Source organism: Macaca nemestrina, chromosome 2 (genome assembly GCF_043159975.1).
Source record: "Macaca nemestrina isolate mMacNem1 chromosome 2, mMacNem.hap1, whole genome shotgun sequence".
Lineage (NCBI taxonomy): Eukaryota > Metazoa > Chordata > Mammalia > Primates > Cercopithecidae > Macaca > Macaca nemestrina.
This window is the reverse complement of record NC_092126.1, coordinates 260,663-724,425: the sequence shown is the minus strand read 5'-3', so window position 1 is coordinate 724,425 and position 463,763 is coordinate 260,663. Positions and strand designations below refer to the sequence as shown.

The following is a 463,763-nucleotide window of genomic DNA, read 5'->3' as shown; positions in this document are numbered from 1 at the left end:
TAGAGAGGGTTCTTTTTGGATAGATCAATTTGGAACTAGCTTCTTTTTTTAAAAAAATGATACTTCAATCAACAGCATTTACTACAAGAATTGTGGACTATGTTGGACCATTAATAGGGATTTAAAGGTTTACTTAGAACTTGTAGACTTCTGATATCTTTTATTTCCCTTCTCACTACAGTTTTATTTTATTTTATTTTTTGAGATGGAGTTTCGCTCTTGTTGCCCAGGTTGGAGTGCAATGGTGCGATCTCAGCTCACCCCAACCTCCGTCTCCTGGGTTCAAGCGATTCTCCTGCCTCAGCCTCCCGAGTGGCTGGGACTACAGGTGCCCACCACCACGACCTGTTAATTTTGCATTTTTAGTAGAGATGGGGTTTCTCCATGTTGGCCAGGCTGGTCTCAAACTCCTGACTTCAGGTGATCCGCCTGCCTGGGCCAAAGTGCTGGGATTACAGGCGGGAGCCACCGCACCCGGCCTACAGCTTATTTTCTACCTATGTTTAATAGGAAGCTTGATAACACAAGCAAATGTGATGCCATTCTGGGACTGAAATGTCTTCTTCTGAGTGTATTCAGATGAGGTGTACCAGTGTTTAAAGATTAGTTGGAAACTATTCTCGTGTGCATGTGTAATTTCTACTTACTCCATTTCCTTTTAATGAGAAAAGAATCATGTCTGAATTTTCCTGTATAAAGTTTTTGTTTTTGTTTTTGTTTTTTTTGTTTGTTTGTTTTTCTGTCGCCCAGGCTGGAGTGCAGTGGCTGGATCTCAGCTCACTGCAAGCTCCGCCTCCCGGGTTTGCGCCATTCTCCTGCCTCAGCCTCCCGAGTAGCTGGGACTACAGGCGCCCGCCACCTTGCCCGGCTATTTTTTTGTATTTTTTAGTAGAGACGGGGTTTCACTGTGTTAGCCAGGATGGTCTCGATCTCCTGACCTCGTGATCTGCCCATCTCGGCCTCCCAAAGTGCTGGGATTACAGGCTTGAGCCACCGAGCCCGGCCTAAAGTTTTAAAAAGTCAATTATTAGGACTTCTTTTTAAAGGAGTAAGCAATGGAAGGATCAAACATTTATTAAATATATTCAGCAAATATATAAATGTATTCAGCAAGGAAGAGAATGGGATTTACCTCAATCCTATTCATACTGCTTTGAGTTTATAAAAGTGGAGTTTTTTTATTTTTTGAGATGGAATCTTACTGTCACCCAGGCTGCAGTGCAGTGGCACGATCTCGGCTCACTGCAACTTCTGCCTCCCAGGATCCTCCCCGGGTTCAAGCGATTCTTGTCCCTCAGCCTCCTGAGTAGGTGGGATTACAAGCTTGAGCCATCACGCCCAACTAATTTTTGTTTTTAGTAGAAATGAGGTTTCACCATGTTGGCCAGGCTGGTCTCCTACCCTCAGGAGATCTGCCCACTTCAGCCTCCCAAAGTGCTGGGATTACAGGTGTGAGCCACTGTGCCTGCCCTAAAAGTGGAGTCTTTTTTTTTTTTTGGAGACAGTCTTCCTGTGTTGCCCAGGCTGGGGTGCAGTAGTGATCCTTGGCTCACTGCAGCCTCTGCCACCTGGGTTCAAGCGATTCTCCTGTCTCAGCCACCCAAGTAGCTGGGATTAGAGGCACGTGCCACCACGCCCAGCTAATTTTTGTATTTTTAGTAGAGACGAGGTTTCACCATGTTGGCCAGACTGGTCTCAAACGCCTGACCTCAGGTGATCCGCCCGCCTCTGACTCCCAAACTGCTGGGATTACAGGCACGAGCCACGGAGCCCGGCCTAGAAGTGGGGTCTTAGAAGGAGTGGCCGTGATAAATTTCTAGTGAGTAGAAGAGGGAAGGGAGGACATAACCTTTGCATGGTATAGTGTAGCGCAGAGCTGGAAAGATGAAGATTTTAGTGAAACTTTTTGAATGAGTTAACTTTCAGTCTGTAAAATAAACAGGAAGAAGCTGGGAAGTACACTGTATCAATTGCTTATACTGAATAACCTGCGCTGCCTGTTTTTTCAGCTTCTGCTCCCAGACCACAGACCAGTGATGGAAGAAGTTACAGATCCCTATAAACCACTTTGCTCCTGGCCTTTGTGCCACTATCTTTCATCATTTCTTTTATTCATCAGTAGACTCTTTGGTGAACTCCCCACAAAGACTCCATTTCCATTTCCGGTATCTCTTTCTCATAAGACGCTGTCACCTACTTTGTGGAGATGATGGAGGGAGTAGGGTAAGAATTCCCTCATAGTCTACCCTTACTTGGCAGCTGAAGCCTCAAATCCTTAGAAGTTGCAAAGTTAACTGCTCCTCTATCTTGCCTCCCATCCTTCCTTTACCTAGAACTTGTTCTCATATAATAGTATATATAACATCTTCAGTTTCCCCCGTATGCGCAGGTGTTTCTTTTGGCTTTTAAATATCTACATTTCTTTTTTCTTTTTCTTCTTTGAGACAGAGTCTTGCTGTGTTGCCCAGGCTGGAGTGCAGTGGTGTGATCTCGGCTCACTGCAGCCTCCGCCTCCCGGGTTCAAGCACTTGTGCCTCAGCCTCCCAAGTAACTGGGGTTACAGGTGCCCGCCACCATGTCCAGCTAACTTTTATATTTTTAATAAAGACAGGAATCTACTGATTTAGGAACCCTGTTTTCCTTAAAAATTGTAATTTTTTTTTTCCAAGATGGAGTTTCCCTCTTGTTGCCCGGCTGAGTGCAATGGCACAATCTCGCCTCACCACAACCTCTGCCTCCTGGGTTCAAGTAATTCTCCTGCCTCAGCCTCACGAGTAGCTGGGACTACAGGCGCCCGCCACCACAACTGGCTAATTTTGTATTTTTAGTAGAGAGGGGGTTTCTCCATGTTGGTCAGGCTGGTCTCGAACTCCCAACCTCAGGTGATCCATCTACCTCGGCCTCCCAAAGTACTAGGATTACAGGTGTGAGCCACCACACCTGACCCAAAAATTGTAATTCTTTTTTCTTTCCTCACAACCTCTCCTGTGTGTGTACGTAATCTAGTTTCTACTGCTTTCCACTCATTTTAACTATTTTTTAAAATTATTTTTCATTTTTAGAGATGGGATGTCATTCTCTCCTAGGCTAGAATGCAGGGACACAATTATAACTTGCTGCAGCCTCAACTCCTGGCCTCAAGCAAACCTGCCTCACCGTCCCAAGTAGCTGGGACTACAGTCAGGCACCACCACGCCCAGCTAATTTTAAAAAATGTTAGAGACCGGGGGTGGGAGGTGGGGTGCCCTCACTGTGTTGCTCAGGCCTCTTGAACTCCTGGCCTCAAGCAATCCTCCCACCTTAGCCTCCCAAGTAGCTGGGATTACAGGCACAAGCAAGGGTTGACTAATTTTTTAACTCCTAAAAATATACTCAGTCCTAGGATAGCATAGAGTTTACTATATTAAGGACCTTAAAATCTTGTTGAATATTCAAACATTAATCTATAAGCTTGGTCAGTTCAGGGCTAGCATAGTATGTTGCTATTACAATGGATGTGTTCATACATGTAGATAGGAGGAATGAGGCCTGTTACAGAGAACCTGATAGAATTTAGTGTAGATGTAGAAGGTGATAAGCAATCGGATGACAATAGTGCATTTGAAAAGGTACATCTGGCAACTAATTCTACAGCATTGTAGCATTAGTATGGAATATATGAATAGACAAATTAGTCATTGTAGTTGAAATCTCCCTAAAAACATAAATTAAAAACTGCCCTTAAATAGCTTAATATCTTTCGAATAATAATTTTAGGAAGCCCAGGATAACAAAAACCTATATATGCATCGGATAAATGTTATTTGCTGGGGATGACAAATACGTCACCCACCATTGTGACCCATGCTCATAACATATTATGTATCATGGAACTTGTTGCTGAAGTAACTAGAATGTGTTGAGAGTTTATAGAACAGCTCTCTGGGCAGCTCTTTTAACTAATCAACTTTGGCACTGGGATTAAACATTTTTATACCTTCTAGCATTTAGCAATTCATGCCAATTGAGGTGTCATTGAAGAGTTGGGGCTTGAATGAGAGGATCTCTCATCCTTATTTTTCTTTTGCTCTCTGACCCGAACTTTCTGATCTGTGGTCTTTATATCCTCCACATGTTACCACTATAAGTCGTATCTGGATGCGTTCATGCTGATCCATCTTCCAGTCTCACCTTCCAGTTGGTCCTACTTCATAATCCTTCAGGTTTAATTCAAAACCTAATTTATCCATGATACAGTTTTCTCATCACTCTTAGCCCCATCACTCTTAGCCCTTTTTTGGGCTCATTCTCTAATTGGCCTGTCTGGGTTCCATAATTAGATTGCAATCCTCCAGGAAAAGGATTGTATCTGACAGCCTCTTCTATTTCCATAGTAAATACTAGCTGATTGACTGTTGGTAAAGTTTACGTCATACAGCAGAAATGGCTTCTTCAGTAAAACAGACTGAAGAATGTGCTAGAGACTGGTTGCAATACAAGTGAGGTCTAATTGGTTTTAAATGAAGCATTTTCCATTCTTTCATTACTTGAGTGGTTTCAATTTGGAGTATCTTCGGTTCTACCTTTAATTCCCACATTTAGATTATGGTCAGATCATTTTCTGTTCCTCAGTTTTGGCTCCAGACCAATATTTTAGATTTTAATACTATTCTAATCTTGCTTTATCCAACAACAATAAAATCTTGCCAAAAGGACAAGTACTATTGAAGATGTTTCTTGTATTTTCATTAAGAAGAGCTATTTTATAAAAGGGATGGATGATATATAGTATTTATATAACGTTTTTAATGAGAATTTTGAGCCCAATTAGCACATGTTTGTTTTCTCTCCAGCAACCATAGTTAAGTCCATCAAATCTCGACTTAGATCATCTGGTAATACAATGAAGTTGGGAAACGGTTTAGGTCGTATCTCAGAGGGTCCTCTCCTCTCACCATCCAAGTTTCTGCAGCAACAGTGTTAAGAAAGGATCCTGGCCGGGCGCGGTGGCTCACGCCTGTAATCCCAGCACTTTGGGAGGCAGAGGCGAGCGGATCACGAGGTCAGAAGATCGAGACCAGCCTGGCCAACATGATGAAACCCCCGTCTCTATTAAAAATTCAAAAACTAGCCGGGCGCGGTGGCGGGCGCCTGTAGTCCCAGCTACTCGGGAGGCTGAGGCAGGGGAATCGCTTGAACCCGGGGAGCGGAGCTTGCAGTGAGCTGAGATCCGGCCACTGCACTCCAGCCTGGGCGACAGAACGAGACTCCGTCTCAAAAAAAGAAAAAGCTTAATTTAATGCTTAGCCTAATCCTCCACTACTGAGGGAGCACGGCGGAGAAGTTTTGATGCGGAGCGTTGTCTGGAAGATGTTTTTGTAGCGGCATTTTAGAAATGCCCCTGGCAGGGTAGAGTAGGGGCTGCTCCGGATTTGTGAGTCCGTTTTAATTCCCCTTGAAAAGCTCGCCATGTGGGCGGGGGCGAGGCCCGGCTGCGCCGGGGGGCACCGCGGTGCTGCCCGTCACGGGAACCGGCGGGGTCCGGGAGCCCCTTTCTCCGCCCACCCAGCGGTCCGGCCGCGCATGCGCCGAGCTGAGGGCCCAGTGTTGTCGGCTGGGAAATGGCGGCCGCGGGCTTGGTCGCGGTGGCCGCGGCGGCCGAGTACTCTGGCACCGTAGCGTCGGGAGGCAACCTCCCCGGTGTTCACTGCGGCCCAAGCTCCGGGGCAGGCCCCGGTTCTGGCCCGGGCTCGTGGAGCCGCTCTCTCGATCGAGCCCTGGAGGAGGCGGCGGTCACCGGGGTGCTGAGCCTGAGCGGCCGGAAACTGAGGGAGTTTCCCCGGGGAGCGGCCAACCACGACCTGACGGACACCACCCGGGCGGGTGAGCGGGGCGGGGGCGCCTCTGCCCGCGGGAGACCGGGCGCCGGGAGCCGCCCCGGCCGGGGAGGCGGGTGCGGGGAGTTACGGGAGCTCGTCCTGTAGGCGCCGGGTCCGGACCCGGGTAACGGGGAGAAGCCGACGGCCCAGCCCTGCGGGCCTGCGCCAGCCCCGAGCCTGGGGAGAGGCGGCGGGCGGCGGCATCTCGGGGAAGGGCGCCGGAGTGATTGATGGATGGTTTCTTAGTCTTTCTGAGGAAACTCAACTTCTGCAGCGGCGGAGGGTGGACGCGTGCCCCGCCCCGGTTCCTGCAGGCCCTTTCGGATTCGGGGCGCCGGATGGAGCTGCTCAGAGATCCGAGCAGCAGGGCTGCCTCCGGGCGGGCTGCGTTGTCCGGGGAGGGTCGGTCTCAGCCCTGGCGGTTTTCCGAAAGAAGTGTTGGGGGTGTGTGTTTAAAGTGAACCCGAAAGAAGTGTTGGGTGTGTGTGTTTGAACCCGAAAGAAGTGTTGCGGGGTGTGTGTGTTTGAACCCGAAATAAGTTTTGGGGTGTGTGTGTGTTTGAACCCGAAATAAGTTTTGGGGTGTGTGTGTGTTTGAACCCGAAATAAGTTTTGGGGTGTGTGTGTGTTTGAACTCGAAAGAAGTGTTGCGGGGTGTGTGTGTTTGAACCCGAAATAAGTTTTGGGGGGCGTGTGTGTGTGAACCCGAAAGAAGTGTTGCGGGGGTGTGTTTAAAGTGAACCCGAAAGAAGTGTTGGGGTGTGTGTGTGTTTGAACTCGAAAGAAGTGTTGCGGGGGGTGTGTGTTTGAACCCGAAATAAGTTTTGGGGGGCGTGTGTGTGTGAACCCGAAAGAAGTGTTGCGGGGTGTGTGTGTTTGAACCCGAAATAAGTTTTGGGGGGCGTGTGTGTGTGAACCCGAAAGAAGTGTTGCGGGGGTGTGTTTAAAGTGAACCCGAACGCTGGAACTTTTCTTCGCCTTCATCTAGTTGACTTACAAAATAAATATACTTGTAAAAATAGCCAGAACCCACCTTCCGACTCCCTTGAGTTTCCTCTCCCACTCCTCATGTCCTCCAAAATAAAAGTTGAAGAAAGCTCCTTAGAAAAGAGAGTCTAACATATCTATGCTTGCTATTCCTTTTTAAAGCATTACTTCGTGTTATGTATGTTTTCGAAAACAGGAAAGAGGATAAGAAAGTAGGTATTATTGGCTTTCTTAGTTGTAGGGAACAGTGTCTGGTGCCTGAGTTGTTGTTCATCATGTTTGCAGTGAGGGTCATCACTGCTCACCGCAGCCTCCACCTCAGCCTCCCGAGTAGCTGGGACTACAGGCACGCGCCACCACGCCCAGCTAATTTTGTGTGTGTGTGTGTATGTATGTGTATGTGTATATATATATGTGTATATATATATGTGTATATATATATGTGTGTGTGTGTGTGTGTGTTTTGAGACGGTATCTTGCTCTTGTGGCCCAGGCTGGAGTGGAATGACACAATCTCGGCTCATTGCAACCTCTGCCTCCCGGGCTCAGGTGATCCTCCCACCTCAGCTCCCCGAGTAGCTGGGACTACAGGCGCCCGCCACCATACCCGGCTAATTTTCGGATTTTTAGTAGAGACGGGATTTCACCATGTTGGCCACGCTGGTCTCGAACTCCTGACCTCAGGTGATTTCGCCTGCCTCGGCCTCCCAAAGTGTGGGATTACAGGCGTGAGCTACCGCGTCCAGTCAATTTTTTTTTTTTTTTTTGTAGAGATGGGGATTCGCTGTGTTGCCCAGGCTGGTCTCCAACTCCTGGGCTCAAGCTATCCTCTGGCCTCAACCTCACAAAAGGCTGGGATTACAGGCGTGAGCCACTGTGGCTGGCAGTACTTGGTGTCTTATTTTATTTTAAAATCTTAGATTGAGCACGTTTTCTATGCTTTGCAGCCGTTAAAAGTTGATAAGTATTACATATGATTCACTCATTTTGGAAAAATAAACAAAACTGTTAAACTAAATCAAGAAGCTGTTTTTTCCAAAGAAACTTTTGCTATAGTTTAAAATAGAAGAAATTAAATGCCTGCTTATTTAATCTCTTTTTGGAAACAGTTGAACTGAATATTTTTTAGTGAATTACATTAAAGTTTCTTGCTAAGGTAAATATGAGCAGCCACTTGCCTTTTGTGTGTGTTCTGGTAGACAGCATCTAAAATTATCGTTCATACCCCAGATTTCCTGCTTCTGTTTAGGAGATGGCTATATGGTATAGTGATTTCATATTGGTGTGAGTCATTTCAGTGTTACTACATCAAGCCTGAAGCTAAAGAACAAGTTGATTACAGGAGTCTATCTAGCTCATTATCTCACCTGCTTTTCAGTAGTTCTAGGAGCAACGTGTTGAGTCCTTAAGAAGTATTTTATTGACTAAGAAAATCCAAGTGCATTTATGGAGAATAATAAGTAATACCAAAGAGGTTTTTCCTTACTGTGCCCTGAGTTTTTAAGTATGGCGTTGCCCACACTTTAATAGTTTTCTATAGAAACCACATTTTTTAGTTGACTTTTTATCTGGTCAAAAAGTGCAAAAAAGAAGAAGATTACAAGGCATTTTATAACCTATTGGACTAGATTCATTTCTAACATGTAGTAATCGCTTATGAAATATAAAAAATATTTGGCAGACCTTAGTCATTACCCAGTCTCTGAATTGTTTTAAACATAATGCTGATGACGTCATTTATTGGGTATTCACTATTTGTGATTCATTGTGTTAGATATTTTGAAATATATTGCCTTGTTAAAGGCACACAACAATTTGTGGATTAAATATTATCCCCACTTTACATGTGAGGGATCACCTAGAGAAAGTCATATGGCTATTACCACTACACGGTATCAGTGGTAGAATTTTGGCCCAGGTTATAGCTATTACCACTGCACGGTATCAGTGGTAGAATTTTGGCCCAGGTTGTAGCTATTATCACTCTACGGTATCAGTGGTAGAATTTTGACCCAGGTTATAGCTATTATCACTCTATAGTATCAGTGGCAGAATTTTGGCCCAGGTTGTAGCTGTTATCACTCTACGGTATCAGTGGTAGAATTTTGGCCCAGGTTGTAGCTGTTATCACTCTACGGTATCATTGGTAGAATTTTGGCCCGGATTATAGCTATTATCACTATATAGTATCAGTGGCAGAATTTTGGCCCAGGTTCGTCTAACTCTGTTCTTTCCACTGTACCGTGCAGCCTCTTCATGTAGAAATAGGTATTGCTGTTCCTGTTTTTACAGATGGTGGAAACCAGCATTTAGAGATATTCAACACTTTGCTCAAAGATCTGTGGCTAAAGGACAGAGAAGAGGGTATTAGCCATGATTTTACTCTAGTTTGAGGTGACTCCAAAAGCCATAGTCTGTTTTTATGGCAGGTACTTTGATTAATTTGGGACCAACTTATGGTAGTTATTAGGTAGCTTAGACCTTATAGAAAATTTAAAGCCAAGTAAAATTAGTTGAATGCTAATATATAAAAGTTGCCTCACATACTGTTCCCTCATAATGTATAGCGGGTACATGGTAGAGCTGTTGTCCTTCGAATTCATATCCTAGGGAACAGCATATATTACCCATATTTATAATTAGACATGATTTTGAATTTATTGGGAACGTTTTCTTGAGACTTTCTGTACTGTTTATTTTAAAAGGTTAATCTGGCCGGGCCTGGCTCTCGCCTATAATCCCAGCACTTTGGGAGGCCAAGGCGGGCGGATCACCTGAGATCGGAAGTTCCAGACCAGTCTGGCCAACATGGTGAAACCCGGTCTCTACTAAAAATACAAAAATTAGCCAGGTATGATGGCGGGTGCTTGTAATCCCAGCTGTGTGAGAGGCACAAGACTCACTTGAACGCAGGAGGCGGAGGTTGCAGTGAGCTGCGATTGTGCCACTGCGCTCCAGCCTGGGCGACAGAGTAAGTGCTATCTCAAAAAAAAAAAAGAAAAATGAAAAAGGTTAATCTTTTGGAAAAGGGGAATATTTATTTGGGAATGGGTGACTTGATACAGTGGACAAGAAATCACAGAAGACTTCTTGAAGCAGAAAGGATATAGCTTGGATTTGGGCAAGCAGAAACAAGAAGGAAAGCCATTGTAGGCAGTGGTGGACAGCGTGCAAAAAATGTCAGAGGATAAGGGACATCAGTTAATTTTGCCAGGCCATCATTCAATCCCTTCTGGTAACAGGACTCCCATTTTCCCAGGGAACCACCCTCTCAGTTAAGTGAACGCCACCCTGACATACGGTATGCCAGTGACTCAGGCCCAGCTCATGGTCAGTCAGTCTGCAGTCCATTGCTCTGGCCGTAGTGATTGTTCAGAGGTGGGCACATTTTGCAATGAGCACAGATAAGTAACTGAATTTTTTGTTGAACTGTTGAGAAAGAGGCATGCTTTGAGTCCTGGGGTTGCTGAGAGAATAGGATGTGAGCCTGGAAGTTACCAATAAGTGGAAAGCAGAGCCAAAAGATGGAGACAGTGAGACCAAGTTCTGATGGCAGTGTTTGTACCTTTGGGTTAGCCGCCATGCTTAAAGTCAGTGCTATCTCTGTACTTTCAGATTATGTGAGCTAGTAAATTCTCCTTTCTGCTTAAGGTGAGTAAAAAAAATTTTGTTTTTGAGATGGAGTCTTGCTCTGTCGCCCAGGCTGGAGTGCAGTGGCGTGATCTCGGCTCACTGCAAATTCTGCCTCCCAGGTTCAAGCAATTCTCTTGCCTCAGCCTCCTGAGTAGCTGGGATTACAGGCACCCGCCACCACGCCTGGCTAATTTTTATATATATAGTAGAGACAGGGTTTCACCATATTGGCCAGGCTGGTCTCGATCTCCTGACCCTGTGATCCGCCCGCCTCGGCCTCCCAAAGTGCTGGGATTATAGACGTGAGCCACCGCACCCGGCCAGAATTTTTTGATGATAAAAAGGTCCTGACTAATACAGTGAAACCGCTCATCATGATACTGTGATGAGACCAATTTGGTCAAAATAAATTACTGGATTAGCGAATATAAGAGCTGCCTTTCACATATGAGGAAGCTAGATAGCCGATAGGTTTAGAGACAGGTCAGCATTCATTCAACAGACATTTCTTGACTAAAGGATTTTGGCAGTTATCAGTGTACAAAGAGGACCAAGACATCCCCTGCCCTGAAAGCACTCAAGAAATCTAATGGGGAGACAGACAGGTGGAAGGATTGTTTGAATTATATAATAGCTAAACTTTTATGTTTTATGCTGGGTAATGTAGAGGAAACAAACATGAGGCCTTATGAATATTTTTAAATCTAGTAATCTGGTTGGGTAGCTGCATAGTAGAAAGCTGTGAGGGTACGAAATCCTGGTACACTGAGATTATACTGGTAAATGAAAATGTACAAATGCTGACTGAATTTATTTAAGAAATAAAGGACAGAAGGAGTCCAAGATAACTTTAAACTGTAAGACTAGAAAGATAGTAATGCTATTGCTTATAATAGTAGCTGACATTTATTGAGGTCTTAACATATTCCAGGTATTGTGCTAAGCTCTGTGTGTGTGTGTATATATATATATTATATATAAAACATGAACAAAAACAACCATAGTGAGTTTTTGACCCCATTTTACATGTGAGAAAATTGAGGGTCAGGAGATTAATTTGATCAAGGTCTTACAGCTAATAAGTGACAGAACTAGGATTCAATTTCTGATGCATTTGACCCTAAAACTTGTGTTATTGATCAATAATTATACTGACAAGTTAGGTTCCTATAATTTCTTTGGTTTGCCCAATATCTTTGAAGGCTTGGTACCACAGCTAGTGAATCATGTGGGACAAATAGAAACTAGAGTTTTAGAATGTAGAGTGAGACTTTGGGAGGTTGAGGTGGGTGGATCACGAGGTCAGGAGTTCAAGACCAGCCTGGCCAACATAGTGAGACCCTGTCTCTACTAAAAATACAAAAAATTAGCTGGGCATGGTGGCACATGCCTGTAATCCCAGCACTTTGGGAGGCCGAGGTGGGATCACCCAAGGTCTGGAGCTCAAAACCAGCCTGGCTAACATGGTGAAACCCCTTCTCTACTAAAAATACAAAAAATTAGCCGGGTGTGGTGGTGCACACCTGTAATCCCAGCTACTTGGGAGGCTGAGGCAGGAGAATTGCTTGAACCCTGGAGGCAGAGGTTGCGGTGAGCCAAGATCACACCATTGCACTCCAGCCTGGGCAACAAGAGCAAAACTCCGTCTCAAAAAAAAAAAAAAAAAAAAAAATGTAGAGTGAGGTTAAGACTGTGGAATAAATTCAAGAGAGTCATAGTGAGAGTTTATAAGATTCTTGGAGGAAGGACGTAGAGTATGGAAAAGGTAGGCACTGCCAACTCAGGGAGATACCAGCATTTTAAAAGGCGGAAAGAGGAGTCAGTCTGGGAAAAAACAAAAACAGAAAAAAGATTCAGTAACTAGGCCTGTACTAGAATTCACAGAATCCTAAAACTAGGCCAGGTGCAGTGGCTCACACCTGTAATCCCAGCACTTTGGGAGGCCGAGGCAGGTGGATCACCTGAGGTCAGGGGTTCGAGACCAGTCTGCCCAACACGGTGAAACTCCGTCTCTACTAAAAATACAAAGATTAGCTGGTTGCCGTTGGCGGGCGCCTATAATCCTAGCTACTCAGCAGACAGGCAGGGGAATTGCTTGCGCCGGGGAGGCGGAGGTTGCAGTGAGCCGAGATGGTGCCTCTGCACTCCAGCCTGGGCAACAGAGCTAGACTCAAAAAGGAAGGAAGGAAAAGAAAAATCCTAAAACCAGAAGGAACCATAGTGACCTTCTGAGTTATTTCACAAATGAGAAGCAATCTGAAGCTGGGTGCAGTGGCTCACGCCTGTAATCCTAGCACTTTAACACTTTGGAAGGCTGAAGCAGGTGGATCGCTCGAGCCCAGGGGTTGGAGATCAGCCTAGGCAACGTTGCAAACCTCATCTCTTAAAAAAAATACGAAAATTAGTTTTGGTGGAATGCACCTGTAGTCGCAGCTACCTGGGAAGCTGAGGTGGGAGACTGAGTCTGCAGTGAGTGGAGATGGCGCCACTGCTCTCCAGTGTGGGCAACAGAGTGAGACTCTGTCTCAAAAAATAAATAAATAAAAATAAGAGAGAAGCAATCTCAGATTAAATGATATTCTTAAGGTTATATAGTGAGGTGATACTGTTTTACAGAAGGCAAATAAGAGTCATAGCTGAAGCTAGAAGAAAACTTGAATGAAATACAGAAAACAAGAAACCAAAGACTCAACATTGCGGTAAAGCCTGCAGGTGAGAGCAGGATGCTGTGGGGAGGTGGACTAAGGTTCCACACACAAAAAGGAAACAAATTGACATGTAGCAGGTGAACCAAAGTAATGCAGTGTTATTGGAGCTATGAGAAAATTTTCAAGAAATTAATACTTTCTAGGTAAGAAGGATGAGGACTGCTAAAATGCCATTTAATTTTCCAAGGCGGCAGTCCGTAACTCACAAAATTATGGTTTCATTAGTCTTGGAAATACGGACTAGAGTACCAGGTCTTAATTTGAGATTGTGTTTTTTCTTGGATCGTTGTTTATGTCTATTTTGTAACAATCGCAGTATATGCACTATGAATTTTTCTAGAACTGTGCTGTCTAGTATGGTAACAACTAGCCGTAAGTGGTTATTAAAATAGAAATGTAAAACTCGATTCTTCATTTGCAGTAGCCACATTTTGAGTGCTCACTAGCCACATATGTCATTTTGGACAGTACCTTGGACCCACCTCCTGTCTGTCATGTTGGACAGCACAGATATTAGAACTTTCTCATCACTGCTGGAAGTTATGTTGGATAGTATGTTAGACTCCCCTGGGATTGTTTTTAAAAGGGAAGGGGAGGTAGTAGGATGGTTTCTTTAGGGGAGGCAAGAAGATGAACCATAGATGACCATCAGACCAGTGTTGAGAGTAGGGGAGTGGCAGCAGTGTTGGGGCCAAGGATTTCCCAGGTTCCAGTTCCTTTTACAGTGGCTGTATTTGGGAGCTGGATGGTTAACGTTACTTCATATTATAACATCAAGTATGACTTTAAGTGGTATGGTTATATACATGTTTCTCATTCTTTGCAGTTCATTTGTGAAATATCCCAGTTGTGCTTGGGAAAAATGTATGGTCAATGTGGTAATTCACACAAAGGAATATTATTTTGAATTCCTGAAGCAGCCGGCAATATCAAATGAGGTGCGACTAATTTTAGAATCAAACTAGTCCTAAAAATTTAAAGCATTTCCCTATTCACTTTTAACTTTCTTCTTTGCTTTTCACAATTTCTAAATTTTTGTTTGAAGGAAGTCTTAAACCTTGGATTTTAACTTACTTCTTATTTAAAGACTGGATAATAGATTTTCCCATTAAAAACAGGTTTTTGACTAGGTGCGGTGGCTCATGCCTGTAATCCCAGCAATTTGTGAGGTCGAGGTGGGTGGATCACCTGAAGTCAGGAGTTTGAGACCACCCTGTCCAACATGGCGAAACCCCATCTCTACTAAAAATACAAAAATTAGCCAGCTGTGGTGACGCGTGCCTGTAATCCCAGCCTCAGCTACTCGGGAGGCTGAGGCAGAATTGCTTAACCCGGGAGGCAGAGGTTGCAGTGAGCTGAGATCGCATTACCGCACTCCAGCCTGGGTGACAGAGTAAGACTCCGTTAAAACAAACAAACAAAAAGAACAAACAGGCTGGGTGCAGTGGCTCACGCCTGTGATCCCAGCACTTTGGGAGGCCGAAGCGGGTGGATCCTGAGATCAGGAGTTCAAGACGAGCCTGGCCATGATGGTGAAACCCGTTTCTACTAAAACTACCAAAAAAAAAAAAAAAAAAAATTAGCCAGGTGTGCTGGCAGGTGTTTGTAAACTCACCTACTCAGGAGGCTGAGGCAGGAGAATCGCTTGAACCCTGGTGGTGGAGGTTGCAGTGAGCTGAGATCATGCTGATCACCCCACTATACTCCGCTCCAGCCTGGGCGACAGAGTGAGACTCTGTCTCAAAAAAACAAAAAACAAAAAAACCCCACAGTTTTAAAAAATGATTTTCATATCATACAGAGTGGGAAGGTCAGCCACAGTCTTCTTAAGATTTCCAATAAATGCAACAGATTATATCCAGAATATTCATAGAATTTCTACAAACAGGAAAAAGACAACCCAGTAGAAAACCGAGAAAACACTTGAACTGGTACTTTACTAAAGAGGAATTCCACATGGCCAATAAATATTAGAAAAGGTGCTCAACCTCATCAGTAATCAAGAGAATAGAAAATGAAACCACAGTGGGTACTATAAAAGTTGATGGTTCCAAGTACTGGAAAGAACGAGGAGCAGTGGAGACTCACACGATGCTGTGGGAGCTTGTGGGAGTGTGAACTGGTGCCTCAACTTTGAAAATGCTTAGGAACGATCCAGGAAGGTTTAACATACATGTAATACATATAAATACATATATTTATACATATTCTGTGACCCAGAAATTCCACTCTGAGATATATCCCTCAGAGAAAGTTGTGTGTATGTATACCAGGATATATGGCATGTATAAGACTGTCCATAGCATTATTCGTATTTGACAAAATAGAAACAACTTAAGTGATGATCACCAGTAGAATGGATAAATCAATTGTGTGGCAGTGAATGAGCTGGCCGGGTGTGGTGGCTCACGCCTGTAATCCCAGCACTTTGGGAGGCTGAGGCGGGTGGATCACAAGGTCAGGAGTTCGAGACCAGCCTGACCAACACGGTGAAACCCCATCTCTACTAAAAATACAAAAGGTTATCCGGGCGTGGTGGCGGACGCCTGTAATTTTAGCTACTCAGGAGGCTGAGGCAGGAGAATCGCTTGAACCTGGAGGCGGAGGTTGCAATGAGCTGAGATCACACCACAGCACTCCAGCCTGGGTGACAGAGTGAGACTCCATCTCAAAAAAAAAAAAAAAAAAAAAAAGACAAGAAAATGAATGAGCTATAACTATATGCAATTGCAGGAATGAACCTTAGAAACATAATGTCGAGAAAGTGAAGTGTGAAGCATAATATATATAGTACAAATATATTTAGTAAAGTTCAAAAACAAAAATGTAAGTGCTAAAAGTACAAAGAAAAGGAAATAATTACCATAAAAATCAGGACGATGGTTCCCTCTAGGGGAGGAGCATAAGGCTGTGATTAGGAAAGGGGGCTTTGTTGGGAGTCAGGGATGTATTTCTGAAGTATTGGAAATACTCTGTTTCATGACCTTGGTGGTGATTATATGGTTGTTCATGTTTTACTTTTTAAAAATTGAATTGTACGTTTATGATTTATTCACTTTTCATTTATGTTCTACTTTTGTTGAGGCTAACTTCCTCATTGTTAACTCATGTATTTCTCATGGCCATCTCTTTTTAAATTCTCTTCCTCTCTCTACCGTCCTCCCCCTCAGTTAGGCACTTACTGTTTCCCTAATACCCTGTGCACATTTTTCTATTGTCACAGTACACAATATCATCTTTTCTTCTAGATTGGCAGCTTCTTGGAGGAGGTATGTTAGTTTTCTGTTGCTAAGTAGCAAATTATTACAAATTTAACAGCTTAAAACACCACCCATTTATTATAGTTCCATAGGTTAGGAGTCTGGACTCAAGGTTCCGCAAGACTGAAACTAATGTGTTGGCAGGCTGGGCTCTTACCTGGAGGCTTTGGGGAACAGTTTGCTTCCAAGCTCATTCAAGTTTTGGCAGAATTCAGTCTTTGTGGTTATAAAACTGAGGTTCTCATTTCCTTTCTGGTTGTCAGCCTCAGGCCACTCTCAGGTCCTGGAGGCCACCTGCATTCTTTCAACATGGCCCTGTCTATCCTCAAGCCAGCATTGGTGTGTCATCAACACTTCTCGTGCTTCCAATTTCTCAGACCTCTGCTGCTGCTATCCACAGCATTCATGTGATGAGACTGGGTTTACCAAGATTGTGCCTCTTAATTCTAAAGTCAACTGATTAGTAAACGTCATGACATCTGCAAAATCCCCTCTTCCACATAAGGAAGATAGTCGGGGTATGAGATCCTGTATTCACAGTTCCAGGGATTAGAGTGGTGTCTTCGTCCATTTTTTGCTGCTATTACAGCATACCACAGACTGAGTAGTTTATAATGAGTAGAAATTTGTTGGCTCACAATTTTGGAGGTTGGAAAGATCAAGATCTAGGTGCTGCCATCTAGTGAGGGCCTTCTTGCTGTGTTACATTTTGTTGAAGATTTTTGCATCTGTGTTCATCAGTGATAGTGGCTTTTGTAATTTTATTTTTTGGATCTGGCTTTGGTATCAGGGTAATGCTGGCCTCGTAAACTGAGTTTGGAAGTATTCCTTTCTTTTCAGTTTTTTTAAAGAGTTTGAGAAGCATTGTTACTAGTTCTTCATTTGTTTGGCAGAATTCAGCAGTGAAACCATGGTTTTTCTTTGGTGAGAGACTATTACTATTTCAGTCCTTACTCATTAATCCGTTCAGATTTTGTTTCTTCATGATTCAATCTTGGCAGGTTCTATGTTCCTAGGAATTTATGCGTTTCTTCTGAGTTATCCAGTTTGTTGGTGTTTAACTTTTGAGTGTTTGTTGAATGAATGGATGCGTGAATGAGAAGGCGAAAAGAAGGATTGAGAGCCTCTTCACTTTCATAGCTTTGGAAATAGTGACACCTGACTGCACTATAAAGTAACTGGTTTCAGTGGGGACCCTGGAGGTTTCAATGATACGTAGAATTCAATCAGAACATTCTCAAGGATAATACTAGTGGGTATGGTTCTCTTTGGCGTGAAAAAGTCAAGCATTCAGAACTTTTTAAATTGGTATCATAGAGGATAAGAGAAATGATGTTACATGTGCTAAGAGTTTGTCTCTCAAAATAAATGTCAATTTCTAGGTATTTGGAAACTTTCACAATAGATTCATTGATTATAATAAAAGGAATAAAAATGTTAAACCTTATATGGAGTGAAGGAGGCTTTCTGTTTATCCCGTGTTTTCCACTTTGGTAGTTACATAAGTCTCACTTGTGTAAGGAAAATCTTAGTCAGATAATGTGGTTATGCTTCTTTTAGCCTAGAAAATTTGTGGCTTCTGGCCATCCATTATCAAGTGACAAGCTGCAGCATATTGCTTCTCAGGCTTTGGTGTTGTGCATAAAGTCACCTGGGGCACTTTTTAAAAAAAATACTTGTCCCTGGATCTGATTCCTAGAGAGATTGAGATCTGGGGTGGAGTTCATTAAACTACATTTTTAACAAGCATCCTGACGGTACTAGGTGCAGGTAGTTAAGAACCACTTGAAAAATACTTCCTTAGAGTTTGCTACTTTAAGCCAGGTGTGGTGATTTGTGCCTGTAATCCCAGCTACTTGGGAGGCTGAGGCATGAGAATCACTTGAACCTGGGAGGTGGAGGTTGCAGTGAGCTGAGATTGCACCACTGCACTCAAGCCTGGGCCACAGAGTGAGACTGTTTTTTGTTTTTTGTTTTAAAAAAAAAAAAGAAATAGAATTTGCTCCTTTACTGTAAAAGTTATTTTGGAGGGTAGTAGTTTTTCACATCCGGTTCTATGGCATGCCATATGGGTTCGCGGGCCCTTGTGAGAAATGCAGAATTACAGGCCTCATCTCAGAATAAGAATCTGCATTTGCATTTCAGTTTAAGAAGCACTGCTCTAACGTTAACCAGGTAACTCTTTTTCCGAAGGGTCTCAGTAAGTAAATAATTGGCCTTAGTTAATTTAACCCCATATGATATGGGGCGACCAAATTGAATACTTTCAACATCAGTCTATTAAAAAATGAAAAGGGGACGGGCATGGTGGCTCATGCCTATAATCCCAGCACTTTGGGAGGCTGAGGCAGGCGGATCACTTGAAGTCAGGAGTTCAAGACCAGCCAGCCTGACCAACATGGTGAAACCCCATCTCTACCAAAAAATACAAAAATTTGCCAGGAGTGGTGGCATGCACCTCTAAGTTAGTTCTAGCTACTAGGGAGGCTGAGGTGGGAGAATTGCTCGAACCGCAGAGGTGGAGGTTGCAGTGAGCCAAGATTGTGCCACTGCACTGGGCGACACAGTGAGACCCTGTATCAAAAGAAAAAAAAAACTCACACATTTTGGGGTGGCAATAAGCAAAGAAGAAAGTTACGACACCAGTTGCCTTGTTCCTAGAATATGATGCGCTGGACATACCATGGATATGTACATGGGTAGAGTTTGATGTTAGCAAGCCCTTTTAGACTGGCCTTGCCTCAGCTGCACCCCTCCTTAAGTTATACTGGAAAATAAAAAAGCCTTCATATGTCCTCCTAATAGGTGTGGTAAGGATCCAGAGTGCAGAAATCCCATTGTGTATCCAGAGCTCAATTATCTTGTCCTCACTCCTATCCTGAGGACTGGGGCTTTCTATCTAAAATTATTATACCAGAAACAGGGCTCTATTTCTCACTGGTGTATTTGTTTCTAGTACCTACTTTTAAAAGACTATTACTTGTTCAGTTGCTTATCTTGCTTGTGAAGACAATGTTTAGTAACACGAGGAACTACAAACATTCTTGTGGTCAAATCAACAGTGACCATCATAGGTTTGTTAATTTTGCTGTTTTATCATAATACTTGTAGTTAGTAAACACTTCCTTATTTTCTTTTTTTTTTTTTTTTTTTTGAGACGGAGTCTCGCTCTGACGCCCAGGCCAGGGTGCAGTGGCCGGATCTCGGCTCACTGCAAGCTCTGCCTCCCAGGTTTACGCCATTCTCCTGCCTCACCCTCCCAAGTAGCTGGGACTACAGGCGCCCGCCACCTCGCCCAGCTAGTTTTTTTGTATTTTTTAGTAGAGACAGGGTTTCACCGTGTTAGCCAGGATGGTCTCGATCTGTTGACCTCGTGATCCACCCGTCTCGGCCTCCCAAAGTGCTGGGATTACAGGCTTGAGCCACCACGCCCGGCCAACACTTCCTTATTTTCTAACATAAGAATGACAAATAGAACTTAAAGGCATTTCCAATAGAATCTATCTGTGCCTTGATTATCCACTCCTTTTTTTATTTTATTTTTTATTTTTTTTTGAGACAGAGTCTCACTTTGTTGCCCAGGCTAGAGTGTAGTGGTATGATCATGGCTCACTGCAACCTCCACCTCCTGGGTTCAAGCGATTCTCCTGCCTCAGCCTCCCGAGTAGCTGGGACTTCAGGTGTGCGCCACCACTCCCAGCTAATTTTATTTATTTATTTATTTGTTTTGAGATGGAGTCTTGCCCTGTCGCCCGGGCTGGAGTGCAATGGCATGATCTTGGCTCACTGCAACCTCCGCTTCCCGGGTTCAAATTATTCTCCTGCCTCAGCCTCCCAAGTAACTGGGATTATAGGCGTCTCTGACCATGCCCAGCTAGTTTTTGTATTTTCAGTAGAGACGGGGTTTCACCATGTTGGCCAGGCTGATCTCGAACTCCTGACCTAGCGATCCACCCACCTTGGCCTCCCAAAGTTCTGGGATTACAGGCGTGAGCCACCGTGCCCGGCCTCCACTCCTTTTTTCACACAAGAAGGGGATTTTTTCATAATACATATTGATTTTTTCATAGTACCCTTCATATTACCTTTTCTTTTTAGGATCTTTATGAATCTGAGAGATTCAGAATGTTGACAACTGACTGTACCTGCTGCATTCCATACTCGCATATCATTGCTTAAACCATGTGTGGCAAAACTTCTTTCCTATTCCAATGTTGATTACTACTGATAACCTGGAAATTATATTCCAAAAACAAAAAGATTTTCTAGGTTCATCTTGTTTTCCCCTCTCCTAACAAAGCAGTTATCCTTAAGGAGCCTTGGTTCATTTTAGTGAGCAATAGGATCCAGGACTACAGCCTGTCTCCTGGAGCTCATTGTCTAACATTTCACATGGCAACTGATACCAGACAAGATAACAATAAAGACAGTTTAGCTTATTTCATTTGAAGGAACAGGAGCCTTTCAAAATCATGAATGTGGTCAATTTTAACCCTTATTTTACCATGTTCTTTTTTTACCCTAATATAGAAGCTTTTCGATGGATACTCATTTATGATCCGTGTTACCAACTTTTCCCATTTTCATTCCCAGCATAGTCACATTTTATGGGCTGTGTTAGTATATATTATACCAAAGCCTATTTTGAATTAAAATACCATCAAAAGTTTTAGAAATATCAACATTTAAATGTCACCTTGTGATTGCTCATTTTTAATAAATCTCCTTTTTGTGATGCCGCTGGGCCCATATATTTGAAAGCTCCTAAATTTTACTTACCTGGGTTTACTCAGTATGGTCAGTCTGATTTCCTGTCCCCATTCAGCAGATAATTCAAGGCCAGTTTCATCAAGGATTTATTTTCTTTCTTTAAACAAAGGATTACTTATGAAATATATGCATGATGACTTTCTAGCATAAACCCGAGTTACTTAAATTAACATACTAGGTCATGTAACAGCCATTACTTAATTTCAAGGTAAAATAATTTTATTATTTAGAATACACGGTACTTAATTATTTCACAAAACCTGTGCTTCTGTGAGCAGCGGTGGTCTTTGCGGAATGCAGTCGATGTCTTGCGTCTTACATTGTGCTGCCCTGTCCAAAAGGCAGTTCTTTTCGTTTCCAGAGGTCTTGGTATGACAGGTAACTTTCCACTTTGCTTAACTTGTTATTTTACTAGAGTATGTATCAAAGGTTTGAATTAATTTTATTCTCACATTTTTCTGGAGGAAGAAACCTTCCTGCAACACACAACTATATCACGGTTGCAGCTTCTTCGTAATATTGTGTTCGAGTTTCTTAGCACATTTTCCAGATGTGGGTGAACACAGACACACACAGAGATCGTTACAAACCCAATCATTTAGTTTCTCTCAGGAGGAAGCAAACAACTATTGCTCTTAGTTGTACATATTCCAGTCATTTTCTTGGACTAGAAATCTTGACCTGTTCTGCCAGTATACAATTCTCTTGGGCACACAGTAGCTGCCACAGAGCACTGTTCTGAAAGTGTGGTTCCTAGGCCAGCAGCAGCAGCAGCACCTAGGAAATTGTTAGAGGTTTACATTATTGGATGTTACCTCAGACATGTGGTATCAGAAATTCCAGGGTAGGGCTGAGCAGTCTGTTTTAACAAGCCCTCCAGGTCAGTCTGATGCCTGCTGAAGCTGGATAACCACTGCTGTGGAATGTAGAAAATTTCATGGTAATTGTATAATTTATTCATAAAAAATTCCCAACAAATTTAGTATAGTAATTACTTTTGACAGTTCACAGAGAAATTTATCTAAATTTTAGACTTCCAATTTTGGAGGACTAGCATTTTTAAATTTTCTTCATGGTTATAGCTTTCCATCTGGAAGTCCTAGTGCATTGCTTTTTGCTACATGGAAACTGTGACGTTTGGTTACATCATTCCCCCCAACCCATATTGTTTTGTTAAAAACCTGAAAAGCTTCCTGTTACTTTTTTGGAGTCATTTTGGGGTCGGGGAGGGATAAAGCACTGACCATAATATGAAACATTTTATTAAAAGCTTTATTGCCGGACACGGCGGCTCATGCCTGGAATCCCAGCACTTCGGGAGGCCGAGGCAGGTGGATCACGAGGTCAGGAGTTCGAAACCAGCCTGGCCAACATGGCGAAACCCCATCTCTACTAAAAATACAAAAATTAGCTGGACATGGTGGCGGGCGCCTGTAGTCCCAGCTACTCAGGAGGCTGAGGCGGGAGAATGGCGTGAACCTGGGAGGCAGAAGTTGCAGGGAGCTGAGATCACGCCACTGCACTCCAGCCTGGGTGACGGAGCGAGACTCTGTCTCAAAAACAAAAAAAATGTATTAAATACTTTAAAAAAATTATAATGACCTCCCTACTGCTACCTCTACCCCTAGGAGAATAAAAGAATAAAAATTCCAGGAGATATTGAAAGGTGGTAGGGCAGGGATCCTGCGTAAGACTCAGAAAATAGCCCCCATTTCTTCCCATTGTAATTTTTTTTTTTTTTTTTTTTTTTTTTTGAGATGGGGTCTTGCTCTGTCACTCAGGCTGGAGTGCAGTGGTGCGATCTCAGCTCATTGTGATCTCCACCTCCTGGGTTGAAGCGATTCTCCTGCCTCAGTCTCCCGAGTAGCTGGGACTACAGACGCCGCCACCATGCCCGGCTAATTTTTGTATTAGTAGAGACGGGGTTTCACCGTGCTGGCCAGGCTGGTCTCGGACTCCTGACCTCATGATCTGCCCGCATCGGCCTCCGAAAGTGCTGGAGGATTACAGGCGTAAGCCCCCGTGCCCAGCCCCCATTATAATTTTTTTTAACTTTTCTCTCTTAAGATCTGAAGAAAAATGCAGTGCAATGGCATGGCGGAGTGCAAGCATACCATAGTTAACTAACCTATAATCTCTATGCATCTTAAAGGTGATATTAAGTAAGAATCTCTGTGTCTGAAGAGGTAGTTTAATGATGGTATCTAATATTTGCACTAAATGATACCTCTTTCAAAATCCCTCATTTTTACTGGGATAATGCAGCTGCCTGTTAGTCACTTACCTGTTTTTCAGCATTTTAAAATAATTTATAGTATAGTGCTTTGTACAGAAGACCTAGGATACTTATGCATGGACTTTGAATTCAGAGAAATCTAGGTTTGTGTGTCAATTCAGTCTCTTACTAGCTTTGTGTGACTCATAGGAAAGTTTTCTAACCTTCGTAAATGGCGGTTTCCTCATCTGTGCAATGTCTATCTCATAAGGAGGTTATGTAGATTAAATGAGATTATAGCCATATGGAGCAATACAGGTTCCAGTGCATATATGTGCTTAGCAAATGTTAGTTTTTAAAAAATTTTCACCTTTCTTTTCCTTCCTCTGCTTGCTTCAGTGCTGTATTTTTTTAGTTAGTAAAAATATATTCTCTGCCTGTGTTTCAGTCACTGTTCTAGGCATGGATATAGCTTTTGAATTATGCTCTTTGAATGTTAAATAAACCAAGTCCAGTTTGTTATAACATGTTTTTAGGCCAGGCATGGTGGCTCACACCTGTAATTCCAGCACTTTGGGAGGCCAAGGTGGGAGGATTGCTTGAAGCCAGGAGTTTGAACCACTCTGGGCAACATAGTGAGACACTGGTTTCTACAAAAAGTAAACAAAATTAGCTGGGCATGGTGGCATGCATCTGTAGTCCCAGCTACTTGGGAAGATGAGGCGGGAGGATGGCTTGAGCCCAGGAGTTTGAGCCTGCAGTCAGCTATGATTGCATCACCGTATTCCACCCTGGTGACAGAGTGAGAGCTTCTTTCTGATAACAGTGCGGTGGGGAGGGTGGAGAGGAAGTAATATTTAAAAAAAATTAAAGCTTTTAGTTTTGTTATTCTTACTTTACATTTCATTATGATGTTGTAAAATATATATAACAGGATTAAATTGCTGTATTGTAACTGCCATGATCCTAAACCGACATCTTCCTTCTGATATGAATAGTGAAGATAGTTGACTGGTTACTACTAGTAGTTAATATCATGTTTTCCTGGAGTTTTTTGCTGAAGTCATTTTTTGTAATGTATCATTTAGTTCCCTCCTGAATTGTACTTGAAGGATTTTGTTTTACCTTGAAATTTTTGGTTATCATTTTAAAGGTTTTCTTTTAAAATTTCTAGAGAAAGTCTTTATTTTAGTGATCTTTAGATTTTTTAAAATTTGAAGTGAGAAGTTACCAAGTAATTTTGTTTGGCAGCCAAGTTTTCATTGTAATAATACCTCATAAAACACCTTTTCAAAGAAAAGCTTTCATTTGTTTTTGTTATACAATTTTTACATTTCACAATTAAGTGACATTGACCTTGTCCCAGTCCAACATATGTCACCAATTAAGCAAGACTAGAACCCAGGTTTATAGACTACAAGGATAGTTCTCTTACCTAATTAAATCTGAGTTTGATTTCATTTTATATTTCTCTGGTTAAATTTCCTTATAAGTTTTCTCATAGCTGAGCTTTGGAAATATGTACCAAAATTTAATCAGCCTACATACATTTTTCAGCATCCCACTCTCCTAGGATATGTGGAAAACGTAACTGGAGAAGAAAGCCTTCTTTTTTTTGAGACAGAGTTGCACTCTTGTTGCCCAGGCTGGAGTGCAATGGTGCTATCTCTGCTCACCTCAACCTCCGCCTCCCGAGTTCAAGTGATTCTCCTGCCTCAGCCTCTCGAGTAGCTGCGATTATAGGCATGCACCACCATGCCCTGCTAATTTTGGATTTTTAGTAGAGCCGGGATTTCACCATGTTGGTTAGGCTGGTCTCGAGCTCCCAACCTCAGTGATCCACCTGCCTTGGCCTCCCAAAGTGCTGGGATTACAGGTGTAAGCCACTGTGCCTGGCCAAGAAAGCCATTTTTTCGAGTCATTTAGAATATGTGATTGCTTTTCCTGAGGATCAAATGGATGCAAACTGATAAAACATGATATGTGGACTGTCCTTTAACTTTTCCAGTAAGACACTATTTTCTTAAGGGTCTTACCTCTGTTATATTTTTGAAGGAGAAGAATATGCAACAGAAAAATCAAGGAGGCTTTTTCTTCAGAGGGCTGGGACTAAAACTGGGTCTGGAATTGGGTATAGGCTTGCTGAAGATGGGGACATGTCTCCAAATTGAAAACCTAATGACAACTGGCATACAGAATGGCAAGATCTCCAGGCATCTCTCTACTTGGCTGATATACTCCTCTGGTTATTGGAGTTTTTGTCTTTGGAGAAAATCTAGGGGAAAAGAGAAAAAATTTTAAGGTATCGATACTTACGGAACCCAAATGAAACAGCCAGGTCCCTACATTGTACCTTACAGGGAAGTGTAGACACAGAGCTTCCAACCAGAATTTCAATGTTACTTTTTTTTTTTTTTTTTGGTTTTTGAGACGGAGTTTCGTTCTTGTTGCCCAGGCTGGAGCGTAGTGGTGGGATCTTGGCTCACCGCAATGTCTGCCTCCCGTGTTCAAGCGACTCTCCTGCCTCAGACTCCCAAGTAGCTGGGATTACAGGCATGTGCCACCATGCCTGGCTAATTTTGTATTTTTTTAGTAGAGACAGGGTTTCTCCATATTGATCAGGCTGGTCTCGAACTCCCGACCTCAGGTGCCGCCCGCCTCAGCCTCCCAAAGTGCTGGGATTATAGATGTGAGTCACTGCACCTGGCCTATGTTTTTAAATATGAAAAGAAAACTAAACACTACTAGCTATTTGAAGAACATTTCTCTGTCTTTTTTTAATTTTAGTAGAGACAGGGGTTCTTACTCTGTTGCTCAGGCTGGTCTCAAACTCCTGAGCTCAAATGATCCTCTCAGCTCGGCCTCCCAAAGTGCTAGGATTACAGGCGTGAGTGCCTGGTCTTGAAGAACATTTCTGACATCAAACACAGAGAAGAACGTAACAAAAGGAACCCAGAGAAAACAGACAGTGCTGACAAAAGGAAAACTTCCAAAAATCTGGAATCAATATCCTAAAAGGCAGAAAGGAAGTACTGCCAACATGAAATATAGTAAGGGTGTCTAAGAAAAGGGCATAGGAATGCCAGACACAGCCTGACCTCACGTGAGGTCAGGAGTTTGAGACCAGCCTGGTTAACACGGTGAAACCCTGTCTCTACTAAAAATACAAAATTAGTCTGGTGTAGTATAGAGGCTGAAACAGGAGAATCGCTTGAACCTGGGAAGTGGAGGTTGCAGTGAGCCAAGGTCAAGCCATTGCACTCCAGCCTGAGCAACAAGAGCAAAACTCCATCTCAAAAAAAAAATAAATAAAAAATAAAAGGCACAGGAATTCAGAGAATAAGACAGAGCTCTTGGAAATGGAAAGCGCCATATCTATCAGAAATAAAGAAAATTCAGCACAAGTGTTCAGAAATAAAGTTGAGGAAATCTCCCAGAAAGCAGGAAAAAGGAAACAGAAAAATATATCAGTCTAGGAGGTTCGACATCTATTAGGTTCCAGATTGAGAAAACAGAATACAAAGAAGGGGGAGGAAATAATTCGTTTAGTTTTTCTTTTTCTTTTTTTTCTTTTTTATTTTTTTGGAGACAGAGTCTTGCTCTGTCACCCAGGCTGGAGTGCTGTGGCGTGATCTTGGCTCACTGCAACTTCCGCCTCCCGGGTTCAAGCTATTCTCCTGCCTCAGCCTCCCAAGTAGCTGGAACCACAGGTGCCCGCCGCCCACGCCCAGCTAATTTTTTGTATTTTAGTAGAGATGGGGTTTCACCGTGTGAACTGAGCTCAGGCAATCCGCCCGCCTCGGCCTCCCAAAATGCTAGGCTTACAGGCGTGAGCCACGGCGCCCGGCCTTGTTTCAGTTTTTTAAAACTGAGGAACACAAGACTCTAGGTGGAAAGGCGTGTTCTGCATGATGAAAAGAAAAAAGAAAAAAGGTCTACTCTAGGGCACGTTGTACAAGTTCAGAACACCGATGTCACAGCCGCGTGCTGACAAGCCTGCCGTGGAGTTAGTGACGCCGTGAGCCATGGATCAGGAAACCGTGTGCCTGCTGTCCTGGAGTCACTGCCCTGCAGAGTGCCAGCTGGCCTGCAGACAGGTGGCGTGGCTCTCCCTCAGCCCAGGCATATGGAGGGCAGCAAGCCTATTTCAGGGGCACAACCACTACATTTTGGATGGGCCTTTGTGATACATATGGGAGGCACCTTGCAGATGAAATCGACTCATTTGCATCTTTGAGTTGTACATCTTTTGTGGCTTGTTTGTGACTTGTGTATCTTTTGCACTACTCATTGTATTTTTTGGTAGAGACGGAGTTTTACCATATTGGCCAGGTTGGTCTTGAACTCCTGACCTCAGGTGATCCGCCCGCCTCGGCCTCCCAAAATGCTGGGATTACAGGTGTGAGCCACTGCACCCGACCCCCGAGACCCCATTTTTACAAAAGATTTGAAAGAAAAATTAGCCCGGCATGGTTCCACATTCCTGTGGTCCCAGCTACTTAGGAGGCTCAGGTCAGAGAATCACTTGAGCCCAGGAGTTCCAGATTTCAGTGAGCTGTGATTGCACCACTGCACTCTAGCTTGGGCGACAGGGCGGGACCCTGTGTCAAAAACAAAACAAAAAACAAAAAAAACCCCACACACAAAAGAGTTAAAAGTGATTGCTTTAGGAGCAGGTATTGGGAGTTAACGAGGAATTAGACCTCTCCTGTTTGGGTGCTAATTTTTACTTTCAGCCTATGTCCTACTTGAAGTGAGTTTCTCGTAGATAACATAGAGTTGCATCTTTTTTTTTTTTTCTTTTCTTTTTTTTTTTTTTTTTGAGACAGAGTCTGGCTCTGTGGCCCAGTTTGGAGTGCAGTGGCGTGATCTCAGCTCACTGCAAGCTCCGCCTCCCGGGTTCACGCCATTCTCCTGCCTCAGCCTCCCGAGCAGCTGGGATTACAGGTGCCCGCCACTGCGCCCGGCTAATTTTTTGTATTTTTAGTAGAGACGGGGTTTCACCGTGTTAGCCAAGATGGTCTCGATCTCCTGACCTCGTGATCCTCCCGCCTCGGCCTCCCAAAGTGCTGGGATTACAGGCGTGAGCCACCGCGCCTGGCTGCATCATGTTTTTAAATCCACTTTGCTAATCTCTCTGCATTTTGGTCATTTGCTCTTTTAGATAATTTATATTTCGTATCATTATTGATATGTTAGGGCCTAAGTCTGCCGTTTTGTTTGTTGTTTCCCTTGTTTTCCTTTCTGTGTTCTTTTTCTTGCCTTCCCGTGGATTTCTGGAACGTTTTTTAGAATTCCATTTTTGTTTCTCTGTAGTGTTTTTGAGCGTATCTCTTTGTGTAGCTCTCTTAGTTGTTGCCCTAGCTATTGCATGAGAGATGTCTAACTTGTCAGTCTATTGGTATCGTTATTTTATGAGTTTGAGTGAAGTATAGAAACCTTACTCCCTTCACGTCCCTTGACCTTCCCTGTTGTTGTCTTAAATATTTTCTCTATAAATATTTAAATATTAGAATCACATAAAATAATCTTATAATTTTTGCTTCCAGTATAATTTGGAAAACTCAAGAGAAGGAAAGTCTTTTATATTTACCCATATTTTTGCTTAGTGTTATGTACTGAATTTCATCCCTTACCCACAAATTCATACATTGAGGTCCTAAGTCTCAGTACCTGCGACGGTGTTTGGAGAGAGTACTTTTAACGAGGTAATTAAATCAAGATGGCATCATTTAGTTGGAAGTGATGTCCCCATAAGAGGAGATTAGGACAAAGACTGACAGAGAGGAAAGATGATGTGAAGACTCAGAAGACAGCACCTGCAAGCCAGTGAGAGACCTGAGAAGTCAACCCTGCTCACACCTTCATCTCAGACTTCTAACCTCCAGAATTGTGAGAAAATACATTTGTACTGTTTCAGCTGCCCACTGTGTGGTATTTGCAGCTCTAGCAAACTAATACGCTGTGTCCTTTCTTGCTGTTCTAAGATTCGTTTCTTTCACCACTTCCTATTTAGAGAACTTCCATGACTCACTCTTTTAGATTACATCTGCTGCTACAGACTCTTAGTTTTCATTCATCTGAGAATGTGTTGATCTCCTCTTGATTCCTGAAGGACATTTTGCTGGATATATATACAATTCTGGGTGAACAGTCTTTTCTTTTAGTGTTTGAAAGATGTTGGGCCAGGCATAGTGTAATTGCAACACTTTGGGAGGCTGAGATGAGCAGATCACTTGAGCCCAGGAGTTCAAGACCAGCCTAGGCAATATGGCAAAACCCCATCTCTACAAAAAATTAGCTGGGCACGGCGGCACATGCCTGTAGTCTCAGCTACCTGGAAGGCTGAGGTGGGAGGATCACCTGAGCCCAGGAGATCAGAGCAGCAGTGAGCCATGATCGTGCCATTGTACTCCAATCTGGGTGACAGAGTGAGACTGTCTCAAAAAAAAAGGATGATATTGGCCGGGCATGGTGGCTCACGCCTGTAATCCCAGCACTTTGGGAGGCCGAGGCGGGCGGATCACAAGGTCAGGAGATCGAGACCACGGTGAAACCCCGTCTCTACTAAAAAATACAAAAAATTAGCCGGGCACGGTGGCGGGCGCCTGTAGTCCCAGCTACTCAGGAGGCTGAGGCAGGAGAATGGCGTGAACCCAGGAGGCGGAGCTTGCAGTGAGCCGAGATCGCGCCACTGCACTCCAGCCTTGGCGACAGAGCGAGACTCCGTCTCAAAAAACAAAACAAAACAAAACAAAACAAAAAAAAAGGATGATATTGTGCCACTTCTTTCTGGCTTCCATGGTTTCTGATATGAAATCTACTATCATTTCAATTGTTTCTCTCTTACAGCTTTCAAGATTTTTTTTTTCTTGGCCGGGCACGGTGGCTCATGCCTGTTATCCCAGCACTTTGGGAGGCTAAGGCAGGAGGATCACTTGAGGCCAGGAGTTCAGGACCAGCCTGGACAACATAGTGAGACCTCTTCTCTACAAAAAATACAAAAATTAGCCAGGAGTGGTGGCGTGTGCCTGTAGTCCCAGCTACTCAGGAGGCTGAGGTGGGAGGATCTCTCGAGCCCGAGAGGTAGAGGTTGCAGTGAGCTGTGATGGTGCCACTGCACTCCAGCTGGGGTAACAGAGGTAGACCCTGTCTGGGAAAAAAAAAAAAATTTTTTTTCTCTGTCTTCAGTTTTCAGAAGTTTGACTAGAATGTGTCTTGTGGATGTCTTTGGGTTTATCCTCTTTGGGGTTTGCTTAGCTTCTTGAATCTATAGGTTCATGACTCTTGCCAGACTTGGGAAGCTGTGTCTTCAGCTCACTTTTCAGCCCTGAGAAACGCTGAAGTGTTCGCGCTGACCTCCTGCTCTTTTTCCAGGATTCTGATGACATGAGTGTTAGATTGTTGTTGCAGTCCCATAGTCCTTGCTCTGTTCAGGTTTTTTTTTTTTTTTTTTCCAGTCTGTTTTCTCTCTGTTGTTGAGGCTGGATAATTTCTGTTCGGCCTTGCGGCTCCCGGATTCCTTCCTCTCTGCCCTCCACTCTGCTGTGGAGCCATCCATTGAGCTTTTTCTGTCTGTTTCCCCTTCATATCTTCTTTCTTGAGACCTTCTGTTTTTTTGTTGTTGTTGAGGCTTTCTGGTTTTCATTTATTACGAGAGTTTGTAATTGCTCTCTGAAGCATTCTTAGGATGGTCTAGCATCTCTGTCATCTTAGTGTTGGCATTTATTGTTTTTTATTCAGTTTGAGATCTTCCTGGTGCTTAGTATTATAAATGTTTTCAGTTGTGCATTTTGGGGATTATAAGAGTCATTACAGTCTGGCAAGGATGGAAATTTAGGCTCCCCACGTAACCTTTGAGTAGGGGTGAGGCTTCTCAAAGGTTGCATGGGAAGCCTGTTTTTTTCCAGTTTTTTCTGACATATTTGGGTGGAATAGAGTAGTTATTATCTAAAAGTTTTCTGTCTTGCTAAGCTACCCTTTCCTGGTGCTTTATTATTATTTTGTTATTTTTATTTTTTGAGATGGAGTTTCACAGGTTGGAGTTCAGCAGCATGATCTCGGCTCACTGCAACCTCCGCCTCCTGGATTCAAGGGATTCTCCTACCTCAGCCTCCTGAGGAGCTGAGATTATAGGTGGCCACCACCATGCCCAGCTAATTTTTGTATTTATTTTAGAAACGGGGCTTTCACCATGTTGGCCAGGCTGGTCTCCAACTCCTGACCTCAGGTGATTCACCAGCCTCTGCCTCTCAAAATGCTGGGATTACAGGCATGAACTACCATGCCTGGCTATTTTATTTTTAAACTTGGAGAGGTCAACTCCAAGTCTGGGATACATGTGGCAAAAAGAAAACCCAGGGAATTCATTGCTGTTGTTCCTTGAGTCCTGAGGTCCCTAGCCATCTTCTCTCAACCTTTTATCTGTTTTATTTATATTACCTAGGGTTTTTAGTTATAAATTAAAATTTTACATAATTTTAGAGATTTTAAAGGTACATGTCACTAACAAGAGGCAGATTACATTTCTTTTCTACTTTGAGTATACACATTCAATTTTTTAAATTATTGTGGTAAAATATACAGAAAAAATAGGAAAAGTCACTAATTGGCATTTAAAGTTACTATTTTGATAAAATGAAAGTTAACGGTTTTTAAAAGTAAACTAAAGTCAGGTAAAAAGAAATAAGACTTTTGAATGAAAAGCATTAGAAAAACTATGTTTTGTGATCTCCCTGGGTTACATAATTAGTATTAATAGTTAAAATGATTTTTATTGCATTATCTCAATAAAATTTTCATGGGAGTGGTAAGGTGGTTGAAAACGAAAAGGAAATACCTAAGCAGAGAGTGTTTTTTAAATGTGACAAATGTGAGTAGAAAGTCTGAAGAGTGTGACACACTCTGGTGACTCGTCGCAGGGTCTTCAGTTACTGGGCTGCTGCTTGTGTTCTTCAGTCTGTGGGACGCACCACGGGCAGTGTCACTGGGATTTGTTAAATAGCTATCAAGTCGTATTTTAAATTATTACTTTTATATAAATCTTTAGGAACTTGACTTTTTGAAAATTACTTTTTAGTTTATTTCATATTGATTGTGTTATTGTAGAAATTTTCGTAGTTTGCATTTACCATTTCTGTATATGTTAAAGGATATTATTCCTATACTATTCTTTACAATTTTACCTTGCTCAGTGTTGAAAATCTCTTATGCAGATTATTTGTCATCATCTCTGGCCATTTTCACATTCATAGTAGTGTCTGTTCTCACAGAAAATGATTGTCCTGTACATGTGGGTTTTGCGTAATGGGCTCATAGTAGTGTCTGTTCTCATAGAAAATGAGCGTACTGTATATGTGGGTTTTGCATAATGGGCTGATTGGGTAAAGATGACGTCACTTTGTGGGATTGCCTGAAGGAGTTACTAGAAGAACATAAGACTTTTGACTGCTAGCATTTCTTAATAAATGCCATACTGTTGAAAACATTAATTTGTGTTTGGACTGAAGTGAACTGTGGTTTTCCTGGCTTAGTTACTGAGATTTAAAGAAATAAGTCCTAATGTCATAATTACATAGCCAAATAGAATGAAATATTAAGCATTTTTCTCCCTGGCAGAGAGAAATGGGGTTAAGAAGGAAAGAAGTTACTAACTGCCAGTCTCCGTTACACAGTTGTGAGACTAATTTTTGAGATTTGAAGTTCAGGAATACTTTGGAATTTTGTTTCTGTAATTTCTGTATTCTTCATTTTATTGCTGAGACATAAGATATGGTTATTAGAAAAATCCATAATTTTAGAGATTTTTAAGGTACATGTCACTAAGAAGAGGCAGATTACATTTGTTTTCTACTTTGAATACTACATATTTGATTTTTTAAATTGTGGTAAAATATGCCATTTTACCCATTTTTAAGCATCTGTTCAGTGGTATTAAGAGCCTTCATACTGTTGTGCGGCTATCACCAACTAAATCCACTTCTAGAACTTTTTTCATTATCCCAGACTGCAACTCTGTATGCATTAAACACTCACTCTTCATTACTTCCTGGTAATCATTCTGCTTTATGTCTTTATGAATTGGGCTGTTCTAGGGACTTCATATAAATGGAATCATATTTGTCCTTTGATGTCTGGCATATTTCACTTACCATAATGTTTGCAAACTTCATGTTGTAGCATGTCAAAGAATTTTATTCCTTTTTGAATGCAGAATAATATTCCATTGTGTGAGTATAACACATTTATGGAAATATCTGTTCACCCCTTGGTAGACATTTGTTTTGTTTCCACCTTTTGACAGTTGTGAATAATGCTGATGTAAATATCGGCCTACAAATATCTGTTCAAGTCCCTGCTTTCAGTTCTTTTTCTTTTCTTTTTTTTTTTTTTTTTGAGGTAGAGTCTTGCTCTGTCGCCCAGTCGCCCAAGCTGGAGTGTAGGTGCCATCTCGGCTCACTGCAACCAAGCTGGATCATATGGTAGCTCTGTTTTTAGTTTTCTGAGAAGCCTTCAAACAGACTCCTGGGTTCAAGTGATTCTCCTGTCTCAGACTCCCAAGTAGCTGAGATTACAGGCACATGGCCACCATGCCTGGCTAATTTTTGTGTCTTTTGTGGAGACAGGGTTTTGCCATGTTGGCCAGGCTAGTCTCACACTCCTGACCTCAAGTGATCCACACACCTCGGCCTGTCAAAGTGCTGGGATTACAGGCGCAAGCCACCGCACCCAACCAGTTCTTTTCATTATATACCCAGAAGTAGAATTGTTGGATTATATGGATCATAAATATAATTCTATGTTTAATTTTTTGAGGAACTGCCATATTCTTTTCCACAGTGGCTGTACCATTTTACTTTCCAGCTAGCAAAGCACAAAGGTTCTGATTTCTCCACATTCTTACCAACACCTGTTGTTTTTTTCGTTTTTTAATAATAGTTGTCTGAATGGGTATGAAGTGGTATCTTACTGTAGTTCTTAAAATTTCTGTGAGTGCATCATGGCTGCATATATTTATGGGGTCTGTGAGATACTCTGATAGAGCCATACAATGTGGAATAGTCACATCAGGGTAAACGGGGTATCCATCACCCCAAGCACTGATGTCTGTGAGATACTCTGATAGAACCATACAATGTGGAATAATCACATCAGGGTAAACGGGGTATTCATCACCCCAAGCATTGATGTCTGTGAGATACTCTGATAGAGCCGTACAATGTGGAATAATCACATCAGGGTAAACGGGGTATCCATCACCCCAAGCATTGATGCTGTGTTACACTCCAATCATACTCTTTGAGTTATTTCAAAATGTACAATAAATGATCATTGACTGTAGTCATTCCCGACAGTGACTTTATGATTTTAAAAAAAGAGAAAACGTGGTAAGCAAATGAATCTCACAGTAATTAATTAAATCAGAGTGGGTATCGATAGAGAGATGGTTTGTCATATTCCTTTGTCCTCTGCATTTTCTGAAAGTTTGTAGCTGATCCAGATGCTTAATCAGACTCAGGTTCTGTTCCTTTGGCAAGACCACAGGTAATGTTCTGTTCTTCTAATGGGAGGCGTATAATTTCTTTCTTTTTTTTTTTTTTCTTTTTTGAGATAGAAGCTCGCTCTGTTGCCCAGGCTGGAGTGTGGTGGCTCTATCTCTGCTCACTGCAACCTCTGCCTCCCAGGTTCAAGTGATTCTCCTGCCTCAGCTTCCCAAGTAGCTGGGATTACAGGTGTGTGCCACCATGCCCAGCTAATTTTTGTGTTTTTAGTAGAGATGGGGTTTCACCATGTTGGGCAGGCTGGTCTCAAATTCCTGACCTCAAGTAATCCACCTGCCTTGGCCTCCCAAAGTGCTGGGATTCCAGGCATGAGCCACTGCACCTGGCCTGAGGCATGTAATTTCTGATTGTCTTTTGTAAAGATAACAGCCGTTGATGTTTAATTCTAGATCCATTAATTCATAGGGGTTTCACAATTGTGATATTCTATCATTCTTTTTTATTCATAGCTAGAATACTTTTATAGTGAGATGCTCCCATTCATCTATTGTTTACTCAATGATACCTTTATATAGGGAAGGCAGGATAAATGTTTGATTTTTTTTTCTGTTAATTTCCTCAAATGTTTGATTTTTCCTTCAGTTGTATTAGTTTGTTTTCATGCTGCTGATAAAGACATACCTGAAACTGGGAACAAAAGGAGGTTTAATTGGACTTACAATTCCACATGGCTGGGAGGCCTCAGAATCATGGCGGGAGGTGAAAGGTACTTACTTACACGGCAGTGGCAAGAGAAAATGAGGAGGGAGCAAAAGTGGAAATCCCTGATAAACCCATAAGATCTCGTGAGACTTACTCACTATCATGAGAATAACACGGGAGAAACCGACCTCCATGATTCAGTTACCGCTCCACTAGTCCCTCCCACTGCATGTGCGAATTCTGGGGAATACAATTCAAGTGGAGACTTGGATGGGGACACAGCCAAATCATATCACCAGTTTACAAGATACTGTATTAGTTCTCTGTCATCTTTTTCAGGTGTGTGTCATAAACTCATGTAGTTCAATATATGTGATGAATTTCAGTCTATTGCAGTCATCTTTGTCAAAGCTCAGATTGCTTCATCTTTGGCCGTTGGGAGCAAAGATGCTTCCTGAGTCCTTTTGACCTGACCTTGATCATCTTTGGTAAATAAAGGGACAGTATTTTTTGTTTTGCTTTTCAAAAACCTCAGCATATTTTCTGTGCCTTTTGGAAGGTGGATTTTAGAGATCTATTTGTTTTAGGATATTTGGAACTGATTGATACGATCTTTGATATAATTTGTAAGCAGATATATGCCTTAGAGGTTGTGTTACTTTTAAAGAATAATAGTTTCATTTTTTAGTTTATGTGGAAAATCAAAACATTTCAATAAAATAAGTTCCAAGGACTGATTTTAAACCTAATTTAATTTTTCTTTTAGACCTGTCACGAAATCGCCTTTCAGAAATTCCTATAGAAGCATGTCACTTTGTTTCTCTGGAAAATCTCAACTTGTACCAAAATTGTATTCGGTATATTCCAGAGGCAATTTTAAACCTACAAGCTCTAACGTTTTTAAATATTAGGTAAGATGTTGTTTTCTATTTTAAATTTTTGGTTTTATGTGGTCTTTTCAATTTTCCCCTCTCTTTCCCTAAAATATTTACCTCTATATATGCTATCTCTTCGTGTCAGCAGTTTCTATATGTACTCTTGGATATATTAACAGTATTTCCATGTCCCTCCAGTTTCTCGGTTTGTCTTTGGCTTTGCAGTACAGATGCTCCCTGACTTACAGTGGGGTTACATCGCAGTAAACCCGTCTAAGTTGAAAATGCATTTCCCACATAATCCATCAAACGTTATAGCCTAGCCTAGCCTACTTTAAATGTACTCAAAACACTTACAGTAGGCTACAGTTGGGCAAAATCATCTAACACGAGGCCTATTTTATAATAAAGTATTGAATAGCTCATACAATTTACTAGATAGTGTAATAAAGTATGGTTTCTACTGAATGTATTGCTTTCCCACCATCATGAAGCCGAAAAATTGTAAGTCAGCTGTTGTTAGTTGGGAATGCCTGTAATTAACAAACCTTACTAGCCATTTGCCAAATGAGCTTGCTTGTAGCAGTCTTGTAGCAGTGCTTCTCCAATTACATTTTCTAATTAGCTTCATTAAATAAGAATAATAGATCTGAAATTACTTTGTTTCTTGTGACCATGTATTTTTGCATGTTAAGTTCTGAATGTATGAATGCATTTATTAAACTAGTCTACTCCACTTTCACATCTTAAAATGACTCTTTTGTTGTTTTATTTGACAACAAATATTTGCAAATGTTCATTGAAGATAATGTGCAAATGTGGAAAAATATAAAGGAAATTCATCAAAATGTATTTGAATTTTATAAGTGATCTTTTCTTTCTGTTTTTCCAGGTTTTTTTTTTTTTTTTTTTTTTGAGACAGAGTCTCGCTCTGTCGTCCAGGCTGGAGTGCAGTGGCTGGATCTCAGCTCACTGCAAGCTCCGCCTCCCGGGTTCACGCCATGCTCCTGCCTCAGCCTCCTGAGTAGCTGGAACTACAGGCGCCCGCCACCTCGCCCAGCTAGTTTTTTGTATTTTTTAGTAGAGACGGGGTTTCACCGTGTTAGCCAGGATGGTCTCGATCTCCTGACCTCGTGATCCACCTGTCTCGGCCTCCCGAGGTGCTGGGATTACAGGTTTGAGCCACCGTGCCCGGCCTTTCCAGGTTTTTAGTCAAATTTTTAAATGAGTTTTCCCCTTATGAAACATTATTTAAAACTATTTTTGTATGTAATTATTGTACAGTTTATATACTGTTGAAAATACATTTTCCTCTGGGATCTTTAGTTTCTTCCAGTTTTTTACCATGATAAAAATAATATTAGCAGAGAATTTTGTATGTAAATGTTTACTTTTCTCTTTCCATAAGATAGATGTCTGGGAGTGGAATTGTTACTGGATTAAAAAGTGTTAAAGGCTTGGCCGGGCGTGGTGGCTCAAGTCTGTAATCCCAGCACTTTGGGAGGCCGAGACGGGCGGATCACGAGGTCAGGAGATCGAGACCATCCTGGTGAAACATGGTGAAACCCCGTCTCTACTAAAAAATACAAAAAAAAAAAAAAAAAACCAGCCGGGTGTGGTGGCGGGCGCCTATAGTCTCAGCTACTTGGGAGGCTGAGGCAGGAGAGTGGCGTAAACCCGGGAGGCGGAGCTTGCAGTGAGCTGAGATCCAGCCACTGCACTCCAGCCTGGGTGACAGAGCGAGACTCCGTCTCAAAAAAAAAAAAAAAAAAAAGGTGTTAAAGGCTTATGATCTCAGTAAAAGATCTTACAAATGGGGAGGCAATTGGTCCTAAGGAATGAGGTTGAATTTACATACGTAAAAATCTACTTTATTTTAATCTTGATAGATGTGGGGGATTTTTGGATTTTTGTTTTTTCTTTTTGTTTTGAGACAGGGATTTGCTCTTGTTGCCCAGGCTGGAGTGCAGTGGTGCGATCTTGGCTCACCACAATCTCCATCTCCCGGGTTCAAGCCATTCTCCTGCCTCAGCCTCCTGAGTAGCTGGGATTACAGGTGCCCGCCACCACACCCGGCTAATTTTGTATTTTTAGTAGAGATAGGGTTTCACCATGTTGGCCAGGCTGGTCTCAAACTCCCAACCTCAGGTGATCCACCTGCCTTGGCCTCCCAAAGTGCTGGGATTATAGACGTGAGCCCCCACGCCCGGCTAATTTTGTATTTTTAGTAGAGACAGCATTTTGCCATGTTGGCCAGGCTGGTCTCGAACTCCCGACCTCAGGTGATCCACCTGCCTTGGCTTCCCAAAGTGTTGGGATTACAGGCGTGAGCCACTGCGCCCGGCCGATAGATGTGTTTTATTATTGTACTTTTAGTTCTGGTTTGCATGTTTTTGTATAAATAAAAATTCTTTACCTGTAACTTGGTATGATCTATGAAATCACAACTTACTGCCATATTTTCACCATTTATGTGCATTTGATTATAATATTGTAATGATGAGGGAAACAGATTACAAGTTTTATTTAGAAGTCTTCTTCAGGCTGGGCGGTGGCTCATGCCTGTAATCCCAGCACTTTGGGAGGCCAAGACGGGTGGATCATGAGGTCAGGAGATCGAGACCGTCCTGACTAACACGGTGAAACCCCGTCTCTAGTAAAAATACAAAAAAAGTTAGCCGGGCGAGGTGGCGGCGCCTATAGTCCCAGCTACTCGGGAGGCTGAGGCAGGAGAATGGCGGGAACCCGGGAGGCGGAGGTTGCAGTGAGCCAAGATCGCGCCACTGCACTCCAGCCTGGGTGACAGAGCGAGACTCTGTCTCAAAAAAAAAAAAAAAAAAAAAAAAAAGAAAGAAATCTTCAGAAGGAAGGAGGATGGTATTATCCACCTTTTAAAAAATATGTTCCTGCATAAATTTTACTGTAATAAAACAGTACTATGTTTATGTTTATGTAGTACTTCATTGTTCACCAAGGAGTTTTCTTGTGCAGGAGCCCTGTAAGATAGGTGGGGAGATACGAAGATCTTCAGTTTACAGATGAGAAATCTCTGTGAGATGCAGATTAAGTTCAACACTGTGCCTGTAACCATAAAGCGACCACCAGTAAAACGAAGGCTAGAACTCCAGTTCCCTGTTTGTTTCTTGCAGGACTCATATTTGTTATTTTACTGAGTATAGAGTGAGAAAGAGGGGAAATTTTTCTTCAGTGGTGGACTCTGATTCTTCTTTCTGCTTATCCATTTAGTCGGAACCAACTGTCAACATTGCCGGTACACTTGTGTAATTTGCCGTTGAAAGTCTTAATTGCTAGTAATAATAAATTGGTGTCACTTCCAGAAGAAATTGGACACCTCAGACATTTGATGGAACTTGTAAGTTAATATTTTTGATTGTCCAGCGTGTGTGTGTGTGTGTGTGTGTGTGTGTGTGTGTGCATGTGTGTATGAAACCTTGGAGAGAGAGATGTCTACAAAGTCGTACCATAGTCTCTTATATGGCCAAGATTTATTATTGAGATACGTTTTTGACTTATTTTCCAGTGTTGGTAATGAGTCATGTACTGAATTCTCAGTACTCAAGTGGTTGGCACACAGAACTAAGAACTGAAAGTACAAGCCTAATCAGCCCACACAGATGGGAAAAAGGCATTAGAATTATGTTCTAACCAATATTAGATGATTTCTGTGTCATTAAATTTTTGAGATATGTTAATATAATTGAATTTTTCAAAATAAATGTATTTGTATCATCAATATTCTGATTTTTTATTAGCTCCTATAGGGGAATGGCACTACAAAGGTTAGGTTTATTTTTTGCCTTACATTATATCTTTAGAACTTATCTCCCACTTTATAAACTAAAATATACTTCATTGCTATGTGTTTTTGTTTTGTTTTTTTGGAGACGGAGTCTCACTCTGTGGCCCAGGCTGGAGTGCAGTGGCGCAATCTTGGCTCATTGGGATCTTGGCTCCGCCTCCTGGGTTCAAGGGATTCTCCTGCCTCAGCCTCCCGAGTAGCTGGGACTAGAGGCGCCCGCCACCACCCCTGGCTAATTTTTTGTGTTTTTAGTAGAGACAGGGTTTCACCGTGGTAGCCAGGATGGTCTCAATCTCCTGACCTTGTGATCCGCCCGCCTCGGCCTCCCAAAGTGCTGGGATTACAGGCGTGAGCCACCATGCCCGGCCCTATTGCCGTGTATTTTCTAAGACACTTAATTGAACTCCTTCACCTAATCACTTCTTGAGTATTTACCTTCTGAGCATGGGAATAACAATTTTCTCATTTAATCACCATGATAATGAATTGATTACTAAAATTATTTTCATTTTATAACTGAGGAAGCTAGCACTCAAAATTGGTTAAATAATTTGCCTAAGGTTATATAACAGAAGTAGTATTTGAAACCAGACTACCTTAAGTCGTTCTGAAGTGGTCAAATACAATTACATCCATTAGGATTAGGGGTATGTTTTCATGTAGGTTTATTAACAAAGATGGAAGATGGTTATCATAAATTAATACATATGTAATATAGGTGAATCACTTTTTTCAGTTAGATTGTGAATATAAGAGGTTACTTGTGAAAATCCACAAATATATTAAAACTAGAGTCTACATTCTAGACCACTATTTTTGGAGCCATTTAGACCTAGGACATAAAGATCAGAATGTATGTTTATCAGCATCTCTTCAGAACTTGGGTTAAAAACATGAACTAGAAGTAAACTATACTCTAATTCAAATTCTTATTTTCAAATCATTTAAACATTTTGTTTCTACTTATTCAGTCCTAAATACTTAAAAGATAGAGATGTGTTACAGAAGCTTTTAGTTTTCTACAAAAGAGGTTAATTGATATCCTCAGTCATATAAGGAACTTGTGGCAGAATAAGAATTAGTGTCCTGGCCGGGCGCAGTGGCTCACGCGTGTAATCTTAGCACTTTGGGAGGCCGAGGCAGGCAAATCACCTGAGGTCAGGAGTTCAAGACCAGCCTGGTCAACATGGTGAAACCCCATCTATACTAAAAATACAAAAATTAGCCAGGCATGGTGGCACCTGTTATCCCAGCAACTTGGGAGGCTGAGGCAGGAGAATCGCTTGAACCCGGGAGGCAGAGTTGCAGTGAGCTGAGATCACACCACTGTACTCCAGCCTGGGTGACAGAGTGAGACTCCGTCTCAAAAAAAAGAAAAAATTCATGAATGAGTGTCCCTAAAGCTCTCCATTCCCATCTGATGGTCTTTCAGCAACATCCTTGTTGGCTCACTATTTTTTTCCTCTTCAGTAAGTGAAAGCAAACTGCTGTTTTCTACATACATATTTTCTGAGAGATTATATATTGCTGTTACCTTTTGGCTCAATCTCAATTTTTGTATCACTTCAACTTTTTTTTTTTTCTAGCTAGGATTTGAACCTATATCCTTTCAACTTCTTTTAGAACCCTTTTAATGCCTAGAGCATTGGACTAAGAAGTCTAGCTTCTGGCCAGGCACAGTGGCTCTTGCCTGTAATCATAGCACTTTGGGAGGCCAAGGCACGTGGATCACCTGACGTCAGGAGTTTCAGACCAGCCTGGTCAACATGGTGAAACCCCATCTCTACTAAAATTTTAAAAATTAGCCGGGCATGGTGGTGGGTGCCTGTTATCCCAGCTACTTGGGAGGCTGAGGCAGGAGAGTTGCTGGAACCCAAGAGGCAGAGCTTGCAGTGAGCCGAGATCAAGCCACTGCACCTCCAGCCTGGGTGGCAGAGCGAGACTCCATCTCAAAAAAAAAAAAAAGTCTAGCTTCTGATTCTACTTCAATTATTAATTGGTAGGAAAAGTAAAACTAGTCTTTTCTCTAAGCATATTTTAAGAATATTAAAAACGTTTGAAGCTCATTGAAAAATTTAGCAAGTGGTCTTTTTTTATTCTTCTTTCTTTTTTAAAAAAAGAAAATAGAGATGAGTCCTTACCATGTTGCCCAGGCTGGTCTGAAACTCCTGGGCTCGTGCGATCCACCCGCCTCAGCTTCCCAAGGTGCTGGGAGTAGGCGTGGGCACCACACTCGGCAGCAGGCGGCCTTTTCTGAATAGTAAATGTGTGATTTCTTTCAGTCGTATTGGCACAGTTTTAAGTGTTAATGTGGCAGCTTCCCTCTGTTCACATAACGATGTGTTTGCAAATTACCTTGGCTAACCTCAGATTTACGGTATTCTGAATTTATTAATCTTGGAGCCTGTAGGTAGTCACTTGTCAGAACTGTTGAATTAAGCTATTAAGATACCAGAAGGTCTCCCAAACATACCTAATTTTGTAGACAGTTTAAAGCAGACAAGTTGTAATGTTAGGACAATCTTTATTTTGTATCTTTTCAAAATAGGATGTGAGCTGCAATGAAATTCAAACTATACCTTCCCAAATTGGTAACCTGGAGGCCTTGAGAGACCTTAATGTAAGAAGAAATCACCTAGTACATTTGCCTGAAGGTAAGAAACTATGAAATGATTATTATTATTATTTTAAGCTCTCTCAGACTAATCAAGACAAAAATGTATAAGGGTTATATCCAGGCTGGGCGCTGTGACTCATGCCTGTAATCTCAACACTTTCAGAGGCAGAGGAGGGAAGATTGCTTGAACCCAGGAATTCCAGACCAGCCTGGGCAACACAGAGAGTCTGTCTCTACAAAAAATTAACAAATTAGCCCCATGGGCTGGCATACTCTTGTAGTCCCAGCTACTCAGGAAGCTGAGGTGGGAGGAGTCCCTGAGCCCAGGAGGCCAAGGCTGCGGTGAGCTATGGTGGCGTCACTGCTCTCTAGCCTGAGCACCAGAAAGAGACCCTGTTTAAAAAAAGGGGAGAGAGAGAGTATATGTGTGTGTGTGTGTGTGTGTGTGTGTGAGAGACAGTGTGTTACCTCCAGTGTTTGAAATCTAATGGTTTATTTAATAGTGTTATCTGTTCCACTGTGGATTTTAAAAGCCTCTTCAATGAAAAGGTTTGATAACTCTTGACCTTAGATTTTATTTTTAGATATTGTCAACCAATGTAATCAATAACTCAGGGTAGGGTCACTGGAAATTTCAGTAAGCATGACTGTTTGGGGGAGATGTAACATGTTTGGATAAGGAGATAGTATGTAGTATAATGAAAAACATTCCCGCAGTTAGCACTCACTTAAAAATGGACTCTGACCTGAACTGAACTTGACCCGTCCCTGGAGATGTTCACACAGAGGCTGATGAACCGTGTAGAGGTGATGTGTAGAGTGAATGGTAAATGGGGTGAGAGACTGCCCTGAGAGGCAGGTTGTCTTACCTAGGCTGACTACAAGCCATGTCATTCAAATACATGTTTGAATGATAAAAATGATTAAACATAAGTCTAATTTATCAGTCTTTCACAAATTAATAAACACAATGCTAGAAAGGAAGATGAAAATGAGAGCTGTTATTTTATGAGATCCAGAATATATATTTCTTCTACATGTTTCTGCTCATCACCCAGCAGTAGGAGTCATCAGCTCATCGCAAGTCTTGTCTCTGCTGTGCTCTCGTTTACTTTCCCCTGCACTGTTCTCTAGATTAATTTGAATCGTATACAGAAATTTATTGTAAAATACCAATGAGTCTTCTCAAGGTGTTTTCATGACAGTGATTTTCTAGGTTCTTTGACAAAATATGACTACAGTGTACAATTAATATTTTGTTTGTTTTGAGACAGGGTCTCACTCCCAGTACCCAGGCTAGAGTGCAGTAGCATGAACGTGGCCCGTGCAGCCTCGACTTCCCAGGTTTAGGCGATCGCCTCACCTCAGCCTCCCAGGTCGCTTAGGCTGCGGGCACTCGCCACCATGCCCAGCTAATGTTTGTATTTTTAGCAGTGACGGGTTTTGCCATTGTGCCCGGGCTGGTCTCAAACTCCTGGGGTCAGGAGATCCACTTGCCTCAGTCTCTCAGAGTGCTGGGATTACAGGTGTGAGCCACTGCGCCTGGCCACAATACATGTTGAATTAACTAATGATGTTTTCACTTTCCCTGTAGAATTCAAATATTTATACCAATTTGATCCAGCATAATATTTAGTTCTAAAGTACTAGTGGAGCTTTGACATTTTGGATTCCAAGTAAATGTGTAAGAACGTGACCTTTTCAGTCACTTTTATATACTTTACTGCAACCAAAATCTCGCATGTCTTTCATCTCACTTGGCTTGTCCAGGAACCTTCCCACCTTTTATCCTCAGGGCCTTATTTTCTCCTGGGTCTGTTTGCTACCAACTCAGGAATGTAAATGAAGGTTAGCAAAACCAAAATCATGACCTCTAGGACCTTATAACCCCAAATTTCTCTCTAGGGTTACCTCTGTACTCAGGACTCACCTATTATGATTGGTCTTCAAATACTTACTCCTATAATAATATTTATTTAGTGTGAAATCAATTAATGAAAATATTGGGGTTTCAATCAAAATGAAAATTGAGAATTTCAGATGACAATGGAAGCTTAATAGTTTTATCAGCTAATTTATTTCTGTATCTTATTTTGATTGTAGACTGCTGACAAAATGGTTTATCACACAAATAATTTCAATTTTTTTAACAGTTTATTTTATAATCTCAGCACATATAGTTGAACTGAGTTGGCAGGTGAAGCTTTATTCCAACAGCTACATTCATTCGTGTGGAAGTTTAATTTCTAACATTGCAATTTGGTAGATATCATTTATCTTTTGTTATGTTGCCATTTTGATTTAAAGTTAATTTTAACTTTTACCAAATAATACATTACATCATTCAAAAAATATTTAAGAATATTGAGTCTTTTTTTTTTTTTTTTTTGAGACAGAGTCTCACTTTGTCACCTAGGCTGGAGTGCAGTGGCACCATCTTGGCTCACTGCAACTTCTGCCTCCCGGGTTCAAGTGATTCTCCTGCCTCAGCCTCCGGAGTAGCTGGGATTACAGGCACATGCCACCACGCCCAGCTAACTTTTGTATTTTTAATAGAGACAGGGTTTCGCCATGTTGCCCAGGATAGTCTTGATCTCCTGACCTCATGATCCGCGTGCCTCCGCCTCCCAAAGTGCTGGGATTACAGGCGTGAGCCACCGCCTGTAATCTTAAATAGTATCGTTCCCCTGCCTCAAACTTCCCAGCACACCAATTTCAATGTCCAAAAGTACGTATCTTCATTAAACTCCTTTGACTCTTTTTTTTTTTTTTTTTTTTTTTGAGATAGGGTCTCACTCTGTTGCCCAGGCTGGAGTGCATGGCGTGATCGTAGCTCACTGTAGCCTTGAACTCCCTGGGCTGAAGCCATCCTCCCATCTGAGCCTTCCAAGTAGCTGGGACCGCAGACATGTGCCATCACACCCAGAAATTTTTGTATTGTTTTGTAGAGACAAGGGTCTCACCATGTTGCCCTGGCTGGTCTCCTGGGCTCAAGCAGTCCTCCTACCTCAGCCTCCCAAAGTGCTGATTACAGGCATGAGCCACAGTGTCCAGACTGCTGACATATTTCTAATTGATACATTTTTATAGCTATTGCTGGTTTGGGCAACTTTGACACTTATGTCAGCTTCCTATTGTGATAGATGAGGATTTAGTTTACTTACACTATCACATACTGTGCCTTTACTGCCTTCCTCCCATCTTCCCAGTGTAGTTTTAGCACAACTTTTGATTAAATGTTATTCAGTGTTCACATTACTATAATTATGTAAACATTGTTCCCTGCCAATTCAAGTGATGTACTCTGATTTTATTTCTTTTCTTGTACATGTTTTTTTTTTTAGAGGTAATAGTTTCTTATCTTTTTATATGCTTATTTTTGTGTGTGTGTATTGCTAATTCCGCCCTCTTTTTCCAACAGTCTTCCTTGTCAAACCAGTGAGATTCTCTATCCCTTTTTTCCGTGCACTTCTGCCTCACTGAGCCCTTTTTTCCTCTTCTGATATGGACTGGCTGTTCTCTAGTATTGCTGCCCAGCTTTTTTTTCTTTTCTTTGAGACGGAGTCTCGCTCTGTCACCCAGGCTGGAGTGCAGTGACACGATCTCGGCTCACTGTAACTTCTGCCTCCCAGGTTCAAGCGACTCTCTGCCTTAGCCTCCCGAGTAGCTGGGATTACAGGTGCCCGCCACCACTCCTGGCTAACTTTTGTATTTTTAGTGGAGACAGGGTTTCAGCATCTTGGCCAGGCTAGTCTTGAACTCCTGACCTTGTGATTCACTCGCCTCGGCCTCCCAAAGTGCTGGGATTACAGGCGTGAGCCACTGTGCCCGGCCTGCTGCCCAGCTTGCTTTCTTCTGTGTTAAATACTCTGATTCCTAGACTGGATCGTCCTCAGTTTACTCCCTGTTTTGCTGGAGGACATCTCCTAGTAGTTTCCCAAGAACATGTCATAGGAGAACATATTTTTGAGACTTCACTTGAAAAGAAATGTCTATTCTATGTCCCCCCTTGATTAATAATTGCTATAAATCTAGGTTGAAAACTTTTCTTTCAAGACTTTTAAGTCTTTTTTCACTCTCCGCTTTCAGTGTTTAAAATTAATGGTTGAAAATCTGATGCCATTCATTCTTAATCCCAGTCCTCTGTGACCAGCTTTCGCTCTCGGGAAGATTTCACGATGGTCCGTGTGTATCTGCTGCTCTGGAGTCGTATGTGAATGTGCCGTAGTATGAGCTGTTTTAATTCAATGTGCTGGATGCTCGGTGGGTCCCTTTCCAAACCAGAGATCCATATCTTCCATTGTGGGAAATTGTTTTACATCTTTTTTTTTTTTTTTTGATAACTTTCTTTATTCTGGTTTCTCTGTCCCCTTTTCGAATTATTTTGAATTGGATGTTATTAGACCTCTTTGTTGATCCTCTTTGATGATTTTTCTTATCTTTTTTATTATTCATTTCTTTGTCATTTTGTGTTATCTTATGGTAAAATAGTTCCAACCATCATGAATTTTTAATTGCTACCATTATATTTTTTCATTTCTACAAACTCATTATTCTGTGATTTTTAAAAAACATTCTTTTTATGTTTCAGTGATTAAGGACCTTCTCTTTCTGAAACTAAAGATAGTTTAGCTTTTCAAAATTTTCTTCTGCTTTCTATAAAATACCTGTTTCTTCTGAGTTCCTTTTTTTGGTTAGTTGGTTGGTTTTGATGTTGGAGATGTCTAAATGTCTGTGGATCATATACTATCTTTATATAGCTGAATAGAAGTTCTGAGTATACTGGGCAGAAATTGTATAATGGTCATTAAGCAGCAAGCTGTGCATTTTATTAGATGAAATTCCGTATCATTATATAAAAGCCTTATATATGGGACTGTGAGGTTTACCAGAGAAAGAAGCTCCATTTCTTCTATGTTATTGTGTATATTCTTAACTGTGGCCATTCCTGGGGATGAAGTAGGATAGGGTGGGGTGGGAAGGTGCTGAGGTCTTAATGTTAAGTGCGTAGACTTTGACTTAACTCCTCCATTTTCAGCTGGCAACTCCTCCTGACTTTCCATTGTGCCTGGGATCCCTGAGTTCAGAGCATTTTTGGTTCAATTGCACTGGAAAAGAACTTGCTGACTGCTGGGAACATTGGAGAAGGATAGTGCCCCAGCTGCGTTAGTGGGGGCTGTGGACCCAGGCATTTAACTGTTCTTTAATAGAGTGTTATCTAATCCTTTTGTTATCCTCACCTTCTTGTGGTATCAGGGCCTCCAGCTTCTGAGACTTTCTGTAGTTCTGAGCGGGTCAAAGCTGCTTGCTTTTTATTAGTCATCCTATCTATAGGCAACTAGATCTCATTTTTACCACTTGTCACATTTTTACCACTTTGCTACCAGTTAATCACTAAAAGAGAATGGGAGTAAGTATCTGTGTTAAAATCACATTTAACTAGAAGCTTTTGTAAAAATTCTTTAGTTGTAAAACATCATTAATTGTTCATTTCCATTTTACCTTCATGCAGAGCTGGCAGAGTTGCCTTTGATACGGTTAGACTTCTCATGCAATAAAATTACCACAATCCCTGTTTGTTATCGGAACCTCAGGCACCTACAGATGATCACCCTAGATAACAATCCACTACAGTCACCTCCTGCACAGGTAAACCATAGTGGAAGCGTCAGGTAAACCATAGTGGAAGCATCAGGTAAACCATAGTGGAAGCGTCAGGTAAACCATAGAGGAAGCGTCAGGTAAACCATAGTGGAAGCGTCAGGTAAACCATAGAGGAAATGTCAGGTAAACCATAGTGGAAGCGTCAGGTAAACCATAGAGGAAGCGTCAGGTAGACCATAGTGGAAGCATGGTATGGACTTTTTTTTGGACAAAGGATGAAATTTAAAATTTTCTGTACATTTATCATTCTGTTAGAAAATAATTTCTTTTAAAATAAATTCACATGCATATGTATTTTTGAGAAGCCTTGAATTAATGGATTGGAAGATAATGTTTCCAGAAGTGTTTTTCCTTTCTCTAAATTGGTATTTGTTTTTAAATTGAAGAATTCTTCCCTACATTTTTTTCTAATAAAATTTTAATTTCTTAATATTTTTCTTGTAAAATTTGAGTGTAGACACCATAAATGCTAGAGACAGGCCAGGCGTGGTGGCTCACGCGTGTAATCCCAGCACTTTGGGAGGCCGAGGCGGGTGGATCACAAGATCAGGAGATCGAGATCATCCTGGCCAACATGGTGAAACTCCGTTTCTACTAAAAATACAAAAATTAGCTGGGTGTGGTGGTGGGCGCCTGTGGTCCCAGCTACTCAGGAGGCTGAGGCAGGAGAGTCGCTTGAACCCAGGAAGCGGAGGCTGCAGTGAGCCGAGATTGTACTACTGCACTCCAGACTGGGCGACAGGGCGAGACAAATAAAAATACTCAGCTTTCAGAGCTAAAAACTTATCAGTACATTTCTTTTTCTGATCGTTGTTATTACAACCTTCCTAATTCTAAAAGTCACAAATACCTAGTTTAGACATTTTAGTCGTTTATCAGTGACTGAAATGAAGCTATACAGTAATAATTATAAGGTAGCTTTACATGTAGATGCTGGACATCCTATAACCTATAAATGTTTGCCAACTCATTATTTTCTCTTAGCTCTTTTTTTTTTTTATTGAGACAGAGTCTTGCTGTCGCCCAGGCTGGAGTGCAGTGGCACGATCTCGGCTCACTGGGATCTCCACCTCCCGGGTTTATGCCATTCTCCTGCCTCAGCCTCCCAAGTAGCTGGGACTACAGGCGCCCGCCACCACGCCCGGCTAATTTTTTGTGTATTTTAGTAGAGACGGAGTTTCACTGTGTTTGCCAGGATGGTCTCCATCTCCTGACCTCGTGATCCTCCCATCTCGGCCTCCCAAAGTGCTGGGATTACAGGCGTGAACCACCACGCCCAAGCCCCTTAGCTCTTTTTAACTCTGCAATTTATTGACGATTTTGTACAAGCATATGCTTCTGTCTCTTTTTTTTTTTTTTTTTTTTTTGAGATGAAGTTTCGCTCTTGTCGCCCAGGCTGGAGTGCAATGGCGTGATCTCGGCTCACTGCAGCCTCCACCTCCTGGGTTCTAGTGATTCTCCTGCTTCAGCCTCCCGAGTATCTGGGATTACAGTCCCCCGCCACCACACCTAGCTAATTTTTTGTATTTTTAGTAGAGACGGGGTTTCACCATGTTGATCAGGCTTGTTTGAACTCCTGACCTCGGGTGATCCACCCGCCTCAGCCTCCCAAAGTGCTAGGATTACAGGCGTGAGCCACTGCGCCTGGCCACATGTGCTACTCTTTATGGCAACTATAAAACTTTATGAGTAAACTTCCTAACAATAGAAGGGTCTTATAAGCCTCAGGACTTTGTGTTTTGACTTCTGGAACAAGTAGCAACAGAAATACATGTAACAGAAATATATGTAATATTTCATGATGTCCTGCTCTTCTTTCTCAAAGCAAAATCAAAAACATAATTGTATGTGATTGTTGGATTCCTAAAAGTAAAAGTTGCTTCACGTAATCTAGTGGGGAGAAATGCTTTAAATCTCTGACTATGCAAACTAATCAGTGTGATAAGTTTACTTGGTATTTGAACAGTATAATCAAAAATTATTTATTTTATATGTTACTGAAATTTATTAGTGACTAGAAAATGAAAACTTATATTTACCAGTTAAACACCTAAAATAACACTTAACCAAATAATATAATTTGTTATAAGAATATTCGTTTTTTAATATTACTGTATGTACTTGATAGAAATGCCTCCTGTTCCCAATGGACGTTAATGCCTCCTGTTCCCAATGTACGTTACATAAAATGTTGATATGATAAAAAGGAGCATACTTCAGATGAGTAATAATTTGTCTACATTTATGTTACTTTATTTAGATATGTATAAAAGGCAAAGTCCACATATTTAAATACCTGAACATACAAGCTTGTAAGATTGCTCCAGATCTGCCAGATTATGATAGGAGACCATTGGGTTTTGGCTCCTGGTAAGTATATTCTGTACCTTTGCCTATCATATTTTTTGCACAGGGAATCAAATAAAATGGATACTTTAATTTGCCTGAATGTTTGACTAAAGGGAAATAACCTGTTTTAACACTGTTATCCTCAGAATGCTTGTATTGTAGTGTTGATTACTTACATCTGGCAAAGTCTAGTTCTAAGGGTTTCTCAACCTTGGGACTATTGACATTTTATATCAGATAATTCTTTGTTGTGATGGGCTGTCATGTACATTGTAAGACATTTAGCAGCGTCCTTGGCATCTACCCATCAGATGCCAGTAGTACCCTCCCAAGGTGACAAACAAAAATGTCTCCAAATGTCACCTTGAGGCTTCCAGTTGAAAACTACTGGTCTGAGTGACTTGAACACTAACTTTAGCTCTGCTGCTGAAATAACTAGCTGAAGGCAAGTCATTCATACTTTTTGGGTTTCATTTTTCCTACAAGGAGGGAAGAGTTGGATTTGTTGACCATTAACATCACTTCAGTATCTTTTAAGTCTATGAGTCCCTCAGCTACATAATATATGACTTATAAGTCTGAGTCCCTCAGCTACATAACATGACTTATAAGTCTGAGTCCCTCAGCTACATAACATGACTTATAAGTCTGAGTCCCTCAGCTACATAATATATGACTTACAAGTCTGAGTCCCTCAGCTACATAACATGACTTATAAGTCTGAGTCCCTCAGCTACATAACGTGACTTATAAGTCTTTGAGTCCCTCAGCTACATAACATGACTTATAAGTCTGAGTCCCTCAGCTACATAACATGACTTATAAGTCTGAGTCCCTCAGCTACATAACATGACTTATAAGGTCATCTGCTTGGCAGTCCCAACCGTATGGAACAATCTCTTCTGTTTGTAACAAGGTCTTACTGTGTTGCCCAGCCTGGTCTCTCAAACTCCTGAGCTCAAGCATTCCTCCCACCTCAGCCTCCTGAGTATAGAGCAGTCTTAAGTAGCAAGAATTAAATTCTTGGGCCTTTAAACAAGCAGGATAGATGTTTCAGTGAAAGTGAAATAATGTTTATGGACTTTACTCCAAAGAGAACCCCTCAGGCCTTCTCTTGGAACCTCTCAAATTTTGCTTAAAAGCACAGTCCCAGTAAACTCGCCTCATTGGGTGAACAAGAATTGCAGAGGTGTGATTGTTTTGAAGCTAGATAATAATGAGTACATGAGGTCTCATACTATTCTGTTTGCTTTGTTTCTATTTGGAATTTTTCATATTAAAAAATTAAAAGAAAGCCCATTTAGTTCTAATAGTTAAGTGACTGCATGTTTTTTTGGAAAACTGATCTGTTTAATTTCAAATGTTAATTGTTAAAATAACAAACTTTGCAGTAACAAAGTCTCTTTTTGGCAGCCATGAAGAACTGTACTCAAGTCGCCCGTATGGAGCCCTTGATTCAGGCTTCAATAGCGTGGACAGTGGTGATAAGAGATGGTCAGGGAATGAAGTAAGTGTTTTTTATAATCTGTGTGTTATAACACCTGATTAAGAGAAAATAAAATGATGAAAATGAAAAGTGCCTTAACCGGATTCAATTTCTCACTACATAAAATACAGAAAAGTCAAGGTGGGGGTAAGATTCCCACATTCTACAGTTGGAACTGGTGTTGTGCTTCCTTACCGGCTTTCCATCACGCGGATTTCCACCTGTCTGTTTCCTCATTGTCTCGTGGAAGTAGTTTCATATCATAGAAAGGCAAACAGGAGCTGAGCCAGTGGAAATTGAAGCCTAAAATGTGAAGGGTGGGGTGTTCTTGAGCAGAGGCGAGAGACGGTGAGAGAACAAGTGGGACTTCAGGCCGATGGGTAGAGATGAGGACCTTAGTGAAGAGTATTCATGTGCTCAGGAACAACCTCCTAGCTAATTCTGTCGTTTTCCTGGTTTTTAAATTATTTGTATTATGTTTTCTGCTCTTAAAAATTAGTGTGTCCACAGAGAAGGTCTACAGAAGAAAAAAAGTAAAAAAATAAAAATTACTAATGTGAATATTTTAGCGATGCATTAAGTTATTAAATAAACTTTTGTTAGCAAGATTGATAACCTATTTATAACATTGTTTTATGGTGAATCAAAAGCAAATTAATTTTAGACCACATCCCATTTGTAATTTGGAATTGTGTTTGTATGTCTTGGTGGGTGGGTTCATAAATGTGGCTGTATCGATACAGATATATACGTAGATATTTTAAATCTATATGTATAGATTTGTGGAGTCATGAATCTTTTTTTTTTTGAGACGGAGTCTCGCTCTTTCACCCAGGCTGGAGTGCAGTGGCACGCCCATGGCTCAAGCAGTCCCCCCACATAAACCTCCTGAGTAGCTGGGACTACAGGCTTATGCCACCACGCCCGGCTAATTAATTTTTTTTAAATTTAGAGACGGGGTCTCCCTGTATTGCCCAGGCTAGTCTCAAACTCCTGGGCTTATCGTTCCCACCTTGGTCTCCCAAAGTGTTGGGATTATAGGCATCAGCCACCACTCCAGGCCAGGTTTTTATCTTTTTGAGATAGGATCTCGCTTTGTTCGCACAGGCTGGAGTGCGGTGGTGGAATCCTATCTCATTGCAGCCTTGAAGTCCTGGGCTGAAGCAATGCTCTCGTCTCAACACCCAAGTATTAGGATTAGAGGCATGCGTGAGCACACCCAGCTGATTTACTCCTGGCCTCGAGTGATCCCCTGGTTCGGTCTCCCAAAGTACATGTATTACAGGCGTGAGCCGCCAGGCTGGAAGATGATTGTTCACGTTTCTGCTTCTTTTTTAAGCCTACAGATGAATTTTCCGATCTGCCTCTTCGAGTAGCAGAGATGACTAAAGAACAAAGACTACGAAGGGAAAGCCAGTACCAAGAGAATCGCGGCAGTTTAGTGGTAACAAATGGTGGAGGTAAACGTAATTCCAGTGACATCGAAAGTGTTTGCAGTCATTTAACTTTTTAAAGTTGTCTTTTTCACACCCACTGCTTTTGTTTGTGTACCTATAGCTTCTTCACTCTTCTTTTAAATACTTCTTTTCATATATGATTGAAAAATGCTATTTTCCATTGGGATGAAACTATGATTTCTGGTTTCAGTCAGAGTTAAAATATAGTATTTCTCCCTTGTTTTTATTTTGGGAGGAAACTTTATTAGAGACAGTACACCTGGAGTAGATCTTCATTAATCTGGATTTAACCATGACCTTTTGAAGTACCATTCTCCCTTTTTAAGATTCTTGCTGTGGTCATTATTTGATCTCTTTTAGGAATTTAGTGCATTTTTTTTTTTTAGCGTTTACCCTTTCTTCACTTGGAATTGTCAGATGCTCTTCAAGGGCGTCTGAATCGCAGTTTTCCTTATTCTGACATTAAAAAATTTGTAGTTCATTAGCAAGTAGCACTCTACTTGCTTATACTTTCTGAAGCAGACTCTTGATTTTCGCATTCCATTCTGTATTGCTTGAATTGGTTTGAATTTAATGTTTAATGTTTAACTTCATATTTAAATTTTGAGGGCCAGTTATAAGGGAAAATGACTTTGATTTTTCCAGAAACCTATTACTTATCTGAGAAGAGCTTTCATTTCTGCGTGATGATTTCAATTAAATGGTTTGCTGTCTTTTTCCTCACCATCTTATGTTCTTTCCTCCTGTCGTTACCATTTTTCATTTACATTTCAGTAGTCTTCAGTGTTTCTCTCGTATGAGGTATCTTTCTCCATCAGTTTATTTAAGACTTAAAATAATGTTGAGATCTGTGCCGGTATGGTAGCCACTAGCCACATGTGGTAATTATTGAGTATTTGAAGTGTGTTTTTTAAGGCTGGGCGTGTTGGCTCACGTAATCCCAGCACTTTGGGAGGCTGAGGCAGGTGGATCACTTGAGGTCAGGAGTTTGAGACTAGCCTTGCCAACATGGTGAAACCTCATCTCTACTAAAAATCCAAAAAAAAAAAAAAAATTAGCAGAGCATAGTGGCACATGCCTGTAATCCCAGCAACTGGGGAGGCTGAGGCAGGAGAATCAGTTGAACTCAGGAGGCAGACGTTGTAGTGAGCCAAGATCGCGCCACTGCACTCCATCCTGGGCAACAGAATGAGACTGTGTCTCATAAAAGGAAATAAAAAAGAAAGATGGTTTTTCCAAATTGATACGTATTGTAAGTTTAAAACACACATCAGATTTTGAAGACTTCATTTGAAAAAAAGCATATAAAGTAGTAATATTTTGCATTGATTATATGTTGAAGTGATATTTAGACATATTGGACAATGTAAAATATATTAAAATTAATGCTGCCTCTTTTACTTTAAAAAATATGACTACTAGAAAATTTCAAATGACGTATGTGGTTCACCTTTATGGCTTGTGTTATTTTTCTCTTTGGCCACACTTGTCTAGATTGTATGAAGAAGTAAAGTTGCTTTCTTCAGAAATGGTCTTAATATAAACATGTATTTAGTCAGACAAGTGTTAGCACATTAAAAAAAATGCATTTATTTACTTGGTTTCTAATGTGGATGTAAACTTGTAACCTTTTCATCTTTTTTAGCTATTAATAAAACTCTAATAACTCATAATTCATTTTATATTAATTGCATTCACAGAATTATTTATAAATGAGTCAGAAGACTAGTTTGAGAAAGAGGCTTCTCCAGGTTCACTGCTCCAGCAACTGCGATTTTTAGGCAGCCTATAGAACGTCATAAAGTAACAGGTTGTGGTTTAATGCGTCTCTGGAGAAACTGTCTTAGTAGCAAGTTTTTTTTTCTAGTGTGCCATTTTAAGTAGTTGTTTCATTACTTTTAAACTTAAAAATAATGGGGGATTCCCAAACTTAATAGATGAATGATGTGGCTAAAAATAATTTATATACTTCTCCTCACCCTAAAGCATTTTGAGAGGAAAAAATTTGTCAAATGAATCCCTTCCCATCCAAAAACTATTATAAAATATCTACATTGCTGACCTCTAGCAGATAGTTTTCCAAATAGGACAATCTTTGTTCTGATCTTTTTTGTTTCTGTTTAATTGACAACAATTACTGGAAGGGAGATAGTAGTCAGAAACTCTTTTCTTTCTCAAGTCTAGTTTACTCCTACCTTTTCCCTTTTTTGTGTGTGGCCTTTTACTTTCTTTTGAGTTGACTATGTTCAGTTTTCCACCTGCTATCTCCTCCAGAGATAATAAGCCCCAGACCTAAAACACGAAGATGTGCCTTTCAGTCTTTAAAAACTGTTCTTGCTCTTTGTCTCACAAACTCAAACTACTGTGTTTAAAACAGTAAGGAGCTGTCCAAAGAAAAATGTTAAAGGTCTCTATTTCAATAATTATCAATTACTATGTTCTTTAGTGAACTAGGACTAAGGTTTTCTGGAGCCTATTTTTTTTTTTGTTTGTTTTTGTTTTTGTTTTTGTTTTTGTTTTTTTGAGACGGAGTCTCGCTCTGTGGCCAGGCTGGAGTGCAGTGGCGCGATCTCAGCTCACTGCAAGCTCCGCCTCCCGGGTTCACGCGATTCTCCTGCCTCAGCCTCCTGAGTAGCTGGGACTACAGGCGCCCGCCACCACGCCCGGCTAATTTTTTGTATTTTTTAATAGAGACGGGGTTTCACCGTGGTCTCGATCTCCTGACCTTGTGATCCGCCCGCCTCGGCCTCCCAAAGTGCTGGGATTACAGGCGTGAGCCACCGCGCCCGGCTATTTTTGTGAGTGACCATGAACTAAATAATAAACACTCAGGTGCCAGCCTCGGTGGCCGACGCCTGTAATCCCAGCACTTTGGGAGGCCAGAGTGGGCGGATTGCTTGAGCACAGGAGTTTGAGACCAATGTGGCCAACATGGTGAAACCTCATCTCTACTAAAAATAGAAAAAGTAGCTGGGCGTGGTGGTGCACACCTGTAATCCCAGCTACTTGGGAGGCTGAGGCAGGAGAATCGCTTGAACGTGAGAAGCAGAGGTTGCAGTGAGCCAAGATTGCACTACTGCACTGCAGCCTGGGTGGCAGAGTGAGACCCTGTCTCAAAAAAAAGAAAAACAAAACAAAATAAAATATAAGTAAAATTTATTTACTTTTTTTTTATTTTTGAGACGGAGTCTTGCTCTGTTGCCCAAGCTAGAGTGCAGTGGCATGGTCTCGGCTCACTATAACCTCCGTCTCCCAGGTTCAAGCAATTCTCCTGTCTCAGCCTCCCGAGTAGCTGGGACTACAGGCCTGCACCACTAAGCTCGGCTAATTTTTGTATTTTTAGTAGAGATGGGGTTTCACCATATTGGTCAGGCTGGCCTCGTACTCCTGACCTCAGGTGATCCACCCGCCTCCACCTCCCAAAGTGCTGAGATTACAGGCGTGAGCCACCAACCTTGGACATAAAATGGGTAAAAAAAAGATTTACGTCATTTAAAGTTTTTATCATCCCTCCCACTTTCAAAATAGAAAATCTTGGGGAAAAGGAAATAAGTAAATGTCTTTTATTGGCCGTCTAATTCGAATGTTTTTTTCTGGTGTGTGTGTGCATGTGTGGGTGTGTGTGTGGTGTATACAGTGGAACATGATCTGGATCAGATTGACTTCATAGACAGCTGTGCCGCAGAGGAAGAAGAGGCCGAGGTGAGACAGCCCAAGGGACCGGACTCAGACAGCCTGAGTTCACAGTTCATGGCGTATATTGAACAACGGCGAACGTCTCATGAGGTAGTACCTAGATTGAAGCCTAAATATGTTGCTGTCCCTTCGTGAAAATAATTCATGATAGTGTAAAGTTTTGTTGTATCAGTGATTTGTTGACTTAAGCCTAATTGTTTTCATTATGTTCACTTCTAATTTCAGTACCGAATTGTTGAGATGTATTCAGAAACATCAGACAGTAGTCTCAAGTAGGCTTTAGGTTTATTTTTCAAACAAGAAGACAGATTTCAGAATTTTGCAGAAGGAAAAAGAGAAGTCTAGGTACTGTTAAGGCCTTCGAAGAAAGTACAAAGAAAAATACGGTGATGCTTTTCATTGTTGTTTTTATTGCTTTTATATTGTTACTAACTGATAAATCATAGTTTGGTCAGTAGTTAATTAACAGTTAAACCAAAAAGTTGACTTTTGTGGCAACATGCAGACTTAACCATAGCATTTTTATAATATGCTGAATTATATTGGAGCTTTTGTGCTAAGTCACACAGAACATAAATTGTTTGCTATTAAAATTCTTGGGTATCTCTTAAGTGGAACATTGAATTGCCTTAGAAAACAAATGTGCATTCAGCCCACTGCAGAATCTCCGCCAGCTCCCCAAGGGTCTCAGAATAGCGTTCTTCAGTCTGTCTTGTCAGCATAATAAAATGCTTCGCTTTAGTGGATGCGATGTTGATGTCTGGAGTTGGTTTCAGGCTCTGAGCAGTGATTATTTGAGAAACAGTTGGGTCCTTTCTAGAGAATGATGTATTAGCCTTTTAGAAATAGAGAATAATCTCTTTGGTCTGAGACAGCTAAAAGGAAAAAAAAAAAAAGAAATAGAGAATAATCATTTCAAGTGGGACATGTTGTAGAGTGGTATTATCATTCTTTATTTAATGAGACAGAGTCTCACTGTGTCACCCAGGCTGGTGTGCAGTGGTGTGATCTCGGCTCACTGCAGCCTCTGCCACCCCGGTTCAAGTGATTCTCCCACCCCAGCCTCCTGAGTAGCTGGGATTACAGGCATGCGCCACCACGCCCGGCTAATTTTTGTATTTTTAGTAGAAATGGGGTTTCTCCATGTTGGCCGAGCTGGTCTTAAACTCTTGACCTCATGTGATCTGCCTGCCTCAGCCTCCCAAAGTGCTGGGATTATAGGTGTGAGCCACTGTGCCCAGCCAATATTATCATTCTTTTTTTTAAAAAAGGGGCTTTGGTTTTTCCTGTCTGAACACTTTTGAACACAGTGTGTTTTGTTGGTAAAGAGACACTCTTGTATTTAAAGTTGGATAAAATTATGTAAGTCAAAGTCTTACAGCCCAGAGATAGCAGTGTACCAGATGACTGGTGAAACTACTTGTTCAGGCTGCTAGAGCAAGGGACACCTAACTGTTTTGCAATAAAATTAAAATGAACAATGACACATTATAATCCTTAAAGGAATTCATTTCCTTTTCTCCTGGTCTTTCTCTTTGATCATGTTATGCTTAATTAGGCTGTATAAATGGAGTATCTTTACTAAAAGTAAAAATGCCTATTATACTACTATGAAAAATAATAGTATCATTTCTTTAATTCATTATATTGTTTGTTTTGTAATAATAGTTTTTAAATTCTGGCTGCCTATTACATATGGTAGTCTTTACGACTTCTGTGTCATAAAGCTTTCGTAAAATTTAGCGTCTGTGAAAATATGATGAGGCAGCATTATTTTAGATGGTTTCACAACCAGGGAAGAAATATCTTTTTGTTTTCCTGAACACTTATCTAAAAATGGATTGTTAAAAACTAATCTATGTGAGATTTTAAACACTCTACTATTATTTAATTTTATTATAATACTTGTCACATACATAGACCATTCCTATCTGAACATGGTATGATTTTTTTTTTAATTAAATGACACATTCATTTCGTCATGAAAATTTCATGTACGTCTTAGAATAATTTTAGATAATTGCAGTATCATAAAACTAGGATGGGGCTGGACATGGTGGCTCACACCTGTAATCCCAGCACTGTGGGAGGCCGAGGCGGGTGGATCACTTGAGGTCAGGAGTTTTAGACCAGATTGGCCAATGTGATGAAACCCTGTCTCTACTAAAAAAATAAAAATAAAAAGTAAAATAAAACTTAGCTAGGAGTCATGCCGGGCGCCTGTAATCCCAGCTACTCTGGAGGCTGAGGCACGAGAGTCGCTTGAACCTGGGCGGCGGATGTTGCAGTGAGCCGAGACTGTGCCTCTGCACTCCAGCCTGGTGACAGAGCGAGATTCCGTCTCAAAAAACAACCAACCAAACGAAAAAACTAGGATGGTAAGTCACTGATACAACATCCTAGGAGAGATTTTTGTTTCTTTGTTAAAAGGGTATAGCTTGGCCTGGTGGCTCATTCCTGTAATCTCAGCCACTCGGGAGGCTGAAGTAGGAGGACTGCTTGAGCCCAGGTGTTTGAGACCAGCCTGAGCAACATGGCGACTCTGTCTCTAACTAAATAAACAAAAATTGTAAAATGGTGTATTCACTAAAATTAGAACAATTATTTTTGCATCAGAGTTGCAGAATTGTAGTTTATTATTGGGATCTCATGTCCAGACTTTAAGACAGTCAGTTGTTAGCCCTTTGGAGTAACTCACCAAAAGTTTCTAGTGACATGTGATGTACCTATTTCTTGGAGGTAGATGGTAAGTAGTTTCATGTTTGATTTGTAGATATGCTTTTTGGAAAAGTTGTTTTCTTATTTTTCCCTTGATGAATAACTATTTTGATGATTATTTTTGGTTGAAACAAGATTGTATTGCTTCTGTAGATTTTCCTTTGATAACCTTTAATCCTCTACCTTTGATTTATAGTTTTATTTTTCTGTGTGTGGTCTGTATTTTAAACCAGTTTAATTTTCCTCAGTAATACTTTTTGAAAATGACCTTTTACTCTTTAGTTCATAAATAAGTAAAATTGCCAGTAATATTTTTCTTTTAAATACAGTATTTTACCATAAATAGAAATTACTTTTTGTTTTATCTTGATAGTCACCAACACACCCAAGACTATTTGTATGAGTGTGATAAGAGACAATTTGTGGTGATGGATCAATAAAGAAATGTAATCTGCCCAGTGAACTCACTATTTCCAGAAATATTCAAGAGAAACTGAGCAAATGTCAGGGTAGGGTAGGTGGGAATTTCTGTCCTCAATGGAAGTCTGTACTAGTGGCCTCTTCAGTTCCTTTCCAATTCTCACATCTTATTATTCAGTAAATATTACTGTGCTCGGTCACTGTAATGTATATAATACAGTGAGAAGGAAATCTACTTTCTTATAAAATAAATGTGAATTGTGAACATTTTTGTTTATTAAAGCAGCAGTATAGCATATGATGCTTTTACACTTAAAGTTTACATTTGAAGAGTCTATTAAAATATTTTTTAATGTAATATACAAATTGACAAATTGGATGTGAACTGTATAATCACAGTGTTATGGATTAATATATTAAATTTATTTATTTCTATCCTTTGGCCTAGGGTTCACCAGTAAAGCCAGTAGCCATTAGGGAGTTTCAAAAAACAGAAGATATGAGAAGATATTTACATCAAAACAGGTTTGAAAAACCAATTCTACTTAATTTATTTCTGTCTTAACTCAATGATGAGAGCATAAAATAATTTTGGATTTATGCAGATCTGTGTATAATAAAGATGTTTAGATGGCATGTATTTAGAACTGAATGACAGTATGCTTTTCGTACTCATGCCATAGAAAAAGTGAAAATTGATTTGATTCTAAATTGACACTATCTAAATCACCTACACAGTTAATTCATCTGAAGATACTTGATAGCAATGAGACTTTGTGGTGATGCTATGTGGATTCATGCATAAAAAGGGCTAAAAGAACTTCAGGACTGGGCATGGTGGCTAACACTTGTAATCCCAGCACTTTTGGGAGGCCAGGGCGGGAGGCTTGCTTGAGCCCAGGAGTTGGAGACCAGTCTGAGCATCATTCTACCCTCTACAAAAAGTAAAAAACAGCCTGGCATGGTGGGGCACACGTGTGGTCCCAGCAACTCAAGAGGCTGAGGTGGGAGGATCACTTGAACTGGGAGGTTGAGGCTGCAGTGAACCCAGTTTGTGTCATTGCACTCCCACCTGGGCAACAGAGTGAGACCCTGTCTTAAAAACACACACACACACACAAAAATACAAAAAACAAAAACAAAAAACGAGTTTTGAGAGTCCTAATTTTTTTTTTTTTTTTTTTGAGACGGAGCCTCACTCTGTCCAGCCCAGGCTGGAGTGCAGTGGCCGGATCTCAGCTCACTGCAAGCTCCGCCTCCCGGCTTTACGCCATTCTCCTGCCTCAGCCTCCCGAGTAGCTGGGACTACAGGCACCCGCCACCTCGCCCGGCTAGTTTTTTGTATTTTTTAGTAGAGACGGGGTTTCACCGTGTTAGCCAGGATGGTCTCGATCTCCTGACCTTGTGATCCGCCCGTCTCGGCCTCCCAAAGTGCTGGGATTACAGGCTTGAGCCACCGTGCCCGGCGAGCCCTAATTTTTTTTAACTTACATTTTTGACTGGATAACAGAGAGATAGGCAGAGACAGTGATATGTATCGCCAGTCCTGTCTCCATGCGATCTTTCCACTGTACTTGGTGCCTCTCAGAATATTTTGAAAATTAGGCCTGGCACGGTGGCTCATACCTGTACTGCCAGCACTTTGGGAGGCCAAGGCGGGCGGATCACTTGAGGTTAGGAGATCGAGACCAGCCTGGCCAACATGGTAAAACCCCGTCTCTACTAAAAATACAAAAATTAGCTGAGTGTGGTGGGACACACCTGTAATTCCAGCTACTTGGGAGGGTGAGGCAGGAAAATCACTTGAACCCAGGAGGCGGAGGTTGTAGTGAGCTGAGATTGCGCCACTGCACTCCAGCGTGGGTGACAGAGTGAGACTCCATCTCAGAAAAAACAAAAAAAAAAAGAATATTTTGAAAATTAGCTTGATCATTTAGAGCACTGCTTCTCATTCTTGAATTCCAGAATGTTTCTTGCCATGAAGTATTTCGCAGTAGTTGGAAATTTCATCCTTTAGTTCTTTGCCTTCTGGTTTTATGAAGTCTTGATATGCCTATTCTTAAGTGATAGTAAATTTACGTAGTTCTTATACTTGACAGGGTATTAAAGTTAACTTGGGGGACTGAGATATAGATGGAATAAATATGTAGGGAGAAAAAAGACATAACTTTGCCATTTATACTCTTACCACTTAACTAATGGAGATTTAATTAAATTTTATATGCTTCGAAATGTATTTCAGAATGTCTTTTCAGTTGCCATGTGCCCTTTTATTGAAAGTATAGTCTTGAGATTCCAGTTTTATGCAGGAGTTTCCAGTTACATTCCCTGCCCTGAGTGGGCCTGCGTTTTTTATCTCGTGTGTCTCACGTCCTGCATCTATCATAGCTCGAGAGCTCCAGGATTTAGTAGAAACCCTCACAGTAAAAGCTAGCTTTTTCACTCAGTTACCTTATGTGTTAGTTTTCTGTTGCTTGTGTTATAAAGTTCTAGCAGTTTAGAACAACACCCCTTTATTATATTAATACCCTTCTGGAGGATAGAGCCTGGGCAGGCCCCCCTGGTTCTCTACTTAGAAGCCAAAGTCAGGGTATTAGCTGACCTGGATTCTCATGTGGAGACTGTGGAAGACAGTTCATTTTCACACTCCTACATGTTGGCAGAGTTCAGTTTGATGCAGTTACCGGTCCCCGTGACTGAGGTCCCCATTATTTTCCTGGTTGCCAGTGGGTGGTGTTTAGAGTCCACCCACATTCCTTCTTCATGGCCCCCTCTGTCTTTAAACCAGGAATGATGGGTCAAATCCTCCTTATATTTGGCATCTTTCTCACTTCCCTTTCTGCCACATCTCCCAAAGTCTTTTGCTTTTAAGGGCTCGTGGTTATATTAGGTCAACCTGGATAATCTCCCCGTTTTAAGGCCACCTGATTAGTAACCTTAATTTCATCTGCAAAGCCTTTTAAAAATGTAATACAACAATATTCACTAGAGTAAGGCCAGGGACGGAGATCATGGAAGACGAAAGTCTGCCTACCACATCTTAGTCCAGAGTTCCTGTTTTTACTTCTTTTTGAAAGTCTGTGGATTCTTTATTTTCATGGCACCTTAGCAATACATTTTAAAAGCTTGTTTTATTTTATTCAGCATTTTGGTTATTTCCATTGGAAGAATCATTCAGGACGTTTAGTCTGCCGCACGCAGTGCTGGAAACTAAAGCTGGGATTACATTTTTTGTTTTGTTTTGTTTCGTGGCAGGGTCTCTCTCTGTGGCCTAGGCTGGAGTGCAGTGTTGTGATCATGGTCACTGCAGCCTCTACCTCCCAGGCTCAAGCAATCCTCCCACCTCAGCCTCTGGAGTAGCTGCAACTTCAGGCGTGTGCTATATACTCAGCAAATTGTTTGTTATTTTTAGTAGAGACAGAAATCTCACTAAGTTGCCCAGGCTGGTCTCAGACTCCCGGACTGAAGTACTAACTCTCCTGCTTTGGCCTCCCAAAATGCTGGGATTACAGGTGTGAGCCACTGCGCCCAGCCATGATTACTGTTTAACTGGGGGTTCCAGAATACTAGACCTTAGCACAGTCCTTGGATAAGAACTCCATACTTGATCCTAGTAACCAGTTAGGCTCTAAGATCAATATATACTTCATGTTTTTAATTAGCAGGTATTTGTGAAATATCTACTATGTGCCAAGTTCTTTTCCAGATGTAGCTGTGAACTTAGTCAAAATTCCTGCCGTCTTGGAGCTACCATTCAAGTGGAATGTTGAATCAGAACCTAAAAAGACAAAATCACCTCTCCGTGACTGATAGCTCTCAGGCGAGCAAGGCTTGTCTTTAATCTGAATAACATGTTATCAAAAAGAATCTGCCTCAGTGGTCTGTCAGTTACAGCAGCTCAAAAACACTGAGTGAGCATGAGGAATCCTCTGCTAGTGAGCCGAAAAGGAAAGCTTGCTTGCCCCTTTTTTTCTCCCATTCTCTTCCCCTACCCTCATCCACCACACACATTTCTTCCCACCTACCACTCCCCTATCCCCTACCCACATAGAGTCTACCCTACTGGGAGATAATAAACATATGAAGATGTAATACATAAAAAGTGTGAATGTTTTATAGTATTTGCCAAGATGGATTATGTAAATTTGAAATTGAAACTAGCAAAAATTACGTTTTAAAAAAATTGTTAAAATAATTTTTTATGGGCTGGGTTCAGTGGCTCACGTCTGTCATCCCAGCACTTTGGGAGTCCAAGGCCAGCAGATCACCTGAGGTCAGGAGTTCCAGACCAGCCTGGCCAACATGGTGAAACCCCATCTCTACTAAAAATACAAAAATTAGCCGGGTGTGGTAGCTTGCACCTGTAGTCCTAGCTACTCGGGAGGCTGAGGCAGGAGAATTGCTTGAACCCTGGAGGTGGAGGTTGCAGTGAGCCAAGATTGTACCACTGCACTCCAGCTTGGGTGACAGCAAGACTCTGTCTTAAAAAAAAAAAAAAAATACGAGTCCTACTTATAATTTGAATAGCATTTTAGTTCAGGAGACATGATCATATCAGACTAGGTTCTGTAAAGTGTGTTATAACTTCTATAAGAAGCAATATAGAATTAACATTTAGATAAAACCTGAAAGTTTTTTTGTTTCATGTTATATAGACAAAGCCAGAAAAGCTACTCACATTAATTATGTGATTTTGTAAATAAAGAAAAACAGAGAAGGCAGTTTAGAGTCTGCCTTATAGTGGCTGGGCGCGGTGGCTCACGCCTGTAATCCCAGCACTTTGGGAGACCAAGGCAGGTGGATCACCTGAGGTCAGGAGTTCCAGACCAGCCTGGCCAACATGGTGAAACCCCATCTCTACTAAAAATACAAAAAATTGGCCGGTGTGGTGGCAGGTGCCTGTAGTCCCAGCTACTTGGGAGGCTGAGGCAGGAGAATTGCTTGAATCCGGGAGGTGGAGGTTGCAGTGAGCCCAGATTGTGCCCCTGCACTCCAGCCTGGAAAACAGAGCGAGACTCCATCTCAAAAGAAGAAAAAAAAAAAGTCTGCCTGAAGAGAGAAAAGTCTGGTTTACTTAGCTCAAGTAAGTTCAAGATTTAGAGGAGATACATGTGTGTTATCTGCATTTTGTTTTTTATGTCTCAATATTCCACACTTTTTTGGGGGAGGGTGCTTCTGTCATTCATTCAAGCAATATTTCTTCAGCACTATAATGGTTTTGCCTCTGTTCCAAATCCCTGATATTTTAGAGTTACTTTTTAGTGGATGTAGACAAATATGTGTAACAAGTATATTTCAGGTACTGCTCGGTGCTATGAAGAAAAACAAAGCAGGATGAAAGAGATGGTAGGGTGAGGGAAGAGTGAAAGTAATGTTAGATGCAGTGATAATATTTCAGTAGAAACCTGAAAAAGAGCAAATGTTATGGCGGTCTAGGGGTGAAACATTCTAGGTAGAGGTTCTGAGGTAGGAACATGCTTTTGGTGTATTCAAGAAACACCCAGGAGCCTGAGTAAGGCAGGACACATCTGGGGTGTGAGGTGAGAGTTCCGCTGTGGTTAAGTTCTATTTCAGGTACATGCAAGACATCCGAGTGGAATTATCAAGTAAGCAGTTAGATTTATGAGTTTGGAGTAAGGTGGCAAGAATTAGGGCTTGAACAACCAGAAAAACAAACTGAGCAGGGGTGGTCATGGGGATAGGAGAAAGAGGGTGGTGTCCCAGAGGCTAAATGAAACCAGTGCTGCTGTTTTTGCTTTTTCAAGACACGGTCTGTGTCACCCAGGCTGGAGTGCGGTGGTGTCATCATAGCTCAAGCAGCCTTGACCTCCTGGACTCAAGAGATCCTCCCGCCTTGGCCTCCCAAAATGCTGGGATTAAAAGCATGAGCCACTGTGCCTGGCCTTGAAAACAGTGTTTGAAGAAGTATAGAGAGGAATGAACAACATCACTTACTGCTGATAGGTTTTTTTTCCAGGCGGAGACTTGCTCTGTCGCCAGGCTGGAGTGCAATGGCGCAATCTTGACTCACTGCAACCTCCGCCTCCCGGGTTCAAGCCTTTCCCCTGCATCAGCCTTCTGAGTAGCTGGGACTACAGGTGCACGCCACCACACCTGGCCAATTTTTTGTATTTTTTTAGTAGAGTTGGGGTTTCACCATGTTAGCCAGGATGGTCTCGATCTCCTGACCTCATGATCCACGCGTCTCAGCCTCCCAAAGTGCTGGGATTACAGGCGTGAGCCGCTGCGCCCCGCCCTGCTGATAGGTTTAATAAGAGGAGGACTAAGAAACAACTATTAGATTTGGGGTTGTCAAGATCACTGACAAACCTGTGAGGGGAAAGAAAGAACAGTTTTAGTGAAATTGTAAGGACAGGATGCGGATTGGATTGGGTACAAAATACAATAATGAGATAAAGTGGAAACAGTGGGTTTGACTGGATTTTTAAAGAAGCATTGTAAAAAGAGGGTAAATGAATATATGTACCTGTAATCCCAGCACTTTGGGAGGCCGAGGTGGGTGGTCTGCTTGAGCCCAGGAGTTCGAGACCAGCCTGGGCAACATGACGAAACCCCATCTCTACCAAAAATATACAAAAGTTAGCTGGGCCTGGTGGTGCACACCTGTAGCTCCAGCTTCTCAGGAAGCTTAACTCTGGGAGGTGGAGGCCTCAGCGAGCCGAGATCGCAGCACTGCATTCCAGCCTGGACAACAGAGTGAGATGAGACCCTGTCTCAAAAAAAAAAAAAGAAAAGAAAAGAAAAAAAGAAACATATGTAAAAAGAGGATATGTATTAAAAGATTGAAAAGCAGCTGGGCACGGTGGCTCACGCCTGGAATCCCAGCACTTTGGGAGGCTGAGGCGAGCGGATCACCTGAGGTCAGCCGTTCAATGACGGCATTTCATTAAATTTGGCCTCGCCAACATGGTGAAACACCGTCTCTACTAAAAATACAAAAATTAGCCGGGTGTGCTGGCACATGTTTGTAATCCTAGCTACTCAGGAGGCTGAGGCGGAAGAATCGCTTGAACCTGGGAGGCGGAGGTTGTGGTAAGCTGAGACCGGGCCACTGCACTCCAGCTTGGGCGACAGGACAAGACTCTGTCTCAAAACAAAACAAAACAAAGATTGATAAGCATTGTTAAAGTATGGTGTTCAGGTTAGGGCACATAAACAGACTTGAGACGGTTTATTTGGTCCTTTCTGTGTTTTGGTTCAGTTCATCTACAGATGGCCAGTAAAAGCTATGGGAAATTTTAACAGTGAAATTAGCAATCCAGGGAGAAAGTTGCAGTTAATTCCTGTTACTCTAAATGTGTAATCAGGGCGGGCTGCGGTGGCCCACACCTGTAATCCCAGCACTCTGGGAGGCCCAAGTGGGTGGATCACTTGAAAACTCAGGAATTTGAGGGCACCATAGCAAAGCCCCGTCTCCACAGAAACTACAGAAATAAGCCTGGGTTGGTTGACACACACCTGTAGGCCAGCTACTGGAAAGGCTGAGGCGAGATTATCACTTGAGGCCAGGAGGTCGAATCTGCAGTGAGCCATGATCATGCCATTGCACTCCAGCTTGGGCAACAGAGTGAGACCCTGTCTCAAAAAAAGAAAAAAAAAAAAAAAGGCTGGCTGCAGTGGCTCACACACCTGTAATCCAAGTACTTTAGGAGGCTGAGATGGGAGGATGGCTTGAGGGGCAGGAGTTTGAGACCAGTCTGGGCAACATACTAAGACCGGCATTGCTACAAAAAAAATTTTTTTAAAAATAGCTGAGCGTGATGGCTTGAGCCCAGGAGGTCAAGACTGCAGTGAGCAATGATGGCAGGATTTTGTTTTTGTTCCCCTAATGGCACACTGATTTCAGTGCCTTTAGATCAGCCTGATAGGCTCATCGTCATCATAGTTTCAGAGGCCAGGTCCTAAATGTCAGACAGTCACTACTTTTGCCAGTTTTAGTTTCAGACACAAAGATGAGTTACAGAGACTTGAACAATGAAATCTGTTTCAGGAAAAGGATAAATAGTAAACAACAAGAATTAACACTGATAACAGTGAGGAAGTCGTCCTTTTTTGTTGTTTTTTTAAGCATTAAAAAAGGGTTTCGTATTTTTCTTAAAAATAAAACAATTTTTATTTTTGTGTTCAAATTACTTCATCGATTGAAAATAAGAGCAGGTGTGCTTTATAAATACAGTTACCAGGTTCTGTAGTATTCTAGATTTCTGTTGATAAAATGGCTGTGTGTGTGAAAGGATCTCAGTTTACATGTATCTTGTTTTAATCACGGTGGTAACGAAGATAATAGTTATTCATGTTATAAAGAAATGATACTGTTTGAAAAGTGATCTCAGTTAACTATTGTTATTGGCCGACATAGTGATACCACATGAAACGTGAGTTGGAGGTGGCAGATTTTCCTCTGGTTTCACTTAATGACTTGGGCGTAGGTTTACAAAATGCAGCTACTCCTTCAATGCTGACTAGGCGGTTTGCTGCTGATTAATAGAAAGCTACATTTACAATAAAAATTTCATTTGTTTTTTATACATCTGTTTGTCTTTTTATTGAAGAGTTTTTTTCTGTTTTCTTTTTTGGATCAGGGTTCCAGTTGAGCCATCTTCTCTCTTGTCACTATCAGCAAGTCACAATCAGGTAATTTTTAGTAGTTATGTTTAGTAGTATTTAGTTTTGCTTTTTAAACTAAGATGATTATTTTTTTCTTTTATAATACTTAAATTGCCATTAATTGCCAGATATATTTAAGCATTACCAGCTGTCTCAGTTAATATAACATATGTACGTGATACTTGCTAACAGTGTTTTTGGACACTAGATAGAAAATCTTTACCTTCGTGATAGCTTTATAGTATTAGGTTGGTACAAAAGTAATTGCAGTTTCTCCCATCACTTTCAATGGCAGAAACCACAATTACTTTTGTACCAACCTAATGTATATAAGAACGATGCAAAGATGGGAAAAGACTGGCAATAAACACATGTAAAGAAATGCTAGGTGAATTCAAAGCAAAAGTTGCATGGGTCAACAGTAGTTCCCTGAATTGATAGGGAATATTGGTAAAGTGATCCTTGTTTTTACTTTGATATGCACAATAACGCTTTGGGTCCAGCTGTCACATACAGACCTGGAACTTCATCGGAGAAGGGAGCAGTTAGTAGAGCGCACTCGGAGAGAGGCTCAGCTCGCTGCCCTGCAGTATGAAGAGGAGAAAATAAGGACCAAGCAGATCCAGAGAGATGCTGTTCTGGACTTTGTCAAAGTGAGTCCTTTGAATGACACTGTTCAAGCTGCTGAGAGGTGAAGTGCTTATTTGTTTGGCCAAGCCTGTTGGTTTTTATTGTCAATTAAAATGTCAACCATTTTTCTCTCTATAAGGAATCTTGACTAAATAGAGTGTCTCTTTTACTTGTGTCTATCTGCATAAGGATGATGGAAGTGATTATCTTATTAACAGTAATCTCTTCCTCTTATTTAGCAGTCCATCATTGGACATGTCACTTTACTATCCAGCAGCCATTTCCTCAATTTCTGGTGTCATAGTAAAGATCAGTCACATGAAACTGATAGTGCTTTAGTAAATAATGAGTTAAGGCCCTCCAAATGTGAACTGTTACTCAGACCTCTCTCCAGCTTCCTTGCTTTAGTAAATAACAAAAGTTTGCTAGCCTCACAGGCTTTATCCTTTGCAGGAACTTTGATTTGTTCCTTTCTGTTCTCCACACACATTCAGTTAACAACCCTGTTAATATTTCTTAATATTTTGCAGCCTCTATAGTAGCGCCTGAAACAATGACATTTTATTTTACCTGTATTACTTACCTTTTTGTTCTGAAATCATTTTTTTCTTCATAATTAAATAATTGTTTGTAATTTTGTTTACTTAATATCTGTCTATCATTTATCTGTAAACTCCATGAAGATAAGAACCATGTCTGTTTTACTTACTACTGTATCCCTAGACCTTAGCAGGTTTTAGCTCATAGTAATCGTCAATAAATATTTGTTGAATGATTAAATGAATTATTCTTGTCCTCTAAAGACTTTCCTGTATTTCATACTTTAGAGACCATCTTCTTTAAGTACCATGCATATGTCTGTTTTACCTGATAAATTATTTTTTTCTGAATGTATCAGACCCTTGGTGATGATGTTTAACTCTTTCTTACCTGATTCCTCTTCATCCAACAAGTTCCCTTGTCTATTATTTTCTATCAAGATGTAGGCAAATCTGGCGGGGTATGGTGGCTCATGCCTGTAGTCCCAGCACTTGGGAGACCAAAGTGGGCTGATCACCTGAGGTCAGGAGTTTGAGACCAGCCTGGCCAACATGGCAAAGTCCTGTCTCAAGTGAAATAAAAAAGTTTAGCTGGGCGTGGTGGTGCATGCCTGTAATCCCAGCTAACCAGGAGGCCGAAGTGGGAGAATTGTCTGAGCCCAGGAGGTGGAGGTTGCAGTGAGCTGAGCTGAGATCACCACCACTGCACTCTATCCAGCCTGGTCGGCAGAGTGAGACTCCATCTCAAAAAAAAAAAAAAAAAAAAAAATGTAGGTAAATCTTTTGACCAATAGCAAAAATACTAAAATTAATATTCCTGCAACCAGAAGTTCACAAAGGTACCTCTCTTAATCCCTCCCTCAGAACCTTCCGTCTGCCCTGAGATGTTTCTTTTCGTGCCTTTTCACCCCTCGTAAGAACATTAATGTGCTGATGGCCATGTTCTCCTGGCCTCCTTTATCTCTGTCATTGTCTTTTTGTGCAAGTCATCTAATACCCACATACTGTTTCTCCTAATTTGTCCAACCATTTCTCTTTCCCTTAAATCCCTGCCTGATTTGTTACTACATAAAAATTTTTTATATAGTTCTTTTGAAACTAATGAAAATACTTCATTGGTTTATTCTTCTTAGGTCATTTGGAGGTGTTCAGGTTTCATAGATGAGGAAGCTGCAGGTGTAGGAAAATTAAGCAATGTAGTCATTTATAGTAAATTCCTTTTCATAATCAGGAGGCAAACCTAGACTCCTGAAAGCCTAACTTTGTTCGTCCATTCGACTTGAAAGACCTTTATGGAATGCTGGTTGTACAAGGAATATAAAGATGCATAAAATACAAGCCCTGCCCACCAGGCACAGCTTAGACCTTATCACAGAAAAAAACAGAAAATAAGACAGCTTGTAATAAAAGTGCTTGTTTTATATTCAAGACAATAGAAGACTTAGAGAACAAGTATCATCAGAATTGACCTCAAAAAGAAATGATACGGGACCCTGAAGAATGAGTATGTAGGATATAGCCAGGAAGAATAGACTGGATGATGGTGTAAAGGGGGGTTCGATCTAGGCTGAGGAAATCTAAACAGGATGGGAACTAGGAATGACCTTGTATGATTTGTAGGTTTAAAATAATGGTACTTGCAGGAAATACCAGCTGGCCTAGAGAGTTGGTATTGAAGACTTACGGGAAAAACGAATTATTGAGATGATGATAATACTTAAAACTTATTGAGTGCTTATTATGTACCAGGCACTATTTTAAGTACATTATATATATTTACTCATTTAATTCTCCAGCAATCTCTTTAGGTACCATTTTTTTCTTTTTATGAACAAGCTCAGAGAGAATAGCAGTTTACTAAGATTAAATACTCAGTAAGTGGCAGGATTAAAATCCTATTATTAGAACAAGGCAGGTTGGCTCCAAAGCCTGTTTTGTGAGCACAGTCCATGCCGCCTCTCGGTAATAATGGTTAACACTGAATCCTAAATGCTGTTCTATGTGCTTTGCATAAATTAACTCATTCAGTTTGCCTTCTACAGAAGTCACACAGCTAGTAAGAGATAGTCAACTTGTAGAGAGTCTTGATTAAATGTCAGATTAGTGCTGGATCTTGATGTGTTAAGTAAAAGAGAATGCTGAGTTTCAAAGCAGGAAAAAGACGAGAGAGACTTCTGAAGAACGCATGTACTCGTGTTAGAATCGGTTAGGAAGAAAGAGACTAGAAAGAGGAAACTAAAGAAGAGAGAAACTGCAGTAGTTAGACTAGGGTGTGAAATAAGGCATAAAAACCAGATGGCTTCTGAGGGTACTAAGGGTCGGCAGTATTGCACAGAGACAAGAGCCTAAATTCAGAAATTTCTGAATTTGAGTCCAGCTTTGCCACTTGCTGTGTGCTTGACTTTTAGAAAGTTGCTGAGCCATTTTATGCCTTTAGCTTCCTCCTGTGTGTGATATTTAACTCTGAAATATTAACTATTTCAGAATTATTATGGATATACTTAATGCTTAATACTAGTATGGTAGATGCTATATCCCCTATTACTATCATAAAGTGGATTTGCTGAATTCCCTGTAAGAGAGATGATGAATAAATCGCTGAAGAGGGTGAAAGAAAAGAAGCTCCCAAGGCAAGGTTTGGAGGCTAAAAGAATGGTTTCAAATGAGGGGCTCGCATTGTGGAAAGAGCGCAGGCTCTGCCGTTGGAAGACAGGCGCAAACCTCAGTTGTGCTACTTACGAACTTGGAGACCTTGCACGTGCCACATAGCCTCTCCTCGATTTTCTCATCTCTAACTGAATATGATGATGATATTTTATCTCACACAGTAGAAGAATCACTGAAATACTGTGTACACAGTGACGTGGTAGAGTACATTGTAAAGCAGGGACCACAGCAATGCTATCATGTTATTATTAGATGATTAGATATCACACATTGGAGAAAATAGCCAGTTAGTATGGGACATTGTGAGTTTGTTTTTGAATATGTCAGATATGAGTTGGAGTGGGGTTTCCAAGTAGAGAGTTTCCACAGGCAGTTGAAAACACAAACCTGAGATTTGCTTCTAGCTAAAGTTATTACCATTCAAGTGATACTGAAGCCATTAGAGAGGGAGAATAAGTTCACTGAGGGAAGGTCAGTATTCTGATTGTAAACGTGTTTCTGTAGGTATATGTATAGTTTTTAAAATTTCTAACTAAACATGTTCTAACTAGTAAATCTAGAAAAATGCTATATACAAGAGGTAGAAAAATTAATGTGAGTGATTATTTTAGTAAATGTAATTTTTTATTTTCCGTGTTCCAGACTCTAACCAGCTTCCTTTTTTGGGGGGTTTTGGGGTTATATAGCAAAAAGCATCACAAAGTCCACAAAAACAGCAACCCCTCCTAGATGGTGAGGTAAGTTGAAGTAATCACCTTTTCTTTGAAATTGATTATTTTTGCAATGCAAATGAAATGTTTACATGTAATTATCATCTTTTCAGTGCTTTTTGAATATTGCCACTTTTCTTTTTCCCCCTCACAAAATTCTGCTTATGAGGGAGATGATACAAGCCAAGGAGTTTATTAGAATCTATGGATCAAGGCTTTTTTCAGCTATACACATCCATCTAGAGATTATATTTCCCTCCCTGACCCCCACCAGAGGCACCATCCCCCTCCTCCATTTCTGAAGCGTGGTGTGTAGAGTCCTAGGAGCTTTACCTGGTGCAGGTAAATGGAGCGGCTACTGAACAAAAAAACTCTTACATAGTATTTCAGATTCAGTGTTATCAGTGATAACGCTTATTTCATAGTATCAAATAGTACATTTTTGTTACAGATTAACAGAAAATAAATCACTTAACCTTTGAAAAATCTACACACCTATTTTGATCTGTTAAAATGAAGCTTTTACTAAATGTTTTTATTGTAGTTGGCTTTCTCATTAACCATTTTCCCTTTAAAAGCCTTCCAGTTTTTTCTTTCTTTTTTTTTTTGTTCCTTTCTTTTTCTTTTTTTTGAGACGGAGTCTCACGCTGTCACCCAGGCTGGAGTGCAGTGGCGCGATACTGGCTCACTGCAACTTCCACCTCCCGGGTTCAAGTGATTCTCTTGCCTCAGCCTCTGAGTAGCTGAGATTACAGGCGCCCACCACCATGCCCGGCTAATTTTTGTATTTTCAGTAGAGACAGGGTTTCACCATGTTGGTCAGGCTGGTCTCGAACTCCTGACCTTGTGATCCTCCCGCCTTGGCCTCCCAAAGTGCTGGAATTTCAGGCGTGAGCCACTGCGCCTGACCCAGTTTTTTCAATTTATGATCATTACCTCCTTGAAAAATGCATAAAAGCGTTGTTTCATGTGAATTTTGACTTTGCTTTTCATAAAATAAGTTATTTGAAAACCTAACACCTGGGGCTTTACAAGTAGCAATTTTCTGTGTTTTTAAAGCACAAGAGTTTCTGGTAAGGGAAAGTGTATTGTTTGAAATGCGTTCAGTTGTCCATGATAAAGGTTTTTTAAAGCACAAGTGTTTCTGGTAAGGGAAAGTGTATTGTTTGAAATGTTTTCAGTTGTCCATTATAGAGGTTTTTTAAAAATTTTATCATAGAACTACTACTAGTTTTTTTTGTGTTAGAACATTATATATTTGTATAATACCTGAAAGATTGACTCCAGCCTGGTCACTTGTGTTTTCTTCACCTGGTAGTAATTCTAACACATTTTTGACAACCAAAGTTTGATAAATTTAATATATGTTTTCTTTTTTACCCAATATTTCCTTCTTGATGATTGTTTTCAAGTAATTCATTCTCAAGAAAACTAAAGCTCCACAGGAAAAGAACATAAACAGTTCTAAAAATTGTAATCGTACTTTTCATTTTGCTTGAGAAAGAAAATGAAGAGATACTTAGACTAGAAATTATGACCCCTGGGCTACTCGTCTGTCACTGGCTCACTAAATGACTGCAGGTTCTTTATGTTATTGTTACGTCTCTCTCCAGCTTTCTGCTCCCTCCTTGCTTTGGAAGGTTTTAGGCAGTAAGATCCAATTTGAAGTTGTTTAAACTCTGGGAGAATATCAGTACTCAGAACCAGCTTACTGACTATTATAATGCGTGAATTCCAGATGATTGTGAATGTGGTCCTCTATGTCAACATCTTCAAAAGTATGTCTTAATATGTCTCTTTCCTTGTGTGTGTATTTGTGAAATACGTCACACGTGTGCGTAGTTTGTTTTTGACATTGCTTCATTTTTCTCACCTCTCCAGTGCCCCTTCCCATCCAGAAGGTCTCAGCACACTGATGATAGTGCCTTGTTAGTGGTAAGAGTTTCGCACAAAATGGAGTTTTACGTTTCTGTGTTTAGAGATTAAAGGATAGCTCTTGTACTTTTTATTCAGAAACTATATCTAAATACCATAAAACATGATGAGCATCATTACTAAATGCTTTATAAAGAACTAAACCATTTTCCCACATGACTATTTGTGACTGACCCAGTGTTTCAAAGTCAGAGTCCTGCGGCTCATGTCTTTGTCAGGGCCACCAAGAGTCAAACATTTGCATTGAGAACCATATTGGCTTTGTGTGTGTGCTGGGGACAGAGGCATAACATAATATTCATGTTTTAAATGTGTCTAATTCCAGGAGCACTTACTTTATTCATCATTAATTTGGCGCATGGGTCACCTGTATGTTAAGGTGGCCCATGACACTGATTGCACAACTGTGTATTTGACATCCTATTTTATTATGTATTTTCAGCTACAGAAAATCCTTCACTTTGGTTTTAAATACTTACATCTCAAGATTATTCCTTCATGTTCATTTTTTAAACTTAAGGAAACAACTACTGATCATGTTTAACACTGGTTTACTTTTATTGCCTGTTTCATCAGCTGAAAATGAGTATAAGATGGAAAGTTTATTTAAAGCCTTACTTTTATTAGCCTTGCGAGAGAATTCTAACCGTTTATAGAATTTCTTTCCCCATCATGTTTTATGTTATTTTTTTCATAGTAGTGCGGTTCAGAAGTCTCGTATCTACAGCAGTTCTGTCTCGTGCTAGTAACTACTACTGCATGAGCTGCATGCTTCAGCGTGACATTCCTGTGACACAAACTTCCATGGTCTGTTCACACTTCTGTGTATTCTGCAATCTTCCTTTCCTTTGAGATGGATAAAACACCTTTTAACTGGGCAGTCTTATAGGTGAATACAATCATCAGACTCTAGAGTTTTAGTGTAAGTGAATTGGCCTAAGAAGCAAATAACAAGTTAAAAATTAGACAAATATTGAGAGCCTCCGATGATCCAAACACTTACCAAAATTATCTCGTTTGTTCCTCACAGCAACCTTAAGAGTGAAAGTTAAATTTAGCACGTTTTTACAGATGATTTCTGAGGCCCAGAATGTGGCTTGTCCAAGGTCGCATAGATAGTAAGTGCAAGGCTGGGAATCCACATCTGTCTGACTTATCGGAGGACCTGCATTCAACACCGGGCTGTAGCTGGAAACCGTTTAGGAAACTGAAGGGTTAATAACACATGTAATAAGTAGTATAAGTCTGAGTGCCAAGACTCTTTTGTCAAGGAAATAGTGGAATTTAGAAAAACAACAACAGCAAAATCCCCTTAGTGTGTAACTTGAAATTCCCTTCAGCCATTTGTCAAAACACATTCCCTTATGTTTTAGCTACCAGTATTCATATCTGATCCTCTAAATTAGATGGCCTTTAAAAGCAAGGAATTTCTTCTAAGTATGATGACCTTTAAAAGCACATCTCACATTTCTTTGTATGCCAAATAATGTCCAACCAACACTGTGCAAAAAGAGTCATATTTTAAATAAAACCTCATCTTATCAAAACTATGCTTCAGAAGGCTTCCTATTGCTTCGAGTGGAGTCTAAATGTGGCCTCAAAGCTCCTTCGTGCTCTGTCTACTGCCTCCATCTCCAGTCTCCTCTCTGGGCTCTTGCTATACCAGCATTTTTCCAACTCTTCAAATATCATAAGCCCTTTCCCATCTCAGACCTTTGCAAATGCTGTTTCTTTTACATAGAATGCCTTTTCCTCCCTGCATATACCCCTTGATTAATTCCTGTTCATCTCTCAGGTATTTGTTGGAGTGTCCCATCTTTAACATGGCTTTTCTGCAGCTCACTGCCCTTACGTCAGCCCACAGCTGGACAGTTAAATAAACTGACAGGAGCTCTAGTACATTTGATGAAAAGGAGGCCCAGGAAGTATACTTGGTGTGTTACTGTTGTCACAGCAGTTTTTTTTAAATCATGGTGCTTTTATTTGGGTGTTTATTATTTTTTATTTTTATTTTATTTTTAATTTAATTTTACTTTTTAAAAAATTTTTATTTATTTATTTAATTATTTTGTGACAGAGTCTCCCTCTGTTGCCCAGGCTGGAGTGCAGTGGCATGAACATGGTTCCTTGAAGCATCAGCCTCCTGAGTAGCTGGGACTACAGGTGCTCGTGCCACACGTGGCTAATTTTTAAATTTTTTGTAGAGTCAGGGTCTCACTGTGTTGCTCAGGCTGGTCTCTAACTCCAGGGCTCAAGCAATCCTCCTGCCCCAGCCTCCCAAAGTGCTGAGATTACAGGCATGAGCCACTGTGCCCAGCTTGTTTATTCTTTTATTATCTCTTTTCTTTTGGACTACTGGACTACAAGCTTCATGAGCACAAGGATATTTTATTTTGTCTTAATATACTTAATTTACTCCATCCCTACCACCGTTCCTGGGATATATTAGGTGGTCAGTAAATATTTCCTGAATGAACACATAAATTCTGTGTATCTACTGGTTATTATATTGTTTCATGATGAAAAGGTCTGATGAATGATATCCTAAGGTAAATGCTGAATTTGATCTAAAGACCTTGAAACATAGGATTTGAAATAAAGATTTATAACAGCTAATATCAGTTACGCTGACATTCTCTTCGGGCTACCCCTCAAGCTCATGTTGCTTTCGTCTGTATCAGGTCTCATGAGGCTCATTTTACCTCTTCTTCATCCACTCCTAGTTTTCCTTTTCATATTTGACATTGACAGTCGTTCCAGTACCTCTGATTAAAAAGTAGGCCCAGGCAATCTAAACCCCAGAAGCATACACAGTGTGTTACCATTGTCACAGTTGTGTTCTGTGGTATATTTTTATCTTCACTATTTGCTGCCTTAAGATAGATTTTGTGATACATGTAATACATTGTGTGTTAACATGCTTCTTTTGTCAAATAAAAATATGTTAATTCTCATTAAAAATACAGTCGTATTTATTTTATTGACCATATACATACCTTTTCCTAAACACCCATTTGTTTTCTTGTTCATTTATCTCATGGTTTAGAAATTTGTTGTCCTAGTTTAAATTTTTAAAAATTACTTATAAAGACTTCACTATTTTTAAGCTCTTGGCATTTTGTTGTTTTAATAGGTAAAACCTTACCCAGTGCCCTTTGTGACAGTGTTGTCTTCTCTGATTTCCACTCTCCGTGTGGCAAAGGAGAAAAATTGTCATGTTTTGAGCATCTCTTACCTATAATCAAAATTCTATATAATAAATACTTTAAAATTTTTTCTTTTTAATTGACAATAATTATATATATGCAATCTAACTATATCTCCAGTATGTCTAACCAGCTGTATGTTGGTTGGTGAAAGATAAAGGATTCGAAGAAAAAGGAAATTCCACCTTCCTCTCTTACAGTCAGTGGGAGTTTCACAGAGGCAGAGATGAAATGCTGGTTCCTCCTTCAGGTTGATGCAGAATCCTCACATCCTCATTATATCTAATTTGGATTAATGTTGAAAAAATATTGTTTTTATTCATACCAGTTCTGCTTGGTTAAAATCCCCCATCATAGGAACAGGACTCATTTGTTTCAAGGCTACTATGCTAAAATTGTTGATGTCCTGTTTTATTTCTGCATAAAATCATTTTTAATAAATCATACCTCCCATTTCTTGATTAGTGTGGCATGAGGTACTGAGACTATCCTGAATTACACAAGTGGAAAAACTGTGTTGATGGGTTTTTGTCCCCCAAGTGTTCTCTTTCTGGCCTGTCAATAGCTTAGTAAACCATTGGAAAGACTGTCCGTGACCTTTCCTTTTCTCATTTCACTGGTCAGATCTGCCTGCCTGACAGTTGCTAATATCAGTGCTGCCTTCTGTTTCTTCTCTTTCTCATTTGAAATGCAGTCGCTGTCAGGTCTGAATCAAGTGGGTTGTGCTGCTCCCCTGCCTCATTCTTCTGCCTTCACACCTCTTAAGGTATCTCTTGTTATTGTAATTCACCAGGAAGTTTGGGGAGGGGGTACATATAAGGCCTTGAAGTTTTCAGTGAATTGATCTAACAATCTGAAATATAGGATCATATAAATATACCTGTTTATGAAACTGTTTGAGTTTAACGTTGATTTCCCTTGAAATTGTTTGAAAGTTTTACGATGCTAGAGACAGTCACAGAGCTCATATTAATTCTTTGTATTCAGATTCTGTTTGATGTGTCATTCTGATTTTTTTATCAAAGGTTTTTTTGTCTTGAGTTATTATTTCACTTTGGTTAGCATATAATATAATATCGAATTAACTCTGTCGTCTAATGTGCATGCAAAATAATGTGAGTCCAAAAACACTATCACCACCAAAACCCCTACCATAGGGTTAACCAATTATGGCCCCTAGGCCACTTGTTTTTTTAAATAAAGCTTTATTTTTATATAACCAATCCCTTGTGTTTATGCATTGCCTATGGCTGCTTGCATAGTAAACAGCTGAGGTGGAATAATTGTGACCAAGATCATGTACCTGCAAGCCTAAAATATGTAGAGTCCGGCCCTATAAGAAAAAAATCGCAACCCCCTGCTTTTTTCAACAATAATGTCGTAAGAGATGATACATTCCACCTTCTGGAAAAATTTAAACTCTAAAAATTGAAACCTGTAGTATTTTGTATTTTGAAGGCCTCTAAGGAATCTAAATAATTCCTTATTTGTTGTCACTGGATATGTACAAAATGATGAACAGTTCTCACTGTCAAGAAGTCCTTTGTCTAACTTACAACTGTCCTGCTATGGTTTATACTTGGTTTCTTTTCAGAGTGGAGATTTTCTAGTTATTTAGCATTTTTTAGTGTAAGAATCCTTTTTTTTTTTTTTTTTACACAAAATACAAATTTTTTAATGTAAGAATTTGAAAACAATTACGATGCCATCCTTAGCTTCTTCCTCAATAAACTCAGATCCTTTTACATGCCTTTCCCAGCCTGTTAATCTTTAATGAATTTTCACAAGTTCTCTGCCCTCCATTCTGGCTTCATGGTCCACGACTAGAAATACATCCCTCATTAGAGCTTGCTCATTTAGGGCGATTTTTAAATTTTTGATCTTCATTTTGCCCAGTATCCACTGTAATTCTCAAATGTTTTAATTATACCTCTTTTATGTGTTGAGACAGGGTCTTGCTGTGTCTCCCAGGCTGGATCCTCCCACCCTAGCCTCCTGAGTAGCTGGGAATACAGATGTGCACCACCATGCCGGGCTAATTTTTTAAGTTTTTGTAGAGACAGGGTCTCACGGTATTGCCCAAGCTGGCCTCAAACTCCTGGGCTGAAGAGATCATCCTGCCTCAGCCTCCCAAAGTACTAGGTGTCAGCCACTGCGCCCAACCGCCTTCAGCTTCTCAGTGTCACTTACTTTCCTCATGTTGTATTCTTTATTTTTTCCTGAAAATTTAACTTTGGTGTTTGAATATTTTTACTTGTCTAATGTACCAGAATACTTCCAAATTGTTGCATTGAGCCAGGCACACTGGCTCACACCTGTGATCCCAGAGTTGGGAGCCTGAGGAGGGGGGGACTACAGTTGAGGCCAGGAATTCAAGGCTGCAGTAGCTGCGATCACACCGCTGCACCCCAGCCTGGGACAGTGCAAGACTGTGTCTCTAAAAACATTAAAACCGAATTCTTGTATCATGCCCTTTTTCTTTTTTTTAGTTTTTAATTTTTGTGGGTACATAGCAAGTATGTATATGGGGTTCATGAGGTATTTTGATATAGGTATACAATGCGTAATAATTACATCAGGTGAACGGGCTGTCCATCACCTCAAGCATTTATCCTTTGTGTTACAAACAATCCAATTATACTCCTTTAGTTATTTTTAAATGTACAATTAAATTATTGACTATGATGACCATTTTGTACTATCAAATGCTGGATCTTATTCTTTTTATTTTTTTTGGACCCATTAACTATCCCCATTTCCTCCTGCCACCCTCCCGCTACCTTCCCAGCCTCTGGGAACCCTCAGTTTAGTCTGCATCGTGTTTTTTTAAATGCTGACCCCAACTTTTTTTTTTTTTTTTGAGACGGAGTTTTGCTCTTGTTGCCCTGGTCAGAGTGCAATGGCACGATCTCGGCTCACTACAACCTCTGCCTCCTGGGTTAAAGCGATTGTCCTGCCTCGACCTCCCGAGTAGCTGGGATTATAGGCGCCCGCCACCAAGCCCGGCTAATAACCTCAACTTTATAACAACTGTAAATCTAAGAAACCTTCTCTGGTTATTATTGAACATACGCTACATACCTGGATGCCTCCTGAAAATCTTTATAATTCTCTTCCATATTAATCCTTTGCTAGCCGTTCTGAACTGGGACCCTTATTGGAACAACATAGAAAATTGTTTCAGAAGCTTTTTTTCAAAATTATCTCAAGGAAGGTACATAACTAGCACCATTCTAGTTGTATGGGAGAGAAGGGAACTTGTACGCCGTGAATGCCTTCAGGCATTGTGGCTTATTCAGAGTCATAACTGAGAATTGTTTTGACTGTTCCAAAAGCCGTGTGATCCAGACAGACCACATTGTCTTGTTCTACGGTGACTGTAATGTGAGATTAAATAGAAAACTTTATTAGACTTTAGATAAGTCTTTTTTCTATCAGACCTGCTGTATTGTCAAATGATTATTTTAAAAGATTTATTTATTTTTTAGTTTCTGTATTACTTTCACAGCGGTTATACATTATACTTATGAATTTATTTCTTTTATTGCTTAGCCAGGCGTAAAAGTTGAGTTTGTATCAGTTTCTGGGGTTTTCTTTCCGTTGCCTAAATTCTCTAGTGAGAGATTATTTCTTAACCTTTTTTTGCTCTCCAGTTTTCTAGGAGTTCCCAAATGTAGTTAATAGCCTCACAGTGATTTATGCTAATTATTTTGGTATCCTAGAATGCAAGTCACTTAGATTTACAGCTTTAATAAAAATACATTTCAGAAACCATTTTTACAGGTCTCCTCTATTCTGGCTTTGTTTTCATCATATCCAGTTGTGTATTATTTGTTGCTGTTTTTTTTTTTCCTTTGAGATGGAGTCTTGCTCTGTCACTCAGGCTGGAGTGCAGTGGTGAGATCTCGGCTCACTGCAACCTCCGCCTCCCAGTTTCACGTGATTCTCTCACCTCAGCCTCCCGGGTAGCTGGGATTACAGGCACATGCCACCACGCCTGGCTTATTTTTGTATTTTTAGTAGAGATGGGGTTTTACCATGTTGGCCAGGCTGGTTTCAAACTCCTGACTGCAGGCAATCCACCCACCTCTGCCTCCCAAAGTGCTGGCATTACAGGTGTGAGTCACTACACCTGGCCTGTTGCTGTTTCAAACCAAAGGGAGAGAACGTTTACCGCCCTTCAGTGTTGTTCGTTGTTTGTTTCAGCTCTTCTTTCTCATCTAATAAAGTCGCCTATTAACTTTCTCCTTTTACTCCTTAATACGTTTAAATTTCCAGTCTGTGTCCTATAAATAAATGTTTAAGTTTTTGAAAATATTTTTTCCTCCATGTCTAGAATAATCTCTACCTTGAATGTTTCTCTTTTTGTGTTATTGGTCCTTGAACATGTCTTTGTTTAACCAACTTTCTACTTGTTCACAGCCCTTGAAAATAAACATAGTCTTTTACTTCCTTATAAAGATATCTGGCTTTTGCCTCATTTACCTGTTCATTCCTTTTATCAGTTTCTGTTACTCTTGTTTGAATTAAATTTCTTATTTAAATTTCCATTTTTTCTCAACACCTAGAACTTAGTTTACTTGCATCTATAAACCCGATGAACGTGTCTTTTTCACTTAAGATGTGAACACACTGCCTTACTCACGAGCGCAGCTCACCCGGAACTTAGTTTACTGGCATCTATAACCCTGACAAACATGGCTTTTTCACCTAAGATGTGAGCGCTCTGCCTTACGAGCGCAGCTCACCCGGAACTTAGTTTACTGGCATCTGTAACCCTGGCAGACATGGCTTTTTCACCTAAGATGTGAGCGCTCTGCCTTACGAGCGCAGCTCACCCGGAACTTAATTTACTGGCATCTGTAACCCTGACAGACATGGCTTTTTCACCTAAGATGTGAGCGCTCTGCCTTACGAGCACAGCTCACAGTTTAAATCTTAGTTCTCAACCTGTGATATCAAAGTAAGGAATTGTTACCAGAAAATTGTCTCCAGGTGAGTCTTAAGAATTTTCTCAATAGATGGTCTTGGTTTATTTATTTATTTATTTTTAGCAGTTAAAATTATTTGTCGTCATTAATGTATCTGACCCAACTCTAAGTAGCGATGTAAGAGTTCTGAAAATATTGAAGCCAATGGTGGGGAAAGCATGGGAGCAGATGTGTATGTTTGTGTTAGTTTTAGGGTCATTATGTCCAGAAATGTGCCTTAGTTGCATCATAAAGTTATAATATATTTAGATTATATTTCAAGGCAATTAGATATCAAGGCCTAGAAAACTGTTAATGTTATTCTAGCTTTTTATTTGTTTGTTTGTTTATTTTGAGACAGAGTTTTGCTCTGTCGCCCAGGCTGGAATGCACCATCTCGGCTCACTGCAACCTCCACCTCCGTGTTCAAGTGATTCTCTTCCCAAGTAGCTGGGACTACAGGTGCCCGCCACCATGCCTAGCTAATTTTTTTATTTTTAGTAGAGACGGGGTTTCACCATGTTGGCCAGAACGGTCTTGATCTCTTGACCACGTGATCTGCCCACCTCAGCTCCCAAAATATTGGGATTATATGCGTGACCCATCGCGCCCTCTGGCTTTTCTTAATTGTACTCCCCTGCCAAGTCTTCAACATCTTTAACCCGGTCAACCAACATTTCTTTGTAAATTAGCTTAACTACATTTCCCTTTCTTTAGGTAAGCTTTGTAACTGTTTAGCTAGTTCTTCCTTCTTTTTACAGTTCTTTTGGTCAATGAATTGAAAATGTCTTGGACTCAAATACTAGTGTAGAAAATATATCTATCATCTCTTAAACATCTTCTTTCCTAACTGAAATTAGGGAACTGTATTACTTTTTGAAAATATTAAATTTTATTCTCCAGAGAAAAAAGTACTTTAGAAACTATTATGGAGAAATACTATTAGAAAATAAAATGTTGCTTTTTCTTTCTCATATATTTCCCAGTAACATTTTCTGTCTTAGGATGATCATTTTTCATAGTCTTAGGAAGAGCTTGTTAAATAATGGACTGTCTTTATATAAACACGACTAGGCCGGGCATGGTGGCTTATGCCTATAATCCCAGCACTTTGGGAGGTCGAGGCAGGTGGATCACCTGAGATCAGGAGTTTGAGACCAGCCTGATCAACATGGAGAAACCCTGTCTCTACTAAAATTACAAAATTAGCTGGGCGTGGGGCACATGCCTGTAATCCCAGCTACTTGGGAGGCTGAGGCAGGAGAATCACTTGAACCTGGGAGGTGGAGGTTGTGGTGAGCCGAGATTGTTCCATCGCACTCTAGCCTGGGCAGTGAGAGTGAAACTCCATCTCAAAAAAAAAAAAAAAACAGCCGGGCGTGGTGGCTCATGCCTGTAAGCCCAGCATTTTGGGAGGCTGAGGCAGGTGAATCACCTGAGGTCGGGAGTTCTAGAACAGCCTGACTAACATGGAAAAACCCCATCTGTACTAAAAATACAAAAAAATTAGCCAGGCGTGGTGGTGCACGCCTGTGATCCCAGCTACTTGGGAGGCTGAGGCAGGAGAATCACTTGAACCCGAGAGGCAGAGGTTGCGGTTTGCCAAGATTGTGCCGCCTGCACTCCAGCCTGGGCGATAAGAGCAAAACTCCGTCTCAAAATAAAATAAAATAAAATCTTGCTTTTAAAAATACAGAATTAATTCATTTCACCAAATCCTCATTTCTTTTTCTTCTTCTTCTTTTTTTTTTTTTCTTTTTTTTAAAGAGGGGGTCAGGCTAGGCACGGTAGCTCGTGCCTATAATCCAGCACTTTGGGAGGCTGAGGCAGGTTCATCACTTGAGCTCAGGAGAGTGAGACTAACCTGGCTAACATGGCAAGAGCCTGTCTCGACAAAAAATACAAAACTGGGCATGGTGATATACTCCTGACTACTTGGGAGGCTGAGGTAGAAGGATCACCTGAGCCTAGGAGATCATGCCATTGCACTCTAGCCTGGGTGACAAGAGTGAGACCCTGTCTCAAAAAGAGAGAGAAAGAGAGTGAGTCTCCCTCTGTCACCCAGGCTGGAGTGCAGTGGCGCAGTCATAGCTCACTGCAGCCTTTAATTGCTGGGCTCAAATAATCCTCCCACCTCAGCCTCTACAGGAACACACCACCAGGTCTGACTCATTTTTTAAATGTTTTGTAGAGACAGGGTCTCGCTATGTTGCCTCGGCTGGTCTCCTGCTCTCAAGTAATCCTCCCACCTCAGCCTCCAAAAGTACTGGGATTACAGGCACGAGCCACCATACCTGGCCCAAATTCTCATCTCTAGACTTAATCGTGAAGGAGAGTTACCTGTTTTTTGTCTTTTATAATTTCAAAATTACCATAAAAGTAGAAAGTATTTCTTCTTGAGTAACAATTATTGATATATGTCTGTTTCTCCACAGAGTGATGACAGACCTAATACTCTATTAAGTTCACCTACAACAGAAACAGGTAATAGACACAAAGGTGCACTTTACCACATCAAGATTATAATTCTTCATTCTTTTTATTTAAAAAATAATAATAAATAGAGACAAGGCCTTTCTATGTTGACCAGGGTGATCTCAAGCTCCTGGGCTCAAGGTGATCCTCCTGCCTTGTCCTCCCAAAGTGCTGGGATTACAGATGTCAGCCACAGCACCCTGCCAAGATTATAATTTTTTACCAAGATTTTCCTAAATTACTTGTTAGAGAGCTGCGACTGAGATAGAAATCAGATACAGAATTGGAAACCACTGGGGTTTTTTTCCCCCCATTTTTAAATTAAATTGGTTGTTCAGCTCGTCAGCCATTTGATATGAGTAAGTGAACAACAGCTAGCAGGGCCATAGGTCTGCAGGAGACTGTTCAGTACGTTAGCATTCATTCTCTCTGTATTGATACACCAAAAATAACATGACAGTGTAAAATACATAAAAGCAGGCCTCCTGCTTTCATGATTACTTTTCTGTACCAGACTTTTCATTATTAAATAGGATTATTTTATATCTTTGCCATGTTTAATTTTATTTTTTACTTGCTACTTTTGTAACTTGTATGTCTGCTATTATATTTTCTTTTCATCTCCTTTAATCTCATTTTACTTTTCATGCTGATTTAGTTCATCATTCCTCTGCATATGCTTTTCCTGCTGCTATCCAGAGAAATCAGCCTCAGCGCCCTGAAAGCTTCCTTTTCCGAGCAGGTGGCAGGGCAGAAGCCAACAAAGGTAGGTGGTAGTGATTTTAAAAGCCAGGGGCGAGGGGAGGTTTGCACAATGACGCTAGCTGTTAAATGGATGCTTTTAAACTTCTACACCAAACTCTCAGCTTGGCAAAAGCATGTGTCTGTGATCTCACTGATATTAAAGCAGGAAAATCTTACCTGAATTTGTTTGGATTAGAAAGTTTCTTAGTAACACCTAAAAGCAGGTTATAGAGTGTTTGAACAAATAAAATGCTGTTTCAAGGCTTTAGAGAATGTTCTTTGTCTTGGTAATGAACTCATTCACATTTTTCTATTGATAAAAGCTGTTTTCTTAAAACAATTTTTTAAAAATCTACTTAAAATCTCATGTTCTTTTAGTTAATAATGACAGATTTCTCCCTGGTCCCAAAGAAGTTACCTGGGAGTGGAAACAAACATTTTAAGTCAAAAATAACGACTTTTGTCATGGTGGTGTGTGCCTGTGGTCCCAGCTACCTGGGGGGCTGGCGGGGAGGATTGCTTGAGTCCAGCAGTTCAAGGTTACAGTGAGTTATAATTAAAAGCACCACTGTTCTCCAGCTTGACCAACAGAGCAAGACTGTGTCTCTTAAAAAACAAAACAAAACAAAAATAAAGTCAGGCGTGGTGGCTCACGCCTGTAATCCCAGCGCTTTGGGAGGCCGAGGAAGGCAGATCACTTGAGTCAGGAGGCCAACATGGCAAAACCCTGTCTCTACTAAAAATACAAAAATTGGCTGGGCACGCTGGCTCACACCTGTAATCCCAGCGCTTTGGGAGGCCAAGGCGGGCAGATCACATCAGTCAGTTCATGACCAGCCTGGCCAGCATGGTGAAACCCCATCTCTACTGAAAAGATACAAAAATTAGCTGGGCGTGGCAGCAGGCGCCTGTAATTCCAGCTACTCAGGAGGCTGAGGCAGGAGAATCTCTTGAACCTGGGAGCCAGAAGTTGCAGTGGGCCAAGATGGCGCCACTATACTCCCGTCTGGGGGACAGAGTTAAGACCATGTCTCAAAAAAACTGGCCAGGCATGGTGGCAGGCGCCTGTAATCCCAGCTACTTGGGAGGCTGAGGCAGAGAGTCCCTTGAACCCAGGAGGTGGAGGTTGTAGTGAGCTGAGATTGCGCCACTGCACTCCAGCCTGAATGACAGTGTGAAACTTATGTCTCAACAAAAATTTAAAAATAGGCGAGGCGTGGCGGCACATGCGTGTAATCCTGGCACTTTGGGAGGTCGAGGTAGGTGGGATCACTTGAGCTCAGGAGTTCGAGACCAGCCTGTGCAACATGGCAAAACCTGTCTCTTAAAAAAAAAAACAAAAAATTGGCTGGGTGCAGTGGCTCATGCCCGTAATCCCAGCACTTTGGGAGGCCAAGGCGGGTGGATCACGAGGTCAGGAGATCGAGACCATCCTGGCTAACACGGTGAAACCCCGTCTCCACTAAAAATACAAAAAAAATTAGCCGGGCGTGGTGTTGGGCGCCTGGCAGGAGAATGGCATGAAGCTGGGAGGCGGAGCTTGCAGTGAGCCGAGATTGCACAACTGCACTCCAGCGTGGGCAACAGAGTGTGACTCCATCTCAAAAAAAAATATATATATACATATTAGGCATGGTGGTGCAGACCTGTAGTCACAGCTACTTGGGGGACTGAGGCGGGAGGAAGGATTGAGCCCAGGAGGTTGAGGCCTGAAGTGAGTCAAGATTGCGCGACTGCACTCCGGCTTAGGTGACAAAGTAAAACCCTGTCTCAAAAAAACCAGAAAAACACAACTTACCTTTAATGTTACCAACAGATGCATTCGCAGTAAGATTTAAAAGTCAAACTACAGATGCACTGCTGGTAAGAGTGTAAGAAAGCATGGAAGACTGTTAACAGTCAGCCTCGTACCCTTGGATGCTGTATTTATGGATTCGACCAGTCATGGACAGAAGAGTTCAGAAACAAGACAACAATAATAAACAATGCCACAATAAAGAAATAATACAAATTTTGAAATATAGTAACAGTTTGGCATTTACATTATATGAAGTAAGTAATATAGAGATGAGTTAAAGTGTAGTGTAAAGGAGGATATGCATAGTTTGTATGCAAACAATACTACATTTTCTATGAGTGACTTGAGGATTCACCAAGTTTGTTGTGAGAGTGAGGGGCAGTTTCTGGAACCAGTTTCCCCTGGATACTGAGGGATGACTGTGTATCCTATGACCAGCAGTTTTACTTTTGAGAAATATGTACACACGTGTGCCAAAAACGTACAAAAATATTCATAGTAGCATTATTCATAAGAGCCGGAAACTGAATGTCCATCAATAGAATGGATAAGTGAATTGTCGTATATTTGTACAACGGAATACCATGTAAGCAATGAAAATGAACAAATTCCTGTATACAGCAACATGGATAAATCTCACAAACATACCATTGTTCAAAGGAAGCCAGAAACAAAAGAACACATACAATACAGCATAATTTATACAAAGTTCAAAAATGAACCAAACCAGTCAGTGTGTTAGAAGTCAGGATGCGGTTTTGAGCACTTTGGGTGCTTGTGGGCAAGGAGCACGGAAGGGGACCCTGGGATTGGTAAGACTGCATTTATAAACCTGATTGTGTTCACTTGGTGAGGAGAATTTATTGAGCACTGTGCTTACGATTTGTTTATTTTTCTGTATGTGTATTAATTTTCAATAAAAACATTTTTAAGTGGCTGTAATCAAACACAAGTAGTTGAGTCAACTGGGTAACGAACATTATGTAGTTTTCTATACTATTCTCTGTTGTGTATATTTGAAAATCTCCATAGTAAAAGCCCTTTTGAAAAGTCAATCCGGAAAGTAGGAAGCAATATAGTGTGCTTGCAGGAAAACTGTGATGAGGCAGATCTGAATGTTTTCCTAGCACTGCCAGTTGCCTTTCTGTCTTACATATTAATATTTTTATAGGTCATGCTTCACCCCTTCCTCCATCTGCTGCACCTACCACTGATTCTGCAGATTCCATAACAAGACAGAATTCAAGACAGAGAGAAGAAGAGCTGGAATTAATAGATCAGCTGCGTAAAGTATATACATTGCCTTTGATTTATACTTTTTCAGTGTTACTGCTATAGACCATAATCCTGTAATCAGGTCTTGATTTGACACATCATTTTTATTTATTTATTTTTTTAGACGGAGTCTCGCTCTGTCACCCAGGCTGGAGTTCAGTGGCGCGATCCTGGGTCACTGCAGCCTGCGCTTCCTGGGTTCCAGCAGTTCTTCTTCCTCAGCCTCCTGAGTAGCTGGAATTATAGGTGCCCATCACTGCACCCAGCTAATTTTTGTATTTTTAGTAGAGAAGGAGTTTCACCATGTTGGCCAGGCTGGTCTTGAACTCCTGACCTCAGGTGATCCACTGACCTTCACCTCCCAAAGTGCTGGGATTCCAGGCATGAGCTTCCGTGCCCGGCTGTAATTTTTAATGGAATCAACAGGTGCCATTGTGTGCCATGTTTTGTGATGAATGTAAAACACTTTACTATTAAGGAAATTCTTTTCAGCGATTTACTTAAAAAATGAGATGGCTTATTCTATAAAGCTCAGTTCCTAGCTCTACTCATTTAAAGTTTTTCCTTTTTTTTCTACTTCATGTTATAAAGAAATATCGTCAGATTAATAATTTATATGTGTGTGCACACATATATAAATACCACACTTACACCTATAGTGAGTGATTGGCTCTTGACTTTATTTTGGAATTGAAGGAGAATCTAGTTTTTTTTTTTAAATCAGAAAGTTGTAAATGAATTTTTGTTGTACTTTGTACCACTATGGCCTGGCTGCCATTCATATATATTAGATCTCCTTAAGTTAGACTTAGGATAGAGGGATGAAATGGATATTGTGGTACTTATTTCCTTTTTATCTTGATTTCTAATTAGATTTCATTGTAACTCCCTTATGTATATGCCAATCATTCTTCAGTTAATGTATTACGTGGTTTTTGTTCTTTCAGCATATTGAGTACCGGTTGAAAGTGGCTCTGCCTTGTGATCTTGGAGCAGCTCTAACTGATGGTGTTGTTCTTTGCCATTTGGCTAATCATGTGCGACCTCGATCTGTCCCAAGCATTCACGTTCCCTCACCAGCTGTAGTAAGTTGATAATGCTAAAAAGCCTTGGCTATTCATCAGATCATTTGTTAAGCACAGTGGACAGACATTTCTTAAGCACTGTGCTAGATATTAAGGATACAGATACAAAGAGTCCAGTCTCTACCTTCCTGGTCTCCCTTCTACTGGAGAAGAAACAGACATGTATGCAGTGTGATAAATGTTCTAAGAAAGGCGTGTACAATGTGTGTTATAGGGATACAAAAACGGGCCACTTAACCCGCCTGGAGAGTTCAGGGGAGCCTTCCCAGAATGGGCAAAATTTGAACTAATTCTTGAAGTTTAAGAAGGAATTTTCCAGCAGTACAGAGAGGGAAGGAGGCCTCCTGGGCATAGGATTTCTAGATTCAGAAGCTAAGGAAAGTTATGGCTTACTTAAGGAATTGGTAAATTGTTCAGAATGGATCATGCACAGGGTTGTAGATAAAAATGGGAAGGGGTAAGGCTAGAGAGGTAAGCTGGGACTGTGGTACAAAGGTCTTATGAAGCATGTCAAGAAAGTTTACCCTAGTACAGACAATGAGGAAACACTGAATTAAAGAGGGAATACCATGATTATAATTGCAGTTTAGAATGATGAATCTAGGCTGGGCGCGGTGGCTCATGCTTATAATCTTAGCACTTTGGGAGGCCGAGGCAGACGGATTGCTTGAGCCCAGGAGTTTGAGACCAGCCAGGACAATATGGCAAAACCCGTCTCTATCAAAAATACAAAAATTATCTGGGCATGGTGGCACGTGCCTATAGTCCCAGCTACTCAGGAGGCTGATGTGGGAGGATCACTTGAGCCTGGGAGTTCGAGGCTGCAGTGAGCAGTGATTGTGCCAGTGCACTCCAGCCTGGGTGAGAGAGCAAGACCCTGTCTCAAAGAAAAAAAAAAAAGAATTCCGTGCTAAATGAGAAATGGATAAATTAAAGGTGGTACACTAGAAAGATGCCCAAGCCAGGCTCAGTGGCTCGTGCCTGTAGTCCCAGCTACTTGGGAGTCTGAGGCCTGAGGATCCTATGAGCCCAGGAGTTTGAGACTAGCTTGGGTGCTATAGCAAGATCTTGTTTCTTAAAAGAAAAAGGAAAAGAGGCTGGGTGCAGTGGCTCACGCCTGTAATCCCAGCATTTTGGGAGCCCGAGGCTGGTGGATCACCTGAGGTTAGGGGTTCGAGACCAGCCTGCCAACATGGTGAAACCCTATCTCTACTAAAAATACAAAATTAGCCAGGAGTGGTTCACACATCTGTAATCGCAGCTACTCGGGAGGCTGAGGCAGGAGAATCACTTGAACCTGGGAGGCGGAGGCTGCAGTGAGCTAGCACGCCACTGCACTATACTCCAGCCTGGGCAAGACAGAGCGAGACTCCGTCTCAAGAAAAAAGAAAAGAAAGATGCCCAATTAAAAGGCTGTTGTATTAGTCCAGGCCAGGAGGATAACAAGCCTGGATTAATAGGGCAGTGAAAGGGAAGATGGTTCAGAGGTAAAATTGCCATGATCTGTGACCAACCTCAGGTGGAAGGTGAGGGAGAAAACGTATTCGAGATAACTGGCAGGTTCTCTGCACTGCTGGTCAGGTCTGGACATCAGTATCAGATGGCAGTCCACAAAAGAACAGGCTTTGGGTTGACAGCTCTCCTCTGTTTTCCTCACGTTTTTATCATGAGAAAGTTTCAACCTTCAGAAAAGTGGAAGGAATCATACAACGAACACCGTTAAAGTCTACACCTAGCTCTGACATTGCTTGCATTTTGCCATACTTGCTTTATGTGTCTGTATCTGTATGTGTATTTTAACTACACCATCCAAAACTTGCAGATGTCATATACTCTTCCCCCAATGTGTTTTAGGGACCTGTCCTAGGCCCCCTTGCTTTTACCCTAGCCTATAGCCAATGACTGACAAGCATGGGGCTGAGCCCTCCTACCTCAAGGAGGGCGTGTCATGTGGTTCACACTTGTGAGCTCCCTGTGGGATCAAGCTGAAGCTGAGAAGGAGACAGGCAGGAGGATCACCTGTGGCCAGGAGTTTAAGACCAGCCTGGGCAATACAGTGACCCTGTCTCTACAAAAAAACTTAAAAAAATTAGGTGTGCACCTACTACTCAGGAGGCTGTGGCAGGAGGATCCCTTGGGCCCAGGAGTTTGAGGTTGCAGTGAGCCACGATCATGCCACTGCAGAACAACCTGGGCAACAGAGCGAGACCCTGACCCTAAAAAAGAAAGAAAGGGCCGGGTGCAGTGGCTCACACTTGTAATCCCAGCACTTTGGGAGGCCAAGGTGGGCGGATCACAAGGTCAAGAGATTGAGACCATCCTGGCCAACATAGTGAAACTGCATCTCTACTAAAAATACAAAAATTAGCTGTGTGTGGTGGTGCACACCTGTAGTCCCAGCTACTTGGGAGGCTGAAGCAGGAGAATCACTTGAGTCCAAGAGGTGGAGCTTCTAGTGAGCCAAGATCGCGCCACTGCACTCCAGCCTGGGTGACAGAGCAAGACTCTGTCTCAAAAAAAAAAAAAAAAAGAAAGAAAGAAAAAGACTGAAAGGAAATGAATCAAGTGTTGTAGTTATATTTACATGATGAACTATGGGTAATTAATTTTTTTGGCTGTTCCTCCAAGTTTTCTTTAGTGCAGGGGTCCCCAACCCCTGGGCCACAAATGGGTACCAGTCTGTGGCCTGTTAGGAACTGGGCCGCACAGCAGGAGGTGAGCAGTGGGCCAGTGAGCAAAGCTTCATCTGTATTTACAGCCTCTCCCCATTACTCACATCACCGCCTGGGCTCTGCCTCCCGTCAGATCAGCAGCAGTGTTAGATTCTCGGAGCATGAAGGCTGGTGTGAACTGTGCATGCGAGGAAGGGATCTAGGTCACGTGCCCCTTATGAGAATCTAATCCCCGATGATCTGTCACTGTCTCCTGTCACCCCCAGATGGGCCTATGTAGTTACAGGTGAACAACCCAGGGCTCCCACTGACTACATTATGGTAGATTTCAGTATGTATGATTATTTCATTATATATTGTAATGTAACAATAGAAATAAAATACACAACGAATGTAATGTGCTTGAATCATCCTGAAACCATCCCCCAACTCCATCCCTGTCCATGGAAAAATCATCTTCCATGAAACCAGTCCCTGGTGCCAAAAAGGTTGAGGACTGCTGCTTTAGTGTTACATTGTTTTAAAATGGAAAAAAAAATTTTTTTTATTCTTTCAAAGTTTTTCTATTTAGTACTTGCCTTACAAAATCAAAGCCAATTTCTAAAGTGTGAGGTGACAAGCTACTGCCCACAAGCCAGCACTTATTGTTGTAAATAAAGTTTCATTGGAACCCAGCCACACTTTCTTGTTTGCATATTGTCTATAGTTGCTTTCAAGCTCCTAGCAGAATTGAGTGGTTGCAACAGTTCTCTCTTTTTTTTTTTTTTTTTTTTTTTTTTTTTTGAGACGGAGTTTCCCTCTTGTTGCCCAGGCTGGAGTGCAGTGGCGCGATCTCGGCTCACCACAACCTCTGCCTCCCGGGTTCCCGGGTTCAAGCAATTCTTGTGCCTCAGCCTCCCGAGTAGCTGGGATTACACGTGCCCACCTCTACACCCAGCTAATTTTTGTATTATTGGTAGAGACGGGGTCTCTCCATGATCGTCAGACTGGTCTCAAACTCCCAACCTCAGGTGATCCGCCCGCCTTGGCCTCCCAAAGTACTGGGATTACAGGCCTGAGCCACTGCATCCGGCGTTGCAACAGTTCTTGTGGCCTTCAAAACTAACGTTTATTATCTGATCCTTTAAAGAAAAGTTTGCCGACCCCCTAGTCTACAGCACTGAGAGTTACGAAGCGATTGCCAAGGGTATTTTTAAAGTTAGCAAATATTTTTTATGTTGCTAGCAGGCTGGGCCTGTAGCTCATGCCTCTGATCCTAGCACTTTGGGAGGCTGAGGCAGGCAGATTGCTTGAACTCAGAAATTCAAGACCAGCCTGGGCAATGTGGTGAAACCCTGTCTGTACAGAAATTACCCAGGTATGACGGCTTGCAGCTACAGCCAGCTACTTGGGAGGCTAAGGTGGGAGGATCACCTGAGCCCGAGAGGTCAAGGACACAGTGAGCCAAGCTTGCGCCACTGCACTCCAGACTGGGTGACAGAGTGAGACCCTGTCCCAAAAACAAAACTTCTCTAGTAACACATTTTCTTTTCCTCATTTCAGCCTAAATTAACAATGGCGAAATGCAGGCGAAATGTGGAGAATTTCCTAGAAGCTTGCAGAAAAATTGGTGTACCTCAGGTAATAAATTTATCATTTTTTATGTTGCCTAAATAGACTTGGTTGTGCTAAAATTTTAGAAATGCAAATCTTTAAAATCTTACAGGACTAGCTCTGAGCTAAGTCGATCCTAATTAACATGACTTTGGGTTACAAGAGTCAGTATACTTTTGAACAGTTTTCCTTAATTATTTCCAAGGACCACACAAAGAAATTATAAATGTATAAATTGAAATAATTATAAGTAATTTAGAGTAATTATTTTCCTAAACTTTCCCACTTGCTATTTGACAACTACATCCTTCAAAAAGTCAGTCTATCCCAGATGGAGAGTGCTGCAGCTGGCCTCGGTGTTCTGACCTTTGCTTTGATACTTTTTAAAATGTTTTAGACTCCAGAAATGTTGAAAAGACAGCCTAGCGTTCCTTTGTATACTTCACTTATTTCTTCTAATGTTAACTAACACCTGATATACAACCTTAGGACAGTGGTTCAGATTAAGTAACGCGAGAACAGCACGACTAACTGAATGACAGGAGCACGATTAACTGAATGACGGGAGCACGACTAACTGAATGACAGGAGCACAACTAACTGAATGACGGGAGCACGACTAACTGAATGACGGGAGCACGACTAACTGAATGACGGGAGCACGACTAACTGAATGACGGGAGCACGACTAACTGAATGACGGGCTTCACTCGGATCCATCGGCTCTTCCATGAAGCTCGTTCTTTGGAGCCTGGCTTGCAACAAACAGGCTGTCTCTGAGCTGTTGTCCTGCTGTGAGGATTAGTTGCCTCCAGCTCAGTTATAACTTTATTGCCCTTTAATATTACCGATAGTTAAATTTATTTATAGATGTGATTAAGGGAAGTAAACTTGATATACTCTTAATCAATAACCCCTTTAAAAAGCAATTATAGTAAACCAACGAAGCATTATACTACTAAGGAATATTACATGGTATAAAGACAAATTTAAAGAAATAAACAACTTGGTGCCGTGCGATACTTTTTCATTAACCACGACCATTACAAGTCTTGTTAACATTTTGTCTATAGCATGAAGGAGGAAAACATGACTCTTTTCTATCACCTTCTAATTAGGTCTCAGTAACTCAGGGGTGGCCCCGGGGCTCAGCAGCAGCTCCACCATTTCTCTCAGAGTTTAGATCCTGTTCCTGTCGCTTTCATGACAGTGATTCTCTTTACGCATTTCACCACACCTCTTTCTAACTAACCAGGAGTTAGAAAGGCCTCAGCGTCACTTGTCCAAAGAGTGACCTTCTCTTTCAGCTCTTTCACGTGTTACAAGGTGAAAGAGCGAGCGCCCAGCTCCACAGAGCATCTGCATCAGCCAGCAGGATTCCCAGGGTGGTTTTTCTCTTATGAAGGTAGATCATCATTCTACTATTTATTTTTTACTTTTTTCTTTTGCTGTTTTTTCTTTTTAAAAACTGAATTGTAAAAGAATGGAAATTTACATAAAGTGGTAGTTAGCAAAGACCTTTTTGATTCCTATGGACAAATTCAAAGCAAAATTTTCATGTTTATGTTATGTTGTTTGATAAAGGCTCCTCTTTTAGAACAAACCTTTTTAAATATTTTGAGAGCACTGAATACGGCTTCTGAAGAAACAACATACGTTCTTTTAAACAAGTTTGTTCTAATACTGCACATTAGCCTCCAGTTCTTCCCTTCTGCTTCCTGAAGAGGTTCCTGCTACACAAACATCTAGTGTCTGCTCTAGTTCCCTGCCAGAGTCTTTAAACAAAGAGAGTATGGCATGGGTTGGTGCAGAATGGGAACTGCGAAATTGATAGGAGAGTGCTGAATATGGCCCCGCTCAGACAAGTCATGTTGACCCAACCAATGTCAAAACCTGTTAAAAGTACTGTTTACCAGCGATTACAGTCATTGTACCTGTCCACTGGTATGCCGTGGGTGACCATGTTTATTATGGGCCAGCTTGCCCCTGTTCCTACCAGAGCTGTGCTGTTGGAAGGCAAGTACAGAGAAAAAAATAATACAGTTTTAAAAGACTGAGTCTTTTTCCAGAGTGGTTAGACTGAGGTTTTGAGGCATCCTCCCTCCCTCTCCCTCCACAAAGAGGAAGTGGACATTCCTCATAGGCTGCCCCTTCCTTCTCCCCTTCCGCCTTCCGCCCTCCACCCAGGTCCCCACCACAACCACGGCCAGTTTTAGACGGGTTCCTAGTATGCTGCTACTGCTGCTGAAAAATTAATCATTTGTCTAGAACAAAGTGAAAGAAAATGAATAAACGCACAAACTCATAGGTTCGAGCTCGCCTTCTCAGGTCCCACTGCCAAAGGAAGAGAAGAAACTTCTATCTTCCCTTCTTCCTTTTCCTCCTGTGCTTCTGGTCATTCTGGCCTTTACTTAAACATCCCCATTTTGCTCTGTGTGACTTGAAAATTGGGAAGGTAATAACGATCACTTTTGAAAATGTAAAACAGAAAACAGTATTATAAGTATTTTGTCAGATTCTATACCCAGATGAGATATATAAAGACAAATAATTTCCTTTCTCTGTATAACTTTTAAAGTGTTATACAAGTTAAAGTATGAATGAAATACTAAAGGACAAGGCAATTATTAAAAACCTCTGATGACATTGGGCATATGGGTATTTGCTTTATTTTTATGCTTTTATTAAATATGCTACATTCAAAAAAACCATAATGGGTGATTAAAAACATATCTGAGTCCAGTATCTGTTGTCCCAGAGTTGTTATGTTATGTGTTAAAGGATGTCTCCCTGTTGTCAAGTCCACTGATGTTTGTATTTATTTAGTGAATTTTGCAATCTGTAAAATGGAGGGTTTGGATGATCTCTGAGGCCCTTACCAGCTCTCTGTTCATTTCGAACACATTCCTGAGCTGGACTTGGTTACAATAGACACCCCCTGATTTTTAGAGGAATGCCGAGTCATTGAATGCGTTTGGCTTCTAGGCAGTGAACTGCACCCAGATCATGAGGCTTTCCTCAGTCTTTGAACCTTTTTGATGTACCTGGCTTTCTCCGAAAGCGTCCCTCACCTCAGCCTCTGCAGTTTTTGTCCTTGCTTCTGACCTGCTTTTTTTTTAATAGAGGAGAATGAGTCAGGAGAGACGTTGCTTCACACACACCTCACTGCTCTCAGGCCTCACACGACCCTAAACCAACATCCACTTCTGTGTATTGTATTGGTGTTTTGTTTTTTGTTTTTTTGTTTTTTGTTTTTTTTTGATGGAGTCTCACTCTGTCACCCAGGCTGGAGTGCAGTGGTGCGATCTCAGCTCACTGCAAGCTCCGCCTCCCGGGTTCCCGCCATTCTCCTGCCTCAGCCTCCCGAGTAGCTGGGACTACAGGCGCCGCTACCACGCCCAGCTCACTTTCTGTATTTTTAGTAGAGACGAGGTTTCACCGTGTTAGCCAGGATGGTCTCGATCTCTTGACCTCGTAATCCGCCCACCTCAGCCTTCCAAAGTGCTGGGATTATAGGCGTGAGTCACCGCGCCCAGCCTGTGTATTGTATTCGTAATGTTCAGACTAGTCACCAACACGCAAATTTTATTCTGCTATTTAGTAGTAAGATCAAGCTCAGCATATAGAAGATTCTTTGTAGTTTGGGTTTTCAGCGTTTTATTTTTGTTCCTCAAGGTAAAAATGTTACAGGATGTGTATATGTGAATATGACTGAGATGATCATATTGAATTCTATACTCAGATCTGCATTTCTGATCCACTGACTTTGTTTTTCTGTTTTCCTTTCCTGCTTACACTTTGGACAGGACAATCTTTGTTCCCCTTCCGACATCCTTCAGCTAAACCTCAGCGTTAAAAGAACTGTTGAAACACTACTTTCTCTTGGGGCACACCCAGAAGAATCCAGTTTTGTCTGTCTCTCTATCCAGCTTCTGGGTTTTGTGGCATTTTACTGTACTGTCATGTTAACTCTCTGTATGCTTTATTACTGGCTCTTCCCCTCTAGCTGAAAGATTGCACTCCGGTGACTTTCCACCTCATTCCTGTGCTGAGTAAAGGAGGTTTGTTTGTCATTCAGAAGTATTTATATAAGTGCTTTTTCTCCCTGCTGGCCCTCAAAGAGCTCACCGGTAAAGGAGACAAATCCTTTCCTTACATTTGCAGATGTGCAGCCCGTCACTCCTACACAAAAAGTTCTTTATACATAAGCCACAAACCACACACCTTCACAATACCAAACAGAAAATATTGATTTCTTACATAGACATCACTTAGTACAAAATATTAATTTCTTTTATAGACAAAACTTAGCATGAAGTTCTCTGGTGTGAACTTGTCGCATTAGCAGACATTTTGCTGACAAAGAGTAAAAGACCAGCATCTTTTTCTCCTGGCCATCCGCCCATTCTCCTGGCCTGTGGCCTTGTTTCTCTTCCCATAAACGAATATTCTCCTGGCCTGTGGCCTTGTTTCTCTTCCCATAAACGAATATGACAGGTAGAGCTTTATTTCCAAGTCACACAGTACAACCCCCATCTGGCCATTTTTCCATGTCTCAGCACAAGTGTTGACATTGTGGAGTGACTGAGCCATTTCAGCAGCTGCTCATGAGGAAGATCATCGTGCCTTTTCTGGTTCTGGCAGGACCCGGTCACTTAGATTTCTGCTTTGAACTGTGTCCGGAAACCCTGAATCCCCCCTTGGTGGGTAGGCACAGGTCCGTCTAAGCATTTGCGGTCTGGACGTTTGGAAGGTATTGGCCGTCGTTTTAATAATTTTAGTTTGGTCAGAATGTTCAGTTTAAAGATCACGTGGATTTCCTAGACTGCTATTCTGAGCCCAATCCATACGTTGCACGTGGTGCACACGAGCAGATGGGCTGGAGCTGGCCTCTCAGGGTGGACACCCGGCCAGATTGACTGTGTTTGTTATGTGTAACAGACTCACTCCCAGCATTCTGTTTAAAATTGGAATTCATGTGATTTCTAACCTTCTTAATAGTGAAACTGTAGCAGGAGAAGTAGTAGGGCAGCAGTCCCTGTTCTGTACTCAAGGCAGTGAATACTGTCTGGTTCTTTCTGAATGCTTAGCGTTTAGCTGCTAGACATTAATGCTGGAAACTACTTTATAATTGTGGTTAGATTCTAATTTCATAAGTCGTGTTTCTGAATATTCAGGAAACTTCTGAACTGTGTTAACAAAATTGGGATAAAGAATGAACTCAAGTAGGCGGAGAGATTGTGAGGAGCACGACATGCAGTTGTAGAATTCAGCCTGAGAGGCTCATTGCTTTGGTTTTCTTCCATGTGAAATGGGACAGCTGTTTTCACAGGTGAAAAGACTGTTCACTGTTAATGCTCAAACACTGAACACTGTGATGATGAAAGCTTCAGTTTTCTGTGTTAGTAGGTGCCTTTCAGACTTTGGGGAGCTGGGTTGGTTTTATTTTTAAGGTGTCTCAGAGTTGGAACACCTGTTAAAAAACACACACAGGCTCTCATGGTTTAGGGGCTGTAATTGTACATTCTCTGGAGAACACACAGCACTCCCTCTAGCCCAGCTGGAAGGTAAGTGTGCTCTAGAAAGCATAGGCTCCGAGTGTCAACACCAGGCCACACAGGTCCTAGGGCGCTACTGAGAGGAAGAGATCAGGGAATCAGCCTTGGAGAAAGCATGTCTCTTCCAACAGCAAAACAAAACACTCGGCAGGTTCATTTTAAAAATAATTTATCTAGACGTGCAGTTGCACTCAGTATTTCTACAGAGTTGCTAGTTTTATTAGATCAAAAGATTACAGTTACCTCATTTTATCAAGATAAGTATTAAATAAAAAGTAAGCACAAGTACCAGTAACTGCCTCAAAAATAAATACTTGTTATATATTTTATTGTAACTGGTTTTGTAAAATTTCGTAGTAATGTCTCAATGAAAAGCAAAAAAAAAAAAAAAAAAAAAAAAAAAACTAGTCTTCTTTAACAAACATGTGTAATCTTTTTTTAGTGGAACCAGAATTCTATATTCTGTTCTTTGTAAGAGCAATCTCTTTTCTTTCTGAATATTTACTCTTAACAGAAAGCCAGTGATAAGTGCTGTTCTTAAGATTTGCCTTTTTCTCTCACAAGAAAGGATTAACCTAACAAATTAATGATGCGCACACACTCGATGTATTACTTAACTTCCTTAAGCAAACATTGTAAACACTTTATAGATGTTGGTAATCAACATATTCCTGCCTAAGCTTAGGTAGTAGTTCCCTGGAATAATTCAGGCTGTTAAATACCAGGATATTAAATACTTTACATTTTCAAATACTATTTCTTTTTAATTCTGTAATTCAGATTTTTAATTCAGACAGGCCCTTCCATGAATTATTCAAATTAGGGGGAAGTTTCTCAAACACATCTAAATCTCAAGAGCTCAGGATACACTGAGTTTCTTGCCCTGCCTGGCCTGGGAACCCTGGTTTTCATAGTCAGGATTATCATGCAGACAGTGTAGAACTCATGCAGGCTGAGTTATGTTTTCAAACTATCTTGCATTCCTGTGGTAGGGAACTTACAAAGTGCTTTCTGCTAAAGTGTAAATCTTTCAGTGTTGAGCCATCTGGTAGCGTGGAATTGTTTTTCTATTTTTCACATTTCCTATTTTATAGATCTGCACTGGCCTTTTATTCATCAGAGAATAAAGGATGTTGCTTTCACACTGCAGTACTGTTTTTCCTCTGCTGTATGTATAAATATACGCTACTTGTCAATTTCCCAATTTTGAAAATGATCTGTATGTACTTTTAGTTGTATTAATAAAGTGACAGTGAGCGTCAGTCACCATCTGTATCTCACTCAGATTTCCACTGAGGTCGGTGTCCCAGGTACTACATTTTCCTATCTTCATTGATTATTATGAAGGGGAGAAGTGCTTGCTTTTTCCTTTCAGTTCTGTGAAACTCATTGATTTTCTTTTTGTTTGTGTGTTGCGTTGTCCCATTTCAGGAGCAATTATGTTTGCCTCTCCACATTTTAGAAGAGAAAGGTTTGAGCCAGGTTGCAGTGACGGTCCAGGCTCTCCTGGAACTTGCCCCACCCAAGCAACAGCAGCACCAGTTATCTGCTGTTTAAGGATTCCCAAGACCTTGGGCCATTGGCCTGGCCAAAACAAGGAACAGGACAACGTGATTGCTGCTGCCAGCTGTCTGCTTAAACAAAGCTCTTATGTGTTCTCAGAAGGGACTGTTTCCATGATTCCTAACAGGAATATTTTGCATCATTTCTCCATTTTAGGGGAGGTTATATCCATTTCCATTGAATTTTTTTACAAAGACACCATTGGTTTTCCCAGATGAAACTTCTTTCGTTACTGAAAACCCGACACCTGACCTGGCTGTGTTTTCCTGGAGAGCAGGCTCATTTCACACACCAGAAAGCACATCTTCTGCGTTAGGCACAAGCATGCTGTGCCGTTGTTTTTACCTGCTCTCAAGACAGCTGGTCTGCTGGTTTCTAAACTTGGTTGTTCGTTAGAATCTCCTGGAGTGTTTGTTAAAATACAGATTCACATTCAGGAGGTCTGGGGTAAGGCCTAGGAATCTGCATTTTCAACAACCATTGCACATGTTTTTGTTTGAGAAGGAGTTCCGTTCGGTCACCAGGCTGGAGTGCAGTGGCGCGATCTCGGCTCACTGCAACCTCCGCCTCCCGGGCTCAAGCGATTCTCTTGCCTCAGCCTCCTGAGTAGCTGGGACAACAGGTGCCCACCACCACGCCCAGCTACTTTTTTGTATTTTTAGTAGAGATGGGGTTTTGCCATGCTGGCCAGACTGGTCTCAAACTCCTGACTGCAAGTGATCCACCCGCCTCGGCCTCCCAAAGTGCTGGGATTACAGGCGTGGCCACTGTACCTGCCCGAAACCACTGTTCAAAGCTAGATATTTGTATGTTTGGTGGGGGAGGGTAATGGCCCCACTGCATTTTTTCACCCACATTTAAAATGAAAAGCTGTATTATGAGGAGCTGGACTATTCTGTCAAAGACAAAACAAAAATAATATAGAAGGCCTAGATTTTGCATAGTCTTTTTTTTTTTAAGAGTTGGGGTCTCGCTGTGTTGCCCAGGCTGGTCTGAAACTCCTGGGCTCAAGTGATCCTCCTGCCTCGGCCTTCCAAAGTGCTGAGATTACTGGAGTGAGCCACTGGGCCTGGCCCAAATTTTGCATAGTAAAACAGTGAAACAGATACAGTTGTATTTAAGGTCAGTCTTCTAGGCCTCCCTTCAACTCCAGTCCATCATAGAAGATGGTTCTATGTCATCCTGTTATCTAGACATTAGAAACAAGCCCTGTAGACACAGGTTCCAAATCCTTAAGCTGATAGCACACTGCTGTGCATCGCCTGCTTTGGTCTCACTGAGCCTCCCTCCCCACCCTCCTCACCCTCCTCACCCTCCTCACGCTGCTCCGCGGACACCTGGGCCTGCAGACACATTGCAGTCACAGCACATACACTTCGAGCTTGGGAAAGCCTAGTTTCTTATATGTCTTTCAGGTAACTGCCAGTTTCTGTGGCTGAATTAAAGCACTTACGGCATCTTAAAAACAACTTCCTAGCTGTGTGTGGTGGCTCACGCCTGTAATCTCAGCACTTTGGGAGGCTGAAGTGGGCAGATCACCTGAAGTTGGGAGTTTGAGAACAGCCTGACCAACATGGAGAAACCTTGTCTCTACTAGAAATACAAAATTAGCCAGGTGTGGTGGCTCGTGCCTGTAATCCCAGCTACTCGGGAGGCTGAGGCAGGAGAATCACTTGAACCCAGGAGGCAGAGGTTGTAGTGAGCTGAGATCGTGCCATTGCACCCCAGCCTGGGCAACAAAAGCAAAACTCCGTCTCAAAAAAAAAAAAAAAAAAAAAAAACGCCCCATCTGGCTCCACCACTAGTGCCTTTATATACTCAATTATGGGTGTAGGAAAAGGGCCCAAGGGCTCTCAACACCACACAGGAGCTTTTCTTCCAGTTTCAGCTAGTTGGGTTTTCCTTCCCCTGCATTTTGAACCCCTCTTAGTTGTTGGTGATATATTCTGGTGTTCACTGCCTTTGTAAAACAAGTAAATAAAGTAAGTGGAAGATACTAGTTATGTATTTTGTTTCTGTAGTTGTTAACTGTTTTGGATTTTCTTTACCAATGCATCCATTTGGACATAATGTTATTCCTTTTTTTATCAGGTAAATGTAGCATCTAAAAGTAGCTTTGGATCAAATCATGTTGAGTACCTGGTCAAAGCAATGTTTTCTTCCTTGTTCTTGCAGAGAAACAGATTCATCAGAACATTACCACTTGACCAGGTTTAAAATTGTGTAATGGCCCGGGCGCGGTGGCTCACGCCTGTAATCCCAGCACTTTGGGAGGCCGAGGCAGGAGGATCACTTGAGCCCAGGAGTTTGAGAGCAGCCTGGGCAACATAGCAAGACCCTGTCCCCCAAAAATTGAAAAAAAAAGAAAGCCAGGCATGGTGACACATGCCTGTACTCCCAGCTACTCAGGAGGCTGAGGTGGGAGGATCACTTGAGCCTGGGAGGTCGAAGCTACAGTGAGTCATGGCTGCACCACTGCAGTCCAGCCTGGGCAACAGAGTGAGACCCCATCTCAAAATAAATTGTATAACTTACAACATCTAAGTCAATGCCCAATCTTATAGAATGAAAGTAAAATGTCTTTATGTAAGTGCTTAGAGACAGGCCTCATTATATTTACAGTTCCCAACAGACCCACTGACCCTTATATAACTTTAGAATTTAGCTGTGTGTATTTTTAAACTGTATTTGTCAGCATTAGGCCTCAGTATAGTCTCCAAATTATATGCCACCAGACATGGCACTCAGCACATGACAGGATGATTTTTAACATATGTAGGCCAGCCTGGCCAACATGGTGAAACCCCATCTCTACTAAAAATACAAAAATTAGCTGGGCGTGGTGGCAGACGCCTGTAATCCAGTGACTCAGGAGGCTGAGGCAGGAGAATCGCTTCAACCTGGAAGGCGAAGGTTGCAGTGAGCCGAGATCGCACCACTGCCCTCCAGCCTGGGTGACAGAGCGAGACTCCTGTCTCCAGAAAAAAAAAAAAAAAACCCACAAAATCAAAAACATACTATGCAAGGAATAATTCTAGAAGATGTTACATAATGAAATACTTGCCATGTTTGCAAGTAATTTTCCCATAGGAATAAATGGAAATTTCAGCTTATTTCAAATTTTGCACATATTATGAAACCTTATTAATGTATTTTTATCAAACTAAATGAGATTTGTATTTGAATTGTTAGTAAAAACTGGGTGCAGTTTTGGCTGATAATTGAAGGAAAAATATCAAATACATTGAATTTTTTTTTTTTCCAAATTTTTTCAGACCCTCTGCAGAGGTATGAAGGTATGAATTTCTTTTTGGTGTCAAGATGCAAAAACAAATCATGGTGCTTTTGTTGGGAGAATTTTGTATTCAGTATTTTGTAGGTACCTTTTTTAAAAAAATTGGAAAGCACAATTTGGTTTAACATTTAGCTTCGCTTGACTCCAGTGTAAGATGAAGATGACCTTGTAACGGCTCCCCTGACCTGAAGCAGAGCCCTTCCTATCACTGACACTGTTGGAGGCTGAGAGCCCCCCAGCAGAGCCCTTCCCGTCACTGACAGTGTCAGCAGCTGAGAGCCGCCCCAGCAGAGCCCTTCCCATCACTGACAGTGTCGGAGGGCTGAGAGCTGCCCCAGCAGAGCCCTTCCCATCACTGACGGTGTCAGTGGCTGAGAACTGCCCCAGCAGAGCCCTTCCCGTCACTGACAGTGTCAGCGGCTGAGAGCCCCCGCAGCAGAGCCCTTCCCATCACTGACGGTGTCAGTGGCTGAGAACCGCCCCAGCAGAGCCCTTCCCGTCACTGACAGTGTCAGCGGCTGAGAGCCGCCCCAGCAGAGCCCTTCCCATCACAGTGTCGGCAGCTCAGAGCCGCCCCAGCAGAGCCCTTCCCATCACGGACAGTGTCGGTGGCTGAGAGCCCCCCTGAGCAGAGCCCTTGCCACCTACAGAGATTTTCTGTCAGGAGTTTCCCACAATTTCAGACTGGTAATCTGTGTTTAGCACTCCAGTGTTCTCTTGTAAAAATAGCCAGGTCTGGAAACGACCCATGGGAAGAGGGGCCTTTGTATTCTGCTAGAACACAGAGCATAGTAGTAGATCACTTTCCTGAAGAGCTTTTTAAAATACAGCTAATCTAGGAGTTTGCAATTTTTCTTACTTTCTACAGCTCAGCAGTGACTAATGATGTGTGACTATGCTGACAAGTTTGATGAATTTGTAAAAACTAAGCACTTAAATGGTTGTAGAAATGAAAACATGGATATTCAGAAGCCTTTCTATATACACAGTGCAGTGAGATGGTTTACAGCAAATTCTGTTTTATTTCTGAAAATGTTGTAAACATGTAATTAGTGAAAGATTTTGTAAAACATTGTCCTATGTTTGTATGTCTGTAAATATATTGCATAAGTTCTAAGTATAAATATGTCAGTATCATGTATGTTATTTTAAATTGCCTGTATGCCACTTTATATGTTGACATTAAAATCAAAGCCAACACTTCAGTGGCATGTAATAAAAGCTGACTGGAGAGTGTTCATACCTGAGGTGTGATTCCCTTGGCAAAGGTGAATTAAGGAAAGGGCATCTCCTTTCCAGAAGGAGTGTTAGTGGAAACAGGGGGCTTCAGGACAGGCTTTTGAGATCAAGTTGATTTTCTTAAGGAAGTACAGATATCAAGACTGCTTTATTTGGAGTTAGGTAGATAGAAGGCTTAATTCATGAAATGTATGTGATACATTAGGACAACTTTTCTCTTGGAAACCTTTAGCATCACAAGGCATTGTTTTGACTCATCACGGCAAGCATGATCTGGTGGACTCATTTTTTTCTAGAAGAGGGAGAGTGACAGCTTTCCTATTTGCCAGGCACAGGTTAGGTATTTTCACACACCTTATTTCTTTTCATCTTAACACTCCATAAAGTGGGGACTGTTGAGTAAGCAAAGCAGGTATTGGCCCTAGTGTTTCACTTGTCAAAAATATATCCAAACCAGCCTTCCAGAGAACCTGTGTCCCATCTTTACAGTTTGTAAAGCTGTATATCCTAACATCCTATTTCTAGCTTGTATTTATAATTTGTATCCCTGTTTCCTAGAAAAGTTGCTGAAGCAGCTTATAACTGGTTATGCGTTCCATGCCATTTTCACCCCAATAAAAACACCAGAGTGACGATAAATCTAAAAGGCAGGCAGGAACCAACATTTATTAAAACTTTACTGTGTATATATTATGCTGGACAGCTAACATCATCATCTTGTAATTCCTACTGAATACTTTTGCTCATAAGAGTTTTTTTCACTACACATTGGGTAAAATCAGAATCAGACATTACAGGAATTACTGAAGTTTTCATGCATCACTGTAAGCCAATGAACTGCTTTGTTCACTGAGAAAAAGAAACAATGAATCTTCACAGGACTACCAGAAACTCTTCCCAGCAAGATGAGGAAGCCCTAAGTCAATGGTATAATCCTAAATCAGGGTTTGAAAACCCAGGTAACAGGCAGAGTGAAATTAACAGGCCAAGAGCAATTAACAGGCCCAATGAAATTATCAGGCCTAGTGAAATCAGGCAGAGTGAAATTAACAGGCCAAGAGCAATTAACAGGCCCAATGAAATTATCAGGCCTAGTGAAATCAGGCAGAGTGAAATTAACAGGCCAAGAGCAATTAACAGGCCCAATGAAATTATCAGACCTAGTGAAATCAGGCAGAGTGAAATTAACAGGCAGAGTGAAATCAGGCTTCCCTGGGAAAGTCTCAATAGGAAACAACCTGTAGATGAGTCATCTTTGATGGTACCAGGTGTTTCTTAACTCTCTCAAGTCCTTCCCACCTCCAGAATACCAGAGGAAAAGACAGAAGAGAACTTGGTCACTTCTTCTTGCCTCTCCTCTTATCCTTGCCTTTGCCTTTTCCTTTTGAATCCTTGCTATCAACTTTGTCTTTAGGCATCTTGAAACCACCAATTTCTCTCCGTATCATAGTGCCCCGCCACCAGGCCTGGAGCTGGAAGAGATAAAGGGAGTGAGTACAACGTATTGTGTGCCTGACAAGCTGCATTCTTTCCACATAAAGGGACTGTTGAATAAAGTAACTTCTGTCTGACAAACAGTCTCTCTCCAGGACATGGAAGTAGCCAGGGACGTAATCACTATAGCGATGCTCTCCTGTTGTCCAGGACCCGGAACTTAAGCTATGGACTCAAGAGTGAAGTTCTCAAGGAGTAAAAATCAAAGGAATCGGATTTGGCCTATTTTTTCTTCACCCTTAGAAATCTGACTTCCTTATACTGCTTTCCTTGAAGAAAGTCCAGGTTCCCCATACCTAACAGCTATTTGAACCAAAAAGAATGTTAGTTACCTGGGCCAAGGGCAAAAGCAAATGGCCAATAACGCACAGATAATGCCAGGTGCGGTGGCTCATGCCTGTAATCCCAGCACTTTAGGAGGCTGAGGTGGGCAGATCACTTTGAGCTCAAGGGTTCAAGACCAGCCTGGGCAACATGACAAGCCCCTATCTCTACAAAAATACAAAAAAGAAAAAAAAAATTAGCCAGGCCTGGCGGCTTGTGCCTATAGTCCCAGCTGTTTGGGAGGCTGAGGCGGGAGGATCTCTTGAGCCCGGGAAGCAGAGGTTGTAGTGAGCAGAGATTACACCACTGCACTCCAGCCTGAGTGACAAAGTGAGATCCTGTCTCAAAAGGAAAAAAAAAGCACAGATAAGTCTAGATGAGTCTTACAGGCTTGTGCATTTCATATCTTCAGTGATTGCTGAAAAGATCAATTGTCCTAGCACTTTTAAAAAAGATTCAGATAGCTTTCTTGAATATCTTAGTTTTTAAATAACAGTTGTTCTCAATACAGTCTCCACTGCTTTAAAGTCAGACTAAACCCTAAAGACTGGAAGCAAATCCACTAGTGAAAAGAAAGCAAACATGCTCCTCAGCTCATTCTTAACATGTCTGTTGTAAATTCAGGAATACTGACAACTTTTATGGGGAAACGCCATTGAAACTGGATTAATTCTTGCTATTTACACATCTGACTCCTTATGGAAAACTCAACTTTGGGTTTGGATACCTGTGCAGAATGTAAATATAAAACTTTTAGTTCACCCCTAATATACAACCCAAACTATGGTTTACCCACTAGGGTCTCAGCCTGCAGAGAGAAGGGCTGTCCTCCAGACAGTTTCCATCCAGCTGATGCTGCTTTCAGTTTTTGCTTACAAGTATTTCACGTGATCTGTGACCTGCCAGTTTCATCATCACTGATATACACAAGTTCATATAAAACTAAAATATCTCTTTTTTTCTAACTTGCTGCTTATCCTCCCCACCTAAGCAGCTTGTATCAGAACCCAGCAGATAGTCTGGGCTGATGGATAAGCAGGATTTTAAGAAGTAGGAGGATATTAAAAGGAATCATTCTGTCAAGAGCTGGTTTTGGTTAGACATAGTATTCTTATATTTCGTCTCTGGGCCTAGGTTTTGCTTCCACCGCTAACCACCTCTTTTTCTCCAGATGAAGAGCTGGGGGCACGTCCTTTTCTATGTTAACCGTCTCCCTGCACCATGGACTGTGTCAGCAAATTCTAGTAATAACAAAAGTCCATGCTTCTCAGATTTGCAGTTCCTTGGTATACTGAGATGCGTTTGATAACGAATGAGAAATTCTTTTGTGTTCCTCAGTGTTAGGCCAGCTATGGCGAGATACTGATTATGGTTCTTTACCTTTATGACGCTCTTTAATTCCAAGAGATCCTGTTCTATCTTATTCTTGCTCCTCTCCTTTTCTATACGATCTTCAATGATGACCTGTTCACACTCTCTTATCTGCAAAGATAGACATTCATCATTTATTACAGTACTCTCTTGACTAAGCTGTAGCCCAGCCAGCCCTGCACTTTTAATATAAAATTTCAAAATAAAACATGCTCCATCTAAAGATAAACCAAAGAAAAAAAGCAATAGATTCCTAGATTGTAAATACTCACATACTAACTTTATAATTGTTCCCAAAACTTTTTCAGTTTTAATAATTCAAATTTAAGTTCTGTCTTTCATAAAAAATGAAATACGAATTAATGTGTGATCAATGACCTCAATGTGGATTTTTTTTAAAACTTTGGGAGAGTGTAGATATACAGTAGCTGTCTTTTTTGTTTTAAGACAGAGTCTCACTCTGTCACCCAGGCTGGAGCGCAGTGACGCAATCTGGGCTCACTGCAACCTCCGCCTCCCGGTTCAAGTGATTCTCCTGCCTCAGCCTCGTGAGTAGCTGGAATTAGCCGCGTGCCACCATGCATGGCTAATTTTTGTATTTTTAGTAGAGGTGGGGTTTTGCCATGTTACCCAGGCTTGTCTCAAACTCCTGATCTCAAGTGATCTGCTTGCCTCGGCCTCCCAAAGTGCTGGGATTACAGGTGTGAACCACCATGCCCAGCAGTAGCTGACTTTTGAAAGAAATTTAGGAAGTTCTGCACTTATTCCATAATGAAACTATAATCACAAACTTGTTAGAAATCATCACTGACGGCCGGGCGCGGTGGCTCACGCCTGTAATCCCAGCACTTTGGAAGGCCGAGGCGGGCGGATCACAAGGTCAGGAGATCGAGACCATGGTGAAACCCCGTCTCTACTAAAAATAGAAAAAAAAAAAAAATTAGCCGGGCGCAGTGGTGGGCGCCTGTAGTCCCAGCTACTCGGGAGGCTGAGGCCGGAGAATGGCGTGAACCCGGGAGGCGGAGCTTGCAGTGAGCCGAGATTGCGCCACTGCACTCCAGCCTGGGCGACAGAGCGAGACTCCGTCTCAAAAAAAAAAAAAAAAAAGAAATCATCACTGACTGTCTCCAGAGGTCATAAAGTAAGAATAATCACAGTATCTGTCGCAAGGGGCTGTGCGGTTAGCACCTGGGACAGAGTATGCACTATGTGAGTGTTACAGCAGCATCTAAAAAGAATCCCCGTGGTTTATAAGCACACCTCTACTTTTGACTCAAAATAGCAATACCCAGCTACTGTAGCTCAGTTGCCACTTCCTCCTCAGTGAGCACCCTAATTCCTTCCTTACCGTCTTTGCCAGGTCTTGAAGGTGTGCTAAGTCACTGGCCTTTGTGGCTTTGAGAGCATTTAGTTCATTCTGTTTCATTTCTGTGTCCTTATCATATTTCTCCATCCAGAACTCTAGCCTCTCCTCAAGTTTCTATTTGGAAAGAACACGAAAACATGGCATTCAGCAGACACAAAACACTGTAGACTGTATGATTCCACTTACATAAGTTTCAAGAATAAGCAAAACTTTCCATAGTGAGAGAAGTCAGAATAGTAGTTACTTATCTGGGTGGAGAGTTGGATTTCTGATTGGGAATGGGGTGTGAGGGAGACTTTGGGATGCTGTAACTGTTCTCTCTATCTTTATCCGGGTGGTGGTTACATGAATGTGTATACATAAATGCTCATCAAACTATACACTAAGTACTTACATATTTTACTTGTAAGTCAATTTAAAAATAGAGGGCCAGGTGCGGTGGCTCACACCTGTAATCCCATCACTTTGGGAGGCTGAGGTGGGCGGATCACCTGAGGTCGGGAGTTCAAGACCAGTCTGACCAACATGGAGAAGCCCTGTCTCTACTAAAAACACAAAATTAGCCAGGCGTGGTGGCACATGCCTGTAATCCCAGCTATGTGGGAGGCTGAGGCAGGAGAATCACTTGAACCCAGGAGGCGGAGGTTGCAGTAATCCCAGATTGCGCCACTGCACTCCAGCCTGGGCAATGAGAGCGAAACTCCGTCTCAAAAAAAAAAAAAAAAAAAAATGGGGAGGAGGGTCATCTAGATGTCTGGATAAGGGAAGTTGCAGTGAAGAGGAAAGAAAAGGCATGTAGAAAAGTCTTAAGGATAAGGAATAGCATCAGATAGCTCTTTGATTGACAGCACTAAATCCTAGTCAGGAGGGATACAATGTCTTCAAAATTCTAAAAGATTGGGAGGCTGAGACGGGCGGATCATGAGGTCAGGAGATCGAGACCATCCTGGCTAAAACGGTGAAACCCCATCTCTACTTAAAAAAAAAAAAAAAAAAAAAATTCTAAAAGAAAATTAATGTAGGGCCTGGCGCGGTGCCTCACGCCTGTAATCCCAGCACTTTGGGAGGCTGAGGTGGGCGGATCACAGGGTCAGGAGATCGAGACCATCCTGGCTAACACGGTGAAACCCTGCCTCTACTAAAAATACAAGAAAAAAAAAAAAAGCCGGGCATGGTGGCGTGCGCCTGTAGTCCCAGCTACTCGGGATGCTGAGGCAGGAGAATCGCTTGAACCCGGGAGGCAGAGCTCGCAGTGAGCCGAGATTGCACCACAGCACTCCAGCCTGGGAGACAGAGCAAGACTCCGTCAAAAAAAAAAAAAAAAAAAAAAAGAAAGAAAAGAAAATGAATGTGAATCAAAGATTCTACACATAGCCAACCCAGCATTCAAATGTAAGGGAAAGAAAGACTATACTCAATCTTTCTGAGAGAGTTATTCAAGGATGTACTACTGTAGCAAAATAAAATGAAGGAGATATATTAAAAAATGATATATTAAGAAATGGAAGGGAACCAGTAAAACATGTATTTAAGCTATGTGATACTTTTTAATCATAAATCATAATTCAGAATTAAAATCCCAAAGTAGGCAGGATAGCACAGTTGAAAGAGCACAGCTGTGGCACTGAAAGAGTGTTTACTTAAATTCTCTGAGCCTCTAGTTCCCTCATATATAAAATACTATACCTGGCCAATAGTACAGTATTACAGTAATAGTACGAACCTCAGAGGGTTGTTGTGATGCTGAAATAAGATAATCCTTGTAAAGTACACCCACAATGCACATATATATATATATCTGCACATATATTATCACTTTACATATTTACATATAAAATGAATGATTTCAACATGGGATGAAGAGGGAGAGAAGAGGTAAGTGAAGTCTTTGCCTTAATAAAGGCAAAAGAATAACTCTAGACAGAGAAATTTTAAAAGTATAAAAATATATGTTAAAATTTTAAGAGTTGTGCTCACTTCAGTAACATATATACCAAAATTGGAACAACACAGAGATGATTAGCATGGCCCCTGCGCAGGAGTGACACATAAATTCGTGAAGCATTCCATATTTGTGTACTTGCTAGAAACAAAAAATTTAAAGGTTACCCCTAAAGAACAGAACTGTGTAACTTTCAGACTCCCGGACGATGCACCTCAAGAGTGAGACATGGACAGGTTCCTTAGGTGGCACGTGGCATAGAATGTTTTTAAAACATGGCTATAGTCAATCATTGTGATTACACTGAGTGGGGTGGCCTGTGCCTATAATCCCAGCGGTTTGGAAGGCAGAGGTGGGAGGACTGCTTGAGGCCAGGAGTTTGAGGCCCCCCTGAGCAACATAGTGAGACCCCATCTCTACAAAATGTTTTTTAAAAAGCCAGATGTGGTGGCTGCTGTGGTCCCAGCTACTCAGGGCCGAGGCAGGGTGATTACTTCAGCCCAGGATTTGAGGGTGCAGTGAGTATGATTACGCCACTGCACTCTAGCCTGGGCAATGGAATGAGACCCAGTCTCTTAAAAAAAAAATTCTGATTATGTTAGAGCAACATGTCAGTTTGATACTATCACATCTCTACGTCTTCTCTTTCTTACTCTTGTTAACACTTAAATAAAAAATAAATAAATAAAGAGGGAACAGGCTCCAGACAGGCAAAAAGGTCTGGCTACAAGGTAATAACATCATTTGGTATTTTTTGTAATTCTATTTGAGTTATTTTATTTATTTATTTACTTTGAGATAAGGTCTGGATCTGTCACCCAGGCTGGAGTACGATGGCACAATCTTAGTTCACTATAGCCTCCACCTCCAGGGCTCAAGTCATCCTCTCATCACAGCCTCCAGAGCTGCTGGGACTACAGGTGTGCAACCCCATGTCAGGCTACTTTTTTTTGTATCTTTTGGTAGTGATGGTCTCATTATGTTGCCCGGACTGATCTCAAACTCCCAAGCGATTAACCCACTTCAGCCTCCCAAATTGCTGGGATTACAGGGGTGAGGCACCATGCCCAGCCTATTTATACTGACTTATATTTATGGAAGGTGATACTGGTTTTTCCTTTTATAGTAATGATATAAAAATCTTACTTTTAAATGAATTGATTTATCTGTTTAAGTGAGTAATTAGGTAGAAAATATTGGCCAGGTGCTGTGGCTCACGCTCTAATCCCAGCCAGCACTTTGGGGGCCGAGCACATGGATTACTTGAGTCCGGGAATCTGAGATCAGCCTTGGCAACGTGGCAAAACCCCATCGCTACAAAAAATAGGAAAATTAGCCTGGCACAGTAGCATGCACGTGTAGTTCCAGCTACTTGGGAGGCTGAGGCAAGAGGATCACTTGAGCCCGGGATGCAGAGGTTGCAGTGAACCGAGATCACACCATTGCACTCCAGCCTGGGCGACAGAACAAGACCCTGTCTCAAAAAAAAAAGAGAGAGAGAGAGAAGATATTAATTACTGCCACTGGGATGCATTGTGGAAAAAAAAAAATGAAAAAGTAAAAAAAAATGGCTGGGCGCGGTGGCTCAACCTGTAATGCCAGCACTTTGGGAGGCCGAGGCGGGTGGATCACCTGAGGTTGGGAGTTTGACCCAGCCTGACCAACATGGAGAAACCCCGTCTCTACTAAAAATACAAAAAATTAGCCAGGCGTGGTGGTGCATGCCTGTAATCCCAGCTACTCGGGAGGCTGAGGCAGGAGAAATGCTTGAACCTGGGAGGCGGAGGTTGCAGTGAGCCAAGATCAGGCCATGGCACTTCAGCCTGGGCAACAAGAGCGAAACTCCATTTCAAAAAAAAAAAAAATAAATAAGTAACAGGTGGTATGCAGATATTACAAAACTATGAGAATGGCATGCAAATAACTAGAGTTTGGCAAAAAATTGAACAAGAAAAATTCTGTCAATCCAAGAAAAGAAGGAAACAAAATAAAGTAGAAAAATTAATTACAAACAAATCAAAAATCACAATAAAAGTAAGCTGGGGTAAATCCTTTTGTCTTAGTCCATTCCAGCTGCTGTAACAGAATGCCAGAGACTGGGCGGCTCATAAACAAATTGATTCGTCACAGTTCTGGAGGCTGGGAAGTCCAAAATGAAGGCACTAGCGAATCCCGTGCCTGCTTCCCAGACTGCATCTTTTTGCTGTGACTTCACTTGGCGGAATGGGCAAGGGATTTCTCTGGGGTCTCTTTCTAAGGGCACTAATCTTATTCATTAGAGTTTCACCCTGTATCACCTTGGGAATTTGGATTTCAACATATGGATTTGGGGGACATAAAAATTGAGCCCATTGTACTACCCTCGAAAAGAAAAACATTTTTCCCCTTAAAAAAAAATCCAGCTATGAACTACCTAGAGAACTACATGCCCCTGACATGGGGACTATTACAATTCAAGGTGAGATTTGGGTGGGGACACAGAACCAAACCGTATCAGATGGTTTTTTAATAAAGATCAATAAAATGGTCAAACCTTTAACAAATTTCAGTAAGAAAAAAGTAAAGAAGACACATCTTTTTAAAAAAATTAATGAAAAAGGTTTCATTACTACAGAAATAAAGGACTTTAAAATTGTAAAAAAAGAAAAAAAAACTATAGAGCATAGCTTTATGCTGATAAATTTGAAATCAGTGTTTAGATGAAATGGATTATTTTCTAGGAAAACATAAGTTACAAAAAAGACTCAAAAAGAGATAAAAGATCAATTTTTTTTTACAGTTGAATAGCTCCACTTAAATATAACCAGACAAAATTCTTTATGATTGAATTTTATCAAGCTTCAGGGACCAGATAATGTTTTCACTGAAGAAGGCATTAGCTAAAAAAATAAAATCATAATAATCTGGTTTGTTTTATTTGTATTTTTAGGTTTCAGAGCATAAAAAGATGGAAAGCTTCCAATTCATGCTGCCAAGCTAGCAGAACTCTGACAGCAATGCCACAAAGCAGCACCAAAAAATAAACCTATAGGTTAGTCTCACTTGTGGAATATATAAATACAAAGTGGAAGTCGAGGCTGGCTGTGGTGGCATGTGCCTATAATCCCAGCACATTATAGGTGGGAGGATTGCTTGAGCCCAGGAGTTCAAGACCAGCCTGGGCAACACAGTGAGCTCCCCTGTCTCAAAGAAAAATTTAAAAAATTTAAAAATCCATGGTGTTGATCTTATGTTTACCCAAGAATGCCACAAGACAACACAAAATAAGGGAGATAAGATATAAAAAGGAAAAAAAGAAAAATGAAAATTAATAAAAAGGAAGCAGAGGCAGTACAGAGCGAGATGGCCAAATAGAAGCCTCCACTGACAGTTACCCCTGCCACCCAGGAACGCTAGGTTTGACAACTATCTATACAAAAACGCACCTTCATAAGAACCAAAAATCAGGTAAGCAATCGCAGTACCTGGTTTAACTTCGTATTGCTGAAAAGGCACTGAAGAGGGCAGGAAAGATGGTTTTGAATTGCTGACGACACCCCTCCTCCATCCCCTGGCAGCAGCCACATGGCACAGGGTGGGAATCTGAGCAGCTGTGGGAGGGAGGGCATGGTGCCTGTGACTGTGCATTGAACCTGGTGCTGCCGTCACGGTGGAAAGCAAAACAGGGTTGAACTCGGGTGATGCCCACCCATGGAGGGAGCATTGAGACCATCCCCAGCCAGAGGAGAACCGCCCAGCCCAGGGGCGGGACCCGAGTCCCAGCAAGCCTCACCATCATGGCTACACTGCTCTGGGATCCTAAATATACTTGAAAAGGGGGTCTAGGCCATGAGGACTACAACCCTTAGGCAAGTCCTGGTCCTGGTGCCTGTGGCCTTGGGGGACTTGGGACCTAGTGAGACACAGCCGGGGTGGTTAAGGGAGTGCTTGTGTCACCCATCCCCCCACCTCAGGCAGTGCAGCTCGCCTCTAAAGAGACTTCCCCTTCTTCTGTTTGAGGAGAGGGAAGAGTACAGAGGACTTTGTCTTGCATCTTGGATACCAGCTCAGCCACAGGAGAATAGGGCAATGGGCAGAGTCATGAGGCCCCTACTCCAGGCCTAGCTCCTGGGTGGCATTTCTAGACACACCTTGGGCCAGAAGGGAACGCGCTGCCTTGTAGGGAGGACCCAGTCCTGGCAGGATTCATCATCTACTGACGAAAGAGCCCCTGGGCCCTGAATCACCAGCAGTGATTCGCAGGGGTACACCATGGGCCTTGGGCGAGACTCTGAGATGTGCTGGCTTCGAAGACATGGTAGTGGCTATGGTGAGAGACTCCTGCTTGAGAAAAGCAGAGGAAAAAGTAAAAGAGGACTCTGTCTTACACCTCAGGTGCCACCTCGACTACTGTAGGGTAGAGCACCAAGAGGCTCTTGGAGTCCCCAGTTCAGGCCTTGACGCTTATTTTTTTGAAATGGAGTCTCACTCTGTTACCCAGGTTGGAGTGCAGTGGCATGATCTTGGCTCACTGCAACCTCCACCTCTGGGGTTCAAGCGATTCTCCTGCCTCAGCCTCCAAGTAGCTGGCATTACAGGCACCTGCCACGATGCCTGGCTAATGTTTGTATTTTTAGTAGAGACAGGGTTTCACCATGTTAGCCAGGTTGGTCTCAAACTTGTGACCTCAGGTGATCCACCCCCCTCAGCCTCCCAAAGTGCTGGGATTATACCCCCGGCCCAAGGCTTCGACTCTTGGATGGTATTTCTGGTCCTGCTCTGGGCAAGAGAGTAGCCCACTCCCCTGAAGAGTAAGTCCCAGGCCTGGCAGCATTCACCACAAGCTGACTGAAGAGTCCTTGGGCCTTTAGGTGAACATCAGTAGTAGCCTGGCGGCACTCTCCATGGGCCTGTGGTAGTCATGGCCATGAGCAGAGGCTCCTCTGCATGTGGAAAGCAGATGGAAGAGTAGGAAGGACTTTGTCTTGTGGCTTGAAGGCCAGCTTAGCTGCAGGAGCTTAGAGCACAAGGTAGACTTCTAAGGTTTTTGACTCCAGCCCTTGGCTCCCAGACAGCATCTCTGGACCCGCCCAGAGCCTGGGGGGACTCGCCACTCTGAAGGGAAGGACACAAGCCTGGCTGACTTTGCCACCTGCTGATTGTAGAGTCCTAGGGCCTTGAGCAAACATAGGCGGTAGCCAGGTAGTGGTTACAGCAGGCCTTAGGTGCGACCAGGTGCTGTGCTGGCTTCAGGTCTGACCCAGCACAGTTGCAGTGGTGGTGGTCACCAGGGGGCTTGTGTCACCCCATTCTCAGCTCCAGGCAGCTCAGCAAAGAGAGAGATTCTGGGAGAAAGTAAGGAAAAAGAACAAGCGTCTCTCCCTGGCAATCCAGAAAATTCTTCTGGATCTTATCTAAGACCACCAAGGTGATACCTCTACAAGTCTGCATGAACCACAGAATTATGGGCTTGGAGTGTTCCCTAATGAGGTGCGGCTTAGATCACAACACTCAAGTCCCTTCATATACCTAGAAAGCCTTCACAAGGATGAGTACAAATAAACTCAGACTGCAAGGACTACAATAAATACGTAACTCTTCAATGCCCAAACACTGATGAACATCCAGAAGCATCAAGACCATCCAGGAAAACATGACCTCATCAAACAAATGAAATAAGGCACCAGGGACTAATCCTGGAGAAACAAAGATATGTGACATTTCAGACAGAGAATTCAAAATAGCCATTTTGAGGAAACTCAAAGAAAATCAAGATAACATGGAGAAAGAATTCAGAAATCTATCAGATAAATTTAACAGAGATTGAAATAATTAAAAAGAAGCAGAAATTCTTGAGTTGAAAAATGCAATTGACATACTTAAGAAGGCATCAGTCTTAAGAGCAGAAGTGATCAAGCAGAATAATTTGTGAGCTTGAAGATAGGCTATTTGAAAATACACAGGGAGGACAAAAGAAAAAATGATAAAAGAAATGGAAAGATATTCTATGTTAATGGATTGGAAGAATCAATATTGTTAAAATGTACATTACTACCCAAAGCAATCCACAGATTCAATGCACTCCTTATCAAAATACCAATGACATTCTCCACAGCAATAGAAAATCCTAAAATTGATATGGAACCACAAGAGACCCAGAATAGCCAAAACTATCCTGAGTAAAAATAAACTGGAAGAATCACATTACCTGATTTCAAATTATACTATAGAGCTATAGTAACCAAAACAGCATGGCACTGGAATAAAAATAGACACATAGACCAATGGAACAGAATAGAGAACCCGGAAGCAAATCAATAAATCTATAGTGAATTCACTTTTGACAAAGATACCAAGAACAAACACTGGGGAAAGGATAGTCCTTTCAATGAATGGTGCTGGGGAAACTGGATATCCATATGCAGAAGAATGAAACTAGACAGTTATCTCTCACCATTTACAAATATTAAATCAAAATTGATTAAAGATTTAAATTTAAGACCTCAAACTGGCCAGGCGCAGTGGCTCACGCCTGTAATCCCAGCACTTTGGGAAGCCGAGATAGGTGGATCACAAGGTCAGGAGATCGAGACCATCCTGGCTAACACAGTGAAACCCCATCTCTACTAAAAATACAAAAAATTAGCCGGGCGTGGTAGCGGGCGCCTGTAGTCCCAGCTACTCGGGAGGCTGAGGCAGGAGAATGGCGTGAACCCAGGAGGCGGAGCTTGCAGTGAGCTGAGATCGCGCCACTGCACTCCAGCCTGGCTGACAGAGCAAAGACTCCGTCTCAGGAAAAAAAAAAAAAAAAACCCTCAAACTATGAAACTACTAAAAGAAAACGCTGGGGAAACTCTTCAGGACATTGGACTGGGCGAAGATTTCTTGAGTAATACCCCACAAGCACAGGCAACCAAAGCAAAAATGAACAAATGGATCATATCAAGTTAAAAAGCTTCTGCACAGGCCAGGTGCAGTGGCTCATGCCTGTAATCCTAGCACTATGGGAAGCTGAGGCGGGTGGATCACTTGAGGCCAGGACTTCAAGGCCAGCCTGGCCAACATGGTGAAACTCCCACCTCTACTAAAAATACAAAAATTAGCTGGGCATGGCAGTGCACTCCTGTAGTCCCAGCTACTCGGGAGGCTGTGGCACGAGAATCGCTTGAACCCAGGAGGTGGAGGTTGCAGTCAGCCGAGATTTTGCCACTACACTCCAGCTTGGGCGACAGAGCAAGACTCTGTCAAAAAAAGAAAGAAAATAAAAAGCTTCTGCATAGCAAACAAGACAATCAACAAAGTGAAAAGACAACCCACAGAACTGGAGAAAATAATTGCAAACTACCTATATGACAAGGGTTTAATAAACAGAATATATAAGGAGCTCAAACAAGTCTATAGGAAAAAATCTAATAATGTGGAAAATGGGCCAAAAGGACCGAGTGGAATCACTCACACCTATAATCCCAGCACTTTGGGAGGCCTAGGCTAGAGGATGGATTGCTTGAGCTCAGGAGTTCAAGGCCAGCCTGGGCAACATAGTGAGACCTCATCCCTCTCTCTCTCTATATATATATATGTATTTTAAAAGGGCCAAAGATCGAAATAGATATTTCTCAAAAGAAGACATACAAACATCAAACAGACATAAAAAGGTGCTCAACATCACTAATCATCAGAGAAATGCAAATCAAAACTATGAGACATCATCTCACCCCAGTTAAAATGGCGTATATCTAAAAGACAGACAATAACAAATGCTGGGAAGGATGTGAGAAAAAGGAATCCTTGTACGGTGTGGGTTGGTGGAAATGTAAATTAGCACAACCACTATGGAGAACAGTTTGGAGGATCTTCAAAAAACTAAAAATAGAGCTACCATATGATCCAGCAATTCCACTGCGAGGTATATACCCAAAAGAAAGGAAATTAGATGTTGAAGAGATGTCTGCACTCCTATGTTTATTGCAGCACTGTTCACAATAGCCAAGGTTTAGAAGCAATGTAAGTGTCTACCAACAGATGAATGGATAAAGAAAAGGTGGAGTCAGGTGCGGTGGCTCACGCCTGTAATCCCAACACTTTGGGAGGCCAAGGCAGGTGGATCATTTGGGGTCAGAAGTTCGAGACCAGCCTGACCAACATGGAGAAACCCTGTCTCTACTAAAATACAAAAAGTAGCCAGGTGTAGTGGTGGGTGCCTGTAATCCCAGCTACTCAGGAGGCTGAGACAGGAGAATTGCTTGAACCCGGGAGGCAGAGGTTGCAGTGAGCCGAGATCGTGGACAACAGAACAAGGCTCCCTCTCAAAAAGGAATAAATAAATAAATAAATAACTTAAAAAGGTGGGACATATAAACAATGGCGTACTATTCAGCCCAGAACGAGATTGTGTCATTTGCAATAATATAGATGGAACTGAGGTCATTACATTAAGTGAAATAAGCCAGGCACGGAAAGACAAACTTCACATGTTCTTCTTTGTGAGAGCTAAAAATTAAAACAATTGAACTCATGGAGATCAAGAGTGGAAGGGTGGTTACCAGAGGCTGGGAAGGTAGTGGGGGATGGGGAGGACGTGGAGATGATTAATGTGTACAAAAAAGTAGAAAGAATGAATAAGACCCAGTATTTGGTAGCAAAACAGGGTGACCATAGTCAATACTTTAATTGTAAATTTAAAAAGAACCAAACGAGTATAATTAGATCATTTGTAACACAAAGGATAAAGACTGACGGTGATGGATACCCCATTTCCCCTGATGTGACTCCGACACATTGCACGCCTGCATCAAAGTACGTCATGCACTCCATAAGTGTATACACCTACTATGTACCCACAAAAATTAAAAATTAAAAAAAAAGTTTAAAATACAAAAAAAATTTTTAAGTCTATAAATCAGTTTTTTAGCAGTCTATTAAAGGAATAACAAGCCAGGCACGGTGGCTTACGCCTGTAATCCCAGCACTTTGGGACGCCAAGGCAGGTGGATCAGCCAAAGTCAGGAGTTCAAGACCAGCCTGGCCAACATGGAGAAAACCCTGTCTCCACTAAAAAAATACAAAATTACCCGGGCATGGTGGCGCATGCCTGTAATCCCAGCTACTCGGGAGGCTGAGGCAGGAGAATCGCTTGAACTCGGGAGGCAGAGGTTGCACCGAGCCGAGATTGCACCACTGCACTCCAGCCTGGGCGACGAGCAAAACTCCGTCTCAAGAAAAAAAAAAAAAAAAAAAGGAACAACACACTATGATCGGGTAAGATTTACACCAAGAATTTGAAGATGACCCAACATCAACAAATCTAGTAATGTATTTCACTTTATTAACATATTAAAGAAGAGAAAACAATATCATCTCAATGAAAAAAATCCATCTCAAAATCAAGTACTCATTTTGTTGAGAAAAACAAACTTTTAACAAGAAAAGATACTTCCTGAAGTTGATAAAGCTTGTCTGCCAGAAACCTACAGAGTAAACCTCACACTTGGTAATTTAAAGAAAAACTCATTTGTGCCAGTTACAATTTATTGCCTGTCAGCTCCAAATTCACCTTTCTTGGTGAAGGTGGATGCTTGCTAGGAACGTTTTTTCTTGCCAGCTAACAAAATGCTAAGCTGCGTCAATAGAGGGCGCTGGAGGCGCGACAGGAGGGCGCCGCCCCGTTTCCTGTCGCCAGCGGCATGTGCGGGGACACCCGGTGGCACTTGTCCACCCACACGTTGTACGGAGACCACGCAGGAGGATTCCTGCTGGCCAAACGCATTGTGACCTAGTGGGGTTTATCCCAGGAATTTAAGGATGACTCAAATCAGCAACTCTTAATGTATTCTACTCTATTAACATATTAAAGGAGAAAAAATATCTCAATGGACAAAAAAAGTTTTGTTCTTTTTTTTTCCCCCTAATTGAGTACGCATCCAGATTAGGAAACAAACAAACAAACAAACAGCAAGGTCCACAGTTTCCTGCTTGCCAGCCTTATCCTGCCAGCTAGCTGTGAGCCAGCTCTGGCCCAAGGCAACCCAGCAAACACCGCTGCCATCCAGTGGGCCATGGCCATACCCTCTCCAATGAGGCCTGAATCTTACCCTTGGGAAGGATCCTTCCCCCTCCTGCCCCCACCTTTCCAGTTTATTTCTTTTTTGGATATTGTCCTGGGCCAGCCTCCCTCCCTCCCTCCCTCCCTCCTTCCCTCCTTCCTTCCTTCCTTCCTTCCTTCCTTCCTTCCTTCCTTCCTTCCTTCCTTCCTTCCTTCCTTCCTTCCTTCCTTCCTTCCTTCCTTCCTTCCTTCCTTCCTTCCTCCCTCCCTCCCTCCCTCCCTCCCTCCCTCCCTCCCTCCCTCTTCTTCTTCTTCTTCTTTTTTTTTTTTTGGTAGAGATGAGGTCTCACTATATTTCCCAGATTGGTCTCCAACTCCTGGGTTCAAGCAATCCTCCCACCTTGGCCTCCCACAGTGCTGGGATTACAGGCATGAGCCACCATGCCTGGCCTTAGGATGTTCTTTAGAGTTCTCTTTTATCCCTCTGAGTAGCCAATCCCTTATGAATAGCTCGTGATTCTTTTTGTTGGATTTTATCTGTTAAATTATTGGTATGATTTCTGTCTCCTAAATGGATTACTAATGATAAAGAATTGGTATCAGAAATGGAGTTAAGCGCTCACCTTCTAGTTCACATATTTCTTACTTAGGTATCTAAAGTCCTTGCTAGTTCCTCTTCATCAGATACAATCAGCACAACATCATTAATGCAGTGAGCGACTATGACGTTTTGTGAAAAGTCCAGGGGGCGCTATCTCTGCAGACCAGATTATGGGAGAGAACAGTGCTGACAGCCCTGATGTGAGACTACGAAGGGGTACTGTTGGCCCTGCAGGTAAAAGCAGACTGCTTCTGGCGGTCTTTCAAATTGGTTTGAAGACAGAGCTTTGGTCAGATTAACGGCTGTATACCAAGACCCAGGGGCCATTGAAGACATGCTCCAAGGAAGATACTGCATTTAAAATAGTAGCTGCAACTGGAGTCACTATTTACAATAGTCCATAATAACTCTCCAAGATCCACACCTCCGTTCAGAGCCAAAGCTTCAGTCATCCCAGTGCACAGTCACTCTGTAAATTACACAGTTCTTCTGAGTAGGAGCTACAGGGAGACTTATGGTAGGTACTTGCAGCAGGGCTGCAGAGTTCATCCTTGGGGGGACATGCCCCCACACCTACACCGCAGTTCATAAAGGGGCTCTGGGGCTGTGAATTGACCCAGTCCTAGGAGCTAGGGGAGCGGCCGTAACTCTCTACTGTGGTGATTCAAATCAGGGTTCTGGCTATCAGACCTGGACTCTTTTTCTGTTATACTTTAGTAGGCAGCCCATCAATTTTGTTCCTAGAGATACCATGATTGATTAGCCATTGCCAAGAATCCCTATGGCCAAAGGCATTCTGATTACCGTTAGTCTCTACCGCCCTTTGTGGTAAATGTTCCCACCTTATCTTTGACAATTAAGTGCTCCCAGTTATCCTAAGGCACTTTGGGACCCCATCACCCCACTGATATCAGGAAGCTCGTCTCAGTGACAACATCCTTAGGGTCACACCTGCCTACACAGGAAAGCAAGCACAGAGCTTTTAGGGATGCAGATGCTCCCCTCACTATTCTGTTTCTCAATGTCTTAGTAAAGAAGTGTCTTCTGGGCCTTCTCATGGTTATGGATGGGTGTTTGGTGGTAGACGTGCAAGTCACACATGATAAATCCACTGTGACATTCCTGTCTCCCTACGTCTCTGGATTGTCTCCCCCAAATCATAGCAGGGAAGCTCTGGCATCTCCACCTCATCAAATGTAGGCAACTGTTGAATCACCTCTAGCTGCACAAGCTAACCCATGACATCTAGACTCTCAGGTAAGTGCGTCTGTATCAATGAATTAACCAAATGGAATGTTCTAGCCTACCCTGTTGGATCAAACACTCTTAGAATCAATTCAACATGTTTCCCAGGTTTCTTCCAATATTTATTAGCAAAATCTTACCATTCTTTTGGTGTGTAAGTGATTTCCTTTGGAGTGAGTTATCTGAGTTATATGTCCCCCTGTAACATGCTAAGATTTGACCTAGTTACAGATCCAGTGACAACAGGGGTGACTGTGCCGGGTCTGAGGAAAGCGCATCCCTTTCCAAGGCATCCTCCCAGATGAAGTTATCACAGGACTTTCAGGCAAAGGAAGTGTCCTGAGACCCAGGAGGGCAGAGTACTGCCACTGCCAAGGGAGCTTTGATCTGTCGGTTTCATCCGAATCCGAGCAGGTATTCCCATTCCAAGTTTCAGGGTCAGTTCTTTCCCTGTGAATGCTCTAACTTGCGTATCAGAAACTTGACTGTGACAAACTCACGTGTAATCCTGACTAAAACACCAGAACAATGGTGGTGTGTTAACAACTGACAATAGAGAAAGGGTGCCCCATTATCACTGCTACAGTTAACAAGTACACTGGCTTTCCAGCTATACAATAAGCCATGAAATGAAAATAGACATACAAATAATAAAAAGGAAAATACAGAATTGTTATTGTTTGCATGCAATAAGATTTTCCACCTAGGAAATCCAAATGAATCAACTGAAAAACCACTAGAGGGTCTAAGGACTCCACAGCAATACACAAAATAAATAGCCTTTCCAAATACCATCCACTTAGAGACAGAACCAAGAAGATTTCGTAATGTTGTCACAGCAAAACCTGAAACAACCTAAATGTACTGACAGAATGGTTCACTAAATTTCAGTGTATTCTGACTATGAGATATTATCTATCAGTTGTATTGCTACAGAAAACATTAAAAACAAAGTAAATGTAAAAAGGAAAAAACAGGCTCTGGAACACTATATATAGTATGATCCAATTTACGTAAAAAACAAACACTAGGCCGGGCGCGGTGTCTCACGCCTGTAATCCCAGCACTTTGGGAGGCTAAGGTGGGCAGATCACTTGAGGTCAGGAGTTCTAGACCAGCCTGGCCAACATGGTGAAACCAAAAATACAAAAATTAGCTGGGCGAGGTGGCTGGTGCCTATAATCCCAGCTACTCTGGAGGCTAAGGCAGGAGAATCACTTGAACCCAGGAGACGGAGGTTGCAGTGAGCCGAGATCGCACCACTGTACTCCAGCCTGGGCGACAGAGCGAGACTCCTCTTAAAAAACAAAACAAAACAGAAAACCACTGAAAATATGTACGTTTTGAGGTATAAGTGTATGAAAAGAAATACATGTGGAAGAAACTTCCCTTCAGAAAGGGGAGTAATTTAAGAGGGCTTTCACTTTCTTTACTTTATATATTTCTGTCTTACATTGTAGCTGGACATGGTGGTGCACAGCTGTAGTCCCAGCTACTCAGAAGACTGAGGTGGGAGGATCACTTGGGCCCAGGAGTTTGAGGCTGCAGTGAGCTATGATGGCACCACTGCACTGAAGGCTGGGAAACAGAGAGACCCTGCCCCTAAAAAATAAAAAATAAAAAAATACATACTTATGTATTGCTTGTGTTATTGGGCTGAAGATCTGAGAAACTCTGGCGTCATCCCTTCGTGATCCATTTATCCAACAACTCACTGATAAATATCCAATACCTGCCAGGTATCTCACACTTGAAACAGGTAACATGATACATAATTCTGAAACTGCAGGGCTACAGAACCCTAATTCTAATAGCCGACCAGATATTTTTTTCAGTAAAGACCTGCGAGATAGCATCTACAAATTCTCCTTAACCACACATTTGGAATCGTTGACTGAAAACTCATTAGCTTTTCCCAAAAGCAAGCTGTATTATAACTAAGCTGGAAAATTTTGTTTGTTCATCCAACAGGGATATTTTGAAAGACTCTAGCTGGGGCTGGGCGCGGTGGCTGGCGCGGTGGCTCACGCCTGTAATCCCAGCACTTTGGGAGGCTGAGGCAGGTGGATCACCTGAGGTCAGGAGTTCTAAACCAGCCTGGCCAACATGGTGAAACCCCATCTCTACTAAAAATACAAAAATTAGCCAGGCGTGGTGACAGGCACCTGTAGTCCCAGCTACTCGGGAGGCTGAGGCAGGAGAATCGCTTGAACCCAGGAGGCGGAGGTTGCAGTGAGCCGAGATCATGCCACTGCACTCCAGCCTGGATGGTAAAGCAAGACTGCATCTCAAAAAAACCCCCAAAAAATAAAGTAAAGAAAGACTCCAGCTACACTTAGACATACTTCTAACCTTAGATATATTATAGACCCAGCTTGGTTATTAGTATTGAAAATCCTTTTAAAACCACTTCTGTCATATATATTTCACATAAGAAGAAATAAATTGAGTAAACATGGAAAAATGTTATGTTCACTTCTATTAATAAGCAAAAAAAACCAAAAAACAAAAAAAACAAAACAACTCATTAAATTAGCAGACTTTGAAAAATATTTAAAATGGCTACTAATGTTGAAGAGACCTTGAAATGACTGCCTGCAACACTGCTAGTGGCAGCACAGGTTAGAGAGTCGGCAATGTTTATCAAAAGTCACAAAATACCAGTCTCTGAAATAATCATCTTATGATTGAGATTTACTTTCAGTAAATAGTTGCCATGAAGAAAAATAGTTCTTTGGGCTAAGCTTTAATAAGTGCATTATTTATAATAATAAAACTTTGGAAACAACCTAAATATTAAAAAAAAAATTTGTAACAAACTATGGCACAACCATTCAATGGAACATTAAAAAACGATTTTCAATTATTTTATAAAGAAACTGTAATAACATAAAAAATGAAAAGCAATGAGTCATTTTAAAAATCCTCACTCAACTGGGAATGTTATTTTTATAACGTAAAAAATTAGTAAATCTTTTTTTTTTTTTTTAGAGACAGAGTCTCGCTCTGTCGCCCAGGCGGGAGTGAGTGGTGTGATCTCGGCTCACTGCAAGCTCTGCCTCCCAGGTTCAAATGATTCTTCTGCCTCAGCCTCCCGAATAGCTGGGATTACAGGGCTGCATCACCACGCCCGGCTAATTTTTGTATTTTTAGTAGAGATGGGGTTTCATCATGTTGACCTGGCTGGTCTAGAACTCCTGACCTCAGGTGATCCGCCGGCCTCGGCCTCTCAAAGTGCTGAGATTACAGGCGTGAGCCACTGCACCTGGCCTTTATTTTTCTTTTTTATTTATTGGCCACTATACTAATGGGAAAACATTTTAATATAGTCATAATTAAAAATAATTAATTTTAAAATTATGTCTTTTTTTTTTGAGGTGGGGTCTTGCTCTGTTGCCCAGCTGGAGTACAGTGGCACAATCTCAGCTCACTGCAGCCTCTGCCTCCCAGGTTCAAGCAATTCTCCCACCTCAGCCTCCTGAGTAGCTGGGATTACAGGTGCACCACCACGCCTGGCTAATTGTTGTATTTTTAATAGAGAGGGGGTTTCACCATGTTGGCCAGGCTGGTCCCGAACTCCTGACCTCAGGTGATCCTCCCGCTTCAGACTCCCAAAGTGCTGGGATTACAGGCGTGAGCCACTGTGCCCGGCCCATAAATTTTTAAGTCATAATTTGACTTAATAAATTTTGTCATAAAGTAAGTCATAATTTAAAAATTATGAGTATACAGCAATATAGGAATCAAAAAATTTCTTATCTAAGCTCAATGATAAAAGCAGAAAACAAAATTTTACTTGTGCTCTCTCAGATTGTAACTATATAAGATATCTATTCAGATGCACAACCCTGAAATAACATGTGAGCTCAAGCTCATTAGGCTGAAAGAATGATGGCTGGTTTTTCTTCAAAATATTTTTTTTGTTTCCTTAGTATGAGCAGAGTACAAAAAGACTCAAAGCACAGAAAAGTTTTGGTGACCACCTGCTGCTGCTTTCTAAGGAACATTTCAATGTCCATATGAATCCGGGCCTCTTCTTCGGTTTTCATCCTGAGTTTCTGTAAGAACAATAATCAGACATCAGCACGTCTTCCCTGCGGGGCTGTGAATCAGAAGTTCTCAAGATTAGAGGAGCAGCTTGGTCGGCAGCTCAGGTTTCCTTTACCAGCTGGGATGCCGGGAATTCAGTTTCGTGCAATTCCTGTTCACAAACACCGCAGAGACACATGACGCGGCACTGTCTGGACTGTGTTAGTGTCCCTAACGAAAGGAGCGCAATCCCGTGAATTGAAAAGAGGTGCCCATTGAAGGAGAGAAACGGTGCGCCAAGGGCACAAGGCTGTGGGGCCTAAAAAAGGGAAATTCCAGAGTGCCAGGAAGACTGTCGTGGCCTTAAGCCACGTTAGTCTCAGAGCAAGGAGTCCTCCCACACACAAATTCCATGGTCTAAGGACGTTTGTTCCTTCTTCCGTCTTCCCATCTGCCTGCTGCTCTTTGCGTGTGTGTGTGTGTGTGTGTGTGTGTGTGTGTGTGTGTGTGAGAGAGAGAGAGAGAGAGAGAGAGAGAGAAGGGAGTCTCCCTATGTTGCCCAGGCTGGCTTCAAACTCAAGGATCCTCCTGCCTCCCTTCCAATTAGCTGGGACTAGTGCCTGGCTTTGTGTATGTGTGTGCAGTGTGTGTGTGTGTGTGTGTGTGTGTGTGTGTGTGCGCGCGCGCGCCATTTCGCATTCCCCTCAAAGAAGATCTACCACTTTCTTCCTCCTGATATTTTTCACCATGACTTCTCATCTCCATAAATTCAGGTTTGAATGAAGTTCACCTCTCAAGATGCTGTATTTCTTACTGGAGGAGTGAAAAGTACTGGTTAGATAAAACAAACAGCAGCAAAATCCTGCCATAACTAAGGATCTTGTTTTGCCCTCTCCCTATAATTAGAGAAATGGCGATTGGTTTGATAAAATAAGAAGAAGTGACCGAGGAGAGGAAGTACAGCCAATTTTCAAAGTCATTATGAGGCAGGAGAAGGAGGCTACAGCCCGTTGGAATCTCCGCTTGCGAACATGTGTATCCTCATTTAGGCTTTCATTTTCAACCTCAAGTGGAGGGGCTGTTGCCGAGAGAGATGGAGGGAAATCTTCATCTCCCTCCTTTGTTAGCTGAGACAGGATCAGGAGTGACAGCTCAAATGCCATCTCCTGGGTTCTTCACTAACGTCCCAGGGATTACCTCAATCTCTTCCAGCAAGACTTCCTCTGTTCTGTTACACTTTCTCTGGGTCTGGGCAATCTGCAGCTCAGTATTGGTTTTCATGTAGCGATTCTCCAAGTTGGATTTTGCTTTCATCTCTTGCAGTTGGTCCTTGAGGTTAGCAATATATTCATTCTGACTCTGCAATGGAAAGACCAGGTTTCTAAATTGAAAATACATTCTACCGCCATTCAGTTCAGCCAGTGGCTTAAGGTTCCCTTTTATAAGTGTAAATCAATAAGGAACGGGAACTAGTTTTCCGCTGTCACACAACGGGAAATTTAGCCAACAATCATGAAGAGAGGAAAGTGAGTAATACAGCAGTTCGAAGAATCAGGGCGAATCAGGGCGGAGATTAGTTCCCAGGCACATTACTGGTGTGTCCATATTTCCCACACAGATTTCTCATTTTGGTAGGAAGAACACTGGTCAAAATGATGAAAAGAACTGACTTCCCACCCAGGCCTCCAGCTGTGTGAACTTGGCCTAGTCAAATCTCCAACTTTTTTACTTTCTATAAAACACACACACACACACACACACACAACACCCACCCTGACTGAAGTATCTCAGAGATTATTAGGTTTCATTGAGAACACGTGTGAAAACGCTTTCTTTTTGCAGGTCACCAAGTGCTTGGCAATTGCGAGGACTCAATAGTCATTAAGAAAAATATTTATTCAGCACCAGGCACTGAGCTAGGCTCTAGGAAAATCATGGAGATCTAAACAGACATATTCCCTGCCCTCATAGAGCTTACAGTCTAATAGAAGAGAGGTGGTTAAAAAGAGACAAACACATGTGTAAACTTTCAAAAATTGTGCAAAATGATAGAAAAGGAAAGCTTGACAGTCTGTGGGAGGAAATAACAAGGGAGGAGTCCATTCGACTCTAGAAGGCCTGAGAGGGACTCTCTCGGGAAAGTGATGGTTCATTCGATGTACATTAGACTCTGGAAGGTCTGAGAGGGACTCTTGGGAAAGCGATAGTTCATTCGAGGTACATTAGACTCTGGAAGGCCTGAGAGGAACTCTCTCCAGAAAGTGATGGTTAATTCGAGGTACATTAGACTCTGGAAGGCCTGAGAGGAACTCTCTCCAGAAAGTGATGGTTCATTCGAGGTACATTAGACTCTGGAAGGTCTGAGAGGGACTCTCTCAAGGAAGCGATGGTTCATTCAATACCTGAAGGATACGTAAGCCCACCACATGAAAAACAGGCTTGGCCAGGCACCGGGACTCACGCCTGTAATCCCAGCACTTTGGGAGGCTGAGGCAGGGGCATCACCTTAGGTCAGTAGTTTGAGACCAGCTTGGCCAACATGGTGAAACCCCGTCTCTACTAAAAATACGAAAAATAGCTGGGCATGCTGGCGTGTGCCTGTAATCCCAGCTACGCGGGAGGCTGAGGCAGAAGAATCGCTTGAACCCGGGAGGTGGGGGTTGAAGTGAGCTGAGACCGCGCCACTGCACTCCAGCCTGGGTGACAGAATGAGACTCTGTCTCAAAAAAGAAAGAAAAGAAAAAGAAGAAGAAAAAAGGAAAAAAGAATAGAAAAATAGGGTTAAGGGAACTCTAAAAAAAAAAATAAGAAAAAGTATATGCCCAAATCCTGAAGCCATCAAGACCTGGATACATTCCAGGAATGGAAAGAAAACTCCGGAGGCTCTAGCCTAGTGAGGGTTGAGGGGACGACAGGATGAGGCTGGAGGTAGGTAAGGGCACCACACAGGACCTCGGAGGCCTGACTGAGAAATTCAGGTTTTATTCCAACTGTAGTGGGAATCCTTGGAAAGCTTTTAGTCAGGGAGGTAACATTTGTTTGAAAAGAACTGTTTGGAAGAATCATTGTGTGAGTGAGTCCACAGGGAGGCGCCCTGACAGCACAGCAAACAAGCACACAACCAGCAGCAAAAGTGCTTCAACCGAGGTCCGCCCTCCTCTAGACATCAACCGCCTTTCTTCTCTTTTTTTACTTTTTTTGAGACAGAGTCTTGCTCTGTTGCCCAGGCTGGAGTGCAGTGGTGTGATCTAGGCTCACTGCAACCTCCGCCTCCCGGATACAAGCGATTCTCTGCCTCAACCTTCTAAGTAGCTGGGATTACAGGCATGCGCCACCTCGCCCGGCTAATTTTGTATTTTTAGTAGAGATGGGGTTTCTCTACGTTGGTCAGGATGGTCTCGATCTCCTGACTTCAGGTGATCCACCTGCCTCGGCCTCCCAAAGTGCTTGGATTACAAACGTGAGCCACCGCGCCCGGCCTCCAACCGCCTTTCATCTTAACCATTAAGTAGGGTAGAATTAGTTCTTTTTTATTAACAATTTTTTTTTTTTTCAGAGACAGGATCTCCCTCTGTCACTCAGGCTGGAGTGTAGTGGCTTGATCACAACTCACTATAACCTCCACTTCCTGGGCTCGAGCGATCTTCCCGAGTAGCTAGTACTGCAGGCGCATGTCACTACGCCTGGCTAACTTTTTACTATTTCTAGAGATGGGGTCTCAGGGGGTCTCACTCTGTTGCGCAGGTTGGTCTCAAACTCTTGGCTTCAAGGGATCCTCCTGCCTTGGCTTCCTAAAGTGCTGGGATCACAGACATGAGCCACTGTGCCCGACTTTTTGTTGTTGTTGTTGTTGTTGTTTCTGAGACAGTCTTGTTCTGTCACTCAGGCTGAAGTGCAGTGGCATCATCATGGCTCACTGTAACTTTGACCTCCCAGGCTCAAGAAATCCTCCTGCCTCAGCCTACAGAGTAGTTGGGACTACAAGTGCATGACGTTACACTCAGCTTATTATTATTATTATTGTAGAAACAGAGTCTCACTATGTTGCCCAGGCTGGCCTTGAAACCCTGGGCTCAAAGGATCCTCCCACCTCAGCCTCCCAAAGTGCGAGGATTACAGGCAGGAGCCACTGCTGCACCCAGCCTCCTTTTTTTTTTCTTAAGGTAGGGTCTACTGTGTCCCCCAGGCTGTAATGCAGTGTCACCATCACAGCTCACTGTAGTCTTGAACTCCCAGACTCAAGCAATCCCCTCTTCAGCCTTCCAAGTACCTAGGGAATTAATTCTAAGTAACTATTCAAAGAAAAAACAAAGTGGTAATTGGACAAATCCTCTGTTAAGGAAAGCAAGCAGAGGCAGGGGTGTCCAACCTTTTGACTTCCCTGAGCCGCATTGGAAGAAGAATTGTGTTGGGCCACATACAAAACACACCAAAAATAGCTGATGAGCTGAAACAAAAAACAAACAAACCACACACACACACACACACACACACACACACACACAAATCTCTCATAATGTTTTAAGAAAGTTTACGAATTTGTATTGGGCCCCAGTCAAAGCCATCCTGGGCCGCGTGCGGCCTGCAGGCTGCAGGTTGGACAAGCTTGACTTAAAGTATCATTAGGCCCCAACCCGGTGGGGTGGCTCACGCCTATAGCTCCGGTGCTTTGGGAAACCAAGGCCGGAGGATCACTTGAACCCAGGAGTTCAAGACCAGCCTGGGTAACACAGCAAAAACTGTCTCTACAAAAAAATGAAAAAATTAGCTGGGCCTGGTGGCCCACGCCTGTGGTCCCAGCTCCTAGGGAGACTGCAGTGGTAGAATCCCTTGAGCCCGAGGCCGAGGCTGTAGTGAGCCACACTCATGCACTTTAGCCTGGGCAACAGAGCGAGGCCCTGTCTAAAAAAGGTCCCTAAGATGAATCAGAATGGAATTCTTCAAGTTATTTTGTCTACTAACTTTGTGATATAATTCTACAGAATCATTCTAATTGTATGACAGTTATTCCGACTAGATCAGAATCATTCCGAAGAGACTGAGCATCTCTGGCAGAGAATACGCTATAGGCCCTTTAAAAATATGTCTTAGTATTTCACATTGTCTTATAAGTTGTAGGATTGCAGGCAAATTACTGAACCTCACTAAGCCTATTTTCTCATCTGTAAAATTCTGCCCAGGCTGGAGTGCCTGGCACAACTTACATGCTCAATAAACGTTGATGAAATGAATTTTAAGAGATGTCTGCTTTTGGCTCACTGTTTTTCTTCCATTCTTTCTATATGCACTTCCCTTCTCCCCTGTCGTCCCCCATTTCTTTTTTGTTTTTTGAGATGGAGTCTCGCTGTGTCGCCCAGGCTGGAGTGCAGTGACGCGATCTTGGCTCACTGCAATCTCCGCCTCCCAGGTTCAAGGGACTCCCCTGCCTCAGCCTCCCACGTAGTTGGGATTACAGGCCTGCGCCACCACGCCTGGCTAATTTTTGTGTTTCTTTTTAGCAGAGACGGGGTTTCACCATGTTGGCCAGGCTGGTCTCCAACTTCTGACCTCAGGTGATTCGCCTGCCTCGGCCTCCCAAAGTGCTGGGATTCCAGGCGCGAGCCCCCGTGCCCGCCCATTTCTTCTCCTTCTTCCCCTTCCCTCCCTTCTATTTCCAAATTGTATGGCAGTCAGTGAATCTTTCTTTTTTTTTTCTGGAAACAGGGTCTCGCTCTGTTGCCCAGGCTGGAGTGCAATGGCGCAATCTCGGCTCACTGCAACCTCCGCCTCCCACCTCAGCCTCCCGACTAGCTGGGCCCACAGGCGCATGCACCACCAGACCCAGCTAATTTTTTCTATTTATGTTTTGGTAGAGATGAGGTTTTGCCATGTTGCCCAGGCTGGTCTCAAACTCCTGGCCTTAAACAATCCACCCGCCTCGGCCTCCCAGTGTGCTGGGATTACAGGCATGAGCCACTGTGTCCGGCCTAGGTTTGAATCTTTAGGAAGACTAGAGTTAAAGCGAAAATGTGATGGTTTTACTTCATCGACTGGAATCCTTTTACCTATATGATCCCTTAGATTTCCTTCAAGGTCCACCTTATATATCACTCAAGTAAATAAAACCTTTTGCAGAAAACCTCAGCCCACACTGATAACTGTAGTTTTGTTTCTCACAGAATCTAAATAGTGTAGACAGGTATTTATTGAATAGTGTCTGTACATACAAAAATATACTTTTGAAAACTCAAGAGCATGTTCTGGTAATTTTTCTTTCTCAGATTGAATATTAAGACTTCAGAGTAACAATATGAAGATAGAAATATAGAGTTAAAAGTCTTTAGCCTCTGCCCCTGGTAAACAGAAGGTACTGCATCATGTAAGTGTGGTTTTTTGTTTGTTTGTTTTTTAAGATGGAGTTTTGCTCTTGTCGTCCAGGCTGGAGTGCAATGGCACGATCTTGGCTCATTGCAACTTCAGCCTCCCAGGTTCAAGCGATTCTCCTGCCTCAGCCTCCTGAGTAGCTGGGATTACAGGCACCCGCCACCACGCTGGGCTAATCTTGTATTTTTAGTAGAGACAAGGTTTCTCCGTGTTGGTCAGGCTGGTCTCGAACTCCCGACCTCAGGTGATCCACCTGCCTCGGCCTTCCAAAGTGCTGGGATTATAGACGTGAGCCATGGCGCCCGGCCATTGTAAGTGTTTATAAGGACATACAACATTGGCTGTGCCAAGCCAAAGGCATCTGGTTTTAACGCCGTTGCCATGGGCCTCTGAGTACTCTGAGTTCCTTCCTGGATTGGTATTTTGCACAAACATTTTTATGGCCCTCCAGGTGACAGTGCGGAAACACAGAGGAAGATATAAAATCCTGACAGGCTATGATGGTAAAATCACGATTGCGGCACACTAACAAGCGAGCAGAAGTGCTGTTCCATTTCCCCTTCTCCCCAGTGTGCGAGAAGAGCCAGCCTAGACGCAGTGGGATACAGGCTCCTTTTCAGATTTTCACTAAGAAAAGATTTGCCTTCACTACAACCTTGAATCCTAGTTGTCCATGGTGTCTGGAACCTTCCTCATGGTCAGATCCATGGACGGATGCATCCGTTTTGGGTTTTCACGGCAGACCAAACTTTACTTCCAAATCCCAAAACTGCCTTCAGATCTGGACCTCTGGACTTGCTATTTGAATTCAGAGAAGCATGATTTACTAATGAGAAGAGGCAGGCTACCAGCTCGAGTTACAAGGCTCTGAGGGCCGCCATAATAACGTGAGCCAAGGGCTTTTAATGGCAGCGTCTGCTTTCATGACTGTACACAAAGTACAGAACGGAGTACTGGCTCCTGGCAGTTTGGAAGCTACTGTCTGGGAAGTTGGCACTTTCTCAGACCTCAGGTTGCCACTCTGGTTGGACAGCAAAAGGAAAATGGGGATGTTGTCTATTAAAGAGACCAAAGCCACAGGAAAAAAATAGTTCTCTATTAAATTAACATTATGACCAGGCACGGTGGCTCACGCCTGGAATCCCAGCACTTTGGGAGGCTGAGGCGGGTGGATCACTTGAGGTCAGGAGATTGAGACCAGCCTGGCTAACATGGTGAAACCCCGTCTCTACTAAAAAAAAAAATACAAAAATTATCCAGGTGTGGTGGCGTGCACCTGTAATCCCAGCTGCTTGGGAGGGTGAGGTAGGAGAATCACTTGAACCTGGGAAGCAGATGTTGCAGTGAGCCGAGATCGCGCCACTGCACTCCAGCCTGGGGGACAGAGTGAGACCACATCTCAAAAACATAAAACAAAATAACATTTCTATTTGTCTGTCTATGACTTAGAATACTGGCTGATACTATACGAGCCCATAGACTCAGAATAAATTCTGAGCTCCAATAATCCTAGTTACTTGGGAAGCTGAGGTAGGAGGACTGCTTGAGGCCAGGAGTTCAAGACCAGCCTGGGCAGCAAAGAGAGACCCCCATCTCAATTTAAAAAAAGAAAAAAAAGCCAGGTGTGGAGGATCACACCTGTAATCCCAGCAGTTTCAGAGACTGAGGCAAGTGGATCACCTGAGGTCAGGAGTTTGAGACCAGCCTGGGCAACATGGCAAAACCCCTTCTTTACTAAAAACACAGACATTAGCTGGGCCTGGTGGTGTGTGTTTTACTATTATTTTTGTTGCTGCTGTTAGATTCAATGCTAGGTATTGATAGTTTTAATGCTATTATAATAATATATATAAATTTTCAATTTTCTATTCTAAGTCTGTTGCTGATATATAAAAGATAGATTTTTATATACGAATCTTGGTTCCTTTTTTTCCCAGTAGTTTCATGAAAATGCTGATCCATTGATATCTTGCTTTGGATATTGATGTTCAGAAGTCTGAAACTTTATTTCCTTTGCGACTCTTTCTTTCTGCCAAGTATCTAAGGCAATTAATCCTACACATCTAAGCTACCACCAACCCTTTCATATACAGAAACCTGCCATTACTGTTGGCATCGTTTTCTGACCCACGGGTCCCTAATGTGCATATGCTTCCTATCTTCTTGTTTTCCAACCTTGACCTGATGACCGGTTTTCAGTAGCTCTAGGGATTTAACTTGATTTCCTCTTGGTAGCTCTTTTTTGTTCCAAGGCTTGCCTTGGATCTTCCAGTCTTGGTTTCTTTCTTTTCTTGTTTTTTAAGACCCACTATGAAGCAGAATCTTGGTTTCTTAACCTATTCTTTTGCTGATGATCCCAATATCTGAGTGATATTCCGCTTTGGTTTTACTTTGGCTGAGAATACAATTCAGGAGGTAAGTCTCAGGAGCAAGGGCTGAAAATTCTACCATCAACAGGTGTGGTCCTCATGGCAGGACGGGAGTTAACTGGCAAAGTGCTAAATCTGAGGTTTCTTCTGACATTGTTTTGGAGGGCTTAAAAGGAGACTAACGTAAATATCTTCTGGCCGGGTGTGATGGCTCACGCCTGTAATCCTAGCACTTTGGGAGGCCAAGGCGGGTGGATCACCTGAGGTCAGAAGTTCGAGACCAGCCCGGCCAATATGTGAAACCCCATCTCTACTAAAAACACATAAATTAACCAGGCATGGTGGCTCACACCTGTAATCCCAGCTATTTGGGAGGCTGAAGCAGCAGAATCACTTGAACTTGAGAGGCAGAGGTTGCAATGAGCCGAGATCGAGCTGCTGCACTCCAGCCTGGGCGACAGAGCCAGACTCCGTCTCAAAAATAAAAATAAATAAATAAATAGATATCTTCTATTTTAAAACATACGTAAAAGATGTTTATCTACTATAAGATAATCTCAAAAGATTCATGACTTTTAAAATAGAAGATATTTATATTAGTCTTTTTAAATTATGAGAGTTTTTCAGGGAAAAGAGCTAGGAAACCTCTGAAAAAGTCTATTCGTTACAGAGAAAACTTAAACGCAAACTAGTTTTCCATGCAGCTTCTCAGAGAAGAAAAGTGGTTTTCAAAAAATATAAGCTACACGCAGAGGGTTAATAGGGATAATGACATCAAGACCTAGAGCTACCTAAGGTGCTTTGTAATTGGCAAATACAAAATAAGAGAAGGTGTTATGCAATTTGCTTGGAAGACTTAAAGATAATATCTTCAAAGAAAGTCTAATGACTTTGTTTTTGAGATGGTCTCACTCTGTCGCCCAGGCTACAGTGCAGTGGGGAGACTGCAGCCTCGACCTCTTAGGCTCATGCAGTCCTCCCACCTTAGCCTGCGAAGCAGTTAGGACTACAGATGTGTACTACCACATCCAGATAATTTTTTTACTTTTCCGGTTATTTTTATAATTTATTTATTTATAGAGACGGAGTCTTGCTATGTTGCCCAAGCTGGTCTCACACTCCAGGCCTCAAGTGATCCTTCCACCTCCTAGTGACCTCTTAAAAACAATTATTCCACATATACGTACAATATTCTCAGGCCGGTGCAGTGGTTCACACCTATCATCCTAGCGCTATGGCAGTGGGCCAAGGTGGACAGATCACTTGAGCTCAGGAATTCAAGATCAGCCTGGACAACGTAGTGGAACCCTGTCTCCACCGAAAATTTAAGAAACTATCTGGGTGTGATGGCGGGTGCCTGTAGTCCCAGCTACCTGGGGGCTGAGGCAGAAGAATCATTTGAGCCTGGGGGGTGGAGGTTGCAGTGAGCTGAGATCACTCCACTGCACTCCAGCCTAGGTGACAAAGTAACACCGTGTCTCAAAAACAAAACAAAACAAAAATCAGTAAAAATAAAATAAAATAAAAATATTCTCTCAGCTGGGCATGGCAGCTCATGCCTGTAATCCCAGTGCTTTGAGAGGCCAAGGAGGGAGAAACACCTGAGGCCCGGAGACGGAGACCAGCCTGGGCAACAAAGCAAGACCCCACCTCCGCCCACCTCTACAAACAATGAAACCGCAGCCTGGTGTGGTGGAGTGCCCTGCAGTCCCAGCTACTCGGGAGACTGAGGTGCGAGAATCGCTTGAGCCCAGGATTGCAATGAGCTATAATTGTGCCATTGCACTCCAGCCTGAGTGACGGCGTGAGATCCTGTGTCTAAAATAAATACGTAGGCTGGCTATGGTGGCTCATGCCTGTCATCTCAACAGTTTGGGAGGCTGATGTGGGCAGATCACCTGAGGTCAGGAGTTTGAGACCAGCCTGGATGGCGAAACCCTGTCTCTACCAAAAATATTTTAAAAATTAGGTGGGCACAGTGGTGCACGCCTGTAGTCCCAGCTCCTCGGGAGGCTGGGGTGGGAGAATTGTTTAAACCCAGGAGGCAGAGGTTGCAGTGAGCCGAGATCGCGCCACCGCACTCCAGTCTGGGTGATGGAGTGGACAGGGTGAGACTCCATCTCCATCAAAAAATAAAAATAAAAATAAAAAATATAAATAAAATAGTTTTCCAACATCTATGTAGGGAATAATGAAAATTCCCTTCTGTGAAGCATAAACTTCTCCAAACAGCTAGTCAATGAAAAGCTGATAACAGGCCATCCTCTGTAACCTTCTTTTTTCTTTTTCTTTTTTTCTTTTTTTTTTTTTTGAGATGGAGTCTCACACTGTCACCCAGGCTGGAGTGCAGTGGCGCGATCTCAGCTCACTGCAACCTTAGCCTCCCGGGTTCAAGCAACTTTCCTGCCTCAGCCTTCTGAGTAGCTGGGACTATAGGCACCCGCCACCACACCCAGCTAATTTTTGTATTTTTAGTGGAGACGGGGTTTCACCATGTTGGCCAGGATGGTCTCCATCTCTTGACTTCGTGATCCACCTGTCTTGGCTTCCCAAAGTGCTGGGATTACAGGCGTGAGCCACCGTGCCGGGCCATCCTCTGTAACTTTCTAAACTGCTCATAGAAAAGTTATCAGTCATCCTAATATGACTTGTTTCTAACTGCTTAGGTTATAGCCCCAACTTTGTTTTGCAAGTCCATTCCTTAAAACTCGGGATGCATTTTCTTATAAAAGTAAACTAGATATGAGGTTAGGTCCTAATGACCACAAAAGCTCGCAAATCCACTTTATCCTCAAAATACAATATAAATAACATGATAAAGCCCAACCACCACGTATAAGAAGGTTCATAACGTGCTTAATGTCTTCTTCAGGAACGTACTTTTCCATCTGGGATGCGAGAATACAAGAGACCGTCTGAGGCGAGGCCCCCTGTGGGGGAGTGTGGGGGTGTTTGTGGGGTGGGATACGAGGATGAGAACTAAGAGCTCCAGGGGGATGGGGTCTCCTAGGGCTCTATACTCCAGACACACCTGTACAACCCAGGCCAGCTCTCTAGTTGCTCTCTTTATATTTTCTGTTTTTTTTTTTTTTTTTTTTTCTGAGACGGAATCTTGTTCTGTTGCCCAGGCTGGAGTGCAGTGGCGCAATCTCGGCTCACTGAAACCTCCAGGGTTCAAGTGATTCTCCTGCCTCAGCTTCCCAAGTAGCTGGGATTACAGGTGCGTGCCACCACACCCGGCTAATTTTTGTATTTTTAGTAGAGATGGAGTTTCACCATGTTGGCCAGGCTGGTCTCAAACTCCTGACCTCAGGAGATCCACCCGCCTCAGCCTCCTAAAGTGCTGGGACTACAGGCGTGAGCCACCGCGCCCGGCTATATTTTCAATAGTAAAGGAACACCAGAAGAAACAACGATCTTTTATGCGTAACTCTTCTCTGCTTAAGATGGCTTCCATATATTGAATAGCTGTGTTAGCTCAGTTACTTGTGGTGTTAAGCAGGTAATTCTTACCTGGACTTCAAATTGCCATTCTTTTTTGACATTAATTAGCTGTTTTTGAAGTGATATTATCTGTTTTCTTCCTTTTTCCTCCCTAGAAGATATAAGAATGATTTGTGTTTAGAGCAGTGCCTCTCAAACCTTAGCGTGCACAAGGATCACCTGCACGTAAGAAAACCGAATTCCTCGACTGCACCCCCAGAGACTCTGACTCAGCAAGTCTGGGAGGGGCCCTGAAACATGCATCTCTATCGAGTTCCCAAGGGATGCCAATGGTGCTGGTCCACCTCACACATGTTCAGTAACACGTTTTAAAAGACAGATTTGTTTTAATAGATTGGAGGAAGATTTTCTGGCTTATCAGTGTTGAATCTAAAATAGTTGCTGCTGAGAAAAAGTGAAGAAGAGAAAGACAGCAAGAGGAGAAAGAAGAATCCTTTCTACTTTGGACACTTTAATTACACACTCTTGCCCTCACAACAGCCCGATTCCTATTTTACCGACGAGAAAACGCGGTGTGGACAGCTAAGGAAAGCTGATGTGCTGGATGTGAGAATGTGCCTCACCGATCTCCACCTACAGGGGGCGTAAATCAGCAAGGGTCCCGGCTTCCAGGCTCTGACACCTTCTGTGTGTGCCGAGGCCACACTGCCCACAGACTGCTCCCATCCCATTATTAAGTGTGGCAGGAATCGCAGGGGACGGGCCTTTCCTGGGGAGCCAGGGCATCTCTGATGGTTGACTTTGGCTCAAGGACTCCTGATGACCTTACCAAACACAGCCGTGTCTTCTAGCCTCTCCTTCACTGGGGGTCGGCCTTGCACTGGTTCTGAGGGTTCCCTCCCCATTTTCTCTCACGCAGATCTTTCCCCTGATAAAATCTTTGCGTGAATAATTCCATCTTGGCAACCATTTCTCAGAAGACCTGGACTAACACGCTTGCCATGGTCACACAAACAGTAAATGGCAGAAAGGGGATCAAACTCAGGACTGTCTGACATCAGAGCCTCTGAACTTAGCTACTTTATTTGACTGTTTCTCAATCTGTTCTGAGAAACAGCCTTCTGCTTCTCTCCAGCAATCCCATCATTTAGGTTTAAAACAAACAAAAAATAGCAAAACAATACCAAAATAAACAAAACAAAACAACAAAAAAGACTTCTCACTAAACTGCAGCTAGGTAAAGATTTTTACTCAAGAATTTTTATTTTTTGTATTTATTTTTCTTTTTTTGAGACAGAGTCTCACTCCGTTCTCCAGGCTGGAGTGCAGAGGCACGATCTCGACTCACTGCAACCCCTGCCTCCTGGGTTTAAACAATTCTCCTGCCTCGGCCTCCCAAGTACCTGGGATTACAGGCGCCACCACACTGGCTAATTTTTGTATTTTTATTAGAGATGGAGTTTTTGCCACGTTGGCCAGGCTGGTCTCGAATTCCTAACGTCAGGTGATCCACCTGCCTTGGCCTTCCAAAGTGCTGGTATTACAGGCGTGAGTCACTGAGCCCAGACAGGAATTTTTAAAAGCACAGAGTTAACTAGAATCTTGAGATTGTCATTGCCAAAACAAACTATAGATTTTGTACTTCCCACTCGTAGATCACAAAAAATAGATAAGAAAGCTGCAGAATGAATACTTTCCCTCTACTATTAATTCAGTATCCCAAGGACAGGTTTATTGGAACAAACAAATATGGTTTACATGAGATTATAAAAGTACCCATTTTTACACATATACACCATGGAATACTAGGCAGCCATAGAAAAGGATGAGTTCATGTCCTCTGCAGGGACATGGATGAAGCTGGAAACCATCATTCTGAGAAACTATTGCAAGGACAGAAAACCAAACACCGCCATGATCTCACTCATAGGTGGGTATTGAACAATGAGAACACTTGGACACAGGGCAGGGAACATCACACACCAGGGCCTGTCGAGGGTTAGGGGGCTGGGGGAGGGATAGCATTAGGAGAAATACCTAATGTAGATGACGAGTTGATGGGGCAGCAAACCAACAAGGCACAGGTATACCTATGGATCAAACCTGCACGTTGTGCACATGTGCCCTAGAACTTAAGGTATTAAAAAAAAAAAAAATGCCCATTTTAGAAAATCTGGAAAATGCAAAGAAAGTATAAAGAGAAATAAAAATCACCCATACTCCCACTATCTGGAGTTAACTATCATTGAAATTTTACTATATTTCCTTCCAGTCAATACACGCTATAAGTTTTCTCTTACAAAACTAAGTTATATTATGGGTATAATTTTCACCCTAACTTCACTTGACATAACTATGTGCTCTTTCTCGTTTTATTTAGCAGGTGAACACACGCATTTATTTCTGTTCCCTCTTTTTTTTTTTTGAGGCAGAGTCTTGTTCTGTCGCCCAGCCTAGAGTGCAGTGGCGTGACCTCAGCTCACTGCAACCTCCACCTCGAGGGTTCAAGCAATTCTCCTGCCTCAGCTTCCTGAGTAGCTGGGACTACAGGTGCGCACCACCATGCCTGGCTAATTTTTGTATTATAGTAGAAGTGGGGTGTCACCATGTTGGCCAGGCTGGTCTCAAACTCCTGACCTCAAGTGATCCGCCCACCTCGGCTTCCCAAAGTGCTGGGATTACAGGTGTAAGCCACCATACCCAGCCCTCCGTTCCCTCCTGAAACAATACTAAAATAACAGGCAAGAAATAATAAAAGATGTAAACCTGTAAAGACAAACAGATTGGGAGAAGAAACGATGCAGCTGACAGACATCAGCAAAATTAAAGAAGATATAGGCCGGGTGCGGTGGCTCAAGCCTGTAATCCCAGCACTTTGGGAGGCTGAGGTGGGCGGATCATGACGTCAGAAGATCGAGAACATCCTGGCTAACCCGGTGAAACCCCATCTCTACTAAAAAAATACAAAAAACTAGCTGGGCGAGGTGGTGGCGCCTGTAGTTCCGGCTATTCGGGAGGCTGAGGCAGGAGAATGGCGTGAACCCGGGAGACGGAGCTTGCAGTGAACTGAGATGGCGCCACTGCACTCCAGCCTGGGCGACAGAGCGAGACTCCGTCTCAAAAAAAAAAAAAAAAAAAAAAAAAAAAAAAAATGAAAGAAGATATAAAGCAGATGAGAGAAAAATGAGATCTAAATGTGTACAGAATGAGAAACCAAGAAGAAGAAAATGGGATAAAGCTACAGGCACCCAGAAAAGCTCAGCACATGAAGCCACCACACATCTTCAAAGGCTCAACCGTGCCACAGGGTGAAATACAGGGGGAGTGAGTGAAAGTCTGGCAAAGGAGCAGGATGACCTGATTCCCTTCCCCAGGCCTGTGGCCAGGCAGCTGCCTTTCCTTCTCTCGGGAGATCACGGGTGTTTGGTCAGTTTTGGTTTCCTGGAATGGTTGAACCGAGGATTTGGACTTGGAGACAGACACCAGACACAGCTGGAGGTGGAGATGAAGGGCCATGCTAAAAACAGGAGGACCGAAAAACATTCTGCTCACTGGACAGTGAGTTTCCCCAGCCTTTCCCTGTCCAGCTCTCAACACACGGGTAGTGAGAGAGTAACCATTACTTCTTCACTGCCCCTCACCCCTCCCAGCAAAGACTGGACCTCCCAAAGTGCTGGGATTACAGGCATATGGTGCCCGAGGGATAAGATGGGCTTTTCTTTTCTGCCCAGCCTTGCTACAGTGCAGCGCTGTTCACATGCGCAAAGCACAGCATCCATCAGCTTCTTTGCACTTTACTCTTAAATACAAATGGACGGCCAAAGATGACCCAACACAATTCCCCTAACATTAAAAGCAGAGACTAGAGCCAGGTGCGGTGGCTCACACCTATAAGCCCAACACTTTGGGAGGCCAAGGTGGAAGGATCACTTAAGGCCAGGAGTTGGAGACTAGCGTGGGCAACATAGTGAGACTTCGTCTCTTAAAAAAAAAAAAAAATTAGCTGGGCATAGTGGCAAATGTCTTCCAGCTAGTCAGGAGGCTGAGGCAGAAGGATAACTTGAGCTCAGGAGTTTGAGGCTGCAGTGGGCTATGATTGTGCCACCGCACTCCAGCCTGGGTGACAGAGTAACATTTTCCTCTAAAAAATTTAGATGTAAATTAAAAAACAAAACAAAACAAAAAAACAGAAGGCTGGGTGTGGTGGCTCATGCCTGTAATCTCAGCACTTTGGGAGGCTGAGGTGGGCACCATACGCCTGTAATCCCAGCACTCTGGGAGGCCAAGGCGGGCACCATACGCCTGTAATCCCAGCACTCTGGGAGGCCAAGGCGGGCACCATACGCCTGTAATCCCAGCACTCTGGGAGGCCAAGGCGGGCACTATATGCCTGTAATCCCAGCACTTTGGGAGGCTGAGGTGGGCACCATACGCCTGTAATCCCAGCACTCTGGGAGGCCGAGGCGGGCGCCATACGCCTATAATCCCAGCACTCTGGGAGGCCAAGGCAGGCACCATACGCCTGTAATCCCAGCACTCTGGGAGGCCGAGGTGGGCGCCATACGCCTATAATCCCAGCACTCTGGGAGGCCAAGGCAGGCACCATACGCCTGTAATCCCAGCACTCTGGGAGGCCGAGGTGGGCGCCATACGCCTATAATCCCAGCACTCTGGGAGGCCAAGGCAGGCACCATACGCCTATAATCCCAGCACTCTGGGAGGCCAAGGCAGGTGCCATACGCCTGCAATCCCAGCACTTTGGGAGGCCGAGGTGGGCACCATACACCTGTAATCCCAGCACTTTGGGAGGCCGAGGCAGGCGCCATACACCCGTAATCCCAGCACTTTGGGAGGCCGAGGCAGGCGCATGCACTCTAGCATGGGCAACAAGAGTGAAACTCTGTCTCAAAAACAAAACAACAAAACAAAACAGAACTAAAACAAATGGGAGAAAAAGTAACTCAGAGAGAAGAAAGACAATACAAGAAACAGAAGACAATTTAAAACAAAGACAGACAACTATAATTAATGTTCTTAGAACTATATGAGAAGGCTGGGCATGGTGGCTTACACCTGTAATCCCAGCACTTTGGGAGGCCAAGACAGGCAGATCACTTGAGCTCAGGAGTTCGAGACCAGCCTGGGCAACCTGGCAAAACCCCATCTCTACAAAACAATAGAAAAAATTAGCTGGTCATGCCTGCGTCCCCAGCGACTTGAGGGGCTGAGGCAGGAGGACTGCTTGAGCCCAGGAAGTCGAGGCTGCCGTGAGCCAAGATCATGCCACTGCACTCCAGCCTGAGTGACAAAAAAGGATACCATAAAAAATGAAAAACTCAGGGAAGAGCTCTTAGAAATCAATGTTAGCATAACATTTTGAAAAATTAAACACAAGAGTTGGAAGATAAGGCCAGTTGTGGTTGGGGTTACAGGCATGATCCCAGAACTTTGGGAGGCCGAGGTGGGTGGATTGTTTGAGCCCACGGTTTTGAGATCAGCCTGGTTAACACGGTGAGACTCTGACTTTACAAAAATAAAACAATTAGCCAGGCATGGTGGCACACACCCGTGGTCCCGGTTACTCGGGAGGCTACTCACTTGGGCCTGGGACCCAGGCTGAGGCTACAGTGAGCTGTGATCGCGCCACTGCACTTCGGCCTGGGAGGCAGAGCAAGACCCAGTCTCAGAAAAAAAAGAAAAAGAGGCCGGGCGCGGTGGCTCAAGCCCGTAATCCCAGCACTTTGGGAGGCCGAGATAGGCAGATCACGAGGTCAGGAGATCGAGACCATCCTGGCTAACACGGTAAAACCCCGTCTCTATTAAAAAATACGGCCGGGCGCGGTGGCTCAAGCCTGTAATCCCAGCACTTTGGGAGGCCGAGACGGGTGGATCACGAGGTCAGGAGATCGAGACCATCCTGGCTAACACGGTGAAACCCCGTCTCTACTAAAAAATACAAAAAACTAGCCGGGCGAGATGGCGGGCGCCTGTGGTCCCAACTACTCGGGAGGCTGAGGCAGGAGAATGGCGCAAACCCGGGAGGCGGAGCTTGCAGTGAGCTGAGATCCGGCCACTGCACTCCAGCCTGGGCGGCAGAGCGAGACTCTGTCTCAAAAAAAAAATAAAGAGAAAAAAGAAAAAGAGCCCGTAATCCCAGCACTTTGGGAGGCCAAGGTGGGTGGATCATGTATGTGGTCAAGAGATTGAGACCATCCTGGCCAACATAGTGAAACACTGTCTCTACCAAAAATACAAAAATTAGCCAGGCACAGTGATGGGTGCCTATCATCCCAGCTACTAGGGAGGCTGAGGCAGGAGAATCACTTGAACCTGGGAGGCGGAGGTTGCAGTGAGCCAAGATTGTGCCACTGCACTCCAGCCTGGTGACAGAGAGACTCTGTCTCAAAAACAAAAAGAGTTGGAAGACAAAGTTAAGGAAATCTCTCTAAGAATGGAATAAAAACAATGCAGATGGTAAATAAGCAAAAAAGGACAAGAAAAATTCAGGATCAATCATTACAGGATTGACATCCAAAGAAAGTTCCAGGCCGGGTGCAGTGGCTCACGCCTGTAATTCTAGCACTTTGGGAGGCCGAGGTGGGTGGATCACTTGCAGTCAGGAGTTCGAGACCAGCCTGGCCAACATGGTGAAACCCTATCTCTACTAAAAATACAAAATTAGCTGGGCATGGTGGCGCAGACCTGTAATCCCAGCTACTTGGGAGGCTGAGGCAGGAGGATCGCTTGAACCTGGGAAACAGGTTGCAGTGAACTGAGACCGTGCCACTGTACTGCAACCTGGGCGACAGAGTAAGACTCCGTCTCAAAAAAACAAAACAAACCAAAAAAAAAAAAAAAAAAAAAAGCAGTTCTAGAAAGAATTCATAAGTTGAAACGTTCTGGAAAAGAAAAACTGTCCTTGGCATTCATTTGTTATTGTTCAGTGATTTTCAATGAATTAAAATTTTTTTTTTTTTTTTAAACTGGAGTCTCGCTCTGTCACCCAGGCTGGAGTGCAATGGTGCGATCTCGCCTCACTGCAAGCTCCACCTCCTGGGTTCACGCCATTCTCCTGCCTCAGCCTCCTGAGTAACTGGAACTACAGGCGTCTGCCACCATGCCCAGCTAATTTTTTGTATTTTTAGTAGAAACGGGGTTTCACCATGTTGGCCAGGATGGTCTCGATCTCCTGACCTCGTGATCCGCCCGCCTCAGCCTCCCAAAGTGCTGGGATTACAGGTGTGAGCCACCGCGCCCAGCCGAATTCAATATTAAGAAAGATTACTAGAAAAGGAAGAATTGTCTTGACATATTGTAAACACAGATAACGAAGGCCTAGAAATCTGACTTACTGTCCCAGCAGAACTAGGAAGAAAACCCAAATTCTGACTTCTAGTAATCTTCCCTGGAAAGTACATGGCTGGTTTGCTTTAACATTCAAGGATTTCCAGTAAGAGTGTTTCAGCACTTTAAAATACAGCAAAGCAAGTAAACCTAACATTACTCTGACCTGGCAATGACGTCATAGAAATGCATTTTGTTTTCCCTCTCTTTGCTCAAAGCTTGCAGGAGACTGTTGTAAGTACCCGAGTCTTGCAACTCCTCAATGGTATCTGCAATCACATCGCTGAAAAACTGCCTGTAAGAAGAAACAGACCAACAAAAAAATGAGTTAATCAGTTATGTTTTCGGCCTGGCGCGGTGGCTCACGCCTGTAATCCCAGCACTTTGGGAAGCTGAGGCAGGCAGATCACGAGGTCAGGAGATCAAGACCATCCTGGTCAACATGGTAAAACCCCGTCTCTACTAAAAATACAAAAAGATTAGCCGGGCGTGGTGGCACGCATCTGTAATCCCAGCTACTCAGGAGGCTGAGGCAGGAGAATCACTGGAACCTGGGAGTTAGAGGTTGCAGTGAGCCAAGATCACCACTGCACTCCAGCCTGGCAACAGAGCGAGACTCCATCTCAATAAATTAATAAATAAATCATATTTTCAGGCCAGGTGCAGTGGCATGCGCCCTAATTCCAGCTACTTGGGAGGCTGAGGTGGAAGAATTGCTTGAGCCCAGGAGTTTGAGATCAGCTGGGACTACATAGCAAGACCTGGTCTCAAAATATATATACATATTATATTTATATATATGTATTGACATACATATAAAAAATATGCATTTTCCTACATTCACAAAGGGCTACAGAAGTCACACAAGTTAAGACCCAGGCCAGGTGCGGTGGCTCACGCCTGTAATCCCAGCACTTCAGGAGGCTGAGGTGGGTGGATCACCTGAGGTCAGGCGTTCGAGACCAGCCTGGCCAACATGGTGAAATCCCTTCTCTACTAAAAATACAAAAATTAGCCAGGTGTGGTGGTGGGCACCTGTAATCCCAGCTACTTGAGAGGCTGAGGCAGGAGAATCACTTGAATGCAGGAGGCAGAGGTTATAGTGAGCTGAGATCACGCCACTGCACTCCAGCCTGGGTGACAGAGCCAGACTCTGTCTCAAAAAAAAAGAAAAAATGCAAAAGTTTGATTAGGTTTTTAAAAAAAATTTGTTTTAATGATTTAACTTTTTCAAAATTATGAAATATTTCAAAAATTTAGAAAGTATAATGAATAAAATAATGAATATTTATGTATGTAACACCAAATTTAAATATTTTACCATGGTAGAGACTTGGGTTTTTTTAAAGGTTACGTATGTCAGATATATCTGAAGTCTCTAGTCCCAGTCTCCTCAATCTTCCCCAAAGATAAACACTCTTCTGAATTTGGTGATTATTATTCTCTGGCATGTTGTGATACTTTTATTATGTGTTTGTGTGTTTTATTTAAGTAATACATGTAGTTTTACATGTTTTTATTTTTATTTTTATTTTTTTTGAGATGGAGACTCGCTCTGTTACCCACGCTGGAGTGCCGTGGCTCTATCTCGGCTCACTGCAACCTCTGCCTCCTGGGTTCAATGACTCTCCCGCCTTAGCCTCCTGAGTAGCTGGGATTACAAGTGTGGGCTACGTCACTCGGCTAAAAAAAAAAAAGTTTTCTTTAATTTCTAGTTTGCTAAGAGGTTTTTGGTATTGGTTTTTAAATGATGAATACATGCTGAATTTTGCCAAATGTCTTTTCTGCATCTATTGATCTTTCTTTTTATTTATTTTTTTACATTTTCTGATGCTAAACTATTTTTGCATTCCTGGGATAATTCCAATTTCATTATGATGTTCCTTCTGGGTCTTTCTTTCTTTTTTTTTTGAGATGGAGTCTCGCTCTGTCGCCCAGGCTGGAGTACAGTGGCGCGATCTCAGCTCACCGCAACCTCCACCTCCCAGGTTCACACCATTCTCCTGCCTTAGCCTCCCGAGTAGCTGGGACTACAGGCACGTGCCACCACGCACGGCTAATTTTTGTATTTTTATTAGAGACAGGGTTTCACCATGTTGGACAGGCTGGTCTGAAACTCCAGACCTCAAGTGATCTGCCCACCTCAGCCTCCCAAAGTGCTAAGATTACAGGCGTTAGCCATCACACCCAGCCAAATGTTCACATTTTCGAGATGAGTAAACCAGGTTCAGGAAAGTTAAGTGACTTGCCCGTGGTCACATAACTAGTTTGAGAAAGAGCTGGCAATATATAATCCAGGTTTCCTAACGCCTAGTCGCTGTTCTTCATGATACTCTCCTAAGTGGAGCGTTAAAAAAACTGCTGTTTAGGCCGGGCACGAGGGCTCACACCTGTAATTCCAGCACTTTGAGGGGCCGAGGCAGGAGGATCACTTGAGTCCAGGAGTTCAAGACCAGTCTGGGCAACATCGTGAGACCCCCCCGCCCATCTCACAAAAATTAAAAAAGAAAAAAAAAAAAAAAAAGGCTGGTCATGGTGGCACGTGCCTATAGTTCCTGCTACTCAGGAGGCTGAGGTAGGAGGGTGGTTCGAGGCTGCAGTGAGTCACGTTTGTGCCACTGCACTCCTGCCTGGGTGACAGAGTGAGACCCTGTCTCAAAATAATGATAATAATAATAAAATAAAAATTTAAAACTGCTCTTCAATGATTTGACATAGTTGGCAATAATTATAGTTACTATTTTCCTTAACAAAGAACTCAAGGGAGAAGGAGAGAGAGAATAGCCAGTTTCAGCTGGCATGGTAAGGAAGTCCCCTCTGCTTTAATCTTTCCAAGAAAACTAATTTTGTGGCCGGGCGCAGTGGCTCACGCTTGTGATCCCAGCACTTTGGGAGACTGAGGCGGGCGGATCACCTGAGGTCGGGAGTTGGAGACCAGCCTGGCCAACATGGTGAAACCCCGTCTCTACTAAAAATACAAAATTAGCTGGGCCTGGTGGACGTGCCTGTAATCCCACCTACTTGGGAGGCTGAGGCAGGAGAATCACTTGGATCCAGGAGGCGGAGGTTGTAGTGAGCTGGGATCGTGCCACTGCACTCCAGTCTGGGCAACAGAATGAGACTGTCTCCAAAAAAAAAGAAAAGTAACTTTGTGGTTATTTTAAATTGTTAATTAATTAATTAGAGACAGGGTCTCACCCTGTCACTCAGGCTGGAATGCAGTGGCATGATCATAACTCACTGTAACTTCTACCTCCCGGGCTTGAGTGGTCCTCCCCCGCCTCAGCCTCCTGAGTAGCTAAGACTAAAGCACGCCACCGTGCCCAGCTAATTTTTTTCATTTCTGTGGAGATGAGGTATCGCTATGTTGCCCAGACTGGTCTTGAACTCCTAGCTTCAAGCGCTCCTCCCACTTCAGCCTCGCAAAGTGCTGGGATCACAGGTGTGAGCCACCACCTGCAGCCAGGAAAGTAACTTCGACAAGACCATTCACGTTATGTTCTCTGTTTCTGCTTTCTTCAGCCCTTTTCTGCCTGTAAAGCCAACCTCCTCTGCCCAGGTCATCAGAACAGTACTTCTACTTCATAGAATGAGGTGTTGCCTGATTTAGAATTGCGAATAAAAGCCAATCAAGATATTTAGATTTGTTGCAATTTTGTCTTTTGACAGTAGTATGTTACGATAAAGTAATTATTAATTCAATGCAATAAGACAATAATACATAAAGATGAGTAGAGCAAGGAAAGCATACACAAACTTCCTACAAATTCCCATTTTAAATTCATAAAGTGTTGTAGTTTTTTTGTTGTTGTTGTTTTGCTTTTTCAGTTTTTTTTTTTTTGAGATGGGGCCTCACTGTCACCCCTGCTGGAGTGCAGTGGCACAATCACGGCTCACTGCAGCCTCAATTTCCCAGGCTCGTGTGATCCTCCCACCTCAGCCTCCAGAGTAGCTGGGACCACAGGTGCGCACCACCACGCCCAGCTAATTTTTTTGATTTTTAGTAGAGATGAGATTTCATATGTTACCCAGGCTGGTTTCAAACTCCTGGGATCACGCAATTCTCCTGTAGTGGGACGAGCCACAGACAAAACTCCTCAGGCACCGGATTAAAGAAGGAAGAGGTTTTTTATTCGGCTGGGAGCATCAGCAGACTCGTGTCTTAAGAGATGAGCTCCTCGAAAAAGAAATTCTTGGCCTTTTTAAAGACTTACAACTTTAAGGGGTCCACATGAAAGGGTCGTGATAAATCGAGCAAAAGTGGGAAACATGACTGGGGGCTACATGCATCAGCTAACAGAACAGAAAGTTTTACAATGCTGTTTTCATACAGTGTCTGGAATTTACAGACAACACAAGTAGTTTAGGTCAGGGGTTGATGTTATTATTATTACTTTTTTAAACTCCAAGTTCGGGTGGTGGTGCCAAGGTTGTCTGGCTTTTTATCTTACTTTTGTTTCTTTCTAGCTTTTTGCTTTTTCTCTCCTCCTGTCTCGTGAACTAGGCACGGTGGGGGGAGGAGGGCAGCAGGAGTAGTAGTGGTCTCCTTCCTTACTCCCACCTTGGCCTCCCAATGTTAGGATCACAGGCCTGAGCCGCCACGCCTGGCCTGTTGTAGTTTTTATGTCTTTGATATTTTGATTTCCACTTTGATTCTGGATAACTGGTGGAGATGTACATTTTGTGAGTATACCCTGGGTTTCATATGGAATATAAATCTAAAACTAATCCCCTACAAATAATTGCGACTGGTATTTTGGGTTTTTCAGGAAAAGATATGAGCCACACACTGAGAATGAAAAGGACATGAACCGGGCAATTTATAAGCAGGATGCCTTTCTGTCTGATGCAGATCTGGGCCAGATTGACTTTAGAGAGATCTTACCCTTGGTTAGGGTCTAATACCGAGGTCAGCAAACTTTTTCTGTAAAGGGACAAATAGTAAACATCTGGCTTTGCAGGGCATAAGTTCTCTTTGGCAATGACTCAGCTCTGCACTGTAGCATGAAAGCAGTCACAGACAACGTATAAACAAATGGGCAATGCCATATTCCAGTAAAACTTTTCAAAAACAGACTTCAGACTGGATACAGCTAGTGGCCCTGGGTAATTGCAGTAAACTCTCATTTACCAAAAGTTCTCAACATAATGTTACACCCTCTTAACAGGCTTCTTTGTCACTGAGGCAGCAAACGATAAAAAATTATGAGACAATGGGAATTTAGACTGCCTTTAAGAAACCTCAGGATTAAAACACAGTTTGGAATTTGGCTATATAGAATAATAAGAAATAGCTATTAATGGATAAAGCATCACATAAATAATAAAGATAAATAATAATAAATAATAAATAAATAATAAAGTAGCTATTAATGGATAAAGCATCACAATAGCTACCAATTTGTGCCAGGCACTAGGCTAAAGCCTTATTTCTAACCCTTACACTAATGTTGCAAGGTTGCTATCATTGTCACTTTTTTTTTTCGAGACGGAGTCTTGCTCTGTTGCCCTGGCTGGAGTGCAGTGGTGCCATCTCGGCTCACTGTAATCTCCGCCTCCCAGGTTCAAGCACTTCTCCTACCTCAGCCTCCTGAGTAGCTGGGATTACAGGCATGCACCACCACATCTGGTTAATTTTTGTATTTTTAGTAGAGACTGGGTTTCACCTTGTTGGCCAGGTTGGTCTTGAACTCCTGACCTCGTGATCTGCCCACCTCGGCCTCCCAAAGTGCTAGGATTACAGGTGTGAGCCCTGGCGCCTGGCCCATTCTCTGCATTTTTTAGTAATTGAAAACAGCCAGCGCGCCTGTCGTCCCAGCCCTGTGAGAGGATCACTGGAAGCCAGACGCTTGAGGGCGGCATGCTGTATGATATCTCTGTCAGTAGCCACTGGCTTCCAGCCTGGGCTACAGAGTGACCTCGTCTCTAAAAAATAAACCGTCTGCAGGTATACGTCTGAAGGAAAAAAAAAAAAGAAAAAGATTTTAAAAATAAATAAAATAAAAATTGGAAACAAAGACAAACGGCCGGGCACAGTGTCTCACGCCTGTAATCCCAGCACTTTGGGAGGCAGAGGCAGGTGGATCACCTGAGGTCAGGAGTTCAAGAGTAGCCTGGGTAACATGGTGAAACCTGGGGTTTTGCTAAATAATACAAAAATTAGCCGGGCGTGGTGGCATGCACCTGTAATCCCAGCTCTTCAGGAGGCTGAGGCAGGAGAATTGCTTGAACCCGGGAGGTGGAGGCTGCACTGAGCCGAGATCACACCACTGCACTCCAGCTGGGCGACAAGAGCGAAACTCCGTCTCAAAAAAAAAAAAAAAAAAAAGAAACAAAAAAGAAAAGACTTAATAACTTATGCAATATCATATAGCCGCCTTGCTTTCTATTCATATCACCCTGCCTCTAGGCAGTCTTGAGCTAATTTTATTCTCAGCAGTCATTTTGCATACACAGTAATGACTAACCCATAGAAGAGAGCAGTCAGCCACCCGGGCACCCATTCTCTCATCTATGTATAAATACGTAAGTCCACTGCCAAATGTCTTCCCTCCTTACCTATCAATCTGAATTTTCTTCAGTGTCTCCGTAGTCATGATGGTCTGCCTTGCAGGTTTTTTGAAGAGAAGATCCTGAGTCTTGCAAAACTCCACAGCGAACTGGCCTCCTTGTCTGATTTCTGGCAAGCTGGGTCTTTCCTTGGTTATTAACGGACTGGGTGTTTTTGTAACTGTTGAAGCCACTGGAAGTTTGTCTAGATTCTTTCCTTCTAGATTCATTTCTCTGCTTTTCTTTTAAAACAATAAACAGTATTAGAAATAATTTTGTTAAAGAGACAACCACAAGAAAGAGGCCTTTGTCTACATTTTTCAATGTTATCGTCTCTGACTTCTACCCTATCCTCCAAGAAAATGTGCCCCTTTCTTCAGCCACACCAAACCATGCCCTGCTGCTAACTTCACACAACATTCCCCCTCTCTGTCATTCCCCAACTTACCACCTGCTACACTCTGCTCAAAAGTAAAGTTCTTTGTGAAATATCTCTGTTAGCAGGCATTTCTCATATTGTAATTTTTTATAAAGTATCTCCATCAGGTCGTGGTTTCTAGGAGGGAGGGGACAGTGTCTTAGCGATCTTGGTTCCCCTTCAAAAAAACTTTTTTTGAAGACTAGTCTCAAGTTATTTTTGGAACAAGATTGGATATTCAATAAATGTGGCCATCTTTACAGTCCCATTGCTTAGAACAATGACTAGCATATCGCAGAGACGCAAATGCTCATTGAACATATGAACATGAAAAATAAATTAAAAAAGGAGAATCACACTAAAAGCAGAGGTTGATAGTACATTTAGTGGCATGGTGTAGATTTTGAGGATCGTGGAGGGAAAAGCCAAAATCATTTCTTTTTCAGACCCAAACTTGAATATTAAGGGACCACAGGAACAGCATATGCCTTTCAGTTGATGATGCCCGTGTAAATTAAACTGTGGCTAAACGCTTGAGCCACTGAGAGGCCACACAATGCAGTGACTACACATGTGGATTCTGAAACCGTGTTTGAGTCCAGCTCCATCTCTCAACTGTATTGACCTTGGGCAACTATTTAACATCTCTGTGTCCCCATTTCCCGCTGGTAAAATAAACGGTTATTATTTTAGATTCTGTCTAAGGCAATAAGGGGAAAATGTAAGGTCTAGGAGGCCCCACTGTCTTTTTTCTTTTTTCTTTTGGGACGGAGTCTCGCTGTCGCCCAGGCTGGAGCGCAGTGGCACGATCTCGTCTCACTGTGACCTCTGGGATGTCCCATTTTCTGAGTTCCCTAACCACTATTCCTCTACCTTTATACTTGGACATCTGGAAAAGGACGCAAATGTGTCACATGGCCTGACTTACCTATTACTAGAAAAAAATGTGAATTTTTAGAATAAAATTAAAGAAATGAGCTAAGTGTTCTAGTTGACTCACTAAAAAAAATTTTTTTTTGAGATGGAGTCTCACTCTGTTGCTCAGGCTGGATTACAGTGGCACAATCTCCACTCACTGTAACCTCTGCCTCCCGGGTTCAAGCAATTCTCCTGCCTCAGCCTCCTGAGTAGCTGGGATTACAGGCGAGCACCATCATGCACAGCTAATTTTTTTGTATTTTTAGTAGAGACGGGGTTTTGCCATTTTGGCCAGGCTGGTCTCAAACTCCTGACCTCAGGTGATCCACCTGCCTCGGCCTCCCAAAGCGCTGAGATTACAGGCGTGAGCCACCATGCCTGGCCTCTAAAAATTTATATATATATAATTTATATATTTTATATTGCACACACTAAGTACAAGACAGGGTTTTTTACTGTAAAGAAAAAGAGAAGAAAAACAGTATTCCCTGCAAGAAAGTTCTTTCCAAACTTTGGTCAAATCACTCTCATTTATGGTAGAACCAGGTAATTAATATATGTTTCATCCTTTCATTTCATAATTCTAATACAGGAAAATGTACCTGGAGATGGCCTTAGCTGTAAAAACGGCTTTAAGAGAGGGATAATGCTAACCTTTCCTTTCAAGGTTGTTAAGAGGCTAAAGGATGTCAAGCCTTTGGGAAAGAAAACATCTATATACATACTAACATTTAAAAATATATAGCCTAGGCCCTACGGGGCAGCAGCATCCTCAAATGCATGAGTCAGAACAACTATAGTACCATGAAATAAAAACCAAAAAATATTTTAAGAGATTCACAATTTTTAAAAGATATGAAACTAACATATTGAGAAATGGGCTTTTAAATTGCTATTAATCAACATGATTATGGTAAAGTTACCATAATTATACATACTAAATATTACTATTTACACTACAGCAAAATCCCAAGGGGGGTTTCTGTTGAGTCAGAAAATTCTGTGGGTAAAAGGTCACTATAATAAACCAGAAAAAAGCAGTGCAAAAGTTTCATTCTTTTATTTACTGGAGAAGTGACTGCTGCTGAATACTGTCGATTAATTCAGCGTTTTCATTCTTGAGATTCCATGATGGCAAGTTAGGCTGACAGCAGGTAGCATTGAAAAGACTTCATTTGTTAACTGAATGTCTTCCCATTTGTTTGTCCTTCCTTCCTTCCTTCCTTCCTTCCTTCCTTCCTTCCTTCCTTCCTTCCTTCCTTCCTTCCTTCCTTCCTTCCCTTTCTCCCTCCCTCCTTCCTTCCCTTCCTCCCTCCTTCCTTCCTTCCGATCCCTTCTCCTTCCTTACATACCCTTTTCTCTCCTTCCTTCCTTCCTTCCTTCCTTCCTTCCTTCCTTCCTTCCTTCCTTCCCTTTCTCCCTCCCTCCTTCCTTCCCTTCCTCCCTCCTTCCTTCCTTCCGATCCCTTCTCCTTCCTTACATACCCTTTACTCTCCTTCCTTCCTTCCTTCCTTCCTTCCCTCCTTCCTTCCTTCTTTCTCTTTCAACAAGGTCTCACTCTGTCACCCAGGTTGGCATGCAGTGATATGACCTTGGCTTACTGCAGCCTCAGTCTCATGGGCTCCAATGACCGTCCCATATCAGCCTCCTGAGTAGCTGGGAATACAGGTGTAGCCACCATGCCTGGCTAATTTTTGTATTTTCTTGGTAGAGATGGGGTCTTCTCTGCTGCCCAGACTGGTCTCAAACTCCTGGCCTCAAGCATTTCTCCCACCTTGGCCTCCCAAAGCACCCATTTTATTTTTGATTCTTGTTGAAGGAGATAATAAATAGGAAGAACACACCAGTCTCTTGTGTTCTATTTGTTAGCCATCTTAAATTGTTAAGATTAGACTCTTATTTTAAATGCAATGGAAGATTTTGTTCTTAGATTCTTATCTGTTTGGCCTTCATAAGTTAACAAGGAAGTTAACTTACATTATACAATTCCTGTGATACTTGTATTATTTTAAAACTACCCCAAAACTCATAGAAGGCTGGCACTACAAGGGATCTATGGGTTATTTAGGTAAAACTCCATTACAACTTACAAATGAGAAAACTTAGACCAAAAAAGTGAAGTGACTGCTAACAGCACAAAACTATATCCCAGACGCCTCCTGACTCCAAAGCCGTTGCTCTATAAAATCTTATCTAAACTTTTTTTTTTTTTTTTTTTTTTTTTTTTTTGAGACGGAGTCTCGCTCTGTCGCCCAGGCTGGAGTGCAGTGGCCAGATCTCAGCTCACTGCAAGCTCCGCCTCCCGGGTTCACGCCATTCTCCTGCCTCAGCCTCCCGAGTAGCTGGGACCACAGGCGCCGCCACCTCGCCCGGCTAATTTTTTGTGTTTTTAGTAGAGACGGGGTTTCGCCGTGTTAGCCAGGATGGTCTCGATCTCCTGACCTTGTGATCCGCCCGTCTCGGCCTCCCAAAGTGCTGGGATTACAGGCTTGAGCCACCGCGCCCGGCCAAAATCTTATCTAAACTTTTAAAACTTTAATGAAAGCTTTAAGAACCCAGACTGTATGTGTAACAATAATAATTTTAAAAATTTGAAATTTTAATGGAAAAGTAAAGGGAAATGTAATTTTCTTCTCTCGATAAATATAGACTTCTTTACTGTTAGACATGAAAATCAAAAACAAAACAAAACAAAACAAAAAAAAAAGAAAAGCATTTTACCCTCTCATTTATGTAGCAATTTTCATTGGTCATAGAATCAGACATAAGAATATCTTCTGGGCCGGGCGCGGTGGCTCACGCCTGTAATCTCAGCACTTTGGGAGGCCGAGGCGGGCAGATCACTTGAGGTTGGGAGTTCAAGACCAGCCTGACTAACATGGAGAAACCCCATCTCTACTAAAAATACAAAATTAGTTGGGTGTGGTGGTGCAGGCCTGTAATCCCAGCTACTCGGGAGGCTGAGGCAGGAGAATCGCTTGAACCCAGGAGGCGGAGGTTGCCGTGAGCCCAGACACTCCAGCCTGGGCAAGAAGAGCGAAACTCCGTCTCAAAAAAATAAAAATAAAAAAAATAAAAAAAAAGAGTATCTTCTGCACAAGTTATATAATGCTATTATGTAAAACTTGATAAATATGTATTTCTATTTATAAATTGTTTCCATTTTATACCTACAACCTAAGTTATTGAAATGTACAAGAGCTAAACATGTATAAAGACTTTGCTCACTACTAAATTAATTTTCTAATAACTCAGTGCTGCTTCACAGAGCAGTCCAAAACACGATTGAAAATGTAAGGGCTTGGCTAACCAGGTGAAACCCCGTCTCTGCTAAAAATACAAAACACTAGCCGGGCGCGGTGGCGGCGCCTGTGGTCCCAGCACTTTGGGAGGCCGAGACGGGCGGATCACGAGGTCAGGAGATCGAGACCATCCTGGCCAACACGGCGAAACCCCGTCTCTACTAAAAAATACAAAAAACTAGCCGGGCGAGGTGGCGGGCGCCTGTAGTCCCAGCTCCTCGGGAGGCTGAGGCAGGAGAACGGCGGGAACCCGGGAGGCGGAGCTTGCAGTGAGCCCAGATTGCGCCACTGCCTCCAGCCTGGGCGACAGAGCGAGACTCCGTCTCAAAAAAAAAAAAAAAAAAAAAAGAAAATGTAACGGCTGACACAGTAATGCGGCTGGATATTCAGGAAGGCAAGTTACAACGTATTCACCAACGACAAGTCATTTTAGATTAAAGCGAAGTGAAGACCGGAGCTGAGCTTCCTCCCCCTAGTGTTCAGTTAGGGTTCAGCAGCTGAGAAACACAAGCTGCGCGGACGGCTTAGTCATTCCCTCTCTCCGGTATTGTACTTATACTGATTTCTCTACAGGCCTTTTCGGATAATGCCAATATAGTGGAAAAGGATATTCTGTCCGGTAATGTACCTTCAGTTATGACCATTTCACTCCATCAATTGAGAGTACATATCTCAGATAGTTAGTGTAGCCCTTTATCTGAAATAAAGGTGCTATTTCCCAAGTGGTATTTAATGGCACCAGCCTGGACAACACAGTGAGATCCCATCTCTACAGAACTTTTATAAAAAATTAGCCAGGTGTGGTAGTGCAGACCTGTAGTCCCAGCTACCCAGGAGACTGAGGTGGGAGGATCACTTGAGCCTGGGAGGTAAAGGTCGCAGTCAGCCGTGACAGCACCCCTACACTCCAGGCTAGGCCACAGAGCGAGACCCTGTCAGAAAAAAAAAAAAAAAAAAAAAAAGAAGAAGGAAAGAGAGAGAGAAAGATAAATCAATACATTTAATGAGATAGGTACTATAAATGAGGGAGAAATAAAAAATAAAGCAAAAGTAACTCATAGTCTCATCGTGAGCGGGTAAATACCATGCAGACGCTCTGTCTTCCTTCGTACTGAATGGGCATGATGTAGTTTAGAATAGAGAGCTGGTCTGTGGTGTCCTCCAGAACTGCCGAGATCCTCAGCACATCTGGAAGCGAGAGTGGCTCTCGGGTTTCTAGGATTTCTGGGATGGTTTCTACGTCTGTTTCTTTAGGTAGTCCGTCTTCTTCTACGGTACTAGGTGGTTTGCCTGTCACTGACACTGTCATCTCAGAATGCCAAACTTTTGGAGGAAGGTTTGAGTCTTCCAGGCTGTCTCTAAGGAAAGAATAAAGAAAAAATAAGTCAGCGACCAATATTTAAACATTACTTTAACTCAAAAGTACAGGAAGCAATGTGCTGGGCTCCTGTGATATTCTTGTTGTCATATAATATAACCTAGATTAAAAAAAAAAAAAGTAGGAGTTTGAGTGTGATTCTGCTAAATATCTTTCATTTTGACCAACCAAAGGCAAACAACTTACTTTTTTTTTTTTTCCTTTTTTTGAGACGGAGTTTCGCTCTTGTTGCCCAGGCTGGAGTGCAATGGCGTGATCTCAGCTCACCGCAACCTCTGCCTCCCAGGTTCAAGCGATTCTCCTGCCTCAGCCTCCTGAGTAGCTGGGACTACAGGCACCCGCCACCACACCCGGCTAACTGTGTTTTTAGTAGAGATGGGCTTTCTCCATGTTGGTCAGGTTGGTCTTGAACTCCCAACCTCAGGTGATCCACCCAGCTCAGCCTCCCAAAGTGCTGGGATTACAGGTGTGAGCCACCACACCTGACCTACTGTTTAATATAGCTATGTAGCTCATGCAATTTGGCTATGCTGATCAATTTGAATTTGAGCCAAAATTAACTTTTTTTTCTAGGAGTATCTTTAGATGCTAACCAAAAGTGTCTCCTGATGAGTGAAAAACAGAATGTGGTATCCAGCCTCCAAGGTGGCCCAAATGATTCTCACTTTCTAGTATTAATGCTTCTGTGTAGTCTACGCCACACTGAGTAGGACCAGCCTATGTAACCGGAAGGTTATTGTGGCAATGATGGAGTGGGACTTCCACGGCTAAGTGATAAAAGACATTGCAGCTTCTGCCTTCCTCTCTGAAATCTCTCAGTGTGAGGGATGACAGCTGCTTCAGCATGAGGACATTTCAGCAGCACTGTGGACACACCCATGAGGGAAAGGAGCAAAGGCCTCTTGCCGGCAGCCTGCACCAACTTGCCAGCTCTGTCAATGAACCACCTTGGCAGTGGATACTCCAGCCCCCATCAGGTCTTCAGATCATTGCCATCATTGCCACCCGTGGCCAACTTCAAGTGCAGGAGAGACCCCAAGCCAGCACCATCCAGCTAACCTGCTCCTAACCTTGGGACCTGCAGAAACTGTGGGAAAGAATAAATGTTTGTATTTTAAGTCACTAAGTTCTGGGGTGATCTGTCACACAGCAGTAGATAAGGTATACACAGACCTTTCACAGAAGGCATAATTTAAATACATGTATACAAAAAACATAGGAATTGTAAACATACTCTTCCATTCTCCCGTAGTTCCGTTACCCTCCGTGGAATATTTATAATCTCACAGAAGTGCGGCTACCTAAAATGGGAAGGAAACACTGAGATTAGTTTATGCAAGTCTTCAATGATGTTTCAGTTATTTCGATATCATTTTATTCAGAGAAAATTAAATGATTACGGGAGCTGTGACTGTCACCTCTTTGTGCAGAGTGGAGCAGTCTCAGAGGCGAAAGAAGCATCGACATCACGGACCGCAGGTCTATGAAGCAGTTGACCGAATTCTTACTGCTCTACCAAACTCAAGACACACGCACTCTGTGGGCCTCTTCTTAAGGTAAATTAATGTTCAACCTGGTTTTAGAGTGTTCCATGGTATCACAATTTTAATTGGTAATCTCTATATACTTGATTTTTTCTATCATTCTAATTACTCTAACATTTAATTAGATCACTCAATCCATCTTATCCGCCAGATAACGGAATTTGCTCCACGTGTGCTTAGAGGAATAATTGAGATGACATTTAGAAAAACTGTATTAATTGGGGCCGGGTGCGGTGGCTCACGCCTGGAATCCCAGCACTTTGGGAGGCCGAGGCGGGCGGATCACAAGGTCAGGAGATAGAGACCATCCTGGCCAACATGGTGAAACCCCGTCTCTACTAAAAAATGCAAAAAATTAGCCAGGCGTGGTGGCGGGCGCCTGTAGTCCCAGCTACTCGGGAGGCTGAAGCAGGAGAATGGCGTGAACCCGGGAGGTGGAGCCTGCAGTGAGCCGAGATTGCGCCACTGCACTCCAGCCTGGGGGACGGAGCGAGACTCCATCTCAAAAAAAAAAAAAAAAAGGAAGAAAGAAAAACTATATTAATCCTGGAAATCGGAATCAGTTTGACACGGCTGTCAAGATGCTACCCCTCCAGAGTGCACCAGAATCCTTTCTGCTTAAATGAGCTTTGCAGTGAGAACACCTGTGGAGAATTTTGTGTTGTGCTGAATGGACAGTGAGTGTGAGTTTCCAATGTAAATTCGTCCACAATAAAGTAACTCTGAGAGAGGTGGTGCAAATATGACTCTTGCAACAAAAATCTGATATGCAAAAATTCAAACATATAAAACAGAATCTTCCTATAAATTTGAAAAAATACTTCAAACTAGCCAGATTTCCTGATGCAGGGGCAGTTTTAGGAGGAAGCAGCATTGTATTAAGCAGAATATCTTTCTTTTTTTTTAAGATGGAGTTTTGCTCTTCTTGCCTAGGCTAGAGTGCAATGGCGTGATCTCGGCTCACTGCAACCTCTGTCACCCGGGTTCAAGTGATTTTCCTGCCTCAGCCTCCTGTGGTGTAGCTGGGATTACAGGCACGTGCCATCACGCCCGGCTAATTTTGTATTTTTAGTATAGACGGGGGTTTCTCCCATGTTGGTCAGTCTGGTCTTGAACTTCTGACCTCAGGTGATCCACCCGCCTCGGCCTCCTAAAGTGCTGGGATTACAGGCGTGAGCCACTGCACCTGTCAATATTTTTCTTTTGATGATGTTGATTCTTTGTTTTCCACTTTCTTAGGCTTGGGGCATAACAGGTAACTGTGCTTCCCAAGGGTAAGACAGGGCTGTGCTTGTGCAGATTCCAGCGCCTTCCTGCCGTTCTGGCTTCTCATTCCTCATGCGAGAACCCAGTACTCATTCCTGCCACCTTCTTCATCTGGATATCAGCATCCTCCTAATCCAAACCATTACCAAGGCCTGTGGATTCTGCCTTCTTTTTTTCTTTTTTGAGACGGAGTCTCACTTTGTCCCCCAGGCTAGAGTGCAGTGGCGCCATCTTGGCTCACTGCAGCCTCTGCCTCTGGATTCAAGCGATTCTCCTGCCTCAGCCTCCTGAGTAGCTGGGATTACAGGCACCTGCCACCACACCTAGCTCATTTTTGTATTTTTATTAGAGACGGGGTTTCACCATGTTGGCCAGGCTGGTCTGGAACTCATGACCTCAGGTGATCCACCCACCTCGGCCTCCCAAAGTGTTGGGATTACAGGTGTGAGCCAAGGCGCCCAGGCGGATTTTACCTTCTATTTTTGTATCTCCCAAGTTGGACCTAGTTGTTGCTGTGTTTGTTTGTTTGATTTTTTCCTTGTTTTCTTTTTTTGCTTGAACTACTCCAACAAGCACTAAATTGGAAGTGATCTTTTAATTTAAATTTTTTTTTCTTTCTGATATACTGACAGAAGGTTCAGGAAGTGATATTTGAAAATGGAAAATCTGACCATGTCCCTCCCTAGAACCCTTCAATGGTTTCCCATTGCCTTAGGACAAAGAACAAAATTCTTGACTTGGTCCACAAGGTCTGTATGGTCTGGGCCCTCTGTTCCTCTCTAGACCCAACTACGATTGCCCTTTCCTTGCTCTCTGGGCTCCAGCCACAAGGGGCTTCTTTCAGTTCTCCTATGGACTCATGCTCCCTTGCAACTCAGGGTCTTTGCACCTGCTATTCCTTCCAGTAGAACCACTCTTCCCTCACCTCTTCACCTTGTAAAGTCCCACTGACCCATCACCAGCTTAAGACAGTGTCATTTTTCTAGGTGAAATCCCTAACATTTTCTGTGCTCTGGGAGACGGACTCATATGGAGTATGTCCATGGGAGATTCCAGAAAGAGATTCAGTGTAGGGAAATGAAATCAGGCATTTATTCTCCCTGCTCCTTCTCTGCCAGAATATCACTGGTTGGTTCTGTTCCTCTATCAAAGGTCATGGCTCCTGTCAGGCAAAATTCTCTCCAAACGTCTCTCTCTGGTCTTAGGTAACTATTTCTTTCCTAGATCCCAGGAGACTCCAACATCCCTTGTAGTTTCACTCCTGCTTTACCTTTTTTTTTTTTTTTTTTTGAGACAGTCTCACTCTGTCACCCAGGCTGGAGTGCAGTGGTGTGATCTCAGCTCACTGAAACCTCCACCTCCTGGGTTCAAGTGATTCTTGTACCTCAGCCTCCCAAGTAGCTGATTACAGGCACACACCACCATGCCTGGCTGATCTTTGTATTTTTAGTAGAGACAGGGTTTCACTATGTTAGCCAGGCTAGTCTCAAACTCCTGACCTTAAATGATCCACCCACCTCGGCCTCCTAAAGTGCTGGGATTACAGGCGTGAGCCACTGCGCCCGGCCCATACTTTGTTTTAAAAAGTATTCTGATCATGCTTTACTAATGGGTCATCACCTGCAGTTTGAAAAATGCCTTAAATGACCCTCGTCCAAGTGATCCTTTCCCTGACTCGTCAGGCCAGATCAGGCTTCTGGGCATTCATGCCACTATTTTCCCGCAGAGCTCGGTTCACAGTTGGTTATGTTTATGTCAGTTTCCCCACTAGACAACTGCTCCACGAAAGCAGCAACATGACAACGATGCTCACAGCTATATCAGGCGCTAAGTCTCAGTGCTCAGTAAGTGTTTGTGGAATGAATAATACATGAGCAAACGAATGAAACTCACACTTCATGTGTTACTCCTCCCAGGAGGACTTACATATAGAACTTTAACAAATTAATATCTAATGGTGAAATTTCTAGCACATTTCTTCCTGGGACAGAGAACACTGAGTAGGGTAGTAGGCTACAAGGTACAAGTTCCATTCGGATGTATTTAAGAGAGGATCTGATTTTAAAAGTGACTTATTTACATCTATTTCATACAACTTTGGAGTCATCCTTTACTCCTCTCTCTCATTCCTCATCCACCAGCAAATCCTGCCAGAATTTAAATATATTCAGAATTCCAGTACTCATCACCTCTGTTTACACAGCATCACCTCTCATCATATCACTACAGGAACCTATAATTATCTTCCTGCTGGTGACTTCGCCTCCCTTCAGTCTCAACACAGCGACTTTGTCAATAAGGAAGTCAGATAGAGTCACCCTTCTGTTCAGAACCCTTAAATACTTCCTATCTCAAAGACGGGGAAGCCTCTCTTACATACTTCCCATCTCAAAAGGGGGAAAGCCTCTTTTACAGTGGCCTCTCTGCTTAATTTTCTCCACAGAAATTATCATCTTCTAACGCGTCATCTATTTTACTTGCTCACGGTCTTGCTCCCCTTCGTAGGATGTAAGCTCCACGAGGGCAGAGATTTGTTTGTCTACTGCTGTGTCATCCGACACAAACCTTGGTACAGGGTAGCCATTCATTAAACTATTTGTTAAATAAATGAATGAATCCATAGGGTAACCCAAATAAATATGCAATAATTCGGAAATGTGAATCTCTGGCGTCCATTAATCCACCTCTACAAGTATCTACGGAGGACCTATTAGACACGGACACGGGGCAGCTAAACGAGTTCTCCTAAAAGGGCGATAAAGCCTCCTGCAGGCAGTCCCTCTCATACCTCGGATCCAAAAAGAAGAATGGAGGTAAGAACTTAAGTCATTTCATTCTTTTTTTTTTTTTTTTCTTTTGTAGAGATGGGGGAAGGTGGTCTCACTATATTGCCCAGGCTGGTCTCGAACTCCTAGCCTCAAGCGATCCTCCCGCCTCGGTTTCCCAAAGAACTGGGTTTACAGGCGTGAGCCACCGTGCCCAGTCTCGTTTCTTGAAAGAGATAGATAAGTAGAGGGCAGAAAAAAAGCATAGAAAAATAAAAAAGAGAAGGAAGAGGTCCTGCTGCCTTCGTGCTCCCGGCCTTTCTCTTTCATGCTAGGTTAGGATCCCAGAATCCTAACCTAGAATTTCCGTTCTGTCTATTGCTTGTGGATCGAGGGATATGCACCCGCCTGTTGGCAAATCAATCTTACAATCATTCTTCAGGCAGTGGGAACGTCCTCCACTCACGGTGCGCCTTTCCATCAACAGCGTCCGGTGACGCAGGAAGTAAACTAAGCTGTTTCTATGGCAACGCATAGCTTTGGCGGATTTAGCTGGCTACCATTTTGCCTTCCCCTGTTCCCAAGTAATACATTTTGCAGCATACCAAGATGAAAAGACTTAGGAAAATAATTGTAAGAGTGCTCTTGAACGTGGCTTATTTCAGTGCGAGGGCGATTTCCGAGGATTGCTTTTCTGGCGTTTGGAGAAGATGCCTAAATTGAGGGCGGGGTCGAGAGATGTTTAATCCCACAAGGCCACGCGGCGGGGCCTCGTCTTTCTCTTCCCGCCATCTTGGCTCCTGTGGAGGTGAGTGAAGCGTCTGCCGCTGAAATTTGGGGGCAAATAACTGGAGTAGGTTTGTTCCTATACCGCGGCGAGTCGCCGGTGTGTATCGGAGTCTCCGCCAGCCATTGATTTCTATGGGTTTCAAGAAGAGGGAGAGCAGGATGGAGCAGATGTTGGGCCGATGGTGCTTGGTCCCCTGACGCCCGGAGAACGGCTGCCCGGGTTATCCGAGTTAAATTCCTGGGCCTGAGCGGAGTGAAATGATGATTTTGTTCGTCTGCAGTTGTCCATGAGGCAGTGCTTCCTTTCGGCCAGGGTTTTTCCGTTTCCTCCCCGTCCAAACCTCCCTTTGCTTGTCTGACCAGTCTCTTCCCTCAGCTTTCCTCCGAGACCCAGCCGATGCGTAAGTCTTAGGTGTGAGCCTCTGATGAAGTCTTCATTTCTTTTCCTGAGTGTTGCCTCCTGACAATGGCATGCATTTTTCAGGCTTTTCTGAGAGTCATTTTTGTGGCTCATGTCCCTTAGTTTTGTCTTCATTCTGAAGTTTGCTTAGATACCAGCTGTTCTCTGAGGTTTGAATGTTTCGCCGGAGCCTGCGTTTCATGTGGATGATGTTCTGGCATAATTGTCCCCTTACTCCTACGAGAAACTCCGATCCAAAAGGAATTTGCCTTCGGGGCTTAAACGAGAGGGGACGAGGTGAGAAACTTGCGTGGCTTGGTTTCAAACGGAATCTTTTTGTTTGTTTTAAGGCCTGCTGGGAACGGGACTTCTAAAAGGAACTATGTCTGGAAGGTACGCGTTTTAAATATGGTTGCTCTTTGTGTGTGTGTGTTAGACGTGAATGTTTAAATGCGAGCTTAAAATTGGCAAGAAAAAACTTAGATGTTTGCTCTGAGTAACTTTTGGGTGGGGGTTATTACAAGTCAAATTGGTTTTCTGAAGCTTATGTTTCATGTTGTGTATCTTTTGTGTCTTAGGCTGTGGTCCAAGGCCATTTTTGCCGGCTATAAGCGGGGTCTCCGGAACCAAAGGGAGCACACAGCTCTTCTTAAAATTGAAGGTGTTTATGCCCGAGATGAAACAGAATTCTATTTGGGCAAGAGATGCGCTTATGTATACAAAGCAAAGAAGTAAGTTTATGACACTGGTAGGTTTTGGGTTTTTATTTTGGGATCTGCCTCATTTTCTTTTTTATATAACGGAGTCTTGCTCTGTTGCCCAGGCTGGAGTGCAGTGACTTGGTCTCCCTCACCGAAACTTCCGCCTCCCGGGTTCAAGCGATTCTCCTGCCTCAGCCTCCTGAGTAGCTGGGATTACAGGCGCCGGCCACCACGCCCGGCTACTTTTTGTATTATTATTAGAGACAGTGTATTGCCATGTTGGCCAGGCTGGTCTCAAACTCCTGACTTCAGGTGATCACCCACCTCGGCCTCCCAAAGTGCTGAGATTACAGGCTTGAGCCACTGTGCCTGGCCTCATTATCCTATTGAGATAATAAAATATTTGGCTGAAGTACTTGGTATTGTTTTTTTTTTGTTTGTTTTTGTGACAAGAGTCTCGCTCTGTTGCCCAGGTTGGAGCTCAGTGGCGCGATCTCAGCTCACTGCATCCTCTGCCTCCTGGCTCAAGCGATTCTCCTGCCTCAGCCTCCTGGGTAGCTGGGCTTACAGGGGTGCACCACCATGCCCAGCTAATTTTTTGTATTTTTACTAGAGACTGGGTTTCCCCATGTTGGCCAGGCTGGATTGGTATTGCTATGGCTTCTATTTTGCGTCATTAAGGAACTTAATGGGGAGTCTTAGAAGGACGTTACTTCTGAGGGTGGTGTTGGATTTAGGTACCTTTTGCACTTGAAAACAATAAAGGAGCTAATTCCTTATATTGTGATCCTTTTAAGGCTTCTAATTTTTTTTCTCGGCTCCTTTTGCCAGAACTTAAGGATTTTTAGAACACTTGGCGCTTAATGCATTTTGTTAATGCCTTAAAAATACGTTTTTTTTTGTTTGTTTTGTTTTTTTGAGATGGAGTCTCGCTGTGTCACCCAGGTGCAGTGGCACGATATCAGCTTATCGGCTCACCACAACCTCCACCTCCCAGGTTCACGCGATTCTCCTGCCTCAGCCTCCCGAGTAGCTGGGATTACAGGCGCCTGCCACCACACCCGGCTAATTTTTGTATATTTAGTAGAAACAGGGTTTCACCATTTTGGCCAGACTGTTCTTGAACTCCTGACCTTGTGATCCAGCCACTTTGGCCTCCCAAAGTGCTGGGATTACAGGGGTGAGCCATCGTGACATTGCACTTTAGCCTGGACAACAAGAGTAAATCCTATTTTCTTCACCCACTCCAAGCCAATTAAAATCTCTGGGAAAGGGTTTTAATCATTGCCCCACCTTTTCTTCTACAGCCAAGAATAAATTTTAAGTCAGGTTCAGTGACTCACACCTGTAGTCCCAGCATTTGAGAGGCCCAGGTGGGAGGATTGCTTGATGCCAGTAGGTAGAGGCTGCAGTGAGCTATGATTCGGCCACTATACTGCAGCCTGGGTGACAAGACTACCCTGCGGTCTTTAAAGGAAAAATATATAAAGTCGCATCCTTTGTACATTGCTGGAACTCAGTGGTTTCTCTCATTCAGTAAAAGCCCGTCATTAAGGGCTCCATAATTCTCTTATCTCAGCAGGGATTAACCCCTTGGTGTCTTCAGTCTTTCCTCCGGTCAGAACACACCTTGCTTGGCCCCAGTGCCTGCGCTAGTCATCCCCTGATCACTTCCTGGCACTTCTCCCCCTCCTTTCCAGTCTTTGTTCCATTGTCACCTCAGTGAGACCTTCCTTGGCTATTTAAAATGGCAGGTAATTCCTCCTTTCTGTACACACAAACATCCTCACCCCTGTCCTTTTGCTGTTTTTTCAGTATTGCCTCTGTTATCATCTGACGTATGTATTTCCTTACACTTGGTTATCGGTTTTGAAAGGGATTTTTATTTTATAGCTGCTGTGTTTTACAGAAGGGCCTGGCATACAGTAGGTACTCGATAAGTATCTGTTGAATGAATGGTGTTCCAGGCATTTAAAGTTTCTCAGGTGATGAAGTGGGTAACCAGGGTTGAGCCACTCGTCTAGAGATCACCTTGAATTTGTATCCAACTATATTGGCCTGTATTCCTCTTCTTTCCCTTTTTAAAATCAGCAACACAGTGACTCCAGGCGGCAAACCAAATAAAACCAGAGTCATCTGGGGAAAGGTAACTCGGGCCCATGGAAACAGTGGCATGGTTCGTGCCAAATTCCGAAGCAATCTTCCTGCTAAGGCCATTGGACACAGAATCCGAGTGGTGAGTATGGTTTTTAGCAAAACGGACATCTGATGAATCAGACTGAGGTCAAGGTGTTGCACTTTGACTTCTGAGGACTTGTGTGATTGTGAAATTGACACCAGTAAATTATGCTGCAAAATTTGTGTATTGCAGAATGCTGGGGAGAAATAGTAATTGAAATAATAGGTGTTTGGTGTTTTGTTTTTTGTTGTTGTCACCCAGGCTGGGGTGCAGTGGCATAATCACAGCTCACTGCAGCCTCGACCTCCTGGGCTCAAGCAATCCTCCCACAGCCCCCCAAGTAGCTGGGACCATAGGCATGTGCCACCACACCCAGCTAATTTTTGGGGTTTTTGTTTTGTTCTGTTGTTTTTGAGACAAGGTCTCACTTTGTCACGCAGGTTGGAGTGCAGTGGCATGATCTCAGCTTGCTCCTGACCTTTGCCTCCAAAGTTCAAGTGATTCTCGTGCCTCAGCCTCCTGAGTAGCTGGAATTACAGGCGTATGCCACCATGCCCAGATAATTTTTGTATTTTTTGCAATGATAGGGTTTGTCCATGTTGCCCGGGCTGGTCTTGAACTCCTGAGCCCAAGAGATCTGCCCATCTTGGCCTCCCAGAGTGCTGGAATTACATGCTTGAGCCACCACAGCCAGCCTTGAATAAATAGTTTTCTGGTGAAGATATTTATTGGGCACTGAAGTAATTGCTAGAAAGCGACAATTCAGCAGTTACTCCTGGCATAATTGTTAGTATTTTGCCATTTCCATCACGTCAGTCTTGTTAGAACAGGTGTTAGTAGCTTTGTTGTGTACATGAAGAAAACAGACCCTCATGTTCCTAGGTCTCAGGTCTTTGGTGCCAGCCTTGGAGTTTAAATTTTTCTCAATTTTGTCTTGTAATTTTTCTCAAATAGTTCCTACTTTTTCTTCAGGGTCCATTTTGGAATGTAGACTGTATATTCTTGGGACCAATAATATATGCATACCATGTATTCTTGGGGCCAGGGGGTACTGTTGAACCCTGCTAAGTGGTTCATTGGGGTTTATCAACAGAGGAGGCTTTTCCTCTGTCTTTAGAAGAAGCAAAATTAAATGTATCTTCAGTACATGTTTTTCTTTTTTTTTTTTCTGAGACTGGGAGTCTCACTCTCGCCAGGCTGGAGTACAGTGGCAGGATCTTGCTTCACTGCAAGCTCCCAGGTTGAAGCGATTCTCCTGCCTCAGCCTCCCGACTAGCTGGGACTACAGGCACGCACCACCACGCCCAGCTAATTTTTGTATTTTTTAGTAGAGACAGGGTTTCACCATGCTGGCGAGGATGGTCTCGATCTCTTGACCTTGGGATCCGCCTGCCTGGGCCTCCCAGAGTGATGGGATTACAGGCTTGAGCAACAGCACCCAACAAGTACATGTTTTTTAAGAGTGCTGGTTCTTAAGGTATGTTCACATAGAGACTGAAGGCTATAAAAACTTTCCTTTCTACTAGAACATATAATTGGTTGCCTTTCAGAGATGTATCCATATTACGCTTCTTGATTTGTAGACTTATATGTAACATTGACCTAATGTTTTGTGTTCTTTTTTCTCCACAGATGCTGTACCCCTCAAGGATTTAAACTAACGAAAAATCAATAAATAAACGTGGATTTGTGCTCTTGTATTTTTGTTAAGTGGATTAAAGAACTTACTACCTTAAATTGATTTGCTACATGCTTAAAATGATGGAGGTTTCCCGGCATTTTTGGAGTACAAGGAGATCAGAGACGTGATGAAAATTACAGGGCGAGTTCAGAGATTTAGAAGGGAGTGGGTTTTAATTCGAGTATCTTTGACAGAGTCTTGCTCTGTTGCCCATGCTGGAGTGTAGCGGTGCTCACTGCAGCCTCACATTCAGAGGCTCAAGCAATCCTCCCTTGGCCTTTGAAGTAGCTGGGACCCCAGGTTCATGCCACCATGTCTGGCTCATTTTTAAATTTTTTGTAGAGGGGGGTCTGACTCTTGCCCATGCTGGCTTCAAACTCCTGGGCTCAAGGGGTCCTCCCTCCTTGGCTTCCTGAAGTGCTGGGATTAGAGGTGTGAGCCACCACACCCTGCCAAATGCTTTGTAATACTATGCATTTGTTCAGTACAGATTGGGAAACTTAAAATATGGAGATTATATTGATGGGCTTTGGCAGTTCATTTGGATAGACTGGGATGAGAAGCTCTTGGGAATTGTGACTAGACAGAGCATTCCAGTATATTAAAATAGAATTGAGCCATATTACTCCACTCATAAAAAGCAGTCCTATGGTAGGTATATGGAGGTTGGGAATAGTGCACGGAAAGGTGGCGGCTTTCTTTGGCTTCATGTTTTAATCTGGTATAGTGCAAGATTGCACTTTAAGGAAGTAAGCAGCTCTCCCAAATATTTTAGATTTCTTGGGAATATGCTAAAATAAAACAGCTAAGGCATCAGTTTTGCAGTATGGTTGTAGTTTTTTTTTTGTTTTTTTTTTGAGATCTTGTTTTGGTTGGGCTGGACTGCAGTGGCATGATTACAGCTTACTGCAACCTCCACCTCCTGGGCTCGGGCAAACCTGCTGCAGCCTCCTGAATAGCTGGGGCCACAGGCATGTGCATCCACACCCAGTTAACTTTAGTTATTTGTGGAGATGGGCCTCACTATGTTGCCCAGGTTGTAGATTTCTAATTGATGCAGTAACAGTCCTTCCCCCCCCCCCCCCCAACGAGGGTTATTGATGTCTAAAGCACAGGTAGTTTATTAACAGATCTTTAAATTGCACTGAAAATGTCAACAAGAAACTGGGAGTTTGCCCCCTAATCCCTTTTGCAGTTTTGAAACATGTATGGGTTCTCTTGTCTATGCCGCAAAATAATTAACATGCTGGAAATGTATTAGGGAAAGAGGGTGAAAGAAAGGACTGCGTGGGAAGAGCACATTGGCTGTTGTGTTATTTGGTCTTTCATCTGGAGGCAGGACTGAGAAGGAAAATGTAGTAAGGGAAAAGAGTAGGAATACTGTCCCAGCTTTTCCGCTTCCCCTTCCTCTAGTAACCATCCTGTTACAAATCTGCTAACCTACTAAGAGGGTAATGAGATACACTGACGCAAGAGAAAACAAGAAGTCCTCTCCCAGAGGTCCCTCTGTCACATCGGCAGTCGTAAGAAAGGTTCGGTCAGTCCAATGGTGGAACGTAGGCCAAAGTTGCCATTGTTGGAGTCCCATGTTTCATGGGCAGGGGCTTTTATTATTAATGCTCTGCCAGGCTCATTTATTAGGATTGTGGTTTTAAGGCAAACAAAGTGCATTGATGCTGTATTCACCAGAAGTAAGCCATACTTTTTCATGGTCAAAAGTTGGAAGTTGTATATTAGAATGCTGATGAAATTGAACTTGGGAATTACGCAGTCAGCGGGAGGAAGTGCTGATCTTGGACACCCACTCCAAAAGGCCAATATAAGCTAAAAGTACCTATTGTGTTCATTGTGCCAGTTAAATAGATGTGATCAGTACTCTTGGGATATTTAGGGATAGAGGCATGTGGGTATCCTGACATAACATAAAACTATAAAGTGTAGAAGAAATACGGAGGCATCTCAGAGGAAATGGCAGGAAGATTTCAGGAATACAAGTAGCTGACTGGAAAGTCCAGAAAACTCAGAAATGCCACATAAGACGTCTCTTGTACTGAGGATCTTAAGATTGTTCTTGTGTGTAGTAACAACGTCACTGAAGAACTTGATTCACAGGAAATTTTAAAATTTACTCATTTGAGACAGGGTTTCTGTTGCCCAGCCTGCAGTGGTATGATCATAGTTCACTGCACCCTTGAACTTCTGGGCTCAGGCAATCCTCTGCCCACAACCTCCAGAGAATCTGGGACTACATGTGCATGCCACCCACGTCCAGTTAATTAAATTTTTTTTCGGGGTCCCAGGCTGGTCTCTTAATTCCTGGCCTCAAGTGATCCCCCTGCCTTGTTCTCCTAAAGTACTGGGATTACAGGTGTGAGCCACCATGTCCAGCTCAGATTAACATTTTACATCCCAGTGGCAGCCCAGTATAAACAAGGGAAAATCAGGTGGGCTTTTCAGTCTCAAATGGCTAACATTCTAACATGTTTCTGGCTATGGGGGCTGGATGGGTAATGGTGCATTTGCAAAGCTGGGGAACCAGGGGATGGTTTTGTGGGAGGAGCAAAAGTTGAATTTGAGGAGGCGGTAAGATGTTAATCGACATATCCATGAAGACTGATGGGTATTTCAGGTCTGGTTTAGGCATATGGAGAAGTGAATGGTATTCTGAGTAGAATAGATGAAAGGAATGGAGGTGCTTACACAGTAAGTGGTAGGCATCTGAGCAAAGCGGGGAAAACAAAAGGTTGAGACTTTAGGGTAACTCGAGTAACTTATATGTGCAATGGCAAATGAGACTCGAGCAAATACATGCTCTTCCTTACCGAGATGATGCAGCATTTGTAAATAATAAATTAATAATTTTTTTCTGCTCCCATACCGAAATTAAGTCAAAAGTACTTAAGTCACCGTTGCCAAAGTCCCGTGGTTTACAGGAAAGGGCTTGCGTGGCTGGTATTTTGTTCACTATGCCATTGAAACAGCTTTGGCTCATGGCTGTAATCCCAAACACTTTGGGAGGCGGAGGCGGGCGGATCACCTGAGGTCATGAAGTTGAGACCAGCCTGGCCAACGTGGTGAAACTACGTCTCTACTAAAAACACAAAAAGTCGGGAGTGGTGGCGGGCGCCTGTAATCCCGGCTACTCGGGAGGCGGAGGCAGGAGAATCGCTTGAACCCGGGAAGCAGAGGTTGCAGTGAGCCGAGATTGCGCCACTGCACTCCAGCCTGGGCGACGAGTGAAAGTCAGTCTCAAAAATAAAAAACAAGAAACAGCCTTTCCTCAGCGTAACACTATTGTAACAGCCAGGAGCTTAGGATGACTGGTTCCACTCTTTATTCACAACAGCAGTTTAGTTGTGGTACTGTAATGGAAAGGGCACGTTTCCTAAGTTACAAATGTGGTTTGGAATCCCACCTTCCACTAGTTGTGGGATGATACACACATTATTTAGTGACTATTCACTTGTAAAATGGTAATACTTAAGACACCACCCCATCCTCATATCTGAGTCCGTAATCTCCACCCAGTCTGTAACTTGAAGTTTTCCTTCTTTCCTACCCCTTCATTTCCCAGTATAGTAGTTTACCTATTCAATTCCCGTTGCATGACTTCCAGCTCAGTGTCTGAGTTCGTAGTTTTACTTCTTAGTGTCATGAGCCACTGGAATTTGTCCCAATTTCCCATTTTGTGTAGTTCCTCACGGCTCCCAGGATCTCCCTTATCTCAGGTGCAGTGGCAATTCTTGGTTGGAAACTAAAAGATGGAGTTGAGTAAAATAGTAAAGTGTGTATCATTGATTTTTACAGGAAATGGCTTTAGTCAAGTAAAGCGCCTAAAGTTGGTGACTCAGGATAAGTAAAGGAAAGTATTCCACTCACCTTTTCCTACAGAGGACTACACTGAAAGATTTTGCAGAGGGTTGAATGTCCGTCTAAACACCTGGCACCTAGTAGGTGCATATCACTTTGGTAAATGAAAGAACTGGAAAACTGCCTCAGACACCCACACACGGCCAACGCCCGCGCGCCCGTCTTCCTCCCACAGCCCCACTCACGTGGGCCTCCAAACGGCATTTATTGGCCGGCTTCGCGCAACGAGACGCGATGGACGTGATCGCCGCCCTCATCTTCTGCCGCGAACTTCCAGCGGGTGACGCTGTCCAATCGGAAAGCACCTTTCCGCCGGCGGGGGCCTCCGTCTGCCCCGAGCGGCGAGGGGCGGGGCCGGCGCGGGCGCAGAGGCGTCACGCGCTCCATGGTAACGACGCTCGGCCCGAAGATGGCGGCCGAGTGGGGAGGAGGAGCGGGTTACTCAGGCTCAGGCCCGGGCCGGAGCCGGTGGCGCTGGAGCGGGTCTATGTGGGTCCGAAGCGTTTTACTCCTGTTGGGCGGGCTCCGGGCCAGCGCCACATCTACTCCCGTCTCCTTGGGCAGTTCCCCTCCCTGCCGGCACCACGTCCCCTCTGACACTGAGGTAGGGCGACAGGGGCGGGAGCGGGCCCTGTCAGGGTAAAGTCGTCCAGAAGGAGCAGGCGTAGGAGGTAGTGACTGGGAGAAGGTGTCCTGGATGAGAAAGCGAAATCGGGGCAGAGCCTGAACTCTTACAGGCCTGGGACCCGCTCTCAGCTCCCTACACCCTGCGAGTTGGCTGTTAGGCGCTCAGAACAGTATCACTTCTGTGCGGAGGGTTGTGCTTAGCAGTAGCCCTGGAGGAGTGCTTTTCAAACTTGAGCGTGCATCACAGTCACCCGACGCACACGGTCCAACACAGATTGCCGCCCCCAGTCCCCCACTTAGTGACTCAGTGGGTCTGGGATGAGTCCCCAGATTGACAGTTTACGTTCCCGGCTGGTTGGTGATGTATGCTTGTCCGGGGACCACTTTAGGAACCGCTGACCTGAAGTTTCGGGAAGATACTGAACGGAGAGCCAGACAGAGGCGTTGGGGGGATGTTGGGGGCTCACTGGAGACAAACTTCAGGTTTCTTTTCACGTTGTGTCGTCGCTCTGTTTGCTTTACCCGATTCCTCTGCTCTGGAAGTGCCTGCCGGCCTCCCGTCCCATTTTTCTCCCTGCTTAAATACTTTGTCTCATTTCAAGTTCCCCAACCTCAAGGCAGCCTGCCGAAACTCCCACAGCGGAATATTCTTTTCATTAAAAAGTACATCGTTATCTGTACTCCCTCCTAGCATTTAACCAAGTACTGCTATGTGGTAATGGCTTATTTTTTTTAGGCGCATCTTGCCTTTGCAGTTAAATTGTAAGGTTCCGTGGGATGAGGTTTGTGTTTCATACTTTGATTCCTTCACAGTATTTAGGTCAGAGGTGGGTCCACGATAATCCATATTCCTTGAGAAAAGGAGGGAGAGTACCTGGGGGCAGGGCTGCATGCTGATACACACACGTTCAGTTCAGTCCAGAAATCTAAAGACACTCATTTTTATGGTAATTTCCCAAAATGTTACATGCATACTCTTCATAACCAAGTGAGCCAAAATATTAACTTCGGAGTTTATAGCTTTTTTGCAGCTTTTATCATGACACTGCATTTTGGCTCAATTCTTTAAAAAAAGTTTCCCACAGAACCCTGCACTTCTCTCTTTTAATTTGGATTAAAATAAGAGAAAGAGTCCTGGTCCCTAATACGTTTCCCTGGTTCCTCATAGAGTATGTAAGTACCCTGTCGTCCTCACCATTCTCCTTGCTTTAACGTGGACACAAGAGTATAGGCAGGAACTACAGTGTTCACTGTGGTTATGCTAATGACTACACCTCTGTTCAATGCTTCTGGGAATTACAGTAACTTTTTTGTTTTTGGTGGTGTTGGAGAGCTCCAAAACAGTTTACGTTTTAACTTGTTCACAACTAAAACTTGGAAGTTTTGTTTTTACCTTTTATTATGCCGGTACAAACAACATCAGAATAATGTAATGAACCCCCATGGACCCATCACCTAGCTTTAACACCTAGCTTGAAGGTTCTGCCATTCTTGTTTCATATACTTTCAGCCATTCCCCAACCCCCTACTTGAGTTACTGTTCTTTTGAAAAGGTTTTTGGTAAAATTTACATATATTGAAATGCCTCAAATGTATCCGTGCACATTCACATAAAGCATACAACCCATCACAACGTAGAACATTCCCACATCTCCAGAACGTTCCCTCCTGTCCTGTGCCAGTCACCTGTCCACCTCAGGCAACTAGTTTTCTAATTTTTTTTTAAATACTAGATTAGTTTGGCCAATTCTAGAGCTTCGTGTATATGAATGGAATTATATGGTATGTACTCCTCTGTATTTGGCATTTGCTCAGCATTATGTCTGTGAGATTTGTGTTGTATGTGATAGTAATTTATTCCTTTGAATTGCTGAGTATTCCACTGAATACCTATATCACAATTTGTTTTTCCGTTATCTTGTGCAAAGATGGGTATTTTGGTTGCTTCCAGATTTTAGCTATTATAAATAAAGCTGCTGTCAATATTCTTGTACGTAATTTTTGTGGATATATGTTTTCATTGTTCTTGGATAAATACCTAGGGGTGAAATTACTGAGTGAAAGGGTAGGTGAATGTTTAGAAAAAATACTAACCCTTTCTCCAAAATACTGTACCATTTTACACCCCCATCAACAAAATATTAGTTATGGTTGCTGCATATCCTCACCAACAGATGTCCTTTCTAAGATATCTTTAAATACCCCAGGTCATAAAAATATTCTCATGTGTTCTAGAAGCCTTCACTTTTAGGATTATGATTCATCTCAAATTAATTTTTATATATGATGTGAGATAGGGGATCAAGATCCTTTTTTTTTTTTTTTTTTTTTGCCCCATATGGGTATTCAGTTGCCATATGTACCTCAGTACCCCATATGGGTATTCAGTTGCCATATGTACCTCAGTACCCCATATGGGTATTCAGTTGCCATATGTACCTCAGTAATAAATATTTAAATCAGACAGTATTGTAAGCCTTCCTGCTTTGTTCTTCCTTTTCAAAATGATTTTGACTATTTTAAGGCTTTTATATTTCCATATAAATTTATGTATTTATTAGCAGGGGGAGGCTCAAAGACAGATCAATATAAATTTTAGAGTCAGCTTCTCAGTTTCTTCAAAAAATCCTGATGGATTTATGATTCAGACTGCATTTACTCTATAGATCATTTGGAGATAATTGACATCGAACGGTATCAAGTCTTTCAATCCATGAACATAATATATGTTTCTCCATTTATTGAGGTGATACATGATTTCTCTCAGCAATGTATAGATCTTGCATTTTTTTCTTCCATTTTCTTTTCTCTTTTTTTGTTTTTGTTTTTGTTTTGAGACAGAGTCTTGCTCTGTCACTCAGGCTGGAGTGCAGTGGCAGAATCATAGTTCACAGCAGGCTTGAACTCCTGGGCTCAAATGATCCTTCTGCCTTAATCTCCCAAGTAGCTGGGACTACAGGTATGTGCCACCACACCTGGCTAATTTTTTATTTTTTGTAGAGACAGAGTGCAGGCAGGTCTCGAACTCCTGGCCTCAGGCGATCCTCCTGCCTGGACCTCCCAAAGTGCCAGGCTTACAGGCATGAGCCGCCGTGCCCAACCGGATCTTGCATGTTTTTTGTTAAATGTTTTCCTGAGTCTTTTATTTTTTGATGCCGTTGTTAGTGGAATTATGGTTAAAGTTTTCGAATTGTTTGCTGCTAGTATGTAAAAATACACTGCTAGTATGTAAAAATAATTTTTGTATATTAACTTTGTCTTCTGAGACTTAGCTAAACTTGTTTATTCTAGTAGGGTTTCCTCCCTTACAATTTTTTATGTTAGCAATGTATTAACTATAAATAGGAACAATTTTTGTTGTTGTAGTTTTGTATCATTTATGTATTTTTTCCCCCTTATTGCTCTGGTGAGGACATCCAGTTCCAGGCTGAGCAAAAGTGAGATAGCGTACCTCCTTGCTGTTTGTTCCTGATCTTAGGACCAGTCCTTGACCATTAAGTATAATGTTAACTTTACATTTTTTTATAGTCCCCTTTATCAGACTGAGAAAGCTCCCTTTGGTTTCTGGTTTCCTGAGGGTTTTTATCCTGAATGGGGACAAATTTTGTCACATGCTTTTTGTTTTTTTCTGGTAATTATTGAGATAATCATATAGCTTCTCCCTTTATGAACTGTTCTGTGGTAGATTACATTGCTTTTTCCAGTAGGAAATCAACATTGCAGTTTTGGGATAAACTTGGTCATGTTGGCTTTGGCAATTTTCTTTAATGTTTGTTTCTATTTCATTGTTTTCTGTTCTTTGTTATTTCCTCTTTCTACTTATTGTGGATTTAGTTTGCTCATATTATTAGGTGGAAACTTAGATCACTGTTTTTTAACCTTTTTTTCCTTCTAATGTCAACATTCAAAGATATAAATTTCTAAGTACAACTTTATCCGCTCTTCACAAATTTTGACACTTGGCATTTTAATTATCATTTAGGTTAAAATTTTTGGTTTTTTTGGTTTTTTGTTTTTTTTGAGACAAAGTCTTGCTCTGTTGCCCAGACTGGAGAACAGTGGTGCAATCTCAGCTCACTGCAACCTCCGCCTCCCGGGTTCAAGCGATTCTCCTGCCTCGGCCTCCCAAGTAGCTGGGATTACAGGCGCCTGCCACCACGCCTGGCTAATTTTTGTATTTTTAGTGGAGATGGGGTTTCACCATGTTGGCCAGGATAGTCTCGATCTCTTGACCTCATAATCCGCCTGCTTCAGCCTCCCAAAGGGATTACAGGCGTGAGCCACCACACCCGGCCTAAAAAAGTTTTTTAAGAGACAAGGTCTCGGTTGGGTGCAGTGGCTCATGCCTGTAATCCCAGCAGTTTGGGAGACCAAGGCAGGTGGATCACCTGAGGTCAGGAGTTTGAGACAAGCCTGGCCAACATGGCGAGACTTGTTTCTACTAAAAATACAAAAATTAGCCAGGCATGGTGGCGGGCACTTTTAATCCTAGCTACTCTGGAGACTGAGGCAGGAGAATTGCTTGAATTCAGGAGGTGGAGGTTGTAGTGAGCCAAAATTGTGCCACTGCACTCCAGCCTGGGCGACAAGAGTGAAACTCCATCTCAAAAAAAAAAAAAAGAGACAACGTGTCCCTCTGTCACCCAGGCTGGAGTGCAGTGATATGATCATAGCTCACTGCTACCTCGAACTCCTGTATTCAGACAGTCTCCCTGCCTCAACCTTATGAGTAGCTAGAACTTCAGGCACATGCCACCACACCTGGCTAATTTTTTATTTTTAGTTTTGTAGAGACAGAGTCTTGCTACGTTGCCCAGGTTGGTCTTGAACTCCCAGTTTGAAGCAATCCTCCTGCTTCAGTTTCCCAAAGTGTGGGGATTACAAGCGTGAGCCACTGCACCTGGCCGAGATTATTTTATTTATGGTTTAGAATATGATCTATCCTGTTTAATTTTTCACATGTACTTATAAAGAATATATATTCTATAGTTATTTTTATTTTATTTTATTGTTTTAGAGATGGGATCTCAGTATGTTGCCTGGGCTGGTCTCGAGCTCCTGGACTCAAGCAGTCCTCCTGCCTTGGCCTCCCAAAGTGCTGGGATTACAGACATGAGCCACTGTACCTGGCCTATTCTGTACTTACTGAATATAGGTTTCTATACATGTTAATAAATTGAGGTGATTGATACTTTAGATTTTCTCTATTAAAAATTACTGGCCAAGTACAGTCACTCATGCCTATAATTCCAGCACTTCTGGAGGCCAGGGTGGCAAATCACTTGAGCTCAGGAGTTCAAGACCAGCCTGGGCAACTTAGTGAAACCCTGTGTCTACAAAAAATACAGAAATTAGCTGGGTGTGGTGTTGTGCACCTGTAGTCCCACCTACTTGTGGGGGCTGAGGTGGGGGGATCACTTGAGCCCAGGAGGTGAAGGCTGCAGTGAGCCAGGTTTGTACCACTGTGCTCCAGCCTAATAATGACTATATTAATTCAAGAGAAAATAGGTGTATTTAGCTTGCTTGTGGTTCAAGCTTACATGTGTATCTTTTCATTTTCTTACATTTACCTGTGTGTATGCATGTGTGCTTGTGCATTTTAGGCATTACAATGTATATCTTTTGTTTATTGCATGTTTTTATTTTTGAGACAGAGTCTCTCTCCATCGCCCAGGCTAGAGTGCAGTGGCACAATCTCGGCTCACTGCAACCTCTGCCTTCTGGGTTTAAGGAATTCTCCTGCCTCAGCCTCCGGACTAGCTGGGATTACAGGCACCCGCCACCATGCCTGGCTAATTTTTGTATTTTTAGTAGAGACAGGTTTCGCCATATTGGCCAGGCTGGACTCAAACTCCTGACCTCAAGTGATCCACCCACCTCGGCCTCCCAAAGTGCTGGGAATACAGGTGTGAGCCACTACGCCCAGCCTATTACATCTTTAATGTTAATATTATCATACATGTCTGGGGCATGATGTTGAATAAGAGTGGGAAGAGTAGACATCCTTGTCTTGTTTCTGATCTTAGAGGGAAAACATTACCTTCCACTATTAAAAATATTAATTGTGGAGTTTTTGGGTAGGCATGCTTTATAAAATTAAGAAAATTCCCTTCTATACCTAGTTTGCTGAGAGTTTTTAAAAAAAATAATGGATGGATGTTGAATTTTGTTAACTATCTTTCCTGCACCAGTTGATACAATCATGTGGCTTTTCTTCTTTTCTCTGTTTATATTACGAGTTACATTGATTGATTTTTTTGAATGTCAAATCAGCCTTGCATTCTTGAGATGAACCTCACTTGGTGATGATTTATTACCCTTTTTATATTTTGCTGGGTTTGAATTGCTAATATTTTGTTGATGATTTTACATCTATATATTTTTATTTTTTTAGAGACAGGATGTTACTCTGTCATCCAGGCTGGAGTATAGTGGCACAATCATAGCTCACTATACAGTCTTAAATGACTTCGCTTAAGCAATCCTCCTGCCTCAGCCTCCCAGTTAGCTAGGATTACAGGTGAGAGCCACAACACCTGGTTCATTTATTTTTATGTTTAGTGGATATGGGGTCTTGCTGTGTTTCCCAGTCTGGTCTGGAACCACTGGGCTCAAGGAGTCTTCCTACCTTGGCCTCCCAAAGCTCTGGGATTGTAAGTGTGAGCCATTGCACATTTATATCTATATTAATAAGGGATATTGATCTGTAGTTTTTTTTAATTTTATTTTTTCTATTTTATATTTGTGTTTTTTACCAACTACTTGCAAGGATATTGGTCTATAGTTTTCTTTTCTTCTGTAATAATAACTTCAGGTTTATCAGGGGAATCCGCCCCCAATATTTCAACGTAGGTTCTTTCTGTTTTCCCTAAGTGTCAGCTGGCTGAGAAATAGAAAGAGTACAAAGAAAGGAATTTTACAGCTGGGCCTCTGGGGGTGACATCATATATTGGTAGGACTGTGATGCCCACCTGAGCCACAAAACCAGCAGGTTTTTATTAAGGACTTTAAAAGGGGAGGGGGTGTACGAACAGGGAGTAGGTCACAAAAATCACATGCTTCAAAGGGCAAAAAGGAGAACAAAGATCACATGCTTCTGAGGCCAGTAAAGATCACAAGGCAAAGGGCAAAGCAAAGATCACAAGGCAAGGGCAAAATTAGAATTACTGATGAGGGTCTGTGATCGGCTGTGCACGTATTGTCTTGATAAACATCTTAACAGAAAACAAGGTTCGAGAGCAGAGAACCAGTCTGACCTCAAATTCACCAGAGTGGGATTTTTTCCCCACCCTAATAATCCTGACCGTACTGCAGGAGACCAGGGCGTATTTCAGTCCTTATCTCAACCGCATAAGACAGACACTCCCAGAGCAGCTGTTTATAGACCTCCCCCCAGGAATGCATTCCTTTCCCAGAGTCTTAAATATTCCTTGCTAGGAAAATAATTCAGTGATATCTTCCCTACTTACACATGCATTTATAGGCTGTCTGCAAGAAGAAAAATATGACTGTATTCTGCCCGACCCTGCAGGCAGTCAGACCTTATGGTTGTCTTCCCTTGTTCCCTAAAACAGCTGTTATTCTGTTCTTTTTCAAGGTGCACTGATTTCATATTGTTCAAAAACACATGTTTTACAATCAATTTATACAGTTAGATACAATTATCACAGTGGTCCTGAGGTGACATATATCCTCAGCTTATGAAGATAACAGGATTAAGAGATTAAAGTAAGACAGGCATAAGAAGTTATAAGAGTAGGCTGGGGTGATGGCTCACGCCTGTAATCCTAGCAGTTTGGGAGGCTGAGGCGGGCAGATCACAAGGTCAGGAGACCAAAACCATCCTGGCTAACACGGTGAAACCCCGTCTCTACTAAAAATACAAAAAAAAAAAAAAAAAATAGCTGGGTGTGGTGGCGGGTGCCTATAGTCCCAGCTACTCGGGAGGCTGAGGCAGGAGAATGGTGTAAACCCAGGAGGTGGAGCTTGCAGTGAGCTGAGATCATGCCATTGCACTCTAACCTGTGCGACAGAGTGAGACTCCATCTCAGAAAAAAGAAATTATAAGAGTATTATTTGGGAACTGATAAATGTCCATGAAATTTTCATAATTTATGTTCAGAGATTGCAGTAAAGACAGGTGTAAGAAATTATAAAAGTATTAATTTTGGGAACTGGCATGTGTCCATATTAAAATGAAATACTCACAATTTATGTTCCTCTGCTATGGCTCCAGCTGGTGCCTCCATTTGGGGTCCCTGACTTCCCGCAACACAGGTTTGGTATCAGGATAATGCTGGTCTCATAGCATGACTTGGGACATGTCTCATTTTCTTCTATTTTCAGGAAGAGTTTCTGTAGAATCAATGTTGCTTCTTCCTTAACTGTTTAGTAGAATTCACTAATTAAGCCATCTCAGTCTGGAATTTTCTTTTTTGAAAGTCATAAACTATGAACTCATATACTTTGGTATTGGACTATTCAGGTTATTTATTTCTTCTTGACAGTGTTTTATTAAGTTATGTCTCTCAAAGAATTTCATTTTAAGTTGTCAAATTTATGGACATGAAGTTTTTCATAACATTCCTTTATGATCATCTCTAAATGGCTGGAAAGTCTGTAGTGATATCTTCTGTGTAGTTTCTGACATTGATAGTTTATATTCTCTCTGTCTTTTTTTTTTTTTTTTTTTTGGAGATAGGATCTCACTGTGTCGCCTAGGTTGAAGTGCAATGGCATGATCACTGCTCACTACAGCCTTGAACTCCTGAGATCAAGCAATCCTCTCATCTTAGCCTCCCAAAATACTGGGATTATAGGAATGAGCCACCATGCCAGCCTTAGTGCTTTCTTTGAGTTTAATTTTTTTTTCTTATTATCCTAAGGTGGAACCTTAGATCATGAATTTGAGATCTTTTTTCTAAAATAAACATTTAAAGCTATCAGTTTCCTCTAAATACATACTACTTTAGCTGTATCCCACAAATATTAACTTGTTGTAATTTTATTTTCATTTAGTCGTAACTATTTTCTAATTTCCCTTGTAATTTTCTCTCCCAACTAAGGGTTATTTAGAAGTTTGTTGTTTGATTTTTCAGAAATATTTGGGGATTTCCCAGATTTTGTTCTGAAATTGCGTTATAGTTGAATTTTGTTATTGATAGAGAACATCCTTTTTACCAGTTCTTTTACGTCTTAAAGTTTGTTTTATGGCCCAAAATATGATCTAACTAGGTGAATGTCCCACACGCACTTGAGCAGAATGTATAATACAAAATATTGAGTGTTTGCTCCAGTGATTACAATGTATGTAGTGTACTTATGATATCTACTTAGTCATGTTAAATATAGGAAACTTTCCATAGCATAATTTTATTCATTTTGCTGTTGTTGTAATATAATATTGTAAATATAATATATTAATATATTACTTCTTTATATATTATAAACCTCACAATTAGGCCAGCATGGTGGCTCATGCCTGTAATCCCAGTACTTTGGGAGGCTGAGGCTGGTGATCACCTGAGGTCAGGAATTCAAGAGCAGCCTGGCCAACATGGTGAAACCCTGTCTCTACTAAAATTACAAAAGTACAAAAATTAGCTGGGCATGGTAGCAGGTGCCTGTAATCCCAGCTACTCAGGAGGCTGAGGCAGGAGAATCGCTTGAACCTAGGAGGTGGAGGTTGCAGTGAGCCGAGATTGCGCCACTGCACTCCAGCCGGGATGACAGAGAGAGACTGTCTCAAAAAAAACCCAAAATAAATAAATTTAAAAAATAAAAAATAAACTTCACAATTAAAAATTTTACAATTTTTGCTTTAAATATTTATTTGTCTCCAAAGAAATTAAAAGAAGAAAAGAAGTGTGTATAATTGTATTGAGGGTTCCCAAGACCACTCCAGGTTTGGTGATTGCTAGGTGGCCTCACTAGACTCAGCTTGTAGTCATACTCACAACTGAGATTTATTACGCTGAAAGCATATAAAGTAAAATCAGCAAAGGGAAGAGGATCATGGGACAATGACTAGAGGAAATTAGGCAGAAACTTCCAAGAGTCCTCTCCTAGTAGACTCACTCAGGACCTGCTTAATTCCTTCAGCAGTGAGTTGTGACAGCGTGCACAAAGTGTGGTCTACCAGAGAAGATTACCTGATTCTTAGAGTTCAGGGTTTTTATTGGAGGCTGGTCATGTAGACAAAATTTCAGCCACTGAAATTTCAGACTCTAGAAGCAAGTAAATGTTCAGCATAAACCATATTGTTTCTGCAAATAGTTTAGACACAAAGAGCCATCCTTATAACCTAGTGAAGTTTTAGATCAGTGTAGGGAAGTGTTTACACTTCCAGATGCCAGCAAAAGGTCAACCTTGCAAGCAGGCATTCCTACAGAGAGCAATCTCTGACCTGCTATGTTGACTCTTCTGCACAATAGTCTTTTATATCTATTCACATATTTACCATTTCCAGTAGTTTTTATTCCTTCCTACAGAAGCAAGTTACCCTTTAGTGTTATTGCCATTCCCACGAAGAACTTCCTTTAACATTTCCTGTAGTGTAGGTCTGCTGGTGATGAATTTTCTCAGATTTATCTGAAATGTCTTTGTTTCCTCTTCATTTTTGAAGGGTAGTTTCATTGGATATAGACTTCTGTGTTGAATTTCTTTTTTTTAGCCCTTTACTGTTTATTTCATTGTCTTCTGTTCTTTATTGTTCTTGATAGAAAGTTGGTGCCATTCGTACTTCTCTTTCCTTCCTATATATAATGTTGTATTAATCTGTTTTCACACTGCTATAAAGATACTACCTGAGACTGGGTAGTTTATAAAGGAAAGAGGTTTACAATTCCACATGGGAGGCCTCAGGAAACTTACAATCATGGCGGAAGGTGAAGGAGAAGCAAGGACCTTCTTTACATGGTGGCAGGAGAGAGAAGTGCAAGCAGGGGAAATGCCAGAGGCTTATAAAACCATCAGATCTTGTGAGAACTCACTCACTATCGTGAGAACAGCATGGGAAACACCCCCAGGTTTACAATTCAAGATGAAATTTGGTTGGGGATGCAGAACCAAACCATATCAAATGTGTTGTTTTTCTCTCATGGCTTTCAATATTTTATCTTTATTTTTAGATGTCACAAGTTTGCCCATTATGCACCTGGGTGTTGTTTGTTTGTTTTGGGGGACAGAGTCTCACTCTGTTCCCCAGGCTGGAGTGCAGTGGCACGATCCTGGCTCACTAAAATGTCCGCCTTCTGGGTTCAAGTGATTCTCATGCCTCAGCTTCCCGAGTAGCTGGGATTACAGTCGTGAACCACTGTACCCAGCTTGTTTGTTTTTCATCCTGCTTGAGGTTTAGTGAACTTCTTGGATCTATAAGTTGATGTCTTTCACCAAATTTGAATTTTTTTAGCTGTTATTTTTTTCAAATATATACTCCATCTCCTAATTTCTCCTGTCCTTGTAGGACTCTAATGACATATCTGCTAGACTGCTTGGTATCCATTCTCTGAGGCTATGTTTTTTTTTTTTTGTTTGTTTGTTTTGTCTTTTTCATTTCTCTTCTTTGGATTGGATAATATCTCGATCTATCTTCAAGTTCACTGATGCTTCTGCCGTCTCCAATCTTCTTTTAATTCTTTCTAGTGAAAAAAATTTTTTTTTGAGACAAGAGTCTCGCTCTGTCGCTCAGCCTGTAGGGTGATGGTGTAGTCTTGGCTCACTACAACCTCCCTCTCCCGGGTTCAAGCAATTCTCATGCCTCAGCCTCCTGAGTGCTGGGATTGCAGGTGTGCACCACAATACTTGGCTAATTTTTGTATTTTTAGTAGGGACAGGGTCTCACCCTGTTGGGCAGGCTGGTCTGGAACTCCTGAACTCAAGTGAGCCACCCACCTTGGCCTCCCAAAGTGCTGGGATTACAGGCGTGAGCCACTATGCCTGGCCCCAATGAATTTTTCATTTTAGTTGTTATACTTTTAAGCTCTAGAATTTCCATTTGGCTCTTTTTTCTTTGGTTCTTTTCATAGTTTCTCTTCTGAGGTTCACTGTCTGCTTACTCATTATGTATATGTTTTCTTTGAAATTCCTGAACACATTTAAGCTGCATTAAAGTAATTGTTTAAATTCAGGTCATCTTAGGGTCTGTTTCTATTCCCTGCTTTTTCCCCCATTGTGGATCTCATTTTCATTTTGTTCTCATTGCTGCTGATTTTTTTATTAAATAATGGACACCATAGATAATACATTGTAAAGTCTCTGGATTCTGTTGTATTTCTCTGAAGATTTTTTTTTTTTTTTTTTTTTTGGTAGCTGGCGTTTAACTTAACTGTGTTCAAAATTCCAAAGTCTATCTCCTGTTGTTGGCAACATTTATTCTTTGCTAGGTTTTATCTCATACATATGTAATTTGATTGTCAGCCAGGGAATTTGGTGGTCAGTCAAATATTTGACTGGATTTCATATGCAGATTTTGGGGTACCTTCTGTGGCTTCTTCTCTTGCAAGATTTCATCTCTAACTTCTAATTTTCTGGTGATACAAGTTCTGAACATTTTGCTGTAGCTCCTCAAGCCAGTGAAGCTGTGACCTCCTGCCACTCCAGGAGGCACAGATTGGGTAGTGCTCTCAAACAAAAGTTAGACTTGCACATCTCAGAGATATAATTCCTGTATTCCAAGGGTAGATTCTTCCAGATTCTACCTGTCTTTCTCCCTCCCCCAAATACTGTCAGACAGTATATTTTGTCTGGACTTTGTAATGTGTTATCTGCAGGGAGGTTACTCATGCAATGGGTTCCTAAAATGTACCATATCCATTTGCTGTGCTCAGACATTTCTGATTTTTTTTTTTTTTTTTGAGACGGAGTCTTGCTCTGCCGCCCAGGCTGGAGTGCAATGGCGCGATCTCAGCTCACTGCAAGCTCCACCTCCCGGGTTCTAGCAATTCTCCTGCCTCAGCCTCCCAAGTAGCTGCAACTACAAGCACGCGTCACCACGCCTGGCTAATGTTTTTGTATTTTTAATAGAGACGGGGTTTCACCACGTTAGCCAGAATGGTCTTGATCTCTTGATCTTGTGATCTGCCTGCCTTGGACTCCCAAAGTCCCAAAGTGCTGGAATTATAGGCGTGAGCCACCGTACCCGGCCTCTGATGGTTTTTTAAGGGCCATAAAATAATCTGTTACCTGGAGACAGGTTGGAATAGAATGAGTAAAAGACTGGAGGTAGGGTGTCAGGCCATTGTAGCAGAGCAGGCAATAAGTATTGTGAAAATCTATGACTGTCACTATATTATGTTAATAGATCAAACATATAGTTGTTTTTTACAAAATATAAAATTTTATTTTCTTGTATAAATCTGCAGAAATAGTATAAAAATGAAAATGTGGTTGTCCACTGCTGGAATTATATGAATGAGATAGTATATAGCTTACTTTTAGTTAAGCTAACACAATTTTTTCTTTCGTACATCAAGAGTTTCATAAAGTGTTGATACTGCGGAGACCTTTCTTGTCTTCTTTTATTCATCCCTGAAAAAATCGTGTAAATGGTAAATGAGAACTGGAGAAAAAATTCAAAATGAAAAATTCTTTCATAAATAAATTTTTGTCCTCTTTTAAAGTAATTGAAGATACTTTTGGTCTCTTCCTGTCATTTTCTCGAGACTCAATTTGGCAAAGCTAGAATTTATATAAGAAACTACAAATAAGTGACAGAGAACTGTAAAAACTTTTTGGCAACTACTGTATCCATAATGATTTAGTCATGTGACTTGAATTTATGGTACTTACCTTCCAAATGGTAGTGCTTGTTTGGGAGATCTTTGAGGTTCAAGAATGCTGAAACGGTGGAATATGGGCCAGGGAACTTTTTCTCTGGGTGTTACACTTGAAATTTAGTTCATTAATTTTAAGTTTGGATCGCAATGGGTTAATCTCTATGTCTTAAAAAGTTTTCAAATCTGTTCCCTTTTTTCAGGTTATAAATAAAGTTCATCTTAAGGCAAATCATGTGGTCAAGAGAGATGTTGATGAGCATTTAAGAATCAAGACTGTTTATGATAAAAGTGTTGAAGAGTAAGTACACCATTTTATTGTCTTTTTCATTATTAATCTAAATGTTAAATGTATTTTCATCTGTTACCTGAAGTTTTAAAAATTCATAGATAAAACTTAAAAAGGACTAGTGTAGCTTCAGAATTAAGCTGAAAATGCATTTTAGTCTGAAAATATGAAAATATGGGATATGATTAAAGCCTATACATTATGAATAATTTTCTTTGACCATCTCCCTTTCCTGGTAAATCATGAATAATTTAAACAGAACAAATGTGGATCTACTTGGACGTGGACAGTAACAGACCTGGAAGGTACCCTTCAATAAGTACTAGTGTTACGGGAAAGAGGTCCGCTTCAGACTCCAGGAGAGGGTTCTCGGATCTCTCACAAGAAAGAATTAGAAGCAAATCCATACAGTAAAATGAAAGCAAGGTTATTAGAAAAGTAAAGTAATAAAAGAATGGCTACTCCATAGGCAGAGCAGCCCCAAGGCCTGCTGGTTGCCCATTTTTGTGGTTGTTTCTTGATTACATGTGCTACGCCTGTGAGAGGTAATTCTTATGTTTTTATGTCATTATTTTCAGGTTGCTCCCTGAGAAAAAAAATCTTGTAAAGGTATGTAATAAATACTCGTAACTTGAATTGGACACTTAAAATTTTATTGTATGCAAATTCTACTTCAGTAAAGAAAAATATATACGTGACTCTTGTGACTGAATAAAAGGTGTTGGTAGTGAAAGTGTTTATCATTTCACAAAAGGTGTCTTTGTGATGCACTCATGAAAACTTTGTTGGTATTTGGCATTAAATTAATCAGTCTCGTTTTTTTGCTTGCTTTCTCAAGTTTTTGGGGAGCAAATCATGCAGAGAATAGGGTGAAAAAGACAATTTTTGAAACACATTGAGAACACTGTTCTTTTGGTGGAAATGTTTATTTTCCTGAGAATTGATTGACTTGATAACCACATCAGATTTTTAACCGTATGGAGACACATACACCCACACACATACACACATGCACACAGGCACGCACGCACGCACGCACATGCACGCACGCACACGCACATGCATGCACACACACGCAAACATGCGTGCAGACACATGCACACACGCGCACACACACACAAACGTGCACACACACACGCACACACACGCACACACCCACGCATATACACGCACGCACACAGGCACACACACATGCACACACACAAAGCCAGCTCACCATGGGCCACAGAAATTGGTGAGTTTAATGAAAGGTAAGATTTTCTTTACATAAACTATCTTACTGTTGGAATCATCTAAGTCAGTCCATCATTCATAGTAATCTAGATTAATAGTTGAGATATATTGCAGTTTTGTTAAAGGTGTAGTATTGAAGGAAGTTAATATTTAATTAAAAATTAAAAACAGTTGAGATAAATGTTTTCTGGCTTTCTATTTAAGTGGGACTAGGGAAAGAAATTTCTGCCTGGTGCCGTTTTCCCAAGCTGAACTAGAAAACGGGGGAAATTCTTTTCCTCCTAGGCTTCCTCTCTTCCTACGCCTTACCATACAACCTTGACTAGTATCTGTATTCCAGAATTATAAGGCTTTTTTCATTAATATGCTGTATTTGCTTGTTTAAAATATAATTTATATCTTCCTTATAATTCTGTTTCTTTTTTTAACTTTTATTTAGAACAAGCTTTTCCCACAAGCTATTTCTTATTTAGAGAAGACTTTTCAGGTCCGTCGACCTGCGGGCACCATCTTACTTAGCAGGTATGCCACATTCAACACAGATGGTTTTCTTCAGCCATTTAGTACTCTGCCTCTCCCTATCTATGAATATGACAAGGTATGAAACTTATACCATAACTTTATTATGCTTGTTCTTAGAGACCAAACTGCAAGGTATTTAAAAAGAATTAAAAAAGTGCCTGCTGGATAATCATTCTTTCCCTGACCTTTCATTGTGAGATGGTCTACTGCATTTTTTCTGGGTGTAGTTGTCCTCTGTTCTCCAGATCACCTTTTCCCCTCGTTCATGTGTATACAGTGGTGGCTTTATGAAGTATTTGGGTGTTTAAAAACACAAATCGGCCGGGCCCGGTGGCTCAAGCCTGTAATCCCAGCACTTTGGGAGGCCGAGGCGGGCGGATCACAAGGTCAGGAGATCGAGACCACAGTGAAACCCCGTCTCTACTAAAAAAATACAAAAATTAGCCGGGCGTGGTGGCGAGCGCCTGTAGTCCCAGCTACTCGGGAGGCTGAGGCAGGAGAATGGCGTGAACCCGGGAGGCGGAGCTTGCAGTGAGCCGAGATCGCGCCACTGCCTCCAGCCTGGGGCACAGAGCAAGACTCCGTCTCAAAAAACAAAAAAAAAAAACAAAAAAAACCCCCACAAATCAAGAGGATTTCCTATAGAACCCGAATTCTTTCTTAACTACTTTCCTAACTAAAATAGTAACATTATTAATGAAGTAATATAGCAGCTACCAGTTGATTACCATGTTTTTAACTGCTATAAAATATTCTCTTTTTTGTATTTAAACTTTGATGTACAAATGAACTGAAGACAATGTGCAACAAACCAATACCTCCGGAAGGAAAATGACCCTCACAGGTACTGCACCGGGGAGTGTGCCGCGCACACGAAATGCGGCCCCGTTGTTGTTCCAGAGGAACATCTCCAGGTATTTCACCCTGCTCTTGGCAGTACTTTTACACTTGAGATTTTGAATTTGTGAGTGTCCCCAAATTTTTACAGATTCAAGTTCAAAGTCTAGTAGCTTCCTTGGTCTACAAAAAGTAATCACAGATGTGCTGATTTTATTCTTTCATTAGCTTTCAAGTGAGTTGAATGGTATTTTCTTTCTTCACTGCTCCCCAGAGACCTCCCTGCCCCATTTATCTTGGTCTGCTGAATCAGTTTAGCTTAGAACGTTGTCTTGTCTTCCAGAATATCTTTTAGCAAGGCATATACCTCAGTTTTTTAAAGGACAGTCTGACATCTCTTAAGATAAAAAATATGTATGCTTCAAGCCAACCTAGAAGTTTATTCCATAAAATACTAATGGCTATGTAATATATGTTTAAAGGTGTTCTTTGCAAAACTATAAATATGCCTATTTAGGGTATTAGTTTTGCCTATTAGGGTGTGGTATAACCATGTAGTGGAATACCTTGCAGTTGTTAAAAAGTGAAGGAGATCTCTATGTGCTGACTTGGAAAGATATTTAAGCTCTTACATGAAAAAAAAGGTTGCAAATCAGTATGCACAGTTAGTCCATTTTATTTGAAAGTATAGAAACACAGACAATAAAAAATTATCAAGCAATCTGGAAGTATACACATGTTAAATCTGGATACATATAAAAATGTTAATCGTTTCTTTAAGAGATTGTTGGGGAAAGTGTTTTTCTTTTGTAAGTTCTGGAGATTTTTGTGATGTTCTGATTTCTCATATTGAACATATATTACTTATATCAAAAAAAATAAAAAATTTAGGCTGGGCACAGTAACTTACACCTGTAGTCCTAGTACTTTGGGAGGCCGAGGCAGGCAGATTACTTCACTCCAGGAGTTTAAGACCAGCCTTGGCAACATGGTGAAACCCTGTCTCTACAAAAAATATAAAAAGTTAGCCAGGAGTGGTGGCGTGCACCTGTAGTCCCAGCTACTTGGGAGGCTGTGGTGGGAGGATTGCCTGAGCTGGGGATGTGGAGGTTGCAATGAGCTGTGATCTTCTCACTGTACTCCAACCTGGGTGACAGAGTGAGACCCTGTCTCAAAAATAAATAGATAAATAAGAATATCTCAGACTATGCCTAAGCTAAGCTATTGCTTAAAAAAAAAAACTAGAAGGTCGGGCACAACGGCTCCCACCTGTAATCCCAGCACTGAGGGGGCTGAGGCGGGCGGATCACCTGAGGTCAGGAGTTCGAGACCAGCCTGGCCAACATGGCGAAACCCTCTCTCTACTAAAAATACAAAAATTAGCCGGACATGGTGGCGGGTGCCTGTAAACCCAGTTCCTCAGGAGGCTGAGGCAGGAGAAGCTTGAACCCAGGAGGCAGAGGTTGCAGTGAGCCCAGGTCACACCACTGCACTCCAGCCTAGGCGACAGAGCAAGACTTCGACTCCGGCTCAAAACAAAACAAAACTAAAGTAAACTAAACAAATAAATAATAATACAGCAATATTGTCATTAACCATAGTCACTGTGCTTTACAATAGATCTCTTGAACTTATTCCTTCTAACTATAAACATGTATTCTTTGACCAGCATTTCCTTAGCTCCCACTCCCTAAAGTAATTGATTTTAAAAATCATAAATGCATGTGTTAGAGAAGGAAGAATAAACAATGTGTATTTTCTATTAAATGAAATGAGAATTTGTTTTTTTTCCTCTCTCTACAAGCATTGCTTACACCTTAAAATAATAATTTACTGATTTTTCTGTTTCTAATTTGGAGATTATGATTACTTGGGAATTTTGATAGAAGTAGCTTTCAAAAAAGTGACCATTACAGAGGCAAATAAGATTTGCTGGGCAGGGCGCCATGACTCATGCCTATAATCCCTTAATCCCTGCACTTTGGGAGGCCAAGATGGGAGGATTGCTTGAGGCCAGGAGTTCGAGACCAGCCTGGTCAATATAGTGAGACCCCGTCTGTATATATTTAAGAAATATTTTAGGCCGGACACGGTGGCTCACGCCTGTAATCTCAGCACTTTGGGAGGCTGAGACAGGCAGATCACAAGTTCAGGAGTTCGAGACCAGCCTGGCCAACATGGTGAAACCCTGTCTCTACTAAAAATATAAAAATTAGCTGGGCATGGTGGTGGGCGCCTGTAATCCCAGCTACTTGGGATGCTGAGGCAGGAGCTGAGCCGAGATCACGTCACTACACTCCAGCCTGAGTGACAGAGTGACTCTGCCTCAAAAAGAAAATGTTTTTAATAATAAAAGATTTGCTTGGAAGATTAGAAACAAGGGGAGATGACTCCTACCCTATATTATTTGAATTTTTAACAAGATGTGAATTACATTATAATAGGAAATATATTTCTATTAGATAAATTCTTTTTTACCATTTAGTTTAGAATTAATTATAGATTCAAAGAAAGTTGCAAAAAAAAAAAGTTTCTTTTAGGGAAATCCCTTCATCTAGTTTCAGAGTTTTAAAACCTTTTATATTTCTGTCTTTTCAGCATCCTGTTTGGTTGGCCTTCCTTTGTCAATACCAATTATTTAATTGAAGTTATAGGCTTATGATCATTTTATGTAAAGTGGACATTTCAGTAAAATAAATTCAGAATTAGAGCTAAGTATTGAGTGGACAGGGAGGTATGGATTTTGATAAAAGTTTAGGGATAATAAAGATTAAATTGTACTGTGTTTATAGTGTAGATTTTACTGTAAGATTAAATGCCACTACATCTAACTTTGTGTCTGTTCTGGCTTTCTGGTGTCCCCCGTGGGTGCAGCAATGCAGGGTCTACCGCGGTGGTAAGTGGCCTCACCGAGCAGTGGGTGTGCCAGACCAAGAAGGCATCTCAGACGCAGACTTTGTTCTTTACGTTGGTGCTCTGGCCACCGAGAGGTGCAGCCAAGAAAACATCATCTCTTATGCAGCCTACTGTCAGCAGGAAGCAGACACGGACAGGTGACTTTCCTCTGGGGCTGAGTTTCCAAGGTCGAATGTGGGAACTTTCAAAGCAAACTGGTTTTAGGAAGCAGACACGGACAGGTGACTTTCCTCTGGGGCTGAGTTTCCAAGGTCGAATGTGGGAACTTTCAAAGCAAACTGGTTTTAGGAAGCAGACACGGACAGGTGACTTTCCTCTGGGGCTGAGTTTCCAAGGTCGAATGTGGGAACTTTCAAAGCAAACTGGTTTTAGGAAGCAGACACGGACAGGTGACTTTCCTCTGGGGCTGAGTTTCCAAGGTCGAATATGGGAACTTTCAAAGCAAACTGGTTTTAGGAAGCAGACACGGACAGGTGACTTTCCTCTGGGGCTGAGTTTCCAAGATCGAATATGGGAACTTTCAAAGCAAACTGTTTTTAGGAAGCAGACACGGACAGGTGACTTTCCTCTGGGACTGAGTTTCCAAGGTCGAATGTGGGAACTTTCAAAGCAAACTGTTCTTAGTGTTAAGATTACAGGAATCTTGGATTTGCCAGATTGCCTCTGGTAGACAGGAATAGCATGCTGCCTGGATTTGGAGTGTGGTTAGGAGGCCGTGATCAGACTGTTATTAATGTGATAACCCAAGTTTTTAGTCAAAGTGAAAGAAAAGTGAAGCACTTCGTTTGACTTTTCTCCCTGCGGTTCCTCTTCCATTTTGAGCCTGTTGTTTTTGCCAAAATTCCAAAGAAAAAGTCTACTGTCAAGTGAGCCAAGTACGGTGGCTAACACCTGGAATCCCGGGTCTTTGGGAGGCTGAGGTGGGAGGATCACTTCAGCCCAGGAGTTTGAGACCAGCTTGGGCAGCATAGTGAGACCTCATCTTGACAAAAAATAAAATTGGCCAGGCATGGAGACACACACCTGTGGTCCCAGCTATCAGGAGACTGAGGTGGGAGGATTGCTTGAGCCTGAGAGGTTGAGGCTCAGTGAGCTGTGATCATGCCACTGCACTCCAGCCTGGGCAACAGAGCGAAACCTTGTCCCCCACAAAAAAGAAAAAACAAAATGGCTGGGCACAGTGGCTCACACCTGTAATCCCAGCTCTTTGCGAGGCTGAGGCGGGTGGATCACTTGAGCTCAGGAGTTTGAGACCAGTCTGGGCAACATGGAGAAACTCTGTCTCTACAAAACACACAAAAATTAGCCAGGCGTGGTGGCGTGCGCCTGTAGTCCCAGCTACTCAGGAGGCTGAGATGGGAGGATTGCGTAAGCCTGGGAGGCAGAGGCTGCAGAGAGCTGTGATTGTGCCACTGTACTCCAGCCTGGGCCACAGAGCCAGACCCTGTGTCCAAAAAACAATAATAATAATAATAATAATAATGATAATAATAATAATGGTAAGTCCACTGTCAAGAGAATTTTCTTTGCAGGTGACTACCACTCTAAGGAAACAATTTGAACTTTAATTTTAGGACCTATGTGCTAAAACTGTTAAGAAAGGTGTTAATAATGACTATTCATCTAATTGTCATATCATTTGTTATATGTAATTCACTTAGCTAAATATCGCTTAGAAATTCAGAGTTCTCTTTATTTACAAAAGATTTCAAAAACTTTCCCGTGAAGCAGCTCAGCTTTGAAATGAAAAGTTATATATGCAGAAGATTGCCTGTCACACACCAGACAAGTCAATTAAAGGCAGCAGGAATTGCCATATGTCTCAGAATAGGTTGTATGTAACATTCTCAAATCTAGGTGAGATTAGATTTGAGATTAGCTGACTTCAAAGGGAGTCAGCTAGTCTTTTTTTTTTTTTTTTTTTTTTTTTGTGACAGAGTCTTGCTCTGTCACCCAGGCTGGAGTGCAATGGCAGGATCTTGGCCCACTGCAACCTCTGCCTTCTGGGTTCAAGTGATTCTCCTGCCTCAGCTTCCCAAGTATTTAGGACTACAAGTGTGTGCCACTGCACCCAACTAATTTTTGTATTTTTAATAGAGACAGGGGTTTCACTAAGTTGGCCAGGCTGGTCTCGAACCCCTGACCTCAGGTGATCTGCCTGCCTCGGCCTCCCAGAGTGTTAGGATTACAGGTGTGAGCCACTGTGCCTGGCCTCAGCTCGTGTTTTGACTGATAGATGGATGTTTAACACCTCAGCAATGGTCCTTTGATACATATGAATTAGTTATACTAACTTCTCCTAGATTTGTTAGAAGAAAAAGCAGTATCTTCAGGTTTTTTTTTTTTTTTTTTTTTTTTTTTTTTGAGACAGTGTCTCGCTCTGTTGCCCAGGCTGGTGTGCAGTGGCGTAATCTCAGCTCACTGCAAGCTCTGCCTCCTGAGTTCAAGTGATTCTCCTGCCTCAGCCCCCTGAGTAGCTGAGGCTACAGGTGTGCGCCACCCGCCTGGCCAATTTTTGTATTTTTAGTAGAGACAAGGTTTTGCCATGTTGGTCAGGCTGGTCTTGAACTCCTGACCTCTGGTGATCCACCTGCCTTGGCCTCCCAAAGTGCTGGAATGACAGTCATGAGCCACTGCGCCTGGCCTTAAGTTCTTCTTTTTCAAGAAAGTGAAACCTTCCTTCACAATTGCTATATGGCATTAATTCATTTCGTGAATATTTGAGTGGCCAACAGACGAGGTAAACAAAATACAGATGTGTACCTGCCTCATGGAACTTACGGATTGCAGAGGGAGACAGGTATTAAATGTTCCTGCAAATAAATATGTGATTTCAAAGTACGATAAATACTTTGTAGAAAATAAATAGAGTGTTGTAACGTAGAGGAGAATAAAAGAGAAACACCTTGTGGATCTATTGAGCAAGGAAGACCGCTTTGAAAAAGTGAAACGTTAGCTGAACATTGATAGGCTGTTGCCAAATACAGAGATGTGGGGAGAGCTCGTGAAGGCAGAAGCCATGTGCGCCTGTTGCTTCAGGAGCCCCCTCAGTGGACACTGTTGGGGGACAGGTGCTTGGACAGGCAGACAGGATTGTTTTCTTCTTAGTGCTGTAGGAAGCCCCTGAAGGGTTTTAAGCCTGGAAGCGAAATCCATTTTGTATTTTAGAGGTCACTGTGGCAATTTTTAAATAAATGAATTGTATTCATACTTTCTCTAATTCTAAGTCTATTGCTATTTCCTATGAAGAAAATATACAATATTTAACAATTTAAATAATATAAATGTACTTTGTAAATAGGCAGTTATACTTTGATGAGCTTTGTGGTATTTCTATGTAAAATGTTAAGACAGTGGTAGGAGAACTGAGCTTGGGGTTCATCAGCAATGTTCATTGGCCACAGCTTTGGAAAGACAGGGAGGCGCATGGTGGAACTGAATTACTTTGGACTCTTGAGTCCTAGTCTGCCTTTGGACTTTCAGGTTCTAGGCACAGAGAGAGATGCAGAAGTGTGTAGGTTCTAAAGGGTGTAGAATTTGGAAGAAGGCGATGGGAAGGTAGAAATATTTATGTGAATGTAGGCAGTGTTGGAGCAGGAGAAAGGGAATAGCAAACAGATAAGAAGGGTCAGCAACTTTCAGCAACTTGAACCATTCACTTATTGCCCCATTTGATAACTGTTTTCCTCTCTACCTGCTTGTCTCTGTGCCCATAGATATACTGAAATGCTGAAGTCAAATATGGATTTTGCAAGTAAAATAGTGTTGGAATTTGAGCCTTTCAGTTCATTCTTTTTTGGGTATTATATTGATATATTTCAAAAATTCGCATTAGGCCGGGCGCGGTGGCTCAAGCCTGTAATCCCAGCACTTTGGGAGGCCGAGACGGGCGGATCACGAGGTCAGGAGATCGAGACCATCCTGGCTAATATGGTGAAACCCCGTCTCTACTAAAAATACAAAAAACTAGCCGGGCGAGGTGGTGGGCGCCTGTAGCCCCAGCTACTCGGGAGGCTGAGGCAGGAGAATGGCGTAAACCCGGGAGGCGGAGCTTGCAGTGAGCTGAGATCCGGCCACTGCACTCCAGCCTGGGCGACAAAGCGAGACTCCGTCTGAAAAAAAAAAAAAAAAAAATTCGCATTAAAGTATAGTCAACTGTGTCCTTTTGTGGAAACAGGTATTGATTTGCCATGCCATAGGAGGGCAGAGGATACATGTCTTAAAAGTAAAAGATAGTGATGGTACAAAATTACATTTGATATTTTGCGAAGATTTTTCTGTCCTTGAGCAGTATTTGATGGAGAAGTAAATGTTAATAAATATTGTTCTGGAATATAATTTAAAAATTCAATGTCTATTTTGACAGGCCAATAGCAGGATATGCTAACCTGTGTCCAAATATGATCTCTACCCAGCCTCAGGAGTTTATTGGGATGCTGTCCACAGTGAAACATGAGGTTATTCATGCCCTGGTAAATTCTACCGTTACTGTTCTTTCCTTCATGCCCTGATTTTCTGCTTAGTATGTTCTCATTTTTATACATATATTCCATTTTAGGATGATGTAGATTCCTAGGTTCATGTTCAATAAAAATACAAAAATTAGCAGGGCATGGTGGTGTGCACCTGTGGTACCAGCTACTTGGGAGGCTGAGGTGGGAGGATGGCTTGAGCCCAGGGAGCTTGAGGTTGCAGTGAGCCAAGATTGTGCCACTGCACTCCAGCCTGGTGATAGAGGCAGACCTTGTATCAAACAAACAAACAGAAAGATTTATAAAGCTTTTTCCTCTTTTAAAATTCTAAGATTGAAGAATTAACGATACTGAAAGGCCTATGAAAGTATATAGATATGGCAGAGCCCTGGGCTGCTGCCACCGTTTTTTGTTTGTTTTTTAAGACCCCATCATGGCCCACTGTAGCCTCAACCTTCTAGGCTCAAGTGATCCCACCTCAGCCTCCCAAGTAGCTAAGACTGCAGATGTGCACTACACTCGGCTAATTTTTTTTTTTTTTTTTTTTTTTGTGGTAGAGATAAGGTCTCGCTATGTTGCCCAGGCTGGTCTCAAACTCCTGTGCTCAAATGATCCTCCCACCTCAGCCTCCAGAGTAGCTGGGACCACAGGCACGCACCACCATGCCCTGCTAATTTTTGTATTTTTAGTAGAGATGGGGTCTCGCCATGTTGCCCAGGCAGGTCTTGAACTCCTGGGCTCAAGTGATCCCCCCACCTCAGCCTCCCAAAGTGCTGGGATTACAGGCGTGAGCCACTGCGCCTGGCCCTTCGGCTGCTGCTTCTGATAACCGTGTGAATATCCTTATAGGGAGGCAGTAGTAATGACTACCACTTCCTCAAATTAAAGGAAAGGAAATAGTCAGCTAAATACTTTTTTACGTGTATATTTGAACACATACGAATGTTTATCTTCCTAGTAATTTTTAATTAAATTTATCTGTTGTAGGCAAGTGTCAGTCTTGGCCATGCATCTCAGTGTGCTGCTTCCATCTTTTCAGCTCTGGTCCAGCTCTTGTTCGGAATTGACACCTGATAGCTGATACCTTCTCACAAAAGGAAGAAGGGCCGGGCGCAGTGGCTCTCGCCTGTAATCCTAGCGCTTTGGGAGGATTCTTCTATATATATAAGAAGGCCAAAATAACTTTAAAATGCAGACTGACTTTGAGAACCATTTCATAATGTACACACACACACACCCCCACACAGCAGACAGGAATTAAAAACACAGCAGTTGCTGCTCTTTATGGTTTTAAAACTCTAATGGTGCCTGGAAATATAATTATAGGACAGTAATTGATGTTTATAGTATTTATACTGAATATAAATGTAAAATATATAATGTGGTTTAGAAAATTTCTCGTTAGAGGCCGGGTGCGGTGGCTCAAGCCTGTAATCCCAGCACTTTGGGAGGCCGAGACGGGTGGATCACGAGGTCAGGAGATCGAGACCATCCTGGCTAATACAGTGAAACCCCGTCTCTACTAAAAAACACGAAAAACTAGCCGGGCGAGGTGGCGGGCGCCTGTAGTCCCAGCTACTCGGGAGGCTGAGGCAGGAGAATGGACTGAACCCGGGAGGCGGAGCTTGCAGTGAACTGAGATCCGGCCACTGCACTCCAGCCTGGGCCATAGAGCGAGACTCCGTCTCAAAAAAAAAAAAAAAAAAAAAGAAAATTTCTCGTTAGAAATATTTACCTCAAGTAATTAGAATTTAAAATTTATAAATATGGAACACTAAATTGTTGTTCAATTCCAACGTATGAGAAATTCCTACGGAAGCACTAGTGTGGGGCTTCTATGAACCAGTTAGTATCAGTGCTCTCCTTTGATCTCAGGCCTGTAATCAGCCTTGACATTTTTCACTTGAAGACATTTTAAACTTTTTCTTATAGGGTTTCTCTGCTGGGCTGTTTGCATTCTACCATGACAAAGATGGAAATCCTCTCACTTCAAGATTTGCGGACGGCCTCCCACCTTTTAATTATAGGTATTTTTGTTGTTGTTGTTCTTGCTTTCCTCTTTTAGGAGGGTGCTAAGACTAGAATCTGAGAATCACAGCATATTAGATGCCATAAATAATAATGTCTTCATGGCAAACCTAAGGAAATGGTAGATATTAAAACAACATAGGATATGAGGCCATTTTATGGAAAACATAACTTGTGAGATAGGCAATATTACATAATGGTGTAAGTAAGGAGGAGAGAGATACCCACACACAAGGACCATTCTTAAGCTGATAATTTGCAGTGCCTGCTTGCATTGAGGATATTCCTCAAAAGCATCATACCTTCCAGCCAGGCACAATGACTCATGGCTGTAATCCCAGCACTTTGGGAGGCCAAGGTGGGCTGATTGCTTGAGCCCATGAGTTCAAAACCTGCTGGGCAGCATGGCAAAACCCTGTCTCTACAAAAAAATACAAAAATTAGCCGGGCATGGTTGCATGCGCCTGTGGTCGCAGCTACTTGGGGTGCTGAGATAGAAGGATCAGTTGAGCTCAGGAGGTTGAGGCTGCCGTGTGCTGTGATCATGCATCTGCACTCCAGCCTGGGTGACAGAGCAAGACTGTCTCAAGGAAAAAAAAGAGAAACCTTCCAGTAAAAATGAAGATAATGGAGTAATACATTCAGTTGTTACAGATGTAAAGAATTGGATTTGGCTTTAACTGTATTTGGGGAAACTGTTAATCTTGAAGTATGAATGGTAAAGAGAGATTGGAGTGATTAATAAGGTAAAAGCTGTTTATTTTATTTTTCATTTTTTGAGACGGAGTCTCCCTCTGTCGCCCAGGCTGGAGCGCAGTGGCCGGATCTCGGCTCACTGCAAGCTCCGCCTCCCGGGTTCACGCCATTCTCCTGCCTCAGCCTCCCGAGTAGCTGGGACTACAGGCACAGCCACCGCGCCCGGCTAATTTTTTGTATTTTAGTAGAGACGGGGTTTCACCGTGTTGGCCAGGATGGTCTCGATCTCTTGACCTCGTGATCCGCCCGTCTCGGCCTCCCAAAGTGCTGGAATTACAGGCTTGAGCCACCGCGCCCGGCCAAAGCTGTTTATTTTCTGGCTGGCTTTGTTCACTGCTTATGTGTAAACATTGCCTTGCCATGGAAAAACAGGAATTAAAAATAATTTCTCTAAGGCATGGGTACATGAACAGATACGTGATAACAAATACAACAAAATGTTAATTACAGAATCTAGGTGAGCTGGTTATTGATTATAAGGGTGTTTATTAAACAATTATTTTAATGTTTTGCATGTTTGAATTTTTTTTTTTTTTGAGACAGAGTCTTGCTCTGTCGCCCAGGCTGGAATGCTGTGGCGCGATCTCCGCTCACTGCAAGCTCTGCCTCCTGGGTACACGCCATTCTCCTGCCTCAGCCTCCCCAGTAGCTTGGATTACAGGCGCCTACCACCTCGCCTGGTTAACTTTTGTATTTTTAGTAGAGACAGGTTTCACCATGTTGGCCAGGCTGGTCTCAAACTCCTGACCTCAGGTGATCTGCTGACCTCAGGTGATTCGCCTGCCTCAGCCTCCCAAAGTGCTGGGATTACAGGCATGAGCCACCACACCTGGCCTATGTTTGAAATTTTTATGAAACAGTATTGGAAAAGAAAACCGTCTTTATGTTTTCTGTTGTTTTGCTGAGAATGAGAAATTTATAGGGAAAATGGTAGAAGTAGTCTAGGGAATAAGCCAGAAAAAAAAATGACTTAGGTTACAGGGAAAAATAAAAATTGATGTCCATTGTAATTTTCTATAATAGATAAATATGTTACTTTTGTAGCAGTGCTTTTATGTATGCAGGATAGATTTCCCAAACTGGGATTGCCGATTTAAAATCTGTTTACACTATAAATTTTAATAGAAACTGCCATGTTACATTTTTTTTTTAAAAAAGGTATAGCAAAGCACATTCCCACCAGATGTGTATGAGTGCTCTTGTTACCACTTTATCAGTATTGGATATTATAGATCTTTTTTATTTTTTAAGCCCAATTTGATGGATTAAAAGATGGTATCTCATTGTTGTATTTCCAGGACTATAGTGTGGTTTTAGCCATTGGCATTTTCTCTTTGTGCACTGCCTATTTATTTTCCTTGTCCAGTCTTTTAGGTTAATTTTCCCTTTCTAATCACGTTGTAGAAGTTCTTTATAAATTAGAGATATTACTCCTTTTACATGCTTATTATAAATATTTCTCCTGGTTGTTTATTTTTTTACTTCATTTATCATACTTTTGCCATGTATAGAAAAGTTTTTAAGTTTTTTATCATTAAATTTATCTTTTTTTTTTTTTTTTTTTGAGATAGAGTCTCACTATATTGTCCAGGCTGGTCTCGAACTCCTGGGCTCAGGCAAGCTTCCTGCCTCAGTCTCTCAATCAGCTTGGACTACAGTCATGTGCCACTGTACCCAGATGTTTTTTTCTTTGTTGCTTAAGGCCTCAAAAGATTGTAAAAATATTCTCCTAAATTTATTCCAGTACATTATTATTTGATTTATTTACATTTATAGCTTCAATGCATTTGAAAATTTTTTTGATTTATGTATTTTGGGATTCTTTTGTAAGGTACATATATGTTTATAATTGTTATATCTTTATGCTGGATTTAACCTTTTTTTTTTTTGAGGCAGGGAGGGTCTCACTCTGTTGCCCCGGCTCAGTGCAGTGGCACAATCACGATCATGGCTTACTGCAGTGTTGATCTTCCCAGGCTCAGGTGATCTTCCCACCTCAGCCTCCTGAGTAGCTGGGACTACGGGAGTGTGCCACCATGCTCATCTAGTTTTTTATTTTTATTTTAAATTTATTTTATTATTATTTTTTGAGACGGAGTCTCACTCTGTTGCCCAGGCTGGAGTGCAGCGGCGTGATCTCGGCTCACTGCAACCTCCACTTCCCAGGTTCAAGTGATTCTCCTGCCTCAGCCTCCTGAGTAGCTGGGATTATAGGCATGTGCCACCACACCTGGCTAATTTTTGTGTTTTTAGTAGAGATGGAATTTCACCATGTTTGCCAGGTTTGGTCTCATACTCCTGACCTCTAGCGATTTGCCTCCCAAAGTGCTGGGATTACAGGTGTGAGCCACTGCGCCTGGCCTATGTAGTATATCTTTTTATCCTTTTACTTTCCAGCTATTTGTGTTCTTTAGTCTAAACTATATCTCTTGTAGATGTATAGTTAGAGCATGTTTTTAAATTCATTTTCCCAATTAACCCTGTTCTGCCTGCCACAGTGGCTGTCAGGTTACTGGTTTTCACCATGAGTGTGGGCTGTCGGTTTTCAAGGCTGCCCCAAAGCTGGAGAGAGGGCATGGAAACGCACCGCACTGTTCCTGTTTCTACAGAGATTCGTCCATTTTTCATGAATAAATGCTTTCTGCATTGCTATAAATCTTTGATTAATTTCCAAAGTTTAAAAAGTTGATTTCACCAATTTGGGTAGTTTTCTCATTGCTTTCACAGAGGAGAGAAATTTGAGAGATTTTTACTCTGTCATTTTTGCTTATATCTTTCCGGAATTTATTTTTGTATGTGGTGAAAAAGGGATTTAACCTTTTTTTTTCTAAATGAATAATCAGCTTCACAGCAGTTATTAGATACATTCTACTTTCCCACTAAATTAATATGGCATTTTGTTGGTTATGTTTCCTTATATCCTTGGATATCTGTGAACTGGCTTTCATTTTATCCTGTATGCTTGTCAAAAGGAAGTAATTCGTCATCTTAGCCAAGTGCTAGCTATGTGAACTTGAACAAGTTACTTCATCTCCCTGAACTTTTGTCTCTTTATCTGCAGAATAGTGATGAAAATCTCATAGGGTTGTTGAAAAGATGAAATCTGAAAATATTTATCAAGGCTAGGCCCAGTGGCTCACACCTGTAATCCCAGAGCTTTGAACGGCTGAGGTGGAAAGATGGCTTGAGGCCAGGAATTCGAGGCCAGCTTTGGCAACATAGCAGACCTTGTCTCAACAAAAAATAAAAAATAAATTGAAAAAAATGTTTTGGACTGGATTTCATTCTGTCACCCAGGCTGGAGTGTAGCCATATGAACATAGCTCACTGCAGCTTTGAACTCCTGAGCTCAAGTGATCCTCTTGCCTCAGCCTCGTGAGTACCTGGGACTACAGGCATACACTACCATGCCTGGATTATTTTATTTTATTTTATTTATTTTGTTTTTGAGACAAGGTCTTGCTCTGTCACCCCATCTGGAGTGCAGTGGCACGAACATGGCTCACTGCACCGTCAACCTCCTGGGCTCAAGTGATTCTCTGACCTCAGCCTCCTGTGTAGCTGGGACCACAGGCCTGCACTACTGCGCCCAGCTAATTTTTAAATTTTTTGTAGAGACAAGGTCTTCTGGTGTTGCCTAGGCTGGTATCAAACTCCTGGGCTCAAGCAATCTTCCCACCTCGGCCTGCTGAGGTGCTGGGATTACGGTGTTAGCCACTGCACCCAACCAAAAAATTAAATTTAAAAAAATGTAGAAAGGAAAATACTTATCAAGTACTTTGCTTGGACTTGGTACGTAGGAGGTTCTCAATTATTTTAATTTCTTTTTTTTTTTTTTTTTTTTTGAGACGGAGTCTCGCTCTGTCGCCCAGGCTGGAGTGCAGTGGCGCGATCTCGGCTCACTGCAAGCTCTGCTTCCCGGGTTCACGCCATTCTCCTGCCTCAGCCTCCCGAGTAGCTGGGACTACAGGCGCCCACAACCGCGCCCGGCTAATTTTTTGTATTTTTAGTAGAGACGGGGTTTCACCGTGGTCTCGATCTCCTGACCTTGTGATCCGCCCGCCTCGGCCTCCCAAAGTGCTGGGATTACAGGCGTGAGCCACCGCGCCCGGCCAATTATTTTAATTTCATATTGATATTTATAAAGACTTTTTACAGTAAATGTAAATATTTTTACATTTAAAATGGTGAATTTTCAATAATAATTGTGTTTTAATTCTGTAATTACAGTCTTGGATTATATCAATGGAGTGATAAAGTAGTTCGGAAAGTGGAGAGATTATGGGATGTTCGAGATAATAAGATAGTTCGTCACACCGTGTATCTCCTGGTAACACCTCGTGTTGTTGTAAGTATTACCAAACTTCACGTCTCATGAGCCATCTGTTCTTTTCCTTTACTGTGGTCCTTTCTTTACTCATCATTATTGTTTAAGAACTTATAATATTTTAGAGCCTATAGTAGGAAAAGTCATTTAAAGGCTGTGCAATAAAGCTACGGGCCACGAGAAATCTGAGGAAATGGAAACTTGTCAATGGCTCTCACGGCGCCTATCCCACCCAGTGCTTTAGGCCAGTGCCTCCTCTGTTGTGATGCCTCTTAGGACCACTGGTACTATTTCTATAATGACTGATCATTTTCTTTGGTGTCTGTGTTAGTCAAGGTTCTCCAGAGAAACAGAACCAATAGGATGTGTGTATATATCATATATGTATACACAGAGAAAGAATATGAGAGAGGAGGGGAGGAAGAGATTTCTTTTTTTCTTTTTTTTTTTTTTTTGAGACAGGGTCTCACTCTGTCACCCAGGCTGGAGTGTAGTGGTTTCGGCTCACTGCAACCTCTGTCTCCTGTGCCAAAGTGATCCTCCTACTTCTGCCTCCCAAGTGGCTGAGACTACAGGCACGCACCACCATACACAGCTAATTTTGTTTATTTTTTTTGTAGTGATGAGGTCTCACTATGTTGCCCAGGCTGGTCTCGATCTCCTGGGCTCAAGTAGTCCTCCTGCCTCAGCCTCCGAAAGTGCTGGGATTACAGGCATAAGTCACCACACTTGGCCAAGAGATGACTTTCAAGGATTTGGCTCACATGACTGTGGAAGCTTGGCGAGTTCAAATCTGATGGGATAGGCCAGCAGGCTGGAGACTCAGGGGAGAGTTGCCCTTGGAGTCCAAAGGCAGAATGACTTCTTGTTCGGGGGAGGTGGGTCTTTGTTCTCCTCCGACCTTCGCCTGGTTGGGTGAGGCCTACCCACATTATGGAAGGTGATCTTTTCTTCAGAGGCCACTGATTGCAATGTTACTCTCATTCAAGAAAACACCTTCACAGAAACATCCGGAATATCTGGGCCAAATATTTGGGTACCATGGCTATTCTCCTTTCCCCTTTTCCTTGACTTTGTACAGCTCTCTGACTTATAAAGTTTTGCACTGCTCTTGGGCTATTTCCCATCTCTGGAAATCTCTAACTAAAGGACAGATAGAACCCAGTGAGCAAGGTTTTATTCTACTGAGCAACTTTTTTTTTTTTTGAGACAGTTTCCCTCTTGTCGCCCAGGCTGGAGTGCAGTGGCACGAGCTCGGCTCACTGCAACCTCTGCCTCCTGGGTTCAAGTGATTCTCCTGCCTCAGCCTCCCGAGTAGCTGGAATTACAGGCGCCCGCCACCATGCCTGGCTAATTTTTGTATTTTTAGTAGAGACGGGGTTTTACCATGTTGGTCAGAGTGAGACCCTGTCTCAAAAAAAAAAAAAAAAAGAAAAGAAAAGAAAAAAGGAAATTTCATCCTCCCCTCATCTCATATTCATTCTTTCTCTGTGTGTACATATATGTAGATGTATACACACATCCTATTGGTTCTGTTTCTCTGGAGAACGTTGACTAATACAGACTCCAAATGATCAGTCATTATAGAAATAGTACCACTAATCCTAAGATGTATCACAACAGAGGGAGCACTGGTGACCTCAGGTGATCTGTCTGCCTCAGCCTCCTGAAGTGCTGTGATTACAGGTGTGAGCCACTGTGCCTGGCCAGAATAGATTTTTTGAACAGCTAAAAGTGACAAACCTTTAGTTAGACTAAGAAGATGCAAATAACATAAGAAATGAAAGAGGAGACATTACAGCTGAAACCACAGACACACAAAGGATCATGAGAGACTATTATAAACAATTATATACCAACAAACTGTATAACCTAGAATAAATGAACAAATTCCTAGACAAATACAACTTATGAAGACTGAATCATGAAGAAATAAAAATCTGAACAGACCAATAATGAGTAATGAGATTGAATCAGTAATAAAAGTCTGCCATCAAAGAGAAGCCCAGGACCAAGTTCACTGCTGAATTTCACTAAATGTTTAAAGAAGAACTAATAATCCAGTCCTTCTCAAACTTTTCCAAAAAATTGAGGAGGAGGGATTACTTCCAGACTCTTTTTACCAGGGCAGCAATACTCTAACAACAAATTTAGACAAGGCGATAAGAAAAGAAAATTACAGGCTAATATTCTTGATGAGCATAAGTACAAAAATTTTGCAACAAGATACTAACAAGCTGAATTCTACAACACGGTAAATAGGTCATCCATCATGATCGAGTGAAATTTATCCCCAGTGTGCAAGGATGGCTGAACATAGCAAATCAGTAACTGAGCAAGGATGGCTGAACATAGCAAATCAGTAACTGACAGAATGAAGGACAAAAACCATATGATCATCTCAATAGATGCAAAAAAATCATTTCACAAAATTCAGCATCTTTTTATGATTAAAAACTAACCAAATTAGGTCCAAAAGGAAGGTACCTCAGCACAATAAAGGCCATATAAGAGACACCCACAACAAACCTTATACTTATTAGTGAAAAATGGAAAGCCTTTCCTCCAAGATCTGGAACACTCTTCCCACTTCTGCATAGTACTGGAAATCATCGCAAGAGCACTCAGGCCATAGAAATAAATAAAAGGCATCCAAATAGGACTGGAAGAAGTGAAATAGTTGCTGTTTGCTGATGACGTGATCTTATATATAGAAAACCCTAGAGACTCCATCCAAAAATTGTGAGGATTAATAAATACAGTAAAAGTTGCAGGATACAAAATCAACACACAAAAATTAGTAGTTTTCTATATACTAACAGAAAACTACCTGAAAAAGAAATCAAGAAAACAGTCTCATTTACCATAGCTACCCCCCCACAAAAAAACCCCAAAATTCTTAGGAATAAATTTAACTGGGGAAGTAAAAGACCTGTACACTGAAAACTAGATGAAATAAATTGACACAATAAATACAAAGGTATCCTGTGTTCATGGCGTAGAAGAATTAGTAATGTTAAAATGTCCATGCTACCCAAAACAGTCTACAGGTTCATTGCTATCCCTATCAAACTTCCAATGTCATTTTTCAGAGAAGTAGAAAAAAAATCCTCAAATTCATATGGAACCACAAAAACACCGAAAAGAAAAAAAAAATAAAGCAATCGTGAGCAAAAAGAACAAAGCTGTTCAGGCAGTGTGATGCCTCCAGCTTTGCAGTGTTTCAGACTGTACTGCAAAGGAATGGCAATTGGTCAACTGGCAAAGGAATGTTATGGTCCTGGCATAAAAATAGGCACATTGATGAATGGAACAGAATACATTATGATTATTGACTTGATTATGATTAACCAATTATGGTTAATTGATGTTTAATAAAGGTGCTAAGAATACACAATGGGAAAAAGTCTCTTCAATAAATGGTATAGGGAAAACTGGATAGCCATATGCAGAAAAATGAAATTTGACCTTTATCTCACACCATATACAAAAACCAACTCCAAATATATTAAATAAATTTAAGACCAGAAACTGTAAAACTAGTGGAAGAAAACATAAGGGGACGACTACATGACGTTGGTTTGGGCAATGAGTTTTTGGATTGGACCCTAAAAGTACAGGCAACAAAAATAAAAGTGGACAAATGGGATTACTTCAAACAAAGAAGCCTCTGCATGGCAAAGGAAACAAAAGTGTGAAGAGACACCTAGAAATTGAGAGAAAGTATTTGCAAGCTGTACATTAGAAAAGGCGTTAATATACAAGAAATGCAAACAGCTGTGTAAGAATAGCCCATTTAAACAATGGGCCAAGGACGTGAATAGACATTTCTCAAAAGAAGACATGCAAATTGTAAGCAGGTACATGAAAAAATGCTCAACATTACTAATCCTTAGGGAAACGAAAATTAAAAGCACAATGAGATGTCATTTTATGCCTGTCAGATGACTGTTATCAAAAAGACAAAAGAAGGCTCACTTTGGCAGCACAAAAACTAAAATTGGAATGATACAGAGAAGATTAGCGTGGCCCCAGTGCAAGGATGACATGCAAATTCATGAAGTACTCCATATTTTAAAAAGAAAAAAAAGATAAGAAGTGTTGGTGAGGATGTGGAGATAGTATAATTTAGTACAGCCATTACGGAAAACTGTAAGTTCTTCAAAAAACTAAAAGTCGAATTACCATATGATCCAGTAGTCCTTGTTCCATATTTACACAAAAGATTTGAAACCAGTTTGTTGAAGAGATGTTTGCACTGCTGTGTTCAGTGCAGCACTATTTACAGCAGCCACATTACGGAATCAGCCTGAGCGTCCATCAGCAGATGAATGACTAAATAGAGTGTGTTTTATACAATTGACCCTTGAACAACATAGGTTGGAACTGCTCAGGTCCGCTTATCTGTGGACTTTCTGCCACCTCTGCCACCCCTTAGACAGCAGGACCAACCCCTCCTCTTCATCCTCCTCAACGTGAAGACAAGGATGAAAACCTTTATGAGGACTGACTCCACTTAATGAACAGTGAATATATTCATTTTATTTTCTCTAGCTTTATTGTAAGAATACAGTACATAACACATAAAATATACAATATATGTGTGAATTGACTGTGCAGTTATTGGTGAGGCTTCTAGTCCACAGAAGGCTATTAATAGTTAAGTTATGGAGAAATCAAGTTATACACAGATATCGGCGGACTGCACAGGAAGTTGACACCACTAACAATGTATTCAGCCTTAAAAAGGCAGGAAATTTTGTCATTTGTAACAACATGGGTGAAACTGGAGAACATGGTGCTAAAAAAGGAACAGAAAGACAAATACCTAATGTTTTCACATTTCCTATGTGACATCTAAAACGATTGAACTCCGAAGCAGAGGGTAGTGGCTATGGAGGCTGGGGTGGGGAAAATGGTGATGGCCAAAGAGTGCAAAATCACAGACGGGAGTAACACTTTTTTTTTCTTTTTTTTTGAGATCTATTGCACAGCATGGTGAATATGGTTAATAATAGTGTATTGCACAGTTTTAAATTACTGAGAGTAAATTTAAAATATTCTCACAAAAAATAAGTATTTGAAATGATGGCTGTATTAGCTTGATGTAATTATTTCACATTGTATTCATAAATCATAACATCACTCTGTTCTCCATAAATATATAGTTATAACTTGTCAATTTAAAATAAAATAAAAAATTTTAAATTGTTATTGACATGAGTTACAACTGTCAATCATCCTAGTCTATAACATTTTTTCACTATATGGTACAAAAGTGAAAATCTTCAGAGAGAAGAAAAGATGCTAAGAGAAGTAGTAATTTCCTAGCAAAGAAGAGTGTGACTGCATCAAAATATTTAATTATATTAAAAACCATATTTTAAAAAGAGATTCTCTTTTCTCAACGAAGTAAGTCTTTAATGTTAACTTATTGTATTCATGTGATGAAAAGTTTGCCACCATCTTAACAGTGGTTTTGTACCATATTTGTTTCCGATTTTTTTTCTGGTTCTTAGGAGGAAGCACGAAAACATTTTGATTGTCCAGTTCTGGAGGGAATGGAACTTGAAAATCAAGGTGGTATGGGTACTGAGCTCAACCATTGGGAAAAAAGGTTATTAGAGGTCAGTTTGTTTTTAAATTTTACTAGACTTTATTTATTTATTTATTTATTTATTTTTTTAATCTTTTTTTTTTAAATTTATTTATTATTATTATACTTTAAGTTGTAGGGTACATGTGCATAACGTGCAGGTTTGTTACATATGTATACTTGTGCCATGTTGGTGTGCTGCACCCATCAACTCGTCATTTACATCAGGTATAACTCCCAATGCAATCCCTCCCCCCTCCCCCCTCCCCATGATTGGCCCCAGTGTGTGATGTTCCCCTTCCCGAGTCCAAGTGATCTCATTGTTCAGTCCCACCTATGAGTGAGAACATGCGGTGTTTGGTTTTCTGTTCTTGTGATAGTTTGCTAAGAATGATGGTTTCCAGCTGCATCCATGTCCCTACAAAGGACACAAACTCATCCTTTTTTATCGCTGCATAGTATTCCATGGTGTATATGTGCCACATTTTCTTAATCCAATCTGTCACTGATGGACATTTGGGTTGATTCCAAGTCTTTGCTATTGTGAATAGTGCTGCAATACTGCCCAAGGTAATTTATAGATTCAATGCCATCCCCATCAAGCTACCAATGAGTTTCTTCACAGAATTGGAAAAAACTGCTTTTAAGGCTACAGTAGACTTTATTTAATGAAAATAATTCATAATTATGGTAAAAGTTATTCAAACAGGTTATAAACTGAAAAATGTTTAGGTCCCTTTACCCCTTCAGCTCTCCAGATGCACTTTCCAGGTATAATCACTCTTTACATTTTTTGTATATACTTTCATAAATGTTATGTATGTATGTGCAAACACATGCAGAATTGTTTATTTTTTAATGGGTTCACATATTTATGCAACTTTTTCACTTTTTCCAGGGCACTATAGGTGCTTCTGCTATAATGCAATGTATGCTTTCCTGAAAAACCTTTTTCTTCAAAATTGGACATGAAAAATAACAAGACTTGTAGGAAAAACAAGTAAACAGATCAATAACAGCAACAAATAAGTCATGTAGAACTCTGAGCTCAGTTTTAAAAAGACATTAGATTTTCAATAAATGAAGTCCTGTATCTACTCTAGTATTTTTTTAATTAAAATTTTTATATTTTTTAGAGACAGGGCCTCACTGTGTCATCCAGGCTGGAGTGCTGCAGCTGTTCACATGTATGATCATAGCACACTACAGCCTCGAACTCTTTTGGGCTCAAGCAGTCCTCCTGCCTCAGCCTCCCAAGTAGCTGGGACCACAGGCACACACCACTGCACCCAGCCTGCTCTAGTCTGTGTGTCTCTTTTTCTTTCTCTCTCTTTTCCTTCCTTCCCTCCCTTCCTTTCTTCCTTCCTTCCTTCCTTCCCCTTTCTTTCCTTTTCCTTTTCTTTTTCCTCTCCCTTTTCCTTTTCTTTTTCCTTTCTTTCCTTTCTTCTCTTTCTTTCTGTCTTACTTCACTTGTCCAGGCTAGAGTACAGTGGCATGATTTCAGTTCACTGCAGCCTCAACCGCCTGGGCTCAAATGGTTCTCCCACCTCAGCCTCCTGGGTAGCTAGGAATACAGGCATGTGCCACCACACCCAGCTAATTTTCTTTTTGTACTTTCAGTAGAGATGGTTTCACCATGTTGCCCAGGCTGACCCCAAACTCATGGACTCAAGCAGTTCACCCGCCTCAGCGGCCCGAAGTGTGGGGTTAGAGGTGTGCACGTCCGTGCCTGGCTACTCTAGCATTTCTTTACCTTCAGCATCAGCAGTAATAATAACCCATGGTAGCTGCATGGGGGATTGTAAATCTGAGTATTGAGGATGGGGTAAAATGTACATAGACTTGTGAGAATCATACAGTAAACATTTGCACGCAGAGTCGCTGGCTACACCGAGCAACACATTGTACACAGTACAGCATTTTTGTATTGCTGTGTTTGGCTATCTTAGTATACTTTGTGTTTAGGCTTCATCACAAAATAGTCACATGCAGGGAAAATCAACGAACCAACGTGATTCCATGTTATATTGATGCCATTCCCTTATTTACTAATTTCACATGAGCTCATTCACATTGCAGAAACACATGCTTTCACAGAATAAACTGTATTCTTGGATCTACTCATTTTTTCTATATGAATGTAGCATAACAGTTCTGTTAATGAACAATTATGGTTTAAATTTTGTATTTTAGAAAATGTAATGAGCAACTTATTTATATCTGTGATACCCCAGGATGGGGTTTCAGTTGGTGTTTTTAGGTTCAACTAAGCAGTCAAACCCACAGGACCTAATCAAGCCATGTTGAGAAAAGATTCCCTTAGAGAAGGATATTAGAAGGAACACCCAGCCCGCCAGCACGGTAGAGCCAGGCGTTCCTCTTGTGCTCCACGTGGCAGTGGAGGGGCTGTCATCTGTGCCTCTTCCCCTCCCCGTGCAGCTCAAGACCACAACAGACAGATGGGAGGACCAGCCTGGCTGAGAAAGATCATGTCCAAATAAGAACCAGTATCTTTTTAGTTTTAGAGATCTGCTTAAATGGATAGTTGCAGCTTATATACATCATGCCTAAAGTTAATAAAATTATGGAAGGAATGAAATGGATGTTGTGGTTACTGTCAAAGTAACAATGACGGAAACTTACAGAAGACACGCACATCTCTTCCTTCCATGGGAAATTTGGCTTTTCTTTTTCCTTAAGAAATTTTCTCAAGTGACTCCCTTAAGAAAGCTGAAGATTGGCCAGAAATGAAAGTTTGTGCCTTTCAGCAGAAGCTCTGAGAGTAGTAATGGCATCAGTTTCTCTCAAATCAATTTTGTGTCCTTGAACTATTTTTTTTTTAAAGCATGGTATCACAGTACTTGAGATGGCCATCTGGTGTGCAATGGAAAGATTTAAAGAATACTCAGAACTGTCCAAAGATGAAATGAGCTCCGTCAGAGGCAGTGAAGTCCTCATCATTAGGTGACCTCCTGATAGGAATTGTATGATATGAATTAAAATATTGGGTAGATGGTAGAGCTTGATGATGTTTTAGACCTTTCAAGGAAGTCCGTTTACCCCGTGACTCTGTCACACTTGTTTTCATGTTAGCACATGTTTCTGTGATCACAGAGTTGAAGGTTATGAAAACATTTTCAGTGTAATTCAGACAGCCGTTCTCCCTGACCCAAAATTATCTGTGCGTTTGCCTCATTCAGCCACTTTGCTTTACCTGGAGAGTATAATATTTCTGTAGTGTTTCTGTTTCCATATAGATTTATCTTCATTCATCACAGAGTTCTAAATGCCAGTTGCCTGCCATTCCAAGGGAATTGTACACAGTGGAAACACTTAGGGCAGAAAGTAGATTTCACTTCAAGGTTCGGTCTAGTCATTTTAAAAGTTTATGTATTTCACCACTTTTAAATGAATGTCTTGTCAGCCTCTCACAGTTGGAATATTTTAAATATCTATATCAGAGGAATTACAGAAAGTATTAGGAGTTGCAGAGAATCTCGTTTTCCAGTTAAACTCTGTTGGTGATTTTCAGAACGAAGCGATGACTGGTTCTCACACTCAGAATCGAGTACTCTCTCGGATCACTCTGGCGTTAATGGAGGACACTGGGTAAGACAGCTGTGACAATGGGATATGAATTGTTTATTAAAATGAAATTAATACTGAGCTCATAGCTTAAGAAAATGTTGACATTTTATGCTGAAGCAAAATATACTTATTATTTGAATCTTGTACAGTTAGCTGTCCATCATTCATACCAACTCCATTCATTCATTCAATAAATACTTTTGTTGGTTGTTTGTTTTAAAATAGGATCTCACTCCTGTTGCGCAGGGTGGAGTGCAGTGGCAGTCTGGACTCACTAATCCTGGACTTCCCGGGCTCAAGCAATCCTCCCACCTCAGCTTCCTGAGTAGCTGGGACACAGGCACGTGCCACTGTGCCTGGCTAATTTTTTGTATTTTAAATAGAGATGGGGTTTTGTCATGTTGCCCAGGTTTTTCACAAACTTCTGGGCTCAAATGATCCACCCACCTTGACCTCTCCCAAAGTGCTGGGATTACAGGCCTGAGCCACCCCACCTGGCCACAATAAATGTTTGAGGCCCCGAGACATAGTAATAATTAGGACAAAATCCCTGATATTATTTGTTTTCGAATAAGCAGAGGCTGAGCCAATATCAAGAAAAGACCAAATAATTTTTAAGTTACTTTTTTTTTTTTTTAATAAAACAGTGGAACTTTCAGGTGAAGCCATGAAATACTGTTTAGTTTATTTTTTTAAGTAGAGACAAGGTCTCACTATATTGCCCAGGCTGGTCCCAAACTCCTGGGCTCAAGCAAGCCTCCTGCCTTGGCCTCCCAAAGTGCTAGGATTACAGGAATGAGCCACCATGCCTGGCAGAAATACTGTTTTTACATGAAATCTTTTATACAACCCCTACATATCAAAAAAAATTAAAGCTGCTTTAGTAGAAGCATTGTTACCTCTTACTCTTTCTAAGACAGTCTGAGAGAAAATTAGAAAATTGAATCAAATTCGAAAATTAATGGCAGAGGTGCCATTAAAACCATGAAAATTGTTGACACTACCTTCACTGTTGAGAGGTCAAAGAGGTGTAAGGATTTAAACATATAGAGGTTATTCTTTTATCTTATTTATTTATTTTTTTTGAGACGGAGTCTTGCTCTATCGCCCAGGCTGGAGTGCAGTGATGTGATCTTGGCTCACTGCAACCTCCACCTCTCAGGGTCAAGCAATTCTCCTGCCTCAGCCTCCTGAGTAGCTGGGACTACAGGTGTGCATCACCACACCTGGCTAATTTTTATATTTTTAGTATAGATGGGGTTTCGCCATGTTGGCCAGGCTGGTCTGGAACTCCTGACCTCGGGTGATCTGCCCACAGTGCTGGGATTATAGGCATGAGCCACCGTGCCCAGCATATCTCATTGAGTTTTATGAGACTTAAATGAGTTAATATTTGTAAAGCCCTTTTGTACAGTGCTTGGCACACTGTAAGTGCCAACTAAGTGTGAGCATTATACAAAAAACCGAGCTAAAGACTCATGAAACAAGACTTACTCTTGCTGCCTCAGTGCAGTCCTTTATCGTATTGAGTTTTTAAAGAGAGAGAAATGTTAATCAAGATCTGCTAAGTGGATTTCACAACTCACTAATACTACTCAGAAACCCCTGTTTCTAAAGCCCCCTCTACTCCCTCACTAGTGCTCATTCTTCTGAGTTTAGCTAAAGTTGCTTCCTCAGAAAAACCTTTCCGAATTCTTCAGACTAACTTAGGTTTTTCTGTTACTGTGTTCCTGTTAGCATCATATACTTCTCCTTTGGAATACTCATCACACTTCAAATGTTTTGTTTTAGTATCTGTCTTCCCTACTAGATCATGATCTTCATGAGAGCAGTTTCTGTGTTTACTACTGTAGCCTTCATTTAACAAAGTGCCTACCATGTGACAAATGCTTAATAACTGTTGACTGCTAATACGGAAAGAGCTGCAAAGAAACGGTTATCAAGAGGGTCTCATGATGTGTAGCTGGAGTGCCCACCTGGTGATGGAATAACAGCGCTGATAGGATATTCTGCACTCACCAACATGCACCTTCACAAAGGAGTCTACTTACTCTGCACTTTATTCATAGGGCTAAGGGCTTCTGAGCCTGAGCACCTGCTAAAATAATTGTTAGTGGACAGCACTAGGGCACTGTCACTGTCCGGACAGTTTGACCTTGCTGTGACACCAAGGCAGCTGGGAATGTAACTCACATTGTAGTTGCAGAAGTTGCAGGCATTTTGGCTTTGGAGCGCTGTGACTCCTTCAGTTTCTCTCTGAGTGAGAGCTTTGTTCTTTGACAGGAGAGAAGTTTTGGAAGATGCTACATTACATATTTGTTTGATTTTGTAGTAAGGTGATATAAGTGGAGGGGATAATTCTTATCTCCCCAACTTTTGAGCCTATTTTTTTTTCAATATTATTGTTTTTTATTACATTTTTTATTATAGAGATGGGGTTTCACCACGTTGCCCAGGCTGGTCTCAAACTCCTGAGCTAAAGTGATCCACCCACCTTGGCCTCACTAAGTGCTGGGATTACAGGTGTGAGCCACTGCGCCCAGCCCTGAGCCTATGTTTTTATTTGCTGTTTTGATAATGCTAAAGGAACAAAATATAATACATACAGGTAAGAGACTACTTTGTATAATTTTATAATTTTTGCAAGCTAATCTTGTCTCTAAAAATAAATACAAACTAAAACAAACTGATTGCCTTCGATTAAATTTGTCTGGAAACTCAGTCAGTACTTTCTTTTTTCTGTTGTTAGAACTTTTTCTTTTGAGACAAGGTCTCACTCTATTTCCCGGGCTGGAGTGCCGTGGCATGATCCTGGGCGGAGGCGATCCTGCCACCTCAGCCTCCCAGGTAGCTGAGACTGTAAGTACACACCACCGCACACCTGGCTAACTTTTTGTATTTTTAGTAGAGACAGGGTCTCACCATGTTGGCCAGGCTGGTCTCGAACTCCCAACCTCAAGTGATCCAACCACTTCAGCCTCCCAAAGTGCTGGGGTTACAAGTGTGAGTCACCGCGCCCAGCTAGGACATTTAAAAAGTATTGGACATAGGCTGGGCACAGTGGCTCATACCTGTAATCCCAGCGCTTTGGGAGGCCGAGGCAGGTGGATCACCTGGGGTCAGGAGTTCAAGACCAGTGTGGCAAACATGGTGAAACCCCGTCTCTACTAAAAATGCAAAAATTAACCAGACATGGTGGCGGGTGCCTGTAGTCCCAGCTACTCAGGAGGCTGAGGCAGGAGAATCACCTGAACCCAAGAGGCAGAGCTTCCGGCGAGCCGGGATCGTGCCACTGTAGTCCAGCCTGGGTGACAGAGCAAGACCCTGTCTCAAAGTAAAATAAAGTGAAAATTACAATAGAAACATGTTTTGTTCTGTTATGTAAAAATGTAAAAGTATTTAATACCTCATCATAAGCCTGGTTATTGAATCCCTATGTAGCAGTCCCTGCTCTGCAAGAATCATCACTTATGGTGATGGCCTCCAAAGTCTTTCTCAAGGTCCTAAGGTGCTCGCTGTTGAGATTCTCAGTTGTTATGCTAGAGTTGTTTTTAAAAGGACAGCAATAAAAGTTGCTTTGTTTTTTATTCCACAGCTGGTATAAAGCAAATTACAGCATGGCTGAGAAGTTAGACTGGGGCCGAGGAATGGGCTGTGACTTTGTCAGGAAGAGCTGTAAATTCTGGATTGATCAGCAAAGACAAAAGTAAGAAGGCATTTCCTCACAGTGTCATTGATTACACAGTTCCTTTCTGATTTTATGCTTTATCCCAAGCCTAAAATGCTAACTATTTTCAAAATGTAGTCTGAGCAGTTCAATTTTACAATATATAGAAAACCACCTGTAGATGGTTGGTAATAAGATTGTAAGAAGTAGCTGAGTATTGTTTTTAATCATATACTAAAGGGATCCACAGTGAGGGGCCCAGAGCCATGAACATTTCTGTTCAGCTTATTATAACTCATAAATATATATATTTTACAAACCTTTTGTTTCCTCTGTCGTTTGTGTTGTTTTCTTCAGAGAATGCACCTGTAAGTATAGATGCAAATATTGATTCAGTATCAAAAAAAGGCACTTTTGAATAGGAATTTCCAAACCCAGATGCGTATCATAATCACCTAGCAAGCTTTTAAAAAATAGAGTAAGTTTGACATCTATCTGTATATCATCTATACAGACATATATCATACATACATACAATACAGACATATATACAATACAGACATATATCAGACATATATACAATACAGACATGTGTCAGACATATATACATACAGACATATACACATATACAATACAAACGTATACATATATTCAATAAGACGTATATCAGACATATATACAATACAGACATGTATCAGACATATATGCAATATAGACATGTGTCAGACATATATACAATACAGTTGTTCTTTGGTAACCATGGAGGATTGCTTCCAGGACTCCACAGATAACAAAATCCATAGATGCTTACATAAAAGTTCCTTATATGAAATGGAATAGTATTTGCATATAACCTGTGTATGTCCTCTTGTATACTTTAAATTACCTCTAGGTTATTTATAATACATAATACAATATAAATGCTATGGGAATAGTTGTTATACTGTATTGTTTAGGGAAAAATGACAAGGAAAAAAGTGCCCATGTTCAGTACAGATGCAAGCATCCTTTTTTCCCTGAATTTTTCTTTTCTTTTTTTTTTTCTTTTGAGACAGAGTCTCACTCTGTTGCCCAGGCTGGAGTGCAGTGGCGCAATCTCAGCTCACTGCCACCTCTACCTACCAGGTTCAAGCGATTCTCGTGCCTCAGCCTCCTGAATAGCTGTGATTATAGGCGTGCGCCACCACTCCTGGCTAATTTTTGTATTTTTAGTAGAGACGGGATTTTGCCATGTTGGCCAGGCTGGCTCACGCCTGTAATCCCAGCACTTTGGGAGGCCGGGCCGGGTGTGTCACTTGAGATCAGGAGTTCAAGACCAGCCTGGACAACATGGTGAAACCCCATCTCTACTAAAAATATAAAAATTAGCCAGGCATGGTGGCGGGCACCTGTAACCCCAGCTACTCAGGAGGCTGAGGCAGGGAACAGCTTGAATCCAGGAGGCAGAGGTTGCAGTGAGCCGAGATCGCACCATTGTACTCCAGCCTAGGTGACAAAGTGAGGCTCTATCTCAAAAAAGACAAAACAACAACAACAACAAAAATGTTATGTGAATGAATTCATATTGTATGTGAACTTTTGAGCATGGCTTTTTTTACTCAGCATAATTCTCTAGAAATTCATCCAGGTTGTTGTATATATCAATAATTTGACTTTTTGTGGCTGGTTAATATTTCGCAGTGTGATATACCACAGTTTGCTTAAACATTCACACTTTGAAGGACATCTGGATTGTTTCCAGTTTTGGGCTATTATGAATGAAGTTGCTATAAACATCTATGTACAGGTTTGTGTGTGAACATATATCTTTATTTTTCCAGAAAAAGTGCCAGGAATGCAGTTGCTGGCTCATTAAGTAATTGCAGGTTTAGTTTTGTAAGAAACTGCCAAACTTTTTAATTCCTAGCAGTGACGTGTAAGTGATATAGTTTCTCCACATGTTTGCCAGCATTTGGCGTTGTCATGATTTTTTGTTTAATCGATTCTGATAGGAGTGTAGTGATATTTTATTTGGTTTTAATTTGTGTTTCCCTAATGTCTAATGATGTTGAACTGCTTTTCATGTGCTTACTCGCTAATTATATATCCTCTTTGGCAAACTGTCTCTTCATCTTTTTTTTTTTTATTTTTGAGACAGAGTTTCGCTCTGTTGCCCAGGCTGGAGTGCAGTGGCACAATCTTGGCTCACTGTAACCTCTGCCTCCCGGGTTCAAGCGATCCTTCTGCCTCAGCCTCCATAGTAGCTGGGATTACAGGCACATGCCACTATGTCCAGCTAATTTTTGTATTTTTAGTAGAGATGGGGTTTTACCATGTTGGCCAGGCTGGTCTCAAACTCCTGACCTCGTGATCCACCCGCCTCAGCCTCTGAAAGTGCTAGGATTACAGGCATGAGCCACCACACCCAGCCTCTTCATCTCTTAAGCCAATTTTCTAATTGGATTGTTTTTTACTGTTGAGTTTTGAGAGTTCTTCATGTATTCTGGGTAGTAGTCCTTTGTCAGATACGTGGTTTGCAAATATTTTCTCCCAGTTCATAGCTTGTCTTTTTATCCTTTTAACAGGGGCTTTTGTAGGGCAAATGGTTTTAGTTTTGACGAAATCCAGAATTTCAGTTCGTCCTCTTATTGTGTCTTTGACGTCAAGTCTAAGAAGTCTTTGCCAAGCTCTAGATCTTGAAAGTTTTCTTCAAAAGTTTTATAGTTTTACACTTTACATTTAAGTCCATGATTCATTTGAGTTACGTTTTGTATAAGGTGGGAGACTTAGATCAAGGTTTGTTTTTTTGTATACAGATGGGCAATTGCTTTAGCACCATTTGTTGGAAAGGCTGTCTTTCCTTCATGGAATTGCTTTCGTGCCTTTGGCAGAAACAATCAGTTGGGTGTATTTGTGGTGATCTGTTTCTGTTTCTGGGTTTTCCGTTCTGTTCCAGTGATCCCCGTGTTTGTGCCTCCACCAATAACACACAGCCCTTAATTACTGTAATTATTTAGTAAGTCTTGAAATTGGGTAGACTGATTCTTTCCACTTTATTTTAAAATTGTTCTGGCTGTTTTGGTTCCTTTGCATTTCCATATACATTTTACAATAATCTTGTCTGTATCTGCCAAAAAACTTGCAGGGATTTTGCTAGGAGCTGCATTAACCCTGTGTGTCAATTTGAGGAGAATTGACATTTTTACTGTGTTGAGTTTTCCAATCCATAAACATGGGAGAAAACATTCAGTCTTTCATTATTAAATGTAATGTTAGCTGCAGATTTGTATACATGTTCTTTATACATGTTTTTATACATGTTCTTTATCTTTTATACATGTTTTATACATGTTGAGAAAGTAGCTCTCTATTCCTATGTGTCTGAGAGCTTTAATCGTGAATGGATATTGCCTTCTGTCAAATGCTTTTTCTACTTTAGCTGATATGCATAATCATGTGATTTTTTTCGCCTGTTAATATGGTGGATTTCATTGGTTGATTTTCAAATATTAAATCACCCTTGCATTCCTGGAGTAAACCCCACTTGGTCATGGCATATAATTATTTCTATATGTTGCTGAATTCTATGGACTATTATTTTGTTGTGGATTTTTGTTTCTGTATTTGTGATGAATACAGATCTGGAGTTTTCTCTTTTTTCCCCCATTATTTTACCTTTAATTAATCAGTATGGCTCTCAGAACAATTATGTCAGTTAAACTTGATCTTTTTCAAATCTGACACATTTTGAAAAACAGATATATCCTTCTAGTAAGAGAGATTTAAAAAATAATAGAAGAAAAGTTATGAAATACATAATAATTATTACTAAATGAGCAAATAATGGGCTCCCCTGTCATACTTAATATTGGCTTAATTTAAATTATTATTTATGGCCAGACATGGTGGCTCACGCTTGTAATCCTAGCACTGTGGGGGGCTGAGGCAGGCTGATTGCTTGAGCCCAGGAGTTCAAGACTAGCCTGGACAACATGGCGAAAGCCCATCTCTACAAAAATGTACAAAAATGAGGTGGGTGTGGTGGCACATGCCTGTAGTCCCAGCTACTCAGGAGACTGAAGCAGGAGGATCACTTGAGCCCAGAAGCTTGAGGCTGCAGTGAGCTATGACTACACCACAGCACTCCATCCTGGGCAGCAGAGTAAGACCCCATCTCTAAATAAATAAATACATGATTTGTGTCATACTCTGAAGTAATACATCCTAGGATATAATGAGGTGTTTATCATGCTTTATTTTTATTTTGACTTAGTTCAAAATATTTTTCTCTTTCTTTTAATTCAAAACTCTTGTGTCACTTCAAGTTCAAAATATTTTAACTTTCTCTTAAGATTTCTTCTTTGACCACTGTATTATTTAAAAGTGCTTTGTGTAATTTCCAGCTATTTTGAGATGTTCCAGCTATCTTTCTGTTATTGATTTCTAGTTTAATTCCATTATTGTAAGAAAGCAAACCTTTTTCCTCAGCCTTTCGAGTAGCTGGGACTACAGGCGCACACCACCACACCTAGCTAAATTTTTATATTTTTGTAGAGACAGGGTTTCACTGTATTGCTCAGGCTAGTCTTGAACTCCTGGGCTCTAGCAGTCTGCCCACCTCTGCCTCCCAAAGTGCTGGGATTACAGTCGTGAGCCACGGTGCCTGGCCTATTTTTCTGTTCTTAATCTCGATTTTTGAGATTATTGATTTGAGATATTTCCTGTTTCTAATGTAGCTGTTTGTTGCTATACATTTTCCTCTCAGCATTTCTTTAGCTTTGTCTCACAAATTTCAATGTGTTTTTATTTTCATTTAGTTCAATGTATTTTTAAAAATTTTTCTTTGAGATTCTTCTTTGACCCATGGATTATTTAGAAGTGTGTTGTTTGGTATACAAGTATTTGGAAATTTTTCTGTTATTTTTTGTTGTTGAATTGTAGTTGGAGAATATATGCTGTATGATTTGAGTTATTTTAAATTTGTTCAGGTTTGTTTTATGGCCCAACATATGGTCTTATCTTGATATATGCTTTTTTATTTTTTTTATTTTTTTGAGATGGAGTTTCACTCTGCCACCCAGGCTGGAGTGCAGTGGTACGATCTTGGCTCACTGCAGCCTCTGGTGCTGAGTTCAAGCTCTTCTCCTGCCTCAGCCTTCCAAGTAGCTGGGACTACCGGCGCCCGCCACCACGCCCGGCTAATTTTTTGTATTTTTAGTAGAGATGGGGTTTCATCCTGTTTACCAGGCTGGTCTTGAACTCCTGACCACAGCTGATCCACCTGCCTTGGCTTCTTCCCAAAGTGTTGGGATTACAGGCGTGAGCCACCACGCCCAGCCAATCTTATACATGTTTCATGGGCACTTGAAAAGAATGTACATTCTGACACTGGGTGGAGTGTTGTGTAAATGTCGGTTACATCCTGTTGGTTGATGGTGTTAAGTCCTTGACGTTGGGTGGAGCGTTGTGTAAATGTCAGTTACATCCTGTTGGTTGATGGTGTTACGTCCTTCTTGACATTGGGTGGAGTGTTGTGTAAATGTCAGTTTCGACCTGTTGGTTGATGGTGTTAAGTCCTTGACGTTGGGTGGAGCGTTGTGTAAATGTCAGTTACATCCTGTTGGTTGATGGTGTTACGTCCTTCTTGACCTTGGGTGGAGTGTTGTGTAAATGTCGGTTACATCCTGTTGGTTGATGGTGTTAAGTCCTTGACGTTGGGTGGAGTGTTGTGTAAATGTAGTTACATCCTGTTGGTTGATGATGTTAAGTCCTTCTATATCCTTGCTGATTTCCTGCCTAGTTGGTCTATCAGTTGTTGAGAGAATTCACCACCACATCAGTCTTCGAGTCCTGAAGTCCTTAACTAGTGTGACTTCTCTCTACCCTTCAGAGTCTTCTTTTATTTCTTTAATTTACAGTGACTGGGTTTTTAGTTGTACTCAGAGGGAGGAATAGGGAAAAGCCTATCTAGTCCATCTTCTAGGAATTAGAAGTGGTACTTATATTTCTCTTTCTATATTTAAAAAAATTTCCCCTGGTGGGTCAGGTATGGTGTGGTGGCTCACACCTGTAATCCCAGCACTTTGGGAAGAGGGAAGATTGCTTGAGCCCAGGAGTTTGAGACCATGTTGCTTAGGCAACATGACCCTATCTCTACAAAGTAAAAAAATTAGCCTGGCATGGTGGCATGGCCCTGTAGTCCCAGCTCCTTGGGGGCTGTGGTGTGAGGATCCCTTGAGCCCAGGAGGTCACAGCTGTGGCGAGCTATGATCATGCCACTGCAATCCAGTGTGGGTGACAGCAAGACCCTGTTGCAAAAAAAAAAAAAAAAAGAAAAGAAAATGTTATTCTCATCTTTTCTTACCTGCGTTAGGTCATAAAGCAATTTAAATCACTTGTGGTTTCTACTAAGGAGTCTGACCTCTGGGTTGTAACCCTAATGTGAAGATAATAGGCAGTAGCCAGAAGCACCGGCAGCCACTCTGAGGACAGCTTGTTAACCCTGCACTACAGCCTGATCTGCCAGTTAGGGGTTCTCAAATTTTGCTGCTTATGAAAATCATCTAGAGAACTTGAAAAACTCTCCATACCCAGGTTACAAGTTAAATCATGACTGTGCTAAGAGCCAGGCACTAGCGTTGTGTGAGTTTGTTTTACTAAATTCCCAAGTGATCTTACTGTGTAATGGAGTTTGGGAACCACTGTCCCGGTGTGTCAGAGGAAGTCTGTAATCACACTGCAGCGGCAAGAGCTCAGGGAGGTTTTTGTTCACTTTTCTGTTAACAGTTGCAACTCTGTTTATTCCCCTTTTGATCCCAATTATAGCATCACCTAAGACCTGAAACAGAAGGGACTTCTACTTCTTTATTCTTAAAAACTAAAGCCGTGGGTCCCTTGAATTCTCTTCTATCCTTTGATTCATAAGCCAGTGCCAGCAAGGCTTTTTTTTTTAAGGTCCAAATAGTAAATGTTTTAGGTTTTGAGGGTTGTTACAATCTGTGTCACAACTACTTACCTCTGCTTTTATACAGCAAGAGGCAAAACCAATGGGCATGGCAATGTTCCTGTCATCTTCCCCATCTCTATAAAAAGTAAGTGAGCATGGTGGCACATGCTTGTAGTCCCACTTGCTTGGGAGGCTGAGGTGGGAGGATTGCTTGAGCCCAGAAGATCAGGGCTGCAGTGAGCTATGGTTGTGCGGTTGTGTCACTGCACTCCAGCCTGGGCAACGAGACCCTGTTTTAAAAACAAAAAATCGACAAGAAAGAAAACAGACTGTGGTCAGGATTTGACCCAAGAGTTGAGTTTGCTGACCCCTGTCATAATCATTCAAATGTCCCACTTGGGAGCATTGAAGTTCAGAATCATTCACCGGATAGAAGCCATCTTCCGGCAGCACAGACCCAGTCTGCCGGTGTGTGTATGTTAGGGATTCCAGTGCGGCCGTTCTTGAGCACAGGGGCCGATGCCTAACTTCTGGGCTTCGTCAACTGTGACTCTTCTCCATTGTTGGGAAGCCAGTGTGAGAAGGGGTTGGTTAAGTGAGCATAGGCAGAGCCATACTTATTTGAATCACTTCAATGTACACATACTTAAAATAAGGTTCTTTCCATGTTTGAAGCAACTAAAACTGATAAACCACCCAACTCCTCTGCCTAGCTCATTTGATGTGAATATTGACTCTAGAGCTATACTGTCTAATGTGGTACCATTAGCCACGTGGGGCTGAACTTATATTTAAATTAGTTAAAGTTAAATACCATTTAAAATTTAGTTCCTCAGGGCCAGGCACGGTGGCCCATGACTGTAATCCCGGCAGTTTGGGAGGCTGAGGTGGGCAGATCACGAGGTCCAGAGATCGAGACCGTCCTGGCTAACATGGTGAAACCCCGTCTCTACTAAAAATACAAAAATTAGCCAGGTGTAATTGTGGTGGCGGGCGCCTGTGGTCCCAGCTACTCAGGAGGCTGAGGCGGGAGAATTGCTTGAACCTGGGAGGCGGAGCTTGCAGCGAACCAAGATTGCACCACTGCACTCCAGCCTGGCGACAGAGCAAGACTCCGCCTCAAAAAAAAAGAAAAAAAAAATTAGTTCCTCAGTTAACTAGTCACCTTTCAAGTGACGTACATGATCGATGGCGACATCGGGCAGCACAGATAGAGACTTTTTCTGGCTCTCTTGACAGTGCTTCTCCGGAATTTGTAAGCCATGAATCTTAGCTCTAACTTTGGAATGTTTAAAATCGCTAACTTTTAACTTCTTTTTTCTTCTTTATTCATTTAGCCAAAACTCATTTTATGTAATTTAAAGTAAATATAATATGCCTTTTGGTTTTAGACAAAAAACAGAAATGACTTTCATGGAATCAAGAAAGTCACTAATTAAGAACTATTGGAATATGAACTTCCATATTCATTCGAAGCTTTATCATGGGAAGTTAAAATATTGCCTTATATGAAGATTTTATGAAAATGGTATAAACAGCAGAAATTATATTTATTGAGTAGCCTGCATGTGCCAGGCACTGAGTGCTTTGCGGTTGAAGCTCAGGAAAGTTAAGTAATTTCCACAGAAGTGTGGCTGGTGCTGGTGTTTGAACCCAGACCTGTGCGATTACTTCAAAACGTTTGCTTTCCTGTTATACTGTGCTGCTTCCACTTTGCTGAAGACTGTGGTAAGTATTTTGTATGTTTCATCTTAGGAAGCTGTAACTCCCTAAAGATGTATGCTGATACACTGTGTTCATTTAAATAAGACAATTCATCAATTTTCCTTAAAATAAGAAATATTTAATACAGGCTTTTTTTCCTTAAGAAATATGTGGAAGAAGAGGAAAATTGTCAATGATTCCATTACAATTTGGTAGACCAGTGTTAATAGGATTTCTATTATTTAGGAATACTGAGATTTTATTTATAAAATTGCTATTATGATATTAATATAATTTTTATATTGTAAATTGTCAATTTGATGACTGCTAAGAATTACAGGTTTGTTTGAAGGTTGTTTTTGCAAGACAGTGCAACAGATTCTAATATCTTTTAATAATTTACATGCCCTTTTTTCAAATTATATTTTCAAGATTACATTTAATGGAACAGAACAAGTTGGTAACAATTAGGAATATTCACATAATCTTTATTTTGCACAGGAAAATAAGATTGTCTGGTGAAGGTGGTCAGTTAAACAAACTGTCAGATTATTGAATAGAGAAAATTTCACTCTTTGTAGCTGCAGGGCAGAGGGGACTAAGTTACCTCCATCTCTTTCCGAGAATCCCATTTGTTAATTATGAAGGTTTGTGTTTTTAGGCCGGGATCTGGATTTCCATTTGTTGGCTGTTTAATGGACTTGCAATATTTTCTTTAAAGTTTGATACTGTGGCACTTCTCTTTGTTTGCAGGAGGCAGACGCTGAGCCCTTACTGTGACACGCTCAGAAGTAACCCACTGCAGTTAACTTGCAGACAGGACCAGAGAGCAGTTGCAGTGTGTAATTTGCAGAAGTTCCCTAAACCTTTACCACAGGAATACCAGGTAAAATGGGTCTGGGGCACAGTTGTAGGAATCAGCTTTTCAAAAGTAGCCTCCATTTTAATTAAAAGAGTAAATTCTCGTAAGTTTCTTAATTTATAAGGCCCTGTTTGTTTTCCATAAGTTAGAAAAAAATGGAATAATGCTTCCATTTCTTTATAACTAATGTCCTAATTGATAGCACTTAGTTAAAATCTAGCAGTGTCTTACAATAATGGCAAGAAGAATTTGAATATTTGATCTGTTTTTACCTGTTTATGCTTTCTAATTATTTCCAAAATCTTGCTATTTAAATTCCTCTAATCTACACAGAAAAAAAATCTTTAAAGAAAATAACTTAAGTACTCTAATCCAATTAATTAGAAGACTTGGAAACTCTGCTTTGGAAAAGATTTGATTCATGGGATCCTAAAGATTAAGGAAATGGTCCCACATATCTTGTCTGGATCTCTGATTTGACCTTTATGTTTCTTTTTATGTTTTATCTTTTTTTTTTTTTTTTTTTTGAGACAGAGTCTCACTCTGTTGCCCAGGCTGGAGTGCAGTGGCATGATCTCAGCTCACTGCAGCCTCCCCTTCCCAGGTTCAAGTGATTCTCGTGCCTCAGCCTCCTGAGTAGCTGGGTTTACAGCTGCGAGCCACCATGCCTGGCTAATTTTCATATTTTTTAGTAGAGGTGGAGTTTTGCCATGTTGCCCAGGCTGGTCTCGAACTCCTGGCCTCAAGTGATCCATGTGCCTCGGCCTCCAAAAGCACTGGGATTACAGGTGTGAGCCAACATGTCTGGCTACTTTTTGTATTTCTAGTAGAGACGGGGTTTCACCATGTTGGCCAGGCTGGTCTCGAACTCCTGACCTCATGTGATCCACCCACCTCGGCCTCGCAAACTGTTGAGATTACAGGCGTGAGCCCCCGCTCTTGGCCATGACCTTTACATTTCTTTTTTTTTTTTTTTTGAGACGGAGTCTCGCTCTGTCGCCCAGGCTGGAGTGCAGTGGCGTGATCTCGGCTCACTGCAAGCTCCGCCTCCTGGGTTTACGCCATTCTCCTGCCTCAGCCTCCCGAGTAGCTGGGACTACAGGCGCCCGCCACCGCGCCCGGCTAATTTTTTGTATTTTTAGTAGAGACGGGGTTTCACCGTGGTCTCGATCTCCTGACCTTGTGATCCGCCCGCCTCGGCCTCCCAAAGTGCTGGGATTACAGGCGTGAGCCACCGCGCCCGGCAACCTTTACATTTCTTGTTGCCAAAGCTATCTTTAAAAAGCCTCAACTATACCTGCTATTTACAAAGGAACCTTTTGTCAGAAATGATGTCTCAGAAGCTAATTTAAAATAAAGCTGCTGAATTTTAAGCTTCCTACACATATTTATAAGCTCATTGAATGCTTCAGATACCATAAAATAGCAAATGTATTCATAGGCATAGTAATATAACTCAAAAATGTAACATCTTTAAAAATTTCTCTGGTGCATCCAGGGGTGAAAAAACACATAAAATTATTTTATTTTCATTTATTTATTTATTTTTGGAGATGCAGTCTTGCTGTCACCCAGGCTGGAGTGCAGTGGTATGATCTTGGCTCACTGCAACTTCTGCCTCCCAGGTTCAAGCAATTCTCCTGCCTCAGCTTCTCAAGTAGCTGGGACTACAGCTGTGCACCACCATGCCCAGCTAATTTTTGTATTTTTTTTTTTTTTTTAGTAGAGGCGGGGTTTCACTATATGTTGGCCAGGCTGGTCTTGAACTCCTGACCTCAGGTGATCCGCCCACCTTGGCCTCCCAAAGTGCTGGGATTATAGGCGTGAGCCACCATGTCCGGCCATAAAATTACTATAAAAAAGAAAGGAACAATAAAATTTATCTGGTGCCTTGTACCTTTGGCATTCAAAGTATTTTTTATATATGATCTCATTTATTTTCTCAGATTTTAATTTTTTCAAGTTTGTCAAAACAATGTGTAAACTGCCTCCTAAAAACTCTTGAAAAATATATTTAAAATGTAACTTTATGCATTAGTTTTATATTTTGTCAACTCTTAAAACTTCTTTTTACTCAGTGTAATTAAAACTATTTCATTCGTTTAAAACATTAGTCTAATTGAACATTGTAATACATAACTTAAGACTCATTTACTTACCTTGTTTATTTGTAGAACTATAGCAACCTTAAATTACTCCTCTGGTGGTTTACTACTGTCTTCTTTATTTGGTGCAGTGGATGAAGAAAAGTACTTTAGTATCTTGTGTTATATGGCATTAGAGGGTTGCAAAATATTACCTGTGCACTTCCTCTTGTTTATACAGAATGTTTCTTTCTTGTCTTCCCAATATTTGTTTTGCAGTACTTTGATGAACTCAGTGGGATACCTGCAGAAGATTTGCCTTATTATGGTGGCTCCGTGGAAATTGCTGACTATTGCCCTTTCAGTCAGGAATTCAGTTGGCATTTAAGTGGTGAATATCAGCGCAGCTCAGATTGTAGAATATTGGAAAATCAACCAGGTTAGTCGGCTAGTGAAATGAAGTTTAATATACATATTAAGATTACATATCAGCAATATAGAATAGTGGTTAAGGGCACAGACCCTAGAGCAGAACGGTCTTAATTTGCTTTATAGTTCAGCTGCTATCCATATGTAAGAAGTGACTTAGCTTTTCTCTGCCTGTTTCTTCATCTGTACAATGGAGACAATACTTATAGAGTTGTGAGAATTAAATGAATTAATGTAGTAAGTGCTTGCAACTGTGCCTGACCTATCGAAGGGATTATTAGCGTATGCATGCACACACTATATTTTAGTCATACCTTCTAGCTGCATGGCACTTTCCATTTGCAAACCACTTTCATTCTTACCATTTTATTCTTCTGAAAACATTATGAGAAACATAAGGAAGACATTACTGTATTTCCCAGATAAGCGGATAGATACTAAGTAATATAGTTAATTTGTGTCAGTGCAAGATCCTCCAATGCCAACCTCTTTTTATTAAAATACCTTAGATAAGCTGCTTTTCCCTCTCATGGGGAATGTGCGTTTTATGTAAGTTAGAAGCAACATGTCACTCTTCAGATGTCAAAACAATGTTCTTGTCTCATGGCCAGTAAGATATGTTACCGTATTATTTGTTTCCTCTTAACACATATAAATGAACAAGCTATCAAAGGAATAAAGAATTGGATATTCTGCAGTAAGTTACTGCTCATACTAATTACCTTTGTAAACAGAAATGTTCTCACATCTGATGTAAGAAAGGGCAGTAAGTAGTTTTTCTCTCTGTGTTCATCAGAAGTTTTAACCTAGTCTCCAAACCCCCACCCCCATTCCATACTTTATTACAGACTAAGGCGTTTAAATTCTAAATTTTTGTATTCTTACCTTATACTCTTAAATTTGGCAGATGTAACTGGATTCCTGCAGCGTTTTTCCCCATCACTCATCTATTTAATAAATGTCCTGCCCAGGCACAGTGGCTCGTGCCTGTAATCGCAGCACTTTGGGAGGCCAAGGCAGGTGCATTGCTTGAGCTCAGGAGTTTGAGGCCAGCTGAGCAACATAGTGAAACCCTGTCTGTATCAAAAATACAAAAAATTAGCCAGGTGTGATGGTGCACACCTGTGGTCCCAGCTGTGCAGGAGGATGAGGCTGGAGGATTGCTTGAGTAGCCCAGGAGGTGGAGGTTGCAGTGAGGCGAGATCATGCCACTGCACTCCAGCCTGGGCAACACAGTGAGACCCCATCTCACATAAAAATACAGAATAAATAAATTAATTAATTAAATAAATAAATAAATAAATATCCTAACAACTTGTAACTACTCAGCAGTTCCGTATTAAAGCAAAAGAAATGCACAGATCTGTCGGCTATGGATTTGCCAGAGATGTACTATCACATGTTATTGTTTTAGAGGTGGAGTTGGCAAACTTTTTTTGTAACGGGCAAAATTATAAATATTTGAGGCTTTGTGGGTCGTCAAGTCTCTGGCTTCCTGATTCAGCTCTTCAGCTGTGCTGTTACAGTCTGAAAGCAGTGACAGACCATATGTAAATGAATGAATGTGTTAGGATTTGGCCTGAGGGTTATAGTTTGCTGAATTCTGTTTTTTTATTATTATTATTTTTTAGAGATGAAGTCTCACTCTGTCACCTAAGTTGGAGTGCAGTGGCACCATCATAGCTCACTGTAACCTGTAACTCCTGGGCTCAAGTGATTCTCCTGCCTCAGACTCCCCAGAGCCAGGACTATAGGTGTGCACGAGGCTTGCTGTGTTACCCAGACTGGCCTCAAACTCCTGGCCTCAGGCAGTCCTCCCTCCTTAGCCTCCCAAAGTGTTGAAATTATAGACTTGAGCCACCACGTCCAGCCCGGAACCCCATTTTAGACACTGATCACTATACTTTTCAAAGACTCTGATACTCAAAAGAAGTAAAGAATTCTGTTTTATTCTAATTTGCATTTTTTCTTAGCTTATATGTTAAGATTTATTATCAAAACCGACGTAAAACACTTATCTTTATAATATTTCAAAATGGGCTAATTGAACTTTCTACTTCCCAAAATAAAACTTATTGTGAAGAGTCTAAAGAGAGGAAATTATTGCTTGGGTTTAAGAGCTTTGTCCCTTTGTCCATTAGGTATTTAGAGGCCTTTCATTCCACCCTGTCCTCTCCAGGTTTGTGCTTAATGTGAGATTAGATCAGCATCTTACTAGGTTGGTGCAGGAGTAATTGTGGTTTTGCCATTAAAGTAATGCAAAAACTTCTGCACCAACCTAATATTTATGGACTTCCAGGAGGTGACACAAGTTGAAGATATAAAAAAGTTTTCAGAAGTTGCAACACCCCCCAAAAGTCTGCATTATAGAAATCACTTGGCCTCATCCTATCATGGGTCATTTGGAGGTGCCTCCTATTTAGACCACCAGTGAAGATGATTCTTATATTGGTGTCTCGTGATCTAGTGATTCTTAGTGCTAGTTCTTCTGTATATTTAACCTAGAAAACTTTGGGCCCAGTTTTATTCCCTTGTGTCTGATACAGTAGTGTTCTCCTGTTAATCATTAAGAACCTAGTGTTTGGAATCCTGTCTATCCTAATTTTTTAAATTTAAAATTTCCATGAAACATGTTTGATTTTTAAAGCAATTTTTAATCATAAAAATGGAATGCTTCAGTTTCTTGTTCTTTGAGCCAGAAGTCAATTTTTAAGGAGACTTTTCTTCTTTGCCTCAGAAATTTTTAAGAACTATGGCGCTGAAAAGTATGGACCTCATTCAGTTTGTCTAATTCAGAAATCAGCATTTGTTATGGAAAAGTGTGAGAGGAAGCTGAGTTACCCAGACTGGGGGAGCGGATGCTATCAGGTAAGCTTATGTTTGTTTTTAGTTATGCCAAATATTGTGTGATTTTATCTCTTTTATGGTTGTGTATTTTAAATTATATTTTCATATTTTTATGTAATTAATTTACTGATCAATACTTTATCTTGTTTATGTAAATATTAGTTTAGATGCTTATGTTTTATGAAAATACTGTCATTTCTTTAGAAAAACTGCCTCTTAAAAATATGTATATAATTGCTGTAATGTTACTTCTGGGCATATATTCTGAGGAAGTAATGGCAAATATGTACTTTTGTTCTTGAGCAAATATTACTTTGTAATGGAAAAAATGTACAATTTTATTTCAAAAGGTCTGAGGACTGCATGGGTTATAAGAATTAGTAAATCAGGCTGGACATGGTGGCTCACGCCTGTAATCCCAGCACTTTGGGAGGCTGAGCCAGGAGGATCGCTTGAGCCCAGAATTCGAGACCATCCTAGGCAACAAAGTGAGACCCTTTCTCTAAAAAATAAAGAAAAAAGAATTAATATATCAGTTGCTGATTAATAATAGGGTCTTTTTTCCTTTGTAATTAGAAATCCAAAAAGGGCAAACTACAATTTTTTTTTTCTTTTTCTCTTTTTTGAGACAGGGTCTTGCTGTCAGCTAGGCTGGAGTGCTGGTGCAGTCATGGCTCACTGTATCCTCCACCTCCTGTGCTCAAGTGACCTCCCCACCTCAGCCTCCTGAGCAGCTGGGACTACGGGTGTGCACCACACACCCGACTACGTTTTTGATTTTTTGTAGAGAAGAGGTCTCACTATGTTGCCGGGGCTAGATTAGAACTTCAGGGCCCAAGCAATCCTCTTTTTTTTTTTTTTTTTTTTTTTGAGATGGAGTCTCACTCTGTCACCCAGGCTGGAGTGCAGTGGTGCGATCTCGGCTCACTGCAAGCTCCGCCTCCCGGGTTCCAGAGGTTCTTGTGTCTCAGCCTCCTGCACAGCTGGAATCACAGGCATGCACCGCCACACCCAGTTAAGTTTTGTATTTTTAGTACAAAAATTGTCCAGGCTGGTCTCAAACTTCTGGCCTAAACTGATCCTCCCGCCTTGGTCTCCCAAAGTGCTGGGATTACAAGCATGAGCCACCATGCTTGGCCGAATATTTCTTTTTTTTCTGTCACAAGATATTCTGAGCTCTCTTTGTTCTTTGTCTGCCCCTGACATGTAATTAACCATTTCTCTAAAGACCTGCAGTTACTTTCAGTGAAGTGTGGTGTTTAGAGACTAAGATCTGGGTGCTGATTACACTGTTCATTGCCATTGATAATCGCAGTTGGGAACTGGGAATACCAGTTCATCAGGCCCTCTTAGTAAGGCAGGAAATGTATGTATATGTATCAGTACACTCTCCTGTGACTGTGTGTGTGTAACCATGAGTTCGCATCAGTAAGGCTGGTTTGATTCCATTGGTGTGAGAACTTGTCTGACACCAAAGGATTTATTTTAGTTTTCCACCTTTTCATATTTGTACTTCCTTCACCAACAGTGAGAAATCCAGCTCCTGTCATCTCAGTATGTTTACTCATTTGATCTATCCACATCCTGTCCACTTTCTCTCACTCCCATCACCCTCCTCACCCGGCCAACTCTGCGTGACCTCCCGGTCACACGCCTCCCCTGCCCCTCCATACAGATCACCTACCTTTCCTCACTTAACGGCTTTAGACGTAATTACTTTTGAGGAAGGGGAAAGGAGAAAGGGAGGGATCGCTGAGCTTTGTTTTCTTAAAATTGTGGCAAAATAGATATAACACAAACATTTCCACTGTAACTGTTTTTACTTGTACAGTTAAGTGGCACTAAATGCATTCACGTTGTCGTGCACATCACCACTCTGCGTCTCACAGGTTTTCATGATCCCAAAAACTGAAACTCTGTACTTACTCAACAATCCCTCCCTGTTCCTCCTCCCCCAGCCCTGACAGCCTCTATTCTCTGTTCTCTCTGTAGATTTGCCTAATCTAGGTAGTCCTTATAAGTAGAATCATACAATATTTGTCCTCTTGCACCTGACTTCTTTTACTTAGCATGGCGTTGTCAGGACGCATCCACACTGTGGCATGTATCAGAATGGTTTTCCTTTATATGTCTGAATAACACTCCATTGTATGGATCTGTCACGTTTTGAATCAGTTGACGGACACTGAGGTCGTTTGCATCCACCTCTTGGCTGTTGGGATCTTGCTGCAGTGAACACTGGCTTCCGTGTATCTGTCTGGCTCCCTGTTTTCAGTCTTCTCGGGAGTAGAATTGCTGTATCATATGGCAATTCTGTGTTCAGCTTTCCTAGGAACTACCAGACTAGGTTTTTTGTTGTTGTTGAGGGGTTTTTGGTGTTATTTTGAGGTTTATTTTTTATTATTATTAATAGACTTTATTTTTTAGAACAATTTTAGGTTCACAGCAAATTTGAGCAGAAGGTACAGAGAGTTCCCATATTCCCGCTCCACACCCACGTGGCCTCCCACACCGTCAGCATCCTGTACCACAGAGGTATTTTTGGTGCCATCGATGAACCCAGATCATCGTCCGAAGTCCATGTTCACATTAGGTTCTCTCCGGGTGTTTTATGTTCTGTGGGCTTTGACACCTGTAGGATATGCGTCCATAAGATAATGAGTTGTTGAAATGGGCTTTGTTATAAGTTACAGATTGGCTATCTGTGGCTAAATAATTGCTGTGATGAACATAAATAAGAATAAGTGAAATAAAAAGTGGGATGACATGCTTCAGGTGCAAGTTCAAAGGGGACTGTATTTTCTCTGTACAAAAGACACCTTGAGGCGCGTGTTTTCATGTCAACCCTTTGTGTTCTTAGCATGTTTTTCCTGATGAAACTGAGGTCCTGGGCCTTACCACATCACCGTTTGTGCTGATGGCACCTTTTAATATAAATTTTTAAGTAATTTATATATTTATTAAATAAGTCAGCAATTCACATGGTGAAAAATTCAAAAGATGCAAAAGAATGTACAGGAAAAGCCTTTTTCCCAGCCCTGTCTTTCAGTCACTCATTTCTCCCTTCAGAGGGAGTTAACATGACCAGTTTCTTGTATCCTTCTAAAGATAAACTCTGTGCAGGCACAAATTTATATTTTTGTTTCATTTTTTACACCAATAGTATCAAGTTACACATACTGTTCTGTGGGGTGTATTAAAGAGCCATTCTTAGTATCATCTTATATCATTCTAGCCCCGTGTCTGAACTGACTGTGGATGTCACAAGTACATTCGGTTGCAGTTTGATCACTCTGAATTCCGTTCATCCAGAATCCAGTTTATGAGCCCTCTCTCAACAACTCTGCATTTCAGCTGTGTTGCTTCCAGCACTGGTCCCAGTCTCTCTAATTAGAAACCAGAATGATTGTTTTCTATTCTCTGTTCTGTAAAGACAGATCAATACAGACTAAGTCTTTAGATTACTCTCCTATTGAAATCTCTTATATCTATTTTATTTTAGATTTACCTTCATAGTTCAAGCCATTATCACTTCACAGTTTCCTAACTAATTTTCCTCCTCTCATCTTCCTTCCATGACCACATTGATCTTTTTTAAATTTTAGTTTTGATCAAACTTATACATGCAAATAGTTTGAAACTAATTTGTTGTCTGCTTCCAAAAAACTACGGCCTCAGGCCAGGCGCTGTGACTCATGCCTGTAATCCCAGCCCTTTGGGTAGCTGAGGCTAACACTTGAGGTCAGGAGTTCTAGACCAGCCTGGGCAACATGATGAAACCCTGTCTCTACTAAAAATACAAAAATTAGCCAGGCATGGTGGCCGCTTGCCTATAATCCCAGCTATTCAGGCGGCCGAGGCATGAGAATCTCTTGAACCTGGGAGACGGAGGTTGCAGTGAGCCGAGATTGCACCACTGCACTCCAGCCTGGGCAATGGAGTGAGACTACATCTCAAAAACAAACAAACAAACAAAACACACAAAAAACTAGAGCCTCTGTTATTACTTCCTTAACGTTTATTACTTCTTCCCAGAGTCTTCACTTTCAATTCTTAGTTGTTGTTTTGTTGGGGTGGAGGAGTCAGGGGAGACTTACTATTTGCTCTCTTATTTTTATTATTATTATTACTTTTTTTGAGATGGAGTCTTGCTCTGTTGCCCAGGCTGGAATGCAGGTGGCATAATCCCTCGGCTCACTGCAACCTCCGCTTCCCAGGTTCAAGTGATTCTCCTGCCTCAGCCTCCCAAGTAGCTGGGATTATAGGCACCTGCCACCATGCCTAGCTAGTTTTTTTTTTTTTTTTTTTTTTTTTTTTTTAGTAGAGACAGAGTTTCACCATATTGGCCAGGCTGGTCTCGAAATCCTGACCTCAAGTGATCCACTTGCCCTGGCCTCCCAAAGTGCTGGGATTACAGGCACGAGCCACTGCACCCGGCCTGCTTTTTTATTTTTAAAAAGCTTATATTATTCTTTCATAAGGTTTGAATTTCAGATGTTAGCTGTTGACTTTAGAAAATAAGAATTTAGTTGGTTCACCTCCTCCTCTTGCTGTGTTCGCTTCCTATTTCCCCATCATAGACTTCTTGTTTCCCCTTCCCCCATTGGTGATTATGGATCAACATGTGTTCACTGTTTACGTTTCCATGACTATGCAAACGTGGCGCCTGGTAGCACGCAATGATTACTTCCCTATTCTCCCCAGTATTTCATTTTCTCTAGATTTAATATCTTGTTTTTTCATGAAATTAGTTTTCTTTGTATTTAGCACTAATTTAATTCTAAGCTGTTCTCCCAGTTGGGCTCATCTCCTTTCAGTACAACCAGATACCTGAGGTGTTCTATCCATTTCATCTTGGGGAAATCTCTTCTGAACATTTCTGGCCTGTGCTCATCTCGACTATGTAATCCTATGTTGACAGCACAACTGGCATCTTGGGATCTCGAGTCAGGATCATCCTGGAGGTCCCGCTGGGATCTCAAGTTAGGGTCATCCTGGAGGTTCTCTGGTCCCTCTGTCTCTCTCATATTGGATCCCCTACTTTGTGGATTTTGTGTCGTATTCTTTTTTGGATTTCTTTTTAATTTTAATGGAACATATCTTCTAGTGGAGATTTGAGGAGTATGTGACAGAGAACAGCGTTGAGACTTGCATGTCTGAAAGCATCACTGTTCTACTGTGACGCCTGCTGATAGCGTGGGAAGGCGGGACTTCACCTGCTTCACCTCTGCCCTCAGGGTCTTCAGCTAGGCCTGAGAATGAAGTAGACATAAGCCCGATGAACAGGAGGAAAACACACATTTATTTAATCTAAGTTTTGCATGACACAGGAGCCCGCATGAGTAAATGAAAACTCAGAGAAGTGGTAAAACCTATATACTTTTATACTACGTTGAACAAAGGGAGACAGTTATGGAAAAGTAAAATGTATGGAGAGGCTAAAGGAAGCTAAGAATTATTTTAAGAAGGTCTGTTTGTACCAAATTCTTTGGCTTTGACTCCCTATATTGGTGATAAGAAGGTTTCTTTTCTCCTGGAAAAGGAAGGACATTATTCATGTGGGAGTTTTATCTCCTGCTTTCAGGAGGAAAGGGGGAGGTCAGAACAGTGTCGTTGGGTCTGCTGTGTTTAAGTCCCTTTAGCTGGAAACCTTTGTGCCAAAATAGCATATTTTGGAGTGGTGTGTTCTGCCATCCTTCGATAGCTTGAGTGGGTGTAGCTTTCTTTTTGAAAATTATTTTCCTAATGAATGATTGGATGCAGGAAAAAAAAAAGAAAATTATTTTCCATCAGAATTCTGAGAGGATTTTTCCTTTGTATCCGAAGTCTCAATGTCATTCTGAGTTTCGATTGCCAGAATCTTTCTTCTTTCTTCTCTGGAAGCTGGTAAATTCTTAATTTTAGCTCGCATACCACATCCCCACCTGCCACAAGCCCCAGTATTCCAAAATTTAATGGGTTGATTCTATTTTTGGTGATCATTAACAGCCTGTTCATATTCAAGAAGTGACTGGGGCCTGGCACAGTGGCTCACGCCTGTAATCCCAGCACTTTGGGAGGCCGAGACGGGCGGATCACTTGAGGTCAAGAGTTTGAGAGCAGCCTGGCCAACATGTTGAAACCCCTCATCTACTAAAAATACAAAAATTAGCCCGGTGTGGTGGTGGGCACCTGTAATCCCAGCTACACAGGAAAAAAAAGAAAAAAGAAAAAAGAAAAAAGAAGTGGCTGGCAGGCAGTTTGGAAGCTCTGAGCACACATAGGGCTTGCTGACTGTGGTCTTCACTATAGGGCTCCTTCCTTACAAAACCTTTGATATCTGTGTCTTGAGGGGTTTCCCTTTTGACTGGTCAGATTTGTCAGAAACTACCAGTCTCCCGCCTGAAGTTTATATGCTGTGAGAGTTCTAGGAAGTAAGTCAATTTCAAATGCTAAGTAGTCTCAATATTTAACCTGTAAACTCAAGAGTCCTTATTTTCATGATGGCAGCCCAGTTCTCACCTGTACTTAGTTTCCCCCAGAACAGAAAAACTCTGTTTTACCCTTTCCAAAAAATAAATCTCTATGATTCTGCAGAATACAAGAAGCCTAGTGCTGGCCTGGGCTTCTGGTGATGTTTCAGGAAGCCTACAATCATGGCAGAATGCAAAATGGGAGCAGACATATCACATAGAGAGGGAACGAGAGAGGAGGGAGGTCCCGATCTCTTGAACAAGCAGATCTCTGGGGAATTTATTCCCGTGGGGAGGGCACCAAGCTATTCATGAGGGATCCATCCCCGTGACGCAAACACCTCCCACTAGGCCCCACCTCCAGCACTGGGAATCACATCTCAGCAGAAGATTGGAGTGGACAAATACCCAAACTATATCAGCTGGGTTCAGAGCAAACAGTGGTCCAGGTGAGGAAGAGGAATGCTGGGGTCTGCTTCTGAAATGGACTTTTATCTGATCCTTGTAATTGTAGCTCTTACTTCTTGGCACCGGGTGCGGGTGTGGCGGTCCTGAGCCTTCTTTGTGTTCTGCAAATCAGTTTCTTCCTGGTTCTTCCTGCTGCTGGATTTTTGACTCAGCTTTCCTGAGTCTATTATGTCTGCTACTACTTGTACATCTACCCTCCTGCCCACGCTTAATTCCCAGAATTCCACAATGAGAATACTTCAGCTTCAGCAAGGGAGTTTTCCTCTTGTCCTATCAACACTCTCATATAATTCTCATCTCCAAACCATGTGCATTCTGCTTCCCAACCTGTAATATCTGCCCTACGGTGATCCATGATCCAAATCCTGGGTACATCCTTAGCATACAAATGCTTTCTTCCATGAAACTTTCTAATATTTGTTCTTGTTTCTACCATTTATTGACTCTTAATCATAAAATAGTCTGGTACTATTCAGTTTTTGCTTTTTCTTCTAATTTCAAAATACTGTTAGTATTTTATTTAAAAAGTATTATTATTTTTATTGTCTTTTTTTTTTTTTTTTTGAGATGGAGTCTCACTCTGTCACCCAGGCTGGAGTGCAGTGATGGGATCTCAGCTCACTGCAACCTTTGCCTCCTGTGTTCAAGTGATTTTATGCCTCAGCCACTTGAGTAGCTGGGACTACAGGCGCCCACCATTTTTAGCGCCAAATTAGCGCCTGGCTCATTTTTGTGTTTTTAGTAGAGATGGGGTTTCGCTAGGTTGGCCAGGCTGGTCTTGCACTCCTGACCTCAGGTGATCCACCTGCCTTGGTGTCCCACAGTGCTGGGATTAATAATCAGGCATGAACCACGGTGCCCAGCTGAAAAAAAAAATTTGTATCCTACTCATCTTTCCTCAATGGAAACTGCTAGAGGGCAGGCACTGTATCATGTACTTTTTTAGTATCCTTTTCAGCACCAACCACAGTGCTCGACCAAGTCTCACTTTAAAGAATAATGACGTTGCACTGTAGCTGTGTTGATGTTTACTTGATGTGGATCACTGAAAGACAGACTTATAGAAGAGGTCACACTTCATTGTTTGTTTTTGTGAAAAACAAATTTTCAAAAGAGTGATATATTTCAACTTAACTGATGATAGAGTTATTTCAAAATGACTTCAAATATACTTTTGAACTCTTCTTTTGAAATTATATTTAGAAGTAGTTTGTCACCTAAGGAAATCAATCTTAGTAATTTTGTGTCACACCTTGTATTTACCAGTTTAGTTAACTACCTTTACTGGACTTGGTTCTGGGCAACTTTGGGCTATTTCCAAAAATTATATCTACTTGCCACGTAAAAATTTGCTACCATCAGACAGGTTCAGAAGCATGCACTGACTTTGAAGATAGTTCCAAGAGAGAAGTTTCAGAAGTATTTAAAGGGAAGTAGCATAATTGAATGTGAAGTCTTTGTAGAAAACAACTTTGAGGGTTTTTTAAAAATAGTTAAATTTTTGGCTGGGTGCAGTGGCTCATGCCTGAAATCTCAGCACTTTGGGAGGCCAGGGTGGATGGATAACTTGAGTCTAGAAGTTCGAGACCAGCCTGGGCAACATGACAAAACCCAAACCCCATTTCTACAAGAAAATACAAAAATCAGCCCGGCATAGTGGCACATGCCTGTGGTCCCAGCTACTCAGGAGGCTGAGGTGGGGGATCACCTGAGCCCGAGGTAGTCAAAGCTGCAGTGAGCCAAAATCACCACTGTATTCCAGCCTGGGCAACAGAGTGAGACCCGTCTCAAAAAAAAAAAGAAAAAAACTCTGTGTGTGTAAAAGCTCTGTGTGTGTGCCCCCTTGTAATTTTTGGGAAAAGTGTCCATAGCTTGCATCAGATTCTTTAAAAGGTGCTAGATTCAAAGTTTAAGAACTCCTGCCACACAGAGTGTAATTCTTTTAGGACCTAAATAACTTAACCCTCTTTTTTTTTTGAGACGGAGTCTTACTCTGTTGCCAGGCTGGAGTGCAGTGGCGCGATCTCGGCTCACTGTAATGTCTGCCTCCCAGGATCAGGTGATTCTCCTGCCTAAGCCTCCTGAGTAGCTGGGACTACAGGTGCCTGCCACCACACCCAGCTAATTTTTGTATTTTTAGTAGAGACAGGGTTTCACCATGTTGGCCGGGATGGTCTCGATCTCTTGACCTCATGATCTGCCTGTGTCAGCCTCCCGAAGTGTGGGATTACAGGTGTGAGCCACCGCGCCTGGCCAACTTAACTCTTTATATGAGGTTAAAGATATGCCCACACTGCAAATTGTGCTTTATTCCCAACGTTTTTTGTAAATTTTAATGTATTTTCCTGTAGTTGAAGGAGAAATCTCTTAGAATCTTACTGACCTGATATTTATTATTTTTATATATTTTTTCCTGTTTGAAGGTTTCTTGTTCTCCTCAAGGTCTGAAAGTTTGGGTCCAAGATACTTCATATTTGTGTAGTCGGGCTGGGCAGGTCCTCCCCATCAGTATCCAGATGAATGGCTGGATTCATGATGGAAACCTACTCTGCCCATCGTGTTGGGACTTCTGTGAGCTCTGTCCTCCAGAAACAGATCCTCCAGCTACTAACTTGACCCGAGCTCTGCCACTGGGTGAGTGCTCTCTATGGTTGGAATAAAGAGGGAAAAGTAAAGGGGCAAACTTCTCTTATAAAATGTTGGCATCCCTTCAAGGAAGCTCTAAAACAAGTTGAGTTTCTTCCCTTCTGATTGCATTTTTATGGGAAAATCCTCCTTCCCACCATTATTAGAAATCTAAGATAGGTCAACTTGACACTTGTGAGTAAGAGCAAGGTTTTCTGGTGAAGAACCTCTGAGTTGCACAAAATTATTCATCAAAGACCACAAAAAGTGAACGTTGTATCCATTCATTTGGAAATTAAGGGTAAACAAAATGCTGCTCATTAAATACAAAAAGTGATTAAATATATTTTAGTCATATCATAATCAGCTGAAGTGAAAGTGAGGGAAAGATCTGGAAAAGATACTCAAAAAAGGAATTGGCATACCCACAAAGAGGAGAAAAATGCAAGGAGGCACAAATAACCCACATGCAAAATGAGACACAAAGACATGGGCTGGCAAAGACCGGGGGTTCACTGAGGAATAGGACTGTGTGCTCGTTCTGAGACTCCAGAGAATGGAACTGGCACCAAGAGATTGAAGCTGCGAGGAGACAGATGCCATCAAACCCTTTAGAAGCAGGAGGGATGCAGAACACACCCTTGAGAAGAATCGTTCCCCTTGAAATTGGCGGTGTTCCAACTGAGGCTGATAACGCATCGCTGAGAGGAGAAAAGCAGAATTCATGAATTCACAAAGTGTTCATTTAAATGACCTATGAGATTTTTATGGCAGTTTGACATTCAGATTATGAACAATAAAAATCTTACGCAGTGTTGGCCGGGCGCGGTGGCTCACGCCTGTAATCCCAGCACTTTGGGAGGCTGAGGCGGGCGGATCACGAGGTTGACACCATTCTAGCTAACACGGTGAAACCCCGTCTCTACTAAAAAAATACAAAAAATTAGCCAGGCGTGGTGGTGGGCGCCTGTAGTCCCAGCTACTCGGGAGGCTGAGGCAGGAGAATCACTTGAACCCAGGAGGCGGAGCCAAGATCACACCACTGCACTCCAGCCTGGGCAATAGAATGAGACTCTGTCTCAAAATGAATAAATAAATAAAAGCTCATCTTTATTGTTTAAAATATTTAAAAGGACAACTCATCCTAAAATAAGGTCAGGTTGGCCTCATCTCCCTACTGCTATAAAAATGTTTCCATTATGAGAACTGTTTTTACCTATAAGGACATATCATGGCTGAATTAAAATATACCTCTAGTGCCCCAAATCTGTAGAATCTTCTGCTGTTTCAAAACAAGTCAGACTGATTGGTGATATGAATGGATAGGTAGATATTTAGAAACACGGGACCATATGTCCTGGTCTGGCTGAGACCATCCATATGCCTGTTGTCATTATTAATAGTCCTCTCCCTCGCATCCTCGCGGTCCGTCTGCCTGTTGTCGTTATTAAGAGTCCTCTCCCTTGCATGCTCGCAGTCCGTCTGCCTGTTGTTGTTGTTAATAGTCCTCTCCTCACAGTCCGTCTGCCTGTTGTCGCTATTAAGAGTCCTCTCCCTTGCATCCTCACAGTCTGTCTGCCTGTTGTTGTTGTTAATAGTCCTCTCCTCACAGTCTGTCTGCCTGTTGTCGTTATTAATAGTCCTCTCCCTTGCATGCTCGCAGTCCGTCTGCCTGTCGTCGTTAATAGCCCTCTCCCTTGCGTCCTCGCAGTCCGTCTGTCTGTCGTCATTATTAATAGTCCTCTCCCTTGCATTCTCAAAATGTGCTAGTTTTGGTTGATAAATTATATGATCAGCCTACTTAGAAGGTACAAAGAAAAAATAAGAAAGTTCTTCACCCCATCTCACAATAACCAAGATATTAATTTACTTTCCTGTGTATTATCTTTAGCTTTGCTGGGTTACTACCCCAAGGCAATTTTTTTTGGATACCATTTTTTATCCTTGGTATAGTGGATACATCATTTCTTCCTCCATATGTATGTTTCCTCCATTAAAAAAGAAACAAAAACTTTTTATTTATTTATTTATTTATTTATTTATTTATTATTATTATACTTTAAGTTGTAGGGTACATGTGCATAACGTGCAGGTTTGTTACATATGTATACTTGTGCCATGTTGGTGTGCTGCACCCATCAACTCATCTTATACCTGGGTTTCGCTCTTGATTTAGCTCTCAAGGTGGTCCTTGTTTACCTTTTAATAATCACTGCTATTCATCTGTCAATATTTAATTGGTATGATTTATCCCAAAAATGTTTATAGAAAGTCAGCTTTTTGTTTTCAACTCTAGATCTTTGCTCCTGTTCCTCAAGCCTGGTGGTCACCCTCTGGCTTCTGCTAGGCAATCTGTTTCCTCTACTGGCTGGATTTCTTCTGTGTGTATGGCATTAGGAATGGAAAAGTGGATCTTCAAGATATCCTTTTATGTTATGTTCATGTGAACAAAGCACAAAGTTTGAGTGAGTGCCAGCCTATGCAGATGGCAGAAGTGGCATTCCTGAGTTTGACTTAGAAGAGTTGATGACCATCAGACCTTAAAACAGAACTTCACAGCTGCCTGTCCTCATCAGCAACCCGGCCACCTTCATCAGCAACCCGGCCACCTTCATCAACAACCCGGCCACCTTCATCAGCAACCCAACCACCTCATCTTGGAGAAGGAGAAGGAACTGCAAGTCACTTAGGATTTGTAATCTTCCTAAAGTTTTCCTTTGAAAAAAGGATAATGGGTGGAATTTTCAGAGTGATTACATACCTCAACATTTTTATTAACATATAACAGTGGGAAAGTTCATCATCCGTATACTGCAGTAACTTAAACAACAGCTAATTATTGCAAGATTAGAATTAGAGATCTTGTCCTTAAAAGTATAAATTGTCCTTTGATTTATAGAAAATAATTGAATTGGGATTTCTACATATCATTATTATACCTATTTTAAATTTAATGGCAGCCGGGCATGGTGGTGCATGCCTGTAGTTCCAGCTACTTGGGAGGCTGAGGCAGGAGGATCGCTTGAGCCCAGGAGTTCGAGGCTGCAATGAGCTATGATTGCACTGCTGTATTCCAGCCTGAGCAATAGAGTGAGACCCTGTATCTTTAAGAAAAAAAAATTAATGGCTGTATATAGTAAACTTAATTCACTGTTCCCATTGTTTATTCTAAAGAATTTTTTAAAAATGTTTCATTAAATCTTATGATTTAACCGTGTTTGCCCTTTTTGCCAGCTGTGTGGCAGTTTATGGCAGAACTGCTGTCAGTGTGCTGGTAGCCATCTATTCATTCCTTTTCAGAGCTCAGCTTCCAGAACTGCTATCAGTGTGCTGGTAGCCCTCTGTATTCATCCCTCTTCAGAACTCAGCTTCCAGTTGTATTCTTCATGAGTTTGATAATGACATGAAAAAATATGGAAACAGAGAGAGTAAAATACTCTGCCCGGTAAAAACATGGAAGACGTGCAAACAGAAAAAAACATAATTGTATTTTTTTGATAATACTTAAGACAATTGTGATCCAACAAAAACAGAACTATTCCTTTGTGACCGATGAAGATAAGAAATTCTGGCAGACAGGTATGCAATTTTTTAAAGTGGTTTAAGAAATTATTGCAGAAGAATTTCCAACATCTGAAAATGGTTTTATGTATAAGAAGGAAAATACAAGTTAAAATGAGATGGTCTGAATTGTGTACTAATAGCAAGGTACAAGTTTGGATAGAGCCTATCCAGTAGCGTCCACTGTACCACTTTAAGTAAGACTCAGTCCACAGAAGCTGGAAGATTGCCTTTGCTTTAAATATCCTTTACCTCCTGCATTTGACACTCCTCCTATTACTGGTAACATAGATTCCAGTCACCAGAAGTAATTTTACACTGGTAATAGAGCTTACCAGCCCCATTTAGTAATTCCTATTTGAAATTTCTTAATGTTCAGATGAGGTTTAACAAGAATATGAAAAGAAAAAAATATATATTCATGAATGATAGGCGATGCCCATTGTTTCTCTCAAGCTAATGAAGTCCTGCGGCATTGTAATCACAACCCTCGGACAGACTCCTCCTATTCCTCCATGGCATTGTAACCGCAACCCTCGGACAGACTCCTCCTATTCCTCCATGGCATTGTAACTGCAACCCTCGGACAGACTCCTCCTATTCCTCCATGGCATTGTAAACACAACCCTCAGACAGACTCCTCCTATTCCTCCATGGCGTTGTAACCACAGCCTTCGGACAGACTCCTATTCCTCCATGTCATTATAATCACAACCCTCAGACAGACTCCTTCTATTCCTCCATGGCATTGTAAACACAACCCTCAGACAGACTCCTCCTGTTCCTCCATGGCATTGTAACCACAACCCTCGGACAGACTTCTATTCCTCCATAGTATTGTAACCACAACCCTCGGACAGACTCCTTCTATTCCTCAATGGCGTTGTAACCACAACCCTTGGACAGACTCCTTCTATTCCTCCATGGCATTGTAAACACAACCCTCGGACAGACTCCTCCTATTCCTTCATGGCATTGTAACCACAGCCCTCTGACAGACTCCTATTCCTCCATGGTGTTGTAAACACAACCCTCGGACAGACTCCTGTTCCTCCATGGCATTGTAACCACAACCCTCGGACAGACTCCTCCTGTTCCTCCATGTCATTGTAACCACAACCTCGGACAGACTACTCCTATTCCTCCATGACATTGTAAACACAACACTCGGAGAGACTCCTATTCCTCCATGGCGTTGTAACCACAACCCTTGGACAGACTCCTCCTGTTCCTCCATGGCATTGTAACCACAACCTTGGACAGACTCCTCTTATTCCTCCATGACATTGTAAACACAACACTCAGACAGACTCCTATTCCTCCATGGTGTTGTAACCACAGCCCTCGGACAGACTGCTATTCCTCCATGGCATTGTAAACACAACCCTCGAACAGACTCCTTCTATTCCTCCATGGCATTGTAACCACAGCCCTCGGACAGACTCCTCCTATTCCTCCATGGCATTGTAACCACAACCCTCGGACAGACTCCTGTTCCTCCATGGCATTATAACCACAACCCTTCGACAGACTGCTTCTCTTCCTCCATGGTATTGTAACCACAACCCTTGGATAGACTCCTCCTATTCCTCCATGGTATTGTAACCACAACCCTCAGACAGACTCCTTATACTCCTCCTTTTCTCGTCCTTCCCTCCTTTTCGTCCATTCAGCATGTAGCTATTCAGTACTCCATTGAAAAAATTGTGCTAAGTGAGCAAAGCAGCATAATTACTAAGAATTAATTCTGATTATTTGGCATTAGAGCCAACAGCAACCCCAGCATAGAGGAAAGTCGCTTTTTTTCAGATGCATAAATTTAAAGTATATATTTGCATGTGGTTTTAAATGGGAGGTATTTGTCATTGTGAAAAGGTGGGAATCTCAAACATAGTCAACTTAACTAAAAAGAAGCTAATACAGGTTGAGCATTCATAATCCAAAAATCCGGAATTCAAATTGCTCCAAAATCTGAAACTTTCTGAATGCTGACCTGATACCACAAGTGGAAAATTCCGCATATAAGTACTTAACACAAACTTTGTTTCATGCACAAACTACTAAAAATATTGTATAAAATTACCTTCAGGCAGTGTCTGTAGGTATGTATGAAACATGAATTTCATGTTTAGACTTGGGTCCCATGCCCCAGATACCTCATTAGGTATCTGTAAATATCCAAATTCCAAAAAAAGTCTGAAATCTGAAACACTTCTGGTCCCAAGCATTTCAGTAAGTGATGCTCAACCTGCATAATGGTCTGCGGGCCAGTGCTCATTTTCTGCATATGTTGTACACACTTTAAATTGTGCAAAGTCAAAGAAAAGCAAAGAGTCTATTTTTAAAGAAACTTAACAATAATCTAAGCATATACTTATGATTATGAATCATCCTGCAAAGAGCTGTATAAAGAATTTTACCAAAAATACAATGAATTAATCATATATTTGAGAGTCACAGTGATAGGTTTGACTATATTTTGACTGTTGTGTAGTGGCACCATTTAGGTAGTGTTGTTTCTGAGCATGGTGCTTTTTATACTTGAAATATATTTTTGCTTTATTTTTTATTGATATAATTATATTTGCACTAATGGCTTTCTGAAGAAAATATTATAGATGACTTTTTTGTATATATATTTATTAAGCTTGGAAACCTGGTATCCCAGTGTTTTCTCTGGACAAATGTGAAACTGGATAAACTATGGTGTCTAGATAAAGTATGGATAAAGTCTTGAGTTCCTCAGGGTAACTGTGTTGATATCTCCTGTCCTCTTCAGTAAGGCTTGAATATGATTACTGATCATTGATTCTGCATAGTGTATCCAGCAAGGCTTGGAAGGACACTGAACCTGTCAGAGATTTTAAGAGGCACATTTTAGTCACTTCGAATATGATAGTGGCGGGTGCGGTGACTCATGCCTGTAATCCCAACACTTTGGGAGGCCGAGGCGGGTGGATCACTAGGTCAGGAGTTTGAGGTTACAGTGAGCTTGATCACACCACTGCACTGTACAGCCTGGATGACAGAGGGAGACTCTTTCTTGGGGAAAAAAAAGATGACAGTGAAGCAGACTTTTAGAATCCGAGATGTCATTGCAGCATTATTGGTATAAAATTCAGCTGCAAAGTGGAGAGTTTGAAATGGCCCACGCGTTGGTATCCTGTGGCAGGTTATACCTTCATGTTAGCAAAGACAAAGCCATGTCTCTGTAAGAGGGACAGACTGGGCTGGCTGCAGCTGTAGTGGAAGTGAGGGATGCAGGGAAGGAATGGGGAGCAGCAATTTGGGGACAGTAGACTGGAGTCACTTTCTGATTCAAAAAGGGTCAAGTACTTATAAAAACTGACTACTTTGGTTTTCAGTTCAGACTTAGGCTCATTTTGATCATTTTAAGGTCCCAGTTGTCAAAAATATCAAGTGAATTTGTCTCAGGTTTTCAGGAACAAAATTTACAGGAAGGAAGCAAAAGCCATGTCAGTAGCCTTGAGCTGACAGCTTTAAAGAAACTGGCAAACAGGTAGGTCGTCCTAATAGAGATCCTTCCAGTATTCTCCTGAAAAACATCCTTTTATTTCTGAAAACCAGTAACCCTTACATTTTTCCTATAGGATGCTTATTTTTCTTGAGACCAAATAGACATTCTATAAATGTTATGAATTATGCTTGCAGTTAGTTTTTAGCCTATCTAGGCTTAAGATTTATTGATATTTGAAGTTGAAACATCATTTTATGAGGTTTAGTTTTAGGAAGGTAAATAAATAAATATATCAAAGTATTCCATAATGTTGTATCAGTGTCCCCTCTAACATTAGAAGACTTACTGACTGAGGCCATCTGTGAATGACTAAGTGATCTCTCAGAATCCTTCCAGCCCTATAGCCTGTGACTAACACTCATCCAGAATTGCTGTCTGTGCTGGCTGTGGTCTGCCTCCAGGAGCATATGCCATCCTGCGTGCTGTGTTCGTCACAGTGTGTGTGCTCGGTGCCTTACCACTGTCCATGTCCTTGGACGCTAAATGGACAGAGAGGAGCCTGTCTCTCAGGGCACATGAGTGGTCATGGCAGGAGGAGACAGGCCTCAGTCACAGTGGACACTCGTCATTCCTGCCATGTCCTTGCAGCCCAGGAGGACTAACAAGATTTTAATGAAGTCTGTGTTACTCATTCTGAAGAAAAGAACTTACCTGAGAGGAAGAATATTTTTTAAATATATATTAGATTGGGGATGGGGAGGGAGTGGTTGTTTTCTTTTGTGTTTACATTTTTAATAACTAAAATAGAAGATTTAAGAATATTTATGGTATTGAACTTTAAGTGTAATATGTTTCTTAGAAAAAGACAACTTTAATAAAAATGGAAACTAATTTGCATCCTCTCTTTTTTTAACACTATCAGTTTTTGTTTGTTTTTGTTTTGTTTTGTTTTGTTTTTTTGAGACGGAGTCTTGCTCTGCCGCCCAGGCTGTAGTGCAGTGGTGCAATCTCGGCTCCCTGCAGGCTCCGCCTCCCGGGTTCATGCCATTCTCCTGCCTCAGCCTCCTGAGTAGCTGGGACCAGAGGTGCCCGCTAATTTTTTGTAATTTTAGTAGAGACGGGGTTTCACTGTGTTAACCAGGGTGGTCTCAATCTCCTGACCTTGTGATCCACCCGCCTTGGCCTCCCAAAGTGCTGGGATTACAGGCTTGAGCCACCGCGCCCGGCCAATACATTGTATTTTTAAAGTTGTACAGACTGCATATAAGTGGCTGAAACTATACACAATAAATTACTTCAGATAAATACAATATTATTTGCCCAGCATATTGAAGATAAAGCTGTATCTCATGTATGACTTTGTTTACACTACTTTTGGATATGTCCATAGAATATAGTTTATTTTAGGGGGCATTATTACATAAATTAGTCTTTTGTTCACAACCTCAGCAGTAGTTATGCAGAAATGGAGGGGTTTATTTAAATTACCTTTGTTGGGATGCCATTAGAAGTTTATTTTTTTAAATGTTCAAAATAAAATAGGGAGATGGGTCCAAATATGTGATTCAAATATTTGTCCAAATATTCTGATAGTCAATACTTTTTCCATTTTATATTACGGAAATATTTTGATGCCTATAGATGTTATGTCTTAGATACAAAATCATTGTAATGCTCAGTGCCACTCAATTTTTTGAATTTCAGTAGAGACATTAGTGATTCAACAACTTTCTGACATTGCCTTATTCGAAAATACTCAAATCACAATATCTGAACATCTGGCTCCCCCCCCATTAGGTGTCTCCTAGTGACATTTTGAGAGATGAGAAGAGGGCTGCTATGTGTTCACACTCATGAGTGCTCATAAGTGTGTAGACAGTGGTGGTTTGGGTGTATTTGACTGAAGATACAAACAATGTGAGGTCGCCACAAAGAACACAAAGAATAGAGGAATTGCTTCTTCAGCACAGCTTGCCTGCTGTATGAGTCTTTTCATGCTCCTGACAAAGACACCCAAGACTGGGTAATTTACAAGAGCAAGAGATTTAATGGACTTTACATGTCTATGTGGCTGGGGAGGTCTCACCATCATGGCAGGAGGTGAAAGGCACGTTTCACAGGGAAGCAGACAAGAGCAGAAAGCTTGTGTAGGGAAACTCCCCTTTTTAAAACCATCGGATCTCATGAGACTTACTCACTATCACAAGAACAGCACAGGAAACACCTGCCCCCCCTGATTCAATTACCCCAACTGGGTTTCTCCTGCAGAATGTGGGAATTCAAGATGAGATTTGGGTGGAGATGAAACCACCTTTTCAAAATGATGACTGAGACAGTGAAAGAGATCTAACTTAACCGACGCCGTCTTGCTTCTAACCTCCAAGCTGTCCTTGTTCATTCCTGGGCATAGGCTGAACTAACCTGGGAGAAAACTTTGTTTATAGTTTGAAACAAAGACGATAACAGCCCTTTACCAAAGCAGACCTCCTCGTCTGAGGACTAGACTTCCTTTGTAGGACTAACATTAGTCACAAGATTTGAAATTCTGGTTTAGGAGCCATGCAGCTGGAGGCTACATGAGTCTGACCCTCCCTACACGGCTCCTAAGATCAGAGCTCGAGATATTCTGCAGATGCTGCACCTGATGGATCAGCTGGCACCACCCGGATCGATAACCTGGCTGGTCTGATCTCGTGACCCCGACCCAGGAACTGACTCCGCAGGAAGACAGCTCTGACTCCCCGGGATTTCATCCCTGACCAGTGAGCACTCCCGGTCCCTGGCTTCCCCACCCAGCAAGTTTTCCTTAAAAACTGCTCCTCCAATGCTCAGGGAGACTGATCTGAGTGATAAGGAAACTCCGGTCTCCCGCACAGCCGCCTCTGTGTGAATTACTCGCTCTCTCTTGCAGTTCCCCAGCCTTGATAAATCAGCTCTGCCTAGGCAGCAGGCAAGGTAGAACCTCTTGGGTGGCCCCAGGGACAGAGCCAAACCATATCATTCCACCCCTGACCCCTCCCAAATCTCATGTCCTCACATTTCAAAAACAATTACGCCTTCTCAACAGTCTCCCAAAGTCTTAACTCATCTCAGCATTAACTCAAAATCCACAGTCCAAATTCTCATCTGAGACAAGGCAAGTCCCCTCTGCCTATGAGCCCATAAAATCAAAAACAAGTTAGTTACTTCCTAGATACAATGGGTGTTGAAGGGAGAAGAAAGATCAGACTGTTACTGTGTCTATGTAGAAAGGGAAGACATAAGAAATTTCATTTTAACCTGTACCTTGAACAATTGCCTTGCCCTGAGATGCTGTTAATCTGTAACTTTGCCCCAGCCACTTTGCCCCAACTTTGAGCTCACAAAAACGTGTTGTATGGAATCAAGGTTTAAGGGATCTAGGGCTGTGCAGGACATGCCTTGTTAACAAAATGTTTACAAGCAGTGTGCTTGGTAAAAGTCATCGCCATTCTCCAGTCTCAATCAACCAGGGGCACAATGCTCTGCGGAAAGGCACAGGGACCTCTGCCCTGGAAAGCCGGGTATTGTCCAAGCTTTCTCCCCATGTGAGAGTCTGAAATATGACCTTGTGGGATGAGAAAGACCTGACCATCCCCCAGCCTGACACCCGTAAAGGGTCTGTGCCGAGGTGGGTTGGTGAAAGAGGAAAGCCTCTTGCAGTTGAGATACAGGAAGGCCACTGTCTCCTGCCTGCCCCTGGGAACTGAATGTCTTGGTATAAAACCCAATTGTACATTTGTTCAATTCTGAGATAGGAGAAAAACCGCCCTATGGCGGGAGGTAAGACATGTTGGCAGCAATGCCGCTTTGTTATTCTTTACTCCACTGAGATGTTTGGGCAGAAAGAAACATAAATCTGGCCTACGTGCACATCTAGGCATAGTACCTCCCCTTGAACTTAATTATGACACAGATTCTTTTGCTCACATGTTTTTTTCCTGACCTTCTCCTTATTATCACCCTGCTCTCCTACCGCATTCCTCTTGCTGAGATACTGAAAATAATAATAAAAACTGAGGGAACTCAGAGACCGGTGCCAGTGCAGGTCCTTGGTATGCTGAGTGCCAGTCTCCTGGGCCCACTGTTGTTTCTCTATACTTTGTCTCTGTGTCTTTCTCAGTCTTGTGTCCCACTTGATGAGATATACCCACAGGTGTGGAGGGGCAGGCCACCCCTTCATCTGCCACCCTGCGTGGGTGCCTTTCTCTAGGGTGAAGGTACACTAAGAATGTGAGCATTGAGGACAGCCGATGAGAGATTCCCGAGTGTATGTCCACGGTCAGCCTTGCGGTAAGCTTGTGAGCTCGGAGGAACCCAGGGTAACAATGGGAAAAACTGAAAGTAAATATGCCTCTTATCTCAGCTTTATTAAAATTCTCTTAAGAAAAGGGAGAGTTAAAGCTTCTATAGAAAATCTGATTACTCTATTTCAAACAATAGAACAATTCTGCCTATGGTTTCCAGAGCAGGGAACTTTAGATCTAAAAGATTGGGAAGAAACTGGCAAAGAATTAAAATAAGCAAGTAGGGAAAGTAAAATCATTCCGCTTACAGTGTGGAATGATTAAGCCATTATTAAAGCAACTTTAGAACCATTTCAAACAGGAGAAGATAGCATTTCAGTTTCTGATGTCCCTGAAAGCTGTGTAATAGATTGTGAAGAGGCAGGGACAGAGTTCAAGAAAGGAGCGGAAAGTTCACATTGTAAATATGTAGCAGAGTCTGTAATGACTCAGTCAACGCAAAATGTGGACTACAATCAATTATAGGAGTTAATAGATCCTGAAACATTAAAATTAAAAAGAAAATTCCAGAACCATCGGGGCCGTTGGGGCTAAAACCACGATGGTCACCTCCTCAGCCGAGTGAGTGCTGGAGGAGGGAGCCTGAGCCGGCGCTCAGTATTGCCCGACCTGCAGTTCACTACGGTGAGGGAGCAATTCGGACTCGCCCTGCAGCGTCCTGTCTGGGTCAAAGAGTGGCCGCTTCCTAAGGAAAAGTTGGGGACGCTACATGAAATGGTTAACTATTTTAAAAAGGACATGCTTCACCCCCTTTCTCTCTTTAGAATTCTCCAGTGTTTGTAATTCAGAAAAAGTCCGGTAGATGGCGCATGCTGACTGACTTAAGAGCCGTTAACGCGGTAATTCAACCCATGGGGCTCTCCGACCCGGGCTGCCCTCTCCAGCCATGATCCCCAAAGATTGGCCCTTAATTATAATTGATCTGAAGAATTGCTTTTTTACCATTCCTCTGGCAAAACAGGATTTTGAGAAATTTGCTTTTACTATACCGGCCATAAATGATAAAGAACCAGCCACCAGGTTTCAGTGGAAAGTGTTGCCTCAGGGAATACTTAAGAGCCCAGCTATTTGTCAGACTTTTGTAGCTCAAGCTCTTCAGCCAGTTAGAGACAAGTTTTCAGACTGTTACATCATTCATTATGTTGATGATATTTTGTGTGCTGCAGAAACGAGAGACAAATTAATTGTTACACATTTCTGCAGACAGAGGGTGCAAATGCAGGACTGACAATAGTATCTGGTAAGATTCAGACCTCCACTCCTTTTCATTATTTGGGAATGCAGGTAGAGGAAAGGAAAATTAAACCACAAAAAATAAAAATAAGAAAAGACATATTAAAAACATTAAATGACTTCCGAAAATTGCCAGGAGATATTAATTGGATTCGGCCAACTGTAGGCATCCCTACTTATGCCATGTCAAATTTGTTCTCTATCTTGAGAGGGGATCCACAATTGAATAGTAAAAGAACATTAACTCCAGAGGCAACTAAAGAAATTGAATTAGTTGAAGAAAAAATTCGGTCAGCAAAAGTAAATAGAATAGATCACTTGGCCCCACTTCAACTTTTGATTTTTTCTACTGTACATTCTCCAACAGGTATCATTGTTCAAAATACAGATCTTGTGGAGTGGTCGTTCCTTCCTCACAGTACAATTAAGACTTCTACATTGTACTTAGATCAAATGGCTACATTAATTGGTCAGGCAAGACTACGAGTAGTAAAATTGTGTGGAACTGACCCAGATAAAATCATTGTTCCTTTAAACAAGGAACAGGTTAGACAAGCCTTTATCAATTCTGCTGCATGGCAGATTGGTCTTGCTGATTTTGTGGGAATTATTGATAATCATTACCCAAGAACAAAAATCTTCCAGTTTTTAAAGTGGGCTACTTGGATTTTACCTAAAATTACCAGACAAAAACCTTTAGAAAATGCTCTGACGGTGTTTACTGATGGTTCCAGCAATGGAAAAGTGGCTTACACTGGGCGAAAAGAAGGAGTCATTGAAACTCAATATCACTCAGCTCAAAGAGCAGAGTTGGTTGCTGTCATTTCAGTGTTACAAGATTTTAACCAGCCTATTAACACTGTTTCAGATTCTGCATATGTAGTACAGGTTATAAAGGATGTTGAGACAGCCCTAATCAAATCTAGTATGGATGATCAGTTGAATCAGCTATTTAATTTGTTACAACAAACTGTAAGAAAAAGAAATTTCCCATTTTACGTTACTCATATTTGAGTATGTACTAATTTACCAGGGTCTTTAACTAAAGCAAATGAACAAGCTGACTTGCTAGTATCATCTGCCTTCATGGAAGCATAAGAACTTCAAGCCCTGACTCATGTAAATGCAACAGGATTAAAAAGTAAATTGGATATCACATGGAAACAGGCAAAAACTATTGTACAACATTGCACCCACTGTCAAGTCCTACACCTGCCCACTCAGGAGGCAGGAGTTAATCCCAGAGGTTTATGTCCTAATGCGTTATGGTAAATGGATGTCACGCATGTACCTTCATTTGGAAAATTGTCAGTTGTCCCTGTGATGGTTGATACTTATTCACATTTCATACAGGCAACCTGCCAGACAGGGGCAAGTACTTCCCATGTTAAAAAGACGTTTATTATCTTGTTTTGCTATCATGGGAGTTCCAGAAAAACTTAAAACAAATAATGGGCCAGTAAATCATTTCAAACATTCTTAAATTAGTGGAAAACTACACATAAAACAGGAATCCCTTATAATTCCCAAGGACAGGCCATAATTGAAAGAACTAATAGAACACTCAAAGCTCAATTGGTTAAGTAAAAAAAAGGAAAAAGAGAGTAAGGAGTATAACACTCCCCAGATGCAACTTACTCTAGCACTCTATACTTTAAATGTTTTAAACATTTATGGAAATCAGACCACTACTGCAGAACAACATTTTACTGGTAAAAGAACAGCCCACGTGAAGGAAAACCAATTTGGTGAAAAGACAATAAAAATAAAACATGAGAAATAGGGAAGGTAATAATGTGGGGGAGAGGCTTTGCTTGTGTTTCACCAGGAGAAAATCAGCTTCCAGTTTGGGTACCTACAACTTACAAAAGAAGTTACCATCCACCAAGAAAGCGGAGCCACCGACCTGGGCCCAACTAAAGAAGCTGACACAGTTAGCTGAAAAAAGCCTGAAGAAAACAAGGGTAACACGAACTCCAGAGAATATGCTGCTTGCAGGTTTAATGATTGTATCAACGGTGGTAAGTCTCCCTATGTCTGCAGGAGCAGCTGCAGCTAATTATATTTACTGGGACTATGTGCCTTTCCTGCCCTTAATTTGGGCAGTCACACGGATGGATAATCCTACTAAAGTATGTGTTAATAATAGAGCACGGGTACTGGGCCCCACAGATGACCATGGCCCTGCCCAGCCTGAAGAAGAAGGAATGATGATAAACATTTCCATTGGGTATGATTGTTCTCCTATGTGCCTGGGGAAGGCACCAGGATGCTTAATGCCTACAACCCAAAATTGGTTGGTAGAAGCACCTACTGTCAGTGCCACCAGTAGATTTACTTATCACTTGGTAAGTGGAATGTCACTCAGGCCACAAATAAATAATTTACAGGACTCTTCCTATCAAAGATCATTAAAATTTAGGCCTAAGGGGAAACCTTAACCCAAGGAAATTCCCAAAAAATCAAAAGACCCAAAGGTCTTAGTTTTGGAAGAATATGTGGCTGATACTGCAGTGGTATTACAAAACAATGAATTCGGAACTATTATAGACTGGGCCCTTCAAGGCCAATTATATTATGATTGTACGGGCCAGACTCACTCATATTCACAGGCCCCATCCGTCTGGCCCACTAATCCGGACTATGATAGTGATTTAACTGAAAGGCTGGACCAGGTTTATAGAAGGTTAGAATCGCCCTATCCATGGAAATGGGGTGAACAGGGAATTTCATTACCTCGACCAAAATTAGTTAGTCCTGTTACTGGTCCTGAACATAGGTCCAAAAGACTTATTTTTACTTTAATTGCAGTGATTATGGGTCTTATTGCAGTCACAGCTACTGCTGCGGCTGCTGGAACTGCTTTACACTCCTCTGTTCAAACTGCAGAATATGTACATAGTTGGCAAAATAATTCCTCAAAATTGTGGAATTCTCAGACCCAAATAGATCAAAAATTGGCAAACCAAATTAATGATCTTAGACAAACTGTCCCTTGGATGGGAGATAGGCTCGTGAGCTTGAAATATCTTTTTCAGTTACAGTGTGACCGGAATACGTCAGATTTTTGTATTACACCTAGAGCCTATAATGAATCTGAGCATCACTAGGACATGGTTAGACGCCATCTACAAGGAAGAGAAGATAATCTTACTGTAGATATTTTAAAATTAAAAGAACAATTTTTTGAGGCATCAAAAGCCCAGTTAAATCTGGTGCCAAACTTGCTCCCTTTATTTTCCGTCCAATGCCTTCTTGGTCTTTGAATTAGACCTAACAAAATTGTAAAGGTTTCATTAGTGAAAGGCTGTATATAAACCAGAAGGCTGGGTTTCCTTGCTCCTAGAGAAGATGATCATTCCATGTGTATTTTGTTCTGAGCTTTTAAATGCATCGTCTTATTAGGAGATTGCTAAAATGACAAGTATTTTCAAAATAAACAAAACCATTTCATAACACTGAACAGACTATAAATATACTCCACACTGTGTATAATAGTTTGTTGTTTTAAAACATGTTTGTTAGGTAATCATTGGTTTACTCCACCCTTTTCCATTGGCTGACAGAGAATTTGCTAACTTTCTTTCTCCCGATGTGGTATTTTTTGTGCAAGGTGTTTAACATAGTGTGTGTTAATACCTACCTCTACAAGACAGCGTAAACAAACAGATGCGAGGAAGTTGAGAACTTATCTTACTCTTGATTTTAAAGTTCTCTTTCCCAAATAACTTACAGGAGGATATTTTTATTTCCTTTTTCTCTATAAATTTACAGTAAACTCAATTTCATCATTTTAAGAGATCAGCCCATCCTAATAATATCTCCTCCACACAACCATGGAGAGCATTTATTCAAAAAAGTGCATAAAGCTGTTTTATGAAAGTTTTAGCTGACAGGATGTTCTTAAATCACAGCCTTCCACTTCCTGCTCAAGGGCTGTGCCTTTCTCCTCCTATTTCGTGAGAGATCCTTCTCTCTGCAGTCACCTTCATTTACCTTAGGAGAGAGTCCAAGCTTTTCTTCCTTCGATAATCTATTATGTATTATTTCATAGTGGTATTCAAATTATTTATTGAGTAGTAGTATCTTAAATTTTATTTTGCTTATATACTTGTCTTTTATTGAAGAATATAAATAAAACTGACATTTATATATCTGTTTTAAATTCAACCTGGCATAGAAAAGGAACTGATAATTTCAGCAGGTCCTTGGAGTCAGGTCTTCCCTCTTGGCTGGCTAACATTTCTAATGTAGTTCCCATTTTTTCCCCCTTGGAAATCCGTCACAGAAATATACTGTTTTTATAAAGACTCATTTTTCATTGCCTTATTTTCTACCACAATTAGAAGAAACATGGAGACTGGTTGTCTAAAAACCTGAGCCCTTGTTAGAACTTCCTGTTGCCAAAGGCAGGCTTCTCTTAGTCACTTGCTGAACAGAAATGCCACCCTTCCCCTGGGCTCCATGCCAGCTCTGGGGAGGGGATGGTTGCCTAGGAAGGTGCGGAGAGAAAGTTGCCAGGGACAGGCTGCAATACTCCTCCAAAGACTTTAATGTCTTAGTTAGAAAATCATGTGTTCCTATGACTTCCCATGTAAACAGGATAAATATTTGTCATCCATATAGCTGGGACTTGTGTTCCAGGAGTGAGATTCAGGTTGTTTATCTCCTCCTAGAAAATTATTGGTCTGTTGGAAATAGCCATGAGAAACATGGTAATTATATATTGATTACTAGTACTGCTGATCACACTGGAAGGAGAACAACTATCTTTATCTTGAGTAGGATTTCCAAAGCAACCATGAGGAGTTCCTTATTAGAGCCATAATAATGTAAAAGATAATACATTTATTCCAAGGAGATGTATTAGAAATGCATCATCCAGCTTCTGCACATTATAAACTATGCAGGAAGTGGCCAGCTGGCTCAAATAAATGAAAATAACCATTTTTTAATTTATTACACTGTGGCAGCTGTACGTATATCGCCTGTTTGTTAAAAGTGAATTTGGGCCAGGCATGGTAGCTTACACCTGTAATCCCAGCACTTTGGGAGGCCGAGACAGATGGATCACCTGAGGTCAGGAGTTTGAGACCAGCCTGGCCAACATGGTGGAACTCTGTCTCTACTAAAAATACAAAAATTAGCCAGGTGTGGTGGCAGGCACCTCTAATCCCAGCTACTTGGGAGGCTGAGGCAGCATAGTCGCTTGAACCCAGGAGGCAGAGGTTACATTAGCAGAGGTTGTGCTATTGCACTCCAGCCTGGGCGACAAGAGTGAGACTTTGTCTCAAAAACAAAAGCAAATAAAAAACTTTGAAAAGAAATGAGGATTTGAGGCTGGGCGCGGTGGCTCATGCCTGTAATTCCAGCACTTTGGGAGGCCAAGGCGGTATGATCACTTCAGGTCAGGAGTTTGAGGCCAGCCTGGCCGGCATGGTGAAAGTCCATTTCTACTAAAAGTACAAAAAGTAGCCAGGCAGGCGCCTGTAGTCCCAGCTACTCAGGAGGCTGAGGCAGGAGAATCGCTTGAACCTGGGAGGCAGAGGTTGCAATGAGCTATCATACCACTGCCCTCCAGCCTGGGCAACAGAGTAAGACATCGTCTCAAAAAACAAACAAAAACAAAAAACAAAACAAAAAAGCAAGAAAAGAAATGAGGATTTGGGACGATGGGGACACTTATCTGATGCAACACAGGTGAGCAGTTCTTTTGTGCCCATGAAGACACAGTTCCCAGGAGCCTGTCTGGGGTCTCCTAGAACAAGTGTGTGGGTGCCCACTGGCTGCAGTTCCACCTTTCCTTTCCTGGACTCTCAGGAAGACACGAATTCTGAATTCAGATGAACTGACTTCAAGTTCAGGCTCTGTGACTCTCACTGGCCATGTAAAATGGAGAGATGGAGTTATTGTAAGGTTTTGAAGGCAAGACAAGGGTTAAAGAAAGGCCCCAGGATCCCAGCACTTTGGGGGGCTGAGGTGGGCAGATCATGAGGTCAGGAGATCGAGACCATCCTGGCTAACACGGTGAAACCCTGTCTCTACTAAAAATGCAAAAAATTAGCTGGGCGTGGCAGCGGGTGCCTGTAGTCCCAGCTATTCGGGAGGCTGAGGCAGGAGAATGGTGTGAACCCGGGAGGCGGAGCTTGCAGTGAGCCGAGATTGCACCACTGCATTCCAGCCTGGGCGACAGAGCGAGACTCCATCTCAAAAAAAAAAAAAAAGACCCAGGGAAAGAGAGAGAGATTTGGCAGCTTCAACAGCAACACAGGTTTATTACTAGCAAAACCCTGCAGTGGGGGAAACCAGCTTAGTTACCAGTGCCCACTGCCCTTAAAGGGACCATCATCAAGAAAGTTTCCACTGTGGGCAGCCAGGACTCAGCCCAGCCAGGTACCTCTGAGAGACAGCATAGAACATGTGCTTCAGAGTCATCCCACCCAGAGCAAGGGAGCTGGGGTATTTATCCACCAATACCCGCCAGTCACTCTTCAAGCCTCCTTCCAAGGGCATGATTCCACCAGAATGCCCTGCCTGCAAGCAAGAGTCAGACCTGAGGTTGAGAGCAAGGCCCCTGACAGCACCTCCAGCAATAAGCAGGAACACAGCCTGGTGTGGACAGTTTCAGTCACTCAGTGACTCCAACACACACACACTCTCTCTCTGTCACACACACACACTCTCACATACACACACACACACATACACACACACCACACTCCAACACCAACACAGTGCAAACGTACATACACAGGCATGCATGCATGACTGTTGCCCACTTAGATCCTGGTGAATCCATGGAATAGATGATAAGGCGGGAATCAGAGGGAAGAGCAAAATTAAGGAGAGTGAAGGTCAAATTTAGGGAACAAAATGCAAATTTAGGCAGAAAATCAAGGAGAAAGAGGAGTGGCTTGGACACCAGATGCCTGCTGGGTGGCACCTGCTCTACATACACTGTCACTAATTCTCCAAGCAGACTTGTTGGGTAGAAGAAATTCCCCTCAATTTACCGATGGCAGAAATATAGTTCAGAAAAGAAAACTGATTTTACTAATGTCTCAGCAAGTTAGTGGACTCCCAGGTCTATCTGTCCACAAAGCCTACACATTCTCCCCTTGTTAGGCAGGCTGGGTGCCAGGCCCTGCTTCTGGGCTCTGCTCCTTTTCCTGCTAGGCAATAATGACAGAATTGACAAAAACGTTTTCCCCCTTCACCACCTGGAGTAGAGTCAATGAGATGGGCTGGGGAACAGGCCATGAGGTCCTGCACCCCCCATTCAATGTCTTCAGGATTGTGGTCTCTCAGGACTCTTGCCCCATGTGCTGGCAGCACTTCCGGTGTCTGGGTGTCTTGTGAGGTTGTACAGGACCCAGTATAGGCCACTGGCTGTGCTGTCATATCCTAAGAGGCAGCCAGGCTGGTTTGTGTCTCTTGGCTGCTTCAGCACCAGAGGATGGACAGCACCCATGCACTGAGGCCCTCAGGAGAATGGGAGGAGGGAAAGGAAGGGCAGAATGGAGTAATGCAGGGTCCATCCACCATGTCCCTGGATGGAGAGACCCCTGTTCCCACAATAGTCCACACTGGGACCACCACCGGCACTCATGAAGATGCCAGCCTCCATTTATATGTCCTCGTCTGACAACTCCTTCCCATTTTCATCCTGGAGACAAGATCTCTGAACACACTAGCTCTGAAGGCACCTGAGTCTAACCTGAGACAGTCCCATATCTGAGTGTCCCTCCTTTATCCAGCACCTTCCTGGCTCTACAGAGCCCTCCAGATTAAGTTCAAGTTATTTGATCAGACACTTGATCTCAAGCTCCATTCTACCTCCTGAATTAAGGCCCCAGAGACGCTCACCTAGCTCTGCACAAGTGCATCACTGAAGTTTGAAGTCTTGAATGTGGCCTTAGGGGAAACAGGCCACAGGGAACCCCGGGGAGAGAGCTCGGTGAGACAGGCCACAGGGGGTCCCTGGGGAGAGAGCTCAGCGAGACAGGCCTACAGGGGACCCCGGGGAGAGAGCTCGGTGAGACAGGCCACAGGGGGTCCCTGGGGAGAGAGCTCAGTGAGACAGGCCACAGGGGAGCCCAGGAAGAGAGCTCTGTGAGACAGGCCACAGGGGTCCCCGGGGAGACAGCTCGGTGAGACAGGCCACAGGGGACCCCGGGGAGAGAGCTTGGCGAGACAGGCCACTAGGTCCCCGGGAAGAGAGCTCGGTGAGACAGGATGTCCAGCCCATCCTGCTGGACAGGATGGAGGAAGTCAGGGAACAGACAGGGTGGACTGTTGGGGTGCAGGGAGAGGCAGGTGCATGCTGGGAGGTCAGACCCTGTGAGGGCTGTAGGGGCATCAGGTGGAGTGGACTCAGGTGCACCCTCAGTGCACTGGGCAGGTCTCAGGCCAGGGTCCCTGGAACCCGGCTGGGTGATGTGGTTACTCCCGGGGGGCCTGCTGTCAGGTCCTGGCCACCCACCCTGGGCAGCACCATCCCATCTCAGGGCTAGACTTTCTGAGTCCTGAAACAGAACAGTATAGCCCAGGCCTGACAGACTAGGGGGACCTGCCAAGTCCTCCATCCCTAGACCAGCCTCCCACACAGCAGGAACAGTCTCTCACCTTCACCTTTAGGGCACTGACTGATCCTTCTCATTCTAAGGAAGAACTGAGGACCCGCGCCAGACTAGGAGCCAGTCCCCTCCCTAAGTGGGCCTGAGGGAAGCACCATCCCTGTCCCAATCCACTGCAAGTTTCAGCCCAGGAGATACATGGGGAAGGGAGGACGGGGTCTCCCTGCTGGCTGACACTGGAAAAGCAGGACCTGGAAGCAGAGGGAGCGCAGGGTTGGCAGGGGATGCTCCAGGTCCATGGAGAGCTTGGGCTGCACCCAGGGGCTGCCCCTCCTGGGCTAGAGGCTGTGCCCTCTGCAGGATCTGAGAAAGTCCAGTCCTGAGATGGGACAGCGCTGCCCAGGGTGGGTGGCTGGTGCCTGACAACAGTCCCCCAGGGAGTGACCACATCACCTGGCCTGGGTCCAGGGAGCCTGGGCTAAGACCTGCCCAGTGCATTGAGGGTGCACCTGGAACCCACCCCACCTGACACCCCCACAGCCCTCACAGGGTCTGACCTCCCAGCATGCACCTGCCTCTCCCTGCACCCCAACTGCCCACCTGCCTGTTCCCTGGCTTCCTTCATCCCGTGCAGCCCGTAGACTTTGACCATCTCTCTGGCCACTCTGGCCCTTCCTTTAACTTTGTCCTGTCAGGATCTCTGAGCAAGATCTCACCAGGTCCATCCAAACACCTGCTTTGTCCACTTTTGACTGGGCTGTTGGGCTCCTCTGGGCCATCCCAGCTGTCCACAGGGCCCACATTGCACCTGTGATCTCCCAGCAATGCTCATCATCCCCCAATGACAAAGCCCCTGCTGGCCACACCCCACACATCAGGTCCTCCCCAGTCAAACCCTCACTGATTAGACCCCCATCGGGAGGCCCCACTAACCAGATCTCCACTGCCGGGCCCACAATGACCAGGACTCCACTGAAAAGTACCTTACGGACAAGGCCTCACTGACCAGGTTCCTCTGATCACGACCCCATTGCCTGGCCTCACAGATGAGGCCCCACTGACCAGGCCTCCAGGGAACAGGCTGCCACTGACCAGGCCCCTACTAACCAAGCCTGAGGTGACCAGATGCCCCTGACCTTGACCTAGTGAGTAGATGCCACTGAACAGGCACCCACTGCTGAGATCCCGCTGACCAGGTCACCCCGTATACCAGTGCTACAAAAGCCACAACTGACCAAGTCCTCTCTGACCAGGCCCCCGTTGATTAGGTTCTGCTGACCAGGCTGCCCTGACCAGGGCCCCACTGACAAGGGCCTCACTGATGAGGACACACCCACCAGACCCTGCTGACTAGGTCCCTGTGACCAGGCCTCCACTGAATAGCACCCCTTGACCTGGTCACCAGTGACCCAGCCCATGCTGACAAGGCTACCACTGAGCCCCAGCTGACCAGGTCTCCACTGACCAAGTCCCGTAGCCCAGGTTTGCACTGACCAGACACCAAACAACTGGGTGCCACTGGTCCCCACTCACCAAGACCCCACTACTAGATCCCCCTAATGTGACCCTCTCTAAACAGACCCCTGCTGACCATGCCCCCATTAGACAGGCCTCACTGACCAAGTCCTATCTGACTAGGTCCACTGACCAGGCCCACACTGATCAGGCCCCTCTTAACCATACCAGAAGGCCAAGCAGCAATGAGATGTTTAATATGCTAGGAGTAGGAGCAAGACAGAGAGAGGAAAGAGGTGCCACACCTTGTTATAAGACCAGATCTCATAAGAACTCACTATCAGGAGATCAGCATCAAGAAGATTAACCATTGGTGAAGGATCCAACACCCACACCACTGCCCAGTGTTTCCAGGCAGTAGCCTGCTGCAGAGGCAAAGCCTCTTGGAAGACCTCTGCTAGGGCAGTGCAGAAGGAAAATATGGGCTTGGAGCCCCCACACAGGAGGCCACCACCCTCCAGAGCCCAGATTCAGACTAACCAATGGCTCACACCCTCAGTATGGAAAACCTACAGGCAGTCAACGCTAGCCCAGTCCATGAGAGCAGCCATGGGGGCTAAAACCTGCAAAGCCACAGGTGCACTGTCCTAGTAGAGGTTTTCCATGAGCCTCTGCCTCTGCATCAGATTACTCCCCCTTCCTACTACCTACCACCCTCAATATTTGCATGGTGGGAAAGCAGTTTTCCTGCCAGTGAAGTCTCCTTATTACACACAGCATCATGAAGAGCAGTGTTGCCATAGACATCCTTAACGTTTAACATCATGAAGAACAGTGTTGCCGTAGACATCCTTAATGTTTGGATTGGCACCATGTTCCAGCAGAATAATGGAACACGTCTCTTCCTGGCAATGTACAGCCTATCAGTGTTAGGTGAAAAATTAGACTATAAATTCTAAGAATTCAAAATACATATTCCACAGGTTTCACCAACTAGTTATATTTAAATGAGATAAATTCGTTTTAATTCTATGTGTTTAGTGAAATCTATGTCATGCCAAAAGAGTTGGCTACCATACACCTTCATTAAAGGTGTCCTGTTCAGTCTGTCACAGATGTCAATCTGGCATTTTCTGCTCAGCAAGACAGCACTTCCACACAGCCATGCTCACAGGCCAAATGTAGAGCAGTCCTATGAGAGTGAGAGGAGTTTTCAGGAAATTATAAGCAATATCTCAAAACCTACACTGCTTTATGTAATTGTAAACATTGAAGAGCATGTTATTCCTCTGCCTTCAAAACAAATAATTTTCTTTTGAAGAAAGTGCAATATTTATTAGCTCTTATTGCTCACTACCTTAATGAAACAGCAGCCTATTTGGATAGAATGAGCTTGGTGTTTGGATTCAGTTCAACTAGGACTTGAATTCTACTTGGAACTCGGTCACTTACCAGCTATTGCTTAGCCTTTCTGTGCTTCATTTTTCTCATTAATAAAATAAAGACGACAATAGCAGCTAGCTCACAGGACACCATTGTGATGTTTAAATGGGAATCTATGTAAAGTATTTAGAACCATTTCTAGAACAAGCAACAACTCAATAATTGTTAGATTGTTGTTTTTTTGAGACAGGATCTTGTTCTGTTGCCCAGGCTGGAGTGCAATGGTTTATTACATATATTTCATATATTACCTCACTGCAACCTGGAACTCCTAGGCTCGAGCGATCCTCCTGCCTCAGCCTCTTGAGTAGCTGGGACCACAGGAGCACACCAGCATGCTCAGCTAATTATTAAAAAAAATTATAGAAAGAATCTCATTTTGTTGCCCAGACTGGTCTCAAATTCCTGGCATCAAGGAAACCTCCCATACTTCTATATCTATTGTCACCTTCAATGGTCACATATTATTCCCTCCTATGGATGCAACTGAAACTCATTTATAGGACACATTCTGTGGGTTTTTGTTAACATAAATGCTGAGAAAAACAAAGTACGTGTATCTCTATTTTCTAAAGGTGTTTTAATACAATAGAATTGATGTGTAAAGGGTATATACATTTTTAAAATGTAGTAATTACCACCAAATTATCTATTTGAAAAGTCATCAGCAACTTAAACTTTAAGCAGCAGTATAAGGGCCACTGCTCTTTATTCTCACAAACATTGTGGATAGAAAACAGTCTCATTCCTCTTTTAACTGAAATTCTTTTACGAGAAATACTAAGGATTTTTTGCTATGTAGATACGTAAATTGTGGATCTGCAAAACAGTACTTAGCTCACTTTTAGAGTTCTTTTCTTGTGGATTTGATTGGAAAGAATTCCCTGTAAAATGAAGATGTGCTTTTTATCTGTGTGTGTATATATATATATAATATCAGTAATATATACAATTCTTTATATGTATGTTCACTTATATATAATATATATGATAAAAAAGAAATTCCCAGTAGGATGAAGATACACTTTTCATCTGAATTTCTATTTATATATATATTAGTAAAAACATATATATAGTAAATGTTTTTCAAGTATGTTATCTTTTGTTAATTTTTTTCTGATACACAGGGGGGTTTTAATTTTTTTTTCTTTTTTATTTTCTTGAGACGGAGTCTCACTCTGTTGCCCAGGCTGGAGTGCGGTGGCGCCATCTCGGCTCACTGCAACCTCCACCTCCCAGGTTCAAGCGATTCTCCTGCCTCAGCCTCCTGAGTAGCTGGGACTACAGGCGCCTGCCACCATGCCAGGCTAATTTTTTGTATTTTTAGTAGAGATGGGGTTTCACTGTTAGCAAGGATGGTCTCAATCTCCTGACCTCATGATCTGCCCACCTCAGCCTCCCAAAGTGCTGGGATTACAGGGGTGAGCCACCATGCCCAGACTCGGGGTTTTAATTTTTAGTTAGCTAAATCGACCTTCAGAATGCCTGCTTGTGAGGTCATTCTTAGGAAGGCCTTTGGCAACGTAAAATGTACCTGTATAAATAAGCATTTGTGTTTTCTTCTGGTACTTTTCTCATTTTGCATATGTAAAAATTTCAATCTGTATTCCATCAGGAACTCATTTTTGTGACATAAAATTTCATTAGTTTTCTTCAAAGAGCAGGCATTTTATTAATAACTCAACTGTTCCTACTCATCTGAAATGTTACCATTATCAATCCTTACATCTATATCTTACATATAGTTCAGTGTTTCTGGATTTCCATTCTGTTCCATGTATTTATGTCTTTTCAGCTGTTAGTAAACAATTGTGGGAATTAATAGCACATTCTGATATCTAGAGGAGCAAGTCTTTTTCACTCCGTTATAAAAATTTTTAAATGTCATCACGATAGTAAGATAGACAGCAGGTGTCATGCAAAAATGGTAAATCCTTGATATTTTCATTCGGTTTATGTAAAACTGATAAACATAGAAAGAGCTCATGTTTTGAGAAAATGGAGTCTTCCCATTCAAGGAACCCACCTCCTACTTCCAAGTGTGTCTCTGAGAAGCCCCAGTAAAGAACCTGACTACATGGGTGGATTCAGGTGTAAAACCAACCCAGGCTTTTATCTGAGAACTTCTCACCTGCTGAACATGACTCACGGTATTTTTGACATGGGAATGAGTTCTCATTAGGCATCTCTAAGGAAGGAGACCACTACTACTCCTGCTGCCCTCCTCCCCCCACCTTGCCTAGTTCACAAGACAGGAGGAAAGAGAGAAAAAAACAAAAGTAAGATAAATAGCCAGACAACCTTGGCAACACCACCCAGCCCTAGGAGTTAAAAAAAGTAATAACAATAACATCAACCCCTCACCTAAACTACTTGTGTTATCTGTAAATCCCAGACACTGTATGGAAAAAAAAAAAAGCACTGTAAAACTTTTTGTTCTGTTAGCCAAACAAATGATGCATGTAGCCCCCAGTCATGTTTCCCACGCTTGTTCGATTTATCACGACCCTTTTACGTGGACCCCTTAAAGTTGTAAGCCTTTACAAAGTCCAAGTATTTCTTTTTTGGGGAGCTTGGCTCTTAAGACACAAGTGTGCCGACGCTTCTGGCCAAATAGAAAACCTCTTCCTTCTTTAATCCAGTGTCTGAGGAGCTTTGTCTGTGGCTTGTCCTGCTACATTTCTTGGTTACCTGACTGGGAAGTGAGGTGATTAATGGACGGTCGAGGCAGCCCCTTAGGCAGCTTATGCCTGCCCTGTAGAGCATCCCTGTGGGGGACACTGGTCAGCTTGAGCAATGTGGATCCTGAAAGCGCTCCCGGGTAGCATTTGCCTCGGTGAAACTCCTCGTCAGAGCAGTGCACAGCAGGCCCCTGTGGAGGATCAAGACAGTGGCTGAACACCGGGAAGGAACTGGTACTTTAAGTCCGGACATCTGAAACTTGGTAAGACTGGTCTTTGGAACTTGCCCACTCCATCTGAGTGGAAGCGTGGCCTGATCACCCACGGCCTGCCTGTACCCGGCACTTTGGCTTTTGTTTTTGACTTGAATTACCTGCTTGATACTTTGGTTTTGGTTCTGATTTTGACTTGGCTTAAATTGCTTGACGAACAGGTGCGCTTTTAACAACACTTTGGTTTTAGTTTTTATTTTGATTTAGTGTGAATTAGATGAGTGAGTGATCTTTTACCCTTTCCTTCTTATAGTGTGAATGTTGTTTTGTCTCAAGAGAAAAATAGGTCAGACACAAAAGTAAGCCCACTCTGCTAGGAACTGTCAAAAAGAAAAATAAAATAGGAAAGTCATCAAATCATCAAAACTTACTCTATTAAAATGCATGTTACAGAACCTTGGGAAAGGTTTTGCAGGAGATTATAGAGTTAAGTTAACCCCTCAGAGGTGAAGATCTCTGTGTGAATTAGAACTGCCCTCTTTTGGTGTTGGATGGCCCACTGAAGAAACCATAGACAAGGAACAATTGACCGTGTATTTAAGGTGGTGACAGGGGTCGGAGGACAGCCAGTGCACCTAGATCAAGTTCCTTTATATTGACTCATGGTTAAATATAGACAAAACCAGCATAAATTTAGCCCTGTTTAACAGCTTATTGCAAAAAAAGCCAAAAGTAAAAGAGCAGCTTCGCCAGCAGACACAGAGTTAAAAAGGGAGTCCGAGAAACAGCAAGAGAAGCCAGTTTTGCAAGAGCTGCCAGAGATAATAGAAATTCTTTCTCCACATGTCCCAGCCTACCCCACTTTACCAAGGCCAAAAGCCCCCTCAGAAACAAGATTCAGGAGCTAACACACCCCAGGTCTCACCTCGAAGGGGAAGATCGGAGCCTCGAGAGGCCAAGGAAGGAAGTCAAGATAGTCAAGTGGCCGTCTCGGATCTGGTCTTGCTCAAGCTATTCAAATGCCTCTCAGGGAGACGGGAGGACCTGTCTATTATAATGACCAGGCCCACATCTGGGGGGACAACAGACCTTCATCTATCAGCCCTTTTCAACCATTGATCTACTAAACTGGAAACACCCTGAACCTGCCACCTTGCTCTCGGCAGCTAGAGCCCTGTCGGGCATGACTGTGTAGAGGTGTTGGACTCAAGTTTACTCTAGCAGACCTGACCTCCAGGACCAGCCTTGGGCATCAGTAGACTAGGAGCTATACATGGACGGGAACAGCTTCATCAACCCACAAGGAAAGAGATGTGCGGAGTATGTGGTGGTAACCCTGGACATTGTCGTTAAGCTGAACTCATTGCTTTAATTTGGGCCTTAGAACTCAGTGAAGGTAAGACTGTAAACATTTACACTGACTCTCGGTATGCCTGTTTAACCCTCCAAGTGCATGGAAAATTATATGAAGAAAAGAGCCTGTTAAACTCTAGGAAAAAGGGAAAAAAAGACCCAGAGAATGCAGCTCAGCTTCAGCATTTGCAGAGGTACTGAGAAGCACTTCTGCAGAGGCTAAGAGTTAGTAGAAAAAAGCAAGTAATACAAAAAACGATTTCAGAAATGCTTCGAGGAGCTGACAAAAGCCTAAGTCAGTTTTATAAGAGATTCTGTAACAGAACCTCTGGCTTTATACACCATTTAACCCTGAGGCTGCTGAAAATCAGTATATAGTGAATACTTCATTTGTAAAGCAATCCCATGGTAACATCAAGCAGAGGCTGCAGGCATGAATACCACCTAGTCTATCAAAAAACTAGCCGGGCGAAGTGGCGGGTGCCTGTAGTCCCAGCTACTCGGGAGGCTGAGGCAGGAGAATGGCATGAACCCGAGAGGAGGAGCTTGCAGTGAGCTGAGATCCGGCCACTGCACTCCAGCCTGGGGGACAGAGCAAGACTCCATCTCAAAAAAAAAAAAAAAAAAAAAAAAATAAATAAATAAATAAATAAATAAAAGTGGCCTTTGAGGTGTATGCTAACTGTAACCAAGGAACAAAATTGGGAAAGAAAAAAAAAAGACTAAGATTAAGTGTAAAAAAGAAAAATTAGCAATGTGAGAGGACGTGGACGTGAATGTAAAGAAGTCAAGTTAGGCAAGGATTCAAGAGCCGGACAAGGCAAGAGAGAGATTAATGTGCAAGATGCAAAAAGAAAGGACACTAGAAGGGTAAATGTTCAAAAGGCAGTAAAGGAAATGGCCAAGGCTGCAAGACAAATAGGCCATCGGCCAAGGGCTGCCATACCTTGGAGGAACCAAATATTGATTTGATCAGACTGACAGGAGCTGAAGAATGTAAAGACTAGGGCAGACTATGCACCTTCTCATTAGGCTCCCAGGAGCCCATGGTCACATTAGAAGTTAAAAACAGCAAGATTCTGCTGTATCTGGATTCCAATTTCTCACTGAAGCCTAAGCCATTAAATGGAGTTACAAGTGGGGGAGGCGGGGGGAGAAGAACCCCTCCTCTAAGAAACTTAAACAGTAAAAAGAGCCATACCTTGTGAAAACTTGCCTATAGACTTTACAGAACTGCCCCAGGCTGGAGACTATCAGTACATGCTAGTGCTTGTTTGCTCATTTAAGATAAAATCAGGTTTTTGCCTATGGTCCTCCTCCGAGTCAGGTGCACCTCCACCAAATAAACTAGGTATTTGCCCTATAAGATTTTGTTTGGTCGGCCACCCCCAAATCATAGGTCAAATTAAAGGTGACCTCCAGAAACTAAAGAAATTAACCTTAAGAAAGCAAATGCAGGTAAAAATAGCCATACAAAATGTTCATAATTAAATAAATGAAAATGCCTATAAGCCTGATACCCCTTTAAATCTAGCGATTTTGTTTAAAGTAAAATCTAATTTTTCTAGGACCGATATAGAATTGGCTCTATACTGTAACCTTGTCCACTCCCACTGCTGTTAAAGTTGCAAGTGTTGTGTCTTGGATCCACTACAGTCAGCTAACACTGGCAACTCAGGACAAGTGGACCAGCCAGCAGGACACAGATCATCCAATCTGGCTGATCCTGAGACAAGACCAAGCTGCTGCTGAGGACGACAGCCCTGTTCTGGTCACTCCAGAGGTTGACCAGTCTACGCATGGCTGAAGCTTGAGGAGACAACAAGCCCTGTTCTAGTCACACACCGGCAGCTGACTAGTCTATGCACGGTCATAGCTTGAGGACTCATCAAGCAAGTAAATGTAGTTAAAAATCTTAATAGTTTTCCTGCAATACTGTTTTCCTATTGTTCTGTCGCTGTATTCAACCTTTTTCCCAGATAAGGACCTCTTTTGTTCTTGCTGTACATTGTTTTCTTGCTGTTACCCCCCATAACCATGCTAGAAGAAACGCCTATATAAGGTGTCCCCACTGTACACATACTACTTAGGAAACTCAGACCTGTCCAGCCCAGCAACAATTCTGAGTCTTATAGTCATTCTTTAAACATATAAACCAGAAGTTACCAGAACCTCTTCCTTTAGCAAAAACAGAAAAAGCCTATTTGCTCAGTTGGCTGAAAACATTGCTGGCAGCCTGGATATTTCTTCATGTTATGTTTATAAAAAGGCTAACATAAGAGACCAACGGCCTTGAGAAGCAAAAGAGTTAATGCCTCAAGATAACTTTAACTAACTCTTTCCCCTAACAGATGCCCCAAGTTCAAGTATCTGGCTCTTAAAAACTTCTGTTATTAAAAAATACTGTGTTACTCGCTAAGAAAAAGCGTTTAAGACCCAGTGACAAAACTAACCTGCTTAGGACACGACAAAGTTGATGCATGTGCCTGTACAAGTTTAACAGAGATTTGATCCTAGGTCTTCATTTAGAAAATAGTTTCCAGCTATAAAAATTTAAAACCCTCATTATGTTCTTCCCGCCATCTTGGCTCCTGTGGAGGCCTGCTGGGAATGGGGCTTCTAAAAGGAGCTATGTCTGGAAGGCTGTGGTCCAAGGCCATTTTTGCTGGCTATAAGCGGGGTCTCCAGAACCAAAGGGAGCACACAGCTCTTCTTAAAATTGAAGGTGTTTATGCCCGAGATGAAACAGAATTCTATTTGGGCAAATGATGCGCTTATGTATACAAAGCAAAGAACAACACAGTGACTCCTGGCGGCAAACCAAATAAAACCAGTCATCTGGGGAAAGGTAACTCCTGCCCATGGAAACAGTGGCATGGTTCCTGCCAAATTCTGAAGCAATCTTCCTGCTAAGGCCATTGGACACAGAATCCGAGTGATGCTGTACCCCTCAAGGATTTAAACTAATGAAAAATCAATAAATAAACGTGGATTTGTGCTCTTGTAAAAAAAAACCCTCATTATATTACTGGTAATAGAAAGTTGCTTGCTGCTCTCCTGTGTATTACACTTGCTCCTTCAAATGAGAAAAGGTTTTGTAGCTACCATGGTTTATCAGAAAACTTCAGCACAAGTGTATTACATAAAACACTATTGCTCTGTCTCCCAAAGAGACTCAGAAAGTAAAAATAAAAGTGAGAACTCCCACTAATTAGTGAAAATTCTCAAAGGGGGGATAAGGAAGGAGACCACTACTACTCCTGCTGCCCTCCTCCCCCCACCTTGCCTAGACATAAGACAGGAGGAAAGAGAGAAAGAAACAAAAGTAAGATAAATAGCCAGACAGCCTTGGTACCACCACTCGGCCCTAGGAGTTAAAAAAAAGTAATAACAATAACATCAACCCCTGACCTAAACTACTTGTGTTATCTGTAAATTCCAGACATTGTAAGAATAAAAAAGCATTGTAAAACTTTTTGTTCTGTTAGCTGATGCATGTAGGCCCCAGTCACGTTTCCCACGCTTGCTCGATTTATCACGACCATTTCACCCTTAAAGTTGTAAGCCTTTACAAAGGCCAACTATTTCCATTTCGGGGAGCTGGCTCTTAAGACGGGAGTCTGCCCACGCTCCCGGCGGAATAAAAAACCTCTTCCTTCTTTAATCCGGTGTCTGAGGAGTTTTGTCTGCAGCTCATCCTGCTACACCTCCACGACCCCATGTTTTAAACGTGTATACGCTTAACTTTGTGAGTTAAATCACTCAAATTCTCCACCAAGTGCTCCAAGCGGGGAGTCGCCAGCGATGGAAAGCAGCTGAGGCTCCGCTTGGCTCCGCTGCTCCGAAGGTGCCTGGCGCCCTCCAAGGCCCCCGTCCCAGGGGCTGCGGGGCTGCCGGGCCTGGGGACCCCTCCCACCCCGGGCTGAGCTCCCGCCACCCGTCCTTCCTGTCGCGGGCATCCACGTCCGGGCTCCTGCGCGCCAGGCAGCTCCGCCTCCGCGGCCTCGCCCTTGATGGCCGCCCTGTGGGTCTTCCGCAGTTCCGCGTCCCTGGTGTGGGACCCGGGACCCGCGTACCCGTGGTGGACGGAGCCCAGGACCGCCTGGCCCAGGCGTCTCCCCAAGTTGAAGAGCTTCCTCATGGGGCGACTTCTCCTCAGACGCCCACCAGCGGCTCCTGAGCCGCCGCGGCTCCTCGTGGCCTTTGCATCCTCACCCACCCCCAAACCCGCGATGTAGCTCAGAATCCGCGACCCAGCCCGGCCCACCCACCACAGCCTTCAGCAGCGACACTCCTGCCTTCGACCTCTCAGACCGAGGGAGCCCCGCGAAGCCGTAAGGCGCACGCCTGCCCCTCAGCGCCCGCGCAGACTCCGGAAGCCGCTCCCAAGCCCGCGCGACCGGCAGGGGGAGGCCGGCAGGGGGCGGCCCGCAGCTCCAGCGCAGGCGCCGGGGGCTTGCGGGTTCTCCTGGGCTCGCCCGGGACGTCCCGGAATCGCAGGCGCCCAGCCCGCCCGGCCTCCGCTGGCGGGGCCCTCCGCAGCCACCGGGGATGGGGCTGAGGGCCAGTTCCCGCCCCGGTGCAGCCGCCGCCGGGCAGATCTCCCGGCCTGTCCGCAGCCGCGGCGACATCCGGCCCTGGTTCTGGGAGGCCGAGAGCGCCAGCGAGCTTGGGAGTGGCCAGGCTGCTGCGAGCAGGCGGAGGGCGCCCGCAGTTTGAGCGCCCGGGCGGCGGAGCATGGCTCAGACGGCCTCTGGATCCCGAGTGCACCTGGCCTGAGAGCCTGCCAGGCCTGCCCCTGCCCGGCTCCTCCTCTGCCGGAGCTCGGGACCACCAGCCAGGCGCCCTCCGCAGTCGCCGGGAATGGGGCTGAGGGCGGGTTCCCGCCCCTGTGCAGCCGCCCCAGGGCAGACCGCCTGGCTTGGCCGCAGCAGCTGGGACATCTGGCCCCAGTTCTGAGATGTTGGGAGTGCGGGCTGAGATGTCGGGGGTTGCCTGGAGGCTGCTGCCTGCACACAGAAGGCGGCTGCAGCTTGGGTGCACAGGCGGGCTGGAGGGGCATGGCCTGGGCGGTCCCGGGATCTCCAGCGCGCCCAGGCTGAGGGTCCCCAGGACTTGCCTCCCGCCCCACTCCTCCACCGCAGGGAGTTCGGGGCCGCTGGCATGGGCACTTGGCAGCCACCCCGATGGGGTTGAGCGCCAGGTTCTCAGTTCTCGCCCCTGTGCAGCCGCCGCCGGGCAGAATGCCTGGCTTGGCCGCAGCCACCGGGACACCTGGCCCTGGTTCTGCGACGCTGGGAGTTCGAGCAGAGCAGGCTCGGGAGTTGCCAGGCGGCTGCTGCCTGGACACAGAGGGCGACTGCAGCTTGGGCGCCCAGGCTGCGGAACATGGTCTGGGTGGGCTCCGGAATGCGTGCGCTCCAGGCCTGTTGGCCCCTACTGGGCCCGCCCCGCTCCTCCTCTGCTGGAGCCTGGAGCAGCTGGAATGGCCACTCTGCAGTCACCGGGGATGGAGTTAAGTTTTCTTATGCCACGCATGCACACAAAAAAGTAACTATTATCTGAGGTAATTAACGCGTTGATTGACTACATTTTGGTAATCATTTCAGAATGTGCATATAGATATAAACACATCACACTGTACACCTTGAATATGTACAATTTTTATTTCTCTGTTATACCTCAGTAAAGCTGAAAAAATTAACAGGAATGAAAGGGTAACAGTTCTATAGTAGTAGTTGGACACTTCAATACCTCATCTTAATTAATGGATAGAAAAACCAGATAGAAGCTTCATGAGAAGTGGAAGACTTGAACAACCGTATAAGCCATTTAGAGCTCATACACATATACAGAACAGCCCACCCAACAACAGCAGAATATACATTCTTTTCAGGCGGACATGGAACTTCCTCTAGGACAGGCCATATCTTCGTCCGCAAAATAGGTCCTAATCATTTTAAAAAGCTTGAAATAATACCAAATATAATTTACAACCACAATGGAAGAAACAACAGATACATAAAAAATGAAAACTCGAAAATTCACAAATATGCAGAAATTAAACAATACACTCTTAAACTACCAGTGAGTGAAGGAATAAATCACAAGTGAAGTTATAAAACATCTTGAGACAAAATAAAAAAACATACCAAAATGTATTGAATACAGTGAAAGGAGAGTTCAAAGGAAAATGTATGAATATAAACATCTACATTTAAGAAAAAAATCTCAAATCAGTAACCTCATTCTATACCTAACGGCAGTAGAAAAAACCAAACAAACAAAAAAGACTAAATCCAAAGCTAGAAGAAGGAAAGAAATAATAAAGATTAGCACATAAATCAATAAAATAGAAGGTTGGAAAGCAGCAGAAATAAACATAGCTAAAAGTTGATTCTTTGAAAGATCAAACCTTTCACTATATTGACTGAACAAAAGATGGAAGACTCAGTATTAAAATCATAAATGAAAGTGGCATTGCACCTTAAGAGAACTGAAGGGGCAATATAGGCCACAAAGGCTTCAATTGTTAGGCAAGTCATACTCCGAGCTGGGCTTGGAGCCAGTGGGATGTGGACGGTGGGGAGAATGTGGCCTCCTGAGACACCAGCCAGAGCAGCTAAGGGAGTGCTCACAACACCACTCCCTCACCCAGCAGCAGCCACACAACACAAAGAAACCTGTGAATTTGGGAGAGGGAGAGCACAGTGACTGGGGAATTTAACATTAAACTCAGTGCTGCCATGTCAGTAAAGACCTGGCAGAATTCCTCACCTGCTGACTAAAGAACCCCTGTACCCAGAATAAAAACAGTGATACCCAGGCAATACTCTGTGGGCACTGGGCTCTGAGAAGTACCAACTTCGTGTGTGACTCAGCACATTTCCAGCTGTGGTAGCTATGGCGAAAGACTTCTTCTGTTTGAGAAAAGCACCAGGGAAAGTAAAGGGAACTCTGTGTTGCACCTGATATACCAGCTCAGCCACAGTGACATAGAGCACCAAGCAGATTCTTAGATTCCCTGAGTCCAGGCCTAGGGGATTGGTCAGCATTTCTGCACTTGTCCTGGGCCAAAGGTCGAGTCCCAGGCATTGCAGAATTTATCCCAAGCTAACCAAAGAGTCCTTGGGCTTTAAGTGAGAAATTGATGATGATTTGGCAGAACCCCCCCCACTGGGCCGGTGGTGTTGGCAGTCATAGGAGAGGCTCTTCTGCCTGCAGACAGGGGAAGGAAGAGTAGAAAATACTTTGTCTTACACCCTAAGTGCCAGGTTAGCTACAGTAAAATAGAAGAGCAGGTAAATTTTGAAGATTCTGTGCTTTAATCTCTGGCTCCCAGACAGCATCTATGGACCCACTCATGGCTAGGGGAACTTGCCTCCCTATAGGCAGAGACACAAACCTGGCTGGCTTTGCCATCTGCTAATCATACAGTCCTAGGGCTTTGAATAAACTTACATGGTAGCCAAGTAGTGGTTACAGGGGGCCTTGGGTGAGACCAAGTTCTGTGCTTACGTCAGGTGTGAACCAGCACGGTCTCAGTGGTAGTGGCCACAGGGGTGCTGTTACCCCAACTCCAGCTCCACATGCCTCAGTACAGAAAGAGCCTCTGCTGGTTTGAGAGAAAGTAAGGGAAGAGAATAAGAGTCTCTAGTTGATAAATCAAGAGAATTTTTCCTGATGTTAATCCAAGGTCACCAAGGCAGTACCCCTATGTGTTTGCGTAAACTACTGTGTTATTGGGTTTGGGACCTAAGTCTCTTTGAATACCTGGAAAGTGTTTCCAAAAAGAATGGGCACAAACAAGCCCAGACTGTGAAGACTACAATAAAGACTGAACTCTTCAATGCCCAGATATAGATGAACATCTACAAGTATCAAGACCATCCAGGAAAACATGACCTCACCAAACAAGCTTAAAAAGGCACCAGGGACCAATCCTGGAAAAACAGAGATATGTGACCTTTCATACAGGAAATCCAAAATAGCTGGTTGAGGTAATTCAAAGAAACGTAATGTAACACAGAGAAGGAATTCAAGATTCTGTCAGATAAATTTAACAATGAAATTGAAATTTTAAAAAAAGGCAAAATTCTGAAGTTAAAATGCAATTGTCATACTAAGAATTCATCAAAATTACTTAAAAGAATTGATCAAGGAGAAGATAGATTTAGTGAACTTGAAGACAGACTATTTGAAAAGACAAAGTCAGAGGAAACAAAAAAGAATAAAAAATAAAGCATGCCTACAGAATCTAAAAAATAGCCTCAAAATCAAAATCTAAGAGTTATTGGCCTTAAAGAGGTGGTAGAAAAAGAGATAAGAGTTAAACATGTATTTAAAGAAATAATATTAAATAATATTAAACAATTCCCCAACATTCGATATCAACATTCGAGTACAAGAAAGTTACAGAACATTAAGCAGATTTAACCCAAAGAAGACCACCTTAAGGCACTTAACTGAACTCCCAAAGGTTAAGGATAAAGAAATGATTCTAAATGACGAGTTGATGGGTGCTGACGAGTTGATGAGTGCAGCACACCAACATGGCACATGTATACATATGTAAAAAACCTGCACGTTGTGCCCATGTACCCTAGAACTTAAAGTATAATAATAATAATAAAAAGAAATGATTCTAAAAACAGCGAGAGAAGAGACACAAATAACATTCAGTGGAACTCCAATACATCTGACAGCAGAGTTTTCAGGGGAAAATTTACAGTCTGAGAGAGTGGCATGACATATTAAAAAAGCTGAAGGAAAAAAAAAGAATAATGTATCTGGTAAAAAGTCCTTTAAACTTGATGGAGAAATAAGAACTTTTCCTGACAAACAAAAACTGAGGTATTTAATTCACACCAAACCTGTCCTACAAGAAATGCTAAAGGGAGTTCTTAACCTAAAAGAAAAGAGTCAGTGAGCAATAAGAAATCATCTGAAGATACAAAACTCGCTAGTAATAGCACATGGAAAAACACAGAATATTATAACATGGTAATTATGGTGTGCAAAAATCTCAAATAGAAAGAGTAAACAATAAACCAATAAAAAATAACTACAACATATTTCCAAGACATAGACAGTAAAATAAGGAAGGAAGAGAAACAACAAAAAGTTTAAAAGAACAGTAATGGAGTTAAACTGTAGAGATTTTATTAGCTACTTTGCTTGTTTCTTTGTTTATACTATCAATGTTAAATTGTCCATAGTCTAAAATGATGTGTTATAAGATATTATATTCAAGCCTCATGGTAATTTCAGATCAAAAAGCATACCACAGATGTACAAAAAGTAAAAAGCAAGAAATTAGATAATATTGCTACAGAAATCACCTTCACTAAAAGGAAGATGGGAAGAAAGAAAAGAATGATGAGAGGACAAAAATCAATCAGAAAATAATAACAATGGTAGGAGTAAGTGCTTATCAATAATAACATTGAATGTACATGAACTAAATACTCCAATCGGAAGACAAACAGTGGATGAATGGATAAAGAAGCAAGACAATGATCTGTGACCTACAAAAAAAAAATACTTTACCTATAAAGATACATTTAGATAAAGATACATTTAGACTGAAAATAAAAGGATGGAAAAAGTTATTCCATGCCAATAGAAACCAAAAAAGAGCAGAAATAGCCTTACTTATACCACACAAAAATAGATTTCAACAAAAGACTGTAGGAAGATACTAAGAAGGTCATTATATAATAATAAAGAGATCAATTCAGCAAGAGGATATAATTGGAAATATATATCCACCCAACATTAAAGCACCTAGATAAATGAAGCAAATATTAATAAGAGCTAAAGAAAGAGACATCAATACAATAATGGCTGGACACTTCAACACCCTGCTTTAGTCATTGGATAGACCTTCCAGACAGAAAATCAACAAAGAAACATCAGACTTAATCTGCACTATATAACAAATGAACCTAATAGATATTTACAGAAAATTTCATCCAACAGCTGCAGAATACACATTCTTCTTCTCTGCACATGGATTATTTTCAAGGATAGACCATATGTTAAGTAACAAGTCTAAAAACATTCAAAAAATTGAAGTAATATTAAGCATTTTCTCTGACCACAATGGAACAAACTAGAAATCAATTAAAAAATGAATTTCAGAAACTATACAAACACATGGACATTAAACAATATGCTCTTTAATGATCAGTAGGTCAGTAAAAATATTAAGAAGAAAATGGAAACATTTCTTGAAACAAATGATAATGGAAGTATAGCATAGCAAAACCTATGGAATATAGTAAAACAGGTACTATTATAAAAGGAAAATTTATAACTGTAAGTGCCTACATAAAAAGCAGAAAAGCTGCCAATAAATAACCTAACAATACATCTTAATTAACTAGAATAAAAAGGCCAAACCAAACTCAAAATTAAAAGAAAAGAAATAATAAAAATTAGAGTGGAAATAAATAAAGCTAAAATGAAGAAATGCAAAAGATCAATGAAACAAAAAGTTGAATTTTTGAAAAGTAAAACAATTGACAAATATTTAGCCAGGCTAACTAAAAAACAGAGAAGATACAAATTAATAAAATCAGAGGTGAAAAAGGAGACATTACAAGTCACGTTTCAGAAAATTAAAGGATCATTAGTGGCTACTGAGTAATTATTTGCCAACAAATTAGAAAACCGAGAGGAAATTAATTCTTAGACACACACAACATACCAAGAGTGAATTAGAAAAAAATCCAAAACCTGACCAGACCAATAACAAGTAACAAAATTAAAGCTATAATAAAAAAAGTCTATAGGACCAGACTGAAAAATAGAGAAAGAACATTTCCAAACTCATCCTTTGAGGCTAGGATTACACTGATATCAAAACAAGACAAAGATACATTTAAAAAGCAAACTACAGGCCCACATTTGAGAATATTGATCCAAAAATTTGCAAAAAAACTAGCAAACTGAATTAAACAATACATAAATAGGTAATTCATAATGACCAAGTGAAAGGGATGCAAGGATGGTTCAACATGCAAATCAATCAATGTGATATATCATATAAACAGAATGAAGGGGCCAGATGCAGTGACTCATGCCTGTAATCCTGGCACTTTGGGAAGCTGAGGTGGGCGGACCACCTAAGGTCAGAAGTTCAAAACCAGCCTGGCCAATGTGGCAAAACCCCATCTCTATTAAAAATACAAAAATTAGCCAGGCGCTGTGCTGGGCATCTGTAATTCCAGCTACTTGGGAGGCTGAGGCAGGAGAATCGCTTGAAACCAGTAGGCAGAGGTTGCAGTGAGCTGAGATCATGCCATTGCACTCCAGCCTGGGTGACAGAGGAAGACTTTGTCTCAAAAAACAAAACAAAAAAAAAAAAACCAGAATGAAGGAAAAAATCCATATAATCATGTCCATTATGCTAAAAATTATTTGATAAAATTTAATATTCTTTAATAATAAAAAACCCTTTGAAAACTGGGTATGGGATGAACGTATTTCAACATAATAAGTCATATGTGACAGACCCACAGCTAGTTTCATACTAAGTGGGGAAAAACTAAAAATCTTTCCTCTAAAATCTGGAAGATGACAAGAATATTCACTTTTACCACTGTTATTCAACATAATTCTGAAAGTTCTATCTGGAGCAATCAGACAGGAGAAAGCAATAAAAAGCATCCCAACTGGAAAAGAAGTCAAATTATCATTTTTGTTGATGATATCATCTTATATTTGAAAAAACATAAAGACTCCTCTGATAGGGTTTCAGTGTGTGTCCCCTCCCAAATCTCATATTTAAATGTAATTCTCAATGTTGGAGGTGGGCCTGGTGAAAGGTGATTTAACCATTGGGGTGGATTACTCATAAATGGCTTAGCACCATCCCCTTTGGTACTATCCACATGACAGGGAGTGAGTTCCCATAAGATCTGGTCATTTAAAAGCATGTAACAACTTGCCCCTCTGTTTTTCGCTCCTGCTTTTTCTCTGTGATGTGCAAGATTCTGCTTCAACTTCTGCCATGACTGTAAACTTCCAGAGGCCTCTCCAGAAGTGCATGCCAGTGCTATGCCTTCTCTACAGCCTGTAGAATCATGAGCCACTTAAACCTCCTTTTTAAAAAATAAATTACCCAGTCTCAGGTATTTATTGTGATGCAAAAATAGCTTACTACAGAAAATTGGCACAAAGGAGTGAAAAATTGTTATAAGAATACCTGAAAATGTGGAATCAGCTTTGTAATTGGGTAAACAGGCAGAGGTTGGAAGAGTTTGTAGGACTCAGAAGAAGACAGAAAAATGAGGGAAAGTTGAGATTTTCTTAAAGACTGGTTGAATGGTTGTAACCAAAACGCTGATAGTGATCTGGACAGTGAAGGCTGGCCTGAGGAGGTCTCAGATGGAAAGTAGAAACTTATTAGGACCGAAGCAAAGGTCATGCATGTTGTCTTAGCAAAGTGGTTGGCTGAATTTTGGTCATGCCCTAGGGATATATAAAAGTTTGAGTTTGAAAGTGATGATTTAGGGTTTCTGTTGGAAAAATGTCTAAGCAGCAAAGCATTCAAGATGTGGCCTGGCTGCTTCTAACAACCTATGCTCACATGTTGGAGCAAAAAAAGTAAGTTATAACTTATTTTTACTTACAAGGGAAGCATAGTGTAAAAGCTTGAAAACTTTGCAGCCTAGTCATGTGGCAGAAAAGTAAGAAGCTTTTATAAGAGAGGAACTCAAGCAGGCTGTGGAGCAACCACTTGTTAGAGATAGTTGTATAATCTAAAAACAAAACAAAACAAAACAAAAAAACCAGCAAGTGTTGGTAGCCAAGATAATGGGAAAGAGGAATTGAAGGCATTTTAGAAATCTAAAAGGCAGGCCCCCCATCAAAGGCCCTGAGGCCTAAAAGAAGATAATAGTTTCTGGGGTCAGGCCCAGGACCTGCTGCCTTGGGTAGCCTTGGAACATGGCTCCCTGCATCCTGGCCACTGCACTCCAGTCACTGCTTCAGATGGTGCAAGCCATAAGCCTTGGTAGCTTTCATATGGTGTTAGGCCTATGGGTATACAAAATGCAAGAGTTGACACTTGGGAGCCTCCACCTTTACTTCAAAGAATGTATAAAAAAGCCAGGGTGTGCAGGCAGAAGCATGCTGCAGGGGTGGAGCCCTCATGGAGAACCTCTACTAAAACAATGCAGAGAAGAAATGTAGGGTTACAGTCCTGATGCGGGCTCCCCACTGGGGCATGGCCTAGTAGATCTGTGAGGAGAGGATCACTGTCCTCTAGACCCCAGAATGGTAGATATAGCTACAGCTTGCACCTTGCACCTGGAAAAGCTGGAAGCACACAATACCAGCCAGAGGCACACAACACCAGCCCATGAGAGCAGCTGTGGGGGCTGAACCATGCAAAGCCACAAGGTCTAAACATCCCAAGGCATTAGTGTGCCCTGGAAATGGGACATAGAGTCAAAAATAATTATTTTGGAGCCTTATAGTTCAATAACCCCCTTTCTGGGTTTCAGACTTGCATGGGTCCTGTGGCCTCTTTCTTTTTGCTGATTTCTTCCTTTTAGAATAGGAGTATTTACCCAATGCCGATGCCTCATTTGTATCTTGGAAGTACCTAATTTGTTTTTTATTTTACAGGCTTACAGGAGGAATAAACTGGCTTTGTCTTAGATGAGGCTTTTGACTTTTGAGTTAAGGCTGAAATGAGTTAAGACTTTGGGGATTATTGGGAAGTCATGATTGTATTTTGAAATATGAGAAGGATATGAGATTTAGAATGGCCAGTGGCAAAATGATAGGGTTTGGATGTGTGTTCCCACCAAAATCTTATATTGAAATGTAATCCTCAATGTTGGAAGTGGGCCTAGTGGGGGGGTGATTGAATCATGAGGGCAGGATTTCCATGAGCAGTTTGGCATCATTTTCTTTTGTGCCATTCTCACAACAGTAAGTTTTCATGAGAGTTGGTTATCTAAAAGTGTGTGTACTACTTCCCCCTGCCCTCGCACTTACCATGGGATATACAAGCACTGGATTTATTTTTCACCTTGATTGTCAGTTGTCAAAGGCTTCACCGGAAGCAGAAGCCAGTGCTATGTTTTCTGTACAGCCTGTAGAACTATGAGCCAATTAAACCTATTTCCTTTATAAATTAACCAGCCACCGATTATTTTTATAGCAATGTGAGAATGGCCTAATATATCCACCAAAAAGCTATGAGAAGTAATAACTTGAGTAAATTTGCAGAATACAAAATCAACATATACAAATCAGTAGGATTTCTATATGCCAACAGTCAACAAATTGAAAAAGAATTCAAAAAAATAATCCTATTTGCAATAGCCACAAATAAAACAAAATGTGTGGGAATTTACCAAAGAAATAAAAGTTCTCAACAATTAAAAATGTAAAACACTGGCTGGGCACGGTGGCTCACGCCTGTAATCCCAGCACTTTGGGAGGCTGAGGTGGGTGGATCACGAGGTCAGGAGATCCAGACCATCCTGGCCAACACGGTGAAACACTGTCTCTACTAAAAATACAAAAAATTAGCCGGCCGTGGTAGTGGGCGCCTGTAGTCCCAGCTACCCAGGAGGCTGAGGCAGGAGTATGGTGTGAACCCAGGAGGCAGAGCTTGCAGTGAGCCGAGATCACACCACTGCACTCCAGCCTGGGCGACAGAGCCAGACCTCACCTCAGAAAAAAAAAAAAAAAGGAAAACATTGATAATTGATAAAAGAAATGAAAGAGAACACAAAAAAAATGGAAAGATAGCTATTTCTACGTTCACAGATTGGAAGAATCAGTATTTTTAAAAAGGTCTATGTGATCCAAAGTAATCTATACATTTCATACCATCTCTATCAAAACAATGACATTCCTCACAGAAATAGAAAAAGAAAAATCTGAAATATACACAGAACCACAAAACACCATAATAGTCAAAGTTACACTGAGTATATAAACCAAAACTGGAGGAATCCCATTACTTGGTCTTAAATTATACTATCAAGCTATAGTAATTAAAACAGCATGACACTAGACTAAAAACAGACATAAAGACAAATGGAATGAAATAGAGAACTGTTGATGGGTGCAGCACACCAACATGGCACAAGTGTACATATGTAACAAACCTGCACATTATGCACATGTACCCTAGAACTTAAAGTATAATAATAAAAAAAGATGGATAAAAAAATAACATAGTCAATTAATACATATTTTGTATATGTATAATGTACTATATTCCTACAATAAATGTTACAAAAGCAAAAAAAAAAAAAAAAAAGAAACAAACTCATACAGCTAAACTAAACTTATTTTCAATGAAAGTGTCAAGAACATACAACAAAAAATAAGATAGTTTCTGTAATAAATAGGGCTGGGAAAACTGGCAAGCCATAGGCAGAAGAATGAAACTAGAACCCTATTTCTTGCCACATACAAAAATCAAATTAAAATGAATTAAAGACTTAAACCTAACACCTCAAACTATCAAACTTTTACAAGAAAACATTGGGGAAACTCTTTAGGGGATTAGTTTAGGCAAAAATTTCTTAAATAATGCCCCATAAGCACAGACAACCAAAGAAAACATGGACAAATGGAATTACAGCAAGTCAGAAAGCTTTTTTAAAGTGAAGGAAACAATAAACAAAGTGAAGAGAAAACCCACAGAATGGGAGAAAATATTTGTAAATTACCCATCTGAAAATCAATTAATAGCTACATGATGTGATCAGGCTTTGTATCTTCACCCAAATCTCATATTGAATTGTAATCCCCAGATGTTGAGGGAGAGACCTGGTAGAAGGTGATTGGATCATGGATGTGGTTCCCCCATGCTGTTCTTCTGATAATGAGTGAGTTCTCATGAGATCTGATGGTTTTATAAGGGGTTCTTCTCCCTTTGCTTCACATACATGCTCTCTTGCCTACTGTCATGGAAGAGGTGCCTGCTTCCCCATCTGCCCTGATTGTAAGTTTCCTGAGGCCTCCCCAGCCATGTGGAACTGTGACTCAATTAAACCTATTTCCTTTATAAATTACCCAGTCTCACCAGGTGCAGTGGCTCATGCCTGTAATCCCAGCTCTTTGGGAGACCGAGGTGGGTAGATCACGAGGTCAGGAGTTCAAGACTAGCCTGGCCAAGATGGTGAAACTCTATCTCTACTAAAAATACAAAACCTAGCTGGGCATGGTGGCGGGTGCCTGTAATCCCAGCTACTCTAGAGGCTGAGGCAGAGAATTGCTTGAACCCAGGAGATGGAGGTTGCAGTGAACCGAGATTGTGCCAGTGCACTCCAGCCTGGGTGACAGAGCAAGACTTCATCTCAATAAATAAGTAAATAGATAAATAACCCAGTCTCAGTTTTTTTATAGCAGTGCAGAAACAGACTAATACACTATAATATATTAAGTTCAAAAATTCTATAGAAAAAATGTAGTAATCCAATGAAAGAGTGGACAAAAATTTAAATGAACACTTACGAAAAGAAGACATACAAATGGCAAACAGGCAAATGAAAAGGTGCTCCACATTACTGATTATCATAGAAATGCAAATCAAACCCAAAATGAGATACCATTTCATCCCAGTTAAGGTGGCTTTTATCCAGAAGTCAGTAAAAAACAAATGTTGCTAATAGCCAAGATTTGGAAGAGACCTAAATGTCCATCAGCAGATGACTGTTGATAGAGAAAATGTGGTACAGGTACACAATGGAGTACGATTCAGCTATAAGAAAGAATGAGAGTCTGACATTTGCAATAACATAAATGGACCTGAAAGTCTTTAGGCTAAGTGAAATAAGTCAGGCACAGAAAGACAAATGTCACATGTTCTCACTTATTTGTGGGTGCTAAAATTCAAAACAATTGGTGTCATAGAGATAGAGTATAAGGATGGTTACCAGAGGCTGGGAAGGGCAGTGGGGGAACAGGGGGTTAGTGTGGATGCTAAATAGGTAAAATAAAATTGTTAGAAAGAATGAATAAGACAGTATTTAATAGCACAACAGGGTGATTATAGTAAAAAACAATTTAATTATACATTTTGTAAAAACTGAAATAGTATAATTGGATTGTTTATAACACAAGCTATAAATGCTTGAGGTGATGGATTCCCCATTTTTTATTATGTATTATTCATTGCACACCTGTATCAAAGTATGTCATGTACCCCCATAAATATATATACCAACTATGTACCCACAAAAATAAATTAAAAATTAAAATTAAAACCAAAGGGAGGAGAGTTTAATGAGGCATGTGTGACCCATGGCTTGAACCAGCTTTTCAGGTTAACTTTGGAATATCCTTATCCAAGAAGAGGGGTCCATTTAGTCAATAGGGCCTTGGAAATTAATTTTTAGTTTATAAGTGGAAAAAAGAAGGATTTGTAATCCTGAGCCACAGCTCTCAGTTAATTAATCCCTGCAGGGAATCCTGTTCTTTACTCTGGAGATAAACACTAGTTTTCTTTTCCACAGAATAACACCACATTTCAAAATGAAGGGAAACATCTTGAAACTAAGAGGTACAGCCTTATTAAATTTGATTTGGTTTCCATTGTAATTAATTTAATCATGTGTGTTCCAGAGTCTGTCTTCAGTCTTCTCCTAGTTCAGGCCCATGATCTCAGGCCCATGATAAATTTGCTCAGCTCCCTGCTCAACAGCAAGAAATCAGTTTGAATTATTTAAAAACCTCATTGTGACTGGGAGCAGTGGCTCAAGCCTGTAATCCCAGCAATTTGGGAGGCCAAGGTGGGCAGATCACTTCTTGTCAGGGGTATGAGACCAGCCTGGCCAACAGAGTGAAACCCCATCTCTACTGAAGACACAAAAATTAGCTGGGTGTGGTGATTCATGCCTGTAATCTCAACTACTTGGGAGGCTGAGGCAGGAGAATCCCTTGAACCTGGGAGGCAGAGGTTTCAGTGAGCCAAGATGGTATACTGACTCCAGCCTGGGCAACAGAGCAAGACTCTGTCTCAAAATAGAAATAAATAAATAAATAAATAAATAAATTAATTAATTAATTAATTAATAAATCTCATTGTGTTTCAAACAAAATTTCTTCTGCATATCAACTTGCATATTAACTATAATCATTTTGTTTATATCCAATCCTGAGAAATCTTTGAGGACTAATTTCACTCTTTTCTGCCATTTTGGTAAACATACCAAATGCCATCAAACAAAATGCACAAAATTCCTGAGAAATATATTTTATCCTTGAGGAGTAGACTTGCTGTGTTAGAGGAACTCATGGTTACCAAGCTTCTAGTTTAATAAACATGACTAGAATACTCTGTCTTAATATGAGTAGCTAGGTACTCACAAGGCATTTAGAAGGATAATACTTATGGTCTGAAAATAGCCACATTTTTTAGCTGGCCACATATTACAATTGCAGAATATTCTTGGCCATACAAGACATCTTCCACTAAGCCTCAAAAATGTATAAATGTCTTAGAAGTGCAGCATTTTTTCTTAAAGATAATATTAATGAGCTAACTTAGGTCAACAGGTTAATGGTCATTGTTAAAACCAATAGCCCCAACTTTAGTGAGTAAATCTGCACCTTTCAAGCTTAATTATAGCTCTTTCTTTTTATAGTTACTTATGAGTGGAGACACTAACAAAAGACAATGCATTCCTGCTCTTGTTTTTTGAGGATATCCAACTCTGTAATGGAGTCATTTCTAATAAACTTGCTTCCTTCACTGTGCTCTCTGACTCACCTCAAATTTTTTCCTGCACAAGATCTAAGAATCCTACTTTGTGATTTGTATCACGACCCTCTTTTCCAGCAACATCTTTCGGCAACACCATGAAGGGACACCAAGACAAGACCCCCACTCAAAGGAAAACAATCCACACAGAATCAATCAGCTGGCAAGTGGGCCATCTTTTGGAGTCATGAAGCCATTCAGGTGGGCAAGAACGATTATCCACTATTACTTAAGTGAGAGGCCCTAGGGTATAAAGTTAGGGTGAGAGACTCAGCCCAAAGTTAGAGACCTGGGGGTGTCATACTCAGATTAGAGGCCAAGCTCACAAGGTTAGGGGCCCTGGGGTATATTGAGAAGAATGGATTTGGCTAAAGAAGATGTTTGCCAAGTTCTCTTTTTGGACTGTCCACCTTGTGCTCTCTGTCCCTCACCTGAGTGCTCTGCATCTTGTCACCTTTCTGCTCACCGCCTCTGTTTTGTAGCAGCCTGGAGACTGCCACAGGAAGGAGGCCCCAAACAGTTTAGCTTTTACTTTCCTCAAGGATCCTCTGACTTTTAGCTGATTGCTTATTTAATTTGCCACTGGTCCAAGTGACACTGAAAAAAAGAGATGTCTCGGAACCTAGCATTTTTGTACCTTAATTATTAGAAAAGATCAGCAATAACCTCTCCATCATTATGACTAGAAGTTGAAATGTGGCATTTCACAGCCCTACATGATAAGATCAGATCTGCCTGTTTAGTGACAGCCTCTTTTATGACAACCCCTGTAAACAATTAGCCTCAAGATAGAGAATATGAGACTTTTTCTTAACAGTTTTCTGTCATTTCTTAACCATAAGGTCATCTTTGATGAGCTGGTATAGGGCAGCTGGACCCTACTTTCTAAACCCAGCACGTCACATTTTTCCTGAGAGAGTTTTGTCGTAGCAGTGTGAAAATGGACTAATACATTACAACATACAAGTTACAGCCTTCCCATTCCCCCTCCCCTTTTTTGCAGTTAATTTGTTTTATAGAAGAGAAACTAAGAAACTAAATGGGAGGAAATACTTTACATACAGGCCTCTCTGATACTTGGTCAGGATAAAAAGTTAAAATGGGCTTGTATATATTTGATGGAGGAAAAGACAAAATAGGGATGGCACATAATTGATTACCCTTCTAATGCAAGTGCCTCTTAATATTAGGCTTTTCTTAGCTGGGGCTGAACTCTCCCCTGCCAGTCCGAGCACCCCATAAGAACACAGACTCCTTCCAGTTCTGGTGAGGTGTGCAACATGTTATTAATTTCTTCTAGTTTTCCAGAGTTATCTAGTGGCCGGGCATCATCTTCTCCCTGCCCTTCGAGTCCTGTCTTACATACATACCCCACTCTCAAAACACCTGAGCTTCACCAGAACAACATGCGGTGGGGCCTCTTATCAGCTGGCAAAGTTGAATGTTTGCCCTCTCTGGGAAGTGACAGATGATAATAGGAACACTATATAGGTATATGGACCCTTTTCTATGTTTGAGTTAGCCATAGCCAAACACTAAAACAGCTTTCAGAGGTTCCAGGAAAATTCATAGACAAATTTGAGAGGCTAACCTTGATGTGTGATCTGACCAGGCAAGATTTGCTTATATTTATGCTCACCTGCTGCATGGTAGAAAAGCAGTGTATTACGGGAGTGGTTAGTGCACATGCTAACAGGGTGGCAGCCTGCAACCAGGGACATGACACCTATCAAGTAGGAGGCACAGCAGTGTCTGACTAAGACCCAAAAGAGAACTAGAATCTAGAAAAGAGAAATGAATTAGGAAGAAAGTGAGATATAGAGAGAAAAAATTATGATCATTTGACTCCTTGAAGGAATAAAAAAAGTGTGATAAAACTTTTCGATTTTTACAAAGTCTGGAAAATTACTCAGGGAAAAGATGAAGACCTAGCCTTATTCCAAGGATGGATAATTTAGACTTTGAGGGAATACACTAACACTGTCCAAGAAGGGACAGGCATTGCTAGGAGTTTATTTTAGAGCCCAGTCTGCTTCTGATATCTGCAGGAAGCCACCAAAAGCAGCCTTAGGCTTCCAGACTCCCGTGGATCAAATTTTAGACTTGGATTCTGCAGTTTTCCATCACAGGAATAGGGCAGAGAAAACATAAAATAAAGCAAATCTCCCAAGAGGCCCAGCTTCTAGCTGCAGCCTTGTGCTCTCCACCATTTCAGAGGCAGCCCCTTAACCCCTGGCCCTCGCAGAGGAAGTGAGAAGGTAAAAGTCCCAGTCCGTGCCTCTGGGCCACTGCGCCTTGGATATCAACCAATGTGCCTTCTGTAAGAAGGTCGGCCACTGCCGCAGGAAATGCACTGTGCTTCCAAGGGAGTCATCATCAGAGCCCAGCAGACTCAAAAGTGGTAGGGCCTGATACTTCCTACCTCGGCTCCCATTGGACTGTTAGCTATCGAGAGATGGAGGAGCCTCAGGTGACTCTTGAAGTGGCAGGTAGGAGCATTAACTTCTTATTAGGTGTGGGAGCAGATGACTCTGTCCTGATTCAATACAAGGGGCTCCTGTCTTCTCATGATGGCCAAGCCCAAAAACACTGCCTTTTGCATCTTCTAAGTTGTCTTCCAGGGGCTCTGGGTTTCTCATCTGCCTTTTTAGTACTGTCTGAATGCCTGACCTCTTACTGGGGAGAGGTTTATTGACTCAGACCAAGTGATGGTCACCCTCACAGATCATAAAGCATAGAAAGTGTTACTTTTGTTCCTGACCCCTCAGGGGAAAAAAAAGTTAAGAATGAGCTGTCACATTTACCACCTGAGGTGTTGTCTCAAGTAAATCTTGAGGTTTGGGCCACACAGGCTCTGGGAAATGCACTAAACCCCTCCCCCATTCAAATCTAACTTGAGCCTCGTGCTCCTCACCCTCGAGGATTTATTTTTTATGTCTCAAAAATAAATAAACCATCAGATCCCATGAGGCTTATTCACAGTCACAAGAACAGCATGGGAAAGACCCATCCCCCGATTCAATTACCTCCCACTGGATCCCTCCAACGATATATGGGAATGATGGGAGCTACAATTCAAAATAAGATTTGACTGTGGACACAGCCAAAGCACATCACAGGTTATGAAACAAATTTATTTAGGAGGCCAGATTTAAGAGAGATGAATCCCTTGACTATCCCAAGGAAGAGTGGTTAATGGAGGCAAGTTGTTTTATGCATCAGGAAAACAGGAGGGCTAGATATGCTATTATTAGTCAGCACAAGAGAATCGAGGCACAAGCCTTGCTGGCCTCTACTTCAGCTCAAAAAGCTGAGTTAATTGAACTTGCTAGGCCCCTGCAGTTGGGAAAGGATTTGAAAGTTAAATACTTTACCTTTAACTTCTTGACAATACATTTTAGGGCGAGAAGCATGAGGGGAAATTCAACCCCTTGTTGCCAAATTCTTGCCTATGAGTTACCAGGGCCGTGAGAGTCTCCTTACAATACTTGCACGTCACCAGATGAAAAGCCTAATGGCATGAGTTACTAAGGCCATGAGAGTCTCCTTACAATACTGACATGTTGGCCGCTTCCAAATTCTTGCTGTGTGAGTTACTAAGGCCATGAGAGTCTCCTTACAATACTCGCATGTTACCAGATGAAAAACCTAATGGCAAGTACAGATTTGTCAGAAACCTTAGAGCATTAATAAATGCAGTTGTCTCCATATACCTCATTGTCCCCAGTACTTACCAAGTCCCAGGGGATGCAAGCTGGTTTACACTCTTAAGTCTGAAAGACACATTTTTCTGCCTCTCAATGCATCCAGATTCATAATATGTTTGCCTTTGAATGACTCATCCAGATACGCATTCAGCCTCAAAACTAACCTGGACAGTCATCTCTGAAGGGTTCTGGGATAGCCCCCACTTATTTGAAAATGCTCTAACTAAGGACTTAAGAGATCTACAGTTGGAAAGAGACACAATTATTAGTATGTAGGTGACTTGCTCATTGCTAGCCCAACTAAGTAAGACTCACATTATAACACTGTTAAGTTGGTAAATTTCCTGGGAACTCACAGATACAGGGTATCACCATACAGTGCTCAGATTTTGACTCAAAGACTTAAATATTTGGAATCTATCTTAACGTCTAGAACTGATCAACATCCCTAAAGATAAAAAAGTTATTTTAGTCATCCAAGGATTCCAGTCCAACAAATGACTGTGGGCTTTTTTAGCAGGTAGCTGAGTACTGCTGATTATGGGTGCCCAGATTTGGACATGTAGCCAAGCCTTTATATAATATACTAAAGGGAAAGATTTACAGCTCCTAGAATGTCATTAGAACTGCAAACAAACCTTCAATACTCTCAAGGAGAAATTGGGCTCTGCTGCAGCTGTGGGAGTCCCCAGGTTGGATGAACCATTTTTTATCTATGTGGCCAAAAAGCAAGTCATAGGCCTTGGTAATCTTGTCCCCAAACTGGGGGACATTCCAAGGCCAGTAGCCTAATTTTCTAAGCAGATAGACCAGGAGGCCTCAGGGTGGTCTCGATGTCTTAGAGCTATTGCTGCAACCACTTTTCTAGTAGGCAAAGCTAATAAACTAACATTAGAACAGCACCTACAGGTTTTTGACCCCACAACAAGGGACGGTGGTCCTAGAAGCTAACGGGCACCAGTGGATAATAGGAGAATATTTATGAAAGTATCAGACCTTATTGCTAGACACTCCAGACACAACCCTTAAAGCCTGCCAAACCATAAACCCAGCTACCTATCTGCCAGAGTCCACAGGTGCTGCTAGCCTTCCTAGCATACAGGTTGTATTAATCTGTTCTCATGCTGCTAATAAAGACATATCTGAGGCTGGGTAATTCATAAAGAAAAGAGGTTTAGTTGACTCACAGTTGCACATGGTCAGGGAGGCCTCACACTCATGGCAGAAGGCAAATGAGGAGCAAAGTCACATCTCTTACATGGCAGCAGGGAAAAGAGCTTGTGTAGGGTAACTCCCCTTTATAAAACCATCAGCTGTAATCCCAGCACTTTGGGAGGCCAAGGCAGTGGATGACCTGAGGTGAGGAGATCGAGGCCAACATGGTGAAACCCCGTATATACTAAAAGTACAAAAATTAGACAGGCATGATGGTGGGCACCTGTAATCCCAGCTACTTGGGAGGCTGAGACAGGAGAATCGCTTGAACCCAGGAGTCAGAGGTTGCAGTCAGCCGAGATCATGCTATTGCACTCCAGCCTGAGCAATGGAGCAAGACTATGTCTCAAAAGTAAATAAATAAATAAACCATCCGATCTCATGAGGCTTATTCACTGTCACAAGAACAGCATGGGAAAGACCCATCCCCTGATTCGATTACCTCCCACTGTGTCCCTCCCACGATATATGGGAATTATGGGAGCTACAATTCAAGATAAGATTTGACTGGGGACACAGCCAAAGCATGTCACAGGTTATGAAACAAATTTATTCTAGCAGGCCAGACTTAAGAGAGATGAATCCCTTGATCATCCCAAGGAAGAGCGGTTAACAGAGGCAAGTTGTTTTATGCATCAGGAAAACAGGAGGGCTAGATATACCATTATTAGTCAATACAAGAGAGTCAAGGCACAAGCCTTGCTGGCCTCTACTTCAGCTCAAAAAGGTGAGTTAATTGAACTTACCAGGCCCCTGCAGTTGGGAAAGGATTTAAAAGTTAACATTTACACTGATTCCAAGTATGATTTTTTAGTGCTTCATGCTTATGCTGCAGTTTGGAATGGGTAGGGACTCCCGACCCCCAAGGGCTTTTCCATACAACATCATTCAGATTTTGAGCTTGTTAGAATGCTGCTTTGCTGCCAAAAAGTGACTGTAATTAATTGCAGAGGATGTCAAAAGAGAGACTGGCCATGTAAAAGGAAATGCCCTTGTATATGCCACAGCCAAGGCCCCTGCACTGAAAGGGCCAATGAAGCTTATGGGCATGCTGGTCAGCATACATAGAACTGGGCCAGAATACTCTGAAGAACAAAAATGGGCCAGAGATTGCATTTCAGTCCAGGGCCCCTCTGGCTGGCAGAAGGATGGTAATAAATTACTAATGCCAAGTATCAATCATAGGAATATAATTCAGCACTTTCATGATTCTTTTCACCCTAGAAGGGATTGTTTCTGTTAATGTCTCATTTGTTTATGGGGTAAATCTTTTCAAGACACTAAAACAGGTGACTCAGCACTGAGAGCTTTGTGCCTGACATGACCCAAATGGTCAGCAATTTTCTCCTTCTCCAGTTAAACCTGTCCAAAATTGAGGAACCTCTCCAGGTGAGAACTGGCAACTCTAATTTACTCAGATGCCTTTCTGCAGGAGATTCAAATATTTGCTAATGCTCACTGATACCTTCACTGGTTAGATCGAGGCATTCCCCACCCCACCTGAAAAATATTTACCAGAAGAAATAACTCCTCAGTTTTGGAAATCTAAAAGCCTGCAAAGTGACAAGGGCCCATCTTTCACAGCAGGTGTATCCCAACACCTATCCTCAGCTTGAAGAATCCAATATGACCTTCACTCTGCGTGGAGACCGTGGTCCTCTGTAAAGGTGAAAGGGCTAATCCTACTTTAAAGAAGACTCTAGCTAAATCAGAGGCCTATCTCTAACACCCATAGCTTACTGCAGGTTTGAACTGCTCCAAAGTAAAACTTATAATGAAGTCCTGTTAACATAGGGAAGGCCTTTCCTAACCACAGATCTCCTAATAGATGAAAAGACTCATCAATTACAAAAATATGTCATCAATCTAGGACAGGTGCAAGGCACTCTGTGAGTGTGGAAACAAGAGTCCTCCCCTCCCACATGGGAGGAAAATTCAGTTTCGGGTCAGCTAGGGATTTAGTCTTAGTAAAGACGTGGAAGGAAGTTCTCCAGCTGACCAGCTTTCCCTAACGTGGAAGGGACCGCAGCAGGGACACCTGAGCTCCCCAACAGACGTTCAACGCCAAGGGACTCACAGGTGGGTACACCTGTGTGGAAGTCAAGCTGTTGCTTATTCTGGGAGCCCGATGCGAGGCTGGGGGAGGTGGGCGCGGGGCTATTTCAGCGTTGGCAGAGGGCGGGCTGGATCACTGCGCGTCTGCTCCTCCTCCTCGCGTCTCTCCTGCCGCCCTGATCCCGCCTTAGCCATGCGGGAGATCGTGCTCACGCAGGCCGGGCAGTGCGGGAACCAGATCGGCGCCAAGGTTGGCAGCGGGGCCTCTGAGGGCTCAGCTCGGGCCTGCGGGTGGCCAGGGAAGGTGTTGGCAGTGGTGGGGGCGGGGGCGGGTCCCTGCCGGGGACGCGGTGGGACTGGGCGGCTGGCGAGGCGGCCGGGGTGGACCCAGGGACACGGCGGCCTAGGGATGGGGGTGCGGAGGGTGGGGGTGGGAGAGGAGCTGGGGCACCCCCGTGACTGGCCCTGGCCTGTCCGGCCCCTCCCGTCTCGCAGTTCTGGGAGGTGATCTCTGATGAACACGCCATCGACTCCGCGGGCACCTACCACGGGGACAGCCGCCTGCAGCTGGAGCGCATCGACGTGTACTACAACGAGGCCTGCGGTGCGACCCCCGACCTTCCCCACCGCCCTCCTGGGAACGCGGCCCTCCCCTCGCTCATGCCCTCCCGCCCCTCTCAGGTGGCAGGTACGTGCCCCGCGCTGTGCTGGTGGATCTGGAGCCGGGCACCCTGGACTCTGTGCGCTCGGGGCCTTTCGGGCAGATCTTCAGGCCGGACAGCTTCATCTTTGGTGAGCTGTGGGGGAGGACTGGGGTGAGGTTCCTCAGCCGCTCAAAATCTAGGAGTGCCCCAAGGTCGTCGCCGTGGGAACCGTGGATCCAGGGCCCCTGAACACCCTCCTATCCTCCGAGTCGAGTGGCTCCAACTGCCTCCTAAACGGGCTTTGGGAGGAAGGCCCAGGTGTCTCCTCAAGGTGAAGAGCTACTGATGTGAACTCCCTGCAGGGAGCTGAGCTGGGGCCGTGGCTACTGCCTTCCCTGAAAATGGGCAGGAGCCACCTGCAGGGAGGTCTGTTAGCCCTTCTCAGGTTTGACTCCTGACTTAATTTCTAACAGGGGAGGCTGCTGTCCTGTAACTCTGGGGGAGGGGTTTCATTTGCTCCACCTGTAGGGAGAACGCTGCGCTCACCTCACATGACACTTGGCCCTTTTTGCATTATGGTGACCACTGATGACCCTATACCTGGCCATCGAGTGACTGGCTGTACTGTCTTACAGGTCAGTGTGGGGCCGGAAACAACTGGGCCAAGGGGCACTACACAGAAGGCGCGGAGCTGATGGAGTCAGTGATGGACGTTGTCAGAAAGGAGGCTGAGAGCTGTGACTGCCTGCAGGGTTTCCAGCTGACCCACTCCCTAGGTGGGGGGACAGGGTCTGGGATGGGTTCCCTTCTGCTCAGTAAGATCCGGGAGGAGTACCCAGACAGGATCATAAACACATTCAGCATCCTGCCCTCGCCCAGGGTGTCAGACACGGTGGTGGAGCCCTACAACGCCACCCTCTCCGTCCACCAGCTCATAGAAAATGCAGACGAGACCTTCTGTATAGACAACGAAGCGTTATACGACATCTGTTCCAGGACCCTGAAACTGCCCACGCCCACCTACGGTGACCTGAACCACCTGGTGTCTGCCACCATGAGCGGGGTCACCACGTGCCTGCGCTTCCCAGGCCAGCTGAATGCTGACCTGCGGAAGCTGGCCGTGAACATGGTCCCGTTTCCCCGGCTGCATTTCTTCATGCCCGGCTTTGCCCCACTGACCAGCCGGGGCAGCCAGCAGTACCGGGCCCTGACGGTGGCTGAGCTTACGCAGCAGATGTTTGATGCTAGGAATATGATGGCAGCTTGTGACCCCCGTCATGGCCGCTATCTAACGGCGGCTGCCATTTTCAGGGGTCGCATGCCCATGAGGGAGGTGGATGAACAGATGTTCAACATTCAAAATAAGAACAGCAGCTACTTTGCTGACTGGCTCCCCCACAATGTCAAAACAGCCGTCTGTGACATCCCACCCCGGGGGCTAAAAATGTCAGCCACCTTCATTGGGAACAACACGGCCATCCAGGAGCTCTTCAAGCGTGTCTCAGAGCAGTTTACAGCAATGTTCCGGCGCAAGGCCTTCCTCCATTGGTATACCGGCGAGGGGATGGATGAGATGGAATTTACGGAGGCGGAGAGCAACATGAACGACCTGGTTTCTGAGTATCAACAGTATCAGGATGCCACAGCTGAGGAGGAGGAGTTTGAGGAATATGCTGAGGAGGAGGAGGAGGCCTAGAACTTTCCTTTTCTAGGTAAAGGGGGGAAGCAGTATGGATTCTTTACTGTGTTCTGACTGCCATGTGTCACTACACACTTGTTCGTGTCTTCACCTCTCCTCCTGCTGCATTTTAAAGCATTTTTATAGTATGATTTTGCCTAATAAAGTATTCTCATAGCATCTGGCTTCACCTCCAACTTCTATCTGTGGGCCCCCCTCCAGCTGCAGCTGCCAGATTTGCATGGTTGTCCTGCAAGGCTGAAGCTATCTGGGTTTGTCACGTGCCCAGGAACAAGCATTCCCGTGGCTCCAGGAGGGGTCGGCAAGGGCTGTGGACATGGCAGGCAGGCTTCACATGAACCTGGGGATGCCCTGGGCCTTGGGCGGCTATGTGGTGGAAAACCTGTTCTGAAGGCAAGCCTTGGCTTATCCCATGTTCCAGACTTCTAGGGGACCAGCTGGCCCTGTTTCTGGAACCCTAAAAGTGGTCAGGGACCCTGGTGGGCAATGTCCCCAAAGTCCCATCTGAGGGTAGGAATGTGGTCAGACAGCTGGCTCTGAACCAGCAATGAAGGGTGGGCAAGTAGGACCCCAGCCGCTCCATCACCATGACAGTCTGGGTGTGTTTGTGTGGCCTCATTCTCTTGAGGTGAGCGTGGGATATCTAGCAGGGACTAGTGGGCAGAAATCAAGCCCAGTGTATAGTCACAGGCACTGACCCCTATGCAGAAGGGGATTAGGTCCTGGGGGCCATAGATGGTGGTTGCTGGGCCTGTGTGCTCAGGGCAGTCTCTCCAGAGGCACAGATGGGGTTTCTGAACAGGACCTGGGGAGACAGGCAGGTGCTCACAATGCTGCCTCCCCCAACTGGCAGCCAGTGAGAAAAACGCCCGAGTGGAGGTCGGACCTGCCCAGTCTGGAGGGCTGGTGCTCTCTGGAAAGGTGGCTAATGCGTACTGTCTGTGTCTCCCTGTCCCCCACTCCAAAACTTCAGGGCAAAAATAACCCAAGTTTGTCAGGATGAGACTGGTGAGGGTGGCACCTTTGAGGATAGGCCCTTTAGCCTGGCAGTCTCCTCCCCAGGCTTCTCTGGGAGCCTGGACTTCAAATCCTGCTTTGGGGAAGCCGTCAAATAAGATGTGTGTGTGAGCTGGGTGCCGGGCAGCATGCATGGACGGTGCTCCTCTACCTGGCTTTTGTAGAACTTGTCCACGGCCTGTGTGATGGTCTCTTGGTAATTCCCACCCCCACCGCCATCACACAGATAAGATGAAGCCAGCATGGCCTGGGGGTGGGCAGATGTACAGGTTCTACCCCAGATCCCCTGGGCATACCCACCTGCCTCCAACATGTCAGGGAAACAGGTGAGGCCCCTTTTTGTTCTCTGAATGTTGGCAATGGTCTATTGCAGCCAAATGGGAATGGGCAGGCAGGAGAGTGCCTCATCTAGAAAGAAGTGGCTCCTGGAAGCAGCTGGGAGGGGGCAGAGGTCCCTCATACTCCCCCAACCTGCTCTTGGAGCAGGAAAAGGGGCCTCTGTGACAGCCCTGCTCAGTGGCTCTCACTCTGAGGGGTGTCCTTGCCCAACCCAGGTGTGCACCCATCTGAGATGGCCTTGCATGGACCTGGTTGGGAAGGTTCAGTTGCAGCAACAACTGGAACCTGCCTACACCTAGTGTCTCCACTCACGCATGGGGCTAGATCTTCCTCCCTCCTGTAGTGGTACAGCCAGAGTGGCAGAGGGGGCAAGTCACTGCTGCAGTTCCCACGTGGGTCTGAGTGGGAGTCAGCCTGGGTGCCCATGTATTTCCCAATTACCTGGTTCCATCTGGGGGCTTCATGGACAGGAGTGTACTTTTCCAGGCCTCTTTTCCACATGCCATCTATAGGCCCAGGTTTCCCAAGTTTCTGGAGCCGCTCTTCCAGCCCGGCAAGCATGGTGTGTTGTAGGGGAAGGACATCAAGCCTACAGGCAGCAGAACCTGTCTGGGTATGTTCTCTACCCCTGGAGGCCCCTGGTTGTTTACCTCTTGGGGTGAGAGTCAGCTTAGGATCTCAACATTCTTGAAGGACTTCAGAACTGTACAGACAGCGGCTCAGGAGGCAGCAGGGGCTGGGACTCACAGCTAACCAGTGTAGTGGGGGTTGTAGGGCTCAGTTTGGTCTTGCAGGGAATTCAGGGAGGCTTGGATTCGCTGAAGCTATAGATGAGCTTGGGCTTGGATATGGAAACAGCATGGAGCCGAGGCCCTTCTGCACACTGGAATCTGAGTAGTTGCACCCTGGTGCACCCACAGATGTTCCCCACCTGGAGCACAGCTGTGGATAGAAGCCGGGAAAGCTGTGGAGGGAAGAGGAGGAGGAGGAGGGAGTCTCAGGGCAGCCCCAGCAGCCAGGCAGGGCCTCTGCAAGTGAAACGCAGATCCAGCCTGTTGGCCACTTAGCAGCTGCTTGGCCGGTTGCAAACCACCTGACCTCTGTTCACCAGTAAATGGGGGTTACAGAAGCACTTTCCTTCTGGGACTTCTGAAGCTTGAAGAGCAGCACACATCACGTGCTGAGAAAGCGCGGAACTCAGGCAAGCTTCTCCAAGAGCACCTCATCAGAATAGCATCCAACCTGTACAGGACACCATCAAATCTCCCCATCCCTCATTCCAGCCGAAGAAATCAACCCGTACAGGACACCATCAAATCTCCCCATCCCTCATTCCAACCAAAGAAACCGACCTGTACAGGACACCATCGAATCTCCCCATCCCTCATTCCAACCAAAGAAACCAACCTGTACAGGACACCATCGAATCTCCCCATCCCTCGTTCCAGCCGAAGAAACCAACCTGTACAGGACACCATCAAATCCCCCCATCCCTCGTTCCAGCCGAAGAAATCAACCTGTACAGGACACCATCAAATCCCCCTATCCCTCGTTCCAGCCGAAGAAACCAACCTGTACAGGACACCATCGAATCTCCCCATCCCTCGTTCCAGCCGAAGAAACCAACCTGTACAGGACACCATCGAATCTCCCCATCCCTCGTTCCAGCCGAAGAAACCAACCTGTACAGGACACCATCGAATCTCCCCATCCCTCGTTCCAGCCGAAGAAACCAACCTGTACAGGACACCATCGAATCCCCCCATCCCTCGTTCCAGCCGAAGAAACCAACCTGTACAGGACACCATCGAATCCCCCCATCCCTCGTTCCAGCCGAAGAAACCAACCTGTACAGGACACCATCGAATCTCCCCATCCCTCGTTCCAGCCGAAGAAACCAACCTGTACAGGACACCATCGAATCTCCCCATCCCTCATTCCAACTGAAGAAAAGGGAGTCTCTGTCCTAGGGGAGTGAGCACAGGCCTATCTATGCAGTGGGCACACGGCCCAGGTTGGGGGAAGGCCCTTGGATACATGCTGGTTTCACCAGCTGTCTGTGGGTTGGGTTTGGTCTGGACCCCTGTACCCCAGGAGGCCGGTAGCCCCCTGCATGGGACAGGACTGGGAGGTGGGTGGGATGGCCGAGCTTTGAGGGAAGCCATTATTTGACGTCATGGGAAGTGGTGCAGGTGGTTGTTGGTGGCTCAGTTTTGCCGGATCTGGGTGATCACCCAAGGAGTGAAAATTGCCTTTTTATGAGAAATTGCCAAAACTGATGCGAGCTCATCAGTTGAAAAGGTGAGTAATGTGGACAGGCGGCTTCACCTGCCCCTTCCCCACAAGTAACTGGTGTTCAGAGGTGGATTTGTTTCCTTCCCAGCCTTTCCCCTTTGCATGTAGCTGTGTGCACGTACTTTTGTGTGTACACACACGTTCCCTGGAGGGGTTACTTTTATTTTTTTTTATTTGGGGGGATAGCTAGTGAGGCAGCCGGACACTTGCTTATCTTGTCTTTTAAGTGTGGAGTCCTCCATGGAGTGGGCATCGGGGACTTTCTACCTGGCCTCTGCCAGCTGTTTGTCTGCCCCAGTTTCTGCCCTTCACAGGCATGCTGGCCACCTGGTGTGACATTCAGTGGCCTTGTTTGCAGCTAGTGTGATGAGACAAGTGGATCAGGTACGTTATAAAACTGAGAAAGCACACAACGTGCAGAGGGAAAGGAATAATGACCATGTGTGTACTGCTCTGCTACAGTCCATGTCACATGACTGAGATGACAAACATGTTTTCACATAGCATTTGGGCCCTGAGAAAGGGCATTTATGTTTTACTTGTTATTTAAAACAGAGTTAGAAGAAATACTACCAGGCTTTCTTTTCTGTTTTCCCCAACTCCCACTTTACCCCTCAAGTTTACCTACCTCAGAGAGAAAGTGGAGCTCGCCTGGTTAATGAGAGCCTGAAATTATTTCAGCCAGGTCACTGTGTAAAGGTCATACTACTTCTGTCTCCTTGTGCGTTACTTGCTCAGCTCAAGTATTTCGTAGCTCCCTGTACACAGGTAGCTGTGTTACCCTCCTAGCCTGCTTTCTTGGTTTGATACATGCCTAAGAGCGTGTGGGAGCACTTAAGATCTAGGGTCATGGGAGGACTGTTCTGCCACCCAGCTCATCTCTCCAGCTCAGCCTGCATCCATGCCTTCCTCCATCTGATTCCAGAGTAGGGGATGAGAGGTCTCACACTGACCTCCAGCTCAGCCTGTATCCATGCCTTCCTCCATCTGATTCCAGAGCAGGGGGTGGGAGGTCTCACACCGACCTCAAGTTTATGGACTTTTTCCACCTCTGCTTTATCCATATCTACAACTTCTTTATCATCCTAAACTGAAACACCATACCCATAAATAAGTCTTTGACGAGAAGACTGATGCATTTTACTCCATAAAAATTAAAAATTTATAGGCAAGAAAAATGCCTCAAAGTCAAAAGTCAACAGACTGGGGAAATAGATCTGCAACGTACATGACAGACAAAAAGCTAATTTGGGATATATATATATATATGTGTGTATATATATATCTTAAATTATTAAAAGACCAACAACCAAGTTGAAAAATGGACAAGGGATGTAAAGAAACAGTTCAAAGAAACATGTAGATTTTAAAATATTTGCTAATTTTTTTTACTGTGGTAAAATATGTAAAACAGAAAATTTAAGTACATTAAGTACAAATACATTGTTGTGCAACTATCACCACTATCCATTCCAAACCTGTCATCACCCCAAAGTGAAACTCTATCCACCGAACAATGGCTCCCCTTTCCCTTTCCCCCATCCCCTGGAAACCACATCCTACTCTGTGTCTGTGAATTCAACTGCTCTAGGTATGCTATAAAAGTGGAAAGCATAGAGTATTTGCATTTTTTGGTGTTAATCTTTTCAAGGTTTATGTTGTAGCATTATTAGAATGCCTTTCCTTTTTAAGGCTGAATAATATATCATTGTGTGTATTGATCATATTTGCTTATCCATTCGTCTGTACATGGACATTTGGGCTTTTTCTATCCTTTGGCTCTTGTGAATGCTGCTATAAACATGGGTGTGCAAATTCCCACTTTCGGTTTCTTGGCGTATATACCCAGATGTGGAATTACTGGATCATGTGGTGATTACTGTTTTCCACAGTGGCTGTGGCATCTTACATTCCCACCAGCAGTGTGCAGGAGTCCTGACTTGTCCACATCCAGCATTTGCTGTTTTCTGGGGCTTTGTTGTTTTGGTTTGCTGGTGGTGGTTTTTTTGATGGCAGCTACACTTATATGTGTCAGTTGGTATTGTGTTGTGGTTTGGATTTACATTTTTCTCATGATTAGTGATGCTGTGCAGTTTATACTGTGCTTACTGGTCATTTATCTATCTTCTTTAAAGAAATGTGTATTTAAAATCTTTGCACATGTTTAAATTGGATTGTTTTGTTGTTGTTGCTGAGGTCTTTATATAGCCTGGTTATTACTTATCAAATATATAATGTGTGAATATTTTCTTTCCCTCCATGAATTTATTTTCAACCTATTGATTGCATCTTCAGATACATAAAAGCTTTTCACTTTGATGAAATTCTTTTCATGTATTTTTGTTGTTGTTGTGTGTGCTTTCACTGTCATATCCAAGAAATTATTGCCAGATTCTACATTATGAAACATTTTTCATGTGTTTTCTTCTAAGGGTTTTATAGTTTTAGCTCTTACAATTAGATGTTTGGTCCATTTTAAATTAAGTTTTTTATATGGTGTAAAATAAGGGTCCAGCTTTATTGGTTTCCATGTAAATACTCATTTTTAACACCATTTAAAAATATACTATCCTTTCCCCCATTGAATAGTTTTGACTCCCTTATTAAAAATCATGACCATATTTTTTGGTTCTTTTTTTCTATTGCATTGGTCTTTCTGTCTGTCTCTATGCTGGTACAACATCATTTTGGGCACTGAAGCATTACAGTAAGTTTGTAACCAGGAGGTGTTAGTTCTCTAACTTTGTTAGTTTTTAAGATTGATTTGGCTACTTGGGGTTTTTTGAGATTTCATCTGAATTTTAGAATAGAATTTTCTATTTTTTCAAATATTAGAATTTTTATAGTGATTTTATTGAATCCGTAGGTGACTATAGATAACAATGGCATCTTGACAAGGTTTTGTCTTCCAATCCATAAACATATGATGTCTTTTCATTTATTTGTCATTTTTAATACTTTTCTGCAATGTTTATAGGTTTTGCTATGCAGGTTTTTCATTTCCTTGGTTAAGCTAGTTTCTAAGTATTTTATTTTTTTGACGCTATCATAAATGATACTGTTGTCTTGATTTCTTCTTCAGATAGTTTGTTATTGTAGAAATACAACTGATTTTTGTGTGTTGATTTTGTATCCTCTAGTTTTGCTGAATGTTATTTATTGCATCTGATAGTTTATCTCACAGAAACTAAAAGATTTTTAATATATAAGATTATGTCATTTGTGAACAGAAAATTTTACTTTTTTAAATATCAGAATATCTTTTATTATTTTACTTGCCTTATTGTTTTAGCTAACTAGAACGTTCAGTACTATATTAAGTAAAAGTAGTAAAAGCAGGCTTCCTTGTTTTTGCTCTTAGGGTAAAAGCTTTCAGTATTTCATTATAATGTTAGCTGTGTGTGTGTGTGTGTGTTTTTTTTTTTAAATATAACATTATGTTAAGGTGTTTTATTCCTTTTTATAGTTTATTAAGTATATTTTATCATGCATGTGGGTTAAATTTTGACAAATGCTTTTTCTCCTTTGATTAAGATGATCACATGAGGGTTTTTTCTTCTTATGTTAATGCGATATTACATAGATTTTCACGTGTTGGAACATACTTTTATTTCAGGAGTCAATTATACTCATTTATACTGTATAATCCTTTTAATGTACCACTAAATTTGAATTGCTGGTATTTTGTTGAGGATTTTTGCATCAGCATTTGTAAGGGGTGTTTGTTTGTAGTTTTCTTATGGTGCCTTTGTCTGGCTTGGTGTCAGGGCAATACTAGCCTCATAGAATAAGTTAGAAAATGTTACCTCCTCTTCAATGTTTGGAAAAAGTTTGAGAAAAACTGGCATTAATTTTGCTTTAAACATTGGGTAGAATTCAACAGTGAAGCCATCTGGTCCAGGCTTTTCTTTGTTGCTGAGTTTTTGATTACTGATGCCGTCTTCTTGCTGAATCTCCTTGTTGAATAGGTTTTTAGTAGGTTTTTTGTTTCTAGGAATTTGTTCATTTTATTTAAGTTATTCGATTTTTTTAGTGTACTATTCCTTGTGGTACTCTCTTACATCCTTTATTTACTCCAAAAATTTGGTAGTAATGAACTCATTTTATTTTGAATTTTGTAATTTGAATATTCTCTTTTTTTCTTAGTCAATCTAGTTAAAGGTTGAACTTTTTCAGAGAACAAACTTGGTTTTGTTGATTTTTGATATTGTTTTTCTATTCTCTGTTTCACTTATTTCCACTTCTATCTTTATCATTTTTTATTTTGCTAGCTTTTCATCATTTCCTCTTTTCCACTCTGTTTTTAGTTCATTAGGTATAAAGTTAAGTTGTTGATTTGATGTCTTTTTTTAATAATCATTTGTAGCTATAAATTTTTCTCTTATGGTACTGTTTTTGACATATCTCTTAACTTTTGGTGTTTCATATTTTTAATTTGTCTCTAGATATTTTCTGTTTTGTGATTTCTTCTTTTATCCATCCTTGAGTGTTCAATACCTGTATTTTTAGATATAAAATGTGTAACTTACAGAATTTTCTTGATTTGTTACAATTTTATTTGTTGTAAGATTTATTTCAGAATTAAATGTGTGTATTAACATTTGTTATGTTCTCATAAACTTTGTAATACATGGAGATTCCTGATCTGCATATGTAAGCCTCTACATGAAAATTATTTTGAAGCATTTAACCTTCTGTTTTAATATTCCAAATATCTAAATGAAATTGAGATTTTGGTTTTTGAGATGAAATCATGGTAGGTGATTGAGAAATGCTTAAAAATTAGCCAAAACTTAAAATTAAGCTAAAGTTTACATTCAAGATTCAACCTGAATGAGTCACTCTGTATTGCTGGTAATAAAAAGTAAGTGTTTAATGGTATAAAAGCAAACTTCAGAGAATGTTTTTTTCCCCCCAGTTGACATCAAATTGAAAGCTGTGAAAAATTTTTTTGGCCTTATGAACTTTTTACTTTAGAATTCCAACTTTTTCTAGTTAAAATTTTTCTAAACAGATTCCTATGTATTTGAAAGACAAATGATTTTTTTAGTTGAAATGCTTAAGAAATTTTTAAGAAGTTAAAGCTGCTGTGCTTGTTCTTGCTTTAAATAGTTTATTTAATATAACTACATTTTAGCAGTTTGATTGTTAAGTTCCTGTAAACTTTGGTTAAGAAGCAGAAAGCATTATGTGAGATTTTTGACACATGCTTTCAAGGAATCTCTTTTAAAAATGTTAAAGGTAGAACTATTTAATATAAAATTGAATCTTTAATTATGTGTTTGCATAATTTGAAAACCTATGTCTCACAGCTTTTTTAATGCCCAAGTATGATATATGTTTTCCTTTAGTAAGATGCAGATAATAATTGTAGTTACCATGGGCTAACTATATGCCACATGGCATGCTAAATTCTTCATGTATATTTATCTTCTAATCTTCAGAATTGTCTAATAAGTTTGACAGTTTTAGTGTCTCCATTTTTACAGCCATTTCATTATACAGTCTCATCATTTTTCTGTGCTTGATTCTTTATAATTTGTTTTTTTATGTGCTTTTATTCCCAATAATAAACATTTAGAAATTAGAAATTAGAAAACTGAGATTTAAAAATGGAATAAATTGTCCATGGGACACCCAGATATAAGATGCAGAGCCAGGATTAAAACTGGCATCTGTCCGATTCTAAAACCTGCGATGGTAACCACTGTAATTGCAGCAAAACTTCCTTGATCATTCTACATGAATTAACTTATCTGTCTCTTTCTTCTCTCATTCTTCATTGTTGTTCTTAGTACTCATTACGACTTGATGTGCATCATAAATTTTTTTATAGAGATGGGGTCTCACTGATAATCATACATGTATATTTTTAACTTGATATCTTTCTCTCTTGCTCTTTCATTCACTGTTCTAAAACAATTCCAGGCATTTGTATGTGGTTTGTAGGTATTGGTTGATAACTTAAATGAATGAATGTAATTAGTATATTCTGCACAGCATCAGTGCATATATTATTAAAGATGTTATTGATTTTGTGTTTTTCTCTCTTTATATTTTTCTTTCTATATTGCAACAGTCCCCAGTCTTTTTGACACCAGGGACTAGTTTCATGGAAGACAACTTATCCATGGACTGGGCAGGGGGATGGTTTCAGGATAATTAAAGTACTTTACATTTATTTCAGACTTTATTATATTGCATTATAATATATAATGAAATAATTACATAACTCACCATAATGTAGAATCAGTCGGAGCCCTGAGCTTGTTTTCCTGAAACTAGACAGTTCCATCAGGGGATGATGGGAGACAGTGTCCCCCAAAATGTGGTGCTTATGTCCGAAGTAATCTTGTTTTGATTGCTGTCACTGCAAAAAAAAACCCTGCTTCACAAAGACAGGATTTTGGAAACGGAAGCAGGAGTTTCAGGGATACTATTGACAATGAAATGTCAATGCTTCTGTGGAGAACAGCAGTGGCTTCACTATCCTTACATTTTACATAACATTTGCTATTATTGGTCCTTCTCTGTGTTCTTATTTTTTTCTGATATCTCTCCTTTTAAATGGCACATATAATCCTGTTATTTTATTTCTAAAAATTTCAATGCTTTTCAATGCCTGCAGGTTTTTACTGAATACCTCTATAATCATTTAACTCCAATTCTATTTCAATAGCTAAACTGCCCATCTGGTATTTCCATTGGTTCTTATACCTATCACAAACTTGATAAATCTGAAGTTCGGTTCTATAGATAATTTTCTTGTAATAGTTTAAAAATATGTTCAAAAATTATTTGAAACTCTTTAAAAAGTATGAAGGATCTTCAAAAAGTCATGGAAAATGCACATGGAAAAAACCATGCATAGATTACAAAAATATTTTGCACCTAAATAAACTTGTACTAACTTGTTATAACATGTCTGAACAGGATCTATTTTGAGGAATTATAATAAGGAAACTAAGACAGCAATTTGAAAAGAGATCCTATTAGAGCAACATGAATCCTGCTAAAATTAAAGCAAGAATAAACATCAAATGTATGGCAATTTTGGGTGAAAGAATAGTAAAATCACTGATTCTTTATAACAATTTATGAGGACAGTGCCCCCCAACATTCACAAGTTTGCAAATGAATAACTCATTTTAAGAAGCGATGATAAGATGTTGAAGATAAAGCCTGCAGTGGCAGACAATTCACATTAATTCACCAGAAAAGAAATTAATCTTGTTCATGCCCTGCTTTAGGAATGACAACAGTATAAACAACAGTCAACACCATAGCCATCTCAGTTGGTTAAATTTACACAATTTTGAAAAATTTTTCCACTCAGTAGATCTGAAAACTCTTGTTTCTAGATCAGCAGCAGACAAGGGCAGAGCTTTCAGCTGAAATTGTACATAAGTGTAATCAAGATCCTGAGCATTTCTTCAGATAATTGTGTGAGGAAGTCAAACACAGCTGTCCCAGTGAAATTTTCAAGCCAAAACACGATTAAAGCAATGGCCACCAAGAGGTGAAAGTGGTCCAGTCTCAGCAAAAGGTGACTGGTCTGGAACAAGGCTCATAGCAACAGTGTCTTAGGATGCTCAAGGCATTTTGCTTGTTGGCTTTCTAGAGGGCCAAAAACAAAAAACCCAATAACACATGCTATTATGAGAGTATTTGGGGAAAGTTAGCCAAAGCTTTAGAAGGAAAATTTCCAGAAAATTTCACCAGAGAATTCTTTTCCACTACAACAATGTTCCTCCTCATTCGCCTCATTAAAAAAAGACAATTTTGCCAGGGTTTCCAAGGAAAATTATTAGGCATCCACCTTTTATCCCTGATTTGGCTCCCGCTAACTTCTTTTTCTTTTCTGATTTTAAAAAACTTTAAAGGAGACCCATTTTTCTTCAGTTAATAATGTAAAAAAGGCTGTCTTGACATGGCTAAATTCTGAGGACCTTACTTTTTGTAGGGATAGACTAAAGGCTGGTATTATTGCTTATAAAAGTGTCTTGAACTTGATGAAGCTTATGTTGAGAAATAAAGTTTATATATTTTATTTTTATGTTTTACTTGCATTTTTTCACAAACTTATTGAAGTCCTTTCATAGACCCTAATTCTCTTCTTCTTGAAGGTATGTGAAGCTGAAAAGTCCTGTCTGGTGAATGGAAGGTGACGGAAGTGACCATGTGTGACTTCTGAGTCTAGGTCATAAAAGATTTTGCCACTTATACTTTGTTTTTTCCTAAGCCACTCACTCTGGAAGAAACCAGCAGCTATTTGGTGAGAACAATCAAGCAGCCCTACAAAAATATCTACGTGGAGAGGACCTTAGGCTTCAATTACAAACCCCACCAACTTGCAGGCCATGAATGTTAGCAAACTTGAAAGTGGATCTTCTAGTTTCGGTCAAGCCTTGGATGACAGCCCCAGTTGAAATCTGACTGTAACCACATGAGATGTCCTGAGGCACAACCACCATGATAAATTGTTCTTGAATTTCTCATTTACAGAAACTCAATTAGGTAATAAATATTGTGATTTTATGCCACAAAGTTTTGGGGTTACATGTTATGAAACAATATATAGCGATTTCACTCTTTCAATATCCATTTTATTTTTTATACAATCATGCATTTTTGATGGTGGGGATAAATCTTGAGAAATGCACCATTGTGTAATATGATTGTTGTGTGAACTTCATAGAATGTACTTACACAAACCTAGGTGGTATAGCCTATCGCAGACCTAGATTATATGGTATAGCCTATTGCTCCTAAACCACAAACCTGTCAGCGTGTTACCATGCTGAATGCTGTAGGAAATTGTAATACTATGGTCAGCATTTGTGTATATAAACAGAAAAGGTACAGTAAAAATATGGCATAAAAGATTTTAAAATGGTACACTTGAATAGGGCACTTACCTCAGGTGGTCTGCTAATTTTCATGGTGACATGAAGATTCCACTGAAATAGATTCTGCACTATCCCCTGCCATAGGTGGCAGCCTTGACTATGTGCACCGCCCATGAAGGTTGCCTTTGCCTTGCTTTTCCTGACTTGTCAAGTGCATGATGATGTCGTAAGTCAGCACAAGAGCTGAACTCTGTTCTCTTTCTATCGAGTTCTGCAGCTATTTATTCTGAGTTTGGTACCTAGATTTTGTAGACCCCATTTTGTTGACATTCTTGGTAGAATGAGGCCATCTTCATCCCATTGTGCTATCCTTGTGTTACTGTTATGTATCATAATGCCTAAAGTTATTTTTTATAAGAACAATCTGAGGGTAGATCATAGGCATAGGACCTTTGTGCCTATTGTTTGAGGCAACCTCACAGAGAGGACAGTTAGTGGTTTCCCTCGATCAGCATCAATTTGGATAAGCATTGCTGTCAGTTACTGTGAAACTGGTTACATTCTCCTTTCACTTTTTTATCTTTAGAAAACATCTTTAATCCATAGAGCAAGTTTTCTCTGGTATTACACCCACTAGGGTCATAGGCTTTTTTCTGCTTTAAGATATGGCCAACCATTGCATTAGGGCTGAGATATTAGGTGCACAGGATTACACACAAACTGTACTCTAAATACTCTTCATTTTAGGATAAAACTATTGGTACATATATACTTTAATTACAAATCCTTACACTTATTTCTCTGAGTAGTATTACTTCATCAAGGATTATTTGAACCTTTAATGGCCACATTCATTAATGTTGACTAGAGAAACATTGTTCCTTTGAGAGGCAATTTAGAAAAACAAAGATCCCTCAGGTACAATGGGCAGTATTTTTAGTTGGTAGGAAGAAGACTCTACATAGAATTCTAAATAAAACATTGCTCCACTAAAATATTCTGTGGCTAAAGATGAAAAAAATTACAATCAGAAGCAACAAAAACTAGATACATGTTTTAGTAAATCCTTCCCCTCTTTTTCCTTTGGTTGCCTCCTGGTGTGCAGCTCTCCCTCCTGCCCCTTGTGATTCTGACCTCTCTTCTTTCGCCCCACCATTGACTTCTCCTTCTTGCTTCTTGTTCTGAAATTATTTTCCCAACTGTCATAAATTCCCAAATTGTTTATTTCATCTAAAGATCCACCTTTACCATGAGCCAGATATGTAAGCAACTGCAGAATTTAAATCTAGTGCATGAGTTCAGAGTTGTACATGAACTAACAAGTTATAATGAACAATTTGTAAAAACCAAAGAGAATCAAATATTCATCAAATAATCTAGAATTATTTAGGGCACATATGGCCCAGAGTTACTTGACATATCAACTTGCACATCTGTTATTTGGAACATCAGATGCTAAATCCTGGATGACAAATGTGATTGGTCTGACCTCATAGAGAACTTGTAGAATTTCTCTTTCTGAAATAAAGATCAGGGTCAAAATCATTCATAAAAAGAGTAAAACTACTAAACTATAAAATAATTTGGAGATAGACTATAAAATTTATTGTCACAACTCAGAGTTAAATAAAACAGGTTTTCATTAAAAATCAAATGTAAAAGTTATAAAACTTAAAATATTAATAGGGATCATTATAAAAGCTATCACAAATACTCAACAGGAAACTTCAGAAATTATAATTATTTTGCCATTTATGTTTTATTATCAACTATAATTGTGTTTCTTAAAAGAAAGAAATATGTCATTATGAGGTGATCAGAAAGCAGACAAGGATGTTAGACATTTTCTCATCTATTCACTCAGCAATGCTGCCACAGAACTAAACGTGTGCCAAGGGCCCTGGTGGGCCCAGCATGTGGTGCTGAGACGTGATGGAGTGGCCCTTTCCCCTACTCAAGGAGCCCACAGTCTGAGGATATATGGACAAAAACACTAAAGCAAGTGCAAGTAAAAGGAGAGTAAATGCTATAATTAAAATAAAGTAGGATGTTGGGAGGGAGGGTGGGGGGCCACAGCATTCGAGGGACCTAAATGCCTCACTGAGGTGACATTTATGCCATGACCAGGATGACAACAGAGGGCCAGCCCTGCACAAGTCTGGGAACAGTGTGTTGTGGAGATGCCACTCCTGGTGGAGACATGCAGGCAGAAGTGACTTTGGCAGAGGATGTGAGAAAGAGGCTGGTGGATCTAGAGGGAGCCTGGGGAAAAGGAGAGGGAAGGAGGACTCTGGGGCCTGGAAGAAGAAGATAGTGATCTGCTTCTCTCTGACAACATTGTCCCCAAACTCAGCACCTTTAACAACAAATCCCTACTATCCCATGGTTTATGTGGACCTGAATCTGGACACAGGTTCACTGGCTGCCTGCACCTGGGGCTCCATGAGGCCGAGACTGTGTTCTCAGCTGAAGCTGGGCTGTGGGAGGATTGGCTTCCAAGCACACTCATGTGGGTACTGGTCGGATTCAGTGTAGATGAGAGCCTGAGTGTCTCCTGGGGCCTGGGCCCTCCCTCATTCTCTGTTGTGTAGGCCACTGCATAGAGCAGCTCATAACACTGAAGCTTGCTTTCTGAAGTTGAGGAATGCAGTAGAAAGACAGGGAGAGAAATGCGTATTGACAGAGAAAAAGAAAGACATAGGCAGAAAATGAGGGAGAAAATACTGGACAGAGTAATAAAAGAGATGTGAGAAATCAAGAGAGAGACATGTAGAGTTGACATGCAGGGATAATGAGCAGTCAGTAGCCCAGCAGGGCCTTTGGATGGGTTTTATGGAAGAAAGCAAGGGGCCGAGAGGATGAAACTTTGAAAAAGTGATCTTACTTCCTTGGTGACAGACCCCAACAGAACTTAGAACTCTGGTACCCAAGCACCCACGTCCTAGAGACAGCCCTGTATCTAGGTCACTTGGTGGGAAATGCTTAAGAGGGCACGATGTGCTCCTGCTATATCCCAACTCTCTCAGGCTCTTCCTTCAGGAAGGTCTAAAGTGTAACCCTTTTCTGAGATGCTGACATTGGCTTATTCCTCACCCCAGATGTCTCTGGAGATTTTGTAGGGATCACCCAGAGGTAACATGTGAGCCTAGGGCAGGCCCCTCCAGCCTAGGTCTCACCAGTGCTGTCATTTCTTTTTACATTAGAATGTAAAGAAAAATTAGAAATTTAAAATAGGAACAATTGACCAAAATTACATTTTTGTTGTATTCCCTAAGGTTCTGTATTGGTGGTGGTGGTGCTGGTGGTGGTTTGTTTCAGAAAGGACCTCACTCTCACTCAGGCTGGAGTTCAGGAGTGCAATCATAATTCATTGTAGCCTAGATCTCCTGAGCTCAAGCAATTCTCTCACCTCAGCCTCCCAAGTAGCTGAGAGACTATAGGTGCACACCACAACACCTGGCTAATATATATTTTTTATTTTTAGCAGAGATGAGGTCTCAGTATGTAGCTCAGGTCTGTCTTGAACTCCTGAACTCAAGCAATCCTCAATTTTTGATACATAGCTTTGCTAGGTGTAGGATTCTTAGTCGACAGTTATTTTTTTTCCTTCTGTGAGCACTGGCCAAGGAAAGTTTAAAAAGAATAAACAGAGAAACTTCAAATAAGGCAATTAAATGAACAAATAAAGAGCTGAGAAACAAAAAAGATTGAGTATTGAGGTTGTACTTATGGCAGCTAATGATAGAATAGAGCCAGTCAGAGAGTTCAGGCAGAATTGTATTTGCAGAGAGTAGAAGTCTGAGGGTGAGGGTATCCTAAAGGAGGCCAACTGGAAGACTTGTCTGTTATAGAATCAAAGACAATGCATGGGAGGGAACACACCACACCAAACCCAAACAGGCTGAGCTGGCGCTGTGTGCTAAGATACATAGGTTTGTGGGAAGAAAAGCTACCATTATAACGTCAAGTTTTTTTAAATTAAAAGTATCATAAATGTGGCAGTTATAATCAGGATTAAGGTGAACGCTTAAGTTATAATTCAGGTTTGGTTGGTGGGTGTCACAAAGCAAAAAGTGTGTCTGTTGCCAAGAAGTAGGTGTTCTAGTTTGTGAAATAAAATATCCCATGACTAGAGACAGTAGAGGAGAAAAAGGGATGGGATGGCAAACACAGGTTCCTGGAAATTTATGCCAAAATAAGGTATATAAAGAAGGACAGTGTGCATCTCAGTCATCAGTGCTGCCTGCAATGGAGGTGTTTTTTTCTGCCCTTGATAAATACACCAGGCCTACTATGTGAGAGGTGAAAAGCAGCCTGCATTCTGCTTCCCACGCCAGATGCCTTGACTTGGGGCTCTTTTCCCAGGGAGAAAAAGCACATCTTTTAAGTAATTTTGGAGCATGAGGTATCTTCCAAATTCCAACAAAGTAGCTTATATTTCTAGGTGATCCTGAGACCACTGAAGAAGAAATAAATGAAGGCCATGAAACTTTCTTGAACTTGTGGGAATCCATGAGAAAATCTGACATTATGTTCTCTTCTCTTGGAAGGTAGAAATAACGTTTAACTTCTGTTTTGCTGACAAGAAATGTGGTCCTGAGCAAGGCTACCTGGGACAATGACCTCACACATGGAAAAGGTTGGAGCCCATCTGTTTCCAACCTGCTGTTTTCCAAAAATTAGGGAAGTTCAGTTTTCCCTTTGATAACTGTCTGTTTCTAACAATCCCAATGCCGGGGCTGTCCTGTTTCTACAAGTGACAATGACAAATATAGGCCTGAAGGAAGATGAACTGATGGCATTCCCAGCTTGCTGTCTTGCTTCTACAGGGGACAATGACAATATAGACCTGAAGGAAGATGAGCTGATGGCATTCCCAGCTTATTACCACTACTTGGGGGCCTTATCTCACATACATGGATTCAATTCATAGACTCAGCTGGGTAAGGATCTGTTATTCAGCTGCATTAGAAGTGACTGCTTAAGACTCAGGTGTGTGGTGAAATGAGGCAGAATTTTCTCAGTGGAGTGTTAGGAGAATTTTCTCCTCATAACTACCATCTTACTATCACTAAATCATAGCTAAAATAAGGAAATGATTCAAGAAGAAATACAAATGTAATCTTAGGACATAAATTTAGAGATTTGTGGAAAGCACTTCATAATTTTATGGTATTCTCTTTGAGCTGGGATTATAGTTGACATTTCATTATAATATATTAGTTATACTAGACTTTATGCATTTGTTTAAATTTTTATTATACTTTAAGTTCTGGGATACAGGGGCAGGGTGTGCAGGTTTGTTACCTAGATATAGACATGCCATGGTGGTTTGCTGCACCCATCAACCCGTCATCTACATTAGGTGTTTCTCCTAATGCTATTCCTCCCCCAGCCCCCCAGCCCCAGACAGGCCCCGGTGTGTGATGTTACCCTCCTTGTGGGAGGAGAACATGTATATACCCATGTGGTCTCATTGTTCAACTCCCACTTATAAGTGAGAACATGCGGTTTTTGGTTTTCTTTTCATTTCCTCTTTTTTTTTTTTGATGAAGTTTCACTCTTATTGCCCATGCTGGAGTGCAATGGCACAGTCTCAGCTTATTGCAACCTCTGCCTCCCAGGTTCAAGCTATCCTCCAGCCTCAGCCTCCCAAGTAGCTAGGATTACAGGCATATGCCACCACACCTGGCTAATTTTCTGTATTTTTAGTAGAGACAGGGTTTCTCCATGTTGGTCAGGCTGGTCTCAAACTCCTGACCTCAGGCGATCTGCCCGCTTCAGCCTCTCAAAGTTCTGGGATTACAGGCATGAGCCACTGCGCCTGGCCTGGTTTTCTTTTCTTGTGTTAGTTTGCTGAGAATGATGGTTTCCAGCTTCATCTATGTCCCTGGAAAGGACATAAACTCATCAATTTTTATGGCTGCATAGTATTCCATGGTGTATATTTGCCACATTTTCTAAATCCAGTCTATTATTGATGGGCATTTGGGTTGGTTCCAAGTCTTTGCTATTGTGAACAATGCTGAAATAAACATATGTGTGTATGTGTCTTTACAGTAGAATGATTTATACTCCTTTGAGTATATACCAAGTAATGGGATTGTTGAGTCAAATGGTATTTCTTGTTCTAGATCCTTGAGGAATCGCCACACTGTCTTCCACAATATTTGAACTAATTTAAACTCCCACTAACAGTGTAAAAGCATTCCTATTTTCTACATCTTCTCCAGCATCTGTTGTTTCCTGAATTTTTAATAATCACCATTCTAACTGGTGTGAGATGGTCTCATTGTGGTTTTGATATGCATTTCTCTAATGACCAGTTATGATGAGGTGTTTTTTTTTTTCATGTATTTGTTGGCCACATAAATGTCTTTTTCTGAGAAGTGTCTGTTCATTTCCTTTGGCCCTTTTTTGATGGGGTTGTTTTTTTCTTGTGAATTTAAGTTCTTGTAGATTCTGGATATTAACCCTTTATCAGATGGATAGATTGCAAAAATTTTCTCCCATTCTGTAGGTTGCCTTTCACTCTGATGAGTTTATTTTGCTGTGCAGAAGCTCTTTAGTTTAACTAGATCCCATTTGTCAATTTTGGCTTTTGTTTCCATTGCTTTTAGTGTTTCAGTCATGAAGTCTTTGCCCATGCCTATGTCCTAAATGGTATTGACTAGGTTTTGTTCTATCCATCTTGAGTTAATTTTTGTATACGGTGTAAGGAAGATGTACAGTTTCAGTTTTCTGCATATGGCTAGCCAGTTTTCCCAACACGATTTATTAAATAAGGGATCCTTTCCCCATTGCTTGTGTTTGTTTTGTGTTTGTCAGGTTTGTCATCAGATGGTTGTATGTGTATGATCTTATTTCTGAGTTCTCTATTCTGTTCCATTGGTCTATGTGTCTGTTTTTGTACCAGTACCATGCTGTTTTGGTTACTGCAGCCTTATTGTATAGTTTGAAGTTGGGTAGTGTGATGCCTGCAGCTTTGTTCTTTTTACTTAGAGTTGTTTTGGCTATTTGGGCTCTTTTTTAGTTCCATAAGAATTTTTAAATAATTTCTTCTAATTCTCTGAAGAATGTCAATGGTAGTTTAATGGGAATAGCACTGAATTCTTTTACAAGTTACTTTGGGCAGTATAGCCATTTTCATGAATTAATTCTTCCTATCCATGAGCATAACTGTTTCTCCATTTGTTTGTGTCCTCTCTGATTTCTCTGGGCAGTGGTTTGTAGTCCTCCTTGAAGAGGTCCTTCATTTCTCTTGTTAGCTGTATTCCTAGGTATTTGATTCTCTTTGAGCAATTGTGAATGAAGTTCATTCATGATTTGGCTCTCTGCTTGCCTTTTGTTGGTGCTCAGGAATGCTAACGACTTTTGCACATTGATTTTGTATCCTGAGACTTTGCTGAAGTGGTTTATCAGCTTAAGAAGCTTTTGGGCTAAGATGATGGGGTTTTCTAGACACAGGATCATGTAATTTGCAAGCAAAGATAATTTGACTTCCTCTCTTCCTATTTAAATACCTTTTTTTCTTTTTCCTGCCCAATGGCCCTGGCCAGAAATTTCAATACTATGTTGAATAGGAGTGGCGAGAGAGGTCATCCTTGTCTTGTGCCTGTTTTCAAGGAGGATACTTCCAGCTTTTGCCCATTCAGTATGATATTGGCTGGGGGTTTGTCATGTATGGCTCTTATTATTTTGAGGTATCATCCTTCAAAGCTACTTTATTGAGAGTTTTTTTTTTTTTTAACATGAAGGGATGTTGAATTTTATTGAACGCCTTTTCTGCATCTGTTGAGATAATCACACAACTTTTGTGTTTAGTTCTGTTTATGTGATGAATTACATTTATAGATTTGCCTATGTTGAACCAACCTTGTATCCCAGGGATGAAGCCATCTTTTTCTTTTTTCTTTTCTTTTTTTTTTTTTTTTGAGACAGAGTATCGCTCAGTCGCCCAGGCTGGGGTGCAGTGGTGTGATTTCGGCTCACTGTAAGCTCCGCCTCCAGGGTTCATGCCATTCTCCTGCCTCAGCCTCCTGAGTGGCTGGGACTACAGGCGCCCGCCACCACGCCTAGCTAATTTTTTTTGTGTATTTTTAGTAGAGACGGGGTTTCACCGTGTTAGCCAGGATGGTCTCGATCTCCTGACCTCATGATCCACCCATCTCGGCTTCCCAAAGTGCTAGGATTACAGGAGTGAGCCACCACGTCCGGCCAGGATGAAGTCATTTTGATTGTGGCAGATCAGTGTATCCTTATCAGTCTTACGTTCAGTTTTTTTACATAATCCCATATTTCTTGAAGGTTTTGTTCATTCTTTTTAGTTCTTTTCTCTCTATTTTCTTCCTATCTTATATCAGACAGACAGTTTTCAAGCTCTGAGATTCTTTCCTCCACGTGGCCTATTCTGCTAATGATACTTGTGGTTGCATTGTGAAGTTCTGGTGTTGTTTTTTTCAGCTCCATCAGGTCAGTTATGTTGCTCTCTAAACTGAATGTTCTGGGTATCAGCTACCATATTCTTTCATGATTTTTGGCTCCTTGCATTAAGTTAGAACATGCTCCTTTAGCTCAGTGAAGTTTGTTATTACCCACCTCTTAAAGCCTATTTTTGTCAATTAAGCCATCTCAGCCTCGGGTCAGTTCTGTGCCCTTGCTGGGGAGGTGGTGGTGTCATTTAGAGGAGAAGAGGCACTCTGCCTTTTTGAGTTTTCAGCATTTTTGTGTTGATGCTTTCTCATCTTTGTGGGCTTATCTATCTTTTATCTTTGATGTTGCTGACCTTTGAATGGGGTTTTTGTGGGGTCTTTTTTGTTGATATTGTTGTTGTTGCTTTCTGTTTGTTTTTAACACTTCCCGAGGGCTGCTGTGGTTTTTTGGGGGTCCACTCTGGACCCTAGTCGCCTCAGTCTCTCCTGCACCTAGAGGTATCACCAGTGAAGGCTGTGAAACAGCAAAAATGGCAGCCTGATCCTTCCTCTGGGAGCACCATCCAAGGGGGCACTGACTTGATGCCAGTTGGAATGCTCCTGTAGGAGGTGTCTGGGGACCCCTGTTGAGTGGTCTCACCCAGTCGAGAGGAACAGGATCAGGGACTGCTTAAAGAAGCACTCTGGCTGCCCCTTGGCAGAGCAGGTGTGCTGTGCTGATCCCCGGGAGTCTCCAGAGCCAGCAGGCTGGCAAGGCTAGGTCGGCTGAACTTGGGAGACAGCATCTACCCCTCTCCCTGGGGACTTCATCCCAGGGAGAAATGAGAGTTCTGTCCACAGAACTATGGCTGGAGTTGGGGAGGCCCTGTCCAGTGAGGAGGGATGGATTTCGGTCTCACTTAAAGAAGCAGCCTGGCCACAATCCAGCACAGCAGCTGTGCTGTGTTATGGGGAACTCCTCCTTGTCCCTGGTGCCAGCAGGCTAGAGTGGCCAACTCAAACCGCAGATATAGCGGCTGCCCCTCCCCCTGGGAACTCTGTCCATCGCCGGCTATCTCCAGCCTGCTGCCCCCCACCAGCTGGAATTCCAAGCCAATGGGTCTTGTGAGGGGCTGTGGGAGTGGGGCCTCAGAATGACTTTACTTGTGAGGTGCTGTGGGAGTGGGGCCTCAGAATGACGTCACTTGTGAGAGGCTGTGTGAGTGGAGCCTCAGAATGACGTCACTTGTGAGGTGCTGTGGGAGTGGGGCCTCAGAATGACGTCACTTGTGAGGGGCTGTGGGAGTGGGGCCTCAGAATGACGTCACTTGTGAGGCGCTGTGGGAGTGGGGCCTCAGAATGACGTCACTTGTGAGAGGCTGTGTGAGTGGAGCCTCAGAATGACGTCACTTGTGAGGTGCTGTGGGAGTGGGGCCTCAGAATGAGGTCACTTGTGAGGGGCTGTGGGAGTGGGGCCTCAGAATGACGTCACTTGTGAGGGGCTGTGAGAGTGGGGCCTCAGAATGACGTCACTTGTCAGGGGCTGTGGGAGTGGGGCCTCAGAATGACGTCACTTGTGAAGGACTGTGGGAGTAGGGCCTCAGAATGACGTCACTTGGCTCCCTGGATTCAGCCCCCTTCCTAGGGGAATGCATGGATGTATCTTCCGCTTTGCTGGAATTCTTGGGGCAGAGTACACAAAACTCCTGGGTTTCCAGCATGCCCCAGTGAGCCAGCGAGCTTTCCGCCGAGACTCCACACAGCTCTGTGCTTCAGACCCAGGCCATGGGGGCTGGGCTCACGAGGGGACCTCCTGATCTGCAGGTTGCCAAGATCCGTGGGAGAAGCGTGGTTTCCCGAGCAGAGTCGCACACTCACCGCCTCCCTTGGCTGCGACTGGGGGCTCCCCTAGCTCGTGCCCACCTGGGTGGGCCATCGCCCCACTTGCTTTTCCTCACTCCCTGTGGGTCGAGCTGTCTGCCTAGTCAGTCCCAGTGCAAGAACCTGGATACCTCAACTGAAGGTGCAGATTCACTTGCACTTGTCACTGCTCTCCGTGAGAGCCACGGGCCACAGTTGCTTGTAATCAGCCAGCTTGACCCCATCTAAAGTATGATTTCTTAATACATGAGATGTTTTAAATACATAACAATAACGATATTTATCACAAATAATATTTTGTCTCAATGTGATATAAAAATTGCTAATAAATCAATTCTTTTTTGGTTACCACAAAACTGTCTGGAAATGTAATGTCTGCCATTTATAAAATTTTGGTAGAGTTAATAGAACTTTACCTGAAGGGAGGCTGGCAATATGCATCATGATTTCAAATATTGTATTAATTGTTTTGTAATTTTGTGTGTTTTAAAACTAAACTTACTAAACTGGTTGTATATTACTTTAGGTAACATTATTTGGTGATGAGAAAATAATAATTTGCAAAATATTAAGAATACAAGAGTTCCTTATAAAAATGTCCTCTGTTTATCGTGCCACTGCACTCCAGTCTGGGCGACAGAATGAGACTCTGTCTTTAAAAAAAAAAGTCCTCTGTTTTATATTACTACCATTTCCTCTGAAAGTTTAAAATTGTAATTTTCTAATTAAAATATATATTCACAAATGTGACTTGTAAATGTTAATATTTATAATTTTTTTTTTTTTTTTTTGCATTTGGTAGGGATAGGATTTTCTGGTGTCTATTCTTCTTCAAAATAAAAGGTAGAGAGGATGGAATCAGGAAAGGTTAAAATACAAAGGAACACAATAACGATGATAGAGATGATTCATTTGCTGCTGGCCAGGGCCTAAAAATATCAAGAAAAAGCATGATCAATAGAAAACCTGCAAGTCCCTGAAAATTATAGAATTTTTAATTCCTTTTAAAATTATTCACTTTAAAAATCTCTGTATTTTGCGCATTTAAGAGAGATAAAATCAGTGCAGGGACCTCCCCTGATCCTGATAAGAGCACCCAAAGTACAAAGGATGTATCTTTATCTCCTCCAACTCCACAGTGGAAACAGTTGCTCTGGTTATCTTATTACAGTGATGCACGGAGACATGACGGTCAAAGAGCTTGCACAGTTTAAAAAAGAAATGTTGGCTGGGTGCAGTGGCTCACACCTGGAATCCCAGCACTTTGGGAGGCTGAGGTCAGTGGATCACAAGGTCAGGAGTTTAAGACCAGCCTGGCAAAGATGGTGAAACCCCATCTCCACTAAAAATACAAAAATTAGCTGTGCACGGTGGCAGGAACCTATAATCACAGTTACTCGGGAGGCTGAGGCAGGGGAATTGCTTGAACCAGGGTGGCAGAGGTTGCAGTGACCCGAGATCTAGCCACTGCACTCCAGCCTGGTTGACAGAGTGAGACTCCATCTCAAAAAAAAAGTTCTTTTATGTTGAGATTTTTAAAAAATGACGTGATTTGTCTACAGATCTTCATACTCTACCTCTTTTATATTAAATTTATGAACAACTTACATAATAAAATACACTGGTCTTTTATTATTATTGTGATATTTTCTTTGTCAGCATCATGTTTACCATATTGTATAAACAGCATTGTAAGACCTATGACTGGTCATTGACAACACACACAATATGTATATATTTGTACACAGGACCTAGCTCTGTCATTCTTGCTGGAGTGGAGTGGCACAATCATAGCTCACTCCAGATTCAAATACCTAAGCTCAAGCATTTCTCCCACCTCAGCCTCACTGGTGGCTGGGACTACAGGCATATGCCACCACAGTCGGCTAGTTTAAAAAGAAACTGTTGGGACAGGGTTTTGCTATGTTGCCCAGGCTAGTCTTGAGCTCCTGACCTCAAGTGACCCCCAACATTGGCCTCCGAAAGTGTTGGAATTACAGGTTTGAGCCACCATGCCCTGCCTGCTCATATATTCTTCAATAAGGAGATAAGAAAAACCTATCACCAGGTAGGATTTTTAGAGGTTTCCAACAATTGTAACATGACTTGTGGTCAAGCCCCTCCACTGTTTTCTGTCTTTTGTCTCTGCAATAACAATTCTACTAGTTTTTTCCTCAACGAGCTAAGAATTAAATGTCTTGAGATCATAAATGTCTATATTAGTAAACTTTGTGATTCTGGCTGCACCCTGCTTTAAGTTAAATTGTCAGAGAAATTTAGATGTATTTTAGTTATTTGGTTATTATCTTGTAATTATTCTTTTGGCATTTCTGCATTTCACAAGGTTCTTTTCATGGAAATATCTAGTTAGAAAGAATACTACTTTTCTAAAATAGTAAGCTTGGTTTCTCAGGTTGCCAACTATTGCCACTGCACTAACTAACCTTCCTTCATCTGCCACAAAACTCTCTTGATCACTTTATGTTGTTGATAACTAGTCATAGGTCTTACAGTGCCATTTGTAGAATATGATCAAAGTGGTGACCAAGAAATTATCACTATAATAAAACAGCCCAGTATTTTATTATATAAATTGTATATACATTTAATTTAAGCCAGACAGAGTACAAAGAGCTGTAGACAAATCATGCCATTTTAAGAAAATCTCAACACATTTGGCATTATTATAAAGATAAAGAAATAGATTTATCAAGCTCAATTTTCTTTAAATTATTTTTTATTACACTCTCTTTCTTTGCTTCAGACATCTGATCTAAACATCTGCAGTATTTGTGATCAGTCTTTTGTTGTGGCACATTTAATGGTGTTATTTTTCCCACAACTACTTATGATTATATATATGCTTAGGGACTCACACAATTTTGAAGGTCAAGCAAGCACAATGAGAACGAACTTGATTTGCATTGTCTGTCTCTGAGAGTGCTCAGGGACTTCACCCTCAGCCCAGGGGCAATCTGGTTGCCACGGCTCCTGGTGAGAGCTCAGATGTACATCCTGATTTATGTTTTTAATGTATCATATGGGACTTAGTTTTCTTTTATACTCTTACCAACCCATATGACCTCTAAGGATTTTTCTTTTATTCTTTTTTCCCCATGTCTGTACAATCTCTTTGTAAATCCTATGATACTTCTATAATGGATGTGTCAGATTCACTGAAAGAAAATATAAGAAACATAGTAAAGTTTAAAATTTGTATAAGCAATGAATAACTTTTTAGTATAACTAAGCAATATTTGCATATTTGTGTGTAATGTGTTTAAGCAAGTATTGAAAGATATTTATACAAATAGTAATATTACTTGCCCAAAATTCAAATTGAGTTATGTCTCCGAATTTTTTAATTTTTAATTTTGTGGGTACATACATGTATATATTTATAACATAAACAAGATGTTTTGATACAGACATACAAAGTTAAATAATCACATCACAAAGAATGGGACATCTATCCCCTCAAGCATTTATTTTTTGAGTTGTGAACAATCTAATTACATAGTCTCTAAGTTATTTTAAAATGTACAATTACATTATTATTGACCATTGTCACCCTACTGTGCTATCAAATAGCGACTCTCATTCATTCTAATTATTTTTTGTACCCATGAACAATGCCCACCTCCCCTAGCTCCCCACTATCCTCCCAGCCTCTGGTAATCATCCTTTTCTCTGTGTTCATGAGTCACCCTATTGTGCTATCAAAGAGCGACTCTCATTCATTTGAATTATTTTTTGTACACATGAGCAAGGCCCACCTCACCCTACCTCCCCACTATCTTGCCAGCCTCTGGTAATCATCCTTCTCTTTGTGTTCATGAGTTCAAGTGGGTTGATTTTGAGATCCCACAAATAAGTGAGAACATGTGATGTTTGTCTTTCTGTGCATGGCTATTTCACTTAACACAATGATTTCCAGTTCCATCCATGGTCTTGCAGATGACTGGTTCTCATTCGTTTTTAGGGCTGAATAGTACTCCTTTGTGTAGATGTACCACATTTTTTATTTTTATTTACTTATTTATTTTTATTTATTTTTATTTTTTTTGAGACAGAGTCTCGCTCTGTTGCCCAGGCTGGAGTGCAGTGGCCAGATCTCAGCTCACTGCAAGCTCCGCCTCCCGGGTTTACACCGTTCTCCTGCCTCAGCCTCCCAAGCAGCTGGGACTACAGGCGCCCGCCACCTCGCCCGGCTAGTTTTTTGTATTTTTTAGTAGAGACGAGGTTTCACCGTGTTACCCAGGATGGTCTCGATCTCCTGACCTCGTGATCCGCCCGTCTCGGCCTCCCGAAGTGCTGGGATTACAGGCTTGAGCCACTGCGCCCAGCCTGTACACATTTTTCAATCCATTATTGATGGACACTCAGGTTGCTTGTAGATCTTTGCTATTGTAAATAGTGCTGCAACAAACACAGGAGTACAGATATCTCAACATACTGATTTCCTTCCTTTTGGGTATATACCCAACAGTAGGATTGCTGGATAATGTGGTAGCTCAATTTTTAGTGTCTTGAGGAACCTCCAAACTGTTCTTTATAGTGGTTGTACTAATTTATATTCCCACCAACAGTAAATGAGGGTTCCCTTTTCTCCAAATTCTCACTAGCATTTATTTCCTGTATTTTGAATATAAGCCATTTTAACTCCAATGAGATGATATCACACTGCAGTTTTGATTTGCATTTCTCTATCAATGATGCTGAGCACCTTTTCATATGCCTGTTTGCCATTTGTATGTCTTCTTTTGATAAATATATATTCAAATCTTTTTGGCCGTTTTTGATCAGATTATTAGATATTTTCTTGTAGAGTTGTTTGAGATCCTTATATATTGAGGTTATTAACCCTTTATCAGATGGATAGTTTGCAATCCTTTTTTTCCCATTCTGTGGGTTGTCTTTTCACTTTCTTGGTGTTATATTTTATTTTTCATTTATTATTTTTATTTTTTCATAAGTTATCGGGGTACAGATGGTATTTGGTTACATGAGTAAGTTCCTTAGTGGTGATTTGTGAGATTATGGTGCACCCATTACCCAAGCAGTGTACACTGCACCATATTCGTGTCTTTTATTGCTCACCTCCCTCCCATTCCTCCCCCCAAGTCCCCAAAGTCCATTGCATCATTCTTATGCTTTTATGTCCTCATAGCTTAGCTCCTACATATCAGTGAGAACATACGATGTTGTTTTCCATTCCTGATTACATCACTTAGAACAATAGTCTCCAGTCTCACCCAGGTCACTGCAAATGCTGTTAATACATTCCTTTCTATGGCTGCGTAGTATTCCATCATATATATGTTGACTGATGGGAATTTGAGTTGGTTCCATGATTTTGCATTTGTGAATTGTGTGCTGCACATGTGCTGCTATAAACATGTGTATGCAAGAATCTTTTTTGAATAACCCTCTGGGTAGACACCTAGTAGGGGGATTGCTGGGTCAAATTGTAGTTTTACTTTTAGTTCTTTAAGGAATCTCCACACTGTTTTTCATAGTGGCTGTACTAGTTTACATTCCCACCAGCAGTATAGAAATGTTCCCTGTTTACCACATCTATGGCAACATCTAATGTTTTTAAATATTTTTAAAATTATGGCTTTCTGGAGGTGAGGTGTTATTGCATTGTAGTTCTGATTTGCATTGGCCTGATCATTAGTGATGTTGAACATTTTTTTCTTATGTTTGTTGGCCATTTGTATATCTTCTTTTGAGAACTGTCAATTCATATCCTTAGCTCATTTTTTGATGGGGTTGTTTGTTTTTCTCATACTGATTTGTTTGAGTTTGTTGTGGATTCTGGATATTAGTCCTCTGTCAGATGTATAGATTGTGAAGAGTTTCTTCCACTCTGTGGGTTGTCTATTTACTCTGCTGACTGTTGCCTTTGCCATGCAAAAGCTCTTTAGTATACAGAAGTCCCAGCTATTTATCTTGGTTTTTTATTGCATTTGCTTTTGGGTTGTTGGTCATGAAATCCTTGCCTATGCCAATGTCTAGAAGGGTTTATCCAGTGTTATCCTCTAGAATTTTTATAGTTTCAGGAATTAGTTTAAGTTCTTAATCCATTTGCAGTAGATTTTTTTATATGGTGAGAGATGGGGATCCAGTTTTATTCTTCTACATGTGGCTCACCAATTATCCCGATATCATGTGTTGAAATTTTATGTTTTTGTTTACTTTGGCGAAGATCCGTTGTTGTAAGTATTTGGGTTAATTTCTAGGTTCTCTGTTCTGTTCCATTGGTCTATGTGCCTATTTTCATACCAGTACCATCCTGTTTTGGTAACTATGGCCTTATTGCACAGTTTGAAATCAGGTAGTGTGATGCCCCCAGGTTTGTTCTTTTTGTTTAGTCTTGGTTTGGCTATGTGGCTCTCTTTTAGTTCCATATGAATTTTAGAATTGGTTTTGCAATTATGTGAAGAATGATGATGGTATTCAGATGGGGATTGTGTTGAATTTGTAGATTGCCTTTAACAGAATGGTAATTTTCACAACATTGATTCTACCCATCCATGACCATGGGAATGTGTTTCCATTTGTTTGTGTCATCTATGATTTCTTTTCTTTCTTTCATTTTTTTTTTTTTTTGAGGGAGTTTTGCTCTTGTTGCCGAGGCTGGAGCACAATGGCATGATCTCAGCTCACGGCAACCTCTGCCTCCTGGGTTCAAGTGATTCTCCTGCCTCAGCCTCCCGAGTAGCTGGGATTACAGGCACCCACCACTATGCTTGGCTACATCTATGCTTTCTTTCAGCAATGTTTTGTAATTTTCCTTGCAGAGGTCTTTCAATTCCTTTGTTAGGTATATTCCTAAGTTTTGTTTTGTTTTGTTTTGTTTTGTTTTTGTTTGTTTGCTTTTTGCAGCTATTGTAAAAGAGGTTGAGTTCTTGATTTGATTCTCTGCTTGGTAGCTGTTGGTGGAAAGAAGAGCTACTGATTCATGTACATTAATCCTGCATCTAGAAAATTTGCTGAATTCTTTGATGTATTCTAGGAGCTTTCTAGAGGAGTCAGTATGGTTTTCAGGGCAAAAGATCATATGGTCAGCAACCAGTGACAGTTTGACTTCCTCTTTACTGATTTGGATTTCTTCTATTTCTTTCTTTTGTCTGGTTGCTCTGGTTAGGACTTCCAGTACTATGTTGAAGAGGAGTGGTGAGAGTGGGCATCTTTGTCTTGCTCCGGTTCTCAGAGGGAATGCTTTCACCTTTTTCCCATTATTATGTTGGCTGTGCATTTGTCATAGATACCTTTTATTAAGGTATGTCCCTTGTATGCCTATTTTGCTGAGAGCTTTAATCATAAAGGGATCCTGGGAGGGGGGACCCAAGATGGCTGAATAGGAACAGCTCCAGCCTCCAGCTCCCAGTGTGAGTGACACAGAAGACAGGTGATTTCTGCATTTTCAACTGAGGTACCGGGTTCATCTCACTGGGGCATGTCGGACAGTCGGTGCTGGTCAGTGGGTGCAGCCTGACCAGCGAGAGTTGAAGCAGGGTGAGGCATCACCTTGCCTGGGAAGTGCAAGGGGGAAGGGAATTCCTTTTCCTAGCCAAGGGAAACTGAGACACACAATATCTGGAAAATCAGGCAACTCCCACCCTAATCCTGTGTTTTACCAAGGGTCTTAGCAAACAGCACACCAGGAGATTATATCCCACACCTGGCCCAGAGGGTCCCACACCCATGGAGCCTCCCTCATTGCTAGTGCAGCAGTCTGAGATCTAACTGCAAGGCAGCAGTGAGGCTGGGGGAGGGGCACCCACCATGCTGAGGCTTAAGTAAGTAAACAAAGCTGCCAGGAAGCTCGAAATGAGTGGAGCCCACCGCAGCTCAAGGAGGCCTGTCTGCTTCTGTAGACTCCACATCTGGGGACAGGGCATAGCTAAACAAAAAGCAGGAGAAACCTCTGCAGATGTAAATGTCCCTGTCTGACAGCTTTGAAGAGAGCAGTGATTCTCCCAGCATGGAGGTTGAGATCTGAGAATGGACAGACTGCCTGCTCAAGTGGGTCTCTGATCCCTGAGTAACCTAACTGGGAGACATCCCCCACTAGGTGCAGACCAACACCTCACACCTCACATGGCTGGGTACACCTCTGAGACGAAGCTTCTGGAGCAAGAATCAGACAGCAACACTCACTGTTCAGCAATATTCTATCTTCTGTAGCCTCCGCTGCTGATACCCAGGCAAACAGGGTCTGGAGTGGACCTCGAGCAAACTCCAACCGACCTGCAGCTGACGGTCCTGTTAGAAGGAAAAATAACAAACAGAAAGGACATCCACACTAAAACCCTATCTGTACGTCACCATCATCAAAGACCAAAGGTAGATAAAACCACAAAGATGCGGAAAAAACAGAGTAGAAAAGCTGAAAATTCTAAAAACCAGAGTGCTTCCTCTCCCCCTCCAAAGGAACGCAGCTCCTTGCCAGCAATGGAACAAAGCTGGGTGGAGAATGACTTCGACGAGTTGAGAGAAGAAGGCTTCAGACGATCAAACTTCTCCAAGCTAAAGGAGGAAGTTCAAACCCATCGCAAAGAAGCTAAAAGCCTTGAAAAAAGATTAGACAAATGGCTAACTAGAATAACCAGTGTAGAGATGTCCTTAAATGACCTGATAGAGCTGAAAAGCATGGCAAGAGAACTACGTGACAAATGCACAAGCTTCAGTAACTGATTTGATCAACTGGAAGAAAGTGTATCAGTGATTAAAGATCAAATGAATGAAATGAAGTGAGAAGAGAAGTTCAGAGAGAAAAGAGTAAAAAGAAATGAACAAAGCCTCTAAGAAATATGGGACTATGTGAAAAGACCAAATCTACATCTGATTGGTATACCTGAAAGTGACGGGGAGAATGGAACCAAGTTGGAAAACACTCTTCAGGATATTATCCAGGAGAACTTCACCAACCTAGCAAGGCGCAACAACATTCAAATTCAGGAAATACAGAGGATGCCACAAAGATATTCCTCAAGAAGAGCAACTCCAAGACACATAATTGCCAGATTCATCAAAGTTGAAATGAAGGAAAAAATGTTAAGGGCAGCCAGAGAAAGGTTGGGTTGTCCACAAAGGGAAGCCCATCACACTAGCAGCAGATCTTTTGGCAGAAACACTACAAGCCAGAAGAGAGTGGGGGCCAATATTCAACATTCTTAAAGAAAAGAATTTTCAACCCAGAATTTCATATCCAGCCAAACTAAGCATCATAAGTGAAGGAGAAATAAAATCCTTTACAGACATGCAAATGCTGAGAGATTTTGTCATCACCAGGCTTGCCCTACAAGAGCTCCTGAAGGAAGCACTAAACATGGAAAGGAACAACCATTACCAGCCACTGCAAAAACATGCCAAAATGTAAAGACCATCGATGCTAGGAAGAAACTGCATCAACTAACAAGCAAAATAACCAGCTAACATTATAATGACAGGATCAAATTCACACGTAACAATATCAACCTTAAATGTAAATGGGCTAAATGGTCCAATTAAAAGACACAGACTGGCAAATTGGATAAAGAGTCAAGACCCATCAGTCTGCTGTATTCAGGAGACCCATCTCATGTGCAGAGACACACATAGGCTCAAAATAAAGGGATGGAGGAAGATCTACCAAGCAAATGGAAAACAGAAAAAGGCAGGGGTTGCAATCCTAGTCTCTGATAACACAGATTTTAAACCAACAAAGATCAAAAGAGACAAAGAAGACCATTACATAATGATAAAGGGTTCAATTCAATAAGAAGAGCTAACTATCCTAAATATATAGGCACCCAATACAGGAGCACCCAGATTCGTAATTCCTAAACAGTATAATTGTGAATTAGCGATGAGCATATTTTTGAAAGTTCTTTAAGAGATTCAAGCAAGCACCCAGGTTTGAGAGCCATTGACACAAGGCAATCCTGTCACTCACAGATGAAGCTGTTAAGACATCCAGATCAGTCGGAGCTGATAGTCACTGCACACTGGCGGATGTGCCATGGGCACTGCTGGTTGTTATGACCACCATCTTTTCTCATTGGTCAATGGCCATCCTGTGTCCGTAATGATGGTTAGTGTCCATGATAAAAATTTCAAATACAATTATATTTTGCAGCTAATAAGGAGTAACATTGAATTAGCACTCAGAATCTTCCTACCATGAAGTCAGTTGTGTGTTCTCTGCATTCCCTGACCCTCACTTTTTGTGTAGAGTTTTGTTTATTACCTGATGAATAGAACAAAACTTGTTTTTGCCCATTAAACAGGTAGTTCATGTTTTTGAAAGATAAGCATTATCTTTCCTTTATCACTTCTAATAATTCAACTTTGTAGTCCTGATCAGTGTGGCTTACAAACTGGAAGACAAAAGACATTTTAAAAAACCTAATAGCTAAGTTAGTTTTTGAAGCTATTAATATTGCTAAAATTAATGCTATAGAAAAGAGAAAAAAGCATGCTGAATAGAACTCTGTTCTTAGAGATTTCTCCTGAAAAAGTCACATGTTATTTCTTCTCACCTCCATTGGCAAAAAAAAAAGAACAAAAAACAAAAAAACACCCACTATGTGGTCATGCCAAAATTTAAGTAGGTGGGTTGGAGTAGTCAGAATGCATTCATAAAAACTGAACTGAAAATATTTGGAGAACAGCACCAATGACTATCGTGAATGCCAACATGCATCCCTAACAACCCCGTGCTGTTACTCTCCAAACTTTTTATGTCTTGCAAAGTATTAGAACTTCCTATCTGAAGCCATACCACTCAGAGGGACTGCAAAATACATAATGACATCTCCTTTAGGATGTCCTTAGAGAATTCAAGGAAAAGAAGTTAAATAATTTAAAAAGTGCTTTTGGCCACAGCTATCTAGCAGTAGGGGGTAAGATTAGAGATAGATTGTAAAGATAATAGTAGGGTTAGGGTTAGGATTAGAGTCTGGGTCAGAGTCAGGGCCGGAAGTATGGTTAGAGGTGGGGTCATGGTCAGGGTCAAGATCAGAGTCAGGGTCAAAGTCTAGAGACAGGATTGGGGTTAGGATTAGAATCAGAGCTTTGTTCTCCTCAGGACCCACCTGAGGAGAGGCCATGGCTTTGGAGCACCTGGCAGTGTGTCCACAGTGAAGACCAGACTTTCGTTGTCCTCAAACTGACCTGGGGAGACGCGGCTGTAGGCCGATGAGGAAGGTGAGGCAAAAGCTTCCTGTCTGCCCCCATGTGCTAAAGAGGGAGATCTGCCATGGGCTTTACTTCACACATTATGTTCCACAAGTCTTGTTTTACAAAAGCATCCCTTCCTTGAGGCTTTGGTTGCTAATCATCACAGTGTGTCATAACATATGGAAAGATTTGGGTTTGCTTCAGCGGGGAGATCTTGGTATAGAGAAAGGAGAAATGCTTAGAGCCACCTCAGGACAGTTGGGATGAAAGCTGGGGATGGGCAGAGGCTGGAGGAAACATGTGCACCCCCTGTAAACACTTTTATTCATGTTTTCATTACTAATTTTTCTTACAGTGTTAAAGTAGTAAAAATGTATTGAAAAATTGAAAAGTAGGTATATTAAAACTTGCAACATTATTTAAGTCTAAATATATTATTTGTACCTCATCAACATTTTTTATTTTGTTGAGAAAGTCTAAGGTTAATTGGCAGCATATTTTAATAGTAGATAGAATAATGTCTGTTTTATAAACATTGACATCCTACATTACATGTGTGAACCCCGAAAATCTGAGACAGGTCTCATATTTTTTAAAAAGTTTATTTTTCCAAGTTTGAGGATGCGCCTGTGATGTCTCTGCAGGAGGTCTCAACAACATGGGCCCAAGGTGGTTGGGGCCCAGCTTGGTTTTACACACTTTAGGGAGACATGAAACATCAATCAGTATGTGAAAGATGTACCTTGGTTCAGTCCAGAAAGGTGAGACAACTTGAAGAGAAGGCCAGACAGGGAGCTTCCAGGTCATAGGTAGGTAAGAGACAAATGGTTTCATTCTTTTGAGTTGCTGGTTACCCTCTCCTGATGAGGCACTCAGATACGCATTTCTCTCGGTGAGCAAATGGGTGACTTTGGACAGAATGGGAGGCAGGTTTGCCCCCAGCAGCCCCAGCTTGACTTTTCGTTTTAGCTTAGTGATTTTGGGTCCTCAAGGTTGATTTTCCTTTCACAAAGTCTAACATGTTTTCCTATGAGCATTGAGTATTCATTGTGTATTTTATTACACAAGGCATGGATTTTTAAAAAATCATCAACTTCATGACTAGCTATATAGACATAACTACATAGAGGTTCAACTAAATTTGGAAACATTCCACAGTTTTGGTTTCTAATACTTCTTTGTGATTCTTTAAACGGTAAAGGTTTTTTTTTTTTTTTTTCTGTAAAGCATAGTAACATCTGAAATCACCCATAGAAATGTCCTGCCATTTTTTTCCTCTAGTTTCCCCATTTTCTGCAAAGCCTCATTGAGGAAATTGACTTTGAATATCTTTTTACACTCGTCTGTTTTAGAAAGCTTTGTGGTAAAACATTGAATCTTCATGGTCACAAGTTCTGTTCACATTCTTTCTGTCTTTGAATATTTTTTTTCCCAGTGGCCAATATTTGATTCTGTTGTATTATGGCTAAAAGGTAGGCACGGAACAAAATAAAGACAAGAAGTCTTTGGAAGAAGTGATCCAGTCACAATGAATCAATTTGCCATTGGAACATATTTTTACAAAGTCACTCTTTTGAAAATATTTAGTCATGAATTGAAACAGAGTCTGGTAGGTTTTTTTTTTCCTGGTCTAAAGTGAACAGCATTTTAGAGAATGAACCCAGGACACAACCACAGCACAAGAAAAAAAATGATAAATAAGTTTATACATATGTGTTACCACTGTAACAGAAAACATGTAAAGAACATTTATTTTGATTTATATATCAGTCTGCATTGTTTAATTTTTTTGTGTCATAAATGCTCTTATTTAAAAAACAGGACTAGTTAACAGTGTCATTTACTAGCAATTCATGGTATAAATAATTAAACAAAGAAGTGTTTGAAAAATATAACAATGTTTTAAATACAGTTATATTTTATAGCAGTTTTTGACTTACACAGAAATTGCAAAAAAGAAAAATTGCAGAGATTTCCCTTGTAGCTTCAACCTACTTTCCTTTCTTATTAACATCTTCTGTCAGTGTGTCTCACATGGCTTATTAATATCTTACATAATGTGTCACAGTTAATGAACAAATACTGATAGACTATCATTAACTAAAATTCATATTTCATTTGGATTCCCTTAGTTCCATCTTACCCTGACCCATCCGGGATCCCACATGACATGTAGTCATCACGTAGGCATCTCCTGGATGTGACAGCGTGTCTGGCTTTCCATCTCATGATGACCTTGACAGTATTGAGGAGGATTGGTCAGGAATTTTGTAGAATGTCCCCCATTGTGATTAAACATGGAATTTTTCTTATAATTAGACTGGGGTTATGGGTCTGGAAGAAGTAGATCACAGAGGTGAAGTGCCACTCTTGTCACTTCATTTTCTCAAGGTGAAGTGTCGCCTTTGATGTTCACTTGGATTGTTCGGCGGAGCTAGCTTGTCAGGTTTCTCCACTGTGACGTTATTTTTCCTCCTTGTCCATACTGCACGTGTTCTTTCGGAGCAAGTCACTATGCGGAGCCCACACTTACAGAGTGAGGAGCTCCACCTTCTTGATGGCTGACTGTCTACCTCAATTATTTGGAATTCTTTTGCAAAGAAGATTTCTATTCAACTCCATTTGCTTATTCACCTATGTATACAAACACAGACACCTAGATAATTACTTAAAGCTTTAGTTACTATTCAGCACTACAGCATTATGTTGCACAATTCATTCCTGTGTTGGTCATGGGTAGCTCTTTTTATTGGCTCCTGTTTTTCTTTAATAAAAGAATTAATTTTTTATTTTTATTACATATTTTAATTTTTTTTGTACATACTTACTTTCTGATACTTCAAGATTATCCTGGCTCATATATTTACTGTCCCAGTTCTAGTACCAGACATTTCTTCAAAGAGCTTGATTCCTTTGAGAATGGTAGGAAAACTTACATCTGACTGCTGAATGAGCACATTGTATCTTGTCCCTCCTTGGCAATGCTAGGAAGTATATGTGTGCATCTAACAGACCCATACACCCCTAATTATAAAGGTTTCTATGTAGAACTGTAGGTATCTATATTAAACCAAATGTAAGTTTATGTTGATGTCTCTACCTCTGATCTACTATCACATGAATCATTCTAGCCTTCTCCCCTTGCTAATTTGTAACCTCCCACTTCAACAGTGAGAGACCTGGTTCCTACCCTCTGCAACTTATGTAAGTCATTGTTTTATTCCAGATACAGATACTGTGGTTTTACAATTGTTCACAATTACTCCTGTTGGAAAGAACTTTATAAAATAGAATCCAGTGATGAAGTGTAGTCCATTTGCCTTCAGCCTACAGAATCTATTCATTTTTGAAGTGATTAGGTCAACACCATTTTCCCTACACCTTCATTGAGTTTTTTCCTACATTTGTGTCTTAGTCCGTTTTGTGCTTCTGTAACAGAATACCTGAGGCTGGGTAATTTATAAGTAAAAAAGGTCCATTTGGCTCACAATACTGGTGGCTGGAATGTCCGAGATTAGGCCGTTGCATCTGGTGGGGCCTCAGTCTTTTTCATCTCATGGTAGAAAGTGGAAGGGGAGCAAGGGGTGCACCAGAGATCACATAGCAAGAGCGACAGCAGGAGAGACGCCAAGGAACCCAGACTCTTGTTAACTCCTACTCCTGCAGGAATTAATCCATTCCTGTGAGAGCAGAACTCACTCATCCCGATGGAGGACATTAACCTATTCATGAGCGATCCGTCCTCATGACCCAAACACCTTCCACTGGGCCCCACCGCCCCACACTGCCACACTGGGGGTCAAATTTCAACACGAGTTTTTGCAGGGACAAACCACATCCAAACCATAGTAATTTGTAGCATAGTTAATTTCTTTTTCACATGATGCATTCTGTGTTGGGATACTCCATATCCCGAATAATTTTATTTAATTTGAATAGAGTTTGGCTTACTCATTTGGCTGTAAAATTCTGCGTGTTTTGACAAATGCGTAGTGGCAGGTATCCGCTATTAAAGTATCATATGGAATGCTTCAAATTCCCACGCCATGGAGCCAATGGCTTCCCATCTGTGTAGTTTGCCTTCTCCAGAATCTCATTAAATGAAGTCACACTGTGTGTATTCTCCTCAGACTGTCTTCTTCCAGTTAGCAATGTGCATGCAAGATTCACTCATGTCTTTGTGTGAGTTGATAGCTTGTTCCTTTCTATGGCTAAATAGTATTCCATTGCATGAATGTACCACAGTTTGGTTATGCATTTTGGGGAGCAAAACCTTCCTCTTCTAACTTTGTTCCAGGGTTGGAGACCTTCAAATTAACTGATAATAGATACATTAATAGGAGAGGCAATATTTGGCTTCTTATTCCACAAGTATCATTGTAGGACAAAATTCATCAGATGGAAGGATCCAGTTTACAAACAGGTAAAACTAGCCCAAAGACAAGAAACTAGACTAGAATCTGATAACCCTCAAGGGCTATAGATTTCCTTTTATTTATTTAAATTTTTTATTATACTTTAAGTTCTAGGGTACATGTGCACAACGTGCAGGTTTGTTACGTAGGTATACATGTGCCATGTTGGTTTGCTGCACCCATCTACTCGTCATTTACGTTACGTATAGTTTTCCTCAAAAAAGTTTTTTTTGAGACAGGGTCTGGCTCTGTCTCCCAGGCTGGAGTGCAAAGGTGCAATCTCAGCTCACTGCAACCTCTACCTCCTGGGTGCAAGCCATCCTCCCTCCTCAGCCTCCTGATTAGCTGGGACTACAGGCACCTGCCATCATGCCCATCTAATTTTTCTATTTTTAGTAGACATGAGGTTTCACCATGTTGCCCAGGCTGGTCTTGAACTCCTGGCCTCCCAAAGTGCTGGAATTATAGGCATGTGCCCCCACGCCCGTCCGACTTATAGTTTTCCATTGAAACATAAAATTTATCTCTGTAGTAACCATTATTTTTGATCATAGATAATCAAAGTAAGATTATTCTTGTTTCAAAATTAAGTCTAGCCTTGTTAGATTTTGCCTGATGATTTATGTAAGTTTAGTAAGAACAAGAGCTGACCACATAGATGCTTTCAAGCTTCCTTGCTGCAAGTTTTCATACAGAATCTCAGATTGGACTTTTAAAGGCCTTATTGAGGCTAAAAGCCAAGCCAAGAACATACTATCAAATTTCAGCTGCAGACCTTATAGCTTTGTGTGAATTCCTCTCTGCTTGAGGCCCTCAAAATAGCCCCAAATTACTGGGCCTACAAGGAAATGACCTTCCTTACTAATCTGTAAGGCTGTGAACCCCATAATCTAGGTATCAGACTGGCTTTTCTCAAAGTGCTTTGTAAGCATTGACTCCATAAAAGTCAACCTTAGTTCCTTACAATTGCTGGTCATAACTGGTCTGAGGTACACTTCCTAAATATGATATTTCAGTAAAAACCTTGATAATATAGCCAAAGTTTCCAATTATGTCCTGTTACAAGGTGAACAGATTCTTACTGGACTTTTGCTAACAACTATATTGTCATGAAAGTAAGAGTATTAAGAATTTCAAAATTCTAGAGAAATCAGGTGGGGAAAAAAAGATAAATGCTCCATTTCTGTTTACAAAAGCATAATCTACTAAAATTGTTGTGAGTTAGAGTTAGCTTGAGAGTGGCCAGGTGTGGTGTGTAATCCCAGCACTTTGGGAGTCCGAGATGGGCAGATCATGAGGTCAGGAGATCAAGACCATCCTGGCTAACACGGTGAAACCCCGTCTCTACTAAAAACTACAAGAAATTGGCCAGGCGCGGTGGCTCAAGCCTGTAATCCCAGCACTTTGGGAGGCCGAGGCGGGCGGATCACAAGGTCAGGAGATCGAGACCACAGTGAAACCCCATCTCTACTAAAAATACAAAAAATTAGCCGGGCGCGGTGGCGGGCGCCTGTAGTCCCAGCTACTCAGGAGGCTGAGGCAGGAGAATGGCGGGAACCCGGGAGGCGGAGCTTGCAGTGAGCCGAGATCGCGCCACTGCACTCCAGCCTGGGCAACAGCGTGAGACTCCGTCTCAAAAAAAAAAAAAACAAAAAACAAACAAAAAAAAACTACAAGAAATTAGCCGGCATGGTGGTGGGCGCCTGTAGTTCCAGCTACTCGGGAGGCTGAGGCAGGAGAATGGCGTGAATCCGGGAGGTGGAGCTTGCAGTGAGCCGAGATCGCACCACTGCACTCCAGCCTGGGCGACAGAGCGAGACTCCATCTCAAAAAAAAAATAAAATAAAAATAAAAAAAACCACAAACAAGAGTTAACTTAACAGAAAGAGATTTCTTTTTTTTCTTTCTTTTTTGAGACTGAGTGTTGCTCCGTCTCAATTTCTCAGTGTGGTAGGCAAAAACATGTTTATTAACAGGCCAAAATATCTAGTTTCTCTGTAAAAATAAGAAGCCAAAAGTATATAAACTTGAATTACTTATGTTCAGTAATTAATGTTTTAGTATTGTATCTTATTTATAAATGATGTAGATATTTAATGGAAATATTTTACTTAGCTTAACTTTAAGGTTAAAAATTACCAAAAGTATTTTGGAAACTACTATTAGGCAGATTTACTGTAAGAAATTTATTATTGAAATAATGTTTTTCGCTTTTCACAAGATGGCACCAAAAATGAAGGAAACTCCTGCCCCTCCTAAAGCCCAAGCCAAAGCAAAGGCTTTAAAGGCCAAGAAGGCAGTGTTGAAATGTGTCCACAGCCTCCCAAAAAAGGAAGATCTGCACCTCACCCACCTTCCAGCGTCCCAAGACACTGCGACTCTGGAGGCAGCCCAGATACCCTGGGAAGAGTGCCCCCCTGGAGAAACAAGCTTGACCATCATGCTATCATCAAGTTTCCACTGACCACTGAGTCAGCCATGAAGAAGATAGAAGACAACAACATGCTTGTGTTCACTGTCAATGTTAAAGTCAACAAGCACCGGATCAAACAGACTGTGAAGAAGCTCTGGGACGTGGATGTGGCCACAGTCAACGTCCTGATTCGGCCTGATGGATAGAAGAAGGCATATGTTCGACTGGCTCCTGATTATGATGCTTTGGATGTTGCCAACAAACTTGGGATCATCTAAACTGAGTCCAGCTAGCTGATTCTAAATAGATGTATATCTTTTCACCCTAAAAAAAAAGGAAATAATGTTTTTCATAAGAATGACAACTTAAAATCTTAAAGCTTATAGATTTGATTCTAATTATCTAGTAAGTATAGTATTAGCTTCTTGCAAGCACTCAAGCAGAATAGAAACTTGTTTGTTGGCCAGGCAGGGGGCCTACCATGAGTATACTGTGAGCAAGAGGACCCTGCAGTGTCCTTAGCTGCCAGCAGGTGGCGCACGGGCACCACACCATGAGCAAGAGGACCCTGCAGTGTCCTGGTCGGCAGCAGGGGGCGTGCTGCCACTCCACTGTGAGCAAGAGGATCGTGTAGTGCCCCCAGCGGCCAGAAGGGGGCGTGCCCCCACTACAAGGCAAGCAAGAGGGCCCGGCAGTGTCCCCAGCTGCCAGCTGCGGAGCCAGCCACCTCTTCACTTGGGGCAAGAGGGCCGGGCAGTGTCCCCAACTGCCAGCATCGGGAGTGCTGCCACCACACTGTGACCCAGAGAGCCCTGCAATGTCCCCAACTGCCAGCAGGCGGCGTGCCATCACTATACTGCGAGCAAGAGGGCCCTGCAGTGCCCCGGCGCCAGCAGGGGGCGCTGGCCACCAGTGTAAGAAAGAGGGCCCTGCAGTTGCTCTATTCGCCAGCAGGGGGCGCACTGGAACAGCACTGTGAGCAAGAGGGCCCTGTAGTGCGCGGCTGCAAGCAGGGGGCACCAGAGCCCGGCTTTTCAGATTACTGATGTTTCGCCCGTCTGTGCGCCGCTCCCCTCGCGGCGTGCGTCTCTGTGCCTGCACCGCGCCTGCACCGCGCCTGCACCGCGCCCCTTCAGGCCCACGCAGCGTGCGTCTCTGCGCCTGCGCCGCGACCCTCCCCCCCCCCCTACGGCGCGGGCCTGCGACTCTGCGCTTGCGCCGCACGGGCCTGCGACTCTGCGCATGCGCCGGCCTGCGCCGCGCCTGGCGTGCGACTCTGCACCAGCGCCAGCGTTGTACCTTTGTGAGGGCGGAGCTGAATTCTCCTCAGCCCAGACACTGAGAGCATCGCGAGGGCGGAGCTGTGTTCTCCTCTGCACAGACCTCGGGGGTACCGTGAAGACAGAGCAGCATTCTACTCTGCCCAGACCCTGGCGTGGGGGGCACCACGAGGACGGAGCTGCGTTGTGCTCAGCACAGAGCACAACGCTTTGGGACAACTCGGGGCCGCATCCACAGTGAATAAAATCCTTCCTGTTTCTAGCCCTGAATAACGAAGGTCAGAGACTACTTAGAATGGTTCAGTGTGGAAAACGGGAAACCGAAATCCCCTCTGAATCCTGCGCACAGAGGTTCTTTCCACCCAAGGGTTAGGCTTAGGATTTTAGGGTTAGGGTTTTAGGGTTAGGGCAAGGGCGAGGGTTAGAGGGTAGAGGGTTAGAGGGTGAGGGTTAGGGTTGTGAGGGTTAGGGGTTAGGGCCAGGGGTCGGAGTCAGGGTCAGGCTAGGGGTTAGGGTTGGGGGTTAGGGTTAGGGTTTAGGGTTAGGTTTAGGGTTTAGGGTCGGGGTCGGAGTCAGGGTCAGGGTTAGGGTTAAGGGTTAGGGCTAGGGCTAGGTTTAGGGCTTAGGGTTGGGGTTATGGTTTGGGTTAGGGGTTAGGGGTTGGGGTTAGGGGTGAGGGTGAGGGTTAGGGTCAGGGTTAGAGGTTAGGGTCAGTGTTAGGGGTCAGGGTCGGGTACAGGGTTGAGGTCAAGGTTAGGGTTAGGGGTTAGGGTTTAGGGTTTGGGGTAGGGTTAGGGTTGGGTTAGCAGTAGGGTTAGGGTTGGGTTAAAGTTAGTGTTAGGGCTAGGGCTAGGACTAGGTTTAGGGGTTAGGGTTAGGATTGGGTTAGGGTTTGGGTTTGGTTCTATGTTAGGGTTAAGATTCAAGTTAGAGTTCGTGTTCTGTTTTGGGTTAGGTTTAGGGTTAGGGTTTGGGTTCAGGTTAGCGTTCATGTTTGGTTTCAGGTTAGAGTTGAAGCCATTCTCCTGCCTCAGCCTCCCGAGTAGCTGGCATTATAGGCACATACCACCATGCCCAGCTAATCTTTTTATTTTTAGTAGCGACAGTGTTTCACCATGTTTCCCAGGTTTCTCTGGAACTCCTGACATCAAGTAATCCACCTGCCTGTGCCTCCCAAAATGCTGGGATTACAGGCATGAGCCACTGTGTCCAGCCTTCACTTTCTTCTCTGTGTCAGAGATCTCTAGCAAGATACCTTTTCACAACTTTTATTGCAACGGAAGTATTTCAGAACTTTGTCAGGTTAAACTGTTAAGGGTATGTCTGTTTTTTTATGATACACTCAATTTAGGAATGTATGACTCAGTAATGAAAGTTTATCTGGCTTCACCCTTGGCATTTGAGTTCCTAGATGGAGAAGGGTCTGTTTTCAGGCATGATCATGGCTTACAGGAATGCAGCACCCCAAGAGGACCCTGGCAATTGGGAGAATTATGTTTACATGACACTAAGCCCCAAATAACCTTAAATTCTAAATAAAAGTTCCAAGGGTAATTTGTATAAGGATCTTGTTTTTTGTTTTTTGTTTTGAGATGGAGTCTCACTCTGTCACCCAGGCTGAACTGCTGTGGCATGATCTTGGCTCACTGCAACCTCCACCTCCTGAGTTCAAGTGATTCTCCTGCCTTACCCTCCAAAGTACCTGAAATTACAGGTGCCTGCCACTATGCCCAGCTAATTTTTTGTATTTTTAGTAGAGATGGGGTTTCACCATGTTGGCCAGGCTGGTCTCGAACTCCTGACCTCGTGATTTGCCCGCCCCAGCCTCCCAAAGTGCTGGGATTATGGGCGTGAGCCACCGCACCCAGCCAGGGCCTTGTTTTTAAAGAAAATAAATTATATGACAGATTTGTTTCATATACATACATATACACACATACACACACATATATATATAAACTATACTCGTGAACATTTTACTCAACGTTTAAAAATCTTTAAGACCTTTCAGTACATAAAGCTTACATAAGAAAATCTAGCAAAAGTGTATAAAATCTAAACACATTTCTAAAAGAAAGGGTGAGACTTTCAGGGTGGCTATGCTGTGTTGAACGTGGGCAGTGTTCTCTCTCTCTTGTGGTTTTGCTTATATGGCAGTTCCAGCTCACAAGAGCCCTTGGAGCCTGTCTGTTGGCCTGCATCCTGTGGCATTTGGCAAGTGAGATCTGTTTAATATAAGGTGTCCATAAAGCCAAGGTTATGATATCTAAAAATAATCAACAGTAATTCCCCAGAAATTTTGTCTTTTTTGACCAAGCCACTGGTGCAATGTGGAGTCACTGCATTTTATGCAAAAAGAATAATGCCGTCACTCCAGAGTCTGAACCAGAACTGACCCTCAGTGGTGACTCCCCCTTTATTCTAGTAAGTGTTAACATTAGCTGTGGCAATGTAAAAACGGTGTTTCCGGAGGCAGTGGGGGCCGACAATGGAAAATCCTCTGCAGCCGTCAACATGGAGAGTGAGACAATGCAGGTGTTGACTCACAGAACTGGACGAGAATCTACTACTCCTTCTCCAGTGAGAGTCTCTGTCATTTGCATAGAAGGCTTAAATGCAGGGAGGGCATGGGGATTCCGTGTAAACTTCAGTAAGGTGCATAAACAGAGGCCGTGATGTGTTTTGTCTCCGACCTTTTCCAGGGAGATCTGACCCCAGGGTTGCAGGGTGATGCTCACTAACAGAAGCTGACTCAATTGTGTTATGTCTCTGATCTTTTCCAAGGACATCTGGACCCAGGGTCGCAGTGTGATGCTCACTAACAGAAACTGATTCAATTGTGTTTCCTGGTTTTGGGGAATATCTTTAATTACTGCATGAATGTTTGTAAACTGTTGGGGCTAAATATGAAAGTTGCTCTTCAGGTGCCGTCTCCACCGAACCACTGTGTACATTTTCTTTCTCTCTCTTGCAGCTCTTCTCTTCCTACAAACTGAACGAAAATGAAAAGGAAGTCATTTCTGCATGTGTCAGAGGCATCCTTTGGTTCTAAAGGGAGCTGAGTTGGATTCCACAAGCGTATGGTCCTTGTAGCATGTGAATAGGATTCAGTCACGGACGAGAAGGAAGGGTTCGGGGGAGACTGTCATCGCCCTGTCCAGGCTAACACTCCAGCTGCCCAGGTGACAGGCTGGCCTGTGTTTGTGTTGTGTAAGTGTGTACAGTTGCTAATGTAGGGTCCAGAAACATCTTACAGAGTAAGCCTATCGCTACATGTAGTTTTATGTGGGTATAAATGCATTTCAGTTCTTAACATGAACATTTGTACAGTGCTTCCAAGTGAGGGTTTGACTGCCTCACATCTGGAATCCTTCAAGTTTATACTTCTTGGAGTCAGTGTCGTGAATGTTTTCCCCTAGGTCAAGAGTCTGCTGTCAACATGATGTTCTCTAATTACACAGCTTCATACAACTCCCAGCTTTGTGGACATATATTTTTGTATTTAAGGTGTTCCTTCTTTTACTTCTGTTTATAGTTCATCCTTGACACTGCTCTTTTCCCACTGCCTTTATCTCAGGTCCTTCCCAAGCTTTCATCCTGGCTGACTTCTTTTAAGTAATGGAAGGAGAGGACGTGGGGTCAGTCAGCCTGACTTCCGATCCCTTCTCCACCCATTGTGGGGAAAAGAAAGAGATCAGCCTGTTACTGTGTCTATATAGAAAGAAGTAGACATAAGAGGCTCCATTTTGTTCTGTATTGGAGATGCTGTTAATCTGTGACCCTACCCCCAACCTTGTCCTTGCAAGAGACATGTGCTGTGGTGACTCAAGGTTTAATGGATTTTGGGCGTGCAGGATGTGTCTTTGTTAAACAAGCTCCTGAAGGCAGCTTGCTGGTTAAAAGTCATCACCATTCTCTTAATTTCAACTACCCAGGGACACCTACATGGCCAAAGGTCGCAGGGACCTCTGCCTAGAAAAGCTAGGTATTGTCCAAGGTTTATCCCCATGTGATAGGATGAAACAATGCTGCTAAAAGGTTTATGGAGATGTTTGCATATGTATCTCAAGGCACAGCATTTTCCTTTAAACTTATTCATGTCACAGAGATCCTTGTTCTTATGTCTTACTGCTGATTTCCTCCCTAAAAATGATCCTATTGTCCTGCCACTCCCTTATCTTTAAGATGGTAAAGATAATTATCTATAAATACTAAGGGAACTCAGAGACCTGTGCTGGCGTGGGTCCTCTGTAAGCTGAGCACTGGTCCCCTGGGCCCCGCTTTTCTTTCTCTATACTTTGTCTCTCTGTCTTATTTCTTTTCTCAAGTCTCTCGTTCCACCTAATGAGAAACAGCCACAGGTGTGGAGGGGCAGGCCACCCCTTCATCTAGTGCCCAACGTGGAAGCTTTTCTCTAAGGTGAAGGTACGCTGGAGCATGGTCATTGAGGACAAGTCGACGACTCCCGAGTACATGTACAGTCAGCCTTGTGGTAAGCTTGTGCGCTTGGAAGAACCTAGGGTAACAATGGGGCAAACTAAAAGTAAATATGCCTCTTATCGCAGCTTTATTAAAATTCTCTTAAAGAGAGGGGGAGTTAAAGTCTCTACCAAAAATCTAATTACGCAGTTTCAAACAATAGAGCAGTTTTGTCCATGGTTTCCGGAACAGGGAACTTTAGATCTAAAAGACTGGGAAAAAATTGGCAAAGAATTAAAACAAACAAGTAGGGAAGGTAAAATCATTCCGCTCACAGTATGGAATGATTGGGTCATTATTAAAGTAGCTTTAGAACCATTTCAAACAGAAGAAGATAGCATTCCAATTTCTGATGTCCCTAAAAGCTGTGTAGTAGATTGTGAAAAAGAGGCAGGGATAGAATCCTGAAAAGGAAAAGAAAGTTCACACTGTAAATGTGTATCAGAGCCAGTAATGGCTCGGTCAACGCAAAATGTTGACAATAATCAATTACAGGAGGTAGTATATCCTGAAACGTTAAAATTAGAGGAAACAGATCCAGAATTAGCAGAGCCATCAGAGTCTAAACCACGATGGCCAACTGCTCTTCCAGCAGCTCAGATGCCTGTAACTTTACAACCTCAAATGCAGGTTAAACAAGTACTAACTCCAAAAGAAGATCAAATAGAAAAAGATAGAGCCTCTGTCATGGCAATGCCAATCCAAATACAGTGTCCACAATATCAGCTGGTAGAAAATAAGACCCAGCCGCCAGTAGTCTATCAATACTGGCCGCCAGCTGAACTGCAGTATCGGCAGCCCCCAGAAAATCCATATGGACAGCCAGGAATGTTTCCAGTGCCACAGGGCAGGGTGCCATATCAGCCGCCCACCATGAGACTTAATCCTACAGCACCGCCTAGTACACAGGGTAGTGCATTACATAAAATTATTGATGAGGCAAGAAAACAAGGCGATATTGAGGTGTAGCAATTCCCAGTAATATTAGAAGTAAGACCACCTGGAGAAGGGGCCCAAGAGGGAGAGCTTCCCGTAGCTGAAGGCAGATATAAGTCCTTTTCTATAAAAATGCTAAAAGAAATGAAAGAGGGAGTAAAACAGTATGGACCCAACTCTTCTTACATGAGAACATTATTAGATTCCATTGCTCATGGACATAGACTCATTCCTTATGATTGGGAGATTCTGGCAAAATCCTCACTCTCACCCTCTCAATTTTTACAATTTAAGACTTGGTGGATTGATGGGGCACAAGTACAGGTCCGAAAAAATAGGACTGCCAATCCTCCAATTAACATAGATGCAGATCAACTATTATGAATAGGTCAAAATTGGAGCACTGTTGACCAACAAGTAATAATGCCAAATGAGGCCATTGAGCAAATCAGGGCTATCAGCCTTAGGGCCTGGGAGAAAATCCAAGACCCAGGAACCGCCTGCCCCTCCTTTAATACAATAAGACAAGGCTCTAAAGAGCCCTACCCTGATTTTGTAGCAAGACTTCAAGATGCTGCTCAAAAGTCAATTACCGATGAAAATGCCCGTAAGGTTATAGTGGAGTTGATGGCATATAAAAACGCCAATCCTGATTGTCAATCAGCCATTAAGCCATTAAAAGGAAGGGTTCCCGCAGGATCAGATGTAATCTCAGAGTACGTTAAGGCCTGCGATGGAATTGGAGGAGCTATGCATAAAGCTATGCTTATGGCTCAAGCAATCACAGGGGTTGCTTTAGGAGGACAAGTTAGAACATTTGGGGGAAAATGTTATAATTGTGGTCAAATTGGTCATCTAAAAAAGAATTGCCTAGTCTCAAATAAACAAAATGTAACTACTCAAGCTACTACAACAACAGATAAAGAGCCACCTGGCCTATGTCCAAGATGTAAAAAGGGAAAACATTGGGGTAATCAATGTCGTTCTAAATTTGATAAAAATGGGCAACCACTGTCGGGAAACGAGAGGAGGGGCCAGCCTCAGGCCCCGCAACAAATTGGGGCATTCCAAATTCAGCCCTTTGTTCCTCAGGGTTTTCAGGAACAACAACCCCCACTGCCACAAGTGTCTCAGGGAATAAGCCAGTTATCACAATACAGCAATTATTCCCCACCAAAAGCGGCAATGCAGCAGTAGATTTATGCACCATACAAGCAGTCTCTCTGCTTCCAGGGGAGCCTCCACGAAAAATCCCCACAGGGGTATACGGCCCATTGCCTGAGGGGACTGTAGGGCTAATCTTAGGAAGATCAAGTTTAAATCTAAAAGGAGTTCAAATTCATACTGGTGTGGTTGATTCAGACTATAAAGGCGAAATTCAAGTAGTTATTAGTTCCTCAATTCCTTGGAGTGCCAGTCCAGGAGACAGGATTGCTCAATTATTACTCCTACCTTATATTAAAGTTGGAAACAGTGAGATAAAGAGAACAGGAGGGTTCGGAAGCACTGATCAGGCAGGAAAGGCTGCATATTGGGCAAGTCTGGTCTCTGAGAGCAGACCTGTGTGTAAGGCCATTTTTCAAGGAAAACAGTTTGAAGGGTTGGTAGACACTGGAGCAGATATCTCTGTCATTGCTTTAAATCACTGGCCAAAAAATTGGCCTAAACAAAAGGCTGTTACAAGACTTGTCGGCATAGGCACAGCTTCAGAAATGTATGAAAGTACAATGATTTTACATTGTTTAGGACCAGATAATCAAGAAAGTACTGTTCAGCCAATGATTACTTCAATTCCTGTTAATCTATGGGGTCGAGATTTATTACAACAATGGGGTGCGGAAATCATTTTGCCTGCTCCATTATACAGCCCCATGAGTCAAAAAATCATGACTAAGATGGGATATATACCAGTAAAGGGGTTGGAAAAAAATAAAAATGGCATTAAAGTCCCAATTGAGACTGAGAAAAATCAAGAAAGAAAAGGAATAGGGTATCCTTTTTAGGGGCGGCCACTGTAGCACCTCCTAAACCCATTCTATTAACTTGGAAAACAGAGAAACCGGTATGGGTAAATCAGTGGCCACTACCGAAGCAAAAACTGGAGGTTTTACATTTACTAGCAAAGGAACAATTAGAAAAGGGACACATTGAGCCTTCATTCTCACCCTGGAATTCTCCTGTATTTGTAATTCAAAAAAAATCAGGAAAATGGCGTATGTTAATGGACTTAAGAGCTGTAAATGCTGTAATTCAACCCATGGGGCCTCTTCAACCCGGATTGCCCTCTCCGGCCATGATCCCAAAAGACTGGCCTTTAATTATAATTGATCTTAAGGATTGCTTTTTTACCATTCCTCTGGCAGAGCAAGATTGTGAAAAATTTGCCTTTACTATACCAGCCATAAATAATAAAGAACTAGCCACCAGGTTTCAGTGGAAAGTGTTACCTCAGGGAATGCTTAATAGTCCAACTATTTGTCAAACTTTCGTAGGTCAAGTCCTTCAACCAGTTAGTTAAACAAAAAAAAGGGGGAGACAGTAAGGAGTGTACCACTCCTCAGATGCAGCTTAATCTAGCACTCTATACTTTAAATTTTTTAAACATTTATAGAAATCAGACTATTACTTCTGCAGAACAACATCTTACTGGTAAAAAGAACAGCCCACATGAAGGAAAACTGATTTGGTGGAAAGACAACAAAAATAAGACATGGGAAATAGGGAAGGTGATAACCTGGGGAAGAGGTTTTGCTTGTGTTTCACCAGGAGAAAATCAGCTTCCTATTTGGATACCCAATAAACATTTGAAGTTCTACAATGAACCCATCGGAGATGCAAAGGAAAGCGCCTCCACGGAGATGGAAACACTGCAAGCAAGCACCATTGACTAACGAACAAGTCTTCATCGCCATGGCACATTTATATAGAGGAAAAGGGAGGGAGAATGTTGCGGGAAGTCAGGGACCTTGTGAAAGGAGCCGGACACATTCCTCAGCCCCGGGCTCAAAACAAACAAGCCCAGTACAAACACATCCCATCCTCCCATCCCACCACATATCGCCATATATCTCTCAAACTTCCTGAGCCCAGTACAAACACATCCCATCCTCCCATCCCACCACATATCGCCATATATCTCTCAAACTTCCTGAGCCCAGTACAAACACCACCTGGAAAGTCTCCAATAAGGAGACAGCCGTTCAAAGTTTTACTGAAAGCGTGGGAACCAAAAGAATTCCTTTGTTCCCCTGTAACTTTTGGGCCATAAAAAAGCAAGCACTCTCATTGTTCGGGGCCCTCTTGGATGCTGTGGAATGGAGGGACCAAGTTCGAACTTGCAGTAAAGATCCTTGCTGCTTGGCTTTGACTCTGGACTCTGGTGGTCTTCTTTGGGGAACAAATGGTCTGGGCATAACATCTGGGGGCTCTCCGGGATTCCCCAAGCCCACCAGACCCCTGGTCAACGGATCTGCTAGGATCGATCTACTGATAGGTGAGCTGGCTCGTCTCCATTTGTCTGTCTGTGTCTGTTCTGAATCTGAATCTGTGACTCGCGAGGTCTGAAACTGGAGCTGGCACAGTCCTGGCGGACGCGCTGTAGGACGGCCAGTGGAGACCGGTGGGAGACGTCCCCTGGCTCTCGTCTGATCTAAATTGCATTCTGAACTGCCCTGGTTTGGCGGGCAGTGGCTATCTCTGATCTGGGCTGCCCCAGCACGATCGCGATCCAGGCAGCTAACTCTGACCCGGGCTTCCGGTGCGTGCCTGCGTTCTGAACTGCCCCGGTTTGGCGGGCAGCGGCTATCTCTGATCTGGGCTGCCCCAGCGCGATTGCGATCCAGGCAGCTAACTCTGACCCGGGCTTCCGGTGCGCGCCTGTGTTCTGAACTGCCCCGGTTTGGCGGGCAGCAGCTATCTCTGATCTGGGCTGCCCCAGCGCAATCGCAATCCAGGCAGCTAACTCTGACCCAGGCTTCCGGTGCGCGCCTGCGTTCTGAACTGCCCCGGTTTGGCGGGCAGCGGCTATCTCTGATCTGGGCTGCCCCAGCGCGATCGTGATCCAGGCAGCTAACTCTGACCAGGGCTGCCAAAGTGCGCCTGCGACTAGATATCATTAATAAGTCAGATCAGATTTCCTTTACAGGGATTCTAACCCACATTCCTTTACAGGAAGAGACTACAAATTATTACAGGATGGGCAATACCCAGAGCACTCCTCTATCTCTCCTTACAAGTAATTTCAAAGAAGTTAGAGCAAGGGGCCATGATCTTGGTATAGAAATCAGGAAAGGAAAGCTAATTACTCTGTGTCGCTCCAAATGGCCTGCCTTTGATGTGGGGTGGCCACCCGAAGGGACCTTCCCACTTGCTGTCATCACTAGGGTAAAGTCCAAGATTTTCCTACCTGGGCGTGCGGGCCACTTAGATCAAATCCCATATATCCTCATATGGCAGGACCTTGTTGAGAACCTGCTTCCTTGGCTGTCCCCTTTCCAATTAGCCTCTGAACCCTGTAAGGCACTGGTTGCTCGACCACTAAAATCCAAGCAACCAACTGCCCCTCCCCATCCTGTTCTACCTGACAGCGGGGACCCACTGTTCACAGAACCCCCTCCGTACCCCTCCGGGCCCCAGGCCCTAGCCCCCCGGGCTGAGCCGCGGGAGGGAGCAGGCCGACGGGAGGGGGCTGACGCACCTGGACCCACCCTCTGGGCAGAGCCGCGGGAGGGAGCAGGCGGAGGGGAGGCGGCAGACACACACGGGCCCGCTGAAAGGGAAAGTAACTTTGAAGGGCCGGCGGGGCGGACATGAGGGCGCACTTCGCGGGCTAGCCCTCCCCAGCCACCTGACTCTATTGTGGCCTTACCCCTTTGGGAAATAGGACCCCCAGATGACACAGGAATCCCCAGGCTTCAGTACTGGCCATTCTCCACCAGTGATCTGTATAACTGGAAGACTCAGAGTGCTCGGTTTTCAGACAACCCCAAAGATTTACTGGCTTTACTGGATAGTGTCATGTTCACCCACCAGCCCACTTGGGATGATTGTCAGCAGCTCCTCCGAATCTTGTTCACCACGGAGGAGCGAGAGAGAATACAGGTAGAAGCTAGAAAGCTGGTCCCCAGGGACGACGGTCAACCGACTGCCAACCCCGACCTCATAAACGCGACCTTTTCTCTGACCAGGCCGGCATGGGACTACAACACGGCAGAAGGTAGGGGATGGCTACACCTTTATCGCCAGACTCTAATGGTGGGTCTCCAGGCAGCTGCTTGCAAGCCCACTAATTTGGCTAAAGTATATTCTATTCTGCAGGGAAAGACAGAGAGCCCAGCCACCTACTTAGAAAGATTAATGGAAGCTTTTAGACAGTACACCCCCATAGATCCAGAGGCTCCAGGAAGTCAGGCAGCTGTTGTAATGTCTTTCGTAAATCAGGCAGCCCCAGATATTAAAAGGAAACTCCAGAAATTAGAAGACTTAGAGGGAAAGCAGATTCAGGACCTCCTTCAGATAGTCCAGCAGGTTTACAATAACAGAGATACTCCAGAAGAAAGGCAATTTAAGGCCACTGAAAAAATGACCAAGGTCCTGGCAGCAGTGGTACAGAAAGAGCATCTACAGCCAGAGTACACCCAAACTAGGCGGCCCCCCAGGCATGATAGTCTAAGCAAAGACCAATGTGCCTACTGTAAGGAGGCTGGCCACTGGGTAAGAGACTGCCCCAAAAAGAAACAACGAGGACAGGGACCCCCTAGATCTACACCCGTACTAGTCACTCAAGATGAAGACTAGGGAAGACGGGGTTCAGACCCCCTCCCCGAACCTAGGGTAACTTTACAAGTGAAGGGGTCCCTCACCAGTCCAGTTCTTGGTCGATACGGGAGCACAGCACTCAGTCTTAGTTAAAACTAATGGGAAATTATCCTCCAAGTCCTCGTGGGTACAAGGGGCCACAGGAGTTAAGAAATACCCATGGACAACACAAAGAACAGTAAACCTCGGAGCCAAGTATGTAACCCATTCTTTCCTGGTTATCCCTGAGAGCCCCTGTCCCCTATTAGGGAGAGACCTGCTAACTAAAATGGGAGCACAGATCCATTTCCTCCCTGAGGGGCCGGTCGTGACCAACTCCCACAATCGGCCCGTGTCCGTCCTGACTATAACCCTAGAAGATGAGTACCAGCTCCACCAGGAGCGAGTGGCCTCTGACCAGGACATAGCAACCTGGCTCCAGCAATATCCAGAAGCTTGGGCGGAAACAGAGGGCTTAGGACTAGCAAAACACCGTCCTGCCTTGTTTGTTGAACTTAAGCCTGGGACAGACCCCGTGCGGGTACGCCAATACCCGATGCCCCTAGAGGCCAAGAAAGGAATTGCCCCACATATCCGCCGGCTCCTTGACCAAGGGGTCCTTGGCCCATGTCACTCGCCCTGGAATACTCCATCGTTGCCGGTACAAAAACCTAATAGTGGAGAATACAGACCTGTACAAGACTTAAGAGAAATCAATAAGAGGGTTGTAGACATACATCCAACGGTGCCTAACCCGTATACCCTCCTGAGTACCTTAAACCCTAAACATCAATGGTACACTGTTTTAGATTTGAAAGATGCTTTCTTCAGTTTGCCTTTAGCCCCTCAGAGCCAAAAGCTCTTCGCCTTCAAGTGGAATGACCCTGATAGGGGCATAAGTGGCCAACTGACATGGACCAGGCTGCCACAGGGATTCAAAAACTCTCCTACCCTGTTCGATGAGGCCCTCCATGAAGACCTGGGTGAGTACTGACATAAACACCCTGAAATAACTTTACTACAGTATGCTGATGACCTCCTAATTGCTGCTGAGACCCAAGAAGCTTGCATCCAAGGGACCAAGGGTCTCTTACAAGCTCTGGGAAATCTAGGCTACCGAGCCTCGGCAAAGAAAGCTCAAATCTGTAAGCCAGAGGTAACATATCTAGGGTACCTGCTTAAAGAAGGGCAGCGCTGGTTAACAGACGCCCGGAAACAAACTGTTCTGCAGATCCCCAGGCCACAATCCACCCGACAAGTGAGGGAATTCCTGGGGTCGGCGGGATTTTGCAGACTATGGATACCTGGGTTCGCAGAACTGGCTAAACCCTTGTATCAGGCAACCCGGGGGCAGCAGCCATTTAATTGGACAGATGAAGCCGAGTCGGCTTTCCAACAGATTAAAACCGCCCTACTCTCTGCGCCTGCACTGGGACTACCTGATGTTACCAAGCCCTTCCACTTATACGTGGACAAGAATAAGGGTGTCGCCAAGGCGGTAATAACTCAGAACTTCGGCCCCTGGCGGAGGCCAGTTGCCTACCTGTCAAAGAAGTTAGACCAGTGGCGGCCGGGTGGCCCCCTTGTCTCCGAATGATTGCGGCCACGGCTCTGATGGTGCAAGATGCTGATAAACTTGTCATGGGACAAGAATTGCGGGTCGTTACTCCACATGCCATCGAAGGTGTACTCAAACAGCCACCTAATCGATGGATGAGTAACGCCCACCTCACCCACTACCAAGGACTACTACTAAATCCTCTCAGGATAACTTTCCTGCCCCCAACGACCTTAAACCCTGCCTCGCTGCTGCCCAACCCGGACCTGGACGCCCCACTCCATGACTGAACCGAGATACTAGCTCAGGTGCACGGAGTTCGAGAAGACCTGCAGGACCACCCACTTCCTGACGCTGACCTCGTCTGGTTCACTGATGGGAGCAGCTTCATGCATCAAGGCCAGAGGTACGCTGGAGCGGCAGTGACTTCAGAGACTGAGGTAATCTGGGCGGAACCCCTGCCCCCGGGGACATCAGCCCAGAAGGCCGAACTGATAGCGCTCACCCAAGCTCTTACCTTAGGGGCGGGGAAGAAGCTGACAGTATATACAGACAGCCGATATGCTTTTGCAATGGCGCATATACATGGGGCCATTTACAGGGAGCGAGGGTTATTGACGGCTGAAGGAAAAGAGATAAAAAACAAGCAAGAGATCCTAGCCCTGCTAACAGCCCTATGGAGGCCAGAAAAGTTAGCCATTGTGCATTGCCCAGGGCATCAGAAACCAACTACTCCAACTGCTCAAGGCAACTTTCTGGCAGACCAAACTGCAAGGAATGTGGTGAAGGCTCCCAGCCAACTCCTTGCACTCGAGCTCCCTGACCTGGGCCCCTGGGACTTGCCATATTTCCCTGAATATTCAGAACAAGATCTCCAGTGGATTGACAAACTTCCCCTGAAACAAATCCAGAATGGGTGGTGGACTGATACTAATGACCAAACCATCCTACCAGAAAAATTAGGACAACAGGTGTTAGAACACATCCACCGAACCACCCACCTGGGTGCCCGGCGGATGATAGACCTGATCAGACGCTCCAAGCTCAAAATCAGACATATAGCTGAGACGGCCAGCAGTATCGTGACAAGTTGCAAAGTCTGCCAGCTTAACAACGCATACCCCCAATCTCAAGTTGCAACAGGAACAAGGCTCAGGGGAACCAGGCCCGGTATCTACTGGGAAGTAGATTTTACTGAAATAAAGCCAGGAAAGTACGGGTACTGGTACTTACTTGTCTTTGTAGATACTTTTTCAGGGTGGACTGAAGCATTCCCAACCAAAAGAGAAACTGCTCAGGTCGTAGCAAAGAAAATTCTGGAAGATATCCTTCCCAGGTATGGCTTCCCCATCCAGATAGGGTCAGATAATGGGCCCGCTTTCGTCGCTAAGGTAAGTCAGGATTTGGCTTCCATCCTTGGGGCAAATTGGAAACTACATTGCGCTTACAGGCCCCAGAGTTCAGGACAGGTAGAAAGGATGAATCAGACCTTAAAAGAGACCTTAAAAGAGACCTTAACTAAATTGACTATGGAGACTGGCACTAATTGGGTGGTCCTTCTCCCCTATGCTCTGTTCTGGGCCCGTAATACCCCTTACAGACTGGGCCTTACCCCTTACAAAATCATGTATGGCAGACCTCCACCCCTGGTTCCTAGTTTAAAAGATGATCTGCTTGAGTCTGAAACAGAAAATGTCTCTGAATTCTTATTTTCCCTAAAAGCCTTACAGAAAATTCACCAAGAAATCTGGCCCAAGCTGAAGGAGCTATATGAGACCAGTCCCCCACCGACACCCGATCCGTACCAGCCGGGAGACTGGGTTCTGGTTAAGCGACACCGACAAGAGACCCTAGAGCCCAGGTGGAAAGGACCACTCCAAGTACTTCTGACCACACCCACCGCCCTGAAGGTAGAAGGCATTGCGTCGTGGATCCACTACACCCACGTCAAGCCAGTGGACCCACCCTCCGACCTTCTGGGGCCAATCACGATGGTGGCTGAAGCACCGGACACGTGGACTGTGGACAGAGCTAAGAACAACCCCTTAAAACTCACCCTGCGCCGACAGCATAGCTCATTGCAAACATGCAGTTGGGTAGTCTGACTCTAACGTTAGTCACCCTAGTGGCCGCTGGGGAAAACATAAAGCCAACTCCTAATCCCTTTGTCTGGAGATTCTGGCTTTATGAAAACCAAACCCACCCTGGGCAACCTCATAAGCCTGGGAAATTAGTGGCCAGTGCAGATTGCCCCTCCTCAGGGTGCAGTAGCCCAATTTTACTAAATTTTACCAACTTCCCAATAGCCAAACCAGTGGCACCAATGATATGCTTCGAGTATGATCAGACTAAATACAATTGTAAGCACTATTGGTGGCACCAAAGTGCCGGCTGCCCTTATAACTATTGTAACGTCCATAAAATCCAATGGTGGGGCGGGAAAGAACAGATAGATCCCAGATGGTCCTTCCAAGGTAGACGAGATGAAGATTTTTCATACACATGGATAGTTAGAGACCCCTGGAACTCCCGCTGGACCACACCTCAACACAGGGCTGTATACTACTCCTCCGCCTCCACGTGGCCTAGCAGTCACCTCTATCTGTGGCGGGGTCTAGTGCAGGTATGGCCCCTGGTCCATGGAAATATCCAGCGACAAGAAAACCGCCTGACACAAGATTTACGTCCTTTTTCCTGGTTAAAATTATTGCAAGGATTAGAACTTGCTAACCTTACAGGACTTCACAGCCTGTCTGGCTGCTTTCTGTGTGCCACTCTAGGGCGTCCACCGCTAACCGCTGTCCCCCTGCCATGGGGATCCTCTACCTCTGCCCAAGCTAACAACCACTGAAAACTCTCATATGCCCCTATCCCTAACGTGCCACTATACCTAAACCCCAGTCAAGAAAAGTTTCCCTACTGTTTCTCAGGAACTAATTCCAGCCTCTGCAGCATCACTGCAATGCCCCCTAATATCACCTTAAGGGCTCCGTCAGGCATATTCTTCTGGTGTAATGGAACATTATCTAAAAACCTATCAAGCCCCTCTGTTACCAACCTACTGTGTCTTCCTGTCATTAGTTCCCCGGTTGACTCTACTTACTGCTGGCGAGTTCCTAGGGTATACCGGTAACTGGACTAGTGCTGTTATTCACCCAGTCCCTAGACGGAGACCTGCACGAGCCATATTTCTCCCCCTCATTGCAGGAATCTCCCTCACCGCATCCTTCATGGCAGCTGGACTGGCGGGGGGAGCCCTAGGTCACACCCTCATAGAAAGTAACAAGCTGTACCAACAATTTGCCGTTGCTATGGAGGAGTCAGCTGAGTCCCTTGCCTCCCTCCAGCGGCAGCTCACATCCCTAGCACAGGTAACCTTGCAGAACCGGAGGGTCTTAGACCTACTCACTGCTGAAAAAGGGGGTACGTGTATGTTTCTAAAGGAAGACTGTTGTTTCTACATAAATGAATCAGGACTTGTGGAGGACCGGGTCCAACAGTTACGCAAGTTAAGCAGGGAAGTAAGAACACGGCAGTTTGCTTCAGCTGCAGACCAATGGTGGAACTCATCTATGTTTTCTCTGTTAGCCCCCTTCCTTGGACCCCTGCTGAGTCTACTATTTCTGCTTACCGTAGGACCTTGTGTTGTTAACAGAATTTTGCAGTTCGTTAGAGAAAGGTTTGACACTGTACAACTCATGGTCCTCAGAGCCCAATACCAACCTGTAAACGCTGAAACAGAATCAGACTTATAAGACCCAAGATTGGCTCTAGAGATACCTGAAAAGAAGGGGGGAATGAAAGGAGCCGGGCACATTCCTCAGCCCCGGGCTCAAAACAAACAAGCCCAGTACAAACACATCCCATCCTCCCATCCCACCACATATCGCCATATATCTCTCAAACTTCCTGAGCCCAGTACAAACACATCCCATCCTCCCATCCCACCACATATCGCCATATATCTCTCAAACTTCCTGAGCCCAGTACAAACATATTCCATCATCCCATCCCACCACATATCGCCATATATCTCTCAAACTTCCTGAGCCCAGTACAAACACCACCTGGAAAGTCTCCGATAAGGAGACAGCCGTTCAAAGTTTTACTGAAAGCGTGGGAACCAAAAGAATTCCTTTGTTCCCCTGTAACTTTCGGGCCATAAAAAAGCAAGCACTCGCATTGTTCGGGGCCCTCTTGGATGCTGTGGAATGGAGGGACCAAGTTCGAACTTGCAGTAAAGATCCTTGCTGCTTGGCTTTGACTCTGGACTCTGGTGGTCTTCTTTGGGGAACAAACGGTCTGGGCATAACACTTGAATGCAGGCACTGGCTGAAGCCACGGCAGAAAAACATAAAATGTGAAGATTTCATGGACATTTATTAGTTCTCCCAAGTTAATACTTTTATAATTTCTTATGTCTGTCTTGATTTTAATCTCTTAATTCCATCATCTTCTTTGTAAACTGAGGAGGGTATATGTCACCTCAGGACCCTGTGATGATTGCCTTAACTGCACAAATTGTTTGTGGAGCATGTATGTTTGAACAAAATGAAACCTGGGCATCTTGAAGAAAGAATAAGATAACAGCGATGTTCAGGGAACAAGGGAGGCAACCTTGAACTGGCTGCCGGTGAGCCAGACGGAACAGAGCCATATTTCTTCTCTTTTCTTATACAAATAGGAGAAATATCACTGAATTCTTTTTCTCAGCAAGGAACATCCCTGAGAAAGAGAATGCGCTCTGAGGGTAGGCCTATAAACGACCCCCTTGGAGGCGTGCTGCCTTTTACGGTTGAAACCGAAGGGATGAAATAAGCCCCGGCCTCCTGTAGCGCTCCCAGGCTTATTAGGACGAGGAAATTCCCACCTAATAAATTTTGGTCAGACAGGTTGTCTGCTCTCAAACCCTATTTCCTGATAAGATGTTATCAATTACTATGCATGCCCAAAATTTCATTTTTAATTTTAATTTTAACACCATCCCATGATCTCATCCTGCCTCCACTTGCTTTGTGATATTCTATTACTTTGTGAAGTATGTAATCTCGGTGTCATGATGACAATGGTGGTTTTGTTGAAAAGAAAAGGGGGAAATGTGAGGAAAAGAAAGAGATCAGCCTGTTACTGTGTCTATATAGAAAGAAGTATACATAAGAGGCTCCATTTTGTTCTGTATTGGAGATGCTGTTAATCTGTGACCCTACCCCCAACCTTGTCCTTGCAAGAGACATGTGCTGTGGTGACTCAAGGTTTAATGGATTTTGGGCGTGCAGGATGTGTCTTTGTTAAACAAGCTCCTGAAGGCAGCTTGCTGGTTAAAAGTCATCACCATTCTCTTAATTTCAACTACCCAGGGACACCTACATGGCCAAAGGTCGCAGGGACCTCTGCCTAGAAAAGCTAGGTATTGTCCAAGGTTTATCCCCATGTGATAGGATGAAACAATGCTGCTAAAAGGTTTATGGAGATGTTTGCATATGTATCTCAAGGCACAGCATTTTCCTTTAAACTTATTCATGTCACAGAGATCCTTGTTCTTATGTCTTACTGCTGATTTCCTCCCTAAAAATGATCCTATTGTCCTGCCACTCCCTTATCTTTAAGATGGTAAAAATAATTATCTATAAATACTAAGGGAACTCAGAGACCGGTGCCGGCATGGGTCCTCTGTAAGCTGAGCACCGGTCCCCTGGGCCCCGCTTTTCTTTCTCTATACTTTGTCTCTCTGTCTTATTTCTTTTCTCAAGTCTCTCGTTCCACCTAATGAGAAACAGCCACAGGTGTGGAGGGGCAGGCCACCCCTTCAACCCATTACTTGACAAATTAAAGCTGTGTTTAGGCTTCATTTATGTCATCCTGGATTTCTCAAGAGTTACAATTTTTTGATACATTAATTACAATTATAGGATTGTTTAAAGATCAAACAAGACAATGTATATTGATGTGTTTTGTAATCTTTGTTGTTGTTTGTTTGTTTGAGACTGAGTCTCGCTCTGTCACCCAGGCTGGGGTTCAGTGGCATGAGTGAACCTTGGCTCACTGCAACCTCCGTCTCCTAGGTTCAAGCGATTTTCCCGTCTCAACCTCCCGAGTAGCTGGGACTACAGGTGCCTGCCACCACACTTGGCTAATTTTTGTATTCTTAGTAGAGATGGGGTTTCACCATATTGACCAGGCTGGTCTTGAACTCCTGACCTTGTGATTCACCCAACTCGGCCTCCCAAAGTGCTGGAATTATAGATGTGAGCCACCGCGCCTGGACTGTAATCTTCAAAGCTCAATAGAAATGTAAGATCTTGTTATTATTATGCGATGATAAAATCTTTCATTCTTTGCTTTTTCCTTGGTTGCTGGCCTAGAAATTGAATCAATTCTGTTCTCTCTTTTTTTAAAAAAATCATCTTGAACGTGTGAAATTGCTGATATTTTAATATGTTGCTGATGTTTGATCTATTTGAATGGTAGCTTCCTATGGTTTCTTCTAGTAGTTAAAACTATCAGGTCAGGCATGGTGGCTCATGCCTATAGTGCCAGCACTTTGGGAGGCCAAGGTGGGCAGATCACCTGAGGTCAGGAATTTGAGACCAGCCTGACCAACATGGTGAAATCCTGTGTCTACTTAAAATACAAAAATTGGCAGGAGAACCACTTGAACCCGGGAGAGGAAGGTTGCAGATTGCATCACTGTACTCCAGTCTGAGCAACAGAGTGAGACTCTGACAAAAAACAAAAACAAAAACAGAAAGAAAAAACTATATCAAAGTGATATATTTGTATAGTGAAACCCCAGACAGTGCCACTAAGTGAATGATGATATAATACTCTTATTTCTTATTTTGCTATCAGGTTAGTTTCTCAACAATCACTCCACCTGCTGGTTTGGTCTTTTTTCCCATTGGGATTGGTTTCCCTTAAATGTCTGGTGATTCTTCATTGTTCACATTTAATAGTGACACAGGAAGAAGAAGAAAGGAGTCTGTTATCATTAGTAAATGGCTCATCCAGAGGTTTTTTTTTTTCTGGGAGTTGATAGGGTTTCCACATGTTAGTAAGTGATGTCTTTGGTCTAGATGGTTTCCTTTCTCTGGAGAAAAACTTCTCCTCTCCTCTCTGGAAGGCAGGTGCTTGCTGTTGGTTGTTGGTGTTCTACTCACTGGTTACCTGAGGGGTGGGGTGCAGGCATCGGTGAGGGAGGATAACAAGGGTTGACTGTTAACGTACAGATTTTAATCAACCTTCCTGTTTTCTGACGCCTGCCTCACTTCTCCGCCCCTCACCCCCAGGAAGGTCCACAGATGATGCTCCTTCTCAAGGCTGCGAGGCCATCAAATCACTTTTTTGTCTCTGCTGCTCTCTCTACGTGATGGATAACCATCATGGTTTCTTGGGAGGGAAAGGAAACAACTGGGTCAGTATTTGGTCTACCATCTTTAAGTTGGAAGCTTCTTCTTCCAACTGAAGCTGGAATAACAAAGCTTGAGAGAGTGTTTTTAAAATATCTAGTATCTCAACTTTTGGGGACAATTTGAACATCTTAAGGCACTAAGTAACTGAGTTTTCTGAAAAGGGTGATAGGGGAACCATTAATTAATTAATTAATTAATCTCTGCTTTAAATATATTGCACCAGGTTTGTGTATTATAATTCACACTCAAAAAGTACAGATTTAATTTTGATATATTTTCTTTGAAGAAATAGCTTAACTACTCTTCAGTGCTGCATTTACGATGTGGCCAAATCTTTGAGATAAAATTATTTCTCTCTATGTAAATGAAGATGTTGTACTTTGAAAAATCATTCCTTTCGGCATTTTTAGATCTTTCTCAGTTTTCTTGAACCTTTTGTGCAAGAGCAATGACCTTATATTTCCACAATATTCCTATTAAACACTTAGCTGTGGGCCTGAAAGAAATGTGCAGTTCTGTTAGAAAAAAGGTGGAGAAGGTAGTATCACTATTCCTCTTTCATGGATGGGCAAACAGGTTCAGGAATTTTCCAGAACTGAGGTTTTCTATCTTATAATTGGGTGTTCTTTGTCTCACAACGTGCACTTCGTCCTTCTGTATGGATTTCTTTGCTGAGGCTGACTGTGAATTTTGGCTCTCACATGCTAAGTACACATTAATTTCTTATCCTTTATTCCCACATAGTGTACGAGTGATTTTGAGAGGGTCCTGGATGGCATGGTCCTCAGGTGCTTGGCAAAATGGGTCCGCTCTCTCCCAGGTAACCCTGGCTCTAGGCCCTTTTCCATGTCCTGGCCTTCCCCAGCAGTCCCTGGAGCCCTCTGCTAACCAAAACTCCACAGTGAAGCACCACCCGAATGGTGACCTGTGAAGGGTTCCCAGTTTGGGACACGTTATTCCTCTTCTGTAAAAACTGCACACTTTCAGATAGACTCTCAAGCAAAGGCACAGAAAATTATGATTAGATTAATGATCTTTCAGAGGTTTCCTATCTCTGAGGTCATCTGAGCCAGTAGTTTTCAAAATGAGTTGCGGGCTTCATATCCTCAAATGTTGCATTTAAATTCTAGTTAAAAATAGTTTCACCACTGTATTTTTCCATTCTAAGACAGATTTTTTTCCATGCTTTACTTACTCTGGAGTTAGCCTGCATCTTACAATTGATCCACTGCGTTTCATATGATGAGATCTCTTCTGTTCTTCTAAAAAATTATCAATAGTTTTGTGATGCATATTGATCTAATAGCATCTCAGAATGTAAAACATCCAGGTTACAATCATTAAATCTTCTACAATATTTACATGCAAGAAGGCAATATTTCTTTCTTTTTATAAGCCAAATTATATCTAGCAGAAACTCCCATGTGTCGAGATGTGGAAGATTCCAATTCACGGAAGTTTCTCGTCATATTCTGTGCCAGACACTGGAGGCTGGGATGGTGGCACTTCAGGCTCCTCACCTTCCTGTCTCACTACTTTTCCTGTGACTGCTGACTGCTGGCCCTTTACTCTGAAGGGGGTGAGAGGACCACTGCCCTGGCACTGGAGAGGGGATGTTCCTCACAGCACAAGAAGTGCCAAGAAGGCAGCCGTCACATGCCAGAACCTTGGCCACACCAACCACATCTGGGGAACTGCACATAACTAGGGCCTAGCCCATTAGGAATGCTACTGTTCTGGGAACATCTCCCCGGCATCCTCATTTTGTTTTCCCATTGGCTAGTCCAGCTTAACTTAACCCTTAGATGATTCTAGATTTCCCTAGAAAATACCTAGGTGAGAGTTATCCAGGCAAATTCTCTTTTCCTCCTTTAAACCCCTAAAGGCTATATTTTGTGTGTGTGTGTGTGTGTGTGTATGTGTATGTGTTACAGAAAGACCTAATCTGCAAAAGCACAGCTTGGCCTTCAGAAAATATATGGGAAAAGGGCTGCTTTATTATTTCCTGGTGCCTCCAAAGCACACACAAAGAGGATATAAGTTAGTACTTTCTCTAATAATTCCATCTGTAACATTGAGCATTTAAATACCTTGCCCATACAAGTGCATCATAAAAGGTAGCATTAATGAAACAATTAAATGTCTCAACCTGTCTTCTTGTAAGCCATGAAATAAATTTCTCCCATTATCTCTATGTATATGTTTACCATTTGTGCAAATATACCACTGAATAGAGATTGTAGACAATTTTTATTTTGACGACAGTCCACTCATGTAAAATTACACACAAAAATAGTACTGTAACCCAGGTGCATTGCCAGATCCAAGTAAATGTGAGCCAAGGCCCATTTGTTCATGCATGTGTTTTTATGATTTTGTCTGTTCCTTTTCTGACTTACATATTTATAATACAGAATGTGAGAAGAGGTAGCTCTTTGTAGTTATTTAGCTTTAAGACATAGAAAACTGTTCTAGAATCTTTAAAAAGTAATTGCAAGAATTTTTTGAAAGCTTCTTGAAATTACAAGTCAAGATTTTAAAAAAATTATTATTCTTTGAAACTACTTTTCTGTATACATCAAGATTTATCAATAGCATATAAAATAAATCAATAGCAACAAAATAAAATGGGAAAGGATGGTAATGGCCATCTCATATTGCTTATTTCTTTTTCTTTTTCTTTTTTTTTTTGAGACAGAGCCTCGCTCTCTCGCCCAGGCTGGAGTGCAGTGGCCCCATCTCTGCTCACGGCAAGCTCCACCTCCCGGGTTCACACCATTCTCCTACCTCAGCCTCCCAAGTAGCTGGGACTACAGGCGCCTGCCACCTCGTTCGGCTAGTTTTTTTGTATTTTTTTAGTAGAGACGGGGTTTCACTGTGTTAGCCAGGATGGTCTCGATCTCCTGACCTCATGATCCGCCCGTCTCAGCCTCCCAAAGTGCTGGGATTACAGGCTTGAGCCACCGTGCCTGGCCTTGCTTATTTCTTTTATAATAACTAAGTCATATAAATTGAGCTCACAAAAATATTTATATTAATAAAATTATAATTTACCATTGGTAATGTTTGAGTTTTTCTTGTACATTTTTATGTAGCAAGAAAAACAGTTTTTACTGTTAAAAATGGTTTTTAAAAAATCAGAGCAAGCCTAAGCCCCTTCATTTTATAAATACAATAACCTGAGGCTCATCAGTGCTGGTGACTCACACAGGCACACACTCAGCATTGCTGGATGTCAGCTCAGGATCCAGAATGCATTTGAACAATTCGTGCTAAATTAATAAATGCACTTTAAAATAGGCCCATATTAATCCCAAAATAACTAAACCTGTGGAATTTGTAAAATAAGATGTTTATGAATGAGGACACGGCATTTCGCCTTAGTTCTGATTCCCCCCTTTCCGAAAGCAGAATCTACAGTCTATTTTCCCATTGCTAGATTTCAGAAGAGAGCCTGGTGTCACTTACAGCAGACATTGCAGATGCCTCAGCATTTCGGATGAAGACGGTAAAGACCTTCTTTGTTTCATAAAAACCTTTATTTTCCAGGGGAGAAAACACAGGTTGGATCTAAACTCAATCTTCCTATTGAAATATTTTAATGACACTGAAAGAGGTTGTTGCATTTGGCAGGTGCAGGTGGAGCTGTGCAGTCCTGCACTGAAGCCCTGCAGTCCTGACTTCTCAGTGGAGCTAGAGGAGAATTATATTAATGTGTTTGCACTACTTGCTCAATTGTAAAGCATAACAATATATTTAAGGCATGTTTTTAAAATGAGAATAAAATAGTTTAACAATGTTTACACACCTATTTTAGTTGTTACATTCTCTAATCTATTTTTATCCTCACAACCATGGAAGCGCTCCACCATCTCCATTTCAGAAAGTAGACAGTAACTGAACAACACTATCTTCTTTTAAAAAACATTTATTTCATTATGAAAGTTTATGGTTTATGTAATTAATACCTTTTTGTGGTCTGCATTCAATGGGTGTGGGCATCTGCACACTGTCGTGGGTCCACCGTTGTGAAATCGCACACAGTGGTCTCACTGCCCTAAACAGCCAGGGCTCTCTGTCCATCCATCCTTTCCTCTCCCCAACCCCTGTCAACCACTGATTATTTTGCTATCTATGTAATTTTCCCTTTTCCAAAATGTCACATAATGCCCACAGCAATGAATGCGAGTTTCTGTTGCTCCATATCCTCACCAGCATTTGCTGTTTTTGGTCTTGTGGATTTTGGCCATTCTAATAGGTATGTAGTGGTATCTTACTGTTGTCTTAATTGGCAATTCCTAATAACACATTATACAGAACATCTTTTCATATACTTAATTTCCATCTGCATATCTGTTCAGCTTTTGCCTATTTTTAATTGGGTTGTTTGTTTTCTTATTGAGTTTTAGGAGTTCTTTGCATATTTCAGATATGAATCCTTAGATATATTTTGCAAATATTTTCTCACAGTCTCTGGTTTGTCTTTTTATTCTCTTAACAGTATCTTTCACAAAACCAACAGTTTTTTTATGTTAAAGTTCAACTTCCCAATATTTTTCTTCGTGGATAATGCTTTTGGTGTTGTATCTAAAAGAATCACCAAATCCGAGGTTATCTAGAGTTTTTCCTTATGTTATCTTCTAGGAGTTTGAAAATTTTGCATTTCATATATTGATCTGATATCTACTTTGCATTAACTTTTGTAAAAGGTGTAAGGTCTGTTTATAGATTCTTTTTTTTTTTTTTTTTTTTTGCACATGGATATCCATTTGTTCCAGCACCATTTGTTAAAAAGACTCTCCTCTCTCCATTGAATTGCCTTTGCTCCTTTGTCAGAGATCAGCTGGCTGTATTTCAGTCTGTTTCTGGGCTCTCTGTTTTGTTTCACCAATGTATGTGTATATGTCTTCTGTTTTGCCTTGAGTTTAAAAAAATGTAATTGCTACCTCAATTTGCTTATGAATTCTCATTTGTAAACAGAAAAGCATAAATTAATGCCTGAGTATATTTTAGGGTAGATGTTGCCTTGAATACAGTGAGCAGAATGAGTTATAATTTTAAAGTGAATATAAAATTTTGACCATAGTGGTAACAGATTTGCGAACTAGTGATATCAATGACAGAGTCCATTGCAATATTGCTTCATCCTTTGGCTCAGCTCTGCTTCACACCAGGTAACTACCAATCCCTTTTGTGATTCGTTCAAGGATTTCTGTGGGGTGGAAAGTAGAAATACGATATCAGTGGAGGGAGAGAAGGCAGTTTCCCAGACTGGGAGCAGTCAGATCTCCAGTGGGTCCCAACACTGCTCTGTGGCAATATCTAGAGGGTGATGGAAACAGAGACAGGGTGCAAATGAGGTGGGTGCTGGCCCTAGGGTTCCCAGTGTTTCCTGGTTCCCATGGTCTATAAGACGTCTGAAATGAGACCTTCCGGGCTTTGGGGGGCCCCTGTGGAATTGGAAAATGAGGAAGTGAGCAGTGACAATCTAGACTGATTATTAGAGGTACGTCTCTCATTTTTCAGCAACTAAGGAGCCTTTGATTAGTAGTGAAATTGTGGCACCCCAACAATGGTGGAGTGGAATGTCCTGCCACTCTGGAGGGGTGATGGCTCAGGGTCAAGACTGAACTAATTAGAAAAAAAAATGCACTCCAGGAATATCAAGTCCAAAACGAAGCTCTTCAAACCATCTGGGAAGAGAAAACAGCATGACAAGGAAAGGTATATTTGTCAGATCCCAGAAATCAATATAAACATCCATGATAACCCCACCTATTTTTTAAATATATGATTTGGATGAAACAAGAGAAAGAGACTGTTGCTGAGTCCCTGCTGCAGTCCCGACACAGCTGGAGATGCCCTGTTTCCCTGCTCCCCTGCTCCCCCGCTCTCCTGCTCTCCTGCTCTCCTGCTCTCCTGCTCTCTTTATTTTGTTGATGCTCATGAGGACCCTGATGTCTGAGGAAGAAGGTTCCCGTCCAGCTCTGCCCCTGGTGTGTCATGTGCCGGCCTTGTCAACGCACACGAGAACCTGACAGGATGAGTGTTATAACCCCAATCATAGAAAAGGAAACGTCTCTAAAGTCTTTAGCATCTTGCCCGAGTTCGGACACTTAGCAGAGGCCTGAATTTAGATGCAGCCCCGTCTTGCTCTTTGACAGCCTCAGCACCACATGCTCTGGGTGACCCACGCAGTGAGTCACTGACAACCCTCGTGGTTGGCTCATGGCACAGCGTGGAGCGAAATGGCCCACTGACCTTTCCAGACACTTGGACAATTCGTGATATAGTTTATGCGGTCACTCCCAGTGAGTTCTATTGTTCAGTTTAATACAATACCTAATTCTGTGTTTATTATGAATAAAGGGAGATTTCTTGTGATTTTTAAGAATATGAAGCATATCTATTTTGTATACAAGTTGGAAGTTCCAATACTATGGGAAGCATAAGTGCAGGTTATAATGATGGGTCTTTTATAAGACTGAATTCACATCAAACTGAATCAGTAACTCCGGCTGTATGAACAGGGTGAGACACTAAACATTTAATGAAAAGAATTCCTTTCTTAGGTCACAGCAAGGACTAAATATGTCTAATTATCATGCCCGCTAAGAAGATGTATTGTGATATTTGCAGTTAATCACTCATTCAGTTCCAAGGGTATTTATTAATTGTCTGCTCTGGGCATAACAACAATTGGAAGCAGTATGTTCACATGAAAAAAAACTTACCTAAGGCTCTAAGTCACAACTTTCCATGACCAGCACACATTTCTGATTTGAAATACATATCTAAAGCTTCAAATGCATAAATAGATATCCCAATCTAGAACTAATAGTTGCTTAGAATTAATTGTTTAAATTATTCTGGGAATCAGAAAGATATGTCTACATGAAACAATAAAGGTTATATTAGAATTAATAAACTTTAGAAGACCATTTTAATCTTAATATATAAGCATACTACCTAGGCAAACTGTTTAAATACATCTGCAACCTACTATTTTTAGATTTAGGTAAATCATTAATCCTTAAATTTGGAAGATTCCAGTGTTAGAGCTCTAGACTATGAAACTTGGATGTTTTTCTAAAATTTTTGAGTTTTTATCCAGAAATACATATTTTCCTGGCACTGAGAACTGCAAGAAATTTCACTTGGAGTCTCCAAATAGTCAGCCATGTGTGATGTCAACATCAGTGTAATAGATACTATCACAAACATCCTGTGACTTTTATTTTTTTTTTTGTACTTTAAGTTCTGTGATACATGAGCAGAACGTGCAGGTTTGTTACACAGGTATACACGTGCCATGGTGGTTTACTGCACCTGTCAACCCGTCATCTATGTTAGGTATTTCTCCAAATGCCGTCCTTCCCCTAGGCCCCGACCCTGCAACAGGCCCCTGTGTTTGATGTTCCCCTCCCTGTGTCCATGTGTTCTCATTGTTCACCTCCCACTTATGAGTGAGAACATGCGATGTTTGCTTTTCTGTTCCTGTGTTAGTTTGCCAAGAATGATGGTTTCCAGCTTCATCATGTCCCTGCAAAGGACATGAACTCATCCTTTTTTATGACTGCGTAGTATTCCATGATGTATATGTGCCACATTTTCTTTATTCAGTCTATCATTGATGGGCATTTGGGTTGGTTCCCAGTCTTTGCTATTGTGAATAGTGCTGCAGTAAACATATGTGTGCATGTGTCTTTATAGTAGAATGATTTATAATCCTTTGGGTGTATACCCAGTAATGGGATTGCTGGATCAAATGGTATTTCTGGTTCTAGATCCTTGAGGAATTGCCACACTGTCTTCCACAATGGTTGAACTAATTTACACTCTCACCGACAGTATAAAAGCGTTCCTATTTCTCCACATCCTCTCCAGCATCTGTTGTTTCCTGACTTTTTAATGATCGCCATTCTAACTAGCATGAGTTGGTATCTCATTGTGGTTTTGATTTGCGTTTCTCTAATGACCAGTAATGATGAGCTTTTGTTCATATGTTTGTTGGCCACATAAATGTCTTCTTTTGAGAAGTGTCTGTTCATATCCTTCACCCACTTCTTGATGGTTTTTTCTTCTCCTTGTAAATTTGTTTAAGTTCCTTGTAGATTCTGGATATTAGCCCTTTGTCCGATGGATAGATTGCAAACATTTTCTCCCATTCTGTAGGTTGCCTGTTCACTCTGATGAGAGTTTCTTTTGCTGTGCAGAAGCTCTTTAGTTTAACTAGATCCCATTTGTAAATTCTGGCTTTTGTTGTCGTTGCTTTTGGCATTTTAGTCATGAAGTCTTTGGCCATGCCTATGTCCTGAATGATATTGCCTAGATTTTCTTCTAGGGTTTTTATGGTTTTAGGTCTTATGTTTAAGTCTTTAATCCATCTTGAGTTAATTTTTGTATAAGGTGTAAGGAAGGGGTCTAGATTCAGTTTTCTGCATATGGCTAGCCAGTTTTCCCAACACCATTTATTGAATAGGAAATCCTTTCCCCATTGCTTGTTTTTGTCTGGGTAGTCAGACATCCTAAACTTTTAAATTTAAGAATGTACATTTTTTTAAAGTAACTGACAACTGACAATCATTTAAAAATCCATAACTTAAAAAAATAATAATTCCTCCTAAGTTTTCAACCAAGAGAAGTGAAAATCTGTTGATATAAAGGCCTGAATATAAGTATTCATAACAACTTTCTTCTTAATAGCCAAATATTTTTAAAATAGCCTATCACTGAAGAATAGATAAGCAGTAATATATCCCTACAATGGTTACTGCCCAACATAAGAATGACATACACATTGGAAACCACATGGACATATCTCAAAGGCATTAGAACACATGAAAGAAACTAGGTATAAGAGAATATTCTATATGATTCCATTTATATCAAATACTTCTTTTTTGAGATAACATCTCACTCTATCACCAAGGCTGGAGTGCAGTGATGTGATCACAGATCACCGCAGCCTTGACCTCCCAGGCTCAGGTGATTCTTCAGCCTCCTGAGCATCTGGGACCAAAGGGGTTGGGACCAAAGGGGTGTGCCACCACATCTGGCTAATTTATGTGTGTGTGTATTTTTTTTTTTTTTTTTTTTTTTTAGAGATGGGATTTTGCCATGTTGCCTAGGCTGGTCTCAAGTTCCTGGGCTCAAGTGATCCCCGCTTCTCAATCTAGTGCTAGGATTACAGACTTGAGTCATTGCATGTGGCCTGTATCATATTCTAAAACAGACAAAACTAGAGTGAAAGAAAGCAACTGCCGGGAGCTGTGGGTGTGGGGCAGGGGTCACTGACTACAGCAGCATGCAAGGGAATTTTAGGGGTAATGAAATGTATTTTAATGGTAGTGTTATGTACATGACAATATGTATATTTGTCAAAATGCATTGATTTGTACACTTAAAATTACTAAATTTTATTATATGTAAATTAAACTCAATTAGATAATAAAAAATAAACTTTTGATCCTGAAAAAATACCTACATACATACAAACTACCTCTGAAACAAACTACTTTTTCAGAATTTCTAATTTAAATATTCAGAAATATGAATGATGATGATGAATTTTAACAAGGCTTACATAATTCAATTCTGTTTTGGATCATGTCTGAGAGGCATATTAGCTGCTGGACTTATTTGGATTTCCTTACCTCCTTTGCATACGAAAAAATAAGAGGTTGAGACAGAAACAAGATATGTAATTTATGTACAATGAAACTTTCTACTGCCCAGGAAATGAGGCTTTCTATTGTCCAATGAATTGTGCCTGGCAGCACAATTCACTGCTTCACAATTGATCGTTCTTTTTACCCTCAGAGCATCCTTGAAATGATTGACTCAACCATGAGAGAAACACTGTAAATATTCTCAGATGCAAACTCACAGTACCAGCGTCACAGAACACCTGCAGGTGCAAGTAACTAAAAATCCAGCTCAATTTGACTTTAAATACAAGGGAATTTATTGACTCAGGTGCGTAGTTCAGAAGCAGGCCAGGCTTCAGGGTGAATCTGAGTACAGAAGCTCATGGATGCTACCAGAACTCAGTCTCTTCCCAATTTTCTGCTCTGCCTTCAGTGAAGTCAGAATCATTCTGCGTGAGGCAAAATCTCCAGGAACAATTTCTGAGGCTGCATTCTTCACCAAAGAGGGAGCATGAACAAGCACACCCTTGTTCTTAACAACCTACCACAACTTGTATTTGACTCTAATTGGAAAAACTCAGACCCTTGCCCATCCCCAAGTCCATTAGGGGGACCAAGGGAGTGCTGTGTGGCACCTGGCATGAGCCTCAGTTATGCACCCACTTTGGAACCAATAACTGTGACACAGGGTGAGACAGTGCTGGTTAAGTCAACCAGGACCCACCCCATGTTTCAAACCACGTGACTGAATAATTCAGGGCTCTGTTAGGAAGGAGAAAGGGGGATGCTTCTTAAATAGCACCCAACACTCAACTACAATTTAATTTCACAGGAACCCGGAGGCCCTGCCATAGAAATCTCTCACAGTTGCTTGGAATGAGAGCACTCAATACAAAAATCTTACGGCAGCAACCCTGTGGCCTCAAGGACGCCACGCATTTGGTGTGGAGGGTGGGGCAAGGAGGGTGGGGAAGGGCTCAGGGTCTTCTGAAGATGAAGCCAAAGAACAGATGGCACTGACTTAGCAGAGTGGAAAATGTTTAACCCCAAGAGATGCCTACAGAGGCAGCTAAGCCACACCACAGACTCCTAGAAGGGCTTGTGTTAGGGTTCCCAAGTGTCTAGGTAAGCTGAGGAGATGGTGAGGCAGACACAGTGGGTCAGTTCAAAGCACATTGGGAAGACTGTGATCCCAAGACCCCTCAGTCCACACTGGCAGTCAAATGCTCCTCCCTGACATCGGGAAAAGAAACAATTTATTTTCTTCAGATATTGAAACAGAACTTTTCTAAGCTCCAGGATACTGGATAATGCTGCTTATGCAAAACAGTGTTTAGTGAAAGCCAATTTACTGAGCAGGGAGATCCGCAGACTCTTTCTCCCTCTTGGCTCCCAGAATGCTGGGGTCAGCTTGCAGTCTGAGGAGATTGGCGACCTCTTTTTGGAGAGGATCTGCAGATACCAACATTTTCAGGGTTTCCTCAGGTCCAGGAGTGCCAGGCTCCTGTGGACTCTTCCTTTGGGGAAGCAAAAGAAGACTCCATCTGTACACACAGAATGCGTTAATTATATTTTCTTGTTTTCTGTTTTCTTGACGCTCTAGCATCTGGTGTTTACTGGGAAAAGATTGCCTTTCCCAGGGCCAGCCAATTAAACTACCAATTCAGAACCCATACTCCTAACCGCCTACTTTATCTGGCTCTGATACTGTAGGAGACAATACCGCCCTTCCTTAATCACCACAGGGTGAGGTACTAGGCAACTAGAAATGGCCCCTATGCCCTAGAGCCTGCTGAAGCTATTCACGCTGGACAGCCTAAGCCTGCCTGCCCTGCCTGTCCTTGCTGTCCCACAGAGACCACAGCAGAGGATCCTGCCCATGCCTTTACCTCTCCTGCCTCTGCCTGGGGCGTCCCTGTGCCTTCTATTTCTAGGGATCTATGAGTTTGAATGGGACAGTCACTTCCATGTTTGCAGGTCTTAACATCCCTGATTAAAACAAATTCTGAGTACATTTGAAAACATAAGGCTTCCAACGGAATTTTTAAAACCCTTATATGGAGAATTTTAAACATATATGTAAATAAACATGAATATAACAAACCCCTGTATATCAATAACCCTTCAGAGCAACAAGAAATACATGGGCAATTCTGTTCTGTCTATATTCCCAAATAAAATTCATACATTGTGATTAGTTGATGTGTTTTTAAGTCTATATAATTTATACATTTCCCTTGTATCTCCTGTATATCATTTTCTTGTAATTTGTTGAAGAAGCTGCGTTGATTTTCCTGATTCATCTTCAGAGTTTAAAATAGAATTTCACAAAAAGAAAAAAATAAAAGCAGACGGAAAGAATAAAAATGTCAGAAAAGAAATCAATGGGATTTAAATGGTACAGCTGCTTTGGAAAACAATCTGGCAGTTCCTCAAAAAGTAAGACATAGAATTACTCTTTGATCCATCAATTCTATTCAAGTCTTCATACTGAAGAGAATTAAAAACATATGTCCACACAAAAACTTGTAGAGCAGCATTATCCATAATAGCCAAAAAGTAGAAACAACCCAAACATCCACCAACTGATGAGCGAATAAATAACATGAAGTATTTCCACAGAATGGAATATTACTCAGCCTCAAAAAGGAATGATTGCCAGAGGTTGGAGGAGGAAAAAATGGAAAATGCAGTTTCTTTCTTGGGTGCTGAAAATATGTTAGAATTAAATAGTGGTGAAGTCTGTGCTACTTCCAGAAAGTGCTAAATTGAACACTTTACATGAGTAAAATGTAGTATGTGAATTATATCTCAACTTAAAAATCAAGAACATTTTCCAGAAATAAAGTTTATGATTTTCAGATTTAAAAGATCTATTGAGTTCCCCTCAAAATGAATTTCAAAGTTCTTCTACACTAAACACATTATTGTGAAATTTGATAACGTCAGCGATAAAGATCTGAAAAGCTTCCAGAGAAGTGAAAGAAAAAGATCACCTGCAAAGAATCAAGAACGAAAATAGCACTGAAGTTTTTCACTGAAATTCTAGATATAATAAGAAAATGAAATTTGGCCTTCACATTCTGAGAGAAATATATATATTTTAAACCCAACTAAACCGTCAACCCAGTGTGAGAATAGTGCAAAGGCATTTTGGGACATGCACAGCATCAAAGCTTTACCTTAGATCAGGAAGCTACAGTAAAGTGGCAACCTAAGAAATGGGAGAAAGGAATTCCAGGAACAGGTGATCCATGCGGGAGAGAGGAGCAGCATTGCCGAGAGCCAGGGGTGAAGCAATTCAAGCTGGAGACACTGAGACAAACACAGGAGCGCCTGGCATTCTCTGAGAGGCAGTGCAATGGTTCTGCACTGTGTGCAGAACTAAATGTGGCATTTACCTCTTATTGGTTACAATGTGCCTTCCCAGGCCTGCCAGCAGAGATTCTAAATCCTAATGCAAATGATATGGCAACACTTGTGATTATAGACATGAGTGTTTGAATCACAGATCCAGGTCCAAACCCAAATCCTCTCAGCAATTAACTGTATGCTGTCATTTAATTACTTAATGTCTCCAGCATGCCACTTCCTCAGACCAATTCGTATGGGAATATAAATTCATAGGAGTGTTATAAAGGGTAGTTTGTACAATGAGCTCGTGACTATGAAATGCTTAGCTTGGCATCCAAAAAGTCCTCAATAAGTGGTGCAACAATACCTTTTTATTACAGGAAACACACCCAATTTAGAAAACAGCGTTTCTGGGGGATTAAGAGAAGTAACTACAGTCGGGTGAGCAGAGGGAGACAGCGTGGGGAGGGCCTTTCATAGGTGAGGCATCCACCACATTTGAAAGTGGGATACAGGTCCAGAGCTGAACATCAACCAGGATGGGCAGGAATGAGGTAAACAGCTCATACCTATTCCTTCATGGGTCAGTTCCTTTCATTTTCACTTTTGACTCTGAGGCAAAATTAAAACTCTTCTCTGCTTAAATGTCACTATTCTTAATAAAGTAAATAAGTAGGATCCAAAAACTTCAATTGCGTAAAATACATGCTCTTGTTATTGCAAGGCAAATGGGAAATATTTTGCAGTTGGTCATCGCCATCACAATAACAGGAATTCTAAAACTTACACTGTTTACAACTGAACCACACCCTCAAATAATCAAAAAATGGTCCCTACCTAACCTCTCTCCCCAGCAAGAGAAGGTCTTTGGCCGCCCCAACCTGAGCAGGAGAGCAGGAGGAGAGTGGGAGCCCACAGTTGCAGTGGTAAGAAGCCTGAGGGCTGATGGCTTTGACCAAATAATAGGGAATTGGGTTGACTTGTTTGAATCATTTTCCAAAAACTGATTTATAAAACAGATCAGACTCATTGAAGGAGCTGGGGAATGGGAGCCCACCCCTCAGTCTCCAGCCTCCCCAAACTGCATGTTTCTCCAGAGTAACCTTGAGCCTCTCCCAGCATGGATTAAAACCCATGGCTCTTCCAGATCTAAAATTTGAGGCTTTACAATTTAAGTCATAGTTAGGCACTTCCATACCTGTGATGGTAACATGCTTACATACTCAGTCTATCATTGTTTAATATTGAATGAAAGACACACATTTTGTTTACTTCTTATGCAGCAGGTTGGCTGTGTTCACCTGTGTTGTCTCAGGGTCAGCTCTTTTTTTTTTTTTTTTTTTTTTTTGAGATGGAGTCTCGCCTGTGGCCCAGGCTGGAGTGCAGTGGCACAATCTCCGCTCACTGCAAGCTCCACCTCCCGGGTTCATACCATTCTCCCGCCTCAGCCTCCCGAGTAGCTGGGACTACAGGTGTCCGCCACCACGTCTGGCTAATTTTTTGTATTTTTAGTAGAGACGGGGTTTCACCGTTCACAGGATGGTCTCAATCTCCTGACCTCGTCATCCGCCCACCTCGGCCTCCCAAAGTGCTGGGATTACAGGCATGAGCCACCATGCCTGGCCGGGTCAGCTCTTTATTTCCAAGAATCCTGTCCCATTTCCTGGAGCCTATTGACTGGGGAAAAGATGTGTCAAAAGTTAAAAATATGTTGGGCAAAGCCTTAGAAACACAGCTTTTCTGACAAAAACAAGCAATGGGGATAAGACTCCCTATTCAATTAATGGTCCTGGGATAACGGGCTAGCCATGTGCTGAAGACTGAGGCTGGACCCCTTTCTTACACCATACACAAAAATTAACTCAGGATGGATTGAAGACTTAAGTGTAAAACCCAAAAATATAAAAACCCTGGAAGACAACCTAGGCAATACCATCCTGGACGTAAGAACAGGCAAAGATTTCATTACAAAGACACCAAAAGCAATCGCAAGGAAAGCAAAAATTGACAAGTGGGATCTAATTAAACTAAAGAGCTTCTGTACAGCAAAAGAAACTACCAACAAAGTAAACAGGTAACTTACAGAATAGGAGAAAATATTTACAAACTATGCATCTGACAAAGGTCCAATACAGCATCTATAAGGAACTTAAATTTATAAGAGAAAAACAACCCCATTAAAAAGTGGGCCAAGGACATGAAGAGGAATTTCTCAAAAGAAGACAAACATGTGGGCCAGGCGTGGTGGATCAAGAGGCTGGGCCCCCACCAGCTCTAAGGTACACAATCTCAAAGTAATCCCAGCACTTTGGGAGGCCAAGGTGGGAGGATCAAGAGGACAGGAGATCGAGACCATCCTGGCTAACACGGTGAAACCCCGTCTCTACTAAAAATATCAAAAATTAGCTGGGTGTGGTGGCAGGCACCTGTAGTCCCAGGTACTTGGGAGGCTGAGGCAGGAGAATGGCATGAACCTGGGAGATAGAGCTTGTAGGGAGGCAACATCCTGCCTCAGCTTTCCAAGTAACTGGGACTACAGGTGTCCGCCACCACACCAGGCTAATTTTTTATATTTTTAGTAGAAACAGGGTTTCACCATGTTAGCCAGGATGGTCTCGATCTCCTGACCTCATGATCCGCCCACCTCGGCCTCCCAAAGTGCTGGGATTCCAGGCCTGAGCCACCGCGCCCGGATGGAAAATCTTTTCTTCTAAGGTGAGATGCAACCCCCACTGGAGAGGAAAACACCAGAGAGTTTTAAAAAGGAAAAACCAAGGTAAACTGAGGAGCTTCTTGACAGGAGACACAGCAGAGTCCACCCAGCTGGGGTGAATCTCTGCAGTTCCCCAACAGGACAGTGAGCAGGACCCCCAAGTCACTGGTCCCTGCAGCGTGGGAGCGGCATGAGCCATCTGTGGTCACATTGTCTCCTCTGGCAGCAGCCTCCAACCAGAAATCCATCTCGGGGTCTGTCCTCACAGGAACCTGATGCCAGAGCTGTGCGCTGAAAGGATTTGGACACAGGTATTTTGTGGAACTGGGCATTTTCCAGGTCTTGCTGGAGGTCATTCTGTGTGAACTTGATGGAGCTCTTTCTCATGGGCTTTTTTTTCTAAGTGTGGGAGAGCATGGCCTGCATGACTGCTGGCTTCCAGCACGTAGTGTGCAAACCCAAGCCAGGGTGTGTAATTCACTGTAGCCCTTGACAAAATAGCAGGGGATAAAAGTCATTTCTTAATCTTCTGTTTATTACTCTCAGCCAATTAACTTCTATCTATAGTAGAAGATATTTTACCATTATTTTTCAAAATGGAGAAACACCATGCTCCTTAAAAAGTCTTTTACAGGCACAGACTTCTCAATTTCATTACTTTAAAATCACTAAAAGATAGAAAAAAGTGAAATTTACGTATCAAAGACATTTTCTTTTGGCAAAATATTCTATTTTGTGTTTTTGTGTTTGTGAACTTTCTGTTCATGTGTCCAGATGCATAAGGAGTTTATTCATTCAATTAAGTTACAACATTAGATAACATGGTACATTCAAAAAGTAGTGAGGACACATTTTGTTTCTGTCTCTTTAACTGAGAAAACTGGCTGATGCCTCCTGTGTGCGAGCACTGTGTAGCTGATGCAGATATGGAAACCGAGGTTTTCTTACTTCCTGCTGCTGGCCTGGGCACTGGAAGTTGACTCCAGGAGGGCAGGGTGTCTGTTTTTATTACCACTCAGCAGTGTCACACAAATACACACGGGTGTGTCTGCCCTCTAGTGGGTGCTGGCAGGCACTGTTCTTATTACCACTCAGCAAGTGCCGCACAAATACACCCTGGTGTGTCTGCCCTCTAGTGGATGCTGGCAGGCACTGTTCTTATTACCACTCAGCAAGTGTCACACAAATACACCCTGATGTGTCTGCCCTCTAGTGGATCCTGGCAGGCACTGTTATTACCACTCAGCATGTGCCGCACAAATACACACGGGTGTGTCTGCCCTCTAGTGGGTGCTGGCAGGCACTGTTCTTATTACCACTCAGCAAGTGCCGCACAAATACACACGGGTGTGTCTGCCCTCTAGTGGATCCTGGCAGGCACTGTTCTTATTACCACTCAGCAAGTGCCACACAAATACAAACGGGTGTGCCTGCCCTCTAGTGGATGCTGGCAGGCACTGTTCTTATTACCACTCAGCAAGTGCCACACAAATACAAACGGGTGTGCCTGCCCTCTAGTGGATGCTGGCAGGCACTGTTCTTATTACTACTCAGCCAGCGTCACATAAACACACCCGGGTGTGTCTGCCCTCTAGTGGATGCTGGCAGGCACTGTTATTACCACTCAGCATGTGCCGCACAAATACACCCTGGTGTGTCTGCCCTCTAGTGGATGCTGGCAGGCACTGTTCTTATTACCACTCAGCAAGTGCCACACAAATACAAACGGGTGTGTCTGCCCTCTAGTGGATCCTGGCAGGCACTGTTCTTATTACCACTCAGCATGTGCCGCACAAATACACACGGGTGTGTGTGCCCTCTAGTGGATGCTGGCAGGCACTGTTCTTATTACCACTCAGCAAGTGCCGCACAAATACACACGGGTGTGTGTGCCCTCTAGTGGATCCTGGCAGGCACTGTTCTTATTACCACTCAGCATGTGCCGCACAAATACACACGGGTGTGTGTGCCCTCTAGTGGATGCTGGCAGGCACTGTTCTTATTACCACTCAGCAAGTGCCGCACAAATACAAACGGGTGTGCCTGCCCTCTAGTGGATCCTGGCAGGCACTGTTCTTATTACCACTCAGCAAGTGCCGCACAAATACACCCTGGTGTGTGTGCCCTCTAGTGGATGCTGGCAGGCACTGTTCTTATTACCACTCAGCATGTGCCGCACAAATACACCCTGGTGTGTGTGCCCTCTAGTGGATGCTGGCAGGCACTGTTCTTATTACCACTCAGCAAGTGCCACACAAATACAAACGGGTGTGTCTGCCCTCTAGTGGATCCTGGCAGGCACTGTTCTTATTACCACTCAGCAAGCGCCACACAAATACACACGGGTGTCTCTGCCCTCTAGTGGATGCTGGCAGGCACTGTTCTTATTACCACTCAGCAAGTGCCGCACAAATACACACGGGTGTCTCTGCCCTCTAGTGGATGCTGGCAGGCACTGTTCTTATTACCACTCAGCAAGTGTCACACAAATACACACGGGTGTGTCTGCCCTCTAGTGGATCCTGGCAGGCACTGTTATTACCACTCAGCATGTGCCGCACAAATACACACGGGTGTGTCTGCCCTCTAGTGGATGCTGGCAGGCACTGTTCTTATTACCACTCAGCAAGTGCCACACAAATACACACGGGTGTCTCTGCCCTCTAGTGGATCCTGGCCGGCACTGTTATTACCACTCAGCAAGTGCCGCACAAATACACACGGGTGTGTCTGCCCTCTAGTGGGTGCTGGCAGGCACTGTTCTTATTACCACTCAGCAAGTGCCGCACAAATACACACGGGTGTGTCTGCCCTCTAGTGGATCCTGGCAGGCACTGTTCTTATTACCACTCAGCAAGTGCCACACAAATACAAACGGGTGTGCCTGCCCTCTAGTGGATGCTGGCAGGCACTGTTCTTATTACTACTCAGCCAGCGTCACATAAACACACCCAGGTGTGTCTGCCCTCTAGTGGATCCTGGCAGGAACTGGGAGCAAATGTGACCATAAAACAATGAACGATTTAAAAAACACCCATTATTTCCAGAGGGGATTTAATTCTAACAAGAGGCTTTTTTTTTTCTTTTTTCAAATGGACTGATGGGTAAAAATAATAAATTCATGAACCAAAAACAAAGTAATATACTTTAGAAAGGAAGCAGGCTAGAAAACCCACAGTTGCAAAGCGAAAAAAATTTCCAATTGCCTCTTTGAGTCCCTTCCTGGAAGTAGTCACAGCCGACTTCCTCCTCTGTTTTTTGTTTGTTTGTTGTTTGCTTTTTTGTGGGGTTTTTGTTGTTGTTGTTTGCTTTTTAAAAAAAAAAACAACCCTTTCTCTCCTTTTTTGTCACAGAAGCCTTTGTCACTTGAAACACTGCAAGTGTTCTTTTAAAAAAATTATATCAACCTTTCAATTAAAATGCAACATGTCTGCAACCTGGTATCTAGAGAGGTGAGATGGACAAAGGAGCCCTTGTTACTGCACGTTTTCTTGCCCCAGCCTTCACCTTGCACACAGCAACAGACAATGCACAAAGCCACTTCCTTATGGACTGAAATTCTGATCCTTTTATGATCGGCCTTTCCATCTTTCACCTTCTCCTCTCCCATGCTGTGAATGATTGTATTGGACATTTTTGTTTTAATCTCAGTGACAGGGGAACACAGGTAGCTCTAATATAACTGTGACCCAGATGCTTCTGTTTCTAGCATGTATTTATTTTGTAGTAAACATTTACATGCATCATTTTTCACTGTCTTTTGAAAATAATTAGGCAATATCTCATCTGAAGTAGAATGTTTCTAGTGGTTGTGTTCTGAGGGAAAAAAACTAATCTGTTCTCTTTCCACTGTATTCCAGGAACAGTAAGAGGACCTTTTGCTTGAATAATTTTTGTCCACACTACAGAGTGGGTAATGAGCAGATTATGTAAAAACAATTCAGCTTCACTTCAGTAACAGCCTCCTCAACTCATTTTTTCTCAACAAACTTATTTTTCCAGCAGAAGAATCCCAGGCTTCTTAGAGAACCCAGTGACTTTTTGCACCTTCAATCAGTGAAATCATCATGTTTTCTTCTGCCGTATCCACAGTTCAAACAAAGATGCAGCAAAGCTAGAATCATTCCTGAAGGAACCCAAGAAATTCCTCCTTTCTCTCTCTGGAATGAAATGAATTCTCTAGACCATCAGTTCTAACCTTCAAAAACAAAACCTGTTTGTGAGATCTCCTTCAAATACTACTGTAGACCCCAGTGTTTATTCATCAAATTTTTTGAATATTTGTGTTATTTGGAATCAATTTATTTGTAACTTTAGTATTTGTATTAATATAAGGGAGAAATGTTTAAATCTGTCTAGGCCATATGTGCCTCTGGCTTATTGCCCAATTAATTTTAGCCTCAGGCTAAACTTTGGTTTCTGTCTTTAATTTTTGTCAGAACAAATATAAGTGATCTCAAAACATCTGCTTTTATTGTAGGGACTCATGCTGCCATCTCCATTCCTCTTTCTTTTCTTGTAATCTGGGTGGAAATTCTTTAATATGAACATTTCAACCACCTTCACTCTCCCATGTCCGCTATCAGCATAGTCAAACTTATCCAGCCAAGGCTGTCATCTTAGGCCAGGGATTTTTTTAGGAATCTATTTTTCTGTGATATGGCTGGCAACCCTTTGACTCACTTTATCACCCCAGGCTTCTTTTCATTTTAGGAGCCCAAGAGGGCAGAAAAAGAAGTAGGCGAGCAATTAAACCCTCTGAGTCAGGAGCGTCTCCCCTTGTGTTAAGCAGCGTTGTAGAATATCGTATTTAGTAAGCTCCTAGCAGATGAGCCACGTGACTGCTGAGCACACATGCCTGCTTGCTGCTGTGAGCTCAGACACCATCATCATTAGTCCTTTCCACCTCTGGAGGGAATGATAAGGGCCACTTAATAACCTGTAAATCATAGAGAGTTAAAGGTGTTTCCCCAAAATGCTGATGACAGAATGAAAGGTGAGGAGTGTTAGCCACAGGTCAAAAGTGCAGGAAAGTCTCTCAATGTGGGTTGTTGGAGAAATGTAGGTCTTTTTTCTTTTGGAAGTCTCACTAGAATGCGGTCAAGGACTCTGCCCATTCTAGGATGAAAAATTGGGATATTAGACACCCTCAGATATTTATCCCAAGTCTTCATTTAGGGCTTTTAATTAGTTTGTTCAACCATCACAGTCTCAAATGCTAAGCAGGGCATTTGAATCTCTCCACAGTCCAAATCAGCACCGTCTTTTAAAGTTGAGTTTCTCATTATTCTGACCTGATATACCTTATTTATCCTACACCCACCCAATAACATATCATGCTGTTATCTTTGAGACAACACTTGAATTTTATTCAACGTGGAGTGCTCTTCACATGTCTTGTCCAGATCCAGTTTGGACTCATTCTTCAGCCTTGCATCAGTCAATGGGAGCTAGGTTAAACTGTGGTGACAGACAACCTTCAAATTACAGTGGCTCAAAAATCTTCTTCCTCATTTATATACATCTCATCATGGGTCAGGTGAGAGGTAGCTCTGTGCTGTATCATCCTAACACAGGAATCCAGACAGAAGGAGGGACCATCAATAAGATCCCCATTGCTATAGAAAAGAGAAAAAAGCATGCAGAATAGAACTCTGTTTCTTGGAAATTTCTCCTGAAAAAGTCACATGTTATTTTCTTCTCACCTACATTGGCAAAGAAAAAAAAAAAACAGTCATATGGCCATGTGAAAATTTAAGTAGGTGGGATGGAACAGTCAGAATACATTCATAAAAAGTGAACTGAAAATATTTGGAGAACAGCACCAATGACTATCATGAATGCCAACATGCATCCCAAACAACCCAGTGCTGTCACTCTCCAAACTTTTTATGTCTTGCAAAGTATTAGAAATTATCTGAAGCCATACCACTCAGAGGGACTGCAAAATACGTAATGACATCTCCTTTAGGATGTCCTTAGAGAATTCAAGGAAAAGAAGTTAAATAATTTAAAAGTGCGTTTGGGTACAGATATTTACCACTAGAGGGTGAGACTAGAGATAGATCGTAAATATAATAACAGGGATTATGCTCAGAGTCAGGGCCAAAAGTATAGTTTGAGGTGGGGTCATGGTCAGGGTCAAGATCGATGTCAGGGTCAGAGTAAGGATCAGAATTAGGGACCAGGGTAGGGATCAGGGTTTAGGTTCAGGGTCATAGTCTTGGGAGAGGGTTAGGGTTAGGACTAGAACCAGAACTTTGCTCTCTTTGGGACCCACCTGAGAGTGGGTCACCATGGCTTTGCAGCACCAAGTAGCGTGTCCACCTTGAAGACCAGAGTTTCGTTGTCCTTAAGACTGACCTGGGGAGATGTGGCTGCAGGCCATTGAGGAAGGTGAGGCAAAAGCTTCCTGTCTGCTCCCCGCGTGCTGAGGAGGGAGCTCTGCTATGGGCTTTACTTTCACATGTTACATTCTACAAGTCTTGTTTTACAAAAGCCTCCCTGCCTTGAGGCTTTGGCTGCTGCTGTTCATCATCAGAGCGTGCCATAACATATGGTAAGATTTGGGCTTGTTTCTGGGGAGAAGTCTTGGTACAGAGAAAGGAGCAATGCTTAGAGCCACCATCAGGACAGTTGGGATGAAAGCTGGGGATGGGCAGAGGCTGGAGGAAACATGTGCACCCCGCTGTAAACACTTTTATTCATGTTTTAATTACTAATTTTTCTTACAGTGTTAAAGTAGTAAAAAATAGTATTGAAAAATTGAAAAGTATCCATATTAAAACTTGCAACATTATTTAAGTTTAAATATATTATTTGTACCTCATCAACATTTTTTATTTTGTTGAGAAAGTCCAAGGTTAATTGGCAGCATATTTTTAATAGTAGATAGAATAATGTCTGTTTTATAAACACTGACATCCTACATTACATGTGTGAACCTTGAAAATCTGAGACAGCTCTCAGATTTTTAGAAAGTGTATTTTGCCAAGCTTGAGGATGTATGCCTGTGATGCATCCTCAGGAGGTCCTGACAACACGGGCCCAAGGTGGCAGGGGCTCAGCTTGGTTGTATACATTTTAGGGAGACAAGAGACATCAATCAATATGTGTAAGATGTACATTGGTTCAGTCCAGAAAATTGAGAAGGCCCAGACGGGGGCTTCCAGGTCATAGGTAAGTAAGAGAGAAATGGTTTCATCCTTTTGCGTTGCTGATTAGTCTCCTCAAATGAGGCAATCAGATATGCATTTCTCTCAGTGAGCAGATGGGTGAGTTTGCATAGAATGGGAGGCAGATTTGCCCTCAGCAGCTTGACTTCTCCCTTTAGTTTAGTGATTTTGGGTCCCCAAGATTGATTTTCCTTTCACAAGGTCTAACATGTTTTCCTATGAGCATTAATTATTCATTGCGTATTTTATTACACAAATAAGGCACAGATTTTTAAAAAAATCATCAACTTTGTGGCTAGCTATATAGACATAATTACACAGAAGCTCAACTAAATTTGCAAACATTCCAGAGTCTGGGTTTCCAATAATTCTTTGTGATTCTTTAAAAGGTAAAAGTATTTTTTTCCCGTAAAACATAGCAACATCTAAAATCACCTGTAGAATGTCCTGCCATTTTTTTTCCCTTAGTTTCCTCATTTTATGCAAAGCCTCACTGAGGAAATTGACTTTGAATATCCTTTTACACTCTTCTGTTTTAGAAAGCATTGTGGTAAAACATTGAATCATCAATGTCATAAGTTCTCTCCACATTCTTTCTTTCTTTGAATATTTTTTCCCAGTGGCTAATATTTGATTCTGTTGTATTATGACTAAAAGGTAGGCATGGGCACAAAATAAAGACAAGAAGTCTTTGGAATAAGTGATCTCATCATAATGAATCAATTTTCCATTGGAACATATTTTTACAAAGTCACTCTTTTGAAAATATTTAGCCATGAATTGAAACAGAGCCTATAAGGTTATTTTTTTTTCCTGGTCTAAGGCGAACAGCATTTTAGAGAATGAACCTGGGACACAACCACAACACAAGAAAAAAATATGATAATTAAGTTTACTCGTATGTGTGACTACTCTAACGGAAAGCATGTAAAGAGCATTTGTTTTTATTTATATATCAATCTGCTCTGTTTAATTTTTTGTGTCATAAATGCTCTTATTTTAAAAAACAGGACTAGTTAACAGTGTCAATTACTAGTAATTCATGGTATAAATAATTAAACAAAGAAGTGTTAAAAAATATAACTGTTTTAAATAAAGTTTTATTTTACATCATTTTTTTACTTACTCAGAAATTGCCCCCCCCAAAATGCAGAGATTTCCCATGTAGCTGCAACCTAGTTTCATCTCTTATTAACATCTTCAATCAGTGTATCTCACATGGCTTATTATATCTTACATAATTTGTCATAGTTTATGAACCAATACTGATAGACTATTATTAACTAAAGTTCATATTTCATTTGGATGCCCTTGGTTCTGTCTTACTCTGACCCAGGATCCCATCCAAGATCCCGCATGACATGTAGTCATCACGTCCCTGTGGGCTCTTCCTGGCTGTGACAATGTGTCAGGCTTTCCGTGTCATGATGACCTTGACATTACTGAGGAGGATTGGTCAGGAATTTTGTAGAATGTCCCCCATTGTCACTGCATGTTCTCAAGGTGAACTGTCACCTTTGATGTTCACTTGGATCATTTGGCAGAGCTACTGTTTGTCAGGTTTCTCCAGTGTGAAGTTATTTTTCCTCCTTGCCCATACTGCATGTGTTTTGGTTCTTTTGGAGCACGACACTGTGCGGAGCCCACACTTACGGAGTGAGGTGTTGGCTCCACATTCTTGATGGCTGAGTGTCTACATCAATTATTTGGAATTCTTTTGCAAAGGAGATTTCTATGCAACTCCATTTTCTTATTCACCTGTGTATACAAATACAGACACCTAGATAATTACTTTCAGCTTTAGTTATTATTCAACACTACAATTCATTCCTGTGTTGGCCATCAGTAGCTGTTTTTATTGGCTATTATTTTTCTTTGATATATTTTAATTTTTTTTAGTACTTACTTACTTTCTGATACTTCAAGATTATCCTGACTCCTATATTTACTGTCCCAGTTCTAGTATCAGACATTTCTTCAAAGAGCATGATTCCTTTCAGAATGGTAGGAAAACTTACATCTGGCTGCCGAATGAGCACATTGTTGAATAGCACTTGTTCTTCATTAGCAATGCTAGGAAGTATATGTGTGTGTCTAACCTACCTATACACACCTAATCATAAAGTTTTCTATGTAGAACTGTGTGTATCTATATTAAACTAAACATAAGTTTACATTCATGTCTCCACCTCTGATCTACTATCACATGAATCATTCTAGCCTTCTCCCCTTGCTAATTTGTAACCTCCCACTTCAACAGTGAGAAACCTGGTTCCTACCATCTGTGACTTATGTAAGTCATTGCTTTATTCCAGATACAGATACTGCGGTTTTACAATTGTTCACAATTGCTTCTGTTGGAAAGAACTTTATAAAATAGAATCCAGTGATGAAGTATAGTTCATTTGCCTTCAGCATACGGATTCTATTCATTTTCAAAGTGACTTAGGTCAACACCATTTTCCCTACACCTTCAGTGAGTTTTTTCATACATTTGTGTCTTAGTCTGTTTTGTGCTTCTGTAACAGAATACCTGAGGCTGGGTAATTTATAAGTAAAAAAGGTCCTTTTGGCTCACAATATTGGTGGCTGGAATGTCTGAGATTGGGCAGTTGCATCTGGTGGAGTCTCAGTCTTTTTCACCTCATGGTGGAAAGTGGAAGGGCTAGTGCCTCCCAATCCATAGGTATTCAGCGTCTGTTATAAGCCACACATTGTAACAAGGAATGAACATAAGGGGAATATGGCCCATATTGTCCAATTGCTTGCTTTAAGTCTTTTAATATTTTAAAAGGAAATGGCTCCCAGCATGCTTGAGTAAGTTTTCTGGCCTCCTCAGCTGGTGAAATAATTACCAGAAGCTGCCAAGCATTCAAATCCCCCATTTCTTGTGCCTGGCGAATGGATGACTGGATTGTCCCTGTGCCATATTTGTATTTGGACCTGTTCGCAGCACTCCTCTACCATAACTAACAGGTGGGCAAGCCTGGATCAATCCCTCATCCTAATTGGCTGTTGGACAAGCCTGAAGCTTCCCTTCGCCATAGTTACTGGCGGGGCCTGCAACGATGGGAGCGGCAAGGCGCGGGTCTCAGGCTCCCCTTCCAAATATTCAGGAGGCTGGCCTGGGGGTGGCCATTCCAGATCTTCCCCGAAAGGCGCAGTAGGTGGCACAGTTTCTTTTATAAGTCTCTGGAGATTAGCATACATACCTTCCCTTTTCTCGCCCTTTTTTAAACGAGACTGTCATGGTTCACTTAGCTGATAATTAGACTCCTGATTACTCAACTTTCCTATGTCATCCTGAAAATCCTCCTTCTCCTCCTCAGTGTGGAAGGGCTCCAGTGCTGTTTTAATTGCAGACCACACAGACCAAGCAGAGACGGGAATATCGCGGCCCTCTTCTTGTGCTCATTTTAAGTCTGATCCGACCTTGTTCCAATCTTCTACATTCATGATTCCATATTCCGGGAACCAAGGAGAATACTTGTCTACCAGACGGAACAAAGATGTGAGATTTTGGGTGCTGACAATTACCCCTCCGCGGCGCAGTAACTGCTGCACACAAGGCTTAAGTAATTAGCGAACTTACTGTCAGCTCCACCCACATTTTCCCGAGGTTTCCCTGGAATTCCCCGAGCGCCCTCCTTACCCTAGAGCTTGAAGTGAAAACCTACTCGGGAGTCCTTTGTCGGTCGTCCTCAGCTTTCCACGCTCTGGTGTTCCTTCACTGGATTATTTGTAGAGATTACGGGGAGCCCTGCGTTGGGCACCAGAGACAGCCTCTGCAACCGAGGGAGACCCCCGTTTCTACCAAAAAAAAAAAAAAAAAAAAATTAGCTAGGTGTGGTGTCGCTCGCCTGTAATCTCAGCTACTCCATGAGAAGTCAGACAAAACCTGCCACCAGAGACTGATTTTCTTCTAAAATGCTTTCTCCAAAATATTTTTAAAACAAAAGGGGGAAATTGGAAAGGAAAATATTTTGGGCCCCGCAAATCACTAAGATAAAGGGAAAAATCAATCTGGGAACTGCTTAGGGCAAACCTGCCTCCCATTCTATTCAAAGTCATCCGCTGCTGGCTGAGAAGAATGCATATCTTATTGCCTCCTTTGGAAAGGCTCATCAGAAACTCAGAAGAATGCAACCGTTCCTCTCTCACCTACCTGTGACCTGGAAGCCCCCTCCTGGCTTCGAGTTGACCCACTTTTGCTTCAGATTGTACCAGATCAAACCAGTGTTCATCTTACATATGTTGATTGATGTCTCCTGTCTCCCTAAAATGTGTAAAACTAAAACTGTCAGATACGGTCAGTTTCTCTTCCAAGGTTTGGCATGTTAACGTTCTTGTGTTTTGTTCTCGAACTCAACTTTCTTGTTCTCCATGCCTCCTTGCCCTTAGTTACTGTAAACAACCTTCCCCTCAGTTCTAATCAATAGCTCACATCTGTTCCCTTGGTTACCTGCTCTGCACCCATTTCTCCCTTCGAAACCACACGTCCCACCATTGTAACTCACATCCCCCTTCCCCCTCCCTTATTTGGGAAAATATTCACAAATAGCCAACGGGGTCAGTGTAGCTCTTGAGGTCTGGCCCTAGCCCATGCCAGAGGTAGGGATTGCATTAGGAATAAAAACCCCTGCTTTCCTTTATTCCGTGTGCTCTTGTGATTGTGATTGATGAGAGCAGCACGCTTCCGCAGAGGTAAACTGCGTTGCTGAGAAAACTTTTGCTTAAGTTCTGGTTTTACTTTGCGTCACCGAGCATTTATCTCCAACAAAACCAAGCTGTGCTCTGACCACCTTGGGCAACTGTCATCAGGACATCCTGAGGCTGTGTCATGCACAAGCATCCCCAACCTTGGCAAAATAAACTTTCTAAATACTCTTATCCCCAAATGCTCAGGGAGACTGATTTGAATAATCATAAAACTCCGAGGCTGCACTCCAGCCTGGGCGACAGAGCAAGACTCTGTTTCAGAAATAACAAAATAAAATAAAATAAAATAAAATAAAATAAAATAAAATAAAAATCAAATCTCCGGTCTCCCGCACAGCCCGACTCTGCGTGAGTTACTCCTTCTCTATTGCTATTCCCCCGGTCTTGAGAAATCGGCTCTGTCTAGGTAGCGGGCAAGGTGAACCCACTGGGCAGTTACAGAATTGCCATTATATTGCGTGCAATTTTATATCTTATTACGCAAAATAGCTATAATCTTGTATACAAGGTTAAATGCGAATGTGCTCCTTGCGTTGTCAGATCCCAGCGCAGGAAGGACGCACCCCCTACAAACCGCTAGGCCAAAACGGTCATTCTGGCCTCATTCAGCCTCACGTGAGATCGCAATCTCCTGTCACTCAGGGCCTGAGGGGGCGGGGCCTGAAGCCCCATACAATCAGGGGCGCTGGGGGGTGGGGACCTGTCAATCAGGCGCACCGCCGGAAAGGAGAGGGCGGCTTCCGGGATCTGGCTGGCGGGCGCTTTGCCTGGCCTTCGTCACTGTAGGCTCTTCCTGTGAGTCTCCGCTGCTACTTCCTGGCTCTGGGAGGCCCGGTGGCTCTGCAGCAGCCTCTGCCACCCTGTGACCTGCGGGTATTGGGACATCCCTAGCTGACGCTGGGACACCCGGGAAGCCGAGGAACGGTGAGTGGACTGCGCCTGGCTTCCCGAGGTAGGGAAGAGGGCTGAACCAGCCATCGGCTGCGGAACCTGCGGACCGAGTCTCCGCGGCGCAGCCGGGCCTCAGTCCCCTTCTGTGCAGGGCCGGGCGGTGCGGGCAGCGGGACCCCTGCGTCCTGTCTGTACCTGCGGGCGCCACTTCCGCCGGCCGGAGCCCTCTCCGGAACCCCGCGTCTCCCCCACCCAGGTAGTGCGGTGACCACGGGAGGGTGATCCGGGAGAGCCCCGACTCGGTGAGCGGGGTTCCAGCGTGGGAGAAGCTGTGGTTCATGGAGCTTCCAGTCCCACCTTTCTCCCCCTAAAATTAACCTGAGGCTTTGTTAAAACGTTAAACGGCGCGTTTGAGCAAACGCGATTCATAAACGGGTACCGCAGTCATGGTTTGTGGTTTGGGGTCCAGGGGAGGGGCGTAAATGAGAGGCTTTGATAAGGTGAATGAGGAAGCAAACCATACATATATATACACACACTTATATATACATATATATACATATATATGTATATATATATTTTTTTCTTTTTTTTTGAGACGGAGTCTCACCCTGTCGCCAGGCTGGAGTGCAATGATGCAGTCTCAGCTCACTGCAACCTCTGACTCCCGGGTTCAAGCGATTCTCCTGGATCAGTCTCCCAAGTAGCTGGGCTTATAGGCGCCACCACCACGTCCAGCTAATTTTTGTATGTTGAGACAGGGTTTTGCCATGTTAGCTAGGTTGGTTTCGAACTTCTGACCTTAATTGATCACCCTCCTCGGCCTCCTAAAGCACCGGGATTACAGGCATGAGGCACCTTGGCCAAAATATTTTTCTGTTTCCAAACATTTTACATGAGAGGAAAGCGGAGAATAAATCATCTGACACTCTACTGTAAAAAAAATCTTTGTGCCTCTCTTCTTTTCATCTTTCCTAAGTGTACATATTACCAAAATGTCTTTAGGTTGAGGTTCCCCCGTGAAAACTTGACAGGGTGTTGTGTCCTCAGCCACTCTCCTGTCTTTTCCTAGTCCTGGCATTTTAGAACTGTCTGGGGATGACCCAGGATACCCACAGTGGCCATGTCTATTGGCGGGTCTAGTGAGTATCAGCCCCGGGGTCATCTCATCCCCAAGGACAGCCTGAGGTAGGGGGTAGAGTCTCTCAGGTTAGCAGCTGGATGCTCTTGGCCTTAGAGGAATCTCCTGGTATAGTTTCATCTAAAATGGTGACCCCTTAGGGTCATTAAAATTTTAGGACATTAAAATTAATGGACAATACAATGTAATGTCATGAAAGTTAGGTCATTAAAATTATTCCTCCAGCCCGAGTTATTATTCCTCGAAGACACATTGATGGTTTACCAATTGGATGCTGATATTGAGAGGAAAAGGCAGAAATGATTTCTGCTCTCTAGCTTGTCTCAGACTTGTGAAGAGAGAAAAACCGTCCCAAAGGACAAGGAAAACCCACCCCAGAGAGGATGCGCAAGAACCTGAATATTAAAATGCACTTAAGGCACACAGGAGGACAAAGAGCAGTGCCAGTGCCTCCTAGGTGGTCATTGAGTACTTTACTGAACAGGATGGGTGTCCTAAGGGATAGAACGGCCTGCCGTGACACTTAGAAAGGTCTGCGTTGGAGGCAGCACTGCCTCTCACTGAGTTTGTTACCTTGAAAAGGCTTGTCCGCTTATTTGAGTTTCAGGTTTTCACTGACTGTAAGATACATTTTGTCAGTATAGCTTGAAAGATAAAAATACTATTTCCAAAGAGGCAAGGTAAAATGATGTATTTCATTTGCTAAAAATTCGTATTTATTTCTTCCCCAGAGTGAATGTAGTAAGTTTTAAAGTTCTGTTCTTTTTAAGGGTAATTTCAAATGGAATTGTAGGACTTAGCTTTGTAAATGCTATTGGTGAAATAAAAGTGTGATAGATAAATTGATGATTTATAAAGATTCACCAAAATGTCAGTTCCCCTCTTGTAGCTTTGTGAAGAATTTATGACAGTGGACACATGTGTATCCTCTTATCTGGGTGTCTGAGTGTTGTTTTTTGTTTTTTTGGAGATGCTGTCTTGCTCTGTAGCCCGGCTGGAGTGCAGTGGCGCCATCTCTGCTTACTGCAACCTCCGCCTCCCGAGTTCGTGATTCTCCTGTGTCAGCCTCCTGAGTAACTGGGATTATAGGCACCCACCACCACACCCAGCTAATATTCATATTTTTAGTAAACACAGGGTTTTAGGCCTGGCACGGTGGCTTATGCCTGTAATCCCAGCCCTTTGGGAGGCCAAGGTGGTCGGATCATGAGGTCAGGAGTTCCAGAGCAGCCTGGCCAACATGGTGAAACCCTGTCTCTACTAAAAATACAAAAAAAATTAGCTGAACGTGGTGGCAGGCACCTGTAATCCCAGCTACTCGGGAGGCTGAGGCAAGAGAATTGCTTGAACCCGGGAGGTGGAGGTTGCAGTGAGCCAAGATCTTGCCACTGCACCCCAGCCCAAGGGACAATGCGAGACTCCGTCTCAAAAACAAATAAACAAACAAACAAACAACAAAAAGACGGGATTTTTGCCATGTTGGCCAGGCTGGTCTCAACCTCCTGACCTCAGGTGATCCCCTACCTCAGCCTCCCAAGATGCTGGGATTATAGGCGTGAGCTACGACGCCTGGCCCACTCCATTTTCTTTTTATTCCCTAAATTTTAATATGTTTGAGTTTGTCTGTTCCTTTATCACTTTTTTCTTACATAAAAAAAATTCTGCCTAATCCTTAGTTAAAAAAAAATCTTCCTGTGACTTCTGAAAGTATTCTGGTTTTATCTTTTGTATTTGAATATATAATAAGATGATTATTGTTCATGGAATAGAGAAGAATGCAATACATTTTCCCAAGTAGATGCCAGCCTGGTTTGCCTCATATTTTAAAGTGCATGTAATTTCTTTTTCTATTCTATAGTGCCTACTCTATCATTCCTCAACTTTCCATATAGATGCTGGGTCATTAAGACTTTTTTTTTCCTTTGGTCTGCTTGCTCATCTCTCTGCTAACACTGTGCTGTCCTGAATATTTTTGTTTGAAAATCTTAGAAGTATGTTAGACAAGCCATCACTCTTTTTTTAGATGACTAAAAATGATTAGACATTGGTCATTTTTACTACATATGAAAGAGTAGCTTTTCTTGCCTAAAACCACCTGATCTGGGAATTTATGTGGTTTCATAGGAATAGCATCTGGAAGTGGTGACATTAATGTCATTTTAAAAAGCATGTGTCCTATTTCCTCTTATTCCTTTCTGCCTTGATATTGTGCAATAGAAATTTGAAAAATTGTTGTATTAGTATTGTTAAATATCAATTATTGGTTTTATTTACTACTCAATTAAATTTAATAAGCCTATTCTCTCTTGGTGTAATCACGTGGAATGGGTTCACTTCCACAGTTAACAAGTGACAGCACATGTAAAATATTGTCTACCAGGGAAATTCATTGAACACTTAGTGTTCAGACTGTGTTTTTTTGTCTGGTTCCCTAAGCACCACTGCAGTGACACAAAATAATAGACTTTCAGCAGAAGAAGTTTTGGAAAATATACTGCATAAGCCATTTAGATGCAATGAGTCATTCTTATTACTTGGGTTGGTGGAATCCCTTTCAAAATGTAAGTTCCTAATACAAACAAAGATTGAACTTTGTGAGCAGGTATTTTTAAGAATAAGTAGTCTCAGGACTGATAATATTAACTCACTTATGCACATCAGGTAGGACTTTAGTATGACAGATACTAGAAATGTACAAAGTGAAGTTAAAAGGTAACTCCTAGCAGCATATCGTAATCTTACTCCCTGGATTCTCTCATGAGATGGGTGTTTCTACTTTGCTGTTGCCTTTTTGAATAGTTTAATTCTAGCATTAGTACTGCTGTGTGGGAGGGAGTATGCATGAGCAGAGTAAGAGTTGTGACAATCAAGTCATAAAATAAATGCTTGGAAATTTTAGAATCATGTAAACAGCTTATGAATTGAGTATACATTCCCAGTGCTCTCAGTCTCACTCATCCTTCTATCCACATGTGTGGAATGTTTTAGGACTCCGTGGCTTTTGAGGATGTGGCTGTGAACTTTACCCAGCAGGAATGGGCTTTGCTAGATTCTTCTCAGAAGAATCTCTCCAGAGAAGTGATGCAGGAAACCTGCAGGAACCTGGCTTCTGTAGGTAAGAATGACAACACATTTCACTTAATTACAGAAGTATTTCCCTATCATCAGTGCTATTTGTGATTTGGAATGGGGCAAGGGAATGATTTGGTGAATAAATCAGGCATGGGCACTGTGTACAATGAACATGAAATCTAGTAATGTTTCTATAGTTTGAAATAATTCACGATAATTTTGTGCATCTGCATTTTAGGAAAAAACAGAAAGACCAGAATATTGAAGATCACTTCAAAAAACTTGGGAAAGATACAAGATAATTTGCACTGAGAAGAGGAAATAAAGTCCTCTGAAGGAATCTTAGCATGTCATGAATTTAAAAACAAGCAATCAAAGCAAATAAGAGTCACTTGAAATTCATTTCCTTTTAGAGAAATTTCAACCAAAATGTAACGTACATCAGTGTAGCAGTCAGTGTTTGGAAAACAGTTTACTTGAAAATAGTACTACAAAATTGTGTATATGAATGTTACTATTTTGGTCATAGCCATGCAGGTGGTAGCTGTGTTTTCAGTAGTAGCCCAAAACAAAAATGCATTTTCCCTAGTATTGGTAGCAGTGTAAGTTGAAGACCTATGAATGAGTAGAAAGTTATTAAACCAACCAATAATAATGTGCTTGTCATTTTTTTTACAGAAATCATATGGTACAGAGACTGCGTGAAAGCAAAGAAGGTAGTCAGTATGGACAAGTTGTCAGCCACATTCCAAATCTTGATCTGAATGAGAACATTTCTACTGGATTAAAACAATGTGAATGCAGTATTTGTGGAAAAGTCTTTGTACATCATTCCCTCCTTAATAGGCACATCCTAGCCCACTCAGGATACAAACCATATGGAGAGCAGCAATATAAATGTGAACAGTGTGGGAAATGCTTCGTTTCTGTTCCAGGTGTTAGAAGACACAGGATAATGCACAGTGGAAATCCAGCTTATAAGTGTACGATATGTGGGAAAGCTTTTCATTTTCTCAATTCAGTTGAAAGACATCAGAGAACTCACACAGGAGAAAAACCCTATAAATGTAAACAATGTGGTAAAGCGTTCACTGTTTCCGGTTCTTGTCTAATACATGGACGAACTCACACTGGAGAGAAACCCTACGAATGTAAGGAATGTGGGAAAACACTCAGATTTTCTTGTTCTTTTAAGATGCATGAAAGAACTCACACTGGAGAGAGATGTACCAAATGTGATAAAGCCTTCAGCTGTTCCACTTCCCTTCATGACCATGGAAGCATTTATACTGGAGAGAGACCCTATGAATGTAAACAATGTGGCAAAGCCTTTAGTCGTTTGAGTTCCCTTTGTAACCATAGAAGTACTCATACTGGAGAGAAACCCTATGAATGTAAACAATGTGACCAAGCCTTCAGTCGCCTCAGTTCCCTTCACCTCCACGAAAGAATTCATACTGGAGAAAAACCCTATGAATGTAAGAGATGCGGTAAAGCCTACACTCGTTCCAGTTACCTTATGCGCCACTAAAGAAGTCATGATGTAGAGGTTGGGTGTAGTGACTCAGCCTATAATCCCAGCACTTTGGGAGGCCAAGGTGTGTGTATTGCTTGAGCCCAGGAGTTTATAACCAGCCTGGATTAAAACAATGTGAAACAACCTGGGCATCGTGGTGAAACCCTGTCTCTACAAAAAATAAAATAATGCCGGGCCCGGTGGCTCACGCCAGCTACTCGGGAGGCTGAGGCAGGAGAATGGCGTGAACCCGGGAGGCGGAGCTTGCAGTGAGCCGAGATCGCACCACTGCGCTCCAGCTTGGGCGACAGAGGCAGACTCTGTCTCAAAACAAAAACAAAATAATTAGCTGGGCATGGCGGCACATTTCAGTTGTCTTAGTTCTTTTTCAAGGACATAAAAGGCTACGGGGGGTTGGGGGGAAGCCCTGTGCATGTGGATCACGAGGTCAGGAGATCGAGACCATCCTGGCCAACATGGTGAAACCTCGTCTCTACTAAAAATACAAAAATAGCTGGGTGTGGTAGCATATGCTTGTAATCCCAGCTACTCAGGAGGCTGAGGCAGGAGAATCACTTGAACCCAGGAGGCAGAGGTTGCAGGGAGCCGAGATTGTGCCACTGCACTCCAGCCTGGCGACAGAGTGAGACTCCATCTCAAAAATAAATAAATAAATAAAGCCCCTTGAATGTAAGAAATGTGGTAAAACATTTACTCTTTCCCTTTCCCTCATAAACATGAAAGAGCTCACACTGCAGAGAAACCTTAAGAATGTAGGAAATGTGGTCAAGCCTTCAGATTTTCCTGAAGATTTGGGAGGGCTCAGAGTGGAGAAAAGGCTTTTGAATTTAAATTTATGGTAAGGCCTTCGGTTGTATTAGTTCCATTTGGAGACATCAGCTCATTCCTGAGAAAAACCCTATGAATGTCCAGAATGTTTGAGTGTTTCATTTCTCTCATATCCACTCAAGGACATATGAAAATGCACGCTGTAGCTGGCTGGACCTTGTAAATAAAAGAACGTACACAGGATTAAAACTCTAACAGTTTAGAAACTGCAAGAATATTTTCAGTTTTAACATTTACTTGAAAAGCCGTGTGAAAACTCCCACTGGAAAGAAGTTCTATAAGTGAAGCTTTTCTAATTTGGAAAGCCTGATGCAAATTAATTATCGCGCAGTGCTTGAAAAAAATCTATGAAATGTTACACAAGTTACAAGTATATTGTTTTTATCAGTGGCCCATTCTTAAAGAGTCTTGAGTATGCATTTCACCTTGTTTTGCAGGGAAACCTTGAGGTGAGAGTTCTGTAAATGTTCTTTAAGCAGTAGTACCTGAATTTCATAGATAATGATATTTTCTTAAGTCTGTTGGTAGAATTTTTGTCTATTCATTTGATAATGTGCTGGATTCATGGTTGAATTTGGATGTTTTTCTAATACGTAGGTAAGTTTAATTTTTTTATTCTATTATTATTTCTTTTTGAGATGGAGTCTCACTCTGTTGCCCAGGCTAGAGTGCAGTGGTCCGATCTCGGCTCACTGCAACCTCCGCCCCCTGGGTTTAAGCGATTCTCTTGCCTCAGCCTTCCGAGTAGCTGGGACTACAGGTGAACGCCACTACATCCAGCTAATTCTTTGTATTTTTAGTAGAGACAGGGTTTCACCATGTTGGTTAGGCTGGTCTTGAACTCCAGACCTCATGATTTGCCCGCCTCGGCCTCCCAAAGTGCTGGGATTACAGGCATGAGCCACTGCGCCCGGTCAGGTAAGTTTCATTTGTATGTATTGTCCTGTGATTAATGGACCAGTGAATAATGATTGTGAATTCTTGGGATTGTCTTACTAGCCTCATTTGGCAAATTTTGATTATCCCTTGTCCATTATACACATCCCACCTATTTTTATTAAATGAAAAACTACTTTTGATGTAAAGACATTTATTTTTTGCTAATAGTGAGTTGGTATTAATTCCTAAGTACATACAGTTTACCCGGGAGATGGAGCTTGCAGTGTGCCGAGATCATACCACTGCACTCTAGCAAGGGTGACAGAGTGAGATTCTGTGTCAAAAAAAAAAAAAAAAAAAAAAAAAAGGAATATCCTCACTTTTTTAATGTTATACCACTCTCTGCGCTCAAGTTAATCCCTGTTTGGGCCTGTGGGAGCTTACACCATCCTCCTGTATGTAATTAGTAACTGAGGTCTGGCTTATCTGTTTAGTAATAGATGTTATGTGTTTAACGGTGCCAGTAAACATAGGGTACTAATTCCTTCCTCACCAGTGGGGTGCATGAGACGCTATTGAAACAATTAGCAACACGAATGGAATGGATCAGTCCTCAATGCAGGACACCAGCTCAACTTGACCTACCTGCTATGGGCTGACTGTTCCGTAACACATCAGCAGTCACCTGGGTCAGAACCGTGAGCTGATGATGGGCGTTCCCTTTGGTTTGCACAGTGTTTTGTGGTCTTCAGGTGTTGTTATCTTCTTCCACACTAAAATGCTCTCATCTCCTAGACATCAAAGTTTAACTGCACCCCAGCATGACCTTTGGCCTGAGCTTAGCAGGCAGTTTTGAGGCCCTGGCTTATGAATGCACAAAAGCACAGCACATAAGCCAACACTTAAGTCCTAATTAGCAAGAATCAGGCTGTATCTCTGCAGTCCCTGCATCTGCTCTGGTCACCATCTCTGTGTGCTTAGGGCAGCCATGTGAACATTATTAATTATTTTACACTCCAAGACAATAGTTATTATGTAAGCAGAAGTAGTGGCCTTGTTTGTTTCTTGTGCTGCTGCTCCCCTTGCTGCTGTACCATACACCCTCCTGATGAGGTGTACATCTATGGTGCCTCATGGTTCAGGCACTGCTGAGTAAAGAAAATGGGAAGAAATAGTTTGATATTAGCCCCTACTGAAGCATATGAAGAAGCATCTCAGCTGCTTTTATTGAAAAATTCCTGACCAGTGTGTGGGCTTTTCTTATCACTGCTGCTTATCAGCATGTCAAAAGTCTCATCTTCGGACTGCAAGTCTTGACGGCCTTAGTTATAGTGGCCTTACTGCATGTGGAGCTAACCCCAGGAAGATGGAGTGGCACTCTTTGGAGGATTAGGTGGTCTCCTCCAATGTGGGTTGATGGGCTTCTGAACTCTTTCCTTTAACCATGCAGAGAGTCTACACTGCCAGTGATCATGTGCCACAACTCTATAGATGTAGAAATTCAAAATATTCTGAAATAGTTTCCATTGAAAGGAAATAGAAAAGCGGTCTGGTGCCACGCTCCGGTTAAGAGAACTAGTAGATGGCTCACAAGAACACTCTGTCGCTACTGTCTGTGCCTCTGTCACAGCAAATATCCTGATCCTTCAGTTTTAAGGGTGCAGGGCCATTTTCCTCCCTTTCTTACTGGTAGTTCTCAAGATAACTGTACGATATGCTGGGAAGGCAATATTCTGATAATCAAGTGACATTGGTCAGAACAGCCCAGGCTCTGTTATAGTCCCTGCTCGAAACAGAATGGCCTTTAACGCTTGTGTCCAGCAAACCACATCCTGGGAGAAAACTCAATGTGGGCTGCTTTCTGGGGTCCCTCAGTTGTAGTGCAAGTGAAGCATTTATAGTCAAAACTCCATCCATCTGCTCTGGGTAGCCTTCCTGATCTTGTGGTAATGGTTCATATTGAATCCTAGAATTCTGTTGTCTTTTGTTTGCTATTTGTAAGTAATAAATTCACTTCATGGAATTTATCTATGAATGTATTTGGCCTCATTGTACTCAGAAAAGTTGGTAGCCATTGCACAGTGAACCCGCTTCATAATTGGTGAAAACACCTATGGCCCCCTTGTGCACAGCAAGGAGGTTCATTCAGCCAAACATAGACTTCATGTTTATAAAACCCTGTAGCACAATTATTACCATGTGGGAGGCCTTTAACAATGGTGATGCTGATTTGAAAAACTCTGAAGGAAGAAATTTACCCAAATGGGTTGGGTACATGGGAGTTCCTCCTAATTCCAAGAAACCCTTACTCCCCTCCACCTAAAAAGAGTGGAGAGGCTGGGTGCGGTGGCTCAGGCCTGTAATCCAAGCACTTTGGGAGGCCTAGGTGGGCAGATCACAAGGTCAGGGGTTCAAGACCAGCCTGACTAACATGGGGAAGCCCCATCTCTACTAAAAATACAAAAATTAGCTGGGCGTGATGGCAGGCACCTGTAATCCCAGCTATTCGGGAGGCTGAGGCAGGAGAATCGCTTGAACCTGGGAGGTGGAGGTTACAGTGAGTCAAGACAATGCCACTGCACTCCAGCCTAGGTGACAAGGCAAGACTCCATCTCAGGGGAAAAAAAAAAAGAGTGGATAAGAACTGAAACAGGTTTAAAATTTCAACTAATTGGAAATGCAAGTTTATAAAAATAATATTTAAAATACAAGGTTAAATGAGTGCTCATTGAATTTTATGCCTCCACAAAATAGGTTGTGAGTTAACTTCCACATTTATTGAAAGCCACCAAAGTTGGGAAGCCTCCATGTCTGAAATTCACAGGTGGCTCAAATAAGAATTACACCTGGGGATACCCCAAAGTTTAAATATGGTATCCCCTATGATATTATGAGGAATTACTGTATATAAATCAGGTTGTCTTCCTTTAACTCTGAATATCATATTATCTTGCCTAAATTCTCCATAACGCATCGCTCCGCAGTATCCTATAGTGGACATGGCTTTTCTGACAAATGAGCACTAAAATTAAGTGTTTGAGACCCACCTATGTTCTTATCAAAATGGAAATCCCTGAATCCCACCAGTTAGAATAACATGACAGAATGTCAGATTTATGGAATATATAAGTTTTCTGTAAGGTTATTAGGTATTGATTCTATTTTATTAATAGATATCAATATATATAGATTACCTATTTCTCCTGTGTTTTAGTATTAATAGATTGTGTCTTTTAATTCATGCAGTTGGTCTAAGTTACCAAGTTTGTGGGTTATGGAGATTGTAATATTCTTTATGATTTTATCATCCATGGGCTCTCTAATATAAAGGCTTCTTTTAATTCTTAAAGTATTAGGTTAGTGCAAAAGTAATTGTGGTTTTGGACCATGAATTTTAAATTTGTATAACTAGGCTGCAACACATCTTTATTAATCAAAATAGAACCCATTACAATGGGCTGGGCACAGTGGCTCACGCCTGTAATCCCAGCACTTTGGGAGGCTGAGGCAGGCGGATCAGGAGGTCAGGAGTTTGAGACCAGCCTGACCAACATGGTGAAATCCCGTCTCTACTAAAAAGATAAAAAGTAGCCGGGAGTGGTGGCATGTGCCTGTAATCCCAGCTACTCAAGAGGCTGAGGCAGGAGAATCTCTTGAACCCGGGAGGCAGAGGTTGCGGTGAGCCCAGATTGCACCTTTGCACTCTGGCCTGGGTGACAGAGTGAGACTCTGTCAAAAAAAAAAAAAAAAGAAAAAAAAGAAAAAAAAAGAAAAAGAAAAAGAAAGAAAAAGAAAAGAAACCATTACAACGAATACATTTTTGCCAATGAGAAATAAACTTGTTTATTCTGTGCTTTCAGGGTTGGATGAACTCTTGAAAAGCATTTTCTGCATCCTGCTGGTTGTGTACTTGTTTTCCCTGCAAAAAGTTGTCAAGATGCTTAAAGAAGTGGTAGTTGGTTGGCGGTAGTGGGAGTAGTATCATCATCTCTTCCTTTAGATGACAGGAACAATATCACAGGGTGGGTGTACACCCTGTGTGTTTTTGGAAGCAATGTCATTCTCTCTTCTTTTAGGTTTTAGGATTCATATCACAGGCGAGGTGTACACCCCTTGTTATATTGGATGGAATCTCATTTTCTTTCAACCTGTATCTTTAGAACAGTATCCCATGGGGGCTGTCCATCCCTTCAATATTGGTACTAACACCATCTTCTCCTTTCCTGGATATAAGAAACAGTATCACAGGAGGGGTGTACACCCCTTGCAATACTGGTAGTAATATCACCTCTCCCCTGTGGTTATTAAGGACAAAATCCCAAGGTGGCTGTATGGTTCCTACTTTATTGGGAGTAGTATCATCCACTCACCCCCTGAATAAGAGGAACCATATCATTGAAGAAGTGTCCACCCACTTCGATCTTGTCAGCCATGTCATCTTCTTCCCGCCTGGATATTAGGAACGATATCCTAGGGTTGGGGGCTGTGTACACCCACTGCAATATCGAAAGTAAAATCAGCCTCTTTCCCGCTGGATATTAGGAACTCTATCACAGGTGTGTGTGCACCTTCTCGTATATTGGGAGTACTATGAGCCTCCACCCCTCTGCATATTAGGAACAATATACAGGGGGCAGGGTGGTTACAGCCCCTGTGATATTGAGAGCAATAGTCTTCTCTTTCCCCTGTACATTAGGGTCTACATCACAGGGGTCTGTACACCTTCTGTGATATTAGGATTAATGTTGTCCTCTCCCCTACTGAATGTCAAAAACAGTATCACAGAAGGGTGTACACCCCCTGCGATATGGCCAGTAATATCATCGTCTCTACCTTTGGATACTAGGAACAACATCACAAAGGGTGTGTACACTCCCCTGTGATATAGGGCATAATGTTATCCTCTCTTCCCCTGGATATTAGGACCGATATCCCTGGTGGTGGGAGGGGGAGTACATTAAGAACAATATCACTGGGTGGGTGTACACCCCCTGTGATATTGGGTGTAGTATCATCCTCGCTTCCCTAGGATATTAAGAACAATATCACAGGAGGGGTGTACCGCCACAGCCCCTGCGTTATTGGGAGCAATAGCATCTTCTCCCCCTCTCAATATAAGGAACAATATCCCACGGTGGGTGTTCATCCCCTGTGATATTGAGCATAATGTCTTCGTCTTCCAATGTGGATATTGGGTGTAGTGTCACAGGGGGGGGTGTACGCCTTCTTTGATATTGGGAGCAATATAACCTTCTCCCCTCAGGATTGTAGGCAAAATATCAAAGGAGTTTTACAACACATGCAATATGAGCAGTAATATCATCCTCTCCCCACCTAGATGTTAGGAACTGTATCACAGGCTACTGTACACTTCTTGCGATATTGGGAGTCATATCATCCTCTCCCATCATGGATATTAAGAACAACATTACAAAGGAGGTGTACACCCCCTGCCATATTGAGAGAAATATGTTGCTCTCCCTTTCGGGATATTAGGAACAATATCGCAGGAGGTGTGTATAACCACTGCGATATTGGGAGTAATATCATCCTCTCTCCCTGAATATAAGAAACAATATCGGCCGGGCGCTGTGGCTCAAGCCTGTAATCCCTGCACTTTGGGAGGCCGAGACGGGCGGATCACGAGGTCAGGAGATCGAGACCATCCTGGCTAACACAGTGAAACCCCGTCTCTACTAAAAAATACAAAAAACTAGCCGGGCGAGGTGGCGGGCGCCTGTAGTCCCAGCTACTCAGGAAGGCTGAGGCAGGAGAATGGCGTGAACCCGGGAGATGGAGCTTGCAGTGAGCCGAGATCCGGCCACTGCACTCCAGCCTGGGCGACAGAGCGAGACTCCGTCTCCAGAAAAAAAAAAAAAACAATATCACAGGAGGATGTACACACCCTGTGATATTGGGAGTCACATCATTTTCTCTCCCTCTGGATATTCGGAACAATATCACAGTGGATATGTACACCCCCTGCGATATTGCCACGAGTATCATCGTCTCCCTCCCAGGATATAGGGAACAATATCACAAGGGGGTGTACATCCCCTGCAATACTGGGAGTAATATCTTCCTCTCCCCCACTGGCTATTAGGAGCAATGTCACAGAAAGGGTGTACACTCCCTGCTCTATTGGGAGTGATATCTTCCTCTACTTCCCTGGATATTAGGAACAATATCACTAGGGAGTGTACACCTCCTGCAATATTGAGACTAATATCATCGTCTCGCCCCCTGGATGTTAGGAACCAGGGGTGGTGTACATCCCCTGCGAAATCGGAAGAAATATCCTCTCCACCTTTGGAACACTTTTTAACATAGCTTCGTATGTGGGGAGGACTCGAGTGATTAATCGAATGTTTCATCAGGTGCGGTTCTTCTATTTCCCAGTTTTGACGCAACATTTGGTGAAATTTCCAGGGACTCCTGTGGTCAGCTTCACGGTTTCACTCTGTCACTTTCTAATGCAGTATTCTTTGGGAGTCTTTCAAATTAAGCGCCATCATTTAAAAATAAGTTTTATAATATGCAGTTTCAGGTGAATTCTTTACCTTCGTGTCTCAGGCAGTAGCTACCTACCTGTGAGTTGTCAGAAAGGTTCACACTGTTTTCCAGGGCGACCTTTGCATTTACTGGAACTATTAAGAGCTGGTTCCTGCTTCGGCCGTGATTGACACGCAGTGCGCGTGAGGCCGTGCGTGGCTTAGCGTCTTCTGCAGGCTTAGAGGTCACTTTCTGTTCTTCCCCAAGCCTGCTCTGCTGTGCCGAGTGTTCACTGCGGGCGACGGTCACACTGTCTGGCACAGGCCACCGAGGCCACAGGGCAGACTCCACGTATCGGAGCCTGCAGAATGGCAGAGCCTGGCCTCCTCGTCGCCCTTCAGGGGGAGCAAAAAGCGCAAGCCTGTTATCAGAGCTGTGCTAGCCCAGAAAGCCTCCGAACAGGTTTAATTTAGGAATCAGCTCCTACCAACTGCCCATGTTTAGGATGTGTTTGAGTTTTTGTGATTTTTCCTGCACCGAAGCTACTGGGCTGGCTCTGAGTCACTGTCATGGGACTTCAGGTTGCCCCGATGGCAAGCGGAGGTGGAGGAGGGCCGCACAGAGGCTTGCGGCCGTAATAATGAAGGGCTTGTTGCCTCTTGGGACAGCGAGTTCAAACTCTTTGTAATTGTCAGCGTAAATAGCGACCCGCTGAGGACATGGCTGTAATTCAGGGTGGCATGGTTGATTGTCATCGTTGATATCAGGTACCTGCCTCTAAAATGACGGTACCCGTAGTGCGGCTCCAGGAGGGCAGCTCCTGCCAAACACACGTGCTCCTGGGCCCGCGCCTGAAGCCACGGTCGTGCTGCCAGCCAGGCCTGCAGCTGTGGGTGCAGCGGGGTCTTCATGGCACTGAGCGCCTCCCTCGTTTGCTTGTGGGGCCCAGCCCTCCATCCCTCCTGGTCCCCAGTGCGGCTTCTCCCAGGATTCTCCCAGCCCCGTGCACACCTCTGTCTTCACAGCTTCCGTAGTTTTCTCGTGGGCGGCCCAGGTGGGCTCCTGGGCAGGGATCGTGTGTTAGTCGAGTTCTCTCCAGCCTTCCCTGGCTAGTGGCTCAACAGGTCCCTTCAGATGAGTCAGCCAGCTGTGTGCCTGCATGTTCAGGATACTTGTCAGGATCCTTCCTCAGAGCAAGACGGACACTCACTTCCTCCATAGGACTTTGGAGCCCGTCCTGGAGAGACGCCAGCCACATCCAGAGGGGCCGCCCGGGTCCCCGTGGGCTGGTGGGAGTGACTTCTGAGCCACTCGAGGCCCCATTTTGTGTTCCTACACCCCACAAAGTCACTTAAAGTGCCATGTTCTGGTGCCTTGTGCCTCTCGAGTGTGGCACACAAGCCTGGATGGGGATCTGAGCGGGCGCTGCCTTCCTCAGGCTGCGCTTGTGTTTTAGGGTCCCTGGAACACTCGTGGCTGTGATTCTAGCCACTGTCTCGGCTTCCCTAGACGGTTTCACCCGCAGCCTGAGGGCCACATCGGCAGCCACCGAGGAGCCAGCAGACGTTGGTCTCACTCAGTCCTTCTCGACTTTGGTGACAGAGGAGACAGCAAAACTTCAGCTGGGAGCCCCAGGCCTTCTCTGCTTGGGGCCCTGGGACTGAGATAGCACAGATCCTGCCATCCACGTGCTGGGGGCCCCGCTGTGCGGCTCCCTCCTCTGGTCAGGGGCCACTCCCTTGGGCTGGGCAGCTCCGGGTCCTCCCACTCACGGGCTCAGGGCGGGTCCTGGATGCAGAGAGAAGGAGAAGGGTGGCGGTTTGAGCCCAACTGTGTTGGCTTCATCTTCTGCTTCTTGTCGCTAAATACATTTGCAAAGTTTTCCAGATGAAAACTCAGAAGGGATTTTTAATGACTGGAATCTGTGAATTCCATGGAAGCCAAGTCTGTCTACCTCTTTCACCCACCTCATTTTTCCCCGTTGGGGCTGATTTTGGCAGCATTCATAGGGGCAGGGACGCAAGGGGTGGTGGCCAGCCCTTGGCCCTGTGTCTCTCCTCTCCTCCCCTCAGCGCCACAGCATTTCGGTGTCATCCCCTTCCCTGCATGTGTCCTCTTGAAAACCAAGTGCGGCTGGAGGGAGATGCCTGTGCCCGCTCCCGTGACCTTCCCGGCCAGCCCGGCTGCAGCGGCCCCTCGGCAAGCATCTTTGTGGTGCTGCCTCCGTGCCCCTCCCATCACCTGATGCTCGTGCTCCAGAATCTTCACGCGTGTGCTCCGTGCAGCCACCTCACGGGCTTCCTGGGAATGGAGACAGTGTCTCACGCCAGTCAGAATGCTCTTCTCTGTCCACTGAATAGGCCAACACAGAATTATTGCTCTGTGATTATTTATGCTTTGTTATGTAGAACTGGAATAAAGAGAAAGCGAATTTAGACATTACAGCCATCAGGTTGAAGCTAGGTAATTGCATTAGGGAATTAAATGAGAGCATTTGAGCTTCTCGAGTTCTAATTCCACATCTTCGTATCCCCATCACCCCATACCCAGTGTCTAACACAGCTCTTGGTCTAGGAGTTTCTTGATAAATGCTTACTGAATTGAACTGTACTGAGCTTAACATTTCTACCCAGAGTTAGAAGCCAGTCCCTGAGCAAATTGCATTTAGAACGTGAGTTTGACGTTACTATGGTAAGGGGTATCCTACACGTCATAATTCCTAGTCAATATCAGCTATTTAGTCAAATAGAGTCAAGTATAGAGAGGCATTGGCCCATCTGGGGAAAGGGCAAGGCACGATGCTTTAGGTGCAGGTCCCCAATATCAACTATGAAAATTAAATGTTGTCATCTCCAATTGCAGCCCTGTCCTCAGCTGGTCACTGCTTATGCTAACAATTATAAACAGCTTGAACTTGCTGTCCTGAGAGACAACACACCCTCCATTCTCTCTGCAGTGCAGCTGCCTTGGTGGATGGAACATGCCCCTCCTCCCTCCCTCCCCCCTCCCTCCTCCCTCCCCTTTCCCTCCCTCCCCCCTCCCCTTTCCCTCCCTCCCCCTCCCCTCTCCCTCCTTCTCCCCTCCTCTCTACCCCCCTCCCCTCTCCTTCTTCCTGTCTTCTCTCACATTTCTCCCCTCACCTTCTCTCCTGGGTGAGGGGCAGAAGAGAAGAGACCTCCGGAATCTTCTGCTTCATCCAAGCAGCTTGGGGGCAGCATTAACTGCTGCAATTTGGCTGCCCCAGCAGGAGCCTCAGGGCAGCCTTTCTAATGGGAATCCTGGAATCATGTCTTTCCTTAATGTGTCCTAAAGGCTGGAGGACATGAAGTGAAACAATGCTCCATGCTCAGTCCTGTGATTTTGTGTATTTATTGGACTTACTTTGAAATTAAACTAAATGATACCCAAGGTAGACCATGAAAAAAAAAGTAAAAACAGGCTATGGTGTTTGAAAAACAAACAAAACCGTTTGGCTTGTTGGTTTGTTCTTAGACCTTCACAGGCTCCTAGGTCACACGTTTCAGTTTCTCAGCGAGTGACATTCTCTGCGGAAGCTGTGTCAGTCTCTTGTTTGATGATGTCAGCCACAGCAGAAAGAAGCACTCCGTAGGCCCCGTGCTCAGCACCTTGGCATGAGCTCCTGCCATCTTCTGTTCATGCTCATCACAGCTCTGTGCAGTGGGCATCCTCCTGATCCCTGTGGGAGGATGGAGGATGGAGGCGGAAGGGTGAGTGACGGCAGGATCACATGAGGGGTCTCTCCCGAAGTAGGGAGGGGAACCTTCCCAGGACCTCAGTGCCCATCACGACCTTCCTCCTCCTCCTCTGCCTCTCTGTGACTGTTTGACTCAGGCTGCAGGGACAGACGTGAGTATGTGCAGAGCGTGTGTGCACCCCTGAGGGTGTGTGCTCATATTGGCAGGGAGGGATGTGCACGTGTACAGAGCGTGTGTGCACACCTTGGATATATGTGCTGGCATTGGCAGGGACAGATGTGAGTGCGTACAGAATGTGTGCTGGCATTGGCAGGGACAGATGTGTACAGAGCGTGTGTGCACACCTGGGAGGGTTGCTTATGTTGTTTTGTAAGCGGCAAATACGTGGCCTGTTGCATTGGCGGCCCTGCGCCGGTGCTGAGTCCGTCAGTGTCCCTCGGGTTGGGGTCTCCATCTCCCCAGACAGCACTCGAGTGTCTTGAGGTTTCAGATTCTTCCTCTACGGGTACTTGGGCCTCCTCAGGACCAAACATCAGAACCAGCCCCAACTGCAAACTGCAAGAACATTCAAATGCATCTTCAGTAGAGAAAACAAAAGCAATTGGAATAATTTTCCACCATGACCCCGTGGTTAAGCCGTTAGATACTCCAGCCAACAGATTGAGTCACTTTAAAATTCACACCAATTAAAATGGTTGTGAGAGTTGCAGAGCTTTACCGCTAAACCTTGAAATAATTGAAGCGTTCTGCTCCACTTGCTTACAAACTAGGGTTGGGGATAACTTTCAGTCCAAAGTAGTAACCTTGTAAATCCAGCTTAGATGCGAGGCTCCCACTGACACAGGAAGAGACAGTGGCCCTTGATTATTCTCCTGTGTTCAGATACTGTGTCATTTTTTTTTGTATCCTGATCATCACTTCTGCTTTTCCAATTCAAACTAAAGGGAGTTTAGTTCTGTTTTGGAGAAGCTGTGGATAGTGGTTTCTTTTCATGGTTTGCTTAATCTCTTATGTCTGGCGCTTACATTTACCCAAATAGATTTTTCTTTAGTACGGCAGTGCCATAGCCCAGGGCTTCTCCCTCCATATCTGCTCCCCAGGAGGCCCCCTAGGAATGGGCGCTGGAGATCCAGCCCCTCTCCATGTGCCGTTTTCTTTGAGTCCAAGGTAGGTTTGGCTCAGAGAAGAAAACAGGCCTCCGAGTTAGGTGCCTCTGACTGCTTGCTTGTGAAATGTTTAATGATAAGGTGCCTTCCAAACTAATTTTACACATTGATAGTTGTAGCCTGAAGTATCACTGCAGTCATAAGAACAAGAAACACTCCCATCAAGTAGATGAGCAGAAGAAAGCCATAAAAGTTTAATAAAGCGCAAATAAAATGGTGTTGTAAGAATGTACAGTGGGAAATGCTCTCAGTCCAGCCAGATCGGCTGTGGCGTCCTCCTGTAAATACATTTAGCCACGTGTGGCCCTGATCGCAATCACTACTGTGAATTGCGATCCACAATGTTCTTGGGGGTCGATGCCTGGACTGTGCCAGCAGATGAGTCTGATTTGAGGTCACGGTGGTGATGTGCTTAACACGGCCAGCTGAACTGAGGGGTGGCCACCCATGCACTCACCACGTGCAGCCGTTATTCTTGTGATGGAGTTGCACGGGGCGCAGCTTGTCCACCTGGGCTACTTAAAGTACCGGGAACCCAACCACGGGTGGGTGCCTCCCGACATGAGAGCTGTCTTTTTTATCCAGGGCCCTCTGGCGCTGCAGACTCTGAGTCCACATGGGAGGCACCGGAGTGCTCTGCTGGGCCATGGAGGTCCCCGAGCAGGTGGTCACTCATTGCTTGTGGAGTGGTCCATGGCCTGTGAGTTTATTCCCCGGTCTGTGTGGGTGAGATTAACCAGTTCACAGCTGGGCACTTACCCCTTACACAGGTGACACTAGTTAAAGTGGAATCTATATTAACTCGCACGGGAGTGTGTGAGGAACCGGCAGGGTGGGGAGGTTTGGCCCTAGCACTAGAGCCCGGGCTCCTGACATTCTGCGTCTTCTTGTTGGGGGGGCCGTCAGAGCCGCTGTGGGTCCTGAAGACAGTGGGTGCCATATGGACCAGGGGATGCGGAAGCCTCTAGAGGCTGCGGGAGGCAAGGAGACGGTCGCTTCCCCAGAGCCAGCCCTGCCGCCACTTTGACGTTAGATGGTGGGACCTGTTTTGGACTCCAGCTTCCAGAAATGTGAGAAAATAAGTCAGTGTTTAGGGCGCTAAATTTGGGGTGATTTAGTGGAGAAATAGAAAACTAGCCCACAAAGGTGCACGCATTGAAATGTGCTCTGTTCAGGTGTTCACAGTGGTGTGAGGGGGATGGCATCAGGGTTCTGGGAACTGTGCAGTTTTACTGAAGGAAGGGGGCTCGCCACGCCTTTCCTCATGTAACTGAAGGCATGTGTACCTGCCACACCGCCCAGGAGACAGGGACTGGAATTCTGACTTTATTTCTTATGGGAACCAAGCCACAGTCAGAACACAGTGAGGGCTGAAATGAGCTTCCTACAGCCTGAACTGGGAAGAGGAATTGCAAGTAGCTTGTTTTTTTCTACACAGACCTGTCCTTTCAGGTTTTGTTAAGTTCTGGAAAAAGGGAGAAGCCAGGCACACCTCGGTGAGGGACAGTGTTTCTGGAGGTGGTGCGGCTTCAGCCTTAATGTGGCCGTGTGGTTGGGAGGCTCAGAAACTGCCCTCCAAGGGCACTCATCTATTCCTTATTGCAGTAATACCTCGTTTACAGAAATCCACAGAAATCACAGTGCGGGAGGCCTCTGGTCTGGATGGGTTTGTGTGGACCGAGGTCACGGGGTGTTGTCCCAAGTGCTTATCCTGATCTGGCAGAGGCTCTGTTCCCAAATAATTATTCCACAGTTTCAGAGCCTATATCTGAGTGATAGTCTTTTAACTTTGTTGCATAAAAGTAAACAAAGTATGTCTTGAGGGTCTAAAAATCTATTTAGTAGTCATGGCTGTAAACTCATACCTGGGGCTTTGGGATGGAGTGAAAACCACCGTCACCTGGCGTGGACGCTGCGTGGTATTTTTAGCGTGGTGGCCTGCTCGTGCCTTGAGCTCCATCTGCAGTGTGAGCAACAGCTGTGCATTTGAGAAATGTGGACAGGTCAGCTTGCTCCTCCAGGGGCCTGCGGGCATCCGGATGAGGGGCCTGGGATGAGGCCACATCAGTGGGAAGGAGCTTGATTGTGTCAGCAGATATGTCTGTCTCTACAGGCCCGCAAGCCAGCCAGAACCCAGTTTTCCTTTGGTCATCTAATGCCAGAAAAAAACCTGTTTCTTGGAGATTCTCGTAATTTATATTAATGAACCATTTGACCATAAATAAAATGTTATAAATGCATGAGGCTTTACAATTTGGCAGATGTGTAACTCACATGTCATTATATCAAACTGTTGAAGATATTTGTTGCACTTGAAGGTTTTTAGCATTTTATGCGCAAACCAAATGCCAGTAGCATTTTGAAGGAGTATTTTGGAATTTTAAACACAGTGGGATAGTGCTGGGTCTCTGGGATGCTGGTGAGGTGGACGTGACCTCAAGCTCTTGGAGCTTGCAAGCAGGATTCCTAAATTGTCACACCTGCAGTGCTGGAAGTCAAAGTGGATTTCTGTAAATGAGGTATTAGTGCAATAAGGAACAGATGAGTGCCCTTGGAGGGCAGTTTCTGAACCTCCCAGACACCCCAGGAGGAAGCGGGGTGGGAGGCAGTTACCCACCAGAACCTGGACGGTGGAGCCGGGTTTGCTGGTGGCCCTGCTTGGCAGGACATTACGTGCAATAAGAAACAGGTGAGTGCCCTTGAGACAGGTTTCTCGGCCCCCTTCAGAACCGCAAGTGGAAGACGCTCCAAGGTGGGGGGTGGGGGTTCGGTTATCCACAGGAGCCTGGATGGTGGAGCTGGGTTTGCTGGTGGTCTTGCGTGGCAGGTCATTACATGCACTAAGGAACAGGTGACTGCCCTTGAGGGCGGTTTCTTGGCCTGCTTAGGAACTGCAAGTGGAAGATGCCCCAAAATGAGGGGGGGGGATGGTGGTCCATTATCCAGTGGGGCCGGATTTGCTGTTGGCCGCTGCGTGGCAGGTCACTGCGTGAAGCGATGGGAGGTGAGTGGAGTGGGAATAGAGGATGCACCCTCCACAGCTGCTGCTGGGAGTTGGCTGTGGTAGCCAAGGGGGCATAGAGGGATTCCCATCAGGGGCAACACGACTGGGATCCCACGTGTGCTGGACGCCGAGGTGTGGCTATATGTAATCTGTCTGCAGAGCCGTCCTGGTGAGTGGGTTCAGTTACCTTCCCATCTCACATTTGAGAAATCTCGGGGGCTCACATCACAGCTAGGTGGGTTGGAACTAATGTCTCAGGCAGGACGTTGGCCCCAGAGTCCAGATCTTACCCCACCTCTTTTGAGTCCACCAAGCTTGTAGACGGGGTGTGTGTTGGTGGGTGGCGGCTGAGAAACCAACACAGTAGAAGGGGGGGAGGAAATAAACCAGGCAGGAGACACAGGCAGTGCTTGGGAGGTCTGCACGGGGTCTGGGTGTGGGGGGCACCTCTGGGCCTGTGAACCCCGTTCTGTGCTCCTGGCTTGCCCAACCTTGGCCCTCAGCCACATGCTGCGTGCTTTAGGTGAAATCTCAGTCCCTCATGTGGTGCGGGCATCTTTTCTCCCTGGCTTTGTCACTCCGTAAATCACGGAGTCTCAGTGGGGATGGCGGAGTGGTTGGTGGTCCGTGGAATTTGCCCTCAACCTCCCCATCCTTGTCCTGTCCTGTCTGGCGTGTTACCTGAATCTGTGTCTCTTCAGAGCCTGCAAGTGAGTGGAGGCCACGGCAGCCTCTTGCTGACCGACCTCTCAAACTTTTTTATTCATCAGAATCGTGTTAAATGTTGATTCCTAGGCACCCCCATTAGACTCTACGCCTGCCTGGCATGGGTACTTTGGGGAAGGTACAGAGGATTGCTGGGCTGTTCCAGGAGGGAATTTGCATTTGTAGAATGTCCACTGTGGTCATTCCAGCACTCTACTTTCCACGCACACATGACATTAAACCTGGAAGACCCCTGGGTGCTGTGCTGGTGAGGAAGCCCCGGCTGGACGAGGGGCTGCTGGGGCTCGGACTTGATTCCTGGGCTGGGGGCTGCAGGCTTATTCTCTTCAGTGGGTCTGCTGATGGGATGCCCTGAGAAGTCCTGCTGTGCACTCAGGGGAAGGTGCAGAGACAGGCTCAGGAAAGACAGACCATGGATTTAAAAATTCCTACTGGAAAATCTTTTATGAGCAAAGTAATTTGCATGTAACTGAAGACAATCATTGCTTGAATAATTGGTTTGTTTACAAAGTTGGTCCTATGAACAGATTAAAGTTTTCATTCATGCCTTATCTATAATGTAAATAGGAGCTATTACTGCAACCTAAATTAGCTTTAAATTTCGTATTAGATTGCAGTCCAGATTACAAACGGCTGCTTGATAATCTAATTGATAAAACGGAGGAATTTAGTGCTTGCAACCCAGAGTGAAGGGAAGAAAACTGCTTTGGCTTCTCAAAAGTGTGTGACTGAGGGGTGACCTGGGGTGAAGAGAAGTGGCTGGAGTCATTACACTCGAGGAGATGATCTGCCCCCGCCTTTCTCAGCTGTCTTCTGGACAAAACAAAAGGGTGATAAATGGAAAAATTAAACACTGAGTTCGTCTATGCCCTGAGCTTCTCATACGGTCATTAATGGGCTGTATCTGTGAAGCCTCCATACAGGCACAAAGGAATTAGGCTAGAGTAAGGTGGTCGGCGACCTCTGGCGTCTGGACCGCGTGTCATTTCCTAAAGCCCTTTTGGGTGAAATGACAGTCGCAATGTCGTTGTTCGGAGGAATGTAATCTCACGTATGAGATGCAGATTTTAAATGATGCAGATTTTAAACACCAAAGCCAGGAAGCTTGGTGGGAGTGGCTGTCTTCCAAGTGGTTTTCTGTGCTGCCATGGATGAGGCGTGGATGTGTCATCTGTAGGTGAGATCCACTGGTGAAGGGGATAAGCAAACCATGGAGGTGGGGGGGTGTGAAGCTGCATCTCTTCTGGCATCCCAAGGAAATACATTTTGTAAAACTTGTGAATTTGACCCTGACCCTAACCCTGAGTGTTGAAGTCTGGTGCAGTGTCTTGAGCCCTCTTCTGCATTGAGAGTGAGTGACGGTAAATGACCGATTCCTCAGTGGTGAAAGTTCAAATTTAGCTTCCCTGAGGAAACCAGACCTCAGTCACCCGTGTCTCCATTAATACTGCCGCCCCTACGCTGGTGGCTGCAAGTTTCCAAGCCTTCCTTGGAGAAGCAGCCGTGAGGTGCTTGATGATTTGACAACATCAGCCACCTTCTGTCTTCTGTCTAATCACGGTACAAATGATTCTCCTACAAGGAAATGGATCTGGTTTCTTCCCGATCGTTGGAAGAAGCAGCCCGCTTAGGGACTGCACCGTCCTCTGCACTGTCGCAGGGAAGCCTGTGTCTGTCTCCAAGGAGTGTCACGTGTGTCGTGGGAATTGCCTCCTTAATTTTTCCTGCTTTTGAGGGCTCAGTAGCTCTGCCTGTGTCACCCGGGATGAGCAGCGGGTGGTCTCTGGCTGCTGTGGGACTAGGGCTTGGGGGTGCATCATCACATCCGGTGGCCTGTCCAGGTGGGCATCATTGTCTTTTGCCTGTTGCCTGAGGCAGCTGTGATGCCATGGGGGTCATTCTTGTCAGGGCCAACCCAGTTCTTCCCGTGTACACCTCTCCTGCTGGAGTGCCTTTCCTTATGATGACTTGTTGAATTAACGTGGAGAATGCAGAGGCTCTGGGCCTCTCTCTCCCATTCTTACTCCCTGGAGCTGTGATGCCCGACAAGGGAGCCCATAGCCAGAGGCTCCTTTAAATTCAATTAGAATAAAGATTTGATTACATAGCTAAACACATTTGAAAAGAACTTCACAGATTAAATTCCAGATTCAATCCTTCAGGCCCAGTGGCCACGTTTCGGGGGTTAACAGCAGTAGTAGGTGGCTGTTATCTTTCTGTGTTGGCTGAGCAGATTGGGGCGTTTCCAGTTCAGCAGGCAACTCTCTTGCATGGCTCTGCCTGTGGTGAGGGCACCTAGGCTGGAGAGCCTCGTGGGGATTCCTTAGGCCTCTGGCTGCAGCCAGGCTGCATGGTTCCTATGCCTCGGGTCCTCTGCAGGCCCAGATGGATCCCACCACAGAGCCAGCACTGCCAGATTTGGGTACTGTGTGCAGACAGCAGAGGGTCACGTCCGGGCCTTGCAGGGGATGGGGTGACTGGCCTCCTTGGCCAGGCTCCTGTCTCCGAGTCTTCAGGGGAAATGCATCCACCATCCACCATCCACACCGTGCACCAGAGGAAAACTGCAGGCTTCTCTATGGATGGTGAATTGAGATCATGCAGAGTGACTAGGTTTGGGCTCCTGACCAGCGTGGAACCTGATACCTTTAGGTGGAACCTGACATGCCTCCGTGTGTACATGGCAAAGAGAATGCAGCATTGTCAGCTTGAATCCAGATGTGCTCCCGTTTTGAGGTGGAAGGTTCTGGGAGTATTGGCCATTGGTGATTGTGCTGCCGTGGAGGACTTTGAATGCAGGCACTGGTTGGGGATAACCCTGGTTTCCTGGTCCTGTATGTGGGCATCCCTGAATATCCCGGACTGGAGGAAGGCAGGGCAGATGGGAGGGTGACAAGAGGTGTCAGGTGTTTCCAGCTTTGGGGACTGATGCCATCAGATGGCCGAGATCAGGATGGTGGTGGCCAGGGACCAAAGCAGGGGTGTGTGGAAATGCCATGTTTCCTGGAGCAAGTGGAGGACCTCTTGAACTCTATTCCTGGGCAACAGTTCTTCCATTCTCAGGAATCTGTGCCATTGTAATTGAGTAGTAAATTCTGTAATTGCTCTAATTACTTACTGTTAAGTCCCCATCCCAATTACCATAAATTAGCAACAGTGATAACAGTTTGCCTGGTCAAACCTTACCAAGAAAAACCAGTGGACCTAGTTTTAGTTGCCTCCAGTTCCCTCCAAATCAGATTCCTTAGCGGCTTGTGTCCCCACACTTGCTGCAGTTCCTCCTGGGCCTGGCAGGCACATTCCAGACATTCACATCTCAGCTCAGATGCAGGCGTGCACATTATTTATAGAAAATCGCACTGCGCTGTGATCGGCTTGAGCTGACGTTCTCTAGGTGGGAGGTGGAGGTTCAAAAGTTCTAATGGGATGAAATTAGAAATATGAATTTTAAAAATTCACGTGTTATGAACTCTGTTCAGTGATTTTCTCTGAAATGAGAGACTATTTGCAGATGAGGCAGTCAGCCTGCAGCTCTCCTTAAATCTGTCCTAGACCTCGATGCTGTCCTTTGGCCTCTTCCTGGGTGTGGGGTGCTCTGCTTGAAGCAAAACCAAAGGAAAGAACGTGGTCTGCATCACTACTGCAGCCAGCTCAACGCGCACACCCACTGGGAGGGGGGTTTGATCACTTAACATTTTAAATGCATTTAACATTAAACCAGCAAGTCAGCCAGTGCTTTCTGTAAGCAAGCTGCCTGGCTCATGGGAACCTGACACTTGACTTTTTGGAAGAGAGTACTTTCTTCTGTGGAGTCTCAATATTTGTCTCATTTCTTGAGACTCTGCTCAAAGTGATGAACGTGAGTAAATTAGGACCCTTTTTTTTGTAAATTGGGCCACAGAGCTCTCTAGGCACAGTCAGGGGAGTAAACGGCTGTGAAAGATGCCGCCTGATGTGAGCCATGGCCAGGCACTTTGGAACCTGGGATCCCATCTTCAGCCTTTCAAAAGACACAGAGGTAATATAAAATGCAGATGGGAGAGTTCATATTTTGGGCATCTCTGTTCTTTTGAAATCAAAGTGCAAAGAAAAAGTTTTGCCTTGAGATCTTAACCCATACTTGTTTTTCTCCTGAGGTTTTAAGATTTTCTTAACTGCTTTTTTCTCCCCCGATCCTTGGGGAACTTCTATCTTCATATCTTCTTAAAAGATATGGTTAAATTCAACACTGAAATTTAAAAACATGCTTTCATATTTTTCTTTAAACTGATGTATCTGACATTGGTGAAGAACTAACTGGGAGTATTGGTTTATTTTTAATTTTTTGAGACAGTCTTGCTGTGTTGCCCAGGCTGGAATGCAGTGGCATGATCTTGGCTCACTGTAGCCTCACCTCTTGGTTCACGCCATTCTCTTGCCTCAGCCTCCTGAGTAGCTGGGATTATAAGTGCCTGCCACCATGGCTGGTTCATTTTTGTATTAGTAGAGATGGGGTTTCAACATGTTGGCCAGGCTGTTCTTGAACTCCTGACCTCAGGTGATTTGCTCACCTTGGCCTCCCAAAGTGCTGGGATTACAGGCAAGAGCCACCACACTCGCCTGGGATATTCTTGATTATAACTGTAACATATCCCTTTAATAAAAACAGAACAGCAACAACAACAAAACAGCTGTCTGAAAAGTCTCGAAATTAAAGAGCTCACTTGGACAGGGATTTGGACACCAGTTGAATGGCCCAGCACACCATAGTTACATGGGCCACTCGGCCTGTTAGATCCTTAGGGTATTTAAAGTCATGTGGATATTTGCATTTCTGCCTCTGGATATCGTGTTAGTATTCGGCTAGTGTTTGAGGGCCAGGCTCAGATCCGGGAAAACAAGAGCCCCTGCCCTCACGGCACTTCTCTTCCACGTGTGTGTGTTAGGAAAATAGAAAGCATAAGATATTTTTTTCAATGAGCTGGGAAGATGGAAAAACAAGCTTAAGATGTTTACTTGTTCAGAAGAAGGGAAGTGCAAGGAACACTCAGCTCTGCTGCTGCTGAAGGAGGCCCCTGGCGGAGGCTGTTTCAGAGGTGGAGTTTCTCTGAGAAAGGTGGTAAGAGGCAAATAGGATGCCCCATCTGGTTTGCCAGAGATGGGGAAAGTTACTATCCCCAAAACAGCCTCAGCATTCTGGCAAAGGCTTTGGAAAACCAGCTAGGGTGTGGGACCTTGTTGGCCGCTGGGTAGAAGGAAAACGTTGCTGGTCCTGAGGACTGGACTGTTGTTCCACTGCTATAAAGAACTATCTGAGGCTGGGTAATAAGGAAAAAAAGGTTTAAGCGGCATACAGTTCTGTGGGTTGTACAGGCTTCTACATCTGGGGAAACTTACAATCAGAGTGGAAGGTGAAGGGGAGGCCGGCATATCTTCACATGGCTAGAAGGGGACAGAGAGTGAAGGGGAAGGTGCCATGCACCTCCAAACAACCAGATCTCAGGAGAACTATCATGAGGACAGCACTTGGGGGATTGTGCTAAACCATTAGAAACCACCCCCATGAGTCAATCACCTCCCACCAGGGCCCACCTCCAACACAGGGTTAGAGTTCAGCATGAGATTTGGGTGGGGACACACAGCCACACCATGTCAGGCTTCCCATTCTTCTCCTGCAAGTGCTTCGCAAATGGTTCTGTCATTGGTTTTTGTTTTTGTTGATACATAATATATGTACATATTTTCAGAGTGCATGTGATACCTTGATTCACCGCTATATTGATGAAATCTGTGTACTTGGGATGTCTTTCACTTTAAATAGTATCTTTTCCTTGTGCTGGTTATGTTAAGTTATTCTCTCCTAGCTGTTTTGAAATACACAGTAGATGACCCACTGCCATCCCCCTGCTGATTTATCAATAGTAGGTCTCGTGTTCCCATTAGGCTGTGTGTTTGTGCCCGTTACCAGCCTCTGCCCATCCTGCTTATGAGTGGGCTCTGCTGGGCCCTGTTGACCACCTACTCTTGGCCTCCATGAGATCTGCTCTCAGCTCCTGCTTATGAGTGAGAACATGCGCCGTTTCCTTGCTTGACTCGTTTGCTTAACGTAATGTCCTCCAACTCCATCCATGCTGCCGCGGATGACAGGGCTCTCCGCTGTGTGGTGGAGTATTGCTCCTGTGTGTGTTCGGGCCACGTTCCCTTCATCCCCTGTTGACGGGCACTCAGGTGATTCCAGACTGTGGCTACTGTGGATGGAAGCTGAGAGCAGTCACTGGCTTTATACTCGGGGGACGTGAGCCACTTTGATGTTCTCAAGCAGCCTATCCCCAAAGCCCTCCGTAGAATGCCGCATTCGTTTGTACCCACGGCTTCTTCCACTAGGATGAACAGCTGGGAAGGGGCTTTGAGTGAATGCTTGGGTTTCTGTCTTTAATTGGTACCTAGCTACACTGGCCAAGCAGGGGTCCCAGTGACCCTGGACACTACCTCACATAAGGTCCAAAGATGCAGTTAGGTTCTTTAACTTAAAAAAAAAATGCTTTTGACCTGGTTAAGCTATAGCATTATCAGTTAGAGTTTTTCATATTGGAAAGGTGTATATTTTATTTTCTAAGAAGGAAAGAAATCCTGTTAAATACTCTAACCACAGATTAAATCATGTGAAGGAAAGAGGTACTATTTTTGGGGAAAATTACCCCTTCATGTTAAAGATCAAGGAGATGACTTACATTGTTTAATTGAGTTAATTATGAAATCTTAAGTGGTTTTAAGAAGATGAGTTGTGGATGCTGCAAGACATGAGACTGATACTGATTTTATGTTAGTCAGCCCTGACAGAATGTGGCTAATATTTAAAGCTTGCTCCAGTATTGCTTGATAGATTGTAAGTTAATGTAAAGATCTGTTTGATGCTTTTATTTTACAAAATATTATTGAGAAAAAGTTTGACAGCCAAGGAACCACCTTCAACCAATTTCTTCCTAATTTCTATCACCAGAAAAATTTGTCCTGTTAATTCGAGAATTTGCTTTTGAAAAGTTCCCATAAGGAGAGCAGAGGTATTGGTGGTTGAATGGTGACTTGAATTTAGATGAAGATCATTAAATATTTCATAGTCATGTTTGTTTTAGTGGTTTTAGCAATTTTATATTAAATTTAGAACTGTGAGTCAAACCAAATGTGTTCTTTTGCTTTTGTGGTACTCCTTTGTATGACTATACTGGTAAAGAATGATAAAATGTGTATAGGGTATTTTTTCTGTGTAGATATTAGGATTTTTAGGGGAACAAATTAATCATTCTTCTAATATACACTGTGTTGTGTGTTGAGTCCTTTGTATATTAGTTGAATCACTATAATGAGGACCACTTGAAAGTCTGTTTCTATACAAGATGTTTTATATGTTGACTTGTGTTATACAAAATCCTTCATCCTCTAAGAAGACTAAGCAATGGGTTGGAGGAGAGGTTTAATCACCCATTAGGTCTATTCCGAATGCCCAGAATTGAATGCGAGTACTAATTATGTTTTCGAAGTGAGGTGTGTGTGTGTGTGTGTGGTGGACTCCTTTTTAGGTCATGGGAGGGAGGTAAAGCAAAGATGAGATTTGCTGATGAACATTTGTGCATATGCTAGTGGAGAAGTCATATGACTTGACTGCACCTGCGTACTCTGATTTTGGTTTCGTTAGTGTCCATAGCCACAAGCCTCAACCGCCTCTGGGACCCACCCTGAGGGGCTGTGGTGAAGGTTATTACAGAGTTGTGTGTCTTAGCGAATGACCCAAACTGTCTTGTGGTCCTACTTTGGCTTTGTTTGAACCTCTAGATTGTTAAACTAAGTTTAACATTTTGAGGATTATAAATTGTGGTTCTTGTCTAAGAAGAGGTTTCTGTTGTCTCTGAAGACAGGAGGCACAATAAAGATGGTCCCTGGCTCCCAATGGTTACATTTGTGATTTTTTTTTTTTCAACCTTGTGATGGTGTGAACTAGTCACACTCAGTGCATTGTTCGGCCCGAGATGGGCTGCCTGTGGATGAACCCGTTGTAAGTTGAAACTATTATGTCAAATGTACTTTCTATTTAGGATATTTTCAGCTTACGCTGGGTTTATTGGAACAGTTTCATCCCATGGTAAGTCAGGGAGCATATGTGCTCATAAAAGTAGAGACGATCTCATAGATACCGTGAGATATAATGTCTCTGATGTTGTAGAGATACGATGAAAACAATCAAGTGGGACTTGGAAGCCTTGGAGGGACTCACATGGGCGGCTCCTGGAATGCAATCCTGAGCGCCACTGGCTTCTGCATGTGACATCTGTGCCTTCTGCTTAGCCCAGTGGGTTATTGGCTGCTCCCGAGGGCAGAGAGGTCCAGCGTTCCTGTGTTTAGGTGTTTGAGCTGCCTTAAGAGGCTAGGTCAATTCTCACTGGTGTCTTCAGGGCTTTAGGTCCTCTGAACAAGCAGGAGGAAGGGCGACTTTGTAGAGCTTTGGAAATCTCAACGGACTTCAGGGCCATCCCCCTTGGTAGGAGAGAACCCCACTGGCAGAATTTCTGCCAGGTACATGAGTGCGGGGACTTGGGTTTTGGGGTGTGCGTCCTGGTTGCCTAGTTGCTTGGAAGACCCCTATTCAGACCCCAGCCTGAGTCACCGTGACAGGCCTCCCGCTTCACATGCCACACGGAAGCCGTGGCATCGGTCACTGACGCCCACCAGCTGTCAGATGTGCGTGTGTATCTTCCCTGGTCTCGTGATGGGTCTTGTTTTGAGGTTATAGTAAACGTTCTTTAAGAGGGGTTTTGGATTTTTTATGTTGTTTGCAAGGAGGCAGCAGGGAGTGCTTGAGCAGTGAGATCCCCTTCCCAACCAATGCAATTTCAGATCACAGCAGGTAATTAGGGCAGCGGAACTGTGGGATCACCTTTCCAACCAATGAGAATTCGGATCACAGCAGGTAATTACGGCAGAGGGGCGGGTGGCAGAACCCTGAACTGTGGCTGTTTCTGGTGTCTTGCCCCGCGGACAGAGCGTGCTGGGGCCTCCGTGGTCCTCTGTGGGGTGGGTGGAGCACATGAGCTGGGTGCTGCCGGGCTGTGGCTGGCTCCCCAGCCCGGGGTTTATGCAGGACTGGTTCTTAAGACAACTTGGAACCCAGAAAGCAGCACGAGGAGAACGGATTTGTGCGTTTCGGGATCCTTGGTGCTTCCCAGTCTCAGATGATGTGCAGGCTCTGAGGGGTCTCGCCAGGAAGGCTTGCACAGTCGGCCCCCAGGGTGGAGTGGGGCTGCAGCAGGTCTTGCAGGAGCTGGAAGTGGGGGTGAGTGTCTCGCAAGCGGGACCTTTCAAATGGGCCCAGCAGGATGCATCCGTTGAAATGGTGCCACCTAAAGCAGGGCTGCGACCAGCAGGGCCTGAAAGGCTACAGCGGGCTCTGTTTCTGCTCTCTCTTGAAAGAGTTTCTGCATGGTTTTCCTTGGTTTTTGTCTGTTTGGAGGACGCTTCCCCCTTTTTTGGGCTTACCTAGCCTTCTGAGCTTCCTTGTTGAGTATGACAAAGCCCTGAGAAGGCATTTTTATCGCATAATTATGTTATCCTGGTGGCTGGATAAATGACCTGCAAATGTGGGTGACTCAGTAGCTCTGAGTGTGTTCAATATGCAAGCCAGAGGTGGGAATGAAATGTTCAGGCAGGCATCAGAGGATCTGTTCTCTGCTTCACACTGGGGCCCTGGTTTGCTGACAGTCTTCACACTCAATCCAAAATGGGGATAATGAAGTCTCACGGATTCGGCTTCAGCTGAGAGCTGCCTCCAGCACAGTCTTGTGTGAGTAACAGTTTATAGGTTTGGTGCAAAGGGCGGGCGTCAGTTGATCTTATTTGTGGTGGTGCTTATGGTGGCTTTTCCGTAAGGAATGTAGACTTTATTAGCTTTGGCAAGGGAATCCTGAGTGATAAATTGGAAGAATGTCTCAGGAAATTCTGGAACGTGCAGTGAATCTGGAATCTGTATGAAATTGAGATTTGGATTCTCACAATTTCCTAATGCTACCCCGAAACCCAGTAGTTGACATAGTCGTAGAGCTTCAGTTGCGCTGCCCCAGTTCCGCATTTTAAAAGGAACACGTTGCTTTCATCTAGAATGTTCTGAGTTCTGACTACTGCCAGCAGAGTGACCAGCTCTCTGCATCAGAGGGGAAGCCAGGGCTGCGTTCACGGCGTCGTGGCAGCTGGGAGCTGACCCTGGACCTCAGACACGTGTGATGCTGACCTTTTTCTGTAAACTCCAAGGGTGTCGTGGTCTCCTTGGCGCTTTACAGTCTTCTGAAGCTTTTGATGTGTCTGCATTTTATAGATTTTTCAGAAGTAGACAGCCTTTTCCCACACCCTTGCGCTGAGTTCCGTCAGAGGCTGGTGTGTGGGAAGCACCACACCCACATTCTGACAGGGAAGACTCTGGTGCCCAACTGAGGTCAGAGTGGAAATTTGTTCTTCCTTCCCTCCAGTCTGGTCCAGCTGCTCCCTGCTTGGTCAGAAGAAAATCATGCTTTTCCAAGTCGTAGGCAAACCCCCTAAATCAAACATTTGTCTTTTTTCTTTAATATGCCCATTTAGTTTATATGGGACGATAGATACAGAAATGTCTTTTAGGGGAAAATTAATTTCTTTAATTACAGAGAACTTTTTGGATTAAAACTGCAATCAGGAGGCTATTTTGTAATAAGATCTAGTTAAATACTACAGTGGAAAGCTCCTTATATTTGATCTTAAACTTGGGCCTAGTGTGCGTGGCCGCGTGCTCGTACTCATGACGCCACGCTCAGCTGTGAACTACAGGCACGGTACATACTTTCTGGTTGCTTTTTTGAAAGTCTTATTGCTTGGCCTCTCCGATTCAAATGTTGAGTTACGTTGATTCTGTTCAGAATGTTCATCCCTCCGTCTAGGGTCCAATCGTCCATCTCAGAGGAGGAGACCTGAGGATGAGATAGAGGCCAGAGGGCTGTTGGGTTGAGGGCGAGGGTGGGGCATAGGGCCGGAGGGGCATGGGGCCAAGGGTGGGGCAGGGGCCTAAGGGGTGCAGGGCTGAGGCCGGGGCAGTGGTAGGAGGGGTGTGGGGCTGTGAGTCAAGCTGCATGGTGGCCTCTATGAATTGGGAGACTCCAGGCAGGAATACAAGCTACGGACTCCTTGACTTCAGCCCTGGGACTCCTGACTTCCAGGGCTGAGAGGAGGTTTGCATTTGTGGTAATTTGTTGCAGCAGCAATAGGAAGTTAATGCATTGTATCTGTTCTTCACCTCCAAACCTTTGAAAAGTAACCCTGTTGTATCGGCCTTTTGTGTGCCCTAAATTCTAATGAGATGGTTTGTAGGAAATAACGGACACAAACGGTGGCAGAATGCAAAGTTGGACAGAAGCAGTGTCTTCTGTGGTTCTGTAGTTTGGGTCTGGGAAGTTAGATTTCGGTCAAAGAGTGTGTGGTCTTGTTCAGCGTGTACCTGGAGTACTTGTTCAGAGCCCCTGGGGGAGTGGTCTTTAACACTGTTAGGATTAAAACTCCAAGCACATCAGGGCCAGAGTTCCTGAGTCAGTGTTAGGCGACCTTTGAATAAGAGTTGGCATGTAGAATCTGCCCACTTTACTAGTATGAAGCAGCAAAATCTTTTTTTTTTTTTTTTTTGAGATGGAGTCTCATTCTGTCTACCAGACTGGAGTACAGTGGTGCGGCCTCGGCTCACTGCAACCTCCGCCCCCTGTGCTCAAGTGATTCTCCTGCTTCAGCCTCCAAATTGCATGATTTGTTTTCCTGTTTTATATACTTAGTATATGAAAACTCTGCAAACTTTATTAATACAAATGACATGCCAGAACTTATGAGAATCCAGCATTTTCCCGTGCAAATTAGTAGTGATGTGGAATTCCTGGGCTGATTTGGTTTTATAAGACATGGGACGGATTCTTTGCCTAATTTCTGTGGAGCTAACAATTGTTAATCGCCCAGCACTCTTACCTCCCCCAACAGCTCAGGTGAGGGAGTTACCCCCGATGTCATGATGAGAGGCAGGAGACTGAGGCTTAGATGAGCAGGTGACACATTACTGTCCAGCCCCACCAACCCCGTAGTTTCCTGCCATGGCTCAGCTGTCTTCCTGCAAGAAAGAACAGACACCCTGGTGCTGGGTAGAATTCCTTGTGAACCGCTTTGCATCCTCCAGGGAGTTCTTGCTTTACGGTGGTGGCTCATGGGGACGCCTCTGGCCCACTGAGAAAGTGACTCATGTTGTAACATTACTGTCTCTGTCCGGCTGCTGTCGATTGGGTGATTTGTAAACAGACATTTATTGCTCACAGCTCTGGAGGCTGGAAAGTCCAAGGTCAAGGCAGTCCAAGGTCAAGGCACCTGCACATCTGGTGTCCCAGGGCCTGTGGCTTACAGACGGCAGCATCTCACCGGGTCTTGCGTGGCAGCAGGCATCTCGTTGGGACTCACATGGTGGAGGAGCAGGAGGGCTCCTCCAGACCTCCCAACAAGGACACCAACCCCAGTCCTGAGAGCAGGACCTCCCAAAGGCCACACCTCTTAATGTATCCCTTCGGAGATGGTTTCAGCATGAGGTTTTGGGGACATTCAGGCCAGAGCCATTGCTCTGCTGTGGTGTTAGGGCTGCATGGCATCATTACTGCAGCAGAGCCACAGCTTCTTATCTGCATTTGCTGCAGGAGGAAGACGCAGGTGCCTGTGCAAGTTGGGGTTCAGTGCAAGAAGTCGAGACCCTCTAGGAATCTTAGCAGGAGGAACTTAAGGGCTTTGAGAACTGACACCTTAGGACTGTAGTTTTCTTCAGACCGTAAAAACCTTGGTATGTGATAATACTGAACATTTCCTGAGCCCTGTGATCCTGTAAAACAGTGATGGTTAAGACATTCCCCCTCCCCACAACTGCGCCCCCCTTTTACTGCAAGAAGCCCCTTCCCATGTGGCTTAGGCTGACTGGCGGATGACCATTTACCGAGGACAAGGCCAGACACAGGCCTTCAAACCCCTCTTCTCTGCCTTATAAGTGATTAGCTAAACTGCCTGTTCCCACTAATCAATCACCTCCCACCTTGAAATGGTTCTTCGTGGTGCAGTTGCGCCAAGGGGGATGGACTTGTCTTTGACTGTCGCCTTCCACAGAGGACAGTTAGTGTGGGCAGGAACAAATTCTCTGCTACAGGTCTGCATTCCAGGCTGTTTCCAGAAGTGGGAATTCTGGTGCCTTGGAGTCTGGGAATGGATTTCTAGTGTCCCAGCTTCAGGTGGAGTTGAAATTGAGTGAGGCAACCCACCACACCCATCTGGAGCCAGGAACTAGAGCCATTTTTAAAGTGGCAGTTTCTCCATAGGATTACCCAAAAAATGCGCTCAGCACGTTTCTTTCTTTCTCATATGCATTTGGCCATCTAAAATGGGAATGGTGGTTTTTTGAAGCATGGATGTAGTTTTAAATTTTGAGTATTGTAAACCTTAATGTAGCTTCTTAAAATGTTTGCCTGATTATCTGGAGATTTACTAAACCTTTGGAGTGGTAATAATGAGTTGATCTATATGACTTTGCTTTCTATGATGCAATGAAAGTACTCTAATTAAAACCTCTGCAGTTGGGTCAGCAGGCGATTGGCCAAAACAAATTCTGCTTTTTGGGTTTCTTTAACCAAACAAGGGCGTAGAGTGTAGGCTGAAGTGGCAAATTCATTTCAGAGCACGCCAGAGCCCTCAGTGATTGAGCAGCCTTCTCAGGTGAACATGTAACGAGCCGTGAGTCTTGGCAAGCCTAGCTACTGATGTGTGCACTTGACACCACAGAGCCACACCTAGGAAGATGTGGTTTCTGTGACAAGCTTTGGAAAACCAAAGTTCAACTTAATTATCCAACTTTGTTACAGAAAAAGCTTAGACCAGATAGCCAAAGACCTGATTGTTTCATGGTTGAGACATGGTTATAAAATTGCCCTTACTTGGTGCCAATCAGTGTTGGTCCACAGTGATACTCCTCCAACCTCACTGAATAGTCTGGAGACTGATATGAGACTGTGAAAATCCCCTTAAGGTGAAAAGGGCTCTGGGGCACCCGGCAATATCCGCACACCCGTGGCCATTCCCCTATAAGGTGGAGAGGACGGCTGGGTCACGCGGGAGCATCCGCACACCCGTGGCCGTCCTCTTTAAGGCGGAAAGGGCTGCTGGGGTGCCCCGCAATATCTGCACACCCGCGGCCATTGTGACTGTCCCCCTTTCTGCTCGGTCACCTCTGTGTTCCCGCATTCAGGCTTTGGGACACTCATGAACAGCTCGTCCCCTGGGCTGGTGAGGAAGGAGTGGGAGGTTGTTCTGAGGTTCTGTCACTGTCTGCCCTGTCATGAGCTGGGCAAGGCAGTGGCAGTGACCCTGGAGGAGTCTGGTCAGTGAGGGCTCCGGCAGGAAGTGCTGAGGCTTGAGGTGGCTCTGCCAGTCGTAACCAAATGTCTTCCCTCTTATTTCCGTGATTCCTTCTAGTTCTGCACCTTGCACTGCAGAGTCTCTGTGTATCTATAAATACACATGAGTTACGATACAGGTGTCTCTTTCCCCTCTGTCTGCGGCTGGGCCCAGGGAGTGAAGTGCAAGACCCCCTTACTGCTGGATGCCCACCAGCACGAGACACTGTCTGCCCTGCTGACGAATGCCTACAGCGAGTCCTGGAAGCCTCCTTCTGAGCACCTGGTCTGTTGACAGTGTATACGGGAGACAACTGAGCTCCCCTTGCCCCACCCTGAGCATAAACTGGGGAGGCGGCGGCAGCACTGCCCCCATGGTGCACCGTTGGTGCATGGTGGAAAGTGTGTTCATGCTTAAAACACAGCCCATCCTCTCAAAAGCAGGGTGACAACCACATTTACTTCTGGAATCTTAAAAAAGGGCCCGTCTCTTTGAAAGAAGAACGTGGCATGAATGTGTGTACCACCTTTGTTTTTTTTGAGACGGTTTCCCTCTGTCACCCAGGCTGGAGTGCGGTGGTGCGATCTCACTGCAAGCTCCGCCTCCCGGGTTCATGCAATTCTCCAGCCTCAGCCTCCCAAGAAGCTGGGACTACAGGCACCCGCCACCACGCCTGGCTAATTGTTTGTATTTTTAGTAGAGACGGGGTTTCACCGTGTTAGCCAGGATGGTCTCGGTTTCCTGACCTCGTGATCTGCCCACCTCGGCCTCCCAAAGTGCTGGGGTTATAGGTGTGAGCCACCGCGCCGGGCCGTATGTGTGTACCTCTTTACAAGTCTTGCCCGACCTTTGCATTGAAAAATTATTGAAAACCTTAAGGATGTAACTGACAAGAACTTTATAGGTTTCTCCAAGTAAAAATGTGGAAAAGTTAAGTGAACCCATAATGTGTTTTATTCCTATGAGTCCCACACTTGGATTTTTAAATGTGGGCAAAACATCTGTATGTTCTTCAGCCTGATTTCCGTGGAATCGTGAATGAAACGTGCTGAAGTTGCCGTGCGGATTTTGTTATGTGGCGGTGACAAGTGGGGCTGGTCATTAAACAACTGGAGGGATCCCTGTCCTTTCTGTGCTCCTGTTGGACACTAGGCACGTGCTTGGGTGTTTTCTGTGTGTGGACAAGATGAGGACAGAATTTCCAGATTCACACGGTGGTATTTTCTCCCTTTTCTGTTAAAACGTGTCTTCTGCTGCTTCTACATAGACCAAGTGTTTCTTTCTCTTGCCTGTCTACATAAACGCTGTTTAACAAAAACCGTATTGTAGACATGTGAAGCTGAATTCCACATGATCAAGCAGATAGAGATGACTAAGTATACTGTTTTGTGGAAGGAAGGTTTAAAATGATTTTTAGCTTTTTCCCTGAAATAGGGAATACTTTTAACTTTTTCCTTGAGATAGGGAATAATGAAATGGGAAAATAATTAAATTTTCCCATGTAATTGTTAGATTATATTTAATTATTAGATTATTCATGTATTGCAAGGGAAAAAGGAACTAGATCACCCCATGTACCCAAATGAAAATGTAAATGGGTATGGGCGAGTTCATTTGAACTCCTTTAATTTGTTTTTGTTTGTTTGTTTTTGACAGTCTCACTCTGTTTCTCAGGCTGGGTGCAGTAGTACAATGACAGCTCACTGCAACCCCAACCTTCTAGGCTCAAGTGATTCTCCTGCCTCAGCCTCCCCAACTGCTGGGATTTACAGGCGTTAACCACCACACACAGCTTATCACCTCTTGGAGACTGGCTTTGAGTTTGGGCATTCACTGAACTATATTTTAGTTAATTCTCAAAGTTTGTCACTGTTTATCTTTAATTTGCTAAAAATCTACATGTATTGTAAAATGCGTTACATTTCCTTAGCATTCACGGATTCCCTGTTAGTGGGGCAGAGACACAGAAGGGCAGAAGGCGTTCGGACATCATCAGGGTTGCAGTTGAGTCCTTGCCCCGAACACACTGGAGCTCTGGGCTCTGTGGCCCCACGGGGGTCCTCTGTCCACTGAGGGGGCCGGGTTACCTGGAAGGTCCCTCCAGCCTCTGTAATTTTGCTCTTTTCAGGTTAACATCTCATCGTTGTCCTGGACAACACTGCCTTTTGTTCACTGGCCCACGAGTGAACAGCTGGTCAGTGGCCCGTGCTGCTTCCTTCAGCTGGGAGGTGGTGATGTGATAACACTTCCGTGGAATTTGGTTCTTGGTGTTTTAAGGCTTCAGTTGTATGTTTATTTTTAATCTGCACCTCTGAATTGGTCTTTTGATTGCAGAGATTGCTTACTGGATTTGTTTCTGAATATTTCGTGGATAACAGGAGAACCTTGCTTATCTGTATGTTCATTTAATGTGTTTTTGCCAGACATTTATATGGGTGTGTTAGCCCTCAGCCCACTTTCTGTGTGTGGTGGAGTCATTGAAATCATTTATGTGAAGTCTCTCTTCTTTTAAGGCCAGAGGACGTGGGGTGGTGTCTCCCTGTACTAGGGGGAAATGGCATTGTTCTGCCTTCCTCCCTGGGAATGCTGGTGTTTCCAGGTCTCTGAACTTGGCTCCCACACTGGGAGTGTAGCTGTGGCTTCTGGAGCCCGTTTTGTGCGGGACTGACTCCTTCACTTGCTTTATTCCCCACCATCTTTGCTGCTTTATGACGCAGGGATGAGGGAGTTGGGCCCGGGGGCCTTGCCTATGCCTGAAGGGCCCGATGCAGAAAACTCCTGGTGGGAAGGATGTTCCTTGAGGGCAGCTTTTGGAGTGTTTTCCTACTTTTAACTGAGAAGCAGCTATTCACATGGTTCTATTCTGCTGGTGTGTTTCAAAATAATTGGTGTAGAGTTACGAAGATGTCCGAGACACCCATGATCCACTCCGGGCCAGTGCCGGGCATTGTGCTCAGATGCCTTCAGACCACATTCACATGCCAAAGATTCTTGCTTGGTTATTCTCAAACTTATGAGAATCTAAAACGCGAGCCACGGTATGGATTTTCTCTTGAGCCCCCACGACTTTGCCTTGTATTTTGGGCATGAATGACTTCATCAAGGGGAAAGAATTTGAGGAAGGAGCCTCTGAGGCTAGGAGGGGGTGGGAAGGGGCGGGGGAAGAGGAGGGAAAAGGAGCTGTAGAGGGAGGAGCCAGGCTGGGGCTGGGGCATCTCCCCATGATGCTCCCCCACCCCTGGCGCGAGGCCCCAGGGACTGATTGATTGTCCCACAGGAAATGTGTATGATTGCGTGTCTGTTTTGTGGGCTGGCCATTTGGATTGAGGGAATGTCTGTGTTGTGATCCCTTATTGATTCGAAGGTTGGAAAGGTTTGTGCTCAATACAGGGGTCTCTTGGTGCGATGGGAAATGTGATCGCAGCCGCCTTCGGGGTGGGGAGAGCCCTCGAGGCCCTCAGTGGTGGCCAGTGTCGGCCTTCGCTTCCCTGGGTGAGCTGCCCCCAGGGTGGGAAGGGAGGTCCTCGGTGGTGGCCGCTGTTGCCTTTGCCTCCCTGGGTGAGTGCTGTTCCATCCCCGGCTCTCCGACTCCTTGCCTGGCACCTTCCTCGTTGGAAGCCGTGATCCATCAACTTTGTCCATGCGTGTCCTGCAGACTAGTGCTGACTGCAGGTTCAGGAGTGGTCAGAGGAGGCCCTCATGATGCGAAGCTAAACGTTTAATGATGGGGCTGCTGAGTGCATGAGCTGCGTCAGCCCAAGAGTATGGGTAAGAGGGAAGCGAGGGGTGGAGGGAAGACTGGACAGATGGGTACTTTACTCGGCCCTGGGAGCATGGCCAGGTCCACGCTCAGACCTCCTGGTTTCTCCCATATTTCCATAAATAGCAAGGGAAGGACTCGGGGCACCCAGAGACCTCAGGGGTATAAGCTGTGTCCTCGCGTGGCCCCAGCTGTGGCCAGTGACGTTATTCTCTTTAACCTCAGGCTTATTTTCTATAAAAACACAAAGGGACAGAAGTAGTTCAAGGGCCTCTAAAGACTTACGTAATTGTTAATAGGCCTAATTTTATGATTTCTTATGTATTAAGAGCAAATCATGAAACAAAGTCATTTCTGTTTGAAGAAATCTTTACTGCTCTCATTTTTGTGGCAAGCAGCATTGATTCTTTGCTTAGTGAGCGTTAGTGCCCTCCTGCCCAGTGCTGCTGCCTGGCGTGTCCTCGCACACACCTCTGTCCATTGGTCTCCGTTCACCTTTCCGCCTAGAATTGTAGGAGGGGGCGCTGGGATCTTAGGGCTAGAAAGAAACCCTGAAGACCACTTTCAGGGGCGGCTTTTAGTCAGGGCTTCCAGAGAGACAGCCAGCCGGGTGTGCGTGTGTCTCCAGGGCGAGGCTTGCTGCAGGGGCTACAGAGTCCAAGAAGCCCCAGGCCCCACAGCCTACAAGCTAGAGTCCTGGGAGGGTGTGGCTTGAAGACTTGAGAAGCGGAGGGTGCAGATCCCACCGGGGTCTGAGGAGCTGAGACCCAGGAGCATGGGCTGCAGAAGACAGATGTCACTGGCCCATCAGCCAGACAGGTGGAGTGAACCCAGTTTTCCCCGCCTTGCTGTTTTACTCGGGCCCTGGGTGGATAGGGTGGTGTCCCCCACACCGGCGAGGATGGGTCTCCACTCAGTCCAGAGTCAAACATGCATCTCACACAGAAATAATGCAGAACCAGCCATCTGGACACCCCGGGCACGCTCAGGTTGATGCACAAAACCAATGCCGCGCGTGGCCCTGACATCTGCGTGTTCGCATCACTCCACACACATTGCTCGGTCATCACCTCGGTGAGTTTGTAAGCTCGTTGTGTGGTTCTGGGGCTCTTTGTCCCTGGTGATGACAGGCTCACCACTGCCCCAGCTCAGGTATAGAAGGTGATGGCACCAACGGCAGGTCTGAGGTGAGGGCGTGTTCCATCTCCTCTCCCTTCTCTGGCTTTGCAGGCCTTTGAAGTTGGTCCTGGAAAGTGAAATTAGTTAATGCTGATTTAAGCTCCAGGTCAAAGCCGGGGGTGCCGAAGAGACCCGCCCTTCACTAGGGGTGTGAAGCATTGGGCCCTCCCATCAGGAGGCAGCAGGGACTTGAGAAAGCCCCACATGCCCTCCAGTTCCCTTATGTTGAAATTTTTTATACTCGGCCATGCCCGGTCATTTTGGGAGGTAAATGGGGGGGTTCACATGGGGGTGTGCAGTATTCTTAGGTGTCAGGTGCGAGAGTTGAATTTGTAGAAGCTGTGCAGATAGGAAAGGGCCTGTCAGGGAGTGCTGTTTACATGGAGCAGATTTAACGCGAGGTCTGTGCTCTGCCTGGGTCCTTGTCTGACCGGTGTCTCCCACTCTGCAACAGGACGTTGACGTGACTTGGCGCCATCGTCCCACTCTGTGTAGACGTCTGAGGATCTGTGCGCAGCTGCTCTGTGAGAACAAGTTGTGATAATGAACTGAGAAACAGTGAACAAACCCTGAATTGGTTAGCACTGGTTCCACGGCCACTTCTGCCGTGGTTGGAGTCATTCATAATAAAGTGTGCTGGACTCCTATGCAGAGCTCTGAATTTCAGAGGCCCTTTAACTCGGCAGCTAACCAGCCGCTTCCTTCAGAAGACATTTGGGTCCCCTTTACCTACCATGGTGACCCTGGGAGTTTGAAGATGAGTGAGACAAGCCCTCCGTGTCTTGTGGATTTTACTGTCCAGAGGGGAGACAGATGTGGATGGTGAAGGAGGCCCTATCAGAGGTCAGCGCACGTCAGTTTTGTTTCTTCAGCACTTGCTGTGTTCAGGCGGTGCCCCGGGCCATGTGCAGAGCATCTGGGGACCCTGCCCATGGCATCCCAGGCACAGCTAGCGTCTGTGCCATCTTCATACTTGGCCTGAGTTTTGGGGAACTACCGAGGATGGCTTCTGCCTTTGCTGGAGAGAGTTGGAAGTCAGGGCAGCCCTCCACAAGGAGATGATCGCCAGCTGATTCCTCAAGAAAGAGAGGTGGTCCCCACATGGGCAGAGCAGGGCAGCATGCACAGACCTGGGTGTGGGGTCTGGGGCATGTGCATCTGAGTGGGGTCTGCTGGGAGACAGCAAGGGTGAGGTGTGAAGGCAGTTGGAATTGACAGGATAAATTATCATTAAGGCGATGCTGGGAAAACATAAAATTGGGACCCTCTGGGGTAAACGTGGACTTAGGGTGACCCTGGGCGTGGGTGTTTTCAGGCTCTGAAGGCAGAGATTTAGAAAATTGGGGCAGAGCTGAGCCCCAGACGAGGATGAAGACCACCCTTGGGATGTTAAATGAGACAGGGGTGGAAACCCAGTGAATATCCTGGGGTCAGTCCAGCAGGAAGGCAGCAGAGGAGACCGGTGTCCTCAAAGGCCCCTTGGGCCTGCCTCTCAAAGTGCTGGGATGACAGACATGAGCCACTGCTCCCTGCTGATACTTTAAAAATTTCTAAGCTACTCTCTCTCATACCCACTCCCGTATTTTTTTTTTTTAAGACCAGGTTTATGGCTATATTTTTTCCAAGGGAATCAAAAAGTTACCTGTTTGAAGTACAAATAACACCGTGTTTAAAAACCGAAAATGCCACTTTGCATAGAAGTTTCCAAATACCCAGTTGGTTTGAGCCTTGCATTGCAGTGTCACTACCTGCTCTTAAATTTCTACCCGATGTATAGATAGCGAGGCAGGGACGGCTCGTACATCTTCAGGTTTCGATTCTACTAACTTGAGCTATATTTTCATTTATTTTGGCACACCTGTGGGTGTTGCAAGCAATGCCAGGGTATTTATTTTGAAGATTGTCCAACAACAGTTAGGAAGATCTTCACATTTTTAGAATTTTCATAGTAATAGTAATAATTTACAAAGAATTTAAAATTGTGTAGTCATTATTTTGTGTTTTTTCTAGATGTGCCCCGAAACAGGGTTGCTAACTATCATTCTACATCAGAGGATTCAGAACAGTACTCTTTTGGAGCAGATGTCTGTAATCTAGGAATTCCGCCTAGTCAGTTTACTTTAAACGTGTTTAAAAGGTTTTCTTTATCCTAGTTGGCACCTGTGGCTATAGTTTGTTTTCACTGCTGAGGAATATTCCATGATGGAAAGCGTAATTCATCTGTTTTTCATATCGGTGGACATTTGGATTATTTTGGGAGGGTGTGTATGTCTATTCAGCTTTCATTTTTTCAGGATTTTTTGTAGAAGATGATGTAATAGTGTAACATCCTCTGGTACGCAGCCAACACGAACCCTGATTACAGCCACACAGACTCATGCACAGACTCTCAGGCCTTGTTACCAACGCACAGAACCGTTTTCTTGAGTTGAAACACAGTATCAGAACCTGAAGCCATGTGAACGGGTCCTCCGATCTTACACTTGGAATTCACTTTTTATTACTATGTCTGCTAATTAGGAAGCATATCAATTATACAGAAAACTGAGAATGTAAAATTATATGTTTATAACAGAAAAAAACCTTATTTAATACCCCAGAACACATGGGTATGTTTTTCCCTCATGCCCCACCACTGTTTTCTTTGCTTGAAATGAGAAATGACACTTGAAGGTGGTTTTCTAGCGACTGTTAGACTGGCATAGTTCTTCAGAGACAGAGGATGTAAAGCACATGGAGAATTTGTGTCTGTGGAATGTGATTTCCTGGTCGCCTCATTCAGGCTGCTGCCGCCTTCCCCTCTGGCCGCCTGCACCGTGGAACGTCTGAGGAGGTCCCTGTTTCATCCTCGGAAATTCTGAAAAGGAAGGAGAGGAGGGTGTGCAGGGTGTGGTGCATTTGTGTTGGTCCTTCGAGCTTTTATTTGGAGTCTCGGCTGCCTTGGTGGTTCCTGCCTTTATGTCCCTAGCTCGTGGCTTTGTCCTTGTGTCTATCCGTGGCTTTGTCCTTGTGTCTAACTCACAGGCAGACAGATGGAAAGGGAAGTTGTATTCAGCCAACAGCTTGATCTTATTCTCAAGGCTCAAATCGACTGGGCATTTGGAGACTTCTGTGCAAATTGGCATTTTTTGGTTTTTAAACACCGTGTCTTACTTGTACTTGAAATGGGTAACTGGTTCTCTTGGAAAAAATATAGCCATAAAGCTGGTTCTTTAAAAAAAAAAAAAAAAAAAAAAGGAGTGGGTGTGAGAGAGTGGCTTAGAAATTACACCAGTAATGTTTGGGTGTGGTGGCTTACGCCTGTAATTCCAGCACTTTGAGAGGAGGAGGCAGGTGGATCCCCTGAGGTTAGGAGTTCCAGACCAGCCTGGTCAACATGGTGAAACCCCGTCTGTACTGAAAAGATGAAAATTAGCCGGGCATGGTGACAGGCACCTGTAATTCCAGCTACTTGGGAGGCTGAGGCAGGAGAATCACTTGTACCCGGGAGGCAGAGGTTGCAGTGAGCCGAGATGCGCCACTGCACTCCATCCTGGGCGACAGAGCAGAAACTCCATCTCAAAATAGAGAGAGAAAAAAAAAAACACCCCGGTAATGGAAACCTGGTTGTGTCATCTGTGATGGAGATGGCGGATTATTTCATTTTTAGTGACAGGATGAATTGGATATGTTTGCAGTATTGCTCTTGACAAGGGAAATGGTGAGAACCAAACGTGCCGCCCAGCTTGGGCCTTGCCATTGGCAGAACACCTGGCGGGCAACAGACTGGAGACTCGGAGACCGAGGGGAGAATTCTCACGCTGTGACGCTGGTGCAGTGTGTGCTTCTGGACTCCTGCTGGAGGGAGCTGCCCCTTTGCCTTGCAGGCTTTGGTGCAGTGGAGACCTTAAGACCTGCCCCTCCTGGCACACCTGTGGGTGTGGCGAGCAGTGCCAGGGCTGAGGCACAGGTGCTGAGCCCGGAATGTGGGACGACAGAGGCTGCACACGCCGGCAGGCGTCTGCTCCAGCAGCCGGGGGTTTCCGCAAGGGGGCGGGGGGTTGGTTTTCCTCCTTGAATTTGGGTGGGGAGGGTGTCGTGGGGTGCTGTGTCTGCACTTGTGTTGCTCTGAGGTCAAGTTGTGGCCCCGAGTCCCTGTCCTTCTGCCAAAGTGAGGGTTTGCCCATTTTCAGGTCAGATTTCCCTTGGGTCCGGGTCTCTAGGAGTGGGAACGCATTCCAAGGGGGCGTGAGCACGGTGGACGCGCGTGGGCCTCTTCCTCTCCCCTCATCTCCTGGGCTGTGTGAAGAGCTGTCCAGCGGAATCACCCTCCTGCCTGGTGTTTCATTCACCAGAAATCGTTCACTGTGGACTCTTGAGTCAAATGTAATCCAGGAATGGAACGTGCTGTTGCTAGATGCCACACACAGCATCAGGAGCTTAGTTGGGGATTATATGATCTTACCCCACACCTTAAAAGTAAAGACTATGGTTGTCAGGCCTCTGAGCCCAAGCCAAGCCATCGCATCGCCTGTGACTTGCACGTATATACGCCCAGATGGCCTGAGTAACTGAAGAATCACAAAAGTGCAAATGTCCTGCCTGGACTTAACTGATAACATTCTACCAGAAATAAGTGAAAATGGCCGGTCCTTGCCTTAAGCGATGATTTTTTTTGTGTGTGTGTGTGAAATTCCTTTTCCTGGCTCATCCTGGCTCAAAAAGCTCCCCCACTGAGCACCTTGTGACCCCCACTCCTGCCCACCAGAGAACAAGCCCCCTTTGACTGTAATTTTCCTTTACCTATCCAAATCCTATAAAACGGCCCCACACTTACCTCCCTTTGCTGACTCTTTTCAGACTCAGCCCGCCTGCACCCAGGTGAAATAAACAGCCATGTTGCGCTCACAAAGCCTGTTTGGTGGTCTCTTCACACGGGCGTGCATGACAATAGTTAAGGGGATACTGAAGTCTTTGGCAGCTCCAAGAGATTTTTCAGTTTGTGTCGGGCCATTTTAGGCAGAAGGAAATGCTTGCTTAGAGAACCTTACAGAAATGTTCGGTGCAGTGCCATTAACTCGTGGAATAAATGTGTAACTTTCCATGGCGGACCTCTGGAAAGAGATGCACTTTGAGTGCACCCTGGCCTGCTCGCTACAAGAATCGGCCGTGTCACCCCGCTTTCCGTAGGTCTGCAGGTGTGCGTGGTCTATTGCCCTGCACTGTGGCCATGGAAGGGAAGATGATCTGGAATGCTGGCGACAGTTATCAGTGCGTGTTGATGTGTGCTGCTTTCTACAGGGGAGAACATTTCTGTTTAATAAGCATCTCATCACGATGATGACTGCAAGATATTTGAGTCTCATTCAATAGTGTTTCTGGGTTCCTTCTGTTTTTAATCTGCTTTCTAGCACTAGGCAAGTGAAGACATGGAAAGTAAAAACCCATCGAACTTGTAGAGACATGGTGTTGTGTAGGAGCAGACTGTAGCCTCTGGCTCTGTTTAAAGATTGTAGTAAACCTCTTACCTGGCACGGTCAGGGTGTAAATTATCTTGTTTAATCGAAATGTGTATGAGTCAAAGCTGGCGCCTGCATTGTTGACGAAATACCAGATTTTAAGGGAATATGTCAATGGGCTGTAAGATACCAACAAAGTTCCTCACTGAGGTTCGGCGCGGGTTCGGAGGAGCTGGGCCTTAGGTCACCAGGGTCGTCTCCGGGAGCAGATGCTCAGTGTGGGCATTAGTCACTTAGCCTTTCCAGAGCCAAGGAACAGCTCTCTGTGATGGTTTTTGGAACCTGTATTTTTGAGTCAGTTTGTCCCACTTGACTCGAAGTTGCCGCGCGATTTCAGACCTTTGCCTCCACCGTGCGCTCGTTTTCTTGTCCCCTGATAACTGCCTCGGTTGCCCCGGCCTGACATTTGAGCCTCGTCGTTCAAGGACACAGGCTCCGTGGTGGGGCCAAGGCCGCGACTCCGGCTTGCACAGTTCTGTGCCTCTCACCATGGCTTATCACATCACTCCCGGGATCTCCCGTTTAGAGGAAGAGTGTCCCTTTCCTGCAGGCCTGTGTGGTGTGGAAACCACCCCTACCTACCTTATTCCTGTTTGAACTGTACCGTGAAGCTATATCTGTTCTAGTCAACCATCAGAATTTAAGGAACAGTGATTTATGTAACTTATCACACGCTTCTCAGCAGTTCTTTATGAATTTCATTCTGTTGTGAAATTATTGCAGTTTTCATGGCTATGCTGGTCTCACGTTGTGGCCCTTGAAATGAATTCCCTTCCCCATTGTGTGTTAAGGTTGTGCCTGGGAGCTGTTGAGGCCTCACCTCTGTTTAGGGCAGTGGCTTTGCTCTCCTGACAACAGGAAGAATCTTATTTAGAGCATTTCTAATGTAGTTTTTGCTTCCAGACAGTTACTTTTTTCACAGAGACAGCCATTAAAGTCATAAATTATGCTCAGGATGGACGCATGGGTCAGCTGACAGAGTGGAGTCCAGAACAGATCCAAAGACACAAAAGCAGTTCAGTGGAATTTGAGTCTTTTCAACAAATGGTGCTGGAATTATGGGACAGCCGTATGCAAAAGAGTGAAAACAGGGAGAAATTCCTGTATGAAAATTAAGGTGGACCATAGCCCTGAATGTAAAATACCAAACTACAAAAGAAAGAGAAACTGTGGAGACCTAGGGTGAGAGCTCTTAGCCATACCATGATCCATAATCAAGGAAGAAAACAAGTAGGTAAGACTCATCAAAATTAAACTTCTAATATAAAAGACACCCCTAGGGAATTGAAGAGACACATTTTCGATAGATGGGGAGAAGATGTCTATGAACCATGCAGCCGGCAAAGGACTCGTATCCAGAATACACAGGACTTCTACGGCTCATGACAGAGAACAAACCACCTGACTTAAAAGCGGAAGGGACCTGAACAGATGCTTTGCTGAGAAGGACTAGGGGATGGCCCGAAAGCATCTGAAATGACCTTCAGCGTGACTGGTTGCACCAAGATGTGCACCGAAGCCGCAGTGAATTTGTTCACACCCCTGCTGGAGCGCCTGACTAAGGCCTTCCGACAGCCCCAGGTGCTGGTGAGGACAGGCAGTCGGGACTCCTGTGCGATGCTGGGGTTCAGCACGGTGCAGATAGCTTGGCGATTTCTTACAAAACTGAACTGACACAAACGTGGGTCCCAGTGACCCCAATCCTGGGTATTTACCCTAGAGAAACAGAATCTGATGTTTAAGAAAAACTGTGCCCAGATGTTAATAGCGCTGTCTATAGTTGCCCAAAACAGGTTACAATGTGCGACAGCCATACGTGGAATAATAAATACCCAGCAGCCCCGAGGCCTGGCTGTTGATCACAGGACACCCCGGGTGCACCTCCAAGCACGATGCCCAGGAAATCGTGATTTTGCCAGTGTTTTGCGACAACACTCGCAAAAGACAGACCCGGGGGATGGGAGGACACGGAGAGGGTGGTTGCTGAGAATGGGAGGGTATGCTTATGAGGCCCCGTGAGTGGGTTTGGGGCTGTTGGACTGTTCTGCTTGTGTGATGACGATTATGGGAATATTTGTGCCGAAATTCACAGAACTGAACACTGTCCACTTTACAGTAATTTTTAAAAAGTGGTAATATGCTCATTTTCGGTACTGTTTTTAATTGGAAGATGGAGTTTGCAGATGATTTGTCAGGGCAAGCCTGTCTCAAGAGTTTGTAGACGATTCGTTAGGGGCCTGTCTCAGAGCGGTTGGGTTGGGTTTGGTTGGGTTGGAAAAGCCTTCCCTGTTGGGGGCAGTAGCATGGGGCATGGAAAGGATATTGCCAAGGAAACACGTAGAATCCTTTGAGGAAACATGTGTATTTCTAACTTGCTATAAGATAGAATTGGAAATTGTAATGGTTTTGTTTTCTAGAGTCTTGGTAGAATAGGGAAGACAGTGTAATAAAAGCTAATTTTGAAATGAAGAATTTTAAAGATTTTCAACAGCAATTGCTCTAGGAAGTCACCCTGGAAATGTTTTTAAAGATGTTCAGTAGCAATAGCTCTAGGAAGAGTCACCCTGGAGTTGCTTCTTGAGCATTGGTTTCCTGGCTGTATCTTCTGACTTTCATTTTTAAGTTTTGCTGTGAGTTGGGGATGTGTGGGAATAGCCATCCCCAGGTGTTGGGTAGGAGTCGCCCTGCACGGGGGTGCATGTGCCCCGAGGCCTGAGGCACTGTTTCAACCTAGCTTGGAACGTGGGGACTCTTGTCAGAGTAAGAGTACCAGCCTGGCAGGCTGGGGGAGCCCCGGGGTGGTCTGGGCACTGTCCTCCCTGCCTGCAGGATGGCGGCTGGAGGAGCTCGAAGGCTGCCTGCCTCGTGGCTGTCAGCGCAGCAGCCCCTCCTGGCCCTGGAGCAATCTTTGGGTCCATGAGTCTCTGCGCCGGGACTTGCCTCCTGGGACCTCCGCCATTGTCCTGAGGGCCCTGGTGCCACTTTCCCGGTGGGACCCAAGCCTCAGGCAGCTGCGACCCCAGATTCGGTTGCTTTCCCTGCCGTCTCATTCCAGCACGAGTGCTCACCTCACTCAATGTAGAGCCTCAGGTTCCTTCAAGATCCCCAGAGATGGAATCTCCCAATTTAACAAGATAGTTGGTGACAAGATTTGAGCGGCACTGATTTAACTCAGCTTCCAGAGTTTAAGTTCCCAAGACACAGTCCTGCTCCTTCCTTGGCCTCATCCTGTGTGGCTGGTGTGGATGCGGGGTTTCCAGAGGGTGGGGCTGAGGCAGGTCAGCAGCAGGGGGATGGCTCATTATTGATCGCTCAATGCCTTGAGGATAACTAGGATTAATGACCTTTATAGGGCTGTAGTTTTGGAGTATATATATGTGCGTGTGTGTGTATGTATGTATGTATATATATATATGTGTGTGTGTGTGTGTATACATATATATTTAAACGAGGTGGACACGGTTATCACTGCATTTTTCTGACATGAAACTTGAAGAGCAGAGGGTTTAGGAAACTCCTGAAGCCACACTGTCAGTGGGACCCGGGCGGTCTGGCCTCAGACCCTGCACTGTTTGCCCCTCACCACGCTGTCAGCAGACCCAGGTGGTCTGGTCTTAGAACTCACGCTGGTCGCCCCTCCCTGCCACGTTGTGAGGTTTTTACTGCTTCTGGGCAGCATTTGATAGCTTGTGAAACAAGACCAAGACTTACTATGAGTGGATACGCCATTATCTGAGATCCAGAACGTTTCCTGGACCTGGCGTTGCTGATGTCACGTAAGGGAAGGTAAAAACATTTTCATTGTGGTCACTGGGGCTCCTGAAATGGTATTTTTCCTAGTGAAAGTTTACTCATAATAATCTTTTAACTCAATACTATGTGAACAGGAAGAAATGTGTTGGGCTCTAGTTAAATGTCTCAGAGCCACAGAAGTAAATGAGGGCACCTTCCGAGCACAGCCTCCCGGAGGAGGCCAAGGACGTTTGTCTGGAGGGTTTGCCATGAAGCAGGACTTGGGCAGGGCTGGTCTGCCTAGGGAGGCCTCTGCCATGATGTAGGTTAGTTGAAGTAGTTGACGGGTGGTGGCGTGAGGTCAGTGGTCCCCGAGGAAGCCCCTAGCAAGGCCGGTTTCCGTGGGATGCAAAACTGCCGTTCAGTGGCTGTAATCCTGGCTTCACGGGTCTGACATACAATCCTGCACTTGGATACTTGGATCCCAGCCAGGTCAGATGGCCCTGAAAGGACATTCGGACTGTGATGGCTGCACCCATTCTCAGCATCCGTAGGGTCTCCTATGTATGTGTGTGTTTCCATTTTCTTTCAGCACAATTTCTCCCAGTGAAGTCGTGAGAAATAGAAGGAAAGGTGGAATGAAGATGTGATTGAGGAAAGTGTAGTGTGGTCTTCGACCTTATTTTGCCTTGGTTGGTGCTCAAGAACTCCACCTGACCTCAGAGCTGAGCGTTTCTGCCGGGAAGTCCTGCCTTTTATGCTACCTCGAGGCCTGTTGAGACACTCCAAGAAGCTTCGTTAACAAATTTTCTTTTCCTTTTACAGCAGTTGGATATATTTGCAGCAAAACAAAGGAATAACCCCCCAATATGGTGATGAAATGCATTTAAGTATAGATAACATGCAGTCTTGAAGGGCCTGGGATTTTAATCATCTTTGGGTCACGTAACAAGTGGTGTTGGTGATTAAAATCTCCTGACAGCTTTGTTCTGCCACGTTCCTCAGTTTTGAATGATGATCTTCCTGGTGTTGTACCTTGGAGGGGCGTTTGTGTCAGTAGAGAGCAGAGTGGTGGTTCCCAGAGGCTGGGAAAGGACAGACGTGAGGCCCCTGAAGGACACTGGTCTTCCTGGTTTAGGGGTTTGGGGCTCAGCCACCTTCCTGTGTCCGTGTAAATTATACCCAGGATCATTTTCACTCGCCCCACTTTAGTTGAGCATTGGAGCTTCAGGATATGTGTGTGCCCACGTCACCTGGGCCGTGATCCTGGAGTTGGGTGAGACTGATTCCCGGGTTTATAGAATTACTCTGGGATTATTGAAAACAGAAGCACTTGAGGCATTCATAATGCTATTTCCTGAACGTAATTTATGTTCAGTTCTTCAGAAACATTTATCTGAGGAAGCATCTATAATTTTTGTTTTCTGCCACTCAGTGCTAGAAAGAATTGTGCAACACTCAAGTGAGTGGCATTATTCCTCTCCCTCCACCATGCAAGCAAGATTAAAGGTACCTCTGGCTCCCCTCAATCTTCTCATCTGCAGGGTGCCTGGCATGGCAGTGTGCCGCCTTCCGTCTTCTTTTTAGGGAGAATCAGTCGTGTTTGTGTGTACTGCTCAGCTCAGCCTGGTGCAGTTGTGTGGGTGAGGAGCTTGGATGCTAGGTGACCTTCCCAGGCCTGCCTCCCACCTCCGTAGGCCTTGTTCTAAACTGACAGATAAACAGTGTGTTTTGGAAGAGGACAGCAGCAGGGCAGGAGAGAGTTTGTTCAGACTTTCTCCTCGCACTGACGTTTGAGCCTTCATCCATCCTGGGCACTTCTACAGAGCTGCGTTTGTGTGTTGCAAACCATTCCCTCCCAGTAACCGTGCTTTCAGAGGTTTGGAAATGTGACTTAACTCATCTTCAATTTAAAGCATACTATTAAATTTTAGTGTTGAAACTGATGTATTTTATGGCCTTTATTTTATTTCTCTTGATTTTTTTTTTCCCCATATGAGACATGGCATCTTAAGGGAGACAGCCTGGTGTTGGCCGCCTTTCCTAAGGATGGAAGTCAATTCTGAAAGCCCTTTATGTAGGCAGCGAAATAATCAGGGAACCGTTATTATAGCTATGCCTGTCCATGTAAAGCGAGCACGACTCATAAGCAGAAAAAAGTGCAGCCCGGGGCCAAGGTGAGCCCTAATGCTGCCTGTGCCTCGCCTCCCTGCCATGAGGAATGGAAGTGCAAGCGCAGGTGGTTGAGTTAGCCTCCAAGCCCAGCCTGCATCCCCCTCACATCCCTCTGCAGGGGCACTGACCGTGCTGCCACCCCTTGCTCAGTGCCAGGGCTGATGCATCAGGAACAGTGGGTACTGTCCGCCCCTTGCTCGGTGCCAGGGATGATCTGTCAGGATCCCTCGTGCTCATCTGGCCCTCATGTCTTCATCACCAGCCTCCTGCTGGTAACGGTCTTGTTATTACCTTGGTATGGGTAATAACATACCCATACCAACGTATGTAATAACATACCCATACCAAGGTGTTGTGGGGCGGTGCTCAGTCCTCCGAGGGAATCGGCCCTTAGCTGATTCATATTCAACAGGACCGGGAAATGGGTTCTTGTTCCATGTCCTGGATCCCAGGAAGCCCTTGCCCTGGACCCTGTAATGCCCGGGGTCCTCCTGAGAAACGCTGGTGCCACTGGAGCACAGCCCAGCCCCCACCAGTTTCTCCGCTTTGTAACTGCACTTGTGTTTAGCAGGTCTTCCAGGACTTAGACGCTGCTTGGTGTGAGCCAGGTTTTGTGTGGAAAGAGGGCAGATCCGAGCCGGCAACCAACCAGCCCAGAACCATCTTTTATGCTTCCAGATTCTGTGTCCAAAAACTTACCCGTGGACATTGAGGGTGATGCATTTCTGCTCCAAGACATCTGTGGACTCAGCTGGAGGGATCAAAAGGAAGTGGAGCCTCTTCACTCCTGGCCTGGGCTTGGACCTGCTGTGCAGCCTCTCGGTGGCACCAGGGCCCCCTTGTGTCACAGTGGCCTCGGGTTGGTGGCACTGCCCCAGGATGTCCCAGGCTTAATGATAGTAGGGCCTGCTTGTACCATGGCGGCCTCGGGATCGTGGCACTGCCCCAGGGTGTCCCAGGCTCCAACGCCAGTGTTCCGTCCTGCGAAGGGAAGTTGTACTGTAAGGTCTAGTCTCGGTAGGTGCCTGGGGTCCTATCCTTCAAGAGCGGTCCTGCACTCACCACAAATCAAGCCAGGGGAGGCCCTGCCAGAATTTGCAGCTGTGTTTCAGGTTGTTCCACAAGGCCTCTTATTTTGCGCTAGTCAGGTATATAATTCTTGTTCTCTGGTTTTTTTGAGACAGGCAAAAAAACAAAAAACCAAAAAAACAAAAACCTTTTTGTTGCCCAGGCAGTGGTGTGAGCACAGCTTACTACAGCCTCAACCTCCCAGGCTCAAGTGATCCTCCTGCCTCAGTCTCCTGAGTAGCCAGGACCCACAGGCACATGTTCCACATGTCCCCATGCCTGACTTAGTTTTATATTTTTTGTAGGGATGGAGTTTTGTAATGTTGCCCAGGCTGGACTCAAACTCCTGGACTTAAGCAGTCCAGCTGCCTCAGCCTCCCAAAGTACTGAGATCACAGGCATGAGCCACCGTGCCTGGCCAAGTGTGTTTGTAATTTCAAAATTAAGAGGACCCAGAGTCAGTTAATGACGTCTCTACTGGAACATGCTGCTTATAGTACATTAGGAAAAATCATCCAGAACTTGGAAAAGGGGCTGGACAGACACAGCCCTTTGAGGTTGTCCGATGAACCCCTGGGGTCTTTAACCATCTGGAGGGATGTACCATGTCAGACTCACTATTGTCGACCGGCTGAAGCCCAGGTTTCATGAGGTTATATGTCGGCTTGTAGTACTTTCTCTGGCAGAGATGCGAGTGACTTCTGCTCAGTGAGAGGCTCATCTCAGGGACTTCATGGCCTGAGGGACGGCAGCCTGTTTGAGCTGATCGAGCAATCTCGGGCTACCCTTATTTTCTGAAACGCCTATGAGTGACTTCTCACATGGTCTTTGAAGCGGCTTCATGCCCGCGCTCCTTGGTAATGATCGAATGCTTTTTTTGACCCCTCGTCCCCTTTCTTTGGGGTGTTCCAGTCTCAGTTCTCGTGATATGTTCTGCTTCTGCAGGAATTTCTGAAGCTGCTGAGTGTAGAAAGCACTGAGGAGGCTGTGCTCCCACCCCTGTGAGTCTTCCAGGCATCATCCTCTCCCCTTGGCGAGGCGGCGTCCATGGCACACCGAGGAGGCTGTGCTCCTGTCCCCCGTGAGCTTTCCAAGTGTCCTCGTCTCCCCTCCAGGGGGACAGGAGGAACCTTTCAAACCCTTCTTAAACTTGTTTTCATGTCTTTGTTTTAACAGTTTTCTTTGCATCGTCTCCCTTATCCAGAAGTGAGGGTGAACGGAGTTATTCACGGGAGTCAAGAAACCACACGCAGCCCAAAGTGAAGTTTGTTTCCCTGAAATGATTTGTGTGTGTTCACCTTAAAATGCAATCAGTAAAACAGGTGTGTTTTGAGGAATGACTTTAAATTACTCAGGTGAAAATGTGACAGTTAAATTTCATCATCTGTGCGGGTGTCCACAACCCCCTTCTGTGATTGCGTGTGAGTTTGTGACTTGTGGTTATTTTTGAAGAAAGAAAATCTGTTGCTGAGGACTTTAGAGGGTGTGCTGGGATTGTGTAGGGTGGACATCGGGAGCTTCAGTGTGTGGCTTCCTTGAAGAGGTTCAAATTAAGGCTGAGAGTCCCTACTCCAAAATGCTCCGAAACCTGAAACATTCCGAGCTTCCTCATGACACTCGAAGGAAATGCTCTTCGGAGCACTTTGGATTTCAGGCTGGGGATGGTCAACTGGAAAGTGAAATATTGCAAGACCCTTCTGGCCCCAGGAGCTTTGATAAGGTCATGGAGGGGGCCTGTGCCGGGTGTCCCTGGAGTGTGAGTCAGCCTGGGCTCGCTGAACTGGTTTTTGTAGGAGCCACAGAAGGGAAAGAGGGTCAAAGTGGACACGTCTGGCTCCTGAGAAGGCTGGACCAGAAGGAGGTGGGCGCAGAGGGCAGCAGTTGAGTCCCCAGCGTCCGGGGCTCCTGTCCCTGGTGGAGTTGAGAGCCTCCTCTAGTTGTGGCCTCTCCGCTGTCAGCAGCCACTGAGGCCTGAAGGGAGAGGGGGCTGAGGAGAGGAGGGAAGGATAGGCCTACTTCTGGAGAGGGCCAGCATCTGCCTGTGCTAGCCTCGTGTGTTACTCCTGCATCCAGGGTGCATGGCCGTGCCTCGTGGTGTAGTGGTTCCCGGGATGCACAGCGCTTGCCTGCAGTAATAGCTTTGTCTCCGACCCTTGGAGGCAAGTTACCTTTTTCCCCAGTGAAAAGAGGTAGAAAATCTTACAGAAATGCATTTGCTCTAATGTCTATTTTCCGATAAGACATGGTCGCTTAGGCTAAATCTTTGGGAGGTCAAGGCAGGAGGATCACTTGAGGCCAAGGGGTTGAAGACCAGCCTGGACAACATAGCAAGACCCCATTTGTGTAACAGAAAAGTTAGCTGAGTGTGGTGGTGCGTGCCTGTCGTCCCTGCTACTCTGGAGGCTGAGGTGGGAAGATCACTTAAGGCTACAGTGAGCTGCGATTCCTCCACTGTACTCCAATCTTGGCACAGAGCCAAGACCCAGTCTCAGAAAAGTAAAAAAAAAAAAAATCCAGAAATGTCATTTTCTTTTTAAATCATCCCAAAAGAAAAATCGTTTTTTTCTAAGAATGTAAAGGGAAACTGATACGATTCTTTCCTTGCATTGTTTCTCCTTTTCAAATATTTACAGTAGTCCGTCCACATCATCTCTCATCTCATTACAAAGCAGCAAGTGTCTTTGAGGTTAGTGATGTTTCTCTGTGTCGCACCTTGGAGAACAGCCAGCATGAAACCTCTTACCACGATCGTGTACATCGTTTGTAGTCCCAATTAAAATCCTCTCCAGAGACGCCTGTGCTGCTTATTATAGCAGAACTTTGGTTGTGCTGAAATGTGCATTCAGCTAATGGTTTTAAGTTCATATCTGAGATGATGCTGTGTAATTCCTGAAGCGTATGGGATCAGTAATGATTGAAGATAATTCTGGCTGATGTCATTTAGAGGATATTTTTCACTTCAAGTTAAAGCTTCCTTTGTGATAGTCATTTTGGGATTCATTTAACTATGTGCTTTATTTCATAGCTCAAATTTTCATTAGTCATTTCATACCATAGGATTTTGAAAGCAGATTTGGCAAAATCTTTCTAACAAAATGTTTGCTTATGACGTCCCAAGGAACAGCACTCAGAATTGCTGGTAACTGTGGTACATTTTAAGGCTGGTGATAGAAGTCACTTGAACGGGAAGGGCTGCTTTGTGAGGCAGATGGGGTTTGAACACCGACCCTCCTGATACACCAGTCCTGACCCTGGCCTTCTCTCCTCTCCACTGGGAGATGAGAAGGGTGCTAGCATCCTCCTCACAGGCTGTCCTGAGAGCCCTGGACTAAGGGCTTGTGTTCCTCTTGCAGGTGGCGCAGATGTGGGGGCTTGACGATATACACACTGCAGGCTGCCAGTGTCGGGGTAATCCAGTGTTATTCATAAAGGGGGGATTTGCTTTGCTCCCCTGCAGACCAGGTGCAGTGCTGCTGTTGTAGCAGGTGTGTGGATCCTCTTGGGTGGTCCTCAGGTGGACAAGGAGTCACCGATTCTGATTCCCAGTGTTAGATGTGAGGGGACCATGGACCTCATGTGTTCAGAGGAGAGGAGAAAAAAGTTTTGCTTGTAATTCCAGGACTGCCTATCCCAGGAATGCCGAACCACTGGCTTTCACCTGACGCTGTCGTAGGTGACACGGTATGGAAATGAGGAGTCATGTTCCGCATACCTGAGCCCAGTACCCATCTCCCTCCAGGGCCGTGGCCGAGCCCTCCTCATTTCGTTGGGTTGCCAGCCTGGGGATCTGTAAGCCCAGTGACGTCTCCAGTCTCGGCCTCCCTCCCTGTGGGGACAGGAGGTGGCTTCAGGAGACTGGTGATGAATGCCTGAATGAAGCCGACTTGTGACTGCAGTTCTGTCTAAGGGCCTCCCCAGGTGTTAGATGTCAGTAAATGACACCTGTGTGTGGATCTCATGTGATGAGAGAAACAGTGGGGGAAACCAAAGCTTGTGGAGTCTGCAGGTTCTCGACTTGGGGGTGTGTGTACCTGTGTACTTGGTGAGGGGAGTGATGTCTGGAATGAGTGTGCAGGTGTGTCACGTTTGTGCGTGTGTGGTGAGTGTATTTAGCAGGTGTGGCTGCAGTGAGCATGTTCATGTGTGTTGCATGTATTTGTCGGTGTGTGTGGAGTGTGTACACGCATCATATTTGGTGAGTGTATTTGAGGGTGTGTATGGAGTGCATACATGCGTTTGCGTGTATACTATTGGGTGAAGGGGTGGCATGTGTGGAGTAAGCATGGACACGTGGGGTTTCTACGTGGTCCTCCCCTGAGCCTGCTCCTGGGCCCTGCTGTCCTGGCAGCTTTACAGTTTGGTGCATCTTTGATTCCGGAAGATTCTGGAACCAAATTCTGAAGCTGTGATCACAAACTTGCAGCCCTGGAGGACGCTGGCCCGTGGAGCCGGCACGAGGGTCTCTGTGCTCGCCTCTTCCTGGGCTGGGCTCTGTCCACAGAAGAGCATGTCCGTTGATGGAGCTGTGCGGGTCTGTGGCTCCCCAGCCTCGAGTCAGCCCTCGGTTCTGTCCCTCCTCTGTTTTTCTTGCTGAGGGGCTCCGGGAAGTGGTGCCTGGGATGGCGTTTTCACCCTGGGGTTGCTTCGCCAGCTGCCCAGGTGCTTGCTGCCTGAGCCCTGCTGCCGTCCTGGGTGGACGGGGCTGTCGCGGGGACATCCCTGAGCACCTGCGGGAAGGCAGGTTTAGGAAGTGCCAGAGGTGAGTGGCTTCCTCCCACATGTGATTTTCTGGAAAGTTCTGGGTCTCATATTTTTCCCTAAGGGAAGTTAGAAACTGAGTTTCTCTTTAGGGGAACGTCTTTGCAGCTTTTGTTGCTTGAATGTTCTCCAAGTGTGGAATACTCGGGGCCGTATGTGTTTGGGAACATCCGTGTCCTGAGCGAATTCAGTAGGGAATGGAGAGAGGCCTCCTGTCAGCTTGGCCTCTGTTTCCAGCTTGTTGAGGGTTGACGGCTGCTGGTATCCCAGGGAGAGTTAAACACTGGGCGGTGTGGGATGGGAACGTTTGCTCTGACAAGGTCAGTGGGAAAGCATCTAAACAAACGTTGCTGTTCTCCGGGCTCCTTGGGGTCGAGCGTGTTTTGTGGGGTTGAGGGAAAGCTACCCTTCTTCCTCTTCCTCACCATTTGAAAGGTGTCCAGGACACGCTCCTCTGGAGAGGTGATGCATATGAGTGGGGGTCAGGTCGTAAGCTCCGAGGTTATTTGGGACCTGTCAACTGATTTCCTGAACACACAGGTTCCTGATTAGCTAAAACATTTCAACACGACGTGATAGCTGGTGGTTGTTTAAAGACTATCACAATTTTCCTGTTACTCTTTAAATGCCTGTTGAATAAGGGAAGATTCACATATTTTTCTTTTCCTGTCTGCATACTTGATATTTTGTTTTTTGTTTTTCATGTGGGTGTGCAGCTAACAGGAATTAGAAGCAGTCTCAGCCCTGGGGAGACTTCAGGACCGCCTCAGTCAGTGCTGAAGGGAGGCAGGGATTTGGGGGCTACCTCCTCCATAGGACGGACACCAAGGGCCAGAGGTCAGCAATCTCAGTGAGGTCACAAAGACGGGCACACCCAGCACCCTGGCCCATGTGCCTCTCCTTCACCTTTGTCTCTGCTCAAAGCTGCTCTCCTGGGTCATCACGGGTGATCTTTAGGCACGTGCTTGCTTCTTGCAGAAGTGGTGTCTGGCTGTGGTCAGTGTGGGCCCTCAGGACTTCCATGTTTTTGGCTCACATCAATATTGGGCAGTGGTGTATGTTTGTTTTGGAGGGGTAGATCTGGTGGATTTTGGCTTTGCCAACTCATTTAATACCTGTTCTCCTAGGCGCGGGGACCCTCTCGTAAGCTGCGTGTTCTCCTGGGTTCTGGGACCCTATCATAAGCTGTGTGTTCTCCTAGGCGCTGGGACCCTATTGTAAACTGCATGTGAGGGATCTCCGAGGTGCTCCTTATGAGGATCTGATGCCTGACCTGAGGCGGAACAGTTGCAATTCAAAACCACCCCCCAGAAAAATTGTCTTCCATGAAACCCATCCCTGGTGCCAAAAAGGCTAGGCGGCAGCTGGCCTAACAGGTGCTAAGATGTCAGTAGATTTTTGGACTTGGGCCTCAGTTGAAGAGGATTAGATTTTGAAAGGTGGGGTTTGAAGGTTTCTAAAGGGCATGTTTTCATCTCCAGTGGGGCCTGGGCAGAACTGGGTAGAACTGACCCAGAAGCTGACAACTAGTCAGGCTGGCTCACTGCCTGTGTCCTGTGTGTGCAGCCTTACTGTTTATTCAATTGTCTGGTGTTGTGGATTCCATCCACAGCTTCAGAGTAGTGGAACCCATTACTTCAAGGCTGACATTATTTAACTTTATCAAAAAGACATGAAAATCATTTAGTATAAATCTTCCAGATACCAGTATCCTTTCTTTTCCCAGAGGCTTTTAAATATTGCAACTTAAAAATCTTCAAAAATAACTAGAAAGGAAAACCTCTAAGTACATTTTTGGTGAGCACCCTTGACAGCTTTAATATGTGGAGTAAATTCCCTTGACTTTTGTATTCCTAGAAACTCGTTCACGTTTGCAGAAGACTTTGTATTTTCTCAACAGTGGCCACTGTTCAGTGACCATCATACCTGCCATGTCTCATTTAGAAAGTTGGAAGTGGATGTATTAACTTTTCAGACACACAAACACATGGGCTGTTTGTTTTTGGTTTTTATTTTTTCGTTTTTCCCCCCAGCTGAATTCAAGAAAGGGAAACAAGCAGACAGAGTAAGTCCCCGAAAGCGTCTAAGTGGCTGAGTGGGGGATCCTACTATGGTGTTGGATTGTGTTCTGCCAGACATCGCTCCTCGAAAAGCTGACCCTGAAAGGGCTGGCAGTGCCCTCACCCTGGGACATTCGTCTGTCTCACCAGAAAATGAAGAATCTGCCAGAGTACTGTGAGTCAAATTCAGTCAGAACTCGATTAACTAAGAGGCTTTGTCTCAAAGGCCAAAACATGAGGACACATTTTTAATTTTTAAGGAGCGCTTTATCATGAGTCAGTTCTGACGTGTACTGCATTAGGAAACCTCTGAACTTCCACGGTCAGGCCCAGAACTCTGAGGGAAAGTGGTTATGCCCTTCCCACTGATTTTTGTCACTAGCTTTATTCATTTCCTTAAAATCTTTTTTGTATGGGTTCTATTATAGTTTGAAAAAAAATTTACTTAGGTAGAACTGGAAGCGTTTCCGCAGTATTAATACTCATGACCCGTTCTGGGTCTCGGTATATGTGTACTCTATAAATGTACATGTGTGTATGTGGTGTACGCATACTACGTGTATTTCCACTGTGCATGTATTTACAATGTATAGGTATGTACACTACCTTTGTGTCCTACACACGTGCATGCTGTAGGCATGCATGTACATGTGTATGTGTATCTATGGTCACTTTGGTTATATGCACACTACTTGGACACCTATCTGTTCTGCATGTGTACATACATGCATGTATTTAATGCCATATACATGCCTGTGTACATACACCATGTGGGTATGTGCACATTATTTCTGCAGATGTATATATACATATGTGCACACAAGCATGCGTGTATACTATGCACACTGAATAAACTTCTGGATATGTGCACACTAATACATATACATGCTGCATATGTATGTACACTGTTGCATATGTGTATACGCTTTATACGTTAGTGTACTGATGTACGTTGTATACATGTGCATATGTGTACACTGCGCATGTGTATGCATGCTGTAGTGCACCTATGCACATTGGATAAGAGTGTATGCTATACGGACGTGTATACATATAGCAAACAGCATACCTATGTACATACGGATGTGCATGTGTATGCCATATGCATGTACATACAGGTTATAGTATACCTGTGTACGCTGTATGCATATAGATGGGTGTACGTGCTATGCATGCACATACGTGTTAGCTTATGTACATTTGCTATATGGATGTGTGTATGCTCTATGCTTTTACACACGTAGTGAACTTGTTTGTACACTATATTTGGGTGTGGGTACACTCTATGCATGTACACCACATGGATCTGGATGTGTGTGCACTCTGTACGCATGTAGTGCACTTATGTACACTCTACGTATTTGGATGTGTGTATGCTCTATGCAGGTACACGTGTTACAGTGTACCATATACGTACACTATGTGGTTGTAAATGTGTGTGTGCTCTATGGCACCAGGAATAGGGCTCCCGTAGGGATCCGAGAACACACCATCTCGCTGGCACCGGAGAGTGTAGGATGAAAACTGTTGTTTGTTGCAACCTAGTTGAAATTTGGCAGGTTGCTATATCCTTTGCAATGATTTAGGAATAGTCACTTCATTGATGTGTGTGTTCCTGAAATCATAAACAGCTCTGTGAGGTGTGTCTCATCCCAAGACGAGAAAGGGAACCGAAACAACAATGACTCGGTCACTTAAGTGAGGTAGAACTAACATAGCAGCTGTCTAGCTTTCTGTATTATAACTTTGTCAGCAGCTCAATGAGAAATCGGCACTCATCAGGAAATGTGTCCACTTTCTACTGTTCTTTATTCGTGGTGTATTTACTGCCTCGTGTTATTCCTCACGATGTAGCAAAATCCCTCCTAGAGTTGTGAATATAAACAGTTCATGACAAATGTAGTATCTTCTTTGTTAACATTGAAAACTATATGTAAGTTCATCTTCAGATACTGTTTGGAAGGATGAGAAAGAAGATGTTTAGGACGAAAGAATAGAGAGCTTTCAAGTAAACAGGGAAAATAAGGACTTTGTGCAAAATATTTCCAAATTTGGAATTTGAGAATACTAAATCTCACATCTAAGATCATAGGTAGTTTTTTGGGGGGGTTTTAAAATTAGTACTTGGTTTTCCATGCCTTTGGGAATTTCACTCCTGATGGAGGATTGCAAGAATAACCTGATTTTTCAGAACAGAAGGACAGTCTGTCTCAAAGGTAAATTCCAGGTTCTACCATAGAGAAATAGAAATTGCTGTCAACTTTCTGTAAGGTTCTTCAGTTCTTTCCTCTTCTGTGGTTAAAAAACCATCTCTGGGTTTAGTCTCAGCCAAGTTCCTCTTATGAGGTTGCCTTACATTTCGCACAGCTGTTGAGTGTCTTCATCATTCGTAGTTAACTCGTCAAAAGTAAACTTTGTACTAGTTAGATCTGAGCACCTTGAAGGCAGGGCTTTGTTTTATATTTTTAATAAGCAGCAGGGTGATGGCAGGGCTGGGGCCCTTCATCCCATCATGCGTTCCTCTGAGCTTTCAGAGTTCTCACTGCGTGCCGAGTGTGGTGTTGGCTGTGTAGCGTTTAAATAGGAATATGAGGCTCTGTGACTTGGGACGCTCTTACCACCTTCATAGAGAGCTTGGTGACAGCTTAGCATGACAGCTTACACACCTGTTGTGTATACTTTATTACGGCCCCACAGAAAGGGTATTGATTTAAACGTGACTAATTTCTCGTGTTTATTTTTGCCTTTATTCCTAGTTACACTCCTGATACTTTTTCTTCCTTTAAAATCTTGCTAATCGCTGGTGAATTAGTGGTAAACTATATTTATGTGTTCTCTAAATCTAGCGATTTAATTGGAGGTCATTTTTCTTGTACCATGTGTCAGTGCTGTGTCAGGATGGTTCAGTTTTACGTTGTCAAAGGATTAACTAGAGCAGGATGCAGTCTTACTGGAACTTGCTCATTTATGAAATATAGGCACTTTATTTTTTGTTATACTCGAGGTGTGCTCAAATGTAAACATTTTGAGCCGTGTTAGAAGGATATACAAGATTGTAATGAAGAAATCAACAACTTGATCAAGTACCAGCTAATGAACTTTATGTTTGAAGTATATGGAACATGGACCTTGGCAATCAGTTTTCATCTTGACCTTTTATTTTTTTTTTTTACTAGAATCTTGGTCTGTCACCTAGGCTGGAAGTGTGGAGCACAGTAGTACTATATCGGTTCACTGCAACCTCTACTTCCCAGGTTCAGGTGATTCTTATGCCTCAGCCTCCCTAGTAGCTGGGGTTACAGGGTGTGTGCCACCATGTCTGGATAATTTATTTTTAGTAGAGATGGGGTTTTGTCATGTTGGCCAAGCTGGTCTGCAACTCCTGACCTCAAGTGAGCCACCCACCTCAGCTTCCCAAAGTGATGGGATTACAGGTCTGAACCACCATCCCTGGCCTGATCTTCTGTTCTAATATTGGTTATTCAGTCTCAATGATAGCGCCTGGTTGTATTAACTTGTTGTAGAAAGCACAATTGCAATGAATCTGGTTGTGTATGTACGTGCTGACTTAGCGTTCATGGCAGCACTGTGAGGTGGGCATTGTTCCTGAAGGGAAGGATGGACGGGCAAGTCGAGGCTTAGATACGGGGCTTGTGGGCAGTCACTGTTGTCCCATGGCTGAGATCAGGCCTGTCTGTCGCCTGTACCCTGAACTCTTAACACACGAACGAGCAACTGTCAAGAGTCGGTGCTCGAGTGTGATGTGGCCTGTGGTGTGTGCCTCTCAGCCTTGCTTTGGCTCAGGGTAACAGGGCAACAGCTCCGTCCCTCGTGCGGCTGCCTGGGAGTCCCAGGAGAACCCACTGATACCGTTTATAAATGCCGGACATTGAACGTTCTCCTTGGTACCAGCACATCTGGAATCGACAGTGCAGTTAGATTCTCGGCCAACAAACCTGTACAGGAGTGTGTGAACTCTGCATTTGCTTCTCCCGGACAAAGGTGAATTCCTGGTCACTAGTGGATGACAACAGGTGTGGCCTCAGGAGCAGCACGGAGACAGGCACCCGGGTGCAGGAAGAGCATCTGCAAGAGGGGTTGGGGAACGTGACAGACGCACGTGCGAGTTTAGCTGTTACCGTGGCGGGTGGGTGGGGGGTGGGTGAGACCAGATTTTCTCATTGTTGCCCCTTTCTGAAAAGGGCCCTGAATTGACTTCTCTGTGGCTCCTCGCGCCTCCTTGTCAGGTTGGAGGAGACTGCTCCCCTGGCTCAGGCCCTGCTTGCGGCAACACGGAAGCTGCTGTTGCTTGCCCTGCCCTCCCTGTGACGTCCTCTGTGCTGTTGTCCGGGAACAGTTCTGCCAAGCAAGCTTGGACTCTGCTCCCTTCTGCTCTTGGATTTCATGTCTGGAAGGCTTGTGTTCTTTCCTGATTTTTGATGATGCTGAGCTATGTTTTTGCAAGGATCACGCGTGCCTATAGCAGGGAGAAGCTCCTTTGCAACTTTAGCATCTTGACGCTCTCAAGCAGAGCTTGCTATCGAAGTTGACAGACTCCTGTGTTTTTGTTTTGGCAGAAACTGAATTTCAGTCCTAGGAGAGCTTCAGCACACTTGATCCTAGCTCTTCTCTCTCACTGCTCCCCTCGTGTGTGGCAGAAATCATATGCCCTGAAGTTTACCAGTCCCTTCATTTGAAAGTCAGTTAATGTATGCGATCTTCATGAGAATTTTACTTTTTATAAAAGCAATCGCAAAGACTGGGTTTTGTGAAACCAGTGTTTTATGGGTATATTAATTGCACTCACAATAAGCTTTGTCTTCTAAATATTTCATGTTTCAGATTAGCCCTGGAATCATGCCCTGGAGTAGTTTTGCTTTTCCGCTTTTATTTTTGGCTAAGGTAAAGTTGAGAACATTGTGATATTAGGTGTAGTGAGCCCTTTTAGCTTCTTCTATGTCTGTTTTCCTTTAAGCCAGAACCAGCAGACGGATACCAGTTTGTGAGCACCTGGCATCTCCCGGGCCTTTCCTGGGTCTTCCCTCCGCTGTCTCGTGGACAGAGCAGTCACTCGTGGAAGGTGAACCTGAGAATCTGTGCGTGGAATTAAGTAAATGTCATAGCTCTCTTCTGTGATGAACTGAATCACATTAGGCCCAGTAAATTGTAACAGCAGGTTTTGCACATACAAAGCATTGAACACCAGGACACGTAACCAGGCTGCGACGCTTCTGGTCCTGCACAAGACCTCCGGTATCACAGCACATTTAACAAATTGGCTGCATTGAGTGTTTGAAAACGTTGTGTATGTGTCATGTCCGTGATTTTCGAGGGCCTGGAAAAACACCTCTGTGGTTATAGCAATCTTGATCGTTGGGAGCTTAAGGTTAGTACTGGGGCAGACTGTGTTTTAAAGAATCAAGGTCTCTCGAGTATGTTTCAGTTTTCCCATGAAGAAGAAAGATGTTAGCTGTTCTTTCCTGGACTGTGGCTATCAGAGTGCCCCACCACGGTCACTCACACGTTTACTTCATTTCCATTTAACCGGGCTGGGCTTGGGCCAGAGTACTTCGGTTGTCAAATGTCATATGAGGCTGAGGAATTGTCTTCTGCTTCATCGTTGGCATGTGGAAATAGTGTTTTATACTGTTTTTTTTTTTTTTTTTTTTTTTTTTTGAGACGGAGTCTCACTCTGTCGCCCAGGCTGGAGTGCAGTGGCCGGATCTCAGCTCACTGCAAGCTCCGCCTCCCGGGTTCACGCCATTCTCCTGCCTCAGCCTCCCGAGTAGCCGGGACTACAGGCGCCCGCCGCCTCGCCCGGCTAGTTTTTTGTATTTTTTAGCAGAGACGGGGTTTCACCGGGTTAGCCAGGATGGTCTCGATCTCCTGACCTCGTGATCCACCCGTCTCGGCCTCCCAAAGTGCTGGGATTACAGGCTTGAGCCACCGCGCCCGGCCTGGAAATACTGTTTTTCAAAGCATACTCTACTTTCTCACTTGTGTTTATATAAAATAATGGAATGGTTATTTTAACTGTGCAGTTTCCTATGCTTGCTTATTTAATTGCGGAAAGATAATGGCTTTATTTTGCTAAAATCTGTGCTAGGAATTGTGCAAAATCTTTGTGAAATGCCCAGTTTACTACCTTAAGTTATAGATCTTTGTATAGAAAAGAAAAAGCCTATTACTACAAGGAGCATTGTCTTTACCAATGCAAAAAGCTTTAGGCTTATTGGCCATGTAGTCAGTAAAATGCATCAGAATGTAGAGAAAATTGAGAAAAGCATTGAAGTTTTAAAATCTGCTGTGCAGTTTTCTTCAACTCCCTTGCAAGGTACTTAATTTGAATAAAAGACAGAATAAAGTGTTCCCATTGAGGAAAGGGGCAAGAGGACTGTTGAGAATGTGTTCTGAATCTGAGCAGTCCTGCCACGCTCGTCTGTGATGTGGTGGTGTCCATGGTATCACTTTTACAGAACTTTAAGAATGCTGCTTCTGTGAATAAAATACATTTATTCTTAGCATTTCAGTTTTGAGTTTTGAGAAGTGTAAAACGTGTTAATGTTTTCTTTCCCTTACAGAATTTGCTTGTTCTTTTTTTTTTTTTAAATGCCTACAAGACTCTGAAGCACATTAATCACTTAAAAAGAAAAGAAAAAATAAAAAGGGCCTGGCGTGATGGCTCACGCCTGTAATCCCAGCGCTTTGGGAGGCCGAGGCGGGTGGATTGCTTGAGGCTGGGAGCTTGAGACCCAGGGAACCAGCCTGGGCAACCTGGTGAAATCCCGCATCTACTGAACACTCACAAATTAGCTGGGCGTGATGACTGCACACCTGTAGTCCCGGCTACTCCAGAGGCTGAAGAGAATCGCTTGAGCCTGGGAGGCAGACCTTGCAGTGAGTGGAGATCACGCCCTTGCTGTCAAGCCTTGTTGACAGAGTTTGGACCCTGGCTGATAAACAGCAACGTTCATAACGTATGGGTGAACTACCCGGCTGCTCTGTCTAGAGTAGAATAAATCCAATTACGTTTTTGTCTTTTATTAGAATTGAAATTTTCTTAATCATCCCTTTGTTTTCATTACATTGTAGCAATATATTGCTGCTTAGAGTCTGGAACAAGTAGGCTTCTCTGGATCAGGTTCTTACTGGATTGCTAAAACTTAGAATGATTTTTCCCCTCCTTGGATGTGACTTCTAGAACTTTGCCTTTTGAGGTGATGTGTTGCATTTGATAGCGGACACAGGAACGCCCAAAGAATTTACTTACGGGGATAAAATGTACGTACTTTGTAGTGTTTCCCTCCTAGAATGAAAACGGTACCTCTCATTTGGGGGTCGATGATGCTATTTGCTGAAAACATTTTACATTTTATTTATTTTAATTTTTTGAGACAGACTCTTGCTCTGTCGCCCAGGCTGGAGTGCAGTGGCACGATCTCGGCTCACTGCAAACTCCACCTCACAGCTTCATGCCATTCTCCTGCCTCAGCCTCCCGAGTAGCTGGGACTACAGGTGCCCACTACCACACCTGGCTAATTTTTTTTATTTTTGATAGAGACGGGGGTTTCACTGTGTTAGCCAGAATGGTCTCGATCTCCTGACCTTGTGATCCACCTGCCTCGTCCTCCCAAAGAGCTGGGATTGCAAGCGTGAGCCGCCGCACCCGGCCGAAAACATGTTTCTTTACTGCCTCGGTCCTCAGTTGGGTAGTCTGTTCTTTGTAGGACATTCAGGGAGCGGGGACATCTTGAGTCTTGAAAGGCGCGCTCTGTGAGATGGGAATCTTCCGTCTGCTTATTTAGGGAATCCTGCCGGCTGTCATTTACTGGAGAGTGCAGTTTCCTGGCTGCCCTGGTCTTTGAGGGGAGGGAGACTGAGGGGTCATTGTCCCACCTGGACCAATGTGTTTATTAAACCTGGCTTGTGGATCATTTGGATCTTTTTATGAAGGAAAAGCCACATCTGTGACTTTCAGATGAGTGGAAGTCATGTTTATATATATATATAGAGGCTACTATGGAGAAGTTTTGTCCTTGTGACCTGTGAATACAGTCACAGGAGAGCAGAATGTTCACGGTGTGGATGCTTACAGTGTACATGCAGAGTCACATTCTTCACTAGTATAAAGTTAAAAAGTGACAAATAAGAGAGAAATATTTTGCTCATTACAACGTCGGTAAGAAGCTGGCAGCACTCTTGTTTTTGGAGGGGTGTGAAGGGAATATTGAGAAAGTGTCATCAACATTAGACTCGCCCACTCTGCAAATCCTGTGCCAGCTGGAGTGAGGACCCCGTGATGGAAAGATGCACCCCTCTTCCCGGAAGGAGTTGAATCTTTGTAGTGCTCAGGACGCATGGTTCATCTCTATATAAAGGCAGAGTGTGAAACGCCGTGGAGGCTGAGAGAAGCGATGTGGTTAGCAAGTATGAGTGAGACGTTTGGGACTTGTTAGGACCTGGCGTGTGTGCAGCAAGCTTTGCTATCTGCACATGTGTGATTCTTAGAACACTGGCGTCTGGAGCCGTGGGGACTGTCGAGGGCCCCAGCTCCTGGCGGGCTGAGGAGTTCCCTGTTTACCACCAGGATAACCGTGATTTTGAAGGCTGTCACTCAATCCCAAGTCCTGGAAGGGGCTCCTTTCAGAGAGGAAAACACCCCTAGAGCCTCAGGCAGAATTCAGTGATTTTTCTTATAATGTTGCTTAGATTTCGCAAACATGAAACCAAGAACATATTTCAGAATGCTTATGGTTCTTCTGTAACCATGGAAACAAAGTAAGTTGCAGTCGATGGACAGTTTGCGGAAGCTGAACTGCCTACATCATGAGCACGGCGCTCTCCCTACCGCCCTGGGCCTTGCTCCGGTTTGCTGGGGAGGCTTGGCAGGGCCTCTTGGCTGGGATACCTCTCTCATGTCCCATGTTGCTACCCCTGGTCACAGCCATACTGCTGGGCACCTGCGCCTTGAGGACAGAGTGGACACGGAGCCGCGGGGCAGCAGTTGGTCAGGAGGTGGCATCCACATGGTCCGAAACAGGTTTCTGTTCATCAAGAGAATGATCATTGCAATAGAAACAGAGTGAAAGAAAACTCTACTGACCTGAGAATGTGTCAGCTGAGTTGGATGGGGAAGTGCAGTGAGGAAGGTGAGGGCTGAAAGGAAATGAGGGAGGGAGAGGAAAGGAGAGAAGGGAAGTGAAAGGGGGAGGTCGGATGGGAGTGAAGAGGGAGATGGAGGAGGAAGAAGAGAGAGGGCGGTGGGCAGGAGCCTGGGAAATGTGTCCCAGAGCCGGTTCCTGACCGTCGTGGGTGCGTCAGAGCTGATCTTCCAGGAGAGGTGGCCTGGGAGGGCTGACCCTTAGGAAGTGAGGGTCG

The 463,763-nt window shown here is 43.1% G+C and overlaps 6 protein-coding genes, 1 long non-coding RNA gene, 2 other non-coding genes and 2 pseudogenes across 27 annotated transcripts; 10 read left to right on the top strand and 1 right to left on the bottom strand.

The window, feature by feature from the left end:
• Positions 1-5,575: 5,575 nt before the first annotated feature.
• On the top strand, positions 5,576-107,300 carry LOC105470755 (leucine rich repeats and calponin homology domain containing 3). 13 transcript variants are annotated; one of them, XM_011722941.3, is made up of 21 exons: positions 5,576-5,862; positions 36,401-36,545; positions 39,756-39,882; positions 42,878-42,983; positions 48,459-48,595; positions 50,871-50,980; positions 52,373-52,466; positions 53,785-53,905; positions 57,540-57,688; positions 61,185-61,261; positions 69,340-69,391; positions 69,868-70,017; positions 73,887-73,937; positions 75,792-75,845; positions 79,746-79,817; positions 86,457-86,505; positions 87,155-87,262; positions 90,210-90,328; positions 91,261-91,398; positions 95,613-95,690; positions 106,060-107,300. In XM_011722941.3, exons 1-21 carry the CDS (start codon positions 5,601-5,603, stop codon positions 106,084-106,086), a joined length of 2,226 nt encoding a protein of 741 aa, XP_011721243.2. In that variant the 5' UTR covers positions 5,576-5,600; the 3' UTR covers positions 106,087-107,300. The 13 variants fall into 13 exon arrangements, with proteins under 13 accessions (XP_011721243.2, XP_070946629.1, XP_011721239.2 ...); XM_071090528.1 differs by lacking the exon at positions 106,060-107,300 and adding an exon at positions 104,960-105,797; XM_011722937.3 differs by lacking the exon at positions 106,060-107,300 and adding an exon at positions 102,653-105,797.
• Positions 107,301-107,959: 659 nt separating this feature from the next.
• LOC105470756 (IQ motif containing G) lies at positions 107,960-177,146 on the bottom strand. Of its 4 annotated transcripts, XM_071090537.1 has the most exons (13): positions 177,001-177,146; positions 176,709-176,875; positions 163,031-163,097; positions 161,503-161,776; positions 155,790-156,022; positions 149,398-149,526; positions 141,957-142,038; positions 130,909-131,070; positions 129,666-129,740; positions 117,280-117,405; positions 111,856-111,987; positions 110,517-110,618; positions 107,960-108,790 (listed from the first exon to the last, which is right to left on the bottom strand). In XM_071090537.1, exons 3-13 carry the CDS (start codon positions 163,036-163,038, stop codon positions 108,656-108,658), a joined length of 1,458 nt encoding a protein of 485 aa, XP_070946638.1. In that variant the 5' UTR covers positions 163,039-163,097; positions 176,709-176,875; positions 177,001-177,146; the 3' UTR covers positions 107,960-108,655. The 4 variants fall into 4 exon arrangements, with proteins under 4 accessions (XP_070946638.1, XP_070946636.1, XP_070946637.1 ...); XM_071090535.1 differs by lacking the exons at positions 176,709-176,875; positions 177,001-177,146 and adding an exon at positions 167,801-167,883; XM_071090536.1 differs by lacking the exons at positions 176,709-176,875; positions 177,001-177,146 and adding an exon at positions 167,729-167,859.
• Positions 113,843-113,949, top strand: LOC112424788 (U6 spliceosomal RNA). Its single transcript, XR_003015727.2, has one exon. It is a non-coding gene; the product is annotated as a U6 spliceosomal RNA (small nuclear RNA).
• LOC105470757 (ribosomal protein L35a) lies at positions 167,995-173,177 on the top strand. Of its 3 annotated transcripts, none has more exons than XM_011722952.3 (5): positions 167,995-168,179; positions 168,911-168,953; positions 169,139-169,291; positions 171,353-171,497; positions 173,073-173,177. In XM_011722952.3, exons 1-5 carry the CDS (start codon positions 168,110-168,112, stop codon positions 173,094-173,096), a joined length of 435 nt encoding a protein of 144 aa, XP_011721254.3. In that variant the 5' UTR covers positions 167,995-168,109; the 3' UTR covers positions 173,097-173,177. The 3 variants fall into 3 exon arrangements, with proteins under 3 accessions (XP_011721254.3, XP_070946640.1, XP_070946639.1); XM_071090539.1 differs by having other exon boundaries at positions 168,149-168,257; XM_071090538.1 differs by lacking the exon at positions 167,995-168,179 and adding an exon at positions 168,296-168,561.
• A 232-nt stretch (positions 177,147-177,378) lies between the features above and the next one.
• LOC105470754 (leishmanolysin like peptidase) lies at positions 177,379-253,938 on the top strand. Of its 2 annotated transcripts, none has more exons than XM_011722934.2 (17): positions 177,379-177,595; positions 191,594-191,691; positions 192,258-192,288; positions 193,352-193,434; positions 194,231-194,348; positions 197,146-197,324; positions 201,554-201,659; positions 203,592-203,686; positions 208,674-208,791; positions 214,290-214,397; positions 217,899-217,975; positions 221,550-221,660; positions 231,004-231,136; positions 233,476-233,635; positions 236,363-236,493; positions 245,816-246,026; positions 248,314-253,938. In XM_011722934.2, the coding sequence occupies exons 1-17, from the start codon at positions 177,401-177,403 to the stop codon at positions 248,412-248,414; spliced, it is 2,055 nt and encodes a 684-aa protein (XP_011721236.2). In that variant the 5' UTR covers positions 177,379-177,400; the 3' UTR covers positions 248,415-253,938. The 2 variants fall into 2 exon arrangements, with proteins under 2 accessions (XP_011721236.2, XP_070946635.1); XM_071090534.1 differs by having other exon boundaries at positions 249,318-253,937.
• Positions 212,743-212,847, top strand: LOC112424787 (U6 spliceosomal RNA). The gene has a single exon (XR_003015726.1). It is a non-coding gene; the product is annotated as a U6 spliceosomal RNA (small nuclear RNA).
• A 46,173-nt stretch (positions 253,939-300,111) lies between the features above and the next one.
• On the top strand, positions 300,112-302,560 carry LOC105478788 (tubulin beta-8 chain-like). Its single transcript, XM_071090522.1, has 4 exons — positions 300,112-300,303; positions 300,549-300,657; positions 300,735-300,845; positions 301,333-302,560. Exons 1-4 carry the CDS (start codon positions 300,127-300,129, stop codon positions 302,391-302,393), a joined length of 1,458 nt encoding a protein of 485 aa, XP_070946623.1. The 5' UTR covers positions 300,112-300,126; the 3' UTR covers positions 302,394-302,560.
• A 40,436-nt stretch (positions 302,561-342,996) lies between these two features.
• On the top strand, positions 342,997-343,466 carry LOC105490822 (large ribosomal subunit protein uL23 pseudogene; annotated as a pseudogene).
• Positions 343,467-344,674: 1,208 nt separating this feature from the next.
• Positions 344,675-348,688, top strand: LOC139361679 (uncharacterized). Its single transcript, XR_011619266.1, has 3 exons — positions 344,675-344,746; positions 345,595-345,785; positions 347,443-348,688. It is a non-coding gene; the product is annotated as an uncharacterized lncRNA (long non-coding RNA).
• A 44,353-nt stretch (positions 348,689-393,041) lies between these two features.
• LOC139361817 (zinc finger protein 669-like) lies at positions 393,042-406,324 on the top strand. The gene is made up of 3 exons (XM_071090521.1): positions 393,042-393,181; positions 397,278-397,404; positions 398,040-406,324. Exons 2-3 carry the CDS (start codon positions 397,325-397,327, stop codon positions 398,890-398,892), a joined length of 933 nt encoding a protein of 310 aa, XP_070946622.1. The 5' UTR covers positions 393,042-393,181; positions 397,278-397,324; the 3' UTR covers positions 398,893-406,324.
• A 155-nt stretch (positions 406,325-406,479) lies between these two features.
• LOC139360845 (uncharacterized) lies at positions 406,480-408,553 on the top strand (annotated as a pseudogene).
• Positions 408,554-463,763: the final 55,210 nt, after the last annotated feature.

Excerpts from the sequence above, each read along its gene's own strand:
- LOC105470755 (XM_071090523.1), top strand. The coding sequence starts at position 5,601 with ATGGCGGCCGCGGGCTTGGTCGCGGTGGCCGCGGCGGCCGAGTACTCT. Across the intron at positions 39,883-42,877 it reads TCAGACATTTGATGGAACTT|GATGTGAGCTGCAATGAAAT; the intron begins GTAAGTTAATAT and ends TTTTCAAAATAG. Across the intron at positions 52,467-53,784 it reads AGAGATGGTCAGGGAATGAA|CCTACAGATGAATTTTCCGA; the intron begins GTAAGTGTTTTT and ends TTCTTTTTTAAG.
- LOC105470756 (XM_071090537.1), bottom strand. Across the intron at positions 142,039-149,397 it reads TTCTATGACGTCATTGCCAG|GGAGGAAAAAGGAAGAAAAC; the intron begins GTCAGAGTAATG and ends TATATCTTCTAG. Across the intron at positions 110,619-111,855 it reads TTCAAGACCTGGCAAAGACG|ATAAGAGAGTGTGAACAGGT; the intron begins GTAAGGAAGGAA and ends CTATCTTTGCAG.
- LOC105470757 (XM_011722952.3), top strand. The coding sequence starts at position 168,110 with ATGTTTAATCCCACAAGGCCACGCGGCGGGGCCTCGTCTTTCTCTTCC. Across the intron at positions 168,180-168,910 it reads CCATCTTGGCTCCTGTGGAG|GCCTGCTGGGAACGGGACTT; the intron begins GTGAGTGAAGCG and ends GTTTGTTTTAAG. Across the intron at positions 171,498-173,072 it reads TTGGACACAGAATCCGAGTG|ATGCTGTACCCCTCAAGGAT; the intron begins GTGAGTATGGTT and ends TTTTCTCCACAG.
- LOC105470754 (XM_071090534.1), top strand. The coding sequence starts at position 177,401 with ATGGCGGCCGAGTGGGGAGGAGGAGCGGGTTACTCAGGCTCAGGCCCG. Across the intron at positions 192,289-193,351 it reads AGAAAAAAAATCTTGTAAAG|AACAAGCTTTTCCCACAAGC; the intron begins GTATGTAATAAA and ends ACTTTTATTTAG. Across the intron at positions 197,325-201,553 it reads CAGGAAGCAGACACGGACAG|GCCAATAGCAGGATATGCTA; the intron begins GTGACTTTCCTC and ends CTATTTTGACAG.
- LOC105478788 (XM_071090522.1), top strand. The coding sequence starts at position 300,127 with ATGCGAGGCTGGGGGAGGTGGGCGCGGGGCTATTTCAGCGTTGGCAGA. Across the intron at positions 300,304-300,548 it reads GGAACCAGATCGGCGCCAAG|TTCTGGGAGGTGATCTCTGA; the intron begins GTTGGCAGCGGG and ends CCCGTCTCGCAG. Across the intron at positions 300,658-300,734 it reads GTACTACAACGAGGCCTGCG|GTGGCAGGTACGTGCCCCGC; the intron begins GTGCGACCCCCG and ends CGCCCCTCTCAG.
- LOC139361817 (XM_071090521.1), top strand. The coding sequence starts at position 397,325 with ATGGGCTTTGCTAGATTCTTCTCAGAAGAATCTCTCCAGAGAAGTGAT. Across the intron at positions 397,405-398,039 it reads CAGGAACCTGGCTTCTGTAG|AAATCATATGGTACAGAGAC; the intron begins GTAAGAATGACA and ends TTTTTTTTACAG.